This window comes from Saimiri boliviensis, chromosome 17, assembly GCF_048565385.1.
Source record: "Saimiri boliviensis isolate mSaiBol1 chromosome 17, mSaiBol1.pri, whole genome shotgun sequence".
NCBI lineage: Eukaryota > Metazoa > Chordata > Mammalia > Primates > Cebidae > Saimiri > Saimiri boliviensis.
The window spans coordinates 26,201,031-26,765,522 of record NC_133465.1 but is presented as its reverse complement, the minus strand read 5'-3'; the positions used below and the strand labels follow the sequence as shown (position 1 = coordinate 26,765,522).

The window sequence follows — 564,492 nt, the reverse complement described above, 5'->3', positions numbered from 1 at the left end:
GTGAAAGAGGAGAAGATATATACACATTTTGGTGGGGTTAGGTGATGAAAAGAGGGAGTTAGTATCTCTTTCTAAATGGAACAAGTACAAGCAGAACAGGGGCATGGGAGGTTTGAAGATTCCATATGAAGTTGTTTGAGGGAGTGAGAGAGTGAGAGCTGGACACTTATGCGCAGATGGATAACCAGGAACAAGCGCCTGTTTGAGATTTGTGATCATGAATCAAACGCAAAGCCAGCCTTCGGTGACTTTCCCTAACTACATGCTCCAGTGCCAGCATGGAGAACACGGAGTTTGGGTTCTGCCAAGGGAGCTGGGAAGCAGAGAAGAGCAAGAGAGCAACTCTGTGGTGGCCTGTGTGATCCAGGCCAGGCGGTAGGACCAGGGGGTGAGAGGAATGTGAAAGTCATGAAGCTCAAGGGAAGCACAGGAGATACCAGGCCTGTAAACAGAGTCTCCGTGAAGGAATTTTTCTCTCCCCAGCAACCTTCGACATTAGCTCACAGATGAGAGCACTTGCCTAAGAAGCAGTGGTGACACCCAGTGACCACTCTTTGAAGTGCACTTTCTTGGTTTTAGGTTGTCAGCAGATCTGGAAGCGTGTGTTAGGTTCCACTTGGGAGGCACCAGAGCCCTCACCATTCTCTCCATGGTTCTCTCTCACAGGACTCTGTCCTATTGATCCTGGGGATTTCAAGAGGATGGAGAGGCTGCTGCTTAGGGGGGTAACTAGAAGTGGACTGAAGGTAATCTGGGGGCTGTTAGCTGCAGACCCCAGACCTGGGCTTCTCCACTCGGTTCCTGCTGTTCTGAGACAGATCCTGAATCCTGTGATGGCTCTGGGTATTCTAAAGCCCTGCTTGGTTTAGAAAAATGCCAGGTAGTGACATAAGCCTCTCCCATCCCACAGTTGTCCTGGGGAAATGCCATCTCATGGCTGACCCAGAACTGTGTGAGGATTCTCTTCTCAGCACCACCCCTGAAAGTTGACTGTCCCTGGAGTTCTAAGAGGGTCCCACTGTCTCTGGCTCCACTTGACCCAAGCACTGGGATCCAGCTTAGTCTAGAGGGAAATGCAGATTCCTCCCAAAGTCCTTTTTTTATTTTTTTCAACTGCATCTAAAATTTTTGTGAATTTTACTTTAATTCATTTCAGGATAGTTGTAATTTCCAGCGTAATTTAATATTTGATCAGGATTTATTTAAAAGGGTTAATTTCCATGGATTTAAAGCAGGCGTCCCCAAACTAGGGCCCGCGGGCCGCATGCGGCCTCCTGAGGCCATTTATCCGGCCCCCCGCCGCACTTCAGGAAGGGGCACCTCTTTCACTGGTGGTCAGTGAGAGGAGCACAGTATGTGGCGGCCCTCCAACGGTCTGAGGGACAGTGAACTGGCCCCCTGTGTAAAAAGTTTGGGGACGCCTGATTTAAAGGATTCATGGATTTCTTCCCATTACTGATTTCTAACTTAACTCTGCTGCCATTAGAGAATGGGATGTATATTATTTCAATTTTAATATTAATGAGTTTCATCTATGATCTCACATATCTACTCTGGCAAATACTCAGTGTACACTTGAATGTGAGTGTTTAGTTGGGTTAAACTGAATACATAGACATATATGTATATAAAACTTTACTGTATTCAAATAAGTTCTTATTGGAAAATCAACTACTCTGTTGGCTTACATTCAAATTATTATTTAGTTCATAACTTCCGTAACACATAGTGCATTGATCTTGCAGAAAATAGAAAATATTGACAAATGAATCTGAAATTTCAAAATATTTATTGAACAAAAGAATAAACATAAGCCCCAAAGAAAATATGACAAACTTTATACGTAAAATGTAACTTTCCCCTAATTAATATAATTGCTTTCTGTTCGTGGTTTACAAAATGACTGATGTTTCCCTTCTATCCCTTTGTACCTATGTGTATCTAGCAGAAATGTTCTTAGCTTTGGCTACAGGCACACAGAAACTTGCTATCGATGATTATGTTCAAATGTTTATTTGCTTTCCTCAGAATAAACTGGGGGACTGGCACTGTCTGGATTGATCACAGGACAGATACTCAGGAAGCTCTGATCATCTTGAGATTCACGTTTATGAGAAAAAAATGGATGCAGTGGCTTGACAACAGGAATGTCGTTGAATGTGTAGATATGGCACCCAACACTAACGTTATAAAAGGAAATGGACCTCATACCTACATCCAGGTAAATCCTCACTCTGTGCAACTGCGGACTCACCCAGAGAAAAGTCAAAGGCATAGTGCTGGCGGCAAAGATCTGTCCTTTTAGGCCGGGCACGGTGGCTCACGCCTGTAATCCCAGCACTTTGGGAGGCCGAGGCGGGTGGATCACGAGGTCAAGAGATCGAGACCATCCTGGTCAACATGGTGAAACCCCGTCTCTACTAAAAATACTAAAAATTAGCTGGGCATGGTGGCGCGTGCCTGTAATCCCAGCTACTCAGGAGGCTGAGGCAGGAGAATTGCCTGAACCCAGGAGGCGGAGGTTGCGGTGAGCTGAGATTGCGCCATTGCACTCCAGCCTGGGTAACAAGAGCGAAACTCCGTTTCAAAAAAAAAAAAAAAAAAAAAAAAAAAGATCTGTCCTTTTCTGGAACCCACAGTCCAGAAGCCGACTTCTGAAGAAAGTACAACGTCCCCCTGTCGATTTCACAGATTCCTTACAAATGCCCACATTCCATATTTTGCTGGTGCCCACATCCACCTCCCAGTAATGGCGGCCGAAGTGAAGTGAGAGGTCCCCAGAACGCACAGTGTGGAGCTGAACCTTTCAGCCTGCTCTTTCCTGTTCTGTCTGAAATTCCCACATCGGACGCTCCCCAGGTCTTCAGAAATGGTAAGATAGTTGCTGGCTGTGTCCACATCCAAGGTCATATCCACTTGAAACTTCTTCATCCTTGGGTTGATCCTTAGAATAGATTTCAGCTTGGGCTCTAGTTTCTTGATGATGGAAATCAGTGCCCTCAGCTTGTACTTGGGCTTGATGTCATTCTTCTGAGAGGCCACAGTGCATAACGGGCATAGTACACCTTTCCCATGGGGTTTCTTCTGTAGTGAATTGACGAATTGGAGGCAGCAGGCATATCCATATTTCAGTTGCACCAGTTCTTTAAGATCATTTAGAAAGACAGGACATCTAATTACTTGTTTGAAGTGTTCAGCCATGGCAAAGGTCTTTCCTTCCCGAGTTTCCTCCCCCGGCCTCCAGCTGCTTTTGCTGACAGCTCAGATCTCTCTCTCTCTCTCTCTCTCTCTCTCTCAAACTGTTTATACTGGTTTAATCCATGTGAAATGCAGTTTACAAAGGGAAAGGACAAGTACTTTTGTATAGAATATACAGACACAGCATCACACCATAGGGCCCACGGGAGGGTTGGGGAGACACTTTTTTCCCTGGGAAGAGCAGCTCTAATCCCGGGAGTGGTTCTCAGCAGAGGCTGGGTGGCCAGGAGCACTGTCTCCAGCCCCCCATCTCAGCCTCTGCTTCAGCTCGGTTCCCGTTTCCTGCCTCTAACCCCCAACTCCTTATAAAGAGCCCCATGAGCTAAGACTAAGGAGAGGATCACGTCCCTTGGGGCAGGTGCCCCATGTCTGGGAGAAGAAATATACACCACTGAACACCGAGCACATGGGACAGGGGAGGGACACCACAGACGAGGGAGAGGCAGGTATCCCAGAGGTGGATGGGCCGAGCCCCTGACCAACCCTGAAGGAGGCACTGCTTCCAGGGGTTCTTAAAAAAAGAAGGAAATCATACAACCAAGGAGGGAGGGGACAGGTAAGGATGAGGAATTGTCAACATACACGGTCTATATTACATGTGCTTCAGTCTGGTGTCTGCTTGTCTGTCTGTCCGTCTGGGGGCTGGATCTCAGGAGCCATGCCCCACTATTCCCCCCATCCCCACCTCCCTTCCCCACCCTGGGAACAGAGCTGGAACAGGTATGGCCCCCAAACCATAGGTGGGAGCCAGCAGGTAGTGCCTTGGCCACAGCCTCTACTCTGGCTCCAGAGTCCTGCGTGTGTAAATGTGTGTGTACGTGTATGTGAGTATGTGCATGTATGTACATGGGGAACCTGTGCTCAAGTATGTACAAAGGGAGAGGGTCACTGTCACAGAGGCTGGGGGCAGGTGGGGCTGCTGGAGGCAGAGGTACTGGAGTCATCAGAGGTACTGGGCATGACTTCTGGGCCAAGCAGTTGGGTGTCCCTTAGTTCGAGCCTATAGGGAAATACAAAGAGGACCAAGACAGGACAGGACAGTGCCTCTGAGCAACCTAATGCACTTTTGCTGTTCTGATCAATTACCCTGTACCAGGACATGCTGTTTCCCTTCCACTTTAAGAGGCAGGTCTGGGTTCAAACACAAGAGGGTCACTGAGACATGGAACATGGCATGCGGAAGATGAGGGAGGTGGTTTCTAAGGTGGTCAAGAAATGGAGGAAAACAGATTCTGACTCACCTCTATCCCTCTTCCCTGTCTCTTATCTCACACTCCCCAGTTTGAACTTGACTTTGTTCTTAGGGGCAGCCTGCTGTCATGGAAGGATCCCGCGCTGAAGTTATAGTCGGGTCGTCCCTTGGCCACATCTGCTTCCACATCTGTAAAATGGTGATGTAATGCACATGGTTGTGGTGAAAAATTAAACAATGTACATGAAAGTGTTTCTTACACCAACACAATGCTTTGGCTTAAGGCATTATTATTAGATATTTATACTAAGGCAGATTTCACAAACATTAAGAAAAAAGAAAAAAGCTTTATGGCAATGAAATTTCATTAGAAGTGTACCAGGCCCTGGGGGAACCCGTCAGAGGCAAAGTGACAGTTGATGTTCTTTTCAAGACTGAGAGAACACAGAAAGAGGCGGGTAAAGGAGAAGATCCATGCCTGGGGTTGGGCAGACTTAGCTTCTTATCTCATATTTGCCAGTTGCTAGTTGTGGCATCTCAGACAAGTTCCAGCACCTCCCAGATACTCAGTGTACCCCTGTATAAAGTGGACATAATTCTTTCTTCCCTGACTTGTTGAGATAATTAAATGAGGTGTCCCCTGTAAAGCACCTTGAACAGAGTATGCACTCAGTGAATGGTATCATGAAAATGTGTTACTTCAGGTCATCCCAAGCTAAATATTTTGGGCCTATATTATGGGCCAGGCACCAGGCTAGGTGGTGGGTGATGTTGTCTTATAGCACAGCTTTTCAGATAGACAGTTCTAGTTCAAATCCTAGGTTTACCACGTACCAGCTGGAGAAACGTATTTAACTTCTTTGAGCCCTAGTTTCCTCCTATGTAAAGTGAGGGAGAATAATATCTATTTTGAGAGATTATTGTAATAATTATGTAATCTATGTAAAGTACCTAGCACAGTACCTGGCATGAACAAAATCTCAAAAATGGCAGTGGTTATAATTAATATGATCATGCTGAAAGTTAAAAGGAGGAGATGATGACGTATCAGATTTAAAGCCAGACACCCAAATGACTTTATTTATAGCATTAAACTCATCCTTGAGCCTAGCTTCTCTGCATTGACTAAAATATGGGATTTAATTCCTTGTACGCACCTCTACACATCACTCCCAAAATACTTAAAGCAAGAGATTTCTATTGGCTGTAAAGAGGGACATGGTAAAATATGGGAATGGGCAAGACAGGACAGCTTCAGAGCTTTTCAGGGAAGTCTTTTGAAGATTTTAAGTGTTTTTGCCAAGAGTACGTCCTCCCCACCCCCAGCCTCAGTTGTCAGATCCACATGTCCTATGCGCATGCCTTTTCCTCTAGGGAAACCCTGCTCAGGGTTTCAACGTCCCCTGGCCCAGCTGTCTTAACTTAGAGCAAAAGCAGACTTGCCCTGTGTCCCCAGTGGCTCAGACCTGCCCTGCTAGCTCTCTACCCTCCTCCACCCTTTTTCTTTCTCCTTACTTCCTGTCCCCGCCCCCTTGATCCAGCCAGACCCACAGCAGTTCTGAGTGTTTGCTTACTTTCACTCCTCCAAGGAGAACGGGCTTTTGCTATGGTCTCTGTCCACACCCATAGCTCAGAGAAAGCCTGATCAGTGTTTGCACAAATCCTTTCTTGGCTGGTGGCCCTTTCCTTGGAAAGCCATTTACTAGTTCATAAAAGGGCCTGAACACTTAAAACAAACGTGGCCTCAGCCAAACCAGAAATTTTAAATTGCGACACTTTAATTCAGGTCAACCTTCATTCTCTTTCCAGTGCTGGTGCCTTACCCTGTCTGAGTGTTTCCCATGTGCTTAAACCTCCTGCCTTCCAGTAGCTGCCACACCCTGGTGGGCCTCTTGGTGCTAGGTGTGGGTTGAGAGTTCCCATCCCCACTGAAGCATGACAGTGATGATAGCTAAGCTTTATTTTCACTCCATACACGAGTGCTTACTGAGCACTAAGCTCCAGGCACTGATCTAGATATTGGGGGTCAGCAGAGAACAAGACAATAAAATCTCTGCCCTTATGGAGCTTATATTCTGAAAGGGAAGAAGTAATAAATAGATCACGCAGCATCAGGTAGTGATACATGCTGTTCAGAAATCCAAATCAAGCAGGACATGGTGGCTCACATGCTGTTCTAAGCAGGGTTGAAGCTGATTAATGTGTTGCTCTCCTTTGGTGCTGTTTGGTTCCAGTGTTCTTCGGAATCTGGAGAGGTCTGGACTTTAAAAAATCAAACTACCACGAAAACTTCTTTACCCCAAATTTTGGTTCATGGCCTTCATTGGATGACCTATTGGGGCAAACAAAGTAAAACCGGTGAGCTTGTATTGCTCTCTCATGGCTGGGGTTCCAAGGTAAAAACTATGGGATCTTTGTTTCCGTGTGTGTATACATGCCCAGATGTGTTTCTTTGTATGTACGCTTGTTATATATTGTGTCTACCAAATTGGCTTGTAAGTAAAAGAGTGCTCATAAATTAAGTAAATAAGTCTAAGTAGTTTTCAAGTACATGTGACTTGAGTATAAGTTTACTAAACAAGCTACTTTTAAAATTATTGGTAAAATAAAAATAGGCCTTCAGAATTGTCAGCATACATTTTTGTCTGGATTTTATATTTGTCTCTCCTAGATATTTTGAGGTTCAGGGCTTGGCATAGAAGGTTATCAAACTATAAACCCAGCCAAAACAAAATGATCTTGGTTTATGTACCCCCCGTTTTTTTTTTTTTTTTTTTTTTACAAACATGAGTAATTTAATGTTGTCAGCTAAATCTTGTGAGTTATTAGCAAAAATATATACATATTTAACTTTGAGGCTCTTACTTAGGTTTAGGTGAGCACCTAATGTTCACTGGCTATTAAAAATGTGGTTAACAAGGAAATAAGTAACTTTAAATGATAATGTCTGTGAAAGAGTCGGGTACATGTAAATGGGATAGATGTTTTATATAAACTTTTTGTGTAAATAAAATTTTAAAATTATTTTTGATGCTCATTGAATATGTGGGTCGTGTCCAATTAAGAAAAGGTTGTGATATGGGGAAATGGGTTTTTAAAAATTGTGGAATTGTTCTTATCTATAATTGCCCGTATTTGATAGTTCAGGATCTCTTGCTTGTACAGGATATATGGTGATATTGGTGAACTTAAGGATACTGAATTGTGTATCAGGAATAATGTATTCATTATGTGGGTGTTTTGGTGGAGCCCTGGGTAACACTGCTGCCTCCAGCGTATATTGAGTAGGAAAAATTTAGAGTTGGCTTCCTGTTTGTTTTTGCTTCTAATTTTCATTTGTTTGCTGTTTACACTTTTTTGGGTTTTGCTTATGTATGTGTATATATAAAACCATGATTTTTTTTAGTTTCTAGTGAAAGTTTTTTATTTGGTTCCATGAATAGTTATTTTGTTTCCTGTGCATATCTAGCAAGTCATCATTTGTTCCATTTGTCTGGAATTTCTAGGCTCCCTATGTGGGGGGTCACAGGAATTGCTGGAGCACACCAGCTTCTTAACCTTAAACTAACTTTTTGGATGTTAGGCTTCCTGATACTTTAAGTGTATTGAGTATATTTTCAAGTCATATTTTTCTCTCTCTACCTAATTTCTCCAGACTTTGTAAACTATTCATGATTTTTTTTTTTTCTTGAGATGGAGTCTCACTCTGTTACCTAGGCTCGAGTGCAGTGGCGTGATCTTGGCTTGCTGCAACCTCTGCCTCCCGGGTTCCAGCGATTCTCGTGCCTCAGCCTCCCAAGTAGCTGGGATTACAGGTGTCCACCATCATGCCCAGCTAATTTTTGTATTTTTAATTGAGGCAGGGTTTCACCATGATGGCCGGGCTGGTCTCGAACTCCTGACCTCAGGTGATCCACCCGCTTTGGCCTCCCAAAGTGCTGGGATTACAGACGTGAGCCACTGTGCCCAGTCTGTAAATATTCTTAGTTCATGGCAATGTTTGTGTTTGCATATAGTCGAGCCAGGGTCACTAGGACTGCTCAGGAAGAGAACCCGGAAACCTGACACGCTGGCAAAAGGATAAGAATTTTTTACCTGTCGGACCTCTGGCCGCTCTCTCTCTATGCACACCAGTTGAATGAATGGTAAAAGATTATGAGAAGGCATTGGAATATAAATTTTTGTAAACCTTTAACAAAATAGGCTTCCCAAAATTAAATTTCAGCTTACATGTTTAGTTACATGGGAAGCACTGTAAAAATAAAAAAAATGTTTAATTTTCTTCAGGTTATATTTCAATGAATATTAATATATGTTACAAAATTGCGTGGGATTTCTAAAGTTCTAAATATGTCTGAGTATATGCTATCAATCATAATTATGTTTATTATGTTAAGTTACTATAACCACAGAAATAACCAAATTTCCTTGTATAAAAGTGCTAACCCAGTAGAATAAAAATTGCGTACCAAGAAAATACTTTGGCAGATTTGCATGCTAAATCAGCTGATACTAAAATTGTTTAGATACACAATTTGAATGAACTCCATGGTCTAAGTCAAATTACCTATGATAACCCAACAGTTGTCAGTGCTATGCACCTAAATTGGAGAAACAACTGGTTTTCAAGAGGACATAAGTCCAATGGTAAGCATGGACTCATAGAGAACCAGGATGGCAAGCTTGCCCTTCCTGAGTTCTTAAAGCTTTTGTTACTAAAGGTTATGCATTCCGTGACTCATCAGAGACAAGATAAAACGATCCAAATTAAATATATATTGGTGTGTTGACTTATACATCGCTAAAGTAGTTTATAACCAATGTTTTGTTTGTCAAATCCATATTCCTGGGAAGACAATCAAAGCTTCAGGTACATTTGGTTACCTCATGGGCCATTAATCATTTCAATTGTTATTTTCAATGCATGCTTTCTGGTTGTATAAAAGCTTTCCTGTGTAAGAGGGCTGATGTTATAACAGTAGATTACGATACTACAGTGTATTGTTCACCAGGTAAAGAAAGCTTTTTGTGGTTCACTGAGGACAATCAACCCCTTCACAATCTAGAACCCAAAGATTGGATCTTGTGAGAACATCTACTGTAAAATTATAGTTACACAACAGACTTAAAATCCTATTGTGAAAGTTATGATAGAATTGGCTGAACAGAGAAGTATCTGTGCAGCTGCTGGCACTTGTGGCCTATGGAGAAATACATCAAATGAAGATTATAGAGATTTAGTTGTAGGAATTAACAGAGAGATTTCTTAGTTAAGTCAGTATATTCTTTAGCACATTCTTTCATCTAATTAATTTTAGGTAGTTTGGTTTATGGGGACCGTGGGCACAAAGTATGCTCCAAACTCTTGGTATTATGCTCCCAATAGTCATAATAATAATCTCCTTGTTGCGCTATATTCTCTCAAAGGCTTTACATGCTTGGATGCAGCTGTCTCTAAAATGTCAAATGGTCTCTCTTCAACTGGAATGACAAAAGCTGAAAGAAATGTGCGACCATGAGGATACCATAACCGATGAATGACGTGGTGAGACTGGAAACCCAAAATGATGGTAAGTGAGAGTGATGTAGTACTAAGGCCCTAAACGTTGGTCACACTCTCACCCGAGTGAGAACCTGAACAAAAAGGGAGACGTTTTAAAAACAAAATTATGAGAGGCCAGTGTTTTGAACTGAACTCATGTGCTAGGCCCCAACAAACCAAACCAAACCAAAATGTAGTTGCTTATTCTAAGACTTTAAGGAAACACATAGATCCTAAGAGAGACCAGGTTTTGTTTTTCTCCCGCAAACAGGATGTTCCCCACCCACCCCCACACTCAGTCCTTGTTCCTACATTATAAAACCCACTGTTGTTTTACTGTTTCTCAGTGGGTTTCAAGACCAAATAAGTACCTTTACAATGGAGATAGTGACATCAATGACTAAAGTTTTGGTCAATTTCTCAAAAGAGGGAAATTGTTAAAACAAATTAAATATGGCCTGAGAAGGACTCTATACTAGTCTCCACTAGACAGAGTAGGGTGAGAGTTCCATGATCTCGTCCTACTATTGCAGTCCTTGTGGACGAACTATAACCTAACTTGGGAATATGTGCCTGTAAAAATAGCTGCGTCTTGGCCAATCCCAGCAACCCCAAATCGGGCCAGGAGATAAGGTACTTGTTAAAACATGGAAGGAGAGATCACCTGCTCTAGATGATAGTGGCCATTTTTATATTGCCTCCTTCCAAACTTATGGAATCACTTCCTTCGTAGTAATTAAGCACCATCTTTCAATTAATCTCTACAACAAACATTGACAGCATAGGTATCTACCCCCTGAGGTTCCTGTTAAATCTTTTAACCAAATTCATTTCCTCTCACATAGAGACCATCAAGCTTCAGAAGATCATGTGACAAGGTTTCCAGTCAGTTCTAGGTGAAGACACCACCCCTGGCCATCAACACGCCACCCTGTCTACACTAGACAGAGTAGGGTGAGAGTTCCATGATCTCTAATAGGTAGGGACTATGCCCCAAGTTGGCATGAAGCTGTTACAGTTCTTCATGTGTCTTAATGGGGAGATGAGGCAGGAAAATAGGGTCTGGACGCAGGGAACCTAAGGGTTCACCCTGACTTCCTAGAACTAAATCAAAAGGAAAACCCCCAACTTTCCACACCTAAGTAGCAAAAGAACCAGACACTACTCCCTTCGCAACCCCGACTCCCCACTTTCTGCTTGGCAGATGGAAAATTGAAAGTACCTCTGATTGGCTTTCTGCAATCAATCAGACGTTTGTATACTTTGAGTGCAACTTTGCAACTTCACATCAGCCTCTGATTGGCTTTGGAAAGCAACCAGTCAGACTGATTGTGGGGCCAAGTCTTCTTTTGCATAGGAGTGCAATTTTGTAACTTCACTTTAGATTGGTTGTTTTCTGCATAAGAGTGTAACCTTTGTAACTTCACTTCAGCCTCTGATTGGTTGCTTTCCATAACCAATCAGGCGGATTATGGACCACCACTTCATTTACATGGGGTGAACACCAAGTGGCCTATGGGAAACCTCTAGCCGGTATTTGAACCCCAGAAGATTCTGCAACAGGGGCTTTTGAGCCCCTATGCTCAGGCCTGCTCCCATACTGCGGAATGTACTTTCGTTTTCAATAAATGCCTGCTTTTATTGCTTCATTCTTTTCTTATTTTGTTTGTTTTGTCTTTATTTTATTTATTTTTTTGTTCAAAATGACAAGAACCTGGACACTCTCAACGCAAAATAAAATAAGCCAAGATTGTGCCACAGCATTCCATCTAGGCAAGCATGAGACTGTCTCAAATAAAATAAAATAAAACAAAAATATGAACCCCAAAAATCACCTCTGTGGGCTGGATGTGTCCTTGGTGGTACCAGTTTGCAGACCTTGTGTCAAGCGGCCTGGGACCTAATCTGTATCCTTTGGTACCTGTCACCGATACTGACCTTAGACCTGGACCACTGGGACCCTGCCCTGCACTCTATGCTTTAGTTGGCCCACTCCAGCTGGAGCACATGTTCCCTTCTAGATCATGCTCCTGGTACCCTGGACTCTGGAAATCCTTGTGCAAACAGCCCTGAGCCTGCTTCCAAGGTCTGACTTCCATCCACCCAGGGCAGCCTGCACTGCCTGGCCTGAGCATCTTTAGAATGAAGGATGGCAGGGTAAGGGGTGTGTATTTTCCTGAATGCGCCAGAGTCCTCCTTCGGTATGTGTGGGATGGGGTCGTGTGGGAATAAAAGCAGCCAGACTACCAGCAAGGGCCCTGCATTTGTACTCTTTCCCCTGGCTAGGCAGTTGTCAGGGGGGGGCCTGTTTGTCACTGCCCCGTGGATCAGGCTGTAAATAAGAGCGACTCCCAATTCACTCCTTACCCTGGGCCAGGCATGCATCCCAGTCTGATGCATCCCATCGCTTGACCCTACTACTAACTGAGAGCAGCCCCGTGTTACAGACGGAGGCACAGAGGCTGAAATAAGTGGCCCATAGCTAGTGAGTGGCAGGGGCAGGGTTTCAATGGGACCGTCCGTGGCGGGGCAGACTGGCTCCGGGGGCCAACCCCCCTGCGGAACCCGTCGGCGCTCCCCGCCTGGGACGGCCAGCCCGGGGCGGGGCGCAGGCAGGGACCCTCCGCGCCCCCCTCTGCCTGCCGCCCGGGCTGGCCTCCGCGGGGGCGCGAGGAAGGAGTGTCGGGTCGCCGGGACCCGCCTCCCAGCTGCCCCGGCGCCCGCGTCCCGGTCCCGGCCGCCGGGGGGCCTGGCGGTGACGGCGGCGCCTGGCGGCGGGGATTTGGCGCGGGCCGGGGCGCGGGGGCGCGGGGCGCGGGGCGCGGGGCTGCATTCCTCGGGCCGGCGCTTCCCGGCATGCCCCGCTGCAGGCCCGCGCCCGCCCCGGACTTTGCCATCGGCGGGGCCGTCGCGGGAGCGCAGCCGGGCGCGTCCGGGAGTCGCAGAGTGAGGTGGGTGAGCCCCGCCGGGCGGCACGGGGGCTCGGGCGGGCCGCGGCGAGTCGGGGCGGGGGCGCTGGGGGCGCGGGGCCCAGCCGGGCCGCGGTGGCGAGGGGAGGCCGGCGCCGCAGCTTTGTTCCCGCCGCGGGGCCACGCGCCCGAAGTTGGGGAAGAGTCGGGGCCGCGCCCAGGAGCGCTGCGGGCGGGCTGGGGGTCCCTCCCGCCTTCCCGGGGACGGAGTGGGCGTCCTGGGTGGACGGGCACGGGGAAGCGGGCAGGGGCTTGGGTCTGTTCTGTCCTTGTGGTCCAGAGCCAGAGGGGAAGGGGGAAAGTAAGGGGGAGAGAGAGAAAGAGATTGAGAGAAACGGGAAAACTCGCCCTGCAACACGCAGGGAAGAATACAGAGAAAGATAAACACAAAGAAACGCCACACACACACACACACACACACACACACACACACACACACACTGCGGAGAAGGGCTGCGAACGCACGCTCCGAGGAACACTCAGCTCGCACACACGCAGAAACTCACTCAAGAGAAACACTCGGGTCACACACAGAAACGCACTCCGAGAAACACTCAGCTCACACGCACTCAGAAACACACGGAGCTCACACACACAAGCACATGCAGAAAAACACAGCTCACGCTCAGAAACACACTCCGAGAAACAGCTCACGCACACATAGAAACACAGAAAAACACAGCTCATGCACACTCAGAAACAAACATACTCGGAGAAACACACACTCAGAAACATACTCAGCTCACACTTGGCTCACACACACCCAGAGAAACACACTCAGAGAAACACTCAGAACGCACAGGAAAAGAGGGGAAACTGTGTGGTCTTGGAAGCCTGGGACAAGGGGAGGAGGAGAGACACTGAGGAGGAGGAGAAGGAACGAGAGATGAGGAGAGAGAGAAACAGATAAAGGCAGACTAAGAGGAGACAGAAAGCACAAAGGCCTCAACTGAGGTGGATAAAAGGACTGACAGAAACACGTATCTAGAGAAACAGAGGCAGACCCTGATAATTACCCCTCTCCCCCACCCTACACCTCACAAAATCGGAGATACGCACAGATGAAAGAGGCAGATGCCAGGCTTCTCACCCTTGCTGTCAAGTGACCTCGAGGTGGGAGAGCAGCTCTGTGAGACCTTTGAGAAAGGCCTCCTCAGCACTTTAAGCCAGGCACGTCCCAACCTTGTCTACCTGGCAAACTCCTGCTCATCCTTCAAAACCCATCTCAAGCATCACCAGTGCTGTGAAGAAGGCTTTCCCAGAAAGCGTCCTGCACACCCAGTTACTCTCCTTTCTGTGTTCTTCTGCAGGAAGCACAGGAACGTGGAATTGAAGTGATTTGTCACCTGTCTGCCTCTCCCACTAGCTCCTTAAGATCAGGGTCTCTGTCTTATTTATCTCCAGTCTCCAGTGCATGATGCATAATAAGGGATCAGCAAATACTTTGTGAATAGTGACTGAGAGCATTTGGACCCTCAAGACATGGAGGATAGAATTAAGTGCAAATAGAGGAAATGCACCATCCTGGTATTGTGAGGATTCCTAAGTCGGAGTGCCCTTTTTTCATGTAGGGAAATTAAAGCCCAGAGAGGGAAGAATGCTTGCATAGAGGCCAGCAGGAGGCTTGCAATGAAGTAACAGTGACTATGTACTTCTGCGAGATGCCTTTGGGCACCTGGCTTATGAGTTTAAAATAGGTGTGAAAGCACCCTGTTCTCCAGTTCCTCTCTCCAGAGGCAGCTGCTGTTATCAAGTTACATTTTATGTCTGTTTGTGCATATTCATGTGTTTATACCAAAAAAATTTATTCCGTGCATATACTAGGATATACAAATGCACAGATTTCTTTCATTCTTCTTTTGTACACAAATGAAAGAATTCTATGAGGAAAAGAAATAGATGTAAGAGTCTCCTGAGTGAAAACAGGCAAGAGGCAATGGACACTTTAATGCCAGTTCTAAGTTTCCAACACTAAAACTGTCAATTAGAACCCTTTTCAGGACTTTTACAGTCTTCTTTCTTCCTTGGAAAGGAAAAGTGTAGTGAATGTCCATCCCAGTCTAAGTGGATGGCTTTCCACCTCCTGACTGCATATTGGACAAATTCTGTAACCTCCCTGAACCTCAGTTTCCTCAACTATAAAATGGGGTTACTAATGTCCACTTAATAGGATTGTTGGAAGAGTTTACAAAGTACCTGGTGCAGAGTAGATCCTCAGTAAATACAGTTCCATCTTGCCTCCTCTTTAGTGGTATTCTTCTGTGCAGGTTTTCATGGATGTGAAAACAACTGCTAGTTAAAATGTTTCCTTTTGCCTAGGGTCTAAAAAGCTGCCTTAAGGCTGGGCGCGATGGCTCATGCCTGTAATCCCAGCACTTTGGGAAGCCGAGGCAGGTGGATCACTTCAGGTCAGGAGTTTAAGACCAGCCTGGTCAAAATGGTGAAACCTTCTCTCTACTAAAAATACAAAAAATTAGCCAGGTGTGGTGGTGGGCACCTGTAATCCCAGCTACTTGGGAGGCCGAGATGGGAGAATCGCTTAAACCCAGGAGGCAGAGGTTGCAGTGAGCCGAGATCATGCCATTGCAGCCATTGCACTCCAGCCTGGGTGACAGAGCTAGACTCTGTCTCCAAAAAAAAAAAAAAAAAAAAGCCATTCTAGTCCAAATGGGGAGCAAATTCTTCTGATAAAGGATAAGGCAAATAGGGGCATGGCATAAAATGTACCTTGGTTCTCTTCAGGCCCTCAGGTCCCTGCAGGTGTTGTGGAGGAACCTAGCTCCTGCCATTCTCTCCCCCAGTTTGCCACTTCCAGCAGGTAAGACCCACTGGTCCCACTGTTTTTCATGGCATCCTTACCAGATCTGCTGACTTTATGTTCTCTCAAGCTTTAGCTCATGAGGAGGATGTGAGCGGGACTGAGTCAGGAGCCCCCTGAAGCATGGAGACCGTGGTGATTGTTGCCATCGGTGTGCTGGCCACCATCTTTCTGGCTTCATTTGCAGCCTTGGTGCTGGTTTGCAGGCAGCGCTACTGCCGGCCCCGAGACCTGCTGCAGCGCTATGATTCTAAGTGAGTGAGCCCATGAAGGGGATGGAGTAGGGGTGGGCTCTAACAAAACAAAAAGAGAGGAACTCGTAGTTCAGTGTTGGGCAACTCTAACTCAGCTTTTTGGTTCTAAAATGGTGCCTGCAGGTGTCCTTCCCTATAAAGACCTCAGAGTTTGAGAATGTTTTGTAAGTCTCCCAACATCCTGAGTCACCTCCTTCTTTGTTTCCTGAGCCAAGAGGAAAGTCGTGGAACATGTTCACCTAGCATAAAGACTCAGCCATCTGTCCCAAACTGGCTACCTCACTTAGCATTTGGACTAGCCAAATCACTTTCCAACCAGACCCACAGGAACAGCAATCAGATGCCCACACTTTGGCCACACATCTAAGCAACAAACATTTGGTTTTGTGAAATCCCCACTTAGGACTGTCTCTTTCTTTGCACAGCAGATTTTTTTTTTTTTTTTTTTTTTTTTGAGATGAAGTTTCTCTCTTGTTGCCCAGGCTGGAGTGCAACGGTACAATCTTGGCTAACTGCAACCTCTGTCTCCCGGGTTCAGGTGATTCTCCTGTCTCAGCCTCCCACGTAGCTGGGATTACAGGCATGTGCCACCATACCTGGCTAATTTTTGTATTTTTAGTAGAGATGGGGTTTCACCATGTTGGCCAGGGTGGTCTTGAACTCCTGACCTCAAGTGATCCGCCTGCCCCAGCCCCTCAAAGTGCTGGGATTACAACCATGAGCCACCATGTGCAGCCTGCCCAGCAGATTTCTTTGTGATACATTTTATATGAAATATGTTTTGTAAGCAGGATTCTTTTTTCCATTTAGGGATGTTTTAATTGATAGACCCTTCAGGGACTAACCCTTAGTTTCTCTTGTCCTGTCTTAATTCTATCAGCATCTCTGTCAAGTGGTTCATAACTTATAAATGTCCATTTATATGACCCAGGAAAGCTCTGCTGTTGAACAGAGTGCCATGGTATCTTATTTTCTAAAGTACCCTGTTGTAAAGTTGAAGGTGTTTTTACTTCTTTTGCTTTTTCAGTGTAACTAGGAAAAGGCAGGGTTATAGGGATGGGCCAGAGTGGTTCACAGGAGTTACTCTGCAGACCAGGTAGGGTGCCCATGTAGGTTTGGGTAATAGGAACCACTGCCTTTCTATAAAATGCAGGATTAAAGGGAAAATCTGTTGTAGAAGGATATAATTTTGTCCCAAAGGGATATCCCTAATATCTTTGTATTTAGGTAGATACACCCAACTGTTTTTCTTGGTGGCTTATCATACTCCATTTCACTTTTCTTTTGTTTTAGTGCCCCGGCCTGCCTCCCCAGCTCAATGTCTAGCCATGCACCCTGACCTCACCTGCAGCCCCACTACGCTTGGGTTTGGGTCTTGGACAAGTGATATCTGCCCTAACTTATCGACTCCATCCTTATTTTACGGTGTATGTGGGCCTCAGTGAGGAGAGGGTCAGCAGCAGTCACCTATCATGAAACCATTTAACGGCGGCTTTTCTTCCAGGCCCATTGTGGATCTCATCGGTGCCATGGAGACCCAGTCTGAGCCCTCTGAGTTAGAATTGGATGATGTCGTTATCACCAACCCTCACATTGAGGCCATTCTGGAGAATGAAGACTGGATTGAAGATGCCTCGTAAGGCCACGGGGACTATTTGCTTTTCCACAGCACCCCCTACCCCAGGCTTCTGGCAAATGGTGCCCTTTTCTGGCAAAGGATGGAAAGGCACAGGAAAGAGCTGTCACTTGCTTCTCTTTCCTGTGCCTTCAGTGTAATAGATGTGTGGTCAAGGTTGTGTCAACCGTGCTGATGTGCTTGGGTCATCCTTTAGGTGTCCATACATTGGACTCAGGCTCCATACATTGGACTCAGGTGTCCATCTCTGCACTCAGGCTCCAGAGATGCAGCTTTTTTTCTTTCAGATCTTTGGGATCTCTGCCATCCAATAGGAGGCCCTACACTTTGAGAAGTGGCTGCTACTTCACTGCCTTATCCATTTAGCCATCCATTCCCTGGGCACATGTTTATGGGGCATTATGTGCAGGGTACTGGGTCAGGTGCTGTGGATATTGAAATGGTTAGAAAGACAGAGTTAAACTCAGTATCACAGAAACTATAAGAGATCCTTGCACACAGTGCAGTAGGCACATGGCGAAGGCAGTGTCTAGGTTTGCCTGGGCTGGGGAGGTCAAGCTGGATCTCATGGAAGATATCACAGAGGAGGTACCTTTTGACTTGGGTCTTGAAAGATAAGGAGGAGTTCCCCAGGCTGAGCACAGGGGAAGGACACATTGGGTAGGGGGAACAGTCTAACAGAAGCGTAAGAATTATAATAAAGCATGACTCACTAGGTATACAGTAGAGCTTGCTGGAAGAATAGATTGGGTATGGGGACGGGAAGGGAAGGGAGGTGCTCCCTTATTTAACTCATGGGCTGGTTCATTTTGACACTGAGGGATTCCCACTCTCGGTGGTATCTGGCTGTGCCCACTGGTCAGGGCAAGTTGAGGAGCATGGGTGGGAGCTGGAGGGTGGTCAGCCTCTCCAGATGAGCACTGATGACTTCTTCTTGTTTCCCCAGGGGTCTCATGTCCCACTGCATTGCCATCCTGAAGGTAACCCTCTCTCATTTCTCTGTGGGATGAAGGGGAGTTGCAAAGTCCCGCTGTGCTTAGGCAGAGTAGAACGGGACCTTACATAGGGCACTGACCCCTCGCAAGAGGCCTTTCCTTTAACCTGACACTTGGAATTTTTGCAATTTACTTCCCCTCTGGCCTGCACTGGTTGTTTACAGAATCTCAAGGTTATTTCAAAGGCTCTATTTCATCTGGTCTTCTTAATACAATAACCTGGGAAAGACAGCCTAGGTAGATAGCTACCATTTCAGCCACCGTGGAGAAAGCTGTGGATGCCTGAGACCAGGTAGCTGCCAAGAGAAATGGGGTTTTCCTCCTTCCCCCTTCACTCTTTTTTTTCACTAACAGAGTTTAGTCCTGTATGGTGAGTTGCTTTCGGTATTTGGATTTTTGCCGTGGCTAGAGAGTCATCACTAGCCCTCTTTGGCTATGACTGTTGTCAGCCAAATAGGACGATCAGTGTTACAGAACCAAACCAGACATACTTCAATCTGAAGACAGAGGATTTTTTTCTTTGAATGCCTGGAATCTTTGAAAAATTGCATCCAATTTGCATTTTGGATAACTTTATGGTTTTAGCATTTGTTTTCAATTGTTGCCTGATAATATCTTACCTAATAGACTAATAATTATCCTGAAATACTCGGCAGTTGCAACTATCAGGTTTTTTTTTTTTTTTTTACATCAGTAACCTAAGTAATCACACATTTATCTCTTTGATGAATAATTATTCAAGATTTCAAAAGAAATAACTGTCTTTAGTATTATTCAGTAGAAGATATTAATAAAACGTTCTTTACCCCACCTCTTCTTAGGCTGTGCCTCAGGAGATGGATAACTGCCTAGTAGGAGGTTATCATCTCAGATTCCAGGCTTAGTTAATTCCAAGAAGCTCTTTGGATATATGGCTATAGATATGAGTATGGTTATTGGTATAGCTAGGTAGGCATAATGAATAGAGAATGATGCTATACTACATTTCCCTTCTCCCAGCCAAGATGTGTCCTGGGCCTGGGTTTTGTCTCCTGCCTTTGTCTATTAGGAGGATAAATGACACCTGTGGTGTGAGATGAATTAGCTGAAGGGAGTCATACTGTATTGGAATCAGTTTCTACCCGGGAGCCTCAGATCAAAGGAGAAGGCTTCTAAGTCCCCTCTTGGGCTCTTAAGACCCTTTTGCTAGGCGGCCTGCCCTTGAGTCTCTGTGGTAGGAGCAGGGAGAGGGGTCTGGCCTAACGCCTGTGTGGGACTTTGGGCTTCTCTCTACTTTCCAGCTCCAAGTATAGGTCAGGCAGAGGTGCTTCTCTGCCAGGGACAGAGGCACACCAGGTTCGTTGGTTCTAGCATCGGGAGACCTAGAAAGGGGAAGGAAGCTCTGGGGTGGCCAGCTCTGTGGGTGGACAATGAAGAAGGGTGTATGTCAGTCTTGCCTTTTTCCTGCTTCTCCTAAGGTCCTTTCATCATCCGCTTGACAAACAGGCTAATATATTACCTGAGAAAATTGTTGCGCTAAGTGCAGTTACTGGAGCATGTGTGTAAAGGGAACAATTGCCCTTTATCCATCTCCGTTCCTGAGGGCGCCCTGCTGGAGCTATTTATTCTTGTGGGAGACTAAACCATGAGATGAAGGAATAGAAAAAGAAAGTAGGTTTTTCCTCTAAGCGAGAAGGTGAAATTGGAGCACATGATTTTTCTTAGACGGATTATGCAGCTTAGACTTCTCAGAGCCAGCACCCTGCCCTTGATCTGCACCCCCCACCACACTTCCTCTCCCAGCCATGCCCTTGGCGTTTGCCACTTCCCACCCGTTTCCTCTCGTCTCTGTACTTTTCACATCCATTTGGCTGTTACGTTAGGGGACCAGCTGCGATGAGACTCATGGCAGGGCCTGATTTGTCTTCGGGGTGCGGTGGGGTGGGGTGGTGAGGCCCTGAGTGGGGCCTGGTCAGCCCTCATCTCTGTCCTCTCTGCTGCATTAGATCTGTCACACTCTGACAGAGAAGCTTGTTGCCATGACAATGGGCTCTGGGGCCAAGATGAAGACTTCAGCCAGTGTCAGCGACATCATTGTGGTGGCCAAGCGGATCAGCCCCAGGTGAGCGATTGGTGGCCTCGTGGTCCCACACTCCACGAGGGAAGAGAGGGGCTGGAAGCTGGGGTAGCCGCAGAGCCGGGTTCTTCTGCAAAACAGTGCACAGGCAACTTTAGTTATCTGTTTACCACACTTTTACAGAGTGAGCAGGAGGGTTTAGATACCGAGACTTCCCAGCTAAGGTGGGCTCCCAGCATCCCCACCTGCAGCGTGACCCGTCTGAGAGGGCTTTGAGAAAGGTCCAGCAGGTGCCTCCTCCTGACCCTGTCCTAGACTCTGCCCTGCAGAGCCCATGGCAGCTCCTCTTTCCCAGCCGCACACCAGCTCCCCTGGCCACGACTTTTTCCCAGGCCAGCGTTTCCCACAGATGCCCACACCCCTGTCTCTGCCTGAACCTGTGTTGAGTCTAGCGTGGGGGACCTACTCTGGCTGTGCCCACTGCCCCATCCCTGGCCCAGGCCAGTAGCCTCCAGCACTGGGTGGGAGCTGAAGCCATATGGTATTCAACCTCCCAAATTCCAGGCTGCCTGCGAAATCCCATGTGGGAGGCAACCAGCAGGATTGCAGTCAACGGCAGCACCCCCTCATTTGGGCTTGATTCTGTGAAGAAAAATAAAGCCTTTTTCTTAGAGCCAAGGGTTGTGCTAAGTGTATGCTGCCATCTGATGGCTGGTATGCTGATGTGCCTGAGAGGAGGCCGGGGCCAGGATGTTTTCTCTGCCAGCCACCTGGCCCCTCCACCCACCCGGGAGGGCACCTCTGTCTGCTTGGTGAAACAGTGGCACTGCTGTGAGTTCCAGTGGCCCACACGTTTCTTGTTGCCATGGCCCTGGGTAAATCACGAGGAAACAGCCTTTTCTCCGCCTCAAGATTAACCAAATAAAAACGACCAGTTTTTGGGGTTGCCATGTGAGCTCCTCTGAGAGAAGACATGACCTAGGCAGCTTGAGCTCAGTCCAGGGAGTTCAGTGAGTTGAGAGAGTGGGAGGGGATAATCCAGGGAGGGACTCAGCCCAGAACAGTTCCCGGCTTTCTCTGGAGTTGACCCAGTGGGGTGTAGCTACATGATTGGCCCCTGGCCTTATAAGAACTCGCATCTCAGGCTCTGGGTGGACACCAGGCATTCCTTCTCCATTATTTAATTTATTTATTTACTTATGTATTTATTTTTTGAGACAGAGTCTCGCCCTGTCACCCAGGGAGTGCAATGGTGTGATCTTGGCTCACTACAACATCTGCCTTCTGGGTTCAAGTGATTCTCCTGTCTCAGCCCCCTGAGTAGCTGGGATTACAGGCACCGACCACCACACACAGCTAATTTTTAGTAAGCCAACCATGTTGGCCAGGCTGGTCTCAAATTCCTGACCTCAGGTGATCCACCCACCTCGGCCTCCCAAAGTCCTGGGATTACAGGCGCAAGCCACTGTGCCTGGCTAATTATTTTTGAGATAGAGTCTCCCTCTGTCCCCTAGGCTGCAGTGCAGTGGCTCGGTCTCAGCTCACTGCAACCTTCACCTCCTTGGTTCAAGGGATTCTACTGCCTCAGCCCCCCGAGTAGTTGGGATTACAGGCGCCCGCCACCACGCCAGGCTAATATTTGTAATTTTAGTAGAGACAGGGTTTTGCCATTGTTGCCCAGGCTGGTCTCGAACTCCTGACCTCAGATGATCAGCCTGCTTCCACCTCCCAAGTGCTGGGATCACAGGCGTGAGCCACCATGCCAGGCCTCCTTTCTCATTATTTTTAAAGATTCTGCACTGTGGTATCCACTAGACCCTTCATCATCCTCTCTGTACCTTCTAAGAGCCAGCTGGAGGCCAGGCAGATTCCTGTGGTACAGGTTACAGGGCAGCACTTTGAGGAGGCTGAGGTTCCTGTGTGGGCCTGGGTGAGTGGGAGCAGCACTGGTGCTAAGGTGAGGGTGTGGCATTGTCCAGAGAGAGGACCTGCCCTGGTGCTCACGGGCCCTTCCTAAAGAGCACCTCGGACTACTTCTAGAATGCTTCCTGCCATAATTCAGCCAGGGCCCTCCCTTTGTCCTTTTGCCCTCATATTTCTTTCTCCTTCTGGCCATGTTTTGTCCCCATTGTTTTTCCTGCTCCATTTATCCCACACAGTGTGTTGATGGCCTGTTAGTCTCGAGGAAGTGGCTTCAGCTCCAGGGCACTAGAGAAAGGGGCTGACTGAGACAGGCGCCGAGGGTGACTGTGTCTCTGCATGTCCTCACCAGCTCCTCATCCCTGAATACGAGTGTTTGAGGCCATCTTTTTTTCAAGTGCTTTCAGAAATCAAACAATACATCTTTATTTTTTCTTCCTATTGAGTGTTCACGAGCAATGATTTGGAGCAAAACCTTGTACCACACAAATCAGAATGAACTGTAGTTCCTTTCTGAACTTGATTTTAAAAAAGTAACCACGGGTAGAAGAAATCCAGTATAGCAGTTTGAAGCCAGATTAAACTCATGGCTCTCTTTTTCGGTGTCTTATATACCTTTAGCTTTGTATTATTTTTTTCCCCCAAATACAAGAGTAATCAATGTAAAATGTAAAACACTGCAGACATAGATGATCTGGAAAGTCTACCCCCTCCCAGTTGTAGGAAGTAGCCACTATTAAGTGGTGAGTGTTCTCCAGGTCCTTTTCAACCTTACATTTCAGAGCTTTTGTTTATCTATTTTTATGCAAATGACAGATCGAACTTTATATATTATTTGGCAGTTTGCCTTTTTAATATAGTAGTGATCTTGAACATCATTCCATATGTATGACTGTATTTTTAAAAACCACTGGAACTGAAACAAGACTGGAAAACAAAATAGTCTCTGCAAAGAGGTGTTTGTGCCTAAGTGTCTGAGAATGCAGAAGCGATTGGAGAAAGAACCATTAAAGACTGGGTCTGGAATATCAACAGAGGAGAACTGGAATAAAGATAGAAAGTAAGAATGGGGCTGGGTGCAGTGGCTCACACCTGTAATCCCAGCACTGTGGAAGGCTGAGGTGGGTGAGTCAACTGAGATCAGGAGTTCAAGACCAGCCTGGCCAACATCGTGAAACCCTATCTCTTTTAAAAATACAAAAATTAGCTGGGCATGGTGGCACATGCCTGTAATCCCAGCTACTTTGGAGGCTGAGGCAGGAGAATTGCTTGAACCTAGGAGGTGGAGGTTGCAGTGAGCTGAGATCATGCCGCTGCACTCCAGCCAGGGTAATAGTGTGAGACCCTGTCTCAAAATAAAAAAGAAAAAGAAAAAAGGAAGGAAGGAGAAAGGAGATCAGGAAAGTGGAGTACTGAACACCTTTTGCCTCTGGACAGGGTGGATGATGTTGTGAAGTCGATGTACCCTCCATTGGACCCCAAGCTCCTGGACGCACGGTGAGAGTGTGGGCGGGGCGCACATTCCCTTTTTCATGTTGAGGTCCACAACATATTAGATCTGTGAGACTGGCTGACTGGCTTGCGTTTGGAGGGTGGCTTTGCAGCTTCCTGAGACTGCCTTGGGTGCCATTTACTTCAGTGAGTGGCGCCTGACTGGTGATAGAGGCCAGTCCTCTCCCGAAACACAAGAGAAGAAAGAGCCAGTCTTAGATTTTAAATTTTTATGATTAGACATCCGGCCATGTTACATCCTAACTGTGTCTTCCCTTCCACCTTACCCCTTTCCCCCTCTGATTTTTGGACCCCAGAAGCAGACATGCCTTAGCTGTGAGTGGTGCCTAGTGGGTCGATGGGGCAGTGGTTTCCAGAGCAGTGAGAATGGAGGTGACAGGTCAGCCACAGCTATGCTCACCTGCCACCAGACATGCTCGTACACAGAGTGTACTTAGCCCTATGAAATTGTTCCTGTACCAGATGCAACCCATTTAAGAAATATAGATTCTTTCCTGCCTTGGACTTATTTGACTGTTTCATACACATATAACAGTGGCCAGATCAGCAGTGAGTCACAGTGCTTCAGCTTTGGTTTCTCTGCCTCACTACTACTGCTGCCCCAGCTTTGTCCATAGGTTAATAATCTGTGATGCATTCTCAAATGTATCATGGTACTCAGTCTATAAAAGGTATTCTATAGTGAATCTTTCAACACTGAAAAAAAAACTGCTCACTTTGGTTTTCAATTAATTAATTAATTAATTATTTTTGAGTTGGGTAAACCAGCCCTGGACCTTACTGATTTGTAATCAATAAGGAATGTTCAGGTGAGGGTGTGTCTGTCCTACGTTTAAGCGGGCAGCAGTTGGGGATGTGCTCCTCGATTGCCCATATCCAGCTGTTGCACAAGGCGCTCTTTGGGGAGATGTTAATAGGCGTGCTGCAGAAAATGGCTTCCACAGCTTAAGAGAAACAACCTGTTATATTCTCCTCTTGGAGCCTTATCAGGCAAATCTCAGAAGGCTCTGAGACAGGCTTCAGTTAACTTTGTTTAACCCAGTCATATCCAAGTTTATTTGAGCCTGGAACCAACTTTAAATTACATACCTACCAGCATCCTAGGGAAGGGTATGCAGTGCAATTTGGGGAATACTAGTTTAAAAGTCTATCTATTTGGGCTTTTGTGTAAAGTCCCTAATTTCCTAGGAAACCTGATCCTAATTTTGTTTTCTCTAGGACGACTGCCCTGCTCCTGTCTGTCAGTCATCTGGTGCTGGTGACAAGGAATGCCTGCCATCTGACCGGGGGCCTGGACTGGATTGACCAGTCACTCTCGGCTGCTGAGGAGCATTTGGAAGTCCTTCGAGAAGCAGCCCTAGCTTCTGAGCCAGATAGAGGCCTCCCAGGCCCCGAAGGCTTCCTGCAGGAGCAGTCTGCAATTTAGTGCTTACGGGCCAGCAGCTAGCCATGAAGGCCCCTGCTGCCATCCCTGGGTGGCTCAGGGTGGCTCAGCTTAGCCTTCCACTTTTTCCTGTAGAGTTAGTTGTTCTCTACGGCTTAAGAGTTCAGCTGTGTGTGCATAGTAAAGCAGAAGATCCTCGTCAGTTTATGCCTCTGTTGCAATTGCAAACTGTGGCTGGTGAGTGGCAGTCTAATACTACAGTTAGGGGAGATGCCCTTCACTCTCTGCACAGAGGAACGTTTAAAACTGGTGGACTGTCAGCTTTATTTAGCTCACTTAGTATTTTGAGGAAAATTGAGCCACCGTCTGAGAAATCAAGAGGTTTCACATTAAAATTAGAATTTCTGGCCTCTCTCGATCAGTCAGAAAGTGTGGCAATTCCGATCTGCATTTTCAGAAGAGGACAATCAGTTGAAACTAAGTAGGAGTTGCTTATTTTGACAAGGCTTGTACTCTCTCACCTGGCCTGTTTCATTTATATGTATTATCTGCCTGGTCCCGGAGGCATCTGAATCTCTCCTCCCCCTTACAGGTTTGGGTTTGAAGCTAAGTACTACCAAGTTGATTTCTTTTTTTATCATTATGCCTGCAATTTTACCTAGCTACCACTAGGTGGATAGTAAATTTATACTTAACGTTTCCCTCAAGCGTGTGGTTATTGAGTCAAATTCATATGCATGGTGTATGGTGGGACATACTTAGATGGAAAGAGAGAGCCTAAGAATCCTGATGATGATTTCTGTGTATGTCTCAAAATGAGATATTTAGGCTGGGTACAGTGGCTCACACATGTAATCCTCACACCTTGGGAGGCCAAGGTGGGTGGATTGCTTGAGCCCAGGAGTTTGAGACTAGCCTGGGCAACATGGTGAAACTCATCTCTGCAGAAACAACAACAATTAGTCAGGCATGGTGACACATGCCTGCAATCTCAGCATGTGGGATTCAATCTCATACTGAAGCCTGTCTCAGAGCACTTGGGAGGCTGAGGTGAGAGGATCGCTTGAGCCTAGGAGGTGAAGGTTGCAGTGAGCCCTGATTGCAGCACTGCATTCCAGCCTGGGCAACACAGTGAGACTCTGTCTCCAAAATATCTATGTAATATGTTTGAAGACCTCTTGGAGTTGAGGCAGTAGTGAAGATACCATTATGAAGTAGTTTCCACATTAACAATAGCAATGACAGGAAGGATGTGTTCCCCCTTTCTTCTGATATTAATATCTGTTCATTTTGCAAATATTGAAAGACGAGGAGCATTTTTATGACCCAGAATCATTGATTATATAATTTGGATACACACCCAAATGGCATAATTTCTATCATAAGCCTGTAGGAAAGCCTGAAGTTCTTCACTTCTCAGGTTCTCAGAGCCAGCTTGCTCTTGGGAGAGGGGCCTGGTACAGGGGCTGCCTGGGTTCATAGTCTACGCTGCCAGGCATATTTGGAGCTGCTTATCTATTCCCAGGTCATTTTCTCTGTCCTAACTGAAGTGAGAAGATTCCTCAGCTGCATTCTAGGGAACCAGGAACCCATATTCCGAAATCCAAGATTGGGACCTGGTTTGTCTTTCCATTTGGGCACATTTCATTCTCTCCAGGAAAACAGGCCACTCAGAACCTGCACCATGTACACCAAACCCCAGGTGGGGGATGGAGTCAGGAGAGGGAAGCTGGAGCTCAACTCTCGTGGCCTAAGGATGGATTCTGGATGCATTCCACGGGACACCTTATCGGATTGTTGGCTTCCATCAACTCTAAAAACATTAAGTGGTGAACTTTCCTGTCCTGTCAAGCTGTGAATGGGAAATGTATACAAAGCCACTTTGACTTTTCTAGTTTAGGCCTCCACAGTAGACATCCAGAGTCCTCCTATTTTTGTCTTTTTACCTCCCTGTCAAAGCCTGTTTTCATAATTAGACGAAACCAATTCATCCTAAGGTTGCAATGGCTGCCACAGTTGTAAGTGTCCCCTGCATTTTAACCTGTACCAGGGCCCTAAGCCAAACAGAAGCAGTTCTGAATTGGCATCTGAAATACCACCCACCCGGTGTGTGTATGGGGGTGGAGAGCTTTCCCCACACCTCTGAAGCAATGCCCAATGTCGATTACCTTCTCAGAGTCCTGGCAAGTCCTGACACACCGGATGCTGCCCTTTCATTTGTGAGGAAGGTTGATGTTGGAGGTGTCTGCTGGACTGTAGGATTTCTGAACCCTTTGCTGTGTAGTTTTTCTTTCTAGTGCTGGATAAGTAAGAAACCTCTGAATAGGCTGGGCATGATGGTTTATGCCTGTAATCCCAGCACTTTGAGAGGCCGAGGCAGGCAGATTACCTGAGGTCAGGAGTTTGAGACAAGCCTGCCGAACATGGCAGAACCCCATCTCTACTAAAAATACAAAAAATTATCTGGGCATGGTGGCAGGTGCCTATAATCCCAGCTAGTCAGGAGGCCGAGGCAGGATAATCACTTGAACCCAGGAGACGGAGGTTGCAGTGAGCTGAGATCGCAGCACTGTATTCCAGCTTGGGAGACAAGAGAAAAACCCCATCTAAAAAAAAAAAAAAAAATAGAAGCCTCTGGATAAAGAAGTCAGTGTTGGTGGCTGATGGTTGAAGTGGAAGCAGTCTTTGGGGTAGGAGGCAATGCCACTCCTCTAGGCCCTTTGGGAGTTGGTTGAAGTTACTTCCTCCCTTGGAAGGGGCTGGTGGATGAGTGCCAGGGATCTCAGGACTGTCTCTGTGCTAGGCATGGTTTCCCAGGCAACAGATAATTCCTGAGTCCCTAGTTCACTTTCGTCTATGTACCTGGAGGTAGAGCCTTCCTTCCTTTCCCCTGGCCTGGAGTAGGAGCATCAGACTCAAATTCTAATGAAGAAGAAATTACTTGGAGATAGGAATTCAAGTAATTTCTTGTGAAGAGAACAAGATATTTGAAGTTAGAATTAGGTTTAAATTTGGGCTCAGTGACTTACAGTGTGAGCTTAGACAAGTTATTAACATTCTGGCCCTTAGCATTCTCATCTGTATGATCAAGGCTACTGTCATTGGGTTGGTATGTCAATCAAGTGAAAGGGTATGTGTGAGCTGCCCAGCTGTGTGCCTGGTTCTGATCAGCCAATGTTAGCCCCTCTCTCTCCACAGCTTCCCATTCTTTGATGCTGCTGACCCAGATGGCATCACCTCAGTTACCATGGCTTGGTCCAAGCAGCAGCTTCTGTTCAGGAGCTCTGGAACTGACTGGCTAAAAGTCTGGAACCGCTGCAGCAGGGAGAGTAGCCTTGTCTCTGCACCACCACAAGTCTATGCATATGGAGATGTACAAAGCCGTCAGCCTCTTATCAGTGTGCAAAGGGTTGATTGTGCAAGCTCACATTCCTCCAGAGAACCTCCCCCAGCTGGTGAGATCTCTGAGAGGGAACACGTGTTCCTGGCATCTGACTTACACTGGTCCTCACCCTGACCTGCCTCATTCCAGGAGTTCCTTCTTTTCAGGGACCCTGCATGCCCACACGAGCGGACCTTTAGAAAATGACCTGTAGTTCAAAGGCCCTGCCTTGCTTTATGACCTTGGAAATGTGAGGAAAGTGTCAGATGAAGGATTTCTATCCTCCTGATCTCCCCTCTATCTCCCATAAATACATACCAAGAGCTTACTGTGGAGGAGGGGTCGTGCTGGATACTGGAGCTGTGGAACAAAAGGCACAATCACTCCCCTTAAAGAGCAAGAGAGACAAATGAGCAGCTGCTCGAGCCATGAGTGTAACCAGCACTGTGATGGAGGGGACCACAGGACGGGGCCATGGGCACACAGAGCAGGAACAGGGCAGGGGTGGGGTTGAAATAGTCAGGGAAGAGCTGCTGTCTGAATGGAGACTTGACAAGGAGGAAGAGGGAGTCAGGCATCAGAACGGAAAATGGTCCCAGCTACTCAGGAGGCAGAGGTGGGAGGATCACTTGAGTCTGGGAGATGGAGGCTGCAGTGAATCTTGATAGAGCCACTGCACTCTAGCTTGGGTGACACAGTGAGACCCTGTCTCAACACACACACATATATACACGCACAGAAAGTGCCGGGGGAAATAATATGGTTGTGTTGTGTTTGCTTCTGGTGGGTCTCACTCTGTCTCTACCAGAAAGGCTGATGAGCAATTTTGAGAATTTGAGGCAAAACTGGTTTCTCCTGTTTCATTCGATTTGTATGGTTATTATACCCATTTTACAGGTAAGGAGATGGAAGCAGAAAGATCAGTAACTCTCCTGGAGTCTCGAATATGAATCAGAGCAGGATCTTCAACTCCCCAACTTGTGTTTTTAACTGGCACATCTTTCTGCCTGGCTGCAGCAGGTAAGAAATCCATCATGGAAGGGAAGGAACAGACATGAGACTCATTCCATTCTCTTCTAGTTCTAATCTTTTTCATGAAAAAAATGGTGGTCGTGACCCATGAATTAATTTCACAGCCCACTGATTGGTTATAACCCGAAAGATGATAGAACATGAGTACTAAAATGAGGGCTGCGACATGGGCGGGATATTTCCTTTCCTTCTAAAATGACTTAATTTTATCCATTTAGAATAAAATTTGCATTTACCAGAATAGTGGCAAAAATTTATGGTGCAAAATAGAATAATTGATTTATTACATGATTGATTAGTTCAAGAGTCATCTGTTGAGCGTTTGCACTGGATTAGGCCCAGAGATGCAGGAATGAATAAAAAGATAATGCCTGTCTTGAGGCGCATATGATCTAAGGTGGAAAGAAAACCATAAAGAGTCATTTTCAATACAGTGTGGTAAGGGCTAAGGGAGGGGACGCATGTGTGATGACGGCGCAGAGCAGGGCCATCAAATCCAGGTTGTGAGAGTTTCCTAAATATGGTGACATCTCAGAATTGTCTGTTAAGGAGGAATAGGCTTTAGGAGAAGACAGGGTGGGGTTGGGGAAGGTGGAAGTGGAGGACAGAACATCCAGGCAGGGCCATCTGTGCAGACGTGACATTCCATGCCATGGTCAGGACATGTCAGCTGGTTCAGTACTCCAAGTTTCAGGTGGGAGCTGGAACACAGTGGGAGGTAAGACTGGAGAGGAGGGTGAGGATGAGACTCTGGAGAGTCTCATAGGACTTGCTGAGGTTTTTGGACTTTTTCTCTAGGTGGTAGGGCATAATTGAAGTTGAAAAAGTGCTTTCTTATTTTTTTCCTGGGACACTAGCAATTGATCACTGAACCCTCATCAGGATTTAATGTTTTCCTAATTTGATAGGTGAACAATGGCTTAACGTTGTGTGAATTTGCATTTCCCTGACGACTGGTACACTTAAACATTTCTTTTAAGTGTTTTTTAGCTATTTGTGCTTATTCATGCCCTTTGCCCATTTTTTTACTGGGATTTTAGTATTCTTCTTGACTTATCTGAGCTCTTTATATATTAAATATAATAACCCTTTGTCATATTTTTTGTGTGTATTTTCCCCCAGTCTTGTCATTTGCTTTTTAGTTTTGTTTAGAATGGTTTCTGATGTCCAGAAGTTTCAAATTTGGTGTGATCTAACTTACTGATTTTCTTTTGGTTAGTGATTTCTTCCATTGCTTTTATACTTTCTTATCCAGAGATCAAATAATATATAAATGTTTGAAGCAGTGGAGTACCATGGGTGGAAAATTAATAATAATATTCATGTGTTAGGTGTAGTGGCAGAAAAAAAAAAACAGGATAGAAAAAACCTCAAATCTTTCTTTATCCACACCAAACCCAGATCAAGGGTAAAGGTGGGAACAGTCATAGGTCAAAGAAATAGACAAGAATGATGAGGAGAGGAAGGGAACATCTGGAAGGACAAGCAGGAGCTGATTAGGCATACAGGGTGTGTGGGAGTAGCACAGGAAGGGAGCTGCATGTCCTAAGGTAGGAGATGAGGAAGCAAGCACGTCTGAGTGCTGGACACACAGGGCAGAGAAAAGCCACACAATTTCTTCTCTCTTGAGATTGTAGTCTGATGAGGGAAGACAGACATTAAGCAAATGTTGCTTAAATAAATGTAAAATTGAAACTTTTAAACATGTTTTAAGAAAAATAATTTGAGTCTTAAAAGAGATTATAAGGGACATTGATCTATCCAGATGTCAAGAAATGCTTCCATTAAGAGGATCTTTGATCTATTATCTGGAGGATAAGTCAGAGTCATGAGGTGGAGAAGTGGATATACAAGAAGGTGCACGTGCAAAGGCCCTTTGGCAGGAGGACAAGAACTGAGACCAGGCCAGTGGAGGACTGGAGAGTAGACAGGGAAGAAGGTTGGGTGAAAACGGGGGAGGGCCTGAATCTTGCCAGACCTTGCAGGCCGTGTGAAGGACTGTGGTCTTTCTCTGAAGAGTGATGAGAATTCATTAAAATGGTTTATTCAAATCTGGTGGGATTTGATGAGAGGTGGAGACACAGTCAGATTTGTCCTTTTGCTTTCTACGTGGAGAACCAACAGGAAGAGCCTGGAGCAGATAGGAGATGCCTGACACTGCTGCAGCAGTCTAGGTGGGAAATGATGGTAGCTTGGTCTAGGCAGGGAGAGGAAGATGGAAAGTTAGGGGAGTGGATGTGTTCGAGAGATGTTTAGGAAGTAAAATAAATATAACTTGGGTGGATTGGATATGGGACAGTGATGGAAGATAATAGTGTGCCAAGAAAGACTCCTAGGTTTCAGGCACACCTACATGAGGGTAACAGTTTGGGGATAGGGGTCCCTGGTACAGGAAGCACCAGAAGAGGATCAGGTTTGGGGATGAGTTTCAAGTCATCTATTTTGTACTTGAAGAGTTTGAGGTGCATTTGAGATATCTGAGTTGAGTTAGCTGTATAATGGTTGGAGCTCAGAGAAGACCAGGCTGATGGTTTTTCATAAGTTATGAGAGTTTTAGCCATGGGTGCAATCCTAAGGAAAGAGTGTGGAGTGAAACTTGAGAGAGGTGTGAGGAATTCCAACACTGAATATGATATTGGTCCAGTCTAAAGATAAGTACAGTTATGTTGATGGTTAAATGAAATTACATATGCCCAGTTCCTGGCACACAGTAGGCACTCAGTAATGTTAGATATACCTCCTTTCTCTCCTTTGTTTATCTGCTCCCTTCATTCTGTTTCTCTTTTCTGGCTCTATGTATTGCAGCCAGTGACTCAAGCTGACTTCTTCCAACTTCCCCAGGGTACCTAGTGCATGAACCTGGCATGCATTGGTCTCCTCCAAGACCCAGACTGGGAGAGCCTACCTCTTGAGAGTGGTCTCAAGCTGAAGGAAGGGTACTTTGGCCTTTGTTTAATTACCAATGATCAGTGCTCAGAGAGCCAGTTTTTCCTTCCTTCCTTCCTTCCTTCTTTTATTTTTAGATGGGGGTCTCACTCTGTCACCCAGGCTGGAGTGCAGTGGCACAGTCTTTCAATTCACTGCAACCTCCACCTCCTGGGATCAATCGATCCTCCCACCTCAGCCTCCTGTGTAACTAGGACTACAGGTGCATGCCACCACACCCAGCTAATTTTTGTGTATTTTTTCACAGAATGGGTTGTTGCCCAGGCTGGTCTCAAACTCCTGAGCTCAAGCATCTGCCCACCTTGGCCTCCCAAAGTGCTGGGATGACCGGCATAAGCCAATGCAACCCATCAAGAGCTAATTTTCTTAGGACATGCAGAAACTTCTACTGGATGCTCACACCTTAGAATGATAGCTATGCCACCTTGCATTTCCAGAACATTTTGTATTTTTTCAGAGAATTTTCACAGTGATTATCTCAGTTGTTCATCAAAGGATTTTTCATTATGAATTGCATTTGCATATTTTGTTTACCTACAATCCTTTCCCCACTGCTAAAACAATAGCATTGTGAGCAAACACACATATGGATGCGTAACAACTCCACTTTATTCTTCAGATTTATTTTTCTTGTTTTCCCATTTTATTTTTATGTCATGGTTTTTTTCTTCCAGGCCACATTCCTTCACATATTTTGGTTATTCTCAAAATCATGATTCCATTCTTTCTTTTCTGATTTGGCACGTGTCCTCATTTCTTCTCACTGACGACGGTGCTGGCCCCTAACGTCCATTGTTCCAGCACATTCAGAGACTCCCATTTCTGACTCCTCTCTACCTCATTCCTCTCTGAGGAAAGTGCTGTTTATTCTGCACTGAAGCTTCATATTACCTTTAACTAGAGATTTTTTATGCAAGACAACCTCATGATCATGCAACCTCATCCAGATTTTTTCTTTGCCCTGGTATCTTGAAGATTATTTTCTGCTTCTCAAATCACTTCTTTTTCTTCTCCTTCTTCATAACACCTTCCTGATTTCCCTTTCTGTGCTCTTGATCTTTATCTTCTGCTATCTGAATTTATCATCTTGGCAAACATGTGTCAAGCATCTACCATGAACCAGGCTCTGTGCTGGGATCTGGGGATTCAAAGACCCATGACCCGATGTTGACCTTGAAGTAGTCACAGTCTGCAACAGTGGGTCTCAGACCTGGTGGCACATTTGAATCGTCATGTGAAGAACTTTAAAAAACACGAGTTCCAAAGTCCTAGCCCTAGAGATTCTGGTTTAATTGGCATTGAATGAGACTCTGGCATTTTTACTTTTAAACAGAGATTCTAATGTGCACCCAGTGATGAGAACCACTCACTAGTCTAATGGATGAAACAGATGTGGAGACAAATGATTTTAACACAATGTGAAGGCAGGAGTAAGCACAGGGGCCAGGAGGAGAAGAGAAGAGAAGCCGGGCATCCAGCTAGGAAGTGAGAAAGCTGGCAGAGTACCCGGAGTGGATGACTCAGTGCCCTGTCTCATCCCAGAAGAACTTTTTGCAGAGCCCACGCTTCCTATCATTTTCCAATCAAATAGGAGAAATGGAAGTCTCTCTTAGAGTTACCTTCTGTTTTAAGGAATAGAAGAGCGATTATGAGCATGGGCTTGGGATATAAGAAACACATTCAAATCCCAGCTCTGCCACTTACTGTGTGGCCTTACCCAAAAACATTGTGTGTGTGTGAATTGAGGGAGATAATGTATGCAATGTGCCTCACTCACTGCTTTATATTCAGTAGGTGCTAAAGAAAAATTGTAGCTATGGGCTAGGCATGGTGGCCCACACCTGTAATCCTAGCACTTTGGGAGGCTAAGGTGGATGGATTGCTTGTGGCCAGGAGTTTGAGACCAGCATGGCCAACACGGTGAAACCCTGTCTCTACTAAAAATACAAAAACTAGCCGGGTGTGGTGATGTGTGTCTGTAGTCCCAGCTACTTGGGAAGCTGAGGCATGAGAATTGCTTGAACCTGGGAGGTGGAGGTTGCAGTGAGCTGAGATTGCCCCACTGCACTCTAGCCTGGGCCACAGAGCAAGACACCATCTCAAAAAAAAAAAAAAACAAAACTGTAGCTATGTATGGTTCGAAGTACACACACACACACAAACACACACGCTGATGATGCTCAGCATGTCTTCTTCCAGCAGCAAGTACTCAGATGATTTTCTGTGTTTGCCCTGCTGGACCATCCCTGCTTGGGGAAGATTCTTCACTTGGTCTGTCTCCATATGATCTTTGAAGGCAGGTGTCTGAGCCTCAGCCCCCATGTGCCTGCTCCTTTCCAGGCCCTTTTCCTTGTCTTCCCCAGTTGTTTAGCATCTTCTTTACCTTCAGCCTTCCTGCCAACATTGGTCCCTGGCTCATTGTCTGGTCTGAAGCTTATCATGGATCTGAATGTGACGATTCTCCCACGGCTCGCTCAGTCCAGCACTTCCTCTTGTAGTGGTTGAGTGGTCCACTGCCATCCTGCATGGCACCTCCAGCCTCATCTGCTGCTGCCGGTGTTTGTGGTGGGACTTTAGCTGGAGCTGGAGCTGGAGGGCGGCAGCTTGCCATAGTTGCCCACCATCCTTTCTAAATGTATTATGATTGCCTTGGCTAGGCCTCTCCTTTTCCTGGGATAGCAATCTGATGTTTTCTCGGTCTTCAGGCCATATAGAGATCTTGATTGCTAGACCCTGACTCCCTGGAGAGCACTTTCTTGGGTTTATAGCTTGGTCTTTTCTGGAATGATGCTGTTGTCTTCTAAAGCCTGTCTCCCACTTTCTCTGAGCCTTCTCTTGCCCCTGAAACAGAACCATTACACTGCTCTGATGCCCTTACCTTCTTATTTCTCACCCCTCCCTGTGCATTCTTCTCTTTCAACCCCACAGCAGCCCTCTGACCTCCTTGTATTTCCAAGGAAGGTGTAAGCATGCCATTGCTTTCCTGCCTGCTACTCTGTCTGTGTCTCCTAATTACTGGGATTCTGTTTATACAGATGTCTCACTTTGGCTCTTTTTTTTGTTTGTTTGTTTGAGATGAAGTTTCACTCTTGTTGCCCAGGCTGGAGTGCAATGGCGCGATCTTGGCTCACTGCAACCTCTGCTTCCTGGGTTCAAGCAATTCTCCTGCCTCAGCCTCCTGAGTAGCTGGGATTACAGGCATGTGCTGCTAAGCTGGCTAATTTTGTATTTTTAGTAGATATAGGGTTTCTCCATGTTGGTTAGGCTGGTCTCGAACTCTCAACCTCAGGTGATCCACCTGCCTTGGCCTCCCAAAGTGCTGGGATTACATGCATGAGCCACTGCACCCAGCCAGCTCTTTGACTTTTTCTTTTTTTCTTTTTTTTTTTTTTTTTTTGAGACAGAGTTTCACTCTTGTTACCCAGGCTGGAGTGCAATGGCACGATCTCGGCTCACCGCAACCTCCGCCTCCTGGGCTCAGGCAATTCTGCTGCCTCAGCCTCCTGAGAAGCTGGGATTACAGGCACGTGCCACCATGCCCAGCTACTGTTTTGTATTTTTAGTAGAGACGGGGTTTCACCATGTTGACCAGAATGGTCTCGATCTCTTGACCTCGTGATCCGCCCGCCTCGGCCTCCCAAAGTGCTGGGATTACAGGCTTGAGCCACCGCGCCTGGCCCTCTTTGACTTTTTAAAAGTGATTTCTGCTTCAGTCCAGCACTTTACCATTTCTCCTTCTCCTCTTTATTATTTACTTCTGCAAATGGGATTATTAATTTTACTCTTTGTAACTTTTGGCTTTGTTCTCCCCTGATATGGTTTGGCTGTGTCCCCACCCAAATCTTACATTGAATTGTAGCTCCCACAATTCCCACGTGTTGTGGGAGGACCCGGTGAAAGATAATTGAATCGTTATCATTTTGGGCAGTTTCCCCCATACTGTTCTCATGGCAGTGAACAAGTCTCACGAGATCTGATGATTTTATAAAGGGTTTCCCTTTTCACTCGGCTCTCTCATTCTTTCTTGTCTGCTGCCATATAAGATGTCCTTTGCTCTTCCACCATGATTGTGAGGCTTCCCCAGCCATGTGGAATGGAGTCCATTAAACCTCTTTTCTTTATAAATTTCACAGTCTTAGGTATGTCTTTGTTAGCAGTGGGAGAACAGACTAATACATCCCCCATGAGAAGCTTTTCTCTTATTGTCTTTCCAGATGACCCAGCCCCATTTGTCTTATAAAGGATAAATAAAACTTGTTTAATCTTTTTTTAGAAAATTTATTTTTATTGATCCGTATATTAAATATACATACTTCTGGGGATACAGGTGATAATTTGGTACATTCATTTAGTCAAATCAGGGTAATCAGGACATCCATCACCTTTGTTAAAAGAAAAACTTCAGCCAAATTACATTTAAAGGAGTTTAATTGAGCAATGAACAATTCATGAATCAGGCAGACCCCAGAATCACAGCAGATTCAGAGAGACTCGAGGGTTGCCTTGTGGTCAGAACAAATTTATAGACAAAAAAGGAGAGTGATGTACAGAAATCAGAAGTGAGGTACAGAAATAGCTGGATTGGTTTCAGGTTGACATTGGTTTATTTGAACAGTTTGAACACTTAGCAGTCCACGAGTGGTTGAAATATGGCCGCTGGGACTGGCCAAGACTCAGCTATTGTTACAGGTGTACACTCCTAAGTTACGTTTTCATTCTGTCTGCCTATTAAGCTAGGTTACATTTTGTCCACAATGACTCAAGTGTAGAAGTATGGAGTCCTTCTCAGGCCATATTTAATTTGCTTTAACAACTGAAATATTTATCTTCCTCTAAGCGAGGAATATTCGAATTATTATCTTTTAGCTGTTTGGAAACATACAATTGATTAATGTTAACCATAGTCACCCTGCTGATCTATCCAATACGAGGTCTTATTTTTTCCAACTGAGTCTATATTTGTACCCATCAGTCAACTTCTCCTCATGCCCCTCTCCCTGGTACCCTTCCTGGCCTCTGGGATGCCCTTTCTCTTAGTTGGTATTGTTGTTGTACTGATCACTCCCTCCTGACCTGGTAGGACTTTGCACATTCTCCATCTCCTCTCCTCAGGAAAACACATTCCACACTCATCTTGCTGGAGTCTGCGATTCCTTAAAACAGCCTGGGAAATCTGGAGGGGTAGCAACTATTATTCCTGTTTTTAATTAGGAAAATGCGACTTAACAAGGACGGAACTGAGGCCTAGGAAGGGAAATTCACTCTCTAAGCTCATGGAGACAGTAAGGGAAGAACTGGGAAAAGAATGCACGCTGAGGAATTCCCAGCTCACTGCTTGGAGGAGAGGAGGGGAGTGTGCTACTCGGAGTCCCTAACGTGTGTCATTCTGTGAAAGCTGTAATAAAAAGTCATAAATGTATTAAACACTGTGAGAAAGTTCAAAGGTAAACTCGTTAAGTTCAGAAATATAAAATATGCCTAGGGCCAAAAAATAAGAAATAAAGGAAGTCGTCTAATGACTTATGGGATGGACTGGCACAGTGTGGTAGAATGCTAAAATATCTGAGAGGAGCCTGCAGAGACAGGGGCCTTGGGTGACTGGGTCCCTACTGCATGTTGGGAGCTGTGGAAAACACCTTACATGAATTATTTTATTTAATCTTCACAACAGTTGAATGACCTCATGAGGCTGGTATTATTATACCTACTGGATGACCTTATAAGGCTGAGGTTATTACACCTACCGACTCGAGGCTCAGAGAGGTCAAGGCACATGCTGACATCACAGAATGGCTTAGGAGCTGATTTTGGGATGACAGCCCAGGTCTCTCAAGATTCATTTTCATGCTGTTGCCTCCAAGTCATGATTTTCTCAGTTTTATGAATGACAGACCTGCACACAGCCCCTGCAGGAGAGATACACCTCTCTTTGGGAGAGATTGGCAGTGGGGAGGAAAGCCCTGCCCATCAGCCCTCCTCTTGTCTCTAGCGCCCTGGCTGGCTGCACCTGTGGGTGTGACCCTGTGTAGCTGTCCTTTTCTTAAATACACAGAGGAAAAAAACTTTTCCTTCTTGGAGATAAAGTTCAGGGAACAGCCTCACCCAGAAGCTGGGGCTGAGTGCTGCCCAGCTGGCTGGTTGCCTGCTGTGAATAACTAACTAGAACACCTGGAATATGGCACAATATGGGCCAAGACAGAGCAGGGACCTAAGTTCATGTAATTTTCTGTGGGTATGACCTTCCTCACCCTCCTTTTACATGCTCCCAGCGCCATGGAGAGCTGGCAGTTGGGAGTTGAGGGGCTACTCTCCCTTTCCCTCCATGTAGAGGTTGAGATTCATGTCTCATAGTCCTTTATTTTTCGGGGTTTCCTTGAGACTTATTTGAGTCAAATACATGCCTAATGAGGACCTGCCCCATGCGGAGACCCTGCTTCAGTACCAGTGTTGGAGGACACCGACTGCCTCCTGCTTATCCTCCCTCTGCTTGCAGCAGGGGTACCCTCCCTGTTCCTCTGTTCTCCCTCCAGGTACATCTCAAATGTTCCCTGTTGTAAGAATAGCTAATGTTTGTGCACTAACTATGTGCTAGATACATTTATTCATTTATTGAATCTTCTCAACAGCCCTATAGCATAGGTACTATTATTTCCATTTTGCAGATGAGAAAAACAAGGCACAAAAATGTTAAGTAATTTATCCAAGGTGACACTGTTAGTAAATGGGAGACCTGGGATTGTACCCAAGTCTATTTCCAAATATTGAAGTTTGCAGCATGGTGTAGTGAAGGAGCCTGGAATGGGTTCAAATCTTGGTTCCACCACTTAAAGCTGCATAAATGTGGGAGGTGGCTTAGCCATTTTGAACCTCAATTTTCTCATTTCTGAAAGGGAATAATACTTCCAGGTGTGGTGGCTCATGCCTGTAATCCCAGAGCTTTGGGAGGCTGAGACAGGAGGAACTTGAGGCCAGCAGTTACAGAACAGCCTGTGGAACATAGCAAGAACCCGTTTCTTAAAAAAAAAAAAAATTAGCTGGGCGTGGTGGCCTGTGCCTGTAGTACTAGATACTGAAGAGGCTGAGGCAGGGAGGATGGCTTGAAGCTAGAAGTTCTGGGATTCAGTGAGCTCTGATTGCACCAATGAGAACCAACCTGGGTGACAGAGTGAGACTCTGTCTCTAAAACCAGCAACAACAACAAAAATCGAATAATAGATCCAACATCATAAAATTGTTTGGGAGGTTTAAAAAAGATAGGTAAATAATGACAATATTGACATTTGAAAATAAGTAATACATACTAGTTCTCTTCCAACTTTGAATCAATTATATTAAGCATAAAACTTTAGCATAGAATAATATAGCATAGAACGAGATGTCAGATCTGGAAAGGATCTCAGCAATGACCTAATCCAATGCACTGTCTGAAGTGTGAGGAATCACTGACACTTGCTCAAGGCCAGTCACACAGTAGCTCAGTGACTGTGACAAAGATTGTGAGTTGCCTTTTCTAATATCTCCTCTCCCTTCTTCCTTAGCAATTGCATCCCTGGTTTCTAGTAGGGTTCATGGTGTCTTGGAAAAAGATGACATTTCCTAGCTTTCCTTGGAGCTAACTATGGCCATTTGACTATGTCTGGCCAATGAGATGTCAGTGAAAAAGACATGGGATACTTTCCGGAAGCCTCCTTTAGAATGGAGAATGCTGGTTCTTCTCCCTTTCTTCCATCTCTTTGCTTGGAAGTCAGATCTGGTAACTGGAGCTCTAGCTGTAATCTTGAGAGGGACTATGTCACAGCCTAGGAATGACAGCGCCTTCACACTACCAAGAGATATGTACCTCTGGGTTTATTTCACATGAGACAGAAGTAAACTTCTGTCTTGTTTATGCCACTGTGGCTTGGGTTTCCTGTTACTTGGATTCTAACCTAATCCTAACTCACAACATCGGATATGGACTAGAAACAAGGTAAATCAATGTTTACTGAGTTGATGAGGGGTCCCCCAGAGAAGTCTGGCCTGTCTTTTTCCATCTCTGCAGATATTTGGGAAAGAAGCTGGGGTTTTCACAACAAAACATCTTGGAGCCCTAAAATGACTTCTCATGCCTTGTGGGTGTGGGTGGGCTTATCTTTGGAAACCCGTGCTGTGGCTGGAGGAAGGTGCTCAGATATGGGTGGCCTGGCTCTATCAGTCTTCTCTCTCAGCCACAGAGGGACAAACCTGTGGACAGAGCTATCCTTTGGTTCCAAATGTGGATCTCTGCATGTGGTCCGTCCCCTAAGCTTTCAGCTGGTGGGCTGAAGAAGCCCGAGGAAGCCACAAAGGATCTGTGAGATGGCCCGATTACCTCACCTGTTATTCATGCTGTTGCTACCGGCATGTTTTGAAATTGATGGTTTCTTTTCTTTCCTCAAAAAACTTATTCCTCCCTTTGCTTTTTACAAATTAATTTTCCATTATGAAATGTTTCAGTGATAGACAAGAATAGAAAAGAGCATAATGAATACCTATTTACCCACCTTTAGGCTTTATCAAATATTAATATTATGTCATATTTGCATCAGTTCTTATTTAAAGAAATGAAATATTCCTGACATAATTGAAGCTGTCTGCATATTCCACTCCTACCTCTGTTCCTCTCCCTCCTCAGAGGTAACTATTATCATGAATCCAGTGTTTATCATTCCTATGCATGTTTTTATATTTTACTACATATTTATGTATTCATTAATACAATATAGCATTACTCAGTAGGGTTTTAAATTTTATATATAAATTGTAGCAGATTCACTTATCATTGAGTATTCCATTGTATAAATATACCAAATGTTTTTCTCCATTTTCCTGTTGATGAATATTTATGCTGTTTCCTTTTTTTTCTTTTTTATATCCCACACAGTGCTGTGATGAATTCCTCTACTTATCTCCTCCTGGGAACAGTGATTTTGTTTAAGGCAAGTGTTAGCCACCTATAGCTTATAGGTCATACCTGGCCACCACTTGTATTTTTTTTTAAGCTATGAATTAAGAATGGTTTTTACATTTTTTCTTTTTCTGAATTTGAATTTTAACTTTAAAATTTGTGGTAAAATGGGGCTGGGCACGGTGGCTCATGCCTGTAATCCCGGCACTTTGGGAGACCAAGGCAGGCAGATCAGCTGAGGTCAGGAGTTCAAGATCAGCTTGGCTAACATGGCGAAACCCTGTCTCTACTAAAAAAACATAAATTAGCTGGGCATGGTGGTGCACACCTGTAATCCCAGCTACTGGGAAGGCTGAGGTGGGAGAATCACTTGAACCCAGGAGGCAGAGGCTGCAGTGAGATGGTATCTTGCCACTGCACTCCAGCCCGGGCGACAGAGGATGACTTGTCTCAAAAATGAAACAAAATAAAATAAAATATAAAAAATAATGGTAAAATACGCATAATAGAAGATTTACCATTTTCAACATTTTTCAATGTATAGTTCAGTGACATTAAGTACATTCATGTCATTGTGTGACCATCACCACCATTTGCCTCCAGAATGTTTTCATCATCCCAAACTGAAACTCTGTGGTCATCAACTAATAACTCCCCTTCCCACTTCCCCCAACCCTGACAAACACCATTCTATTTTCTTTCTCTGTGTATTTGACTACTCTAGGTACTTCATGTCAGTGGAATCATGCTGTATTTGTCCTTTTGTGATTGGCTTATTTCACTTCGCATAATGCCTCCAGGGTTCCTGCATGCTGAAGCGTGTGTCAGAATTTCCTTACTTCTTAAGGCCGAATGATTTTCCGTTGCATGCGCATATCACATTTTGTATCCATTCATCCATCAGGGGATGGCCTTTACAGTTTTAATGGTTAAGAATAATAAGATGGCTGGGTGAGGTGGCTCATGCCTGTAATCCCAGCACTTTGGGAGGCTGAGGCGGGCAGATCACCTGAGGTCAGGAGTTTGAGACCAGCCTGGCTAACACGGTGAAACCACTTCTCTACTAAAAATACAAGAAGTTAGCTGGGTGTGGCGGCATGCACCTGTAGTCCCAGCTACTAGGGAGGCTGAGGCAGGAGAATCGCTTGAACCTGGGAGGCGAAGATTATGGTGAGCTGAGACTGTGCCACTGCACTCCAGCCTGGGTGACAGAGTGAGACTCCATCTCCAAAAGAAAAAAATAATAAGAAGACTTTTTTACCATGTGAAAGCTAAATAAGATTCAGATTTCAGTGTCCATTAAAAGGTTTGATTGGAACACAGCCACAGGCATTCAGTTAAGTGTTGTCTATGGCTGCTTTCACGCTGAAACAACAGTTAATTAAGACCATATGGATGACAAAGCCTAAAATATTTACTATCTGGCCCTTCATGGAATAAGTTTGGCAACTCCTGCTCTCTGTTATGTAACTACCTAGAGGTGGAATAATTGAATGGTGAGGTATGGGCATCTTCAGCTTTACTAGATGTTGTAAAATTGTCCTCCAAAGCAATAGAACCAAGTACAGTAGTGCTTGAGCTTTTTTTTTTTTTTTTTTTTTTTTATAAACTTCTCTTTCCTTTTTGGATAGATTCTCTAAATAAAGGTGCTGGTAGGAATCTTAGAAGGAATTATGTAGTCAGTTAATGTTGCCAAATTCATTTGAAATTTGAATGGGGGCTGGGCCTTCCTCCCTCCCTCCCTTCCTTCCTTCCTTCCTTCCTTCCTCCCTTTTCTTCTAATATCTTTTATTTTGTGGGATGGGATCTTGCTCTGTTACCCAGGCTGGAGTACAGTGCCTGATCATGGCTCTCTGCAGTCTTGACCTCCCAAGTTCAATTGGTCCTCTCACCTCAGCCTCTCAAGTAGCTGGGATCACAGGTGTGTGCCACCATACCCAGCTTTTTTTTTTTTTTTTTAAGTAGAGACAGGGTTACTATATTGCCCAGGCTGCCTTCAAACTCCTGGGCTCAAGGGCTCTGCCCACCTTGGCCTCCCAAAGAGCTGAGATTACAGGCATGAGCCACTGTGCCTAGCTCTCTCTCTCTTTCTTTCTTGCAGACAGAGTCTCTGTCTGTTGGCCAGGCTGAAGTGTAGTGGTGTGATCATGGCTCACTGTACTCTTGAACTCCAGGGCTCAAGCGATCCTCCTGCCTTAGTGTCCTGATAGCTGAGAGTATAGGTATACACCACCATGTTGGCTAATTTTTTAAAAAAATTAGTAGAGATGGGGGTGGTCTCACTATTTTGCCAGGCTAGTTTGAAACATTTTCTTGAAATGAAACCTTATGTGGAATTTTTATGTATAATCTGGAGAAAAGTGAAGCTGCTCCGACTGTAGTGGGAGTGGGGGGTGGGCAGAATCCCTGCCTGCTCAACCTCACTCTGTTCCCCTGCAGTTCCTCCCGGAACATCTCCACGGAGTCCCCAGGTTCCCAGAATGTCGTTTGATAACCAGTCTCCAATATTATTTCCTCTTCCAGGAGATGTCAGGACACTCTCCGGCTGCAAGATCCAGGGATCTCCAGCAACACAACCAGGAGTAGATCCTCTCTGATGGTTGGATCTCAACATATGGCCCAAAGGGGCACCTCCTAGGAGCCAGGTATAAGGAGGATGCCTGAGGCCACACCTGCATGTAGGCAAAATAGATGATGAGATTACAAACAGACCTGGTTTGCTCTGTGGCTCAGCCCAAACTGGCTGGACTGCTACAACTTCAGCTCCTTGCCTGCCTCTGACTCAGGGAGGGAGATCCTTGTCCTGTGGAACATCTGGCTCTCAGGTCATGAGTCTTCTGTTGGAGGGATGGTGGCTTCTTATCATGATTGACTTTCATCATGGTCTTAGCAGCACCTTTTGGACAGGCAGTCTGGTTGCTGTCTCCAGAATGAAGCCACAGGCCAGCCCCATCCCATGTGGCTTCTCTAATGCTTTCCTCTTCCACAGGCAGTGTGAGAAGCACATCAGCTGGAGTTACAGTGTGTGGGTAATAGATCAGACCACGTCCTATTGCAAGCTTGCAAGGCTGCTCTCACTAGGTGTTAGTTCCCTGTATCTTCGTGGACCAGGAAGCAAGGCACAGCCCCCTCTTCCCCTCTCCATGCCCCAGGAGGCTCCCCTGCCCGCCCACTCCTCTGGCAGCAGCCAGTCTTCCCCTCCCAGGCACTGCTCCTGGAGCTCAATCAGCAACTCCACCTCCAAGCTTTATGCTTCCCATTAGATTTCTCCTAGTTTTCTTGTCCTTTACAACTTGACTTCTGTACTTGTGATCTAATTAAAATTTGTGTACTTCTGTTCTTGTGATCTAATTTAAATCAGTGATTTAATGAGCCTGCCCTGGGAAGGTGCAAGAAAGCCAGTGGTATCTCGCTCACTTGTGATCTAATTAGCATTTTAATGAGCCTGCCCTGGGAAGGCGCAAGAAAGCCAGTGGTATCTCTCTCACTCCTCTAGGGCAGGATGCTGGAGACGGGAAGGTAAGTGGACACTTGGCATCTGTAGGGGCTTTGTCTTGCATTTATTAATTCTACAAATATTTATTAAGCCCCTGTTATATGCCAGCATCCAGGCTAGGCACTGAGAAGATAGTGACAAATGAGACAATAGGGCCAGTTATCTGTTTCTCCCCCTACCCGCTTGCTGGTGAGGTCTTGCCGCACATGGACATGTTTTCTGTAACTGACTTTTATGTGTTTGGCTGCTCAGCTCTGGCTGGCTGCTTAGACATTCTGATGCTGTGCACTCATCCCAGCCAGAGTAGCTTTACAGACATTTACTGCTTTTACCCTTGAGCTTGCTTCACTTTTTGTACTAAGTACCTTGAACCTTCAGGAATGGCTTCTCCAGGGACCCAGCCCTGGAACTAATTTTTTTTTTTTTTTTTGAGATGATCACCCAGGTTGGAGTGCAGTGGCACTATCTTGGCTCATTGCAATCTCCACCTCCCAGGTTCAAGTGATTCTCCTGCCTCAGCCTCCCAAGAAGCTGGGACTACAGGTACCGGCCACCACACCTGGCTAGTTTTTGTATTTTTAGTAGAGATGGGGTTTCACTATGTTGGTCAGGCTGGTCTCAAACTCCTGACCTCAAGTGATCCACCCGCCTCGGCCCCCACATTGCTGAAATTACAGGCATGAGCCTCTGTGTCCGGACTGGAGTTGAATTTTTGCCCCCTACTCAGCTGTACTCTGAGCTCTGACCTGGCTTGTTCTCACCTCCTTGCCTTAGACTCAAGAGAAGTGGGCACTGTTTAAGGCCATCCATTGACTTCTTCTGATAATACAATTAGATAAAGTCTTCTGGACTAACTCCATTGCCTTTGTATACATTAGCTTCCTCTGATAAGAAAACTGGGTAGTAACTAAAGCCACTTTCTCTGGAGAGATGAAGGATTAACCAAGGGAAGAGCAAGCTTCCACTCTTTATTTAGAATGTTTAAGGAACTAGAAGTGGGTAGCTGCTGCTTACTTCTCTTTATCATGTGAGTGCCTCTGTCTCTTTCTGTTTTCTTGTCTGTCTCTGTTTCTTGTCAAGCCTGATTGTCTCAGTACTCCCAGCAACTTTGGAATTCAGGGGTCTGCCTTACATCTGCATGAGCTCTGTTTGTGTTTGCAGGACTCTATTTTAAGCACTATCGGAGTTTGGAGCTCAGTTTCAGCCCTCTGTGTGGGAGTGCCTTAGCGGGATACTGGCAGTCTGGATTTCAGATTCTGTGAAGTGGCTTAGTTCAGATTATTCCCCCAGGGTTGCATCTCCTTGGATTTTGAATGATTGGTTTTAGACTTTTAGCCTCAGGACTTGGCGTTTCAAAATGTTAGGTCTCTGCATAGCTTAACTAATCTACATTCTTGTTGACCTTTAATCAATGAGAGATGGTCTTGGCTTAACCATGGGACAGATTCTGTTTTACAAGATTGCTTTCTTTATAGAGGCTCAGGAGTAGGACAATGCCTTTCCCACTTTAAACAGTCAAAAGCAGTCATTTTAACCTCTTTTGATGGCTTTGTTCTTGGGAGTGCAGTGTGTTCTTGGGATGAAGGAAGGAGGTGCTGGTAAAACACCACTTTAAATCCCCATTTTTGGAGTATAACAGATCCTTATCTAGATCAAATGTCTAATGTCAGCTTTCTTACATGTTAAATGGGATCTCTCTCTCTCTCTCTCTCTCTCTCTCTGTGTGTGTGTGTGTGTGTGTGTGTGTACATATGGAGGGAGGGTAGCAGAGACTACTAAACATGTTTCTCATGGAACCGTACTGGGGTTTGACAGTGTTGTGTGGTTTTCTATGGAAATCTTAAACAAGAATGCAGTTGTGCCTAGGCAGGCAATACACTAATACATTGACTGGGACCCACCTGTAGTTCTTAGGCCACAACAATCGCTAACATTATTAAGCGCTTACTAAATGCTTTATCTCACTTGAAATTCACAGCCTCCTAATGATTTGAATTATTATCATCCCTATTGACAATTAGGTCACCCAATAGAGAACAGCAAAGGAAGGGTTTGAGCTCAGTTCAGACTTGGCATCAAGCCTCTGTAACCTTCCGTTTTGTAGTGACTGGAGCTGTTGAAATTACTCTTCCAATGTAATCTTTTTTTTTTTTTAAAACAGAAATACTTCTATTAAGGATGGGTCAGAGGCCTGAAAGCAGGTCTACGTGTCTCCAGGCCCAAGTTCTGTCCACCTTGCTAGGCTGCTTGCGAAGCCTGAGATCCATCGCTGCTGCTTGGAAAGTTGTGACATCATGTAATTCTCTTGGCTTAAAGGCCCTCTGCTCCTGTCGCTGTTGAATGAGGATGCTTGTCAGTGAATTACAATTTTCTTGAACATTTTTTCCATGCTAAGCCATTATGATGGTTTTTTTTTTTAAAGAAAGTCAAATGTTGATTAAGCGTGTACTATGTGTAAGACAATTTCAAACACACTATTCCCCTTTTCTCCTCATGCCAGTATAGGAATGGTGAGATAGGGATAATTATTCCCATTTTACAGTTGAAGAAATGGAGGTAACAAGACACTCACTTTAGCATATGGAGACTGAAAATACCACAAACGAAATCAACACGTGGGCAAGTAGGGGGCAGAGCTAGGGGATCATGGCATTAGGAGGGGCCACACGAATCATCAGTGTAAGAAAACCTTTTAAATGGTCCATTTTCAAGGCATGATAAATCTAAGTACTGGCAGCTAGCCTGTGAATGTAACAAACCACATGGCTCATGCATCTAAAATGTCACCATAAGTAAACAACGTAGAGGAGGGGTCAGCCCATAAGGGAAGAAAGTTTTGTCATTGGGAAATTGAAACGTAAGCCGGGGAGGGGACCTGGGTATAATGGTATAAGGGGGATAATGAAACTTAGGCGACGTCTGGGAAGATTGTAACCCCATAGTACTCTCCAGCTGGGAGATAAATTACTTGTTGTAACTGTCCTGGGTGTACCTGCCTACCAGACACCTGATCTTGCAAAACTGCCACTGAAAGTCTCACTTCCACTATTCTTTGTGTCTCTGAGTCCATTCTTTGGATTTGGACGGGTGAATGTGTGTTTCTCACAAATGTGGAGGCCCGTCTGGGACCTCTGTGCCTGCGTGGAGTGAGACTCTGGCCGAGAAGGAAGATGCATCCCACTTGATTTAGGTGGCCCATTCTTTATGGGCGTCCTGGCTCTCTGCAGAAGCCGTAGACAAACCCGAGACTGTTATTTAGGAGGCAGCGGAGGTGACACAGGGAGAAAAGCAGGCATTGTGGCAACCAGGCAACCTTGTGCATGAGCCAAGGTAGGAAAATTGGACGGTACATACTGCCTTGGTGGTTGGGCATTTTCGGAGGTTGAGTATGTGACTGAGACGTGTCTTAGGTATGAAGTGAATGTGGAGTACCAATCCGCGGTTCCATTCTCCTGCAAGGGAAATGGCTGGAGATGGATGAAGCGATTTTCGGGGTGTGCAAGAAACCTCCAGTGGGGAGTTTGAGTACACAGGGAAACCCAGACACGGAGACTAACCAAAAATGGGAAACAGAAATTCTAGGCCTGGGGGACAAAGAGGAAAGAGACTCTCTCTGACATTCCCTTGGAGAGCCCTTTTGGGAGAATGCTGCAGGCTTGGAGGGACATTCCTCAAACCAGGGACAAGGAAAAGCAAAAGATGATAAAGTATTGCTGTTTTACCTGGCCCAAGGACCCCATTTGTAAGCCTTTGGTCTTCTAGCCTAAGTTTGGATCAGATGAGGATCGGGTGTGCCAACCTTTAATTCTCTATGTGAATGATAAAACCCCATCCTCTCAAGAAGATATGAGTTATACTCTCTGCTGGACCATGGAATTAACCCCCATGTTCCTCCTCAAAGAAGAAAAAGAGCCCAGTAAAAATCCCTTTCCCAGTGAAAAACCCTAGGACCCCCCCCCATCATGCTTGCCTCCTCCATATGTCTCACAAAATAGGGGACAGGAAGATCAAGGGGCAGCAGGAAGGTTAGGGGAAGAAAGACCTGGAGATCCTGGGGAAGCTGAACCAACCTCTTTTCAAAATCCTTATCCAAATTTAAGAAAAGAATTAGAACCGTGTAAGAGGGATATTGAAAACTCTCCTGTCCCTTCCACACAGCAGGCATCTAGCATCTTTCCTCTTAGGGAAGTTCCCATGGGACAGGGAGAGATTGGCTTTGTAAATGCTCCTCTTAACAAGTACTGAAGTTAGGAATTTCAAGAAGGAAATGAAATCACTCCTAGAAGATCCCCTCAGTTTAGAAGACCAGCTGGACGAATTCCTAGGACCCAGCTTTTATACCTGGGCTAAAATGATGTCTATCATAAATACCCTGCTCACAGAAGAAAGGGGGATGATTAGGAGAGCAGTCATTAGGAGAGCATGACCATTTGGGAGAGGCAACATCCTCCTGGGCAAGGGGTCTTCCCAGCTGAAAAACAAATTTCCAAATGTCAATCCTGAATGGGATAATAATGATCCCAGGGACGGGGCCCAAATGCAGGAATGAATAATCAAAGAGATCAAAGAATTCACTCCTAAGACACCAAATGTCTCAAAGGCATCCGGGATTCAACAATAAAAAGAGGAAACTCCCTCTGCATTCCTGCAGAGGCTCAGAGATCAAATGAGAAAACACTTTGGATTAAACCTGGAGGACCTAGTAGGGCAAGGCCTTACACACACACACACACACACACACACACACACACACGTACGCAAATATATAAATATATATGTATACATATTTTATTGCACTTTAGGTTCTCCCAAAGTGCTGGGATTACAGGCGTGAGCCACCACACCGGCCCGACTATTAATAATAATGTGGATTGGATTAACTACATCTATTATTATAATCAGCAGAGATTTATCAATTATACTTGGGATGCTCTCAAAGGGGTGGCTAGCCAGTTAGATGCCACCAGCCAAATGGTCTGGGAAAACAGGCTTGCATTGGACATGATACGACCAGAAAAAGGGGGCGTATGTGTTATGATGGGTGGGAAATATTGTACTTCGTTCCCAACAATAATGCCCCAGATGGGACCACCATAAAAGCTGTACAAGGACTGACAACTAGCCAATGAACTGGCAGAACATGCTGGAATTGATGACCCACTTATGGGTTGGCTAGAAGTTGGTTTGGAAAATGCAAGGTCATGGTAGTTTCAGTCCTTACATCTCTCACAATTGTGGCGGGAATCTTACCCGTAGTGAGATGTTGTATTAGCCCTTGTGTGAGGGGACTAGCACAGAGATGAACTGAAACAGCTATTAATAAACAAATGCCCATGACTTACCAGGAAAAGAAACTGCTACTATTAGAAACCAAATTAAACTCACTCTTCTATGAGGAAGAAAGTAAACAACTTCTAGAGCAATTTGAAGACCAAAAGGGTTTAAATGAAAATGAGACCTACAGAAGTAAATAGAAAAGAGGAGGGAATTTGGAGTAAACAGAAAAGAGGAGGGACAATCTGAAATGTGAGAAAACATTTTAAATGGTCCGTTTTCAAGGCATGATAAATCTAAGTACTGTCACCCAGCCTGCAAATGTAACAAATTGCATGGCTCATGCACCTAGAAGGTCACAATAAGTAAACAGAATGTAGAGGAGGGGTCAGTCTATAAAAGGGAAGGAACTTTCATTATCGGGAAATCAAAACTTAAGTGGCGAAGGGGACCAGGGTATTGGAAACAGATGCTTGGTGCTGTAAAGAAAAATTAGCACTGAGACAATAGATTTTTAACAAAGCAATTTTTACTTCCTGGACTGCAGGAAGAGCACCCTTGCTAGCCATCTTGCCAGGAGAGAACAATGAACAAAGGAAAAGCAGACATATGTATCCCTTATGCATTTGGGCTTGTCCTTACTGCTGTGTCGGATCTCTGTTGGTTGGAGCCAGACCTCACAATCTAAACTAAAACCTGATTGGTTAATAACTGAAAACTTTTTAAACAGGTAAGGGGCATAGGCTGCAAGCACGTTCAGCACAAATATCTTGGTTCAAGTACAAGGACATAGAATATACTTCGTGCCTGTAAGCATGGTATGTTTAACAGCTACATAGGATAGGGCTTAACCAAAAGTTATTAGAACACTTAAAATTTATTCTTTAACAAGAAAGAAAACCTCAAAGAGGAACTTTTACTTTCCACTAGAGTATAATCTTATAAAGAGGATAACGAAACTTAGGCGATGTCCAGGAAGATCGTAACCCCACAGTCCTTGACCAATGAGGAACTAGGGGAGGGACTTGCATGCTAGGAGATAAATTACCTGTTTTAACTGTCCTGGTTGTGCCTGCCTACTAGACACCTGATCTTGCAAGACTGCTGTTAGGTCTCGCTTCCACTGTTATTCATGTCTCCAAGTCCATTCTTTGAGTTTGGACGGGTGAATGTGTGTTTCTCACAACCAAATCAAATTGTCTTATTATACAGGTTAGGGAACTGACTAAGGCCTAGAGAAATTAGATAGCCCGTCTAACATAGCATAGAAGCTAGGAACAGAGAAGCATCCAGACCTAGACTGCTCCATGCTGTTTATCAGGATGTTTTGTCCTTGCCATGACTGGCATTTGGGCTGAATAATGATTTGTTGGGGGCAGCTGTCCTGTGCTTTGTAGGATGCTGTATCCTTGACTTTTCCTCACCAAATGCCAGTGGCAATCCCCTCACAACTAAGGAGTGGTAATAGCCAAAAATGTCTTCAGGCATTGTCATGCATCCTCTGGAGGACAAAACCATCTCCAGTGGAAAACCATTGCTATATAAGGTACTCCTTTGAGGCTGGACATGGTGGCACATACCTGCAATTCTAGCACTTTGGGAGGCCAAGTCAGGCAGATTGCCTGAGTTCAGGAGTTGGAGACTAACCTGGGCAACATGATGAAACTCCATCTCTACTAAAGTATTAGCTGGGCGTGGTCCTAGCTACTTGAGAGGCGGACATGGGAGGATCGCTGGAACACAGAAGGCAGAGGTTGCAGTGAGCTGAGATCACACCACTGCACCAGCCTGGGCAATAGGGTGAGATTCTAAAAAAAAAAAAAAGAAAAGAAAAGAAAAGAAAAGAAAAAGATACTCCTTTGGTATCTTTTTTTATCGAACAGCATAAAACTGGAGCTCTGCTCTTTCCTGGTAGTTTGGGAGAGAAATTGCTTTTGGGTGCTAAGTGGAGAATGTCTTTCCTCCCCACTCAACCCTCCGGCACTGTGGGAGAGCTCTGCTGGGACCTGGGATTTCAGCCAGGAGAGAGGAGCGCCCAGCGAGGAGTAGGGAATGTGTCAGAGGGAAGACAGCATGAACACCAGACCCTCTGAAAGATGAATATCATTTTCCCCATTTTCCAGAGGAAGGTATAGAAGTTCAGAGGGTTGAACGCACCCATAGAGCTGAGTACAATTTCCCTTCCACATCATAAGAAGCCCCGCAGAATACCCAGGCTCACTGTCTCTCAACTCCAGGCCCATGAGCAATAATGTCAGAGGGTTTCTCTTACGCACTCTCTGTCAATGGCCAGAGTAATGTGAGTACACAGTTATGTTCTGGAAAGGCAGATCTGGTCCCTGCTCTGGCCCTTGCTTCCTGTGAGCCTGGGGAGGTCTTCACTTTCCCCTTGGGGGTCTTCGTCCTCATGTTGGACTACACCAGGGATGAGCATCTTCCTGGTGTTCACTCTACCTTCCGACACCCACAACCTTGAGAACCAAACAGGGCAAATAAAGGTGTTTACAGGGTGCATTTATTTTAATGAAAAATGACAGTTTTATTGAGTCCTATGAAGGACAATGTGTATTCTTAGAATCCAGATTAATCTGTTTAATTCACAGGAAGTTTGTTAATGCAAATGACTTTTTAGCCACTAAAATGTTAATAACTGGATCGTTTGTTTTGTTTTTGAGACAGGGTCTTGACCTGTTGCCCAGACTAGAGTACACTGGTGTGATCATAGTTAACTGCAGCCTCAGACTCCTGGGCTTGAGAAATTCTCCTGCCTCAGCTCCACACAGCTGAGACTCCAGGTATACGTCATCACACCTGGTTAATTAATTTTTTTTTTTTTTTTTTTTTTTTTGTAGAGACAGTGTCTCTCTATGTTGCCCAGATTGGTCTTGAACTTTTGGCCTCAAGAAATCCTTCCACCTTGGCCTCTTAAAGTGCTGGGATTACAGGTATGATCTACTGTGCTTGGCCTTTTCTCATATGTAAGGAAACTGATGGTCAGGCCGAAGGATATACTGTAAGTGGCAAAGTCAGAACGCTAAACATGTGTCTTTGGTTTCCAGTTCTAGCTCTGTCTCTTAGATCACACTGCCTCTCAAGATCCAGCGTCAGCTACTGCAAGAGTGAGAGGCAGTCTGGGTCCAGGTTTGGATGTGTACAGGGCCCTCAGGTTGGACAATCTCTTTGATTGCTAGGAGTCTCTGATAATTAGAGCCCCCAGGTTGCTAGGCAACCCAAGTTGCTAAGAGTTTCAGTTTATTTTAGGTCTTGGGTTGTTAAAATCCCCAGGTTATTTGGATTTTCAATTTATTAAAAGCTTCTCGTTTCTTAGAGGCCACAAGTTATTAGCGACATCAGTTTTTAGGGGCCCTAGGCTCTTATGGATCTAGGCTCTTGACGTTGTTAGGTTGTTAGCCCAATCTGGTTGCTAGGAATTTCAGGGTTTTAGCGGCTCTGGGTTTCTAGAAGCCTCCAGCTTTTGAAAGTGTCAATCTACTCAAAGCCTCACTTTTTAGCACCTGTAGCTTTTCATGGGTTCCGAGTTGCTACAGACACAGACTCAAATTTTTAGGCTCTCCCAGAGTTGTGGGTCAGCCCAGCAGTTTTCTTACACCCATTCAGTCTCTATCTGGTTAGATACTATAGGTGCAGCTGTATGTTTCTCTCAGGTGCTTCATCATTGCTGACCTTGTTCAGCACCCACAGCAGCACTGACCTAATTTATTCTATTCAAGGCCCTAAGCTCTTAGGCACTGGTGGAAAGGCCTTCAGAGCAGAAACTTGTCACAATTCTAAAACAACCGCATTTTTTTTTTCTTTTTAAATACCAACTCAAACCAGATTAAAACAGCCACATGTTGAAGCAAGTTGGGTTATGTTTCTATGTTTCTGTTGTAATCATTCACTTTCTAACAAATTTTAAATAAATTAGACTTTGTGAACTATTCTGAGGTTGACAGCCCCTTCCAATTATTTTGTTAGATTAGTCAGAACAGTAAAACTAGGCTTTGTATGTGTTTTTCCTTTCTAAGAAACTTTTTCTTTTCCTTTTTTTTTTTTTTTTTTAGATGGAGTCTTTCTCTGTCTGTGTCACCCAGGCTGGAGTGCAGTGGCACCATCTTGCCTCACTGCAACCTCTGCCTCTCAGATTCAAGGGATTCTCCTGGCTCAGCTTCCCGAGTAGCTGGGATTACAGGTGTGCACCACCACGCCCGGGTAAGTTTTGTGTTTTTAGTAGAGATGGGGTTTCACCCCTTTGGCCAGGCTGGTCTCAAACTCCTGACCGCAAGTGATCTGCCTGCCTTGGCCTCCCAAAGTGCTGGGATTACACGTGTGAGCCATGGTGCCTGGCCAACTTTTTTATTTCTGGGTAACTATAGATTCACAAGAAGTTGCAACAATAGCACTGGGAGATCCTGCATATCCTTCATCCAATTTCCTTCAGTGGTCACACCTTACCCAGCTAGAGTATAATAGCATTGTCAGGACATTGACATTGCTACAATGTGTATATAGTTTTATGGCATTTTATAACATGTGTAGATTTTTTTTTTTTTTTTTTTTTTTTTGAGACAGAGTCTCACTCAATCACCCATGCTGGAGTGCAGTGGTGATCTCAGCTCACTGCAACTTTTGCCTCCTGGGCTCATGTGATTACTCCCACCTCAGCCTCTGGAGTAGCTGGGACTACAGGTGCACACTACCAGGCATGGCTAATTTTTGTATTTTTAGTAGAGACAGGTTTCACCATGTTGACCAGGCTGGTCTTGAACTCCTGACCTCAAGTGATCAGCCCGCCTCAGCCTCCCAAAGTGCTGGGATGAACAGGTATAAGCCATTCTGCCTGGCCTCATGTGTAGATTTGTATACCCACCACTCCAATCCAGATACAGAACTATGCCATCACCATGAAGCTCTCCCATGTACTGCTCCTTTACAGTTACATTCATCTTCGTCCGTCCCCAACCTGAGCATTTTTAAATGTATTGGCTTAACATCTCTCAGCGTCTTCGGTGTGCCTCACTCATTAATAGGTCGAGGAAATATGAGATAAATATAACGTAATCCTAGCTCTGGAAGGGCTCACAAACAGGGCTATAGTCATATACATCATAAATTATAGTGTAATGTGGTAATTCTATGATAGGAATAAGCAAGGTGCAGCCACAAGCAAATAGGTTCTGGCAGGGGTAGGGGCGGTGTTCAGGAGGCAGAGAGTATTGGATTAGCTCCTTCTGCAAAACTTGTGACACTAGGTTGATTTTAAAGGATGTATCTGGTGCCCAAAGAGGAAGGACTTTTATACAGGTATGTATGGGGAAGAGTTGGTTGTTTGGAACTGCCAGGGCCCAGCGGTTGGGAGGTGAGGCTGAGGGGTGAAGAGGCGGACTGCGGAGGTCCATCTGGGCTTCTGACGGAGTGGGATGACCCAGTTCTGCAAGTGACATAGCCCCGCTGAAAGGTTTAGAAATGGGGAAAGGTGCATTCAGCCCTGTCATTCAGAAAGAGCCCTGTGAGGTAGAGAGGCCAGTTAAGAAATGACCGCAGTTCCAGGTAAGAAGCAAAAAGGGCCTCAACCAGAGTGGTGGGAACAGATGTGGAAGAACCATCTTTGAACCTGGAAGGAGATTGGGATAGGAATGAGGAGTATCAAAGGGATGATACTTTTTGGAAAAGCACTTTTCTCAAGATAGATGTTTTTCCTTTTTTTTCTTTTTAAAGGTGACATCAGTTTCTTTGAGAGAAAATCCCACCCCCATGATTCAATTACCTCCCACGGGGTCCCTCTCACAACAAGTTGGGATTATGGGAGTTAATTCAACCTCCCATAAGGTTTGAAGGTTTGGGTGGGGACATGGCCAAACTGGATCATTCTGTGTATCTATGTGTCTATCATCTATCTATCTGCTTATCAATCTATATATCTTTATAGAGATTTTTAATATTTTTTATTTTTAAAATTTTGTTTTTGAGACAGCATCTTGCTGTGTCACCCAAGCTGGAGTGCAGTGGCACAATCATAGCTCACTGCAGCCTTGAACTCCTAGGCCCAAGGATCCTCCTGCTTCAGCCTCCTGAGTAGCTGGGACTATAGGCACATTCCACCATGTCCAGCTAATTTTTTATTTTTCATTTTTGTAGAGATGGGGGTCTTGCTTTGTTGCCCAGGCTGGTCTCAAACTCCTAGCTTCAAGCAATTCTCCTACCTTGGTCTCCCAGAGTGCTGGGATTACAGGTGGGAGCCACAGCACCTGGCTAGAAGAAATTTATTATAAGGAATTGGTTTATGCAGTTATGGAGGCAAATCCCAAGATCTGCAGAACGAGACGGAAAACTGGAGACTGAGGAGAGCTGATGTTGTAGTTCCAGTCTGAAGGCTGGCAGACTCAAGACTCAGAAAGAGCCAAATGTTCCAGTTTGAGACTGAAGGCAGGAAAAAAAAAATGTGATGTCTTAGTTGGAAGGCAGGCAGGCAGGCAGGAGGAATTCTCTCCTAACTTGGGAAAGGTGAACCTTTTCTTTTATTCAGGACTTCAACAGATTGGATTTGGCCCACCCACATTAGGGAGGGCAATCCACTTTGCTCAGTCTACAATTAAAATGTTAATCTCATCCAAAACACCCAGAATAGAAACACCTAGTAAAATGTTTGACCAAATAACCCATGGGCCAGTCAAGTGAGCACATCAAATTAACCATCACACAGGAGAAGAAAGAATAACAAAGGCGACACAACACTAAAGGAATACAGTGGTGTGAGACTATTTAGTGTAGGGATAAGTGGCTTTACACACCTCAGTCCTCATAACAATGCCACATGACTATGCCCAGGCATTGTGCCCACTGATGGAAAGAGCAGGGAACAGCTCACAGAGAAGAGGCAAATTCTGTTTTTGGTGCACTAAGTTTGGGGTGGGTCAGGTGAGAGTCTTGATTTATGGGCTTTAGGCTCTCTGTGAGACCTATTCTCTCTTTGCCACAGTGATTCTGGCACACTCCCTGTGGCCAGCCTCAGCACTCTCCTAACCAAGTCTTCTGGGCTAAGGTTCTTCTGAATCAACTGACTAGGTGATTTTCATTCATTTCTTCATTTCTTTACTCACCCAGCATCTAAACACCTTTGTTCTTGATGCTGGGAAAATAGAAATTAGAGACACAAAGCAGGCATCTCCTAGTCTGGTGGGAATGATAGAGAAAGAAGAACTGAGAACAGGTGAGAGGTGCTGAGATTATAAGTTAGCACTGGATACTGTCTAAGTCAGCCCAAGGAGTCCAGAGGGAGATGTCCAGCTTCAGCAGTGCTCTCTACTAGAATCTAGATAGAGAGTTGGGTTAGAAAGAGCAATTTTGACATATATGAATATATGAACCCATATAAGACATGGATGCAAAATGTCATACATTTAGGGGAACTATAAGAGTCTGGCTAGGGCCGAGCACAGTGGCTCACACCTGTAATCCCAGCACTTTGGGAGGCCGAAGTGGGTGGATAATGAAGTCAGGAGTTCAAGACCATCCTGGTCAAGATGGTGAAACTCCGTCTCTAGTAAAAAGGATACAAAAAATAATTAGCCAGGTGCGGTGGCAGGTGTCTGTAATTCCACCTACTCAGGAGGCTAAGGCAGGAGAATCACTTGAACCTGGGGTGGGCAGAGGTTGCAATGAGCTGAGATTGTACCACTGCACTTCAGCCTGGGTGACAGAGACTCCGTCTCAAAAAAAAAAAAAAAAAAAAACAAAAGAGTTTGGTTGGAAGTGGTTCTGAGCCCTGGTTGCACTTTGGAATCACTTGGAAACATTACAATAATACTGATGCCTGGGTTCTACCGCCAGAGATTTTGGTGCAGTTGGCCTGGGGTGGGACCCAGGAGTCAGTAGTTTTTCCAGTGTTGCCAGGGCTGAGGACAATGCACATAAGAGAGGCTGATGGAGCATTTAAACTTGGAGAGAGCAGAGGAGTATCTCTTCTGGGATGTGGTCAAGAATCTGAGCTCACTTTGGGGATAGGAAACACTTGTGCAGAGCTCAGCAGGGAAATAAAGACCCTGTTGATCTCCAACTGGGGCCTCATCTGCCCTCATAACTGTTCCTTTTGAGCTGCTGTTTCTTATTCCCCATTTAAAAGTGAAAGTCAACTGGGAAATAACAAAACATACAATAAAATAAAATAAGCTGAAAGATTACTCAATAAAAAGAAGCAATAAAATAGTAAAAGCAGGCAGATGTAGTAAAACCCCCAAAAGTCAACCAGACAGAATCACCACCAAGGGCCAGGCAATAAAAAAAATAGCTAAAATGTACTGATCCAAGTGGTAAGCATCTTCATGCACTGAGACACTTGAGATTCACCACCACCCTAAGAGGAAGGGATGGTTATTATTTCCATCTTACAGTGGAGGAAAACGTGGTTTGAAGAGATGAAGTATGGCGCTCAAGGTTACAGTGGGCAGGGCAGGGTAATGACTCCATTTAAATGATGAGAAATGGAGGCTAACATGCCAAGACTAGTTAGCCAGTTGGGGCAGAGCAAGAAATTGAACTCAGGTTTTCTAATTCAAGTACAAAACTCTCCCCTCCCCCGCCTCCAATAAAGCCTGAAGGCTGGCTGTATTTTGGAATTATCTGGGAAGCTTTAAACATATATTGATGCCAAATAGACATTTTTTAAAAAGAAGACACACAAATAGCCAACCGGTGTTTAAAAAAATGCTCAGCATAGCTAATCACCAGGGAAATGCAAAACTAAACCACAATGAAACATCACCTCATACCTGTCAGGATGGCTATTTAAAAAAAAAAAAAAAAAAAGACAAGTGCCGGTGGTGAAGGTGTGAAGGAATTGGAACCCTTGTGCACTCCGGGTGTGAATACAAAATGGTGCAGCTGTTATGAAAAACAGTATGGAGGTTCCTCAAAAAATTAAAAATGGAATTACCATATGATTCAGCAATCCTATTTTTTGGTATTTATCCAAAATAATTGAAATCATGATCTCCAAAGATATTGGCACTCTCATGTTGATATGGTTTGGCTCTGTGTCCCCACTCAAATCTCATCTAGAATTTTAATCCCCACGTGTTGAGGGAGGGAGGGAAGTGATTGGATCATGGCAGCAGTTTCCTCCATGCTGTTCTCATGATGGTGAGTGAGTTCTCATGAGTTATTTTTTTTGAAACTGAGTCAGGCTGGTGTGCAGTGGTGCAATCTCGGCTCACTGTAACCTCTGCCTCCTAAGTTCAAGTGATTCTCCTGCCTCAGCCTACTGAGTAGCTGGGATTACAGGGGGCATGCCACCATGCCTGGCTAAAGAACCTGGCATCTCCTCCCCTGTCTCTTGCTCCCTCTCCTGCCATGTGATGTGCTTGCTCCCCCTTCACATTCCACCGTGAGTAAAACCTTATGGCCTCCCCAGAAGCCCAGCGGATGCTGGCACCGTATTTCCTGCACAGCCTGCAGAACCGTGAGCCAAATAAACTTCTTTTCTTTATAAATTACCCAGCCTCCGATGTTCTTTTATAGCAATGCAAAATGAACCAACACACAGATTAATAGATAAAGAAAAGGTGTTATAAACACAAAATGGAATACTATTCAGCCTTAAAAAGGAAGAAAATTCTGACATATGCAACGATATGGATGAGCTTTGAGGACAATATGCAAAGTGAAATATGCCAGTTACAGAGAAGGAAATAATTCCACTTGTATCAGGTACCTAGAATAGTCAAATTCATAGAATCAAAGAGAGGAATGGTGGTCACCAGGGTGCCAGGAGGAGGAGAAAACAGAAAGTTACTAATCGGTGAGCATAAAGGTCCAATCAGGTGGCCAAGTGTGGTGGCTCACACCTGTAATCACAGCACTTTGGGAGGCGGAGGTGGTGGATCCCTGAGGTGAGGAGTTTGAGACCAGCCTGGCCAACATGGCAAAACCCTGTCTCTACTAATACAAAAATTAGCTAGGTGTGGTGGTGTGCACCTGTAATCCCAGCTACTCTGGAGGCTGAGGCAGGAGAATCGCTTGAATCCAGGGGGCAGAGGTTGCAGTGAGCCAAGATCACACCACTTCACTCCAGCCTGGGCAAAAGAGCGAAACTCCATAAAAAAAAAAAAAAGAAAAAAAAAAAAGCCCAGCCAGGCAAGACAAATGAGCTTCAGAGATCTGCTGTATGGTAGTGTCCTGTACAGTGAACAATAATGGATTGTACATTAAATATATGTTAAGAGGGCAGGTCTCCTGCTAAGTGTTCTTACCTCAATTAAAAAAGAAAAAAGAAAAAAAAGAGAAATACTGGTGCTGATGCTGAGCCAACCCTCAATTTTAACTTGGTTGTCTTGGGATGGGGCCCAGGCAGATAGGGTGGACATGGTGCAACTAGACACTTAAATGGCTGGGCTCTGCACTTAGTAGTAGTTATTATTTATTGAGCACCTGGGGTACTGAGCACGTTGTTGCTGTTGCATGGAGCCTTCCTAGTACCTTGTGAGGTGGCTATTGTCATCCCTACTTGAGAATCAAGAAAACAGAGAGGTGAGGCCACTTTCTCTAGGTAATCCAACTGGAAGTCACTAGACCATGTGTTCAGCCCTGGTCAGCCTGACCCCAAAGCCTGTGTTCTAGCTGCTGTGCTGCATGGCCTCCAAGCCCGGGCACCTGTGGGGCACAGACATGGGCACCACATGCCCTTTCATTTCACTTCTCTGGCCTTTAAGTTTTAGGGTCAATAGTGTAACCTTTGCCCTGCACCTGTCCACACTAAATGGCCATCATCCAGATGGAGAAGGGGGTGGTTCGTGTCTCAGCATTAAAGAAAATCTTTCTGGCAGCCAAAGGAGCTCCATGGTGAAATAGGCAGCCTGGAAAAGTAGTGGGCGACCACCACCATCCCTAGGCACCCACCATCATTCCTAGGCACCCACCACCATCCCTGCACATCCACCATGATCCTTGGGCACACACCACTATCTCTGGGAAGCTACCACTATCCTTGGGCACTTACAACCATTCCTGCACACTGACCACCATCCCTGCACACTCACCTATGTCTGGGCACCCACCGCCATCCCTGTACATCCACTACTGTTTCTGAACACCCACCACCATACCTGGGCACCCATCACTGTCTCTGAACACCCACCACCATCCCTGGACACCCACCAACATCCCTGGGCACCCATCATTGTCTCTGAACACCTGCCACCATCTCTGGGCACCCATCACCATCCCTGGATACCCACCACCATCCCTGGGCACCCATCACTGTCTCTGAACACCCACCACCATCCCTGGGCACCCACCACCATCCCTGGACATGCAGCACCATCCCTGGGCACCCACCACCATCCTTGGGCACCCACCACCATCTTGTATATCCACTACTGTCTCTGAACACCCACCACCATCCCTGGACACCCATCACCATCCCTGGGCATCCACCACCATCCTTGGGTACCCACCACCATCTTGTACATCCATTACTGTCTCTGAACACCCACCACCATTGCTGGGCACCCATCACTGTCTCTGAACACCCACCACCATCCCTGGGCACCCACTGCCATCCCTGGGCACCCACCACCATCCCTGGGCATCCACCACCATCCCTGGACACCCATCACCATCCCTGGGCATGCACCACCATCCCTGGACATGCAGCACCATCCCTGGGCACCCACCACCATCCTTGGGCACCTACCACCATCTTGTACATCCACTACTGTCTCTGAACACCCACCACCATCCCTGGACACTCATCATCATCCCTGGGCATCCACCACCATCCTTGGGTACCCACCACCATCTTGTACATCCACTACTGTCTCTGAACACTCACCACCATCCCTGGGCACCCATCACTGTCTCTGAACACCCACCACCATCGCTGGGCACTCATCACTGTCTCTGAACACCCACCACCATCCCTGGGCACCCATTGCCATCCCTGGGCACCCACCACCATCCCTGGGCATCCACCACCATCCCTGGACACCCATCACCATCCCTGGGCACCCACCACCATCCCTGGACATGCAGCACCATTCCTGGGCACCCACCACCATCCTTGGGCACCCACCACCATCTTGTACATCCACTACTGTCTCTGAACACCCATGCCATCCCTGGACACCCATCACCATCCCTGGGCATCCACCACCATCCTTGGGCACCCACCACCATCTTGTACATCCACTACTGTCTCTGAACACCCACCACCATCCCTGGGCACCCATCACTGTTTCTGAACAACCACCATCGCTGGGCACCCATCACTGTCTCTGAACACTCACCACCATCCCTGGGCACCCATCTCCATCCCTGGGCACCCACCACCATCCCTGGGCATCCATCACCATCCCTGGACACCCACCACCATCCCTGGACACCCATCATTGTCTCTGAACACTCATCACTATCCCTACAAATCCATCACCATCCCTGCACAGCCATCACCATTCTGGAACATCTGCTACCATCCCTGGGTACCCACTACCACCCCTGCACACACATCACTGTGCCTGGGCACCCACCACCATCCCTGCATATTCCCACTATCTCTGGGCACCCACAACCATGCCTACACATCCATCACTATCCCTGGGTATCCGCCACTGTCCCTGGGTAATCATCTGAAAGATCTGTTGGGGAGAGGAAGTGTTATCCCTCAAAGTAGTGTGTGTGTGTGTGGAGGGGGCGGTGGGTGGGTAGAGGTGTGCAAGGGGGCTGGGATTAGATGCCCCTGCTCTGCTTCTGGACTCTGAGTTGAGGGGCTCAGATGGGCTAATCAAAGCTCAGTGGTGGAGCTGTTTGTCGGAGATGAGCTCACAGAGCTGGAGTTCTAGAAGGCCCTCAGTTGGCCTGGAGCCTGCCTTCCCCATGGTTCTCTTAACATTGGGTGCCTGGGGACCTGGCACGGTTGTGGGGGGCATCCTGAGCTGAAGCAAGGTTTTGGGCAACTGTTGCTGCTGCCATTGTCACCATGGTCTCAGCTCTGTGGGGAGCACCATTGATCAGTGAGCCCCTTTCCCCTTCTTCCTGGAGCTGTTAACAGGGGCCCTGGGTTGGTCTGGCCAGAGAAGGGTGGTGAAAAACAAGACGGTGGTTAGGGTGGGGTGTCCCGGCCTGAGACAGTGACCAGCTGAGAGAGAGGACAGAGAGGGAGAGAGAGAGAGAGAGAGAGAGAGACAGAGAGAGAGAGAGAGAGAGAGAGAAGACGGAGACAGAGAGAGAAACCTCTGGAGCTGCTGTGAAGTGCTCAGGATGGAATTACTTTTTTTTCTGAGACAGAGTCTTGCTCTGTTGCCCAGGCTGGAGTGCAGTGATGCGATCTCGGGTCACTGCAACCTCCGCCTCCTGGGTTCTAGCGATTCTCCTGCCTCAGCCTCCTGAGTAGCTAGGCTAACAGTTGACTACCACCCTGTCTGGCTAATTTTTGTATTTTTAGGAGAGACAGGGTTTCACCATGTTGGTCAGGCTGGTCTTGAGCTCCTGACCTTGTGATCCACCTGACCTGCCTCCCAGAGTGCTGGATTACCGGTGTGAGCCACTGTGCCCAGCCTGGAATTACTTTTAAGTCACTTCTACAAAAAATAAAAATAAAAAAATGAGCCGGGCGCAGTGGCTCAAGCCTGTAATCCCAGCACTTTGGGAGGCTGAGGCGGGTGGATCACAAGGTCGAGAGATCGAGACCATCCTGGTCAACATGGTGAAACCCCGTCTCTGCTAAAAAAAAATACAAAAAAAAACTAGCTGGGCATGGTGGCGCGTGCCTGTAATCCCAGCTACTTAGGAGGCTGAGGCAGGAGAATTGCCTGAGCCCAGGAGGCGGAGGTTGCGGTGAGCCGAGATCGCGCCATTGCACTCCAGCCTGGGTAACAAGAGCGAAACTCGATCCCAAAAAATAAATAAATAAATAAATAAATAAATAAATAAATGAAAAACAGTCCCTGCATAGAAGTCAATTTGGCTTCCTTCTCTACAACTTAGAGATATTAATCCTACCCCTTTCAGTTGTTGAGAGGACTGGATGAGATTAAGTTAGAAAACCTGGCACAGTGCTCAAAGACTTGACAAAGTCCATCGGGTTGGCCGGCTCCTCCGTCTTACCTCCCTCACGTTGATGAGAAGGGCTCACGTTCCTGTGGCCATGCCTTTTGGGGACTTGTGTTTCAGAAGCAGCCACTGAGCAGTTACTCCATGCCAGCAACTCTGCAGATAAATAAGACATGCAGATAAATAAGACTGGCTGCCGTTCCTTGGAAGTTAACTTTGTGGTGGGAAAGACTGACATCTCTTCCAGTCAAGCGTGACAAAAGAGGTGGAAGATCGGGCGTGTGAGAGTGTGGGGGGCGGTGGCCTGCTGAGAGAGTCTCATTGGGGAACCCACCTCTGCTGAGACCCTTCAGGTGTGAGTCAGAGTTAACTGGGTAGAGGAAGGCAGAGGGTGAACGTTCTCGACAGCAAGGTCACTGTGAGAGAACAAGGTGGTACTTCTGGAGCATTGCGCGTGAGTGAGGGAGTGGGCAGCAGGGCTGGGTCGTGGAGGGCCTTGTGGACCTAGAAGGGGCAGTGGTGGTGGGATCCATCCAAGGTGTCACAGGGTTGGGCTTTTCGTTTAACAAATTTGTTCTGATGGGTGTGCATAGAATAGTTTGGAAGAGTGGTCAAGACATGATACAAGAAGACCACACAGGAGGCCATGATGGGGGTACGAACCAGGAAAGGACGGAGCTCTCGGAGGGAAGGGAGAATCCACAGGACATTGGGACTGATTGGTTAGGACTGGGTGAAAGATGTCATGGGGAGGAAAGAGTGAAGAATGACATCTGTATTTCCAGTTTGGATAAATGGGTGCCTCACCATGTTTTAAAGCATGCAAAGGAAGTCACAAGGAAGAAGCAGTGTTTTTTTTTTTTGTTTTTTAGACGAAGTCTCCCTCTGTTGCCCAGGCTGGAGTGCAATGGCATGACCTTGGCTGGCTGCAACCTCTGCCTCCCAGGTTCAAGCGATTCTCCTGTCTCAACCTCCTGAGTAGCTGGGATTACAGGCATGCGCCACCATGCCTGGCTGTTCTTTATATTTTTTAGTAGAGATCGGGTTTCACCATATTGGTCAGGCTGGTCTTGAACTCTTGACCTTGCGATCTGCCTGCCTCAGCCTCCCAAAGTGCTGGGATTACAGGCGTGAGCCACTACACCTGCCAGAAGCAGGTTTTGATGGGAGCATTGGTTCTGTTGAGATGTGCTGAGTTTGAGGTGCCTGCAGGACATTCAAGTGGAATCGTCCAGGTAGTAGTTGCCTCTGAGATCTTAGAAAGGCCCCACAGAGGTTGCCAGACTACAGGTGGTGGCTCACAGCAGGGCTCCCCAGAGGCTTTCCTGAAAGTGGAAGAGAAGAAGGCTCAAGGCAGGGAGGCCTGGACAGCATGACAGGTTTTTGGCCTGGGCAGAAATCGATTCCACAGAGAATAAGGAGGAGAGTCAGTCAGAGAGGAAGGAAACCTAGGAAAGGCGAGCATCGTGGAAACCAGGAGAGGCAAGCCTTTCAAAAGGCGGTGGTCCACAGCATGGGTGGCTGAGAGCTCCCATAAGGCAGAGCCGACAAGGTCTTCCTTGGACCTGCAGAGCAGTTTCAGCACATGGTGGTGGCAGGGAGGCCAGTTCTCCAGGTTGGAAAACAAACGGGAGGGGAGAAAGTGGGAATTTCTCCCAGGAGTTTGGGTGAGAAGAGAGGGAAAGAGACAGGAGAGTACCAGTCAGTATGAGACTCCAGGGAAGGCGTTTAGAAGCTGGAGACTGAGCGTGTCTCCACAAGCGAGAGGAAGGAGGAGCAGGAGGGGAACGGAGTGGCGCCCGGAGAGGAGGGACCACGAATGGAGCAAGGCCTGGAGACCGGAAGGACAAATCTAGAGCTCAGAGGGAAGATGGGCCTCCGTGGGGGTGGAGGCCCTGCACCCGAACAATGACAGGGTGGAGATGAGGCTGAGGAGCCCACTGATGAGTTTGCGAGTGGGTGGGGTGAAGGCAGAAAGAGGAAGACATTCCACAAGTGAGCACGCTGCTCCTCTTACTTTGTGCAGCGGGAGACGAGGTTGTGTTCTGGGAGCCAAGGGGTGGGACAGCGTGACTTGCTCAGGGACAATGCTGAGGGCTTTCAGGTCCTTTGTAGGAAACAGGAGACAGAAAGCTGAACAGAGACAAGCACGGGTATCAGCGCCCATCGTAGTTGATAACAGAAACAAAAACTCACCTATTTTTAGTGCCAGGAGCTAAGTTGTGCCCATGCTTTTTCTCATTTATTCTTCCAACCATCCTATGGGGCAGGTGTTACTCATGTCCTCATTTTATAGAGGAAACGAGGCTCAGGGAGTGCCCACAGTCAGAGGGGGACTTCCACCCCAACCCAAGCCTTGCTGCAAAGCCTCAACCACTCTGTCATCCTTGGTGGCATTCAAGGTCCCGTGGGGGTTGGAGACGAGGGACACTCATTGGCACAAACAGGAGTTTGTACAGCTCTTTCACTTTTTGACTGTGAAGGTGGAGGGTGGATGTGGCGGCTCAGAGGTCCTGAGAGGCTTGGGGAGACTTGTCAGAGCTGATGGGCGGTGGAATCCGGGCTCATAGACGTGGGGAAATGCGGGTGAGGACAAGAAGCCTGGATGACCAGGACAGGGGAGGGAGTGGCTGAGACAGAGCGGAGCCAGAGCCGGAGGGGACTAGATCTGAGGAGAGGAAGGAGCCCTGAGGCTATGACACCCAGGTGCTACTGTCCTCAGTGATTTGGGGGACTGGCCACACACAGCCAATGATGAGAGGGCTTGGAGGTCAGAGGCGGGCAGGCTGGGCTTTCCCGGAGGAGGGCTTTTTGCAAGTTCTAATTTAGAAGGGGTGGCTGGGGTGAAGGGGACTTTTGGGACTGTCTCAGGGCTTTGTGTGTGGAGAAAGAGCAGCTTCCCCTTGAGGGGGCTACAGGGGAAGAGTGTTCTGGGGGAGACCTTGTTTCAGTTAAGATCTGGAGATGGAGGCTCGGTGCCAGAAGGGCGGTCTCCTTGGCAACTGGGCTGAGGGACCCATGAACACGGTGTGACACCGCTCGGCTATCTCCTCCGGGAGCATCTGCTCAGTGGGGCTTCGGATTTCTAGAATTTTGTCTTCATCCAAACTCTGCCCCTTCCTAGTTGTAAAATCATGGGCCTCAGGAATAAATCATGGCTGGCGTGTACTATGGAGGCTGGGGTGGTGTGAAGCCCAATGCGGAAGGAGAGGGGCTGGCCTCAGGGCAGAGCTGATGCCGATTGGGCGTACCAGGGGGCTGATACGCACTGCTGGAGCCTGGCCTTCTGCCCACCTCTTCTCCCCTCTCCCCTTTTCCAGGGGTATGCTCAAGCCCCGTGTCTTCTCCTTCTGTGAGTGGACCACTGAGGCTGGTGAGCCGCCTGTCATCCCAAAGCTCAGCTCTGAGCCAGAGTGGTGGTGGTGCCACCTCTGCAGCCAGCACAGAAGCCAGGAGCAGGGCGCTCAGACGGCGGTGGTGCCCAGCTGGGACCATGTTGTTGGCCCTGGTCTCTCTGCTCAGCTGCCTGCTCCCCTCCAGTGAGGCCAAGGTCTACAGTCGCTGTGAACTGGCCAGAGTGCTACAGGACTTCGGGCTGGACGGATACCGGGGATACAGCCTGGCTGACTGTGAGAACCCCTCTCTCTGGCTGGCCCTGGCTTCCCCACACCTCTCTCCCTCCTTCCCTCCCTTTCTGCTCCTTCACGGGCTGTGGCTCGGGAGCTTTTAGAGCCCTAGCTGTCATCCGTAAACCGAAGACGATTTGAGAGGGCAGGTAGAGAACAGCCGGCATTGAGTTAAACACGCAGTAGGCAGGCGGCAGGCAACCACAGTGGAGTCACGCCTTCATTTTCCCCTGCCGCTAAAGTCGGGGTCGAAGGAAACAGGCAGCTCAGTACCCTAAACTTAACTGTGGTCACAAGGATCAGACATTCCTTCTGGAACTAGAAAAGACAAACTGAAAAGAGCAGTAAGCCCCTGAGCTGTACTGCTCAGGTAGCTGGGCCAAACTTTTCAAGCTGGTGGCAGTTTTCGATGGCCATCCAGGCAGGGCAGTCACACCGGGGCTCATCTTTCCTCCCGTTCCAGCACCCTCTATAGTTTCCACCTGGGTCTCCCTAATCTTGTCTCTAAAGATTTAGCACTTGTAGACCTGGTGTGGTGGCTCATGCCTGTAATCCCAGCACTTTGGGAGGCTGAGGTGGGCAGATCACCTGAGGTCAGGAGTTCGAGACCACCCTGACCTATGTGGAGAAACCCCATCTTACTAAAAATACAAAATAGCCGGGCATGGTAGCAGGTGTCCGTAATCCCAGCTACTTGCGGGGCTGAGACAGAATTGCTTGAACCTGGGAGGTGGAGGTTGCAGTAAGCTGATTCAACAAACTTACTGGGTACTACTCTGTGCTAAACAATGAGCAAGTGGGAAGATTGCTGGCCTGAGTCAGGGGGCCTGAGGCCAGCCCTGACCCCTGCTATTTGGTAGCTGGATGGGACTCTGGGTGAGTCACTGTGCCTCTCTAAGCCTCTACTGATTGATTCAGCTGCAAAGCAGGTGGGAGGGCACCTGCCCCAATCACCTTGATCAGGCAGGCAAGGCTAGGTGGAGCCAGCATGGGACCTGCGCAGTAAGCCCCTGGTCGGAGGTGGCTATAACCGCCTGACCCCCAGGCCTGTGCTCTGCCCTATGCAGGGATCTGCCTTGCTTATTTCGCAAGCGGTTTCAACACAGCTGCTGTGGACCACGAGGCTGATGGAAGCACCAACAATGGCATCTTCCAGATCAGCAGCCGGAGGTGGTGCAGAAACTTCACCCCGAACGTCCCCAACATGTGCCGGCTGTACTGCTCAGGTAGCTGGGCTGGCCCAGGACTGGCAGGGGTCAGGGCCTGCATTAGCTTTCGTTTCCTCCCCAGTTTAGTTGGTACCCCCATCTCTGAGTGAGGGTTCCCCCACATCCAGCTGGGCCCACGGAGGAGAGGAAGATGGGACAAGGGATGAGGGTAGGTCTTCCATCAGTCTGAATTGGGGGTCCCAGATGGGAGACTGGCCTTAGAACTTTAGGAATGAAGGGAGGATTGTTTCTGATGGAGGGGGAGAGGGATAGGGTGGTACCTGTGCTTCCAGAGTGGTTGAGACAGAGTTGGATTTAGGGGAGTGGAGTGTGTGTGTGTGAGGAGAGACAGACAGAGACAGACACACACACACACAAACTCACACACTCACACACACACTCACACACTCACTCTCTGGATGTCCCCTGCTCCCTCGTTATGTTTCTCTGCCCATCACCCCAGATTTGTTGAATCCTAATCTCAAGGATACCGTCATCTGTGCCATGAAGATCACCCAAGAGCCTCAGGGTCTGGGTTACTGGTAAGTGACTTGGGCTAGAGCCCCGCTGCATTGGTACGGTTAGGACTGGTGGGCAGCAGCAGGAAACAAACCCTTTTCCTTCCTCACTTCTGGTTTAGAGCCCACACCCTCCTTCCTGTTCTCCTCTGGGCAGTGACTGGCGACTACCGCTGATAGGATCTCTCCTCTTCCCCGTCTCCATCCTCAGGGAGGCCTGGAGGCATCACTGCCAGGGCAAAGACCTCACGGACTGGGTGGATGGCTGTGACTTCTAGATGAACGAGACCACGCATAGCAGGCTGGGAAATGTGTTTTGGTTCCTGAGCCAGGCTTGGGAAGACAAGCCCACGAATAAAGTGTGGTTGAACGTGAAGGTGGCTCTCAGCTCTCAGTGTGTCTGCAGGTGTCGGGTCAGAGCCAGGGCACCTCCGTGTTACCTCCCCTCACCTGTCTGCCTGGCCGGGCTTCAAGTAGACTCCAGAAATCCCATCACCAGAGGCTTACGTCCATTCCTAGTGGCCTGGGGCAGGTGTTGGGGTGGGGGCATCCGTGCGTTTTTTTGTCCACCACACCTAGTAGAGTTTGGGTCTAGGGTGGCCAGATTTAAGAAAACAAATATATAACAAACAACAAAAACAGGATGCCCCAGTTTAATTTGATATACAACAAATAATTTTAAGTATGTTCAAAATATTGCATGAGAACATATTTACATTAAAATTATTTGATGTTTATCCAAAATTTAAATTTAACTGGATGTCTTATGTTTTACCTGGCCACCCTAGCTGGATCTAGGGCTGTATACCTCTGGTTTGATTGGGAAGGTCCTTGGGACACTTATTTTCTGCAGCTTTGGTTGCAGATGGTGGCCAAAGTGCTTTGGCCCTCTAGCTGTGACTGCTAACACTCACCCCCACCCTGGAGTGCTGCTCGGTACCCGGAGAGGAATGACCACCCGAAGCTTCAGCTCTCACCTTGCTCTCTGGTGCCCTCTCGTGGCAGAAGATTCAAGTGCCGCAGATAGAGACGGTGCAGTCACTCAATTCTTGGGTAAGGAAGTCACCACCCCCTGCCCACCACTGCTAGGAGGCTGGAAGATGGGGTGGGAGTGACCGTGGCTTTCCAGCCGCACAGCCAGTGCAGTCCTCTGCCTTCCTCAGCACACAGGAAGCTCAGAAGAAGGCAGCACGGTCCCTGGCTAATCTGGAACGTCTGCCTCTAAAGGACGAAGGTGGGTGGGGTCTCAGGATCACAGTGGATGTGGTGGCAACAGCAGCAGTTTCAGGGACAGAGCGATGTGTGAGAAGCCTGAGCCCTGAGTTCTGATTGCAGATTCTTCCGAAAAGGCTCCAAAGAAACCTGCAAGGACTGAACTGTTGGTTGAGGCATGGCTGGTGACTTAGAGAGACAATGTTGCCCCCCATCCTCCTCCATCGAACTAATTCAGGCATCCCTGCATGTCACTGGCCAGCAAACACCCGAGGGTGTGGAATGTCCACAGCTGTCGAGGCAGGCCGGTTTCCTTCCCTTGCTGGTTTGGTCAAGGTGATGATGAAACTTGAGAGTGACTCATACAAGGGGACAGAGTAGTGAAGAACCCTGCTGGGAGTGGGGGCGTCGATGACTAATGGAGCTATTCAATCATGAGTAGGGGGAAGCTGCTGTCTTTTTAACATTAAGGCAAACAGTGAGTGCCTACCATGTGCCATGCATGAGCTAATCTAGACCCTAGAACAATAGCTATGATGTAGGTACCATTATGACCACCATTGCATAGACAAGGGGAAACCAAGGCTCAGAGGAGATAAATTTGCACCCAGGTCAGTGTGACTCACTCACTGTACTTTCCTGAGGGGCTGTTCTTATGGTCATCTGGCCAGGGACCCATAACCCATCCATCTTTATTTTTTTAAAATTTATTTTTATTTTTTGTAAGACAAATTAAAAATTTTATTTATTTTTATTTGTACAACTTATGGGTACATGTGTGATTCTGTTACATATATAGATTGCATAGTGGTCAAGTCAGGGCTTTTAGGGTATCCGTCATCTGAATAATGTGCACAGTCCCCATTAAGTAATTTTTCATCGCCCACCACCTCATACCTTCGCATTGTTCTGAATCTCCATTGTCTATTATTCCACTCTTTTTTTTTTTGAGATGGAGTCTCACTCTGTCACCCAAGCTGGAGTGCAATGGTGTGATCTCAGCTCATTGTAACCTCCACCTCCCGGGCTCAAGCAATTCTCATGCTTCAACCTCCTGAGTACAGGTGCCTGCCACGGCGCCTGGCTACTTTTTATATTTTTAGTAGAGAATAGGGTTTCACCATGTTGATCAGGCTGGTCTCAAACTCCTGACCTCATGTTGATCTGCCCACCTTGGCCTTCCAAAGTGCTGGGATTGCAGGCCTGAGCCACTGCACCTGGCCCCTATTATTCCACTCTTTATGTCCATGTGTACACATATTTTCACACCCACTTAGGAGTGAGAACATGTGACATTTGACTTCTGAGCCCAGCATTTTTCACTTAAGAGAATGACCTCCAATTCCAGCCATGTTGCTGCAAAAGACATGATTTCATTCTTTTTAAGGGCGGAATAGTATTCCTTTGTGTATATATACCAAATTCTCTTTTTTCCATTCATCCATTACACTTAGGTTGGTTCCATATCTTTGCTATTGTGAATAGTCCTTTAATAAACATGTAAATGTAGGTGTCTTTTTGACATAATGGTTTCTTTTCCTTTGCATAGATACCCAGTAGGAGGATTGCTAAATTGAATGGTAGTTCTACTTTTAGTTCTTTGAGAAATCACCATACTGTTTTCCATAGAGTTTGTCCTAATTTACACTCCTACTAACAGTGTATAAGAGACTCCCTTTTCTCTGCATCCTCACCAACATTTGTTGTTTATTGCCTTTTTAATAACAGACATTCTGATTGGGCTGAGATGATATTTCATTGTGGTTTTAATTTGCATTTCGCTTTGATCAATGATGTTGAACATTTTTTCATGTAACTGTTGACTATAAGTTTTCTTTAAAAATGTCTATTCATGTCCTTTGCCCACTTTTTTTTGTTTTTTTGAGAAAGGGTCTTACTCTTTTGCCCATGCTGGAGTGCAGTGGCAGCCTTGACTTCCTGGGCTCAAGCAACCCTCCCACCTCAGCCTTCTGAGTAGCTGACACTATGGGCATGCACCACCACACCTGGCTAATTTTTGATTTTTTATACAGACAAGGTCTCGCTGTTTTGCCCAGGCTGGTCTCAAACTCTGGGACTCAAGCAATCCTCCTGCCTTGACCTCTCAAAGTGCTGGGATTTTAGCCATGAGCCACCATGCCTGGCTTGCCAACTTTTTAATAGGATTGTTTCTGTTTTTGTTTTTTGTTTTTGAGTTGTTTGAGTTGTTTGTGTATGCTAGATATTAGTCCTCTGTTGAATGAATAGTTTGTAGATATTTTCTCCCATTCTACAAGATGTTTATTCTGTTGATTATTTCTTTTCCTATGCAGAAGCTTTTTAGTTTAATTAAGTTCCATTTGTCTATTTTTCTTTTTGTTGCTTGTGTTTTTGAGGTCTTAGTCATACATTCTTTACCTAGATCAATGTTCAGGAGAGTTTTCTCTAGGTTTTCTTCTAGTACTTTTATAGTTTTGGATCTTACATTTAAGTCTTTCATCCATCTTGAATTGATTTTTGTATATGATGAGAGACAGGGGTCATTTAATTCTTCTGCATATGGCAACCCAGTTTTCCCAGGACCACTTATTGAAAAAGGTGTCCTTTCCCCAACATATGTTCTTGTCAGCTTTGTCAAAGATCAGTTGGCTGTAAATATGTGGCTTTATTTCTGAGTTCTCCACCCTGTTCTCCTGATCTATGAGTCTATTTTTATACCAGTACCATGCTGTTTCAGTTACTATAGCCTTGTAATAGAATTTGAAGTCAGATAACATGATGCCTCCAGCTTTGTTCTTTTTGCTTAGGATTGCTTTGGCTATTTGGGCTCTTTTTTGGTTTCATATGAATTTTAGGATTTTGTTTTCTAATTCTCTGAAAAATGACATTGGTATTTTGATAGGCATTGCATTGACTCTGTAGATTGCTTTGGGCAGTATGGTTGTTTTAATCATATTAATTCTTCTGATCCATGGTTCGACCCATCCATCTTCGAAGGATTCATGCCTTCTACTTCAACTTCAACTGTTTGCTAAGAGGAAGAAGGAGAAAGAGGAAGATGTGAGAAAGAGAATGAGGAGAAAGGGAATGGTTTGGAGAAAGTAGTAGAGAGTTCTCTGGAAAGTGGGGGAGAATTCAATGAATTTTAGTTGCCCCATTCTTGGATTAGTTTGACTCCTGGAGACAGGTTTAAAATGGGCTTTTCTGTATCTTTTCTAAGGGTGGACTGAATGTTCCTGGGGATGATTGGCTTGCTAAGATGCAGTCCCTTCTCTACCTGTAAGTACAGGTGAGGGCAGCAGATGTCCCTGGCAGCTGAAGAAGGCATTGCTGGGTATTCTTTCTGTGTGGTCCATGCCCTCAGCTTGGAATGGCTGCTTTTCTTCACTCTGAGCACTGGCCTGAAGTTTCTAGGGTAGGGGGACAGGGGAAGGTGGGCCAGTCAAAGGGAGCCCAGAATTTCCTGGACCCCATCATCTCTGTGCCTATGGCAGACATTGCAAACTGAGTATAAGCCTTTATCTTTACTGAGGTGGCATGTGTCCAGGAATCTTTCTTTCTTTTCTTGTCTTTCTTTTTTTTTTTTTTTTTGAGATGGAGTCTCACTCTGTCACCCAGGCTGGAGTGCAATGGCATGATCTCGGCTCACTGCAACCTCTGCCTTCTGGATTCAAGTGATTCTCCCACATCAGCCTCCCAAGTAGCTGGGACAACAGGTGTGCACCAGCATGCCTGGCTAATTTTTGTATTTTTAGTAGAGACAGGGTTTCACCATGTTGGCCAGGCTGGTCTTGGACTCAAGTGATCCATCTACGTTGGCCTCCCAAAGTGCTGGAATTACAGGTGTGAGCCATCTGGCCCAGCCAAGGAATCTTTCGTGACAGTTCAATGGCAGTCACTCTCGATGGAGTTGGCATGTAGGACAGGACCTCTTTATCATCTCTGATCTACCCTATGTTGGTCATCACAGCAGCACAGCATCCAGAGGAGACTGAGACGGTCATCCCCATTTTTAGGAGGAAACTGAGTCTCAGAGAAGTTCTAGAGTTTGCCCAAGGTAGCACAGTTGGTGGAGCTGGGATTTGGATGGCGCTGCCAGATTGCCAAGGCCATGCTTCATCCTCGGCTGCACCAGCTCCCATAGCTGGACTAACACTTGGACTCTCAGCAGGCTGCTCCCTGGGGTGGGAAGGCATAGTTGAGGGGTAGAGGGGGCAGTGGAGAGATACCCCATGTATCCACAGGGATCCATCATTCTCCAGGCCCTCCACTTTCACTTCTACCTCTAAGCCTCTGTCCAGGTATCTGCTCTGCAAATTTGCCTGCCTGGTAACTTCTACCCATCTCTCAAGTCTTCGGCCAAAATCTGCTCCTACTCAGCCAGCCAGACCCAGATGCTTCTGCTGCAGTGAGCACACTGTGCCCTGGGTACCTTTGTAGCTCTTGCTGCTCAGGTGTTTCTGTACACGGCTGTTGCCTGTCTCTGCCCACCTAGACTCTGCGTCTCCTTGATATATGAATTCCTAGTACTTAGCCCAGTGCCTGGCACATAGCACACAGAAAGTGCTCACGGAGTCATGGGCTCAGAGCAGAGACTCCAGCCTGGTGCTGGGAAGTTTTCTTGTGGGAGACTGGTTGAACTGGGTATGGTTGGTGCCCACGAATCACTTTGTATTGGGCCTATTTTAACTCGGATAGAACTCCTTTTGTAAAGAAGCCACAAAAGGCAGAATTACACTAAAGACAAATGGCTTATAATAGTGATAAGTTTGCCACTTCCTTCAGAGGCATGGGGGAGAGAACAGCTTCAAGGAGGCCAGACATCTGAATCCTCCATCCCAAAGCATCACTCACAGTTGTTATCAGGGAGCAGATTTTCTTTTCAACACAAAATAAAACACCATTGTGGCCTTGCTCAGAAACAAATGAGATGTCAGCAGTGGGCATGTTTGGACAGTGGCAGCCAGTGAACATTAGGCATGCATTCCCAATGCAGGGGATGCAGTGGCATCTCTTTAAGAGCCAGGCCATGGGGATGTCTGCAAAGTGGTTGCTACTGCTGCTTTTTATGTACACGGGTCTCTTCCTTCAGCCCTCGAAATCTCCACATGCATGAAACAATTTTATGAAATCACGTTTCCAAGTTTTTCTGTTCATATTCATTTTCTGCTCGTTCATTCATTTCACCATCTGTGAGAATGCACACGCTGCAGCAGGTGCCAAAGGTTTAAAAAAATTACGGGAGAAAACACTTAACATTGATCAAATGCTATCTATCCTTTTATTTTTCCTTCTTCCTGTAAATTGAAAAATGACAGTCATTACGTGATTTTAGGAGAAGAAATATTGGTTGCATTTTGCAGTACTGTGGCGTTCTTTTGGAGGGTTGTTCAGCACTTTCTTGATCAACGTGACTTTGCCTAGCATCAGTGGATCCCTAGAGGGTCACAGATGGGCTCTGGGGGCCCATAGCCCTCCTGAGATTGCATGCAAAAATTTTGTTTTCTTCAGCAGGTAGAACTACAGACATATACCGCCATGCCTGGCTAATCTATTTGTATTTTTCATAGAGATGGAGTTTCGCCATGTTGCCAAGGCTGGTTTCAAACTCCTGAAGTCAAGTGATCCTTCCACTTCAGCTGGGCAAAATTTTATGTATTTCTATGTGACCATGAAGTTTAGTTTCATCTTATTTTTAAGAGAGTCAGTGATCCAAATAAGATTTACAAATCAATGTTCTACAGGAGTAAAAGAGAAAAGAAGAAAAGACAAAATGTGTTTTATACCCTTAAACATATTTAATCCTCGTAATAACCCTGAAAACTAAACATCAGCATTTCTGTTTTATAGATGGAGACATGGGGGCTCTGAGCAGGAAATTAAATATTTGCTTAGATGCCTGACATTCACTTACAGCTTCAACTCATAGACAGAGTCAGGAGGCACCAAAGGGATTATTTGTCCATTTTCATCCCCTCCCCTTGTATAAAGGAGGAAACTGAGGCCCACAGAAGTGAAGAGAACTGGGCCCAAAGTCATGTGGTCAGTTTGCAGCAGAAACAGGTTAGAAACTCAGTCTTCTGATTTGACCAAAGCCTTTGCCAACCCACTGCTTTGTTCTTGAAAAACGAGTACCAGTTTCATCAAATGTGAAATTGAATTATTATTATTATTATTATTATTATTATTATTATTATTTTTGAGACAGAGTGTCGGTCTGTCGCCGGGCACCAGGCTGGAGTACAGTTGTGTGATCTTGGCTCGCTGCAACCTCCGCCTCCTGGGTTCAAGCAATTCCCCTGCCTCAGCCTCCCAGGTAACTGGGACTACAGGCACATGCCACCACGCCCAACTAAATTTTTTTTTCTTTCTATTTTTAGTAGAGGCAGGGTTTCACCCTGTGATTCTCCTTCTTCTACCTGTCCTCAAGTGTGGTTGGGTCCTAAAGTCCTGTTTCATAGTCCCCATGGACCATATGCCCTCTAGAATAACCTGTTAGCCTTAGGAACACATAAATGCATGCACAAAAAGATCCCATGTGCTGAGAGGCTAAGAATCTCCAGTGAGTGGGGAGAAAGATATTAGCTCAGAAATTCCTTGGGTGGGAAAGGTCTTCCTAGCCTCTTGGGGAACAAAGGAAAGAGCTTGAAGGACTTTAGCCATGACACCCCTCTCAGCATGCTGGCTAGGCCCTTCATCCTTCACCACCTGTCTACCTCTCAGCGGTCATTTAGAACATTTGTGCCTTCCTGTCTTTGCTTGGGTTCTCCTGCTGCGTGCAGTCTCATGAACTATGCCTCCTCCAGCCTCCTGGGCTTTGCATATGCTGCTCTCTCACTTCCCTTCAACGGGAAAACCCAGATTCCTCTTTGGCAGTCTTCTGTTTACATGTCAGTATTCCCTGCTCAGATTAGAAATTCCTTGCCTCACTGCAAGTGCCCGGCACGGTAGCAGTCACTCCATAGAGTAGCATGGCGGGGGCTCCTGGGTCTTTCCTGCATTTGCCCCTTCTTCTTTCCCCTGTCCCCTTTCCTGTTATGCCAGAGAGCTTGTTCTGTGCAGCAGAGGTCTGCCCTGGCCGTGTGCGGCTGCATTCTCTCCTCTTGCAGCAGCAATTCCCTGCCCTCTTCAAGCCCCATTTTCTTTGTAACATGGGAGCTCATTCATTGGGATCTCATGGAGACCCTCAGCTCCGTGCAGAGGTTGGTTCTTAAAATTGAAGCAAAATCTCTGAGATTGTGGAGGAAGAGGTTTCCTTTGGGCCTGTGGGCTCAGGTGGGCTGTGCTGAGCTTTACCCGAGGGAACACACTGCCCACCAGGATCACACCTGTGGGCAGGGCCCGCCTCCGACGCCCTCCTTCCCAGTTCACCAAGAGCCATTCTCCAGAGACCCTCTGTTGACTCTGGTCTTCCCTCATCAGTGCTGTGGCTCCGCAAGCTTCTCACTAGGAACGTTCGTGGTTGAAACTCTCACAAAAATAGCTTCAAGCTGGAAAGAGGAAAATAGAATAACTCCGGCCTCTCCCTGCCAAAAACAACAAAGCAACAGTGTGCGAGCAACCAGCCCAGTCCTCTGACGACGGATGCTAACAGCGAGGCTCAATCATTTCACCCTCTTCAGCTGCGGTACATCCCCCCAGAGCCTGTGTCTGGGGTCATGTGCCATTAATTAATTAACTGATTGATTAATTGATTGATCAAATCCTCTGAAGTCACTGAGAATTCAACCTTGTGGTTTGGACTTGGGATTGCTCCACGCTCCTAGTCTTGGTGTCATCTTTTGGGTCGTTTCTGAAAATGGGACAACTCCTTGGGTCTCCCCTGTCCTCCGGACCTCCCCAGGTCCACACTAAGGAAGTGATCACACAAACAGCTACTCATTTAATGGGAGGGTCATAAAAACACCTCCCACTCACTGGAATTTCAACTGTGTCTTTTGTTAACAGGCAATTAATAATAATCAGTAGCTGGCTATCAATTTGCTCTCTTGAATTTTCTATTTTTTTTTCTTTAAACAGGTATAAGGATGTAGACCTGGTTTAAGCGGAACAAAGCCAGAATCCTCAAATCCATACAGGCGCAGACATATGTGAGCCCTGAAGCAATCCAAATGCATCTAAATATTCTTTGCTCTATCACAAATGAATCTAATTTTTTTTTCTGAAATGGAAGCCAGAAATCCAACGAAGCAGTTCAAATTGTAATTTAAGCTATAGATTTTTAAAAAATTTATGAAGCTGCTAAACTGGAACGAGGCAGAAGTATCAGAGAGACTTCCAACTAATTGAACAGTCATTTCATTTGGTTCCTGTACCTGATAGGAGTGTTCTCAGGCCACCCGCTGGATCCCTGTTCTTCTGTATCTGACAGTGTAGATACCAGCAGGACATTTTCCAGCCTAATGTAGTCATGGGTGAGTTTGTCTCAGGAGAGGGACTTTTGTACTCTGGCCAAGTCTGGAAAACTGATCACTTTTAGTCCTTCTTGTTTAAAGTGAGTCACCTTAAACCTTAAAGTGGTGGGTCTGCAGAGGGAACTGTGAGACAGGGAGCTTAGGGGTATAGCTTTGACACTGCCGCTAACTCACCGTGTGACCCTTGGCCAGGCCTTCCTCTCCCCTTGATGTTCTGTTCACTTGGAGAATGAGGGCATTAAGCTACCTGATCCAGCAGGTCTGTGGGCCTGTGCACCTGTGGTAGGCAGAGTAATGGCCCCCAAAGATGTCCCCATCCTAATCACTGGAAGCTGTGAATGTGTGACCTTACATTTGTAAAAGAGGCTTTGAAGAGGTGATTAATAATCTCGAGGTGGGGAGGTTATCCTGGATTATGCAGTAGGCCCAATGTTATCAGAAGGGTTTTTTTAAAAGGCTGGGCAAGGGGCCTCACACCTGTAATCCCAGCACTTTGGGAGGCTGAGGTGCGCAGATCACTTGAGGTCAGGAGTTTGAGACCAGCCTGGTCAACATGGTGAAATCCCATCCGTACTAAAAATAAAAAAGTTAGCTGGGCATGGTGGTGAATGACGGTAATCCCAGCTACTCAGGGGGCTGAGGCAGGAGAATCACTTGAACCTGGGAGGTAGAGATTGCAGTGAGCCAAGATTGTGCCACTGCACTTCAGCTTGGGTGACAGAATGAGACTGTCTCAAAAAAAAAAAAAAAAGTTCTTTAAAAATGGAAGAGGAAGCAAGGAGAGAAGTCACAGTTACAGGGAGATGTGCCTGTAGGAGAAAGTTAGATTTGTGACAGAAGGACTTAACCCGTTATGGCTGCCTTTGAAGATGGAGGAAGGGGCTGCAAGCCAAGGAATGGGGACAGCCTCTGGAAACTGGAAAAGGCAAGAAAAGGAGTCTCCTATAGAACTTCTAGAAAGAAATGCAGCCTTGCTCACTGGATTTTAGCCCAATGAGACTGTGTCAGACTTTTGGCCTATTGAACTGTAAGAGAACACATTTGTGTTCTAAGCCACAAAGGTAATAGTTATTTGCAATGGCAGTGATAGAAAATAATACAAGGGGGCAGCTTTACACTCCTGAAGAACAAAATCTAGCTTTGCTAACAGCTGGCAGCCCCACCTGGGAGAATGCTTGGGGGGAGGCATCACAGGCGCGCTCTGTCCCAGCTGCCTTCTGCAGTCCCCAGAACTGGCAGCTCCTGGCCATGCTTGGATGCGAGCATCCCACTGGGCAGGGGAGGTGGTGCTGTTATGGCACTTTGAGTCTCAGATCAGCTGGTTCTGCATCTTCTCCTCACACAGGTAAGGTATTATCTTCATCCAGAAAATGAGGGAGCTGTGCCCAGAGAGAAGCATGGTCTCACTCACTGTCACACAGCTACTGAGATAAGGTCGTGGGGCTGGGGCTCCTAACTCCTGGTGGGAGACTCTTCAGTTTGTCACATTGGGCAAGTAATTTTCCCTTATGTTAGTGGGTCATGAAGGAGAAACAAACAGACAGATAGGGAGGTCGGATGGCAGAATGGGACCAGAACCCTGAACCTCGGTCTGGACAGTGCTTTCTGAGCATCTGTGGATGAGGGGAAAGGCACAAGCCACATTAGGGCTTTCTTCACTGCTTTAGGAGAGATTCTGAGTTGGGAGTGGTGGGGGCCGGTAGGGGAAAGTAAAAGATTAGGCTGAAGGCATTGTTGCAGTGGAGCCAGCGTGGTGCTGAGGATGAGGGTTCTGCCTGAACAGGAAGCTCTCTCGCACCTGGAGGCTGAAAAGGGCATGCCCTGCACCTATAACACCAAAAGGCACCTCCCAACCTCTCATCCCACCTTGACATCCTCTAAGAAGTCATGGGGAGCAAGGCAGAGTGCCAGTGTAACCTCTGGGGAGACAAGGCAGGTTAGGAAGGCTTGTGTGTGTGCGATGGAGGCCATGCTGGGGCCTGTGTCCAGCCGAAACTCATTGACGGGGTTAGGAGGGGTCAGGATAGCAGACAGGTCACAAACCAGCTTCCTTGGTGGTTTCCATGTCTGGGCAGAATCCTCATGCCACATGCCCACAGTCTGGGGTAGTGTCCTTCAGAATGCAGGCTGTGAACTAGCAGTGGGCCTTGAAGATATTTACAAGGTTGTGAGCAATCATTAAAAAAAAGTTAGAATAAATACATAGAGTAAGCACATTTGGTAAAGGTAAGTGTTGTTGCATAAAACTTTACAGATACACAGTCTGCAGTTTTGACCTGGCAAGCCCCAGAGGAGAGAGACTTGAATGTGGAGAAAAGGCGGAAATAACTCAGCCATTTCCACAAGACCAGCTTTTAATATGACCGTGATTTGAAGCACGAATAAATAAACGCCAAAGAAAATGGAAAAACCAAACCAAACCTCAGAACATTAAAATTTTTAAAAAAAGCATAAAACAAAGCAAAACAAAACAAATCTCCATCAGACAAACATAAAAGCCCCCCGACCCCAAATAAAAAGAATCAGACTGTACAAGTTGTGTCACAGGAAGAGAAGAACGACGTGGGCACCATGGGTGAACAGGGGAGCCCCCTGTCCGCTGGCTGCTGTGCTGCGCCGGGGCGGGAGGGAGGTTGGCCCGGGTCACCTTTGGCACTGAAGCCCCATGGGCCAGGTTGGGGGAAAGGGGTTTGTGGGCAGGTTAAGAACCTTCACAAACGACACAAGAATTGAATGTAGCAGAGTCCCGCGGTTCCCTCTTGATTGTGCAGTTCAGATTCCAGGGTGGCCTCATGATGACTCTGGACCTGGAATCTGGTCCCACCGCACGGGCAGCAGTGTGGACACTGGAAACCGCGTGGAGGAATGTCATGTACAAGACAGACGTGGAGGTGGCGCCGTAAGAAGTCTGAGCATGCAGGTGCTTTATACATCTGGCAGTGAGATGTGATGGCAGGTTTGTTCTTGGACAGTGCCAGAGTGTGACTCATCTCTCCTAAGAGTGACGCACGGCGGGACCCAAGGACGCGTCGTGTTGGACGTGGCCAGAGCGAGGTCTAGGCAGCTAGTCTGCAGTGTGTGCATAGGGACTCTTGCTTTCTTCTGGCGTCAGGGGCCATCCCACCTGAGCTTTCTGTTCCTTGTCCTGGGTCTTGGGCCTCAAGGTCTGTTTGGAGGGGGTGTTGGGTGGCTCGAGGGGTGTCAGCAGGCAATCTCCTCCAAGGTCCCCAGGGCCGTCTGCAGGGGCACGTTCACAGTGTGGCTGATGGTTTCAGAGTGGTTTGGCATTGTGTCACAAGTGCTCTGGAAGGGAATGGTTGGTGCGAGTTGATTATTCGCTCAGCAAAAATACATCGTGATGCCACCAGCGGCCCAGCCTCGGCCCTAGGGAAGGTGCTCCCCACTTCTGGGCTGCTCCTGCTCCAGACATCTGATAGGCTGCTTTGCCATTGTGGGGCATGAGGCTGAATGGAATTCTTACCATTGCATACCCAGGTGCCCCTATGGCAGTGAGAAGGCTCCCTGGTTTGATCAGCAGCTGATTTAATCCCTCCTAGAGGTGCCCCTCATGTAACTGGACCTATCCCTGAGTAGTCTCTAGCTTTGAGGCTGGATGGTCCTGAGTCTGGACCTCTCCCTTGGGGGCCTTCCTTGGGGCTTTGGTGCAGAAACTGCAGTCTGTGGCTAGGCCTGGGGCAGGGAGCACCCCTGGCTGAGGCCAAGCAGGAAGGGTAGAAGGCCTTAGAGCTCAGAACTGGAGCTGGTCAGAGCTGCCCCAAGGACTTTTAGAGTTAAGCTGGACCCAGGGAAACGTAGTTGTGGGTGCCTAAGCAGGGAGGGGCTGAGCTGGCCGCACATGAATCTTCAGCCTGGTTCCCAGGCTGTGGTGGGAGGGAGGCCAGGAGGGATGGGAGCAGGGGACAACTAGCCAGGAGGCTATGCCAGGAATTTGGGGAAGATTTGATGGGGCCACAGCTAGGGGAGGAGGAACAGGATGGAGAAGAGGCTGTGACGCTGAGATCTTCTGAAGCAAGAAGGGCTCTGGGGGGCAAAGGGAACCACTTCCTGAGCACTTATTATAAACTGGGTGCTGTGCTGACTGCTTTGCTGGCAGGATCTCACTTAACTCGGGTGACAGCCTCCTGGGGTCTGATCTGTGAAGATGCTCAGGGAGGTTAAATATATAACTTGTTCCCAGGCACACAGCCAGGAAGCTGGAGCCCTGGGATCCAGCCAGGCCAGTTGAGGCCAGAGCATGGGCACATTCCATGCTGCCCTCCCCCTCAGCTGTCTTTCCTTCCACAGAGGCTGCAGGGGACCGGAGAATCAAAGCAAGATGTATATAGACAGTGTGTGGAATAGAAATGGGAGCCCATATAGGGGGGAAGGGGCTGAGATCCATTTTGGATTTATTGACATTAAGTGGGTGGTGGTCACTCAGTGGGCATGATTTTCCATGGCTGGAGGTGCTGATTTGGGGCCCAAGGCTGGATGGGGAAAGCCAGCAACACCTGCACCCTTCCGCGAAGGCCTGAGCCCAGGAGGAGACTGAGTTTGGGAAGGAGAATGACCAACAGCCATAGAGGGGCTGCCCCTCGGGCTATAGGAAAGAAAGGCAGAGTGGGGCAGTGGTTAGACGCACTTGGAGGGCTGCTCTGACACTCAGCATCTGTGGGACTTTGGTCTCTGGGCCTCAATGGCCTCAGATACAAAGTGCCTGACAGTGCCTGATATGTATCAGGCATACAATAGTCAGTAGCTATAATGGGCACTATTGCTACTACCAACTTCATGGGGCTGCATAGTCTATCCGTTTTGAATGGGATGGAGAGCCACTGGTGCTCTGCTTGTGCTTTGCCACCACTGGGGAATAAGGGAGCAGACATCCAGAACCTCTCCAGTTCTCCCCCTGCTGTGAGATGAGGGGAGCAGCTGACTGCCTGGGAGGAGCTGGAGTGGGCCAGGCAGGTCCTACGCTTGGAAGCACCTCCTGGTGTCTGCTGCATCCATACTGGCTTCTGGGATGAGTCTGAGAGAGAGGCTCGAGGCTCAGCTGGAGTGTCCTCAGCTTTGGGAACTGACAGCATGTCCCAAGCCATGAGAAGGTGTGCAGTGAGTCACATCTTTCCTGCCTGGCCCCAGTATCTGGTTTCATACTGCCAGTACAAGCCAGACCGGCAGAACCACAGTCAATCAGTGAGCTGCTCTTACCGCGTTCTCATCGTGGCAGAACCACAGCCAATCAGTGACCTGCTCTTACCACGTTCTCATCGTGGCAGAACCACAGCCAATCAGTGACCTGCTCTTACCGCGTTCTCATCGTGGCAGAACCACAGCCAATCAGTGAGCTGCTCTTACCGCGTTCTCATCGTGGCAGAACCACAGCCAATCAGTGAGCTGCTCTTACCGCGTTCTCATCGTGGCAGAACCACAGCCAATCAGTGAGCTGCTCTTACCGCGTTCTCATCGTGGCTCCCTTCGTCCTCCTCTTTGCCAAGCAGGTCTAATAGCTTCTCTTTGATCAGCTGCAAGAAAATCAGGAAGGGTTGGTCAGGCCGGGAGGAGGGTGCAGAGGTAGAAGGGACCTCCCTCCACTGGGCCCCGCTGGGGCTGGCAGCTGCCCGAGCTGTGGTTGGACAGAATGTGGCACAAGCCCAGCCTGGCAGCCAGCTCCAGGTGCCTGTCTGTCTCAACCCAGCCTTTTGGCTGAAATGGGATTTTGTTGCAGGAGCCAGAACCTGGAAGAGGTCATGGAGGGCCCTGCATCGCAGCATGGACTGCTGTCTTTGTGCTGGAGAGTGTTAGTAGGTGGCATGCCCTGGTACGGCTGGCTCCCTGTCTGTCCTGAGGAGAAGCCTCCCCTTTCTGTGGCTGGGCCTGGTGGACAAGATTATTATCTGCTGTCTAGGCCTGATACTGCACACAGTTCAGAAGACCAGGGCATGTCTGAGTTCATAACATTTTATTCCTAGCAATAAAGGGTAGTTCTTAAATCTGTTACCTGGTGTGATTCAGTTGCCACAACTGTGTACAGTTTTTCACAAAAATCCATAAACAAAGCAGAACAGAATCTGGCCGTGGGAACTGATGTGGTTCTGGGGTCACTGTTCCCAGAGGAGTGAGATTCTCCAGAGGAGCCTGGTCACTGGGTGACCAGGAGCTAGAACTTGGAAGAGGTAATGAAGGGCCCTGTTTTGCAGTGTGGACTGCTGTCTTTGTGGGCAGTCCCACAAAGCTCCCCACCGTGGTTCCGAGCAGCTTTTGGTCACCGACAGATGCCTCTGAGAGGCAGAACATGGCTCTGCCGGCTCCTGTCTACTGCTCCTGTTTGGGGGACTTCACAGGTTCGGGCGATCTTTGGAAGTTCTGGAGCCATTGCCTTTTTCAGGGGTGCACGTTGGAGGTGAAGTGCACTGCCCATCTCACAGCCAGGGGGATGGAGGCCTCCAAGGCAGCACTGGTCAGGACAGAGCCTGGGATGGTGGCATCCCCGGGCTCGCTCTCAGAGGGAGGTACAGCTGAGAAGGCTGACAACTCTGGGACTCTTGGTGCCAGAGAAGCTTTTAGAGGCCTTGTTCCAGCCACCTCTTGAGGGAGACATCTCCCCAGACTGTCAGCAGCCGGGGCAGCCGGCATGCCCTGCTGTCTTCTCGCTCAGGAATGCTGAGGATTGCTGGGAAGTGCCCCTTCCCTAAGACTGACTGGGCCACAGAAGACATGACTCTGGATGGGCCACCTAGAGGGGAGGTGTGTGTGGGTCGGGGAGCTTGTGTGCAGGTGTGTACCTGCCCATGGATGAAGCCACCACCTCCAGCCCAGCTGCAGGAGGGGCTCGGAGCTGGCCTCTGCACAATCCGTCCCCTTCTTCTGATCCCTGCCCATCCTTCCCTGCCAGCGTAGATGGCCCAGTGCTGTTCCAGCTCCCAGAGGACAGGCCTGTGTTTCTCTTACACCCACCACCCCCCAAAAAAACTCCCATCCCCTTCCCCCACGGTGCCTGGGCTTCAATGATCGACTCTTATCGGTGGACAGGAGGGGAAGCAGGCTCTGCATGGAGAGAGGCACCACCTTCCCTCTGCGGTGGTCCTGGACATGGGGCAGGATCAGGGCACCAGCATGTGGTCATTTCCCTGTGGAGAATCCCAAATCTTACCTCATAAATATAATCAAAGAGCTCTAGTACTGTAAGGATACTAGCACCAATGAACAATCCCATCTGACCACCAATATCACCTGGAGAGAGAGGGAAAAGACCAACGATGTGCTTTTATGCAGCTTCCAGGAAGGGTGAACAGACAGATGGAACCCAGAGCTTCTGAGTGGTACTCCCTCCACAGGGGTCTCGGCCTCGCTGTAGGAGGGCCAGGCCTTTGGCAGCTCCTTCCCTCATTGCACAGCTCTGCGAGCTAGTGTTTTTCAGCATTAAGTGGGGTCGGGGACTAACCTGATGGCTTATTGGAGGGGCTAGGAATAGATCGCATGACCCACAGGGCTAACGGGGTTGTTCAGTTGCACTGAACTACTCTGATTGGGTCCTGCTTTGACTCTGGGCTGGGAACAGCGAGAGCGGAGAGATACAATGTGTATGGACTAGAGGCAGGTGCCCTGGGTGGGAATCTCAGGAGCAGGTACACCCCAACCTGACATAATATGGGCTTCAGGGCCACCTTGAGACACCTCCCACCCTTGGGATAAGGTCACAGGTGTCTCCTATCTTCCCCACACGAAGGTAAATGTGCAATTTGGACACTTTCTAGAGCTGAGGTTCTTACTCTGGGACTTACGGGCCCCCATTGTTTAAAGTTTTTCTGGATTTGTCTTTAGATCCCCCTGCATTTAACTCTCCTGAAAGAATTGTAATCAGTGTTGATGCCTGGACACACCTAGGCCAATAGAATCAGAGCCTCTGGGGTTGGGGTCTGGATGTCAGGATTTTTACGTTCCTGCTGGGGGTGAGGTGCATTCTCAGGCCCACCAGACTTTGAGAACCATTTCCTGGGAGGTCTTCAGGTGGCTGGGAACTCTCCTGAAATTGAATGCAAAATGCGTGTGCTCCTGGAGAGTCCATAGCTATCACGAGTTTTTAACAGGGATTCCGAGTCCCCAAAAACTTAAGCTGCTTTGCTGCAGAGGCAGTGTGGCAGAGCATATGGCTCTGAGGCTCTGAGTCCAGAGAGTGGCCAACAGCTGGTTGTGTGGCTTTTGTAAGTTTTGACCTTCTCAGGAGCTTTGCCTCCAAAGGACAGTTGGTGTTGGTGCAGGATGGAGGGGTTGGGTCAGATGAACTATGGAGTTCTTTCCAGCCCTAATCTCTGACTCTCAGTCTCCAGAAAGAGGGGTGGGAATATGGGGTTGGGGGGCACAGTTGGGGACAGCTGGACAGTTCTCTTGGAGATGCCAGGTTGGCCTCTTGGTCTGAGAACTCTCCGGTGGGCAGATGTGCCCCACTCCTCCTCAGCTTATGGCTGGGTGGGGACCAGCACCCACATGCCCAGGTGAACCACAGAGATGGCTGGGAGAGGGCGCTTCCCAGTGGGGCTTGGTGCTGGGCTCCAAATGGCTCTCCCTCATTCCTTTCCCCGTCCCCCTCTCATGTCTTTAATGGAGGCTTCCTGGGGACTTTGTTCTCATGGGTATGTATGTTGGGTGGGAGGTGTGTGATGCGCATGTGTAGTGTGAGTCTGTAGTGGTATGGTGGGGGGTTTGTGCCAGGGTCCAGGGTGTGTGCATGGATTTGTATGAAAGCAGGCAGGAGGTCTGGCTGTGGATGGCTTTATGTAGGTGACTCTCCCTATCTAGTTTAGGCACCTTGAATGTGTCTAAGTGTGTGAGTGGGGGTCTGTGGAGGTGGGCAGAGCATGTCTGAGTATGTATGGCATGTGTAGTGTGGGTGTGCTTGTGTGTGTATATGGGGGTGTGTGGGGGCTGTGTGCACAGGTGTCTCTCTGTAGCTGTGTGATTTGTACATGGGGCTGTAGAGGTGAGCATTTGCATGTGTGATTCTGGACTACCGTGGGTGCACGAACCTGTAGGTTTGTTGCTTGTGTGTGCAGATTGCGGTGGGGTACCCTGTGGGTAGTGTGAGTGCTGTGTAGCGTGCATGTGCCTGGACACCAGGAGGTGAGAGAGGGCCACGCGGTGCTGGGAGAAGGGCCTGATGGGGCCTGATGGCTGAGGGTTTGCAAGCGGCACACGCTGTCATCATAGGAGGTCCAGATGGCAGCATGAGCTCCTCAGCCGGCTATTCTGGGTGGGAACATGATGCTGGGAACAAGCTAATTCTCATATCTGATGCAGACATGACAGATTCAGAGCTCAGGTCCTTCTTGCTCTCTCTCTCTCTCTCTCTCTCTCTCTCTCTCTCTCTCTCTCTGTGTGTGTGTGTGTGTGAGAGAGAGAGAGAGCAAGAGCGAGAGCGAGAGCGAGAGAGAGAGAGAGAGAGAGAGAGGAGAGAGAGAGAGAGAGGACTGTGAGCCTATGTTGGGGGAGGGCAGGGGGTGGGAAGAGGCCTGTCCCGAGTCCTCTTTATGGAAATAAAAGGCAAGGCCAGCACAGGGGTTAGTGAGGGGGTCTACGTCTCTGGTGGGGACAAGGGCATGAGTCTCTTAGCTCAGTAGCTTTGGTCACAATGACTTCTGAGGCTGAGTGACAGCCGCTTTAACCCAGCTGGGACTGAGTTATGGCTGGGAGTCCCCAGCCTCCTGGAGGAGGTATAGAAATGCTTAGCTAGACCGGGCCCGGTGGCTCACGCCTGTAATCCCAGCACTTTGGGAGGCCGAGGCGGGTGGATCACTAGGTCAAGAGATCGAGACCATCCTGGTCAACATGGTGAAACCCCGTCTCTACTTAAAATACAAAAATTAGCCAGGCATGGTGGCACGTGCCTCTGGTCCCAGCTACTTGGGAGGCTGAGGTGGAAGAATCACTTGAGCCCCGGAGGTGGAGGTTGCAGTGAGCCGAGATTGTGCCACTGCACTCCAGCCTGGTGACAGAGCAAGACTGTCTTAAAAAAAAGAAAAAGAAAAGAAAAGAAAAGAAAAGAAATGCCCAGCCAGCTGAGGTCTGGGTCCCTGGAATAGTGACTGTCCAGGTGCCGAAACTACAATTTATGGACCTTTTCTGGGCAAGGAGCTCATCACATTTAACCATCACAACAAGCTCTTACAGTGGGTTTTATTAAACCCATCTTGCAGATGAGGAACCGGAGGTTCAGCAAGGTAAAGCTACTTGCCCATATTCTCACAGCTGGTGTGAGGAGCCAGATAGGAGGCACCTGCCCCTTCCAAAATGCCAGCATCACCTGGTTCAGCTCAGGGAGGCAACAGCTATTTCTCTTTCTGGGGCACAGGCATCAGATCCTTTTTTGAGAGTGAATGGGAGCCTGGAGAAGGGCTCGCGGGTCAAGTCCTTTAGCTGTCCACTCTCAGGGGTCTTGTGAGTTTGGGGCTGGGTTGGAGCAGGATGGAAATTACCCCCCTGTGTCCATCATGTGCCACTGGGGCCGGGGAGCTCATGTCAACTTGTGTGGAGTGGCAGCGGGTCTGTGGATACCTGGGGGGACTGGCCCTTCATTTGTGATTGACAAATGACTCAGTCCAGGGGGCAACACCTGGTCCTCCTGATGCAGCAGTGTTGCTTTTGGGGTGAAGCTCCATCAGGGTCCTCATTGTGCCCCGCCTGGGGCCACCCACAGTTCAGCCTTCCCACCTTCTCTTCTTCTGATACCTCTTCCCTCCCTCCATGGCCACAGGATCCTGACTGCAACCTGGGGCAGAAGATCATGAACTCCAAGAGTGCAGGGCTGGAAAGGCCCAGAGAGACCTTTAGGCTCACCCTCCTCATTGCATAGGTGGGGAAAATGAAGCCAAGATCAGAGAATGAATTGGGCCTGAAATTCCACCCCACTGGGGTTCTTTCCATTCCGGGAGAGGAGCAGTGCAAGGAAAGAGGGGGTAATCGTTAGTAAATTAAAAGGTTAGACTCCTCCGAGGCTATGTGTCTGTCTGCCTGCCTCCCCATCCACCTGGGCATCCTCCCTCCCTCCCACCCTCTGTGAAATGCGGAAATTTGTGCAACAGACACCGACTTACCAAGTAAGGCAGCAACTTCATACGCCTTCTTCTGTTCAATTGTCTCGTAATTGAGAGCTTCAAAAAATATATCCAGAACAAGGATGTTCTCTCTGCAGACAGAATAGTCAGTACCATACATGGTTAGCGCTATCAGCATTCGCAGGGAGCATCTAATACAGCTTTCCCATGGAAAGATGGAGAAGCAGGCCCAGAAGTGAGGCAACTCGCCCAAAGTTAGTGCTGGTGAGTGGCAGAGCTGCAGCTTTAAACCAAGAGGCCTGATTCCCAGCCCAGGGCTGGAAGCCTAACCAGCTGCCTCCTTGTGCAGCTCATTTCTCTCTTCTCGCTTTCTCTTCGCCCCCTTTGCAGGAGTCCTGCCTGGCTTCCAGTCCTCTGAGCCCCCAAGGGCCTGCCTGGTCCTCAGCATGAAGGTGAGTTTCAGTAATCTCCTGACAAGTCTTGCCTTGGCTGGGGTGCCTGCTTCAGCTGACCTCATGGGCAGCGCCTGCCCACTCCTGAGACCCCTTAAATTCCTACTGGGATTTATAACAAGCTCCTGGTGGGAGGCCCTGCTCTGGCATTGCCGAGTCAACCGCCGAAGTCAGGGAAGGTTTGCAGGGAGCAAGCTTACATCTGGCTGGGGGGTGTTCTGGAAGACGCATGGCGGCTTGCTTTGCTCCTTTCGGCAGGTGTGTGAGTGAGACACATCTTGGCAGTAAAAGTCATCGCTGCCTGCAGACTGTCTGCCAAGCAGCAGGGCCTGGCGTCTCCCACAATTCCCGTCTCCTCCAATGTGCTCTCAATGCCTTCAGTGTTCCTTATTCTCAACTCGCTGAGCAAAAGCTGGCCCAGGATGGGGTCTGGGGACAGTGTTGGCGGGAGGGAGGGGCTGGGGAAGCGAGGAGCAGTTTCTTCTAAGAGCAGGGCTCCCAGGGGAGCGCTTCAAAGTATCGCCCTCTCTTGCCTGGCTTGCAACAGCCACTTCCTAGTGGCTCCCTTCTTCCCATCTGCCTTCCCCTGTCTTCTCTACCGCCGCCCTAAGGATCTTTCTAAAACTGCTAAGTTGATTCAAATGAAATAAAATGACAGCTCTACTCCCCAGTCACACAGGCTGCAATTCAAATACTCATCAGCCACAGGTGGCCAGCAGCTACCCCACTGGGCGTTCCAGATACAGAACATTTCCATCATTGCAGAACATTTGTCCTGCTGGGGAGCAGTGGTCGAAATGCAAACTTGAGTCTGTCACTCACCTCTGAAAGCTCTTCAGTGGCTCCCTATTCTGTTAGAATGAAGCCCACCCCCTGCACCTGCTCGGCTCGGCCAAAAGATTCTCTTGCTCTGACACATCCATCCTCCCCTGTGAAATTCTCTCTTCTGCCCTGTGCTGATGGTCTCTGCTGAGTCTCTGCCAAGGATACTCACTTCCCCCATGCTTTCATTCATTTATTCTGTTAAAACACATTTTTTGAGTACCAACTCTGTGCCATTTGCTCCACAAGTACTTGGCAGACAGAAAGAACAAAAAAGACAGTTTCCTGCCTTCAGGGGGCTTTCAATCTAGTGTGGCAGACAGGTCATAAACAAGGAAACATACATGAATATGTAATTACACACTGTGCTGTTATAAAGGAAAACACCAGAGGACTTGGAGAGAAAAGTAACAGGAGTGCACCTAATCTAGATGCCTGAGATAACTGCAGTTTTGTTTTTATTTTTATTTGTTTCAGAGACAGGATCTAACTATGTTTCCTAGGCTGAGCTTGAACTCCTGGCCTGAAGCAATCCTCCCACCTCGGCCTCCCAAAGAGTTGGCATTACAGGCACGAGCCACCATGTCCAGCTGGAGATGACATTTAAATGGACACCTGCTTAAGGAGGAACCAGTTAGGTGGAGAATGGGAAGAAAAGAATTCTAGGCAGAGGAAATAGTACGTGCAAGGTCTGCCTGGAAAACTATACACCTTTAAAAAAATCTCTGAAGCTTACCCTAATATTACCCCCATGCAAGCTGCAGCTAACCCATCATTCTCTCCTTCCGTATGCATCCCCCTATGATAGCCAAAGTCACCCTATATGGGATTCAGTTGTGGGCTTGTCTCCCGGTAAGACTGCAAGCTTCTTCAGGGCGGGGGCTGAATCTTACTCATCTTTGTCTTTGTGTTCTGAGCATAGAGCACAGAGCTTGACACACAGAAGGTGCTCAATTAACATTTGCTAACTTGAACCAAATATCTTTACTTTCCTCCTTGATTGCCTCCAATTTCCTCCTTACCCATTTCCCCCTTCCCCTGCCGACCATGCCCCCTCAACTTACGAGATGTATTTTTCTGATTTGTTAAATTTCTTCTCAAGGTACTTGGCTGATGTCTTGCTGGGGATCTTCACCATGGAGAGCTCTTTGTTGTAACGGGTCAGGTTGCAGGGTGTCCTGCAGAGACAGTAATTGCTGTCCTTTTCCGCCAGCAGACCTGGAGGGACCAGGGAGGTGGGGCTTAGTCAGGTGTGAGGACTGGGATTTCTAAGGGCCCAGAGTAGCTGGATTCTAGCAGCTGAGAAGTGAGGTGGGAAGGGGTGCCGGTCCAGGGAAAGTGAGGGGCGGGGATTGTGGAGGGTGGGGAGCTGGGCTTTCGCTGTAGGTTGAGCTTGTTTTCCTTCTGCCTCCTTTAACGGTCATGTCACTCTTTAAAAATTGTTGAAATGTTGCCACTTTTGCAGAGGTCTCCAAGAGAATCCTAGTGCCCTCAGCTTCCCATGGCGTCTAGCCTCAGTATTCTCATCCATAGAGTGGGCCACCATCAACGCAAATGTGGGAGACTATTTTACCTGAAACCCAGGGCTCTCTGCCATTCCCACTGGGGCTCCCTTACAGCCAATGCCCACCTCCTCTGGGTTAGGATGTAGGCAAAGATCCTTCAATTCCTTTCCCTGGAGGCCACTCCTTGCATCTGGAACCTTTCTGGCCCTCTCCTCTCTTCTTCCAATTAGACATAAAATTTAAGGCACCATTTCCCTCTGACAAAGACTTTCTCCCTGATCGGACTTAGCCAGGCTCTTCAGCGCCCTGTTCTCAACTAGGCCTTGACCTTGGCCCCCATCCATGCTGGACCTGCCCAGCCCAGTTTTAGCAAGAATCCTGCTTAAGTCAGTTTAGAGAGAACCCCCAACCCTTGATATCTGATCACCTTGGCCTGCCTTCAGCAAGATTTCCCCCTACCATGGATGTTTTCTCTGGGTAATTTTCCATCTACTGACCCCTTGCTCTGCTTGATGGCTGTGAATCTCCAGCTGTCTTGGCTGTATTCTGAGTTGAGCCCCATCCCTTTCCCCTACTGTGATACTCTTGACACCTGTTGCGGTTGCCCTGAATAAAGACTTCCTTACCATTTTAAATAGTGTCAGAATGATTTTTTTCTTTAACACCTCACTTCCCTTTTCCTCTAGCCACTCAGTGTTTCAGGCTACCCCGGGTTTTGCTGAGTCTTTGCACATATCAGAAGTCACTCCCTCTCCTCTCAGCCCGGCCACCCTCTCTAGTCCTCCTGGAGGTATCCGGACCTGAGGCCAGCACTGCCTCACTTGGCTCCGGCAAGTGCAGATGCTGAACAAATTTGAGTGCACATTGTTTAAAAATTCTGCCTGTTTTGATTATAAACCATTTCCTGGGTCCAGAGAGTGGGGAGCATGCAGAGTGTGTCCAGCCCTCCGCCACCTCCCCCAGGCTCAATGGAGCATAAGAAAGATGGGACTTCAGAATCGCCTTGGCCTCCCCATGTAGACACTAGCAGAGTGAGTGTGTGAGGGGAGGTATTGCCAAGCTCCTCTGGTGGCCACCTGGCCGTCCGCTGTCTATCCCCTCTCCTTCTCTGTCCTCTCCCCTGCATTCTTCAGCACCCTCCATTTCCCCTGAAACCTACTCCTCCATCTCCAGCTTCCACACCTCCTTTCTCTCCCTCAGTCCCATTTCCAGCCCCTCATTCTCTTGCGCCATCTCCTTCCCCAACATTCTCTTCTTCCTTTTCTCCATCTGCCTCTCCCATTGCTGCAGTGACTCTACCCTGCCAGCCACTTTCTTCTTATCCTTTCTCCATTCTTTCTTCTGCTTGATCTTTCCCCACACCAAGATGATCTCTATGATCTCAATCTCAGGCCCCCTGCCTCCAGGATTCCATCTGTCCCCTGAGTACTGACCTAGGGCAGGCTCTGCACACTCCTTGTGCTGCTCAGGGGTACAGAAAGGGGCATCCCCTGCAAAGAAGAAACACCAGACAGTTACTCAGGCAGGAACATTCATGTCAGAAACACTTCCTCTGCTTTGGGCTGAGGGAAGGGGTGCCTCCTGGCAGTTGAAGGGGCAGCGGCTGCCAGCGGATAGTTCGAAGGGAGCCTTGGATCACAGTGCACCACTGAGCTGGAAGGCTGGCTTATGATCTGCTAAGTGAGTTTGGGCAGGCTGTTCACCTCCTTGAGCAGGAGATAGTTGGATCTGTATGGCTGACTTCTCCCATGTTGTTCTGTAGGTCCAGCCACCTCCTGTGGGTGACAGGTGAGCTTGCCTTGAGAACAGAGACTGGGGAGGCAGTGACGAGCACCTTGTACGCTGGCTATACATCATCTTCTTTACCCATTCAGGTACCCTTTGAGTCGGAAGCACTGTATCTGTTTTACCCGTGAGAGTTTTGAAGCTTATACATCCTACCTTCCCAGGACACCAAGGCTGGCCGTGATGAAGGCTTTGAACAGAGGTCAGCCTGATCCAGAGCTTAAAGCTCTTCTCAAGACAACCACACTTCTGTATGGGATCAAGGGTTGCACTGTGTTTCTTCATTGCTTTGTTCATAATTCCACGTTAGTAACTGAGATATCAGTATTAGTGCATGGGTGTGATTGACATGTCTATTGCTTGCCTTTGGCTGAGGGTTGGTGGGGAAAACCTCATTGGCTGGTGGCCTAGTCTGAGCCTCAGATGAGTAACATTCCCCACTGTGAGCTCTCCTCACTGGGTTCTCTTTGTAGAAGCCCAGGATCTTTTTATTTTTATTTTTATTTTTATTTTTATTTTTTATTTTTACCAAGTGCTAAATTTCAAGTCCTCCATAATGTTTTTCCTTATCATTTTCCCAAAACCCTTTTTCAGAGCCGAAGAGTCAATATGCTTTCTCCTTTCCAAAAACAACAGGTTGAATGACATGTTTCCCTGTTTGCTCTGTCTTCTAGGAAGCTCACAGACCATTTTATTATTCTTATTTAAAACATACACATTTATTATTATGTTACAGTTTTGTAGGTCAGAAGTTAAATATAGGTTTCATTGGTTCAGAATCAAGGTGTTGGGTGGGAGGCCAATGTTCTTGTTGGAGGCTGTAGGGGAGAATTCATTTCCTCGCCTTTCCCAGCTTCCAGAGGCCACCCCCACATTCCCTGGCCACCCACATGCATCGACTCCCCAGAGTCTTCCATGTTCAGATTGAACAAGTTCGCATCTCTCTGACTCTGCTTTCATAGTCACATTTCCCTCTGACCCTGGCTGGAAAAGGGGAATTGATTTTGAGGACCCTGATCAGATGGGGCCCACCCAGATAACCTCCCCACTTAAAGTTGGTAACCTTAATCATTTTGGCAAAGTCCCTTGTGACAGAGGCAATTTTAAAGATCAGTAATTTAAATCTTAGATTACTAAGGAAATTGCTGATAACGAATGAAATAATTCAGAATGTAGCAGTGAAGATGTTCATTTCAGCATGGGCTATAACAGAAAACAATTGATAATGAGCTGAATGTCCAGTATAAGGATTTAGTTAAATAAAATTGAATGAAGTATGATATAACCATGAAATAGCAGCCACTAAATATAATAGCAACATTCCTGGCATATAGTAGGTCTTCAGTCAACATGACTTTTGGTTTCCTCTTCCAACATGCTAAATAACAATCACTGACTTTCATGGTTTACAAAGCATTTTCATATCCTAGCCTAATTTTCACCTTATAACAACTAATGATTGTGTCTTAAAGATCGTAAAAGTGAGAACAGAGAGGTTTAGTCACCATGTATCACAGTCAATGAGTGGAAGAATCTGAATTAGAAACCCAGGCCCACTCGTGCTTCCTTGCTGCCCCACCACGTTCTTCCTCCCCTGATCAGCTTTCCACTCTGCACTTCAGCCTCTGATGAGCCAACTGCATGAGATGGCCACATGGCATTGTTAGCCTGACATCAGAGGTGTCATTACATGCACATTTATCTGCCGGCTAATAGAACTTTGCCTCATTTGAAGGAGTGCTAGACATTTGGATGCAAACAGGGGAAACATCCGGATGAAAGCAACAAACATCTGGATGCTCAAACACGTACTACACGAGATGCAAGAATTGCAAGCATCCAGTTATCTGGACACTATACTCTCAGAGGTAAGAGCAGCAGACAATTGGCAAACATTGAACACTGGGATGAGCATTCCCCAAACACTAGTTGCTTCTGGACACCAGGATGCTGCTTTGGTTGCTGGACTAGAAGTTTCTACCTGCCCTCTAAATGTTTAGACATCAAATCACAGAGTCTTCCCAGAATATCACCCTTTTGGATGCTAGTGAAGTGGGTGAAGTGTTTCCCATTAGGACAAGAAATGCAAGGCGGGTCTCAGGCAGGTCCCAAGGCCCTGTGGCCGCCCTGCTCTGGCACTGACCTGGCATGTGGACCATGCGGCAGTTGCAGTTTTCCACGATGTAGCGGGTCTCACAGTCAATCCTACAGGCGGTGATACTGTAAACAGGAAAAAAGTCGAGGCCCATCTCTGAGGATCGGCACTCACCCCACGGCGGGGGCAGGTATGTGAGCTGCAAGACAGGAAGGAGGGGGCGGCAGTCAGCCTCCACAGACTCAGTGGCTGGTTCCTTTACTTAATCAATAAACAATTATTGAGCATTTACATACTGTTAACTTTATAGATCTTCAACATCTGGCTCCAATACTAGTTTTCTTACCTTACCTTAATTTTTTTTTTCCCTAGGGGCAAAGTTTCATTATGTTGCCCAGGCTGGCTTCAAACTCCAGGGCTCAAGTGATCCTCCTGTCTCGGCCTCTCTAGTAGCTGGGACTACAGGTGTGCACCATCACATCCAGCCATAATATATCTTTTATAGCCTTCCCACAAATGCAGTTCCCCTCAGAGTCTCTTACCTACTCCCACATTTTGTCATCTCGCATCTCTTGGAAAGACCCAACTAAATTCCACTCTCTTGGTTTGAGACGTTGGAAGCCCAGACCTAAACTTGAAGGACAAAACTCAGAATAACCTAGACCCGGAGGGAGATTCAGAATGAAATCACTCTAGGCACTATCCTTGTTATTTATAGTTCTGGGCCTGGACTAGGGAGACTCTTCCAGGTCATGCTGTAGAGGGCACCTTCTCCCTTTGAAGAAAATTACACTCCTATTCTCAGAGGTTCAGTGATCATAAATGTTCTCCTAGCATCTATGGTACTTGCCTAGTGGGAATGGGAGGGGTGAAGGATGAGGGAACTAATGGTGGTTGAACATTTTCTATGTGTTAAGTCCTTTATATTTATTTTTTTAAGATTAAAGAATAAAAACACAATAAAATGTACAAATAATAAGTACACTGTTAAAATATATTTTAACAAATGTGTATGCCCACGTTACCAGCACACTAACCAAGATAGACCACATTTTAAATCACCCTAGAAAGTTCGTTTCTGTCGCTGTCCAATCAGTCCCCTACCTACCCAGGTAAACACAGTTATGCATTCTCGCACCATAGGTTGCCTTTGTCTGTTCTCAAACTTCATATAAATGAAAGCTTACACTGTGTCTTCTTTTGGTATTAGCTTCTTTCACTCAACATCATGTTTTTGAGGTTCATCTACATGGTCATTTGCAACAGGAGTTTTCTCCTTTTTTTTTTGAGATGGAGTTTCACTCTTGTTACCCAGGCTGGAGTGCAATGGCGCGATCTCGGCTCACCGCAACCTCCGCCTCCTGGGTTCAGGCAATTCTCCTGCCTCAGCCTCCTGAGTAGCTGGGATTACAGGCACGCGCCACCATGCCCAGCTAATTTTTTGTATTTTTAGTAGAGACGGGGTTTCACCATGTTGACCAGGATGGTCTCGATCTCTTGACCTCGTGATCCACCCGCCTCGGCCTCCCAAAGTGCTGGGATTACAGGCTTGAGCCACCGCGCCCGGCGAGTTTTCTCCTTTTTATTGCTGAATAGTTTTCCAGCATTATGTATGGACTACACTACGCTGGGTTTATCCATTCACCTGATGATGGGCATTTGGATTCTTTCCAGTTTTTGATAATCATGAAAAAACTCCTGTGAATATTTATACGTAAGTAATTTTGTGGACATATGTTTTAGTTTTTCTTGAGTAAATGGCTAGCAGTGGAATACCTGGTTCATAAGATAGGTATAGGCACAACTTGATAAGAAACTGCCCAACTGTTATCCAAAGTGGTCTTTCTATTTTACAGTTCCACCAGTAGTGTCTGAGAATTCTCATTACTCCACATCTATGCCAAATCTTGACTTCATCCACCTTTTTGATTTTAGCCATTTTTATAGGTATATAGTTGTGTCTCATTTGTATTTGCAGTTCTCTGATGGATGATTTTGAGCACAATTTTATGTGTTTATTGGCCATTTGTATATTCTTTTGTGAAATGTCTGCTCAAGTTTTTGTCCATTAAAAATTATTTTTTTTTAACTTTTACTTTGGAGTTGTAAGAGTTGTTTGTACGTTGTTGGCTTCAAGTCCTTTGTCAGATACTATATTGTAAGTATTTTGTCTATACTGCCTATAGTCTGTGACTTACCTTTTCATTTTCTTAATGGTATCCATTTAAACAAATCGAAACAGAAGATATAATTGATATACAATAAAATGCATCAATTTTAACGTACAATTTAATAAATTTTCACAAGTGTATAACACCCTTGTAATAATTACCCTAATCAGATACAGAACCTTTTCATGAACCCCCAGAATTTCCTATTTGCAGTCACTCTCTCCTCACCAACCCTCAGGCAACCCCCAATCTGCTTTCTGTTGTTATAAACTAGGTTTGCCTGTGTTAGTTTTGTATAAAAATAGAATCGGACAGTACGCATCTTTTTGTGGCTGGCTTCTTTCTCACAGCACAATGTTTTTGAGACTCATTCATGGTTTTGCATGTATCAGTAGTCCATTCCTTATTATTGCCTTGCTGTATTGGCTAGAAACTCCAGAATCATATTGGAAAAAAACTAGAGACAGAGGATATCTTGAATTGTTCCTGATCTTAGGAAAGAACATTCATTATTTTACCATAATATATTAGACATATATTTTTCTTAGATGTGCTTGTCAGATTGAGGAAATTCTGTCTTATTTTTCATTTGCAGAAAGTTTTTATCGTCAATGGTTACTATATTTTGGCAAATATGTTTTCTACTTCTATTGAGATGCCCACATGATTTTTTTTCTTCATTCTATTAACATAGCGAATGGTATTAATTGATCTGTCCATGTTGAACCCATCTTACATTCCTGGGATAAACTCCCCTTAGTCATAATATATTGTCTTCCTTCTATATTGCTCTATTGAATTTGTGGAGTTTTTTCTGCATCTATGTTTAAGAGGCATATTATATTTAATTTACTTTTCTTATAATCTCCTTGTCAAGTTTTGGTATTGGGAGTACGTTGACCTCACAAAAGGAGTTATGAAGGGTTTTCTCTTTCTCTATTTTCTGAATTTGTATAGACTTGTTACCATTTTAACTTAAATGTTTGATAGAATTTGCCAGTGAAGCCATCTGGACCTGGTGATTATGTGTATGCGTGTGAAGATTTTTAATTATGAATTCAATTCCTTTAATAGATATAGAGACATTCAGATTTTATATTTTTATTCTTGTGCTAGTTTTGGTAAGTTGTGTTTTTTCCCCAAGGAATTTGTTTATTTCATCTAAATTTTTAAATTTGTTGGCAAAAAGTTGTATGTAATATTCTCTTATCATTTTTTAATGTCTGTAGGATCTATAGTTATGTCTTTTCATGCCTGATATTGGTAATTTGTATTCTATTTTTTATTGTTAATAATTTCTAATTTCATTGTGCTTTGGTCAGAAAGATATTCCCCATAGTTTCATTTCTTTAACATTTATTGGGATATTTTTATGATACTGAACCATAAAAATAGACCAATGTTCAATCTTGCTGAATGTTCCATGTGCACTTGAAAACTATATGCATTCTGTAACTGTTGGTATACTGTTTTATAAAAGGCAATTGGGTTTAATTGTTTAATAGTGTTGCTTGGATCTTCTATATCTTTACTAAATTTTGATCTACTTATTCATCAATTTATGAGAGAGGAGTGTCAAAATTTATTAACTATGATTATGGGTTTGTCTGTTTCTCCCTTTAGTTTTCTCAATTTTTGCTTTGTGTGTTTCTGAAATGTATAAGGCATATACATAATTAGGATTGCTACATCTTCCTGATGACTTGATTCTATTATCATTGTGAATAATCATCTCACGCAATGTCTTTGTCTTGAATTTTACTTTTCATGACAACAGACATGGCAGCTTTATTCTCCTATTTATCTTCTGCATCTTTTCTTTTGTTTTCATCCTTTTACTTTTAACTGTCAGAATCTTTATATATTTAAGGTCTATCTCTTTTTGAATGTGTTTTTTAGGGTACGTCTATTTGAGTGTTGTATTTTATCCGGTCTGACAATCTCTGCCTTTTCATTGGAGCGTTTGATCTATTTAGACTTAATGCAATTCTTGATACAGTTGGGTTGAAGTTAGCATGTTGGTCTTTGTTTCCTATTTGTCCCCATTTTTATTTCTTCTTTTGTTATCTCTTTTCTGACTCTTTTTGGGTTAATTGAATATTGTTTTAGTAGTTCATTCTGTTTTCTCCATTGACTTTTGATTTATACCTCTTTGTATTATTACTTTTAGTTGCTCTAGGATTTACAATATTCATCCTTAACATCACAATATACTTTGAATTAATATTATATAAGTCCACATGCAATTCTATTTATATTGTTTCTGTGTCATACATTTTACTCCTACCTCTGTTATAAACACTATCATATACTGTTTTGTGTGTTTTTTTTTTTTTTTTTGAGCTGGAGTGCAGTGGCATGATCTCGGCTCACTGCAATCTCTGTCTCCTGGGTTCAAGCAATTCTCCTGCCTCAGCCTCCTGAATAGCTGGGACTACAGGCAGGCACCACCATGCCTAGTTAACTTTTGTATTTTTAGTAGAGACAGAGTTTCATCATGTTGGTCAGGTTGGTCTGCAAGAAGCATTATGAACAATGAAAATGGTAAGTATGTGGATAAATATAAAATGTTTTCTTTTGTAACTTCTTCAAAAGTCATTTGACATCATTTCCCATCAGGTGGAATAATTTCTTTTAACGTTTTTGTTTCTTTTTCTTTTTTTTAGAATGGGTTGACTTGCAGCAAAATTTCTCAGTTTTCACTGAAATACGTAATATTGGGCTGGGCATGGTGGCTCATGCCTGTAATCCCAACACTTTGGGAGGCAAGGCAGAAGGATTCCTTAAGACAAGGAGTTCAAGACTACCCTATGCAACATAGTGATATTGACGGCAGTGGCTGCTGACATCATACCAACTGCAGCAGGGAAGCACAGCTGGTGCTGCACACTCCCTGGAGCCAGTGGGAGCCCTGCCCCTTCTGAGTTAAGACTAGAGCTCCCCAGGCCACTGCAGCCACCCAAACCACAGCTGCAGACTTAGGCCTCCTGCGCTATGGAGCAAGCAGTCCCCAAACAGCAGCTGTGGATGCCAGACTCCCTGTGCTCTGAGGGGAGCCGGCAACAGGTAGAATCTACCTTCCCAGGTGCAGCTGCAGCTGTGGCACCCATGGCCGCAGACCTGGGCCTCCCACTCCAGCAAACAGTCAGGAGCAGGGGAGAAGCGGGAGCCCTGCCACTTCCAAGTTGGTGGGTGGGAGCTCCCAGGTACAGCTTTGGCTGCCCTACCAGGTGCAGGACCTGGGCATCTCTGCAGCCTGCACCCTCGGTGGCCCCAGAAAGTACCACCCCCAACCCATCCCTGCAGGCTCGTTGGTGTCTGCTCCCACTGCCTGACCTCCTTCTGCTCCTGGAGCCTCTTCTGAACCTGGAGCGAGGTTGAGGGCTGAGCCCCAGGGCTATGAATGCCAGCAGAAGACAGATTGATTCCTGGCCAGAAGGAGTCAGGTCCCCAGTAAGTCCCCACTTTCAGAACAGGGAAGGCCTGAAAGCTGTGGACCAGGCTTCCAGTCCTGCCCACTGGAGTTGGAACTCAAATGCCTCTTCCAGGCCCATGCATGGCTGCCCATGCATGAATCGGCATGCACTCTCTCCCCCCTGAGGTCTACAAAATCCCTGGGCTCAGCCAGAGCAGAACAGAGGATCACTAGAGGACTAAGAGGTGAGAGAGATGAGGGGACAGGACAACCAGCTTCACAGAGGAGTACTCTCTCTGCTGATAGTTGGAGGTGATGGGATGACCAGCTGCAGAGGGGAGTACCTTCTCCACTGAGAGCTGCAGAGATGACCTGCCAGCAGAGAGGAGCTACCCTCCAGGGCCTCCTCTCTGCAGAGAGCTGAACACTCGATGGGTGAGCTGCCGACAGAGGAGCTACCCACCCCTCTGTGCTGTTTTAACACTAAATAAAACTCTTCTTCTTCACCCTTCACTTGTCTGCATCCTTCGTTCTTCCTGGATGCTGGACAAGTACTCAAGCAAAGGTGCCATGGCCATAGAGGTTTCCAGCCAGAAAAATAGACACCCCAGAGATCCCATAACAATACCCTGTTTCTAGCAAGTAAAAAAATAGTCAGGTGTAGTAGTGCACCCCTGTAGTCTCAGCTACTCAGGAGGCTGAGGTGGGAGGATCTCTTGGGCCCAGGAGTTCAAGGCTACAGTTAACTATGATTGTGCCACTGCCTGGGTGTCAGCATGAGACTCCTCTAAAACAAACAAACACACACCAAAATCCAACTAAAAAACCCCACAATGTCTAGGTTTTTTATTTGTTTTTGAAACATTTGGCTGTAGATGGAATTCTACGTTGGTAAGTGTTTTCTTCCAGCGTTTCAAAGGTGTTATTCCTCTGTGTTCTGTCCTCTGTTGTTTCCGATGAGAATCAGTCCTATTCATTTTCTTGCTCCCTGCAAGTATTATGACCGCTTTTCTCCCTCTGGCTGCCTTTGTGATTTTCCCTCCATCTTTGCTTCTCAGGATTTAAACTACATTATGCTTAAGCGTGGTTTTCTTTGTGGTTCTCCTGCTTGGGGATTCTTGAGAATCCTGGACCTGTGAAATGATGCTTTCGAGCAAATTTGAAAAAATATTAGCCAGTATTTCTTCAACTATTTTTCTGCCTCATTCTGTCTCTCCTCTCTGGGATACCATTTATATGCATGTTGGACTACTCGATACTATTTGCAAGTCATTGGGGCTCTATTCCCTTCCATTAGTCTTTCTTCTCGTTATATAATATTTTAATAATTTTTATTAACCTGTGCTCGAGTTTGGCATTCATTTATTGTTCTGTATCCAATCTTTGATTGATTCCACACAACAATTTGTAAATTTTCAGTTCTAGGACTTTCATTTTTTAAAAAAAGTTTCCGTATCTTGACTAAAAGTTTCTCATTGTTTACATCTTTTTCTCCAATTATTTAACATGTTTATCATTGTTATTGTAATGTTACTGTTTTCTAATTCTGACACTGGGATTATATGTAAATCTATTTCTACTGGTGGTTTATTTTTCTTTTCATATTTTTTTCTCTTTCTTTTTGATTGCATACTGGGAGACAGTCATTTTCGTTACATACTGAACATTTAGGATAACTGTTTTTGGTGACTCTGGGTAGATTATCTTTCTCTAAATACTACTGAGTTTTGTTCTAGCAGGTGTTTAAATTAATGGTGAACTACTTTGATTTTGTGGAGACATTGTTTAAGGCTTTATTTAGAGATAGGTATATTTTAGTTTTGTCCTTAGTCCTGGGGTTTAGCTTCTGGCCTTGGGATGTGATCTTAACTCGTAAGGAATAACACTTCTGGGTTTAATGGAAAGCCTGAGTTGTTCATCAGGATTTTCTAATTTGGTGAGACTTATATTGCAGCCCGTCTCCCCATGCAGTGGCAGCAGCTGAAATGACTGCTCAGTTCTTTCAACTGTTGTCATCCCCCTGGGTTTTTTAGACTCTCTCCCTATCCACTTTCAGTTCAAAGTTCAACCTAGAATTTTAGGAGTATTTGTGCAAAAATTTGAGGGCTCCTCCTCCGTGGGTCCCTTCTTTCTAGAATTTTCCCTTCTAATTTTCAGCCTTTCTGGTAACTCTGAATACTGATTTCTGGTTCCTTAACTTAATGCCTGCTGGTTTCTGGTTGAGCTCCATCCCCAGTCTTCCCTTAGAACTTTGAAATGCCCTCGAGGGAGAAGTCAGGTAAATAAACGTGTGCTCTCCAGTTTGAGCCTGCTTTCGGTCTCGCTCCAGTGCTGTCAAAGAGTAGTTTTAAAATATTTTGTCCACAGTTTATGATTGCTGTTTCCAGAAGAGTTAGTCTGCTATTAGCTTCTCCACCATTACTGAAAACCAAAAGGCTTTATACTTACTTACTTTAATATTTGCAGGGCTTTTTTTTTTTTTGAGTTAGATGTTCCTATTATCATGTTACTGATAAGAAAACTGAGTTTCAGAGAGGTTAAGTAGCCTGTGCAATATCACATACCTTGTGAGGGGCAGAGCCAGCAGACTTCTGATCCTAAACTTGTGCTTGCTTGTGACACAGTGTCACAATGCCCCATATGTCAAGAAAATGGATGGGAGGGATGGAGAAATGCTTCAAGGAGGACTTTTCAGACTTTATTTATTTAGTTTTAGAGTCAGAGTCTTGCTCTCTTGCCCAGGCTGGAGTGCAGTGCCATGATCATAGCTCACTGCAGCCTTGAACTCCTGGACTCAAGTGATCTTCCTGCCTCAGCCTACCAAGGAGTTAGGACTACAGGCATGTGCCACTATAGCCAGATAATATTTTGAACTTTTTTTTATTTTTGCAGAGATGGAGTCTTGTTAGGATCTCAATCCTCCTGCCTCTGCCTCCTAAAGCACTGGGATTACAGGTGTGAGCCATCATGCCCAGCCTTTCTTTTGTTTTAATCTAAAAGTCCTGTTCTTCCTTTCCCATGAAAGTTTGCTCTACTTTGTCATATTCCTTCTTCTTTTCAGTTTATGAGCTAAGCAGGCTTTCACAGAGATTTCCTGTATGACTTTGAGTAAGTTACTGCTCCCCTTTGGCCCTTAGTTTCCCATCTGTAAACAGGAAGGAATTGGGGGCAGGCCACTGCCAAGTCCCATTCAAGTGTTGATATTCTCTGGTTTCGAATTGGTTGGATCCCTACATTGCTCAATATTGGATTCATGAACACATAATCTGGATTTTGGAAGGACTAATCATGCCTTTTGGGCAAGGACTGGGGGTCTAAAATGATGTAGATTAACTTTGGGGAGGAAACTCATTTCTTTCTCTTCTACTAAAATATGTTCTTACAATGGTTGGACAAGGAATGGAGCTGGTGAAGCTCTGGAGCCAGGCCAAAGTTTGTTCAGGGTCAGCCACCTCCCCATCTTTTTTTTGCAGAGGTCATAATTCAGATACCTCACCTACCCTGCTGTGGCTGGTTCATCATTTGCTCTATCAGCATCTCAGAAGCCTCATACAACAGCAGCTGGAAAATTACTGTGTGCACAGCACAGCACCAACTCTTGCTTACCAATCAGTGTCTGAAAGTGGGTTGGAGTATTTGTTTATCCTGAGTAAGCGAAGCCTCAGGGGGACCCTGAAACATCATCTCCAAATATCTGAAGGACTGTCTCAGGGAAGAAGAATTAGATTTGTTTTCTGGCATCCCAAGGGAAAGACAGACACAAGAATAGTTGTAATAAGGAACGTGGGATGATGATAATGTTAATTTTTGTTGCAGGCACTGCAACTAAACCTATTTGTGGTAGGCACAAAACCTATTTGTGGTAGGCACAAAACCTATTTGTGGTAGGCACAAAACCTATTTGTGGTAGGCACATTATAAGCATTGGATAAATTCTGGCTCAACATAAGGAAGAACTTTCTAACCCACTGGTATAATTCAATAATAAAATCACTGTCCTGGGAGTGAGTTCGCCATCACTAGCACTGTTCAAGCAGAAGCTATCCAACTACTTGTCTGGGATGGGAAGAGAGACTGATCCAAGCATTGGTGTACAGTTAGATGAGATGACTTCCACGGTCTCTTAAGCCCCTGTGTCTCATCCCAGACCTAAACTCCATTATTCTAATTTGAGAATGAGAGATAGCAGAATGACCCATGTAGAACCTTGAACTCCACTCTTTCATGAGGCAGCTTTGGGTCTCATGACTTTGGGTAAGCTACACAGCCCCATCCCTCAGCCCCAGCTTGTAGTTTCCTTGTCTGATTCACTAAGTTCAGTGCCCAGATGCTAGTAGGTGCTTGCCAAATCTTAGTTCTCATCTCCTTCTCTTAATAAACTCCTTCATGTCTATCTTTTCATTTATTCAACAAATATCCCAACCAGGCTCAGTGGCTCATGCCTGTAATCCTAGTACTTTGGGAGGCTGAGGTGGGAGAATCATGAGGTCAGGAGTTTGAGACCAGCCTGACCAACATGATGAAACCCGATCTCTACTAAAAATATAAAAATTAGCCGGGTGTGGTGGCATACGCCTGTAATCTCAGCTACTCAGGAGGCTGAGGCAGGAGAATCGCTTGAACCCGGGAGACAGAGGTTGCAGTGAGCCAAGATGGCACCATTGCATTCCAGCCTGTGAGACAGCGCAAAACTCCATCTCAAAAACAAAAAGCAAACAAAAAAACAAACAAAAAAATATTCCAGCTCCACCTTTCCACCTTGGCTCTCTTTACAATTTGGCTGAAATTTGTAGAGGCCAGCAAATCTCTGCCCTTTTTGGCTTAAGTTATTTTCAGTTGAGTTTCTTGTGATGAAGCCTCCTGCCCGGTTCAGACATCCGAGTCAAGATGTCACCAGACATGGGTCTATGGGAGTGGAGCTGGGAGAGAGATCTGCACTACAGACTTGAATGTGGGAGCCATTAGTGTGTAATGAAGCTGTGTGGTGGATGAGCTGGCCCAGAGATAGAGGAGAGACACCCAGGATCGGGATGCTCCTGTATGTCCTTGACAACTCATCCTCCCCCACCACTTTCTCCACTGTGCCATGGAACGGGAGGCTTTGATAATTGCTTAAATTTACGAACTGAGCAAGGAAGGCAGAACTTTTGTGAATGAATACCCTGGTGCATGTCTTTCATCACTCCGCTGTCTGAAGCCTCCCTCCACAGCCGCTTTCATTTTCTAGAGAAAAGCTGATGTTTGCCCTTAACCTGCCTGGGGACATTCTTCAATCATTGACTTTTCCAGCCTCTCCCAGACCAAAGATCCCAAGGCACACCAGCAGATGGCGCTGTAGCTAGCACAGTGGCCCAAGGCCCCCTCTGCAGCCCTTGCAGCCGAAAGGGGAGTCCAGCCAATCTCCCATCATTTGCCAAGCTCCCTGGGCCCTTTCCTCCTTTGTGTCTGCAGCTCACACTCTGAGCCCTCGACTGAGATGCTCCTGTGAGTGGATGCTGAGAAGATGATGAAACTGCCTAAGAGTCTGTTATTTCTGCTCCTGGAAAGGGCAGTAAGCATATATGAGGGGAGAGGAAAAAGGAGGGAAGGAGGGAGACAGGGAGAGACACCCCCCTAGCTCACTTGATGCCCACTGGCTCTTCTGTTATGTCAGCCACTAGGCCTCCTGCAGCAGAGATTGGACACGGTGCTCACAGGGCTGTTCCGGACATTTGCTCACATGGACCAAATCCCTTTAGGCTTGAGGGTATCCCTGAGGGTTCCTGCCCAGGGGAAGGTCGGGATCCTCAGCCTTGCCTGACCTGGCCTGGCCTCCTTCCTTCCCTCACAGACCCGTGTGTCTGAGATACTGGCTCGTCTTCTGCTGGAAAGGCCCATTTAAGAGTCTTTGCTCTGTAGTCAAGACTAAGCTGGGTTTGAATCCTGGCCCCGACACCATCTTAGCTGGGGAGCCTTAGACAAATGGCTGAGCCTCTCTGACCTTCCCTCCTGCATGAGAATCAACCCTGAGATGCTGGCTACTTCAGAGGATGCTGTGAGTTTTGAACATGTTAAAGTATGTGCAACCCAGTTATTACCCTTGGCTGACATCTGCTCTCTGTTCTGCATAATACGACCTGACATAAAATGCAGCCTCTTGTTAAGCAGTGCAGAATGCCCACTCGCCCAAGGCATTAGAACATATGGAGCATTAGAACTCAGAAGGGGTTGGAGGAGGGGTCTACCTCAGAGCAAAGCAAACCTTCGACTGTAATAGAGGATTCTACTCCTCCTTCACCCGCCCTAACCAGCTCCCTCTCCATCTTTTTCTTTCTTTCTTCTCCCTCTTCCTTTCTCTCTCACTCATGTGCTCCTACCCTTTTCCAGGAGCAGAATCAACATGTTCCTAAGCAGTTTCATCCTATTTTGAAGTCTTGGCACTGGGCAACATCCACTCCCACAGAGTCTTGCCATATCATAGTATTTTCCCAAGGAAAGGAAGTTCCCTCCCCAAGAGGAATTCCAAGGCTAGATGTTAAGTTATTTTTCTGCCTTGTTGTGTAACAAGTTGGAGCATCTCCAAGAGTGCCTGATGCATAATAGATGCTGAATAAATGGCGGCCATGGTCTCACAGTGAGTCAGTATTGTCCTTCAATCTCCCCAATTAGGGGGTTGACTCAGGGAGTGCAGTGAGCGATGGCTGGAGCCCACCTGGCCATGCCATGGCATCAGTCATGAAGAGACATACTCCAATGACCTGTAGTTCCAATGGAGTCTTCTCTCTGGGATCTCTGTCTGTGTGTTATGGGCTGGAAACCTAGCATTCAATGGTTTTGATCACTTCTTCACAAGGGTGCCAGCAATGCAATGTAGTGGGTAGCGGTGTGAGAAGAGCACTATTGGGTCAGGAATTGTAACATCTCTGAGCCTTACTCATCTGCTGCACCGAATCAGGGGTCTGGACCAGATAGTTGTTAATCTCCAGGGTCTTCAAAGTCTTTGAGTCTATACATCCCACTTACTGCCATCCAGGACAGAGGGTGGTCAGTGAATGGGCTACTCTCAAATGACTAGGGTGGTCTAAATATTTAGCTCAGAACATATTTTCTTCCTTTTCTCTATCCGGAGAAACTGATCGAGATGAGGCCAGCACAACTCTGGCTTAGAGCCAGCAGAAAGCCTTCTCTCTGGGAAAAACCGCCTTGGGAATGGAGGCAAAAAGTCTCTTTTGCAATCTGTTTTTCAGAGAGCATAGTCAAAAGGAGGGTTCAGCTTGCTCAGCAAGGTTCTATCATTGACAAGATAGTGCTCAACCTGATGGACGTGTCCTCTGAGAGTGTGGGAGACAGGAGTGGGAGTACACTCTGGGCTGTTACCTTGTTGGGAGCCTCAGAAATGCTTTTGTCAGCCCAACCAGCCCAGTGGTCCAGCCCAGTTGTATAAAGACTTCATTGGCCAGGCGCAGTGGCTCATGCCTGTAATCCCAGCACTTTGGGAGGCTGAAGCGGGTGGATCACGAGGTCAAGAGATCAAGACCATTCTGGCCAACATGGTGAAATCCTGTCTCTACTAAATATACAAAAATTAGCCAGGCGTGGTGGCATGCACCTGTGGTCCCAGCTACTCAGGAGGCTAAGGCAGAAGAATCGCTTGAACCCAGGAGGCGGAGGTTGCAGTGAGCCGAGATTGCACCACTGCACTCTCCAGCCTGGCAACAGAGCAAGTCTCCATCTCAAAAAAAAAAAAAAAAAAAAAAAAAAAGACTTCATTAATTCCTAGTATGTGTCAGGCACAGGGCCAGACACTGGGGGCATAGAGATGAATAAAACAGGGTACTTGCTCTCAAGGGGCCCCTGTCTGCCGGAGCCCTTCCTGCTACCATCTTGAGGCACATCTCCAGAGCTCTGGAGTCTTTTCTCTCCCTCCTCCTCCTGCCCACACAGCTGAGGGTGGTAGGAAGAACTGATGAGCTGCCTAGTCTTGGTCAAGTTACCTAAATACTCTGGGCCTCAGTTTCCTTACTTATAAAACAGAGATAATCATCCACAACTCCTAGGACTTCCATAGACATGGAAGCACCTTGCACAGTGTTGACATGCATTTGTTGAGTCTGAATCTTTAGGTTAGGGAAGCACGTACGAAAGTCCTTAATTCCAGGTGGCAGTATGGTGGCAGGTTCTGTTTGCCTGTCCTAATTGCCATCCTCCTCTCAGAACATCCCCATGTCTCTTCTTGCTCACTGGATCTCAGGGTTTGACACATAGTGGGTGCTCGATGCTTGTTTGTTGAATGAATGAATGAATGAGCAAATGAATGAATGAATGAATGAGCAAATGAATGAATTTCCCTATCCTGCTTTCTCCCTGCCCCAGACCAGAGGAAAAGTAGGAGACATTGACTCCTCTAAGTCAGAACTCAGGTTCTAACCACTGGAATTGACAATTTCCCTTTGGCTAGGGCTGTCCTAAATGCTCCTTCTGGGGGGTGTCAGCTGAGTTCTGCCCTGTGCTGAACCAGGCTGAAGCTAGGCAGGAGTGGAAGGTCCATGCTGGTCTTCATGGGCTCTGCAATGAGGTAGGCTTAGCACTGAATCACATCTGAGTCCTGGACTAGTCGATAGCTGGTTTTCCAGTGTGACCTTGAGCATGACTCTCAACCTCTCTGGGCCTCTGGGCCTCATCTGTAACAGGCACTGTGCTTCAAGAGGCCCCAGGTTCTAGGATCAGGTGGCCCTGTGAGGTCCCCCTGTTTCTAGCCTTGTGTCTTGTGAGCTCCCCTCTTTTTCCCACCTCCCACTATAAGTGCAAATTTTTGTCTTGCCCACCCAGAAGGGGAGCAAATCAGAGCCTGCTTTTTGAGCCATAATTTCCAGTTTGATGTTTATATTGCATTCTGCTGCATGATTTAAGTGTGTTTGAATATGATTATTATTGTGCTCCTTTTAAACAATTTGAAAATCAAATCAAATACTAAAATCCATCAATCAGCAGGTAGCAGAGGCAGCAGAGGGGTCTCAGGGGAGACATGTCCTTGTAGGCAGCGCAGAAGTGGTGAGACACCCTCCTCCTGCCTCTGCCTGGCTTCAGTAAGGGTTCAACCCAGAAGGTTAAAGCAGAAAGGATGAGATCAAGAATAAGCAAAAGTCACTGTTAAGAGATGGAGCAATAATGCCTGCCAGTTGGTGCCTGTGGATTAAAAGGGATTTAAAAATCTTATCTCTTTTAATCCCCACAATAAACCTGTGAGATTAGGTACTACCTGCCCAAAGGACTGACTGCCAATTAACTGATGGTATAAATATAGCTGATATTTGTTGAATCCATACTGTGTGCCAGGCACTGTTCTAATCATTTTACTAGAACCAACTTATAACAGCGTTATGGGATTGAAACTTTAGTTTTCTCTGTTGTATACCTGGTGAGACTGGAGCCCAGAAAGCTTAAATGATTCTGGTCACATTGGACAGTAGGTGGCCTCGCTGGGACTGGAACCCAGCAGACCATAGTTTTTGCAACCACCTGATACTGCTTTGCCTAAAGAAGGAATATACCACAGCAGGGTGGGGCCCACAGGAAGCAGAGGTAATTATCGGGTGGGTGGATGGAAGCCATTGCAGAGATTTTTGAGACAGGGATATGAGTTCTGTAGACTCCAATTTGGGAAATATTGCATAGACTCATCGAACAGCTTAGTTCTCATAACAAGCTTGCCAATTAAATATTATCCCCACTTTACCGATGAGCAAACATCAGTCACTTGCCACACTGCTAAGAAAGTGGCAGAGGCAGGATTCAAAAGCAAGTTGGTCTGACCACAAGGCTGCTGATGTGGAGTCAGAGGACATCCTAATCTCGGCTCTGCTGTTAACTGGCTGTTGTCTCTAGGAGACTTAGCATTTTTATCTGCAGCGTGTAGGTTCAGAATAGAAAACCTGTTGCATAGTACAGGTGGTGGGTGCCCTATAAGGCAAACCAGGTGACTGCTCCCCACCCCCCAATCCTGAGCATATGGGAGACATCACCAATCAACCACAGACATGATCTTAGAACTTATCTGAACACTGCCATTTGATTGAAATTGGAACTGAGAGGGAATGTTCCATTTTGGGAGGCTTCATATGGAGAAACCATCAAACCACACATTGCTAAATATTCACAGAGAACAGACAAAACTTATTATGTATTATATAAAATACAGAATGTGCTCAGCATGACTTCCCCACAAGAGCAGTAACCACAACCTGTCCGCTTGTGAAGGAATGTCCCTGACTGGTGTTTGGACAATCAGACCATACAGGGAATCATCTGGGGATGCCCTGCTCCTGCCCTGGAACCACACACAGTTGCTGGTTGTGCTGGCTGGAAGTGAAGTTGTAGTAGTAGCTGATATAGCACTTTGATGAGCAACAAAAATCAATTTAAAAAGTGAACTACCCATGGTTTGTGATGGATAAAATAATAAGCTCATATCCATTACAAAAATGTCTGTGAGTGGGAGAGAATGTGATAAGAGCAGAAAATGTGAATTGGTTATGCAAAAAAGCAAGAGGATTTTTTTTTTTTTTGAAAGACTAGAACTTGACTCATTCTAACATGACTTTTGTCTTGGACCGTATTGGCTCTAGATATGCCTCTGGAGCCCAGTGAAAACCCTTTAAGCTTTGCTATCATAAGAGCAGAGACAGCTTCTGCAGCTTTGCTTCCATCCATCCGCCCATCCATCCTTCCACATCCCCCACCTGTCCACCTTCTACATGTCCAGTAATGATTTTTTTGATAGTGAGTCTTCCTCTGTTGCCCAGGCTGGAGTGGCAGTGGCAAGATCTTGGCTCACTGCAACCTCTGCCTCCTGGGTTCAAGTGATTCTCCTGCCTCAGCCTCTCGAGTAGCTAAGATTACAGGCATCTGAAACCATGCTTAGCTAACTTTTGAATTTTAGTAGAGATGAGTTTTCACCATATTGGTCAGGCTAGTCTAGAACTCCTGACCTCAAATGATCCATCTACCTCGGCCCCCCCAAAGGCTGGGATTACAGGAATGAACCACTGTGCCTTGCCCCAATAAACATTTGTTGAGCACCTAATCTGTTCCAGAAACACTGCTAGGAATTGGGGCTATGAAGATGAATAATATATGATTCCTACATCCAATGGGTTTAGTCTAAAAGAACAGACATACAAATAACCAAGCAAGTACTATAGTGGGGCCATAATGTTCAGGCATCGTGGGGGCACTGAGGAGGGCATGGTCTGACTGACTGTGGGTGCCATTCAGAAAAGACTTTATGGAGGAGGTGGTCACCTTTGAGCTGTTTAGAAAGACTGTGTGGTTTATTAGTGGATCAGGAACGGGAAGGGTGTTCTGGGTAGAGAGAACTGCATGGGCAAAGACACAGAGATATAAAGAGGCCCAGCCTGGTGGTGGAGCCTCAGGCAACTCAGCAAGGCTGGCATGTGGGTGAGTGTTGGGCTGGGGTGCAATGCCAGGTGCCTATGGAGCAGCCCCGACGCTGTACCAGCTGAGCGACTGAATGGTTCTCCATAATTGTTATTGTGAATCCTACACAGGCAGCGAATATACTTCACTAGTAGGTATCGCCCCTGTGAAATCCATGCCCTCCCTTCCTCTCCCCAGCATAAGAGCCGCCTTGGCAAGAAGAGCGTTTTCCGTGTGCCTGTGCATGCCGACGCACCATTATAATCACATCTTCATCGGGAAACAATTTCTTGGGCGAATGCTGTCGGTGCCGCAGGAAGCATGTTCCCAGCAAATTGCCTCCGTGTGTGATTTGTTGATTGAAACAGGGAGAGGAGAAGTGTTCCAGGGATGTGGGTGGGGAGGTGGCCTTGCCCACAGGAAGGAGCCTGGGCTTTGGAGTCACCCAGGTCTGGCTTGGCTGATGGGGGGCCGGCCAGGCACTTTGCCTCTCAGAGCTCAGGTTTTCTCCAGCCCCTCCAGCCATGGGCGAGGCTATCAGCTTAAGTATGCCTTCATCTTTTCTGGACCAGGGCCATGGGGAGGTCTACTATCTGACCTGCCAGTGCTGCTGGCGACCTCAAGACATGGTACTGGTGGGGAGAGTCCTAACCCCTCTGTAAGCTGGAAAGAGGCAATTTCCATTCCAGACTACATCTCTGCTCTGCATTTTCTCCCCACACTGCCTCCTCCCCCTCCTCTTCCTCCTTTTCTTTTTCTGGTTGCATTTCCATTTTTCTAAGAAAATTCCTCAGTCCAACTTCCACCCTCAGCTGAAGAATCTGAAAAGGTCAGCAGGAGTGACCTTTCTCTATGTGAATTGGACCGTCTCAGAGCTGCCAGGTACAGCTGTGCAGAGCGTGCACTGTGCAACTGCAAGAGGTTCCTCACATGGACGAAAGTGTGAAAGACGCTTCCAGCGAGTGCACAGGCACAGTCCTGAGCTGTTTGTTTCCCTGTACTGTGGCCCCATCTGGGGCTTGACTGTGCTCCTGGGCTAGTCATCCATCTTCAATTCCCAGCATCCCACCCTTCCCCTTCACATAGATGACACCCATTACATTTACATGGCAATGGAGACATTCCTGGATGAGTGAGCAGGGCAGGGGTTTGGGGTGGGGTCAGGAGTGTGTTTGTGGGGGCATGAATTGGCTTCCGTTCACTATCTCTTTTGGAATAGCATCCTTTTATTTCTTTGCTTTTTTCAGTGGGTATATTTGAAATGGAAGTTGGGTCCAGGTTAGAATATTTGCTGAATGGGTTTTCTTAAAGCAGAGCACACCTCAATGCATTTGCTGCAATTTTGGCTTTTTGCTCTATTCAAAACCCACTTTCACCACACCTGAGTGGGAAATGGAGGAGTGTCTCTTGTCTCAGGGTTGGCTTTTGCCCAGGCTGGGAGTGTGAGTGAGTGGGTGCTGGGTATGTGTGTGTGTGGGGAGCTGAATACAGGGGAAGCCTTCCCAGCCCTGGCCTCTGCAGCCCACCTGGCCTCCCCTCCAGCCATGCTCCCCCTCCACAACCTTAACCCTCCATAGCCTCAGAACAGATTTGGAACTAGGCAGGAATGCTTTCAGCTGACTCAGCACCACATGTCAGGTCTTAGCCCTGAAGAAGAAAGGAAGGGGAGGTCTGTTGAGCCCCTGTGTGGGTGGCAACGTGTCAGGGTCTCTGTGTGTGCAGCTTCAGTTAATATTCACAACAATTCTCCCTTAGCAGCAGCTGCGGCAGATTGACAGTTCCGCGCCCGACACTCCACCAGGGAGGCTGCTGGAGGCCCGGCAGCGGCGTCTGCATAAGCGCCAGCCGCCTTCTTCCTTTGGGCCTCTACTGCAGGGGCAGGAGGCCCACAGGGCAGAAGCAACCCCAGAGCCCAGGCTCAACAGCTGGTTGAGTTTCCTCCCTGAGCGCGTGATTCCACGCGATCAAAGCTCTGCCGCATCCCTCAGAGCCTGAGATGGCCTTGCAGGAAGCTCTGTGCGCACCAAGCAGTTGCCATAAAATTCATCTTTTATTGTCCCCTCCTTGGATCTTTTCAGTGGGGGAATAGTGGATGCATATAGGCATAAAACATGTGTGGCTTTTATGGGATTCTGCCAGGGTGAAATGTGAGATTCAAACTTTATGCTCTTGACCCGCTTCCCTCTCAGAGGTGAGGGTGAATTCCCTGCCCTCATCCCTAGAAATGCTGCAATCCTTGGCATACTGGGGCACATGCCTCATGTGGGTCAGAGCTACTATACAGCTTCCCCAACACCACTTTTTTTTTTTTTTTTTGCAACAGGGTCTCTTTGTCACTCAGGCTAGAGTGCAGCAGCAGCACCATCATAGCTCACCGTACCCTCTATCTCCTGGGCTCAATCAACCCTCCCACCTCAGCCTCTGAAGTAGCTGAAACTACAGGCACATGCCACCCATCCCTGGCTAATTTTGTTATTTTTTTTTTTTATAGAGACAGGGTCATACTATGTTGCTCAGGCTGGTCTTGAACTCCTGGGATCAAGAAATTCTCCCACCTCAGCCTCCCAAAGTGCTGGGATTACAGGCACGAGCCACCACCCCTGGCCTTACTTACAGTCTTAAAAAATACCCCTTCCTTTTCCATTAAATGATTTCAGTTGCATATGGCTGAGCCATTAGTCTGGTGTGGCTGCCGGCATTGGGTTTAAAGTCTCTGGGGTGCATCATGAAAACTCTGAATGGGAATTGGGCAGATGCTGCCCTTCATAGATGTCATCTTGAATGCTTTGACCATTAGGAAGGACAAATACACCACCTGCCTCAGGAGTTTAAAGTCATTTGCACCTGTGATGGACTGAATTGTCCATCTCTCCTCCCCAAAATTTCATGTATCGAAGCCCTAACCTCCAATGTGACAATATTTGGAGACAGATCCATTACAGAAGTAGTTAAGGTTAAACCAGGTGATAAGGTTGGAGTCCCTGATGTCCATTGAAGAGGAAGAGACAGCAGAGCTCTTTCTCTCTCCATGTGAGCACCGAGGAAAGGCCATGTGAGGACACAGCAAGAAGGTGGCTGTTTGCAAGCCCAGGAGAGAGTCCTCACCAGAAACCAACCCTGGCGCCCTGATCTCAGACTTGCAGCCTCCAGAAATAAGAGAAGGTAAGGGTCTGTTGTTTAAGCCACTCAATCTGTGGCATTTTTGCTATGGCACCCTGAGCCGACCAAGACAGAATCTCTCATCTCTCTCATGGACAGGGACACTGCAGTCTGTGAACCAGTAAAGCCCCATGGCTTCTTGATCACTGCTCACTAGGGCCTCTTGTCCCTGAAGATTGTATCTTAGGAACTTGGGGATGCCAGTGAGCTCACACTTGAATGTATCTCTCAGGACTAACCTATGGCCAGGAATAATTTTGATAGTCAAATCCAGGTAAGGGTCTCAATTTCTGGATGGGCCTTGCATGCCCTAATGCATGCGTCCTATCAGTTATGGTTATTACTCTCATTTTCCAGAAGAGGAAATGGAGTCAAGAGAGACCATGTCACCTGCTTCAGGTTACACAGGTGGTGCCGTCTGGTCCTTGAAATCTGCTCCAGGTCTGGAGCCCTTAAAGACCTGCTCCAGGTCTTAAAAACCTGACTAGTTTTCCCAGTGCCCCCTGAATGGGAGTTCTCCCTGGGTCCTGTAGGCCCATCCCAGGGCCTGGAGTTCCAGGTTGGGTTTGGATCTCGGTCCCTGGTACAGGGGTCTGCCTGTCTGCCTGGACTGTGGAGTGTGGCTGCAGAGAGTGCACTCCCTGTCAATTTCACCTGAAAGAGAGGGCCTGGTCCCAGACATTACTTTCTTCCAGGGTTCCCTGCCCTACTGGTTGGGCCCCAAGAAGGACATGCACTCTCACCTTTCTAGCAGGGGCTCAACCAAGTGACATCAGTGTCCTCACAGGATGCCATGTGGGCTTCCAGAAAAGATCATCTGGGGATTACAGAGGCAGGAAGGGGCAGATGGTGCACCTAGTAATGTGAAAAGAGCGTGGGCTTTGGAATTGGGCAGGTCTGTATTCTAATTCTCAGCTGTCCCTTCATTTATAGAAGGTGGACAGCAGTACCGCCCCACAGATTTGCTGTGCAGACTGAATGGAATGGCCCAGGAGAGCGTCAGCACGATGGAACACAGTAGGTTCTTTGTCAGTACTTGGAAGTAGCATGGTATGGTTAAAAGACTGGGCTGTGTGCCTCAGGTAGACACAGGTTTGGGGGTGGGCTGTCTTGCTTATTGTCCCAGTTTCCCTGTTGATAAACAGGGAGTAACAGCACATATATCTCACTGTTTGAGAATTTCTTTTTTTTTTTTTTTTTCTTTGAGGCGGAGTTTCGCTCTTGTTACCCAGGCTGGAGTGCAATGGCGCGATCTCGGCTCACCGCAACCTCCGCCTCCTGGGCTCAGGCAATTCTCCTGCCTCAGCCTCCTGAGTAGCTGGGATTACAGGCACGCGCCACCATGCCCAGCTAATTTTTTGTATTTTTAGTAGAGATGGGGTTACACTATGTTGACCAGGATGGTCTTGATCTCTTGACCTCGTGATCCACCCTCCTTGGCCTCCCAAAGTGCTGGGATTACAGGCGTGAGCCACAGTGCCCGGCTGTTTGAGAATTTCTATGTTTCATCATTTTAAGAGGCATACTTTTCTACATCCTAAGATGTCTATAACCTCTTACCATCAATGGCCTCTAATTGTGTTTAGTTTAACTAGTAATGTGTTTCTTTCCTATTGTCACATGAAATAATATTGACCCTTACAGTTGTTGTGGTTTCCTTAGATTTGATGAGATACAGCAGATGAACTTGTGATTGAGAATGGCCCAGTACAGTGCCTGGAACACAGCCAGTGCTCAGTCCATGGCAGCTGTTGTTATTATTGCCTGTGGACCACGGGTAAGTTTCAAAAATATTGTTGCACCTCAGTTTCCTCATCTGCACAATGGTAATACTTAGCTTTACTTTATAGGGTTACAGAGAGAATTAAATGAGATTAACATAGAATAAGGCATCTACTACAGCATTTGGCATAAAACAGGAGCTCCAAAACGTCCTCTTCTTCCCCAGGATTTCACCAAGGGAAATCCCCCATGCCCCTTACCATTTTGGAATTATAGCAAGGTGGGGTGGGACAGGGAAGGGAGGGAGGGGAATGAGACTCATGCCTGACCTCTTTTGCGCCACGGGGTAATCGCTCTCCTGCTTACTGTTGCCCCCTAGTGGTCTCAAGGATCAGGGCAAGGGTTTCGAACCAGATGGGAATAGGAAGGAAAATGGTGTCAGGTAAGCCTGCTCAGTCTGTGGAAGACCTCAATGGAAGACCTGAAGCCCACCCTCAGGAACTTCAACTGAGACGATGTAACCTGCTGAGCCTTCTGCTGAGGTTTCTTTTATACCTGAACGTGGTTGCTGGGAGAATTTTCAGATCACGAGAGGCCATTCCTCAGCTCCCACCTGCCTCTCAAAACACACCTCTATGCTGGAGACGTCATAAGAGAGGGCGAGCTTGATTGGCAGAATGGATTGGCAACATTCCTTCTCTTGTATGCTCAAGAGACCACTGTCTGGATTCGGATCAACCAGTCCCAGTGTCAAATCCTGGCTCTGGATGACCATGGCCCATGCCGTCCCCTCTACAGGCCTCCATGTCTTTATTGCATGTATAGGGTCTGCCATATGGTCTGTGCTCAAAAATGTTAGATTGCCTGCCCCACTTCCCTCTTCCCTAACTCAGGGGCATTGGAAAAGAGCATTGGAAGAAATCGTAAGCAATATTGACTTTAACTACAAAACGCTGAGATATCTTTCCTGCTGCTCTGATGAAATGGTCTTTGAAGTGAAACATACCCTGAAAGTCTGTAACATCACAGATGAACAGACACAAACTGTTAGACCACGAGGAAGTCCTGGGTGATCACTTTTCAAATAGGAACAAGTAACTCTCATTCGAGCCCGGATCCTTGAAATTGTCCGTGGCCCTTGGCCCTCCTGCTTGGTGGTGGGGAGACTGGCATATGGAAACACCATGAGAGAGTTTGGGAGGATAGGGGTGCAGGAAGGGTTGGACTGATACTCTCTGTTCCTGGTGCTTTGCATAGATTAGTATGAGGTAGGTACTGTTGTTATCCCTACTACACAGATGAAGAAACTTAGATGGAGACATGAAGAAACTTGCCCATGTTCTCACTGTTGGCTAGTAATGGAGTCAGAATTTAGATTTCAACAGTCTCATGTTGAAGCCTTGCACCATTACCTGATAGTCCCCATACCAAGGTAGTCCTCCTTGTCTAATACCAGGTGGTGGCCATTGCCCATGAAGAGACCTGCTTATCAGAAACCAAGAGAGAGATTTCTGAATGTCTCAAGATGCTCTGTTGAGGGTCTCTTTCCCTTTCAATGGAGGACAGGCATATCATCACCATTTTACAGACTGAAGACAGACTCGCAGAGTCAAAGTGATTTTCTGGAGATGATTTAGCAGGTCAGGGGTATGGTTTAAATGAGAATCCAAGTCTTTTGATTCCTGGTCCTACTGTACACTGAACCAGCTATGTCCCTACCCTGTGCCCTGCCCAGCTCTCTTTCTGGGTTACTGTGGGAGGAAGAAGATGATCTCATACACTGAAAGCTAGACCCCTGAATTGACCCTCACACCGTCCACAGCCCTGTGGGTCCAAGTTTTGTCCTTTCCTGGAAGCTTTACAAAATATTAATAAACTGATTTACTTCCTGGTGTCTTCTTGAAACTCCTATAGGCAGGCACCTCATTTGGGAACTGGGTTTAGTTTGGAGTCAGACGTTCTAAGCTTGAAATTCATCCTTGCCACCTACTAGCTTGATGACCTTGGGCAAGTTAGTGAAGCTCTTTGAGTTTCAGTTACCTCTGTGTGAAATAGGAATATTATTATTCATCTTGGAGGGTTTTTATGAGATATAAGAACAGAATCTAGCACACTGCCTATATGACATATAGCAGGTGGTCAGTATAGCAGAGATCCTCATTGGCTAAAGAGGACAGAAAAGTTTTGTCTGCCGTAAGAAAGAAAATCCAGTCTGTTAAATTCACTCAACCTTGGGTCAGGGAAAACATTATTTCAATTATTCAAGGATCCATGCTTTTCACTAAAAGGTTTATCCAGGGCCCTTTAAGTGGCAGCTACATGTGCATGCGGCTACCGCTGTTTACGAATCATTAGCTACTTGACGGTGATGGTAGCGGGAGGAGAAAGGGAGCAGAGCCCACATTATGGAAAGCCAGTGCTAGGAGCCACTGTCTGCTAGAAATCAAATGGGTCTGCAGAAAAATATAGGTCTGAAAAGAGTAACTCAAGGAAAAGATTTCATCTATAAATACCTATCTCACTCTCTTTCTCAGAAATCCATCCTCCAGTCATTCAAAGCAAGATATAAACACACAGAGTCAGGCACCCCCAAATGCTTCCCCCTTAAACTTTAAAAACTCGGTGACAGGTGATTGGAATGAGCCTTCACAATGTAAGATGCCAAGCTTGTAGTTGTTAATTCTCTGGCTGTAATCTATCCTACTATCCCTTTGGATAGCTAAACAGCTTTGATCATGAGTTGCCCAATCGGCTTATAAGTCTTCTTGATGAATCACTCTCATTCTCCCAGTCCTTTCTCTGGGCTGCGGTAATTCTTGACAACTGCCTTAGAGCCTCTGTCTCCTGTGGGATATGAGAGGGAAGAGCCATCTATTAGGAAGAGCATGTGGAGAGCAGAAAGCTCCTGGCATTGAGGAGCCTGGCAGGTGGAGGGCAAAGCTCTCTCTTCAGGATGAATAGGGCAGAGGACAGGATGATGGACACAGCCTCTACCCAGTGACCTCCACGGTATGAGGCTCCCTGCTTGTTTGAGGTCTTTGTATCGGGGTGGCTAGGCAAATCCTGCCCACTGAGCTCTAGTGGGTATCCAGAGCATCTTCATTAAGAAAATGCCTTGTGCTAACTTGTGAGTTCACTGCACAGATAAACTAGGGCAGTACTCCAGAACTGGAGTTCTCACCTTCTTCCTGGGCTGACTGCTTTTCCCAGCTCCCCTGGAATCTAGGAGGGGCACGTGACTAGTTCTCACCATTGAGTTGTGGAATAACAGAAGTGATGTGGGATCCCTTGACTGAGGCAGTTCAATAGATAGCCTCTCTCTTTCCCCAGCTGAAAGCTGAAGAGAGATGAGCCTGAAAACCTTGAGGAGGACAGAGACATCAGCTGAGAGAAGGTTGAGTCCCTGAAAGGTTGCATGGAGAAGAGCCCCAATGCCAATGGCACTGGATTGCCACACAAGTGAGAAGTGCATTCTTACTGCGTCAGATTTAAGGGTTGTTACAACGGCCTCCCCCCTCTAACACAGGCAATAATACTTTATTTAACAGAACTCAAATTATCCAACCCAAGAAAATCCCAGGCAGCAGTCTGTTCTGAGTTAGCAGGATGGCTTCTATTAACTAGATAGCACATTGCAATTCACCTGATATCTGTTGTATGGAAATTTGGCTTATAACTTGAAGAACACTAACTATATGAATTCTTAATTTTCAGACCTGACAAATTATTCCTGTTGGGGGTTGGAGGGAAGAACATAGTCTTTTTACAAAGGACCTTGACCCCTTTTCCTTCTCTCTTAGTCTCCACTGGAGGTGTGAGAAGGACCTACGGAGTCCATCTTTCCAAGTCAGTACAAACGTCCCTTTTCTATAAGTTCAGGTTCATCATGTCTCTCCAGGACTATTGCAAGAGCTTTTTTTTTTTTTTTTTTTTTTTTTTTTTTTTTTTTTTGAGATGGAGTTTCGCTCTTGTTACCCAGGCTGGAGTGCAATGGCGCGATCTCGGCTCACCGCAACCTCTGCCTCCCGGGTTCAGGCAATCCTCCTGCCTCAGCTTCCTGAGTAGCTGGGATTACAGGCACGCGCCACCATGCCCAGCTGATTATTTTTTTTTTAAATTTTTAGTAGAGACGGGGTTTCACCATGTTGACCAGGATGGTCTCGATCTCTTGACCTCGTGATCCACCTGCCTCGGCCTCCCAAAGTGCTGGGATTACAGGCTTGAGCCACCGCGCCCGGCCTGCAAGAGCTTCTTAACTGCCTCTTTCTCCCGTATACCCTCCTCCAATCGGACCCCTTCTTTCTCCCGTATACCCTCCTCCAATCTGACCCCCTCTTTCTCCCGTACACCCTCCTCCAATCTGACCCCCTCTTTCTCCCGTATACCCTCCTCCAATCTGACCCCCACCTGATCTTACTAAATCACAGACTCAACTATGCCATCATCTTCCCTGGTAAAATCCAAAATCCTTTTCTTCTGAAGAACAGAAGACCCTCGCTGATTGGGCTTCCTACTTCTAGTCTCATCTTTCTGCAAACCATTAGGCTCTTGCAGCCTCTCTGCCTTTACTCTTTTTTTTTTTTTTTTTCCTTTATAAGAGGAAACTTTATTGTTAATTATTTACCTTAATAGTTTCAGAAAAAGGGACATATTAATTCAGCTCAACATGATTGGCATTTGGCAAAATCTAGTGAAACAAGCGTTTCTGATTGCTAAGGGTTTAATTTGGATGCTTTTAATACTTAGCCATCTAACTCTTCAAATGTAATCCAGAATAAATACATCATCTCCTTCCCTTTTACCTTAATGCTGCACCTACCTCTGCTCTCCTGCATCCCTGCTGGGGTTGTTCTTTCTGCTTGTCAGCTTGCAGCCATCTACCCAGCTTTCAAGGCTCAGTTTGTGCCCCTCTGCCAAGATGCCTCCCTACCCATTCCCTCTGCTTTCGGATCTTGGTGTCTAGCTTGAGTTTTTTCCCAGGACTTGAAACAACCTCACTGTACTATTTGCCTGACATGCCCACTTCCTGCCAGCCTTTAAGCTTCTTGGGGAAGTAGGTACGTGACTGATTACTGTTCCCTAGGGCTGGCCCAAATCTGGGGCTCAAATAACTCAACTTCTGGACTCTGTGGCTGCCAAGCTAGTTACCAAGGCAACTTTTCCTCCCTGGGCCTCAGTTTCCCCAGAAAAAAATTGGGAGCTTGCTTAGCAAGTGATAGTCCTTGATGGCCTCTAAGGGCTTTTCCAGTTTCAGCATCCCAGGATTCTATGGTTTTACCACTAACATAGTGCAGTCATGTGGGGGAAATCAATACACAGAGTTTTTCCTGTGCGCAAGCCACAATTCTTCAGAAGACTGTCCTTGGGGGTGCATGTGGCTCTCAGCTTTGCCTGACACCAGAGAGAATTTATCATTACAGAAAAGCTTATGGTGCAGGTTTAGCAAATGTGGCGTCTCGGGTGTTCCAGCACTTCATTTATCAAGTAAACACGGCTTCGTTATTTAGACTTCAGTCACTTGGCTCATAAACCATCGCTCAGATATAAAAACTGGGGTAAGATGTCCTCTTTTATTGACCCGGATGAGAAATGGGCATGATCAATTATGCCACGGCATGGGAAGAAAAGCCTTTTGCAGGCTTGCAACTTGTTACACGGTTGCTTTTATTTCAGGGCGTGATGTAGGGCGGGCAGGAGGAATTCTCAACACATCTCACTCCACGCCATTAGTAAGTTCAAGGAGCTCCATCACTACTGGCCACATGGCCTTGGGCAGTTCCCTCCCCTCCAGTCAGCCCATGTCAGCTCCTGGGTCACAGCGCTCCTATATGCATTCCCCAGGGGTGATGTTGGGGTGCTTTACTCCTTTCCCAGAACTCCAGGAACACAATGTGGGAGAGTCTGTTGTATCTAACGGAGTTACATTCACAGGTTTCACAAGCCCAAAACAGTGAGAATTCATGGCTATTAGAACTCGGGCAATCCCTCCTTGCCAAATGCCTGGCCCAGGGTGTGTCTGATTTGGCCCTGATGGCTGCATGGGCAGGCATTCCTTGGGTGTCCCCTACTGGGTGCTGGCCACCCAACTCACCGTGACTCCACCCAGCTCACTCTGACTCCACCCAGCTCTCTCTGACTCCACCCAACTCACCCTGACTCCACCCAGCTCACTCTGACTCCACCTAGCTCATCCTGACTCCACCCAAGTCACCCTGACTCCACCCAGCTCACCCTGACGCCACCCAGCTCACTCTGACTCCCTCCAACTCACCCTGACTCCACCTACCTCACTCTGACTCCACCCAACTCACCCTGACTCCACCCAACTCACCCTGACTCCACCTAGCTCACTCTGACTCCACCCAGCTCACCCTGACTCCACTCAACTCACCCTGACTCCACCCAACTCACCCTGACTCCACCTAGCTCACTCTGACTCCACCCAGCTCACCCTGACTCCACTCAACTCACCCTGACTCCACCCAACTCACCCTGACTCCACCCAGCTCACCCTGACCCCACCCAGCTCACCCTGACCCCAACTCACCTTGACTCCACCCAACTCACCCTGACTCCACCCAGCTCACCCTGACCCCACCCAGCTCACCCTGACTCCACCCAACTCACCCTGACTCCAACTCACCTCTTAGCTCAGTTGCCAGCTTTTCCTTTCCTGCTCCAGGACTCCTCGTTCCTCAACTGTCACTTCTGATTACCAAGGGCCTCTGGGGTCAGCCAGCCTTCCCAGAACTTCCTGCTTCCTCATCTGCTTCACATTCCTAGGTTATGGCTGAGTTTTCTGATGAGCCTCTCACATCCTGCCTCTTCCAGGAAAGTTTCCTGACTTGTCCTTCCACTTGTCCTTCCACCCCCATTCTTAACTCCTGTCACACTTCCCATCTGATTACTGGGTGCTGAGTGGACGCAGTCCTGTGCCACCCTTACCTTTCTACCATTGATATCTTTCTATCTGCCCCAGAGGCCACAGAGTCTTTTGGAACAGGGCCTTCCTGGTGGTTCTTTATGACTCCCCACTTCACCTGCTGCAGGACACCCTGGAGGCTCTCACTAAGTGTTTGTCGCATGACCACATAACAGAAGTTGAGGAGGAAATGATCCCTCAGATTAAAGTTCAAATCCGTAACTTGGCCGGCCGGGCCCTGCTTGATCCAGTCCCACCTGCTTCCCAGCTGCTTCTCTTTCCACTTTCTGATCCAGGCTTTCTGCTCTGCAATAGGAATTGCTCACAGATGGCTCTCGCCTCTGTGCCCCTTTTCTTCTTTTTTATTTCTCTCTGTGCCTTTTCTTGGGCTGTTCATGATGTCTGGAATGTCTTTCCTCTCACTTTTCACCCAGCGAGTGCTTACCAGTCCACGAACAGCAGTTTGGCAGCAACTCCTCCAAGCAACCTTCCCTGACCCACCGGGCGCCCCTCCCCTCCCAGCACTCACCACGAGGCATTATTAAAAGCAGCTTGTGTGTTGGCTGGCCTCCTCCACCAGAGGCCAAGTGTTCTTGTGAGCTCCTGACGGTGGGACCACATGGTAAGCGCCTATGAGTTCTCAGGCTGGGCAGCTGCTTGGTAAGTATTTGTTGAATTATGGAGGGATGCATGCATGGGTTGGGGAATAGATGGTGGGCCCTGGGGAGTCCTGCTGGGGCTGGAAAGAAGACACAGGAAGATGGAAAATGCAGACATAAAGTTAACGTCCAGAGGCAGAGATGAGCAGCCAGGACTAGACTGGGTATCTGGGATCCAGTGAGGTGGTGGGCTTTCCAGATGAGGGTCAAGGAGGACCATGGTTCCAAGGGTGAGGCCCAGGAAGGAGAGGGGCAGAGTGAGGGAGGTGCCATAAGGTCAGTAAGGGGGGTGAAGGTACTGGAGGTGTTTCTCTGGTCCAGTTCCAATTCCGCCCCACCTCTGGCTCTTAAAGGACCCATATGTGCCTATATCCTCACAGTCTTCCTCCACATTTCCGCTCCCAACAAACTGCTCCTCACTATGCATGCAAGCACAAAATGAAACGGAGACCCCACGTGGGTTCTTAGTGATAGTGAATTAGTCTCCCGCTGAGTGTCTTAGCAAACAGGTGTGTGTGTGTGTGTGTGTGTGTGTGCACATGTGTTTGGTGGAGGAGAGTGAACCATTGTTGTACTTCTCAAATATTAATGTGCAGGAGTCATGGCAGGACCCTGTTAAAGTGCAGGTTCTAATTCATGAGGTTTGGGGTGGGGCATGAGACTGCATTTCTGACAAGCTGGTGTTGCTGATGTGCTGATCCACGAATAACACTGAAAACAAATGCCTCTCATTTATAGAATTTGATCAATGGACTCTGAAGATAAAGGCGGTCTGGACTGAAAGCCACAGAGTCATGGGATCATGGAATTCCAGGAATGTTTGAGTTGGAAGGGACCACATTTCATCAAATCTAAGACGCTAATCTTGGTAAGAGGCACCACTATTCTGCATACCACTAAGAAAAAAATACCCTGACAATTAATGGTAAGAGATCATCCATTGTAAGACACATCTCAATTCAGAGATGTTAAAATATGTGACTTAGAATGGATGGAATTTGATGTAATCCCCCACCCCGCACTTCTCCGGGTCTGTTTGGCTGACAAGAGGCTGAATCAGCACTGCCTGCAATTTCATTTCCCGAGAGGCCTGAGAAAGTGCTTGGAGAACATCACCAGGCCGGGGTGAAGGAGGAGGTTTCTCTGTCACCACCAGACTGCTGCACGTTCCCCTAGGTTCCCAGCTCAGTCCTGCACTCCAGGCTGAACCCCGTGGAGAAGATTCCTTTCCGTCCCTTGGAAGCTCTTTTCTTCCTTCTTTTTCTTTTGTGGAGGCAGGGTCTTGCTCTGCCAGTCAGGCTGGAGTGCAGGGGCATGATCATGTCTCACTGTAATCTCAAACTCCTGGGCTTAAGCGATCCTTCCTTTGGCAGTGTATTTCTACTAAGAAACCTCAAGTCCAGGGCTTGGTGTCTGATTTTTATATTCAGGACATCCTTTCTTTTTTATTCAGGAAATTCGTAAGTTAAATTGAATCCCAGATGGCACCGTTTGAGCCTTTCTGCCCTTGGCTTCTCTTCACGGGAATCATAAGAAAAGCAACTACGCCGTGTTTTCTCAGTCTTGTCTCCTCCGTGATAAATGGTGGAATTAATTGAATAGCTGAGCCGGATCGCCCAGGGCGGTGGTTCTCAACTGCACTCTACATGAGAATCACCTGGGAATACTTTTATAAACCACAGATGCCCTGGACTCACCCCTAAGATTAGAATTCAGTTGTTCTGGCATGGGGTCCAAGTATTAGTATTTTTCAAAAACTCCCTAGAGGATTCTCATCCTGGAGTTGAGACCTATTCATCTAGTCCAACCTATTTGACAGGTGGGAAAAATGAGATCCAGAAAGACCAAGTGATTTGCCTCTGGTCACGCAGCTGCCTGCAGAGGTGGGGCTAGGCTCCAGTTCTCTGGGTTATCTGTGGATTCCTCATTTAAAAACCCAACCAGCCCACTCCACTGAGCATTTGCTGCAGCCACAGGTGGACATACCAACACACCCAAAGACACGCAACTGAGTGTGTGTGTATGAGATTCACTCCGTATTGGAAACTCTAGGCAATCAACAGTAGAACTTAGAAGTGGATTGAAGTGAAAGTGTCCAAATTAAAAATGGACATGCTTGAGGCCGTTTGTCCGATCATCATCCCTGACAGTGTGGGGTGGGGGGAAGATAGCCCCTTCCCAGACACCCCCTCCCTGACCCAGTAGGGTTCAGCCTTCTTTAGGGAATGGGCACATGTTGAGTCATGTTGGGTCTCTCTGTGAACCCTCTCCAAGCTCCTCATGCCCTGATGTCAGAGAGCCTGACGAGCCTGCTGTCACGTGCTGAGTGTTCAGGGCCGGTGGACTAAGATGTTCTACAAAGTTTACCGACCAATGAATGAATGGCTCACCAGGAATCGACACAGTTCCCGTCTGGGATTGCTCTTGGGAAGAAATTAATGGGCAGAGTAGGCTATTAAATTATGTAGCAATGTAATACCCCATTAAACTTGTGTCTTTAAGCAGGTGAGCTGCTGTCATCAGAAGGCGCTGAGCACATTTTCAGCTCTTCTCTAGCCACCCAGGGTTTCCTTCTGAAGCCAGAGAGAGCCTCACATATGCTGTTACTTGCTTCAGCTCCCAAAGCTACTGATCATCTGTTGAGAGGCCCAGGCCACTTTGTACTTTGGCCTCTCTAGATTTTGAACTTGCTTATTTATTTAATTCTACAACATGAACAGGCCCAGTGTGAATGGTGTGTGTGTGTGTGTGTGTGTGTGTGTGTGTGTGTGGTATGTGTGTGTGTTTAAGGAGGTGGGAAGGGAGTGGAAGCCATGGCAAAGAGGAGCTAAATTAGGGCCGTCCGCTGTAAAATTAGGGCTCTGGGCACTGAATGCAAGAGGATCTGCATTACAGGGAGGCTTGTTAAAACACAGATTCCTGGGCCTCACCTTGAGAGAGTCCCATGCAGTTGATGTGGGGTAAGGTCCAGGAATGCATTTAACCTGCTTCTCGGCTGCCTCTAACACACACTAGAGTTGGAGTACAACTAGCTTAGGAAAACTTCATTCTACACTTCATATTTCAAATATTAGTGTGGTAAGGGGCAGTGTGAAATAACCCCCTCCGGACCTCCATACCTGAACTATAAATCAAGGGGAAGGACTTGATGATCTTTAGGTCTCTTCCAGCTCTATATGCTTGTCATTTCTCTAACTGTCCAGGGAGGTGGACATGAGCATGATGGCTAGAAGCCAATGAAAGAGTTTTAAGACGCTGGATAACATCTTAGCAGGGCTGGCTTTGTTGTAATGACTGACTGCCAAACTCCAGAGTCTTCCCAGGTTTTTTTGGGCAGAGGAACTGCCCTTTCTGGAACAGCCCTCCAGAGAATGGACGAAAGAGCATTTCCAAGCAGAACCCCAGTGGTTGTTGGTTGAACCGCATGGAATGGTTCTGGTTGTGGCCTTGCCTCCAGGGCTGACCTCCAGGGTAGGGAATTCTGGAGAGGAGGTATGGCCGAGGTCCTCAGTGGTTAAGTCAGCCCAGTCATATAGTTATAGGCCAGCCCAGCTCCAGAGGCCATCAGAGTCAGCACACTCCTACTGGCATTAGAGGTGGGGCATTTGGAAGGACACAGAGGACTGGAGCTGAACCTGCACAGATTCAGAATGAAGTGAGGTATGCCTTACTTTACAAATTCGAGTTTCCCCATAAAAGTTAAGCATACATCTTTTTAATACATTGATGTAAGTCTATTTTCAAGGAACTACATATTAAAAAAAAAAAACACTTAGAAAAGCTATGTATGCCAGATGCCCTCTGTACAGCCATGAAAGTCCTTGTACCATGGAACGGTAATTAACAAGGAAATTAATTTTGACCAGGAGATCATAGAATGACTGAACTTTTACAAAGCATTTTCATATATGCAAGCTTATTTATCCTGATAATAACCCCTGGGAGATAGGTAAGGCAGGCTGGTAAACTGAGGCAGAGCTCTTTGATGACAGACCTGAAGTTGGAACTTGGGCCTCCTTTGTCAGTGCTCAGAGGCGACGCAGACTGGAAAAGGATGGGAGATTTGTTTGGGAAGAGTAAATTTCCATGGATGGTTATTTTTAGCAAGCAAACTCTTAGAGTAATTGAAAACACCTTTACTTCATTAATGTACATGCAATTTTTTACCACTGCTTTTTCTCCCTTCTGAGAAGTGAAAACAAAACAAAACAAAACAAAAACCCGAAAACCAAAAAACAACTATAAACACCAAACCTCTTTTTGCTTCTTATCACTTCCCTTTGACGGAGTTCAGCTCGTAATACAATTCTACTTCTGGCAGGCCCTGGTTTTTCTTGTCTGTGGCTGTCAGTCGTCCAGTAACTATCTATCTTCCTTTCAGCCTCTACTCTCTCTTGCCTTTTTTACATGAAAATCTTTGGGAAAATACATTTGGCACTATTTTTTCTTCAAGAACCTTGCAAATGCTCATTGCCTCTGATGCAGTCATCTCACCCCTCCAGAAACTAGCCTAACGAAAGAATTAAAATTAGCCTAAGAAAATAATCTCAAAGCTCTATGCACAAAGATGTTCAGCAGAATATTATTTATAATAGCAAAAACAGATAAAGTGATTCAAGTGTTCAGCAACAGAGGGATGATAAATAAATTACATGTCTGTTTGATAGAAACATTATGCCATCGTTAAAATGATGGACACAGAGAGTATGTTAGATCAAGGAAATGACACTTTCAACATGATGTTGAGTGGGGATGGGCACCTGCTTATCCTGTATGCTTATGGCTGTAAAAAAACCAAACCCCAAAAACCAAACTCACAAAACTACATGCAGAAAAAGAGAACTGAAAAAACGATTTTGAAGTATTAAACTCAGGATGTCTTTTGGTGGTTCACATTTTATTCTTTCTACTTTTCTGTGTTTTCCAAGTTTACAGTCATGCACATGTGGAGCTTCTGAAATGGAAATAGGATATGTTCTTTGCACAGTACTATGAGAAATGATTAAGAATATGGCGTTAGAGAGAGGCTTGGGTTTGAAGTAGAGCCTGGTCACTTAGAAGGCTTGTGGCTTGGGGCAGGTCATTAAGTCCTATCATTGTCCGTTTCCTCAGCTGGAAAATGGGGATGCATCACACTTAATAGGCAGGTTTTTTTTTTTTTTTTTTTTTTTTCTGAGGGGGTGTTTAATTTACTCAAGTTAATGGCACATAGTAGGGGCTCTGTATTTATCGAAAATGATTGAACATATTTATTTTTTGAGACAGAGTCTTGCTCTGTCACCTAGGCTGGAGTGCAGTGGTGCAGTCATAGCTAACTACAGCCTCGAACTCCTGGGTGCAAGTGATCCTCCCACCTCAGTGTCCTGAGTGGTTGGAACTACAGGTACATGTCACCAACCCCAGCTCTTTTTTTGAGAAATGGGGTCTCACTATGATGTTCAGGCTGTCATCAAACTCCCGAGCTCAAGCAATCCTCCCACCTCAGCCTCTCAAATAGCTGGGACTACAGGCACACACCGCCACATCTGGCTCATTTTTATTTTTTAATTTATTGTAGAGTTGGGGGTCTTGCTATGTCACCAAGGCTGGCCTCGAACTCCTGGCCTCAAGCCATTCTCCTGCCTTGGCCTCCCAAATAATTGAATTCTTATTACTCAAATAATATATGGAGTTAGATAGGGAAGACAACTTTCATTCTCAACTTTCACTCACTCATCCATGTGTATTTATTAAGAAGCAGAGGTAAGGAAATGTATCATTAACATTAGCCTCAAGAGACGTAACAAACTGAGGAGAGAAAATAGGAAATTGAAGAAAAGCCAGGCATATAATTGACACAATAAAAGTGGAGTAAAATGGAAAACGATCTATATGTCCGATTTTTAAAGTTTTTTTTTCCTATTTATCCTTCATAGCAGCCCTTTGAAATTGGAATGATTTCTATTCCACTTTGACGGATGAGGCCTGAAAAGTCAAGGCCCTCGTACGAGATCACGCAGTGATAAAGAAAGGCAGGGCTGGGCTTTTGTCTCAGGCCAGCAGGATGTGAACACCACACATCAAGCTGCCTCCCAGCCTACAACAGAAAGGCTCTCTTTGACCAGGTGCTTCCCACCATGGCAGGACACCTGGGCCACATTACCTATCAGGATTTCCTCTGCGGCAGTGTGGACCCATCTCCTGTGAGTCCTTTCCCTGTGGGAGCAGATGTCTTTTCATTTGGGGGAAGGCAATGGCTTCATTGATCAGGGGCAGTAAAGAACTTCCAGAATTGGGGACTTGGTAGTGAGCCCTGCGGGCTGGAGAGAACAACTTGGAACATGTCTGGGTGAAGACTTTTAAAAACTGTAGTACCTGGGAAAAGAATGGTTGTCTCTGAGTAGCTGGCAGTTGGCGAGGTTCTGGATCCCATGACCCATCTAATACTTATTCAGCAGATGTTTAGTAGGGCTTTGGGGACCACCCAAGTTGGTGCTAGGCTTAGGCTGGAGGGTAAAGGATGGCCTTCTGGACCACTTAAAAAGACAAGACACATACACATTGAAGATTTTTGGCCAAAAACTCAGCATCATGGAACCAGGATCAGGAAAGAGGAAACTTGGCAGGGTCCTCCCTTTCCATCAGATTCGATGCCTTCACTGTACAGATGAACAAATTGAAAATCTGAAGAGGAAAACTGACTTTACCAAGGCCACACAACCATGTTAATCAGCTGTTGGTTCAGATAAAGTAAATCAGGACAGGTTTTTGGAGGTGAGCCACTTGCTACACCTGGAAACCATGGCTTAGAGCTGTGAAGCACAATAATTCATTCAACAAACATTTTCTAGGTGCTTTCTGGGGCCAGGTCCTCTGTTGGACTCTGAGGATATAAAGGTGAGGAAAATGAAAGATGCCCTCAAGGTGCCCCAGTGTGGTCGGGGGGCAGAGATACAAAGAGATGGGTAATTACAGGGCAGTAAGTGCTCTCTTGGCAACAGGCAGGAGCCTGAGGAGTCTGGGAGGTACACCTGGGGTTGTAAAATGATGGATGATTACCAAACAGGCCGGTAGGAAGGGCATTGCTGGCAGTGGGAACATCACAGGCAAAAGACCGAATTCTTGAGGAGCATGGCTCTACGGGTCACTGACAAGTACTTATAATGGCTGAAATAGAGTTCTTGCAGATAAATAATGGGGCCAACTCCTGGAACGGCCAAGCCTAGGCAAGGGCTGGAAGATGGGGATTCTGCTTTCAAGGAAGGATTAGAATCCTGGAGTCAAGAGACATCTGTGGATGAATAACTTGTGTACCGAGGGCCACAGACAAAGTTGATTCAGAGGAAAAGATCTCTGTGAGCCTCTGAGAAGGCTTACTGGAGGGAGTGGCATGGAAGGAAGGGTTGGGTTTATATAGGAGTAGCTAGAGGAGATGGGAACACGGAAGAAAGTGTTGAGTTTGTATATGAGGAGCTAGAGGAGATGGAATTCTGAGAAAGAGAAAAGGACAGGCAAGGTTCAGACAGGAACCTGTGGGGCACACTGAGTAGCTCTATTTGACAGAGCATCACATCAAATATGAAACTGGATCACAGGAGGCCTTGAACTTTGCCTTCAAGAAATCACACTTTATTCTTTACAGTTCAGCCACTTCAGTAGGGAGCCACCAAGGTGTCTAAGTGAGGGTGGAGCGGATTTAGGGATGGATGCCTGTAAAGTCTGAATTTCCAGAATGTCTCAATTGCCTGAAATATACCTGAACGCCCATCAGAGTAGGGAGAAGCAGAAACTTTATAAAGTTAAAAAGGAAGAGAAGTGAATCCTCATGGTTAATGAGAGGATGGGGGTGGGCTGAGATGAAGCTAATTGCTCCTTCAAAGCCAATTTACCCTGGCTGTTGGGAATGACTTCTTTAATGCATCATCAAGCAACCTTTTTTGAGTAGTCCGGAACCCCTGCAGAGCAGCCTGGGCTCAAAGCAAGGGGAGGATTAACTAGGTGTATTTGCTGCATGGGGCCCTGGAGAGAGAGGGCTCCGTGCAAGACCTTGTCTCTGACTGGGGGAGCCAGTACTGAGAGGAGGTAAAACAAAGACCCTTGCCACTCAGACAACCCAGGGAGTGCAAGGGCAGGGGCAAACTGGGTAAGTAAGATCCCTCTGTGGGTTTCTGGGTGACTGAACTTGGGGGGTGGGAGGGTGGAATTATTAGAGGGATGCAGGCCTATGCTGACCAATAATTTCAGTTTTAGAATTGGAAGTCTCACTTCCCCTAAAGACCCTCAGTCATGGTCAAGCCAGGATGGTTGGTCACTATAGAGGCAACACCCAGAGGCAATAGAAAATAGGTGACTGTGAATTTAAGCAGTTGCAAGTCAGCATCCATCCCTAAATTGGTAAATATATTGGCATACAGTTATTTATAATTTTCTTATTTTGCTCTTATATCACATGGAGTCTGTGCTGTGTCGCCTCTCTCACTTTTAATGATAACTTGTGCTTTTTCTTTTTCTGATTGTTCTGGTTAGAGGTTTATCAATTTTATTAATATAAAACAAATCTTTTGGCGTCCTTGTTTTTCTCTCGTTTTTCTATTTCATTGATTTCTGCTGTAATCATCATCATTTCCTTGTGGTGCTTAGTGTTGGTTCAATTTGCTCTTTTTTTTTTTAGTTTTTTTTAACATGGAAGCTGAGGTCATTAAGACTTTTCTTCTTTTCCTAATATAGGTGTTTAATTCTATAAATTTACCTCTTGGCATTGTGCTAGTGGCATCTCATAAAGTTTTATATGATAGGTTTTCATTTAACCATTTCAAAATTCTTTTTAATTTCACTTTTGATTTCTTCTTTCACTCATGGACTATTTAGAAGTGTGTTATTTTGCTTCTGAATATGGGAAGATTTTCCAGCTGTCTTTCTGTTATCGATCTAATTTAATTTTGTTATGATCACAGGACATACTTTCTATTAATCCTTTTAAATGTATTGAGGCTTTATGGCCCAGAATACGGTCTATTTTGGTAAGCGTTCTGTGTGTACTTGTAAAGAATATGTGTTTTGCTACTATTCTATGGAGTGTTGTATAAATGCTCATTGGGTCAACTTGGTTGAGAGTGTTGTTCAAATCTTCTGTATCCTTGCTGGTTTTCTGTCTGCTTGTCCTATCAATTATTGAGAGCGAGGTTTTGAAGTCTCCAACCATAATTGTGGATGTTGATTTTTTTGTTGCAGTTCTATCAGTTTTTGCTTCTGTAGTTTGAAATTCTGCAATTAGGTAGATAAATGTTTAGGTTTGCTATGTCTTCTTGGTGACTTCACCTTTTAATCATTATGAAATGACCTTCTTTATCCCCGGTGATGTTATTTGTTGGGAAGCATACTTTGTCTGATACTAGTATAGCCATTTCAACTTTTTTTGAATCAGTGTAAGTATGGTATATATGTGTCCATCCTTTTAAAAAAATGTTATTTGTATCTTAAATTTAAGATACATTTTTTCTGGGTAACCAGCACATAGTTGGAACTTTGTTTTTTTTATCCAGTTTGGCAATTTCTTAAATTACTGTGCTTAAACCATTTGCATTAAATGTGATTATTGATGTTTTAGATTTAAGCCTATTATATTGTTATATGTATCCTACTAGTCCCACTTGTTCTCTTTCCTCCCTTCCATCATTTTCTGCCTCCTACAGGAGCAAATGAAGACAAAATATTTTTGGATTAAAGTTGGACATTTTTGCGATTTCATGTATACCCTCTGTTGGATTATAAGCCAAAACATTACAGTTGCTCTTATAGTGGTTTTTGTAGTGTTTATAGTATAAATCTTTAACTTACCATAGTCTACCTTCAAATATAGCACTTCATGTGGAATAGAAGAATTTGCCAATGATATTCTTCCATTTTTCCCATCTAGGCCTTTATGCTGTTGCCTTCATTTATTTTACTTATACATATGTTATAAAGTTTATAATATGTTGTTATTATTTAAGCATTCAAACATCTTTTAAGTAAATGTAAGTAACAAGAAAAATATATTTACCATTGTACTTACAGGTTGGTACAAAAGTAACCACAGCTTTTACCATTACTTTTAATGGCAAAAACTACAATTAATACAATTTCTGGTGCTCCTCATTCCTTTTGTGTGAACCCATATTTCCATCCGATGTCATTTTCCTTTTCCTTGAAGAAAGGTATCCTGGAGTAGAGATCTGCTGGTGATGGATATGCTGGATTAAGAATCCACTGGCTCTCCAGCTTCTGTATGTCTGAAAAAGCCTTACTTTGCTTAATTTTTGGAGATGTTTTCACTAGGTATACATTTCTAGATTGACAGCTTTTTTTTTTTCCTTCTTGCAGTAATTGACAGATGTTGCTCCACTGTCTTCTCCTTTCCTTTGTTTCTGGTGAGAAATCTACTGTCATCCTTATCTTTATTCCTCTGTAGGTAATGAGTTAGTTTTCTCTGGCTGCTTTTAACATCTTTTATCACTGGCTTTGAGCCAGTGGTATGGTTTTGCCATAGTTTTCTTCATGCTTTTTTGTGTTCAGAGTTCTTTGAGCTTTTTTTGATATGTGGATTTATAGTTTTCATCAAATTTGGAAAGGATTTGGCCATCCTTTTATAAAATTTTTCTTTCTGCCCTCCCACCAGCCCCACGCTTCTTGAAAGACTCTAAAAACCGATATGTTAGGTCCCTGAAAGTTGTCTCACTGTTACCTGATATTCTTCATTTAAAAAATCTTCTTTTTCTATTTCATTTCTATTTCCTCAAGTTAACTAATCTTTTCCTCTGCAATGTTTAATTTGCTGTTAATCTAATCCAGTGTATTTTTAAAATCAAAGCCATTGTAGTTTTTAATCTCTAGAAGTTCAACTTGGATTTTTATCAAAAGTATTCCATGTCTATCCTTTGAACTTATGGGATTTAGCTATACATGTTTTAACATCCTTGTTGGCAATTTCTAACGTGTGTTAGTTCTGGGTTATTTTAATTGATCACTTTTCTCATCATAGGTCATATTTTCCTGCTTCTTTGCATGCCTGGTAATATTTGATTGGATGCCAGACATTATGAATTCTAACATATTGGGTACTGAATTTTTTATATCCCTGTAAATATTCTTGAGCTTTGTTCTGGAACACATTTAAGTTACTTGGAAATAGTTTGACCCATTTGGGTTTTGCTTGAAGATTTGTTAGGCAAAACAAAGCAGCTTTTAGTTTAGGGCTAATTATTTCCTTTTACTGATGCAAGGCCCTTGCGGATACTTTACCCAGTGTTCCATGACTTATGAGGGTTTGCAGTTTGACTAGTAGGAATAGGCACTATTCCCAGCTCTGTGTGAGTGCTGCTGGGGACTGCTTCCTCTCATCTTCTCAAATCATTCTTTCCCTGGTTTGGGGTTGTTTTCTCACATGACTACAGGAATATGCTGATTTCTCAAGGAGGATTCTTCGGCTCTCTGGAGTCCTGTCTCTGTAAAAGTCCTCTCCTCTCTGTTTCTCTGTCCTGTGAAGTCTAGTTGGCTCAGTCTTTCTGGACTTATAGCTCTGTGTCCTTGATTCAGGGAGTCACTGGGCTCCACCTGGGTCCCCCTCCCTGTGCAGGGCTGGAAAGTTTCTCAAGGGCATAAGCCAGGGCAATCATAGTGCTCATCTTTGCTTGTTTCTCATCTCTCTCAGGTCACCATCCCTTGTTGCCTAATATTCAATGTCTTGAAAATTGTTTTTCATGTATTTTGTTTTTGTTGTTACTGTTGAGGGTAAATCCACAAGCTGAACCTACATCTTGGCTGGAAGCAGAAGTCAGAGTCTCCACTGCCATCACTGGTCCAGGCCATCTCAACAACAGGCTAACTTTAATACTAATAACGATAATACTAAATGCCACTCCCAAGTAAAGAGTAGATCTGTGTCAGGTAGCCCATCTCTATTATGTGTCATTCATTGCCTCTCCATCCAGAAAAGAGTGACGCGGCTACTTCACAATTGAAGTACTTTCATAGCTATTGCCAAATCTGATTCTCTCAATAGCCAGGTGAGGTACGTAGGCAGGCATTAGGCCATCTGACAGGGAAAGAGTTTGTTTTAATGTCCTCCATCTCAATGTGAAATATCAAAGAGTTACAGTGATCTACTCATGGCTACCTAAACAGTGAATGGGAATCAGAACTATGACCAGGGCTTTCTGTTCTCAACTCTAGGGCTGGATTTGCTGCGTCCTTTCTCCTGCAGCAGGCAGGAGCCTTAGCTTTCACTCCTGATCAGTGATGAGACATTCATTTCCCCACCTGGAAGAAGGAGGATGAATAATCCAGTCCCCCTGCTAGAAAACACATGAGGAAGTGATGCAACAATAAATGCCATCCCAGGCGAGCCTCTGTGCTGCCTGGATTCACAGCATGCAGGGCACAATGCTGCGTTTTTCTGGCAGTTGCCATGGCGTGCGGACAAAATGTGAGCGTGTTTCCTCGCAAAACTTCAACAGTGACTCACCCTCGTTTCTACCGGGATCAATTGAAGAAGCTGGGAGTGGGAAGGGAGGGAATAGCCAGGAGCAAAATCAGGACACAGATAACAGCAATGTTTGCTACCTATCAGGAATTGGGTTGCTAACACAAAAAGGTTTCTCAAAAGCTTGGAAAGTAAAACAACAGCCATTACATTAGAAGAGAAGTTAGCATTAGAAAAAGATGGGTAGCTCTGAAATGAATGCCCTTTAATCAAGGGTGTCATTTCTTCTTGGTTACCACATGGAGTGGTCAGAAGGCTCTGGTCCCTTTGTTGGGCTGCAAGCTCAGAAGCAGCACTGGGTATTGGAAAGAACACAGGCTTTGGAAGCGGTAAGGTCTGGATCTGAGTTGTATCTCTCCCTTACCTAGCCTTAGTTTCCTCATCTGTAAGATGGGCACAGGGAAGCCTGTCTTGCGAGGTGGCCATGGTGAGGCAGCCTGGCTAAAGGAGCCGGTGCACAGTGCTCATTCATTGCCACCTCTCTGGGGATCCTGAGAGACTAAGAACGGGGAACAGTGGGGTTGATGATGGTAGCTCCGCTCAGTGGACTGTGACGGAATGCGAAGACTCATTTACAGAGACCTCCACGTGGCAGGAGAAGATGCTTGTGGGGAACAATGTTGAGGAACAAATGGAGAAAAGAATACCAAAGTCCCATGGAAAAACCGGGCTGGACGTGCTTATCGGAAGCTGCCCCACCCAGGACCCTACTGAGAGGGCCCAGCTGCTGTGGGCTGTGGGTAAGGGGAGGTTTGAGGAAGCGGAAACTTGTGTAAGCAGGGTTAGAAGGCCCTGCCAACAGAGGGACAGAGAGGGGAGTGGGGAGAGGGAACAAGGGGGAGGGACTTGCACACAGAGAGTAGGAGAGAGGACGACAGAGAGAACAGCTCCTTGGCTCAGTCTCAGTACCAGCAGGTGTGTGTGTTTGCTTTCCAGTGAGCCCTTCCCAGCCTTCAGGAACCATTGCCCTTGGCTGGCATTAGCCCCCGAGGCTCTCTGCTCCTTGTATCCTCAGGAGCCTTAACTGAGGCAAAAACAGAGTGTACACAGAGAAAATTGCAAGGAAAGATAGGAAAATCATAACCATTACTTTGAATAGATGGAGTGCTATGGGTTATGGTTTTCTATTTTCCTGTTCTCTCCCTGCCATTTAGCCACGTATTAAAATCTTCAAGGGAAAACAAAATGAAAGCATGGCCCACAGTCTCCGGAGCTGCCACTGCCCGCCCTCCCTTCTGTGTGGGCCCCACCCCTTGTCATGCTCTCTCCCTGCGCCTTTTTTGGAGGTGCCCGGTGCCTTTGCTGGTTGCAGGTCTGCGTGGTCCTCCTCCCTTTCCCTAGGCTTGGTAATTTCCACTTCCATTTGCTGACCTGACCTTCCTTCCCCAGCACCTGGGGTTCCTTGAAGCATCTGCCCAGGAGGAGGCCTTTGGGCTCCATGTCAATGTCCCTCTATCTCTGAGTTCTCAGAGCCTGCCTTGTTCTCCTGGGCACAATAAAAGCAGAACACCTGAGGGCAACTGCAGGCAGAATTGCTCAACGGTTAGAGCCCAGGTGTTGGTGTCAAGCCGATTCCAGTTCCAGGCTGCAGCATTTTCTAGTTGTGTGCCCTTGAGCAGGTTTCTTAACCTCTCGGGGCTCCAGTTTTATTTTCTGTAAGACGGTTTCCAGTCATTTCCACCTAATTAGATTTGGGAGGCACACCTGAGAGACTGGGTATGCTGCATTTAGGAAGGTTCTGGACTTTACAGAAAAGAATTTCAGGGAATCATAGCAGTTATGATGGTGAGCATGGTGGCTTCACTCAGTGAACTGTGATGCACTGTGAAGACTGATGTTACAGAGGCTTCCTCATGACAGGTCCGATACCCGTTATGATTCCTTGAAAGTCTTCCACAGAGTGAGGTCACCTCCACTGCCATGGCCCCTCTGAGCCTCTGGGAGGTGATATTACGGTTTGGCTGTGTCCCCACCCAAACTTCATCTTGAATTGTAGCTCCCGTAATTCCCGAGTGATGTGGGAGGGACCCGGTGGGAGGTAATTGAATCATGGGAGTGGTTTCCTCCATACCGTTCTCATGGTAGCGAGTAAGTCTCATGAAATCTGATGGTTTTATAAAGGGTTTTCCTTTCCGCTTGGTTTTCATTCTCTCTTGCCTCTTGCCATGTCAGATGTGCCTTTCGCCTTCCGTCATGATTGTGAGGCCTCCCTGGCCACGTGGAACTGTGAGTCCATCAGACCTCTTTTTCTTTATAAATTACCCAGTATCGGGTATGTCTTTATCAGCAGTGTGAAAACAGACTAATACAGGTGGGAAGTCCTGCTTGTCCTCCTCCTAACTGAGGTTCTGAACATGGCTAAGCGCAGATTCCTCTCCCCACCCTGCTGTCAGTAAGCACCAGAAACGCATTCAGCAAAGGGGTGAGACAGTCTTCATGATCCCCCCTGCAGGTCACAGAAGCAGCTGCCTCAGTGATGAGGCTGTTTTTGTGCTTGACATTAGGGCAGCCCTGGCTGGGCTTCTCCTTCTGCTGGCTCCCATCAGAGATTTTTTTTGGGAGGTTTGGGGGCTCACTTCAATTCCACAAACACCATCTGAGCCCCTACACTGTCTTGAGCACTGGGACTGGTGCTGGGCATGGATGGGAGTAAGTCTCAGTCCCAGAGACAGACACAGAACAAGCAAAGGCGTGGACGTGAAGGACCCATTGTCTTTATAGTGGAGAAGGGAGATGTGAAACTTCCTAAAATCCAGAGCGGGACATCCCAGTGGTGCAGTCCAGAAACTGAAGACATTGAGTAGGGAAGGGGAGAATGTGATTTTACGAGCTAAGGAACAGTTAAAAAACAGCTGTCAATCTAATGCAGCTAATCAATCCAATTCAAATTAATTGAATCTCCTCTAATCCACGGAGCTAATTAAATCCATCCTATGTGGATGGAGGAGTAGCATTGTGACTGGCACTGCTAGAACCTATGCTCTGCCCTCTTCAATGGGGAACTGTGGTCTCTAACCCCAGGTAATTAAAAAAAAATCTAACTTCAAAAACAGAGAAAAATCTTTCAAACTTTGCTTATGGTACAGTTCCTTGAAAGCCTTTTCTATGAAGTCCAGAACCTTTCTAAATGTAGCATATGCAGTATTTCAGGTATGTCTCCCAAATCTAATTAGGTGGAAATGACTGGAAAACATTTTTGGTTGCTTTTCCAAAAAGGGAAGCTTCTGAGCCATCGGCCTCTTGCTATGTCCCTGCAAGTGCTGGGAGCAGAAGTAGGGGCAGGTGGAAGCTATCCATGAAGGAAGGTATTACAGGGGCAGTCCAGGGAGGAGGCTTTCCCTGGCTACATGGAGCAGGCCCAACCCCTCCTCCTTTATGTGAGGCTGTCTTTTAGAAGCTGGGTCCAAATCATAAAACATTGTTGTAAATAACTGCATTATACACATCCTTAAAAATTGCACAATATATGAATACATAAATTCATACTTATACATGTGCCAGGGATCCAGTAAAAGTGAAGTATCTTCCTTCACACTCATGGTGTTCTCTTCCTCTGAGCAGTTCTCAGTATGGTAGGCACCACGCTAGACTTTTTCTGTGTGCTGATATGCACACATGTGCACTTATAAATATGTAATTTAGGGTGTGCATACTTTTCATGCAAACAGAATCATGTTGTATGTATTATTCTGCAACTTGCCTTTTTCACCTAACAATATGTCTTAGAAATTTTCCCCAAGGGATCGCCAAATCTTTCTTACCCCGTTTAATTGTTGCAGGGGGTGGGGGGAATGCACAGGCATTTTTCCTCCTCAATTTAATTATCCTTCTATTGATGAACATTCAAGTTACATCTACACTTCTGCTCATACAAACAGTGCTGCAGGAAAGATCTCTATCTGTGTTGCTTGATGTACACGAATGTGTATTTCTTCAAGGCAGATTCTGAGAAGTAAAACTGCCAGGTTGAAGGGAACGCATGCTTTTTTACTTTATGGATGTGTGCTACATCCTCGCCCATCTCCCCAGCCCAGAGGCTCTACCAGTTTACATTGTCCTCGACAGCTGCCCCAGCTGCCCTCTATAAGAGATGGGTGGCTTCTTTGCTGAGATGCAGCTCCCCTTCTGCTTGTCCCCTCTGTGGTCCCCTTGGCTTTCCTACAGACCTTAGCCCAAGGCCGTCTTCCTGTCCTTTGTCACCCAAACACATCAAAGGCCCCATTTTAAGGACTCTGAGTGCTATCTCAAAACACATAGCGCATAAATCGGGGAGTGATGGACTCTCATTTCAGAGTGATTTCTTCTTCCACAAGAAGATCTGCTTCAGGGTTTGGAGCAATCAATGAACCAATATTGATTATGCCTGCCATTTATTCATTCATTGGTTTACAGTGTTAGGCATGTGTGAGCTGCTGCAGAACACTTGCCTTCAAAGGGCATTCTCTCATTGGGTGGAGCAAGACATATAAATACCTTGTGTTATTAGCTAAATTTATATTAATAGACAGTTGACTGCTATTAAAACATTTTAATTACTCAAGGTGGGGGGGGGGAGAGAGAGAGAGAGAGAGAGAGAGAGAGAGGAGAGAGAGAGAGAAAGATCTCAGCAGGGCAGGTGAGGGACCAGAGGTGTTCCGGGGATGCGGCAGTCTAACAGATAAGCACTATGATTTAACAGATAAGCACTATGATTTAGTAGCCCACAGAGAATGATTACTGGGGCTGTCCAGCCCGTTTGTCGCAACATAAACAAATGCATGGACTTCTCCAGCTGTGAAGGCTGGGCAATAGTTGTTTTCAAGCATGAAGGAGGAGGAGAGAACAGGAAAGAGATGCCTTTTTCAGGCTCCTCCTTCTCTTACCCTTGCCAAGGGAGTGTGGCAGTCAGTAAGACTGTTCATATTCAGTCATTCATTATAGTTGATATTTCTAAAAGACGTGTTGGTGATTCTTTAAACTTCAAAGTTGCCAAGAAAAAAGACACAACAGCTTTTAGCCTATGCATGGAAGTGTCCTCTATAGGCCATTTCCCCCGCTTTAAAGAAAAAGTCAGAAACCAAGACCACACTGTGTGGAGTTCAGGCAGTGAGCTGCCCGTGAGTTGAAAGATAATGTGGCACTGGGCCGCAGGACCCAACCAAGGCATGGTCTGACTTATTAACTTGTCTCCTGAGTAAGATAAAGTAGGTGAGTCAATAGACATTAGAGTTCCTTTCCTCTTCCTGGGTCCAAGGAGGAAATAAGCCACTGAGAGATAAGCAGCCAGCTTCTGATGGCAGATCCAGTGCAGAGCCGGTGCAGGAGCAGCTGATTCTCCCCGGCGATGCTAGTGAGAGTGGGCACCACCAAGGGTCTGCTCCGTGGACCTAGGCTGGGGCTGCCATGCCAGCACCATTTCTAGCTTATCCTTTCTTCCATGAGTCTCAATAAAAAGACTTGTTTTTTAGTTCCTAGTGTTAAAAGAGTATTTAAGTTATACCAAATCTGAAGGGTAAGCAGAACTTAAATGGACTGTAAGCCCTCAGAAATCATTGCACAATATGTCATCCATCCATCCATCCATCTAAGAATTGTAAGACCTAATCTTTTCCCTTAAGAAGTTTACAGTATACTGGGGGCATATTACCAGACAAATAATAGCTCTTTTATTTGATTGATTGATTGTAGAAATGGTGTCTTGCTATGTTGCCCAGGCTGGTCTCCAACTCCTCATCCTCCCTCGTCAGCTTCCCAGAGTGCTGGGATTACAAGCATGAGCCACCATACCCAGCCAGCTATAGCTCTTACTCCATGATTGATTGATTGATTGATTGGCTGCCTCTCCTGCTGGCCTGTAAGCTCTGAGAAGAACCAGGTTAGTCTTGTCCACTGGTAACCTAACACCTAACAGTGCCTGGCACACAGTAGGTGATCAATAAATGTCAATATGAGATGATCAGGGAGTGGGGCAGGAAGGAGGCTCAGGGCCTATGTAGGGCAGTGTGTAGATGAGAGGGGGCTGTGTGCTGGAGGGCAGTGAGACATAACCATTGGGGACGCTGATGGCAGGAACCAGGAGGTAGAATTTGGGCTTTATTCCATGGGTTGGGAAAGACATTAATGGGTCTCAAGCAGGCTGTGACATGATAAAGTCCTCTCTCTCACATTTATTTTTTCATTCATTTCATTCAATACAATTTATTGAACATCATCTATATGTAAGGCACCACGTAAAATGCTGAAACATAAAGAACAGAAGTATGATGGAATCACATCCCCAAAGAGTTCCCAGTCTGGCGGGGGAGACAGATAAGTAAACAGATGGTTCTAATGTGTACATTTTATGCTAGAGATTTCCACGTAATACTCTGGTATGGCCTGCGTTTGCACTGAATCTTGGAGGAAGGACACATACAAGTGAGGTGATGAAAGGGTGGGAAGGGTGTTGCTGGCAGAGGGAGTGAGGAGACAGCATGTGAGCCTGGGAGGAGGGCTCTGTTTAATATCGCCGGGGCGTTGTGTGGGAGGCTAGGGGAGTAGAGTGAAAGGCCACTGCAAAGGGAGGTAGGAGCCAGACTGGGGAGGTCTGAGAAGAGATTCTTGGACTTCATCCTGTGGTTCATGAGGGAGGGAGATGAGCAGGGCTGTAGTTTAGAATGGTCACGTTGATGCAGAGAATGGGTTGGGGAGGGGACAGAGTGAGCACTGTGGAGGCCAGTGGGGCAGCTGTTGTTCTTATCTGGGTAAAAAAAACATAAGGAGCTGAACTAAAGTAGTGTCTGAGGTGGGGGATAGTAGCAGCTAGCATCAGTTGGGCACTCACTGTATGCCAGCGGCTCTATGGGTATTACATGTATGAACGCACTTAGTCATCCGGTCACCCTCTGATGTAGGAACCATCATTATCCCCATTTTGCAGATGAAGAGAATGAGGTACAAGGTTCCACAGCTAGCAAATGGGGATTTGCACTCCAGCCATTTACAGAATTTTGAATCTAGGGGAGCATCAATTATAAGGTGCAGGTGTGGGGACAGGGAGAGGATGAATTGAGTTCTGACCTTTGATTTGGGAGGTCCATGGGACTCCAAGAGAGGAGTTCTGCAGCCCGTGGAATGTTAGGTTTGGAGCTCAAGAAAGAGGTCCGCGGGGCGGTGGCAGTCTGGGAATTATGGGAAAGGATACTGTAGCCTGGAAGACAACAATACAGCCACCTGGAGAGCCACTTGGTAAGGGATGGCAGGGGAGAAATGCTTACTAAGGGGGCCAAGGCACAGTGGGCAGGGAGGCGAGAGGAAGCCTGGCAGGAGTGAAGAGGTGTGTCTCAGGGAGGGCGTGGTCCACAGTCCACATGCTGCTGAGGAGCCAAGTGGGATAAAGACTGAGGCATGTCCCTGTCAACAAAGGCTGGGTTTAGCCAAGCAGACCTCTTGGGCAACTTTGACACAGAACTAAGTTTCAGTGGAGTGCTGGAGGCGGGCTGGCAGGAAAAAGGGGAATGAAGAAGCAGGGATAAGCAAGTACTGCAGGCCCCCCTTATCCATGGGATACGTTCCAAGACCCCAGTGGATGCCTGAAACTGCAGATAGTACCCAACCCTTTATGTATCATTTTTTTTTCCTATACATACATACATACCTCTGATAAAGTTTAATTTATAAATTAGGCACAGTAAGAGATAAACAAAAATAACAACAAAATAGAACAATTATAACAATATGCCCGGCATCATGACCCTTGCTCCTCAGAGCCATGATTAAGTAACATAAGGGTGACTTGAACATAAGCACTGCCATACCTTGATGGTAAATCTGATCACTGAGATGACTTCTAAGTGACCAGCAGGCAGGCAGTGTACGTATGCAGCGTGGATATGCTAGACAAAGGGCTGATTCACGTCCTGGGTGGGATGAAGAGGGATCCTGCGAGATTACATCATACCACTCAGAATGGTGCACAACAGAAAATGTATTATTTCTGGAATTTTCCATGTCATATTTTCAGGCTGCAGTTGACTGTGGGTAGCTGACACTGGGGACTGACTAGATCAGGAGTCCCCAAACTACGGCCCCACGGGCCGCATGCATCCCCCTGAGGCCATTTATCCGGCCCCTGCCGCACTTCAGGAAGGGGCACCTCTTTCACTGGTGGTCAGTGAGAGGAGCACAGTATGTGGCGGCCCTCCAACAGTCTGAGGGACAGTGAACTGGCCCCCTGTGTAAAAAGTCTGGGGACACCTGGACTAGATAGAGTTCTTGGTTACTCTTTGTTAGGAAGGCAAGGAGAGGAAAAGTCTATAAGGTGGTGGGGAGGTAAGATAAAGAATAATTTTATTCCCTCCTAAGACTGGAGTATATTTTTAAGGGATTCAGTTTTGGGTTTCCCAAACAGAGCCAAGCACAATACCTAGCTCATCCTAGCCAATCAGCAATTCTTTTAAGAATCCTTCTCATTCCTCTCCTATCCTCTGCCGTCAACTACAGCTTGAGAAAATCAAGCCCATGTTGTGCAGCAAAAAATGGTGAAAACTTGACTCTTGGCAAAATTGTCTGGGGACCTGAAGATATTTCTATCTTAGAGGCTGAGTGGCAACAAGTGATTAAGTAGCTAAGCTAGTGGATGCTTAATTGATTCTTATTCTTGGGCTATTCGTGGGAAACAGTGTACCCTGTTGATGGCGAAGGCAATGTCTACACAGCGAGCCATCTCACCTCCTGGCACCTCTCCAGTGTTTTGATGGGGTGGAAATGGATGCTTCCATATTTATGTGGCTCCAGCTTTGGCCATTTGGAAGTCACTAAAGGCATGTGTAATAAATTCTCTCTTCTGCCTTGAAAAAAAAAAAAAAAAAAAAAAAAAACCAACTGGGCAAGCTTCCATTTCTAATGGGGCCTGTGAAGCATGGATATTAAGGACCATGGATCTGGCTGTCAGATTGACAAATGAGTCTTCCCTTTTGAAAGGCACTTAGGAAGTTATATTTGGAAGCTTGAGAGGAGTTGTCGAAAGCAGGCAGTGGGCATCCCACCAAGCTGCTGGGCCTTTTTATTTAGGGGTGCGGTGAGGGATACTGTTTCTTCTTGTGAGCCATGGTGGGATTCCCTCCAAGTGGTGGAAATGTGGCCAGCTTACACCAAAGGCAGAGGCTTAGGCTTCTGCAAGAGCCAACTGGTCCTGCCAAAGACGTAACTAGGGCTGGCAAGACCTAAATATTCTTATTTGCCTTTATTATAGTCTAAACAGGCTAGAAAGGCAGCAGTTAGATGCAAGGTGTTGTGTGACGTTAGGTATCTTCAGGGCACTTTAGATACAGCTTAAGTGAGCAAACAATATAAAGTCTAGGTTGTGGAATGAAACCCTTCTTGTTCCTGATGGTTTCCAGCTGGTAGTAAAAGAGGATCTTGGTGAGAGTGGGCTGCCTGTGAGGTGTGATGTCCAACTCTGGCTCCTCAAGGTGTTTCTGAGGCTGTCAAATATAAACCCAGGGCCATGTTTTCCAGGAATTTCCTGAACAATGAGGTTCATGGGCCAACTGATTGCCCAGAATCTCCAGATTCATTCCCAAGACCCCCAGGAAGTACAAGCAAGGTGGCTGGATAAATATTTGATGAAGACATGAATCAACACTTAGAAAACAAGAATCACCACCAGGCTCTTTGAAGAGAGGGTGGGAGATGATCAAAGCCTTCTGATATCAAATCATGACTTGGAAGGCCAGGCATGGTGGCTCACACCTATAATCTCAGCATTTTGGGAGGCAGAGGTGGGTGGATCACTTGAGGCCAGGAGTTCAAGACCAGTCTGGCCAAAGTGGCGAAACCGTGTCTCTACCGAAAATACAAAAATTAGCTGGGTGTGGTGGCACAAGCCTGTAATGCCAGCTACTCCAGAGGCTGAGGCATGAGATTTGCTTGAACTCTTGAGCCAAGATCGCGCCACTGCACTCCAGCCTAGGCAACAGGGCGAGACTGTCTCCAAAAATCTATCAATCATGATTTGGAATCCCACCAGCATTAGCAATCACCTTAGATTAGGAGCAAAGAGTCTGATTGGTGATGTCAACATTGAAGACAGCTTGGTGCTGTCCCCATACTGCATGGATATCCCAGCTTTGCACTTCCACATGTATTTACTCACTCCTTTAATTTTCCCTGAATTCCAGAATTCTGTGCTGACTCTCTCATCTGTTCATCCACGCTTATCTACACAGATGGCTTCCAGATCTATACTCCTAGCCCTGACCCCTTTCATGAGCTTTTGCTTTGATTAGGGTGTCTAAGCCAGAAACGATACAAATATAACATCCATCACAGCCTGGCTTCACAGCCTTAGGGAGGAGAGCCCTCAGCGCAACTCTTTAATGGGACATTTGGCAGAGGTGAGTTGGGGAGGCAGAGGGGAGCATTAGAGTATGACACTGGATTGATCATCCATTTGTTCTTCCAATAACTCGCATTTATGGAGCTTATCTATAAGCCTGGCACTGGGGCCACAGAATCCAAAAGACACAATCCTTCCCCTCAGAGAGCTCCCAGTCTTTAAGAGACAAGGGTTAAGAGAGGTGAAAGAAGGCAGCTCTGGAGAGGTAGGTGTCAGGAGCAGTGATCCACGCGAAGTAAGCCCACACGGGGAATGTTGTCTCCTTAGGAGTGTGATAAAAGTGCTAAATCCCCCACTTCATTCTGTGAGTGCTCCAAGACAGGGACCAGGTCTTGCTTATCTTAATTTTCCCAGCACGTTCGGTGCTCAGGGAATATTTGCTGAGGGAATAAATGAATGTACAAAATGTTGTATGGAGCAGCTAACTATTCCTTCCTTGGAAGGTGGCAGGATAAGGCAGCAAAGGTCTTTTTAAAGGCCATGACTTTTGGATGGTATCTGGAAGTGTGAATAAGCCTTTGCCAGGTAGATGAGGCAAGGAAGGGCAGAGGGAACAGAGGGAACACATTCACAGAGGCAGCCATCAAAGAGCACGGGGTGTTTGGTGGACGTTTCTGCATCATTGGGATGTAGGGTCCATGCTAGTCAACCACAGGCAGATGAGGAGGCTGAAGAGGTGAGCAGGGGCCAGGCTGGGCAGAGACTCCAGAGCCATTCTAAGGGGTTTAGATTTTTGTGAGTTACAGAAAGCCCTGGAATGTAAGTGTGTTAAGCTGGGTAGTGCTGTAACCACTGTGGATGTGGGTTGACGAAGGGGCACTACCAGGTAGGGTGGCCAGAGCCTCTCTTCTAGAGTTTTAGGCTACTCCACCCCAGCTCCCGCTTCTCACTAACAGGAGCCCAGGTTCTGCCTCCCAGAGCGGGGGAGGGCATTTATCTCACATCCTTGTCCTAATTTACCGTATAAGCATCCCATGCCAGCTGGCAGAGCAGGCAGTGGGTGCAGAACTGCTATCAGCCAAACTTTCTAGTGATCCCTGTGTCCTTGAGTGAGCAGGGGCAGGGACTCTCAGGCGGTGAATGCTAGAGGCTATTTGAGGTCATCTCATCAAATCCTCTCATTTTACAGATAAGAAAACTGAGTCCCAGAGAAGGCAGCAATCTATCCAAAGTCTCATGATACAGCAGGACTAGGATCCAGGGCTCTGGGCTCCCAGGCAGATTTGTTCTCCACAGTACCGAGTAGCCTTATTTCTTTGGGCTTATGATAGGAAAAGACCAGCCTGCCAGCCAGTCCCTCCCTGGATTAGCTCCCTGGGTGCTCTCTCTAGAGAGTCTTCCTGACTTACGGCCATGCAGTGTGGCAGAGCAGAAAGAGCATGGGTGTGGGAATCTGGTAGATTTGGGCTTGAAGTCCAACTTTTCTGCTCCCCTAGCTATGCAACCTTGAACAAGTTACTTAACCATGAAGTTTTGTCATCTATAAAGTGGAGATAGCCATACTTCCCTTGCAGGGTTGTTGTGGGAGATATGGGATACTGCACCTCAAGTGTCTCTACGGTATAATGCCTGGCAGGTAGCTTGTGCTTTTTTGGCAGGAACTGTTGTTATTCTTCTACTGCTCCCCGGGTTCTATTTCTGCTTCCAGCATATTATCCTGCTGCCTGTCTCTGGTGGTGGTGGTGGTCCTGGGATTGTGCAGGGGCTTCCACAGCAACTGAGCTAGCCAGGGCACTTCTCAAGGTTGTCTAGGAAGGCAGTCAAGGCATACCTTGGCTTATTTGTGTTTAGGGCAAATGTGGGTTAAGAAAGCAATCTTTGGACTAGGTTGTAGCCCAAGAGTATATTCTTTAGGACAATAAAATAAATTTAAAAAGTTTGGAAAAGTGGTGTGTGTGTGTAATTGTGCACAGGTGGGATAATTTTCACCATGCAAAAAGACTTTCCCATTTATACAAAGATTTAAGGTAGGATTCCTTTAAGTCACTAGTTTCTCTTAGGGCTCTTACTCTGGAGTAAATTTTACTAGCATGATTCACACCAACCTTCCAGGAAAGGGCCTTCTGCTTCCGAATGTCTTATCACCCCTTTTCTTCCTGAAACTTCTCCTTAAACTTTGAGTCAAAGCAGTGGAATCTTGGATTGATAGCAACATAGCTGTCATATTTTATTGATATACCATATACTATAAGATGTGCCATGATTGTATATATCACCAAGAAAGAGAAACAAACACTGCTTACACTGCTTATTGTAATTTTAAGATTCAATTGATTGTAAAACAAATCCTTATTTCAGAAATGTTAAAATGTTAACAAAAACATGACTCTTTTTTTTTTGAGACAGAGTTTCGCTTTTGTTGCCCAGGCTGGAGTGCAATGGCACGATCTTGGCTCACCGCAATGTCCGTCTCCTGGGTTCAAGTGATTCTCCTGCCTCAGCCTCCTGAGTAGCTGGGATGACAGGTATGTGCCACCACAGCCAACTAATTTTATATTTTTAGTAGAGACAGGGTTTCTCCACATTGGTCAGGCTGGTCTCGAACTCCTGATCTCAGGTGATCTGCCTGCCTCAGTCTCCCAAAGTGTTTGGGTTACAGGCGTGAACCACCATGCTTGGCCAAAAATATGCCTCTTAACAACCAATGAAATGAAGTGTTTGACGACCAGGATCAACTGGAGAGGTCTGCATACTCGTGGAATGAATGCATACAGCTGGGACTAAATCCTCCAAATATACTTGCCTTAACATATTCTTTCTTTTGTTAAAGAAACTGCCAATCTACAGGCTCTGTGAGAACAGAGACTAGATCTCTTTTGTTTACCACTGTATCTCCACCACTTCACTCATAGTAGGTATTCAGCAAATATTTGCTGTAAGAATAAATAGAACAAAGCCATAATATGAAAGAGATGGAAAGCCCAGAAAAGAAAATAAATCATTCATAATTCCCCCACTGTGGGTATTTTGGCTGATTTCCTTCAACTCTTATTTCCTATGAATATGCTCTTTTATATACATGTAAATATAATGTATTATTAGATTTAGCTCTGGGATGTGTTTTTGTATTTCTCTACTAATATAAATGCAATGATGAAATGAGATGATGCGGAAATGCTTTGAAGACTGTAAAATGTTTAACAAATATCTTATTAGTTATAATAATCATGAAAATATAGACATGAATGGGGCTGATTTTCTGAGAATACACTTCAAAGCTAACAGCGAATTTGCCCTCAGAAGCTGGGAATATGTTCTGTTTCCTCATCCTGCTCACCATGGGGAGTCCTTCTGTTTCATATTGGGAAGGAAAAGAGAGACTTAAGGCTTCCTAGAAGTCATAGTTCCAACTTCCCATCCAGCTCAGAAATTTCTTCCATCTCACTAACGGAAGATCAGCTAGGGCGGGGGGAGGAAAAAGCACATCTCTCAGGCTGATGGAAAATAGCAGCCTATAGAGAGCTTCCTCCTCTCCACCCTTCACTAGCAGTGGGGAGAATTTCACATTGGGTTTCAAGGAATGCTGTTCACTTATTCTGCATGCTAATAACAATGTAGATAGCAGACAGATGTCAACACAAGTAAGTAATACAGGATATCAAAGGTAGGTACATTCAACAAAACACCAAGTCAGATTTGCCTTGGACAACTAATTAAAAATTTACTTTTAGATAGTCACAGAATTGATATACATATTGATTAGTCTAACCTGTACCTGGTTCTTTGAACCGATGTGGGTTTACTCATACAACAGACGGGAGTGCTGACAGATTTTCTCTCCTTGACCAAACTCTAGCAGGCTCTTCTGAGCCCTCTTCTCTTCTAAGCCTCATCCTTTGTTGGCCTGTGAAGACTTGAACAAATACTGACATAGTTTCTAACAGCTCAAGGCCACATCCCTAGAACTCCTCTATCCACTCTTAAAGTGCCTGTCTGAGAAAACCCAAGGCTGCCAACAGAATTTACTGCTTGCTCCAGCCAACACCTGAAGATGGGGGCCCCTGTATCCTAGTCTCTGTGGGAGGGTAGGAGTCTAACTTCAATAAGCACCAGTTCGCAAACCCAGATGCATTTCACAGGGACCATCCCCCAAGCCCCTTTCTGTTTTTCATTTTTTACTTCTCTGACTCTGCTGTTCAAGCCCTTGCTGTTCCCTCTGCCCATTCCCCCATTTTCCCTTTAAAACACCCAGGCCCTCTCTATGAATTGGAGTTGAGCTCATACTGTACCCTCTTCCCTTTTGCAAAAGGATATCATTGATTAAAATCTGCCCTCACCATCTCAACCCATGTCCAGCTTTGTTTACTTTTGGCAGTTCTCAAGAGCTCACCTAGGCTGCCTGTCTGTCTGCATGCCTCTACTGGGTAATCCTTGTTCTCACTCTTCTTGACTCTCACATCCTTAGCCTTGAACTTTGTCCTGCCATCCTCTTGCCCTCCTTCTTGGTCCTTAAATATATATTTTCCTGACCATTTGGTTTCTGCCTTGCATACCCTTGGATACCCCCTTTTCTTCTTGCACCACCTGTCTCTGTCTCTGGAAGCCCATAGAGGCCAGGCTAAGCTTCTGGCACCTCCTGCCCGTGCATCAAAGCTGCAGTCCCATCCCTATGTGCCACAGTGAAGTTTGACCTTGGCCTTCACTAACTGCACAGGCATCGTGTACAGGACACAGTTTGTGAGGGCTACACCATCAACACTTTCCCAGAGAATGAAAAATAATATGGTTCATGTATAGATTAATTTTTTTGTTTTGAGACAGAGTCTGTCTCTGTCTCCTAGGCTGGAGGGCAGTGGTGCAATCTCAGCCCACTCTAGCCCTCTTTACCTCCCAGGCTCAAGTGATCCTCCCACCCCTACCACCAAAGTAGCTGGGATCAAAGCATGCGCCACCATGCCCAGCTGATTTTTTTTTTTTTTTTGGTAGAAATAAGGTCTCATGATGTTGCCCAGGCTGGTCTTGAACTTCTGGGCTCAAGGAATCCTCCTGCCTTGGCCTATCAAAGTGCTGGGATTAAAGGCATGAACTGCCGTGCCTGGCCCTACAACCAGTTTTTAATGCAGAATATTATTTTATAAAATGGCTAAACAGCTGTGATCGGTACCAGATGAAAGACGATATTTGAGCCAAATTTTAAAAGCAACCTGAGCTCATCAGTTACACACATGCATCTTTCCTTGCTCCTCCATCACGGTTCTCCCTGGGTCTCCCTTTCCCACACCCCAGAGTGGGTGCCTCCGCTACTCACAGACTTAATCTACCTAAGGTCTTCCCCAGAAACTTGTCTTAGATGATCTGGTTTAGGATACCCTCCCAGTCACAGTCTCTCCAGCTTTTATTCTAGGAAAACCAGGCAACAAGTATCCAGGAGATAAGAGAAAGAAACAGTCCGTGTCTCTCCACAGTCCTGCTTTGAGACTGCCTCCCTACTGAGAGTTTGCGAAGGTCTCCCTTTTGAGATGTAAGACTCGCTTCAGATGTGAGGCTGTGCCTGTCCTCCCTCCACCCACAGACAGAATTGATGCAGCAGTCCCAGCTGGGCGGGTGAGGTCCCCTCCCCAGTGCTATATCAAAGAGAGCAGACGGACACACGTAACAAGGGCTCGCTCCACTTAAACCCTGTGATGGAGAGGGATGCCTCCACCCCTTTTCTTCTTTTAGGCTGCTTTGAATTGTATTAACACAGTTATGAAACACATCAAACCCTGTTTAACAGTTTCCCTTAGCATCCTCTGGCCAAAAAATAATTTTTTTTTTTTAAAAATTAACTTGTACAAAAAGTCAGCTATGACAGAATGATTTGGAAAAGAAAAAACCCAACCAGTTTGGTGAAAAGAAAAATGAGCTGGGTTTCCTTCATGCCCAATTTTAGAAACCAACAGGTGGTACAGGAGAACTGGTGAAGAAGGTGAGTGAACAGCTTCCTCTAGTTTCACGGTAAAGCCCTTGGCTGAGTGGAAATTCCATCTCTCTCCCTTGTGCCTCCACAGGGGGTTGGGGGAGGCTGAGGACCATCAATTCTGGGAGCCCAGGGAACTTACCCTCTGCTCCTGTGTGGCCACAAAGGTCTGGAACCCTGGAGCCACCCCAAAGCCCAGCTCTTGGATGAAAGGTGGCTCAGACTGACTGTGGATCTGAACCTTCACTCCCGCTTCAAATGTCGTTTCCTCTGAAAGAACAAAGACGGACAGAGCCACGGGTCAGTAACAACAGATGCTCAGGGAGTCCTGGGATTGAAAAGCTCAAAGGGATGCTGAAAACGTCCTGTGATAAGCAGAATAATGGCCCCCAAAGGTGTGCATGTCCCCACCTCCACGAACTGTGACTAGGTTACCTTACATGGCAAAAGGGACATTGCAGGTGTGATTCAGTTAAAACTCTTGAGATAGAGAGACAATCCTAGATTATACAGGTAGGACCCAATGTAATTGCAGAGATTCCTATGAAAAGGAGGCAGGAGGATCAAGGTCAGAGAGAAAATGGAAAAATGCTATGCTGCTGGCTTTGAACAGAGGAAGGAGCCATGAGCCCGGGGATGCAGGTAGTTTCCAGAAGCAGGAAAAGGCAGGGGAATGATTTTTCCCCTAGAGCCGCCAAGAGGCACACAGCCCTGCCAATAACTTTGATTTTACTGAGCCTAGTGAAATCCAGTTTGGACTCTGGCCTCCACAATTTTAAGATAATGAATCTGTTGTTTTCAGCCACTAAATTTGTGGTAATCTGTTGCAGCAGCAATGGGAAACTAATTCAGGTAACTTTGCCAGGCTAACTCCTTGCCTCAGTTGCCAAATCTGTAGAATGGGATTAGGAGTCAAACTTCGTTATGTTATTGACTAACTTTTCTTCTGGGTCATGAGCTGAAGGCGAGGATATCAGGAGGAGGAAAACATGATGATGCAACAGTGAACATAAAAATGCAGGGCTGGCCGGGCACGGTGGCTCACGCCTGTCATCGCAGCACTTTGGGAGGTCGAGGTGGGTGGCTCACCTGAGGTTAGGAGTTTGCGACCAGCCTGGCCAACATGGTGAAACCCTGTCTCTACTAAAAATACAAAAATTAGCCAGACGTGGTGGCAGGCGCCTGTAATCCCAGCTACTTGGGAGGTTGAGGCAGGAGAATTGCTTGCACCAGGGAGGTGGAGGTTGCAGTGAGCCGAGATTGTGCCATTGCACTCCAGCTTGGGGGAAAAGAGCAAGAGTTCCTCTCAAAAAAAAAAAAAAAAAAAAAAAAGAAAAGAAAAAGCAGGGCTTTCTTGTATGCCAAAGTGTTTGCCCCTGGGGGCTGCAATGGCCAACTAGAAGGGAAGCTTCCCCCCTTTTTGCCTTTGGCAGGAGAAATGGCTGTTGGCAGTGGGAGGTTGGGGGCAGTGCAGAGCCTGGGTGATCCTAAATGTTTAGTGCTCACAACTGGCAGAGAATGAACTTATGGGACTGTGTAAGCCTTTGCCAGATCCCCCTCTCTGTCTTACCTTCTTCAGTCTGCTGAATGAGCTTTCCAAAATGCAAACTGCATAACTCCCTCCCATGTTTCCAAGGACCCCAGGCTCCTTATCCAACTCTTCCCCAGCCTTGTTTGGAGCAGCCTCTGCCTCGTGGCACCATACAGGGCTGCCTGGATTGGGCATCTCCGATTCCCACTCTGCACAAATGCACATGCATCTCCTTTTGCCCAGAATGTCTTTCTATGTTGTTCACCTGACCATCTTCCCACTTGTCAATGAAGATTCAGCTCCCCAACCCCATCCAAAGCAACTCTTTCTCTTGCTCTGTTGTATCTTCCACATCTGTCTACTGCAGCCCCTGCCATAGCATGTGGTGATGAGCCTTTAACTGTTTCTTCCAGGGGGCTGGAGCATCCTGAGGCCAAGTTCTGGGCTGTCTCTCTGGACCTCAAAGGTCCTGCACAGGGCCAGGCATACAGCAGGCACTCAGGGGATGCCTAAAGAATGAGTAAGTGGGAGATTTATGGGTCAAACCTCAATCAGTTATGAATGGGCAAGGCCAACCTGGAGCCCAAATCAAGGAATGTCCTCAAAGAAAAAAATGGGGAGAGAATGGACACATGCAGGAATGAGAGAGAATAACGATAGGGGTTGGGAGTCAGGGATGAAGAGAGGGAGGTCATGTCAGCACTCGGCTGTGGCTTGGGGAGGGTTTGGGGACACACGAAAGCTGGCACAGAATAGAGTGGCTGAGAAGGAAGGGCTGGGGCCAGCCATCAGAAGGGCACAACCCATGGAAAATGTGGGGGCTATTGACTGAGGTAGGCACGGGGGTCTGGAGCAGGGTGAGACTTCCAAGGCCAGGGGCTACATGGAAAGGAAGGCCTAGTAGGCAGACAGGGACCCAGGGAAGGGTAGGCAGGGCTTTCATCATCTAGACAAGGAGTCCAGTGGCTGACATGAGGTTTTAGGAAAAGAGATCCTCAGCCAGGAATCCTTTTGGATAGGTTCACGGAGTGGGAGAGAATCCAGGCAATCCACAAACACATCCCCCTTCCCTCCAGTAGAGTCAATTGTTCTGTGGTTTCTGTACAGCATCACCCCGTCCAGACTCCTAACCATATGCTCCTGGATGCCTGTGATTTTGTGTCCATCTCTCCCACTGATGAATTCCTCAAGAGAGGAGATCATATTTTATTCAGTCCAGGGTCCCATCCCAGCACTTTGGGAGGCCAAGCTGGGTGAATCACCTGAGATCAGGAGTTCGAGACCAGCCTGGCCAATATGGTGAATCCCTGTCTCTACTAAAAATACAAAAATTAGTGAACCGAGATCGCGCCATTGCACTCTGGCCTGGATGACAGAGTGAGACTCTGAAAAAGAAAAAAAAAAAAGAAAGAGAGAAACGATCTCTGAAATATGGGAACATTGTTGTTATTTCTTATTTCCCTAAAGCATTTCCTGAGATGCTGCGTTGGCATTCATAGAAACAGAAAGGAAGAACTGACCCTCTTAAGGACAAGACACAGAGCTGGATGCTTCACAGCAGTCCACATGTGTCCCCTCACTCACTGGACAGTTACGCATCAAAGGTGAGCACATGCCACTGGCCTTGGACGCTTGCCTGGCTGGCTTGGAGTTTTAACTAAATTATGTATATTTTCTGTATCACCCTTGGCATGTGCATGAAGCTCGTCTTCCCAGAATGAAGGAAGTCAGGCTGCTTCTGGCTGCTAAATGGATACCTGCTTCCAAGCGTGTTCCTGATTTATAGCATCATTGCTCCAGAGTCCTCGGACACCTGTGGAGACCCCTATCCAGCACAGTGATGCCAACAGCACAGTGAAACCTCTGTCCTTCTGGAGCTCATGTTCTGGTGGGGGAGGTGAACAACAAATAGGTACACGTGTAATGTCAGGACAGGAAAAGTGCCACAGAAGAGGCACAGGGCAGGTGTGGCTCTCTTGGCTGGGAGTCAGGAAAGGCCTGTTTAAGGTGATGGTGTTTGTGTAGTAACCAGAATGAAGCGAGCAATGAGCCACGGGATGACCCGGGAGAAAGTGTTCCAGGTGGAGGGAAGAGCAGGTGCCAAGGCTGCGAAGTAGGTGTACACTGGGCCCGCTTTGAGAACAGCAAGGAGGCCAGAGTGGCAGGGACATGGTCAGAGGCCAGCTAACCATTTCGTTAACTCCCCACAGTTACCCCTAGAGGCAGGTGCCCCCATTTTACAGACAGGAAAACAGGCTCAGGGAGGTCAGCTGGCTCTAGCCACACAAAGCAGATCCAGAATCCAACCCTTGTCAGCTGGACTCCAAGGCCTGTGCTTTTTGCACCCTGCCACGTGGCCTCGCCCACATATCGTGTGCCTTTCTACCACCACTGACCACATCCTCATTGGTTTGGGTCTTTTGGGACTTTGCAGGCTGGGACGCTGAGCTGCTGAGCTTTGTATCCCCTCTGGGTCATGGCGAATGACAATCTTGGCAGATGTATGGTAAGCTTCAGGGTTTTCAGACTTCATCCTGCTGGCTCCTCCGAGCTGTCCTGAGGCAGGTGTCAATATCTCCATTTCATTACATTCTATTCTACTTTTTTACATCATGCTCATTTTACAGATGAAGAAACCAAAGTTCATAGAAAGTAAAGGACACACACGGTGCCAATAACTCATGGCTGCATAGAATTTTGGAGCTAGGAGACCCCTTGACAATGTAACTAACTTTACCTTTTCAGGTGAGAAGGTAAAAGTTTTCACCTTTCAGGTGAGAAAATGGAAGCTTACAGAGAAGACAGTGGCCAAGGGCCACGTGGCAAGTGGCAGGTGGACAGTGGCTGAGATCCAGGTCCCTAGATTCCTCACCCTCCTCTGCCTTTTGTTAGCGGGCTAGAAGACACGTTGGTCCCAGATGACAAGCTGATGAAGTTCCAAGCTGGACAGGGAAGGATGGGGAGGAAGAAGAGTTTACTTTGCAATGGGCGTAGCAGCCTTATTCTTTCATCTCAGAGTTTAGAAGCTCAGTGAGTGTGGGACAGTGATGGTAACAGGGAAGGACCAGAGTCCCAGACCCAGCCTTGAGAGCCTGGTGGAAAGGGCCAGTTGATGCTGTTTGAAGTCAACCAGTGGTGTCATGTTAGACTCTGCTCCCCTGTGCACACCAGAGAAGTCCAGGGAAGCCCAAGGCCAGGAAAGAGAGGCACAGAAGTGCATCAAGAACAACACGGGCTCGGAAATCACAGAGACCTGGGTTTGACTCTTAGCCCCACCATTTAATTGCCGTGTGACCTCGGACAAGTGATATTGCCTCTCTGAGCTATGGTTTCTTTTTTGTCCAAATGAAGTAGGGGCTGATCTCTCAGGTTACTTTTGGCTCCAAAATTCTATGAGCTGAGGGCTATATGCAAATGTCTTCACCTTACTGCATCTCATTTTAATCTCCTGAAAAATAGATTTTAAAAAAATAGATGGGGGTGTTCAGAGCTCACATCAAGTCAGAAGAGGCTGGTTTTTTCTAAAGACAGCACAAAGAATCCACAAATTGCTGCCTATCTAAAATTGGGCAGTGTGCATCTTGTCCTTCCTCTCCAACCCTTCCCTGACAGATAGGCACAGTAAAGCAGCATCCCTAGTTAAGAAGATCCGAAATCAGCACAAAGATGGGGAAGCTCATGCTTGATTGCTCACAGGTGATATTTTGAAGCTAGGCAAGCTTCTGGAGGAAGAAAAAAAATCAACATTGTGTCCCCACGAGGGATGGGCTGCAATTATGTCTGTTCTGGGTGGCAGTGTGATACAGCAGCATTCTCACTAATGGCTGGTGATCCAGGAGATGTTAGCAAGTGTCCGCAAGAGTTTGGTGAAGGCTGCACACTTCAGCCCCTCCTGTAGAGCATGGAGCATACTAATATGTTAAAGACCCTATGATGTCCTGCAGCAAAAAACATGTTACACTTTGTTGATCAGAGTGTTACCCAAAGCAATCTTTTTCTTTTCTTTTTTTCATTTTTAAGGAACACTAGCTCTGCACGGAAAGAACCGAGAAGGATTAAATCAGATGTGGATTCAAATCCTATTCTAATACTTCTTAGCCATGAGGTTGTGGGAAAGTCACTCAATGTCTCTGCTTACTGCATTATTTTTTTTGAGGTGCAAATCTTGCTCTGTTACTCAGGCTGAAGTGCAATGGCGCGATCTCTACTCACTGCAACCTCCGCCTTGGGTTCAAGTGACTCTACTGCCTCAGCTCCCTGGCGCTTACCACCAAGCCTGGCTAGTTTTTTCTTTTTTTTAATTTTTAGTAGAGAGAGGGTTTCTCCATGTTGGCCAGGCTGGTCTCAAACTCCTGACCTCAGATGATCCACCTGCCTACGGCTCCCAAAGTGTTGGGATTACAGGCGTGAGCCACTGTGCTCAGCCACTCGCTGCATTTTAAAATGAGTTAATTTGTTAAATGACTAGAACTGCCCTGTCTACATCATAGGAGTGTATGAATATCAGAGGACAGAATACACTGTATAAGGAAAATAATGCACTGTATAAGGAAAGCACTTTGTACACTGTGGGGTGATATGGCCATGTCCAGGAAGGAGAGGGTTAATGAGTTAATGTTAGTTCTTGGTTATGCAACTGAGAAATGTGGCTACACTTTCATTTCTGCTAAACAGAGTATTTGCAAAACATGTATTTGTGAAAGCACCGTGCGTGGAGTTGGGGCTAGTCTCATTACCAAAAGATTGATCTTAAGGATTCTTTAAATAATGAGTTTTCCTAGTGCATTCAGGCTCAGAGATTATAAATTACTTGATAAGAAGGCTGAAGATTCTGGGTGGGTGACCGGTGTTCAGGAGTTTATCACCCTTGAAAAGCCATCAGAAAATGTCTCAAATTATAGGGAAAGTTGGTGAGTGATTAAGATTCTACTTGTAAAAATTCTGTTTACACACACTGATGTGGAAGTTAGGTACAACAGATTGCTGAATGGATTATGTATATAGATTGTAATGTGATTACAGAATTCAAAATCATCCTAAGCATTACTGGATTCATGGCAACCTTTTTTTTTTTTTTTTTTTTTTTTTTTTTTTTTTTTTTTTATTGCATTTTAGGTTTTGGGGTACATGTGATGAACATGCAAGATTGTTGCATAGGTACACACATGGCAGTGTGCTTTGCTGCCTTCCGTCCCCTCACCTGTATCTGTCATTTCTCCCCATGCTATCTCTTCCCCCCTCCCCACCCCCCGCCCCTCCCCCATTTCCCCCCAACAGACCCCAGTGTGTAGTGCTCCCCTCCCTGTGTCCATGTGTTCTCATTGTTCAACACCCGCCTATGAGCGAGAATATACGGTGTTTGATTTTCTGCTCTTGTGTCAGTTTGCTGAGAATGATGGTTTCCAGGTTCATCCATGTCCCTATAAAGGACGTGAACTCATCGTTTTTGATGGCTGCATAATATTCCATGGTGTATATGTACCACATTTTCCCTATCCAGTCTATCATCGTTGGGCATTTGGGTTGGTTCCAGGTCTTTGCTATTGTAAACAGTGCTGCAATGAACATTCGTGTGCACGTGTCCTTGTAGTAGAATGATTTATAATCCTTTGGATATATACCCAGTAATGGGATTGCTGGGTCAAATGGGATTTCTATTTTTAGGTCCTTGAGGAATCGCCACACTGTCTTCCACAATGGTTGAATTAATTTACATTCCCACCAACAGTGTAGAAGTGTTCCTATTTCTCCACATCCTCTCCAGCATCTGTTGTTTCCCGATTTTTTAATGATCGCCATTCTAACTGGTGTGAGATGGTATCTCAATGTGGTTTTGATTTGCATTTCTCTGATGACCAGTGATGATGAGCATTTTTTCATATGTTTGTTGGCCTCCCGTATGTCTTCTTTTGTAAAGTATCTGTTCATATCCTTTGCCCATTTTTGAATGGGCTTGTTTGTTTTTTTCTTGTAGATCTGCTTTAGTTCTTTGTAAATTCTGGATATCAGCCCCTTGTCAGATGGGTAGACTGCAAAAATTTTTTCCCATTCTGTTGGTTGCATGGCAACCTTTTGTTATACGATATTCTCTCAATGAAATAAAAAAGCACCAGAGCTTTCATGTGGGGTAATTTCTGAGAAATACTTCGATGTTAAGAAGACATCCTCATTCTTCCAAATGGTGGGAACAGTGGTCTGGATCAGAGCTTCTTATACTTGGATGTGCACACGAATCTCCCTGAGGATCTTGTTGCAACGAAGACTTGGGAGTGGGGGTGGGGGCAGAGACTCTGCGTGTCTAACAAGCTCCCAGGTGATGCTGATCCTGCTGGTTAGGGGATTACGCTTTAACAGGACTCCCATGAGAACATCTACGCTTTTGCAGAACACACAGGCCCCTGGTGATCTGATCTCCACCTATCTCTGCAGCCCCAGGTCTCATCCTTAGATGCACATGCTCTTGCACACTCTAGGCTGTTCTTGGTCTCTGTTCCTCATTCCTCTCCCTCTGCTTGGGACCTCAGCTCTCCAGGTCCTCAAATTTTCCTCTAACTCCCACACACTGCCCAGCAACCTGGCAAACAGGCCTGAGACTAAAACCAAAGGTCAACTTCCCTCTAAAGCCTCCCTTTAGATACTCTTGTCTTCCCTTCTGGAACCGACTATTCCCTCCTAGGTTCTCAATCTATCTTCTCTCTATCATAGCATTTGGTGACAATTGCAGACATGTTCCCCAACCAGACTGCTCCTTAGACACTTCATAGAAAAGCTGTTGGGTGAATGAATTTCCGTCTACCATCTAAGAAGAGCCCTTCAGATATTCCCTAGATTATAAACTCTTCAAAAATCTGGACTGGTCCCTTCATCTGTAGCACTGAGGTGCCTGGCACACAGTAGGTGTGTAGTTGAGATTTACTAAATTGGGGACATGAGGTCTGAGGGTGGGGCTGTCTCATCTGCTTCCTAGCTGTTCTCCTTGGACCCTTGCGCTGGCTGGGAGTTTTAACTAGATCACGTGTATTTTCTGCGTCACACTTAACATGTACACTATGCACATCTTCCCAGAATGAAAACAGGCTGCTTCTGGCTGCCGGATGGATACCTGCCTCCAGTGGTGTTTCTGATGTATGGCATCATTTCTGCAGAGTCCTCGGACACCTGTGGAGACCCTGTATCCAGCACAGGCCCACTCTGAGAGTGAGCCTAGCCTCTCAGCCAGCTGCTGTAGGTCCCTGTGCCCTGGACACTCAGGATTCAGGCCAGAGCCTGCTCCTTTCATTCTGCAGAGGTCCTTAGGACCTGGCACCGTGACAAGAGGTTTTCCTGGGAGCAGAGATGTCGAAGAAACCATAGCAACCATCACCACCCACGTTTGTTCTGCCCCTTTTGTAAAGGGGGATGAGAAACGTGCCACCCATGATAGCTGCTCAGGCCTTCCAGCTATGCTGAAAATTTATGGTTTTAAATTTAATTATTATTTTTATCAAAGCAATATATGTACATAATTTAAAAAGCAAGTGGTATTGTAAGGCTTCTAATGAAAACCAGCAGTTTCCTGCTCCACCCCTTCCTACTCCTGAGTCCTACTTCTCAGAAGCAACAACTCCCAACTGTTTTAGCTGTTTCTTCTGGTGTTTACTTTCATATTTCCATGAATGTCAACTGCTGGAGAGTTACTTCTTGGTTTTAAGAAATTGTAGCTACTGCCTACTGAATTCCTACCACATAGGAATCATCTACAATCATATTATGTTATCTGCCTGACTCCTACCTAATCACAGAAGATGGGAGGATGTAGGTTTCTCAGATGATGTGTTCCATGAGGCTTCCTTTCCTTTCGCCCTCCAAATATAATGATATGATATTTTGGTTAAATTGGTATCCAGCTTTTATACAACCATGACTCTGTAAATATCGTGCACGGCCTAGCCTTGCAGCATATGATGTTATTTTTATCTCTTTCTTGTGAAACGAATATTTTGTTTTGTTTTACCTTGCCTTTTCCCTGTTGGTTTGTTTGGCTTGCTAGTATCCATCACGAGAAACCCCAGACTCTAACGGTAGAATGCCACAGAGTAAAATGCCTCTCAGGACAGCCAGCCAAACCCACGAGGGCCATCTCTTGTGGAGCTAACCTCTTCCTGCTCCAATTCGGATGGGTTGCTCTCTAGGCTTCCCGCTCAACTGTCATCCCGGTTCTTCTCTTCATCCTCATCAGGAAATTCTCTTAGCCCAGGTCTTTGTTTCTGGAATTTTATGCAATCCTTGACTTACTTTCTCATTCCCTAATAACTTCCTAAATTTACTAAACTGGGGACTTGAGGTCTGAGGGTGTTCTCCTGAGACTAAAACCAAAGGTCAACTCTAGCATAGCATTTGGTGACAATTGCAGACACGTTCCCCAACAAGACTGCTCCTGGTGAAAAACTCTACCTGGGAGACACATTTCTTGGAAAACCAAATTCTACCCTCACACTTCATTTGTAGTTTGCTGGGTATAGAAAATTACTTCTGGGTGTTTAGAAAAGAAAGCGTCCCCTCCAGAAATTGGAAAGCATTTTGCCCTTGTCACTTGGCTGTGGTTGCTTCTGTTGAAGCATTCTAGGCCGTTCTCATTTCAGATCCCAGGTATGTGAAATGTTTTCTATCCAGAAACTTTAAAGATTTTTTTTTCTTTATTTCTGTTAGCCTGAATTTCACCAGGATGTGTCTTGGTCTTTTTTGTTTTTGTTTTTGTTTTTTCTTTTTCTGCTATTGCAGACAGGACTCAGTGAACTCTTTCTATCTGGGCAATCACATACTTCAGTTGAGCATTTTTGTTATCTTAGTCCTTTGATAATGTCCTCTTCTCCATTCTCTTGGTTTTATTATTCTAGAATTTCTAGTAACAGGATGTTCTAGATAGCTTCCTGGATGGACCCTCTGATTTTTATATTTTTCTCTCACTTTCTACCTGTTTGTCTTTTTATTTTACCTTTTTGGGAGATGTCCTCAGTTCCAATCCTTCTATGGGTTAAAAAATGTTTGTAATCATATTTTAAATGTAATTTCTTCCTCTATGAATGTTTCTTTTTAATATCATCCTGAGCTTGTGGTTATGGATGCAGGATCATCTCTTATCTCTCTTGAGAATTTTAATTAACATGTTTTGATGTTTTCTCCTGCTTCCTTCATTTATTTTTTATTTATCAAACGCTTCTATAGTGTCTAATATTATCTAGACACTTTTCTAAGCACTTCATAAATATTAATGCACTTCAATCCTCCCAACAACCCTATAAATGTAGATAATATTATTATTTTCATTTTAGAAGTAACACAGGTCACACAGCTGGTAAGTGTCACAGCTGGGATTTGAACCCAGACAGCCAGGCTCTATATCTTGTGCTGTTAGCCGTTGTCTCTATTTCCTCAATGTTTCTTTGTGGTTTGATTTGGGTTCCTTGCCTTCTAGTGGCTTCCCTCAGATGCCTGGCTCTTTGGCAGTTCATTCAGGAGTAAACGGTCCATAAAGGCTGTATTGCCTTTCCTTGTGTTGAGGGGGCACACATCAAGGGACTTCATTCTAGGGTGACCTAACTCAATCTTTTAAGGATTCATCACTGTTGTCTGTGGGCCTTTTCTCTTGAGCTTGTCAGTTTCTCCAGGAAGGGATCCCCTCAAATTTCTGCTCAGGTATGGGTAGGGTAAATTAGTCTGGCTGAAGGTCTCACTACTAAGTAAGGAGAATTTCCCTCACCTCCTTGTTTTTCTGTATAGCACCTCACTCATGCCCTCAGCTGTACCTGATCTCCCCAAGCCCAGAGCCTGTGGCTGCTTCTGGCCATGGGAGGATGTCCGGAGAGCCTAATAGTTCCTTTTACAGACTTTCAGCTCCTCCTCCTCCTAGTTTTACCCCCACCTCTCAAATCTGTCTTCAGCAGTGTCTTATGCATCCAATTCTTGATCCTGTCTAGGGGTTCTCAGACGATGTCTATTGGCTTTTGCTGGCTTCCCCAGTGCAGGCCCTCAGTTCTCAGCCTCATCTAATCTGCCAAGTCAGTTGCCACTCATTCATCTGCTTTACATCTTCCAAAAACCGGCTGGCATTTGCTTACTCTTGTCTTTCCTCCCATCCTCTTTGTCCTATGGGTTTATGCTTACCAATATTTAAAAAAACTTTGATTGCTATTTAGGTGGGGTCTAGGAAGGGGGCCTCATATAAACACGTATGTTCAACCTACCCTGTTTAATCAGAAGTCTAAATGTTGGCTCCCCTGCAGCTCTGGCACACTGCAGAAACGAGCTTCTTTCGCCACCCCAGGAAAAGGGAAAAGGGTGCTTAGAGTTGGTCTCTGGGATGGACACAGCCATGGAACCAACCAGCACTTTTTTTTCCCCAATGACATCTGCCCTCCCATCCAGTGGTTTTCAAAAGGGGCATCCTCAGGGGTGTCTCAGGGTTGATCACGGGGAGCAAAGGAGAAAGCAAACGGGGGTTTCCATCTCCAGTGGGACCAGAGCCAGGCTGCTTTCGTCTGTTTTCTACATGGGACTCTGCTAAAGCTTTCATTCAGTATAATGACTCTGCTCTTGAAGAGAAAAAGAGGAAAAAATCAACAAGGAGGATGGCAGCAGACTATCATTTTATGCCATTCTCTCTCCAGAGATGCTGCCTAAACCTCTTTCCCTGTGCTATCTTCATGGCCGTGCTTTTATGGCCACATTGTGAACACTAAAGGAATTCGGTGGAGGGAGCATCCCTTTTGGGTTTGGACATGGGTTTTAAGCTTGGTTCAACTGCTTAACTAGGTATGTGCCCTTGGGAAGCTTACAACCTGCCGGGGCTCTGTGTTCTCATCCTGCAATGAAGAAGATAATACCTCGTTAGCGGATGATTGGGTGGGTTCATGGCAGAGAGTGGCTACTCACTGATGTGGGTTTCTCCCTCACCCTGGCCCTGACAGTGTACACAATGTCAGCACCGTTTTTTCCTCTCAACAAATAGGGACTGCCCTGATACTTATCTGTGAGCCAGACAGTCCCAAGTTTCTGACTTCTTGGGACTTGTGTTTAGAGGAAGGGGCAGACAGTAAAAAACAAACAAGGAAATGAAGGAGATATGGTTTGGCTTTGTCCCCACCAAATCTTATCTTGAACCGTGGCTCCCATAATCCCCATGTGTCATGGAAGGTAATTGAATCATGGGGGCGGGTTTTCCTGTGCTGTTCTTGTGATAGTGAGTAAGTCTCATGAGATCTGTTGGTTTTGTAAATGGCAGTTTCCCTGCACATACTGTCTTGCCTGCACCATGTAAGATGTGCCTTTGCCTTCTGCCATGATTGCAGATTGTGAGGCCTCCCCAGCCATGTGGAACTGTGAGTCCATTAACCTTCTTTTTCCTTACAAATTACCCAGTCTTGGATATTTCTTCATAGCAGTATGAAAATGGATTAATACAGTAAATCGGTACTGGTAAAGTGGGGTACTGCTAAAAAGGTACTTGAAAATATGGAAGCCACTTTGGAACTGGGTAACAGGCAGAAGTTGGACAAGTTTGGAGGGCTCAGAAGACAGGAAAATGTGGGAAATTTTGGAACTTCCTAGAGACTTGAAGGGCTCAGAAGACAGGAAGTTGTGGGAAAGTTTGGAAATTCCTAGAGACTTGTTGAATGGCTTTGACCAAAATGCTGATAGTGATATGGACAATGAAGTCCAGGCTGAGGTGGTCTCAGAGGCAGATGAGGAACTTGCTGACAGCTGGAGTAAAGGTCACTCTTGCTATGCTTTAGCAAAGAGACCGGAGGCATTTTGTCCCTGCGCTAGAGATCTATGGAACTTCGAACTTGAGAGAGATGGTTTAGGGTATCTGGTGGAAGAGATTTCTAAGCAGCAAAGCTTCCAAGGATGAGGGATGAAGGGTAGGGGTAAAGGTGGCAATTTCGAACAGGGCAATCAAGGGAGACCTCATTGAGAAGGCAACATCTGAGTGAAGAATTGATGCAGGGAGGGAGTGAGGCATGTGGATATGTCAGCAAGGAGAATTCTCATAGAGGTTAATAGCAAATGCAGATGCCCCAAAGTGAGGGTGTTCCTGGAATGTTCAAGAAGCAGCAGAGAAGCCTGTGCAACTAGAGCCAGGTTGACAAGGCGAGGAGAGGGCAGCAGGAGGTGAGGAGGCCGGAGGGATGATGGTGTCCAAATCTTTACCCCAGAACAGCATAGCTTTAAAAAAGGAATACCTTTACTCAAAAGCGTATTTGATGTATTATCATGTTAACACGAATAGACACTAGGATTTGGGGAAATCAAGGCAGATTATATTTGATAAAAAAAGTGTATTTCATTGGAGTGCATGAAGGATAGAGGAGATGAGAAAGGGAGGGTCCTATTTGTGGTCTTACTGACACTGGGAACTACCTTTTTAGAATTTGTTAAAAAACAGGAGGCTGAGGCAGGAGAATTGCCTGAACCCAGGAGGCAGAGGTTGTGGTGAGCCGAGATCGTGCCATTGCACTCCAGCCTGGGTAACAAGAGCAAAACTCCGTCTCAAAAAAAAAAACAAAAAAAAAAAACTCCCTGTACATGGATTCCAGTCTCCTCAGATGTAACCCACTCTCAACTCTCACCCTCACCCCACCTCACTCAGTGTGGCCATCCACAGGGCTGTCTGCCTAGCAGTTCTCTTGGGAGCACCTTCCTCAACCACCATCTGCTCAACTTCCTTAGGTCTATTACAGGGTCCTCAGGTGAACTAATACCCCTGCCTACTGCTGATTGGTCCAGGGGCAGGTAACTGACTGGAGCTGAGTCAATGATTCTCTTCCTGTGTGTGTGTGTGTGTGTGTGTGTGTGTTTTTCGAAACAGGACATCAGTGAGAGTCAAAACAGTCTCTTGCTGGGGGCAGGATCTATAAAATATAAAACTCGGGATCTGTTGGGAGCCATGTGTGAAAAAATATGTGTGTGGGAAAAATAAGTCTGTTTCTAGTGAGAGAATGAAAGGGATTCAGAGAGAGGAGGAGTGAGAGATCTGAGGGTTTAGGAGCCTCGGGTTCCCCTCCTTCCTGATGCTGCACCCCTGGCCCTCCTGCTGGCTGGTTGTTGAAGCTTGCCTTGGATTCTGAGAACAATACAATTTCCTTTATGCCTAAGCTTGTTTGATTCAGGTTTCTCGTGTGCAACCTAGATAACCCACTGCCTATTCCTTTTATCTTTGAAGTTACTTAGAGGTATCTACACAGAATTTCATTTTTAACAACCTCCCCTTCTGCCTTCAATTTAATTTCCGTTAGAAAACCCTGGCCATGAAATCTGCTCTTCTACAGTCTAGGACAGCTTTTTCAAAAGCGTATTTTGTGAGCTCTTCCATGAAGAAGAAGATTTCCATGGTCAAAGGCCTTTGGGAGATAAATGCTGCATGCACTATTCCTATCTTAGAGATTCATGATGTATTATATTAAAGAATTCCTGCAATGGATAAATACGTTTAATGTTTTCAAACCAGAATTCCCTAGAGTCCTTTTGGGCCCCGGGTCCTTTTTATTCATATAACATGTTATATCCCAAACTCTTGATGTTCCATAGTGCTCATTTTGGGACATACTCTCTAGGACCACATGCAACTAACCCCCTTACTTTAAAATGGCATATTACCAGGGTGCTCCCCATGAAGTTGTGTGACCAAGGTGAGCACCCCGTGTGGGGCATTGTCAGCCTCGAGGAAGGGACATTTTTGATAATTTTCATAGAGCCACTGTCTACTCACTAAGCATGAACCCATAGGACTGGATCTACTCAAAGAGGGGTGCCTTTTGTGAACTTACTCCCTGGCGCCCTTTGTGTTGATGGTGGTCAATACCATCACCACCTCCCCAAGAGGTCCTTCCTGTTAGTGAGAATTATCCCCAGAAGAGTGGTTCCCTCACTGCTTCCTGACACTGCTGAGAGGTGAAGCCATCCACAAGGCAAGGCAAAAGTGTTCCAGAGGCTCTTCTTCGAGCAGAATGGGTTCTCCAGATGTTGAGGTGCTGCAAAGCCCTGTCTCAGGTGTGGATATTTGGAATAGCCTCCACTTCTGGAGTTCTTCTTGACTGTCTTCCCACCTGCTGGTGGGCATGATCACCCTCTCATTGCTTACAGTTTGCAGAGAGCTCTCATTTGAGCCCTTCAGCCATCCTGTAAAGCCAATGGGCTTTATTTGTCTCTATTTTACAGATGAGGAAACAAGCTCATTCACTTGGCCTTAGTCACACAGTTAGGAAAGGAAGTGTTGGGCTGTGGTCTTGGGTCTGTGTGACCTTGTCATGCCATCTCTGTCTTCCTACACTGCCTCCATCATCAAAGTGCCTGGGCAAACATCAAACTGCCACAGGCACATTTCAATTCCTTTCCTCTCCATCATCACCCAAATACCTCCTGGACTCCTGGGCCTGGCCTCCTTCCTCTGGGTTTGAGAGGTGGGAATGTTAAGGAAGTGAGATGGCATCTGTGGGGCCACATGGTTTGGCAGGTCAGGAAGGCTGCCTCTTAATGGCTGTGTCCATTATCCTCGGGATCAGTGACCAAGCAGTCACACGTGTCTGCTCACACACGTTCTCCTCAGGTGGCTTCACAGATAAGCATCTCTCACCTACCAGGGCCCACCTCTTATACTTCAACAGATGTCTTGACTTCTCTCCCACCACATGGGACTCACCTCCCACTGGGCCAGGAAATAAGCAGCTTTGAGGTGACCAGCATCTCCAAGAGGTACGAAGAAAGATACAATGGAGGGAGCTCTGATGCATGAATTCAAGGGCCCGCCTAGGGGGTCTGCGAGAAGTGACCAAACCTCAGCCTCCTTTTTTGGAAAATGAGGACAAGGAGTTCTGCCTGACACTCAAGGTCATGGTGAGGGGAAAGCCAGGAATATGGAATATTATGACTCCAAGAATATAGGAGGTGGCTGCAAAAGCCAAAATCCACAAAGTCAACAGTTATCAGAAGCTGTTTTCCAATATACTGACTGCTCTCCAATATGGTGGCCACTAGCCCTCTGTGGCTCTCTAACTTAAAAGAATAAGAATGAAATTATATTAAAAATTCAATTCCTTTGCAAAGGCATAAGAATGATACAATGCACTTTGGGGATGTGGAGAAAAGGGTGGGTGTGGGGTGAGGGAGAAAAGTTGACACATTGGGTACAGTGTACACTGCTCGGGTGAAGGGTGCAACAAAATCTCGGCAATCACCACTAAAGAAGCTGCTCATGTAAGCAAACACCACCTGTTCCTCAAAAACCTATTGAAATAAGAAAATTCAACTCCTCACTCTCCCAGCCACCTTGCAAATATTCAGTTGCCACAAGGGGCTAGTGGCTAATGGATGGGGCAGACAGACATTTTCATTAGCCCAGAAAGGTCTACAAGACGGCACGGATTGGATTTTTCTCTAACCTGTTTCTTCTGCCCCATCCATCACCCTGCTCCTGCTTCAAACCCATTCTTCACACAGCCTGCTTCCCCAGCTTCCCAGACTCAAAGGAAATTGTCTCACGGAGTGTACTGGTCGGTCTCCCAGGGATAACTCAAACTCTCGGCAGGAATGAGAGTGGAGTTCTCTTGCAGAACCTGTGCACACATGTGCCCCCAGTGAGATAATATGATCCTGAAAGGGGGGGGTCTTTGTCTCCTATCTCCTGCACTGCTGATGATGACCTGCACAGTGTTAGCACGTGACAAGTCTTTAATCAAGATTATGAATTTTTTTCCCAAATTGGTGTAGCTCTTCGTCCAGTCAGGTTGACTGGGGGTCCAAAAGCTTGGGTCAGAACAGTTTTGGTTCAGCTATGAACTCACTGCATGACTTCAAAGACATCATTGCTTCAAGCCAGGCCTCAGGGGAAGAGAAGGTTGGCCTGGAATAGATGATCTCAGAGGTTCTTTCCTTCTCACTGTCTGTGGCTTTGGGAGGCAGAATACAGACTTCTTGGGTAGCCTTGTAGCCTGCAGCCCGTGCTCAGACCAAGACCAAATCCCACAGAGAACTGTACTTTGTGAGGATGTCTGTGATGGGGGCCTGGCACCGAAGATGCATGCGTGTGCATGCGTGCCTGTGTGTGTGCATGCGTGCATGTGTGCGTATGCGTGCATGCGTGTGCATGTGCGTGCGTGTGCATGTGCGCATGCGCATGCGTGTGTACATGCTCATGTGCATGTGTGTGTGCATGCATGCGTGTGCGCATGTGCGAGCGTGTGTGTGCGTGCGTGTGTGCATGCATGTGTGTGCATGTATGTGCATGTGTGTGTGTGTGCGCACATGTGCTTTTGCCCCTGAATCAAGATAACAGGCTGAGAAACCTACTATTACCATGAAAGGACATAACTAATTTCTGTTTAGGCTTTGAGTGTGGGGTCTCCATGACTCATTTTATTTCCTTACTTCTCTCTTCTTCCACACATGATTAGATGATTAAATATGTTCTGGTGTTTGCAAGAAGGGCCTCTCTTTGGGGACCAAGACTATGCCCTGGACCCAGGGTTGTCTACAGACCTCCACAGTCTCAGGCCTGGGCTGGCCTCAGGATGCCCTGGAAATGTAGGCCCTGTCCACCAGCCCTCAGAGATGCTAGAAATCAGCAAGGGCACAAACCTTCATCCCTCTTCATCTGAAGGGGCATTGAATACACAGCCTCAACAAAGCATCTCCTCAGCAAGTGGCTGATGGGACTTGGGGTGCCCTGGCACCTGACGTGAGCTGCCAGATGGCACTGGGGCAGTGACATGTCTGTGGCCAGTTTATCTTTCAGTTGGAGGAGCAGAGGACTGGCTGTGATGGGAGTTAGATGGCTACACTCTTCCCTGCATCAGGGTGTTCCTGAGAGAGGGGCAGTGGGAGAGAGCCTGGAGTCTATAGTCAGTCATCCTGGGTTGCAAGCCATCGCTGCCTCAGCAGCCTGATAAGCCTGGGTATGGTGAGTGCCAGACTCTATAGTCCAAAGTCAATGGGCTCAAAGCACAGGGGTCGTAAGAGGTGGGGGCTGGGCTGCTTGGCCTCCACCCCTTCCTCAGCCCCAACCTGAGGTCTCAGGACCTCCGTCCTGCTGGAATTTTCTCTCCTCCTCCTGCTTCCCTTCAAGCTGCTCCTCATGCTCCTCTCTTGAGCCACCTCTGGAATCCTTCCTGTTATGCCCTGAACACAGCATTAATCTTACTTTGGGTCTCCCTTCAAGCCATGGTTCCCATCCTTGGACACCTCTTTACCTTCTCTTCCTGGTGAAATTCTAGAGGCTGCTGACACTCCTTGGCTTGTGGCTGCATCGCTCCAGTCTTTGCCTCTGTCATCACACTGCCTTCTCTTCTGTCTGACCTTCCTGAGCCCCTTTTATAAAGACTTTTGTAATTACATTAGGCCCATCTGGATGACCCAAGACCATCTCAAGACCCTGCTCAAATGCTCTTGGTGCTTTCCCTGACTCTGTCTCCTGTGATTGTGTCTACTCCTCTGGGCTGTGATCAAGGACTTGCTCTTTTTCACCATAATGTCCTTACTTGAGTGCAAAGCCTGAGGTAGCATACATGGTTAAGGAATAGTTTGCTGAAGAAATGAATGCATAAATGAATGCATGAAATAAGCTTTAGAGTCTATATACATGGGTGCCCTAGGGGCTCAGATGGGCACGGTGCCAAGTCCCCGAGCCCATGTCCTTTGGTATTCCAATACTTCCCAGCCCCTCTAGCTTCCCCCAGTGGGCAGCAGGCTGCTTTCCCTTCAGATCTCCTAACTGAGTTGGGATATTCAGCATGACTGAGAGGAAGAGGCTGTTCCATCCTCTCCCCGTCTCCTGAAATCAATCCACTCACCTGCCCAACCACACCTGCTACTTCAAACCTTTCCCCGTGCCTTCCCTCCCACTGCCTACCTTCCCTCTCCAATATTCCCATTGCCTATCCCTCTCCCACAGAGTAAAATGTGAGAAAACCAGAGCATCCCAGCCCAAGCCAGGGACATCATTATGATTTACCAGCATGTCACCAGCCCCTTGCTGGAGAGCAGTCCCTCACTGGCTGGGCCAAGACAGCCCATCAGCCTTTCAGAGTCAGGCCTGCAACCCTCCACCATCACCCAGTGCCCATCCCTGTGCCCAGCTCACCTGTCTCTCCCCAGATGGGCAGGTACTCATCCTGCTGAATGTCCAGCATGATCTCCAGCCCGTTGCCTGTCCCCCCCTTGACTGTGGTGAGCAGAGGTTTGCCATCCTCTCCTGAGTTAAACATGTAACACTTCCCATATTTTGTAAACACCTGAAGGAGAGAAGAGAGAGAGAGAGAGAAGCACATGGGTAACTGCAGATGGGGGTGCAGAGATTGGCGAGACCCCAGAAATCTGACAGCAGGTTAGTCTCCCCACAGTCCATCACCATTACCCCTCTTGGGGACCTTTTTTTTTTTTTTTTTTTTTTTTTTTTTTTTTTTTTTTACCCTGGCCATGCACCTGACTTTTACCAAGTGAAATTCTGGCATCAAAGAGCAAATCTGGACAAACTTTGGGGTTTGTTGCAGTAGGATTTGGTCTCTTCTTCCTCTGAGCACTACCCCTGGGAAGTCCTATTCACTTCGAGGCATTAAATGTCATCTGTAAACTCCTGACCCTTCAATCCACACCTCCAATGCTGAGCTCTCTTCTGGCCTCCAGACACACTGGTCTCACTCATTGTCTTATAAACATACCTTCGAGGTATGCTTCCAGCAAACCCCGGGCACTCAGCTTGTCCAGAGGGAACCGAACTTCTTCCTTAGCTTCCTCATCCCACTGGACAGTTCTCTCGCACTTCTGTCCCCGGGAACAGCCCCGCCATCTGCCAAGGGGCTCAAGCCAGGCACTCAGAGTTTCTGCCCATTCTTCTTATTCCTTACCCTGAGGACCAATCAGCCAGCAGAGCCTATCAATAATCTCTCTATATCTGTCTAGAATTTAGTCTTTTGTCTTCTTTACTGCTGGAATTTAGGACCCAAGCGTTTTTGCCTGAATCACTCTGGTTTCCTGGGTGGACTTCAGGCTTCCAGATGACCTTCTCCAGCCCATCCTCTAAGGTGACTGTGGGTCACTTTCAAATGCAAACCCTATCACATTAATCCTGTGCTGAAAATCCGTCAGGGCCCCCAATGTTCTTTAGGCTAGAATTCAGACCTGCATGCCCCGTCTTCTGCCATGCCCTCCACCTATTCCTCCTCCTTCTACTCTGCTGCTTCCCGCCCGAGTCCAGTAGCATCCACTGGAAGGTAGACTCCAGGGGCTCAGGGACTACTTCTGCTTGCTCATGATGTGTCTGTCCCTAGCAGCTAGCATAGTGCCTGGTACATGGGGTGCTCCAGAAATATAGGTTGAATGAATGACTGAGTAAGTGGGTGAGTGGGTAGAGCCAGACCAAACAACTTGCAACAGCCCCGGGTCATATGCTGCTGTTTGACACCCCTTGTGGCTTTCCACTTGCTGCTTGTGCCATCAGTAAGTCCTCTTACTTCCCTCTCTGCCTGGACAACCTCTAGCTGGACTCTAAGACCAGATCAATGCATTTCCTTCTCCAGTAAGCCTTCCTGAGACCCTGGACCAAGTTGGGTTACTCGCTCCCCTGGCTCCTTCATCACAGCACCCATCTCGTGGCACTCACTGAGTAGTTGGTCTTGCATCTCTCTTGAATTTGACTCTGCCTCTCATTCCTGAATCCAGGCATCTAGTACATTGCTGGCACACAATAGAGGCTCAGTCAACTTCTGCTTGATGAAAGTATGATTACAAAGGGGGCAGTGTGATGGTGTAGAAAAGCCCAGGGAAAGGAATGCAGAGATCTTTGTCCAAGTTTTGACATAGCCACTTCTTAGTAGTGTGACTTTAAGTGAACCAAATAAACCCTCCCAGCCTCAATGTCTCCATCTATAAAATGGGGATTCTAGTCTTTGGCTTTTCTACCTCTCAAGGTTATCGAGAGGATCAAATGAGGTAATGCATGCAAAAGTGCTTCAAAACTGTAAAAGCTTTCTACAAATGCTGTGGGTTATGATGATTATATAACTGCTTTGGAACCTCGAGCTGAAGCCAAATTACATCTGGCAAAATTGGCTGGAAGAGAGCCAGGCTGACTGTATTGGATTCCTGCAGCCATAGAGATTTGGGTCTGGGCCACTTTCCTGAGCACGCTCCACTGCACCGTCCCATCCTACAGCATGGAGGCCACAGGGAGGCTCTTTGGCTTCCCAGCTTTCAGTGCACAGGCAAGAAAATAACAGAGGTGACTGTGGGAGGCTGCCTTTCTTATGTAAATCTTGATGACTAGATAGAAGAAAGGAAGAGAGGTCTCTATCATGTGCCAGGAACTGTGCTAGATGCTTATCTATGTTATCTCATTTAACTCTTACAACTGTGACCATTGGCGATTACTGCTTCACCTATTGTGCGGAGGAGGACACCAAGGCCCAGAGAGGTTAAGTGACTTGCCTAAGGTCACACAGCTAGTAGTAGAAAAACTGAGATTCAAATTTACATCTGTCTGATTCTAACACTTGTGCTCTTTTTGCTGTGCTGTCCTGGGAGGGTTTTTGTCATTGGGACATTTCCTGGCCGCATACTGCTCCTTTCTGCCTTGCTTTTTCCATCAATCTATCAATATTCATATGCATATGCTCCTACTATGTGCAAGAATTATGAGGATTGCAAAAAAGTACAAGCTCTACTGCTTGCCTTCAAGACCTATAGGAAGGGTTAGCGAAACATCAGATTCTATGCTTTTCTCCACTATACAAAACAGCTCTGAGTCCCTGGTCAGCTGCACTATTTCAGGATAGCCAAGCCCTACTCTTTCAGCTTCATGGCAGAGGAGAACAGCTGGAATTAATGCAAAGTCCAAAGAAAACATGAATTTTCAAAGAACCAGGTTTTATTATCACTACTGCATATAACAATTGAGCTTGGCAAATGAACTTATCCCTTGGAGATGTGTTCTTGGGGATCACTGTAATAAACAGATAAGAGCATTTCATAGTTAGCACGTCCATTGTAAGGGGTTGCGCACATCTGGAATGACTTCTGCGGTGCTCAAATAGAGCTTTTCTTTGCAGACACTCTAAATATCCTCTCTGTCTCTTCAAAATTGCATCTAATATTAATTTGCCTATCTGTATGAAGGGATTTGCAAGCAAAAGTAAATTTCAGCTTAGCATCAGATTATTGCAAATTCCAACTCCTTCACCTTTTGGTCCTTGAACTTCAGAATACTGGGCTGGGGTGAGAGAGTGTTGAGGGCTCCTGAAATCAGCTGTAAGCTTGGCCCTGTCCAAGCACGCCCGGTGCCACTGGTGAAGGTGTTGACCCTCCCCAAGCATCTGAAGATGATGACAAAGTGTGAGAACTCAAAAGGGTCTTAGAGATCATCTTCTAATCCACCTTACTTTATATATTGGGAAACAGAGACCCAGGAGAGAAGAAATGATTTGCTAAATGTTATACAGCAAGAAAGTGTCCAAATGGGACTCTTTCCTTCCTTTATACCAGTCTCTCTCTGTTTTTCCACTTACAAAAAGAGATGGAGGGTCTAGGGGGATGCTAAAGTTCCCCCATCTCTGAACTTCAACTGATCATTGACTGAGTGTCTGCTCTGAGCAGATACAGTGGGAACGGAAGCCTCATGAATTGAAGGCTTTCCCTGTAAAAGAGGGAGCAGACAGGTCCTTGCAGTGAGAGTGAGTAGAGACTTGTTCCCCATCTTTGACTGCCTCCTTGCCAGGGCTGGTACCCATCCTAGCCCAGGTAGCAGCTCCTACAGCTGCCCTTGGTGTCAATGTGATTTTTCCTGCTCCTTCTCCTGGGGGCAGTATGCTGGGGCATGTTCACAAATGTGCCAGATGTGAGCTGACATAGGTTAGAGCTTGATCAGGGGTGGCGGTCACCAGAGTAGCAGGGGTGGGGAGCCAGAGGGTGACTGCAGCCAAATCAGAGAGGTGGCCAAGTCATAATCTATGATGGCTAAATTTTTTTATCAAGTCGAGGCCACCAGGAGGAGGCCTAAAATCCTTGTGTGACTTCCTGTTGCATTTAGGATGAAGCCCCCAGTCCCCCCTGGGGCCCTGTATGGTTGAAGCCCTGGCGCAGTCTTTCCCTGCTCTCATGGGCTTGAAACATGCTGGCCTCTTCAGTTCTCAGGAAGTGCAGCAAGCTCTTCCCTGTCAGGCATGTCCACATGCCTAGAGCGTTCTCTGCCTAGAATCTTCTGGCATGCTTTGCCTGGCCGACACCTCCTCCCGATGAGGCCTCAGCTCGAAAGCCACTTTCTCAGAGAGATGCTTGGCTCCCCTAGGCTCCCAGCCTTCATTCAAATTGGGACTTACTGTCTTACAACCTCATACCTCTTACATTTTCCCATTGCAGCGCCTATCAAAGTGTGTGACTGGATGGTTATTTACCTGATTATTTATTGGATGTGTTTCCTACCAGACTGTCAGCTTCGAGAGGGCAGGGACTGTGTCTGTTTGTTGAATGATTGAGTGAATGAATGAATGAATGAATGAGAGTTAAGGTGCTGCTGCCACACATCTCCTTGTGCACCTCTGGGAAGTGCCCTTTCGTGTTGGCTGGCCTCACCTGGTTCTGGCTGGAGCTCAAGCTGACATCTTGCCCAGCTCCCCTTCCCTCCTGTTCTCTAACGGAGCCTTCTCACTTCCCACCTAATTGGACCTAAGCGATTTTGCTTGTGTCTCCATGAAGGCATTAGAGGAAATAATCCTTTTAGGAACTAAGATGACTGGGGACAGTTTACCTTCCTAGGTGCCGGCAGAGAGGCTCAGGGAAAGCAAAGTGTCTGTTCCCTGGCTGCATGCCTTTGCTGGCCTCCCAGCCTGGGCCACTGAGACTGCCGCTCCTGCCTGCCTTTTTTTGAGAGGATTATTTTCCTCTCTGCTTAACATTAAAGGCCAGAGAACTATTTACACACAACACAGTTTCCTACAAACTTGGAACAAGATGCAGCTCTTTCTGCATTTTGGGGCATCATGACGTTTAAGGACACATGCTTCAAATTTATTCCTGATCGTCCCCAGCCAGAAAATATAATTTATTTAAGTCCAGACTGTCAGGTTGAGCTCACTGCTCCTTCAGACCTGCTATTCTGCCAGGCATTTCTCTGCTTTCCCGGTAAGTGCTGACAGGCCCATTGTGGATGGCAGGGCTGGATTTGCCGGGGTGCTGAGAGTCTAAATTGCACTAAGTTGGATTGGTCTGTAAGAATTAATTATGAATTAAGAAAGATGCATGTTTCAAGCCTGGATCTTCAGAAATGGAGTAGGGGCTCCTGAGATAAAAATAAGCCCTACGACTATAATTTTCATTGCTAATGCTTGCATGGTGTGTTATGTTTAGAGACTGAGATTGCATGTACATAGAACTTCAACTTTCTCAATGGCCCTTTGAAGTGAGAGGAAAGGAAACTAACAGTTCCTGAGCTTCTACTTTGTGCTTTTTTTTTTTTAGACAGGGCCTGGCTTTATAACCCAGGCTGGAGTGCAGTGGCATGATCATGGTTTACTTTAATCTCAAACTCCTGGGCTCAAGCAATCCTCCCACCTCAGCCTCTTGAGTAGTTAGGACTACAGGTGCACACCACTGTGCCTGGGGAATTTTTAACATTTTCTTTGTGGAGATGAGAGTTTCACTATGTTGCCCAGGCTGGTCATAACTCCTGGGATCAAGCAATCAGCCCACCTTGGCTTCCTCAAATAGTGGGATTATAGGCATGAGCCACAGTGCCGGCCTCTCATTCTTCTTCTTCTTCTTCTTTTTTTTTTTTTTTGAGACAGAGTCTCACCCTGTCACCCAGGTTGGAGTGCAGTGGCGTGATCTTGGCTCACTGAAACCTCTGCCTCTTGCGGTCAAGCGATTCTCTTGCCTCAGCCTCCTGTGCAGTATTTGGGATTATGGCCATGTGCCATCATGCCCGCCTAATTTTTGTATTTTTATTAGAGAGGGGGTTTTGCCATGTTGGCCTAGCTGGTCTTGAACTCCTGACCTCAGGGATCCATCTACCTCAGCCTCCCAAAGTGCTAGGATTATAGGCATGAACCACTGTTCCCGGCTGCTTCATTCTTGATTATGGTCCCAACCACCCTGATGCAGAGGCATTTTATATTCACATCCACAGTTGGAGAATCTGAGGCTGCTTAAGATCACAAGCCAAGGGGTAGCAGAGCTGAGACTCATGAGTGAGACCTTCCCATCAGAGAAGTTAAAAGGAAGGGGCAGTAGGCTAAAGACAGCTCATGGAGAGCTAGTCAATCTATGGCCATTCTCAATTCCAGCGTTCTCTTTTGCAAATTGGGCAAGAAAATCATGCCATGTGGTGGATTTGTTTGGAAGGTTACATAATAGACATCTTGACTTCCATACCAGAGGAAAGTACTATGTGTCTACTTTTCAGCAGAAGAGAGATGAGTTGTTTATGAAGATGGGGTCAGGGATGAATTGAAGAATGGGGGTTTGGGAGTTCCTGTACTCTCTGCTTATGTCCACATAATACCAAGCTCATTTTAAAGTATTTGGAGGGGAAGAAAACAGCCACATGCCCCTGACTGTCTATTCCCTAATGATGTTAAGCCTGCCGCTGGAAGCCCAGAGCAGCCAAGGAGTTCTGTAGAGAGGGAGATGCTTCCATGCGTACAACCCACTTTGAAAATCTACATATGAGTTCCAGCAACTGAATTGTAACTACTTATTGGTACAGTGACACCACCAATCTGAAGTTGGCACATTCTAAATAAAAGAAATGCAGAGGTGTAGAATAAGGAGAGAGTCTCACTGGTTTTCCAGGAACTCTTAAAGTAGCTCTGAAATCACAGGCTGGCTTTGCTGCCCTCCCTGGAGTGCCTTCAGTGCTAGTCACTTTATATCTGCTGTCATTAATTTTTGCAACAGCCCTGTGAAGGTGATATTATCACCCGCATTTTACAGACAAGGAAACGGAGGCCCAGAGAGGCTAAGCCAGGTCACAGAGCTGGAGAAGCCAGGGTGAAATCACTCTTGGCCTGATTCCAAAGTCTGTCTTCTTTGCTCCCATCCCTCGTAGCCACGGCTCATACCCTTACCCCTCTCCCAGCCTGCTTTGTTCCTGGCAGACTAGGGAGGCTGGTGCTTTGCTGACATTAGGGCTCTCCCACCAGGTAGGGGGAAAGGCACACCTAAGAGTCAGAGGAATCTGAGTAAAGTGCCAGACACTAAGAGTCTTCCCCTCTAAACTTCTCATTTTGCACCTGGGGAGTCTGAGGTTCAGAGAGGTGCAGTGACTTGTCACACAGCTAACCTGGGGGCAGAGTAGAGATCTGACCTGGGTGTCATGTCTTGAACCTCTGCTCTTCCTTGAAGCCTTCTGTATGCACATTCCAGGGCTTGGAGATAATGGCTAGGATCCTTTTCCTGGAGCATTGCATCCAGGCATGAGAGTAAGAGTGGCGGCTGCTGCCGAGCCACGATGCCAGCATCTGGGCTTGGCGTGATCTGTTGGGGCATTCTGCTTTACCGAGATCAGGAAATGCAAAGTGGAGCCCTTGCTGGGAGGGGTTAGGAATAGCTAATACCCGTGAAGACATGGTTTTCTGGTCCAATTAATAGTGCAAACAACATTTCTACACCATGTACCTACTTAAGAAAGTAAATTATGTATAAGTCCCCTTAAGGACTGTCGAAACATGCGCTTACCAGCACACAGCTGGTCCTGCAAGCATCAGACCTTCTAACCTATTCATTAATCCTGACCTCCAGGGCTTCTCCTGGGTGATGGGTTTCTCATCTCTTCTTGCTTATTATATTTGAAGGAAATGAAATTGCACTGCTCCAAAATGCCTCTAAAACTTAGCTTTTTTTCTTTTCCCTGAGTCAATTCCGCTTTTTTCTGAGTTACTGAAATTTCTTATTAGACTGTTTTTGAAAAATGTGCTTGTTAAAGCGAGCCATTTATTTATTTATTGTTTTGTTTTTCTCTTTCAAACTCCTCAAATACATTTCACACAATTGGGAAGTGAGAGAGTCTGTCAAATGGGTTACCCGGCTTCTAGTAAACAAAGTGAACCTGCCTTTTGTTTTCTGAAGTTGCAATTAAGGTGCTTGTCAATTAAATGCAGCCAGAGGGACTTATTAGCAAGGAGCCTGCTGTAGATGGTTAGCTCTTTGAAGGTAAAGACTGGATCTTATTGAAAAATCTCCCTGTTCATTCACATGTTTCTGAAATGGGATTTTTTTTTTGACCACCGATTATGTTCTGGGAAGTGCTGCATGACTGTGCTTTTTCTCACAATGAGTTTAAAAAAGTGATTTCAACAAACACTCATGTGAGCATCTCCATGTGGCAGGTACCGTTCCTGAGAATAAAGGAGATGAGGCAGGTGTGACCACAATGCGGCCCCTCTGCCCTTCTCAATCAGGAGGCCGCCATGTCTTTCAGGACATCTTTAATATCATTCTCCTTAGAGAGCCTACTTTCTCTGGGGAGAAAGAAGGATAAGCAATCATGGAGCATGAGTGGGCACTGTGCTGACTGCTTTGAACACTCTCTGTCAAGGCTCACAAAGCCCTTGGAAGTAGGTGTTATTCTTCCCAGCTTACAGATGTGAAAGCTGAGGCTCTGACAGGCTACATACCTAGTCCAAGTTCCTACAGCTAAAGAGTAGTTTGCCTGTTTTTCCTTTCTTATGTAGGGGTTGCTGGAAAAAGGCTTAGCATTATTTGGATATATGATATGGTAATGTGACTCCCCCTTCTCCACATCCTGGGGCCCATCTGCTGCGATGTGACATTTCCTGTGCTGCTTTCACTAAGAGGCCTTCTTGTCTCCTGCCTCCAAGCCTTAAGCACAGCCGGGGCCTTTTCTGCTGGGCAACTGTCCAGAGAGCTTCAGACCGTGCAGGAAGAGATGTGTGAATGCCATGCAGGAGAAAGAGCATCGAGTGCCTGCAAATCTGCTGTCTGTTGGTTGGGAAAACAACAGGAAGGGGAACGACGGGCAAACCTGAGTGTTCTTCAGTTTTGTGGGCACATGTGTTCTCCTGGCAGATGACTCACAGAGGCAGAGGGGAAGCCTGAAGGTACTCCAGTCGTTCGCCTGGAAAGACATTCAAAACGCTGGGCCTCTGCTGGTGCGTCCCTCCTGACCACTCATCTGAGAATCCCAAATTGGGTCCGACTTGAGACAATGAAGTGGAAAGTGAGGGACCAGAAGCCTTGCGTGTTGGACCGCAGCTTGGCTGGTTGAGGGAAGAAGGTTGACAAGCATTTCTGGGTTTGATGGAAATTTCAAATGGGGCACAATGACAGAGGTTGCTTGCTTTCTCTTCTGAGGTCTCTACTGTCAGCCTCCTGTAGACGGTAGGGGTGGTGGCATTTTCATCTCTGTGTTCCCAGGGCCTGGCCTGGTACCTGGTGTACGGAAGGTACTTAATAGGAGGTTTGCATGAAAGACAACAGCTAATATGGAATTGGGAACTAGGCAGCCCTGGTTTTGAATTCTGGCTCTGCCACTGATTTGGGGAAGTCATTTCATCTTTTTGGATCTGGAATGCGCATCTCAGCAATGCTGGTAAGAACACCTTCCAATGGAGCTATTGTACAAATCAAAAGGGGTATAATGGGGCTTAGAGTTCTCTGTAGAAAAACAAAAAGGCTCAGCCCAGGCAGGAAGTATTCCTGTTTATGGCTTGGATCCTGCATAAGCCCTGCAGGAGCTAGGGAGGAAAAGAGTTGCTATTTGGCTGTGAATGTTGAATTTGAGATGTTGTTACATCCGGGAACATGCCTGTGGCTCTCTCGTTCATTCATTTAGTGACATTTATAGAGCACCTCTTGTATTCTAGGCACCACAATCAGGCCTTGGGGATACAGACATGAGTTTACCTTTTAGGAACCACGCAGTGGGGAGGGTGGCCCTGAAGACAGGTACTGGGTGGTGCCAGGCAGTGTGGGAGTGCACAGAAGGAAGCCGCCTGGTGGGCAGCGATGGCAGGATGGTGGTTGAGGGGGCATGGAGAAATGTTGTGAAATTTTCCCTAGGGACAGCGGTGGTGACAGCAGTGGTATTTAGCAGGTTGAGACAGATCCCCTAGACTGGCTCCTCATCTTTGCAGGGCCATGCTAATGCTTTCAGAAAGGCCATTGGTGCCAGTCCCTGCTCTGGCTGCCTGCTGAGCCCCACCTATCTGCTCCTCATCCCAGCTCTCTTCACACTGGAACCTCACACCTTCAGGTAGAAAACTATGGGCTCTACTAAGAGGCGGGCAGAACTGTGGAAGAACATGCCTCAGATTATCCTGGCTACATACCTACTACCTTCCAGGCACTGTGCACAATGAATAACGGAGCTTATCTTTCTTTCACCGAATGGATAAGTATTAAGACAGAGGCTCAGTGACTGAGAGGAGTTAGCATTTGGTTCTCTCCAAGAGAAGCTGTCAGCTTCAGAGATCTCCCCAAGGCTGGCTCTGTGATCTGCCCACTGCCAGCACGTCACCAGACCACACCTAGGAAACTACAGCCAAGACAAGTAGATTAAATAAGAGAAAGCACATTTGTAGTGAGCCACGGCTGACTGTGACAAGCACCCACTTGGCTGCCTCCATGTGTAGGGAGCAGAACCCAGGAGGAGCTCTCTGCTTTTAGGAGGGCAAGAACCCAGGAAAGAGTGAGGGAGAATGTGTGGCCACAAACCATCCACAGTCTGCTCGCATTCCCATCTCTGCTGTCTCTACTGCCTACTTCCAACCCTACTGACATGCTTCCTGCAGCCCCTGTCTGTTCCAGTTCCCAGGCACAGCAGACTGGAGTCAGGGGTGCTCACAGCACAGCAGCCCAGACACACTGGGATGTGGCCCCAAGGCTGCCCACATTCGGTGAAGCACATCCACCGAATATGTTCTGATTACCCATGACTTGATGGATTCGAAGTGCCCGGCAGAGGGTGCTCACTTAATAAAACTAGCTAATAATATTATCATTAATAGGGATTCTGCACCTGAACTCTGATATCTGAGCTCCTATGGGATGTGATTTCTGGGTTCATAGTTCTTCTTAGAAGTTTCTTTTGAATACTGGATTTTTTTGGTTTTATTTTTTAATTGACACATTTATGAGGTATAAAGTGACATTTTGATACATGTATGCAAATTGTGCCATGATCAAATCAGGCTAATTAACACTTTCATCACCTCACATACTATGTCTTTGTGGTTTAAATATCCTAAATGGAGAACATTTGAAATCCCCTCTTTTGGCAAATTTGAAATATACACTATTATTATTATTATTATTTGAGACGGAGTTTTGCTCTTGTTACCCAGGCTGGAGTGCAATGGCGCGGTCTCGGCTCACCGCAGCCTACACTATTATTAACTATAGTCATGTGCTGTGCAACAGAACACCAGGGCTTGTTCCTCCTGTTTAACTGAACCTCTGCACTCTTGGATCAACGTCTCCCCACCCCCTGTCCATCCCCCTGCTCCGCCTAGCCTCTGGTAACCAACAGATATATAAAACTAAAAGCTGCAAATGAACGCCACAAGGAAAAATCACCTCACACCTGTTACAATGGCCATTACCAAAGAGATGAGAGATAACAAGTATCGATGAGGATGTAGAGGAAAGGGAACACTTGTGCACTGCTGGTGGGCATGTACATTCGTACACCTGTTTCAGAAAACAGTAAAAACTAAAAATAGAATTCCCATATGATCCAGTAATCTCACTTTTGGGTTTATATCTAAAGGAATTAAAATCAATATGTTGAAGAGATGTCTGCACTCCCATGTTCCCTGAAGCACTATGTACAATAGCCAAGGTACAGGAACAACCTGAGTACCCATCAATGGTTACATGATTTTTAACAGGTGGTATAGATACACAATGGAATACTATGCAGCCTTTAAAAAGAAGACAGTTCTGGATTTGCAACAACATAGATAAATCTAGATAAATAAGACATTATGCTATGTGAAATAAGCAAGGTACAGAAAGAGAAATACCACATGATCTCACTTAAATATGTGGAATCTAAAAAAATTGAACTCAGAGAGAGTAGATTGGTGGTTACCATTAAAAGCTTTTTTTTTTTTTTTTTTTTTTTTAAAGAGTTGCTTGCCTAATCTTGTGATTACAACCCTATTCCTGCTTCTAACTGCTGCATGCTGAATGTATGGGAATGCCTGCCTGCTTGGTTTTCCTCTGGCTATGCCCAGATCGTTTCTGGAATGTTTCTTGGGTATTCTTGCAAAAGTCTGAATCACTCTGACTGGCAATTTCTGCTCAGCTGAACTTCGCTTTCGCCCCAACTTCCCAGCAACTATCCGAAGGGCTTGGGTGGCCTATTCCTACCACTGTGAGTGTACTTTATGCCTGGACGACCAACCCTGAGATCAAGGTCAGATACATGTCACTCCTTGCACCTGCCTCATTACACACCTGCTGGGAATATCCCTTCTTTTGTGCAGGTGTGGAATGGGAGAGGGAAGAAGGTATCAGAAGTGTGTTGTGTTGTGTTCCTGGTTAATTTTATGTTATTCTACAGGGCTGCATTGAAAGTGATGCATCAGTGGAAACCAAATGATAGTTTATGATGTTTACAGAAGAAAAGCAGATGTTTCCATTAACGGCAGGGCAGAAAACAATCCCAAGGCAGACTGATTCCAAAAGCTGATCAAAAAAAGGTCAAATAGGTAACTACTCATACGACACGAAAATCCTCATACCACGTTCTTACCAAGTTCACATTTTCTTATTAAGGTCATATTTCAGCTTTTCCAGGGACTGCTCGGAGAATGTCATTGTCTGCTAGTTCTTCCCCACAGCTGGTCTTGGAGATTGAGTAGCATGTAATTTTAGTAGCAAAGCTTACATTATGAATGTTCAAAGCCATCACAGATTCACAAATGAAAAGTTTTCTGTAGTTTAATCAGATTGCTTTCCTGACATGTGAAATGAGGGCCTGGGTGGGAGATATACAGCATGCATGATGCCATTCTCCTTCCCAGATCTATAACAGACATAAATGATTGATCACAATGCTCTTTCCCTCTGGGACTCACAGTTGTTTTCAGGCCAATAATTTTGGCTGCTACTATGGGTCCACTGGAGTTGGCAAGTGAGATAAACCTTATTTGCCATTTTTGCACCAGAAGAATAAAGTAAGTTCTACTGGTGGTGCCAGTGTCTCTGTAGTAAGAAGCAATGCCTGGAAGTGGGGAAAAGTTTGAGCAGGTGCCACAGGGCAATGGTCCCCAACCTTTTCGGGACCAGGGACTGGTTCTCCAATGAGTGACATAAAGCACACTCACAGTGTGAGGAGTAAGTCCACCCAAGACCCTGGGACAGGAGCTGGGAAGGTGGGGGAAAAGTGAAGTTCAACTGAGCAGAAATGGCCAGTCATATTGAGGCAGACTTTTGTAAGAATACCCAAGAAGTGTTCCAGAAGGGATCTGGGCACCGCCACAGGAAAATGAAAACCACGGGAAACCAGGGACTGGTTTCATGGAAGACAATTTTTCCATAGACTGGGAAGGAGGCGGGGGAGGGTGATGGTTTTGGGATGATTCAAGCGCATGACATTTATTATGCACTTTATTTCTATTATTATTACATTTTGATATAAAAAGAAACAATTCTGTAACTCATGATAATGTAGAATCAGTGGGAGCCCTGAGTTTGTTTTCCTGCAACTAGACAGTCCCATCTGGGGGTGACGGGAGACAGTGACAGATCATCAGGTATTAGATTCTCATAAGGAGCATGCAGCCTAGATCCCTCACATGCACAGTTCACAATACGGTTCGCAATCCTGTGAGAATCTAATGCTGCTGCTGATCTAAGAGGAGGCTGTGTCAGGCAGTAATGCAAGCAATGGGGAGTGGCTGTAAATACAGAGGAAGCTTGGCTGGCTTGCCCACAGCTCACCTCCTGCAGTGTGGCCCAGGTCCTAACAGACTGGGCTGGTACTGGTCTGTGGCTTGGGGGTTTGGGACCCCTACCACAGGGCAATATGAGGGTCACAACTTAGGGGCTTGGGTAGAAGAGACTCATGAGTGACAGAGGCAGAGGTAGTACCTTGCATATTTGACAAATATTGCTTAGGCTTGGCCCTTGTATCATAGAAGAGAGAGCATAGGCTTTGGAATCAAAGCATGATTTTGCCACTTACTACCTTTTTAAGTTGGGCTAATATTTATTCAGTATTCTCATGACTTACTGTCTCATCCTGGGGGACTAGAATCCCAGGGGAGTATAGTTTTCATTGTGCCATAGTTCCTTGAATTACGAACTAAATGTCAAAGGACCTAAGATAATTAGAGGCTTTCAGAATGAAAGACAAAACATTTTTAGTTCATTCAACATCTAATGAGCAACTATTACATGTCAAATACCATGCTAGGTCCTGGGAATACAAAGATAAATAAGACATGGACATTGCTCTCAGGTAGTTCATGAGCTGGAAGAAATGAAGATAAAACAGCTTAAGATCATCAGGGAGATAAAGCAGCTGTAATATCATCACGGATTCATGCACATTAACTTACAGAATGCAATCTCCAGCATAATTACATAAAGCAAGGTCCACCTGTTCCAGCCTATTGTTCTTGTTGGGCTGTGGGCCTTTGAGGCAGGGCCTGTTTTCTGCTGCTGCTTTCATATCGGCTCACCTGTTCTCTTCACACCCCTATCTCCCCTCCAGATCTCTGGATCAGGACCAGGACTAGGATGGGGCAAAGGAAGACCGAGGGCATGAACTTTAAGGAAGCCATGTGGATAATAATACTTCTCAGTGTTACATGGAAATGAAGTCCAGGCTCCTCCACTTCTGTCTCTGTGACTCTACTTTGTCCTGTGTCAAATGGTCAGGCCATACCTGCCTCACAGAGCTACCATGGAGACCACAAGTTCTGAGGGCTTGTTTGAAGGTTCAAATGTCAGTTCTGGCCAGGCATGGTGGCTCACGCCCATAATCCCAGAACTTTGGGAGGCTGAGGTGGGCAGATCACTTGAGGTCAGGAGTTCAAGACCAGCCTGGACAAAATGGTGAGACCCCCCCGTCTCCACTAAAAATACAAAAGATTAGCCAGGCATGGTGGTGTGCACCACTAGTCCCAGCTACTTAGGAGGCTGAGGCAGGAAAATCGCTTGAACCCAGGAGGCAGAGGTTGCAGTGAGCCAAGATTGCACCACTGCATTTCCAGCCTGGGTGACAGAGCAAGACTCTGTCTAAAATACTAAACTAAACAACTAAACTAAACTAAATAAATGTGAGTTCCATGCTAAAGTGGTAGCTCCAGCGCTGTTCATTCTGTTCTGGGATGCCAGGGAGGTAAGTTTGCCTAGTGAGTCCTTTTGGAGGTCCTTGGTAACTGCTGCAAATCTTTTCCAGAAAGATAATTGAGACTTATACAACATGTCAGGCGAACCTCTTAGCAACCCTACTATTACTCTTATTGCTAGAGAAGCAGTGGCAGAATCCATGAGAGGCTAAGCAATTCTTCCAACATTGTGCAGCAAGTCAGAAGCAGATGTGGGATCTCAACCCTGGTCTGTCTGATTAAGAAGCCCTGGGAGCTCTGCCTCCCATGATGCAGAATAGCGGACAGCAAGAAAAAATATGCACTAATATTTCTCAGCAATGGAATAGTACCTAAGATCTGCACCTGAGCATGTTCCAGTGTGCCTGAATATATATTAGACTAACTGCAAACCAGCACATGAAACCTCTTGAGTGTCAGTTACGTCCTAGGCATGGCAGAGGGATGCCTTCAGGGTGGTCTGGTGGTGCTTCCGATTAACGATGAGTCTGCTCTATCCTCAAAATTCGTCTGAAGTTTCACAACTCTGTTCCTCAAAGAAAGAACTGAAGGAGACAGGTTTGTGCTTACTGCAGGTTTAAGTCTTGTTGGTTCTGTTTCGAAAATATCACTCTTGTTAGTTTCCGCCTCTCAGTCCTGCCTACCTTCAGCCATGTAACTGGGCGAGCCGCTCATCTCTTGCCTGGTTAACTGTCACAGCCTCCTACAGGGTCTGCCACCCCACTCCCTTCCTCCTCCATTCATCTTCCACATAGCAGTCAGGGAGATGTGTTTCTAAAGCAAACACCCCTGCTTAAACCTTTGCAAGGCTGCAAACTTCTTTTGGCCTGGCACATGAGAATTCTCAAGACCTGGGCCCCACTCAGCTCCTCCTAGCCTCTTCTGTCCTGCACTCCATGAGTCAGCTCTGCCTAGCCCTGCCTTTCTCCGAAGACACCACACTACTTCATGACCGTGCGCTTTCAGATATGCTGACACCTGTGCTCAGAACATGTCCCTGCCTTCACTGAGTTAACTTTTACTCATACTTTATACTCTAGCTAGGGAATACTTCCTCCAGAAAGCCTTCCCTGACTACCTACCCCCTGCTCTGAATGGCTGAGATGTCCTCCTGGGGCTCTGGCGGCACCCCGTGCTCCCCTCCATCCTGTCACACTGGGCAGTCTGCTCGCTCCTACTCAAACTTCAAATCTCAGCTGGCTCTTCCAAACCAGGGTCAAGTCTGACAAAGGGAGGCCTTTTCTTGGTACCGCATACTTTTCCTTCTAGCCCCGACTGCTGTATATTTGTGTGCTCATCTGATTGATACCTGTCTCTCTATACCAGACTGTAAACTCTAGGCCGTCTCGCTCTTGCTCACTTCCTGGGCTCACTGGGAAGCCGACTGGGGATGGACACTTGCATGGAGGTTTCCTGGGCGGTGTCCTTGGGCTCCACACCCGCTGATCACACCCATGCAGGAGGGAAGTTGGCAGGAGAAGTTGAACTTCTATTTAGTTGTAACAGAGACCTCGGCTGACCTATGGGGAGCTCTGGAGTAGGGGTGGCCCTTCAGAGCTGTCCTGAATTGAAGCAAGGTACCAGAATTTATATCCCCATTGGATTTGGGCTACCCCTGGGGAGAGGATGTAACTCTGGGTGGGGTACCTCTCTAACTTAGAGGGCAATTCCCAGATTTAAGTATTTCCAGAGTGAAGCAATGTCAGTTACCAACACTCCCAGTTGGTGAGTGCATGATTGCCTTAGTTTTTCAAAGGTGACCACGGTATTCACCATACTTCCATAATTCTAGTATCTGCCCTAATTCCAGGGACTCAGTGAGTATGCAACAAATGCTGAATGCATGAATACATCCACATATTTTTCTCTCTTTGCTCCATCCCCAAAGGGTGGGACTGTGTCTTGCTTATTTATCCAAGTACTCTAGACACAGCTTAGCTTGGCATAGGTACTCAATAGAAATCTGTTGAATGAATGAATTAAAAAAGAATGCATGAAAGAGATAATGCTGCAATCTGTTTTATAAAGAAAGATAAATCTGCACACAACTCAGCTGTTCAGAGGCTATGTAAAGTGAGCACACCTGTGTGGCCCTGCCCTCTAGATCCAGAGTCCTGCAAAGTAGAAAATTTGGCAGGTGGGCAACACCTCCCACACATAGCAAATGCCTTCCTGTCCTCAGGTCCCAAGTGGGATGTGGCTGGGAAGAGGTTTGGTAAGGAGGAAATCAGACCTCCTTTTATCGATGTTGGCAGTCAATTCTCTGTCTTCTGAAAACAAACAAACAAAAAGAAAATGGCTGGAGGAACTTGGGGTGTTTAGAATAAAAAATAGCCAATTTAGAGAGAATCACAACCGCTATCTGCAAATATTTGAAGGGATCTGGAAAAAAGAATAGACATATTCTTTTTTGTACTGCCATGAAGGATAGTTCTAGGATTTGGGTTGGACATAGAGAAATAACGTAGCAATCAAAGGGTCCAACAAGAACTCTTCTTGGGAGATGCACATATCCTACATCATGATAATGGTATGGTTTACAAAGGTGTATCCATTTGTGTAGGGTAAACATACCTGGGAACAATATCTTAAGCATGTCCTGAGGATGACCCTGTATGGCAGATGCATGTGAATGTGTGTTCTGAGCTAGGGAATTCAGGGATGGCCAACCCGGAGACTCGTTCCTTGTCTATGAGGAACATCTGAGCCCCTGCTGTGTCCTATGGAACAGGGGACTGGGGCCCTGGGTGTTGGGTTAAATGGAGGTTGCTAGGTGGAGGTCTTTAGAGGAAGGTGTTAAGTGAAAATGCTATATAAACTGCATGCTGTTTGCAAATGGTTGTGGTTTTCCTGCCCAGCCCGCTGCCACTGGGCAGTTCATAAGGCAGATATGTTGCTCAGCCTGCTGCCACTGGACCATTGCTGTATGTAAAGCAGTTCTCCTGTACAGCCCATCGCCACTGGACCCTCTGCTGTATGGAAGCCCCTAGTAAAACCCCATGTTTCATTTGTGGGCTCTGTGTGTCTTCTTTGGCCTCTTGAACCTGGTGCCTTCTCTACTGAGGCTAACAGGGGTTCAGCACAAAAATTCGCCAAAACAATACAGATAAGGTTTATGCATGTCAGTATACATGAATTTTTACAACAATAAAAAATTGACATTAAATTCGCCTCTTCTCCTCCTTCTCTTCCTGCTCCCCCTGCTCCCCCTCCTCATCTTCAGGTAAAGGATAGGAGTGGGGAGAGGTACAGAGGAAACAAGAACGGTAAAATGCTAATATTGTAAGACTTGGGTGATAGGTACAAGGGGTTCATTATGCTATTCTGTCCAGCTTGTATATGTTTAAATCTTTTCATAACTAAACAGACACACATTAATTATTAAATGAAGATGAAGCAACCACAAACAATTTTGATTGTTTGTCAATTCAATGGGCTGTATTAGAAGGTAGTGAGCTCCCTGTCGCTAGAAGTATTTATCCAAATGCTATCCGCATGCTCCCCTCTGACTCCCCAAGAGTCTGGAATATTAGAGGATGTTGTCAAGAGCAGGGGACTGAGCAGATAACCTTGGTCTGGACCTCACTCTTTCCTCCTGGATTGGGCACTTGGCTGAGGGTCTGGAAGACAGCTGGATTCTCCAGAGCCATAAACGGGAGCCAGAGCTCCTCATTCCAGACCACGGGAGGTGCTGAAGGTGGAGTCAGGGCAGACACCCAAGGGCTCTAAGCCTGGGTGAGGGGAGTGGAGCGGGGTGGGAATCCAAGTCAGAATGGGGAATCACAGATTTGGAACACAGTCTGAATCAGTGACAGCGTGAAATTTTGGGTTCAGAGCCAAACGCCACTATTTATCAGCTGTGTGTGTGAACCTGAGCAAGGGACTCAAACTCTATGAGCCTCAGTGTTTTCATCTATAAAATGGGAGATAGGATCACCTTGCATGTTGTTAGAGAATTAAATGAATGTGGGCACCTAGCATAGAGCCAGCTGTGCTTATTGTGGTTTTTCTTATTTACAGAGGGGAGATGAGCCCATGCAAAGACAGGATCCAACGGGCAGAAGGGGACAGGACCTGAGGGCCTGCCTCAAACGCCAGCTGCCACTGGAGGCTCATGTTTCTGGGATGGATAAGGGATGGGTGTCTGAATGGCTTAAACAGCAGGAAAAAAATCTACGAAGACCCTTCCATTTATAAAAGCCTAGGTTTCCAGAGGAATCCCAAGTAATTTTTAGGAGTAATTGTTGGGGTTCTCCATGTCTTGGGTCCCGCCCCTCTCTCATAAAAGTACACGACGCTGGTGAGCTGTTTTGTTCGTGCTGCTAAGACAGTCTCCCACAGCCCCTAGCACCACTCAGCTACAGCCATGGAGGCCTTGGCTTGTGACCCTGTCCTAGCCCCTGAGCCAGTCCACACAGTGAATCCCACAAGGACAGGCAAGGCATCTTTTTCATCTCTCTCTCTGCAGCTCCTGGCACACCAAGGGTGTCTAAAATCTGCGTGCAGGGTAAACAGACAGATGCATGAGCTATGTGTGAGGACAGGTGCTTTGCGTTCCTGGGAGTCCTGTGAGGCTGGAAGAGGTCATTCTGTCTGGGGCAGCCTGTCCTCTCCAAGAGGCCCATGGGCAGCCACCATCGGCAGGTGGTGGTCTCTCCATTTCCCTGACCTGCTCAGAGCACCAGTGTGGCTGCCCTGCTGAACATGCCACACATCAGATGCCTAATGGCACATTTTAGAACATAAGAGGTAACCACCAAATGGGACCCGAGAATGGAATTAGAGCCAGATACACAGCAGGGAGGGAGAAAAAATCAAGAGTAGCCTCAGAGGAAATGGGGCCAGATACAATCATCCTGAGACAGGAGAAAACCATTTCCCAAGCATCCAGAGGCCAGGGGAGTTCATTTTATTTAAAATGGGTGCCCTTTATGGAGAGCTGGCCTGGGTGCTGGGTAAAATCAGTGCTGCCTGCACTGGGTGTGTCCAGCCTGGCCTGGGCCACAGCATTCTGAAATACTCTGCAATCTCTTCCAGGCCACCTATTCAGGTTTTCATTCAACAAATTTTTTGGCACACTTACTATGTGGCTCAAGGTTATGTACTGTAGCATTCCAAATTGCCTGCCTTTGAATGCTGGTCCTGCCCCTGAACTGGGTAGTTAGTGAATTTCACTGGCTTCAGTTCTTCCTGGTATTACCCTCCATCTTACAAAGGCTGTCCCAGTTAAGTGTTTAGAATGGCAGTATGTCCCCAAGGGTCCCTGTCCTCCTGGAACACACATTCTAACATTCAAGCAGAGCAAGGGGGCTGTGGGCCAGTTGTTTTCAGATCCCCTGTGTCTTGTTCAAGACACACAGAAGGCATTCAGGGAATTAAAAAAAAATTTTTTTTTTGAGACAGTCTCACTCTGTCACCAGACTCGAGTGCAATAGTGAAATGGTGAGATCCTGGCTCACCGCAACCTCTGCCTCCTGGGTTCAAGCGATTCTCCTGCCTCAGCCTCCTGAGTAGGTGGGACTACAGGCATGTGTCACCACACCCAGCTAATTTTTGTATTTTTAGTAGAGACGAGGTCTCACTATGCTGGCCAGGAGATGGTCTCGATCTCTTGACCTCATGATCTACCTGCCTCAGCTTCCCAGGTGTTGGGATTACAGTCATGAGCCACTGTGCCTGGCTGCATTCAGAGAATTTTATGTGAACAAAGCAAGAGCACACACCCACACACACACCCACACATACATACAGATGCATGTGCACACTTGACACCTAGAGCCTCTGGTAGAGACCGATTTCCTGGGTAGGTGGGTGAAGTCTTTCAGACCATTTTAACGAAAAGGCAGCTATTCCCGGGTCCCGGCTTTTACGCAGGCGCCTTGGTTCCAGGGCGCTCTCATTTCTGGCCCTTGGAGTTTCCCTTTGTGTAGAGCTTGGCTCTGCTTTCAAAATTTTAGAAATTGTTATGCCCTGTATTTCTATGTGCGTGGAGTGGGAGATAACTTTGCGTTGGCTCAGTCCATTCCGGGGATGGAACTAGAAATCATGAGCTGAATTTTAATATGACTTGCTCATCTCCTACCTTCTTTCTCAAAGTTTTTGAGGTCATTTATAATAGAGAGGTGAACAATAAATGGTTCCTACCCTCAAGGATTGTATAGTCTCTTCTGGGGGGAAAATGTGTAAGTAAATAGCTACAATAAACAACAGCAGAAAGAAATACGTGGTAAATGGAGGAATCAGTCGGTTAAACTCAGGGAAAGACAGAGTTGGGCCGAGCGACCAGCTCTCTCTGGACAGATCAGAAAAGCCTCGTGGAGGAGGTGAGATTTTCAGTGAGGTCTGATGAAGAAGGAGCATTTCAGGACAGCAAAAGTAGGGAAGGGCAGAGGTCACAGCACGAGCAGAGGGCATAGTGTTAGCAGAGGCGCAGAGGGCATGAGTGAACGTGAGGGGTGCTCTAGGAGCGGCAAGCATGCTGGCAGAATTGCAGATGAGGCTGTGGAGGAAGGAAGTACTAGGTGGAACAGGAAAGGTGGATTGAGCCAGACTGTGGGGAATTTGAGGCTGGGTTGAGGCCAGATGTTGGGCCAGACAACTTACACAGTTGTACATTTAATCCCTGGAGTGGCCTTACATGCTATTTTGCCTATTTTAGGGATGGGAAACTTAAGACTGAGAAGTGGCAAGACATTCTACCACAAACAAATGATTATCCCAAAGGATTCAATCTTAGATCGATAAGCTCCAAGCTTACGGCACTGCCGCCATGAGGCAGTTCAAGAAATCATGAGGGAGGTTAGGGAATGCAGAGGCAAGGTAGGTATGGGATACTCTCCCCGGCGAGGCATTGGAGTGATGAACACCGTCCTTCTTCCTTTGACCTTGCCCCATCACTACCATCAAAAAGAAAAAGGAAATGACAAGCTGAACGGAGGTTAAAAGTAGAAGGGAAGAAGGGCAGAGAGACATCAATGCAAGGACTTTGAGAAGACTTAGTGGTGGAGGGCACAGGAAAAGGGATCAAATCTTCCACTCACAAAAGACAGTCTGGGAATTATGCCTCAGCTCACTTGATGGAACAGAGCCTGGGGTGCTGAGCAAGGAGCACAACTTCTGCCTCTGTGCTTGATTGACAGAGGGACTCACTCACCCGTGTACTCAACACCCAATCTCCTCCATGCCCAGCACTGAGGATTATGGAGAGGCCGAAGATGGCAGAAGATGAGGGAGAAGATATTGAGCATGTAATATTGCATACGCACGTGCAAGACCTTGTTTATTTCTCCAAATGACTAGTGTGGGAGATGTTACCATCCCCATTTTACACATAAGTAGGCCAAGCTCAGAAAGGTTAAGTCAGTTGTCCAAGGTAGAGCTGGGATTCACTTCCAGGTCAGTGTGCTACCAAAGCCCCCTCCTTTCCGCTAGTGCTCTCTGCTTCCCTGCTTTATTCTCTGCCCTCGAAAAGCTTACAGAACAGAGGGATGAAAACATTTATTGCCCCAAGGGGGACACTTTGAGAGTGAAAACAAGGAGCCTACCCAGTGTTATGCCAGATGGGAAGCGAAACCGGACACTGTCCCGGGCAAACTGGGATGTAGTCCCCTTAAACTAAAAATGAGTTATTTATATTTGTGTGAGGCTTTATAGCTCCTCAGAGCCTGTTCTCACTTTCAGTCATGTCTCATTTACATGGCAAAACAAGAAAGTTTTCCAGCTTGCTGAAGCTCATCCTTTCAAATGCTTCCAGAGTTTGGATCATGCTGGATGGTAAACACTGAAACACAGCACGGGTTGTCCTGCCTGACCTGGGTTGTCCCCAGGCTGGCCTTGCTCTCCCACTTGGCTGGGGAGGGCTCCCATGGCTTGTGAGTGTCAGGAGCAGAGCTCTGAGAAGGGGCACTCCATCGCAGCCCCTGCCTGCATGGAAGGACAGAGACCAAAGTTTGCACTGTAAGACTGGGATTCTCAGACTCCAGTAAGTTCTGTGCTGGGCTTTCTGTGGCCGGCTTTCTTCAGAGAAAGTCAAACCAGCATCCGCTAAGTCAGAGACTGAGGATAGCAGAGAAATATTAACACAAGAAAGATGAGTAGGCCCTGGAGGCGACAGGGGGATCTTTGAGCTCAGTGAGTTCAAATTCTTCACATTATAGACGAAGACACTGGGACTCGGAGGAGAAAGGCGACTTGCCCAGTTGTATGCTAATAAATGGCAAAGTGGGTCTGGAATGTGGGTTTTCTGACTTTCAGGCTCAAGTTCACTCCACTTAGCCCTGCTGCCCTCCTGAACACCCTGCTCATCCTTCCTTCACCCCAGCTGCCCAGGACCTCAGGCAAGTGCCCAGAACATGCCCTGCTCTCTCATCCCTCCATGTCTTTGCCTCTGCTCTTCTGCCTGCTTGGAATACCCTTTCCAGGAATACCCTGCCTAGAAAATGCTTTCCCTTCTTCAAGAGGAAGTGGAGGCATCCCATCTGGGCAGCCTTACTTGGATCACTGTGCCTTACTGTGCCTCTCTGGGCCTTGGTCCCGGGTTAATTTTTGGGAGCTATTATCGGGTGGAATTTAGGTGTCTGTCTCTCCATTTGACTCCAGGCTCCCAGAGGGCAAAGATTTGCTCTTGTTCATCTCTGTATTCCAGTGCCCTGTGAGGGCACACAGTGAGCTCTCAATCAATGTCACTGTATTGAATGGGAATGCCCTTGGCAGGGAAGGGAGGTATGACAAGAGGGGCCGGTTGGGAAGGGGCAAAGATGGGGCCAGGCAGGAAGAGACAGGCTCTGACGCTGACTTCCTCATGTCACCATACGGATGAATGAGGTCCTGTGTAGAGAAGGGGTTTAGAATGGGTCTAAGGAAGCAGGGGCAGAGGCAAGGGGAGCTGGCAACCCTAGAGACTGCTCAACCCTGCCTCTGCCTGTTGGAGTCAGTCTCTGGAAAAGTACCAGTGAATTAAAGCCCAATAAAAAAGTCAATTAAGTCCAAACTCATTTATGCCTTAAGCTCCCCCAAGCCAGTGAGCTGGAATGCAAGCTGGGCCGATATTTCTCCATTTCCCTCTATGTCTACATTGGTCTCTAGTGAGGCAGCTGGGACACATTTTATTTCAACTATAAATGGGGCAGATAGACGGATAGCAAAGTAATGGCTGCTGGGGGCTCTCTGGATCCCATTCAAGAGATTCATGTCAGTGGGTGTAATGTTCGTGTCCTGACCTTGGGCTCTGACAGAGCACGGGGGATCTGTGCGCATGTGCATGTGTTCACGTGTGTTTGCATACATATGCTGGGGGCGTGGATGTGTCTGTGTGTGTGCACTTTTGTTTGCTACATATATAAGGGCAATCTGCACATTTGTGTGTCGATGCATCCATTTATTCTTCACATATTTATTGAGCACCTACTATGTGCCAGACACTGTGCTTGCCTCTGGTGTTCTCAGGTTAGAGAGAGAGTTGCAGCTCATATACTTACGGGTTGTACAGTCCAGAGGTCTAGAAAAAGACACACTATAAAACAAGTAATGACAACAAAGTGTATAGATTGTTCTATGAATGCAGGTATGCACTTGCATGCCTGAACATCTGCTTGCATGCGTCTTGGATATCTATGAATGTAGGCGCACACATCAAGTCTCATCTGTGTGCATGTGTTGTGTATAAGCTCAACCCAGCTGACCCATGTCCTGGAAAACTTCCTCTGGAAGCAACAGCAAACTAGTGATGGCTAAAGTGATGTGATATGTGTGTGTATGAGATGGAAAAAGATGAGAAAAAAGAATTAAAGTTGTCAGTGGTATCTGAATCTTAAGAAGGGGCAAAATACGTAAAGAGTATGCATGACCCACGGCTTCTCTACTTTTCTCCTATTTCCCCTTGAGCTCATATGACCATTGCTCACCCGTGGGAACCCTTAGGAGGCTAGTGCTGACCATCATTGCTGGGATAGATGGAGAAAGTCTGGACTAGGATAACGGCACATGGATTCTATTCCTAGTCCTGCTGCTAAATAGGAAATTCACTGCAAAAAGGGAAGTGGAGTCAGGAGTCCCAGATCTGCCACTTTACCAGCTGTGCAACCTTGGGAAAGTTTCTTAGTGTTCCTGAGTCTCAGTTTCCTCATTTGTAAAGAGTGTAATAATCTTGTCCCTGTCTACCATCACAGGGCTGCTATGATGGTCCTGTTCTAAAGCAACCATACAAAAGTGATTGTAACTAACATTTCTAAGTGATTGTTCCTACACAGGAGAGCTGCCTGCTGCTGGACCTTTCTAAAGGAAGCTTTGATTCCACCCATGTCTGATTCCTTGCATAGCATTTTCCAGAGTATTGTCCCCAAAATACTACTTCTATGAGATGCTTAAGGAAAGAAAACAAGATGCTGTGGTCTAATAGGTTAGAAAACGCTGGGCTAGCTAGAGTTAAACATGTTTATTTCTTGCAGAACTTATCAGAGGCTTTAGCATGCCAACATGCATTGTGAATCTCCAAGAGGGTGGCAGAACATTCACCGTTTCTGTCTGAGACTGGATCCCTCCAGGGGCCAGGATTTAAGGGCAATGGTACATTTGAAAGGTGACTTCAGGAAGATCTAGGAAAGGAGTGCAGAAATAAAGTGAGGAAGGGAAGACAACCAACATAGTGTATATTCTGAGCCAGTTCCTGCTGTGGATGACTGGGGCTTAGCCCTGCATGGGACATGGTGAAAACCACACTGCAGGGTTGGGGAGGAGCTGGGCATTCACCTGCTCATTCCTGTTTATCGTTGGTTGAGAGCTACTCTGGGAATGTTGACATCCCAGGAGTTCTGGGTTTCTCAGTGCTTGCACCCAGAATGTTCCCGTCGCTGGCAGATGTTCTTGGGCAGAAAGTCACTATTCTCAGGAAGTGCCTGACAGCAGGAATAGAGCACATGGAGGTGATATGGACAGAGCACTGAAAGCACCTGCTGCAAGTTCCTCACCTGACTGTTCTCCAAAAGTACAAGATCCTGCCACAGATGAGCCCTAATCTACTTTTCCAGCCGTAATCTTTCCCACTCCCTTTTAGCCTAAAAGGACGTGTGGATTGCAACAGTGGGAGGAGAGTTGAGCTAGGTAAACACAAACTATCTCTCTTCTAACCTGGATTTCCGGGGAACTTTAAAACTTCTGTCACTTGGTGTACCTAATGGAATAGGGTCTGTGATTCACAGCAGTGTGGGGATGGAGGGTCCTGGGAGGTGTTTATCCAAGGGATTTGGCACCAGGAAAGCTAGAATTCTTGCTGGAAAAGCCAAGATTGAGGCTGGTAAGTCAGAGCTAAGCTTTAGATACAAAGTGCCAGCAACAGGCAATGGATGGGCTAAGGCGGAAGAGCCTACGTCAAATGTCCTTTCTGTAAGACACTGCTTCGGGGGCTGCCATGGTGTCTCAAGGGAACCATGCTGGGCTGCACAACGTGAATGTCAGAGCTAGAAGCATGGGAGCCCTGAGGATTATCTCACCGCAAACATTTAAATGCAGGAAAATGGAAGACTGGAGAGGCAAAGGGACTTCCCTAGCAATTGCACTTGGTAATTTAAAAGCAGGGCAGGAATCAGAACACACCTTCCTTGCTCACTAGTGAGACCTTCTTCACTCTGAAGTCCTTGACTAACAGATGTTTCTTGCCAAGAATTTGACCATTGCCCGTGGGTTTTCTGATAAAGAAATAATCCAAGCAACATGCCTTTGCCCCAGTCCCTTCCTGCCCCACCCTCCTGCCTTCAGCCGTAGCACTGAAGCTCTCTCTTCACCTTTCCTCTTACCTCTTCATATTCCTTGGAGGGCTCCCTGCCACCTCAGGTAATAATAACATTTTTGATTTTTAGACATGTCAGCAAGTTTTGCCAGGCAATGTGAAGGAGCACAAAATGCTAATGCCTCCATCTGGGGATTATGTTAATATACTGTCTTGAATTGATATTTTAAAAATTGCGTATTTTAACTGGCTGCCTTCTCTGTCTCCAAGTCCACGATCACATAGTATTTAGTGGGGTGGTAGAGGTGGTTAGAGAAAGGCCCTCAGTTGGGTTAGAAGGAGTGCCAGCTGAGGGGGTCAGAAGCCCTGGAATTCAGTACCCTGGTGTGTGGCCTTGCGTGGGACACTTCTCATGTCTGGGCCTCATTTTCTTCAACTGTAGAGTGGGAGGGCGGGACTCGGCAATCCCTAACGTGCCTTCCAGCTCTAACCCTCCATGGCTTTGGACTGCCAGAGTCTCCCTAAAGCTTTTGCCTTCTTCCATCATCTTTGCCCTGGATTCCAGGGCTGCCAGCAATGTAATCTCTCCCTGACCTTGGGACTGTTTATTTATATGCTGGGGACAGACTCTTTCCTGCCTACCTGTTATCTCCCTTGGACTTATGTCCCTAAACTCTCAACTTCAGGCCAGCCCTCTATCCTGACTGGAGTAAGACATGGTCATGATGGAGCTGTTTCCAGTCCCTTCCCCAGATCTATTATTTCTCTGATGCCCAAAGTAAGTTTTCTTGGAAATATCATTGAATCCATTCTGTGTCCAGAATGTTGCTAAATGTCATCCTCTTTTTGCTTATCCAATAATTGGTGACTATTGTGGGCAACACTGTTTTGGGCACAGCCTCCCTACAACCCTTTCCCTGAGGTCGTCCCCCAGTTCCGTGACTGCCTTGGCCAGGCCCCCAGCATCTCTCATCTGGGCTACTGGGGTCCCCTTGGCTCTCAGCCTTGCTTTCTGCTGGTTTGTTGCTGATGCTGCTAAAGTCCCCTTCATTCCCTGTGGCAACATGTCCCCCCAATGCTGGTCTCTCAGGCTGGGCCCCTGGTTTCAAAGACCCACTCCCAATCACCCCTATCATGGGCCACACCTTGACAAGTACCTGTATACTTCCTCTCCCTTCTTTCCCCAGAGACAAGATCATAAGCTTGGATAAGTGCAGAACTGGGAGGCAGGAAGAAATGAGTGTCAGCCTGGGCTCTGCCATTAGCTATTGTGTTCTGATGCTAGTCCCTTTATGGTACAGAAACCCAGTCTTCCTTAAAATAAGACTAACAGGTGTTGCTCCATCTACCTGCCAGGGTTGCACGTGGATTTGTAAAGGATAATGTGCTACACAGAGGGGATTATTTGGGTGTTTCTTCAAATGTCTTCCAGTGGCCAGCTGCATCAGCACTGCCTGGGGACGGTAAGAAGATGCAGATTCCTGGGCCTGGCTCAGAGCTACTGAACCAGACTCTCTGATAATAAGGCCCAGGAATCTGGGCTTCAAATAAGCTTCTCAGGTGATTCTTATGAGGCCTGAAGTTTAAGGCTCTCTGGCTTATTGTGATGATCGCTGGTACTCCCAGATTGTGCTCCCACCTCTCCCTTTAGCTGCTTGGGCCCACTGAGCATGCTCTGAAGACTTGATCTGTGCCTAGTGTATGGGCAGCTTCCCTTCCACTTCCCAATGCTGGGATATTTTTTGAGTACATCAGAGGAACATCATGGGATAGTGGAAAAAGCAGGAGCTTTGGAATTACACCGGTATTTGAAACCCAGCTCTACTACTGATGATTCATGTGACTGGGTAAATTGCCTGACTCCCTGAGTCTTCATTGTTCTCCTCTCTATGATGGGAATTACAGCAATTATCTCAAGGCTGTGGTTAGGATTGTAGGAAATATATATACATACAGTCGCTGCCACATTTTATAAGCCCATGAAAAGCTATTTCCTCCACCCAAGGGGCCAGAGACCTGCTGTGGTTTTTTTAAGGTGGGTGTCACTTCATATGGTATGTTTGGACTGAAACCCACTGAGGGCCTGATTTGGGAAGCCTGGCAGCAGCTGTAAGTCTTTTGCTGAATTCCCCAGAGCCCAAGCCCTGTCCTGAGAGAGACCCACTGCTCCCTGTGAAGGACTATTAAAGTTTAATTAGCTCCTCTGTGAGACATGCGTTATTAAAAGCATGCTGGACTGGCTGTTAAGATCAGCCAGGGCTGCCCCAGTGAATGAGGCTCCCCTGGGGCACATTCCATCCAGGCCACAAGGCAGAACCAAAAGGCAGAACCACAAGACATGGAGACAGTGTAGGCACAGCCTTTGCCCTGGATGGGGGATGCAAATATTGAGAAAAGCAGCACAGTGGGCTCCTGCAGTGCTCTGGGGGCTCTGAGTTATAGCTTTACATTTGCAAAGAAACAGAGACACTTGCCTCCCCCATTGGACTAGGGGCTTTCCCAGGTCAGAGCTGTGTCTCTCCCATCAGACTGTGATTCCTCTTATGGCATCCATCAGACTAGGTTTCTTGGGCAGGGCCATATCTCCATCATCAGATTGAAGGACTCCTCCCCAAGGGTGAAGGCTGCTTGTAGCGTTTGTCCCAGAAACTGTCTAGAGCATCCCTTTCTCCCAGCCTCTAGGCTCCTGCAGCCCTGAGGGGCTCTGCCCCTTGCTTTGTAAGCAGTAAAAAAACAGAAGGCAACCAGCTTTCTTTTACAGGTTGTTGGGTTTTAAATAAAGATAGTTAAAATAATTTATATCCTGTTCAGGGGGAAAACTGGGGAGAGGAAGGAGGAGTAGGTTTTCCTGGCAAGGAAAAGCAGCATAAAATGTACCACTAAATGATCACTCAGTGACCTCCATTCCTTCAAGCACAGAGCAAACACTTGTGATTTAAGCTAGACCCAGGGACAGGTTAGTACCAGAACTGTGACTGCGGGTTTGACCCAAACACTTTGGTGTTGAAGTCAGGCTTCCCAGAAGGCAAAGGACAGAGAGGGAAGAGTTGATTCCAGGGTGAGAAGAAAGGGTTCCTGGAGGGATGGTGGTAGCTCCCAGCAGATATAATTCCCATTACACGGGTTTCAACTCTTGTTCATTAATTTATATTCTGATCTCTAGGGCAAGAGCTTGAGTGGAAGGCTGACCTGAGTTTCTTCCAGCTCTGCTATTAACTCACCATGTTTCCATGGGTGAATCTCTTACCCTCATGAAACCTCAGTCGTTAGTGATTTGTGCTTTCTTAAAAACACCATCTGTAATTATACAGAGTATCCATGAAGTCCAAAAACTCAGGTGAATACACAAAATATCAATAAGGACATCTGCAATTTGTTAGAAAAAGAAATAGTATCTATGTTTGCAGACCCTACTGGCATATATTCATGTGTGTAAGATTATTTTATGAATACCTGTCTTCTCCATTAGACTATAAACCCAAGAGGAAAGTCCAGGAGTTTGTTCTCTGTTGCCTTTTCAGCATTCTGCCACTGCTTGGCACATCCTGAGAGCTCCATACATATTAATGAAATGAATTAATAAATTAAATGAATGGCAAGGTTTATCTTGGGAATGGGGAAGGTGATGAAATAAAGTGAGGACTCAAAAGTGAGCTTTGAGAGGACACGCTCAGATGTTTGGGACACCCAGCTCATTAACTGGACTCTCTTAACTGGATTTGGTTGTGATAAAAGAGATAGTAGCGAGGTAAGATTCAGCATGAAGAGGCAAATCCACTCTTATCACCCAGATGCTTCTGAACATAGATCCCTTCTCTGTCTTCAAAGGATAGCTGTATTCTTTTATAAAGGATTAGATTCTTGCCCTGAGAATTTGGACTCATGGCAGGTCAGTGCACACCCAGCCAGGGGTCCTCAGCAATGCAGAGCAGTTTCTCTCTGAAGAAGACAGAGAGAAAAAAGAACAAGTGAGGCTGATATGGGGCCCTGGGGCCCTCCTGGAGCCTTTACACATATTCTTCTTTTGGCTGGAATGCCAAGTCCCTCATTAGTCCACTTATCTTTTCAGACTCAGTTCCATGACCACACCCTCTACTAGGGTAGAACAGACTACTTTCTCCTTTGGGCCTTACTGGAAAAATAGATGTTCTTTTATCATGTGTCTGAATGTACTAGCAATAAGCTATTTATTATGTGTTTGTTAGTGTTTCCAGATTCGGTGACCACCCTCTATATGTATCCTGTAGATGGTAAATTTCCTTGAGTGGTTGGTGTGGCCAGATGAAAAGTGTCAGTCTCTGTCCGTGGTCCTGAAGGCTAGGGCTGAATGTCTTCCAGAAAACTGAACCATGGATGTTTCCCTACCCTCTGCCACATATAAACCAAAAAACTCAGTAGGGGCTTAGTGATGAGCTGAGAGAAGAAAGCATGGGGCCCAGGGTAACCTGAAGGAGAGAGTGATTAGTTCTACCTGTTGCATGTGATTCCAAAGCCTGCCAGCACACTATCTGATGCTAGTCAATAATTGAGATAGCAGTAGGTTGCTTAGACCTCTGAGTCTTTCTTAGTTCATGGATCCTAGCTAGTCAGATGAAATGTAGATATCTTGACATGTAGATATCTAAGGTGGACCACACTTAGTGACAACTATAGGTGGGACTTGAGGTGTGCTAAAGTCTTTTGCATTCTAGGAAGCTATGAATTGTTCATTTTCAATAGCATTAATCTCATGATGAAAAGCAATTATTACACTCTTTAAAGCATTTCATATGCAGTTTTAAAAGTGAAATTTATTGAGCACCTACTATGTGCCAGGTACCATGAGAGCTGCTTTTGTTTTTCATGTATTATCCCTAATCCTCCAAATAACCCTGTTAGGAAAGCTATTATTAATCCCATTTTTGGAAGAACAGAGAATTGTCAGAATGGCCAAACAAGCAGCCCAAGGTTACAGAGCAGTTAACAATTGAATTAACTCCAGACTGTTCGTCTCTACAGACAGTCTGTGTCTTTTTACAAGTATATACTATGGAAGCTTTTACCAACTGCCTAGCAACAGAGAAAATAGTTTCCATAGCAACAATAGTAAAATCAGTATTGGCATTTGGATAATCCAGTTTTTCCAAAAAAACAAAACAAAACAAAAAAACCAGTTGCTTAAACCCTAAGCTGGTATTCCACATCTGGGAATATAATCGAAGAAAACAATTTTAGCCATGGAAAAGTTTGTGCATAAAGAAATATACTGAAGCATTATTTACAATTTTGAAAAAGTTGCAACAAGAAACATCCAACAATAGGAGCGTGTGATTAAATTCAGGGTGGAGCCATCATGCAGTGTAGTAAACATGATCTGGTACAATACAGTCCCACTTAATGAGCAACCCATCCATTTCTAGGAACTGTTTCTGTTTTCTGGGAACTGACTCCCCCCTGGGGGATAGTCATATTATGAGACCCTACTTTCTTGGGTCATGTGATTGATCCAGGGTGGACACTTCATCCAAGCTGGGCCAATCAGTTCCTTTCCTGGAATTAAAAACAAACAAACAAACAAACAAACAAAAAAACAGGTTTGGGGACTGCTCAGTTTCTTTTTGTGAACATGGAATGTACCGTAATGTCAGGGATATTGTTGGCTTTGTCCTGTCCCTGTGCAGTGAGGGCAGAAGAGGGGACCCATGGTGAGATAGAGAAAGAACAAGAGTGGGGGAGAAAAAGAGAGTGAGGTGCTGGAGTAGGGAAGGAGAAAAGAAGTGGAGAACAGAGAGGAGTTGGGGGCTTGTGAGCAGTAAAAGCAAAGGTGGAGTCTCTACTGCACTCCATCCTGGTTCCAAGTCTTCCAAGAGCTCAATGGCACTTGAACCCTGTGAGATGCCCTAGCATTCTTCCAATAAACTCCTCCCTTTGCCCAAGGCAGTTAGAATTGGCTTTCTCTTATGTGTAAGCGAGAGTCCTAATTTAAATAGGAAGGTTTTAATATTCTGTGTTCTTAGGAAGAAAATGTAGGGCTGCATAGGGTGAACGATGCATAGTTCCAAGGTGGAAAACCTGTGGACCCTCAAGAAGCAGCCTCGGGGAGGAACTTGACATAACCAGTGAAGAAGATGCGCACTGAGATCAGAGCTCATGAGGGATGGGGAGCTGGGCCACCCACTATGTAGGTATCTATCGTGGCTTTAGGACATATACCTAGACCCCTACCCTTCCAGAAAACTCACCCTCCTGAAGATACTATGGAAATCAGACAAGTAATGGATGAATCTTATCTGAGGCATTGCTCCTGCATTTTTGTTGGCCTGGAAGCTCTATAACAATCAGGGTTGTCTCCTATTCAGCTCTGCATTCCTAGAGCTGGTACAGGGCCTGGCACAGAGCAGGTGCCAAATGAGTGCATATTCACCCCAGGAGGTAGACTGGAGTTACATTTCAGTTCCTTTCTTACTCAATATATGGGGTTGCTATTTATACATAGTCTCTCGGCTTCAAGCCCACCTTTCTATTTTCTTCTCTGATACTGGGGCCAGGACTCCGCAAACTACATTCTCCATATCCTTCTCGCCAGGAGTCTGGCAGACCTGGGTGGACTGGAGAAGGGAGACTCTACTAGCTTCCAGCTCAGTTCTGTACCCCTCTGTCATGAGGGGACATTGATGGCCCTAGACTCCAGTTTCTTTTGGCATTCCTGGCACTACTGCAGAACCAGCATTGCCATGTACTTCATCCTCTGTCCTGCCATCCCTGTCTGTGGTCTGAGCCACTATCAGGCTACTTGATATAATCTTGTTAGCGACTGTCTGGCATCACTTCCTGACTAGATCCTAGTAACACCATTTCTTCCCTTTCCTTGGCCAGCCCTAGAGGCTGGCAATGGTTTCCTGCAGAGATTAATCTCCAGGTTACCTCACTGCTTTCTTTTGGCTTTTTCAGACTTCTAACACACAGATAAGATATTTCCAAGATTAAATAGCCTCTGTTTGAAATTCCTTACCTGTTTCCACATTCCTGACAATACATGATCTATTTTAACTTTTTTCGAATCCCAATTTCTTCATCTATAAAAATGAGGAAATAATCCTTAACTCATGAAGATATTGGGAGAATTCAATGACATGAAAATTAAGTACCTGGAAGAATAGGTACTTATAAATGTGGGTTACTCCCTTCGCCCCATGGCCAAATAGTCAAGCTGTCTATGTAGGGGGCTTTCTTCTCTTGATGACTTGCTGAAAGAATTGGTGGCAAGGGCACAGGGCACAGGAATTGTGCCCTGAGCAGCAAGAAGCCATGCTTAGTGGAGCTCCCTCATCCTCCCACCACAGCCAACCTAGAGGCATGGCCAGTGAAGATCCTTGTCAGGTGGAGGTTCAGAATGAATAGTGTGTTCAAAACCTTTCCTGCTCTTAGCACCCGCTATCTTAGTCACTTGAGCAGATTCTAATTTAGTCTCAGAAATATTCTTCAATGGCCACAGGCAGGTGCTATATTTCATGACAGAGATGAGAACAGGAAGCTCAACTTCCCACCTCCTCAGAGCCAATGACAAATCCTTGGAAGTCAGCAGAGTGAGGAAAGGGGAAAAGCTACCACCCAGAGGGCAGGTGAATGACTGAGTGACTAAATGAACACCACTGGCTACTGGGCTCTAGCTTTGGTGCTTGGAAAGCATAATGTCTCATTCAATCTTCACAACAACTTGCCTGTCCATGTTATGGATGAGGTAATTGACCCTGGAGGGTTTAGGAAGGTGGCCCACATCCCAGAATCAAGGTGGCAGAGTGGGGTTTGAAGCCCACCTGGCTGGCTGCAGACCTATTCTCTAGGTTCTCCCAAGGGTGTCTGGCTTTGACTTAGCTTCCCACTATCAAAAACTGGGAAACCGTGGCTCTGGAATCTGAATAGGTAACATTCAGATCATATTTCTTAGAAACCAAGCTCCTAGTTGGCTCAGAGCCAAACAGCCTGAACTGGGCTAAGATAAGAACATCCTGTGGAGAGTAGGCAGAAAGATCTGTACCCAGCTCATGCCTCTGGAGCTGGGAGAAGACTTCCATGCTAGCAGAAGACAGCATCACACCTGTGTCCTCATCTGCTGGACCTTGGCTTTCAGCTGGCTGGTTTGCAAAGAACAGCCGAGGTCTGGGCCAGAAGGAGAGAAGGAGGAGGATGCATTTGGAAGGACCTAGAAGTTACATGATGAATGCCAGTGGCCTGGGGCTATCTACCTGAGAGCTCTTATTACTTCAGTCATTCTCAGGGGGGAAATCAGCTCATAGCAAACCCAACCTGAGCCACTCTCCTCTGCTAATGTCAATCAAGGGGTCAAATCAAGTAATTCTGTTTTTCACTGCTGCTGTTTCTGCTTTGTTTCTTTATGTCTTCTAAAGCACTATATGCCCCTTTTTGGAAAATATACTTGCTTATTTTTATTCCACATCTGCAGTAAGAATTTAGTAAGTATCAGATCTGGGTAAGGCTGGGTAAACTGTACAATATGACAAGAATGGGGTAGATGGGAGAAGCACTATTATTTTTATCCCTGTAGAAACCTGTGAAAATTTAAATATTTTAGAACATACAAAGTGAATAGTAAAAGCTACAAAAAAGCAGATTTAAAAAGTAAATAGGAGAAGAGATAAAACTAGTTGAAGCAGACATTTGAGATGAGCTAGTAACAGCACATGTGTTATGGATTCAGATTCAAATTTCCTAATATCTGATGTCCAAAAGAGATAAACAATTTTTAACTGTTTGATAAAAGACATCATAAAAGTTCAGCTGGTACCTAAGCCTAGAAAGGCAGGTGGGCTGATGTTGTTTTACTCAATAGAAACAACTGTAACTTTGATAACACTAATATACACCAGTGTTGGGGCCAGAGGAACTGTTGTGCTCTCGAACAAGTTTCAACTCAGTCTCATTTTTTTTTTTTTTTTTTTTTTTTTTTACATTTAATTGGACACAGCAGGATTGTCCTAGAGAGACTGTGGTACAGCAGCACAGAGGAGGCAAAGTAATCTTTCTGGTTTTCTACCATAGGTTTTAATCAAGGGAGGATCTGCTAATGATTTTTCTAATGAGCAAAAATGACCCCACACTACAGTGAAATCGAGGGCCAGTGCCAACTTAGATTCAGCTGGCATGCAGGGGAAGCAAGGAGACTAACGTTTATTGAGCATGGAACATCCATCACTTTTAAATGCTTGCAACGAGCCTGTGGACCCAAATTCAGCTCCTACTCAGGGGCTTCCCTCTCCAAGTTGGAGCTGCGTGCTGTGGGCGCTGGTTTTCATCACAGACTGGAGGGCCGGGATGCATGGCTCTGTATGTGCACTTGGAATCCTGCAGTATCCAAGCAGGGGAACTTGGGAGATAATAAGGACACTTCACACAACTGAACAGATGCGGCAACTGAGGCCTGGAGAGGGGCAAAGATCAGAGTAGAATCAGGCTTTTCATTTGGATGAGAAGGTCAAGCATCCCTAAAGTGTAAAGTAATGATAACAATGCCTTGTCAATGTAGAGCAGAAGCGCAGTTAGCAAGGTGCTTCACACCTGCTGTGCCGTTTCATCTGCCCCACGGGTTGGCAGGGAGGTAAGTAGACCTCATGCTTTCAGCGAACGCCACACTGCACAAAGAAATATTGACACACACCATATGCTCCCCATGTAAGCCAGCAGCGATTATTAAACCCATTCCACAGGTAACCGAATCGGGGTTCAAGAAGGAGAAATGAACCTCCCAAGGTCACACAGGAAGTGGCAAATCTAGGACTCAATCCAGGTCACCCAACTTCACATTTAAGGTTTGTTCAATCTGACCATGCTTCCTTTCACATAAATATTGGGGTGGGTGAGAAGAAGCATATTTGGATATCAACGTGCCATTTCCAAAGTGCATGGTGACTAAGATCCTAGGGCCAGAGGTCAAACTGCCTGGGTTTCAACCCCAGTTCTGCCACTTCCAGGGCTCTGTCATTTACTTAACCTCACTGTATCTCAGTTTTCTTAACTGTAAAATGGAAAGAATAACTTCCCTACTTCTTTGTTGTGAAAATGGGAGAAAGCATTCAGATGTATGTCCTGCTCAGCCCTCAAACAATATTAGCTCACAGTATTTTTTAAATTATAAAAGTCATAATAAAACAGTAGTATCAAAGTAATAAGAAATAAAGGTTTTTATAAGAAATAAAAACTTGAGACCAGGTGCAGTGGCTCATGCCTGTAATCCCAACACTTTGGAAGGCCTAGGAGGGCAGATCACCTGAGGTCAGGAGTTCAAGACCAGCCTTGAACTTTACATTTGTGCATTTATTGCATGAATGTCTTTCACATAGTAATCTCACAAACGTTGTGAAATCCCATTTCTACTAAAAATACGAAATTAGCTGGGTGTAGGTGCAGGCGCCTATAGTCCCAGCTACTCAGGAGGCTGAGGCAGGAGAATTGATTGAACTCAGGAGGCAGAGGTTGCAGTGAGCCGAGATCACGCTACTGCACTCCAGCCTAGGTGACAGAATGAGAATTCATCTCCAAAAAGGAAAAACCAACCAAACAAAATTTGACACACGTATTTTCCGACATTTCAGTTTCAGATTTTTGTTTTCTTTTGTAGAAAAATGGGACATACAGAAACAAAGAAAACAAAAATTACTGTAATTCCAATGCATAGCAATAATCATAATATTTTGATGTTTTTCCAGCTGTCTGTTATTCTAACATATAAACTACATTCTTTGTTTTTATATTGTGTTTTTTATTTGGCATTAAAACATGGGTATTTTCCTATGCCACTGAATAGTTTTTTAAAGTGTAACTTTGAGCCATTATAAAATTATGCTATTCTGTAGATAAACCATAACTTATGTACCCGTTACATGGGAAGTTGACCATTCATTGTTGAGTGAAGAGGCTGTGTCTGATTTGCAGCTGCCTCTCTGACACTAACACAGTGACTTGTATATAGGAGGTGCTTAATAAACACTCAGGTGACTGAAAACTCACCGTTTGATAGGTGCTTCCAGAATGTTCATACCAATTTACATTCCTGCATTTACTGCATGAGTGTCTTTCATGTAGTAATCTCAGCAGCATGTGATTTAAATTTTTTAAAAAAATTTGCCAATTTGTGAAGTAAAATGTGGAACATCACTGTTGTTTTAATTTTTAATTTATTTGATTAATAGTGAGGTTGAAATTTTACTCATATTTGAATTAGCCATCTGTATTGTATTTTTCCCTTTTCCTTTTCTTCCTTTTTTATTTTCCTCTTTCTCACCTTCTTTTGAAAGTACCATTCTTGAAGGAACAGCCACCAGACTGGCAGTCTTGATACATTTCCTTGGATACCATCACATATTCAGATAATCCATGAGGTTCATAACAATGAATCGGGTGCTTGCTAATTATTTTAAGATAATTGCATGAATAAGTTCAGATACTCATTAATTTTGAGAAAGCTGTGACAGCTCTCAGGTATTAATGAATTTCTTGCTCAAGTTTAGGGAGTTGGCAGTTGACACACAGCTTTCCTGACATTTCAGCTTCGGATTGCCATTTTGTTTCCCTGTAATTCCATGCACACCTTATTAAAGTTCAATTATGGCTTGGAGGAACCTTCAGCTAAGGCATTAGCATCCAGTTAATTACTGAGAAGTGATGACAATTGAAGACAAATGGATTTTATTTCCTATCATGACAACAGATTCCCTCCCACCACCTGCCCAGTACAGGTGCACATTTCTTTGTCATGGATGCCCTATTTGCCGTTCAGGGAATCACAGAACATTCTAGAACTACAGGATTCAGAATATTTAACTTTTTACCTCCAAAGGAATGTTCAAATCCTTCTGGAAAGATGTCATCCACTCTCTTTTTGGAATGGCTTTGGAAATCAAAGGCTAGTGTCTACTAATAATCACTTACTTCAAGGTCTAATTATTGATGAGCAATAAATTCTTTTTAAAATCAGAATGAAGTCTTTCTGGCTGGTGCAGTGGCTCATGCCTGTAATCCCAGTGCTTTGGGAGGCCGAAATGGGCAGATCACTTGAGGTCAGGAGTTTGAGACCAGCCTGGCAAACATGGAGAAACCCTGTCTCTACTAAAAATACAAAAATTAGCCGGGTATGGTGTCAGGCACCTGTAATCCCACCTATTCTGGAGGCTGAGGTAGGAGAATCGCTTGAACCCAGGAGGCGGAGGTTGGAGTGAGCTAAGATAGATCCAGCCTGTGTGACAGCTCACACATATAATCCCAGCACTTTGGGAGGCTGACCAGTGGATCACTTGGGGTCAGGAGTTTGAGACCAGCCTGGCCAACATGGTGAAATCTCATCTCTACTAAAACACACACACACACACATGCATGCACGCACACCAAAATTAGCCGGGTGTGGTGGCTCATGCCTCTAGTCTTAGCTACTTGGGAAGCTGAGGCCGGGGTGGAAGAATCCCTTGAACCTGGAAGGTTAAGGTTACAGTGAGCCGAGATCACGGTGCTGTAGTACAGCCTGGGTGACAGAGAGAGAGACTCTGTCTCAAGAAAATAAAAGGGTAAAAAAGAAACAAAGTGAAGTCATTCCTGCTTTAATTTCTGCCACTCACTCCTGTGTGACCTTAGAACATTCTCTTGTTGTGGTTTCTTCGTTTCTAGAATGATGGTCTTTGTGACAGTTTGAATGTGTTACCAGAAGTTCATTCGTTGGAAACTGAATCGCCAGTGCAACAGTGTTGAGAGGTGGGACTTCGAACGGGTGTTTAGGTCACAAGCACTCTGCCCTCATGAATAAATTAATGAAGCTATTGTGGGAGTCGGTCAGTTATCATGGGAGTGAATTCCTGATAAAAGTTCACCCCCTTTCCCTGCTCTCTCTCATGTGTGCTTTCTTGCTCATTCTCCTTCTGCCATGGGATGACGCACCCAGAAAGCCCTTGCCAGATGTAGGCTCCTTGACCTTGGACTTCCCAGCTTCCGGAACTGTAAGAAATAAATCTCCATTCTTTATAAATTACCCAGTCTCAGGTATTCTGTTATAGCAACACAAAATGGGCTAAGACACTCCTGGAGTAATGACCCTGAGTGAAGTCATCATTCTAAAGTCCAAGATGTAAGTCAAGTGCTTCACACATGAGGGTTGGTTCATAAATGTTGTTTCCCCTTTGTGCAATGCCTTTTGTTGCCAAAAGGGAGAGGAGGGAGCTAATGCTGATTAAGGGTCTACGTGTAACGTCATTTCTTCTGGGGATGACATTCCCTCTGCCATCTTAGTACTCACAACAATCCTGTGGAGTAGATAATAATATCTTTATTTTACAGATGAGGGAACCAAAATTCAGAGAGGTTCAAGGTTGTACAGCACCTGCTCTTCCCACTGCCCGGTGGAGCACTACTCAGTCATACTAGACACAAAGGGGCTGGTCTATGGAGGGAGTACCACGAAGCACGAGGAGCCTACACTTCTATGGAGAGTTGAGATACCTTCACAGAGATGCCTTCACAAAAAATGCCTCATGGTGCAAGGTCATGAATGCCAAGTGCTCTAGTGTTTCGGAGGTGGATGAGATCCCTACCAGGAACATCTTCAAGGTGGAGGCAGGTTTGAGTCTGGCCTCAAAGGACGAAATGATTCAGGTAATCAGCAAAATAAAGCAAGAGAAAGGGAGAGATAACAACAAAGGCAGAGAGGTAGGAGTGAGCAAGAAAGACTGAGTGAGCGGTCCCTGGAACAGAAGGCGTGCACAGGGAGGGGAGAGAGAGAGTGCTGGGAAGGGAGGTTGGTACACGGAACATGGAGCGTTTTCAGTGTCATGTTCGGGGCTTTGGGCTTATTCTTGAGACCTGTGTTTCCCAAAGGGAGCTCTCCCCTGGGAAGAGCCTCAGAGGAAAGAATAAAACAGGATTCCCTGTACACCACCCCTTTCCTGGTGAGTTACAATGCACATTAGCTTGTTATGCAGTCTGGACAGTACTACTGAAAAGAGAGGCACACAAGGTATTTATTTTTTAACTTTCCACTGGGAAATTTCCAATTAAATAAGGTTAAAAAAATCGAACCTAACAGAGGAGCAATAGAAGCCCTCCCCCGGCCGGCTAGAAGGCAGTTCGGTCACCCTTGGGGTTTCTTTTCCTGGGAAGAAATCATGTGCCTGAGGCGGAGATGGCTGCAGCTACTTTATCCCAGCAGCTGCTTTATCCCAGCAGCCCCTTCCTGGCTTTCTTTGTCCTCTCAGTTTCCAGAGTTTTGAGGCTTATAAAGCTCTTTATTATATGTAACTCACATGACCCTGAGATGGGGTGGTCATCTCTGTTGTAGAAATGAGGAAACAGAATTGAAGCACCCTCCCAAGATCCCACAGCCAGGTGGGAGCAGAGCCAGCATGGGCACCCAGGGACACCATCTCCCCTTGTGGGGTTCTCCCCCGTGCTCTGCTGGCTGACTCCTCCCCTGTCCTTTCTGGGGTGGCCAGACTTCCACTCCACTTTAAGAAGCAGTGAATATTGATTGGCTTTATTTGTAGGGGTGAGAGTGCACTTGGGAAGGAAGATCTGGTTCCATGACTTGGGGGCAATATGAACACAGGTTAATAACTCAAGAGTTACAGGAGGAAGTGGGGGGAGGTCCAGGGAAGTGATGTTTTTGAGTGCTTGCTATGATCTCACCCTCAGAAACATGTTCCAATCTTTGGGCAGTGGGAGGGAGGCACTGTGTCTGGATTTCTTGGGTGCAGTAATGGTAGATTTTCGTTTACTATTTTGATGATAGTTTTGCAGGGTTTATACTTTCACAATTTAAGTGATATATGTTTCCCAGGTAATGCGGTTAATTTCATGTCTATGGTGGACACTAATGTCTCACCCCATCTCCTTCAAGAAAAGACCGACCCATCGCCCTCTGCCGTCAGCAGAAGTCTCTGACATCAGCTCCTTCAGGGACTGCTTAGGCTAGAGAGAGGAGCTCCGCCTAAGATCTTGTCCCTTCCAGAGGCAGCCCACATCCATTCTTGACTCATGTGAAGTTAGAGAGGCCTGGCCACCTGGTCCCAACTTGGGGTAACTCTGAAGGGCCACTGAGCTCTGAGCTGTGGGTTTGGCAAGGTTTCCTGTTGGGTCTGCCAAATCACAGTGACTTCTCCCCACTCTGTTTGTCCCGTTTCCTTCCCATCTGGTCCCAGGGGTGCTCCTTTGTGAACATGCTGCAGATTGAACTCTATCTCAGGGTCTGCTTCCTGGGAGCTAGGGTAACCAAGCATCCCAGTTTGCCTGAGAAATGGGACCAAGACAGTCCTGGGCAACTAGGATGCTACAGCAAACCCAACCTCAGACAATGTACTTCTGTTTATTATTGTTATATTTTGAGAGACAGGGTCTCACTATGTTGCCCAGGCCTGGATGCAGTGGTTATTCACAGGTGTGATCATAGTTTACTGCAGACTCAAACTCCTGTGCTCAAGAATCCTCCTGCCTCAGCTTGTTAAGTAGCTGGAACTACAGACATGTGCCACCATGCCATGCTGTGTCTATATATTCAAACACTTCAATGCCAAGAAATTATGTTATTCTTTAAAAAATTGGTAGAAGGGCTTTTTATTCTATAAAAAGGTGGTAGAGGGGCATTTGCCATATCCCCCTAATGCTTCCCCAACAATATCATGCAATCTTGGGAAGATGGGTATTATGGCTATTGTTTCCCCAATCTTGGTGAAGCAGGAATTAGCCCTAGGAAATTAGGGCTCAGAGAAGTTAAGAAACTTTCCCCAGGCCACACAGCACCGTAGTCATGCAGGAATGAAACCTAGCCCTACTGAGTCCAAGCCTGTGCTCTATCCACCAGGCCTCTTTGGTTTTAAGACACGCACCTTGGCTGTATGTTCCAAACACAGCTGTAGGTAACTAAGGAGGCAGAGAAGAGCACTTACTGAATCCCAAATATGCTTGGAGTTTTTTCAAAATAAAATCACACTCTATTTACTGCCCACCTTCCCGTGTAGGCCTAGTTTTAAACATCTGAACTTTCTGCTAATTACTGTCACATTAATTAAAAAATAAATCCTTTCTAATTTCATAACAGGTGGTTTGTGAGGCTGGAAGAGGAGTTGAAACTTGCGTGTAATTATTGTGTGTGGCGTATTTGCATTTCTAATTGCGTTGGGGGACACCGAGGGCCAAGCTGTCAGTCTCTGGGCTGTCTTTCACCTGCGCCGCGGTGCTGAGCTGCTGGCGGCGGCGGCAGCGTCTTTTCTCCAAGCAGCACCTGTGAGAGCGGCAGCTCCAGCTGGAGCCCCAAGACTTCCAATCAACACAGAGCCACAGGGCCATTGCTGCGTGGGTTTGCTATGAGGAGCCTGTAACGCATCGAGGAGCCTGTCGCCCGACCCACACCCGGCTTTGGCTGGGTGCTGTATAAATGCTGGCTGACCACGGCTGAATGAATCCTCACCTCGCTTAGCTGACCCAAGCACCGGGCAGGCGCACTGTGGGCTGGCGGCACGGGTTCCTGATGGAAGGACTCTTGGATTTGCTCCACAGGTGTCTGTGCATCCATCTGGAAACTGAGCGTCTGTGCACGGAATCCATTTCGTCTTCTAACGTCTGAATTGCTTTAGATGCTTCTGACTTCTGAACCCCTTTAGATGCATGCTGTCATTTGTCAGGAACATGCTAACATGGATGATGAAGGCTTCTTTGTCCATTTCTGCCTCCACGAGCCTCCTTTCCTTTCCCTTTCCTTTCCCCTTTCCCTTTTCCCTTCTTTCCTTCCCTTTCCCCTTCCCCTTTCCTTTCCCTTCCCTTTCCTTTCCTTCCTTTCCCCTCCCCTCCTCTCCCCTTCCCTTCCCTTCTTCCCTTCCCTTCCCTTCCTTTCCTTTCCTTTCCCTTCCCTTCCCTTTCCTTCTTCCCTCCTTCTCTTCTTCCCTTCTTCCCTTCCCTTCCTTTCCTTCTCTTCCCTTCCCTTTCCTTTTCTTTCCCTTCCTGTCCCTTCTCTCCCTTTCCCTTTCCCTTTTCCCTTTCCTTTCCGTTCCTTTCCTTTCCTTTTTCCTTCCCCTTCTCCTTCCCCTTTCCGTTCCTTTCTTAGAAGATTTCTAGCTCTGTCGCCAAGCTGGAGTGCAGTGGTGTGATCTTGGTACACCGTAAAAAACCTCCACCTCCCAAGTTCAGGTGATTCTCCTGCCTCAGCCTCTTGAGTAGCTGGGATTACAGGACCACGCCACCGCACCCAGCTAATTTTTGTATTTTTAGTAGAGATGGGGTTTCACTGTGTTGGCCAGGCTGGTCTCCAATTTCTGACCTCCAGTGATCCACCCACCTTGGCCTCCCAAAGTGCTGGTTACAGATGTAAGCCACCACGCCTGGTCCTCCACAAACGTTTCTGTAAAGGAGTTAACGAGCCACAAAGTACTACGTGAGTGCATTGTAAGCACTTTTAACTTAAGGCCCCAATTTAATGTGGTGGAAGGATTACAGGCTTTGAGGTCAGACCTACCATGGTTTGAATTCTGGCTCTACCACTTAGCAGCTGAGAGACTAGAGAAGTCACTTAACCTCTCTGGGCTGCACATAGCTTTTTAAATCCATAAAATGGACAAAATTGTAACTTGGTTCTGAGTTTTTCAAACTTCGATTCACATCAGAACTACCTAGGGAGCTTTTAAAAATGATCAGTGCTGGCTGGATGTGGTAGCTCATGTCTGTAATCCCAGCATTTTGGGAGGCTGAGGCAGGCAGATCATGAGGTCAAGAATTTGAGACCAGCCTGGCCAACATGGTGAAATGCCATCTCTACTAAAAATACAAAAATTAGCTGGGTGTGGTGGCTCATGCCTGTAATCCCAGCTTCTCAGGAGGCTGAGGCAGGAGAATTGCTTGAACCCAGGAGGTGGAGGCTGCAGTGAGCCGAGATCACACCATTGCCCTCTAGCACTCTAGCCTGGGCGACAGAGAGAGATTCCATCTCAAAAAAAAAAAAAAAAAAAAAAAAAAAAGTAGTGCTTGGGTTAGGCTGCACCCAGATCTGATTAAATCAGATTGGGGAGACGGGAGGAAGGGAAGATTGAACATCAGATTTTATTATTTTTTATTTTTTTAAGACAGAGTTTCACTCTTGTTGCCCAGGCTGGAGTGCAATGGCACAATCTCAGCTCACTGCAACCTCCACCTCCTGGGTTCAAGTGATTCTCCTGCCTCAGCTTTCCAAGTATCTGGGATTACAGGCATGCGCCACCATGCTCAGATAATTTTGTATTTTTCGTAGAGACAAGGTTTCTCCATGTTGGTCAGGCTAGTCTCAAGCTCCTGACCTCAGGTAATCCACCTGCCTCGGCCTTCCAAAGTGCTGGGATTACAACTGTAAGCCACCATGCCCGGCCTGGACATCATGATTTTAAAAAGCTACTCAGGTGATTCTGTTATGTAGTCAGGGCTGGGAACCACTGCCTGAGCCTCTTGAGATTCTGAGACAATGTTGGGCTCAACCTTTTTCTTCCTTTGCCTTGGGAAATGTAGCCTGACTATGGAGGTTCTGGGAGCAGCTGGAGTCCCAGGCAGGTGATTGAGGCTGAGATCCAAGAGGGGAGGATGGGGACCCAGGAACTGCACCTAGCTCATGAGATGGGGCACGGTCAAGGCCCAACCCCCCCAGCATCCCCTTCCTCAGTTTCCCTCTCCCTGGCCAGTGAAATGAGGGTTCATTACCTTGTTTGACCAACTCTAGACACCCCCAGGGAAATCAGCAAATCAGGGCTTCTGACAAAATGAAGGCCAAGAGTGATGTCATTGAGGAAATGACACCAAGTTTGATTTCAGACCAGCTTTCCATCCCTTATCTTTTTGATCTCGTCACAACCCTGTAGGCTTGGCACCATGATGACCATTTTACAGATAAATACACTGAGGCTCTTTGAGGTTAAGTAACTACATATCCTTTAAGTATGAGAGTCACAAACCAAACCCAGTCTAATTCCAAATCTCTTCATCTGCCTCCTTGTACATGTGGCCTTCCTTATATCAGCAAATAACTTATTATAAGTAAACTACATCCTTACAGTTTCTTAGGTCAGACATCCTGGAGTCACCTTTGACTCCTCTCTTTCCCTTACACCCCACATCTAACCCATTGGGAAATCCCACTGGATCTATCTGTATGACATATCAAGAATGCAAGCAGGTTGCCACCTCCCTGCTCCCACCTTGGTCTGAGCACTCCCATCCCTCACCTGAAATAATGATGGGTCTCACCACCTCTGCACTTAAACATACTGTGTCTTTGCAGCACAGCAGCTGGAGTACTGATAAAATGTTTCCTGACACTGCCCTCCTGTGGCTTCCATCCTACTCTAAGTCAAAGCCACGTTCTCACCATGGCCTGTGCTGCCCTGCACAAAGGAGCCTCTCTGAGCTCATCACTTACCGCTGCTCCCTAGGGGCTCACACTGCTTTCCTGAAAGCTCTCTAAGCACAGGCTTCTGCAAGAGCAGAAGCCTCTTCCTGGAATGTTCCTCCCCCAGCGTTGACCTGGCTTTCTCCTCTCCCATCCTCACAGTTTTCAGGGAGACTCAATGTCACCTGTTTGAAATGGAAATGAAGACACCAGCAAACCCTATCCTCCTCTCCCGTTTTATTATTCTCCATAGTGCTCGTCACCATCTGGTATCCTACCAGTATAACCCCACTGATTTGTTTATTGTCTGTCTTCCATGATTAGATCTTCATCTGTTTGGCTCACTGCTCCATCCCAGGTGCCTTGAACAATGCCTAGTGCATACAAGGTGCTCAGTAACTACTTGAATGAATGAATGAATGAATCCTGCCACCCCCTCGAGGAAAAGGTGAGACGATCTCTAAAGCAGCAACTAGTGAAAACACATGGGAGACAAGGCTGAGGAGAGGCCATCCCAGTGGGCTGCTGCATTTCCCCTACTGATCCAGGGGATGAATGAAGGGATGGCTCAGGAGGCCTCTGGAGTATTAACTGCTGGGCCCTGGTCTGTGGGTCACTGTGAATGTCAAGGATCTCCAGGTGGGCTCTGAACTAATCCAATAATGCAAATCCTCTGTCCTTTTAGGAGAGTGACTGGCACGGCCAAAGAATTTTTACCTGTTACCAAGCCTACTTCTCAGCGACCTGTAAAATGCAGGCTCTGAAGCCAGATTGAGTTCAAGACCCAATTTTACTACTTATCACCCATGTGACTTCGGGCAAGCCACTCAGTCTCTCTGTTCCACGTTTGTAAACTGAAGACAATCCTTATACCTATTTATAGCATCATGAAGATTCCATGAGACAATGCCTACAGAGAGCTTAGTACAGGGACAGGCACGGGTTAGCATTCAATAAAGGTCAGCTCTTGTAATTAAGTGAGGTGTAGAGAGTTACTAAACATCGATACTCACAAATGAAATTTGCGTGCTGCTGTTTACTGAAGGCTTTAATTTGGCATTCTAGCCCAAAAGTCTTCATGCTGAGCAATCCAGGCAGCACTGCCATGCCCCCACTGCACCTGAGCCTAGCTGAGAGTTCGAGTCAGTGACTGGGGACGTGCGTGGTCACCAGTGAGAGCATTGGCAGTGTTGTCTTGAGCTGCTGCTGCTTTCCATCTGCCACCGTTCTTGCTTTTTAATGATAAATTACCATTAGCTTCGTTTCATTGTTACCCATTTAGTTTGTCGTGGGTTGTTTGCTTAACAACAGTAATTTGGGCTTATGAGTTTTCAATGGTTGGGTTTTAAGGCATGTATGCATTAGACTTCAACTGCGCGTCATCTATCTCCCTTCCTAAGGCAAATCCTTCTCTGGTGTTTCCCCGAAATTGTCTGCCTGTAACACTTTTCATGTTATCTCTGAGTTCTTGTTTTGCTTAAAAAGAAAAAAATGGGGACAGATGAGCAGGAGGCTGTGAGTGATTTTACTCTGCTGAAGCGGGCTGCGGTCAAAGTGGATGAGAGACACTGTTCTAGATCAATTTCCCCTCTCCCTTCCATTTTATTGATGGGAAAACTGAGGCTTTGAGAGGTAAAGGATCAGAGTTCATACACAGTCGCTAAAAGCTAGTCCTCCTAGTTGCCTGGCCTGGGCTTTTTCCACTAGCCACATGACCTTTGAAACATGACCTGCTTAGGCCAGTTCCCTTTCTCCATGGAGGACTCTGGGTCCTAATGAAGGTGCCTTGAAATTGCCCACTCTTGGCTTAGGGTCTCCTCCTGGATCTTCCAATCTGGGGCCATTTCGAAGTGGATTTACGTAGTGCAGATGAGTTATGGCTCTAGAGTCAGACTACTTTATTGAACTATGTAATTTGGATGAGTTACTTAATCTCCCTGTGCCTCAATTTCCTCAACTGTAAAATGAGGATAGTGATAGCAACAACCTCCTATATCTGGAAGAACTTGGTAAGAGAGTTCATGTAGCATGCACAATGACTGACACATAGAAAATGCTCAGTGAAAGGCTGGGTACAGCAGCTCACGCTTGCGATCCCAGCATTTTTGGGGGGACTGAGGCAGGAGACTTAGCTCAGAAGTTTGAGACTAGCCTAGGCAACATGGTGAAACCATCTCTACAAAAAATTTAAAAAAAAAAGATGGGCATGGTGGTGCACACCTGTAATCCTAGCCACTTGGGAGGCTGTGGTGGGAGGATTGCTTGAGCCCAAGGGATAGAGGCTGCAGTGAGCCGAGATCACACCACTGCACTCCAGCCTTGCGATAGAGAGAGACCCTGTCTCAAAAGAAGAAAAAAGAAAAACAAAAAAAAAGAAAGAAAAGAAAAAAGAAGAAAAAGAAAATTCCCAGTGAATAATGATTATTGTTAATATTTTTAGGTCCAGAGCTAATGTCCCACTCCCACCTGGAGCTTCTGGGGATTATTATCCCCATTTAATAGATGGGAAAATGGAGTCTCAGAGCTGTAGAGACTCTGAACTCAAGACTTGTGGCTACACAGCCAGAGTCCTTCTATTCCCAACACCAGCTTCAGGGCTAAGCTTGGTGTCTCTGTGCTTAGGTTCTGCCTTGACACTCTTCCTCTTCATTGGTGCTCCACTGTGTAGCCAGGCAGTCCAAAGCAGCTTTCTACACATTTCTAGGCTACTGGAGATCATCCTCTCTTTGTTCTGCGTGGGCAGAGCCTCTCTCTCATTCCATTGCAAGTGGCTTGACAGCAGACTGGCTATTTCTTTAAAACACACCTGAGAGAGGGTGGCACAGAGTGGGAATGCCCCTCTGATGGGTCCTGCCTGCCTGGCTGATGGGAAGATGGCTGGGATGGGGTTTGGGTGGGGAGGCACTGACAGGTTCCAAACAGACTGCAAGCTTCCCTGCTGCCTGTGAGCTCTGAGTGTTGCTCATGCATGGGGAGAAGACCTGGGCGTTTCTGATGTCCCGGTCGTCCACCTCAGCTCTTGCACCTTTGAGTCGTTCCACAGGTGTGCTTCGGGTGGACAACTGGGGCAAAGACAGAAAACACCTCCTTTGAAACAAGCTAGTAAACTCAACACAAAGGAGGTGAGATTAAACCAATTAAGCCATCAGCAGCAGAGATCTGGTCTCAGAAATAGCTTGGAGCTGGGTTGTTACAGCATTGAAGGGGTTTCCTAAATGTCAACACAAGCCTGAAATATAATCACCATTAGAGAATTAGTAGCATCTACTTTTTTTTTTTTTTTTTTTTTGAGAGGCTGGAGCACAGTGATGCAATCTCGGCTCACTGCAACCTCTATCTCCCGAGTTCAAGCAATTCTTCAACCTCAGCCTCCCAAGTAGCTGGAACTACAGGCAGGTGCCAAATGCCAGGCTAATTTTTGTATTTTTAGTAGAGATGGGGTTTCACCATGTTGGCCAGGATGGTCTCGATCTCTTGCGTGATCCACCCACCTCGGCCTCCCAAAGTGCTGGGATTACAGGCGTGAGCCACTGTGCCCGGCATATTTACCGTTATAATAGAAGAAAAAGGCCCACTTCAGGGTGAAGGAATCAGGAGTCGGCTGTCTCCTGTGCTGAGACAGGGTGGGGAAGCTAGCTGACATGCACACTTAGCCTTTCCTGCTGGAGTAAGAAAGATGGCTAAGGTTTATAGAGCACTTACTGTGTGCCAGGCAGTGTGCTAAGGATTTTGTCTTCCTTTATATGCTCCAGCCACACTAACCTTCTTTTCTTCTCAAATCTGACTTGTTCCCACCACAGGGCCTTTGCACGTGCTGCTCCTCCTGTTTCTTCTCCCTGCCCTTTGCATGTATGTCTGCTTAATACCATTCAGGCTTTAGCTCAAAGTTTGTCTTCTCTGAAATGCCTTCTCTAACCGTAGTTAAAGCCATATCTCCACCCTGCCCCACCATCACACTCCTCCACATCACTGTATTTCATCTTCTTTAATGCACTTATCCATACTCAAATATTTTATTTTCTTGCTTATTTTCTGCTTCCCACCACTACAATGTAAACTCTTTGAGGGTTGGAATTCTTTCAACTTTGTTCACAAAAATATACTGAAAGCCTAGAACAGTGCCTGCCACATAGTATATGTTCAACAAATATTTTTTACCATCTGGTGGCTGGGGTCTTTCCCCATGGCATTTTATGCAAACCTCACTAGGATCCCAGGAGGTGGTATAATGATTCCATTCTGCACACAGGATCAGAGAGCATGAGGGACTTTCTCAGTGAATAAGTAAGAGAGCCAGGATTTAACTTAGGATTTTTTTTTAACTTCAAAACTGTATGTTTAAGTACAGCTCCTGATCAGAAGCAAATCCTGTGACCACCCCATGAAGGGTGAGTAAGGCATGCTCAGATGACTCTGGTTTCAGCTCTTCGGGTGGAAAAGCATCACCACACAAATTTCCTTGCACAGAACATCTCTCCCTCCCCAGAAGGGTGGCCCATTTCTTCCAAGTGATATCAGACAAGGCAAAATTCCTAAACAAGCAGCAAATATGGACGTTGTCTGGAAGTCAGCTGTTGTAATGGCTTGCCTGGATTCATGCCCCTCACAGCCCACTCCAGTCTACAACTGAATCCCTGGCTTCACCCACTCCCAGCTGTAGGCTGAGCCCTGGTCCCAGCTCCAGAATGCGTCTTCCCTCCTCCAGCCACTTCTCAGGGCCAGCTCAGACTTGACACTCCAGCTCTAGTTATTGGGTGAACTGTCTCACACCTGGACTTGGCTCACTACTGAATGTCAATTCCAGTGACTGGGAATGATTTTATAAATTAATTCTATTTTTGTTGGTGTCTAAAGATGAGTGGAGTAGGTATGGGGCCCTGGCTCCTGTTTCCCCCATTCCTGGTAGCAGCTCCCTGGAGGGCAGCTTCTGTAGGTGAGTCAGGTTCATCTGGAGACACACCTGAAGCTCACTCTTTCATATTTCCTGGCAATTTTGTAAGCACCCAATTTCCTTTTATGAAGCCCTTTTACACCTAAAGTGACCATGGCTCTTTCTCTTCCCTGCACTGAACTCTGAGAGTCTACTCTGTTTTAGCCTGGTTTTGGGCTAAGCTTTTGGGACAAGAAGCAAGTCAGACACAGTTCTGTCCCCAGGGTGCTCATTCTAGTGGGGTGGGGGCAGGGAGGGGTGTGAGAACTTGAAGGGGAACACTAGATAGACTTGGTGGGGGAAGCCCCAAGTCTGCAGATCATGGAGAGGTTATCTGAGTGTCAGAGAGGGCTCCCCTTGGTTGTCTTCAAGACAAGGAGCAGTTTTCAAGGCAAAGAAATAGCAGCACGACCTTCTAGGTGGAGAGTAATCATATTCAAAGTTCTCTTAGCTCTTAACTTCCTCCACTGACCTAATTCCTCTTGGTGCAAACCTCAGGCAGGAATAGAAGTGGCACTGGAGGGGTAGAGAGCTCACTCACTCTCTGAGCTGCCTCTCTGTGGGCCTAGAGCACCCCACACTAACATCTCAGCATCTGCACCTGCCCCTGCCTGCACCCTTCTCTGCTACCTCTGCTCGTCTCTCGAGGCTGACCCCTTACCTGATGCCGTCCACTCACCGGAGCTGACCTTCGTTAGGCACTCATGTGTGCCAGGCATACGACGCCACGTGATTTCCAGACACACTATCACATTCACTCATCCATTCAACAAGTGTTTATTGTATACATATTAGATCCTGGGTACTATTTTAGCTCTAGGAGATACAGAATTGAACAAAAAAGATGCAAGAATGTGGATCTCACATCCCAGAGAGGTAGACAACCAGCAAGGGAACAAGTCCAATACGACATGTAATACATCCGATAATGTTAAGTGCTGCGGGGAAAAGTGCCAGGATAGGGACAGGGGACCAGAAAATGCCAGGACCTGTTGCAGTGTTAAACAGATGGTTGGGGAGGTGTCCCTGAGAAGGCATTCGAGTAAAGATCTAAAGGGAGTGAAGGAGCATCTGTGCAAACATCTCGGGGAAAAACATGAGGCAAAGGTGGGAGGATCCGTGAGTCTTTACTGCAGGGACAGCTACTGCAGTTGACCTCACTTCACAGGAGGGGCAATGAGAGCTCTGAGAGGCTGAGCATCTTGCTCAATGTCCCACAGCTACCATCCTGAGACACACATGTCCTGCCATAGAGCCTATGCTGACACACCTTGCTGCCTCTTATTCTCTCCGGGTCCTGGGTTCCAAATTCCTGGCAGGCTTTTGTGACCTGGCTGGGGCTGTTCCAGACTTCTCCAAGCCCCATGGGTGTGTCTGGTCAATGGATCCCTTCCCTTCTCTTCCTGGCCTGCCCCATGCTCTGTGCTGACAGCTGATCCAGAGCTCACCTCTCACTTTTGGCAGGATGACAGTTTCTATATTTAGGCAACTCATGAATCTTTCTGGGATTCTGATGAATTGCTGTTTTTCCAGGGCTCTGGCTGGAGTTGCTCTTCCCTGTGATTCAAGCATTAATGCTCCCCAAGGTCTTTCCTGCGGGAGATACTGCTGGGGGGTAATTAGATGTGGCAGAGCTTCCTCCAGCCACTGATCCAATTCCTCTTGGCCCAAACCTCAGGCAGGAATGGAAGTGGCACTGGAGGGGTAGAGAGCTCACCAGACCCTCTGGAAACAGCTGTCCCAAAAGCACATGCATGCACACGTGCGTACACAAACACACACACACACACAAACACACACACACACACACACACACACACACACACGGTTATGTTGACTGTCCTCGTTCCTCTCCTCAAAAAGTAGCTGAGGATGTTAGCAGGGGAACCAAATTAGAAATGTCCTTGTCACTATCTCTGGAACTGGGCTTCTTAAATGGGTGAGAAGGTGCCTGGTCAGAGTGACATAAGGAATCCAGGAACCCAGGAACCCAGAAAGCAAGCCTTTTCTGGCTGATTTGTGGGCAAACTCGACTATTGCAGGGGCTTGCTTAAGCCTTGCTTGCTGGCAGCTATGTCCTGTAATTGAGCCCTTTAGAATAATAACCCACTTGTCAAGAATCCCTTGGAGTCAGGCGCTGTCCTGGAACTGCCCGTGGGTGATCTTCCAAGGCAAAGGACTTCAGCATGCTGCCTGTCTGTCCATGTCTAAATTTCCCTAGTATCCCATCATCATTAAGAGTTGGTCACTTGGCCATACCTTCTCCCTGACACACTCTTAACCTCCAACATGACAATCTGGGCCCCACTCTCTCTTTGGGTGAGCTCTCTCTGCCTTCCTTTTGATTCACATGTTTCCCTTCCTCTCATGCTTAGCATGTACCTCTTAGTTCTTCTTGCTATTTCTATTGTCTTCAATGTATTAAAAGCTGTTTGAGGTGTAAGGACAACAGAGACTAAGAAAATGCCTAGCATAGAACATGAGCCTGGTCCAGGAAACCTCGCATGGCCCTGGGATCCTATTCTGGATCCAGAGTTTCTGGAGGGGCACCCCCTCCAGAAACTCTGTGCCAAAGGTTTGCCTGCCAATCCTGGTCATCTCTGGCCCGAGAGCTGGGCTTTCCCTTGTGGGCTCTGGCATCTAGGGTGGAGCAGGGAGAGGCTAATAGTCGTGCTGTGCCACCCTGAGATTTGCAGAATATCGAACTTTATGTGAGACTCTGACTTGGTCTAGTCCAAGTGTCTCAATTCTTGTAGGAGAAAACTAAGGCCTGAGCTGGAGAGTCACAGGATGGCTCAGTCTTGGGTTGGGTTTTCTAAGCACTGGGCTGTCTTCCAAGAGAGAGAGTGTGTGTGCGTGTGTGTGTGTGCACGCGTGCATGTTCCTGTGTGTGCACATGCATATATATGTGAATATATAGGCTGGAGGTGTTTCAAAGGTTGGCTGAGAGGGGATTTGATAAGGATGGGATATCTGATTATGCTCTAAATGGGTTCAGCCCACAAATTAGCCAAAAAAGGCTTTCCTTTCTTTCTGGGTTCTTGGATTCCTGACATCACTCTGACCAAGCACCTTCTCACCCATTTAAGAAGCCCAGTTCCAGAGACAATGACAAGGATGTTTCTAATTTGGTTTCCTGCCTAACATCCTCAGCTACTTTTTGAGGAGAGGAACAAGGATGGTGAACGGTAATGGAGGATTTGCCTTTTCATGTAAGGACTTATTGAGGCATTCCCTGTAGACTAATTTTAGACTTCGCTTTCACCTATTTATTCATTCATTCAACCAATCATTCACTCAGTAATTATTTACTGGAGACCAATTGACATATTCCAAGCAGTGTGTGGAGGCATAGTAGGGTCAAAGACATAAATTAAAGAATAAAAGACTTAGACCACAATTTGGTGAGCACCTTCTGTAGTGGACACTGTAATACCCAGAGAGATGAGGCATGTATGGACACTGGGCTCATTCCAACCTGGACGGAATTCCAGGCTCTGAGATCTTGGGCAGGTTATTCACTGATAAACATAAGTGCTATTATTTATAGAGTACTTCTGTCAGGCGCTTGTCTAAGTACTTTCTGGAATTTACTCAAGTGCTTTAATCTTTCATTTCTTCATCTTGGAAATGGAGAGGAGAATGTCTTCCTCACTGGTGGTGGTAAGGATTTAACAGATAAATTAACGGTTATAAAGTTATCAGCATATTACTTGACCCATAATGGTGCTTATTAAATGTTACTTCCTTCGCTCTCCTCTCTGCTGTCCAAAAGCTCATAGTCCAGGAGAGAAACAGTCTATGAACAGAGATAATAAGCACAAAGTTGAGAGCCAAGTTCCAAAGGAGAGTTGGGAACCAAGGGCTGGCAGGGAAGGTGTCCAGGGCAGTGAGGCGTTCCCTTTATCTGCGAAAATTAAGAACTGCTTGGTCCCACCTTGTTTCTGGGGTCCCTGAACTCTGCTCCCTCCCTAACTGCAGGTGTTACTGAGGTCCTGGCATGTCTCATACCCTACCCAGGTCCCCTGAGTGAAGGCAAGACTTACTCCTCTAGGGCCTCAAATAAGGCCCTCCCCTCCTGGCCTATCCTTGCAGTGACTGGAAGGAGATGTGCTGCAGGGAAGTACAGTGAGAGTGGAGACCACAGGCTGAGTCCAGAACCTGATCAAACAGAATCCCGCTCCCGCTGCATTGCAGGAATCGAACGGCATTGCATAAAGGCTGGCTTTGCAGAATGCATCTCGACAACTCATCAGAGAACCTCAAATTCAGCTAAAGCTTTAGCAATGACAGTGATTGTTTGTTTCCACTGAAGAGCTCAAAAAAGAGGCAGGATTTTAACTTGTTCCAAAGAAAAGAGCATCATTTGGTAACAGACTGGAATCATAGAATCACAGTATCTTATGACTGAAAGAGTTAGCAATGTCTGTCTCATTGACAGATTGTAGCAATTCAGTGAGTCAGTGAATAAAAAGTGCCTTGTACAGAGCTTGGCACATAGTAGGTACACACAGACTGATCATATGCTCCAAACCCCATGTTTTAAAGATGACGCACCAGACCAACACATGACACTCAATGTGTCCCAAACCACATTGACCCTCTGCACTTCCACCATCACCAGCCCCTGGTCCCAGCAAATAGCACGGCTTCTTCCTACTCGCCATTTCTCTTCATGGCACTGCCCTCCCAAGGAGTGAGCCAGCTATGACCAAAGCCCTTGAGGCAGCTGGGACTCCTCTCTTGACCTCTGTTTGGTCACTTGCTAAGTCACAGAGGTTCTACCCCTACAGTGACTCCCAGTTCTGCTTCTAGCTTCTTAGCACTGCCACCAGCACACTAGTTGAGTTCCTTGTCATTTTTCACCTGGATCATTGTCACAGCCTCTGAATTGTTGCTGCCTCCCCACCCCAATTCCCACCTCCAGTTTTTTTCTCTTCTCTCCAAACAATTTTACCCATGATGCTAAATACGTTTTTCCAAAGGCAGCTCTGCTGCTACCCCTTTATTTAAAAATCTGGAATGGCTCCCCGCTGCCTACTGCATTAAGTACAAACTTCTCACTCTGGTATTCAAGGTCTTAACCCAATAGTGCCGCAAGCTGACTCTAAGAGCCATGCTCAGCAAAGCTAGATGACAGTCCATGATTTCCCAAACATGGACTGTCTACCCCACCTGACAACCCCAAGCCCTCTGCCTGACATGGCTTCCTCAGCCTCTACTTGCTTAAGGCCAACCCACCCTTCAGGGCCTTTCAAACATCATTTCCTATAGAAAATCATCTTTCCCATTTCGAACCAGATGCTATTGTTTGAATACCCACTCCAAACCTCCCGTTGAAATTTAATTGCCATTGGAACAATATTAAGATGAGGAGCATTTAAGAGGTAATTACACTAGGAGGGCTCTGCCCTCATTAAATGCATTAATGCCAATATTGCAGAATTGGGTTAGTTATTGAGGGAGTGGGCTCCTGATAAAAGGATGAAGCTTGTCCTACTTTCTCTCTCTGCCTCATATGCTCACTTTCACCTTCCACCCTTCACCATGAGCATCGACCTTTGCCAGATGCAGGTGCCATGATCTAGGACTTCCCAGCTTCAGAACTGTGAGCCAAATAAACATTGGTTCTTTATAAATTATGCAGCCTGTGGCATTCTATTAAGACAGAAGATTGGTACCCAAGAGTGGCACTGTTGCTATAATAAATACCTGAAAATGTGGAAGTGACCACTTTGGAACTGGATAATGGGTAGAGGCTGAAATAATTTGGAAAAGTGGGCTAGAAAAAGCTTGTGTTGGTATAAATGGAGCAGTAAGGAAGAGTCTGGTGAGGGTCCAGAAGAGGGGAGCTACAGGGAAAGTTGGGAACTCTTGGAAATTACTTAAATGGTCATGATAAGAATACTGGTAGAAATAAGAATGATAAAGGCCATTATGATGAGATCTCAGACAAAAATGAGGAACAAGTTACTGGAAACTAGAGGAAAGACCATCGTTGTTACACAGTTGCAAAGAACTTGGTGGATTGTGTCTTTGTCTTAGGACTTTGTGGAAGGCAGAACTTAAGGGCAATGAATTAGGCTACCTGACAGAAGAAATATCTAAGCAGCAAAGCATTCAGGCTGCTGTGTGGCTACTTTTAACCACATACAGTAAGAAAAAAGAGGAAAGAAATTATTAATACTTAAATACAAAATTTACAAATAAAAGGAAAGCACAGTGAAAAGATTTGAAAAACTCTCAGTCTGGTCATATAAAGAACAAAAAAGCATTTTTAGGAAAGCAAACCAAGGGGGTGGCCAAGCAATTGGTTGCTAAAGAGATTAATACTGCTAGGAGAAAGACAGGTGCTATTCATGAAGACAATGGGAAAAAGACCCCAAAGCATTTCAGAAATCTTCAAGGCTGCCTCTCCTATCACAAGCCCAGAGTTCTAGGAGGACAGAATGGTTTTAGGGCAGAATGTCACCTCCAAAACTTGAAATTGTGTTGTCATTGTAACAGTATTAAGAGGTGGGGCCTTTACGAGGTGATTATGCCACGAGGGACCCACCCTCATGAAAGGATTGGTGAGAGTTGGTTACTGCGGGTTACTGTTACTCCTGGTAAAAGGATGGCCAACTTCCTACCAGTGTGGACCAGGGTAGGTACACACTGGTTGTCCAGAGGTTCACTGCGCAGAACTGCCTTGGGACTCTGCACCCCACATTCTAGCACAGCATTTTTCTGCTGCCGCAGCTGTGGCTTAAGTGGGCCCAGGTGTGGCTTGACCTGATGGACAGTAGAAACAATAAGCCTTGGCAGTGGGCATATGGTGTGAATTCTACAGGAATAAAGAATGCAAGAGCTCTGGAGTCACGGCTTCTTCCACCTATATGTCAAAGGATGCCACAGTATGCCTGAAAGCCCAGGCAGAAACTTGCCACAGGGGCAGAGCCATTGCAGAGAGAGAGTCCCTACTAGGATAATGCCTAATGGAGCTGTAGGAGTGGGGCCACCCTCAAGACGACAGAACAATAAGGCCACCAGGGTGCAAGTGTCCAGCCTGGGAAATTGGCGGCAAGCATGAGGCTTCAACCCAAGAGATTTGAAGTGTGCACTGAGCCCAACAAAGCCCCAGAAGCAGGATTTCTTGAGGCTTTAAGACCCAATCCCTGCTCCAGTGTGTCTAGAAAACAGGATATGGAGATTATTCTCCACCTTTAAGACTTAATCTTGTGTTTGTCTTGTTGGGTTTTGGACTTACTCGGGACCAGTTGCCCCTTTCTTCTTGCCACTGTCTCCCTGTCCTACCATTGTATTTTGGAAATAGATCACCTGTTTTGATTTCATAAGTTTACAATTTGAGAGAATTTGCCTCAGAATGAATAGTGCTTTGAGTCTCACCTATATCTGATTTAGGCTCTTGACTTTGAACTTTTGAGTTGGCAACAAAACAAGTTAAGACTTTGGGGGCTATTGGGATAGAATAAATGCATTTTGCATATGGAAAGGGCTTGAGTTTTGGGTGGCCAGAGGTGAAATGCTGTGGCTTGAATGTCCCCTCCAAAACATACCTTGAAATTGTGTTGTCATTGTAACAGTATTAAGAGGTGGGGCCTTTACGAGGTGATTATGCCACAAGGGACCCACCCTCATGAAAGGATTGGTGAGAGTTGGTTACTGCGGGTTACTGTTACTCCTGGTAAAAGGATGGCCAACTTCCTACCTCTGTCTTGCATGCTTACTTCTGCTTTCCACCCTTCCACCTAGGGTGACCCTAACCAGATGCTGGCTCCATGCTCTTGGACTTTCCAGCCTCTAGAATTGTGAGACAAATAAACTTGGGTTCTTTATAAATTACTCAGTCTGTTATGTTCTGTTATAGCAACAGAAAATGGATGAAAACACCAGATGTTATCACTTCTTTCCCTTTGAGCTCAGAGATGTAATGTCTTAACTCCCTCCCAAGACACTCCTCAGGGCAGACCCAATATTATAAACATTTGTAGATATATCTTATCTCCCATAAAGAGCTTCAGTTGCCTTTGAATGCCCTAGCAGATCTGTGTATACCATAGGCATTAAGCACGTTTCACCTGGTCTGCATCAAGGTATTCCTTCTAATGGCCAGGTCACTTGAGTCTTTTCTCTCCACCCTGGCTTACGCTTGTGCTTCTTGATGTTCAAGCAGAGACTTCTGGAAATCTAGAGGCTCTAGGACTACTATGGGCCCATCAGCCACTGCAGATGGTATAGAATTGTCAAGCCCAGAGAACCCTTAGATATAATCTACTCGAATGCCTTCATTTTTCAGAAGAAGAAACTAGGACTTGGAGAGAAGAAATGACTTGTGCAGGGTCACACATAGGCTGAACTACAACCAGAATCTTACAGACAGGTGAGGTCCTAGACTTTGCTAGCTAAATGAACTGATTTTCTATCTATCTATCCATCTATTTATTAATCATCTGTCTGTCTGTCTGTCTCTCTGTCTGTCTATCATCTATTTGATTTCCTTCATTGATCACCAGAAACATGCCAGGGAATGTAGACGATCCCAAGGATTCATAGATCCCTGTCCTCACATGACTTCAGCTTAGTTGTTCTTGGGTGGAAGGAACAGATATGTCAACAGACAATCCACAAGGAAGGAGGAGGACGAGGGAAGTACTAAGAAGGTAGCTCACCCATCCTTGGCCAAGGGCGAAGATGACATCCTTTATTACTACTGGAGCTGCCCACACCCTAGCTCCTGCCTCACTCAGGGGAGTGGTGCAACCTCTACTCTGTCTCTTCCTTCCAACTGTTCTCCCATTGTCCATGATGCTTAGACAGCATTTGAACGAAACAATAAAATGGGGGAAAGACAGTACCTCACTCAGAGATTCACTGTGAAATTCATTAGGTGAGACTTATAAACCATTCAGCTCAGTGCCTTACAGACAGCAAGCTTTCACTAAAAGTTAGCAATTATGGTTACAAATGAGAAAACAGAATCTCAGAAAGGCTGTACAATGTACCCAAATAAAACAGCAAGTAAACAAAGAAGTTTGGCTTTGAACTCAAGTCTGTTTGCTTTCAAATCTCTCCTTTTCTCAAAATGCCGCCCAGAGGTACATTGAAGATCCCTAGTGTCTCTTGTGGTGTTTGAGCTCATGGAGATGACTCTATGAAGCTCCAGAGTTAATGAAACCCCTGCTGAGTCTCACATCCTTCCTGCCATATGCAGCAGTGGGAGTTTCTGGAGAAGATGTCTATTAAGGTGCCTCTCACCCACCTTCTGGTCTCAGCACATTCCCAGACCTCACTGCTACTTCTGGTAGCTCCAATTCTCCTCCAGATTCCGCCATAATAACACCCTTAGGAATGATATTCTTTGTAGCTTTGGGTGGGCCTCTCGGGTGATGCTCTTTTGTACTTTAAAGTGCTGCAGCCCCCCAGAATGAGTCCATTTACATCAGAGCCAACTGTGTCCTTGCTAGGAGGGCAGCAGAAGAGAGAGAGCTTTCTGGAAGCTAATGATGTGGAACCAACAGTGCTGGAAACACGCAGTCATTATGCGGGAATGTGGGAGCCCTTCCAAGGGAATCAAGTGTAGCCAAGCCATCCTTTCGGTAAATTTTTCTCAAGTTTTCCTCACCTGAAAATTATTTTCGTGGAAATGTCTAGCAGGGCAAGCTAAACATATTGCAGGAAGATTCATGATCTAAGTGGCAGGACCCTGATTCACAAAGACTCAACACTGAGAAGTCAGATATCAGAAAACCATCAGTGATTACTTATATTACAAAAAGATTCAACTCTAAGTTCCCTTCATATAGGAAATGCCTTCCTATTGTCATTTTAAAAACAGAGCATTAACTATTGGACTAGGAGATGGTAGAGTGGAAGTCAAAGATAAAGGCACAAGTAGGAAAACATCTACCCACTGAGGGTCCTTTAGGAGAGCTCTGAAAGGATATCCAGGAGGGGAAGGGACTTCACCCTTATGGCCCAGTGTCTGCAGCATCATCCATCCCCTTCATGCAGGTCACTGAGACATTTGTCCAAATGTTTGTACAGCTCTCTCGTGTATATACCAAGATGCCCTGTGCTTCCCAGACTTCAAATACAAAAGGAAGGGGAGGAAAGGCTAGAAACCCACCAGGACAGAGCATGAGAACTTCTTCACAAGGGCTTCAAAGATCTTACAGGTTATAAAAGACTAAAGATTAGGTTGTCCAAGCCCTCATCATACACGTTTCTACAACATTGTACCATATTCCCATCAAACATCTACTCTACTTTTGTGGGGATCAGGAGTTCTCTACTTCCTATAGCAACATATTTCAGTTTGCAAAGCCCTGATGAATTGGAATTTGTTCTTGCTGAACCCAACATATGACAACCACATTCACTTGACTTAGATCTGCCCTCTTCCCCTCCATAGGACTTCAGATGTGTGATGCTGTGGGCCTCAACCAAGGTAAACTGATGTGAAGGATGGAATTGGCTCCTGACTCCATTGTCTATATGGCTCAAGAAGACATCAAACCCCTCAGTGGACTGGTGATTTGAAGCATCATCTCTGTGAGTCGGAGGGGTAGCAAGATGGTACCAGGAATTAGAAGACCTAAATTCTCAATCTTACTCTGCCACTGGCTTTGTCTAATAGCCAGTACATATTAATATTTCTTCTACCCAGAAAATTTTATCAAAACCATCGGTTTCAGTTGACAAATTCCTGTCTCCAGCCCAAATTACTCAGAATTCTAGACTTGTAAATCCCATTGCTTACTTAATATATTTTAATAGTCTCAGAGGTTCCTCAACTCAACATGTTCACATCTGGTCTTCTTCTGGGGACCAATCCTACAGAATGGAGCCATCATGCATCCAGTTGCACAAGGGTTGCCTTTCAACCTTCTCTGTCAGCAGCCCCCCATCCAACCTATTATCAAGTTCCATTGATTTCACCTCAATATAGCTCAATCTCCACCTGATTTTCTCCATCACCATTGTCATCATGTCTGTTATCCATTACTTGAACTCAGGTACCAGCCTCCTAAAGGGTCTGCTTGCAGCTCCTCTGGCCTACTTCCAACACGTTCTCCAAATCAGAGTGATTCCTGATCAAGTGCTCAAGGGCTTTCCATTGTCCTCAGAATAGAAATATAATCCTTTAACCTGGGGTCATAATCCTGCAACATGGCCTCTGTTTGTTTCTAGTTATCTCCAACCTCATCTCACTCTGGGCTCTATCCCCTTGGGCCCCCTTTCAGTGCCCTGTGCTTGCTCCGCTCCCTTTCACCACCTTGTTCCATCTTTGCAAACTTTGTTCCATTTGCCTGGAAAGCCCTTCTCTGCCCTAGTAGCCCAGTTCAATGATCATCCTTCAAATTTCAGCTTTGTGGCCAATCTCTCTATTCACACACATTCTCATAGCATTGTGGCCCACTCCCTTTTCACACTGGTCAGAGCTGCAATGCTTATTTTCACTCTTGTCTAATTCTTTGACTAATGTTGGTCTCCTCTACTAAGTTTGAAACTGAATTAGAGGAAGAAGCAATGAATCTGCTTTTGCTCACAATTGCATCATGCCTCCTGATACTACAGTACTTACTGCATGAAACTCTCCCAATAAGTAGTAGTGGATGGGATGAGTAATGTAGCCTGTACTCCTAAATGATCATGTCCTAAAGTTCAGCTGAGGAAGCTAAAGCCTGCATTTAAAATTCAGGCTTCTGGGGGCAATGGGTGAGGAGGTGCAATATTTTCCATGTGTGGAGTGGCCTAGGGAGCCATGAAAATCCCAAAGTCCCTGCCCCTGCCACAAGTAGCAGATGGCTATGCTAAAATTAAAGCCCAGATCTGCCCTGGCAGATGGACAACTCAAAAAGCATGGTGGGAAAGGCAGTGGTCTTCACTCTGCAAATATCCTAGGTGTAGGGTGCAGGCCTTAGCCCCACATGCCTGTCCTTACCCCCTGGGAAACACAGTCGCAGCACATGCCCTCTGGACAGCCACCTTGCCACTAGCAGAGATGCTAGTTACCCATCAAGAGGGAACTCTGTGGGAACAATGCTTTCTCCCATGCACAGAACTTCAAAGTTCATGAGCTCTCCTCAGCCCTTGGGGAGCTCACATCCACATCTTAGTGGGGGCACGACGGGCTTGCTAGCCACAGATCTGCACCTCCTCCCAGCAGGATGGCACTGCCCTGCAGTGTGACTTCTAGCCATAGGTAACTTGTTCTGCCCAATGAAAGGAAGAGGCATGTGTCCCTGCAGGGAGGACACTTTCAGAGCCTGTGTCCTGGTGACTGTGGACGCACATATGGAGATGGAGATGGAGCCTGGGTCCCTGAGTGAGCTGCTATTGATCTACATAGGACATGTACCATGAGCAAGAAATAAGCTTGTGTTGTACTAAGCCACTGAGATCTAGCGGTTGTTTCTTCCCACAGCATAACCCAGCCCGTTCTGACTGATCCAGCCACCAGTCACCCTACTGGCCCTGGTGCCTCTGTCCTTATGGATGGACCCTCCTCTCTGCCTGCCCCCCACTCCTGCCAAAAGTGGAGCTTCCTTTATCAAAATTTAAAACCCTGAGCAATTAAGATGCTATAAATTGAAAAGTTCTTGACAACGAATAAAATTGCTCTTATTTCTAATGAATATGAGATGGCTTACATGAAGCTAAGTACTCTGGTGATTATAAAACAGCTGACATAAAATATCAACATTTCTTCTTCCACTGCTAAAGTGGTCTATTAAATTAGGACTGGTTAGGCATTTTTCTCTTGCAAAACTTCTTTCCCCGACATCGATTCTTTGCACAGTTTTCAGCCCCAAGTTTGATCTGGCTTGAGATTTTTTTTTTCCCCTTCTTATCTCTTTAGGGGGCATTCTGGGCACTTCTTCCAAGTAGCTCTTTCCAAAAAGCAATTCCTATGGTAGTTTGTGTCCCCCAGTGTCCAAAGATAGTTCTGAATTTACATCACTTTATTTTTAAAAGCCCTTCATTCGCATTGTTATTTTATTTATTTATTTATTTTTCTGTGTAGGACTACAGAGAAAAAAAGAATTCACAAATAAATTTTTTTTCCCCAACCAGAATGTGTAGTATTGTGGCACTTGTGATAGACTGAAATGACTTAATGTAGTTCCCACATTTACAGCAATGAACTTCTGCCATTAAAGAGGCGACATTTCTCAGTTTGTAAAAGCTTCCCATTCATTCATCAAGTCCAGTGGCTGCTGCCTCCTCTGCGTCTGTGTGATCTGCTCATTCCTCTCCCTCCCTGCTGCTCCCCGCTCCACTCAGACCTTCCCATCTCTTCCCCGGGTAGCTCCACTTGGCTTCTGACCAATCTCCACGCTCTCATCTTGCTTTTCCGATGTATTCTCCACCTTGCGGCCAAGATCAACCTTTCTAAAATATAAATCTGAACTTGCCATGTCTCTGTTCGACATCCCTCCCCACTGTTCTCTGTGAAAAGCCAAATCTGGACATCCCTCTATGACCCAGTGCCTGCTTTTGTCTCTTGTGCTGTATACCCAGCAAGTGATGATCCCCAGAAAGACGCCATATTCTTATCCCCTGGCCTCTCTGCACAGGCTGTTTCCCCTTACTGGAATGTCTTTCATCTCCCCTTCTCTAGTAAACATTTGTTTATCCTTCAGACCCCTGCTTCTCCTTGGAGAATCCCCAGTCTCCAACCCTGCAAGGCCGGGCAGACAGCATCCTGTGGGCTTCCCTGCAGTGCTGTAACAGTGTCCATGCTGCCTTGAAATTGATTGCTTGTCTGTCTCCCCCATTGGTCTGCAAGCTCTTTGAGGGCCGAGAGTATATGTCATTTCCCTTGATACCTCCAGAGCCTGGCACGTAGTAAGGACTTAAATGTTTGTTTGTTTGTTTTTCTTTTTCTTTTTTGGGACAGTGTCTCACTTGCTCTGTTGACCAGGCCGGAGTAGAGTGGGATGATCATGGCTCACTGAAGCCTTGAACTCCTGGGCTCAAGCAATTCTCCCATCTCAGCCTCCTGAGTAGCTGGGATTACAGGCACAGAGCACCATGTCAGCTAAGTTTTAAATTTTGTTTTGTAGAGATGGGGTCTCACCGTGTTGCCCAGGCTAGGGTCTCAAGTTCCTGGGTTCAAGTTATTCTTCCTGCCTTGGTCTCCCAAAGTGCAGGGATTGCAGGCATGAGCCACAATGCCTGGCCTAAGAATTGTTGAATACAAGGGAACAAAACCATTCTTTCATTTGATTTTGATGACAATGCAGAGAAGTATGCATAGGAAGAATTATCCCTAATTTCACAGGTGAGGAAACTGAGGCTCAAGGACACACTGCCCAAACACTATCTTTCGAAGACCTAATGCTGTCCCCAGAACCCTGGGTCTAGATGTCTCATCCCCGAGCACTGTAGAATGGCCAAGGGAAGGGTGAGTATGTGCCTCAGCCAGGCTCTCCCTGAAGGCACAGGGGCAGGGAGAAGAGAAGATAGTAGATGAATTTGCAGCAAGACCTGCACCTGCATATCTGACCTGGTCAATACTGAATCTCGATGGCTTTGTTCCATATCCAAGGATATGGGTGGCTGGGGACAACTTGTGCCCATAAGTGGAATAAGGTTTTCAGTGATAATCACCTTGTTTCCCCCTGCAATTCCTCCAGAGTAATAATGGGGCTAATTCAGGGGCGAGAAGCTCTTCTATGGCTTCCCAAGTCTTGAGGGAAGGGAAGTACCCTATCCTCGCAGAGGGATCCCCTGTGTTCCACTGGCCTCTGACCTGACTAATGCATCCAACTCATTGAAAAGCAAGGAAGACTTTATGTTGCATGTTATAGAGTTGATGGTCCCCCGGGAGCCCAAGACCCACCATTAAGGGCGGGCCATGACCAGGGTTGCCACAGCCAAGTCACTGCTGAAGTTCCCTCCCTCATTGCAGCCCAGAACCCCTTAGAGGGAGAGCCCACATTGGCCAGAATTCCAAGTACATGAGAATCTTTCCCCACATTGGCCAGAATTCCAAGTACATGAGAAATGGAAGCTTACTGGTGGCTTGGATATTAAAAGTTCCCTGGGGCCCAATACAACCAGGTACAGCTTTGGTGCCCTTATGCACAGCCATGAATGGGAAGTGGTGGAGGAGAGCATGCATGCAGCTTCGAACTAGGCTACCTCTTCTTTAGGCTCAAACACTATTTAGCCCACCTGGAAAACTTCACTCCATTTTAATGGAAGGAAATCAACTCCTTTCATCCTTCCAGTTTCTTGGCATACTTAATACCCCCTGTGAGGTTTCTGGCAGATTTGTGGCTGGCAGTTAGAGGACGTTTTGCAACTACTGCAAAATAATCGTTAAATTAAAATAAATAAATAAAAAGAGATCCAGAAAAAGCATGCAGACACGTCTGGCTTTGTAAAATTACCGTCAGTCAGCGGGCATATGGGTTCCTGCAAAGTTGGGCAGAAATCACAATGTTGTCAAAAGAATCCCTGAAACAGATCCCACTCTACCTGGCAGGCTTTTGTTCATCCTCAGAACCTGCTGAAATGTCCCCTGCTTTATATAAAGCCTTTTTGGGACCCTTTCCAAAGGAACAGACTTTTGTTGCATCTCTGCCATGTGCCAGGGACTGGGCTATATCATATATTATCTCAAATCATCTGCCTTACCACACCATAGGTAGGTATTAGCACCATTTTACAGGTGAAGAAACTGAGGTCATGAAGTTAAGAGACTTGTATAAGGTTTTGCAGCTCACAGGTGATGAGGCCAGATGTTGAACGGAGCCCAGGTGCTGTTTCTTACACATGGCTCCCGAGTTAGCTCCTCGGCTCAAACGGCCCTTTCCTTCTGACTTATCACTCTGGGTCACACCAATTTGTAATCTTTTGTTGACAGGTTCTTCCCTTCCATTTGGCGGCCCCTCCTTGATGCAGGGGTGCAGAGATGTTTGTGGAATGAAAGTAGAAATAGGTTACAGATTCCATCAGAGACGTTTCATCTGCAGTTTCACTCTACCTATAATTCCTTCTTCGATTTTTAATTGCCTCGTAGGACTCTCTACATAAACAGCAGAGCCACTCCCTCTTTAAGAAGCCTAACCTCCCCTCAAATCCTCCAAGGACAACAATTGGAAAGGAATGGCCAGGAAACTATTAAAAGATTTATGATAGGATCTTGACCCACACTCTTAACTCAATGGAAAGCAGGACTTGGCCAACAATGTTCTATTTACTTCCACCTTTTAGAAATGTACCTGTTCAAACTAGAAATCTCTGAGCATTCCGGATGCATTCAGCTGAAGGAGGTAATTTGTTAGCTATGTTGTTAGTAACCAGAACTATCCCAGGCCTCACAAAGAGGGGAAGGAGCATGATCTGAATTGGGGTAACCAGACGGTGCCTTTAGGAGGCATCATGGAAGCAGGAGGATCGCCTTGCACTCCTGCTGCTTCTGTCCTCTCCGCTGGGTCCCTCTGTTCCCAGCTTGCTTTGCAGCCAGCCCCGCCTGGAGGGGCATCTTCCGTCCCTTGCTGGTGAGGTGGGCGGAGAGAATAGCTTCATTGAACTCCCTCCTTACTCCGCATTCCACCACCACCATCACCACCTTACCACCATCGTCCACCTGCTGGGAGGCCAGGAATCACTGCCAGGCCTTGGCAGGGATTTGGGGAGCTGATTTACAGAAAAAAGTCCTACTGGGAACCTGCACTATGAGAACGTCATCATTTGGGTACCCTCTGACATCTAGAGATTGTGCTTCCTGAAGCTACTTCCTATTGACCAGACTCCTAACTTCTGATGACGCAAAGGTACATCGCCCATGTCTGGAGCTTCTGTATTTGGAGTTGTGTGGCATGTTCAGCTCAGACCTATGTGTTCACTGGGGAGGTGGTGGCCCTAGCAAGCAAGTCTGGCTGGTTCAATACTCTGCTCTTTCTGTTCTCTGTGGCAAGCAGAAGGGTCATGCGGCTGTGTCTTGCTTCACATTTTGATCATCTCCTTTAGCAATTCAGATAATCTTTGGGAAGTTTTGGTTGGCTCAGGAAAAATAAAAACCTCTTTGTTGAAGAGCACTTGGCTAATTCATAGGACAGTAGGAGCTGGAAGAGACTTGATAACTGAGGGCACCATCAGCCACGGGGTCATCTGTAATCAAAATGCCGGGCAGGCAGGCAGGACCTGGAGCCATAATATCTGAGTACTGACCCCAATCCTCCATTTAGCAGCTGTGAGCTCCTGGAGGAGTCCTTTACCCTCTCAGTACTTTGTTTTATTTTCTGTAAAATAAGGAGGAAACTAATAGCAAACACTTACTGAAAAACACGAAAGTGTTTGTAATAATAAACAATTTTTTTTTTTTTTTTTTGAGACAGAGTCTCGCTCCGTTGCCCAGGCTGGAGTGCAGTAGCACGATCTTGGCTCACTGAAACCTTCACCTATTGGGTTCAGGTGATTCTCCTGCCTCAGCCTCCTGAATAGCTGGGATTACAGGTGCCCACCACCACATCTGGCTGATTTTTGGATTTTTTTTTTTTTTTAAGTAGAGACCAGGTTTTACCGCATTGGCCAGGCTGGTTTTGATCTCTTGACTTTGTGATCTGCCTACCTCAGCCTCCCAAAGTGCTGGATTACAAGCATGAGCCTCTGCACCCAGCCATAAACACTTTTAATAACGCTCTTATTAAACACAATAAAGCTCTTTCTTTATATAGACAAAATAATTAAATCCTTTCAACAACCCTAGTAACAAATTAGGGCAAACATGGTGACTTAAAACAACGGGAGTTTATTCCCTCACAGTTCTTGAGTACAGAAGTCAGAAACTGGGATGTCAGCAGGGCCGCACCCCTTCTGAGGGATCTAGGGAGAGTCCGTCATTACCTCTTCTGACTTCTGGTGGCTCCTGACATTCTTTGGCTTGTGACAGCATGACTCTGATCTCTGCTTTTGTGGCCTTCTGCCCTGCACCTCAATTCTCCCTTTCCTTTCTCTTAGGGACAGGAGTCATTGGACCTGGGCCTCACCCTCAATCCAGGATTATCTCTTGCTGAGATCCTAAACTCAATTCCATCTGCACATTCCATTTGCACCTATTTCCAAATAAAGCCCCATTCACAGGTTCCAGGGAGAAGGACTTGGAGATATCTTTTGGGGGGCACCCAATTTGGCTCCCACACCTATGAAATAGGTACTGCCATTATTCTCATTTTATAGGTGAGGAGACTGATCAAGGTCACAGATAGTAGGTGGCAAATCTGGAAGGGAAACCCAGGTGATCTAGCTCCAGAGTTTATTTTCTAAAATTACTCCTTTAAGCAAATGTTTACTGAGCCCGTATATAGCTAGGGGCACAATAGCGGAAACAAGAAAACAAACAAAGAAACACCACACCCCCAGCCTACTGAGGAAGGGCAAGGAGGTCAGTGTGCTTGAAGCAGAGTAAGGAGCGAGAGTGTGGCAGGAGCTGGAGGCAGAAGGTAATAGTGGCCAGATCCTACAGAACCCTCCAGTGACTTTGATGTTTAACTCAAGGGAGATGGGAAAGGGATATAGGGCTTTGAGTACAGAGTGACAGGATCTGTTTTGTTTTAAAAAGGCTGCAGTGTGACAACTAGGTTGACAATATTGTGGGTTGAAGGCATAAACAGGGAGACAGTTTGAAAGTTATTGCAATGATCTAGGGATGATATGCTGACAGCCTGGAGCAGAGAGGTGGGGGTGGAGGAGAAGTGGTCAGTGAACATTTGGAAGGAACAGCCAATAGGATTTGCTGACAAGTTGGTTGTGGACCTTGTGAAAAAGAAGACTCAGGGACGATGTCAAAATTTTTGACCTGAGCCCCTGGAAAGCTGGGGTTGACACTGACTCTCTTACTTACCTCCTAGGGTTCTTACAAAGAACCAGTTAGATAATAAACGGAAAGCCTGTGTGAACACCAAAGCTCTACCAAATGCTATTTTTTTTGTTATTACTATTATTGTTTTGTGAGCTGAAACTTTCCAGCTCTAGGTGGCCAGAAGGTACCTGACTGGGTTAAACCACCATCAAGAAAATCAGTGTCTCAATTACAGGAGAATATAATTAGCTCATTATAATTTTGATTTGTTCTTTTTTAAGTATCTCGCTCTCTTCCCTGCCCGTGTTGAGTACATATTTGAGATTCAAGAAGCCTCTCTCTCTCATAATGGACAAGACAACATCAATATAGACAGCCACTGAGAAAACAGTGGCAATTTTGAAATTATCTCTTGAGTTCCTTGTCATTGTATTTTTCAGAGCCATTGTGTTTAAGTGGAGGAGTTGCAGGCTCTTCACTCTGCACAGTGTGAGTGAAGCACACAATGGTAGACTGCTGTTCCCAAAGCAGTAAATTCACTCCCGCCCAAAACCCTTATCAATGTGACAGTTGCCTGATGATTTTTCTTCAAGAAGAGTAATGTGCCATATTGGATTCCTGAGTGCACTGGTGAATTTTCATTATTTCTTTGGTTCATTTATTCAAACAATTCACAGCTTTCATTCATAGGAGGTCACTGTTCTCATCTTCCCCATTTTACAGATAAAGAAAAGGAGGTTGGGAGAGGTGAAACTGACATGTTCAAGGCCACACAGCTGTTAAGAGGCTAAGCTAAGATTTGAAGCTCATCTGCCTCACTCCTAGGTGTAATCCCTCATACTCGACAGTACGTCCTCAAAGTATTGGTCTTACAGAAACTAACCTTTATTTTTGCCCAGGTTTTATTAACCTCAGTGAAGAGCTAGAATCATAGAGTGACTTTAATGAAGTATAGTTTTATTACTTTCAAATGTTATATAAATTACCAACTAAGATATAAAAGAGTGCAAATAATGAATATGAGGGGAGTTAATGAAAAAATTACAATTCATAATAAGCCTGCAGAACGCAAGTGCGTATCATAAACATAAAAGACCTTTAACATTACAGTAATTAATTGCTGGACTCAGAAGTTGCTGATGCATGAAAAGAATGCTTAATTTGGGAGTCCTAAATGTTACAAAAAGGATACTGATTTTGAAAGGATTTACCTTACCCACTGAGACTCTCAAAGTTGTCAGTAGCAGAGGTTATTTCAAACTATTTACTCAAAAAACACACAGATACTGTATCTGCTTTTCTATCAAAATCTGGGCGAGTAGAACCCAAATTAAAAAGCATTTATTGTACCTGTGATGTACTTATTGTATCTCTCATCAGCAGTTTTCAACTAAGCAGAAATGGAGCACCATCCACACCCTCTTGGTCTATTTTACTGTGGTTTATATGAGATTTCAAGACTTGCATTCCAACTGTATATGCTTAATCATACTTTGCACCATAAGAATTGGTTAGCGGTAGAAGGCAATCTCTGGTTTTGAGTCAAGACTTGCCACAGAGTCCTGGCTCTGTTACCTCCTAGCTGTGCAAATCTGGCCACATCCCTTAACCTCTCTGGGCTTCAGTTTTCTCTTCAGACATATTAAGATAATAAAAATACTTATATTACAGGACTATTTTGAGGATTTGAGCACTGTATATATGGAATGTCTATTATGGCAACTGGCATATCAAATAGTACTGAGTTAATGAAGTCTATTACTACAATTGAGCTATGCAACTCAACCACTTTACTTTAGAGAGGAGGAACTAATGTTTCAGGAGGTTAAAGTGACTGGCCCAAATCCATTGGGCTATTTAGGGACTCATATGGTATGGTATAAAAGCAGAATGAAGGTGTCCTGCCTGCAAGCTCAAGACCTCATCAACCATTATGTTAACACTGAAGAACATCTCCTCCTACATACCCGCCGTAAAACCTCACCATCTGGAACATATCAGTCAAGAAAGGCACTGCCTGTGAGAGGACGTGCTGAGATAGACAAAATCATGAATGCCCTGAATTTCCTAAAAACGCTGCCACCTGAGACTTAGGGAGGGAAGGACCCAGCCCCTAGCATTATGCATTTAAATTGGAACTTTCTCCATGACATGTGGTCAGCTCCCAAATGTACCAAACTCCAGGTCCTCTGTGTCCTTCACGATAAACTTGGCAAATGTGACTACTGAACCTGCTCGGGATCATCTGGTCAGAGCAGTGCCACGTTGCCTGCTCTGACCTGGTTTCATCTGAAGCTTGAAACTTTTCTAGAGGTCCAGCCCTCCATTCAACTTCCATTCTTTGCTGCCCTTTTTACCCATCTCCCTGCCTCCCACTGGATACCTGCCTCTCAGGGGTAAGCACCTACCAATGCAGTGTAAGTGGCCTGGAAACCTGTGGCCTTGCTGGGTTTGCTCCAATTCAACAGTAAATTTAGGAAAATAAAAGACAGTTCTGTATTACTAAACTTCCAGAACTTATCACCCCAGTAAGTAATATAGATTTATATGGAATTTGGCAACAGCTTAATACAAGCAAATGCATTAAATTCATTAGACATTCATCATCAGATCTAAAACATTCTCTAAATATCTCAGGAGTAATCAACTCCATCACTCCTTTGACAGCATTATTAAAAGAGAGAAATTTGTCTGAAAGATCTACTCAACTCTAGTCCTCTGAAACTTTCTCTGGAATCTCTTATTAAAATGAAACAAAACAACAGTAATAACAGAAACCTCAATGGAACTCAGGCTGACCGTGCATGGTCTGTGATGCTGCCCACTGCCATTCGTAAAAATCACACTCAGCCATTTTAAAATATCTCCCTCTTAGAACAATATGTTGTTTTTCAGTTTTTGGTCGGGCTTAGTTTGTTTGTCCTACTATGTCCTTTATGACATGCTGTTCAGGGTTCAGGAGAATGATATATTCTCAAAACCAGCACTCCATCCTCTTGGGTGACTATTTTTGTTAGGAAGTTTCAGGCTATACATAATGGAAAGAGGTGCACATGGTAAAGAATTCTTGGCCGGGCGCGGTGGCTCAAGCCTGTAATCCCAGCACTTTGGGAGGCCGAGGCGGGTGGATCACGAGGTCGAGAGATCAAGACCATCCTGGTCAACATGGTGAAACCCCGTCTCTACTAAAAATACAAAAAATTAGCTGGGCGTGGTGGCGCGTGCCTATAATCCCAGCTACTCAGGAGGCTGAGGCAGGAGAATTGCCTGAGCCCAGGAGGCGGAGGTTGCGGTGAGCCGAGATCGCGCCATTGCACTCCAGCCTGGGTAACAAGAGCGAAACTCTGTCTCAAAAAAAAAAAAAAAAAAAAAAAAAAGAATTCTTAGCTCACATAAGAAACTTAGCAATTTTCCAGACATGGACAATAGGCAGTATGGTACAATGCTTCCCAAGAGAAGAGAAACAAATCCTAGGTGAGCCCTACAATTGCCCTGCCTTACTGCCAGGAGAATTTCTAGGTTGTGGTGGAGGGAGGGAGAACCCTGGCTAAGTCGGCAATCTTCCCGAGATGAGGTGACAGAGTCAAAAATTCAGGAAGGCCAAAAATCAAGAATTCACAAGGCTGAGTATCCAAGAAGCACCAGAGACCTGCAGAGGGTTTTCTTCAGTCTTCCTGGAGTACTGATCACTGTGTAAGCAAGGAAACTACTAAGGCCAAAGAAAGGGCCACCACAGGCAGAATAATCTCCCCCAGATCCCACAAGGCTTGGAATACCACGTGTTCTATCAGGCAAGTGGACCAGCTTTGTAATAAACATTCCAGACTTAGTAGAGTGTTCAGAAGGGTATTGCTTCAGAAGTGGGGACAAATTCACCATAGAGGAGGACTGTCCTGGCCCCACCTAATAAAGTGTAAAAGCAAGGGTCTGAAGCAGAGGTCAGCAAACATTTTCTGTAAAGGGCCAGATAGTAAATATTTTATTAGGTGAGTGCAAAATAATTGCAGTATTTGCATTGTTGAAATTTGCCATTTGACATTTGGAATACCTTCTTAAATAAATGTGGTTATGTTATACATCTTTTTTTTTTTTTTTTTTTTTTCCAAGACAGAGTCTCACTCTGTTGCCCAGGCTGGAGTGCAATAGCTTGATCACAGCTCACTGCAACTTCCACCTCCAGGGTTCAAGAAATTCTCCTGCCTTAGACTCTTGAGTAGCTGGGGTCACAGGCATGTGCCTCCATGTAGACAGGGTATCAACATGTTGGCCAGGCTGGTCTTGAACTCCTGACCTCAAATGATCTGCCTGCCTCGGCCTCCCAAAGTGCTGGGATTACAGGCGTGAACCATCGCCCCTGGCTTTATGCATAATTTTAATGGGCATTTCTTGCTTTGTTTTTTGACTAATGACTTATTACTTGCTGTTTATTTTATATTTATTTTAGATAAAAGAAATGATGTTGGACAAAAAGCAAATTTCAGTGATTTTTCTTATTCCAGTTCAAAATGGGTTGTAAAGCAACAGAGACAACTCACAACATCAACAACACATTTGGCGCAGGAACTGCTAATGAACGTACAGTACAGTGGTGGTTCAAGAAATTTTGCCCCCCAAAGGAGGCAAGAGCCTTAAAGATGAGGATCATTGTGGCCAGCCATCGGAAGTTGATCATCAAAGCTGATCCTCTCACAACTACACAAGAAGTTGCTAAATAACTCAATGTCTACCATTCTATAGTTGTTTGGCATTTGAAGCAAATTGGAAAGGTGAAAAAGCTTGATAAGTGGGTGCTTCATAAGCTGAGCAAAGATTTTAAAAAAATCATTTTTTTGAAGTGTTGTCTACTGTTTTTCTATGCAACAACAATGAACCATTTCCCGATTGGATTGTGATGTGGGACTAAAAGTAGATTTTATACAACTGGTGATGACCAACTCAGTGGTTGGACTAGAAAGAAGCTCTAAAGCACTTCTCATAGCCAAATTTGCACCAAAGAAGGTCATGGTTGCTGTTTGGTGGTCTGCTGCCGGCCTGATCCACTGCAGCCTTCTGAATCCCGGCGAAACCATTACAGCTGAGAAGTCTGCTCAGCAAGTCTATGAGATGTGGCAAAAACTGCAACACCTGCAGCTGGCATTGGTCAACAGAAAGGGCTCAGTGCTTCTCCACAACCACACCTGATCGCATGTCATACAATCAATGCTTCAAAAGTTGAATGAATTGGATCATGAAGTTTTGCCTCAACCACCATGTTCATCTGACCTCTCACCAACTGACTACCGCTTCTTCAAGCATCTTGACAACTTATTGCAGGAAAAATGCTTCCACAACCAGCAAGATGCAGAAAATGCTTTCCAAGAGTTTGTCAAATCCCAAAGCACAGATTTTCACACTACAGAAACAAACAAGCTTATTTCTCATTGGCAAAAATGTGTTGATTGTAATGGTTCCTATCTTGATTAATAAAGATGTGTTTGAGCCTAGTTATAATGATTTAAAATTAACGACCCAAAACCACAACTACTTTTGCACCTAATAGAATGTATGGGCCACATGGCTTTTGTTTCAACTGTTTAAGTCTTCTGTGGTAATGCACCAGTAGCCACAGACAACATGTAAATGAATAGCTGTAGCTGGTGGCTGTGTTTCATTAAAACTTCATTTACAAAATCAGAAGTAGCCCGGATTTGTCAAGCAGAGTATCGTTTGCTGATCCTTGAGAGCACCCAAATTTTTTCTAAATAATTTAATTGCATTCCAGGACAAGGCCCCCAAACCCTTAAAGGAACTGAAAAAATGATAACATCCAACAACATAACATTCATAATGCCTGATAGCCAATCAAAAATTGTCAGGCATGCAAAAAACCAGAGAGCTATGACCCACAATGGGGGAAAAAAATCAGTCCACAGAAACAGACCTAAAAATAAAACAAATAATCAGATTAGTAGTCAAGAACATTAAAATGGCTGCGATGATCATGTATTATTTGCCCAAGAAGATAGAGGAAAGTGTTTGTGAGCATGCTAAGGAGACAATGGAAGACATTTAAAAAGACTCAAGGCAAAATTTTAGAGATGAAAAATATATCTCAGAGTAAAAGATACACTGGTTGGAATTAACAGCAGATTAGACACTGCAGAAGAAAAGATCGGTGACCTTAAAGACACAGTGACAAAAACTACCCGGAATGATACACAGAGTTAAAAGACAAAATAGAAATAATGGAGTGTCTGTGAGCTTTGGGGCAATATAAAAAGACCTAATATTCATGTGGTTGGATTCCTGGAAAAAGGGAAGGGAGAGAAAAATATTTGAAGAGATAATAGCCATGATTTTTCAAAATTTGATGAAAATGTAAATTCATATAGATACAAAGAAATCAATGAACTTCAAATATAAAAAAACATGGAGAAAACCACATCAAAGCACATCAAAACCAAATTGCTGAAAAGTAGTGATAAAGAGAAAAACTTAAATGAAGCCAGAAACAGACACATTACATGCAGAGGAACAAAGATAAAAATGAAAGTAGACGTCTCAGAAACAATGAAAGCCAGAAAACAGTGGCGTGATATCTTTAAAGTACTGAAAGAAAATAACTGTTAACCTAGAATTATATATCTGGTAAAAATACATTTCAATAACAAAAGTAAAGATTTTTTTTTTCAAATATACAAGTGATGACAGAATTCATCACCAGAAAACAATTACCACATGAAATACTGAAATAAGTCCTTTAAGCAGAAAATAAAATGATACCAGATGGAAGTTTGAATTTACATAAAGAATATGTGAGTAAATATAAAATATTTTTTCTTATTTTTAAAATCTCTTCAAAAGATTATGTCTAAAAAGTAGAAATAACAATGTGTTGTGGGGTTTATAGCATATGTAGAAGGAAAATGTATGACAAAAAAGATGGGGTGTGGGAGATGAAAGTATACTTTTGTAAGTTTCTGATACTATACATACAGCCCTATAACATTTGCTTGAATATAATGTGATAAGTTAAAGATTTATGCTGTAAGCCTTAGAACTGTAGTTCTAGGGGTGCTCCCTGGGGATATTTGTCACAATGTGGGGACAGGTATTACCCACATTTAGTGGGTAGATGCCAAGGATGCTGCTAAACACTCTGCAATGCACAGGACAAATCCTCACCCACCAACAAAGAATTATCTGGCTCAAAATGCCAATAGTGGCAGAGTTGAGAATCCCTGTTCTACAGCAACCACTAAACAGAAAGTGAAGAGACAGCACTAAGAAGTCAACAGGGGATATACAGTGGAGTCATAAAAAATAGTGCATCAATCTGAAAGAAGGCAGGACAAGTTAAATGGAAAAGAGAACAAAGACCAGATGGGGCAAAAGGAAAACAAATGAGCTGTCAGGTTTAAACCCAACAGCATCAATAATCACATTAAATACAATGGTCTGCACATCCCAATTAAGGGCAGAGATTGTTAGATTGTATTAAAAAATGCAAGACCCAACTATAGGCAAGACCTGACTTTAAGTTTAAAGATACAAAGATAAAAGTAAAAGGATGCTAACACTTAAAAAAGAAGCCTGGAGTGACTTTGTTAATATCAGACAAAGTAGATTTCAGAGCAAAGAATATGCATATTATAGGCAGAAAGTGATTCATCTCATAATGATAAAGACGTCAATTCACCAAAAAGATAATAATAATAAACATATATACACTTAACAACAGAGCCTCAAAATACATGAAACAAAAGCTGCTCAACTAAAAGAAAAAACAGACAAATCCACAATTACAGTTGGGGACACCCCTCGCTCAACAATGTATATAACACATAGACAGAAAATTGGTGAGGATATAGAAGACTTGGATAATACTCAGTGGTGAAAGGGTGAATGATTTTCCCCTAAGGTCAAGGACAAAGCAAGGACAAGACAAAGTGTCTGCTCTCACCACATGTGTTCAGCATTGCAGTGAACGTCCTAGCTAGTGCAACAAGACAAGAAAAACAAATAAAAGGTATACAAATTGGAAAGGAGGAAGTAAAACTGACTTTGTTCACAAATAATTGTCTACATAAACAATCTTAAAGAATTTACTGAAGTTAACAAAACTCATGAATTTGTTTAGTAAGGTTGGAGAATACATAATTGAAATATGAAAATCAATTGTGTTTCAAAATACTTAATTCGTTCACTATACAAATGATTGGAAATTAAAATAAAGAATTATTTACCATAGTATTATATTAAAAATAGGAAACAGGGATCTATTTTGATAAACTATATGTAACAGTCATACACTTAAAAACTACAAAATACTGCTGAGATAAATTAAATATTACATATATAAATACAAAGATGATATGCCATATGATTGATAGGAAGATTAAATATTGTTACAACATCAATTCTTACCCGATTGATTTATAGATTACATGAAACCCAGTGAAAATCTCAGCAGGATTTTTAAAAAATAGAAATTGACAAGCTGATATTAAAATTATATGGAAATATGAAGGACCTAGAATAGTCAATTTTGAAAAAGAACAATGTTGAAGGACTTATACTTTTAATAACCTTAGTGTAAACCATAATAATCAAGACTTTGTGGTATCATTATAAATATAGACATATAGATCAATGGAACAGAAAGGCCAGAAATTGATCTACATGAATAACATCAGAAGCCATTAAGGAAATGCAAATTAAAACCACAATGAGATGCCACTACACAAAGCACCCATTATAATGGCTAAAATGATAAAGATTGACCATCCCAAGTGTCAGGTAAGCGTTTAGAACTTCTGCACATGCTGGCAGGGATGTAAAATGGAAGAGTCACTTTGGAAAACAGTTTGGCAATTTCTTTAAAAGATAAGTGCACACCTACCAAAGGACCTACACATTCCACTTGTTAAGTATTTATCCAAGGGAAAGAAAGCATAAATTCATGCGAAGGCTTGTACATGGATGTTTATGACAGCTTTATTTGTAGGAGCCCCAAACTGGAAACAACCCACATTTCCATCAACATCCTAAAAGATGTTTTTAAGTGGTATACCTACACAATAGAAATATGTCTCAGCAACAAAAAGGAATAAACAATTGATACATGCAACAACATAGAGAGGTCTAAAAATTATTATCCTCAGTTAAAGAAGTCAGACAAGAAAGAGGCCACATTGCGTGATTCCATTCGTATACAATTCTAGAAATGGCCAGCTAATCTATACTGACAGAAAACGCTCAGTGGTTTCCTTGGTATGGAGATGGAAGGAAGAATGAATTACAAAGGGACATGGGGAAACTCTGTGGGGTTGGGAGTAATGGAATTTTTTTTTTTTTTTTTGAATTGTGTTGATGGGTTCACAGGTATATGTATTTGTCACAGCTCATTGGATTAAACACTTTAAACATGTGTATATCATTATATGGTGATTATACCTCAGTATGGCCATAAAATGTTAAAAGAAGAAGAAGGGTAGAAGGAGGAGGAGGAGGAGGAGAGGTAGAAGTACGAAGAGAGGAGGAAAAGGAGAGGCAGGAGAAGGAGCAGAAGGAGGAGGAGGAGGAGAACAAGGAGGAGGAGGGGGAGGAGAAGGAGGAGGAGGAGGAGGAGGAGGAGGAGGAGGAGGAGGAGGAGGAGGAGGAGGAGGAGGAGGAGGAGGAGGAGGAGGAGGAGGAGGAGGACGACAGTTTGACATCTCCTGCTGGACAGGCAGGGAGCTGGGAGGTGTGGCTGCTCTCAGATCCCACACCTCCTGACTTCAGCTATTCATCAGTTCAAATCTTGTGGGGAAGCAACGATGGTAGGCAAAAGTTGACTTCTTTATTATATAGGAAACTCATACTCTATCCAGTTTCATGACATGGTCTGTGACTTGATTTCAAGAGGATAAATTGGAAAGCTGCCTCTCTGATGCTATTTCTCATAAGTGCCCAGATGTTAGTTAATATTTTATAGGCTAAAAAGTAGTATCAAATTTTCTAATTAACATTTTCTTAGATAATAGAGCTGATATATTGTTGTAAAAATACATATTTTTTTTCCACCATGAGATTAAATATAGCTATTCTGGAATTGAGTGGAAAAAAATACCTCTGCCCATACATATTTTTACTTTTCCTGAACTGGCCATTGTTCAAGAAGGATTGCTCACCACCTGTGGTCTGGAGGGCAGAAGCTTGCTAAGCAACTGAATTGTTCACCCTGGGTTTCAGGAAAATGTTTAACCTGCTTGATAGAACTAACGGTTTGTAAAGTCCTTTAATGGCATCATTTACATGTTAATGTTCTAATGACAAAGGTGTTTTATCTGTTCATTTGAAGCAGGGAAACACTACTTGACTTGACTTAGAAGCCTTTGTTAACACATGATAAGTGTCAGCAAGTGATACAACTTTCCCCAGGATGAATCGGGAGATTAGGGACTTAGTTTGCCTTAGGTCCCTTTCTGCAAGACCTTCCTACTCTCTCGCAGCTGACTGCCTGAGAGATTAGTGCCCATAGGTCTTGAGCTGAATAATGAAGGTGGAAAGGAGTCTATGCTGCCTTAGGGCTGCCTGGGTGGTCAGAGTCTTTATATAGTGCTCCGCTCACATCCGTCTGGAGGCTTTACGGTTTTCCTGCACGTGGCTCCAGGCCTGGTATTTTTTTTTTTTTAATTTAGTGTGTGTGTGTGTGTGTGTGTGTGTGTGTGTGTGTCTGTGTGTGTGTGTGTAATTTTTTAATTTTTAAAAAATTTATTTATTTTACTTTAGGTGCATACTGTATCTGGCATTTCTCCCCATGTTATCCCTCCCTGCCCTCCCCTCCCTCCCTACCCCTGGCTGTCTCTCTCCTTATACTTAATGGCCAGCTTCTCTGTTGGAGGCCTGTCCTCGGTCTGCTGGAATCATCATCACGCTTCCACCATGATGAAACTCACCATGCAGAGAGCTGAAAGTACCTGAGAATTTACATCCCCCCTGGAGAGCAATCCTTAATCCATGGCTGACACATACAGCATGTGGAAGTACTCCAGCTCTCTGGCCACCTATCTGGGACAACTCTGAGGTCTGATCTAGACCTGGGGATCTTGTTACGATGCAGATTCTAATTCAGAGAGTCCAGGCTGGAGTGGACTGTAATTCTGACAAGCTCCCGCGTGGTCCCTGATGTTACTGGTCTAGGACCACACGTGGAGTCCCACGGGTCTACACTGTGTTGGGAACATCCCTGTGGGAGTATGTAGTTTCTGTGTCAGGGACTTTGCTTGGTTGCCTTCCTCGGATTGGCCATCTTCCAGGTTTCAATTCACTACTGGTCATCTCTGGGAATACTTCCTAGTACATCACTTTCACATGAATCCCTGTCTCAGGGTATTCTTCTGGGGAGCCTGCACTAAGATGCCAGATCGGCAGCACCTTGGCAGGGGGAGGGTGGTACTCAAGACACACTGTAACTGGGCACCAGCCTCCAGGGACCATCCATGCTCATCTGCCACTGCCTTCTCAAACCATCCTAGATGTGAGTCCCACCTGATTATCCATGAACTTTCCAAGCCCCCTGACTTATTGCTCATGCTTTTCCACAAATCTGAAATGACTGCTTTCACTGTTCTGCACACTGAAAAAACCCCCCATTTTTCAAGGCTTGTTTCTAATGCCATTCTGACCGAGAGGCCATTGCTGATCTCCGCATTCAAAAGTAGCTCCTCCTCTCTTGTGTTTTCCCGGCATGTTGCTTATGTCTTGGTTTCCCTGCCCAAATAATGGGTACACCAGTATTTGCCCTCGTTACTCTCAGAGATGTTGCGATGATCGAATGCCAGGTTAGAACTGAAATTGCTCACTAAGCTAGTATGATGATGATGATCATCATCATGTAGGAAAAATACAGCACCTGTGAACTTCCATATGCAGAGTTTTCTAAAATAAGGAATTACTTTTTCTTTTTAAAGATCTATACATGAAATCTTGGATTTGCAGCACTGGAATGTAAGGAACATATTGATTATGTATAACCCTCAGCCATTACATTTCCAGATTGGGAGATCAATCTGTTACTCCTAGATTAGGAATCTCTTGCTGTTGATTTACAATACTGCAGCCCAACTCTATCACACCCTGCAGAACTAAGACCACTGGCAAAGAGGGTCAATGCCATTGTTCTGGGGCTAAGACACATGATGTCACTGTTCTGGCATATCTCAGAGACACCCTCTGGGCCATCAGTTTCCCTCACCAGCACAGTGAGCTGCAAAGCCTATCACAATAAGCGAAGTGGGAAACTTTAGGGAAAGACAACAAGTTTAATGTTTGCTGCTTCTTAGGGAATGGTGACAGCACCCAGGCAGAAATATCTGGAGCTCAGCAGGATGTGTGAAGACTGGACTGAGAGAGGTAGGAGGTAGAAAGACGGGTGTGGGAACAAGCTAAGTCGGGCTCCTGGCTTGACACATTATTATTCAGCTGGCTTGCCTGAATTGTGACATATTATTTATTAAAATGGAAAGAAAATTTAAAAAGTGAGATGTCAGCCCCAACCCCAACCTCCCTGAGCATGGCAGCTGCACAAAGCAGCCTCTGCACAGCCTAAAAACTCAACATGACAGCAGTGTGGGGAAGAGAAAGTCGTCCCACCTATTGAGAATCATACAGACTTAGGGACAAGCACTCTATATCTGCATGACCTTGAACAAGTCCTCTACCCACTCTACACCTCAGGATTCTTACTATAAAACAGGGAAAATCACATATTAGAGGTCATTGTCAGGATTATGCATGGAAAAGCATTTTGACAAAATTCGATTGCGTTCTAACTGTTATTGTGAATGATGATCATGATGGTGACTGGGTTGAAATTGTACAGTTTTTTTTTTGGATCAAGTATAGTAATAATGGTTACTGGCCATCAACTCTTTCCTGTTAAGAAATAAACCCTGTCCTCAGGGAGTTTGCATCTTATTGGAGTACATAAACTTATAATCCATTAATTAAAACATATTATTTTGGGTCAGAGTATACATATGATCATCTTCACGGTACAGACAGGGAAACTGAGGATCAGAAGGTCAAATGGCTTGCCGAAGGTCATGCAGCTGAGAAGCAGGGTCATAGCCCTGACCTGGTTTTCTGACCCTTCACTCTACCTCCAGAATGGCTGCCCCTCCCCTCCTCACCCTCCTGGGTCATGATGTGGGCTGTGGCACTCCTGCTTACCTGTTGGGTGAGTCTGGACAGTCAAGGAATTTCTCTAAGCCTCAGTTTCCTCCTTTTGCCATTAAACCACAATGACTTTTGCACCAACATAACAAAAATGTGACACTTACACACCTCCTGTCTTTTTACACAAATTGCATGCCTACTGTGTGCCAGATATCTTGCCAGTCACCTTACATATATCAATGGTGTTAAGGAAGCAATGCTTACATGTCAGCTACCTGGTACAGAGTGGGTACTCAGCGAAAGGTCTGAGCAGGTTGAGTAGCTGATTTCATCATTCCTACAATTCCTTGTTAGCCTTCTTTTGAAAGCAGAACTTGGAGAGGTTAAACAACTGAATGGAGGTTACATAGCTATTAAAAGTTAGAACTCACATACAAATCCTCATGTGTTAAACTGCACCCTTTCCACCTTTTTAAAGTACATAAGATGATGATGATATGATGATGACCATTACTTATAGAAGAGTATCAAGGTAACGTACAGCAAAAGATGCTCCAGCCTCCTTTGGCCACCAAGAAGGATAAAAGTACATGGGGTTGCCTGTGAGGCGTCCTTGCAGTTATCTGCTGGGAGCCTCCCAAGAGCCCAGGCAGGAAGGTGAAGCCAACTGAAGAGTGTATATAGAATTACAATGACCTCTCCTGGTGGAAGCAACTTGCCATTGTCAGAGGCATGAAGCTCCAAGCGCAGGGCCAAGGACTCTGGGTCACGGCAATGGCACCTCTCACCTACTTATGTCTGATCAGGAAACACTGTTGGTGGTGGCAGTGCCTCATGTCAGGAGCAGCTCAAGTGCTAGGCATTCTCTGGGCTTCAGACAGCGAGGAACTGTGGAAGAGGCTAAAATTCCATTCTAGCAGGTGGGAAGTGGCTGGATATAAATATTTTAAGACAACAAATATGATTCAGAAGGCTAATTGGAACTTGCTGACACCACCAAGGGCTCCTCGCGGCATGACACACAGATGGGAGTAGGAATCTCCGCCTCGGCATTAGAACACATACTGTAAATACCATGGAGGAAGCTGTCTGTCCCCTCCAGGAACACACGTCTAAGTCCTCACTAGAAAGCTGGTGTGCAGGACAGGGAGAGGAAAGGTAGAGGAGAAGATGGACACTGACAGCAGTCTGGCTTTTTGTCTTGGATCTGTCTACCTTCCTGAGAAAGTCGCTTAACCTTTCTGAGCCTCCATTTCCTCATCTATAAAATGGGTAGAGAGTGAAAGTGGTAGTGGGCGGGGGTTAGACTCAGTGATCTTCAAATTGCCTTGCTCTCTCCCTGCTCTGGCATTGTGAGATTCCAGGAATCTCTATCCACCTCTTGGATTTCAGTTTTGGTTGTTGAGCAGCAAGATAGCTTAGGGGGTTTAGTGTCTGAACTCTGGAGCCCAACAACCTGAGTTCAAACATCAGCTCTACCTCTTACTGCATGATACTGGCAGTATTACCCCTATGTAAAGGCAAGAAGGGCCCTGCTCTTGGCCCCACACTTTTGAGGGTGTTTCTCCGATCGTCTTCCATCTGTACCCTTCCCTACAGGGAGCAAGAGGATGTGCCCACCAGGAATTCATATTCTCAAACTAGATCATACTCTAGACCCCTGGAATTCTCTACCTAATGACTCCAAGCTGGCTGCCAGGACCCAGATGGGCCTCACCTTTGGGTCTATCTTCTCTAGGGTGGACCATGGCATTGATGAGAGCACCCTCTCCTCCCTAGGGGTTGCAGTTTGACATGGAGTGTCCAGAGGTTGGGTGTGTGGGCTGAGGTATCCATGTACATATACAAAAAGTTCCTTACAGTTTAAGACACAGCTAAAATAGGACAATGGGGGTGAGCTGTGGGTCAGGGACCCCTCTCCCTGGGCCAGTGGTGCTGGTCTGGGATTTCTAAGAGTTGGAGAATTCTGAATTCTAACGAGGCTTTGCAGTCATTATGAAGGTCTAATTTTCAAGCAGAATGATAGAATGTAATTAATTTAACGAGTTGTTGGCTGGATTCAAAATTTGCAAATATTTAGACATGTGTTACACACACCTCCACTGGTACTTTAGTCCTGGTGCTCACAGTTAGCGGGGAACCTGGCCCCTGGGAATATTATTTAACCTTGTAATACTGGGTTTCCTCCTCTGTAAATCGGAAATAACATTAAAACTAACATCATAGGCTGTGCGTGGTGGTTCATGCCTGTAATCCCAGCACTTTGGGAGGCCAAGGCAGGTGGATCACTTGGCTCAGGAGCTTGAGACCAGCCTGAGCAAAATGGTGAAACCCCATTTCTACAAAAGATAAAAAAAAAAAAAATAGCTGGGTGTGGTGGCACGAATCTGTAGTCCTAGCCACTAGCGGGGCGGGGTGGGAGGATCCCTTGAGCTCAGGAGGTCCAGACTGCAGGGAGCTATGTTTGCACCATTGCACTCCAGACTGGGTAGCAATGTGAGATCCTGTTTCAAAAAAAAAGCAAAAAACAAACCTAACATCATAAAATTGTCGCATGGGTCAATCAGTTGACTCATGGAAACTAGTGCTATGCTCAATTCAGTAGAGCATTAGCTGTTGTTATTTTTCTGTCATTCAGACCTGGGATTATACCCACCAATGCCCTGGACACTTCTTGGTCTCCCACTGTAATGGTTTCAACCTGTCCTGCCACCCAGCACATGGTGACGGATCCAGGTAGCCTGAATACAACACTGCCTGGCATTCTGTTTCCTTTTGAGGTCACCTTCAGCCTGTGGGTAGTGCCCCCAGCCTCTGCCCTCTGCTGGGAGCTCTCCACCCCAGGGAAAAAAGGACTCATTACCTGTGTAGCTAACGCCAGCAAATGAGACATGTGCACCAAGCTGTTTACAGCAAAAGGAAATAGGCAAATAAGGTTTTTTCAAATGTCACTATCCCTGCTAGGGTAAAATGCAGGGAAGCTAAAATACACAATCTTCTTCTCAATAGCCAATAAATAAGTTTGAATTCAGGGATCAGGCCTTGGCCATGCCATTAACTGTCCTGCTTAGAGACCTGGCTCATGATAACAAGCCGGTGGGAAGAATTGCTCTTTCGATTTAACCTTGCTATCATTAAACAGCCTTCTGTAGTTTCTCTGATATGCTTATTTTATTTTTCCGACATCGTGCCAGTTAAAAGTAGGATAAATGATAAGTCTGTTAACGAATACCTCAGTTAATTTTATGGCAGAGATTGCAGAGCAGGGAGCAGGTGGGACAATTCCTGCACTGCAGGCTGATAACCATTTTGGGCATCAAACATTTATTAAGGACCAATAATAAAAGCCCTTGTGATGGTGTAATGGCTCATTCTAAATGTTTCCTGCTATTAAAATGAGCATTGATTTAAAAGACAATATTTGAATTCTATCCACAGCATGTCAAGGAAAGGACAACTGTGTCTGAGGCGTGAGAAGCACTCAGCCAACTTGTTTCATCATCAGATGCTCTGCAAATTGTGTGTGCTCTTGGCAGGTGGGAAAATATTTGCTAGGAAATGCTTCCTTAGGAGAGGTACCCACAGTGCAGGGTTCAAATCCTAGCTCCCCACATTTGGGCTGGGTGTCTTTGGACAGGATATACAAACTCTCTTAGCCTTTACTGGCTTCTGCATAAAATAGAGATATTCACAACTCTCATGCAGTGTGGTTTGGGAGGTTAAAGAAGTGATGTACATAAAATGATACAGCAGCATCAATAAATTTTAAGCTCCCTTCCCCTTTCCCTTAAGCTTGAACATGGCTCTGCTCTGAATAAACACATTTCTAGCTTCAGGAAAATTACTGTGCCATGAACAAAGTAGCAGGCTCAGAAATCGATGGGTTCCTCTCTCTTGTAAAGACTACTTCCTATGTCTACAATGATTGCCGCTCCCAACATGGATACATGTCACATGTCCATGTTAATCTTCTGATGGGTAATAAAGTGAACCCAATCATGACATTCACATGAGGACAGTCCTTCTGTAGCCTTGAGGACAAAGTCCACACAAACCAGCACTGCATCTGAGACATGTCTCCTGACTCCCTGTGCTCCCCATCCCCTGGAGCCTTGCCATGCCCCCTTGCTCTTCCGTGGGCACTTACTGTTCCAGTCCCATGCTCTGTCCCAGCTTCCTGCCTTTGCATACGCTGTTCCCTCTTCCTGGAGTAACTTCCACCACTTCTTCCTCAGCAACTCCTTTTACCCTTAAGGAAAGCTCAGGGATCCTCTCTAGAAGGAATTCAGGGTTAGCTTCCTCTAACTCCTAAGCTTCCCTCCACTAGCAATAACTGCATTGCACTTAAATGGCTTTATCTTCTTTCTTGGACTGAAGGCGAGTCTCTCATCTGTCTGTCAAGCAGCCATTACAGTGCCTGGCATTGAGTCAACATTTTATGAGTTTGTTGACTCAGCTCTCATTCCCTAGGAATGCTCGTCCAGTCTCAGAGATTTAAAAACAGTCTGTATGCTGAGGACTCGTGAATAAATCTGGCTTAGCCCACTCCCTTAACCACTACACACAAACACCCAACTGCCCACTTACAAATCTCACTTGGATGTTCAGGTCTGTCCAAAACTGAGCACCTGATGATCCTTCCCAAACCAGCTTCTCCAGTCCTTCTCTTCTTCACAGATGGAAGCTTCATCTTTCATTGTTCAGGCCAAAAGCTCTGGTGTTGTCCCTGTTACTTCCCTTACATTCTATATCTGGTCTGGCTGTGATTCTTTTGGCTCTAGCCTCAAAACAGATTTAGAATATGGCCCCTTCTCGTCACCCCCATATTCACCTTCATTATTGCAGTAGCTGCATATGGGCGAGCTCCTTGTTTGCTTTCACCCTTACCCCCTGCAGCTTATTCCCGGCACAGCAGTCAGAGTGATCCTGTGAAGTGATGTCACTCCTCTGCTCAGAACCCTCCACTGACTCTCCATCAGCCTCCGAGTGATGCCAGATTCCTGACCACGGTGACAAGGACCTACACCACCTGGCTTCTGCTACCTGCCAGGCTCATCTCCAGTGTTCTTTGGGAACCCCAGGTGAGCCCCAGCGCAGGGCCTTTGCACTGGCTGTTCCCTCTGTCTGGAATGTCCCTTTCCCAGAGCCACGTGTCTAGCTCCCTTCCTCGAGGTCTTTCCCAGATGCCACCTTCTTGGACAGACCTCCTCTGGCCATCTACCTAAAATTTCACCTCTTAACGCATATTCCCTTCTCCTGATTCATTTTTCTTCTTAGCACTTAGCATCATGCTATACGTTTTATTTTTGTATCTTGTTTATTTTCTATCTCCTCCAAGTAGTGAGGACATGGATGTTGGTCTGTGTGTTAAGTTCTGTGTCCTCTGAGCCTACAGCACTGCCCGATCCCAGCAGGTGGTCCATTAAACACTAGTTGGTTGGTTGAATGAATAAATGAATGAATGCCTCAGCAGCCCTCCAGTAGCCTGGAACTGAGGTGGGAGGTGAGACTCGACTCTGGAGGGGGGGGCCTTGTCTCTAGACCAGATTGAAGATTAGCTGAAACAGTGAAGAGGCAAAAGCAACTCTCCATGAGACACGCCCACCAATGCCACGTCAGTTTACCGTTGCCATGGCAATACCCAAAAGTTACCACCCCCTTTCATGGCAATGACCTGAAAGTTACCACCCCTTTTTAAGACATTTCTGAATAACCCACTCCTAAATTTGCATGTAATTAAAATGTGTATACATATGACCGCTGACCTGCCTCTGAGCTGCTACTCTGGGCACACTGCCTGTGGGGTATCCCTGCTTGGCAAGGAGCAGTACCTCTGCTGCTGCTGTCCATGGCCACATCAATAAAAGTTGCTGTCTAGGCTGGGCATGGTGGTTCACACCTGTAATTCCAGCACTTTGGGAAACTGAGGCAGGCAGCTCACTTGAGCCCAGGAGTTCGAGGCCAGCCTGGGCAACACAGTGAAACCCTGTCTCTAAAAAAATATGAAAAAACTTAGCTGGGCATGGTGATGCATACCTCTGGTCCCACTTACTCAGAAGGCTGAGCTGGGAGGATCACTTGGGCTCAGGGGGCGGGGGTTGCAGTGGACCAAGATCATGCCACTGTACTCTAACCTGGGCAACAGAGTGAGACTGTCTTGAAGAAAAAGAAAAAAAGAAAAGAAAAGAAAAGAAAAGAAAAGAAAAGGAAAGGAAAAAAAAGTGTTGTGTCACACTACTGTCTTGCCCTTGATTCCTTGAATTCTTTCCTGGGTAAAGCCAAGAATCCGTCTTGGGATAATCCCCAGTTTTGAGGCTCACCTGTCCTGCATCAGAACCAGCAGGTGGCACAAATGCCAGGAATCCTGATGGGCTCTGCAGTGAGCAGTGAGTAGTCTTTGGTCACATGAGCAATAATGGAGCTAACTCCCCACAGGGACAGCTGTGGGTTCATTGCACGTGGTGAGTCTGGGAGGGAGAAAATGGGCTGTTTGGGGTCACTGGGCTGCTAGAAGAAGGAATGTTTTTCTCTCTAGGGAAGATTTTGAATAGGATTTCAGAGCAGGAAGAAATTAAGTGTGAGATGGGGAGCAGTGTGTGTAGGGCTCAGAGACTTCATCCCCCTAGAGATTCTTTGCTCCATCTGGGTGCACAGTGTGGCCAGCAGGTGAGTGCCCCCTGTGGGAGGTCCATCATGGTGTGCAGCAGGGCTCCTGCTGAGCTTGGACTATGCACAAAATGTAAAGCAAGTGTGCACCCATTCTTCCATTAACTTATATATATATATTTAAGAATTAGGTAAGAGTTGCTATGGAGAGCAAATGTGATTTTAACACACACTTGCAGTTCATGCTATTATTTTCCTAAATAATGCAGGTGTCTACTTGGCTCCTTCCTGCTTTATTTAGCTTAATCCTTTCATCTGGATCTTGCTCCCTAATGGGTAGGGGTGACCTTCATTGGCCTCTCTCTACCCTGGGGGTGGTTCATGTCCTTCAGGGGTGGGTGATGGATAGGTTCTGCCTTTGTTTTTGTCTAGGGACCTACCCTGTTCCATGGACACAGAGGACAGAGCTGGGTACTCACTCCTCTGTGTCCTGCTCACACAGCACTTCAAAAATCAGAGAGAAAAAAAAGCAGCAGGATAGCCCTATGAGTCAGTGAGAAAGGTGGCACGTAGGGTCTACTGCAGTGAGCTTAGAAAATGTGCAGGTGCTAAAGCAGAGACACATTGGCCCCTTTTGGCTAAAGACCTAGGAGCCTACAGCCCCTTCCTTCCTCACCCATAGCTCCACTAATGCCTGTGTTATGCGGTGTTAGAATTCATGTCTGAGAAGCAGCCTGAGGGCAGGGATCACATCCAGTGGATTTTTGTAGCTCCGAAGCTTAGTCCTGCATCTGGTATGTAACAATGCATCTCTGTGTATAAGCATGTGCTTTTTGAAATCTTACGTTGTGAGGCATTCTGGGTAGCAATAGCTCTGATCCAGCCAGTCTCGGGTTCCACCCTGGGTCCAGCTCACAAAGTTGGAGGATTGACTGGAGCCCTCATGAGAAGAAACTGGATCTCTGCAGAATGATGCAAAGAAATGTTTTCCTTCTCTCCCCATGTGCCCATTCTCATTAACAAAGGAGGGAACTTCCTCCAGCACTTCCGCCCTCTTGCAGTGCTGAGGCTGAAGCATCCATTCATTTGCTCCCCTTTTTTCCCACTCAACTGGGGTGAGATGCTAATATGATGGGGGAATGACCATCACTGGCCTCTTTATTCTGGGGGATGGCAATGTCATTAAGGAGTGGGTGATGGACTCTACCTTTATTATTTTTCTGGGATCTGCCCTGTACCTACTACAGGCTCACTCCTCTAGTCCCTGCTCATATACGCTGAGCACGCTGGGGTGGGATCCTGGCTGCAGGTGACTTGTCACTCTCTCTCTCTCTCTCTCTGAGTATGTGGGGCAGGCCAGTGTCTAGCTGAGTAGGGTTTTCACAATGTGACCACCCTGGGCAAGGTCCAAGTTCTAAGTTAGGGGAGAGGGTTATTGGATACCCATTTCAGCCTTAGGTAAGTCATGTTCCCTAATCTGGCTCATGCCAAAGCCCTGCATTTTGGGAGGTATTAAATATATACCTGGCCTGGAATCAAGCTGATATTTGGCTGGCATCTAGCTTGTGATCCTTGTGTCTATTTTCTAATGGTCAGACCTGGTGGAGTGAGGCTCAGGTTCCCTTTCCCTCTGAGAATTGGGCCTTCACAGAGACCTGCACCCATGTTTTCCCTCACCAATGTGGGGTCTATTAATTCTGGTTATTGTCTGGTCTTTTGTCTCATGAATAGCAAAATCCCCTCCAGGCATTCCCCACCTGTCCCTCCCTTGTACAGGTCACTATGTTCTTGTTACCTGCAGGCTCAGCCCATGTCTAGCTGCTAAGTCAGCGAGAGGTCAGCCTGGCAGGGTATGAGGAGCCCTTCATGCCATCTGGGCAGGATGAGAAGACCAGCTGCTGCCACCCCTGAGAGTCAGGCAGGGAGACAGCCTGTTGTGGAATTTGTTGTGTCTACTGCTTGATATCCATTTCACCCTCCTGGTAGCTAGTCCCCAGTTTCCCTCTTGAGGGCTTGCCTGCCCCACCTCTACCCCTCTCATGTGCTGCCCATGAAGCCGATTCTACCCAGACTCCAAAAGTGGTACCCACGAGTAAACCACACTGACCAGTACATTTCATCCTCCAGCCAAGTTGGTGCAGACATGAGCACGTGACCCAAGTTAGGCCAATTACAGCCAATGAAACTCAATTCTAGTAGATGTGTGTACACATGTGTGCATATATGTGTGAAGATGTACATGTCCACTCTTAGAGAAGTGGGCTTTCATTTCCACTAGTTGTGAAGCTGAAAGGATGCATAATTGGTAATTTTTAGCAGCCGTCATGAAGAGACAGAAGGGCCAAGAATGAAGCCAACACTGGGGAAGCAGGGCCAGATGGAGAGAGACAAACCTTATCCAGGTGACAGCCTTTGATCCCTGGGTTGAGCCATGCCTGAAGGCAGAACAGTCCACTAGAATGGACTACTCCATTGCATGACCTGATAAGGTCTCTTGTTTACTTAAGAAAGTTCGACTGGCATTTTCTCACTTGCAACCAAAAGTGTCCTCACCAATAACATTCACTTTTTTCTGGGCCACACAGACTCCCTAATATCTCATTCTGAGACCACAGTTTGGATCTGGCAACCAGAGTGCACATAGTTACACGTAAACAGAGAGCTCAACACTAAATTATGATTGATGTTTCAAATCAAACACTCTCAGGTCAGGATGGGAGACGAGTTTCCAGGAAGCAGGGTCTGTAATGAAACCCACCAGAGTCATAAAAATGCAGGACGGCCACGGGAGGCCGCCTGGAGACTCAAATCTAGACGACAGGAAGAGAGCTAAATTTTAGTACTTCTTTGTTCTCAAAACGGGAGCATCATACTTCCCGCGAAACAGAAATGTTGCCACCTGATCACCATGCAGCAGCCCTTCTACTCTAATTCTTGCTCTGTGGGGTCTGCAGTTTTCTCTCTCTGTCTTTGGTGATCAACTAGAACCCCCACTGGAGAGGGAGCTGGCCCCACAGGCCAGATGCCCGGCTGGGCTCTCTCACCAGTCCTCAAAGCCACCCCTGTGTGTCCCTTGCGTCACCTGATTCTGAGAACAGCACAGACAACAAGCCCCTGCCTTGTGCCCCTTGGAAATGCTGCCAGCCTGGATCAGTAATTCCAAAATATGTTCTGGGGGAACACTGGTCTTTTTGGATGCTCTCTGAGGGGACAAAAAGGTTTTCAGTTTTAGAAATTGATAAAGCCCTGTACATATATATATCCCCTTTGGAGATCCACCTGCAAATTTACTTGTCAAAGGTTCTAATGAGCATTGCCATAAAGGTTCAACATATCATAATTTAGCCTTTTCAGGCAGATTTGACTATGGAACAAACACTTTTTTTGGCCATAGGTATAATACCTATAACAACCTGAACATACTTGGGGAAATGCTTGACTAGAATTTGCAGGCATTCCTTGAAACTGGCAATTTGCATAAACGGCCTTTTGCTGGAGGCAGCCGGCCATTCAGTTCTGGTCGGGTCCTGACACCTCTGTTTTGCCTGGTGATACAACATCATGTCTTCCCTCCAGAGCTCCCGGCATACTGCATACAGTTTCTTGGCATAAGGTTCCCTCGCTGCTGGTGGTGGGAGATAATTAGATTGGGCTGACAACATTCATTCTTCTCTGGGCCACACAGACCCCCTAATACCGCATCCTGAGACCACAGTTTGGATCTGGCAACCACAGTGCACATAGTTACATGTAAACAGAGAGCTCGACACTAAATTATGATTGATGTTTCAAATCAAATGCTCTCAGGGTCAGGATGGGAGATGAGTTTCCAGGAAGCAGGGCCTGTAATGAAACCCACCAGAGTCATAAAAATGCGGGACGGCCACAGGAGGCCGCCTGGAGACTCAAGCCTAGACGACAAGAAGAGAGCTAAATTTTAATATTTTTTTGCTCCCAAAACAGCAGCATTATACTTCCCGTGAAACAGAAATGCTTGCTTGGTATTGCCTGGTAACTCCTTGGGACCCATTTGGTGACAAGGTTGAAGGAGCCAGCTGGCCCAGATGTGATTAGTTCTGGGATTGGAGGGAGGGTGGAGGAGGGAAGGATACCTTCTGTTGGCTGCTCTGCATTCATGATCCTTTTCAATCTTCCTAAAATCCAGTGTGGTAAGCAGTGTCTCTCTTTGGCTGGGGAGGAAACCAAGATCCAGAAGCATGAAGCCTTTGGACTAATGAAGGCATTGGGATTTGAACCAAGGTCAACCCAAGCCAAAAGCCATGCCCAGAAAGGGATGTCTTACTGACGAATTATGAGTATAGACCTCTCAGATGTGGTTGTCCTGAGACTCTCCTTGGATAGGGTTGTCTTCCCCTTTCTATCCCCAGACAAGCATTTGGCTGTGTGTTCAGACTGAGGCAGAGTATCCTTCCATGGCCCTGGTCTCTGATTGAGGAAGGGAGGCTCTGAAGGGATACAAAATAAACTGGATACAGGGTGAAGTTCTAGGGTTATCCAGACATCCACAGACTGGAGAAGCTGTTTATAAACTGATCCTGGAGGAGTTACTGGAGATCAAAATTGTCATAAGATCAGCAGGCTGGTTTGCCCCTAGGAAACATCAACATTTTTATTCGATTTTTTTTTTTCTTTTCTGGAGATGGAGTTTTGCTCTTGTTGCCCAGGCTGGAGTACAATGGCATAGTCTCGGCTTATTGCAACCTCTGCCTCATGGGTTCAAGTGATTTTCCTGCCTCAGCCTCCCCAGTAGCTGGGATTACAGGCACGTACCACCATGCCCAGCTAGTTTTGTATTTTTAGTAAACATAGGGTTTCTCCATGTTGGTCAGGCTAGTCTCGAACTTCTGACCTCAGGTGATCCACCTGCCTCGGCCTCCCAAAGTACTGGGATTACAGGCACAGGCTACCACGCCCAGCTGATTTTTGAGTATCCCCACAATGGTCATTCCAAGGTGGCAGTGGAGAGCTCACAGGATGGCGAGCCATAAGATCCTCCTTCTGGCTCTGTCCCTTCCTAGCAGCATCACTCCCCTACCCTCTCTTTGAGCCTAGGTTTCCTCATCTGTCAATTATATTTAGTAATTCCTGCCCTGCCCATTTTACAATGACAATGGATGTGGCTTTTGATTAAATGCAACCAGGATTTACTGAGCATTAACTATGTGCCAGGCACCCTACTCAGTCTGAGAAGAGGAGCTTATAGAGGAGAATTGCACAATATCCCTGTCCTCAAGAGATTCATTTAGTGCAAAGAGGATGGATGGAAGTGGGGAATGGTGCTTTATATTTCAATAGCATCCTAGCAGTTTCTCATTCTTTGTTTCATTTAAAGCATTGATGGCTGTCTGAAGTAAGCAGAACAAATCTTCTTATTCTCATTTGACAGATAGAAGAAAGTAAGGTTGCGGCAAGTAAAGTCGCTTGCTGAGTGATGATAATAACATCTAAAGTCTATACCCACAATTCATTTGCACAGGGTTTTCATATGTGTCATGTCATCAAATCTTCAAAACATCCCTATGTGGTAGGCCTTATTACTATTAGACCTGTATTGTAGACAAGAAAAGAAACAGGACCAGATTGTCGGTTCCTGGAGAGAAGAAACCAGACCATCTTCATCTATGTATTCTTAGCACCAAGAATGGCATGAAGCAATAAAAGCGGCTTGTAGCAGATGCTTTCAGTGTCCTGCCCAAACTGCCTTGGACTTAACCATTTTAGTGCACACTGGCCGCATTTCCAACCATGGGCACCTGCATTTCTTTATCCAAGGGCTCTCTCTGACAGCCAAGAGCCCTTGTGGGCCTGAAGTATCAAAAAGCAGGTGCTCCTCAGGAGTTGCCCTCCACCAAAGACCCCTTCACCCTTCAGCTGGGAAAACTCCAAGTGCATGCTCTGCCCTGGCTCCTGGAGATCCCAGTGGGATTAAGTCCCCATGGCCCATGGTGCTGACTTGATTAATAATGTATCTGGTTTGGGTTTTCTTACCTGTCTAATTTCCTTGTTTCTCTATCTGTATTTATTGGGATCATCTCCCAAATAAACTACTCGTCCTATTTTCAGGGTCTGCTTCTAGAGGAGCCAGACTAAAATTTTTCTTGGGCAAAAGCATGAATAAATGAATGCATGAACATAGCCAATGTCCTTGGACTGAGTTTCCTGAATCCTTTGACCTCATTGGCTGCTTACTTCCTCTGTTTTCCAACATCACATCATCTGCTGACCTAACTGACCAGTCACAGCCAGTAATGGATTATGGGGTGAGTGGACAAGTGAATGGGTAAGTGAGAGACTGTGTCCTATCCCCTGACCCCCTGACTGGCGAAGGTAGAGGGAAGGGTGTTGGTTATAAGCCTTGATGTGCTTGTTTCATGGGGACTGAAGTGGGATTGGGAAGGTATATCTTACCCACTGGTGTTGGTGTGAAGATGCAGAGGAAACATACTACAAATCTATTATTGAAGGGCTCGCTCAGGATAAAGTCAAGAATGTGATTCTAGGTGAGGTAATCAATCTACGATGCTTAGATCCCCTCCCCTGGCCACCTACTTCTCCTAGAACAGAATCCAAGCTCCTTACTCAGGCCTCGCCACCCTCTCCAGCCCATCCCAGATTCGGTGCCGCAGTCCTAACATCTTCTGCTCCCTGAATACTTGGAGCACATCCCTCCCTTGGGACACCTTCATCTTTGCTGGCACTTTGCCTGGAATGCTCTTTCCCTCAGAGCTTTGCTGGGCTTCCTTTTTCTGTTTCCTTTAGGTTTCAGATTCAAAGTGGCCTCCTTAGAGGTTGGTTTGCTGACCAACAAACTCAGCCACTCCCTATCTCATCACCTTATTCTATTTTTATCATAAAATTTGTATTGGCAGAATATTTGCTCATTATTATTATTATATGTATTACTATTATTAACTTGTTCCCTATCTAAAACGCAGTATCTATGAAAGACATGGTCAGTCTTGTTGATTGATGGAGTCTTAGCACTCAGAACAGGGCCTGGCACATAGCAGATGCTCAATAAATATCTGTTGAATGAAAGAATGAAGGGTAAGTTAAGGAGACGACAGTGATGGGCAGAGGTGTGGAGGCGTTCCAGTTGCCCCTGGTGTTAACTTGATTAATAGTGTACTTGTTTTTGGTTACTTTCCTTCCCTGTCTCATTTCCCGACTTTCTCTATCTGTGTTTCCAGGGCCAGTGCATTTGACTGCCTTTTGGTGCTCTGGTGTGTATTTATTTGGACCAGCTTGCTGTCTTTAAAGGGACTGTATGAGTTGGTGGCAGGTTATGTGAATGATCCAAGATTGATCTTAGAGGGAAGAGAGCCAGAATCCAAACCTCAAAGCCCATGAAGCCCAGGCTCTTAACTGCCATCCTACATGGCATCCGTTAGGGTTTACTTGCTACCCCTGAAAGAAGACTTTCTGACCCTTTCTCCCAGTCTTCTGCCATGTCACAGAGATAGAGGCTATTATTCTTGTTGCTGGGATATTTAAAACTTTATACATTGTTCCAGTTTTGTCTTTTGTCAACTTACGAGCAGGTCTATAGGTCAGCCATACAAATAACTTGCCCTTGTGGGGAAAAAAACCCCATGTTGCTTCAAAAAAAGTCCCACCTTAAAGCCTCTAGACCATGGCTTTTCAGTCTCAGCACTATTGACATTTATAGCCAGATAATTCTTTGTGACGGGGGACTGTCCTGTGCATTTTAGGATATTTAGCAGCATCCCTGACCTCTATCCACCAGATGCCACTAGCTCCCCCAATTTATGACAGACATGTCTCCAGGTACTGCCAATTGTCCCCTGGGGGACAAAACTCCCACCATCTAAGCACCAATGCCTTGAGCTATAGGAGGGCAGGTGCCGTGTTTGTTTTGCTTATGATTGGATCCTTAGTGCCTGGCCCAAGTTAAGTGTCCCATAAATATTTGGGCAAAAGCATGAATAAATGAGTGAATAGTGAATGAATAAATGAATGCATGAATGTAGCCAATGTCCCTGGACTGAGTTTCCTGAATCCCTTGACCTCATTGGCTGCTTACTTCCTCTGTTTTCCAACATCATGTCATCCGCTGACCTAACTGACCCGTCACAGCCAGGCTCTGGTATAATTATTCATCTCGCTTCTCATTAACTATGTCCAAATAGGCAAAGACTCCTGACTTGGTTCATTTTGGCCTTGAGCACATAATCCCGAAACCTCTAACTTTAACCCTGAAGTGGAAGAGGGAAAAGAGGCAGAGTGCAGGCATGTCAGCAGCAAGTTCCCATATCCACTGTGGGTCATTTCCAGACTCTGGGATCCAACCAACGAAGAAAGTTTCTGAGCAGCCACCTTCTCCACATCTCCCACGTTTCCCTACCTCACAGACACCAGCGGAGCCAGTACCCGTCAGGAAACATTACTCTGTATAATGAAGCAACTGTACTCAAATCCCAAAAAAGAAAATGGGAGGCTTCTATGAGACTTTAAGCTGCTCAAGTTCACTCAGCCTCAGCTAATGAAAACATAAGCTGCCTCTGAGCTAAGCCTACTTCCTCACGTGGTCCAGTAAATATCTTAATATCTCCAGATTCCTTCCTGCCTTCTAAATTGTGTGCATCACATCTGACATTTGCGAGTTATCTATGATGTCTGCAAGATTAAGCCACCATGAAAACTCTCCATCTGCACTCTCATCCCCTCCACCCCCCAACCCAGATTGCCAGGCTGAGCTAGAATGCCTGAGACTGTGAAAGCTCAGCCCATATGGGTGAGACTGGAGGCCAGCTGCAGACCTTTCAGGGTGCAATTCACCCCCATTTCTATTTGCATTGCACATGCTGAGGGATTTAATTTCATTTCAAGTCCTGGCTGAGTGAGCACCTTCTACTTAGCAGGGAATGTGGGGGCAGACAAGGAGGAGGGAGGTTTGGCCCTGCCCTCCAAGGGAAGGCCTCACCTTTCATAACAAAGGCCACACCCGTCGTGGGCCAGGCCCTGCCTAGATGCTCCATACATACCTTACCAGGAATTCCTCAAAATGAAACAGGCATGGCCGGGTACCCTTGTTTCCCAATTGAGAGACTAGTGGACATTGAGTCAGTCATAAAGCTACTTAGAAGGATTTAACTCAGGCTAGAGTCTTTCTAGTGCCAGAATGTGGCTTTTCAGACTTTGACCAGGACGACAGACATTTGATGACTTAGCTGTCTGCTACAAGGCAGGATGGAAGAAATGCCAAATAAAGGTATAAGCAATGCCCTGTCAGGTACAGAGAAAGAGGGGATTAATTCGCATGGAGGACTTAATGAGTCCAGGCTAGAGGAACAGAGAGGATTTTCAGCAGTGGAAAATGGGACCATTCCGGGGGTGACGGATAGGGTGTGTGACAGCAAAGAAGTGTGTGGCCCTTCGGCAGACTAAGGGGTTTGTGGAGAGAGTTGTTAGTTGAGGGGTGGGGCTGAAGGTGGTGCAGCTGTGTGCTGGACCCAGCTTGCATAAGCTCAGGAGAGCTGTGCTGCCCTTTCCCAAATTGTTGTTTGGTGACATCATGTCTATGGCTTCAAGTCAGCCATGGAAGGGGCATTTACACCATGGAAATGAGTATTTAGGACTCCTCCCCTCCCTGAAAGCTAGTTGTTAAACATTAACCAGCACATGCTGGGTACTGGGGGACATCATCACCAAGCTGACCCCAGGGATCCGAGTCTCAATCAACAGCAGGTTGATAATGTTACTGATGAAGACAAGGGCTCCAGGAAGTTGAGGCTGGTGGTTAGAAATTCAGATCTGTAGTTTAGAAAACCAGAGATGAGGCTGGGCGTGGTGGCTCATGCCTGTAATCCCAGCACTTTGGGAGGCCAAGGTGGGCAGATCACCTGAGGTCAGGAGTTCGAGACCAGCCTGACCAATATGATGAAACCCCATCTCTACTAAAAATACAAAAATTAGCCGGGCATGGTGGCATGCACTTGTAATCCCAGCTACTTAGGAGGCTGAGACAGGACAATCACTTGAACCCAGGAGGCAGAGGTTGTAGTGAGCTGAGATCATGGCATTGCACTCTATCTACCCTGGGCAATAAGGCAAAACTCCATCTCAAAAAAACAAACAAACAAAAACAAAACCAGAGATGACTGGTTCCCTTCCCTTTACTTTTTATTTCACAAAACTGAAAATGCCCTATCTGAGTAAAGATAGGATAAAGTGAACATCTCTTAAATGAAAAAAAAAAAAAAAAAAAAAAAAAAAAAAAAAAAAATCAAACTGAAGATCTGACCTGCTGGGGATTCTCAGCAGGGAAACAGGCAGAGCCGGCAGCCCGTTCATCTATTCCCAATATTGCATTATCTCAGACTCACTTACTCAGAATTCTCTCACCGCAGATCAGTGCTTTGCCTCCTCCATTACTAGCTAATCCAAATGGACCTGGTGCTAACTTAATTTCCAGGATAATGGAGTCCTGATCTGTTTGCACAATTGGCTCTTGCATGCCGACAGTATTTGCTGAATCCTTAAAATCAGTGAGGCTGCGCCAGACCATCAGATCCTCCTTCCCAGTGAAGACCGGTTCCAGGATCCCCCTAGTGCCTGGCTGCCCGTATTGAACACCCACGGTGCCCCAGCTCCAATGCTGGGTGCGTGGCATGGAACCTACCTGATTCTCACTATGGCCCAGGAAGGGTGACTTCCATTTTAAAGAACAGGAAACAAGAGTCTCGGGAAGGCTGGAACTTTGCCCAAAGTCACACAGCTAGCAAGCACCAGAGCTAGGATTGGAATCCCTCTCTGTATCTAAGGCTCCTACTCTTCGAATTACGCTTTGTTACTATGTGTGGTAGGCTGGATAATTGTCTCCAAAGATATCCACATCCTAATCCCTGGAATCTGTGAATATTACCTTATAAGGCAAAAGAAACCTGGCAAATAATCACATGATTAAGTTAAGCTCCTTGAGATAAAGAGATTATTTTGGATTATCTGGGCGATCCCAACGTAATCCCGAGGGTCCTTGTAAGAGGGAGGCAGAAGGAAATATGACCACAGAAGAGGAGACGGCACCATGATGATGGAAGCACAGACTGGAGTGATGTGGCCACAAACCAAGGAATGTGGCGGCCACCAGAAGCCGGAGGAGGAAGGAATGAATTCTCCCTGGGAGCCTTCGAAAGGGGCCAGCTCTGCTCACCCCTTGATTTTAGCCCTGCAAGACTCATTTCAGACTTCTGGCCTCCAGAACTGTAAGAGAATAAATTTCTCTTGTTTTAAGCCACTAAGCTCATGAGAGCAGCAATAGGAAACTCACACACTTTCCAAGGCAAGAGGAAAAGAAATGAATCAAGACATCAATGTGAGAAAGGAATGGGGTATGAGAAGCATGTGTCAAGGGCAAGAAAGGAATGGGCTGGCCTGCAGGTGTCCTTGGCTCTCTCTAAGCACAAAAGATCTAAGCAGGGGCCTCTGCTCCTTTCCCTTTCCCTTAATCCCACTCATCCTAGCCACACCTACTTCAATTTGAACCAATGCAATCTATAATTAGGACAAACATTCCTTTGCCCCCAGATGGAAGAGAAGGAGGCAGCTGAGTGACAGAGGCCAGCACAGGCTCAGGCACCTGCATTCTGTCTCAGCCCTGCCAGCCACTTGCTCTGTGATCTTGGATAAAACACTTTATTTCTCTGAACTTCTGCAAGAGTCGCGACTTCTCAGATCTCGCCCCCAGATTTTTATATCTGTGTGCTAAGCAAATTAATCGTATAAACACAGTTTGGGTAGAATACTGAGCCCATCAAAAGAGCATCCAAAACACACTCTGTGCAGACTATTTGCATTTAGCTTTTATGCAAGCCGGTCTTGAGGCTTCTTGTGTAGGCCTCTCAAAGCTGAAGGCTGGATAACCATCCCTCAGGCAGAAGCTCCAGTGCACGTTAATTTGGGAAGATTTCTCTGGCTGCCAGGGCACGAGGTGGGCATAGACTGGTCCTAAGAACTGAAGGTGGAAAAACAACAACAACAACAAAAAACAACCTTGCTTGGAAAGACCAGAAACAAATCTTGGAGGTCTGCAAACCTGAAGGCTTTGAAGATAAGCTTGCAGGAACGAGAGGGGATGGCAGTTTCAGGGAAGGGAAGGCAATGATGGTGGGTTCAGCAGTGGGTGTGCTAAGTGGCCAGAACTGTCAGAATTATCATGGGCCTGTTCTTCTAGCCATTGGAGGCTGGGTCTTGCTTGCAGCAGTGATGAGAAAGGCCTGGGAGTGAAGCTTAGTGGTTATAGCATGGCTTAACTGAAAGACCATGACCTAGGTTTCTGATGGCTTAGGCCCTAGTTCAAGTCCCGTTACCATCATCCTGGGGTCTCTAAGTATCATAAATATTTCAACTTTAGCTTTCTGATCTGCCGATGGGTGATAAGAGCTCTGTGGAGCTGGTGAGCTCCCCTTCTATCTCCCTGCCAGGCTGGGTGTCAATCTCACTGATCCTTAGTTTGCATCTCTGGAAAATGGGGTTACTCATCAGAAGGTTGATGGAAGGTTTAATGAGACAGGATATGCAGGTGGTGCAAGCCCTGGAATGCAGATTTTCTTCCTGGCCCCTGTGGGCATTCTCACAATTTGAGAGAGTAACAAGATATGATCAATAACAGAGGTGAGTGTGCTACTGCTATTCTTTCTGAGACGGGCTGAGCCTATGTGGCAGGTGACTCTTGAGGGGATAACATGCATGCCTCCCTGAGCACACCTCGTTGTTGTTCTGCCAAATGCGGGGTCAAGTTCTTGTCCATCTCTCATGCCCGGGGTAAGCATGACATGCACAATGATTGGGACTTAAATGGCAAAAAGCCTGCTATCCAAGCTCAGAAACATCCCAGGCTCCCATCCGAGGCCTCTGCCAGCAGCTCTGGGCACCCAGCAATAAATTAGAGTGTCAGCATGATATGGGGTCAGGTGCTACATCCAGCCAAAACTATGCCCTCTTACTTGCACCCCTGGCTGTCTCCTCCCCAAGACACTACTCTTTTTCAGATACATAATACAAGGTTGGGCTGATGGCCTGAAGGTTGACTTCTCAGTGACTGTGCCCTGCTGGGCCGACTTCTAAGGGGATAGGCGAATCTGCTCATTCTCTCCATCCTCTGAGGCTGGCAGAGCTGTGTATGTGTGGATGGGAGTGGTGCATTAGAGCTCCCTGGCACCAGGCTCTTAAATCTACCCCTTCATCCTTGAGTGGGTGCTGGTTATGGTGCCAGGGAAGCATACCATCACCTTCCACTTCAAAGCCTAAAACAGAGCACTTCAAGCTTTTCTGTACGTATGAGCTACTTGGAGATCTCGTTGAAATGCAGATTCTGATGTGATAGGTCCGAAGTGACCTGAAACTGTGCATTTGTAACAAGTTCCCAGGTGATGCTGAGGCTGTTGATCCCAGAGTCGCGGGGACTTATGGGGGCACCTGGAGGCAATGACAGAAACTGCAAGGCTCAGGAAGGGAACTAAAATTTCATGTCTGCTGCATGCCAGCTGCTGTGCTAGGTGGGTGAACGTAGCTACCTTCTTAATCCTCCCAACAGACTTGCAAAGAAGGGATTAGGATCCTAATTTCACAGATCAGGGAACAGAAGCCCAGGAGCTACAGACATACGCCCAGAGTCACACAGCTGGCAAAAGGAGGCAGGGATTGAGTTCTTGCGTCTGGCTCATGCTCACTTTCTCTGCTAAGAGGCTTCCCTATACATGAAGATGAAGCCCTGTCGCAATTCACAAATGAGGAAATACACTGAGTAAGTAAACATACAGAAGATGCTTGGTCTCACACTCTTCATCCAAAATGAAAAGCAGAAGAGTGTGAAATGATCTCTCACCAGTCAAAATAGAACAGATATTTTTAAAGAATGATTGCATGTGAGGAAAGGTATGGTAAAATGGGGATTCTCATACGATTCTGGGGAGAGGGTAAATTTGGGCAACTGATTGGAAAACAGATGGCACCTATCAAACGCCTTAAAAATGTTCCTGTTCAGTAATTATGCTTTTGGGAAACTATCCTAAAAAGCCTTGAAATTATGTATTCCAGCACTATCCAGGATAAAGAAGTAGTAGAAACAATTTAAATATCTGACAGTAGAAGAATGAGATGTAATTATGAAACATCCACACAATGGAGTTTTATGTAGTCATTGAATTATGTGTATGTAATACCATGAAAATGTTAATGTTATAAAGGAAAAAAGTGGCTTGCAAAATGATACGCAGAGAATAATCTAAAATTGATGTTTAAAAAATCTAAAACATGAAGCCTCGGCAGAGAAAAAGGCCTGAAAGAAATTAAACCAGTATATCAGTGGTTAGGTTTTGTTTCTGGAATTACAAATCATGTTTTAAATATATTTCACCAAATGTTTTAAATATACATGTGACTTTTAAAGTGATTTTTTTTTAAAAAAAGTCCTTTCAAATAAAGTTAGATCTACAGCACTTACCCAAACTGAAAGTCAAATGTACATACACTAAAATTCCATGAACGATTCCTATTTTCTCATTGAATCACATGATAATTTCAGGAGACAAGTGACCTTCACTTCTGATTGACCATTGATTGGCAGCAGTTTCTCTGTCCTCAGCTTCTATGATTATTAGGTTGGTGCATCAACCTAATAAATAAGTCATAATGTCTAAGTGAAAACTCTGATGTCATCGAGGGAGTGATACATTAACGAAACTGTATGAGGGATAATCCATTCATTCAGCTGGCTGTGCCCTATGGAAGCTGAGATGGAAGGCAGTTTGCAAGTGGCTCACAGTCTGGAAGGGGAGAGAAGCCAATCAACTCCTGTATTCTGGAGGGAGCAGGCTTTTGGGGCTGATCAGCACAGAGTGTGCTGAAGGGGACTCAGAAGATAATATGTCCTAAATGACAAGGAGGTGTTAGGTAAGGAAAGGACAGGAAGCTGCTCCAAGCAGTGCTTGCAAAGCCCTGAACGGGAGACATTGAGAACATGCTGGTTTCCAGGAGCCACCCCAAAGTGTGGCCTGGCATAAGGGTGTATGCTTGGGGGAGGGAAGAAATGAGTTGGGAATGGCTGGGATCATCAGGGACTATAGCTGCCATGTGGTGGGGTTTGCATTTTATTTGGAAGGTGATTGGGAGCCCCAAGAGGGTTTTAAAGAGGAGAGGATCATGACAGAATTAGACTTTAAGAAAGATCACTCTGGCAAAAGAGTGGAGGTGAGACGGCAGGTGGTTCAACTGACAGTGTGGGTGGGTGTAGAGAGAACCAGTCAGGGGGCTGTTTCAATAATTGAGATGAGAAACAATGAGGAGGTGGCCATGGGGATAGAGAGGCAGAGGGGAGGGAGTGTTAGTGGTAAATCTGTAGCTACAGGTCTTGAAAATTAATGGGATGTGGAGGGTTAGGGAGAGGGAGGAACTCCCAGTGACCGTCAGAATATTTGTAATTGCTAAGTTATATGTTTTTGCAGGCTCGAATGTTACAGTAAATTAAAGGGTAGTTTGAGTGAACAAAATAAAATTGATACGCAATCTTTCAGGAGACTATATATATTACATTATATACATATATATACAATGTAAGTGCATCCACTGACCAAATGCCCATATCTTAATCCATGAGCACTTGTAAAGATGCAGAGGCCAACTCCTTTCTGGAGCCTCTGGAAGGTTCCCAGCTAGCATTTTGTGCCTTTCCATTGGAGAGTAAAGTCAAGACTTTGGCTTAGTGTGATGAGAGCCCCTACTCCTGGACAGCAAAAGGCACTGCTTTCTAGAGGTATTTGCTTTTGACGGATGGTTACCCCAAATAGATGTGGGATTTGGAGGGTGTCGAGCGAGGGGGCTACCAAAGTACAGTGGTTTCTGGGAAGCTCTCAGGGACGTAAGGCTGAGCTTCTTTCTGCAGGAGACCTTCCCTCAAAAGACAGAAGGGAATCGTGATATTGTGATTTGCTTTTGTATATTTGTGAAATGCACACACACACACACACACCCCCGCACATGCAAACACACACACATGCGCACATGCACACGCACACACACGCACACGCACACACACGCACACACACGCACCCATTTTGCAGATGAGGCGCTGCATGATTGCATAGTCTTTCTCCAATCATGACAAACGTTATGGCTGAGCCAGCCCAGAGCCTGAGTCTTTGGCTCTTGAATACTTGTCCTTTCCCATAGGCTGTGCTGAACACCTTTAAACATTCTGTGTCCACCACTCCCCTGGAGTAGCACCTTGTAAGCCAAAGAAAGGAATTGGCAGCTGGGGTTGTAGGAAGAGCCCAGACTAACCCCAGACAGAGATGAATCCAGGTTCCTTCTCTTCCTGGTGACCTTGGGCTTGTCCTGTTTGAACTTCAGGTTTCTTCTCTACAAATCAGGGATAATAGCATCACCTTGTAAGCCTGTGAGGATTAGATGAGATAATGCAGGTAAAGTGCCCAGTACATGGTAGGTACTCCATGCCTGTTTCTTCTGTTATCTTTCTCTGCAGAGACTTTTAGAGCAGGGAGGCTTTCCGTCTGGTCCATGGGTGTGCTAAGTAGCAGCTCCCCTCTGGCTCTTGAGAAAAGAGACCCAAGAGACAGGTCTAGCTCTGTCTGGCATTCCACACTGTGCACAGAAGCCCTCTTGAGGTAACCCAGCCCTGTGATATTTCTGTATAGTAGTATGGTAATTTCTGCAGCAAAACCTCCCGTAACGGCAAAGACAAAGTCTTCTTTGCTACATAATGTAATTCATGCTTCTAAATGTTTTTATTTAAAATAAATTGGCCGTGCTGTTGACTCTGGCACAGACCGTGGGCTGTGTTCTCAGTCTGCCCCTTTGCAGAGCAACGGCTGCCTCGGAGTGAAGTTCACGTCCCATCCCTGGGAATCTAGGAGACTGGCGGGGGCCGGGCTGGAAGTGGCTTCCTGATGCTGTGGGGCAGGCCCAGGTCTGGGGTGCAGAGAATTGGGCTTGACACGTGCTCCCCACTGCTTTTGGGAAAGTCCTCTGACCGTTCTGCTCAGCTGACAGCCTGTGTTCTATTCCTCTGAGCATTCTCAAGTCAAGCCCAGTGCCAGGCACAGTGGAACTCAAAGTCTGTTGGGTGAATGAGTCTCCACTTCACCTTCCCTAAGAGGTGGGCAGTAACTCCTGCCTTGAAGGACTGTCGTAGAGATGCAGAAGAGAATATGCCAAAGGCTGTGCCTGGTGCAGAGTAGATGCCTATTATGTGGCAGCATCCGTTTTCATTCTTATTATTATAAGTTGAGCACTGCTGGGGTGGGGGTGGGAGCGGGAGCAAAGCTCTATCCTCTGGTTTGTGGCAGCAGCATGCCTCACACACAGTAGGTGTTCAGTCATTGATAGTGGACTGAAACACCCATTTTCCCTTCGGCCTCCAGCAGGGACGTAAATCCCATCAGGTTGTTGCTCAGTGCTTATCAGGTTGTTGCTCAGTGCTTCTCTCCTCCCTCCTCCGCCCCTCTACTCTCCTCTCCTCATCACTTCACCTCTTCAGGGGACACAGTGGTAACCGGGGGCTACTATATTTGATGACTCAGGATCAGCCACGCATGTTTTCCAACCCCACCCGTGGCAGGGAGAGCCAAACTGGGCCGGGCAAATTATTTTTGGTATTTTCTCCAGCTATTCTGATCTCTAACATTTTGCAGTGGGTGGTTAGAGCTGGTGATTTTCCTTTCTTTTGTGCCAACGAGACCAGAATAAACAGCATAGGGTGAGTCACTTCAGATTCTTAGCGCTTCAATTACTTAAAAACTCCAGGGCCTGATGAAGCTTAGAATGTCACCTTCTCCAGAACAGCCACAAGCAGATGGGAAATGTTCCATATTCTAAGTAGTTGATGGCTTCCCGGCACAGGAAATCTGCTACTAGCTAGCTACTAGCAACCAGAGAGAAGAGGCAGAAAGGCAAACTGGTATTCAGAAGGCAGCCCCATCGATGCCAAGCACGTTACACATATTAGTTCATATCTTACTTCATTTAATCTTCACAATGACCTGATGAAGTAATACACTTAATGCCTATGAGGTAATAAATAACAGCCCCCATATATATTTCCTGCCTCCTTGGTAGACATCAGGTCCACTCTCAGCATGTTACATCCATTATCTCCTTGAAGCCTTCCAGCAGTCCAAGCCAGTCATTGCTGTCTCCTCTTCATAGATGAGAACACCAAGCTCGGACCAGCAAATAGGAGAAGCAAAATTGAAACTGAGTCTTTCTGCCTTTAAAGCCCATAGTCTTAAGCCCCTGCATTTCCCAGACTGTGTCCTGAGGGACTCTGGGATCTTCCGAGATGCTCGTGGGTGTAATCAGAGATGGGGGGGGGGGAGGAAGGTTCGGTGGTTCAAATGGCATGGGAATTTTGGCTTGCCTAAAATCCTGCTACCAGAGTGGGCACACAGGTGCCTTCGGAAGGGCTCTGGGTGGTCTCTGTAGAGCCTAGCCATGTCTCTGACTTGCTCGATCATGCAGCCATTTGTTCATTCCCGGGATGCTCATCCCCATCTCAGGGTTGGCTGGGCTGTGGGGAGAAGGGTCATGGACATGCCACACCGTTCCCTGCTTCCCTGCCAGAGGACCCACAGAACAGTGCAGATGTCCCCTGGAGGTTAAGTCTCCAGGGGAAATATTCAATCAAGAAAAGGCAGCATTAAAAAAATTACTGTTATGAAAAAGGAACGTCATTTTCTTGACTACCCCTGCTAACATCTAACAGTCCTGCTAATGTCTCATATGGCACTGTTAGTGGAACAGACACAAAGAGATCCCCTACTTTAACTCTAGAATAGAGACCAGAGCCTTTGCCCCACCCCTGGTTATCTTTCAGCCTCTGTTTACATGCCTCCAGGGACAGGGAGCTGGCTACCTCACAAAGCATCCTGTGCTACCTAGAAAACAGCTGTTGGAAAGGCCCTCCTTCTATTGACATGAAATATGCTTCCAGCAATTCCTGCACAGTGCCTCGTTTTGCCTCTGAGAGCTCTAAAAAAGTGTGAAGGCCACTGTTACTTCCTTCAGAGTCTCCTGTTCTCCTTGCTAAACATCCCCACCCCATCCATGTGGTTTCCAGCCCCCTAGGAGAAGTGAATACACCTGGAAAGGACAGGGGCCTTTCCAGGTGTATTCATTTCTCCCAAGGGGCTGGAAGCTTTGTCTCCAAATCCTGGATCTCCTAACAATTATAGCATCTGAATGACCTTGGGCAATTCATTTTATTTCCCTAAGTTTCAGTGTCTTTATCAACGACACACACACACACACACACACACAAACACACACACACACACACACACACACACACACACATATATATATATATATATATATATATATATATATATGGTAGAATTTTTTGAGGATTAAATAAGATAATGTGTACAAAGCACCCAGCCTAATTCATGGTCAATACATGTTACTGATCTTGCCTCTCCATCTCTCCACTTCCTCTACCTTTCTAGTCCTCTCCACTGTAGAAGCATGTTACTATCCCCTATGAGAGGCTTAAAAAATTACAGATGTAGGGCTGGGGCAGTGGCTCATGTCTACATTCCTAGCACTTTGGGAGGCCAAGGTGGGAAGATTGCTTGATCCCAGGAGTTTGAGACCAGCCTGGGCAAAATGGTGATACCTTGTCTCTGAAAACAAAAAATTCAAAAATTAGTTGGGCATGGTGGTTCATGCCTGTAGTCCCAGCTACTCTGGAGGCTGACTTACACCATTGCACTCCAGCCTGGGCCACAGAATGAGAACTTGTCTAAAAATATAAAAAAAAAAAAAAAAAAAAGAAAAAAAAGAAAAGGATTCCAGGTGTAGGCAGACCCTTGGAGTAGACAGTACCTTCAATTCTGTCATTCGAGAAGCCAGTTCTAGGCCTGGCTCTGCTGTAAATCCAAATGCGATCGGGGCCAAGTCACTTTTGCACTTTGGGTTTCTGCTTCCTACATCTGAAGAACAACTCTACCATTCTGGGGTGTTTGTGGATGTTCAAATACCCTTCCAAATTACAAAAAAATAAAATTATAAAATCCAGCAAATGATCTGACTTTCAGAAACAATGGCATAAAACATTTTTACCCCAAGCAAAAGAGGTGGAATTTTTAAGGACCAGGAACCAGTGTGACTGTTTTTTTTCTTTCCTGACTGACTTAATCATTTGAGTTTTTCTTCAATTGATCTCAGAATAATGAGAAATCTAACAGATGAGAGTTGTTTAAAGATTTCAGGCTTCTAAGTTCCGCTTCTACCTGGCACTGACAAGAAAACTAAAGTTGTTTAAGATGCTTATTTTAAAGAGGACCCAACGAAATGAATTCATTCCTTTTATATTGGACTTTGTAAAAGAGCCATAATGTGTATTATGAAGAATTTACTAATTGGGCTTTTTTTTTAGATCAAAGAGTTTAATTTTTGTTTGAGCTTTAAAATGCATTCATTGTACAGGAAAATCATAAGATATGTCTTTTTCTGAAAGTTCACCTTAAAGATAATTATTTAGAATTCAGATTAATTGGTTCATGAAAACAAAGTTATAAATGGTGGTCAGATTCCCCTGCTAGCCTGATAGATGTTTATTGAAACCATTCATAGCTATTGATCATGTATACTTCCCCTTTGATTGGTTTGCATTTTTTTATGGTCACCGTCCTCTGTGGTCCTCCCATCATGGTTCAGGGCTCCATTTTGAATGGAGTGTGTTTGGGAAGGCTATCCTGGAAACCTAACTATTCCCTAGGATAGGTGGGTTCTCTGTAGTGCCACAAAGAGAGTATGGTGGCCTGATATTTGGGATGCTTTCTGTAGTTAAAAGGGATCATGGTCACTGGGGGAGTTCTTGTGCCCTTAGTCACAACTCATGGCTTTCCATCCACCCCAGCAATAGTTAAGCAACAAAACTGATGAATAGTTAAATACAATGTAATATATTCACACAGTGGAATATTATTTAACAATGAAAAAATGAAGTCCTGATACATGCTACAACATAGAGGAATCTTGAAAACATTATGCTAAGTGAAAGAAGTCAGACACCAAAGGTCACATGTATGATTCTACTTACAGGAAATGTCCGGAAGAGGCCAATCTACAGAGACAGAAAGTAGATTAATGAATACTTAGGGCTGGAGATAATGGGCAGTGACAGTAATGGGTATGGGTTTATTTAGCAGGGGGGTGCTCTAAAATTCTGTTATTGTGATAGATGCAGGTCCTTGTGTATGTTACTAAAAAACATCGAATGGCACACTTTAAATGGGTGAATTGGCAAGCAAATTATCACTCAATAAAGCTGTTTTTTAAAAACAGAATTAACCAAAACAATTAAGAAGATATTTGTCTCTTTGCTTTGCTCCAACAAGAACTTTCTCCACTCCCCTGGCTTAATGCTGACCTGCTGTTCACATAAATAAACAGAAATGTTTGTAGCATGGGGACTTGTAATGTAGTCAAATATTTATACGTTTTTTAAGAGAGAGCATCTTGTGCAAAATATTATCCAATAAAACTACAGTCTAGCAGTACTCAGTCAATCAATCAATCATTCATTCATTCCTGCAGCAAACTTTTCCTGACTACCTAGTCTATACTAGATAGCCAGTTCACATCAGGAATCCAGGTTCACATAAGGGAAAACAATTCTAACCAGGAGCCCAGTTTCTCACCAGGTAGATGTTTTCTCACTAAGGAATCAGGTTCCTATCAGGCAGCCGGGTTCATGCTAGGAAATCAGATTCTCATCAGAGAGCTACGTTCAGAAAAACACTTTGATGTACTAAAAGCCCTAATTAGCCCTATTTTAGATGCCAACCTATTCTCGCAGAACTGAATCAAAACACAATCATCCCCTTCCCCTTTGTGAGTGTGTGTGCGTGTGTCTTTTTGTTGTCGTTGTTGAGATGGAGTTTTGCTCTGTCACCCAGGCTGGAGTGCAGTGGTGTGATCTTGACTCACTGCAACCTCTGCCTCCCAGGTTCAAGTGATTCTCCTGTTTCAGCCTTCCGAGTAGCTGGGATTACAGATGTGTGCAACCACACCCAGCTAATTTTTGTATTTTTAGTAGAGATGGGGTTTCACCTTGTTGGCCAGGCTGGTCTTGAACTCCTGACCTCAAACAATACACCTGCCTCGGCCTCCCAAAGTGCTGGGATTACGGGAGCAAGCCACCACACCTGGCCCCCTCTTTTCTATCGTATGTTCCTTAAGAGTAGATTAGTTTTTTTTTTTTAAAGGAATAGTCAACAAGCATCCAAACATTTGAGGTTATCAACCAAATTAATTAGTGTACTTTGTAAAAAGAGTTCCAGCATGGCTTCAAAAAGGGAATCTGACTGGTGCATTTAAATATTTTCTTATAGAATATTTGGTATTAAACCAAAGGGCTTTGAGACCAAGGAGTCTGAAATAGAAGTGTTAAGGTCACCACCATTAGGGCTCTCTCAGAAATGGGGTGGCAGTATTGCAAGTGAAGTACAGCACCCCAAATCTTACTAGGACCTCCTCTGTGCCAGTTGCTTTGCTAGGACCTAGGTGGGGCTGGGATCATGAATAGTAGAGACTTAGACTCTGTCTTAGAGGGACAGAGTTTGCTGGGAAGAAGATGAGTCAAAGGGCAATGAAGTTCTGGTCACAGACACCAGATCTTTGCGCATGACATTAGAAAGGACAGGGACCTGCAGGCACCTCCATTTGTTTCTTTTCAAGAATTTTACTAACAGACCAGCTTCTGGGAAAGGTCTCCCATTGAGGCTTGGACACGTTGTCTCAATATGGAAAACAACTTCAAATGCAAGCCAAGAACACGGGGTCAGGTGCTGTGCGTGTAAGCCTGGCAAATCCTATCATAAAACCAATGGGGCTGTGTTAGAATTGGTGTTCTCCCTCTGTCTTGTGTTAATTGTTATGCATTTGCTTTCTGGGCTTTGAATTATTCATGAGGCCAGATATAAACTATGATGATTATTGGTAATCTCCAGCTGTGGCACCTGAATGTGCAGAGGTGCCACATCTGTTTCCAAAAATATGGGCTGGGCTAAGGAACTTAGTGGGCTTTGCGGGAGCAGAAGGTGGCAGGGAGGAGTGGGGAGTCGTCAGAGGAGTGAGATCAGGAGGAGAAAGATAAAGAGATGCTGCTCTCAGAGAATGTGGAAGTGTGTCGATAAACAAGTTGGCTGAAATATAGGGAGCAAAAGTATGGACCCAACTAGAAGGAGGAGATGGATAAATATCAAATGGATGAATGAAAGAATGAATGTATACATGCTGAAACGGGGAGGAGGGGAGGAAACTAGCCTTTGTTAAGTGCCTCCTTTGAGTCATTGTATTGAATTCTCACTGCCATTCAAAAAGGCAAGGAGGAAGTGGACACACACCTTGTTTCATTTAATCCTCATGACTTATGATAGGGCATTTGCATCACTGCTTGACAGTGTTGGAAGCTGGGGCTGCAGAAGAGGCTTGCAGTTGATCAGCGATTAGTGGGGACCTCAGATCATGTTGCCCCATGCCCACTGGCCAGACACGATTTTGGGGATAGGTTGGCAAAACTATATGTATCAAGTACTGTTGGCAGGGTAGGAGGAGAGTGATCTAATGCCTTCCCTCCTGGGAGAAGGAGTCACTCTACAGAGAATGCTGCCAGAGTGAGCGCCCAGTCCCTTGGACACAGTGATGGGGAGCTGATAGACGCCACTTGTCTCTCTATCCACCCTCATCTCTGCTGCTCCTTGGGAGACCTGACATAGAAAAGGTACCTCCTGAGTGTGAACAGGTCAGCCTTTTTGGGAGGGCAGCTCAGCATTCTATCAAAATGAAAAACACCTGATGCCTTTGATTCAGCAATCCTGGGAAAGAGTTGCATATGTTGAAAATCAAGGCTGTGCTGTGGCAGTGTTTGTTATAGCAAGGAAAAACAACCCAAGAGTGCATCAACAGGGGATGGTTCAGTACAACGCTCTGTACAGAGAGGCAAGATACTGATCCCAGCTCTGCCATTTTCTATCTGTGTGATTGTAGTAAGTTACTAACATTTCTGAGTCTCAGTTTTCTCATCTATAAAATGGGGATGATAATAGTAACCTCCTCACAGGGTTACTGCAAGGATTAATACATGTAAAGTGCTTAGAACAGTATCTGTCACCTAGTCAGAAGTTAGAAAGTTTGAGTAATTAACAATGCCCCAAAAACATGAAGTCATGAAGAAGACTAAGCCCTCTGAGACCTAGGCTTTGCCCTCTGGCCAGGTGGTTAGCTAGTCATTTCTGCTCCCTAGGGGTCGCTGACCCCATGGAAGTTAAGGGGGCTGGGACTGTGCCCTAATCTTACAGGTCAGAAAGTGAAAAGTATCACCAGTCCAGTACAGCTCTGAGCAACCAGCCAAAGCTAGGGTGGAAGCCAAACTACGCAGGCAGTCTACCCGGCTCCAGGGGCTAAGGCAACACTGGCCACAGCCTTCGGTCTCAGCCAGCAGCAGCCAGGAAAGGTGAGGAGATATTGGAATTTGTGCTCTGGCACCAAAGGGGACCAGGGAAAAGACATTTCCTTAGCTCCGTCACTAGTATGGTCACTCACAACCTTCCTGCCATCATCACATTAGATTTTTTCTTTCCTCTTTCATTCTTTTTCACTTATTTATCAAAAATTGTTAATCTCCTACCATGTGCCAGGCAGTATCATAAAGCTTCTAGGCACTCAGAGACAAAGACTCCTATCTTTTAAGGCACTTGTGGTCTACCAGGAAAGACAGGCAAGTAAACGAATAATTACAGTCCCTGTGGTGTGAACGCCACACAAGAACATCATCTGCTTTGTTTATCATTGGTTTCCAGCCTTAGGAAGTGCCTAGTAAGTAGTAAGCTCATGCTAATATTTCCGGGACAGATACGCACAATAACATAATGTGCATAATGTGTACACAGTACGGAAGTGCTACATGGCAACTCTGTTACGGAGGCAAGAAAGTCTTAGAAAATGAGGTATAAACAGGGTTTTGGAAGATGAATAGGAGTTTGTTAGGTCAACGGTCTGCAGTGTAAGATGCCGATAACATAGCTAAAATTATAATTTTGAGGCCATGGAAAATCACTTTGGTGTTTCTTTTCAAATTAATGAAGGCAAAAGCCAGCAGGGAAAAGATGTGAGTATCTCTCCTCTCCTTGACCCCCACACCACATCCTGTCACTCTGGTCATTTTCTTCATGAACCTTGGTCCAATTATATATAATCCACTCATCTGCTTATGTGTTGTCTGGTTCTCTGTCTCTCCAGCTCTTATAACAGTGTCTGGTTCATAGTTAATATTCAATAAATGCTCGTTGAGTAAATTAATAAATGGGAAAAGGAAGAGAAGGAAGGGTGGGCCCTAAGTATCTACAGTCAGGGGGCTCTTTCCCTGCCTGGGTAGGTCTGGGCAGTGCTGTCTAACAAAAGCCTCATATACAACTTCAAATTTTCTAGTAGTCCTTAAAAAAAGCAAAAAGAAATGATAAAATTAATTAATATTGTATTTTTTTCATGCAACACATCCAAAGTAATGTAACTTCAACATGTAATCAATGTACAAAAATTATTGAGATTTATGTCTCAATAATGTTATTGAAAAAAAGGTCAATAACTTTTCTTCAAGCCTTTGAAATCCAGTGTGTTATTGCATTTAGAGTGCATCTCAGTTAGGATCGACCACAGTTCAAGTATGCAGTAGCCACACGTGGCCAGTGGCTGCCATATTGGCAGTGACGCCCAAGGCCTCCACTGTTGCCCAGCAGGGCAGGCCTGTGCTTGGCAAATAACTTGCCACCCTGGTTGGAGTGGCACTGGAGGATGTGTGATGAAATCGGAATAAACTGTTTTAGAATCGTGTCATTTACCCTTTCGCCCCCTGTCTGTGTGGCCACCCTGGTATGCCACCTCTTCTTGCCCCTGGCATATGGAGACATTCCCAGGCCCCTCCTGCCCACAGCTACAGTACCTGTTTCTCTCTTGTGCTCTCACCTTCAGCTTGGGGAGCATTTAGCATTTCCACAGTGCATTTGCATTGATTGAGTGTGACAGTGAGACCCAGTTCTTTTAGCTGTTTAAAATATTGGGACAAAGGGGAGTGAGGAACTGTGAAGCAGGGACACCTGGATGTTGTTAGACCTCTTCAACTGTCCTTTTCAAAGTGACCCTGACCTCCAGGCCTTGTGGCTAAGGAGCAGGTGGAAAGTACCACAGGCCACAGTACTTAAGCCATTGCAGGCACTGTTCTAAGAGCTCTGCGTTTATATTACCTTGTAGAAGATGTGCCAACGACCCAAACTGATAGGCGTTCTTACTGACCGCATCTAACAGACAAAGAAACTGAAGCACAAAGGTGTTACACAATTTGCTCCAGGATTCACGGCTAATGAGAGGCCAGCCCAGGATTTGAGCTCAGGCTATCTTGCTCCAGAGTCCGTGCCCTTACCTGCTGAGCTACAGGAAAGGTGCCTATGTGACGCCCTGGGAACTAGGAAGAGACAGAGATCACTTCTCGCTGCAGGGGGAGAGATGAGAGAGGCTGGGGTCCAGCAGGTAGGTGGGAACTTTGAACCGGGACTTGGAGGAATCTACAGAAATGACAGGGAGAGTTTACTCCACATGGGGTCTTTGCTTCTCTCCTCTGAGGCACTCTCAGTGTTGTCGGCACTTGGACAGAGCTAGAAAGCCCCCTGTGCTGCCCCATTATTTGAGAATCATTTCAAAACCCAGATAGAATGAGAGCTTAACGGGTATGAAATCTCCTTTCGGGGTGATAAAACGCTCTGCAACTAGACAGTGGTGATGGTTGCAGAACACTGAATGTGTGCTAAGGGCTACTGAATTGAACACTTGAAAAAGGTCAAAACGGTGAATTTTATGCGACGTAAATGTTACCACAATTGATAAAAAAGAAGACGGTAAGAGCAGATGCAACCTTCTCCAGGAAGAAGGAAGAAAGCAAAGCCCATGAGAAGATGAGGTTGCAGGTCCTCCCAAGGAGGCAGGTCTATCTGTGAGACTGTGTGTCACATCCACGTGCGCATGGAACATCCACATGCGCATGGAACATCCACGTGGTATGAGTGCGTGACACCCACGAGACGTGATATAGCCACACGATACATATCTCACTCACTGTCCTAACGAGAAATCAAGTCAGTCTGAAAACCTCTAACATGAGAGAGTGATTGTGTATCACTCGGGAGAGAGCGTGGGTGACAAGTCAGCCAGGCTGCATCAAGTGCGCATGAGCTGGAGTCAAATGTTGACGTCAGCCTCCTGCCAGTTACACTCTACATGTACTTCCACTATCCTTCCCTGCACTGGAGCCAAGGCCTGTTGGATCCAGAAATTCTTTCCATTCCCCCCACCCCACCCCGGCCTCATGCCTCTATCCTTTCAGGAGGAAGCAAGGACACAAAGGTGACACACCTGTATCCCACATTCCTCCCTATCCTCTTGGAGCTGGATCTCAGAGATGCTAAGGCAGAAGCCAAGACACTTGCACGGGGATCCTGAACTGAGGTTAGGGAAGAGAAAGGTACCCAGCTATGCTCAGAAAGTTTCATCCAGAAGATGAGCTGTTTAGGAAGTGGGGCACAACTAGCCTTGACATTTCCCTTGAGACTGGAAATACGGGAACACCAGAGACTGTCAAAAGTGGGTTGGTTTAGACAAATTGCCTAACTTCTCTGAGAATGGAAAGAGGCACACCAAGCAAGAGGAGAGCTGAGATGGGGTAGGGGATAGGAAAAGCAGGAGGAAAATGTAATGAAAATGGAACAGAGCTGATAAGCCCTACGGAAATTACAAATAGCGTTCCCGGCTTATTCAGGGTCCACTGGTTCAATCATTCATTTGTGTGTTTACTTAACAAGCACCACTGCACTGAGAGCTATGGAAGGGTCTGAGGACAGACATGAGGAATGTGGTCTGAGTATGGAGACAGGTAGAATCCAGGGGGACAAGTGTCCTAGCCGATGTCTGCATAGGCTACACGCAGGGCAGGGAGAACGGGAAGTGTTTCCACCTGTGGGAGGATGCTCTCAGGCAAGACTTCATGGAAGAGAAAATGCCTGAGTTGGACCTTGAAAGGCAGGTGTGTTTTTCCATGCAAAAGGGAGAGGGAAGATATAGTGTGAAGAACATTCTGGCAGGGGAACAGGGTGAGTGCACACATGGAGATGTGAAACAGCATAGCTCATTTCGGGAACTGAAATACGGCCGGAGCATGGGACGTGTGGGAGCCAATAAATAGAGGTCTCCTTGTTGCTGGTCTAGCTGGCTGACCTTGGAACAAGCTGCTTTTCCAGTTTTGAGCATGTCTCCATCTGTACAATGAGGGAATCAGATTAGATGTTTCTCAGGGGGTTTTCCAGCCCTGGCTGCTCCTGGAGGTAGTGAGCTCCCCATCAACCAATGTATTCAAGTGGAGAGTAGGCAACCACTGATGGGATGCTGGCCTTTGACAGGCATTTGAACTATATGACCTTGAAGGTCCTTGCCAGCTGTGAGCTACCCTGATTTTGGGATTCTGGGGCCCAGATGGGGCCTGTGGGTTGCGCTAGGACGCCAAGGATGGTTGTACAGGACATCTGTTTCCTCCCCTGTGTCCTAGGCGAGACCCCTGCTGTTTCATGAAAGTCTGATGTACATACATGGGCTGGCCATTGAATGATTCATTTTCTGGGGTGAGGCACAGGACTACCCTCCACTTAGCCTAATAAATGGTTAGAAGCCCCCACGAGGTCAAAAGCTGGCAGCTGGCCACTCTAAAGTGATAGAAGCCAGCTGTGGGCTCTGACCTCTGCTATATTAACTCAATATGTATTGGAACCTTTACTTTGCTGGGCTCAGAAGCTGCTCTGGTGAGACTGTCACTCTTTGGCAGAAGCCGATGCTCAGTGACAGGTAATAAACTACCCAGGAGAAAAGGAAGGTGACATAGCTCCCTGACATGCCCACCAGCCAGAGACTACAACCAAGGGCAACACCTGCCACCCCTTTTGTCTTGGTCACTGCTCGCTCTGGTGGCAGAATCAGAGGTAAGTGGTATGAAGGTACAGAGTAGGGGTGTGGACTTGGGGGGCCAGACTTCCAGCTCAGCTCTGCCACTTCCTCATCTGGGGAAGCTCTGGGTGAAGCCATGTCTTCTCCATAAGGTTCCGTTTTCCTTGCTGTAAAATGGGGATAATCATGACTATGTACGAAATAAAATAATGTACCAAATAAAATAATGGGTTCAGTATTGAGTGAGCTGTCATACAGTGTGGATGCCGGGCTGGGGTTAATGCAGAGGCTCCCACTTCTAGGTGATGTGCAACGAAAATATGTTCTATATGGTTTCAATATATGAGTCTTTAAAAACGTTACTGATCTGTAAATGACTTTGCAGGAATATATCTCTCATCTAAACCACAGAGCCAGGTTTTTGCTAATCTACCCATTTCTTGCATAGCGAAATTGTAGATGGCCATCCTTCCATACTCTGAGGAATTTGCAGAACCAAAGAAACTGACTTTGTGACAGCCAAGCGGGGTCACTCAGGCTACTTCCCTGGAAGGCCAGTAGTGTTCCTTCCACAGCCAGTCAAAGAAGCCATGGGTATGCTGGCAAAGGCTTTGGAGTCAGGCAGGCTTGGGGACTCATTCTAGCTTTGCCACTTACTTGGCTATGTGACTGATGAATTTTATTGTCTAAGACATAACTCCATTATCTGTAAAATGGGAAATGATACTGACAATCTTATAGCATTGTGGGGATTAACAATGATGATATGAAGTATCTAGTATTAATAAAGAGTATGCCACATCCTATTCAGGCTGTGCCCGGGATTTTGCACCATGAGATATTAACAGAGAGCAGCCAAACAGCATCAGCCTGAGTCTGCCATGTGAGCCCAGAGACTCAGTTGGTTCCCATGTGAAAATGCATCTTCCAATCATCAGTACCAATGAAATAGTTATCAAATGCTTGCCACCAGCTCAATGCTGGGTGTCCTGTGCTTGGAGGAGAGAAACAGAGAACCTTTTTCTGTTAAACAGAGGAAGAACTAATGAGCTGCCCAGTTTTGGGAGTCTGAGACAGGGCTCTCTTGTTCTTAGGGAGCTGAGCATCGAGGTGCAAAGAGCTGGGCAAAGGAGTTGTCTCAGGATCAACCTGTGTGCAAACTATGCTGCCCAGCATGAGGGGAGAGGACTGGCACCAGGCACCTTCTTGCTCTCAGGGTCAGGACATGGCATCAGCTAGCTAGCCCTTCAGAGTTAATGTATTCCCATGCCTCGCAGGCCTAGTTCTGCTATCTGTGGGACTTGGCACCCCTTGGGGAGGGAATTCCAGGTTGTGGGTACTTAGAGTCTGGTCTGGGGGAGGTGGAATGCTCATGGGCATGGCTCAAGAACTGCTCACTCTATATAGAGGTGCATGGCTGGATGGGGGCCAGAATGGGGCCCTCTGAAGCATGGGTCTGGGACCTACGGTGTCTGGTTGCCCCCAGCTCATGCCAGCATTCTTTCCTCATGGCTAGACTCTGTTGCCCTGTCCCCAAGGCACTTGCTAAAGTCCCATCCCAGATTTGATGGGCCACCACTGCTGATCCCAACCTCCAAACTGAGCCTGAGATATGGGCTTTGACACCCATCAGATGGAGGCCTGATGGGTCCCCTTAGACACTGTGATCAGGGTCTTGGCACTGCCCTCAGACCCCATTATTTCTCAGGCCTAGAGAAATAGGCCTGGGCAGAGGAGTGGCTTCCCAACCTGCTTCTCTGGTTAGGATAAAATCTTGCTGCAGCATTTTTCAACAATGGAGTCTTGTACTTTGCTGGCATCACTCTGCAAATCCCTAATAAAAATGTTTGCTCAAAATTGAGATGAGCAATGGGGAGGGGGAGAGCAGGGAGCCTGGGGGTAAGAGTCAGGACACCTGGGTGATACCCAACGTTGCCACTAATTTTTTTTTTTTATCATGATTAAACACATCAATTAAAGTGTAACATTTTAACTGTTTTTAAATGTATAATTCAGTGTCACTTTTTAAAAATAAGAAACCCCATTTTGCTCTGTCACCAAGGCTAGAGTGGCACAATCATGGTTCACTGCAGCCTTGAACTCCTGGGCTCAAGTGATCCTCCCACCTCAGTGTCCTGAGGAGCTAGGACTACAGGTGTGCACCACCATGCCTGGCTAACTTACTTATGTAATTTTATTTTTTGTATTTTGTAGAGATGGGAGTCTTGCTATGTTTCCCAGGCTGGTCTAGAACTTGTGGATTCAAGTAATACTCCCGCCTCAGCATCTCAAGTATCTGGGATCATATGGGTGAGCCACTATGCCTAGCTAGTGTCACTTAGCTTTTCTTTTCTTTTTTGACAGTCTTGCTCTGTCACCCAGGCTTGAGTACAATGGTGCCATCTCGGCTCACTGCAACCTCTGCCTCCCAGGTTCAAGCGATTCTCCACCTCAGCCTCCTAAGTAGCTGGCACTACAGGTGTATGCCACCACGCCCAGCTAATTTTTGTATTTTTAGTAGAGACAAGGATTTTCCATATTGGCCAGGCTGGTCTCAAACTCCTGACCTTGTGAGGCCTCGGCCTCCCAAAGTGCTGGGATTACAAGCGTGAGCCACTGTGCCCGGCCGCCACTTGTTTTTTCTAAAAAACCCTCTAGTGTCCTCTCCTCTGTATTCATTCATTAGTTTTCTTTTCATCCAACAAATATTTATTGTCTACGTTATCTCCAGCACCATATTAGATACTTGATCGGTGCTCTGTGCTTCACAGTTCATGCTAACACACTCCTGAAAGGCATTTGGAACACTATTAAGCACCTTGTGATGAACTGAATGTTTGCCTCCTCTCCCTCAAGTCATATGTTGAATCCCTGCCTCCCAAAGTGATGGTATTTGGAGGTGGGGCCCTTGGGGGATAACTAAATTTAGGGTTAGGTCATGAGGGTGGGACTCTCATGATAGGAATAGTTTCTTTATAAGAGGAGGGAGAGGGAGACTCCCTTTACCCCTGCCATGCAAGTTCAGAGTGAGAAGGAGGCCCTTTGCAAGCCAGGAGAAGAGGCCTCACCAGGAACTGAATTGGCCAAAATGGCTCCTTGATCTTGGATTTCCCAATCTCCAGATCTGTGAGAGAATAAATTTCTGTAGGTAAGACATCCAGTCTATGGTAGGGCAGCCCAAGTATGGTATGAAATAGTGTGGTGTGGTGTGATGTGGTGTGCTATGGTATGGTATAGTATGGCAGCCCAAGAAAACTAAGACACGCCTCAAACATTTATAAACAGCATCTAAATATACTTTGTTTTGTATTTATGCTTTAGAAATATTTTCACTAAAACCTCAGGCTACAAATTTCGCTTGTTGAGTTCATGTAAAATGTCCATTCTACAATCCAAACGGCAAAGCCATCCTCATTGTCAGGCCAATCAGCCAGTTTGGACTCTTTTTCAGCCAAAAAGTCTGACTTTTTTTCAATTCACATAAACCATTAATATGCATCTCTGTGGCCACTTCTGAACGCTAAGAGAGGTGAGAGATGGACACAGGTAAGGTAGAGCCCTTGGCACCTGGCTGCCCCTTCAGTGGTGCTTGTATTGTGCTTTGTCCTGGGGATCTTCTTCCTCTGGAGCAATGCATTCTTGTATGTCCCTTTGGGAGAGGCCCACCCCTCAGGGCAATGTCCCCTAGAGGGGCAAGGCCTGCTCTTCACTTGTGAAGGGAAGAGGGCTTTGGAAGGGAGACCTGAGAAGGCCTGTCCTGGCAGACTCCAGCCACGTGTCCTGGAGACCACGTGGAAACTGACAATCTGGGAATGGATGCTTTGACCACTTTCTGTGCCTGTGCACCACTTGGAAAGTCCTCACATACCCTCAGCGGTCTGGGTAGGCTGTCAACTTCATCTGTTGAAGACAGCTACACGAGATGATTCCCAAAGCTCCCTTCTAACATTCTAGGATTTGACATCTTGAGCCAAAGCCTCTGTTGAGGCTCTACCTAAATCCCAAATCCTTCTCTTCCCAACCCCCACCCTACCTGGCTGCTCGACGGTGCCCTCATGCCCTGGGAGGCTTTCCCTCTAGAAATAGAAAACTCGCGCACTACACCGCCGTGTGTGTCACTCTCTCCTGAGTTGAATTCTACTATCTGACCCAATTCACATACACATGAACTCTTTCCAGAATTTAAAGACTGAAATGACACTTGAGGTCATGGAATTGGAGATACACAGACACAGACACACACACACACACACACACACACACACACACACACGGCAGAAGCAGTCATTCAGGCATACTCTCCACTACAAAAGTCTGCACATCTTCCTTTCAACTGGCTTTTTTCTGAACGGTATCAGGCTGGGTGGATGTAGGTCACACATGCTGTGTAGGCCGACACGGCTTTCACAATAACGATGAGAAGGAGGTCTCAAATCCCAATGTCAAATGACTTGAGGAGCTAGCTCTTTAAAAAGAACCCCTCATTCTACAGAAACACATACACAGAGACATATAAACAGACACACACACACACACAGACACACGCCCCATTATTTTATTTGATAAAGCAGAGAGTCAAGAGAAACCCCCGGTGCACACGTTTACCGAGTGCTGCTTCTGTACTCTTGGTTTCCTTTAGGCGGGACAGCCCTGCTGAGCCCTGGATACTGTATTGTAAAAGGAAAAGTAGGTCATGGTCACAGGCTCTCAGTCCTCAGCACAAATCAGTTTCAGGGAGATAAAACCTGTCACCCACAAGGAAGTAGGCACATGGGCGCCCACATGGCCACCCTGCCTTCTTCTCTAAGGTTGAGACAGAGCCCATGTTCCTGGGGAATGCATTTTATTACAACCACCAGAATGCCCGGAGCGATTTTTTTTCTTTGAAGTTAGCAGCTTTTTAAAGGAAGGTGAAGTTCGTAAAAAGCCATGGATGTTATACAACTACACCATCCATCTTTTATGAGGTTCGGGGCAGGCTGAACACCTCCTTGTAATTACTAAAAGTGGGGGCCCCGGAGGCCACCAGCTCCTACTAGGTTTCTCAACTTCTCTGTGCCTTAGGAAAAGCCTTGGCTATGTGGCTCTGGCTGGGCCCCTGCCACATCCGGCTTGGTGGAAGGCTGGCCTGGTGGCTTATGGGTAATGTGTGGAAGTGCAGTGGCAGACCCTGTGGTGGGAGGTGGGTGATTTCAGAGTGGACTTGGTCTCTGCCCACAGACACTCAGCTCCCCTATCTCCAGGGTATGAGGAAGGACCCAGTTTTGGATGCTATTTGTCTTAGTTGGTTCAGGCTGCAATAACAAAAGTACCTTAGCCTGTGTGGCTTAAACAATAAACATTTACTGCCCACAGTTCTGGAGGCTGGGAAGTCCAAGATCAACGCACCAGCAGGTTCCTTGAGGGTCTGCTTCCAGGTTCCTAAATAGCACCTTCTTGCTGTACCCTCACATGGTGTCAATGGGAAAAGGAACTCTCTGAGGTCTCTTTTATAAGGGTAATAATCCTTTTTTTTTTTTTTTTTGAGATAGAATCTTGCCGGGTTGCCCGGGCTGGAGTGCAGTGACATGATCTTGGCTCACTGCAACTTCTGCCTCCCAGGTTCAAACGATTCTCCTGCCTCAGCCTCCTGAGTAGTTGGGATTAGAGGTGCCCAACACCGTGCCCAGCTAACTTTTGTAGTTTTAATAGAGATAGGGTTTCACCATATTGGCCAGGCTGGTCTCGAACTCCTGACTTCATGATCTGCCCGCCTTGGCCTCCCAAAGTGCTGGGATTACAAGTGTGAGCCACCATGTCCAACAAGGGTAATAATCCTAATTGTGATGGCTCCACCCTATAACCTAATCACCTCCCAAAGGCTTTCGTCTCCCAATATCATCACACTGAGGGTTAGGTTTCAACATAGACATTTTGGGGAGGGGGACAACAAACGTTCAGACCATAGCACTATGCATGGCCCTGAGTTCCCCTGTGGGATCAGGCTAAGTCCAGACAGGCAACTGCAGCCGCCTCCTTACTGGTCTTCTCCTGCTTCCTTTGCTCCCTCTCTCCCACAGGCATGTGGCTCTGGTCCCATTTTACTTCTTCACCACTGCACTTTCCTGTAGCCCTCTGTTCTGGAAAACAAGGTTCACTGCTGGACCCTGGGGCATGAGACGTAAGACACACACAGCCAGAGATGTAGGCAGCCACAGTTGCTCACACATCATTCCCAGGAATAACCATACACAAAGGAAAAACCACACTGGGCCTGTGTACCAGCTCCCTCCCGCTTCCCAGGGTCAGGTAGTCCATTTCAACAGGGCAACCCACACAGAGGGCTCCACTTGTGGCCTCCCTGGGGAGCTGATGTGGGAGGGAGCTCTCTGTTGCTGGCAGTGTTCTAGACCAGGCCAGAGCAGAGCTGAGCCAGGATGACTCATGCATGGGCTGGGAATTGGTGCCTTCCAGCTCTGAGAGTTCCTGCTCTAATTCTTCCTCAAATCATTTTTGTAATGAGTCAGGGCATAAGTACAAATTATTTAAACATAAGTGGTTATCGGGGGGGAGTGGTGTGCAAACTAGGAAAGCCCGTGGGTGACCACAGCTCAGCTCCCTCAGGGAACAGATGCCAGCCAGGCTTCTCAGTGAGTGTTCAGAGGAGCCCTCGGTGCTGCCCTGCCTGTGCCTCTCCAAAAGGAACCTGCCCTGGGCAGGCCCAGCCTTGGCCTCCATGTAGGAGGAACTCTTCTTTGGTGCCAGATGGAGATGAATTTTGTCGCAGGATGGATCAGACCCAGAGTCACACCCATAACTCCTTCATTCAGTGATGAGATTTGGGGCTTTTTGAGTTGATGATATTTAGATGAGATTTTAGACTTAGAGGTGACGGGTGCTAGAAGGGGTTAAGACTTCTGGGGATGTTAGTATGAATGTATTTTGCATGTAGGAAGGATTTGAAATTTTGGAAGGCAAAAGGGTGGGCTGTAGTGGGTTCAGTGGTGTCTCTTCAAAATTCATGTCCACCTGGAACCTCGGAATGTGACCCTATTTAAAATTAGGGTCTCTCTTTTTCTTTTTTGAACAGGGTCTTGCTCTTGCTCTGCGTTGCCCAGGCTGGAGTGCAATGGCACAACCACAGCTCACTGCAACCTTGAACTCTTGGGCTCAAGTGATCCACCTGCCTCAGCCTTCTGAGTAGCTGCGATGACAGGTGCATGCTGCCACACCCAGCTAATTTTTGTTTCTATAAACATAGGGTCTTGCTATGTTGCCCTGGTTGATCTTGAACACCTGAACCCGTGATCTGCCTGCCTCAGCCTTCCAAAGTGTAGGGATTACAGATGCATGCTACCATGCCCGGCTGGAAAATAGGGTCTTTAGAGATGTAATTAGTTAAGGATTTTGAGACAAAATGATCCTGGATTTCGAGTGAGCTCTAAATTCAATGACCGGGTATCTTTCTAAGAGAAAACAGAGGAAGATTTGGACACAGAAAGAAATGGGCCATGCGTTGATAGAGGAAGAAATTGCAATTATACCACCTCGTACAACTCAAGGAACTCCTGCAGCTACCAGAAGCTGGAGGAGGCAAGGCAGAAGTCTTCCTTAGAGCCTTCAGAGGAAGCATGAGCCTGCCAACACCTTGATTTTGGACTCCTGGTACCAAAATGTGAGACAATAAATTTCTGATGTTTTAAGCCACAGGTTTTGTGGCAATTTGTTATAGCAGCCCTAAGACAGGGAGGTGATGGGTTCACAGGCATGCCAGGGATACGACGCACAGACACGTGAGTGTGTGGTGGTGTGTACTTGTAGTCCCATTTTGATACAGGGACATGAAGAGTTCACAGGCATGACAAGGACAGTGCTGCTGAGAAGTCCATCATCCAGCCAGGCCACAGAGCACCATCAGAGCCAGAAGAAGCTATTACTTGGTGTCCAAAAAAGTCCCAAGTGGAGGTTAGTGAGGCATAAACTGAGTGCTACCTAGGGCTGGGCCTGAGGTTGCAGAGTGGAGGCCACAGCAGGGTTTGTGGTGGGTATTGTGCTCTCCGCAATTAGGTAGACCAGGCGTCCCCAAACTACGGCCCACGGGCCGCATGAGGCCCCCTGAGGCCATTTATCCGGCCCCCCACCGCACTTCAGGAAGGGGCACCTCTTTCATTGGTGGTCAGTGAGAGGAGCACAGTATGTGGCGGCCCTCCAACGGTCTGAGGGATAGTGAACTGGCCCCCTGTGTAAAAAGTTTGGGGACGCCTGAGGTAGACATTGCCTATTAGTAGATATATTTTGTTTTGTTTTTGAAATGGAGTTTCCCGCTTGTTGCCCAGGCTGGAGTGCAAAGATGTGAGCTTGGCTCACTGTAACCTCCGCCTCCTGGGTTCAGGCGATTCTCCTGCCTTAGCCTTCTGAGTAGCTGGGATTACAGGCATGTGCCACCATGCCCAGTTAATTTTTTATTTTTAGTAGAGATGAGATTTCTCCATGTTGGTCAGGATAGTCTTGAACTCCTGACCTCAGGTGATCCACCCACCTCAGCCTCCCAAAGTGCTGGGATTGCAGGTGTAAGCCACCGCACCCACCCTTAGTAGATGTTTGGCCCTGGGCAAATTCTCAGTTTGCAAATCTGTACAATAAATGCAATGTATCTACCCAGCAGGGTTGAGGCAGGATTAAATAAGGTATGCAATTGACACAGGGTGGGTATTACACTGTTAGCCTCAGCCCATGCTTTCGGCTGGCTAATGCTGATGCTAACGGCCATGGCAGGGGTAAGTCCATGCCTTCTGAGAGTCAGTGTCCTCATGTAGCCATCACTCTTGCTGCATCTCTAATAAGCAGGTCCTGTGCCTTACACTATGGTCAAGGACTTCTCATACAATATCTCACTCAATCCTCCCCATCGAACTGGGAGCTATTGTTATCTCATTTGACAAATGAGGAACCTGGGGCAATGAAAGCTCATGTAATTAGGATTCAAACCCTCCGAAGCCAGAGCCACTCAGCACTGTAATAAAGGTGGCTGTTGTTTTCAAGATCACGGTTTTGTTTTCGTTTTTGTTAAAAGCACCATTCCTCTACCTGATTTCATTACCATTCGGGCCTGAAGTCATGTGGTGGTGAAGGATCCCGCAGGTGAAATCGCAGAGGCTGTGCTGGAGAAACCCTGTGGGAGCTGCACGATGGCACTGCCAGACTTTTGGACTATGAGGCTGCTCCTTGGATTTACTCACCCGGAGAGACGGGGAGGCTCTGGGACGCCAGGGAGGCTGGCAGCGTGGCCCAGGGCAATGCTGAGGCTTTGGCTGCAGCGAGCTGCTTTCTTACTGGCCTCCTTGCATCCTCTGTTGCTGCCCTCTGGGCTATTCCTGACATTAGAGCCAGCAAATGTAACATGCTGCTGCTCTGCTCAAAACTTGCCAGTGTCTCCCGTTTCATGCCTAGTAAAGCTGCATGCCTACGACAGCCTGCCATCTCTATGAGATGTGACCTCACCTCCTTTTCCATCTCCTGCCTGGTCCCCTCTGGCCAGACTCTCTTCCCTGATGTTGCTGAACACACAGGGCCCACTCCTGCCTCAGGGCCTTTGCATTTGCTGTTCTCTCTGCTTGGAATATTTTCCCTAACACCGCTCCCCTAACCAATAGCCACAAGTCTCAAGAGTGCCCTTTATTAGAGTCTTTACTTGGCCGGGAACGGTGGCTCATGCCTATAATCACTTCAGGTCAGGTGTTCGAGACCAGCCTGGCCAACATGGTGAAACCCCATATCCACTGAAAATATAAAAATTACCCAGGCATGGTGGCCTGTGCCTGTAGTCCCAGCTACTCAGGAGGCTGAGGCAGGAAAATCACTTGAACCTGAGAGGTGGAGGTTGTAGTGAGCCAGGATGGCACCACTGCACTTCAGCCTGGGTGACAGAGTGAGACCCTATCTCAAAAAAAAAAAAAAAAAAAGAAAAAAAAAGTTGTTGCTCAAATATGAACCCTTTCCTAAGAGCTCTAATTAAAATTGTAATCCCCCAGCCCCAGAAATCCCTGCTCCCCTTTCCTGCTCTGGTTTTCTACATAACACTGATTCCATCCGATAGTCTGTATGTTTCATTTATGTATTTATTTGCCCCTATGTCCCTTATAGTTTAAGTGAAAACTCTGCAGGACAGAGAATTTGTTTCTTGTCTGTTTTGCTTTCTGCCATACACTCTGATGCCTAGAACACTGGCACACAGTAAGTGTTCAATAACTTTGTCAAATGAATGAATAAATAAATGAGGATTCTTAAGATTGTACAGGGTAATTGGTCTGGGTGCTCAGTCAGTGCTACTAGCCTTCTTACCCTGCCTCCCCATAAAAAAGTGATTATAAATTTAGAAGAAAGTTTGCTGAGATCTGGGTAGAGCCATAGGGACATTTGCAAACCACCCTAAATTCAAATATTGGGTGGTATTCGGTGTCTGTTTACAGTCAGCACTGTGCTTGCTCCCTGCATAAGTTTTCTCCTTTCTAGATTCCAGGCCTTCGCACATGCTGTTCTTAAATGTCCCTTCCTCCAGGAAGCCTACCCTGACTTCCCAAGACTAGGTTAGGCCTCCCTTATCCTTCTTTCCCTCGACCCTGCCCCAGCACAGCATTGTTCTGTATCTGCCAGTTGACTTGCCTGTCTATCCTACTAGACTGTAGGATAAAAGCGAGATTTAGATCTGGCACGTAGTAGGTACACAGTAAAGGGTTGTTGGATGAGTTTGCAACCCAGAAGCCAAAAACCTTCCCAAATGGACACAGCCTAAGATAGTTGATCTGGATGCTTTGGGCTTATGGGTGCTGGTCCCATCCCGGCCCTGACTTGAGTCTACAGAGTGAGGGATGCCCCTAAGTTGTTTTGGTGGGGCACAGATGGCTATCACAAAAACACTGCCTCCCCTACTTCCCTCCCAAGATGGAGGTCCCAGGCCTGAGCAGTTTTGCACGTCAAACCTGCGTTACCTACACACTGTTTTTGGATCCCAGCTCATTCCAGAGGATTTCTTTCAGGCCTGCAATTGCTGGTGCTCCTCCTTCCAGACCCTCCAGCCAAAGGCTGCCTTTTGTCGAGGTTGGATAGAGAAAAGCTTCTCGAAGAAAGCAGCCTGCCAGAGAGATGGGAGATGCTTGGGTGCTAGGCAACTGGTCAGAAAGCAAATATTGGCCTCATCTCGAGGGACCCTCTGCAGCTCAGACCTGGAGTTCTTTGTCTGGATGAGAGTTTGCTATTTAACTAGATTCTCCACCTGATGTCTGTGGGGCCATAACAGGCAATGAGAGGCTGTTAGCATCCCCTAACCCAGGCAGCCAGGAGCGGGAAGGCGCTGTAGCACTGGAGGGTAGGGTGTGTCTCCCATATCCCCCACCTATGGGGTCTTGCCCTGCTAGTTCTTGCTCCACTCCCTCTGGGTGTCTTCCACCGTAAATCAAGATGCTCTTAGGGACATATTCCCTGTCCTCTCCACAGCCCTTCCAAGAAAAAAAAAAAAAAAAAAGAAAAAAACCCAAAACCCTCAAAAGCAGGACTGTGGCAGGCATATCTGGTGTTTTTAGCTCTTCAGATAATTGTACCGTTTCTGGAATGCCTGCTCCATACTACAAATGAGGCACTGGTATGTGCATGATCTCACTTATCACCCAGACCTACCCTGTAACAGATCTCCTTTTACAGATGAGGACACTGAAGCCCAGGCAGCTTAAGGGCAGGGTTCACGGTCACACAGCTAGTCAGGGGCAGAATTGTGTTAAATCCAGGTCTTCTTCATCCCAGTTTCTTCAGAATCAAACCATGCTGTTTTTCTTACATGCCACCCTATCTTACAAACGGGTTAACTGAGTATCGGGTAGTTTATTGAGACTTACAGGATATTGGTTCTTGAGCAGAGGTAGATCCAGGAAAACACAAGCAAATAAATAAGCAACTTGACCCTAGTGAAGGAGACGCCGCCTCTTCCTTTGCTGTTTCACTCACGTGGTGGAATCTCCGTTCATGCAATATTCAGCTTTTCCCCTCAATCCCCTTCCTTCTCTGTTCTCACCACATGGGGAAAGCTGCTCCAGCCCTGTGCTGCCTATGATTGCAGAGGGAGTCCATAGAATTCTAGCATTCAGTATTAGGTTAGGAAGATCATTTCCTCACAGAAATAAGCCATACCTCATAGAGACTTATTCATCGGAAAGATAACATTTTGGCCTGTATCCCATTTTATCTCTTCTTATTTTTCAAATGGTTCCCAACCTGGGCAGGAAAGAGGACTGTATTTTGGGGCATTCTTGAAGATTGCAACAATCCTGTGGCCTAATTCCACTGGATTCTACCCAGGACACATGCTCTAAGAGCCCACCATGCACACAGATTATGCCTCTGCTATTGGAGATATCTAAGGAATGTGTGGTCCCTGTCCTCCTGGGCTTTACAGACAAGCTGGGGACACACAGCCAAGGCAAGCCACAAAATGCATCTGGCAATTCTAAGGCAGTGTGCTGGAACACACTCATGATGCTAGTGGGCAATCGTGGAGTGATCCGCTTAAATCAATATTCCAGTTGAGAGTTGCTATATATAAATGGAAAACCCAATCACAAAATATTGTAGTACAGTAATAAGTATTCTGCACTTTAACTCTGAGTCTATACAAAAGAGGATTTATTCTTTCATCAGTGAATCAGAAAGTCTTCCATGGTCTTTCAGAAATTTAGGAAAATCACAATTGCTTGTGCTTTATAGCCCAGCACTATGCCCAGTTCTTTCCTAGTTAATCTTCAGTGCAACCCTGGACAGATGATATTAGTATCTCCATTTCACAGATAAACAAAACGAGGCTCTGAGGACTTCAATAACTTCTCGAGATGACTTAAATAGGATTTAAACTTAGTCTGTGTGGTTCCACAGCCAAGTCCATCCTAGCACTCCTTGCTGCCTCTCGATAAACATAAGAACCTTAAGCCCTTGACATTCATAAGGGTCATCCTGAGACACGTCTGGGAGTTTCCAATTTACAAATTCCACTTTAGTGTATAATCACCTCCATAAAACACCTATTTTTCTTGCTGAGGCCCATCCCTTCTCAGTCCTCCTTACACTTGACCTACTTTCGTTTCCAGCAATGGTGGTGAAGGTTCTTTCCAGGGAACTCTGCTCACTTTGTGGAGGTTGTTGTGCAGGGAAGGTGGGCAGGGAGTAAGAGGGCTGGAACAAGAGGTGAATGCTGGACTGCCTGCTTGGTTTACCTGCAAGCCACATCCCCACTCCTGTGTACCAGCCCAGCTCGCTGGAGCACATGGCAGAAATCAGAAGCGCATGCCACGTCTGTTGCTGTGGTCTGATGGACATGATCCACTGGTTAAAACACGTGTGTGCACACGCCTTCCATGCTCCCACATCCCTGCATTCGAGGCAGAGATACTACTCCTGGGAAAGGCTCTTCCCAAAAGTCCAGCAGCTGATGGCAGAGCTTCTCAGAGCATGAAGTCGGACATTGATGGACGCAATGTTTTCTTAATAACTATGTATTTTATAACGATTACTAGAATAAGTGTAACTAGCACATCAAACCCTGATTTCACAGATAATATGACTGTTCTTCCATCAATAGCAATGACATGCAGTTTTCTCTGAAAATAGATGGAAGTAAACAAAATGAGTCAGCTCAAAGGAAAATACATAGTCAATAATAGGACTGCAGTAGTTGACAAACCTTGGCAATGGCAAAAACCCTGAGGTGGTCTGTGGGTGATTGAGGTTGGGGGCACCATGGCTGCCGGCGTATGGCATTAGTAGGTGATGGGGAAACATGGGTAGAGAGGAAACCTGAGGCCAGTTCCCAGGGGTACTTGGAGCTTCAAAGAAGGGAAGTCTTTTGTTCTGGCTGGTAGACAGGAGGAAAAAAAAATCCAAGCCTCTTTTGCTATTAGTAATTATGTGTGGAATAGACTGTGTGTGATGTTGAGGGAATTCAACATACAGGAAAGATCCCTTCAGGAAGAATTAAACACATCTTCTTTGAAGACGTGAATATTAAAAACAGGGCCCATTCTTGCTATGATCAAACACACTTCTAGGGCTTTTTCTTCACTTAAAAATACTTCTTAGTATGAAAAATTTCAAACAAGTACAAGTAGAAAGAATAGTATGAAGAATTCCATATACCCATCTCCAGCTTTTCCCTGATCGTTTTTAATCCTCTGAAAGAAGGACCATTTAACTGGGAGCTGGGAAAAGCGAGTGCTAGCTTGGCTCTGCCACAAATTGGCTGTGTGACCTTAAGAAAGTCACTTAACCTCTCTGAGCCTCTGTTTTCCCCTTTGTCCATCCTGGGATGAACTCTATCTCCTAGAAGACCCTTGTCCCCCAGCTCACTTCTATAAGCTCATGAGGTAGCAGTAAGTGCACATTGCTAAGCTAAATGTGGTGCCGAGGGAATTAAACTGGTAAGGTCTGTTCTTTCATTCTTTGAAATGAAAGAATAGAATATTATTTCCTGGGGAGACAGCCTAAGGAAGTGTGGGGACATGCTAAGTGATCCTGTTAGAATAGATGAAGTCAAATACTTTGAGCTATGTCTCCATCTGAAGCAAAAAGTTACGCAGTAATACTGGCTTTACATCGGCAGTATTTGGAGACCACTGTGTATTCACACTGGAAAGGCAGGTTAGGTGAGCATCCACTGACTTGAGAAGACCACATAGGCAATCAGACTGGAAAATGAGGCCCCTAGGAAGTGCATGCAATCCTGCTTTACATCATTTGGTGATCTTTTTGGTTGAATTAATCAGATCACTGTTTACATGAGCCAACACATAAAATGCTTAGCAAAGTGCCTAGAATAATATGTATTAGATATAACTTCTATGATTTCTATTTTCTATGCAGATGTTTGACTAAAGGGTTTATGGAGACACAAAGCTCACACACAATCAGCTTTGGTAACAAAGGGACAAACAAAGGCAAGATAATCTACTTTGCCGCAAGAATCTATGCTCTCAATCAGCACCCACTCAGCAGCTGTCATTCCCTAAGACTGGTTTGTCCTGGCCACTCCTTGCCACCCATGACACCCTTGGCTCTTAGAGGATCCTTGCATATAGGGTATTGTGCTTTCAACACACAGCCTTCATCATTGAGGACAAGGTGTGGTCTGACCACTAACCCTGGCTGCCTTTCTCACTGGTTTAGCACCTCTGCTTGGGAGAATGCAGAGGTACATGCTGGCAGTAAGAAGAACAGGACAGGGAGTGGGTAGCTCTGAGTTCTGCTCTTGGGACTGCCACCGTGTGGTCATGGGCAAGACCCACCTCTCAGCACTCTTGGTCTCATCCACATAACAAAAGCATTAAATTGGGTCATGTGGGGATATTGTTAGCATTAACATAATCTATTTTGTAATAATGATTACATAACGATTATATTAATATAGACCGTAACACCATCACTATAACAATCTACAACAACCATCACATGCATTACAAAGACTCCCCAGTGGCCTTGGCTCCTGGGACAGCTCATCATAGTTCTAGTTACTCCTTAAACACACTTTCACAGGGTTAGATCCTGAGACACAAGGCTGCTGTCTTTGAAAACCTCATAATGGAACGGAAGAGACGAGGAAAAGATCAATTAAAGTGCAGCAGGAGCTATTATGGAAATAGGAACAGGTGCTTGGGGAGTCCAGAGGAGGCTGCTAGGATCCTAAAGGGGCTGGAATTTCAGCTTATCTTTGGGTTAAACATCTGCTCTTCCATCTTGAGTCAATATGGAATTTTCATTCATTCAACAACTGTTGGTTGAGCTCCCATTGAGCCCCGGGCACTGTGCTGGCTGTCTGTGAGAGCTCAGCATACAAAGTCTATGGCCTCTTGGAATTACTATGAAGAGGCAGACAGTACACAAATAAACTAAAATGTGGGTTGCCAATTCTATACAGAGCTATGAAGAAACCTCAGGAAAGACGTTCAGGAATGACGGGGACTGATAGGCCTTAGAGACCTGGGGCTCCTCCTTGAGGTGGTGGCCACTAAGCTGGGATTCTCTATGTGAGGAGTTGGGAGAGCATCAGAGGGTAATGGAAACAAACCTCAAGGAACTGGGACGTCAAGTGTCAAGACCACTGAGAGTGAGAGATGAGGCCAGAGGCGAAGGCGGGTGCCAGAGCGTGCAGGCCTCATAAGGAGTTTGGGAGAAAGCACTAATGGGGGAAGGCAGGGAGCGAACTGATTTACCAATTTTTAAAAGCACTCCAGGCCAGGCACCATGGTTCATGCCTGTAATCCCACAAGACAGGAGGATTGCTTGAGGCCAAGAAAGAGTTCGAGACCAGTCTGGGCAACATAGTGAGACCCTGCCTCTACTCAAAAGGTCACTCTGGATTCCTGGTAGAAGATGAAACACAGGGAACCCTGTGAATTTGGAAATGCCAGTTTGGAGGTATACCCTCCAGGCAGGAAGTCACAGTAGCAGTCAAGATGGAGCTGGGTGGGTGGGCCCAGGATAGGTACTGAAGGTGGGTGGAGTTGGCCTAATTGGCTGGTGGATAAGATGCGGTGGTCGGGAGAAGGGAGAGGGAGAAATAAAGAGTGACTCCCAGGTTCCTGGCTCAAGGTACAGGGCAGATGGAGGTGCTGTTTTCAGAGAGGGCGAAGGCAGGGAGAGAAACAGAACACTTCTGGATCACAGGCTTCCCTGAGGATGAAATGACACGATGTGTAAAGAGCGCCTAGCACACAGTGTGCACTCCATAAACGCCGACTCCTTCATCCCCTTCCTGTGTTTAACACGAACTTCAATGCAGTAGGGCAACTTTAATAAAATGCAGGCAGGCCTGGCAGCCAGACCAGTAGACAGAATGGGGTTGGGGAGCTTCCTGGCAAACCATAGGCACTGTGCCAGAAAGCCTTGCAAGGGCGTGGTGGGGCTCACCCCTGCTCAGCAGGAAATAAGAATTCCTCCTGATCTGGGTGCAAGTGAATTCAGCCAGTAAGGCTGTCAAAAAACAATTGCCTAAATGAGCAAGTGCATTGTGCCTTACTGTTTACAAAACACTTTTGACGTACATATCCCTTTTGACTCCTACAGTCACGTAGAAGCAGAGCCATAATTCCAATTTCAGGGAGAGGGAAGCTCAGGCTTAGAGTGCATTAGGGACTTGCTGAATCTCACACAGTGAGTTGGCGGTTGACCCCAGCCTTTCTAACTCTCACTGAGGGTTCCTCAGCACAGCCAGTTTGTCCATCAGTCACTGACAAAAGCCCTAGGAGGTTTTTAAGAGCCAATAACAAGAAGAAAATTGGATCTGAAAAAGATGTAGTTAGCTCCAGTATACAAAAAGAAAAGGGCAGGAAGGAAATAAATAAATGTTTGTTACATGTTCACCACATGTCAACTTCATGCCATAACAACTTCACTCATTGTTCCACAGAGCATCTAATAATATTTCATTACATTTGAAAATAATGTGTGAGCCACATTCTCCTCACTCTGCAAGAATTCCAGAGTATATGGGATGCGTGTTCCGAAATCATAGCCAGTGGTGAAGTAGTTGGTGAGCCAATTTCCAGTTAAATAACTGCAAAGGCAGAATTTTAAAATCCTCTTAAAGTATTTTATGGCAAAATGTTATATTTTTTTGTGAAATAAGGAGTCCTTTTTATCGTGTTTGATACAAAGTGAGGTGTGGTTTCAAATACATACAAATGTCGAGGGCCTGAGAGATCTTAGGTGTCCAGCTGGCAGCTCTTCAGCTCTCCTTTGGGTCTCTTTTCCAAGTTTATTTGGTTTTCATGAAACTTTGTGAATCCAAAAAAAAAAAGAAAAAAAAAAAAAAAAAGAAAACCACCTAAAATTGTCTCTGGTTTTAACCTACCATCATTTTTGGAGGAAACGTTTCTAGGAGACAGAGACAAGGGACAAAAAGAACACAGTAGCTTCCAGAAAATCAAGGTGGAGAGAGACTGCCCATGTCTACTGTCAGCCAGGAGGCCAGGAGAGAAGTGACCCAGCAGAGGGAGCTTCCTGGAGCAGGAGTGAGTTGGCTAAGCTTCAGTTTTATAGATCATGCATGCACTCATTTTTCTGAGCATCTCCTCTGTGCCAGGTGCTGCTTTAGGTACTTGGAATAAATCAGTGGGCACAGGAGGCAGAGGTCCCTCTGTCTCAGGGAGCTTAGACTCTGAAGAATATGTGTACATGGAGTGGGAGAGACAGGCAGAAAACAATAAACATAATATGTAAGAGAGTGAAACAGCATGTTTGAAGGTGATGGAAGACCATGAGAAAGCAGAGGTGGGTGAGTAGAATGGGGATGCCAGGGGAAGAGGGGTGTGGTTTGCAGCTGAAACTGGGTGGCCATGCTTGGCCTCACTGAGAAGGTGAGATCAGACTTGACTCAACTTTCCAGACTGCAAAGTGGTAAAGAAGAGAACCTTGTGGATATCTTGGGAAAGAGCATTCCAGGCAGAGTGACCAGCCAGTGCAAAGACCCTGAGGTGGCGGTATGCCCAGACCATTCAAGGAATAGTGAGGAGGCCAGTGTGGGTGGAGTGGCTGAGTACGTGATAGTGAAATAGATCAGGTCAGTAATGTGGGCAAGAGCATTTAGCCACTGTGATGCCTGCAGCTTTTCGCTGAATGAGGGAGGGAGCCACTGGGGCTTTTGAACAAATCATTAAAGTGATCTTATGGATGTTTAAAATAACATCATAACGATTGACTGTAGGGGAGCGCATTAGTTTCTTGTGGCTATTACTATAAGCTGGATGGCTCAAAACAACAGGAATTTATTCTCTCAAAGTTCTAGAGGCCACAGATCCAGAATTTGTTTCACTGAGCTGGAACAAATGTGGGTTCAGTGCATCAGGAGGTCCACACTCTCTCTGGAGGCTCCAAAGGAGAATCTGTTCCTTGTTTCTTCCAGCCTCCAGTGGCTCTGGCATTCTTGGCTTGCAGCCACATCACTCTCATCCATCTCCGTCTCTGTGGTCACATCTTCCTCTTCTCTGTACGTGTCAATTCTCCCTCTTCTGCTGCTATGAACAGCTGTGATATTTAGCGCCTACCTGTATAATCTTAGATGGTCTCTCCATCTCAAGTTCCTGACTAAATCACTCCTGCAAAGAGTCTTTTTTCCCAAGTAAGGCAACACTTACATCTTCCTGGAACTGGTACTTGGTATTTTTGGAGGCCATGACCCAGCCTCCTACAGGGGAAAGGGTAGAAGTAGAAAGTCCTGCCAGGAGCCTTCTGGAGTCATCCAGGTAATGCATGGTGATGGTTTAGACGGGATGGGAACAGTGCAGGCTGTGAGACATGGCTGGATTCTCAACATATTTGAAAGGTAAGGCCAACAGGATTTCCTGACAGACAGGAGGTGGGGTGAGAGAGAAAGAGAAGGGTAAAGACTGAACACAAGGTTTTTCACCTGAACGACTGCAAGGATGAAGATGTCCTCACTGAGATACAGAAGACTGTGGGTGGAATAGGTTTCGGGACTAAGAACAAGAGCTCAGTTTTAGATGTGGGGGCGGGGTGAGATGTCTAAACATCCACACAGAGATGTTGAGTAGGTGGCTGGGGAGAAGAGCCCAGGGTTTGGGAGAAAGAGTTAGGCTGGAGATTTTAATAGTGGAGTGTTGGCACCGAGATAGTACTCACAGCCAGGCGACTGGATGAGATGAGCAAGGGAGCAAGTATATAGAGAGAAGGGAATTAAAGACCAAGCCCTGAGGTCCTCCAACACTAGGAGGCTGGGGAGAAGAGGAGTCTCTATGGGAGTCAGCTCTGAGACAGAAGAAGGACAAGGACAGGGCCCTGTCTGGGAATCCAAGTGAATAGCCACGTCAATGACAGGTGGTATAATATGGCCTTCATGGCAAGACTGAAATCTCAGTCAGGGCTGCAGCCCTGCCTTCTAACTGTCCTTCCCTTTGGGCACATCTGGCAGGTGTCTGCTCACTCTGGAGGCCTCTCGCAGCCCCCAGGCCCCAAAGCATAGCTTTATGCAGTGGCTGCATAAACCTTAGTTCCACCAAATGCAGGGTACGTGGTGAAACCATTCACTCTACAGGTCGTGGAAGCTGCCGGCTCTCAGGATTCAGACATCATAGGCTTGGGATTTACTGGCCTGTTAGTTTGTAGCTAGGGAGGTGAGATCATGGCGGGAGGAGAAGATGGTCTCAGAAAAGTGAGTGGGGGCCAATCCAGAAGGTATGGGGGTCTGAGTTCACAGGCTAGGAAGTCAGGAAACAAAGAAGCCACTGGGAATCAGGGATTCCTGGGGCCAGACACTTCTAGGGAGTAATACTATGTCGATCTTAGGCAAACTTATTCTCTCTAAGCCTCAGTTTCCTTATTTGTAAAATGGGTCTATAAATACCTGCTTCTCAGTAAAGTAATATACTGTGTTTAAGCTACCAGGCACACTATAGGTGCTCAAAGAATTTTGGTCATTTTCCTTGTGTTGATTTGAAACTACTTGAATTAGTCCTGACATAATACTCAGCCAAATGGAGATGCCCATTTTTAGAGGAGCTGGGGGTGTGAGTGGCCACAGCCAGGACCCTGTTCCTAGTATGGGGCTATAGCCCAGCCCAGCACTTCGCTACCATCTTGCAAATGTGTGTCCAGCAGGGCCAGGGGAGATCATGCCACTGGCTCCCAGAAAATATTACCTCTGGACTCAAAAAATGTTCTCTGAGTGGAACAAGAAGAAGCCTGGGCTGTGAGTTCTGCCCCCCGTCCTGTCGTGCTTAGCTCATGCACCATGTTCTTGGGCAGATCACTGCGCCCCTGTAAGCTTCGTGAATTCAATTTGTAAGATGAGGGGTTTGAACTACATTGGTCATTTTCATATTTTTGCTTTGTAGGAAAAGGTTCTTAAAGAGAAAAGCCTTGCATAGAACCCTAATGTTTTAAACAAATGAAAGATGCCCTGATTACAGTAGGGAGGGAGTCCTGGGAGTCCTGGGAGTCCTTATCTCCCCCAGGGTGCTCAAGGAGCCTCTATGGAACCCTACAACCCTAAGGAACAGACTTAGAAAAATTCTGACTAAAGGCAAAAATTGTGCCTCTGATTTTAAAGCAATATGTAATCGGTGTTAGATGGATTGGTGCTGATGAATATGTATTTCAAATGGTTATGTGCAAAAACATATTTATATGTATACTTTATTTCCATTTTAAACCTGCAGATAGCAGGCCAAATTCTTTATGTTTTATGCTTACTTGTTACTTTCCTGATGTCAAATTCACTGCACAGTTATATTCAAAGAAGGAATTGACTTAGTATTTGTAGTAAATTAAAACTGCTTTGACTATGAGAGACAGACAGACAGATCCTGGGCTAAATATTTCTAAGTTCTTTCATAGCTCAGAATGTTGTTTTTCAATAGTTAGGGTAGAAAAGAGTTAAAACCAGCTTTAGTTGAACACCTATTATGTACCAGCTACCATCTTTTTTTTTTTTTTTTTTTTTTTTTTTTTTTTTTTTTTTTTTTGACAGGGTCTTACGCTGTTGCTCAGGTTGCAGTGCAGTGACACAATCATAGCTCACTGCAACTTTGAGCTCCTGGCTTAAGAGATCCTCCCACCTCAGCTTCCTAAGTAACTGGGACTACAGGTGTATGCCACCATGCCTGGCTAATGTTTTATTTTTGTGGAAACAAGGTCTTGATATGTTGACCAGGTCTTGAACTCCTGGCCTCAAGTGATCTTCCCACCTTGGCCTCCTAAAGTGCAGGGATTATAAGCATGAGCCACCACACTGACCCCAGGTACCATCTTATATTTTATTTTAGTTCATGTTTTGACCAGTGTCATGAGGGTGCGAGTACCATTTTGCCCACTTTGCTTATGGGGAAACTGAAGCTCAGATAGGTTAAAGTGACTTACTCAATGTCATACAGCTAATAGATGATAGTTTCAGGATTCAAACTCAGATCTGTATGCAAAGACTATGCTCTTCCCACCCACTGTTGTTTCTAAAAGCAAAAAGTCCCTTTGATTTCAGGAGATAGTCATTGAATTGTACTAAGAATGATCCCTTGTATTGATCGGTAAGTTCTTGGTGCAGCTCCAGCTTTCCCATCTACATTACTCATGCTGAACTCCCATAGACCCTGTGAAGTAAGCAGGCCAGGTACTATCAAATCCATTTTTCACATAGGAAAATTGAGGTTTGGAGAGATGGAGTGACTTGCCTAAGGTTGTGCAGAGCATGAAGAACTGGGGCCTGGGTATTCCCTCCTGAACCTTCTCCCAATCAAGAGTGTGGGCCATAAACCATAGGGCTATCTTGTCCAGATAGTTCATGCCTCCCTTCTTTAGGAGAACTCATTTCATTTTCAAACTGCACCCAGTTCTTTCATCGCTGCAGCTTTTTCATTTATTAGGCGTTCAATTTCCCTCACATTCATCATTTATTTGCTCCTGGTTTTCATTTTTTAAGAGGTGAAGGAAATGCAAATTAGCAAATGAATGTCATGTATAATACAGCCGGCCCTGCTACAAACAGCTTTTGTTACAGTCCACTCCGTTCTAGGACAAATTGATCTACAAGTACCCGAAACACCTCTCTGGATGTGTTGACACAGACCCAGCCCAGAGACCAGATTTTCTGCTGATGGCCTGCCAAGGAAAGGACACGGGCAAAAGTGTGCTTTTGTTTGGTCTGCCATTCCCAGGGTCAATATGTTGAGTAACATCTTCAGCATTGTTTTCCTGAGCCGTAGAAAAGTGTGTGCCCAGCCCTGCGATGGGTGCCCAGCCCTGCGATGGGTGCACAGGCTCTCCAGTGCTATTCACATAGTGCAGCTTGGGGCAGCCCCCTTCATTCTTGGCCTTAGTTCTTGAACTACCTGACCTTGTGTGTTCCTTGCACTTGACTGTTTCTTGGCAATTCTAGCTGGAGTTCTGCCCCTCGTCCTTCTATTATGCCTTTGCCCAGCATCTTTGGCTGATTATGTGTTCTCTTCCCCTCATCCAAGACCTTGGCTTTTCACTGGGCTATTGCCACAACTCTCCATTTTAGCAACACACTCACAGACTGCCTTGGCCTCTCAGATTGATGGAGTACTGTCCTATCTTCTATCCCATGCCTCTATCAGGTGTGATTTGTTCTTGTGGGTGAAACCCAGATCCACCTGGATCCCCAGGGGTGAAATGTATGTGAAGCTCCAATAGAAATAACATTTGCCATTCATTGCATGCTGGACACCATGTTAATGCCTTTGTTTGCTAGGTATCATCTCAGTCAGTACTCACACTCCTGTAAGATAGTTATCACAGTAGTCCCACTCTATAGATGAAGAAACAGGGAAGGTGTACACACAGCTCACGGGAGACAGAGCTGGAGTTCAAATGCAGGTCCATGTGTTTTCAGCTGTGTGCAACACTGCCTCCCAGCTAATATGAACAGCTTCAGGAATTCAAGACCAAACATATATTACTGACTGTGGTTTCTAGCTAGATTTTAGTCATGAGTATACACAAACACAATCATGTATGCATGCACATATATGCACATCACCCCTCATTTGTCTCTCTGGGAGTTATAGGAGCTAGAACAGAGCTGAAAATGAAAAATGACCACCAGGTCAGTATTATTAATGCTTTGTGGAAAACATTCCACTTCCAAACAATTAGGTTGATGGATTTTCTTGTATCTCTTTTCTTTTTTCCTACTTATTACTACAGATGTTTATAAGAAGAAACAAAATTTCTGCGTCTGTAGCATTGACTAGCATTTGCTGGCAGATAGGATCCTCTCTGGATGGTCTAGGCAGTCAGAGGCAGAAGGAGGATTTGCAGATATGAGTGACCATCTGACTCCTGAGACTCAAGACTCTGGTTTTCATGAAAAGAAGAGGAAAGTGAGGATCTGATTTTAAAAGGAGGAGTTATAAAATAAAATAAATTAATATCTAGTCTCTTCTTTGAAGAGCCTTGGATTTTCCAAGTGTAAAATGTGGTAGTGGCTTGATCTTGGTGGATGTTCCTGCCCCATAATGCCAAGATCAGACTGCGGATAATTAGGTGAGGAAGCATCCTCCAACTCACCCAGGCTCTGTACAATTAAACCATCTGCTGAGTTCTATAATTCTGTGGGTTTCTAGGATCTTCTTTCCTCTTAATTTTTTTTTCTTTTTTGTGAACTACAGGTCACCAGGGGTAGCTGTAGAAGAGAGGAATCTATTTTGATCCAAGTTTTCTAAAACCATTTCCATCAAACTGCGAGTGGTTTCATTAACAGGCACTCTGGAGCTCGGAGGTGAAGTCCACCAGCTAAGAACATCAGAACTGCCCAGAGGCTCAGGCAACTATTCCAGAGGTGGCCCTGGGCTGCTGAGGAGAGCCAGGTGGATTTTTAGGATGTGAATCTCAAAAGTCAGGGAACACTGTCCAGGAGTTTCTATCAGACCTATAATCCTCTCTCTACCTCCAGTTGTGCCTCCCCTGTCCTTGTCCTCATACTGTCACCAACATGATCATCTTAAAATGCATATCTCAGACATGATCATACCATCTTGTCTCAGATAAAATCCTTCAGTAGGGACAGAAGTGAAGTTCTTTAATCTAGCTGAAGCCTTTCCAAGAACGATCTACCTCTGCTACCCCAAACCCATGTGCCGGCATCATGAAGCCTCATGCAGGCTTTGGATGCACCCAGCTTCCTCTTACACCCAGGTTTCTGCCCATACTATTTCTTATGCCTGGTACACCTATTTCCCTTCTTCTCCATCTGGTTGACTTCTATACATCCTTCAGAGCTTTGCCAAGGTATCAGCTCCTTCATGAAGCCTTCCCTGATTGTCTCTCCCACTTTGTAGGCATGTAAAACCTAACCTAACTTAAAATTTGTTTTAATTACCTCTAAGATTAGTATTTTAAAAAGATATTTGATCCATGGGAATAATGCTCACTTTGTAACAGTAAGTCAAGAGAACAGGATGCAAGAAAACATGCTGAAAGTTCTCATTTTTGTTAACTAATCCTCACACAGACATGTGCGTGGGCACACAGCAAACAGATCCAAAGAACATATATCAGGGTGCTAGCAGTGATTGTCACTGGTTGGGGAGTTACAAGCAATTTTTATTCTCTTCTTTTACATTTACAAATCATCTACATTTTGTCTGATCAGGCAAAATGTTATTTAGAAATAAGTAGTTTTTTTTATTTGTTTGTTGTTTTTTTTTTTTTGAAACAGAGTCTTACTCTGTTGCCCAGGCTGGAGTGCAGTGGCACAATCTTGGCTCACTGCAACCTCCACCTCCTGGGTTCAAGTGTTTCTCCTGTCTCAGCCTCCTGAGTAGCTGGAACTACAGGTGTGCACCACCACACCCAGCTAATTTTTGTAATTTTAGTAGAGGCAGGGTTTCACTATGTTGGCCAGGCTGGTCTCAAACTCCTCACCTCAAATGATCCACTCACCTTGGCCTCCCAAAGTGCTGGTATTGTAGGTATGAGCCGCCATGCTTGGCCGGAAAGAAATAGTTTTGCTGAATATTGTATGTGAATGTAAAGAAATTGGTTAGATCTCTGTCTGCTGACATGTGATAAGGTAAAATGGGTAAGCTTTAGACTAATGTGTATAGTTTCTGATTAAAAACACACAAATAGGTGACTATATGCTTATACATGTGTCAACAAGGAGTATGCGTTGGAAATGCTCACATCAGGCAGGTAACACTGGTTACATCAGGAGGAGGGGGGATTGGAGGAACAGGCGGGGTGGAGGAGTTGGATAATTTACTCTACCTTTATTGATCTTTGCAGTGTTTTATTTCACTTGCCACTGTAAGCATGTGTCACTGTGGTAAATTCTCAAGAATCAAATAGAGAACAAAAGGCTCTAAATAGCAAGGATGAACCCAGGTGTTTCTGATTAGTAATAGAAGATTTCAGGCACATCAGAATGTCATCTCCAAACTTGATTTTCTGGACACTTCACTAGAGTAACTTGTTAACTCTTTTAGTTTGGACATTATCTAAAACTTAGGGAAAAGCTGAAAGAATACTATAAAAAATAGTACAAAGAACACCAATATACTCTCTACCCAAGTTCCCTCTTACTAATATCTCCCTCCACTTGCCTTATTGTCTATTCTTCAGTACAGTAATGTCTAATTCACACTGGGAAAAAACGCATTACAGATTCACACATCACTATTTACGCCAGACTAATTGCCATGGATTTGAGTGGTCACTTTAAAAAATACTATTTCTTAGGCCGGGCGTGGTGGCTCATGCCTGTAATCCCAGCACTTTGGGAGGCCGAGGCGGGTGGATCACGAGGTCAAGAGATAGAGACCATCCTGGTCAACATGGTGAAACTCTGTCTCTACTAAAAATACAAAAATTAGCTGGGCATGGTGGCGTGCACCTGTAGTCCCAGCTACTCAGGAGGCTGAGGCAGGAGAATTGCTTGAATCCAGGAGGCGGAGGTTGTGGTGAGCCGAGATCATGCCATTGCACTCCAGCCTGGGTAACAAGAGCGAAACTCCGTCTCAAAAAAAAAAAAAAAAAAAACAAAAAAAAAAAACCAACCATTTCTTAAGCTACAGATATGCTGCATGTGTACAAAAAAACCATAGAGATAAGATTATTTTTTGAAAACTGAATACCATCCAAGCGTCTGTCCACAGAGATTAGTAAAATACCTGATATTAAGCCTATGTAAGGACTTGTTATAGAGCAATCAAAAAACAATATGAATTTGTGTGAGATGATATCAAATAGGTCTGAGATACATGATGTAAAAAATACAGAACAAAATGTGTAGAATATGAACCTAATGTGCAAAGAAAAAAAGATATATGCTAGAAAGAGACATAAGAAATGGTTGGTTTACTTTTAGAAAGAGTGCTGGGGTCTTTTTATTATACTTTCTATTGCATACTTTTTTTTACACTCTGCATTTTAAAAACCATGTACATGTATGACTTTCCTGATAATAAAGAAATGAATTGGCATAGAAAATTCGGCTGTAAGAGAAAAGCTGTTTACCAGTTCCTTTTGGTTTTGGAATATGGAAGGAGACCATTTCCCCTCCCCAGTGGGTTTGCTGGGAGGTGATGGGCAGACTGAAGTCCCCTGAGGAGTCATCTCCCAAGCAGCAACTCTCCCTACTCCCTAAAGCAGGTGCAGGTGCAGAGATGGTGGGCTGCCAGGCCCCGGGGCGTAATCTAGCCCACAGATGTGCTACCTACCATCCCAGAGTGCTCTGAAATTTGTGTCCGCATTGAAAAACATGGAGTGATTTTACATAATACATTCAGATTCCTGGCCTATCTGCAGAAATCTGGCAGAACCAGGGCTGCATCTGTAAGCACAACTGTGGGCAGCAGCCAGGTAGGTATGAGCTGCCTTTAGCAAGTGAGGACGCCTCACTGACCAGGTGCCCTCCTTTACAAAGCCCACTAGGAACTGACTCCCCTGCTCCGATGTCTCACGGGTGAGGTCCTGCCACCTGATGGAAGGGGGATTTGAGCATCTCTCCACTGCAGTCTCTCAAACAATATTTTCTACTGTAGCCTGTCCAAGCATATCCTAAGAAATTCCACAGTAGGAGGAGGGCTGTTATCTCACATATTTAGTATATAGGTGAAGTGGCGGTGGCTCAGAGAGGTGAGGTAACTTTCTAAGGTCACACGGCAAGTTAGTCTCAGGGGCAGGACAAGAGCCTAGAGTGCCAATTTCCCACCCCAGTGCACGTTCCTCTGTTTTATGTGGCCTCCCACAGACTGGCTCCCAGATTGGATGATGACTGAGAGTTGGGGGCTGGACGTTCCATGCAAACCACCTAGCCCTCCCTCCTCAGGCACCATTTCCTGAGCAAGGCAGGTGTGGTCTAGGTCCTACGCCATCCAGAGAACACAGGTACAACAGCAATGACAACCACTGCTTCCTTCACAGCACACGTGTCCCAAGAGGCAGGATAGGCGAGAGGTGGCTTTAGTACTTCCTAGCTGGGTAACCTTAGGCAAGTTATTTGTCTCTCTGTTCTTATGTTTTCTTGCTTGCTACGTGGAGATTATATTATAATAATACCTTCCACCTCGTAGGATTGTTTTCAGCATTAACTACATTCGTGTGTGCAAAGTGCTTAAACCATTTCTGGCACATCGTAAGTGCTCTATAAACAGAAGTGAATACGACTTTTATATGACAGGAACCATGCTGAGCATTTTGCTTGCTTTATCTTAGCCTTCCCAACTATAGTCAGGTAGGTGTCATTCATGTGCATTCATTAATTTGTGGCATTCACAGCATTCATTAATTCAACAGATCTGTAGGAGTATCTAGTTATGCTGGGCACTGCCCTTGGTGTTGGGGATATGGGGTCAAGAATGCTGAAAGCTTACGTTTCTGCCTTCTTGAAGCTTACATTCTATTGTATTGAGGGCCAGGCGGACACAGAGAGTAATCTATTAGTTAATCAAGAGTCAGGAGTCATCCATGCTGTGGAGTAAAATAACACAGAGTAAAGGACAGAGAAGGAGGATAGGTAGGGAGTTGAGTAATTTTGGGCCATGTAGTAAGGGAAGGCTGCTCCCGTGAAGTGCGTTGAAGCAGAGATCTAAATGACGTGAGGGAGCGAGGAGGCTGATGAACACAGGAGGAATGCTCCTGGAAGAGGGAAGGAAGTGTACAGTGGTCCTGAGGTGTTAGTAAAGGTGGGTTGGTTGTCTAGAATGTTTGTGGAGCCCAGAGGAGGTCTGAGTGGCTGCAACCAGGAGCAAGAGGGAGTAGAGCCCAGACACAGGGCAGAGAGGAAGTCAAAAACTGTCATATACAGTGTTCTCTGATTTGTAGAAGAAACCAAAGCTCAGTGAAGTAAAATAACTTCCCCAGAAGTGACTCAGCTAGTAAGTGGTAGATCAAGGGATTTGAACCCAAGACTTCAAGGCATTTGCTCCTAACCACTAGGATACATCACCTTAACATGCACAGTGGAGGCCTAGACATGCACTCATAGCTGTCCCAGGTGGTCCTGCTCCAAACCATCTGCTGGGAAATTACACACAGAGTAAGGAGTAAGGCATAGTGAGAGAGTGAGGCTGTGTGTGGGGTGAGGAGTGGGGAACAGCAGAAAGGAAGGGGTTCCCTTTCTTCTGGCCTACTCATATTCACCTTAGCAGGTTCATGCAGCCACTCTGGGTAATGGTGAAGGCTCAGGGTTTATATGAAAACTGGCATTTGTCTAAAACTTGTCAGTTCTTGGGGCATCTCAGAACTGACAGTTTTAAAACACCAAAGGCACTTTACAAAAATAAAAATAGCACATTTCTAAATGCAATATCCTCTTTGGTAATGATATATTAGGCCTCCATCGCTGGTGGCATTATCTTGTACAGCGATATATTGCACTGTTACAATTCATGCCATCATTCTGCAAGACCAGGGCCATAAAACCCGGTAATTTATAATAGAATCTTGTAAACCTATGTATTATACATGTGCAGATATCATTGCCTGGCATTCCACATGAAGTAACCACTTGGTTCAGAAGTCAGGGCCAAACGACCTCCCACCACCCATTCCTTAAATATAGGGCTCACCAGACAAGGCGAGGTGTGCATATCATTGCCAGACTCCCCTTTCTGAACAGTAAATTAAGCATCAGGCTGTGTCTTGGTGGTAGAGGAAAATAAAGATACCAAAACAGCAAGATGTGTTGGAAAGAAGAGACAGTGACAGCCTGAAGACTTAATCATTTATTTTATGACGCTCCTTGCCCATATGATCACACAATCCCTAGTAGGTGTCATGCACCCAGCTAGGAATGGAGATGAAAGTAAGATGCATTCCTCCTTCTGGTCTCATGTTTCTCAAGCCTTAATGTGTATTCACATCACCTGGGAATACTGCTGGATTATAGACACTGGGCTCTAACCGCAGAATGCCCTGGTTCATGGGTCTGGAGCCTGAGACTTTGCATGTCTAATGAGTTCCCAGGGGAGGCTGATGCTGCTGGTCCTGCTTTGAGACATTCTGCTCCAGGTGACTTTGGGAGACTATATATGAAAAATGCTGAGGGATGTTAGCCGAGTGCAGTGGCGCATGACCGTAGTCCCAGCTACTCGAGGGGCTGAGGTAGGAGGATCGCTTGAGCCCAGGGAGTTCGAAGCTGCAGTGAGCTATGATCATACTACTGCACTCCAGCTTGGGCAGCAAAGTGAGACCCTGTCTCTAAAAAAGAAAATCGCAGATGGAGAAATGATCCACCCCAGTGAACACAGACAGGGGCAGATCTGTGGATAAAGCCCGGCCTCCTGGCTCTCGAGTTCAGGATTCTTTCAACGGGCCACACTGCCTGTGTCCCGGCTTTGTCTCCAAATGCTCTCCAACCACAAAAGTAGCAACGGAGGTGGGGTGGGGGGGCGGACCACAAGGATGGGAACCAGACGTGTGCAGCTCACAGCAGAACCTGTGGGCACATTAACTCTGCAGGGGCCGTTGGAGTACTCAGCGGAGGCCACTCTGAGCTTCCTAGGGCTCCCCTGAAGGTAGGACAGAATCATCTAATGGCTTCTTGAAGGGAAAATGATGGTCTGATGGTTTTTTTCCTACTGAACCTCATCACCTCCAGCAGCCACAGGACGGATTGCAGCCGCCAGGGGGTTGGGGAATACGAGGGCTTTGCTGTATTGCAAGGCAGAACACTTTTTCTTGAGAGGTCTTAATGACTTACGGGATCAAAGGTAGTAAGCGGGGATGCTATGCCTGGCTGAGCCCTGCAGGCCAGAGATGCTGTGATAGTCACCGCTCTCCAACCCAGTGCTGAATCCCCATGCCTGCTTCCTTGGGACAGCCCTCGTCCCTTCCCAGAAGTGACCTTCTCACCACACCCCTTGCTGACTGGCTCCTCACACAGTGCAGGTCCTGGCCCCAGTGCGTCTGCATGTAAATGAGCTGGAGACGACCAAACGCTGGCCTCCCACTGCCACGTAGCATGATTGCAGACCCTTTATTGCCAGGAGATTGCTCTTTGATAGGAACCACCTCTTCAGAACCCTTTTAAGCCTCTCCGACAAACATTTTGATTTCATTCCTATTGCCCTGACCCAACTGCAAACTCTTGCACTCCTGATTTGACTACAGACTTGGAAATAAATATCCCAGTGTGTCTGCCCTAACCAAAGGACTATTGATACCAAGTAGCAGATCCATTTGTGACCCAAATAGTGTCCTGGTTTGCCATCACTAATTTCAGAAATGTGGTTTCCAGCATTACAACCTCTCCAGACTAGCTTTTTGCCTCTTACTTCCCAGCTTGGTTATCAGAATTTCTACCTCCCCTCTGGAGCAAGATAGGACTCTCACAATGAACACTGTCTCCCATCTTCCCCTCATTACCCACTCACAACATCATTAATTCTAATCCTCCTGTTGTTCATGGATTCAGCAGCTGTTTTCTGAGCTGCTATGTGTTCCTGGTGTTGGGTGCTGCTCCTTGTCCTCATGGAGCTTCCAGGGAGATAGGTGAAACCGCAAGGGAACAGGGAACCATGCTTTGTCATGTGCCCCTGGTGATCTGGAGAAAGTCAGTTAAGTTTTGATGAGTGACATGCTCTGGTTTCTGTCCCCAAGGAGTTCTTATGAGAGGAGGAAACAGCCACACATCCAATTCTTTGCAGTAATCATAACAGCTGAGATGCACACAGCACTGACTGTGTCTAAGGGCTGTATATATGCCAGCTCATTTAGGACCCATAACTGTCCTTGGGGGTTAATGCTATGATTACATGAGCCACACTACAGAGGAGGAAACTGAGGCACAGAGAAGTGACTTGCAAGCAGTGGAGCTGGAATGTGAACTCAGGAAATCTGCTCCAGAGTCTATGCTTTCAACCCTGCAATTCCAGTCACGACGAGGTGAATGTGGGGGTGCTGGCTGCCTTCACTCCAGAAATGTCTCCTATCCCAGAGGAAGCCATCTGGCCTGCCTAGTCCCTCTCGGCCTCTATCTGGGTACTGTGGTCTCTCACTGTCACTGAAATGTGACTACTGGGGCCAGAAGATGCCTCTGTGGGGCTTGGGGCCCGCTCCAGGGCAGTGTCTGGAGATAGGAGTAATGAAGGGTAGCTGGCACATGACTGGGTTGTTAGGCTGGGGACTGAAGGGTGCTTCCTTTGAACAGTTTGTGCTCAGTGCTGGCCATGTGGGCTCTGCTGAGCCATGAAAATGTCTGGTCCTTCCAATGTTGCCTGGATGACCACCTGTCCCTGGAAACAGGTTTACCAAAACTCACCTGCTTGCTGCAAAATTCACTGCCCCTCCACACCCCCAAGGATCTCTTTTCTGTTCTTTCTGTAATCTTCCTATGAATAGGAAGGAGAGAAAATTAAAGAAGGGAATGAGGAGAGGAAGAAAGGGAAGGAGGGGAAGGAAAGGAGGAAGGAAGGAAGGAAGGAGAGAGGGAGAGAAGGAAGAAGAAAGGAAAAAAGGAGGGATTAAGAGAAGGAGGGAAGGAAGGAAGGGAGGTAGAAAGAGAGGGAAGGAGGCAAGGGATGGAAGGGAGGGAAGGAAGAAAGAGAAATATATAGTCTGTAATTGCTCAAATGCCTATAGTATGATTCTCTCAGCCTGTTATTCAAGGCCCACCATATTCTGGGCCCCAACCACTTTCCAGTCCTACCTATCAAAATTTCCCAAAGGGTCATTCACACATAATCCATGTGTCCAATAAGGGACAGATACTCTGCTAGACTGTGGTTAAACTTTGTTGAGTGTGACAGATGGTTCTTATCCTCTTAGGGCTGATCAACATTAAACTAATAAAAACACAAATAAACATGCAATCACACATCGTGCTGAGGGCTAGAATAAAGTACTATGACAGGGAAAAGGAGGGTCAGAATGTGGCGAACATCCCCAAGAAGCAGGTGTAGTGAAAGCCTTACCCATGTGTAGATGAGGGGTGTTGAAATGAGGGTTTAAGGCTGCTGTGGAATGAGGGATAGACATGCCACGTCTCAGCCAGGCAGGTGGTGCCCAGGGCTATTGCAAAAAGACGCAAGAAGACTTGAAAGAAATTCATGGATGTTTGCTCTGTAAATGAGCTCTTTAGAGGAATGTAATGGATGCTGCTTCATTCATTAACTGGACTGTGAGCTCCCTGAGGGAAGGGCAACTGTTTGTTATTCATCTGAGCATTTTCTGGCCCTAGCTAAGAGCTTAGTATTAATTTATTCGTATGTACACAGGCTGGTTGCAAAAAGACAAGCCCTGGACCTCTACAGCAGCAGGTGCTGGGGGAAGTGTGTTTATGCTACACGCTCTGCACGCTCTGCCCGCTGTCCCTCTAGGCTGTGAGGACAATGCATCTTAGAAAGGACCACTATCTGCTTACTCTCACCATGGGCTGTGGGTCCGGGCTGTGAGGCCATGGGCCTATTACAGGCTGCAATGATGTGTTTTTAATGTTTTGATTAGTAAACTAAGCTTTTCTCCCAAGAAAACGTTGGGCATAAATTCTAAATGTGAAATAGACAAAAGCAGAGATGCTGGCTGGTGCTGAGCAGGGGAGGAGGCACTGGAGTCCCATCCATCTATAGCAGCTGCTCCTCCGCTAGGTGCTTCTGACAAATCCTAACTTTGACCTCCTCTGGGGACGGGGCCTCCCCTTTGTGCCCCGATGAAGACCGCTGTGCTTGCTCCTGCCCTGCCTGGGGTCTGGCCTTCAGTGAAGTTCGTTTCAGAATGGAGAGTTGGTGTTCTGCAGCAGGAGCAAGTGTGCCTTCATTACCTGGCCTGGGTGTGTCTGGGCTGCACAGATCTGGGCATTTGAAAGGCAGGCACACCTGCTGCAGAGCTTGGTCTCTCCCCATTCTGCTTACAAGGGGAATTCTTAAAGCATGGAAGCATGGTTCCCGGCTCCTCTCCATGTTCCTCTTCTGCATGGGACGTAGGGTGGAGCCTGGTGAGTCTCACGTGATACTGGCTAAGCATCAATAGGTCCCCAAGTTGCAGGGCAGGGAGCCTGGGAATGGATGGGTGGTGGCAAGTGGAGGGAAGAGAAAGAGTTTTGGGCTGGCATCTCAATCTGCCTCCTGCCAGCTGTGTGACATTGGGCAAGTGACTGAACCAATCTGGGCCTTTCTTTCTGCGTCTATAAAGCCCGCGCCACAAAGTTATTGTGATGGTTGAGTGAGACAGTGTGAGTGCATTTGATCAACAGAGGCACAAGGTGTATGCCAGGCAGCATGACATCCGTCAAACACTTTACAAGGCATGGTGTCACTACCACACACAGATGTGGAAAAGCACCCAGGATGGTGTCTAGCACGCTGTGGGCACTTCCATGGCAGCTCTTATAGGGCCTAGAGATGAATGCCATGGCCCCAGTTAGCACCAGGAATCGAACACTCACTACGTGTATGGCATGATTATAAGTGCTTTCCATGGATTGCCTCAGTGAATCTTCACAATAACCTTGTGGAGCAAGTATGATGATTCCCATCCTACAGTTGAGAAAACCAAGACACGGATAGGTGAAGCAACTTGCCCAGAGTCACACAGCTAGTGAACAGTGGTGGAGGGAATGAGATACAAGCTGCCTGACTCCTTTCCTGTGCTCAAAACCACTGTGTCCTGTACCAGGCCACCTGCATATCTCACAACGTGAAGTAAGGGCAGCTGCTGAACTTCTCCCTCCTGACTCCTGATGGGGAACTGTTTCCCAGAACAATGTCAGATCAAGAGTCAAGCTATCTCCGCTTTGGTCCCCCGTTTCCATCTGAAAGCTCAGTGGCTTGGGCTCACTCACTTCCCTTCTCTGGGCCTGGGTTTCCCCAAACTTAAGACTGCTGGCAGGGGGGAGGGTGCTGATAGCATGAAATCTGGGTCATTCTGGCTTTAGGGTGTGAGTCTTGGGTCCCAACGGTTACTGGGAAGGCCAACAGTTGGGAAAAAGCAGGAACCGAGTCAAAACCACATGTATTAGGGGGAAACAAATATTTCTGGCCCAGCTGGATGTGAACTTTGCCAGGTCCTAGCACCAGCCTAGCTAAGAACAGTTATGGGGCATCACCCCTGACCATGTGACCGTGGCCCCCTTCACTGGAGGAGAATAAAGAAGGAGCTAAAAGTGAAGAACCATACGCTGTGTGGCTTTCACTGAGTTTCTTGGACTCTCTGGGTCACATGACTCCACTTCCAATACACTCCCTGTAATTCCCAGACGGGCCATTTTCTTTCAGGGCTCCTTTGCCTAGGCTGTTTTTTTTTTTTTTCTGCCTGGAATGTTCTCTTCTACATTGCCTTAACTGCCTCAAGATTTACTGTGGGGCAATAGCAAACACATGGAATCAACCCAAATGCCCATCAATGATAGACTGGTTAAAGAAAATGTGATACATATACACCATGGAATACTATGCAGCTATAAAAAGGAATGAGATCACGTCCTCTGCAGGGATATGGATGGAGCTGGAAGTCATTATCCTTAGCATACTAACACAGGAACAGAAAACCAAAGGCCGCATGTTTTCACTTACAAGTGGGAATTGAACAATGAGAACACATGGACACAGGGAGGGGAACAACACAGTGGAGCCTATTGGGGCAGTGAGAGGGAGAGCATCAGGATAAATAGTCTTTGCATATGGGGCTTAATACCTGTCCTAGGTGATGGGTTGATAGGTGCAGCAAACCACGATTGCACATGTTTACCTACGTAACAAATCTGCGCGCCCTGCACATGTATCCCAGAACTTAAAATAAAATAAATAAATAAAAGACTCAGTGTGGGGGCCACCGCTCTAGAAAGCCTTCCTGGATTGGGTGTCTGCCCTCTGGTTCTCCCAGTCCTGGACTTCCTTCTGCCCCAGGGTATTTTTCACTAGATAGCCATGGTCTGTTCATTGTTTTATCTTCCCCATGTGGCAGGGAAGATCTCTATGTTCAAAGTATATTGTCCCTCTGCTCAACCTCATCTTGAGTTTCTCATCACATGGAAACCAAAATCCAAACTCCTGACCCTGGCCTGGTAAGCCCACCTGAGCTGGCCCCACTCCCCTGTTCACCTCTTGTTTGTGGCCATGGTGGTCTTCTTGCTGCTACTTGAACACGTCCAGTTCCTTCCTACCCACAGCCCTTTCACTAACTGTCCTCACTGCCAGAGTCTTCACCCAGGGAACTTGTTCTATTTGACACCTTGCCATTCAGACCTCACAATGCTCTTCTCCAGAGACACCTACCCTGACCGTATAACTTAATACAGTCACTCAACCACCCTTCTGCTATACCCCCCGTTTTCGTCCTGTATATGACACACGTGTGTTTTTACCCTCCTCCCCCTCCAGAACATAAGCCCCAGGGAGCAGCATCTGCTGTGATTATCTTCCTCCCTGCCGTATCCACAGCACCAAGAACGATGCCTGACTCGGAGCAGGCATCCAATAAGTATCTGCCTGATGAAAGAATGAAAACCAAGTTCTCTTCTGGCACAAAGTATTTGTGAAGAATGAACAACAGATTCCCACTTTTTCATTTGGGTCAAAAAGAACGTCTGCCCCTGCATTTGGTTCCAAAAGCAAAAGACAGTAGAAAACCTTTTTTTTCCCCCTTCTTCTTTAGGAGCTTCCTTCCCATCTCCACTGCTTGCCCCCTCACCCAGTTGCAGCACATGTGGCAGACCCTGCTGTCCAGCGGTCTGGGCTGTGACCCAGCTTTGAACTAGTCCCCCATCCGCACAACCTCGGCTGCCCCCTTACACGTGGATCCCCGACGTCTGGAACCAGACACTAAGTGGATGATCGCTATGATTAAGCTGCCTTTTAATTATTCAATGAGATGTCAGTTGTGCATGCCATTGTGACATTATAATGGACTATGACTCCCTCGCAAATGTCAAGAAAGGCAGGGGACCATTACCTTGTCAAAATGTTGGCTCCCTGTGACTTTATTTCCAGTACACTAACTAATTTTTCAAGTAGTGTGGAAGAGCAGAGTGAGGTGGGGTGCTTGACAAGAGAGCCGGCTTGAAGCGATTCTGCTGACACAAGGATTCAGTTGATTCTCTATAGGGCCAACAAATTCTCCACTTTTTGAAATGCACTGACTCTCAAAATTAATGAAATACTGGGGGTAATCAGTTGTCATTTCTTGGTTGTTCACTGGGCAAAGGACTTTAAGATGGGCAGAAGCTTGGCTAAGATGGGGCAGGAGAAAGAAAAAGAACATATTGGTGCCGTCCTGGATCAGACTGATGACTATAATGATTCATGCCACACACTCTTGTAGATCATTAATTGCCTTGCATTCATCAGTATCTGACTCTGAACCCAACACTGCTAGGATAGAAGCTAAGTTTGACAAGGTTTCTGCCTTCAGGAAACTTAGAGCAGAGCCCAAACCCCAAGGGTGAAGCAGCAAACAGGCTGTAGTTAAGGATAATTCTGGCACTGTGCTGATGGCAAGGGCAACTGGAGTTCGGGGAAAGGAGAGATGAGTGTGGGCTTAGGAAGCTGCACAGGCATCTTGCAGGAGGTAGGAAGCGATGGTGCTCCGGGGAGGGACAGGATGCCCAGAAGTGGAGGGGATGGGAGAATGTGGGGTGAGCAGAGCATGAGGGAGGTGGCCAGGGGCAAACGAAGACACAGTCATTGGTGTTGGGGAACTGAAGATTCATCCATTCCCTCTGATGTGGGTGGTGGCTGGGTTCTGAGCACCTATCAGCTATTCTCTCTTCTTTTGGTCACAAGATCTTAATCCCTTTTGGAAAATTATCTGTTCCTTTCCATGCATGCCTAAAGGGCTTATGAATCAAGGGACATGTGACCCAAGATACACTGGCAAAGGACTCTGACTTTTGAATGCAGTTAAGCCTGTGCGTGAGAAATGCCTGGTGTTCATTCATTCCAGGGACACAGCCCTGACCTGACAGAGAAGTGATTATTGCCATTGTGTATTATTTCTTGCTTTTTTTTCAGTCTCATTTTCCAGACTTTTTATTGATTCTGTGAGCAATCTGATATCTTTCCAATATAATCCCTTTTGCTTAATTTAGCCAGGATCACCTTCTATTGTTTACAAACAGCAAACTCTAACTAATATCCACCCATCCATCCACCCATCATTCATCTACCCATCATCCATCCATCTTTCCATCATCCATCCGTCCATCTGTCCATCTATCCATCCATCCATCCATCCATCCATCCATCCACCCATCATCCATTTGCTCACCCATCCATCATCCATCCATCCATCATTCATCCATCTATCCATCTATCCATTCATCTATTCACCCATCCACCCATTCCCCAGTCTACTGGAGTATTGAGGACCAGTAGAAAATAAGTAAGTAAGGACAGTCAAAATACACAAAGTTAAATGGAACTTCAAAAGCCAGGATTTGGAGTTTAAAAATTAACTCTTAACAATAAGAAATTTAGTGCTAGTAACACAACACAGGTGTTCCAGTAGCTAAAGAAGTCATCAAGGTCAACTGGGACTTACTGAGAGGGTGATTTGGAGGGGAATTTCTTAAGAGCCAAGTTTGAAGGACACTGCCACATATAATGCACCTAGCACCATCCCAAGCACTTTTACCAGAGACATCTCCCTTATCTCCCAACCATCCTACAAAGTAGATGTCCACGATTCAATTTTGCAGATGGGGAAATGGAAGCTCAGAAAGTTTATGCAGCTTGACCAAGGTCACATCTACTAAATGACAGGACAGAGATTCAGACTCAGGTCTTAGGACAGAGATTCAGACTCAGGTCTTACCACCCCCAACACTCTTGCTCTTTCCTCTAGCCCACATTTCCTAATACAAACACATTGTGTGACCTTGGGCAAGTCAATGCACCTCCTCGGGACTTCGTTTCCATCTTTACAGAAGGAGGGGGTTGGATGAGACAGGTGCATTCTAGCACTACCTTTAATGAGCATGTGAACAGGTGTGACATTGCTATGCCTTTCTTCTGTGACCGCAGGTAGTGCATTGTGAGGAGTGCCATAAAAAGAACTATTCTGGCTACTTGCTATCCTGGGGTCCCATGTTTCACCAGATTCAGTTTTGTGTTTATTTTCTGACTTGAAATTCTTATGCCACATGGGTGGTATAATAAATTCAGACCCTACACTCACACACGATGCAGGCTTGCAGACTCTAGTTATTGTGAGAGATTTATCTCCCCCACCCTCCACCTAGAACCTCTGGCAGACACCTAGCTTCTTTGGGTTTCTGGATGGAATTTTCTACTCTTAACAGAAATGACGTATCAAGTGTTGTCCCATGGGAGGAAAAACAGAGAACTGACAGCCCTGTCAATAGTCCTTTATGCAAGGATCCTGTCTCGGGGCTTCAGGTGATCACCACCCTCCCCCATCCCCAACACACACCAGCTTCCTGGCCTGGAGCCTAGGACCTGGACCCACAGGCCCCCAGGAAGCCAGATGTGTGTTGAACACCCTGGTTTTTAAGGTCTTTCATTTTCTGGAACCTAAGGCCCCCTCCCTCCCTCCCTCTCTCCCTCCCTCCCTCCCTTCCTTCCTTCCTTCCTTCCTTCCTTCCTTCCTTCCTTCCTTCCCTCCCTCCCTCCCTCCCTCTCTCCTCCCTCCCTCCCTCCTTCCTTCCTTTCTTCCTTCATTCCTTCCTTCCCCCCTTCCTTCTTTCCTTCCTTCCTTGCCCTCTTCCTTCCCTCCTTCCCTCCCTCCCTCCCTCCCTCCCTCCCTCCTTCCTTCCTTCCTTCCTTCCTTCCTTCCCTCCCTTTTTCTAGTTTGTCTGTACATTTAAAAACACTAGGAATGGTAGTAAACCTAGTTTCTGTATTTAGTCAGCTTAGATCACCTCATTGCTTAAAGTTCAACCACTTTTTTAAGGAAGGCAGAGGAGTAGTTTCAGATCTGAGCCCACTCCCTTCAGCCATGCACCTGGTCCCAGCAGGCTCTGTGGGCCAGCCCAGACACCTCTCTGCTGCATTCACGAAAGACTTCTCTCCAGTCTAATGAGGGACGTCTCCTGGGCCCCTTCACTTAGCATTCACTCTAACCAGACACTAATCTCATTTAAAACTTTTACTGCCTACAGTGAGTGACTTTTTTGAATCAATAAACTAATTCATTGCAAAGTCAATTGGTTAAAAAATTAATACCTTACTTTTTCTCCAACCACCCGCCCAGTAAACTCCCAGGTTGGCAAGTTATTTCCATTAAAAGAAAAAAAGCCTTTAATCATATAATCATCTATACATTTTGAAATGAGAAGCCTGCATACTGATTATAGAGCTAATTATGTTATAATCAGCCCATTTCCTCATCCTGGTCCCCTCTCACCTGAGTGCAGTTTCCTGGCTTCTCTCCCTGCCTTGGACTAGACCTGCATCCCCTCCCATTCTTTCCCTGCCTTGCTGCCAGAGCAGTCTTTCTGAAATGCAAATTTGATACTGTCAATCCCATGTACCCTGTTTAAAATTCTTTTCTGGTCTACCATCATCTAAATGGAGCCCCAATCACATGTGAGCTGTTCTGGGCCTGAGAATGGGTTTCATCTAGCCTGTATGGGGCTTTACACATTTTTAAAAATTTTTCCTTTGAGACAGAGTTTTGCTCTTGTTGCCCAGGTTGGAGTGCAGTGGCACGATCTTGGTTCACGGCAACCTCCACCTCCCGGGTTCAAGAGATTCTCCTGCCTCAGCCTTCTGTGTAGCTGGGATTATAGGAGCTCACAATGATGCCCGGCTACTTTTGTATTTTTAGTAGAGACCGGGATTCCTTCATGTTGGTCAGGCTGGTCAGTCTGGTCTCGAACTCCCGACCTCAGGTGATCCGCCCGCCTCAGCCTCCCTAAGTGCTGGGATTACAGGCATGAGCCAACGTGCCTGGCTGCTTTAAACATTTTAACCTAGGATGCCTCTAGGCTGTGTGTGTGTGTGCTCCAGCCAGCCAGTGGTGTTACTGCCCCTTTCCACTTCCACCCGTCTGCTTCTTACATCACCTGTCTGAACCTTAAAGACAACCTTGTTTCCAACCTTGACAAAGGCTTGATTGTCCAAATGAAATCTTCCCTTCCTAACCTGAGCTCTTCTGCAGCCTGTCTCACTGACAATGTCTCTACTCACTTGAACAGTCTTGGGAAGAATACAAATAGCTTCTGTTTACTGAGCACCGACTACACCAGGCTCAGTGCTAAGCACTTCAAAGACAACATCTCAGTTAAACTGCACAATAATGCTATACAGAGGAGGAAGCTAAGGAGCCACGATGTTAGAGCTTGGTCAAAGTCAGAAAGCCAAGAAATGGCACCACTATGACGTAGGTTTAAGTGCATTTGGTTCCAACCTGTACGTTGAACAGCGTCCTGCTTCCAAATGGGGCACAAGCCTGTCCTGTGTTGGCAGCTCGCTGTTACACAGAGCTGACCATGTCGCGTTTGTACCACTCTCCCTTGGGTCAGTGCCCCACTAGGTGTCCCTCCTACCTCCCTGATTGTTCCTCTCACGCTCCTTTGCCTGCTTCTCTACTTTCAGGCCCCTAAATGTTAGGGAATCCAGGGCCCAGTGCTCAGCCTGCTGCTCTTCTCTGTCACTCAACTTACACGATCCCATCCAGTCCCAGTGATTAAATGCCACGATTCCACCATGACTTCCAAATCCCACCCAGTCTCCTGTCCTGACCTCCCCTCGAGCTCCAGGCATATGTGTCTAACTACCTACTGGGATACCCAATAGTTATTTCAACTCAACAAACTCCAAATGTTAAATTCACCTCCCACCTCTCTCAACACCCATATCTAATCTTCCCCAGACTTCCATTCTCAATTTATGTTGCCAGGATCCATCCAGTGGCTCAGGCCCACAACCTGGGAGTTATTCTTGATCCCTGCTTTTATCATCCTCTACTACCAATCCAACATCAAGTCTTACTGGATCCACCTCCAATATATGCCAAATTGGACCATGCTCATCACCTCCACCACCAAAACCCTAGCCCGATCCACCACCATCTCTCATCCCAAGTATTGTGTCTGCTTCCTAACTTGTCATCCAGCCTCCATTCTCACCCATGCTCATCCAGTCTCTGGAACCAGAATGATATTCTTGCAGGGTATATTAACTCATGGCACTCTCATACCTAAGCCCTCCAATGGCTTCTCACTGCCCTGGGAGTAATCTCCAAGTTCAGCCCAGCCTACAAGGCCTGCCATTTGGCCTGCACCTACCTCTCCAACGTTAGCTCATACCACCTTCTCCCTCTTTTACCCTGCTCAAGACACACAGGCCTTCTTTCTATTTTTTGAACAAACCAAATTCATTCTCAGAAACTTGGCACCGTATCTCTTCTGCCAAGGACACCTTGCCTCTAGGTCTTCCCATGGTCGCATCCCCCTGTCATTTTGGTCTTGGCTCAAATGCCACCTCTTCATGCAGGGCTTCCTGACTACATGAGCTAATGAGCTAAAGCATCTGGCCAGCATCCTTTTCCATTTCTCTCTATCCTATTACCCCCTTTTGTTGCCTTCAGAGTGCTCATTATCATCTGAAGTCAGGGCATTTGTTTATATGTTTGTCATCTACCTTTACCATCCCATTCCAACCCACTGTCTTTTAAACTATGAGCCTCATGAAGGCAAGGACTGTGACTGTTGTTTGTGTGCTGTGGTCCAGTGCTAACAGGGGCTGGCACATAGCGGGCACTCAATTAATTCTTGTTGAATGAATGACCTAAATCTCTTTATTTACGTCTTTTTTTTTAGCTTTCTACATAGTGTTATTTATGTGTGCCTCCTGTGAGCAGCATATAGCTGGATTTTCCACCTATCTAGTCTGCTTAATCAATTTACATTATGATGAATGCCAATAACTTATATTTATTTCGATTATTTTGTTCTAAATGCAACTTTTTTTTCCCCTGCTGTCCTCTAGGACTCCTCACTTTGGCTTCACCTTTTTGCCTTCTACTGCACTGGTAAGTTGTCTATATTCTTCTGCTTACCCTTGGCTCCCTTCCTTCTCCTCTCACCTCCACGCACACATGGATTGGGAAGCTGTAGCAGAGATTGCTAGGCTAGTTGCCTACCTTATATACAGCATCTTTTTCTTACTTAATTATAGCTAGTTGAGTGCACAGCTGACCAGAATGAAAATGCCCTTCCCGGCTTCCTTGACAACTCTGTGTAGCAAATGGGATATAGCAAAAGTGTTGTGTCAAACTTCTAGGAGGTCTCTTTAAAAAGGAGGAAGTTCTAGCTGCCATCATGGACCAGGAGGATGGGTGCCAAGCACAAGGATGGTAGAGCAGAAAGACAGAAAGAACTCGGGTCTCTAATAACTTTGAAACTGCTATACCAGTCCTGGGATGCCTTCTTCCATACTTCACTTATAGGAGACAGCAATAAATGTCTGTCTTATTTAAGCCACTAATTCAGGATCTGTTTTACCAGAAGTTGAATGCAATTCCTGATACAGAAATTGTAGAAGGTTCTAGAATTTTTATTTCTTTACAAGGCACATTAACTACCAGGTTTAGAAAACAAAACAATTCCTTTTCTAGTTAATCAAGTAACCGAGTATTTAAAAATATTTCATGAAATTCAGTATTCAACTGTTTCTTGTGTCATGTGCCTTCCTTCCAGGTTCACTTTTCTTCTTGCTGGATGAAGCAGGCTGCAGTTGACATGCAAAGAAAAGCTGAGATACAAGAGTGAAGAGTCCTAATGGCATTCTAGCCTTCAGTGCCAGTGTCCTTACCCCTGCCCTTCTAGAGGTTTGATTATACAAGCCAACAAATCGTGTTTACATGCGGTGAATGACCTAAACCTCTAAGAGGTAAATTGAATTCTGAAATAGATTTTAGGTGAACAATTCTTTACTGAGCACGTATTTTGTGTATATAGAGATATATAAAGCTCTGAGGAAAATCCTCTTCTTATCACATAAACCCATAAGCCCTACCCTGCAAAAGGCTGTACTGCCATCATCGCCATCATCACCATCCCTCCATCATCATAACTGTCAGCTTCGTCACCATCACCAACACTGTCATCACAATCATCATCCACCATCATCATCGCCATCATTGTCAGCATCATCGCTATCACCAACACTGTCATCACAATCATCATCCACCATCATCATCGCCATCATTGTCAGCATCATCGCTATCACCAACACTGTCATCACAATCATCATCCACCATCATCATCGCCATCATTGTCAGCATCATCGCTATCACCGACATTGTCATCACCATCATCATCCACACCATCATCACCATCACCATCATTGTCAGCAACATCACCATCACTAACATCATCATCACCATCGTCATCCACCATTGTCATCCACCACCATCACCAGCACCATCACCATCACGATCATTGTTAGCATCATCACCATCACCAACATCATCATCACCATCATCATCCACCATCATCATAACCGTCACCATCACTGTCAGAATCATCACCATCGCCATCATTGTCATCACCATCGTCATCCACCACCATCATCACCATCACTGTCGGCATCAGCATCATCACCAACATCATCATCACCATCATCCACCATCACATCATCATTGTCAGCAGTAGCAATAACCTCCAATATGCTTATGACGCTTTACATGGAACAAAACAATTTTTTACACATTATCTCTTTGGTTTCTCAGAACATCCCAGTGAGGGAGGTTTGTCACTATTTTTTCATAAACTTTTTAAAAATGAGAAAACTGAGCCCTGGGAGGAAAGACACTTGCCTGAGATCACTCAGCTCCAAGTTGAAAGAGAAGCGGCTCAAACCTAACACTTGCATGGTGTCTTTTCCTTTTGACTTAACTGCCTCCCTCCATGCCAGTCTCCTTGTCCACCTGGACACAGAGCCCAGGACTCATTCCTGTGGCAACAACAGTTAAGAAATTACCCCCGAGTTTGTACATGTTCATTCTGGCAATGTAGGAGAAGAGATAGCTTTTAAATTGTAATCCATGACCACATTTTATGACTGCTAAGGGTGGGGGGGAGGGGAAATAAAAGCTTAAGGTGAGTTTAGGAGGACTTTTTTTTGCTTGGTTAAAGAAAAAAAATTACAAAATTAAAAGAGTAGAAAAAAATAAATTACTAGTGACTGTTTTTACTGCTTGAGCTTACAAGCTGGAGTGGAGAATTAAAAAGTTATATAGCTGGGGTTTCTAACCATGACTTATCACAGATGAATCCTCCATATTTATAGCTTTTTCTGTTTTTTTTCCCATCTCAAGATAGTAAGCAATCCCCTGATATAGGGTTGTTACTCCTGCCCAGGAACCCTGGGGGCCGTGTGTACTCAGCAGAGCTGTCACAGCTGAGAACACAGGAAGGACCTGGAAGGGGGGCTTTTTTATTGTCCCTCTGCCTGGCGGGATCCCTCCCTTGTTCACTCAGCAATCACTGGAGGGGGTGGAGGTGGAGAGTACTCCTTCATGCCAGGACCCAGTGAGGAGAAGGAAGGCCTTAAAGAAACAGAACAGTAACAGCCAAAGCTTTATGCCAGAAGCTGCCATAATTGCAAATGCCCTCACAATTGCAAATGCCACCATTATCCCCACTTTACAGATGGGGAAATTGAGGCACAGAGATATTAAACAACTTGCCCAAGGTCATGCTCAGTGAATTGCCTCTCAAGGTGCCAGTCTTTAAAAATTTAAAGAGTAGCATTGGATGGGGAAGAAAGACTAAAGGGAGAATGGGAGAAATGATGGGGGAAGGGGAGGAAGGAAATATTAATTGAGCATCTGCTTTGTGTCAGGCTTCACAAGAAGTTCTGCCTGGTTATCATTTTTTTTTCCTCACAGTCATTTTGTGGCAAGGCAATGGGTGGTATTTATGTCCATTTTACAGATAAGGAAACTGAGGTGCAGAAACGTTAATGGACTAGTGGAAGTTAGTTTGGAAGTGACATTGATAGGCGTTGAACTGACATCTATTTTCATTTCATACTGGCTGGATGGCCTTGGGCAAGTGATCTGACCACATTGAGCATCTGTTTTCTCATCTGTGAAAATGGAATAGTATTCTCTACTCTCAGGCTCCCCTCAGGCTCTGGGTGGGAAAATGCTTTGTAAACCAGACAGCAGCAAAAAACCAACTCTACTCCAACACCTGCTTGCAGGTAGGTAGGGGCCAGCTGCTTTCTCATTAGCTGGGGATGAGGAAACTGAGGCCCAGGGAGCTGACATTAATTTGCTCATGGTCACAGAGTGAATACAAAAAAGACCAGAAGAGAAGCTTCCTGCCTCCTAGTGTATAGCTCTTGAACATTCACTGATGAGAGGAAACCTAACTGGGGAAAGATAGTACAGATAATCCAGCAGGTACAAATAACTGACAGCAAAAATCTAAACATGGAAGCAAGTGACTCTGGAATTCAAGGTCACTGACTTGTTGCTTTTTTGACAACATAGACTACTAGAATATCCATATGAAGAAAGAGTGCATAGATCGGTGAACTCAACTCCAGCTAAAAGATACCCATGCTTGGTCTTGACCCCAAGCCAGTGAAATCAGAATCTCTAGGGGTTGAGTCTGGGCTTGAGTATTTTTCAAAAACATGTCCCCAGATGATTCGAATGTGCAGCCAGAGTTGAAAAATCCTGACTTATGATCTCCTTTATTTTCCAGATGGGCACCAGAGGTCCAGAGAGGGGAAGCTAAGGATCCAGAGTCGCCCAGCAGTTAGTGGTAGAGAGTGACTCTGGTCTCCTGGTTCCCAGCTTGGGACTCTTCCTCTACTCTCATCACTCTCCACTTGTGGTGAAAGTGACCAGATGATTCTGGTGCCCCCTGGTACCTCGGGATACCTGGTACTTCCTCACTTCTCCCACGCCCCATGCCTCCTCACCAGTACCTCATGCCCCCAGAGAGAGCTCTGGGTTCCTGGGAGGCCTGGGCTGAATCATGTCCTGCAAGTCTGCACCTAGGCTAGTCAACACACTGCAAAATGAAGTGGTGAACTGAGGCAATTATCCAATGTATTAGCAAGCCTGTCCCTGCGGCATTCCTGCGAGCCAAAGTAATAAATACAAAATGGTAATTTCTCTCTGGAAGCCTGACTCTCGCCTCCCACACAATTCCCCTCCCACCCAGAAGTCATATACCACTGCCTGGTTGTCCTCTTCTGGATGGGGTGGCAGTAACTGAGTTATTTAAATATCTCAGGCAAAACTACTTTTTGAAAAGAAGTTTTGAATCATCACACAATAACCTCAGTTCTCCTCTACAGCTTACTTGTCCGGTCAGAGCAGATCCTTCCAGGTTTCAGTGTGAAGTAATAAAAATGCCTACAGATATCAATTAATGACTCCCAGTGGCTAATGTCTTCTTTGTGTGTGTTGTAAACTAGCATCCGCCCTGAGAAGGGAGTGAGAAGAACTAGGTTGTAGCTTAGACCCGGGACTCTTGTTAGCTTTGTGACCTTGAGCAAGTCACTCCACTTGCCTGTGGTTTGCAACTGTTTTGTTACTTTTCCCTAGAGTTGTGCAAATAAAATGGAGAATGGGCGTGAAACTGCTTGCAGGACTTCTGTAAAAATCTGTCTATGGGGAAGTGAAGACTTGAACCCAGGAGTCCTTACTTTTACCCACTCCAGGGTAGTCTCTCTGGGGATCAGTGGCTGTATGCAGCACAGGGTAGACAAGGGGGTTGCAGGACATTCCAGACCAAGGGACCAGCACATGCAAAGGCTGGGAAGAGCATGGTAGATACAGTGAATCCCAGCAGTTCACCATGGCAGAATGCATGTGTTGGGGTGAGAGTCTGGAGATGACTTTGGTGCTTGGCCTTATCTTGCAGGCAACAGGGAACCACATGATAACTTTAAGCAGGGAAGATCTTCAAACAAAAGATAATAAATGGCTGGTCTGGTTTTTCAGCACTAAACGGGAGAGGCCATTGAGGGGTCTAGTTTGTTGGCTGGATATTGGATCCTATGGGGGCAGGGGAGATTGACTTGATGACTTGGAATAGATTTACTTTTGATTCCTTAGAGCCTGGCACAGTGCCTGGTACATATTAGGTACTCAGTAAATGTATACATGAGTAAATGAAGCTGTCAATCAGTGAATGAATGAAAAAGAGTGAGCAAAGGGATGAATGGCTGAAAAAAGAAATGAAGGTATGAATAGATTAACTGAATGAATAAGCTAAGGCATGGTTTGCAAACAGCTTTAGCAATTCTAACTAATGGCCTTGTAGCAACAGAAGTGAAGGCTTCAGCTGCATTACCTAGAAATGCCCTGTTTTTGGCATGGCTCCCTTAATTGAAGATTTTCTCTTTCCTCAGTAGCAACATGCTACTGCTCAAAGACAAAACCGTTCAACATGCTGCTCAAACATAAACACTCATTACTGTGACCAAGCCAGAGGCTCTCCTTGGATTCTCACCTGTCATTGTCACATTTGCTGATATCCACAAAATCAGAAAAGGGAGCAGAAATTCCTAGCAGCTCATCCTTGCAGGAACTAACTCCTTTTGGAGGTATGTGACTCCGTTGCCATTTCTCCATTCACATGGACTCCCTCAACGGCTTTTCATCTCAGTATCATATAAAGACAAAGGAAAGGGTATCCTTAGTAGAAACTTACTAATTGCTGTGCTGTCTGCACATCTGAGCAGCAGCAGCAGCCTGAAGGTCTAGCCTGGGAGAAGCAGCTTTGTGTTCTCAGAGCAGGATTCAGGACAAGGTGGGCCTACTGTGAACTCTGTCCAAAAGGGATGATTTATTGTAATGAAATAAAGTGGCAGGGCTGATATGCACCCAGGTCTGTCTGGGGACAGAGGTCCTTCTTTCTCTCTTATTCCATCCTGCTTTCGCCTCCAGCCTTGTGGGTCCTTGCTACGTAAAATGTGGCCCATGTACTCGTGGTATTGGTGTCACTTACGAGCTTGACAGAAATGCAGAATCTTAGGCTCCAACCACTAAGTCAGAATCTGCATTTTTACAATATTCCTAGGTGATTCTCACGTACATAAAAGTTAATGAAGTTTGAGAAATTCTGTCTATAGATGACCCAGGTAGCACCACGGGTCCTGCTCCCTCAGCCAAAGATTCAAGTCCTTGTGCCCAGGTTCACAGTGCTCTCCACTGGGATCAGGGAAGACTTCCCCTGGGAGGTGACACTGACATTGAGACCTGGAGAAGGACACAGATTTAAACTCCCAGTGGAGATTTACCACCATGAGTCAGGGAAGCTCTGGAACAGGAGTCAGAGCACCCTGGCTTTGGTACACACTGGGTAACCTTGGGCAAGTCAGTTCTCTTCTCTGGGTTGTAGCCACCCCATCTGTAGAACAGAAACAATTGGATTTGCTTTACTATACCACATGGTTATCAGGAAGATGAACAGAAGGGAAAGATTTGCAGGTTCTCTGTGAAACACAATAACAGGGAAAGGGTCTGTTTTTGCTGTGGGCAACCAGCCATCCTGACCTAACCTTTTGGAGGCTGAATGAGGAAACTGTCCGAACATCAAAGGCTTAAGACCTTTGCCCTCATGAAGATTAATCAGCAGAGGAACGTGGTGCTAATTACCCAGAATGGAATACTCCAAAGAAAAGGGCCTAAGTTGGTCTCACCGAGCTGCCCTTAGACAGGGCTCTGTGATTGGATTCTTCCTGTTGCAGTTTTTTTCCATTCACTTGGAGTTACTTTTTTAAAGGAAAATTCGGCCTAAGGACTGAAAGCTATGTTACATTAGCATTCCGGAGGTCAATATTTCCAAAGCTGCTAGAATCATGCTGTTCTCTCACACTGTGTGGGTGAGAGAGGCAGCCACATTTTGGAAGGAGCCAGATGTACCCACAGTACAAAGAACAAGAGATTGAGTGACTGGAATTGAGTTTTCCAGTGTGGGAAGGAAGAAGGCAGATCCTTCCCCAACTTGGAGCCTTTGGTTGGCTGTTTCCCTGTTTGGAATGCTTTTCTGGATCCCTGCATAGCTTCCCCTTCTCATCTTCCTGATCTCAGCGAAGATGTCGCTTCCTCAGAGAATCAATTCTCCCCTGCTACCCAGCTTCAGGCAGCCCCTGCCGTTCCCTATCAGATGCTATCAGATGCCCTTCTTCACTTGTTTTTACTTTTTTGCCTTCACAGCATTTATGAATATTGGAAGCAGTCTTGTTCATTTATCTGTTTACTTATATATTATCTGCTCCTCTAACCCCCAACATACAATGTTTTTCTAAAATCCTTAATCACCTAGGGGTGTCTGTTAAAAATAGACCCATGGAAAATCAGTTAGGTATGGTGGCGTGTGTCTGTAGTCTCAGTTACTTGAGAGGCTGAGGCAAGAGGATTGCCTGAGCTGAGATTGCACGCCTGCACTCCAGCCTGGGCGACAGGGCCAGACATTGCCTCAAAAAAAAAAAAAAAAAAAAAAAAATAAGATTGATGGACTTCTCCCCCATAAATTCTGATTCAATAGTTCTGGTTTGGAGCCAGGGATTTTTAGACCAGCCCTCCCCAAGGTTCTGATCTTCAGGGAGACTTGGAAAGCACAGATCCAGCTGAGGACTCTGTGCGGTGAGGGTCAGCTCCATTTCCCTGTGTATCACATATCCCTTTGCCATAACTCTGTATTGAATGAATTAATAAACTAATCCACATTTTTTTTTTTTTTGGTGGCACTATCCTTTTCGCCTCTTTCCACAATTCAATATTCAGACAGTAAACTTGTCACTTACAAGGCATAATGTTAGGTGCTGGGACAGATACAGGATAAAGCCAGACATGGCCCTTGCCCTCAAGGAGATGACAGCTGAGGAAGGGGAACCTGAGTCAATGCATAGGATCATGATAAAAGACCGAGAAAAGAAAGGGTCATCAGAGGGGCATAAACAAAGTGAATTTAGTGTGGCTGAAAGGCTGGAAAGCACCCCTTTGCCTACAGATGATTTATATGGAAGAGTGGCCCGAGATAACCACGCAAGAGATGAGATTTTTAGAAGCGGCATTTTTCTTTTCTCTTATGTGTTGATTTGTTGCAGTTATACACACACGTGGCTAAAAGTATTCGGGTCATAGATAAGGGTGCAGAGTGAGAAGCAGGGCTCCCTCTCTCCTTCCACACCCCATCCTCTAGGCCCCTCCTCAAAGGCAGCCCGCTATCAGATCTCAGGCATCCTTCCAGGATATTCTGGGCATATCTAAGCACCCAGCCGTCTAGAATAGACAGGGCATCAGAGGCAGAGACAGTGGATCAGGGCACCCAGGGGAAAGGAGGCAAGGACAGGGAAGTTGGAAAATTCCTTGGAATAGAGATAAGCAGCTCATCAATGACTTAGCTTTGTGACTTTGCCCCATGAATTCATAAATCCAGGAGGGTGGGAAGAGGGAGGTTGGTCAAGGTAGTAGGTGCTTTCCTGCCTTGCTGGCTGGTTAGAGTTCTTGGAACATGGAGCAGGAGAGAGGGGCAATGGGAGTGAGGTGGTTTCAGGGGTCAACATAAATTTAAAAATTCTAGTACGGCATGGTGGCTCACACCTGTAATCTGAGCACTTTGGGAGGCTGAGCAGGAGAACTGCTTGAGCCCAGGAGTTCGAGACCTACCTAGGTAACATAGCAAGATCCCAACTCTATAAATTTTTAAAAATTAGCTGTGGTGGTATGTATCAAATATTCCAAATGCTATCTTCTAAGAGTGTGAGGCACAGGTCCTCAACATCACTTTTTCCATTAACCTTCTGAGCTTCAATTTCCTCACTGGTAAAATGGGTATAACCCCAGAGTGTTGTCCTGAGGATTAATGAAGATAACAAGTGGGAGGTACAGAGCCATGTACACAGAAGCCTTCCTTTATCCCTCTCCCGTGTCCCACTTCCCGGTAACTCATTCCACCTAAGTTGCCAGAATTGCCTTTGCAGAGATCTCAGCTACATCATTGGTTAGCAAGGCCACTTTTGGTGAGCTGATCCCTCCTCACTCCTGGCACACAGGGGCTGCCTAAACGTTCCTGCTCCATTTTCATCTTTCCCCAGCATCATAGCCCACCAAAGAGCGTAGGAGACATTGCTCTTGCTGTTCCGAAGACGTGGCAAAAGATGAAAGCCTGAGACACTCATCCCTGGCCGGAATTATGAAAACGAAACTACTTGGATGTGAAAAATGCAGTCATGTTTCCTTGGCTGGTTAAAATATTTGATGCTCATAGAATATTCAACAACAACAAAAAAAGGCTCTCACTCCATGCACCATCAAAAATGTAATGTAATTATAGCGATGTTAAATATCCCCAGCTGTTCTGAGATATTTGAATCTTAAATCAAGACTGCCTGTATACATCCTGCGGTTGCAGCTGGAGATCCACACCGAGTACCATACAAACATAGAGCTGGGAAAGTTCAGGCAAGAACTCTGGGCTAAAGTCTCTACGTCTGTTTGCTAGAGGCTGGGCCTGACCCTCAGTGCTGGTATGAGGATCCCCCAATGTGAGATGCTGGCAGCATCACCAAAGAGAGCCACGCAGTCTGGCAGTTCATAAGCATCTATCCAAATCATCTTTCAAATCCATGTGCAGGAAGCATAAAGAGATAGTGTAAAATAAATGGTAATAAAGTGAATAAACACGCATCTCACTCCAGAGCCTTTGAGGTGCTTCTATAAATCAAATTCTTTCTATAATTTTCTCTGAGACTGTGCTGAGAAGCAGAATCAAACCTCATCTGCTTTCCTGAGCAGTAGGCTTAGATTTATGGATGTGAGTTCACAGTGGATGCCCGTGCCATTTCAAAGTGGGAAAATAATTTTCATTGGGAGGGGTTCCAAGAGAAGATTAAACCCTTCACTTTCAAAGATCAGAGTATCAACAACTTTCAGATCAGATATGCCATCAGAATCAGAAGGGGATGGCCAGAATACATATTTTGGAAGAAGGGAGAGTTTACAGAGGAACAAACTGATACTGCTGAGATACAAAAGTGTTGACTGCAGGCATAAGTATGAATCTCCTTATGGTCTATTTCAAGCTTCCCAGTGACCTGTGGTGTGACCTCAAGCAACTCAATCTCCCTCTCTCATTTTTAATTTTGATCGAGTACTGAATGGGGAAGAAACACATAAAGGCTCTGACCTACCCAGAGAGATGTGATATGAAAACGACATAATGTTTCTTGGCTGAAACTGTAACATTATATAGAAGGCCATTGCATTCTACTCTTCTAGGGCCTTAAAAGTCTTTCATGGAAGAATTGAGGGGAATCTCCTATTTTAATGATGATAAGGATGATGAAGACGATAGTGATAGCTCACATTTATTTAGCACCTATACACCTGTGCTGTACTTTTTATGTACAAGAGAGTAGGAACACTTTCTGTGTTTACACTCAACATTTATCCACAAACACTAGCCTGTGGCTGGCTCTCAGTAATGTTTAAATGGATTAACAGATTATTTTTAAGTTTTGAAACAGCCCTGCATGAAAAGTATGGTCTCTGTTTTGCAAATGAGGAAAAAAAAGCTTATTCTAAAACAAATCTTGGATTTGAACTCAAGTCTTAATGACTGCAAACGTGCATGCTCTTTCTGCAGCTACATGAGGAAGGAACGCATTGATGGGAGGCAGGGTGTGTCTTGGGAAGTCTAGCCCCCCTCCTCTTTGCCTTGAATGACTGGGTGGCCTCAGGATCCTCTTCTGTAATATGACCGCATGAGCCAAATAAGTCTCTGTAAGGGTAAGCAGCTCTCTAAGAGCCACCTAGTCAACACAATACCTGGCAAACCTGGGATTTGAACTTGAGTCTGACTCCTGAGGCAATCTTCTTTCTACTTCCCCTAACCACCTCCTTTCTAAGTTTCTGGAGTCCAAATTCCCAATCTTGCATTATGTAAGCATGGTTAAAATACTCTCAGGCTATTTCTGAAACTAGATGCGGGTTTGTTACAAATTCTTTTATTTTCTTGAGTTTTGGACAGATCCTGCTCCAAAATTACCCAGCCTCATTCATTACATGGATTCAGGTCTATAATAGAAAGTGTTTTATACATCAGAAACAAATGAGGCCTCTATTAATTTCCAATTCTTGCTGTAACAAATTACACAAATCTTACTGGCTTCAAACAACATACATTTATTATCTTGTAGTTCTGGAGGTCAGAAGTCCGAAATGAGTCTTACTGGCTAAAATCGAAGTGCCAACAAGGCTGTGTTCCCTCTAGAGGCCTTAGGGCAGAATGTGTTTCCTTGGCTTTTCCAGCATCTAGAGGCTGCCCATCTTCCCTCACTTGTGGCCCCTCTTCCATTTTCAAAGCCACCGGTGTAACACTTTCAAATCTATTTTTCTCTGACTGTGTGTGTGTGTGTGTGTGTGTGTGTGTGTGTGTGTCAGAGTCCTGCTCTGTTGTCCAGGCTGGAGTGTAGTGGTGTGATCTTGGCTTATTACAACCTCCACCTTCCAGGTTCAGGTGATTCTCCGACCTCAGCCCCCCAAGTAGCTGGGACTACAGGTGCCCGCCATCAGGCCCAGTAATTTTTGTATTTTTAGTAGAGATGGGGTTTCACTATGTTGGTCAGGCTGATCTTGAACTTCTGATCTCAAGTGATCTGCTGCCTCGGCCTCCCAAATTGCTGGGATTATAGGCATGAACCACTGCGCCCGGCCTCTTTCTGACTTTTGCTTCTGTAGTTCGATCCCCTCCCACACTGACTCTCCCACCTCCTTTTGCCACTTTTAAGGACCCATGATTACACTGGGTTCATCCAGATAACCCAGGATATTCACTTTATCTCAAAATCCTTAACTTCAAAATCACATCTACAAAGTCCTTTTGCCACGTAAGGTGATGTATTCACAGATTCTAGGGATGAGGTCATGGGCATCTTTGAGGGGCCATCATTCAGCCTACCACATGGCCTTTGCACTTTGTGTGTGACTGATGCTGCAGCTAGGACCTGGCTTTCTGTTAACCCTGCTCTGGTGTGGCAGAGGGCTGCTCCCAGAGCACTGATCCTTCTGATACTGCACATCCTCCTGGGTTCACTAGGGAGCCCAGCACCTCTCCCCCCAGTCCCACTTATTTGCTTCATTCTAGAATGCTCATCCCACATGGGCTTTTATAGATCCAGTGAATCAGATATGGCTGATCCACAGGGACTCCTCATTATCAGCATTCACAGGGCTTCCAGGAGCCCATAGCCTTGTCTCTCAAAGAGAGTGTGGTTTGTAGACCAGCAGCATCTGTACCACCTGGGAGCTTGTTAGAAATGCAAATCTCAGGCCCTGCCCCAACCTGGGCTCTGTTGAGGGCCTAGTAACCCAGACATGCTGAAGTTTGAAAAGTGTAGCCCCCTGAACGATTCCCCATCCATCCACTGCCAATTGAAGCATTGTGCAACAGTTCAGTACCAGTTCTTTTCTGCAAAGTACTCACAAGCCCATCACTTTTTCCCTAAGAAAGTCTTCCAGGGCAGGTGAAATCTCAAACCCACACTGACCAGCAACAGAGATGCTGGAGGAAGAAAAGGCAAATGGGGCCTTAGGAGACCTTAATTCAAATGTTGGCTCTTGTATCCTTGTGCTGAGTGACCTTGGGCAAGTCACTCCCACCTCTGGAGTTAGGCAGGCAATAGACTGTAATCAGCATCCTCCATTGCTGCAGAGATAGCAATGTACATTATCACATCCTCTCCAGGTATAATAAATTAAGCTTGTGCTGATTACAAATGCAGGTTTGTCTGGCCAAAGCTGCAGTAAGATCTCTTTGTGGGAACAACTGTGCTCTAGTGCACTGACTTTGGAATCCTAAGATCAGGGCTTCTGTGGCCTTGGCCAAGGTACTGAACCACTCTGTGCCTCAGTTTTCTTTTTGGTGTCAGGGACAAAAGAACAGGTTTTTCTCGGCTCTGTTGTCAGCTGAAATAAAATAATGAATGTAAAAGTGTCTAGCAGAAAGAAGGAGCTCAATAAATGTGTGTGGAATCAGAGGAAACAATTTACTAGGCAAATTAATAGTATAAACAATGGTGTCAGGGGAGTTATTTGACATGCTCAGGAGAACAAACTTCCTGAGTACGTTAGCAGCCTCTGTTTGTTTTACCAACAATTCATGTTCCAATTATGAGTGAGTCATCTATTTGTTAGCACAGGCCTGAGCTGGATCTCAATTTGGCACCATTTCCTCATCCAAGACTTCAAGTTACCAGTGTCCTTGAAAGAACGAAAACAGTAATTTAGTTGAGGTGGTGGCACAATTAAAACCTTTCCCAATTCCTGGGCAGGTTCTCCTCCATAGATCTGCATCTCCTTCCCTGTTTGTCTGACGGCAGAGGAAGATGCAAGTTCATTACTGATCTTGTCCTCTTAAGAACTGTCTTTCTTTCTCAGGGTTGTAGGTCTTGGAAGCCAGGATGACTCTCCAAGGCCTACAGAAACTTGCGGTGAAAAAAACCTCAAGGCTTGGAAGACTGTGAATGGTACCCTCTATGAAAGGATTTGTTCTTATCAGCATCTCTGAGTGTCGGCAGAATGGAGCCATGGGAAAGAACACGGACTTTGAAGCTGGACTGATCTTTGGTTGAATCTCGACTCTGCTACTTCCCAGATGGGTGACTTTGTACCTCCCCTGAGCCTCCAACTTTATCATCTGTAAGCAAGGTTCCATGACACTTGTTTATGCTGTTAAAGTTGAATGTGGCCGGGCGCGGTGGCTCAAGCTTGTAATCCCAGCACTTTGGGAGGCCGAGGCGGGTGGATCACAAGGTCGAGAGATCGAGACCATCCTGGTCAACTTGGTGAAACCCCGTCTCTACTAAAAATACAAAAAAAAAATTAGCTGGGCATGGTGGCGTGTGCCTGTAATCCCAGCTACTCAGGAGGCTGAGGCAGGAGAATTGCCTGAACCCAGGAGGCGGAGGTTGCGGTGAGCCGAGATCGCGCCATTGCACTCCAGCCTGGGTAACAAGAGCGAAACTCCGTCTCAAAAAAAAAAAAAAAAAAAAAAAAAGTTGAATGTGACTGTTTACGTACTAGGTACCCAATACAAACCCTAGGCTGTTTCATTCCTGCCCCACTCCCTGTGTAACAGGCAGCTCCTTTTAGACTCGGTCACTCCGATGAGGCACATTGACTGTTGCAAGCCTGTTTACCAGAAACACATCAGACTTACGGTCATCGTGGTGGCTCAGTGCCTGGCACACAGTAGTTGCTTAATGTGCATTGGTTGATTGAATATCTGAGTAGTTCATCTAAGCAAATCACTTAGGGAATGAAGGTGACTGACACACAAAGCAAATGTCCTGGCTATTCCTCCAGCCCTTCTCCACTGGCCAGACATCTGATTGATGCCTTCGTGACTGGCCACAGTGGCCCCAAAATAGCCACTATCAGAATCATCCTGACATTGGTCAATTTGGATATCCGCAGACCTGAACAGAGTTTACATCTGATTCCCTAAACTAATTTCCCTGAAGTCAAATAACTGGTGGAGGTCTTTTCATGTTCCTTGTATAAATGTCTATTTAATCACTGTCCTGTCTCTAGCACTTCAATAACTTGTACATTTCCCCCTTAATTACTGTTTCAGCTCTGCAAAGAAAAGAAATGGTTGGCCGAAAAACTCACGCCATCTGCACTATTTGAGCTCTCTGTTCCCTCGACTGCCCACTTGAATAGAGAACTTTTCAGCTAAATCCCGTTGGTCATTTGGCTCATACCCTCATATTACAGAGGAGGATCCTGAGATCAAAGTCACTCAGATGGCCGAGGAAAAGCTGAGGTTGGGCTGGATTTCCCAGGATACACCCCACCTCCTATTGATGCACTCCTTCCTCACGCAGCTGCAGAATGTGTATGTACCTTTGCAGTCATGAGGAATTGGGTTCAAATCCAAGTTTTGTTACCTGCTGAGCCTGTGACTTTAGGTGAATTACAGATGCTCCCAGCACTGCAGTTCCCTCATTTGTAAAATGTAGATTTTCACACAACCTTCCAGGGTTATTGTAGAGAATTGAGATGACATGAAACATGCCCAGCCAGGGTCTGGCACATCACATCTGCCCAATGCTATTTGCCTTTGTCCTTCACTCAAAATGCCCACTGAAAGTCATAATAAAGGAAATAGCTCACATTTCTTGAGTGCTTACTTAGGGCCAGGAATAGGTCTAGGCACCTCACATGTATTAGCTCATTTATTCCTCTTTCTCTAAAGACCAAAGTATCTTTTTTGATTTCCTAAAGCTATCCATCCTCCTAACTACTGGACTGCCTGGCCTGATGCCATTTCAACAGTTAGCTGATTTTAAACAATATGTTGCTGAAATGATTTCTTGCTTTCTGTCCTGGCAAGTAGCAACCAGCATGTCTGATGTGACAAAATGTGATAAAACTAAATGCTGTTTTCTTGGCTTTTGGTACACATGAGTAGTCCAAAATCTGAACTCCAGGTTAACTCTTGCAAAGGGGGCTGCGCAATAGGGAAGGGTACAGGGAGGAGTGGGCCCTCAAAGAGTTAGGAACAGGGTGGCAGTTGGGGTGGTTGGGACACAGAGAAGGTCTCTCCCCACAGTCTAACAACCAGTAGTGAAATAAGTCAGAGTTTTGCTGCAAAGTCCAAAAACTTCAGTTTGGTCTCCAGGCACCCACTACACCATGGCATCATCACCCCTCAGCCCAGCTCCCATCTCAGCATGTCCAGCCCCTCCCTCCAGCCACCGTGAACTAGGCTTGGGTCCTAGAAGGCATGTGTTCAATCTCATCATCTCTTGTCTCTGTACTCCCGCATTTAGACTCCTGTCCTCTCATCCTGAAGTCCTCGTTCTCTCCTTCTCTACTTTGTAGCTTCTACTTATTCTTCAGGATTCAGCTGAGACACCACCTCCTCCAAGAAACCATCGAAGATCCTCAGTCTGATCCTCGAAGCCCACACAGCACCTCTGTATGCTTGTGGCATCTGTTCACACTTTTCTGTCTTTAACATCATTGAGAGTTTCCGGAGGGCATGTACCAAGCCTTATTTAATTTTATTCCCCCCAGCAGCTGGTACAGAACTTAGTATATAGTTGACCTTCAAGAGACATTGGTTGATTGAATGAATGAACTAGAAAATGAGCATGTATCTCCACTCAGGTAAGTGGTCATAATCAGATATGATAATTATATGAATAGTAATTAGTAACTGCTACCATCAGATGCCAAGACACTGAGTTGAGCACTTTATCCACATTATGACAATGGCTCTTCTCTATCAAGCACCTACTGCTGTCCAGGCATGTGCCGGTTATTGCACATATGTTATCTTCATCCCAGATCTCTGAGGCAGGAATTATTACCAGAGGCTCAGGGAGCAAAGTGTCTGCCCAAGGCATACAGCTAGGAAATGGCAGCACCAAAGCCCCTAGCTGAGGTCTGCCTGGCACTCTCCCCTGAACCATGCCATCTGCCAGAGAGACAGCCACTGCTCCTTGTTCTTGCAGTGGACTTTGGACTGGCCTCTGTTGGTCCCTGTTCCAACCCCCGGTTCTTCTTCCAAAGCCCCAGTACCCAGATAGCTCAGCCACACAGTTTTGCATCCACCCAATTACTGGGAAGGCTCCTTTTTTTTTGGCTCAGGAAACCCCAGAAGGGCCAGAGTGTGCAGAGCTCAAGTCCACAGCTGATGCCAGGGAAACAACACAGGCATTCAGAAGCCAAGCTGCTTTATCTGACTGCTGAGTGAGATTAACTCTTGCACAGCTGCAACAAAGAGAGGAGCTGCAACTAAACATATCCCGAGAGGGCCGAGAGGATAAGACCCAACAGACACCCCCTCCCCCGCCATATTTATTTCCAGACCATGGGACGAACTGGTTGAAATGGAACTTGGGGACAGCTGGCACATCCCCCAAAGGCCTCCTCTAGAACGTCATCCCTCACCTGTTGCTCTAGTCCTCTTAGGATTGGGGAGCACAGGTGTCTGGAAGGTGTTTGGCATCTTGTTTTCTACTTTCCCCTTTCTGTCCCCAAAAGGAATAAATGCCCAGAAGTGGCCTGGTTCTCACTGAAGTGCATTTCACTGGTGTTCTCTAGAGGAATCAAACCAAGGGCCTTATTGCAGGCAACAGAGGACAACAGGGAATGTTGGGGGTATGCATTCCCCAGACCTTTCCTGACACTACATGTCAAGCCATCTGTTGGGTGCAGGAGACGGCAAGTAAATCAGATATGATTCCTACTCTGGTCTGGAGGGGGAGACAGGCACAGTCTAACAGGTGCAATGACATGTGAGGATGGACATCTAAATAGGCTGGAAGAGGGGCCAGAGGGGGAAGGTATCAGTTGTTTGGTGATATGGCATAGGGGTGGGAGGTGGTCAGGAAAGGCTTCAAAGCAGAAGAAACCCCAGAGCTGCCTGTTGAAGGATGAACAGTTGTCCCCCACACCGACAAAGCAGCCTGGAAGGGCACTTACAGCAGCAGCAGAAATAGAACCAAGCAGACGGGCTTGAGGAGCAGGGGTTCAGCTGTTGGGAGCTGTTCTTTAGAGCGTGAGTCTATGGTATGAGGGAGGGCGTGGCAAGAAATAAGGCAGGACCAGGTGGAGGGGCTGAGGAGCTCGGGCCTTAATCTGAGGACAGCTGAACCAGTGAAAGCCTTGAAGACGGGAGATTATATGCTTTGAGCAGTGCTTTAGAAAGACTACTCTGGCTGTAAAGCAGACGATGGGATGCAGAGGGTTGGCTGTGACAGAGCTTGAGGCCAAAAGACCAGTTAGGAGGTTGATATGATTGAAAAGAAGCATTTCTATGGGGGCCCAGCACAGTTTCCAGAGCTCTCCCTGACACACACACACACCCAGTATGGTGCATAGAGTATTCTTATCTCTATTAGATGAATTAGGAAACTCAGGAATAGAGAGATTAAGTCACTTGCCCAAAGGCACATGGTAAGTGGTAGACTCAGGATCTGAGCCTAGTCAGTGCAGCTTGAGAGTGCACATTCTCAGCCACTTAGCTTTGGTGCCACTCCATCAAAGATGACAAAGGCTTGAGACAAGGCAGTGTGGTTAGAGCAAAATATTCCTGATGGGCCTGCTGTATATTTGTGGCTCCCCTGAAATAGCTTCTGGCTTCTACAGATGAAGGGGTGAAGCCTTTAATTCTGAGGTCCTTGGAAAAACCTACAGCATGCAACTTTAAGGGGCCGGAAGCTCCCAGGACTGGGCCATGATAGAAAGCCACTAGGGGTCACTTGAGTCTCCAGGAACTCATACCTTTGGGGAATGGAGGTAATACTTTTGTGTGTGTGTGTGTGTGTGTGTGCGCGTGCGTGCCTGCAAACTCTTCAAACACAGGGACTCAGGGTACAGGGAGGTAAGAGAAGGGTGTGCTCCAATGAGAAGGACCTTACTCTCTTCAACTCCCTAGCAGTTGACCCACACAACTAATGGCCTTGCCTGCCGCAGAGGTTGAAGTTAGGTGGCTCCTGAAGGGACTGTGCCCTCTGCGCACCTCAGTGACATGTTGCCAAGACTCCAACTGGGCCACCTGGGGTGGCTCCATTTTCCACTCTCTCAGCTCCTAGGAGAGACAGGATTCCTAGGAGTAGAGGTAGGGGAGAGGGAAAGAGTTCCATGTAAGAGTCCTCTGAGAGAAGAGAGGCCAAAGGTCTTGCAGTGGACCTCGGATTGGCCTCTGAGGAAGCGTACATGTAGTTTCTGTGTAATGCAATTGGTAGTATGCAAAGTTGGACTTTGAACTTGCTGGCTCTGAGCATTGGACAGTTTTTTAGAGCTTCATTTTTCTTATTTTAAAAATGGGAATAAAACTCATTGTTAACGCAGGGCTGTGGTGAATATCAAAAGTGCATAATGGCTGTTAGAATGCAATTCCACACACTTTGCAAAGCAATAGTCAGATTTTCAGAATTACATTTGATGGGCCCTGCTGTAAAACTTGGAGCTGAAGCAAGGGTCTGCTGCTACTTGGAGGTAACCTTGAACTTTAATCTAACTCTTGAGGCTGCTAATTAGTGATCAGCCAAAAAACAAACAGCAATAGATCACTGCCCTCATTCCTTCATCTTTGTGGAACTTAGAATTGTGCTTGGGTTTCTGAAGAAATCACTTAGAAGAATATGTTAACAGCATCTCCTACTTGCCAAAGCAGAGAGCCACCAGGTAGATATTCTTTAAAGGCCAGCTGAAAAGCCCAGGAAATAAGGAAGGTTTTCCGATTGGATAATTCAGGGCTACTCAACACACAGGCTTAAAGCAAAGCCAGCAGGACAAGATTGAAGCCAGGATTGCTATCCTAGACAAGGAATAACCCAATCAGCCAATGAGAGACCTGGCCTGACCGGCATAGTGCCAACACCTGTTGGAACCGTAGCATCTCTTTACCAACCCAGAAAAAGCTTTGTCAGAACTGAGGCTCTCAGGAGTGATCAATCAGAGCAGGTAAAATCACCATCAGAGCACTACCAATAAACACACACACCAACCTTCCCTGCACTAGTGGAAAAGCCCAAACCCACCTAAGGGACATTTACACATGAGTGGCTGGACAGGCGTGCATCATGCTGGGGCCTGGCACCAGAACTCTTCCAAGGCAGACTGCACCAGGCAGATACCTTCTGTCCAACAGCTGCGTTTTCCAGACCCACAGCGTGGGGGAACCGGTACAGCAAATGGTTTACAAACCCTGAGCACAGCTTCTCCTGGCCTCGGCTGTTTGCATTCACATCCCTGCTACGGCGCTTTCTCAACTCCAGAGCATTCCTCCAGACCAGAAGACTCATACTTACATTTTATGGGGGACAGAGGGCACGTGGAGGGCCCAACCGCGGCCCACGACTGCTCAATTCCCCTGGATGCTCAAGACTCCTGCACTTTGAAAAAGTAGCCAAACCTGCTGCTGCCTCCCCCACCAAACTGTCTACAGCTTCAGTGTTGGTTCATATTCTGAGAGTTTCCTCCCAGGTTCGCCTATTTGCCTAGATTCTGTGTTTCGGAACTTTGAAGACATAAGCTGCTTAAGAGCGTAAGCCTGCCTAGGGACTCTCAGTGATTCCCGGATGGTCCATTTCTGAAGGGCTTCCTATTGTTTCTTTCTTTCTTTTTTTTTTTTAAGAGCATTGGTTTTCCCAAAGACAAGTCCGCACTTAAGAGATCTACACTCCAGACACAGAGCAGTTTCTTGGAGTCTTGTGACTAATATTCACAGATGGGACCATAAGGAGTTGAATGAGGGGTTTGGGGGCTCACACTGGAAGGAGGGGCTGGGACAGGGGAGCTCCGACTGGAGGGAGGCGACTCCTCCTACAGTTAATCCAAGTTCCCACAACCTGGAGAAGACTCAGGGGATCCAAGAGTGGGTTCTGCCTGGGCATCATGGAATGGTAACATGGCAAGAGGCCTGAGGACAGCCCCGAGAGGCAGGAACACCTCAGGCCTCCTGACTCCCGGGGAGGGGGGCGCAGAGGGAGCGGGTTCGCGCGGAGGGCAACTCACGGAGGAGAAGTTGTGCGGGCCGCAGAGCTCGCCGCGGTACTTGCAGGAGAGCAGCATGTCCTCGAGCTGGTGGCCCAGGCGGTCCATGAAGGAGGCGCTGATGCCCTCGAAGTGGCGCGGCGGCAGGAAGAGGCGGAAGTCCGCCAGCTTGCGGAACCACTGGCGGCGCGGCTCGTCGCCCCGCAGCAGCTCGCTGACGAGCGGGCGCGCCGTGCGGTTGGGCAGCAGCAGCCCGAGCCAGTGGCCGGCATAGTAGAGGTCCCCCTTGGAGAGGCGCGGGAAGCGCAGCGGGTTGTTGTTGCACACGGTGACGGCGGGGAAGGGTAGCTGGCGGCTCCACTCGCGGTGCACCCGCGTGTGCGACGGGAAGCTGAGCCAGTAGAGCAGGCGGTTCGAGGACCAGGACAGCAGCAAGCCGAGGGACGTACAGAAGGCCAGCACCCACAGCGCCCGCCGCTGGAAGGAGCCCCCGGCCGCCGTGCGCCCGGCGCACATGTGCCGCAGCCCGTGCAGTTTAGCGCGGCTCAGCGACGGCCGCCCCCTGCGGGCGACCCCCGGCCCCTGCAGCGCCCGCTCGCCGCCTCTGCCGCCCCCGGGCTGCCCGGCCGCCGCCACCGCCGCGGGCGCCGGCTCCTCGCGGGCCATGCGGAAGCGTCCCGGGCCGGTGAGCGCGGCCGCGGGCAGCCGGGCTCCGCCGCTCCGGCTCATTCATTCAGCCCGCGGCTGGCGGCAGCGGCGGCGGCCCCGGCCGGGCGGAGCCGCCATGGGAGTCCGCAGCAGCAGTGGAAGCAGCAGCAGCGGCAGCCGCGCGCAGCCCGCGCCAGGGAAGCGTGCGCCCGAAAGGAGCTCCGGTGGCGCGGCATGCCCGCCCGGCACCGCCGCTGCCGCCTCCGCGGGCGCCCGCCCGGGACTGAGCGCCGCCTCGGCCCGCCGCCCCTGGCAGTAGCCTCTCCCGAGCACCTCCCAGGCTCTCCTGGCCCCTGGTCTTCCTTGAGGATGCCCGGCTCCGGGCACTACTTCTGGAGGGGCCCCGCTGGGAGCCGCCTCCCCAGTCCCTGGGTGCTGCGCCCGCCTCCCCTCGTCCTGGACCTCGGGGGACCCTGAGCCGAGCCCCCCCTGCCCCGCCTAACCCCAGCTTTTACGCTGGTCCTGGGAGAGGGGCCACTCAGCCACCATGCCTGATCTGGACATCCCCAGGGACTCCACCAGCTTGGCCCGTAGCCCAGTGGTGCTGGGACCCAGGAGAGAAGGCGCCAAGGAACGAGCGCCCCCAGAGGCGCACCGCGGCTCCTGGCTGGGCGGGCGGGGTGGGTGTGTTCGGGGGTGAGTGGTCGCCTTGCCGGCTGCCGCCTTCTGTCTCTTCCCCTCCAGGACCCTTCCTTCTCACTGCTCCCCGGGCTGCGCTCGGCAGAGACCCGCTTATGCTTCTCAAGTCCCGCGCCTGAGTCCTGCCAGGCGCCTGCTCTCGCCTGGGGCTGAGAGCTTCTCAGGGCGTCCTGCGGGAGGCTGTTCGCCGCCGGGCCCCTTCAAGGATGCTGGCCACGGGGAAGTGTCGCTTCTCGCCCCGGCTCTCCCAGGTGCCTCGCGTCTTCAGAAAAGCCCGGCCTTGCTGTCCCTCGCCTCTTCTCTCTGCCCCGGCGGCAGGAGCTGGGGACTGCGGAGCCCCGCCAACACCTCCCGGGGGTGACCCGGACTCGCTGCTCCGCTGGCCCTTCTCTGGAGACTCCGAGCTGGCGGTGGCCGTGACGCCGACTGCGCTCCTTCCCCCGTTGCCCGGAAGACCCCTCTTCGGGCCCCAGGCGAACTTGGGCAGCGGCCGCGCGACGCTGGCGCGGCTGGGCTCCGAGCACTGCTCCTCCGCTCGCTGGCCCCGCGGCTCGGGGCGGGCGGGGCGGTGGCGGCCGTGAGCGCCGTGCGCTCCTGGAGACGTGGTGCTGACGCGCCCGGCTCCTCCTCGCTGCATTTTAATTCCTGGCCACTGTGGCCGCTGCACACCGAGCGGGAGCCTCTTGCTGTAGACGGCCGGGCGCAGGGGTGGGTGGGGAGCGGGGTGGGGATGCGCTGCACAGAAGTGCCCCGGAGTACGGGCTTGTGGGAGAGATAAGAAGTAGTAGAACCATTGTGTCGATGTGACCCCAATGTAGACAGGGGTGCGAGGACTCATAAGTGTGTGAGATGGCCTGTAGAGAAAGCGAGTTGCTGTGTAGTGTGGGCATTTGAACACGGTTGCGAGTGTGGTGCCAAGTATTGGGTGTGCGTAGGATGTGCATTGTGTATGTGAGAATGGGCATTTCTGTGAAACTCTTGAATGCGAGTATGTGTGCGGGTGGAGTGCTGTGGCCATTTAGAGTGTGTGGTGTATGCAGGATGTTGTGTCTATGATGACATGTATGTTCCGTGTGTGGATGTGTGCGCTTACTGAGTACTGGGCTTGAAATGGATGTGTTGATGTGTGGATGGATATCAGGGTTTCCAGATGTGGTGTGTGGTTGATTTTGTGCGTGTGTGCGTGTGTGTGTGTGTGCCTGTGTGTGCATGTATGGCAAGTAATGAGTATGTATGTTGAGGCGTTGTGAGCAGGGTAGGCTCAGTGGGACAATTCGTCCCTTCACTTCTTAGGGACATTCCATGTGTGCTCCAGCCCCTTCCCTGGAAGTGCCTACTGCTCAGCCCTGGCCCAGTGTGCCAAGCACAGCTCTCCAGGAGAGTGGGAAGGGGGAGTGGGACTTCCATGGACAAGAGACTCCATCTTTCCCTTTCCCATTGCTGGGATCCGGCAGCCCACTGGTTGTCTGATGTCACCCTTCCTTCCTGGATGGGCCCAGGATCTCCCACTAACCCCTGGGCACTTTTGGACACTTGGATTTAATCTTTTGAATATTTACTATTTTGCCTTTACTTGTTTGGGAGGTTGGATGAGACACACAGTGCACTGCTAGCTCCATTTCATAGGTGAGATTAGGAAGGCCAAGTATTTACCCAAGGTCACACAGCCTGTAAGTGGCAGAGCTGGATTCAGCACCCGCTTTCCCAAAGCTCTAGCACTTTCTACTGCACCACAAGGCCTTAGAGTTTTCATTCTTCCAACCAAGCACCTTGAGGGCAGGGTGAGACTCTTGCTTTTGTGGCTGCCTGGGCATGTAGTGTGCACCTTAGGACTCTACCCATGTTTCCCAAATAGTTGACTCACCGAGGCCTTTATCCCATGGAGTAACGGGGCTCAAAGTAAAGGAACACTCTGAGCCCCGTTACTCCGTGGGATGAAGAGGTTTTCCAGACATTATCCAGAGAGTAGAATTTGGTGGTGGAGGCAGTGTGAAGGGACCCCAAGGGTGGGAGGACACTCCAGTGGAAAAAGGACCAAAGTTTGTATACTTTGAGGAGAGGAGGCTTGGGGAAGCAGAGATTTGGGTGTGGATAGTTTTACCCTCTTTAATGATGAATTAGGGGCAATTTTTTCAGATCTGTTGAATGAGCTGTGGGTTTCCAAGCAGGAGAGAAGCAGTGCTGGGGTGGGCTTTCCCTCCCTACTGACCTGAGGGCATCCCTGCCACATGGTGACCCCTGCATCTGGTCTCTGGAGAGGAGGACCTCTGAGCCCCTCATTTCCCACTAGCCCACATACATACACCCACACAGTCACACATGTACAAGCACACATATACACATACACACACTACACATACACATACAACACATGTACACAAACATACATGTCCACCAACATATACACCAATGCATGCTGTATACATACATAAACACACACATGCACACATACACAAGCATGCATACACACACACACACACACACACCTGGAAGACCTTCTCACTCTCCTGGGGAAAATCCTATCGCAGTTGGATATTGATGACATTCAGTTCGCTTTGGGTTTGGTTGCCTGAAGATGTCTGTTGCTGTCTTTGAGGAGAGGGTTCTGAAGCTGCCTGCTGTACCGGGGCCTCTAACAAAGCCTCATACTCCAGTGCTCCCTGCCTGGTCTCAAGGGTCCTGGGGATGCCACAGTGACCCATGTCTTGCCCAAGGTGGGGTGACCTAGTAACCTCGGTGCAGTTACTGATGAAGCAACCAGGACAACCGTGTGCCATCTTCCAGCATCATAACTCTGGAGTGGGATGAAGCTCTATTTTATAAAAGCCTTTAAAACATTTTAGGTTTCTGATGTGTTCAGCTGTTGTGGGCTTCCTCTTTCCTGGCTATTTCCCTCTTGAAATGTACATGTGCTACTTTTGATTGCCCGAGTGTCTTCTCTGCCATAGGGTTTCCTGTTAATTCTCCAGATGGTAGCTCTTTCAGGGAGAGGAGGGGTATCCTGCTTAGGCCCCAGGGGGCTTTGACACAGAAATCTAGAGAAAGGCACAAAGGCAGCTAGTGACTCCAAGCAATGACTGATGGCTCTCTTTATGGCACATGCATGCAGCACATTCTCTATGCAACTTGAAATATTCCCAACCTCTTCTCTGTCCAGCACTTTACCAGTCCAGTGGTATTCTGTTCTTTCTTCAAATCTCAGCATATGCATTGCCTCCTAGGTAAAGGTTTCCTTGATTCTTCCAGAGAAACTTGGGTCATGCTTTTTCTATGATGGCAACACACCTCGGAAGATTGATGCCTCTATCATAGTCCCTGTCATAGCACGTTGTCATTAGTTGTGTCCAAGCCTTTCTGCTGGACTGTGAGCCCTTTGCAGACAGGGACTACACCTCATTCATATTTGTGTCCCTATCTGTTAGCACAGTGACCTGGTACATTGATGAAACACTATTACAGGGGAAGGAGAAAAATGAACTAGTATTTCTTGAACAACTACTGTATGCCAGGTACAGAACTAGGCACATAAACAAATGTTATTTAATTTCTCACTCCAACTCTGTGGGGGAGAGTTTTTGGCCTTTTTTATATTACTGTTTGCTTTTTAGGGATGAGGGTCTTGTTATGTTGCCCAGGCTGGTCTTGAACTCCTGGGTTCAAGTGATCCTCCTGCCTCAGCCTCCCAAAACGCTGGGATTACAGGAGTGTGATACCATGCCTGGCTATTTTTACCATTGTTGATGCAAAGTCTTGGTGCACAGGATTTGAATCCAACTCTAACTCATTCCAAAGTCCAGGGCTTCCCCTCTCCACCATACTTCCTTTCAAAATTATATTATTATAGTAATAATACAAATGTGGGGCTTCCTAAGTGCTAGGGCCATCTCTAAGTGTTTTACATGAAAAACAAGTATCATAAATGCTCTAAGTGTTTAATCCTCAAAATAACCATAGGAGGCAAATACTATTTTTTTCTCTACTTTAAAGAGGAGGAACACTTAACCACAGAGAGGTTAAGTTACTCATTTTAAGCCATGCAGCTACCAATCAGGAGAGCAGACTTTGCACAGGTAGTCATTCAGTCCCTGTGTTCTCCAGCCCTAGTCCATGCTGCCTCAGTTCTCAGAGGTACTCGGACACAACAGCTCCTGTGGATTAGTGTTACCATCCTGGGAGACTCCCTTGGCCGGAAAAACAAATTCACGAGGCAGTACAGAGGTGACCCACATAACCTCTCCAACAAGAAATTAGCATTTAGCGTTGTGATGTGCCAGTCATAAGCTTTTAAGAAAATTTCCATTGTTTATCTCTGAAACATCTGTTCACCACACGTGGTGTTCTGGCACTCTGTGTGACGTTGTATGCAGTGGCAGGAAGGTCTTCTGGTCAGCCTGACCTCATTCTGGGGTGTAACCACCACCACCACTGATAAGCTGTTTTCTCCCAAAACCCTGTCTCTACAAAATGAATCTGTTGAGAGGGGGAGGTGAATGTAAGTCAACATGGTTTTTCTGGTTTTGTAATACAGTTTTCAGAGCTGACATTTGTGTGTCTTGATCAGGTTTCAATGGAGCCCCTAGTGGTCCTATTTACCCTCAGTCCCTGCTACTCAGAGCCTCGGAATTGGAAAGTATCTGAGATACCACCTAAGCCTCCTTCCTGCCCGCTGTAGGAATCCTTTCAATACATTCCTTCCGTGATGGTGTAATCAATTCTATTCTGGAACATCTTGCTGTGTTTAAATCTTCTTCCTTTCATCAGATTGAAATCTGCCTCTATGTGAATTTCTCCCATTTCTCCTAATTTATCCCTGGGACCCGCACAAATATAACTTTGGTATTTCTTTCACATGGAAACTCTTCAGATTCTTTGTAGAATCAGAGCACTCTGATGCTGAAAGGGGTCTAGCAGTCCACCTGCTAGTGAAGTCCTCAAGACCATCCTTTCTTCTCCAGGCTAAATGTCACTGGTTTCTTCAACTGTTTCTCCTGTAGTTTCTGCTCTTGAGATGGGCTCTTGGTTGTGAATCTCCTTGCAATGTGATCCTCCAGCCCTGTGGAGCATGAGCCTACCAGCCCTTTTACTCTTGATCTGGTACTTCTAGCCCCTGATATTTCTGCTGGTGGTTGGGGGCTCTTGATTGTCCCCTTGCCTCTCGGATTTCATGGAGGTGCAAGAGGTGGAGAGATGGAACATCAATGATGGGTTCTTGGTGTGCTGTTTAGAATGCTGAATGCACTTTCCTTTAGGACTGTTCTGCAAATGGTGATAAGAGCCAATATTACTTTTAATATTAAAATTCATTGGCCAGGTGTGGTGGCTTATGACTGTAATCCAGCACTTTGGGAGGCCAACATGGGCAGATTGCTTGAGGTCAGGAGTTTGAAACCAGCCTGGGCAACGTGGCAAAACCCTGTCTCTACAAAAAATTAGCTGGGCATGGTGGTGCATATCTATAGTCCTAACTACTCAGGAGGCTGAAGTGGGAGGATCACCTGAGCCCGGAATGTTGAGACTGCAGTGAATTGTGATCATGCCACTGCACTGTAACCTTGGGCATCAGAGTGGCCCTGTCTTAAATAAAGTCTATTGATGTTATGAGGCACATGGGCTTTTGTGGGGGTACCTGTGATCCTAAGTCAATCTCTTTTCCCCTCTCTCTCTCCCCCCACCTTTTTTTGGTCTTTATTTCTGTACTGTCCATGGCTCTGTGTCACTCTGCCTCCCTCTCCACTCCTCTCTTTCCCTTCTCTTCTTCCCTTCCCTTTCTCTCTCTCCAACCTCTGCCTGAAGCCTAGGGGTGCTCTCTGATACCTTTTTAGTCCATGCTATTGGTGGCATGGGAGGCCCGAGAGGTGGCCATTGTTACAGCATCTAAGCAAATGTTCAGGAGTCATGATGGGGACTGCTGTATTGTTGGAAAGAGCGAGAAAGAGGACTTCTCCCCTGTGGTTTTATTCATTGCACACAGGTATTCCTACACCCCTCCCTTCCTTCCACCATGGAACTGGCACTGGAGTTGCTGTTCGTTCTTACCTTTCACTGTGCTTCAGCGTCTCCACTGTCTTCCCCCCTCACTCTGTGGGTTCTTCTTTCTTTCTTTCTTTCTTTCTTTCTTTCTTTCTTTCTTTCTTTCTTTCTTTCTTTCTTTCTTTTCTTTCTTTTTCTTTCTTTCCTTCTTTCTTTCTCTCTCTCTCTTTCTTTCTTCTTTCTTTTTTTTTGTACACCCTGGGCCTCTCCTAATTCTCTCTTTTTGGGGGTGTTAGATGCACCAAATAGTTTTTTGCCCTTTCAGTCATTATCATTTTATTTGACTTCAAGCTCTCAGCTACCTTTCTTCTATCACAAGCAATTCCCAGTTGTAAGAGGTCAAAGAAGAGGCCATGACCACCAAAAGAAAGAATGTGGCCTGGAAGGACCAGGTCCAGAGTAAAAGAAGGTGGGAGGCTCACGCTCCACAGGGCTGGAGGAAGCTTGGCTGAAGCATTGTGTTCCCTGCTTAATGGAGAATCCTGTGAAATGAGAGCTAGATATAAAATCTAATTTAACCCTTTCACTCTCAGGGGAGGAAAAAGGTCCACAGTAGGGAGAAACTTGCTATAAATCACACTGGTTGATAGTGATAAAGGCAAAACCAAAATCCAGGTTCCAACTTCAAACTCATTCTCTGCTCACCCTATGAGATGATCTTTAAAAAAAAAAATCCATATTGAAATTGAGAATGTATTCACATGGTTTAAAAACCACAAAAGAGTATCTAGTAAAAACTTTCTCCACCCATCCCAGCCCCCAGAGCCACCCAGTTTTCCTCCTTGGAGGCTACCAAAGTCATCAGTTTCTTGTGTAGTCTTTCAGAGATACTTTATAAATACGCATATGTATACACAGTCTTCATATGCTACCCTTTTTTCCTACACAAATGGTTGCAGTCAGTGAATGTTGTTGACTAAAGTAATTGTATTTTATGTTTTTCACACCTTTTTTTTTTTTCAGTATTTTCAGCTATTTTATGGTGACTTCCTTTGGCACCTCATTTCAACTTCTGTTGTTTTCCTTAACTTCTCATTTCCCATTATCCTGCTTTCCCATCCAAAAAGGACAGCAGGTCCTGTGACAAGGTGGTACACAAGCTTGTCATCCTATGATCAGATTTTCCCTTAACCCTTAGCTAGGTATTCTAATGGGTGAAAGTTCTCATGTGGATAATCTTAAACAGCAGGTTATATAAAGATTTTTCTGTTTGCCTCTGAAGTGCATTATGTTGTGTATTTGTATAAGATTTAATTTTCTTGTCATATTTTTTCTTAGGCTAATTATAACACACACACACACACACACACACACACAGAGTTGAGTGTCCTAAGCACACAGCTCTTCTTCGTCTAGGAAAACGGTCCAAACATGCATTGTTTGGCAGAGAAATCCAGTTTAGGATTCAGAAGTTTCTGTAACTAACATATAGAGTGGATAAAACATAACAAAAAGAGAACCAGAAGGTGTTAGTGCCAATCATCTTAACAAGCATGCAGTTGAACCTAAGAGAGGAAATAGAGTAAGGAGTTTGGTAACTTGTGCCTGGTCACTGAGAAGTTGACATAATGAAGATGGTGATGATGGTGATAATGAAATTTGATAGCTGACATCGATTGAGCACTATCTGTAAGGCACAGTGCTTAATGAACATGACTTAACTCATTCTTTTTTATTTTTACTTTTTGTGAACAAAAATGATGCCTCACTCTGTTGCTCAGGCTGGGGTGCAGTGGGGTGATCTCAATTCACTGCAGCCCCTGCTTCCTTTGCTCAGGTGATCCTCATACCTCAGCTTCCCAAGTAGCTGGGACCACAGGCATCCACCACCATGCCTGGCTAATTTTTTTTTTTTTTTTTGTATTTTTGGTAGATATGGGGTTTCACCATGTCACCGAGGCTGGCCTTGAACTCTTGAGTTCAAGCAATCCACCTGCCTCTATCTTGCAAAGTGCTAGGATTACAGGTGTGAGCCACCATGCCTGGCCAGACTTAACTTGTATCTTCACTTAACTCATACTTCATGTAAAGTATGCCTCACCATTTTAGCTCTTTAACATGAAAGGAAGCTGAGGCAGTGGATAAGTGACTCGTCTAGACTGCAGCTGGGATTCAAACTCAAGTAGTCTAGCTCTAGAGCATGAGACCTTAATTAAGGTGGCTGTAATTAGCTGAAAGTAATGATGTAGCGGATATTTATTAAGCACCTAATGGGTGTTAGGCGCTGTCTTTGATATAGAGAATACAATGTCCATTCAGATGTGACCCTTGCCTTAGCTTTCAGTTTAGTGGGGGACATGGGAAAGAAAATATTAAATATTCATATGAAATGTTAATTATTAAAAGGAAATTTAAATAAATGCTCTATCAGGGATGAGCACAGTATTCCAGGAGGGTCCCGAGGAGAGGTCTTTTTCCCTTGACTGGCCGGAGAGCCATCTCCTTGCACTTTCTCTGTTTTCTCCTGAGTTTCTCCATTCATTCCCATGTTCTCACCTCCACTCACAGAGAATCCTGTTACCTTTGCCCATGGAGTTCACCTGGGAGCCAGGATTTGAGACAGGCAGAGGAGACAGTAGCACACCTTCTCCTTCAGGATGCCCAGATGCTCTTCTTCCCCAATATCCATGTCCTTCTCCTCAGTGGGGTTTGGTGTTCCTGGAGGTGTCTTGCTGACCAGTGGCATCTACTTTCTAAGTTCAGGCCACCTTCAAAATTAATGCCTCCTTCCCTCAGCATCCCTTGCCTATCATTGCTTTAGTCTCAGTTTAGATAACTGAGTCTTGTTTGCAACCTTGGCTGTGGTCATAAAGTTAGCAGAGAAATGGAGTCTTTCTTGCGCACTTTTCTACCCAATTTGCTGTCCCATACACATAACAAAACTCTCGTTAAAACAGTTAAGCATAATAACCTTCTCCAGCAGTAACCATCCACTCATGTGATGAAAAGACAGGCAGTTAAAATAGGATTTAATGAAATATAAAACCCAAGGTAGAATGAGCCATTTTATTCACAATTCCTTTACTGTCCCCTTAACTGTCTTCAGTCATGACTTAATCATGGCTCTCGCCTGGCTCTCACCTCCGCTTCAGGGAGCACTAACTAAGCAGTTCCCAATCTGTCTTGCAGTCAGGCCCTCTGCAGTGGCTTAGAGATTTAAGGCCAGGTTGATGTGTCAACAGCCTCCATTTCTGCCTAGCCACAGCTCTCCTCTGTCTCAGCCACTAACACATTGTTTACTCTCTTTCCCTTATAAAAGACCTGGCCAAACCACTTCCTCTGGTTTCTCTACTCCTAGTTTATCTTCCCTGTCCACCCACAAGAAAAGCGGAAAGGAAGAGAGTTAATATATTCTTCTGCAGTCCTGTGGACCTGTGTGATTATTCAAACAGAAGAAAGGAAGAGAAGGGAAGGGGAAGAGCAGGCAGGGGAGGGAAAGAAGTTAACACAGAGTATCAGCCAGGCATCTACCAGGTACTGTTATGTGCACCGTGGAATGATTTTTCAGGACAACTCTGTCACATGAATAATATCATCCCCATTTTACAGATGAGGACACAGAAGCTTTATCTTTCCAGTTCTATTTTCTCTGATGCTGGTTCAAACACAGATTAAACCGTAATGGCCATAATCCCATACTACAGCCATTCACTAAGGATTTACTAGAATCAGGCACCGAATTAACCCTCATTTTTCAGGTGAAGGAAATGAGTCCCAGAGAGGTAAAGTTACCCGCCTAGAGTCACACAGAATGTGCCACCCAGGTGGCAGAGCCAGGATTTCAACTCAGGTGTGACTCCAACCTATTGGTAATTATTAGAAAAGCAGCAAACCCAGAGTTTAGAAAGAGAAAAGACAAAGTGAGTGGTGGCATAATTCAGAGTTTTGCAAAAACTCTTGCAGGGGATGAAGAAAGCAAAAGCGGAATTAGCTGGGGCCTGAAGTGCGTTCTCAGTGATCTGCTGTAGATCTGGGAGCTGTGTTTTGCCCAGCTTGAGTGTGATGCCACCATCAGAACAGAACTAAAACCATATGAGCCCACTTGTAGGGAAGAGGTTCAGGGAGGTACCCATAGGTTCAAGTGTCAGGCTGGGCTAAGTCAGTTGCAGAAGGCCACACAAAAATATTTCCTCTTTCAACCTCCAAGGGACATTACACACCGTCAGCCACCACATAGCCACGAGGTAGAAACACATCTTTCCAAACCACAGGGTTTTGACCTGCCCCCTTTGCTTCCTTTCCTCCACCCCTCTCTTTTTATTCTCCCTCTTTCTCTTTCCTTCCTTATATCCCTCCCTTTGTGGTCTTCCTTTTTCCTCCTTATTTTCCCATCTCCCCTCCCTCCCTCCCTCCCTGCCTTCCTTCTTTCCTTCTTCTAGACTTCAGCCTTGCTTCCTCCTTTTAAATCAATACTTTCCTTTGCCCAGCAGTGCTTATGTTTACTCATTCAATATTTCTCAACAGCCTCTGGCACTAAGACATAACATTACATTCAAAATGGCTTTCTGAAAATTCTCGGAGTTATAAAGGCAAGTGCTCAAGATTGGTAAGTGCTAGGAGATATAAAACAGTTCATACCCTTTGACCTAGTGATTCTACACCCTAGGGTTCTCGAAGGAAATAACCTTAAAGCAAAGAAAAAGCATGAAAGAATTCACAGTAGAGGTTTTCATAATAGAGGGAAAAAATAACGAATTGAACAGAAAACAGTTCGCAGCTCCAATACTAGAGGAATGGCCAGGCAAATGACAGTGATACCATGACATCCGGAAATTATGACATTTTAAGAAAAGAACCTGACAAGGATGCCAGCGTTTTGCATTAAGTATAAAAAGTACTGAGTAAAAAAGATCTGAGTCCAAAGAGCACATCCACCCTGAACACGACTTCAGAGAAACATTTCTTTGAACATGAACAATGGTCAGAAGAGAATTTAGGCGAGTCAGGGTTTATTCCCAAATAGGTTCTTTGGGTAAAGTTATTAAAATTTCAGGCAAACAAACCAAAATCCAAGCAAGCTTACCAGGACCAAGCTTGGAAAGGTACATTGGAATGAGAAGATTTTTTTCTGTTTCTATAAACGGTCTCACTGTAACAGGGGCCACTGCATCCTCGGACCTTTTCTTTGACCGGTCCGTACTCCCCACCTGGCACTGCCCATCAACCAGTAAACATGAGCCACAGATGCTGCTGCCTGAGGTGGCCTGTGCCCACTCTGGCACGTTTCCTCCTGGCTTTTGACTCCCTGATGGCCCTGCTTTATGAGGCTGCCCTAGGATCTCCACCTTAGCCTCAATCCGTTTTAAACACAAACCCCAGCAATGAATCACATGGCAGATATGTGACCGAAGAGTGACCTGTGATAAAAACCAACTCAGATGTGAAACTGTCCCCAGTAAGGTGGTGTTCTAAGGTGATAGTCCCTTGTGTGCTTTCTGCTGGCGGTGGCTCGGTCCTCTGTTCCTAGTCTCCGCCTGGAGACCTGGTTTGGTGTCCTTGACATTTGGCTGGATCTCCACAGCTTGAAGCGTCCAGGTATTTTCTCCAGTTACAACTATGCTTCTGTCTTTAACTACGGTTCAAATTTTCTTTGGTCATAGCACCCATGATGTGTTTTCTTTTCAGCTGAGAGGCCGTATAAGGAGATAAGGAAAAATATCCTTTGAGGAATCAAAATGCATGTCACAAAATCCATAATGTTAACAGCTTTAATTAATCGAGGCTAGTAATGTGGCAGGCATGGGGCTAGGAACTTTGCATACATTATTTCATTTAACTTCCACAGTTAAATGAAATAAAAAAGTAGACGTTGTTTCTATTTGTACCAGGGAAGAATCAGGCTCAGAGATGTCAAGTGGTTTATTTAAGATGAAACTCAGATTTTGCTGATGTCAAATCCTCTTCCCCTGGGCCCTGGCATTACATGATACAGCCTTCCAGGCACTAGGGGTACCGTAGCATGATTTAAGCACCAGTGAGCCCTTGTCTTTTCATGGAGCCAACTTACTCTTACTTTATGTACAATAATGATAATATGCTTGGTTATTTGTTTTTCATGCTCTCAGAAAAATAGAAAATAAAAAGGCTTAAGACGCAAGAGTACTGGTAGCTAGAAAGTATAGCCAACACCTGACAACAAAGAAGGCAAAACAACTGTCAAGACATTTTTAAAAAGACTTTAAAAATGACGTCATTTAATGTTGGGGCAAACTTCACACATTCCAAATAGTCCTGAATCTTTTAGCCCAAAACAATAGCTGGCGTTCACAACGATGACTGTGGACCATCAAGATTACATTTTTTTTCTGTATAATCCGCATAAGGAGATAGGAAAGAATGGGATCTATTGCAGGAGGAGTTTCAGCCAAATGGTTTTATTTTTAAAAAAAAATTGTGATGCCTAAGGGAATAAATAAATCCTTAACTCTTGGACACATTGGCTATTCAGAAAAATGACACTTCTTTGTAAGAGAGTCTGAACAACGATTTCATTCTCTCATTAACCAATCACCTCAGCCACCACCACAGACAAAAGCTTCCCTATAGCCATTTTTCTGATGACCAGTTATTATTGGATACGTGGTTTAACATTCAGAATTGGTTACATTGCAGCCATTTGGGTTACGTTGTTGGTATTCAGTCATTCTATAAAAGAGAATTTCATGGTATTTAATTGTTCCTCTTTCTTTTCTGTTTGTTAAACTAAAAACAATGACAGACCAATTTTTACCACATTTTTCCCTGAAGGAAGAAACAACAAAGGAGAAGTGGAATTCTATTTGAGAAAACAGTTCTAACACTCATGCCTTCATTAGAAACATTTTAGGGTTTTGTTCCATAGGCCTTGGAAGCCTCATACAGTAAATGACAGCAGCATTCTGACTTATCGAGGGTGTCAGAAGCTAATGCGTCCTGTCTATTAGCTTCCTGAATGCAAACTTCCCTTGGAGTGTTTTTTTTTCTTCTAGTCTGTTTTTCCATTTCACGTACCCACTCACTGATTGATACAGAGAAATGTGAAATGTCTGCCCTGCTTTGTGGAATTATTGACAATATATCCTTTTAAATTTGGAACTGCAGTTTTACCCGTGGGAAGAGGTATTTTGGTCACGAATTCGAAGTCTCTTTTTAATCTAGAAACCTTGGACTTATCCTCAACTAAGCCCTCACTTCTACCACATTCCACTCATCACTAAGGGCTGTCGATGATCCCTCCTAAATCATTCTCAAGTGCCTGGCCTGCGATCCCTTCCCATCTCTACTACTTGCTTCAGCCCTTGTGGTCTGCAGCCCAGAGCTTGCTCTGTTATTATAGCTCTTAACCGGGCTGCTTGCCTTTGATTTCCTTCCTCTCTAATCCATTCCCCACTCTGCCATTTCAATTATACCATTGCTCTGCTTAAAATCCTTCCATGGTCCTTCATTTCTTACTGCACAGATTCATAATCTGTGTGTTGTATCACACAGTAGGTTACAGGAAATGTAAGTATTGAATACTACAGCTTTTGGGGCAACAAGGCAGGCTCGGGGCATCAGGATCCCCAGGGATTGCTCAAGATTGCAGCCCTGTCCTTTCACCCCAGTGTACTGTATATATATTATCTATTTTCTTCTTGAAAAAATTCCAGAAAGTTCTGGGAAAGCCTAGCTTATAAAGCCCTTCTCACCCTGGCCCCATTCCCCTACAAGACTCTCGTGAGACTTCCTACCCCACAAACCCTTTGCCTCAGCTAGTAAAGACTCTTGCTTTCCCAGCTTTAATCCACATCACATTTTTACAACACTATGACTTTGAACTTGAGGTTGGATAGTGTCCTTATTTCTTTACTTGGTGGTTCTACTCATCTTCCTTTTTTATTTTATTTTTTAAAGACAGAATCTCACTCTGTTGCCCAGGCTGGAGTGCAGTGGTGTGACCTCTGCGCATGGGCAACCTCTGACCCTGGGTTGAAGTCATTTTCCTGCCTCAGCCTCCTGAGTAGCTGGGATTGCAGGCACTCGTCGCCACACCTGTCTAATTTTTGTACAGGATTTCACCATGTTGGCCAGACTAGTCTTGAACTCCTCACCTCAGGTGATCCACCCACCTTGGCTTCCCAAATTGCTGGTATTACAGGCGTGAGCCACAGCACCCGGCCTTCTACTTACCTTCTTAGAGCCTGCTCAACATTCTCCCTCTCTAAAACGCTTCCCTGCTTCTGCAAACGGATTAATCACTCCTTCCTCTCTTTTCCATTGCAAGCCGGTGGGGGAGCTTGAGGAAGGTATTGAAACGCTCTGTCTTAATTTTCTTACTTGAAAAATTGAGATAATAATACCTGCCTTGCAGGGTTAGTATAAAGATAAAATGAAATACACATGTAAAGCATAAAGCACAGAGCTTGACATATGGTAAGCATTCAGTAAATATTTGTTGAATAATAAATGATGGTTATTATTCACCACCAAACTCTTGCCAGCACACTTATCTTGAAATTGTGCAATGGTTGTTAGTGCCTCTTCTTAAAAATTATTGTTATACTTGAAGTTCTGGGATACACGTGCAGAACATGCAGGTTTGTTACATAGGAATACACATGGCATGGTGGTTCGCTGCACCCATCAACCATCATCTACATTAGGTATTTCTCCTAATGGTATCCCTCCCCTAACCCCTAAACCCCTGACAGGCCCTGGTGTGTGATGTTCCCCTCCCTGTGTCCATGTGCTCTCATTGTTCAACTCCCACTTATGAGTGAGAACATGTGGTGTTGTTTTTCTGTTCCTGTGTCAGTTTGCTGAGAATGATGTTTTCTGGCTTCACACATGTCCCTTCAAAGGACATGAACTCATCCTTTTTTATGACTGCATAGTATTCCATGGCATGTATGTGCACTCTTTTAAGATTTTCTTATTTATCTCAGTGCCATAGGTTCTGCTCTAGTGGGATATCTTCTCCTTGAAGGAAAGGATCTTGAGTGTGTCCACTGGTAGATTCTAAATACTTCAAACAGTGCCTGGCACATAGTAGCCCTTTTATAAACAAATTTTAATTTTGATAACAGATGCCTGGGATAGACAACTAAGCTAATTAAGGAGATTGATTCAATGGCCTTCAGCTTATTATTTCAGAAATCTCTAAATTTATGTTTTCTTTCACTGATGACAAATCTTAATGACCATGCATGATTCCTTTAAGCTACCACATCTTCCTCCTCCCCTCTTCTCAAGGGGAAGCAGACCCTCCCTGAAGTTCAAGGCATAGGTTCTATACAGTGGACTTGCTTCATCTTGCTTCCAAGACTTCCTGTGTTATGCTCCTTGCTCTTCTACGTCTTCTCTTGCCTTAACCAAATCATTTGAACTTCATGGTGGAATCAATGAATCAATCCCTGCTCTACTATCTTACTTAAACACCTCTCCTCATGTTGCCTATGACCAGCCCAGCCAGAAAACCAATTCTGGTTCTAGAGCCTTGCTCGGTGCCTGTGTCATCATTGAATGAACGAATGAATGAGTGGATGATGAATGAAAAAAGGAAGGGAGGCAGGAGGATAAAAGAAATAGAAAAGAACAACTCTGTTTGATAGATTTAACCTAGATGACACACACGAAAATTGGTTGAGCTGATTTATTTCTGGTAAAAGGCAGTACCGCCTACATACCAACAACATTATGAATCACTTACATAATTAAGGTAAAGAGCCCTTTTTATGAAAAAAAAAAAGATATAATAAATCACTTCACAGAACTTGTCAATCCATTCACTGATAACTATTGATCCCCTTTGTCAGGTAGACAGAGTTTGAACTGGCTGACCATACAGGGGTTTGGCATTGAGGTAGCCATGGTCTATGTGTGTTGAAAGATTTCTCTGATTACAGGCTGATAAATTCTTGCCACATTGCAACTAGGGATAATGAAGTGGCAACGGACCGACTGTGTTTGATTAAAAAGCTTTCTTCCATTCCCAATATTTCCTGATTCTGCTGCTACAACTTGGATCTTTTCTCAGTTCTTTTTTCTGCCACCACCTCCTTTTTTTTTCTTCTTTCTTCTCTTCCTCTTTTTCTTCCTCTTCTTTCTCCTGTGCTCGAAGCTCAGATGTTGACTTTCAAAATTCTTGGTTAGAGGTGGTAGATTGTCTGCAGACACATATCTCTTTTGTCTTCATAAACCCCATTAAGATGATAGCAAAAGAAGAAAAAAGAGGATTCTTTTAAAGACAAAGATGAGACATCAGTAGATTCAATATTTCAATCCATTTTTGAAAAGCAGAACATAAATGGCAGAAGAGAGGAGCTGTGCACTAAAGTGCTGCCCAAGGGAGGCTGCCACAAAAACTGAGCCTGAGCCGGTTCACATAACAGAATCCACATACCTAAGGTGCTTTCTAGGCTGTTGATTTTAGTACATCCTAAACTGAATTCATCGTCTTCCTCCTTATCCTCCTCTACCGTCACCGCCACCTTCACCTTCACGTTCTTCACTGTCCCCTTCCTCCTCTCTTCTCCTAATGTGTCTTCCCCTCTTGAGGCCCTTATCCCAAAGGATGGCAATACTGTCCACAAAGTTGAAGTGCACCCCCCATGTCCATCTCTTAAAGCCCATTGTGTAGACTTTTATAGTGGTACACATCATTTCACAGTGCGAACATGTGCTCCTGTATCTGTGCCTCCAGCAGACAGTGCGATCTTAGGGCGCATTTTATTCTTGACAGTAATCTTAAAGTGGAACACAGTGCTTGGCATGTGGTAGGCATTAATTAAATAAAGATTGGCTGAAGAATCTCCTGTCTCTGGAGGATGTTTTGTACCCAGAATGCCATGACTCTTCCCCTCCACCCCATGGAGTCAAGCAAGATGATACATTTATCAGTCAAAAATGGTTTTAAAGTAGAGCGAGAAAATAATATTTACAACCATAATATCCTATACTATTAGAATATGTTGTATTTCTCTAATATTAATACTCTGTATTATTGTAATACCATCGTTTGATGCTTGTTCATTGAAGCCTGGTTGTTTTGATGTCTCTATACTACCTCTTAATCCCTTCCATATCCATTTGTATGGCCAGTCTTTGGTGATAAGAGATGGCATTTATGTTTGAGGGCAGGGCAAGGTGGTACTTAGAATACGATCTGGCCTGGGTGTCAGGATCTCTAGGGTCATGCCCTAACTCTGCCACTAACTTACTCTGTGACTTTCTTTCTCCAGGAGTATGTCCCTCATCTTTAAGATGACATAATTGGACTACATAACCTCTAGGGTTTGTGTTTCTCTAAGACTTATACACATCTAAGCTGATTATTAACCTCAAACTAGAGCAGCCCCGGCCTCGTCTTCAGAGAGATCTTGAGTGCCAAGATTGCCTCCTTAATTCAGGAGATGAATGTGCATTGACAAGGACAAAGGTTAGGGACCGCGGTGCTGATCTGAGGGAACAGCCTGGACTTTGATCCGTAGGCTCAGAACCAAGTAAAAAATGCCTCTGAAGAAGCTGGACACTGACTGTGCAAGGGTTTGATCCTTACCTTGTATCTTCTGCTGTTCTCTCTTTTAATGTTTTTCTAGAAGGGGAAAATTACTCAAATAGAGTCCAAGACACAGCATCTTCTCTTGGAACACACACCTGCTGATTTCAGTGATGTTTGCAGTACACAAGATTGCTTGGGGGCTGGGAGGAAAACTTTTCTTATCCAAATATAGATACAGACATAGGTATAGAGATAGAGATACATATATGTGTGTGTATATATGTGTGTGTATGTGTGCATATATATATATATATATATATATATGCATCTATATGTCTATATATAGTTGCATTTTTATCTTAGCATAATCCAGTTCAAGGACTTGAGCTTTCTTGGGAATCAGAAAGCCTGATTTTACAGCTCTGGTTAGAGATGCAGACCTAGGTAAACAGACCTGCCAGAGCCCCTCTGGGTTCAGACGCTCTGAGGAGGAATGGTACGAAGCTTAGACTCTCTGCAAGACTCCAGTTCCATCCTAGGCCAGAAAGAGAAAGGGAGAGAGGCACAGACTTGCCAGAGCCCTGCTGGGTTCAGACACCCTGAGGAGGAATGGTACAAAGCTTAGACTCTCTGCAAGACTCCAGTTCCATCCTAGGCCAGAAAGAGAAAGGGAGGGAGGCATCACTTCCTTAGTTGGGTACCTGCTATGTGCAAGGTGCCACCCTGGCTGGTTTGCGTCTCACCTGTTTTTTTTTAACCATGCTTCTAGGTATGACTAGCCCATTTCATAGATGGGGGAAGCGACATTTAGAGAGTTTGAAATAACTTGCTCAAGGTTCCACATTAAACCTAGGATTTGAATGCAGGTCTGTTTGACTCCAAAGACTGTGCTCTTTCTACTAGATGATTACCACCCCATGTAAGTGCTGGTTGTTTCTAGCAATCATTTCTGTCTCTCTCTCTCTCTCTCTCTCTCTCTCTCTCTCTCTCTCTCTCTCTGTGTGTGTGTGTGTGTGTGTGTGTGTGTGTGTGTGTATGTGTAGGTGGTGGAGGAATAATTAGGGTAGGGTAATTCAGGGCAGTCTAGTTTCTTATGAGCATACATTCATCTCATAGGTAGGAAACTGCTGATTCTTCATGTACTTGTTTGCTCTGCTAGGACGTGAGACCCTAGAGAGTTTGGGAGATGGAGAGAGAATTTCTTCTCATCCATGCTTGGGAAGCACAACTCTATTTAGCAGCCTGAGGTGCAGGTGGGAGTGGGGTGGTAGGTATCCCAGAACCCAGAAGAATCTTCATTTGAACACAGAGAGGAGACTCTTCCTTGCCATCAGCTAATCCCTAGTCTTCTTTATTCACCCTGCTTATTTTTATTTTTATTTTTATTTTTATTTTTATTTTTATTTTTATTTTTATTTTGAGATGGAGTTTTGTTCTTGTCACCCAGGCTGGAGTGCAATGATGCGATCTTGGTTTACCACAACTTCTGCCTCCTGGGTTCAAGTGATTCTTCTGCTTTGGCCTCCCGAGTAGCTGGGATTACAGGCATGTGCCACCATGCCCGGCTAATTTTGTATTTTTAGTGGATATGGGGTTTCTCCAAGTTGGTCAGGCTGGTCTCGAACTCCTGACCTCAGGTGATCCATCTGCCTTGGCCTCCCAAAGTGCTGGGATTGATTACAGGCATAAGCCACCATACCCAGCTTACCCTGCTTCTTATTTTATATGCTTTCTTTGGAGAATCATCTATTTCCCTGGTTTCAACTCTCATCTTTTTCTCCCAAACACCTTCCTCTTAAGTTTCTCAGCAAATGGTTCCACCATCTCCCCAGCTGCCCGCATCAGAAAGCCACGTGTTATCCTGAACTTATTGCTTAAGTATTGTCATGCCAAACTTTTAACATCTTTTAAAGGCACCTTCCTTTCTCTCATGTGTCCCCTCACTAATCTCCAGGTGTGAAGATCCCATCACCTGGAATACTGCTAGGGTTGCTAGGGTCTCTACCTCCACCCACTCCCTTCCATTCTTTATGTTGCTGCCAGATTGAAACACTTCAGCAATCTTTTCAAGTTCCCTTTGGCCTCCAGAATGAAGTTCCAGCCCTGCAGTGGTCTCTGGGAGTGCTGTGAAGCACATAAGGACCTAGGTTTGAATATCGACTCTGCAACTTATTACATATCTGACCTTGAGTGAGCCATACAACCTCTCTTACTTTGTCTCCTTATTGTCAATGTGGACTTAATAATACCGATACTATAGATCTCTATAAATAATCAATTAAGTGAGAGCAATATATGTAACCTGTTAAACCGGTGCTTGTGTGTAGTAAACAAGCTTTGAATGGTTGCCATTCTTAAATGGCAACGTTCTAAACTGTAACTGGGACTTTTGGTGGGGTGACATAGGAAGCGTCATGGTGTCCAAGTTTCTATCTAATGAGAGAATTTCATTTCACCATGGATCCAAGTTAGGAAGTGGCCTTTCTGCCAAACGTAGTATGTTGTTCTTCTCTCAATGCACAGTAGAGAAAACATCATGGAACCCACCCCTAGAACCAATATGGCAGACATCAGAGAGGACCCAGGTGCAGATCACGTAGGGTCAGCAAGATCAAGCACAACAGAACTGGTCAGCCATCCTATGAACAAGCAGAGTGGCAAGGGCTGCACATACTTAGCTTTTTGGAGAGAAATAAATAGATCCATAAAGATCACCAAGAAAGAGTCAGTGTGGAGGCAAAAACTCAAGATTTCAACACTGGCGAATAAGAACCTAAAGTGAACAGTTGGCATAGAGCAGCCCTGGGCTGGGAGCAATGACTCACACCTATAAGCCTAGTACTTTGGGAGACCAGGGTGGGAGGATTGCTTGAGCCCAGAAGTTCAAGACCAGCCTGGGCAATATAGTGAGACCCCCATCTTAACAAATTTTTTTTTAAAAAAATTAGCCAGGCGTAGTGGTATGTACCTGCAGTCTCAGCTACTCAGGAAGCTGAGGTGGGCAGGGTTGCTCGAACCCAGGAGTTTGTGGTTTCAATGAGCTATGATTGCCATCACTGCACTCTAGCCTGGGCAACAGAATGAGACCTTGTTTCGAAGAAGAAGAAGAAGAAGGAGGAGGAGAAGAAGAGGAAGAAGAAGGAGAGGAAGAGTAAGAAGAAGAAAGAAGAAGGAGAAGGAGGAGGAGGCAGAGGAGGAGGAGGAGAAGGAGGAGGAGGCAGAGGAGGAGGAGGAGAAGGAGGAGGAGGCAGAGGAGGAGGAGGAGAAGAAGAAGAGAAGAAGGGCAGCTTTGCATACTCTGGGAAGAATCCTGACAGGGCTTAAAAATCTTTTTGTAACCACAGTGTTTAAGAGTTATTTTTTTCTTACTCTTTAGCGTTATTGCTTGTTCCATCATCTGGTATCATCATCCACTGTGTGGTTAACTGTATATAATTAGGCCCAGTACATGTCTGTCTTTTTCATTACAGGAATGTGGACTTTATCATTCTCTACAAATCCCTGTGTTTTCTCCAAAAAGTTCAGAGCTAAAAACTCCTCTGGTTATTATGACATATGGATAACTGAATGACAGGCTCCTGTGTGGCATTTGCTAAAAAATCCCTTCTCTGGAAAGCTGATTGAATCTCTGCTCTCATATTTCATATTTTCTCTCTCATACTTGCCCATTACACATGCCGTTTGAAGTACTCCAATTGTTTCCTGCCAGAATTGAAGTGGAAAGAGACTCTTCCCTATCTGGACTAGAATAGCTAAGTGAGGAAGGGCCATCCTGAGAAGCCACAAGTGATGGTGGCAGAGATTTGGCCTGACAGAGATGGGAAAGTTCAGGCAAGCAGATGGTAGGGACAGATGTCATTGGTGATCCCTTTTTCATGGAGTTCTCTCACAGAGGATGTGTTATTCTTTGTTTGTTCAAGGTTGATTAACCTTGATTATACTTTGATTACTGAAGGTTTTGCTTCCTCTCTGGTTATGTTTGGATGGCACTATCATGGAGAGGAAAAGCAATGGCATCTGGAGCTGGAGACATGGGTCTGCCTTTGTGGCTATACTCTTTGTTATCTGTCAGAACCTTGAGCCAAGCATGGGACCACTCGGACCCTCTGTCTTTTCATTCAAACCTTGCTGAAAGGCTGTAGGGAGGATTAAGGGAAATTCGCTGTACTGTTTTTAACACGATAGGGTTAAAATTTCCTTCTTCCTTCTTTCTCTTTCTTTTCAGACCAGACCATGAGGACGGGACTCCCTAAATGCTATTATCTAAGACTGTTGGGCTTTCTCAGGACACAATTCTTTGTTGGCTGAGCATGTACATTTCCAAGAACTTGGGTATTCCTGAGAGAGGTGGATTCCAGCAGGAGAGCCCATCATTCCATCCCTGGTGGACAGAGAGAAAGTGAGACGTATATCACTATACAGAAGAATTCCTAGTACTTCAGTTCTGAAATGTTCTCACTGAAGTCTGCCCTTCTGGAGAGGGCTGAGAAAGTGGGGGTTTATTATATAACATGGATTTGATGTTAGGATTTGTGCATTGGGTTTTCATTACCAGGCCTCATAAAAATCAGAAGAGCTCAGTGTAAAAGGTTTAAAAAATATATATATATATATATTTTTTTTACAAAGATAGGCAAGTCAGGGGTTCTGACACATTCTTCACTCTGTGGTTCTTAAGAACAAAGACAAATGGAAAAGAACTATTCTATTTTTATGCTTTGAAAGCACTTACTTTAGGTCAGGAAAATAGCCAGTGTGGATGTTTAGTCTTGTCAATACAGCTTGGACCAGACCCTTCTTTTTTTTCTTCTTCTTTTAATTAATTGGGAAGCTGGCAATGTGGGGAGGTAGGGAGGGTGCATGAGACATACAGTCTTGCCTCATTTCAAAGGGATTAAGGAAACTGGACCTCTTGTGACAGAGAAAAAAGTAAATAGGCTTTGGCATCAGAGAAACTTCAATTCAAATTTCATTTCCATTCCTTGTGATCTGCGTGACCCCAGGCAAATCATTTAAAACCCTGAGCTTCAGTCTTCTCATCTGTATAATGGGGGTAACACAAAGTATCTTGCATATTAGAGCAATTAAATAGGATGTGGTATGTCACCACACAGTGTTTGGTACCTAGCAGGTACTGAATACACAGTTAAACACATAGCTAAAGCATGTACCACAAACGTGCAAAAGAAGAACACTGTTGGGAGCACATCTCAAACAGAACCGAGAGAGGGAGGAAGCAGGGATCTGCCCGCTACAGCAATTATTCTGAGATTTGTTCAGAATAAAGACATGAAAGAAGATTCAGGTAAGTAGAAGGCAGAATTTGTATGATTATTCTTATAAATCCTGCATTTGCATTCCAAAAAGCTTGGGATATCTTAAAGTAAAATATACGGATACACTTAAAAAGGAAGCTCAAAGATAGTTGGGAAATCACATATCATGATTGGGCTAACAGAGTTACTGAGTTTGGAGCTTCCTGGTAAACAAGCCAAGAGGAGAAAAGGATGAGTGAAGTGATTCTCATTATCTAAGAAAGCACATGATCCTGCTGTTTAAGGGAGGACAATTTCCAAAGGAATTTATCACAAACTCCTAAGACATTTGTGATGCTTCACCCGATACTTGATGCATATGCAACACAGGGAATGGTGTCTTCCACAATGACCCTCTTGCAAGCGTATTCCATTTGACCTTTGCCATATTGACCCTTGAAGAAAGCCAGTGAGGATCACAAAACATGGTGGAGTTCTGGCTTTGACATCAAATAGACTTGGATTCAAATCCTGGTTCAACCACTTTCTAGTTGCAAGACCTTGTGACTCCATTGATTCTCACTGAGACTTATTTTCCTCCTCTGCATAAATGGAGCTCATAATACTACCCTCACCCATCTGTGGTATTGCTGTGTGCATTGAGTGGGCAGATAGGTGTAAAACACCGAGCTTGGAGCCTGGCACAAAGTAGATGCTTAATAAGTTGGATCAATTTTATTCCCCTTCCTTTTGCTAGAAATGTAACCTCATGTGGGTTTTTCCTGGGAGTGTCTAAACTAATGAGCTAATTTACTTTCAGCCTTACTATGTTTAGTTACATACTCTCTAATCCTCCACTGGCACCAGAGAGATGGTTCTGAAATGCAGACCTGCACATGTCTCTCCTTTGCTGAACACGCTGCAGTGTCTCTCAGTTGTCTACAAAATGAAGGGCAGATTGCTCGGCTGGATGTTCAGATCTCTTCACTCCAACTCTCTCTGCTGTCTACAGCCACTGCTCTCCAACAAGTACTCTGTGTTAGAGGCATTGCAAACTATTGACCTGTCCATGTACATATAATCCCTTTGCACAAGCTTCTTCCTCTTCCTGGACCATTTTTCTCCTCACCCTCCTGGTCAGCTTGGCATACAAACTCATCCATTCTTCAAGATCATTCAGAGTGCCTTTTTTTGTGATGCCATCTCTGGCTGCCCAGAAAGTTAGTGTCTCTCTCCCTGTACCCCTGGTGTCTCTTGCTAGATAATGTTTGTTTGTTTGTTTGTTTGTTTTTCAGTTCAGAGTTGGTGCCTGGTCATGCCAGGCTTTCCTTTAGGCGTAACTTGGTGCTGTTAGCTCCTAGTGCTAGCCAGATCCTCCACTGTACTTTGTACACACTTCTGGCTTAAGCCTCATAACTCTAACCCCTGCATTGGCTCAGGTGCTTGCTACACTTTCCTGTTGCACTTTGGTATCATTGAGAGCTGAACTTTGTCTGTTTCACCTTGGCATCCTCAGTACCTACCCATAGTTGGAAAATAAAAGTGTGTTAAAGAATGAATTAATATGTTATGAGTGATGAATGAAAACCTCTGAACCCAACATCACCTACCTTTCAAATATGGGATGGAGACTGGGATTTCACTTGATGTTTTAACATATTTCTATTACAAGTGAATTTTGTTAAATGAAGCTCTCTGGAACTTCATCTTAGGTGGGGTTAGGTTCTAATATTGGGGAATATGGTGTAGAATAGAAACCATTCTTGAGAGTCTGTCAGGAAGATAACCCACTGGAATTACTATTTCTCAACAAGTCCAACCCACTCAGTTTCTCTTTCATACTGGAAAGGTTGGTGCTTCTTTAGATGGATCCTAGAAATAAGAAATTGGTTTGTGTTTAGGATTAATGTTGAGTCAAAAATATGTACCATTAAATACCAGACTGGGTTGGGAGCCCAGAGGGAGGACCCTTAGGAGGGCAGGTGGTGACGGTATGGCTTGGTGGATGATGAATGGGTGGAGACTGAGTCTTCTGGGCACAGGTGGTTAGAAAAGGCTCAAGCTGGAGGAGTCAAGATCGAGGCCAAGATGGAATTTAAAGATGAGGACAGAAACTGACTGAGGATCAGGGAGCCAATGGAGAGATAGATGGCTCCCAGGAAAAACAGTAGTGAGGCTAAGAAGATAAAGGGGCAACTTCCAAAAGCAGAAGCCAGGGAGGTGGGAAGAGAGGTCCACGTTCCACAAGATGCCTCTAGGGAAACAAAACGCGCTGCTTGGAGGCCATGGGCTTGCACAGCTTCAGCCGCTCTGCATTCGTGGGCTCCCCTTGCAGGGCTCTTTGTGCTGCAATGTCCTTTGCTTATTCAGGAGTGATGGTTTTCACGTTTTAAAAGGTGTTTCAATGGCAAAAGTCACACTTCTGTTATAAAATTCAAACTTTAATATTAAAGTATATAAAATAGAAATGAATAGTCCCACTTCTCTTCGCACTGTCTCCTGTACCAGTCTCCAAAGGTAACTGACCAGTGTTAAGAGTGCAAAATGTATCTACTGGGCGTGGTGGCTCACACCTGTAATCCCAGCACTTTGGGAGGCCAAAGCAGGAGGACTGCTTGAGGCTTGAAGTTCAAGACCAGCCTGGACAACATGGTGACCCATCTCTACAAAACAAAATAATAATACAAAAAATTATCTAGGCATAGTAGCACTTGCCTAGAGTCCCAGCTCCTCTGGAGGCTGAGGCAGGAAGATTGCTTAAGCCTGGGAGGTTGAGGTTGCAGTGAGCTGTGATCATGCCACTGCACTCCAGCCTGGGTGACAGAATGATACTCTGTCTTGAAAACAAAAACAAAAACAAAAACAAAAGCAAAAGCAATAAAAAAAAACTTTTAAAAAGAGTTTAGATATATATCCTTCCGTATGTACTTTCAGCACATACTCACACACTCATCAGTGGCTTTTAAAAATTATTTCAGAAAAAGTTATTGCCATCTACATTCTGTTCTTGCTTCTGGTCTCACTTTTTCTCACTCTGTAATATATCATGGCATTCTTTTCTACCCTTAGCTCTTTCACCTTTGTATTTCTCAAAACAAAGCAGGCCCATCAAAGTATTAGATGATGGGAACTATTTAGACCAAATCTTCTTTTTTTTGAGATGGAGTCTCACTCTGTCACCCAGGCTGGAGTGCAGTGGCACAATCTTGGCTCACTGCAACCTCTGCCTCCAGGATTCAAGTGATTCTCCTGCTTCAGCTTCCTGAGTAGCTGGCATTACAGGCGTATGCCACCATGCCAGGCTAATTTTTGTATTTTTAGTAGAGACAGGATTTCGCCATGTTGGTCAGGCTGGTCTTGAACTTCTGACCTCAAATGATCTGCCTGCCTCAGCCACTGTGCCCAGCCATCTTCATATTTTAAGAAAGCTTTTCTCCTATCCTACTCAGTCTCTTAGCCCCAGTGAACTAGAAATTAAAGATTTATGTTACTAATTATTATTTTTAAATAAAATTTTGAGGGCAAAGCTTTGCTGGAAATATACACAGTAATTGCATTTACTAATCATCACCACTCCCAAACAGCAATTCATGGTATAAAACTCAAGTAATTAGAACAATAAGCCCAGGTTAATTAAAATACTGGGTAACATTTGGGCAAGAATAAAATCCACTTTGGAGATTTTCCAGACACACATTAATTTTGTGAGCACTTAATTCACCCTGGGAGCCGGTGCTGACAAGGTAGACGTTCGGTGCTAATCAGCGCTGGCCTGCCGTTGATCACGCCCTGCACATTTCTCTTTCCCAGCTCCAGGACCAGCTTCAGAGACCTGGGTCTAGTCACCGGGAGAACAGTGCTGCAGTTGCTTAGGCCTAATCTTGGATACCATTCTGTGCTATTACCATCCGTGCCACTTGCCTTAATAGCTACAGGCTGGCTAATTAAAGCAATTAATCAAGCCCCCAAGAAGTCTGCATGCTGTCTGGAGTTTCCTCTGCCTCTGCCCCCCATTTGGTGCTGGAGGCCTGATTCCCTTGGAGCACTGTGGTCCCCATGCTTTGTCAGTACTGGGCCTGCTGTGAGCAGTTCCACCTGCTGCAATCAAGGGTTCATGTGAGCTCCGAGGGTAGACCTTAAAGGGCATGCCTCCAGCATGCTCTCCTGTGCAGCCTCTGCTCCCAGGTTGGGTGAGCAGCTCTTGTGCCATTTTTCATTGCTTATACTTGCATCGTCAACATCCTAATAGATGTTTTTTTTTCTTTGATCTCTGTACGGTCAGAGTTGTGTTTTTTATTTTGTATTTTCAGAGTTCTGTCCAAGACCTCCATCTAAGGGACACCCAGTGAAAATTCTCTCTTCTTACAATTCCTTTCCACCCAAATGACTTTTAGCTTAGCAGAATAATAAAAAGTCAACGGAAGTTTTTGAAGGCCAGGTACTGTGCTGAGCACCAGGAGCAAACAGAAATAAATAAGACCTCACTTTTGTGGACAAGTTTACTATCTAGTGGGGAGATAAAACACATTCACTGATGACAGTAAGACATGAATCCCATAAAGGAAGATCAACCATAGGCTCTCAGAACAAGGGAAAAACACAGCTGACTAGAGAAATCTGAAAGGGCTTCATGGAGGAGGTGGCATTTCAGTTGGGCTTTTGATTTTTGTGAAACGAATTTGGATGTGTGAAGATTTGTGGAGGGGTGTGTGTGTGTGTGTGTGTGTGTGTGTGTGTGTGTGTGTAGGATATGTTTTTATATGAGCTTGTAGGTATTACAAGGAGAAAAGATTGAGAAACTCCCAGGGAACAAAACCTCCAGCATAAGCAAAGGCACTGTCTTTAGGAAATAGCTGACGGTCACATTTCGGTAGGATCTGACATTACAGAGATAAAACATCTTTGAGGCAGCAGCTGGCAGCCTCCAGCGACATTGCGGGGTGGGTGGATTTGGAATGCAGCTTCCCCTTGCTGCGTTCCTCTTTCTCTTCGAGGGGGCTTGCCCTCCTCCCCTTCCTTCCCATTTCTAGACATGCTTTTTGGCTTTCCAGGGCCTTCCTGCTGCCTTCTCTCATCTTTAACAAAGCCTATTCTTGGGAAGAGATATAATCCTCTCCATTTGCATGTGAGTTTGGGTTCCAGGCTGCCTGCCCCCACTGAGCCTGCCTTACCATGGGTCTGATTTCGCCTACTACAGAGCTGTGATGAGGATTTGGTGCCAAAATAAGGTCCTAATCTGCACTCGGCTTTCTTTCGCTCCTAGGAATTGATGACAGTTAGTGGGTTGCCTCCCTGCTGCCCTCCCTCGTCTGGGTGACACATCACAATCGCACAGCCAAGTAGGTGTCCAGGGGAGAAGCTTTCTCAGCTCCTGCCCACTGAGCAACAGGTTGTTTCTCAGGACTTTAGTTCAGGGAGTAAATAAATACAGCAGGTTGCCTTGCTGAAGATCTGACTTGCTTTTATTTTTCTTCTTTGCTCTAGTGAGAGTCCTCATTGTCAGGAAGGTAAATCACCTCTGAGATCCTGGAAGGAGCCCCGTCGGGGGTCATGTGTGAAAGGCACCCTGGGGATAAATGGTAGCTTCCCACCCTCACAAGGGTTGGGGAGAGCTGCACTGAGCAGCAAAAGGGACATAAGAAGGCCCTTTTTGTTTTGAAGTTTGAGTGGGAAGAAGCTGCTCCCTTTCTGGAGAGAGCTGATGATCAGGGAAGGAGAGTGATTCCAGGGTCCTCAAAGAATGGTCACCAGGAGCAAAACTGGGGCAGCCAGAAAGACGGAGAAAGTCTGTGGGAAGGAATAAAATGGCAGGCCATTACAAAGTATGCTTCTGCCAGGTGCAGGGGCTCAGGCCTGTAATCCCAGCACTTTGGGAAGCCAAGGTGAGCAGATCACTTGAGGTCAGGAGTTTGAGACCAGCCTGACTAACATGGCGAAACCCCATCTCCACTAAAAGATCCAAAAATTAGAGGTGTGGTGGCAACTGCCTGTAGTCCAAGCTCCTCAGGAGGCTGAGGCATGAGAATAACTTGAACCTGGGATGTGGAGCTTGTAGTGAGCCACAATCATGCCACTACACTCCAGTCTGGGCTACAGAGATGACTTTGTCTCAACCCCACCCTCCCAAAACTAGACTTCCATGCATCCAGTGGGGGTGATTCTGGACATGCTCGGCACTGAGGGGGTGACTTTTTCTGCTTCAAGGGCCTGTAGTAGCTCACATCAGGATGGAGGCGCAGAGCTGCCCAGGATGATCTATTGGTCTGAGAAGGACCAGCTGGTCACAACCACCCCCGAGGGCAGCCAGGGGTGGGCGGGGAAGAGTTTGTGCTTTCCTTGTGTTAATGTGGGATTCAGACCATCCACCTTTAAAAACATTTTTAATTTTTAATTTTTGTGGGTACCTAGTAGATGCATATATTTATGGGATACATGAGATATTTTGATACAGGCATATAATGTGTAATAATTATATTATCAGGATAAATGAGGTATTCATCACCTCAAGCATTTATTTTTTTTTCTTTGTATTATAAGTAATCCAATTATACTGCTTTCTTTCTTTCTTTCTTTTTTAAGACAGAGTCTCACTCTGTCTCCCAGATTTGAGTGCAGTTGCACGATATCAGCTCACTGCAACCTCTGCCTCCTGGGATCAAGTGATCCTCCCAATTCAACCTCCCAAGTAGCTTGGACTACAGGTGCACACCACCACAGGCAGTTAATTTTTGTACTTTTTTTGTAGAGACAGGGCTTCACCATGTTGCCCAAGTTGATCTTGAACTTCTGGGCTCAAGTAATTTACCTTCCTCAGCCTCCCAAAGTGCTGGGATTAGAGGCATGAGCCACTGCACCTGGTCTCCTTTAATTATTTTTAAATGCATGGTAAATTATTGTTGGCCATAGTCACTCTGTTGTACTATCAAAGACTAGACCTTATTCATCCCCTTCTTAGTCTAGGTTTTGAGGGAAAAATCTTTGGGGAAGGAGCTGAGAACAACCAAACAAACTCAGGGCCTCCAAAGGAAGTAATTTATGTGCAACCTGGGATGAGCCTAATAACACAGCTCATGGAGCAGTAAAAAGCAGGAGTTAATAGAAGCCACACTGGCCTCAGCCGCATCTGACACCCACACCAGCCCCGCGTGTGAGAAAATGTTTGGATAAAATCAGAAATTGAGCAGCTTTCCAAATAGACATTTCCTCCTTTCTAAGAGGGTTCTCTATAAAATTCTCTTGTAAATTTTTTTATTTTAAGGAGGAGCTCTGTTACTGTCTTTTTTATTAATGTTATTTGTTGAGGCATTCTTATTTCAGCTGGTGGGTTTAGCACAGCCTGAGTCTCAAGGTTTAAAGCGTTTCATTTTTATTGCGATAGCTCTTGGTGCCTCACTCTTACAGAAGTAGTTAATGGACTTCCCACACCATCTCAGCTCATCCTCTGGTTTTATAGAGAGCAAAAAGGGAAGGTGATGGGACTGCCTGAAGTCAGGGAGCCAGTTGGTGGCAGAGCTGGTGACAGTGCCAGGTTAGTATGGAGCTGAGGTGGACAGTATCCTGTTTGAGGGTTTTGTCGTTATTGTTGGTTGCAAACACATCATCTCGTTGACTCACTCTGAGTTTAGAGTTGGCTGGATGCCCTAGGTAATTTGCTTTTCTATGTGGAAATCGTAAGCCATGATGTGTCTGTTCTCCGTTGAAGTTACAAACACCCATCTTCTCTCTCCTTGCTTTTCCTGGAAATGCAGCCTTCATGACCACTCAAGCTTCCCTCCCCTGAAAATCCTTTCCTGTCACTCCAGGGAATTCATGGATCTCTCTGCCCAATGTACTCTTGTAAATGATTTTTTTTTTTGTGTGTGTGGGTGTCATATAGTGCCTGCCATCCTTACTCTACCTTGAGCTCCTGTAGGCAGGACCATTCGTTCTCACTGTTGTATAGTACTCTACTGTATGGATACATCACAATTGATTTATTCATTCTGCATGGAGGGTCACCTTGGTAGTTTCCAGTCTGTGGCTATAGGAATAGTGCTGCTGTGAATATCCTTGTACAAGGCTTTTGGTGAAGATATGTATCCACTTCCGTTGAATATACACCTGGGAGCAGAATGGTTAGGTCATAGGGTAGACATATGCTTCGCTTTAGCAGGGTCAGTGCTTGTATGTTTATATCCCAGCACCTGGCACATAGTAGACATAAGGTAACTATTAGTTAAATAAATTCGTGAGCCATTGTTTCATTGGGCCTAGGTGTAATATTTCACATTTAATAGATGCATGATTAGTTTTTGTTACAGAGCTACAAAAACTTTGTCTTGCACATTCTCAGCATATTAGAGATTGAGGGGACAATTTAAGCTCACACATTCGTTTTTACAAATGTGAAACCCGAGGCTCAGAAAGGAAATCAACTTACCCAGGGCTGCACAGCATTTTTGTGTCAGAATTAAAACTGAATCCAAGCCTCTGTAAAATAACAGAGTCCTGCTTATTGCTTTTATGCCATGGTTTAAAGTATTTATCATTTAGTTGCATTAAGTTACATATTCTTATATAATACCTCTGGGCTTATAAAAGATTAAAGATTAGGTTTCTGGCATTTATTATTATTATTATTTTGCTTTTTCCTAGAGGGAACCATTTTGCTTCTTGCTGGAGGTAGGGATTAAAAACAGCCTTTTGGAGTCATCAGAGGAAACGGGTTGTGATTACTCTGTATCAAATTTTTGGTAGAAATGATTCCTTCTTATGTGAATAAAGATACATACCGAACTTTCATTATGCATTTTCTTTTTGCTGAGTTTACAACCCCTTAATGTGAAGCATGCTGCAAGCTTAACTAGAGCATTGAAAATGTGCAGTTCTCCTTCAAGCCATTGGCAGATCACAGGCAGGATGGTTTGGACCAGACATTTCACAGCATTAGAAGTTAAACTGTAGTGGAAACAGGGGTGGCAACATCCGGTCTCAGTCTACCCAAGATGCCAAGGCTTCTCTGTCAGCTGTCTGGATGCTGGGAAGGACCACAATGGATCCGTGGCTCTGTACTCTGCCCCTAGAGAATCACACATAACTGGTGGAACAGTCCAGAATGAGTGAACTCTTGTGCATCTGTTCTTGAGTGCATGGGGGTGGAGAAAGTGGGTTTGTCTTCATTTACATCCCTGCCATCCTAGCTCTTGAACCTTAGATCTTCGGAGATCAGAGACTGAGGGAGGCTGAAAGTGGGGCAAAGTCAGCTCTGTGCGTGGGTGAGGAATGAGTCTGAACCACCCTACTCCGCCTTCCGAGTGACAGTAGCAAAGTCAGTGGGAAGGAATATCCAAATATTGCCAAAATCCAGCCGGATGAGAGCCTTGTTTGCATGGCCCTGTTCTGGTGGTTTGCCAGAAGAGTCTCCCCTTGAGCAACTGGAGGTGGTGGTTTGTAATTTGCATCAGTTCATTGTAGCAAGTCTGTTAAGTGCCTGCTGTGTGCCCAATTAATCCACTGGATTGATACAAAAGAATTAGAATTCTTGACTTCCGCCTTCAATGAACTTAACAACTAGTAGGAAGATTCATTCCTTCCTTCATCCATCCCTTATTTTCTGATAGCCTACCTTGGCTTTATACAGTATTAAGTACTGACAGCACAGATGGTTCAGACACAATATTCTTCCAACAGTGTTACTGTCTGATAGACTGATAGGGGAGATGGGTACTGACACAATGAATGAGAAGGACTGGGAGAGGAGAAAGAGCAGGGTGTGGTGGGAGCAGAAAGAAGGGGTATTTCACCCAGGCTGGGCGCAAGTTAGAGAAGGCTTCTCAGAGGAAGTGGTACTTGAATAGCATCATGAAGGATGAGGAAGAGTTGTGAGGAAATGAGCTGATGTGTGTATGGTGCACTTTTAGGAGTCAGAAGTATCTGAACAATTAGAATTTAGTACATGGTCTGACAATTCAGGAGAACAAGGGTCTTGAGTATTTGAGACCGTGACTATCTCTTATACCCACAAATAACCAGAGAATAATTTAACAAACAAGACATAATTGAACTCTCACATGCTGCTGGTAGGAGTGCAAATTAGTACAACTGTTTTGGAAAACTGGCAGTATTTGCTAAAGTGAAACATATGGCTACCCTATGACATAACCATTCTGCTCCCAGGTATATATTCAACGGAAGTGGATACATATGTTCACCAAAAGCCTGTACAAGGATATTCACAGCAGCACTATTCCTAATAGCCACAGACTGGAAACTGCTGAGGTGACCTTCCATGCAGAAAGAACAAATAAATTGTGGTATATTAATATAGTAGAGTACTATACAACAGTGAGAACGAATGATCCACAACTACAGGCAACAATACGGAAGAGTCTCACAAATCTAAGGTTGAGTGAAAGAAGCCAGACACATGCAGGAATGGTGGTTCATGCCTGTAATCCCAGCATTTTAGGAGGCCGAGGTGGACAGATCATTTGACATTAGGAGTTCAAGACCAGCCTGGACAACATGGTGAAACCCCCATCTCTACTAAAAATACAAAAATTAGCCAGGTGTGGTGGCAGACACCTATAATCTCAGCTACTTGGGAGGCTGAGGCAGGAGAATCACTTGTACCTGGGAGGCAGAGGCTGCAGTGAGCCAAAATTGTGCCACTGTACTCCAGCCTGGGTGACAGAATGACTTCATCTCTCCACCCCCAACCCACAAAATAAAGAAAGAAGCCAGAAACAAAAGTATATGTACTATATGATTCCATCTTTACATAGGTACAAAAACAGGCAAAACTGATCCACGTTATTATAAGTCAGAATAATAATTATAGTTGCAGTTGGCAGTGGGAGTTACTAGAAACGAGCATGGAAGGTGTTTCGTTGATGCTGGTAATGTTCTTGTTATTGCTTTGGGCATCAGCAACATGAAGGTATTCACTTGGTGAGAATTCACTGAGCAGTGTACTGTCATTCATATATATATATATATATATATATATATATATATATATATATAAAGTCAAAAACCTTCTGTAATCTTGGGTGAGACTGGGTCAGAGGCAGATTGTAAGGGCTATAGGAATTTGAATATGTAAAAGGTCTCAATGGTGAACTGGGTCCTCCTGCATGAATCGTCTCTCACAGAGAAAAGTGGGTACTCCTGAGAGGTGTGATGTCCTGTGTCATTAAATCAAGCACTCTAATTTTCCTCAAAGAAGACCTCTTCTCATTCATTTGGCCTTAGCAATGGATGTTGCTATTTCAGAAACAGAACACGGATGTGGACAGAGCAAGGGTTTTTTCACACGGCTAAGTCTCTGTACATTTCCAGTGGGCAGCGTGACTTTCTGCCCCTCAATTTCCACATCAGGTAAATGAGGATAACAATCTGGAGCTGGTGTTCTGACAACTCTCTTCTTATGATTCAGGACTAACCCCATTTGTTGGCTGCCTGCTGGACTCTAGCAGAATACAGAACGTGACAGAACCACGCAAATATGAGGAGGCACTGTATTCTGACCTGGGTCTGGAAGGCAAGGGGTTGCCTAACCTACATAGAGCTGTGTGTACAGAATCAAGACACCGAGCATGGATGCCTGTTGCTTCCCAAGGAAGCCTTCCATTGGGATATCATTGCTCTCATCTCAGCACTTCCTGTCATCCCTGATCCTTGGCCAAGTCACTGAACCCGCCTTTGTGTTTTCTTCTCCCCATTAAGAGAGGAGCCCAGGGATCAGTGGTTCTAACAGCGTCCTTGACAGCACAAAGGCTGTTTCTCTCTGTCTCCCAAAGAAGAAAGCCAGGCGAAAGGAGATGTGAAGACAATGGTAATCATTCCTTCAGATTTCCAGCCTGCCTGCTACCCTTCTCACTCCATTCACCAGGAATATCACAAGAGAACCATCCTAAAAAGAGATGTGTTATAACCTACCATTGTCCCTGACAGCCTGGCATCCATGGCTGGCCCAGAGCCACAACAGAGAGGGAAGAGGAGAGGGAAGAACATGGGTTGAATGCTGACTTCATTCCAGGCTCTGTGCTTGATGTTTTCCACCTGACGTGCTTCCATCATCAGGCAAATTTCTACTGACTACCTATTAGGGTCTGAGCACTGGTGATGTCACAATCAACAAACAAGCAAATTAGCTCTTGGCTCTGTGGAGCTCATAGTCCAGTGAGGAAGGCAGACAATGAGCAGATGTTCACACAAATGACTCAATGTATGAATCGGTGATAACTGATAGGGAGAAGGAGAGGAAGGATGTCTTAGAGCACACAAGCTGAATTAGTTTGGAACAGTCAGGTGACTTAAATTAGTTTGGAATAGTAAGAGAAGGCCCTGCAGAGGAGACAACTTTAAAGGTGGTACCTGCAGGCTGAATAGAAGCTGTTGGATGGAGAATATCGGGAAAACATTCCAGGCAGAGAAAGTGGTGAGTATGGAGATCTTGAGGCAGAAAGGACAATGGTGTTCAGAGGAACTAAAAGAAGGCCAGACTGGCTGAAGGGTGGTGCAAGAGAACGGAGAATGTCCTGAGAGCAAGATGGGAGTGCAGTCACCATCAAGATCACAGAAGGCCTTGGAGGGTGGGAAGATTTAGAAAGTGATTTTAGAAGTGATGGGTGGTGATTTAACTGGGATAATGGTATGCTTATACTTGTGGTTTAAAAAAGGCTACTCTGACTTCTGGATGGAGGACAGAGGGGCCAGCGGATATGAGAAAGATTGGTAGAAGGTCATGACTGTAATCCAAGCAAAGGATATGGTGGATTGGATTGAAGGAGGGGCAGTAGTGATGAGAAATCATGGAGAGATTTGAACTATATTTTGGTGGTAGAATGAATAGGATTTGATGATGGAAGGAATGGATGACCATGACTGCTAGGATTTGGCTGGTGCAGTCAGGGGGCTGGTAACATCATTACTGAGATCATCCATTTCTGAGATGGGGAAAACAAGGAAAAGCTGATAGGTAGAGAATATTATAAATTCTGTTTTTATCCTACTTAATGCCCAAGAGAGCTCTTCCTCTGTAGATAAGGAAATTGAAATCCAGCGAGGTTAAGAAACTTGGTCGAGGTCACAGAGTAAGTCGTCTAAATCCTTGCAGCAAGGCATTTTTTGGTCATTTCAGAGACTGTGTCTGTTGTGCATTCCTGCAGCATGTCACAGTTTACAAAATGATTTCAAATGCCTCATCCCATTTTGATTTTTACCAGTGTAGCCTTAGGAGGGAAACAGAGCAGTTATCATTATACCCATTTTATGAGCAAGGAAATTGAGGTCATTAACTTGACTGGTATCAGAGATCTATAGCTAATGTGAATAGGGCTGGACCCCCAGTTCATACATCTTTCCCAACTATCCCCCCAAAGAAGAAATCCAAGGAAAAGGAGATATGAAGCCAATGCTAATCATTGCTCCAGACTTCAGGCCTGCCTGCTGCCCTACTCACTCCATTCACCAGAAATATCACGAGAACCACTCTGAAAAGAGACGTGTTTGTCAGATAGTGGAGTCAGATAAAATGGTTGACTGGCTAATGACGGGCAATTTATTGAACCTCTCTGAGCCTCAACTTCTTCACCTATAAAATGGAGCAAATAATACCTGCCACCACGGCTTGTCATGAGAATTCAGTGAAGAGCTGGCTGTAAAGCCCTTAGTGCCTGACACAAGCAAGTACTCAGTTCTCTAGCTGGGAAGCCGCTGCTGACTATGCATTTCTCAACCCAAACACGCCTTTTCCCTTGAGGAAAAGCAGCAGCTCCCAGAGCTTGGGAGGGCCTGGAGAATTACTGACCACCTTTCCCCCCAAAGGGCCTCCTATTATCTTCATTTGTGTTCAATTGGGACTTTTAGCACAGTTTTCTCTGTCTCACTGCCTTGTCCTCATTTCCACAGTCAGTCCTTTGCTGACTTTTGACAATCATTCCTTTGTAATCTCTTTTACTTTACTTCCTTCTTCCTCACCCTCAACACTGCTCAGTGCAGGTCCCATTTCCTTCTTCCAGACCCATCACAATACGCTTTAAATGTTTAACATATCTCCCAAATGCTTGCCCAATTCGAGTGTGTACAAATACTTCCCATGTTTTCTTGCCTATACAAGAAAGCCTAGTCCTCTTAGTCAGTGAGCCGGGTATCATCAAAGTCACCTGCCGATTTCTCTCAAACTCACCTCCCGGTGCTACTCAACAGGGAGCCTTCTCTCCAACCAAAAAAGCCAACCTATCATCTTCCTTGCATCACCCTCAATTCCTCTACCACACTTCTGACCATATTGTTCCTCACTCTCAGAATATCTGCCTCTTTCCCTTCCAGTTATCTTCCCATTTTCCCATGGCCCCACTCAAGTCTTGCCTTCTCTTTGAAACCTTCCTTGATTTTCTAGACTTAAAATGTCTTCCTTCACTGATTCTCAAAGTGCTTAGTACATTTTCCAAGGTTTGGAGTTGGGATGGCCTTTTATTCTCTGTTGCAGCCAGAGTGCCCAGTGCAGTATCCTATACATTGGATAGTGATAAATACACAGTGGTTACCCAGTATATGCTTTAAGTCAATGAAAATACAATAAATGCATTTATGTATCATTCATTTGTTTGATTAACCACAACGAAATGGATTCTCCACCTGTTATGTACTCTGCACTATGCTGGGGATATCAGAACGAATGTGACCAATTCCCTACCCTTAAGGAGCTAGTGTGTTAGAAGATATGGTGCATAAATGGACGTCTATCTTTAATGTAATACATGTTGTAGAAGTACAGGATGCTAAAGTCATTCATTAAAACAGACTCCTACTTCAGACTGAGGCAAAGCCAGGGGTTTCATGGGTAGAATTGGGCTCCCTGGAAGGATATGTTGAAGTCCTAACTTCCAGTAGCTGTGAATGTGACCTGATTTGGATATAGGATCTTTGCATATGCTATCAAGTTAATATAAAGTCATACTGGATTAGGGTAGGCCCTAACAGCTGGTATTCTTATAAGTGAAGAGAGGCTTGGAGATACACAGTATGCAGAGAAGAAGGCCATGTGGCAATAGAGGCAGAGATTAAAGGAGTGCAACTCCAAGCCAAAGAAGACTGAGGATGGCCAGCAACCACCAGAAGCAAGGGAAGAAGCAATTCATTCTTTTTTTTCTTAGTGCTTTTAGAGGAAATATAGCCCTGCTAATATTTGATTTTTGATTTCTATCCCCAGAACTGTGGGAAAATACCTTTAAGTCATCAGTTTGCAACACTTTGTTACAGTAGCCCTGCTAGGAAATGAGTGCTGATGGTAACTGAAGAGGAGAACCCTGAGTTGAGGAAGGCCCCTTGAAGTGACATCCATCGTGGTACAAAAAACACCTGCTTGTTCTGGGCACAGTGAGTTAGGAATGTGAGAGGTCTGGGTTCAGCAAGAGGGGAGAAATGGAGGGAGCTGGCCGTGGTGCTGATGGAGCCTTTGCGTTAGCTGGGCAGAGTTGAGAATCATGGGCCGGATCAAAGCTACCCAGAATTCAGAGGGAGTTGGATGATCCTCACACTTCCTCCTTTCCTCTCTAAATTCTCTCTCCTCTATTCTCCTTTTCCTCCTTCTTCTACCAGGATCTTGATGCCCATCCCCTGTCACCTGTAATATAGTTCTGCTTCTGGTGACCACGTTTCTGTGATACAGACACAACCTTGCCAGGGGGCACAAGCAATTACTGTTTTCTCCTTCACCCACCCTTTAAAGAACTTTTAAATTGCCCTCTCTCTGGATTTCCTCTCATCCACTCTCTTTTGCTTCCTGTCTCCCCCTTCTCAAGCTGCAGGAAAAATCAGGCCAAAAAGCTAAAAAATAAAACCCTCATCTCTGTTTTATCTTTTCTTCAGCACAGTTGTTGTTTATGACGTTTTTTAAAATAGAAATTCAGAAAACCCTGTGATACTAACCAGTTACTATATATACATACATATATAAATTAAATTAGTCTCCAGGGGATACCCAACTAAATATAGTGATTATGTGAATCTGAATGTTTTCAAACACCTTTCTCCTCTTGCTATATTTTCCTGTTTCCTGGATCTGGATGTGATTCTGCTGGAAAATCTGGGTGGAACCTTGGCTGACTGGCTAAAAGCGTTTCTTAAGAATACACTTCTATAAGAGGCAGGAAAAGAAGCTCAGAATTCAAGGGGAAATAATGGCAGGGATGGTTAGGTGATGAGGTCAGAGAGAGCATGGAGTAGTTGACAGAGTAGCTGCAGGTTCAAACCCTAGCACCATTACTTATTAATGGTGTAATGGTGGTAAAGTCTTTACTCTCCTACAGTTTCGGCTTTATCATCTGTGAAATGGTGGTATTAGGGTTCACTATGAAGAATATTTTAGCACCAGGGATACACATATGCATAGGAAATAGTAGGTGCTTGTAAATTGGTAGCCAGTAGCATAATTAGACTGTGAATTTCTCCTTGGCTGGGAAGTTCATTACCTGTAATGCTAGGGTTAATGAGGATAGCAGCCTGCAGGGGATACGGAGGCCTGAGCTAATGGGTGGAGGACTGAGACTGTGTTACAGCTGGTCAGACCTCCCTTTTTACAAATGAGAGAATTCATGCCCAAATTTCAGAAGTGTCTCGGCTAAAGTCAAGGTCATCACACAGTTATGATATCCTATTTGCCAGTGCAAGTCCCCATAGGGTTCACCAATTATATCTTAGTTGGCATTGTGTAACCTCTCTCTAAGGAATGTTTACATTTTACATACAAACTTGAAACAAGGTCAGGCCTTGGCTCTGTCCTTGACCTCTGTCCCTTAACCTTAAATCACTTACACTCTTTCACTTGCAGTTTTTTCCCTTTGCCTTCACAAAGGGGATTGTTGTTATAGCCGTGCACATTTGTGAGGATCAGAGACAATAAGTCTGTGAAGCTATCAGGAACTATACTCAGGAAGGTCATTGGATTTTTCCTCTCTTCCCAGAAAGAGAGTGTCTTCAGCAGTGAGGAGGAACATACTTGGGACAAGAGGGGAGGGGCTGTCCTTTCACCCCCGTGGTTCAGACATGAAGGTGGGTTCCTAGATATCCTACCTGTTCCAGTAGGAAAAGGGCTGTGTTCTCATCTTGGCTCTGTACCTGGCTTGCTTTGTGGTCTGAGGTCACTTTCCCTCTCTTGTGTTTGTATGCATTTATTTTTAATATATGAAGGGTAGTGATGATAGGACTAGATGATCTCTAAACTCCCCTGCTGCTGAAGTCAGTGCTGCTCATTCCAAGGGAAGAGCCTTTATCTCCTTGGGATTGAGGCATTTAGGTTTATTCTAGACTCCTCACCCCATTGGCCTGACAAGTCTGCTGGAAGGGGTGTCTGGAACTAGATACCAACTTTCTCCTAAGTTTCCTAACTCACTTTATTTCTCAAGTGGCTGGACCTCTGGCCCCTTGCAGGGCTGCAGGGAGGCTCTTGGGGACCAGCATCCCACAGAGTCAGTGACAAACCAGGATCAGAAGAATAAAGTCTGCATGAATTGAACCAGACTCTGTAAACAGACATTCACTGTAATGAGTCCCCATGACACCTTCGGACTCAATCACATTGACTTCATTTTACAGACAAGGAAACTGGAGCCCATGTATTATTGGACCAGACCACACAGCTCCTAAATAGGAGGCCAAGCCAGCATGCAGACCTGGCTCTACAACTCTTAAGTCCATGCTCTTTCTAATACCCCTACTGCCCATCCTTGCTGCTCGCCTGTCCTGTGTTATGGGCTCTTGGCTGCTCCCAGTCCTCTTTCTCTGCACTGTCAGTTCTTTCTTTCTTGGTGGATGGGTTTATTTTACTTCATAAGGATTGGCTCATAAAAACTGACCTGCAAAGGACCTGTGGGGTCAACGTCTTCATTTTTTCAATGAGGATCCTGAGGCCTAGAGAGAATCCTGACCGGTCCAGGGTTTAAAGGCAGTTCAGAATGGAAACAAGGGAGTAGACGCAACCATTAATTGAGCTCCTGCTAGGTTCCAGTTCCAGGTATTGTGCTCAGTGTGTTTGACGGACTATCTTAGGTAATCCTTTAGACCAGGGGTCCCCAGTCCCTGGGCCATGGCCTGATAACTGTTGTGAACCAGGCTGCACAGGAGGAGGTGAGTGGCAGGCAAGTGAACATCACTGCCTGGACTCTACCTCCTGTCAGATCAGCAGTGGCATTAGATTCTCATAGGAGCATGAACCCTATTGTGAAGTGCGCACTTGAGGGATCTAGGCTGAGCACTCTTTTTGAGAATCTAATGCCTGATGGATGATCTGAGGTGGAACCATTTCATCCCGCAACCACCCACCCTGCCAACTCAGTTCATGGAAAAATTCTCTTCCACGAAACTGGTCCCTGGTGCCAAAATGGTTTCTTTAGACAATACTACTAAAGTAGACACTATTATTAATATTGTCCAGATAAAGAAACTAAGGCTCAAAGATGTTAAGATGTTACATTTAAGGCTGCACAGCCTTAATTCTGCAGTCAGAATTCGTAGTCTGTTTGCTTTTGCTCTTAAAATCACAGCTATTTCATGCTTTTAAAAATCATTGCTAGTTCTTGTTTACTCTGTGGGCTGCTGCCTCAGTTTCTTCTGAATAATTCATTCTGAAACACTAAAAGCATAGAATTGAAAGACACAGATGAAAGCAGGCACGGGTTGTATTTTGTTACACTTTTTGGCCTGCACTTCTGCACAGGTCTGTGTTGACTCATGAGTAAAAGATAACCCTTTGTTATGCCACATAGTAGCAAACCAAATGCATACGTTAAAAAGAGTAGCTAATATTTATTGTGCATTTCTATACACCTGATAGTGTGTTAGGTACTTCTACATGGATAATATCACTTAGTTCTTACATCAACCTCTTGTTATCTCTATGCTACAGATGAGAAAACGGTGGTTCAGAAAGGCTAGGCCAGGCGTCCCCAAACTTTTTACACAGGGGGCCAGTTCACTGTCCCTCAGACCGTTGGAGAGCCGCCACATACTGTGCTCCTCTCACTGACCACCAGTGAAAGAGGTGCCCCTTCCTAAAGTGCGGCAGGGGGCTGGATAAATGGCCTCAGGGGGCCGCATGCGGCCCGCGGGCCGTAGTTTGGGGACGCCTGGGCTAGGCAATTGCCCCTAGTCATTCTGCTAGAAGCAGTAGAGCCAGGGTCCAAACTAGGCAACTGCAATTAGAACAAAACTTTTTTTTTTTTTTTTTTTTTTTTTGAGGTGGAGTTTCGCTCTTGTTACCCAGGCTGGAGTGCAATGGCGCCATCTCGGCTCACCGCAACCTCCGCCTCCTGGGTTCAGGCAATTCTCCTGCCTCAGCCTCCTGAGTAGCTGGGATTATAGGCACGCACCACCATGCCCAGCTAATTTTTTGTATTTTTAGTAGAGATGGGGTTTCACCATGTTGACCAGGTTGGTCTCGATCTCTCGACCTCGTGATCCACCCGCCTCGGCCTCCCAAAGTGCTAGGATTACAGGCTTGAGCCACCGCGCCCGGCTTTCTTAACATTGGCTGCACATGAAGATCACTGATTGAGCCTTTGAAAAACAGGACATCATGCCCCTCCCTGGATCAACTGACTCAGGACCTCTGGGGTACAGAGCATAGAACATTTGTGTTTTTTCAAGCTGATCAATTGGTTCTGATTTTAACAGTGAAGGCTAAAAACTACTGCTTTACTTGCAGAGAATTCTTTACATCTAATTGATGGTGCCTACTTGAGCAAGCAGTGCCTGCATTCCATCAGCCTCTCAGTGTCATAAAGATGACCTTGGCCTCTGACTCCCTTCTTGGTGCCAGGGAGGCTAATACTAGAGCTACTTGCTACCAGCATTGCCTTATACAAATACAATGTGAGAAACACATGCAATTTTATATTTTCTACTAACCCTACTTTTTTAAGTTGAAAGAAACAAAAGAAATTAATTTTTAGAACATATTTTATCTAACCCAATATAGACAAAATAAAATTTCAATGTGTAATAAACATAAAAAGAATCACAAGGACAGTTTACATTTTTATTTTTTGGGATTGAATCTTGGTGATCTGGTGTACACTCACAGCATGTTTTATTTTGGACCAGTCACATTTCCCAGTGCTCATGAGACGTGTGTGCTAGTGGCTATTAGATTGGACAAGGCTGCTTTAGACAATTTTATCAGGCTTTTGTTTCTTCTTCTAAAGTCTCAGATTCACGGCCAGGTGCAGTGGCTCACGCCTGTACTCCCAGCACTTTGGGAGGCCGAGGCAGGTGGATCACCTGAGGTTGGGAGTTTGAGAGAAGCCTGGCCAACATGGTGAAACCCTGTGTCTACTAAAAATACAAAAATTAGCCAGGTGTGGTGGTGCATGCCTGTAGTGCCTCAGATGCTGAGGAGGCTGAGGCAGGAGAATCACTTGAACCTGGGAGGTGGAGGCTGCAGTGAGCGGAGATTGTGCCACTACACTCCATCCTATGTGACAGTGTGAGATTCCATCTTGAAACAAAACAAAACAGAGCCAAAATAAAAAATAAAGTCTCAGATTCATACAAAAATTATAGCTGCATGTTCAGGTGAGGGCTTCTCTCATTGAATTTTTGTGGTCTTCTAGGTACCAATCTATCTTGTAATCTATATGTAGCATGTTCAATCTACAGTAATCAATCTCTGGTCTCCCACATGTCCATTGCCTCCAGAGGAAGTAACTGGCCTTGGGGAACCTCACTTTGTCAGGGTGATTGCAGGTGGGTCATCTTTCTTCATGCTCCTGCCTTCGGTTTTTTGTTTTGTTTTGTTTGAGATGGAGTCTTGTTCTTGTTGCCCAGGTTGGAGTGCAATGGCACAATCTTGGCTCACTGTAACCTCCGCCTCTCAGATTCAAGCAAGTTTCCTGCCTCAGCCTCTTGAGTAGCTGGGATTATAGGCACGTGCTACCATGCCTGGCTAATTTTGTATTTTTATAAGAGACAGGGTTTTGCCATGTTGGTCAGGCTGGTCTCGAACTCCTGACTTCAGGTGATCCACCCACTTCAGCCTCCCAAAGTGCTGGGATTACAGGTATAAGCCACTGAGCCCAGGCTGTTTGTTCATTTTTTAAAAAAGTAAAATGTATTGAAGAAGCAATTTGATGATGTATATCAGGAGATATAAAAAAAAATCCATTCACTTTCACCAAATAATTTTGCAAGGAAGCAATCTGAAATATGGAGGAAGTTTCAGGCATAGAGGTGTTTATCAGGGTTTTATTTATACTATAAAATAATTGGACTCAAACCATATGTCCAGTATTCATGTGATAATTCCAAAGGCTGTGGGAAATCATGCACCCATTCAAAATAACATCAGAGAATTATCATAAAGAGAACTTCTTTTTTCTTTTTTTCCTACTTCTCCAAGATTTCTTTTTTCTCTCTAAACTTTTTATTTTATTTTACTTTGGGTATATACTATATCCAGCATTTCTCCCCATGTTATCCCTCCCCACCGTCCCCACCCCCTGCTGTCCCTCCCCTACCCCCCCCAACTGCCCCCAGTGTGTGATGCTCCTCTCCCTGAGTCCACGTGTTTATGTTAAAATATGTGAAGAAAAGAGCAAGCACCAAATTGTTTATGCAGAATCATAAGTAAGTAAAAATATCTCAACTCAGAATAACAGTGAGAAAATACACCGAGGAGTTTAAAGTAGTTGTCTTTGGTGGTGTGGTGATGAGCAATTTTTTCCTTCTTCTTTTCTACTTCTCAGTGTCTTTTGAAATACAGTGAGTATATATTCCTTTTATAATATAATAAGCTTTATTATAATAAATAAACAATGTTAAGGACAAAATAAAAGCAATTAAGAAGTTTCCACTCTTGCATGTTATTAGAAAATCATTTGCCTATCCCTATAGGCTCCAAGGGGAGGGGGAAGGGGGAAGAGAGTGGGGGATTATGGGTATAGAGGCTCCTGTCCTGCCAGGGGCAGATTTGCATTTTGCACACTGATACATCATTTCTGACAATTTGGAAAGTCTTTTCATAGAGCCCTGGACTGGGGCTGCTCCTTAAACAAAAAGCCAGTTTGTGAAGAAGACGCCTCTTCAGTGGTGTTGGCACAACAAACTCTTTCTTCAACTGGGGGCTGCAAAATGGATGCATTCAGTGCCCTTAGGAAGGGACTGGACAAGGAAGCTGCTCAGTGGCTCTAAGTCTACAATTAAGTGTCCCAGAAGCCCAACTATTTTCTAATCCCTTAAGCAGCAGAATCCTTGTCTCAGGGGACTGAGTTTGAAAACTTCAGGACTTCCAGAGTCTTCATTTTCCAAAAGGGGGCCTCAAATCCTTTTATTTCAAAATAAGGCTGGAAGAAGGAGCTTTCTCTGAGGCACCTTACAAGAGAGGTGCTAATATACCCATTTCATTATGGGTACATTCATAATGAAACTGAGGCTCCTAGAGGTTAAGAATGTCATTAAAGGAGTAAGGGGCATCTGCGGGGTTCAAATTCAGGTCTGCCTGGATCCAGAGCTCATGCATGTCCACTGTGTGACACTGTTTGCCTCTTCTCCTACTTCTCTTGGCAGGGACTACAGATGGGGGAAGAATGTCCTGGAAGATAGAAAACTTGGCTGTTGAACTGGCTTCCAGCTTGGACCAACTGTCCTCCTGTAACCACAGCCATCTAGCCTGTCCCAAATAGACCCTATCAGTAATGTGTCGTCTTCAAGTTGAGAGGAAGTTTAACCAAAGAGGGCATTCTTACAGAAAGGGAGTGTCTTTAGCTTTCACAGAAGAGGGGAAATGGGCAGTGCAATTGGTCGGGGTTATTTAGAATGCAAGCAACTGCTCCTCCTTCCAAGATGAGCAACCTAACCCAAGCCCATATGATGGCTCCTGTGTCATCCTCTCTTGACAAGGACTGACAAAGGATCCTGTGTATTCCACAGGTGATGGGGGTCGTCTTTCTGCAGGCAAGTGCAAGACTAATGATGCTTTCAGTGAAAGATGGAGGAGTAACTCAGGCAAGCCGCAAACATGCAAGCTGTCAGTGTGATTCACGGAGTAATTACAGAATAATACAGTGTAAACTATTAGGAGATAATAACAATAAGTCAGGATTGACTCATCGCTTTGAAAACTTGGGGCTGACGAGCCTGCCAGCTATTTGCTAGTTCTCAAAGTCTGTAAACCAGTGTAATGTGAGCCAATCCTGGCAGCTGGATTCAAAAGAGACAGGTCTATTATCCCTTCTTATGTTAAATTGTGAGAATGCACCAGTGGAAAAACAGAAATGCAAGCAGTTAGGCTAATATCAGTGCTTTCGTCCAGGTAAAATGATAATTGTCAGGCACTGAAAATCCCCATAAATGATATGCACTCAGTCCACTGAAAGCAAAAAACAAACCCAAGGCGTATGGTGGACTTGCCTTGCTCTAACTAAAAGGAAAACAAAAACAATAGTAATAATGATGGCTGGAATTGCTAAAGTGCCTACTATGTGTCAGGTAATTTACATATATTCCATTCCAGCTAATTCTCACAAAATAGTGGGTGGAAAAACTCAGTCTCATTTTGGGTTGAAGAAACGGTGCTTCAGATCATCTAAGCAGCACAGGGAATGTAGCAGAGACTGTAAGTGTGGGAGATGGGTTTCAAACTCAAATACAGTGAGCTTCAAAGTCTAGGCATAGTCTTTCACTCCAGGTCCAATCTTTGGAGGTGGAAGGGTGGGTCAATAAATCCATAAGCCTGGAGGACTTACAGGAGAGCCTATACTTGTGAGGAGGGCCTGCAAAGGGAAGCATTCGCTGTGGCTACCACCAGGGTCACCACATGGATGGCAGAAGCAGGTCCAAGCAAAAGGTGGTAACCACAGCTGAGATGCTGTAGTCACATAGTCAAGAATGTGAGGATGCCCAAGGTCAGAGTCATTGCTCACACGCTTGAAAAACACCTAAACTATGTTAGGACTTGGGGCCATAAGGGTGAATAAGACTCAGTCCCTACACTCCAGGAGCTGGTAATTCAGCTTTCCAGCTCCCATCCCTGACACACAAGTGCTAATAGACTCACAGAAGTGGGAGGGACTAAGCCACAGAGTCTCCTGTGAATAGGGGCGATATTTGAGTGAAGCCTTAAGGGATGATGAAGAATCTACTGAGAAGAGAATAGGAAGAGGGCGGAGGGAGCAGCTTAAGCAAAAGTACTGAGACATGAAAGCGCCCAGGAAGTTCTGGGACTGGCCAGTATGAGTGTGTGGAGGCAGAGCGGAGAGTGCCAGGGTGGAGAGGAACAGGGGTGGGATCGCAGGTTGCAGGCAGACGGATGAGCTGTGCACAGCAGGTATGCAATGCAGACTTGATCTAGTGAGGGTGGAGAGATGGCCAGGGTGGAACTGGCTATGACTGTGGGGAAGAAACACTTAGGACCTGAAACAAGTTAGCAGGCAGGCAGTGGGGTCCAGGGACAGGATCTCGAATCCAGCCAGGTGGGGATTGGGAATTAGGAGGCTGGCACCCACCGGAAGGAGGCGGTGGAAAAAGAGAGGGAGGCTGCCTGGAAAGCCAGAAGCAGAAGTCCTGCACTGAGACCAGCAGTAGGGGAACAGAGGAGCAGGGGTGGTGAGGAAGGACTGGATCAGAGCCATCTGAGCCTGGGATTTCCAGGGGCAGGTGTTGGGGGTGGCAGTTTCTCTCCCAGCAGCTGTCCTGGAGCCCTCCTGGTATTTCACAATGCACCTGAAACCTGGGACCAAGTCTCCATGCTGCGTTCCTCTCACCCTCTCCCTTCTCCCTCTGTCCTTGTGCTCAGCACCCCCAAACCTGTGGAGGGGTGAGAGGCAGGGGCAGAAGTGGTCCCGGAGAATCACGGACCTGGGTCTGCCTCCTGGGTCTGACTCCTAGATCTGCTGCTGGTTCTGCTTGGGACCTTGGATGCTTCCCTCACCCCAGGATCTCTAAATTATTTCAAATTTTTAAAAAGGGAGTTTAGACTAACAGTATCTGTAGGGCAGGCATTTATTCCATAACTCTCTTCAGCTTTCCTTCAGAGAGAAGGGGAGGGGGCAGTGTCAAGCCACACTGGAACCTGAAGCAGAAGGAGAAATCACTCATACTTAACCTGTCTTTATTTACAATTTGGATGCCCATGTTCATCATGAATTTCTTAACAAATTATTTTGATTTTTTAAAAAAGTACTGCACTACAGTGTTATTTATTTTGGTTGCTGAAATTTTTGGCATCCCCGAAATTTGGCCCCTGAGACAGGTGCGTTACATGTCTCACACTTTTTCCAGTACTGGGGAAGGGGACTGAAATAGATGAGCATCTGTTGTATGCAAGGTAATTTTCAGAGATTCCCCAATCCCCTGTTGGTCCTCAGGAGAGTTGTATGGGGAAGGTATCATTACATTCTACAGGTGAAGATCGTGAAGTTTAGAGCGGTTAAGTGAGTTGCTCAAGGCTGCCTGTGTCTGGCAGTGATCAGCATTTTGCAAGGCTCTGTCAGAGAGTTGAACACTTTCTCTCTCTGTTTCTCTCTCTGGTTAGACTCTGACTGGTTCTACAAAGTCCGGCCCACTTTTGATGATGCCTGTTGGAGAGGAGGTGGCAGGGCTTCTGTTACCTGCTACAAAAAGGAGCTTGAGGGTCAGCTTTGTCAATGTGCTCGTGGCACAGAGGACCCAGAAGGCTCTGAATCTACACAAATGACCTCGGTTCTTGAGGCAGAAATATTCCTAGAGCAGAGAAGGGTGATTCATCACGGTGCCTGGGGTGTACAGAAATATCTCTAGAGAATTCCTAGCTCCCTTTATTCTAATTGGGGCTCTCCAGGCACCCTCCAGAGCTGGCTTTGTACTCCTGAGGGGTCCTGTCCCCTCACAGAGGGCCTTGGAGATAAGTGGCCCCAGGGTGTCTGCCTGGCTCTGACTCAGTTTCCACTGTGTGGGAGCGCATTGGCACTTCAGTGAGGCAGCAGTGACAGAACCAAAAAGTGCTTGGACTCTGCATCTATAAGACCTAGATTGAAATCCCAGCTCCACCAATTAATAGATGAATAATGGCTGCTATTCATTGAGTCCTGCCTGGGCCACTTCATATACATCAGCTCATTGATCCTCACCAGGGTCCAGGTTGCGGACTTTAACTTTGCGTGGTCTGAAGCCAAAGCCCTTGCTATGCTTCCTCCAAGCACTGTGACCTGGTGCCATTTCCTTTACTTCTCTGAGCCTCAGTTTGCTCAACTGTTAAAATGGATAGTAATGCTTCCAGCATTCTTGTAAAGATTTAATGAGACAATTCATTTGCCAAATATTCATTAGGTGTTTGCTCTGTTCCTGGCAGTGTGCTAGGCAAAGAGGGTGGAAACATTCTTCTGAGGTGTTCTGTAAGGGTAAACAGGGTGAAAGTGTCCTTCTGAGGTGTTCTGGAAGGGCAAGGAGGATGGAGATATTCCTTTCCATTGGCATCTCATGGAATATTGGGTGAGACAGGGGAGATTGTAGAATTCCGGAATAAGTGTATAGCAGAGGTGAGTGCTGGGTTTGGGGGAGAAAGGGCATATATGGGAGAATCAGGGTTGGCTTCCTGGAGGAGGTGATATCCAGCTTGGTTTCTGAAGAAATGAGGATAAGGTCATTCCAGGCAGACAGAGCAGCATGCAAATCAAAGAGAGAGGAAGGAACAAGATGTATGCATCCAGGAATGGTCAGAGACGGAGTACGGCTACAGCATGCATTCTCAACAGGAGGGAGAAATGTTGCCAGGACAAAAAAAACTGTCTTTGGGGGTGAAGAGGTAAATGATCTTAGACATTCAGTGATATGAGTCTCTAAAGGATTATAGTACACAAATGGATAAGTAGTATATCTATGGCATTAAAACTTTTTGGGTGGATAAGAGGAAAAAACTGTCTACAAAGACTATAATACGGATGACCATTAAGAACACTATGCTAAACGGGAATAAGCCAGTCACAGAAAGAAAAGTACGGTGTGATTCCACTTCTATGTAGCATCTACAGTAGTTAAACTCATAGAAATGGAAATTTGCCAGGGGCTGGGGGCAAGGAGCAATGGGAAGCTATCCTTTAATGGCTACACAGTTTCCAGTTTGGGATGGTGAAAAAGTTCTGGGGATCGATTGTGCAACAATGTGAATATATTTAACACTACTGAACTGTACATTGATAAATGGTCAAGATGGTAAATTTTATGTTTTGTGTTTTTTAACCACGATAAAAAATTTTAAGTTAACAACAACAACAACAAAAAAGGAAAGTGAAAAATAAAGCGTTTGCAGGAGGCAATAATGAAGAAACACTGGGCTGGAACACAGGGTGCTGGAGGAGGTTGGCTTCACCTACAGATAAAGCTGGGAAGGTGAGCGAGGCAAAGTCCTGCAAGATCTTGCTTCTCATGTTCAATAGACCGAAGTTTCAGTTCTACAGGTCTAGGGGGAGTCAACTTTTTATGCAGATATTTTTGGGTTTGTGGTCCCTATGTTCTACTCAGCTCTCCTGTTGTAGAGCAAAAGCAGCTCTTTGTAATATGGCAATGATGGGCAAGGCTGTGTGTGTTCCAATAAAACTTTATTTACAAAGACAGATAAAGCTGCATTTGGCAGCCTGTGGATCATAGGTTGCCAATCCCCACTATTTCCTAGGAAAAGTTCACTCAGGAGACAACAGATGCTGGAGAGGATGTGGAGAAATGGGAACACTTTTACACTGTTGGTGGGAGTGTAAATTAGTTCAAACATTGTGGAAGACAGTGTGGTGATTCCTCAAGGACCTAGAAATAGAAATTCCATTTGATCCAGCAATCCCATTACTGGGTATATATCCAAAGGATTATAAATCGTTCTACTATAAGGACACGTGCACATGAATGTTCATTGCAGCACAGTTTACAATAGCAAAGACCTGGAACCAACACAAATGCCCATCGATGATAGATTGGACAGGGAAAATGTGGTACATATACACCATGGAATATTATGCAGCCATCAAAAACAATGAGTTCGTTTCCTTTGTAGGGACATGGATGAACCTGGAAACCATCATTCTCAGCAAACTGACACAAGAGCAGAAAATCAAACACCACACGTTCTCACTCATAGGCGGGTGTTGAACAATGAGAACACATGGACACATGGAGGGGAGCACTACACACTGGGGTCTGTTGGGGGGAAATGGGGGAGGGACAGCAGGGGGGTGGGGAGCTGGGGAGAGACAGCATGGGGAGAAGTGACAGATATAGATGATGGGGAGGAAGGCAGCAAATCACACTGCCACGTGTGTACCTATGCAACAATCTTGCATGTTCTTCACATGTACCCCAAAATCTAAAATGCAATAAAATAAATTAAAAAAAAAGAAGTCGCTTTGGCAATTTATGCAAACACTAGATTGGAGAAAGGAGTGCACAGAAGGGGCCCAGCACAGTGTCGTGCCCTCAGAAAGGTGGGGTTCCTTTTCTTCCCTCATGCCAGGCAGTGCCTTCTGAGTGGCAGTAGAATAAAGTTGTCTCTCTGAGGCTGCCTCTTCTTTCTGACCTTGTACAAACCAAAGGCTGTGATGACTCCCTAACTCCTGACATCCCAGGAAGGTAGGAGCTGTACCACTTTGACATTGTTTTAGCTGCAGCAAAATGAGATAAAACCAGCTTTGGCAGTGGTGACACTTGGATGGGTATCTGATACTTTGCTGTAGGTAATTTGTTAGCAAAATCCATCACCCCCTAACACTGCTGCCCCAGACCCCAAGTCACCTCCCACACATCCCTGTATTTCATAGCTTTGATTCATTAACTCCATCTGCTGGAATTACAGGTAACACTCAGAGCTGCATTCTAAGCAGGCAAGGATGATGGCTTTAAAAGTGGCCCCTCTAGAAAGGTTAATATTATAAATACATCTTAAATGCCTAATACATAACCAATTGCCACAAATATGGAAATGCCAGCAGTGTTAAAACTCAGAAAGCAAGAAAGAAGCAGGTCACCTTTGCTCTTTGTATATTGTATTTTCAACTGGGCTGGATAAATGCCTTTAGTCTCCGGGGAGCAGTGGACCACCCCTGGAAGCTAGAGTGGGCCAGGAAGGAAAAGACCCCTGTGGGAGACTGGGGGTGGAAGCATTACAAAGGATCAGTCTCTTAAGCTGCCAGAGCGTCAGTTTCCTCAGATGCAAAATAGGGATGATAATTATTCTTGCCCTATTCACCTCACCTAGAAGGTCCAGAAATTTCTTAATTAACTACAAATCTACCATAAATGTTGGATACTGCTCTCTTTCTTTCTAGCAACTAGGCCAGTGCTTGGCACACTGCAAATGCTCAGTAAACACTCTTTCCTTCTTTTGTTTTTCTTCCCATACCTTTGAGGTTGACTAGCATTAATTCAGACAGATATGAAAATATCAGGTATGACCTTCCCCAGGTGTACTTGGGTTTTCTGGGAGATGATGTTAGAGAGCAACTTTTCTGAGATTTGAAGGATAATTTTAAGTGTATCAGTGGTTTAGGAAGGGAGGTGTTTATAATCTCACATTAGACCACAGAAGGGCTCCTGCATCGTCAGATGAGCTCTGTATATGTACGACTCTGTGTGTGTTGGGGCAGTGGGGCGTGTGAGCAAGTACTGTTGTGAATGAATACGTGTAAGTGTATATGCATGGATATGCCAGGGCTACGGTGAGGCCTGCGAGGTGTCCATGGTGCGTCATTTAGGGAGGAACTCACTCTCAGGGATGACCCTGTACTTGCATGAGCCCAAGAGTTAGTGCCTCCTGGAGTATAGTATCTCACACACCTCACCCTAGTCTCAGACTTGGGATAGCCATGTATGGACAGAGAAGGGATATCGTTTAAAATGCCGTTGTCAAGGAAGAGCCAACACCTTTGTCCTAAAGAGCCTTCCAAAGCAAGGATGAATTTCCTTAAGTTTTGGATTTGTGGGGATCTTTAAGGTATTCAATCCAGTGGTAATCAAATGTGACTGTGCATCAGAGTCATGTGAGGAGAGCTTGTGAAACCTTCAAATTCCCAGCCTCCAGCCCCAAGATGTTTCTCTGATTGGTCAAGGCTGTGGGACCTGGAATGTGCATGTTTAACATGCATGCTTTCCCCATCCCAGGTAATTCTGACGTGGGCTGTCCAGGACCAACCATGGAGAAACTCTTAGAATTGGAGTGACCTTATAATTCATCATCCAATCCAAGCCACTTTGGGAGTGAAAGAAATAACGTGTTATAGTTTAAATCAGGAGTTGGCAAACCCATGCCTGTTTCGGTAAATAGCATTTTATTGGAACACAGCCACAATCATTTGTTTAGGCATTGCCTATGGTTGCTTTTAAACTATAATTCCAGAGTTGAGTGGTTGCAACAGAGACCTCATGACTTGCAAAGCATGACATATTTATTATCCAGTCCTTTAACAACAACAGCTGTCAACCTCTGGTTTGGATTATTGTTTAGTAAATGTTTACCCATACCTAGGGAGCTACCCTTAACTATAGTTTAATCTTTCTCCTTTCACTTAGAAGGACGGTGAAGCCCAGAGTGGTTAGAGTTTGAGTAAGCATATTTTGTACAATACTTGGATGTCTCTTTCTAGATTGGGTTGTGGATACACAGTTGAGCAACTGCTAAAAAGAAGCCTAGTGGCTGTTGGGATAAACTGGAGTGGGTTCTGGGGAAGTCCGGGTTAAGTTGAAGGTTTGCCCTGGCTGCTAATGCCATGGTGGCAGTGTGTCATCCTCGTCATACAATGCCTAATCATGCTGCTTCTGTCACCCTCCGCAATTCCACAGACCAGGACATTCCATGTGCCTCATGATGTGCCCACATGGCCCTTTGCCGTATTTTCTGTTCAGATCTTTTTTAAAAAAGTGTTGTAAGTGATTCCTGAGGAAGGCACAGAGTTTATTTGTAAAGTAGCTTTGTGAGAGCTGCTGTACCCTCTGCCCTTGCCTCTTGGGACTGACCAGGAGCTGCTCATGTGCGTAGATGTGGGAACCTCCTCCTCACAGCAGTGTCCCCTGTGCTGGTGCAGTTCCCATCACACAGATGGGAAGAGTGTCTGTGCACTCTAAGCAACTGGAACCTCTGTATCATGGGGCTCAATTCACTTTTCCTTTACTCAATAAAACCAACATCAGACTGGAAACAAACAAACAAACAAACAAAAAAACTCAGACTGACACTGAGACCTACCTCAGACTGACCTCTCTTGAGACACATGCTCCCACCCACTCCTGAACAAATAAATAGCAAGAAAATGCAACTAGAGGGAAGTTGCACTGAGAATAATTACAGAGTAATTAAAGTTAAATTTTGATTTAAACTTGATGTTGCTTCGCAAAAGAAAATGTGCTGTGAATAAACAGAGATCAATTTACACCACTATCAAGTGGCAGGTGATATTAGCAGAAGATGGCCTTAAATCTCTCTGGGAGCCTCAACAATACCACTCGCATGGTGCAGAAGGACAGGATCCCTCCCAGGAGGCTGTTCATAAGGAAGTTAGCAAAGGGGAAGCGGCCACCTGTGAAATTCTTACTCGGTGTTAGGGATTTGAGCTGCAAATTGGCTTTTTGTGGAGAGGTGAGTGCATGTGTGTGTGTACATGTGTGCAGGTTTATGTGTGTGTGTGTTTTGTAAGCATATGGATCTTGTGTGTTTGTAAGTCTGTATGTGTTCACAAGTACATTCATGCATGTGATATGTATTTGATGATGTGCACGTGTGTTTTCTATTACCTGATGTTGCTAGGGCCCCATTCTTGCCTGCTGTGCTCCCAATAGCCTAACCATTCCTAAGGGAATCACATGATGGTCCTACTCTGCATTAAGTAGACTGATTAAGTCCACATTAGGACATGACTGATTATTAACTCTCAATCCAGTCTGCTTAGACCAGGAAAGCCACAAGTTTAGTTTGGGAGCTTGCAAGACATGGAGGTCACCTTCCTTGATGCACACAACCTCATCTGATCACTTTTGCTTATCTGAGGATGGCAGAGTTTCTGGGCAAAGCTCAGATCTTCTCCACGGCTCCCCCTCCACACCTCCTCATTCATTTCAGATTGAACTTGCCGTGGTGGTTAATTCCCATGATGCTGTTCCATCATCCTCTTCAGGAATGGTCAGGATACAGCCAGGTGGACAGGCAGGTGGGCAGGGTAGGGCAGGGCAGGGCAGGGCAGGGCAGGGCTCTAGGGACTAGGATGGATTGGCCTGCCATGCTACTCAAGGAGACTGGAAGCATGCACATCCAAGGGGTATATGTAAATTTTAGCCAAGTAGGTGAGCTGAGGTCAGCATTCAGAAGTAGCTTTAAGCAACAGTTCTGAAGAGTAAGAGGAAGGATGAGTCTGGCCAGGCAACAGGAGCGAGCAATCCTCAATCCAAATTGTGGCAGAAGAGAAGGCAAAGCAGATAAGAAAAACAGCTGTGAGCACCTTGGAGAGGCTGGAGGCTCAGATGGGTCCTGCCCAGGTGATTCAAGGCCAGGACCACCCACTTACATGTTCAGGGCTGGACCAGGTTGACCTAAAAGGCTCTCCTCCAGGAAGCTCTCCCTAACAAATGCCATTATTCTTCTACACTCTGCTCCCTCTCCTAATCCTCTCAGATGCAGTTCTGTGATTCTTAATAGATTCCACTGGCTTCTCCAAGAATTTGCCCAACTTCCTTGGACACTTCCTTTCCTCTGGACATTGGTTGCTTATGGTCTCATCTACTCCCTGATGCCTGTCATTGGCGCCTCACCTCATTTCTGGTTTTTGCATGTGTCCAAATACTAGCTCTCTAGCCAGACTAAAAGCTCCCCTGACATGGGGGGTGTCTACTGCTTCTTGTTTTTTTTCTATGACATTCGCTAGTGTGTACTCAAGCCATCTCTTCTAACTGGTGGGCTGACATGGCTTTGGGTATCATAAAGTCTTTCATACATGAGAGATGTTCAGCCTCAGACTCATTTTTTTCCTCTGCATTTTCCAGTCTTCAAATTCTATGTTCACTTCTACTCTGTGGCCTCTAGGCTCAGCCCTGCCTAATTCTTGAGCCAACTCTGGCTCCTCTCATTATCACCACCAACTCTGCTATCCCACATCTGCTCATCAAAATGAGATCCGATCTCTTCTCTGTGTAAGTTGTGGGAGAATCTCCACAGAGGTCCCTGAAAAGTCACTGTGCCTTTGCCCAGGCTTTGCCCCCTGCACCTGGACCACCCTGTGCCTTTCTGTATCTTGCAAACATTCACCATTTTTCAAGGCTTGAATTCACTACCTCCTCTTTGAAGACTTCCTAGATACCTGCAGGCTGAGTTATGTGTTCCAGCAACTGTCCTGCCCTGGCATAAGGCTCATGCCTCTTGAAATCACTTAGCACACCATGGTGTCAAAATTGGGTTAGATGTCCAACTTCCTCAGCAGATAATTGGTTATTTGAGGGCAGGGATCATGTTTCAATCATTTTTGTAATTCTCTTTCATGCATTCCCCAGTGCCCAATACAGGGTGGATGCTCAGCAAATATTTTGAATGATTCCCTGGACTGGTTGCTAGAGGAGTTCGGCCTTTCTCTGAAGGATGGGGAGTAGGTGCTGGTTGTCAGGTGGGCATTGGCAGGAATGTCCAGATTTGGAAAATGAGGACTCTTCCTGCAGCACCATCCAGGAAGATTCAGACCAGCTGGCTATCACCATTACCTGGGGGGACGGAAGGCACAATGAAGGCCTGGAGCATATAGTAGCTTCCTGGGACATGACAGGTAGAATCAGGTGCTAGTGAAGGCACAACCTGGTCAGAACCACTGAGTTATAATCCTGATCTAGCCACTTACCACTGCATAGCCTCAAGCCAAGAATTTACTCTCCCTGAGCTTCAGTTTCCTTGTCTGTATGTTGAGGCTAAAAAGTCCGTCTTGCGGGGTTGGAATGAAAGTTAAATGAGATAGTGTGTTGAATCAGTGTTCACAGGGCTTCCTTGACTATAGTAGATCTCTCTGGGCTCTCCTCCCATTTAACCTCGCTCACACATTTTTTCAGGTTACTAACCTACTACTTTACGAATGTATGTGTTTATTTGCGACTGCGAGACTGGCCACTCTTTGGGGACACAAGCCATGTCTTAACTCTGCCTTTTTGGTATATGGCACATATAGGGGCCAACATTTACTTTTGAATGAATGACTATAAATGGCTATTTGTGGGGAGTAATGCAACTATATATGTAACAAAACTTTTTTTTTTTTTTTGAGCTGAGGACAGTAGCTTGAATTAACAAACCAACAGAACATTTCTAAAGAAAAACAAAGTTAAAAAGAACTTTATAATTTATAAATCACCACCGGAACTCCTGACTACCAAAGTGTTTCCAGATAGAGGTCTTGCCAAGAAGGCTGTCAGGTGCAGATAAGGCTCATTAGTAATTAGTAAATGTCCATTTGCATTCAAATGCAGTAAGGGGCTGCAGTTCTTAAAAATAATCTGTTCTCCTGAGTAGTCTAAACACGACCCATGCAATGTCAGAGATTAGCAATTTTTCCCTTTAGTAACATTCTTTCATGCATTTCTTCAACAAATATTTATTGAGCTCTTTCTGAATGCCAGGTACGGTTTGAGGCACTGAGAACATACTGATGAGCAAGGCAAGATCCCTGTCCGCACGTATTATGGTCCAGTGACAGGTGAGTAAGAAAAATGTGAATGGAAAATACAGGGGGCCTATGCCTGTTCTTGGAGGCTGGGCTCCTTTAAGAGAGAAAAAAAAGACAACATGGAGCATAGATTTAAAACAGGGTGATGTGCTTGAGTTATTGGGTGGCTGCTTCTGATTGGGTGGTCAGATCAGGAGGAGAGGGAATCCCAAACAGAAAGAGAATCTGGTACAAACGCTGTGAGGTGGAAAGAGGTTGACATATTCCAGTTGTGAACAAGGTAGAAGACAAACACAAATGAAATTGGAAAGGAAAGCAAAGACTCAATCATGCAGGGCATTATAATCCCTGGGGAAGAGATTATGGATATGGTTCCAAGGGCAACAGGTAGGTTTAAATGGGAGTGACATGATCCGACACATCTTTAGAAAGATCTTTCTGGTGCTTGGATGGAGACCAGGAATGAAATGGGACAAAAATGAAAGCCAGAGACCAGTTAGGAGGTCATTCCAGTAGAATGATGAGAAATGATGGGGATTGGAGTAAGGTGTTGACAGCAGAGACAGAAACATGGAGGGCAGGCGCAGTGGCTCAATGCCTGTAATCCCAGCACTGTGTGAGGCCGAGGTGGGTGAATCATTCAAGGTCAAGAGTTTAAGACTAGCCTGGGCAACATGGCGCAACCCCCCATGTCTACTAAAAATACAAAAATTAGCCAGGCATGCTGGTGGGTGTCTGTAATCTCAGCTACTTGAGAGGCTGAAGCAATAGAATGGTTTGAACTTGGGAGGCAGAGGTTGCAGTGAACTGAGATCACGCCTCTTGCACTCCAACCTGGGTGATAGAGTGAGACTCCGTCTCTGAAAGAGAGACAGAGAGAGAGAGAGAGAGAGAGAGAGAGAGAGAGAGAGAGAGAGAGAGAAAGAGATAAAGAGAGAGAGAGAAACGTGAAGACACCTACCTATGTATATTTTCCAATGTTTTTGGAAGCAGAATCAGTAGCCTTTGTTGATTGGCTGGTGGGAGGAGAGAACAGTGAGTCAGAGAGGAGTGAAAGGGAACTCCAAGATATTTAATTTAGATTGTGTCAGCAAAACGGTGGTGGTATTTTCTGAGATGGAAAAGAATCGAAGGATGGTTGATGTTTGAGATTTTCTAAGTGACTGTGAAAATGCATGTGTGTGCGCACACTTGTGCACGTGTGCCTGTGTGGTAGGAACTGGAGTATTCTGAGATCAAGAGTTTTGCTCTGGCCACATCAAGTTTGGGATACCTCTTAGACATCCATGCAAAGATGTCAAGCAGACCCCTGGATATCTGCATCTTGAGCTCCGAGAAGAGATTAAAGCTGGAGATACAGATCTGGGAGTTATTTGCATGTAGATTAATAAGGGAAATGAATATAGATAAGAAAGAGAAAGAGCCTTAGACTGAGCCCTGAGGGGCTTCAATATTTGGAGTTTCAGCAAAGAAGGAAGAACTGACAAAGACGAGCAAGACCGAGGAGCCAGTGAAGTGGGGATGAGACCTGAAAGTCACCAAAGCCAAGAGCAGAAACTGTTACAGGAAAGAGAGACATAAGGGGCAAATGTGGACAGGTATAGATGCCTTTTTGAAAAAGTTTTGCTGTGAAGAGAAATAGACATGGAGCAGCTGCAGAAGAGTTTCATGGGGTGTGTGTGTGCTTCACATAGGAGATTTGGAAAGACTGCTGTACACTGAAGGAAAGCTAGAGGAAGGGAGGAAAGGATGGTGAATGGGAGGTGAAATTACAGAAGCAAGCTCTTGGGAAGGAAAGATGAATGGGAACCAAAGCACAGAAGAGGGGTGGCCTTTGAAGACGTGGGGGCACTTCATCCATAGAGAGACAAGAGGAAAGGCAGAGAAGATGGGTTCTGACGAGCATCTTTTCAGTATGGAAATCTTAGAGAGTGTCTGTCTAATTGCATTCAAGTATATGATAAGGACCGTTGCTGTTGCCTCTGCATATGTGTTTATTTTGGGGGAAAGGGTGTAGGAGTTTTTGAGTAGACTAAAAGGTATGAAACAGTCATTACAACGAACAGGCAAGTGAACCTACTAGGAGAGTGTGTAGGATTGCCAGGCAACACCAAGGGCTGGTTTGAGACTTCTGGTCATGAATTTACAGTTAGTCAAACAAATATGTGTGGCAAAGGAATTCAAAGTGTTTGGTAGAGAGTGATTGTAAGTGCAAAAAAAAAAAAAAAAAAAAAGATTGAACAAAAAGAAAGATTCTAAGAAGGGTCCCCAGGGTGAGATGTGTAGGATCATCAATTTAAAAGCCCTGATGAGGTCTCAGAATTGTTGCAACAGAAGCACTGGAGGAGGGTGGGGGCTGCTAGGATATGAAGTTGTTGTCAGAGCAGATACTTAAGGCCAGATTTTTCAAAGGTGATGCAGGCATTGGCAATGATAAAGTCAAAATTATGACCATGGGTAGCTGAGGCAGGGTGAGTAAAAAAGGATTGTTAAGCTGGGCATGGTGGTGGCTCATGCCTGTAACCTCAGCACTTTGGGATGCTGACGTGGGTGGATCACTTGAAGCCAGGAGTTCAAGACCAGCCTGGCCAACATGGTGAAAACCTGTCTCTACTAAAAATACAAAAGTTAGCCAGGAATTGTGGTGCATACCTGTAGTCCCAGCTACTCGGGAGGCTGAGGTAGGAGAATCACTTGAACCCGGGAAGTGGAGGTTGCAGGGAGCCAAGATGGTGCCTCTCCACTCCAGCTTGCATGACAGTGAGGCTCTGTCACAAACAAAAATGGATTGCTGGAGGAAATAAGGTCAAGAAACTGAGAGACTAAAGCATGGATGGACCTTCTATGTGGATTTAGAAGTCACTGTGAATGATGACGGAAGTGTTAGGACCCAATGAGACTGGTGAAGGGGGTTTGATCCAGGTAGAAGCAACAAGGAGTTCTAGGTGGTGGAAAATGAAGGCTGACGACACTGACTTCCAGAGAACTCTCCGTGTGTGGTGGGGAGAGGTATGGTTAGGAGGCCGCAAATGGGAGCACGAAGCAGAACAGCCACCCCTCGTTAACCCTAAATTATAGGCACACGAGAGAAAAAACAGCTCCATTCATGAGGTGCAGGTGACACTGTGGTCTGGAATGGACTTAGGGCAAGAACATGGAAGGAATATTCAGGGGAGGGTGGTAGTTGGGGTGTGTGCTGCTCATAGAGCATGAGCTTCAGAGGGCACGACTGCAGGGTGAGGGTTAGGAAATCGGGTGAGATTAGGGCAGGCACTGAGCAGTGAGGGGATGAGGCTTTATGATGATGGACCCTGATGGGGCATGGTATGTAGCGGGGACCTCAGCTGAACAGAGGTGGGGCAACTGATAGGATTGGACCTGTGAGCCCCTCGGGAGAAGATGGGTTCAAGCTGGCCTCTTCTCTCCTGAGGTTGCACAGTGGTGGTCAAAGGGGTGGGGTTTAGGTGGCACCTTGTGCAAAAGGTACCACCTAACCTAGCGCAAGGATCTCATGTGTCCCCAGGCCAGACCATGGAGGTCAATAAGCAAAGCAGGCTGGGCCAGGACTGTGAGAAACCTGATCAGTGCTTCTCAATTTCCAACAGGCAAACAAATCCACTAGGGATCCCATTCGAATGCAGACTCTCATTCAGTAGCTCTGGGATTGAGCCTGAGATTCTGTGTTTCTGAAAGTGCCAGGTGACACTCTTGTTATTGGTCCATGGACCACACTTTGAGTAGCAAAGTCTGGAGAGTCTGCAGACTGCTAAAAGGAGCAGCTGCTTCTCACCTGTCCCTGTTGTTCTCATATGAGAGAGAAGGCTCACCATGATCTTCTCTTCTGATTTCTAAAGAGAAGTCAGAACTCTGGATTTTTATGTAAAATCATCCCATTTAAGAATATTGGCAAATAATTAAAAATGCAAAACACTGTGTGGACCAAACAAAACATGTATGAGGGTTGAATTCTGCTTATAACACAACTGTTTGTGATTTCTGATGGAGAGGAATGCAGGAAGAGTGAGGAGCAGGGAGCATTGGACCGGGGTCAGTTATTATGGGTCACAGAGTCAGCATGGCCTTTGGCCCTAGAGGTCACCGTTCCTAAGGCACCTTTACATTTAAAAGCAGTTTCCCAGGCGTCTGGGCTGATGCCCTGCCAGGCTGTCTTCGTTCTCACCGCTCCAAGAATGTTATTCTTCCTGCTCCCCTCATCCCGAATGCCCTCCATCTCCACCCAACCCCGAATCTATCCCACTGACTTTCAAAGTGGTGTAGGTGGAAGAGCGCGCCTGGAAGCTTCAGTTTGCTTTGTGAAACGCCGTGAAATATTGACATATTTAATTCCATCACTCATACCAGAAACGATTTTTCTAGCAGGAAATACAGCTGTATTATATGTACGCAAGTCTCTGCAACTCAAAAAGAAAATAATGACACATAAAATATTTTGAAGAAAACACATTCTTGGTTTCCCATTAGCATTTATTCCCACTTGTTTCATTCTCTGTGTCACTTCCAGCACTGACTGGTAGACAAGTGGTAGCAGGCTCTCAAAGTTAAAGAACAATTTACGAAAGAAAAAAAAAAAAACCCTTAATATAGAGAAAGTATCTATTCATTAAGCTAATGTGTTCTGGGAATTGGAACTTCTTTTATTCTATTTAGTGGTGAAAACTCTCAATCTTCCTTGTGGGATGGTAGTGTTCCAAGAAAGACTGGGCTGACAGTTTGCCCATATCTTATCCCTTCTTCACAGACAGTGGAGACCCACCTTCCCTACTGAGTCTTCTCGAGTTCTACCTGCTCCTTTTTATCATCCATATGATTCAGGGGCTGTGCCCCAAACATATATTAATTTCCTAATTGCATGTCATCTTGGGTCAATGTAGTATGTTTCTATGTCTGGCTGCCCAGACGTAAGCTCATGCAGGCTGGGACTATTTCTTGCCTCTCTGCTGAGCTGGCAAGGGGCAAATAGCAGCCTCGAGGTTAGAACTCTGTGTTTATGATCCTAGGGCATTTTAGAGCTGTTCTGAATCACTTAATTTACTTAACCATGGGGTGGGCATGTTGGCTCACTCCTGTAATCCCAGCACTTCAGGAGGTTGGGGTGGGCAGATCACCTGAGGTCAGGAGTTTGAGACCAGCCTGGCCAACATGACGAAACCCTGTCTCTACTAAAAATACAAAAATTAGCTAGGTGTCATGGTGCGTGCCTGTAGTCCCAGCTACTTGGGAGGCTGAGGTAGGAGAATGGCCTGAACCTGGGAAGCAGAGGTTGCGGTGAGCCAAGATCGCACCACAGCACTCCAGTCTGGGCAACAGAGCGAGACTGTCTCAAAAGAAACAAAGAAAGAAATATTTAATCTCTTAACTTATTTCTGCATCTCAGGACCTCAACAACCCCTAACCTTCTATGAGTCACAGAAAAATTAAGAATCTGATGATCTTATAGCTTCTTGTTGCAAAAAAAAAAAAAAAAGAAACAAAAAAAGAAAAGAAAAGAAAAAAGAAACCCATTCATAGGAGATAGCACCATAATATCCGTTAAAACAACAACAACAACAACAACAACAACAACAACAACAACAACAACAAAACCCAGAATCTCTCTTTCCTTAGAAGGATCTCCAGGAGATATGATCTCTTTCTATTCTAATATTTTGGGACTCCACAGCATTTCCTTGTTTCCTTTTGTGTTCCATCTCTGTCCTGTCTTACCTCTCAGGGCACATCAGCTAATTCTTTTTCTCCTTGATGTTCTTAGTATAAGGACCAAAGCCCTTGAATGGCTTACCAAATAGGTGACTTGACAAGGTACTTGAATTCTTTAAGCCTCAGTATCTAAGACAGGAAAATGAGGATAATACTAAGACCTAAATCACAGGATGAGTCTAAAGGATTCAGTGGTATTTGACCCCCTTCCTCTCCTCCTCCTCTCTGATTGCCTCTCCCCACTTCCAAGAGTCCCCTTTCTGTTTGGAGGCTGACTGGGTGTTGGAAGTTCCAGGTCTAAGCACCATGAGCAGCTCCACTTCGAATGGATGGAAAAGATGTCAGACGTCCATCCTTTCTTATGCCGCCATATTAAGCAATTCAGGAAACATTAGCTCCCAGGTTGAGCTGTTTCCCCACAGGTCTAATGATTTCCCATCTTCTCTCATCAGCTGTGCCCCTATTTACATGCCCCCCAGGTACAGAGCCCACGGTGCACTCTTCTCCATGGGATACTTCCTCAAAGTGAATCCCTGCCTTGCAGCAGCCCTCTCCTCTCACACATACTGTATTTAGGCTTCCTACTTCCCTACCTCCAAGCTGTTCTCGTGATTATGAAATGCTTGATTGTGGTGCCTGTCGAAATGCATTCATAATGCAACCTTATGTCTCCCAGAAAATTTCCAGGGGAAATTAAAGCTGTGGGGAGACTAGCACCCTGTGTTTATGATCCTTGTGCATTTTACAGCTTTCATGAAGGTTTTCTTTATCCTTGCACTCAGAACAGGGAAGGAAGAGAAATGTAGATGTGGCAAGGGGTGCTGGGGGACGATGACGGGGGAGTCGGAACGTCTTGGATCTGGCCCTGCCACCCCCCAGCCACGACTGTATGAGCAGCAGCTATTCTGACAACAGCTCAGATTTTCAGCTGTCTTCTTCCTTCCGCGTGTTCAGGGCTCCCCGTCTATCTGGTGTCTGCTCCTCAGCCTCCTAGAGGGTCTTCCTTTTGAGAGTTTTGTCTTGCGTCTTCATGTCTTCCCTTCTCACTCCCTGGGTTAGCACCTCCACTCCCACAGCTACAAATGCCACCCCTCTGAGGATGGCTCCTCAGTCTCTAGCTGTAGCTAAAATCTCCACCTTCCTCCCTCTGAATCTTGACTTTACCTAGTTATCTTGCAGGGACCTCAAAATCAGCATGCCCAGAACTGAACTCACACTGTTTCCCACTCCTTCTAGGTCACCCATCTTGGTGACTAGCCCCATTCTCTCCTCAGGCACAATAGTCCAGAAATCTCAGATGTGCCCAGTGAGCCCCCTCCATAAGATGTCCTTGCTGCCAGCCCATTACCCCCACAAGGCCACCACTCTCTACATAGGAGGCCCTTCTTACCTCGTGCCTGCACCTCTCACTAATGATGAGGCCTGGGCTGAGTAACATGGCTCTCCCTGCTTCTGTAACATGGGAAGCTTTAGAGAAGATGATCCCAAAAGACCCATCTGATCCTATCTATCTTTATTTCGGTTATCATCCATCAAACTCTATGGCTCAAAACCTTACAATAGAGTCTTGCCCCTGGATTCTCCACACCATCCTCCCAACCATGTCCAGAGGGAACTTTGCAGGACTGGAGGAAACCTGCAATACTCTCCATGCCTGACTCCTGCTGCCTTCCTTGCTGTTCTCCGCACCTCCCTCGTGTTTTCACTGTGCAAGGTGCATGCACCTCAATGCTCGGCAGGTCCTCACGCTCACCTGCTGTCTCTCAGGCTCCATCCTGTGCAGTTTCTCTTCCTGCTGTTAGAATTTCTCTCCCTCTTTCCCTTCCTACCCTTCTCTTCTCCTGCCGCTTATCTTCTCTTTCCCGTGGTCTGTATGGTGAACCCTCCCTCATTCTTCAAGGTTCAGATCAAGCCTCATTCTTCACAATACCCCACCTCAGAGCTAATATCTGTACCCACTGTTTCACTAGAGATGCAGCAATAACATTTACACATCTACCTCTTCACTGGATTCTGAGCTCCTTAAGGGTCCTGACTTTGTGTTCCCAGAGCCCAGTACAATGCTTGTGCGAAATTCAGGTTTCATAATTGTATTGTGACTGAATGGCTCCACAGATCTATAACATTCAACCTCTTTAACTTGGCATTTAAGACTCTTTCCATTCCAGATCCACCAAACCGTTAGCTGTTTCCCTTAAAGTGCTTTTTACTTAAGTCAACTGCCCCATTCACCCTTTCATAATCATGTTCAAGATCAAATGATTCTGAACATGCCCATTGCCATGGTGGGAATTTTGCCCCTTGACCCCTACCCATCTCATGACCATAAGTCTCTATCTATGTTTGTTTTTGAGACAGGGTCTCACTCTGTCACCCAGGCTGGAGTGCAGTGGTGCAATCACTGTTCACTGTGTCCTCGATCTCCTGGATTCAAGCAGTCCTCCCACCTCAGCCTCCCGAATAGCTGAAACTACGGGTATATGCCACTGCACTTGGCTAATAGATATATTTTTAATTTTGTAGAAACAGGGTCTCATTATGTTGCCAGGACTGGTCTCAAACTCCTAAGGTCAAGCGATCCTCCTACCTCAGACTCCCAAAGTTTTGGGATTACAGGTGTGAGCCACCATGCCTAGCTTTATCTTATTTATTGTTTAAGGCCCAGCCAAATGTCACTTTTTCCTCTTCCTATTCTGAATCCAGGAGTAATCTCTTCTTCCTAGTAGTCCCATAGGTCTTTAAACCTCTTTTACCATCTTTCACTCTTTGGGTGTTATAACAGAGTGATTCAGTCAATTAATTGATCTTTAAAAACGTGTTCCTCAGGGCTGCTCTGACCAAGCCCAGGGTCTCCATCGAGGCCATACTTGCCATGTGTATCATAGTGTATTAGCCCATTCTCATGCTGTGAATAAAGACATACCTAAGTCTGAGTAATTTATAAAGGAAATAGGTTTAATGGACTCACAGTTCCACATGGCTGGGGAGGCCTCACATTCATGCTGGAAGGTGAAGGAGGAGCAAAGTCTTGTCTTACATGGCGGCAGGCAAGAGGACATATGCAGGGGAACTGACCTTTACAAAACCACCAGATTTGGTAAGGCTTATTCACTTTCATGAGAGCATGATGGGAAAGACCTGCCCCCATGATTCAGTTACCCTCGACTGGGTCTGTCCCAGAACATGTGGGGACTATCATAATTCAAGGTGACATTTTGGTGGGGACACAAAGGCAAACCATATCACATGGGTCTCCTCAAGATCTCTCCCAGTGCTGGTTCATGATGGTCTTTAAATCCATTCCTCCTCATGCTTGCCATCCCCACTATCAATCCCATGGAGGAAATCCCGCATCTCTCACCTGGACCAGAGCAACAGCTTCCTAACTGGCCTTCTCACCTCCATTGCAGCCACAATGAAATATAACTGTGCAAATGTGACCCAGCTATCCTCCACAAGATCCCTCAGTGACTTCCTACTGCTCTTGGGATAAAGGCCTAAACCCTCAGCTAGGTCTATTCTGCCAGCTTCCCCTCCAGTCCTGCCCCTATGGCCTCCCCCTAGCTCTCTGCTCTTTAGCAGTGTGACCCTTCTAAGTGCTCTGGGTTCCTTCCCACTCCAGCCTGAGCCCAGGCTGTTCCTCTACTGGGAACATTCTTTCTTCAGCTTTCCCAGGGATCTGATAGGTCCCTACTTATCCTTCCAGTCTCAACTCAACATCACTTCTTCTCCCGATTTCCCCTCCTGTGGCAGCTCCCCTGTTTATACAGTCAGCATTTATTCCAATTTGTCAGCCTCCTTTATTTACCATTGCTCTCTTTTCTCTGCCTCTGTCCCTGCACATGTGTACCTATTTCCATGTCCAGCAGAGAGCAGGCACCCAGTACACATCTGCTGAACGGGCGCTGACATTCACGGGCTGCTCTTAACAGACTGGGAGCAGTCTGTGGGCAGGGGCTGCAGCTAGAAACAGAAACTTATGTTTGTGTCCATGTGTGTACGTGTATCTCCAGAGTCCTAATTGGTGCCAGATTTAAAAAAAGCAATGCGGATCACCTGAGGTCAGGAGTCTGAGACTAGCCTGGCCAACATGGTGAAACCCATCTCTACTAAAAATACAAAAATTAGCCGGGGGTGGTGGCACATGCCTGTAGTCCCAGCCACTTGGGAGGGGGAGGCAGGAGAATCACTTGAACCTGGAAGTAGAGGTTTCAGTGAGCCAAGATCGTGCCACTGCACTCCAGCTTGGGTGACAGAAAAAGAAAAAAAAAAAAAAAGCAATGAAGCCCATATACAGGAATGTGAAAAACAGATTCAGAGAAGCAGCTTGAGGGTCAAAGCCCATCTGAGCATCAGACAGTAAAGCAGTGCCTAGGTTTCCATTGCACACTGTCTTCTGGGGCAGGATTTGGTGTGGGGGTATTTAAAGACCCAGGTTTCTTCATCCCTTTTGCATTTTCTAAATGCACAGCTTTTAAGATTGTAAATTACTTGATTGTAAGGCACATATTTTATCTATCTTGGTTTCCTCTGTTCCCATAAGAACCCTTGATAAAGAGTAGAAGTTTCATAAATGTTTGCTGAATTGGATTGACTTTATCCCAATCGTAGCCTGAGCCCTGGCAAGATTCATTTATTCATTCGACATTTCCTGTGCACCTACTATCCATTCTTTCTTTCAACATTTTTTGCATACCTACGAATTACCAGGCAATGGGGCTACAGCTCTGAACAAGGGCAAAGTTTCTTGTTTGCTCAGAGCTTACAGTATAAGGGGAATTGGGACAGTATGAGCAGTACTGAAGTAGGAATGACTGGGGTGAAAGGGGATCCCAGAGAAGGGTAAACTAATCTAGACCTGGGGCTAGGGTTAGTGGTCAGGGAAGGCTTCCTGGAGGAATTGACTTCCAAGATGAGGCCTGAAAAATGTGTAGGAGACAAGTAGGACTAGGGGATAAGCGTGAAGAGTATTTCAGTCAGAGAAGCAGCATGTACAGCGGTCAGAGAATTCCACGTCATCACTGATTCACCATGGCAGGTGTGAAGAGTAGGGGTAGGGTAGGGGTGAGTGATGAGGCTAACCCCTGTGTGACCCCTGGCCTGATTATAGAAAGTGCTGGGCCAGCCGCTTTAATAAATTCTTTTCTATTAAGCCTTCAGGACAGCTCTATAAGGCATGGATCATCCCATTTTTTTCCAGATAGAACTCAAGAAAATTCAGGGTGAAAAGAAGTTCTCCCAGTTGGTTAGCAGAGGGGCCGGGTTTCAGATCTATGTCCCAGGAGTTTCCCACCCCTGAACCACCTCCAGATTCTGATGCTATGTGAGAGAAAAGGCACTCATGCTGGGCTGACAGTGGACCAGAAACACAAGCACACCCCTCCCTGATGATGTGGGTGCAATCTGCATTACTAGGCTCACTGGCTGGTCTCCACCATAATTACCATTCTTACGTGCCACCTGGATGGAGCAGGAAGGGAAACTAGAAAGGCCACCACTACAGACAGCACTTTTAACATGGAGCACGTTAACCTCTTGTCTTGATAGTATTGAAATGAGGCCCCCAACCCAGGGCACTCAGGGCCAACACCTGGCTGCACAATTTGGATGAAATGCCTCAGTCCTGGGGATCATGAAGGCCTCATTATGTAATTAGGTCTTTGGAAAATGAGCTATTATTCTTCAGCACTGCAATCAAGGGTTTGGTGCAGCTCAGGGATCCAAGGGGGATGCTGGGGATGTGTGTCTGTTGCTCATTGCCACTGCTGCATGAAGACTGTCACAGAATGTCCCAGCCTCTGGGACGAGGGAAGCGAGACTTCTTTCCTCATCTTCCAATAGGGAATAGCTTAGGGGTTAGGGACAGTCTAGAACAGAGGTTCTCAAACTTCATCGAGCATCAGAATCCCCTGGAGAAATTGTTAAAACAGAGGTTGTTGGGCTCTACCTCCAGAATTTCAGATTCAGTTGGTCTGGGTTGGGTCCTAAGAGTTTGCTTTTCTAACAGGTTCCCTGGCAGTGCTGATGGGAACGTGTTAGACCCCAGCCTAGACCACCTGAATCTGAAATTCTCTAGGTAGAGCCCATCAACCTCTGCCTTAACAGTTCCTCCAGGGAGCTTACTTCAGAAGATTCTAATTATTGTGGAGACCAGCCAGCGATCTGGGAACTGCACTTTGAGAACCACCCTCTGGAGTAAACTGAGGCACAACTTAATCCCTAGCTTCCTCAGGAAGTCCCTCCCAGACCTCACCATCAGATCTGAATTCCCTATCATTCACATATGCACAGGGGTACAGTTGAGCTTCACAATTTAGTGAGGAAGAGAAGAAGGACAGGCGTTGTTCCTATTTTTCATATCAGGAAGCTGAAGCCCAGGTTCCAATGACTTAGAATTGGTAAGCCTTCTGTTACCCATTGCAACAACTGACCAGACTTAAATTTGCTTCAGTAGACCTTAGGCAGTTAGCCATTTCCTTGAGCTCAGGGCAGTTGGGACCACTAGCTCGGCACCCAAATCTATATGCTTAACTTCTCCCTGGGCACCCAGATAGACCACGTTTCCTGCCCTCTCTAATAGTTGGGTAAGGCCATGTCACCAATCTCTCTCCTTTGGAATAAGTGGGAGCGATGAGTTCTTCTTCCAGGCCTGGTCCATATAAACCTCCCACATGTGCTACTCCTGATGCTTGATGGAATGTCAACTTCCCGGGTGACTGTGGAACTGGTGAGAACCTGGAGCCCTGAGTATGCATGTGGAGAGGAGCCATCTGTGAGTGGAACAACTACCTACAACTTTATATAATAATCTTCCATCGTGTTAAGCCTCCTAAATTCTGGGGTCTATTTGCTATGGTGGCCTAACCTGCTGTACTTAATATGATTAGTTTCTTGAGGTATGATCTCAGGATGACTTGCGTCAGAATCACTTGCTTTCTAAAAATCTAGATGCCCGAGCTTCACCCCATCCCTACTGAAGTGAAATCCTTGGCTCCAGAATCTGGCAAGCTATATTTTAACAAGCATCCCAGGTAGTTGTTCTGTGGACTAAAGTTTGACAATTACATACTCTGGATCTTGGGTTGGCACACTATGGCCTACAGCCAAATGTGGCTCCCCACCTGCTTTTGTGCAGCCTGTGAGCTAAGAATGGGTTTTGGTTAAAAAAAAAAAATCAAAAGGAGAATTGTATTTTCCGACATGTAAAGAGTTTTACTGGACTACAGCCATGTTCATTTGTTTATATACGTTTTGGGCTGCTTTTTCACTCCAATGGCAGAGGAATCATTGAGGCAGAGATGATATGGTCTGTGGGGTCTAAAATATTTACTACCTGCCCCTTTACAGAAAAAGTTTGCTGTCCCATGTTCTAGATCCTAAAATTTTACTTAGTAAAATGTCTCCTGATGCATAGTAATGTGTAGCAATGACATAATGACCTATGGATTTAGAGTCCCTTGTGACATGGACATGAGAGAACAAATGTTACTATTCATTCATTCATTCATGTATTCATTTTTGTGGTGGACATTTATTGGATGCTCTCAAAGTGCTGGGCATTGAGTTGTAAAAGGGAACATGATGAGTGAACGATACATAAGCTTGGCAATTATGCTTTTTCCATTACGATGAAACTCATTATTAAATAAGAGACTAAACAATCACTAATCTCTAATTACTGCATAACAATGTCACATATTAATGCACAGGGACTTTTGTAGAAGGCATTAACAGAAAGGTTCATGCTAGGAGACAACAACCCCTATTGAGAATCCTTCATTTTATAGTAATGGAAAATAGTAAAGGCTGAACTCAAAGCAATTGCAGAGAGATAGAAACCTCTTTGTATTTTCTTTCTGTTAACATACAATGACATGAACCAGTAGAATAGGCAAAAATATCCCATAAGGAAACACCTCCCTTAAAACTAGGTATAGCCAGTCATCTACAAAGTTCTAGACAAAAGAAACAAGAGAAATCATGTGTGGAACTTGTAGAAAAGTTCGTTAAATAGTGCTGATTTAAGAAGGTGGGTGCCTCTTTGCCCTCCCTTTCTCTTCCAGCAACAATGGAAGAGGAGGAATGTTCAGAACTCCCTGAAACTACAGCTGGGAGAGAGATAATCCAGATATATTTGAACATCATGGCCTTGGCCCCCCAGCAAACTATGGGGGGTGGGGGGGTAACAGGTGAGCCAGCCAGAGCAAGTTGAAAAGATGCTAATGGGCAGGCCAAGAGGACATAGCTAACTCCCATATGATCCAAACACAGATTAATCTCTGAGAAGTCAAGCCTAAGGTTGAAATGTAGGTAAATTGGAAGGGGCCTCTAGGTAGCACTGATTCTCAGTATCGGGTAGGGTCTAGATTTTAGGTCAAGGAGGTATATCCAAGTCAATGAAAGGAATTCCTAAAGAAGGATTCCATCTTAGAAGAAAGAGTCAACTGAACATGAAGCCACGGCATGAGGCCACCACCACCTGCTTGGTCTGGGGTTCAGGGCCAAGCTCCAGTTCTGTAGAAGCAGCTAAAAGTCATTAGCAGAACCAGAGCAAAAGATCAGACAAGCAGTGAGGCCAGGTGGGAATGTTCAGGGCTCAAGAGCTCAAGAGGTACCTAGAACTTAACTATCATTTTTGCACCAAAAACTTCTCCCGGAAAGCTAGGTATAGCCAGCCATCTAAAAGCTCTAGCCAAAAGAAGTAAGAAGAATCATTTGGGGAACTTGTAGCAAAGTTCCTTAAAGGGCACTGACTTAAGAAGGTGGGGTTCCTTTGTACCTTCCCTTGCCTTGCTGTTGCCTTCCCAAATACAGCTGTGATGGGTGATGCTCCAGCAGCCATCTTGGGCTTAAGGAGTCTTTGAGAATGGAAGCACATGCTGTAATGGTGGAACTGAATTCCATGGGAGTCAGTGTCTCCGTCAAGCCCGAAGCAGCCATAAAGCAGTCTTTGGTTTGCTTGTCTCCAGACTTCTGTATTCTATAAAAATAATTTTTTCTCTTGTTTAAGCCAGTTATTTGGGGTTTTCTGTTACATAAAGCTGAACTTACTCCTACCCAATACACCCCCCTATCCAGGAGCATTTCCTAGTATGGAGTACATGTGTCACTGATAGTAGACAAGCTGACTTTAGATAGCATTAACTCAGATGAGCATGGATCTATTATTATGTATTTATTTTAATATGTACTAAAGAAAATATAGCTAGCACTTCAAACTTGTGATTTCATGGATAAGGCTCATGCTGGTATTTACATTTAAAAAGAAAGTCAATTTAAAATAAATGGTTGAATAAATAATAGAAAAACCAGCTTGCAAGAACGGCAACCGTAGTGAAGGCAGAATTTGAATGACTGAGTGTTTGCAAGCAGTGCCATAGGGAATGATGGCGAAACTGGACCTGCCTTGTTAGGAGAGCCAGTGCTTACCTCGCCTATAGCAGGAGCTCAGCAATGTCTGTGAAATGAATGCCAACATATACAACTGTCTCCCTGAATGGGCTCCAGCTTCTCCCAGAACACCTTTTGCCTCTGCCTGCAGCCCACCTCCTCCTTGCCTCTGGACGAAAGATCCTAAGCTCTTTCTTTGTATATTTTTCTAATCTTCTAATATGCAATTTCTATTTTCAAAGCACCAGGCAGTTACCTGCTCTTAGGGCTTTTATTTTTCGGGTTTTATTAAATGGAACTCTTAGCCTTGGCCATTTCACAATTCTGCATTGATCTCTTTCTCACACCGGTTCATTGGCTGGACCCCATTTCGTGTGGTAGAAATGAAAACAGAAACTGCCTCCCATATAGATGATCTATGGCTGCTTGTTTCTCTAGAGTAAAAATATATTTTTCGCTTGTGGCCACGTGGAGCCCTAACCAGAACTTGTCTCTTAGGGATGGGAGGAAAGAGGAATTCCCTTGCTTTTAACCCGCTCAGCTGCAGCAGGGACCTCCCACTGCAAAACTTCCCTTAATCTCAGCATTGTTCCCAAACTCATCAAAAGAACAGCGAGCCTGCCCTGGGTTTGCAGACCACTTTACAGAGCTTGGAGTGCTTTCAGATCTCTAATATGAGTTTCTGCCTGTACAAGGAGACCTGGAACCCTTGTTGGTCTTCAGTCTTTTGGGCTCACTCACTGTTGCAAAAATCTAAAAAAGTTTGGAAGGAGCATGTAGAAAGGAGGTCCCAACCTTGAATGGAGGATAAATGAAATGTCTAAGGAGGAATCACAATGTGCTGTTCCCATTAAGATGAACCACGACATTATGAGAACTGGGCTCAGGGAACAAATGGGAAGCCCACATGGGAGTTCATGTGGCATGGTGGAGAGGAAGAGAAATGGCATAAAGGACACCCAAATGTCTTGGAGAGCACTGAAAACCAACTGAGGCAGGGTGAGGAGACAGGGCCTGTGCAAAGTGGTCCTCAGCGTGACAGGTAGAACTTGCAGCAAAGTTCCAGCTCTGTGTTTGGGAGAGTAATAACTGAATAGCTTTATGTGCCTGCAACCTCTGGTTAGCTCCATTGGTACACAGAAGCAGGAAATACTAACAACAACTCACTTCTGGAAGTCTGGTTTTTAAATGTCAGTATGGTCAGTATGACCTGTGTTGGTGGCAACTGCCCTGTGTGTTCTAAGAATACTCAGCATCCTATTGAAGCTTTATGATAACAGCCAAGGAAGTAGGGCCAGGGTGATATCCCCATTTTGTAGTAAAGCCACTGAGGTTTGGAGAGTCTTGCCGAAGGTCATACTGATGATGGGCAGCAGAATTTAGTCTAGATGCCAGGACTCCAGCACCCTTTCCATCACCCCAATGACTCTGCACTTTGTGATTCACAAAGTAAGACATAAGCAACAGTTCCTGCCCTTGCTAACAGAATAATGTCCCTTCCCTTCCAACTTCTGCCACTTCAGCTTTCCTCCGTGTAGCTGGCATCTCCAGTGGGTCTGTATCTACTTGAGTCGTCTCTCCTCCTTGGCCTTTGCTTGGTTTTATGGTCTCTCAAATGACTTTTTTGTCTTTTCCTCTTCCGGACGAATTTCATTAAGAGAAAAATTTAGGGGTTGGCACTCGTTTCTGCTGTGTGTTGTACCTCGGGTAGAAGAGCTAGTTGGGAGTGGCGGACACTCATCTCTTATTCCATCCTTTCCTCCTACATAGATTGGCTGGGTGTCAGGCTCTGCGGGGGATGCGAGAGGAAATAGGAACAACTAGAGGAAACACTGGTAATTCCCAACTTTACATGGGCTCTAGATCTCTTGGAGAAGCCGATGAACCGTGTAGCCTCTCTGCCCTCAAAATGTACTTCTTCCCATTTGACCAAGATTTTGCCTGAAATTATAGGGTTCTCGAACTCCTTGAAGCTTATCTGTAAATGCCAGAGCCCTGTGGTTAAGAAGGGGTGGGGGACAGTGCAGCTCTTGATGGGCAAATATCTGGGAACACTGTAATGCAGTCAGTGCAGAGAGGAAGATAAGTAGAGAGCTGGAGGGGTGCCTGGGTGCTGCCAGTATGAAACCAGGAAGGTCAGGTCTGCAGAGCAAGCTCTAGGTCACGTTGGGGAACATAGCCTGGAGCAGAGGCCAGGAGTTTAAACTGGGTCAAAGCAGAGACCTTGTGGGTAAGAGGGCATTTAACTGGGGAGTGTCGGTGCATCCACTCTGAAATGGTGGTGACATCTTTCTCACAGGGTTCTTGGAACAGTGAAAAGATAAATGATAGGAGAGTCCTTACCCCTGCAGTCTCCACTGACCCTTGTGGCCCTCTAGGGCAGGAACCTTGTTTTTTCATGAAATCCCTAGGATCTAGAACAGTGTCTGACATGAAACAGGCGCTCTTCAAATGTGCTTGTAATACAATCACAAGGGCAGGCATTGGTGTGCATCTACTGAATAAGTAGTGGAAGGGAGGGAGGCAGACATGGAGGAAATGGTTCGATTCTATCCCAAGGGGGTGACATATCAGCTTTGGAATTGTCCGTCTTACACAAATAGATGTCTTCCTAAAATTATATCTGTGTGTAAATTGAAGTCTGATAAGAAAAATCCTCTTAATGACTTTGGTAATAATTTCAGAGAAACTTTGCTTCTGTTTCCTCTTGATTTAAAATCGGCAGTTGCCTAATAGATGGGACCCAACAGCACTTTTTGTTTTCTGTAAAGGAAGAAATGCCCAGAAAATCAGCTCTTAATTGCACCAATAATGAGGCGGTAGAGGAAAAGAGGTCACTAGCAAATTTTTATATTTCAAAAGACTTTGCCATTTTCCAAGCAGAGACTCTTCAAATGTCTCAATGGACTCACCCACAGAGCCTCGGGGCAGGGGAAAGAGCAGGAGAGAGCCCACACCCAGCCTGTCCGAATTAAATTATTAGCTCCATTTTACACTTTAGAAAAGCATGGCTTAGAAAGGTTAAGTGACCTGGCCAAGCTCACACGGCAAGTTCAAGGTGGAGGAAGAGGCAGTGACTTTTCCATTGGTTGCTACAAAGGAATGTTAGAGAAAAACTGAGATTTTATAAAACTGGGGTGACTCAGAATGTAAAAAATCCTCCTCTCTGCTCCCACCTCTTTCCAGGCTTTGTCTGTGAGGCAGTGTTAGCACAGGAAGGACAACAGCTGCTGGACACTCCTGGGTCAGAGTCCTAACCCTGTGTTCCAAGCTATGTGGCCTCTGCCCCTGAACGCCAGTGCGCATGTTCATTTACCACCCACCCTACTCTTTCTGGTACCCATTCATAGGTCAGTTGGGCCCTGCTCTGTGGGCTGAATGTTGGGAAATGAAGAGAATCCAGAGAAAAGTTGCCACGGCAACAGGCAGCAGTGGTGGCTGCTCTCTAAGGTGATCTATGGCTCCACGCACGCACGTCAGAGGGTTTGCTTGTTTGCTTCCCAGCTGGACCCTCCAAGCTTCCGGACACATTGGGGGAATGTTAATGCCACTCCCTCCCTCCTCTCACCCTTTCCTGAAGCGGCCACCTGGGCTTTGAGCACCACCTGCAGCCAGCCTCTGGCGACAGTCTGGAAAGCTGCTTTGACTGCTAGTCTTCTTTCCTCACTGCATAATGGACACCTCATGTTTCAGAGCTGGAAGTGATCACAGAGATCTTTCTGGCCCGATGCTCTTGTTTGATGTGTGGGGAAACTGAGGCTTAGAGAGGCACAATGATGTGTTCAAAGACACCCTGTGAATAAGTTTCAGTCAGAACTGAAACTCAGAGTCCACTGCTCTTTCCGTGGCACCTTCTTGCTTCTCTGGGGCTAGACAGAAAGGCTACTTAGAGGCAGGTCACCAAAACCAAGTGACCTTGGCCAAGGCGCTTGCCTTTTCTGGGCCACAGTTCCTCATTCTGATCAATGAGTACTGGAATTTATGATTGATGATTCTCCACACCATTTACAGAAATGATGCAACCTTTCTGAAGACTCAAAAATGGGTCAAAATGGGATTTACAAACCAATTTCTGATTCCACTAATTTTTCTTGGTATCTGACGTGGTTTAGCTCTGCATCGACATCCAAATCTCATGTTGAATTGCAATCCCTAGTGTTGGGGAAGGGACCTGGTAAGAGGTGACTGGTTCATGGGGGTGGACTCCCCCACTTTGCTCTTCTCGTGATAGCAACTGAGTTCTCACGAGATCTGGTGGTTTAAAAGTATGTAGCACGTCCCCCTTCCCTCTCTCTCCTTCTGGCCATGTGAAGATGTGCTTGCTTCCTCTTTGCCTTCCATCATGATTGTGAGTTTCCTGAGGCCTCCCTAGCCATGCTTCCAGCACAGCCTGTGGAACCATGAGGCAATGAAACCTCTTTTCTTTATAAATTACCCACTCTCAGGTAGTTCTTTATAGCAATGAGAGAATGGACTAATACAGTGACTTTGGAGAAGTCATGGCAGTTTCCAGGAGCTAACCAATAGCTTAGCTATGAAAACCTTTTTGTTACAGTGTCAGAGTACTGCATAGCCCTCCTAATAAGTTTCCCTGCTTCCAGACCAACTCCACAGTCAAGTGTCTAGGTTCAACTTCCTGAAACCCCCATCTGGCCAGGCCATCTTCCTTTTCTTGCTTAAAACCCACCCACGGGTCTTCGGAGTTAGCGTCAAGCTCTTTAGCATGGATATGAGGCCTTTCCTGAACACAGCATTATGCCAGAGTCTTTTATCTTTACTCCTCTGCTTCCATGGAACTGCAATGTTTCCTAAATATGCTTGGATGTCTCCAACTCCATACATACAGAACCTCTGCCTTTGTCCACCTCACCCGCTTTTTGCTCCACTTGTCTTAATTCCCATTTACTCTTCAAGATCCAGCTTCAGTATTTTCCTGACACTCTTAGATCTTCCTCTGTGCTCCCACGGCACCTGGTACTTATCCCTGTTAGAGCTCTCTTCGTGCTACATAAGTATCATATTTGTCATCTGTCTCTTTAATCAGGAGGAAGGTTCCTTGGGTAAGAACTGGGTCTTGTTTTTCTTCGGTTCCCTAGTGTTTCCCATAGAGTTGGACATGTAGGAAGTGCTCAGGTAATGCTTGCTGAATGGCCGGATAAATCTCACTTTAGAAGATTCATTCATTACCAAGTTTTAGGGAGTTGTCTAAAATTAATTCCAAGTTTAAGTCGTAAGTACCTGTTACTCACTGTGTTTGTCAACCTGTCAATTCCTTTTACCAAAAGAGGTGATCCATAAAATGTTCCCTGGCTCGAGTGTCAGAAGACCCTTAAACTAGTCTTTATTCCTGGGGATGTCACTTCTTCTTCCTGGCCATTAGCTATATAACAACAGGCTGATGATTAAAAAAAAAAAACCTTACTTTATCACCTTTTTCTTTCATTTACCATAATTCCCAGATATCCAATCATCAGTCAGCAGATAGCAAGTGTAGTAGCTGAGGTCAGAATGGGAAGAAAACAAAATCTTATTTATTTAAAGTTTAATTATAGCTCAATCTTGGGAACACGGACATTGGCAAAATAGGACTTGCCTGGAGGGGCCCCAAATAACTGTCCAGTTGAGCAGGAAGGAGTTGACAGATACCACAGATCCAGTTCAGATTGGTAAGCTAAGGCAGGTTGGAACAGCCAGATGGTGCCTGGGGTCAGGGCCAGTGACTAGGTTGGCAAGGCTTCTCTAAGAGCAGAGGCTATCTTCTGCTTCTGGCTCACTGACCCTCCCATGACCCTATGAGCGGGTACCAAAGGCCAGCAGTGGAGCCCTGCTCTTGACTGGCACAAGGTCAACTTCATTCTCGTTTATTCTTAGAGATGATCTTAGTAACTGTCTGTTCACTGACTCAAGTTTTAAGGTAGTTTCATGGTGTGTAATTCCGGAGAAACATCAAACTCTTGGGGACAGCACTCAAAGTTCTTCACTCTCTTTCTCTCCAGACTCATCTCCTTCCTCTTATCCTCTCTTCCTCCCACTCTCTCTGGATACTCTCAGCTCCTTGGAGGGACTCTACTTTCCCATGCCTTGGTGGCTGCACATGCACTGCCTTCCTCTTCTCTTCTCATATTCTCCTATTCCTGACTCAAAATTCAGCTCAGATGTCACCTCCTTTCTGGTGACACCTCCTCCCTCAAATCTAGATCAAAGATCCATTCTTATCCTCCCATCACTAGCAGTGTTCTCTCTTATAATCCTCACTAAAATATTTCTTTATTTAATTGCTTTCCCAAAAAGAGCATTTGTTCCTTGAGATGCAGAGAGTCTTATCTCTGCATCTTCAGGGCATAGCACAGTGCAATAGTCAATGGTGGTTTTTTAAACTTTATTTTATTTTTAATTTTTATTTTTTTAGTGAATAACTGTAGTTTTTTTTTAAAAAAGGAAATATAATCATCAAAGTATGATTATAGTATTTCCGTCAGCATTGGACAAAACTGGAATTGGGCTTTAAGTCTTTGAGAACCTTGCACACCCTGTTAATGAATAATAATAATAAATGTCTGCAATGAGCATACACTTTGTTAGGTGGCAAATGGGTTCACTTTCAGTGTTTCATAGACTAAGCATTCCTCTTGCTTATAAAACTTTGCAAAAATTATGCATGGTCTGTGTGCTAGGTGCTGTGGAATAACTAGAATTCAGCCAGACAAAGGGTATGTAGCAGGCCCTGCTGAATTAGCATCTTTGCATGGTAGTGAAGCGTAAAGAGTGAACTTTAGCTGTTTCTTTGTGACTCTGTTCTTCCCTGCTGGTGCTTCCAGTGGCATTTCCTTCAGGGAACTCTATTAGGAAATAGATTCTTCAGGAGGTGGATTTAGCTGGGTGGGAGCTAGAGGCTCAGAGGTGAGTGTATAGGGCAGGCCTAGAAGAGGTACAGAGAGTGAACGTGAGTAACATACAAAGTACTGAACTCCACGAACTCCCTTGAGGAACTCTGGTGTAAGGAAGACAATTGCTCAAGGGCCGGTGGCGCTAAGCCTCTGGCATTTCACCTCTCCCTTGAGGTCCTCCCACTTTGATCTTTCCACTGCTTCTCTCTGTAAAAGAATCTCACTGAAGAAAGATACAAGAGCTCCACAGGTAAGACAAGCTCTCTGGAGAAAGTTGCCAAGGGAGGGAGGGGCAACTGTGTCTTTGCTGCCCAGAGTTGGCCTCCCCATTGGGAGCTTACTCTGATAGCTGCGTCCCTTCATGCCTGTTGTCAGGGGTACCCACTCTTTTTTGTCTCCGATTTTGTTGTGAGCAAAATCAGAGCCTGCCTTTAATTCTTCTCAGCATCACAAACGTAGGCTTGGTTTTTAGAAAGACCTTCAGTAAAAACTCAGGGCAACTGATAAAGATAAGACTGCCACCATTGTTAATAACGACCACAAAACAAAACAAGAACCTAGCTGAGACAGAAGAGTGCAGAGCTCTTGTCCATTATAACGAGGCCCCTGGAACTTGCTTTATTTTTCTCTAAAGGAATATGCCAAGCACCTCCTTTGTCCAAGCTTGAGTATTCTCTTCTGAAGCTTATTTTCTTTGGAGGGGAGGACCAATATTTATGTCTTTATACTTCCAAACTGACCACAGTAGCATGAGACAGTACCATAGAGAGGAGAAGTTGGACAAGACGGTAGGTTGTGTTTTCCAAGATGTACCCATGGATATATATCCCATTCCACATGTTCTTAAAGTGTGGCATGACACTCCTCCATCAAGAAGTTAAACCTATGTTCTCTTTTTCTGAACCCGGCAGACCACTGTACCAGCCTTGATCAGTGGGGCACAGTGGAAGGGCACTGTATGACTTCTGAATCTAGGTCATAAAATGTGAAATGGTCTCCACCTGGTGTCAGCATGCACCTTGGAAGCTGACATATAAGAAGTCCGGCTACCCTAAAGCTGCCACGTTGGAGAGGTGGCATAGAGAGGCCACATGGAGACAGAAAGAGATGCCTTGGAGTTTGTTGCTGGAGTTTTCCCAGCCTTAACCACCAATGGGTAAAACTTCAGATCATTCCAGTCCCAAGCCCTGGAGGTTTCCAGCGGAGGGCCCAGACTTCAAGGATCAAGTAAAAGTCTTTCCTGTGGAGTCCTATTTGAATTCCTGACCCAAATAGTGCATGAGCTTAATAAACGGTTGTCTTAAACTACTAGATTTTGGGGAAATTTCTTATGTAGCATTAGATAATCAGAACAAACAAGGAGAGCATTTTCCCAGCATTGCTACTGAGTTGTGTGATGTAATCTCCACCACTTTCCACTTTCCATGTTACCCTTGACCTCGGCACTTCTCCCCTCTTGATTCCTCCTGCATTTAAGGCTTCATCTTGCCCCTTTATTTGGATGTTGCTTCCTTGGCCACCATCTTTTCTCTTTCCTCCCCAATGATGGAGGTTCTACTGCTTCTGCTGGCTTACTTCCTCTGCCCTCCTTTCACCTATCCCAGCTCAGGACCCTCTGCCATGCCACAAACTTCCCACAGGGAGGCCCTGGAGAGGGACATGGGTAACCGGGTGCTGGATGGCTGGCAAAAGCAATGTCCTTGTGGGGAACCTTGCTTCTCAGGTGGCATTTACTCAGACATAAACCCTCCAGACACAACTCTGCAAACTTCCTATTCTTCAGGATGGAGAAAGCAAGATGGAGGTGAACATGATAAAGGCCCTTTGCTTCCTCGTGAAAATTGTCCTCGGTGGTGAGTAAAACAAGGGGAGCAAATGCAAAAGGATCCCAGAAAACTAAGATATCAAAGGGCAGTGAGTGTTCCAACCAAAGATCTAAAATTGCTGAGAGAATTTGCAGGAGGGTCACCAAGAACCTGCCATAGACGCCGCATCCCCAGGAATAGCAGACTCTGATACATGGAGAGCCAGTAAGAGTTAAAAGCAGAGTATTTTTCTAGCGCCTGAATCCACTTTGAGAATGAGCTGGATGTCTTGAGAAGGCGATTTATGAGCCTGAGTCACCTAATTGGAAAGAGCCCAGAGGTAGCAATTAGACAATGTCAAGTCCTTGCTTTTCCCTTACTTGCTGTGTGACTGCAGACAAGTCACTTTACTTTTTGAGGCTTCCTTTCCCTTTTTGTAAATGGGAATAATTCCAGCCTGCCTTGCCTCTTCCCAGGACTGCTGTGAGGATAACATGGCATGATGCACAGGAAGACACTTCAATTGAAAGCATAGCACCTGCCATGCTGGGTACTGGGCACTATGCTGATGTCATGTTACTTATTCCTTTTAACACTCCTGCAAGGTGGGAATGATTATCCCATGTTACAAAGAAGGAAACAGAGGGGCAGAGAGACTATGTAACTCACCCAAGAGCACATGGCTAGTAAGAGGCAGAGCTGGCATTCCAACTCAGGTTTTTCTGGTGCTGAACCCGATATTCTTTTCATGAAAGCATGATTACTATTGCTGCTGTTGCTGTTATTGAGTTATGCCTCTCCCGTGATCCATCTTGAGAGAATATAAGGAACATGATGAGGTGTTTGGGTACCATGGAAGGATACCTGCTTGTCCCTAAATTCTCTCACTTTTAATCCCATGAGCCATACTCCAACTAAATTAATCAGATTTCTGTAGCACTGTCTCCCAAAGAGGGCTGGATTTCTGAGACTGAGATCCTGGGGGCATGCAGGGCCAGAAAGTACGCCACCAATGATGCTGCTGAGAAAAGGACTATTTCCAGTGCCTGCTGATGGCATAAGGGAGGCCAGGCAGCATCCCCCCCAGGACAGCCACCTTAGGGACAGGCTGATGGGAGGCTCAGTTCCTGCAACTTACAGGGAGCAAAAATCTGAGCCCGCAGTGCAGGCAAGTCTATCCGGAACAAGCTACCTGAATTGGAGTGAGCAGGAGAATTTCAGCATGTTCTCCTCACAATGCTCCATAAATGAGTTTTCTGATCAAAGAACACCACCCCCAACCTTACCCCAACAAATGGGCAACCTCGAAGTACTGGGAATGAGCAGCTGAGCATGCAGGCCATGCTCTGCTTTCTGACAAATTAACCTACAACATGTGGATTCTGACTATGGAGAATCAACATAAGGGGAAATGCAAATGCAAGTGCAAGGCCTTCATTAAGGACAGCTCTCCTGCAAGCAAAGGCTGGAGGGGAAGGGTCTGGTTCTTTAGCAATCAAAACCAAAGAAAGGTATGCTGCTCAAAGATCCTGGCCATCTCTGGAAGCAGTGTGGAGGGAGGGGTGCGAGGAATTCCATGCCTCCCAGCTGGATGAAAGCTCAGACAGTACCATGCAAATTCTTTGATTAGCATTGGAAAATCATCTCCAGAAACTAGTTGATTCCCACTGGGATTTTCTCTAGCACAGCAAGGTACAGTAGAAAAGCAGGACTTGGAAAATACTCTCAGCCCTGCCATTTATGAGCCTGCCACTTGGGCAAGTTCCTGGCTCTGTGCATGCGCAGGTATTACTGGAAAGGGGTCCCCATCCAGACCCCAAGTTCTTGGATCTCTCACAAGAAAGAATTCGGGGCAAGTCTACAGGGCAAAGCGAAACCAAATTTACTAAGAAAATAAAGTGGCAAAAGAATAGTTACTCCATAGACAGCGCAGGGCATTCAAGAACGTCAGAGGAGGAACACTCCCTCTCTAGGTACAATACTTCTTTATATACTGGATAACAAGAAAATCATGGAGAGGTGTGCTCTGCTGCATCACAAGGGTTTGTGATAAAGGATTCGTTTTCTTTATTACTATATTTTGCAAGAACTGATACTGCCTTTAAAGCAAAATTATGAATGCTTCTGTTCTCAAGGTAGTGAGATATCAGGACATTCCTGAGTCTGGGTCTGTTTAGTAAATGTTATCTATCTGTTCCCTTAACCGTAAACATCTAGAGACTAGGAAGAGCTAACCTCCTGGGAATGTAGCCCAGCACGTCCCAGCCTCATTTTTTCTAGCCCTCATTCAAGATGGAGTTGCTCTAGTTCAAATACCTCTGACACACGTGTGTGCTTGCCTGTGCCAGAAGAGAGCATTGCTGAAAGCAAGAGGCTCATAGGGAGAGGTCACACCATACATTATCCAGGAAATCACAGAAAAACTACAACAAAAAATAGTTGAGCTTTTTGGGGCTTGATGGGAATCTTACTAAAACCTTCCTGTCCTCCTTGAGGCTTGATTTTCACATCTTGACTGCCACTTACTCGTCTGCGTGGTGTAGTCTTATTTACTTCCCCTTCACCTGCAGGATGGGCATACTGGTGCTCATCAGGGCCAGTGGAGGAATTCAAGTCATACAAAAAGCATAAAGCATTGGCAAACTATAAATATACTTTAGGATCCTTTTTTTTTTTTTTTTTTTTTTTTTTAACAGGGAGAGGATGAAAACAAATGATAGAGAAAAGCAAATTTTGAAGCAGTGTGTGCTTCCTCTTTGTGGGAGTGAGGTCTATCGGGACTCTAATCCTTAGAGATTGTTCTTTAGGGCTCTAAGAAGATTGGCTCCAGAGCCTCTAAAATGATTTGGAAATTGAAAAGAGAAAGTTAAAGCCACTGTATGTGTTTTTTTGTGTGGGGCATAGGAGTGGACAGTGAAGAGAGGGGTATGTGGAAGAAGACCACCACATCCTTCCAGGTGGAGGTGAGGTTGGGGGGTAGCGAGGGTGGTCACATCACTGAGTGTGAAGGTTCAAGCCCCAGAGAAACCCAGCTAAGAATAATACTCTTAGGAAGAACTCCCCCAGACCCTCTCTGCCTCTCCTGAACCTGGAGATGAAATGGCAGAGGGGCTAAGCCTGCTCAAATACTTCCTGCTGGGAGTATCCATGTTTTTAAGATCTGCAGCAGGGCTGGGCTCTCAGGGGGATCAGGGTGCCTTTATGCAATCAAAAGGCATACAGGTGGTAAGGAGGAGTGATAGGAGCTGGTGTTAGCACAGAAGTACAGCGGGGCTTCTGGCTCTGCTGGCAGCAGAAGTGCAAGATTGGGAGGAGCTGCACTGTCCTTGAGCCACCACCTCTGTGGGTAGCTTGGGTTTCCACAGCTGGGACATAGGATCAAAGCCCTGCCTATCCCCTGGGGCCTAGGGCAATGAGACAAAGCAGGTAAGAAAGGGTTTAGAGGCATGAAGCCAACTTCATGGGTGAGGGGATGGTGGCCACCCTCTGCAGGTGACCTTCCAGGACCACTGCCCTTCCCAGCATCTTCTTCCTACTTTGCTGCCAGGACCTTATTTGGACCTCACCTTGGTCTCCACCTGGGCTCTCTGGGCTCTGTAATGTTACTCTCCCACCTCCCACACCCTGGCTTCTCATGCTTTCTTCCCGAGTCTCCAGCCACAGTCCCACTCCTTTGGAACTGCTGGCCATTGGGATCTGGGCAGCCCACAGCTCCCTGGGAGGTAACAGCTCCTAGTGGTGATACAGCTGTGACGGGGCTTCGAGGCACTGTCTGCACCGCAGGATAGGAGGTCCAACCTGGCTGAGGGTGGATGCCCCTCATAGTGGTTTCAGCAGTGGAAGGACAAGCTTGGCCAGGCCTAGGAGGCAGGAGGGGATCTGTTGCCTGTTGCAGGAGAGTTTTCTTTTCTTTCTCTGTACTTTTCTCTGACCTCACATCTAATTTGGGTTAGGGCCTGGGAGCATCTCCATCAGTGATGCCCCTGGGGTTCTGATGCTTTGGGCAGGGGTAGGGACTTAGGATCAGCAGAAAGGGAATGGCTTTGAAGCTTTTAAGGCAGAGCTTAGGCATACTGTGAGTAAATCTGTTCCATGCCAAGAAGAGAACCCCGGAGAAAGGAGAACATGTCCCTAGATCCTATGGCACTTATTTGAAATGGGTACCATGGGGCATGTAATCGTCCTGGTCAGAAATGCAGAGGAATAATATTTCAGACACTAGGTGGGGACAGGGTGTTCTGAAACCATGTTTGCGAAATTATGAAACTAAGAGAAATCTGACATAGCTGTTTCCATCTTGCTTCTGACCTCCAAGCTGTCCTTGGTCATTCCTGGGCATGGGCCAAGCTAACTTTGGGAGGAATTTAGTTTACAGTTTTACTTTTAAACAATGATGGTAATAGCCTCTTCCTAAAACTGTTCTCCTCCCTGTTCGAGGGCTGAAACTGATTTTGTGAAAACTAACGAGAGACTACAACATTAGGATTGTGAGAGGGACCCAAACTCTGCTAGATGTAGGTGCAGTTTCTATAATCTCTTGCTCAGGAGTCACGTGGCCAGAGGTCACTAGATTTGTGACTTCTCCAATTGCTCCTGTAGAGAACATCACTAATATAAAAGATGTTATCCTGTAGATAACATCACTATTGTGAGAGATGTTATAAGATTGGTCTTTTTTTTCTTTTTTTCAGATAGAGTTTTGCTCTGTCACCCAGGCTGGAGTACAGTGGTGTGATCTTGGCTCACTGCAACCTCCGCTTCTCGGGTTCAAGCAACATTCCCTGCCTCAGCTTCCCAAGTAGCTGGGATTACAGACATCCACCACCATGCCCAGCTAACTTTTGTATTTTTAGTAGACCTGGGGTTTCACCATGTTGGCCAGGCTGGTCTCGAGCTCCTGACCTCAGGTGATCTGCTTACCTCGGCCTCCCAAAGTGCTGGGATTATAGGCGTGAGCCTCCGCTCCCTGCCATTCTTTTTTTTTTTTTTTTTTTTTGAGATGGAGTTTCATTTTTGTTGCCCAGGCTGCAGTGCAGTGGCATGATCTCAGCTCACTGCAACTACTGCCTCCTGGGTTCAAGCAATCCACCTGTCTCAGCTTCCTGAGCAGCTCTGATTACAGGTGCACACTACCGTGCCAGCTAATTTTTGTATTCTTAGTAGAGACAGGGTTTCACCATGTTGGCCAGCCTGGTCTTCAACTCCTGAACTCAGGTGATCCTGCCTGCTTCAGCCTCCCAAAGTGCTGGGATAACAGGTGTGAGCCACCACACCTGACCAGATTGGTTTTTTGAGACTCTTTAGACTTGCATTCTGACAACTGTCTGACTTCATCCAGACCAGAGACTCATGACTCAGCTGGTCCCATGGCACGCCCATGCAGTGGACTCAGTGCACGAGGACTATTTTCTACACCCCTGTGATTTCACCCACAACCAACCAGCAGCACTTATTTCCCAGCCCCTCTACTCACCAAATTGTCCACAAAAACCCTAAGCTCTGAGCTTTTGGGGAAACTAATTTGAGTAATAACTCCCTCTCCTACATGGCCGGCCTTACATCAATTAAACTCTTTCTTTACTGCAATATTGTGGTCTCAGTGAATTGATCTCATCTGTGTAGTGGGCAGGAAGAACCCTAAAGTTCTCTCAGCAGACAGAGAAAGTGTGAGCATGAGGTTATTCAGCCCAGACCAGGAGTCTAGAGAACAGGGTCCTTGTCTCCTTGTTCCCACTCAACACCCACGGGACCCTGAGTCTATCTTTTACTGATGGAGGAGGAGTGTCTGAATGTTTAAGCAACTTCTATTTGCTTGACAAAGCACTAAGCCCTTTATAGAGAGATGATTTTGTTTACTGTGAACCACAGCCATGAGAGTTATGGAGAATAACCTCTATTTTACAGGCAAGGAAACGGAAGCCCAGGAAGGTTGGGACCATCAGAGATTCCGCCTCACTAGGTCTCTACTGAGCCAAGGAATCTGTTTTTTAAAGAAATCTGAGTTTGTAAAATGCTCCTGAGGTAATCCTGAGCCAGAATTATTAATCATTTGTTCATTACATAGTAAATACCTAGTAAGTCAGAGGATGATAAGTGCTACATTGAAAATAAGGCAGGTTAAGGAGGCAGAGAGCACTGTGGTGGGAGTGTTTGCTCTTTTATCAAGGTTGGTCAGGTAAGGCCCCACTGATGAGGTGACATTTGAACAGAGACCTGAAAGAAACAAGGAAGTGAGCCATCGGGCTCTCTGAAGGAAATCTTCCAGCATAGGAAACAGCATGTGATGGGCTCTCAGGTAAGCCGTGCCTAGCATGTTCAAGAATAGAGAGGCAGTGTGGCTGGGGCAGAGAGCGAGAGGGAGAGTGGCCGGAGAAGAGGTCAGGGAGGTGCAAGGACAGGCCATGAAGAGTCTTGCAGGCCTTTGTAAAGACTTTAATTTTCATTATGAAGTTGATGGCAGACCATTAAAAGGCAGTAAGCAGATACATGCCAGGATATGGCTTGTGTTTTAAAAGGATCGTTCTGGCTGCTGTGTTAAGAGTGGACTGACTACAGGGGTTGCAAGGGAAGAAGCAGAGAGACCAGTTAGGAGGCTCCGAAATTGAAGATCACAGTGGCTTGAACCCTGTGGATGCAGTGGAGGTGGGGAGAACTAGTTAAAGTCTGGAAATATTTTTGAGGGTAGAGCTGTTTACTAATGGAGGTAGCAATGCAAGGTATCAAAAAGGACAGGAACCATAGATGAATTCCAAGTTTTGTCCTGAGTAACTGAAAACGCCGAGTAGCCGAAGAAATTAAGGATCAAAGTGGCGAAGTAATTCATTCATTCCCTATAATCTTTAAGAAGGGAAGCTGGGTTTCAAGTTCAGATCTGCTAGGATAGAAAGTTCTTTTTTTTAAGGCAGTGGGGAGAGACAGACGCTCGCTCTGTAACCCAGGCTGGAGTAGTGCAATGGCTCGATCTCGGCTCACTGCAGCCTTTGCCTCCTGGATTCAAGTGATTCTCCTGCCTCAGCCTCCCAAGTAGCTGGAACTACACACGCTTGCCACCATATCCAGGAAATGTTTGTATTTTTAGTAGGGATGGGGTTGCACCATGTTGGCCAGGCTGGTCTTGAACTCCTGGCCTCAAGTGATCCACCTGCCTTGGCCTCCCAAAGTGCTGGGATTACAGGCGTGAGCCACTGTGCCTGGCTAGAAAGTTCTTTATTTAGATAAATACAGCTGGAGAATACTTTTTACAAACTAAAGACTTTTTAAAATGGCTGTAATGGCTCCTTGAGAGTTTCTCTCTTCTAAACCTAGCTCTCACTGTCTTCTCATTGCCAGCCTTTTCTGTACAATTTCACAATGGCTTTGACCCAACTGCATTCACCTTGTACTGTCCCTTCTCTCTGCCTTACCCTCCAGGCAAAGAGGAGTGCCTGTGATTTCCCCAACCGAATTCTCATCTTCTGCAATTGGTCTGTTTTCTTTTCTCCTCCTGGTCTCTTGCCCTTTTCCTTTCATTCTGCAATCGGAATGACATCACACCATTCTTCCAGGCTTAGCTCAAAAAATTCTTTCTCCGTGAAGACTTTTTAAGTCTTCTCCAACCCTGGCTCCTCTGACCTTCATCTCCTATTGCTGACTGTGGACTCAGCCAGTTCGGATGCTATTGCTCTGGTCAAGTCATTGTTCCTCTCTGGGCCTCAATGCAAGAATATGAAAGAATCCAGGGATCACTGCATGTTATTTTCTCAAACTATAAGAACAGGACAGAGTGGGGCTCCATAGGGCCACTGAGCAGTACCAGTTCATCAGCCAAATGGGCTGCCCTGAACCACAGGTCTCCTCTCACCACGACTGCTGAGTAGACGCCCCCTGGTAGGCACAAGGTGGGACTGGATAGCCCTCTTCTGTTCTATGCATGCAATAGTGGCTCTGGAGCCAGGAGATCTGGGACTCAAGTCCATTTACAGCTGCGTGACCTTGAGCGTGTCACTTTTTCCAGTGCCTCAGTTTCCTTCTCTCCTTCTAAATTTTGAACGATAGCTTCATCCGAGATTTTTGTGATCATGTGTATGACACATATAAATGTTCTATAGGTGCTCCTTTACTGCCTTTTCTGCTAGCCAAACATTGTGGCCACCAGCTTTGCTTAAAAGGCAGGGAAGCCCCCTGTCTCTCTGATATTTAGTGAATTCCTAGACAGAGAGCATCTGGACTCTAGATCTCAGAGGCTGCCTCAGCTGGTTCAGAAGGCTGGCAGCTGTAGGCCCTGCCATGAATGGTGGGTTTGTCTGCTGGCCCAGGGAAGTGGGCTGTCCCTGTAGGGCCTCCCCTCTGCCTCACCTGTCCTTTCTGATGACTCCATTCTGGGTGGTTCATGCTTTGGCCCTTGACACTCTCTGATTCCTCAAGCATGTGAGCAGAACTGCCTCAAGAAGCAGGGCGGTCAATCTGACAAAACTTGTAGCAAACTGAGTTATGGAGCAGGCTCTTGATGAGAGGGGATTTTTAAGTTGCCAGTGATTGGAGATGAACTGGCAGGAAGGTAGCAAGCCTCAGAAAAATGTTAGGTGGTGGGGATTCTTCCTATCAGTAGATGTTTATACTTCATTGTGGCTGTGCCACTTCATTCCTTAGGCCTTAATGTTGTCCACCAGAGAAATGGAGCCGACCTTCTTTGGATCTGGACAGGAACGGCAATGAAGGAAGGCAGTTGGAATCTGGCATAGCAGAATGAACTTGGGATTTGGAGGGCAGAAATCCTTGTGAGTGACTTTGGGCAAGTGACCTAACCTGTCTGGGTCTTATTTTCCCAACCACTTTCCAGGGTTAGTATCATGATTAAGTGACAGCCAATATACAGGAAACATACTTTGTAACTAAAAATTGTCCACAGACATTAGCATTTGAGGGTTACTGGAGCATTAAATGGGATAACTTATGTAAAGCATGCAGCTGGTGACTGGAACAGAGAAAAGGACACATAGTTGGTGGTTGTCATGGGTGGTGATGGTTTGAGGAGGTGACATGGGGCAGCCCTGCCTTCAAATGCAAACTCTGTCACTTACTTGCTGCGTCAGAAACTGAACAAGTTATTTACTCTTCCTAAGCCTTGTTTTTCTCATCTGTAAAAGGGGACTGATAATATCTTACACTCTGGTAGTTGTGAAGTTCAGATAAGCTCAGCAAGGAAAGCACTCAACATAATGCCTGGGGCATACTTCATAAGTTATTTCCTCCTTTGTCAGAAATCGGAAAGCTGTTTGGTTCTAAGCACTTTATCCACAACTGGTCTCCTACATATCCAGATTCAGTGGGACTCCTAGTTCCTGGGACCTTTTAAGGGGGTGAGAATTCCTGTGGATGCCCCAGTACCTTTCTGAGGGCTTCTGTTACACACTTCGATGGGTCTTAAAGAGAACAAACCAAGCTCACTCTATTCCACGTACATATCTTGCATTAGCATTTAAACTTGACTTCAGTGTCTGGCACATAGTAGGAATTGAGTGCCTTGCACAGAGTAGGTCCACAGTAGGAATTTGTTAACAATAGCTGGGCACAGTGGCTCATGTCTGTAATCCTAGCACTTTGGGAGGCTGAGGTGGGCAGATCACTTGAAGTCGGGAGTTGGAGACTACCCCGGTCAACATAGTGAAACCTCGTCTCTACTAAAAACATAAAAATTATCCAGGCATGGTAGCATACACCTGTAATCCCAGCTACTTGGGAGGCTGAGGTAAGAGAATCGCTTGAACCAGGAAGGTGAAGGTTGCAGTGAGGTGACATTGCGCCACTGCGCTCCAGCCTGGGTGACAGATAAAAGAAAGACAAGACAAGAAAAAAAATTGGTTACATTTACTCAGCATGTACATGATGATGATAATGATGATGCCTAAACATTGATTAAGTGCCTACTGTATGCTAGGCACTCTACATGTATGCTATTTAAATTCCATCTTTGAGTTATAAAGTGTTATCTTTATCTTATGCAGGAGAAAAAATAACAAGGTCAGGGCGATCAGGGAGTGATGGGCTCCCGTCACACAACTGCCCACGACAGAGAACCATCTGTGTCCTGATGTTTCTCATCCAGAATCTATATTCTTCTCTTCAGGGTCTAGGCCAAGCTGCCACTGGAAAGTGGTCATCAGCTTTTCAGTGGTTGATCCCTTTGCTGCCTTGGACAGCACAGTCATGGGCTGTGAGGCTGCCTCCTTTGTCCCTCATCAAGGATGCAAACATTCCCCAAAGAGCCCTTGAACTGCAGGAGGCCTGAGTATGGGTCTGCATTTTAAAAAGGTGGAGGGTCCTTCTCAAGTGCCTCCTAATTGCTGCTTTTCCGCAGATTGGCAGCCCTGATGTTCCTTTGGCCTCTGAAAGATTCAGACCCTCTGTGTGAATTAATGGAGTGCCACCTGGGTGGCTAACATCCCCCAGACTACACTGCTGACTGTGCACCCTCTGCACACTTGCCCAGAATTTCCCCAGTGAGAAAAAAATGGACCAAAGATAGGCACTTGGAGAGATTTGTATTTTAAAGTAGAGCTGGAATATCTGCTTACACTTCGAGATGGCAAGGTTTCGGCCAGGAGAAGGAGAACTGTGGCTTTTCCCAGTAGGAGCTTGTAACACTTGGAGGGTGGCTGTGCTTGCTTTGTCCATAAAGAACAAAATGAACTCTTATTCCATCTCCAGCAGGCATGAATATTGTCCAGAGAGGATTTATTGGCTCTGAAACCAAAGCTAGTCATGTTATTTACTGGAAATGCCATGGCAGGAACTCTCTCTCTCTCTCTTTTTTTTTAATAAAGCAGAGGAAAACCTGACTTGTTTGGAGAAGGCTGAGTCACACCCATCCTGGGCTGAGACACCAAGAGCATGGGAAGGAGGAACCTTCTTGGGCCAGGTGCTGCTGCCTCTGCCTCTCACAGCTGGAACCAGCTGCTTCCATGCCCAACAGGCCTCCTTCATATGATCTGCTGGACTGGGTTTCCGGCAGCATCTGCCTGTCTGCTCTCATCCAGGAGGATAGGGAAAATGCTAGCCCTGGAATCAGATAGTTCCAACTCAACTCTTCTGCCTCTAGTATGTGTCCCAGAGTGAACACCGAAACTCTTGTTGTGAGGTGTGGCTAGTGATGATAACACCCACTTGGGAAATTCATTTGGAGGAGAAAATGAGAAAAAGTATAGAAAGTACTGCTCATAGCATCTGACACAGGGTAGGTGCTCAAAATATGGCAGCTATTCCTATGATCATAAAGGATATTAAAGCATAGGTCATGGCAAAGTCAGGCCCAGGCTCAAATCCCACGTCTTCCATTACTAGCTGAATGACCTATAGCAAGTTGCATAAAATTCTCTGCATCTTGGATTCTTTTGCAGAAATAGAAACTGTACTCAGTTCCTAGGGTTACTGTAAAGATGAACCATAGTGAGGGATATACACTGGTACTGTTTCTGATGCATAAGAACTCAGAAATGCTTAGTAATACAAATTTAATTGCTACATGGTGGATGCTTAGTGCCCCTCAGTTCTTTGTTGTAGGACCCCATGTTAGTCCCTCGTTGGATCTTCCTGGTGCTGAAGGGTTATATTGTGCGCACATTGTCGTGGGCCACCTGCTCTGCCAGACATTGGGCTCTGTCTCTGCACTTGACTTCCTCCCAGGACTCCAGAGGGGAGAAATAATTCTCAGTGAGTGGGCCTAATTCCTGTTCCAATACCTTTCAGAGTTCGTCTGAACTTAGGGCAGGAATCTGGGCCATGCAGAGCTCAGACCCAAAGCAGGATGCAACTGACACAGATTAAAAATGTGAACCTGCTTTTCAGTTGAAAAGAAGCATCGACGATGCTGAAATTTCAGACCAAATTTGTTCTTTTCCAGAGACACTGCACTATGGCCAGGGTGGGAGGCCTCTCTATGAGAAGGCTGGTGAAACATGTGTCCCCTGACCCCAAAATGGCCTTCTTTACAGCAGGAGGGTGCCCCAAAGCAGGATCTCTGATGCTACAAACACAAGTGATGGATCCATGAAGCTTCGGACCCACGCCATGTGAAGTCACATAAGGAAAATAAGAAGGTGCCTATCTTGGGTTTGCCCTGCAGACCTATTACATGTCAGGCATTGTGCTGCACACTCCACAAACAGCTCATTCAATCCCCTATAACATGAGTTTGACTATCCTTGTTTCATAGAGGAGGTTATTGAGGTTCAGAGAGGGCTAAGGGGCTTGTGCAGATCTCACAAGTAGTAAGTTCTCTGAGGCAGGGACTGTGTCATCTTCATTCATTCATACACCAGTGGTAAACAAAACAGTAAATGTTAGGAGCTGGGTAAGTGTTGAAGCAAATGAGGACAAATGAATTTTCTAGCCTTGTTTTCTACTTACTTACCCCACACTCCCAACTCTCTTACTGTTTCCCAGACTTGCCATGTTTTCAGGTCTGCAGTTCCCTGTGCCTACAAGATCTTTCTCCTTTCTTCACTTAGAAAACTCATTCCCTGCCCACAGAATGAGTTCAGGGAATAGAAAAAACAAATGAACAAACAAGAAACCAAGAAAAAACTAAAAACAAAAAACCACTCATTTCCGCTTAAGACCTACCTCAAATGTCAGCTTTTCTGCGAAAAGTTTTTTAAACCCCTTCAGTAGAGTTAGTATCTCCTATGTTGTGTCCTCTAGCAATTTGGATACCCTTCTCTTAGAGCACTTATTATGTGCATTTCAATATGTAATACTTATACACCCTTTTCTTTCATTAGACCATGAATGGTTTGAGGGTGAGGCCATGTTGGAATGGCCTTTGTGCCTGGGTGCCTATATCTTAGAGGGAAAACCATGTCTTGTCTTCGTAGAAATATCCCTTAAACAGATTGATTTCTTTTTAATTTGAAAACAGCATGTTCAACCCCTACCTCCTGGCAGTGGAAGGTACTTCTCAGGTTGTTGATGACAAGAAATGGATACATAGCAAATTGTCATGATGTGACTGGCAATTGTAGGATTCGTGGCAGAAACTCATCTCAATATCAATAGTAAATTGACCTTTTGACTCATACTTTGCTCTTCTGTGAGTTTGACACAAGTGGATCAATTCCTCCATATCTTACTGTCTAGACATCTAGACACAGAGTCAGGTTAGCCCTCACCAGGGTCCCACCCTAGGCCTCTACTCTGGGCCTGACAAATTCAATGTTTCTGTCAATGACTCAGACAAATACAATGAGCTTTCAGATGACAAGACAGTGGCAGGGATGGTGATTATGTCAGATGACAGATCAGGATCCAAAATGATCACGATAAGCTGGAACAAAGAGTCAACCAATTTAGCAGGGCTTAATATTGGGTCCAGCTACCAACTGCACAGGGAGGGACTGGAAGTGGGTGGTGTGGCTTAGCAGAAGCATCAAAGGCTTGTTTACTCAGGAGTGAGTTAGACACAAGCCAGAGAGTGGTGTGGCTGTTAGGAGTGGAAGCTGAGCATGCATTATTAAAAGTAGAGGTTCTAGAAGGAAGGAGGAGATCGGCTCACTGGAATTGTCTCTGGTCTGTCAGCACTGGAATGGGATACTCACTACCTGTTAAGTAGGGCTTTGTCCCAAAGTGGTTCACGTCTCGAGGAGAGTGACCTGATACTGAGACATCTCAAATCTAAGAAACTTAGGGAATGTTACCCTGTAGAACAGCCACTTAAGAAGGAACATAATAGCCCTTTCCAAATACCCAAGATTAGTCACATTGAAGGGTGATTTTGGAAGGCTAATGGACAGAATTAATTGGTAAAAGTGTCAGCCAGACATATCTCTGTTCAATATAAGACAGAATGTTCTAACAAGTCAGTGCTGTTCACTAGGGTAATGAGCTGCCCTATGATGCTAGGCTCTTTCCTTTATTTAAACTGTTTGTCAGGAGTGTTATGGGAAGGATTCTGATTTTGGAGGGAGATGTCAACTTCCAGGTGCCACCCACACTTGAGAGTCTAAAATTCCAAGTCATATCCATTTACCAGTTACTTTAACACCACGAATTTTTCTAGGCTCCCCCAGTCCAGTGAGGAGGAGAATGGAAAGTGGGCATTACTAGAGATGAACTCCATACAGTATCTGTTCTGCCCAGAAAAGATTATTGACCTTGGAAGAAGGACATGTCCTTCAGCACTCTCTGTTCAGATAGAGTTATTTCTGTAAGGTTTCTTCTTTTCCTGGCCCTCTAGGCCAACCCAAGCCAATCTGAATCCCTAGAACATGAGCCCAAGTCCCCTTCACTGGTACTCACACTCTTTGATAACTATGTTGTTTCCATTTCATATCCATAGGTCTCATATTCCTAAAGCCATCATAAATACCCAGAAAGCAGGACCATCTCTTCTGATGTGAAGCACATCCCCCATAATGCAAGAATTAGGAGTGCATGTTCCAGAGTCAGACAGACAGGGGTCCAAACTCCAAATTCCACTTATCGTCTTTATTAACTGCATGAGCTTGAGCAACACATTAACCTCTCTGGGGCTCCTTGTCTGTAAAATGGGAGTGATAACAATACCTTTCTCATAGGTTGTTGTAAGAATTAAATAAAATATGCAAGTGAAGAACTTAGCTACATGTTTACACAGGTCAAGCGCTCAACATACATTAGCCACTGATACTCTGCTATGGCTGTAAGACTGAGTAGACTATCTTTGGCTGCTGCCCACTCTCCAGCCTGGGCTTTTCCTGGGCCCTGCACTCTGGCCTCCCTCCCCAGTCCCTGAGCCCTTCCTTTTGGGTTTCACCAGAAGCTGTTCTTTTCAGCACCCGGCTTTCTCCTGAGTGAGCCCCACCATTAAAGCTGTGGCCACCAATCCTGTATCCCAGCATCTTCAGGACACCTTACTCTCTCTTTCCTCCCACACAAAACTGTTCCAATTCTAACTTTCAGATTTTTCTTTTTTCGGGGGAAGCTCTTCTCTCATATGCCTTGCATTTTAACAACTTTCATTACTATTGCTCATTTTGATCTGTTTAATAACATGTTTTAAACTAATCCCTTGTAATAAAAGGATTTCATTACTAATGGAGACAGCTTTGTAATGCAGCAAGTTCATTAGTTTTACTTTTCTGATGAGGCCTGCCGGAGTCAAAAGTTCTGCAACTCTGCAGAGTTTTGGCAGGGAGCATTGCCTGGGGAAGATGAGAAGAAAGAAATTTCCAGGACAGGGAGAAATCCACAGGCTGCAGAAAGAAAAGTAGAGTTTGTGTCTGCAAAGACTGGGTGGAATGGGCAGAGGCATCCCTGTCTGGAGGCCAGGTGATCATTGTGAGGAGGAATGGCAAAGCCTTGATGGAGACAATATAATGCACTGTGAGCCAGGGGCTCCTGTGATGGGCCAGGGTTTACCGACTCCACCTGCCTGTCTGCTTCCATGCAGAGATAAAGTCACCTTTCTCTCTACCTTCACAGGTGCCTGTTACTATGCACATCACATGATATTTATTTATCTAACAGATCAAAGGCACTATGTCTTATTCACCTCTGTATTCCTAGTATCTAGCCAGACCTGGCACAAGGAGGTGTTTGCCAAACTGAAACAAATTCTTTCCCCTCTGTATTTTCTCTTGATGTGTTCTCTCCCAAATACATGCAGCTTCAACAGCCAACTCTAGGCTGATTACAGAAACTTCCATCTCCACCCTTGACCTCTAGAGACCCACCTGTATCTCCAAGTGCCCACTTTGCTTCTCCATGTGGCTGTCTGTCTCATATTCACCTCCTAATTCATACATCTAAAGCTGGATTTCTTACCGTCCCCTACGTCCCACCCCTCTTACCACTCCTGAAGCTTTCCTAGTACTCATTCCGGCGAATGGTACCACTGTATACTCAGTTAAAAATCTGGGAGGGATCCTTGCTATCTCTCTCTGCTTCACTGCCGTGATCCAAGTAGCCACTAGGCCATATTGATTTTACCTATTAAATAGAGTGAAATCATCCACTTCGCCCCCCAATGACTCTACCACCACCTCTCTGAGCTGCAGTCATCCCTCACCTGGACTCTAATTTATACCCAATGCCACATCATTCTCCCACAAGGAACAAGAGTGATCTGTGGGGTCACATCACGTCCCTGCTCTATGGCTTTTATCCTACGAGCAATCCCATTAACATTCTTAATGTGGTCCATGGGTCCCCGGAAAGAACAACCCCTTCTGATCTCTTGGCCTCATTTAGCATCATTTACTGCGTGACTCTCAGACTTCCTGGGCGCCTTTTATTTTAGTTCCTCCAGCATATCAAGCTGATTCTTTCAGGGCCTTGGCCTTTGCATTTCCATGAAGACCTCTGAGTGGCTCATGTGTGACCGGCATTATGCTAAGCATTTACATGAATTCTTTTTTTTTTTTTTTTTTTTGAGACAGAGTTTCTTTGGGATTTTAGCTATTTTAGAGTTCAGCTGGGATTACAGGCCCCTGCCACCACACCCAGCTACTTTTTGTATTTTTAGTAGATATGGGGTTTTACCATGTTGGCCAGGCTGTTCTCGAACTCTTGACCTCAAGTGATCCATCCACCTCAGCCTCCCAAAGTGCTGGAATTACAGGCGTGAGCCACTGTACCTGGCCATTTACATGCATTTTTTTCATTTAAAAATCACAGCAAAGCTAGAAAACAAGCACTCTTCTATCCCTGTTTTATAGATGAAGAAACTGAGGCTCAGGAAGATGAAGGCACTCATCAAAGGATTCAGACCAGCTGTGGCCCAGTCCTTGTGGCACAAGCCAAGTGCTAACATGAATGTTTCTCAGCTCCTTTCCCGATCAGATGTCCAAGTCAGCAGAGGGGACTTCCTCCTCAACCAGGGAGTTAGCCCTGGACCAACTGGAAAATGGTTATGGACCTTTATCATTTTTATCTTTCTGCAGCCTCTTCCTCGTTCTTCTGGCAAGAGACAGACCCTCTCCCACCTAGCCAGATGTAGTAGGCTGAGCAATTCCATATGCCCGTGCCACCCCCACTTCCTGCCACTCCTAAAGAAATCATATTATAATCTCTGGAATCTGTAATTGCCACCTAATATGGCAAAGACTGCAGCTGTGATTAACTTAAGGCTCTTGAGATGGGGCCATTATCCTGGCCTGGAAAGCAATCTTATAAAAGGGAGGTATATAGAACAATGTAACTATAGTTAACAATACTTTATTGTATACTTGAAATTTGCTAAGAGGGGAGATGCTAAATTTTTTCACCTAGGAAGAAAAAGGGGAGGCAGAGGGAGGTTTGAGCATAGACAGAAGAAAAGGCAATGTGAGTTTGAGGCCAGCTGGCCAATATGGTAAAACCCTGTCTCTACTAAAAATACACAAATTATCTGAGCGTGGTGTTGAGCACCTGTAGTCCCAGCTACTCAGGAGGCTAAGGCAGGAGAATTGCTTGAACCAGGGAGGTGGAGGTTGCAGTGAGCTGAGATCAAGTTACTGCACTCCAGCTTGGACAACAGAGCAAGAACACATCTCAAACAAACAAACAAACAAACAAAAACAGACATGAAAACAAGGCAATGTGATCACTGAGGCAGATTGAAGTGATGTAGCTGTGGGCCATGAGCCAAGAAATGCCAGTATCCAGCAGAAGCTGAAAGAGGCATGGAATGGATTCTTCCCCAGAGCATCTGGAGGGGGTATGACTCTGCAGATGCCTTGACTTTAGCTTAGTGATACAAATTTTGGACTTTTGGCTTCCAGAACTCTGAGAAATAAATATCTGTTGTTTTAAGCCACTCAGTACATGTGAGAATGGGCCCAGGGCTGCTGGCAACACGGTTTTCAGCTTTGTAGAAAAGATGGTCTGATTGAAGGATACCCATACCAAAGAGAATGAAGGTGGGTGGAGGTTCCAGCCATCCCAGAGGCTGGCTACCCTCTGCCCCGCTCCTCACAGGTGCATATTCATGGATGGTCTTTTCCTCTTTCTTAAGGATACTGACTTTTATCAGCAGTGATCACTCATTCACCAAGATGGCTCTGGCTGCATTTCCAGGAATATTTTGGTCTAGACCTGCCTCCCATGGCAATTGGCTAGTTAACCACATAGCATAGACTGGTGCTGTGAGTCCAGGGGTCTCTTAGTATAACCTAGGCTCTGCTCTGGTAATCATACCTGCCTCATAATTTCAGTGACTTAATACAGCAAATATTCACTTCTCACTTATACAAAGTCCAAGGTAGGGTGCTGCACTCCCTGTGGTAACTCAGCAACCCAGGCTGCTTCCAACTTGCAATACCTCCATCTCAATTCATGGCCTCTGCGGGCACATCAGCACTGCTGAGCTCAGGAGCTCATGAAGAATTTACTCCCACTCTTTGTTTGTTTTTGAGACACAGTCTCACTCTGTTGCCCAGGCTGGAGTGCAGTGGCACAGTCTCGGCCCACTGCAACCTCTGCCTCCCAGGTCCAAGTGCTTCTCATGCTTCGGCTACCTGAATAGCTGGAATTATAGGTACAAGCCACCATGCCTGGCCAATTTTTGTATTTTTGTAGAGACAGGGTCTCACCGTGTGGTCCAGGCTAGTCTCGAACTCCTGAGTTCAAAGCAATCCACCTGACTCAGCTTTCTAAAGTGCTGGGAGTATAGACGTGAACCACTGCGCTCTGCTCACTCCCACTCTTAACTGCACTCAAACAGATGGCACAACGTATCCCTTCTGTTTACAGCTCATTGACTGCAACTAGTCACCTGGGTCTGAATTTAACTGAGCAATCTTGATACGCACTAGAAGAAGAGGAAAATGGATATAGTAAGACTTACAAATCAATACTACAGGGAGGTCACCCCAGTTCTGCTAGTGGATTCTAGGCTCAAAGGGAAATCTCATCATATGTGAAAAATGGCTGGGCAGGGTTTCAGTGACTATGTCAGCAGAGCAAAGACAACATGAAGAAACTATGAAGCTAGCTGTTATACATGAGGCTGGCTAGGAAATTGATGACGACTCACTCAGGACTAAGACACCTAGCCCATTAGTTAAATATGTCTGCAGAGGAAAGATCAAGGAAGAGGTCTGGAAGGCACTTATCACAATAGGCCCTGACAAGAATATTCTTGTCTGTCTTCATGTATGTGAATCTGTAGGCTGGCATACATTCCTGAAAGTTCTGAGATACTTGGGAAACTATTTCTGGACAGGAATCATGATGAGTTTGGGGAAATGAGGCTTGAGCATGAAAAGCATTTTCCTAGGGTTGTGGGACGTGACAGTGATGAGTGAAACACAGTACACTTCAGCAAGCAAGTATGAATGACCATCTCTGTGCTGGGCTTTACCATCTCCCACCTACTGTCTTCCCCTGATCTTACACAACTTGATCAGCATTGGTCATTTTATAGAAATTATTCTCTCGAAGGTCACCTAGAAACTTCTTGGTCAAACCTTCAATCATGACTTACTTCTTGAGTTCTCACTTCTTTTGGCTTCCATGAGACCGCACAGGTCTGGTCCCGGCTTTTCTTAGTCTTCTCCTGTACTAACCAGAAAGTTTTTACAATGTCCCAGAGACTCAGTTCTTTGCCTTTGCCCTTTTCCTGACATCTAAGTCCTTGACGGACTTATGCGGTCTCAGGGCTTTGACGATCACCTCTCTCAAGACCTTGAGTTGTGCTCCAGTCTCCCAATATCTAAGTGCCTGGTGGGTATGTTCACTGATATGTCAATGTTAATTGTATACAAACTCATTCATGATAGTATGAATGCCTCCAACTATTATTTACTAACTCATATATGTGCCAGGTCCTGTGTTAAGTGCTATAATTATATTTTACTTAATCCTCCCAAGAACAATTTACAGTAAATAATAATCACATTTTGTAGATGAGAAAACTAGGCTTAGAGAGGTTAAAGTGACTTATATGATATCCTGTAATATAACCTGCAATTGATCCATGTCCGTTTAATTCCAAAGTTTTTGCTTGTAACCACCGTACTCATGATCTCCCTGAAACTACTCCTGGACTGTCTTATTTCTGTTTCTGTTTTGTCCTTTTCCAATGTCTTCAAAACGCTATCATGTGGAACACCTTTATGTCTTTGTATATATTCTTTCTGCCTGAAAGATCTTTTCTTTTCTTTTTTTTTTTTTTTTCTGGAGACAGAGTCTCGCTCTGTTACACAGGTTGGAGTGTAGTGATGGGATCTCGGCTCACTGCAACCTCCACCACCTCCTGAGTTCAATAGATTCCTATGCCTCAGCTTCCCAGGTAACTGGGACTGCAGGTACCCATGACCACACCCAGATAATTTATTGTATTTTTAGTAGAGATGGGGTTTTGCCATGTTGCCCTGGCTGGTCTTGAACTCCTTAGCTCAGGCAATTCACCAACTTTGGCCTCTCAAAGTGCTAGGATTACAGGCATGAGCCACCGCACCCAGCCCATTTTCCTAATCATCAGTATACATCTCCTCCCCTGACCTTCTCCTCCTCTCTCCTATCACCCTACTGCCAAGATCATCACTTCGTCCATGGTGTCGCATGGCCAAGTCACAGTGAGCTTGAAATTTGCCTCATTGGATAGGTCTTTGCACAGGAACCAAGGCACCCTAATGTTGAAATGGTGTCAGAGAATGCCTCCTTGACAGTAGCTAACCCCTGGGCTATAATGGCTTGGATGTATATGGCACATCTGCATGGCACACTTTATAGAAGAGAAACCATAAATGTTCACCTTTGCAGCTCCTGTCTTGGCAGCAGACGCGCAATGGTAAATGAATCATCTTTGATGCATCTCACTCCTTTAATTCCCACAGCTAATTAGTAGATAAGCCCTGCAGACTGTTCTTTGCTAGATTTTTCATCTCTTTCTCAATTTCAATTTCTCCAGCCCCCATCCCAAGTCTCTGTCTCCTCCCTCTCATGCAGCCCATTGCAACCACTTCCAAACTCGCCTCCTGGCCAGCTCCTTGCCCCCTCATCCAGTTCATTTTGATGATTGATTTCTACTCTATTAACATTTCTTTGTACACATTGCTTTCCTGCTCATGGCTCCTTGATGCCTACATAACAAAGCCCAAGCTCCTGATCTTAGCTTTCAGTAACCCTCCCAAGGCACCTTAATGACTTAACACATTCTCTGGTCTCAGAGTCACTGCGGCACTATATAAATGACCTGTTCTAGCCAAAGTGTGCTATTCACCATGGCTTTAATGCTCCACTGAGTTCCACTTCCATGTCATTGCTCACACTCTTCCTCCTCCCCTCCAAGTATCTGAACTGTACCCTGTCTTCGCATCCCAGCTGGATCCTCATCTCTCCACCAGCCTTCTCTAACAACCTGAGCCATAGCAACTTTTCTCATCCAGTGTAGGAGAAAAAGCTTGAACCATACTATCTGAGAGCTGTGGGTCAACATTTCAACCACTGACTAGTCGTGCTGCCTTGGGAAAGTTATATTACCTCTTAGGCTTAGAAAGATGAGAATAATAAAACTTATCTCATAGGGTTGTGGAGAAGATGAAGTAGGGGAATATATGTGCTAAAAGGGAGTTTTTGTGACCTAAGATATGGCATCCTAAGATTCAGATAGAATAAGTCACACCTAGGGGGTCCATGGATTAGACTCATCATGCCATTCTACACCAAGAGAAATAACTCATCATCTGTGATGTCAAAGAGTCCAAGTCATTGAGCTTGACTAAGACCATACGTTGGTGACAAGGACCAAGCATGGAATGAAGGCTCTGGACCAGGGGACCATGCTTCTAGATTCAAACTCTAATACTTCTACTTATCCATGTAATCTTGGGCAAGATTTATTCACCTCCTTATGTCTCTCTTTCTTCATTTCCAAAGTGGGGATTAAAATATGGAGTATTTTGACAGGATTAATGTGACATTAAGTGAAACATGCATAAAGAGTTTAGCACACGCCTGGCAGACTGTAAGCTTTTAATAAATGCTTACTATTATGTTTTATATTATTCTCCAACCTAGCCTCTATGGACTTGGCTTCATCCCAGGGTGATGGGGCTATAAGTAAAAATGGAAAAAGATGTTTCACTAATCATCCCTGGGAGAGCCCAATGGAAGCAGAGGGAAGCCTGCTTCTAGCAACTGTTACAACGGGTAGCAGAGGTAAGAATGGTGCCACAGACAACAGGCTAGAACTGGGTCATCATCAGAAGGGGTAGAACATCAGCTCTCAGCCCTGGCTGCAAGTTGGAATTGGGTGCTTTCAGCAATTGCTGACACTTGGACCTTACCACCAGAGTTTCAGATTCAAAGTACTAGGCTGGGCTCACATATAGGTAATTTTTGAAAGCCTCTCAGGTGATTCTATTGTGCACCTGAGAGGCTTTCAAAAATTACCTATAGGTAGGTAGGGTTGGAAAACATTGGTTAAGGAGAGAAGTTATTGTGCACCTGAGAGGCTTTCAAAAATTACCTACCTATAGGTAGGGTTGGAAAACACTGGTAAAGGAGAGACAATGGTCAAGGTTAGAATAATGTGTACAAGCGATGAGAGGCAGAGAGAGAAGAGGTTCAGGGACTAGAGCAGAGCTGAAGGGAAATGATCCCAGAGACAGGGCTGGACTAGGGTGAGCCAAGTGAGGAACCTAGGGAAGCAAAATTTGTGGAGAGTGAGTACCTCCTTAAGTTTTGTACCTTAGACTCCTAACTTGCTTCACCTTAGAACAGTCCTGCTTGGAAACATTCCCGGGGGCTTGCAACAGTGTCTTAGATGTTTCCCATGGATGCTGGTGTTGGTTGATCATGTCTTTTTTGAAGCATATACACAAAAAGGAAAAATACTACGTTTCTGCTTTCATTAATCATACATCTATCTACCTACCCATTTGCCTATCCATCTTTCTATCCACCTACCCACCCATTCATCCATTCACCCATCCATCCACCCATCCATCCATCTTTCTATCCACCCATGCATCCACCCATCTATTCTTTCTTTCACCTACCTATCCATCCATCCATCATCCATACACCTATCTATCCATCCTTCCATCCACCTATCCACCTATCCACACATCCATAATCTATTCATTCATCTTTCATCCATTAATCAGCCATTCATCCACTCACTCATCCATTTTCACACCCACCCACTTACCCACCCATTCACACTTCCATCCATCCATCCACCCATCCATCCATCCATCCATCCATCCTTCCATCCATCCATCCATCTTTCCATCTGTATTAGTGTGTTTTCACACTGCTGATAAAGACATACCTGAGATTGGGCAATTTACAAAAGAAAGAGGTTTAATTGGACTTACATTTCCACATGGCTGTGGAGGCCTCACAACCATGGCAGAAGGCAAGGAGGAGCAAGTCACATCTTACATGAATGGCAGCAGGCAGAAAGAGCTTGTGCAGGAAAACTCCCCCTTATAATAATCATCAGATTTCATGAGACTTACCCACTAACATGAGAACAGCATGGGAAAATACATGCCACAGTATTCAGTTACCTCCCACCAGGTCCCACCCATAAAACGTGGGAAGTCAAGATGAGATTTGGGTGGGGACAAGGCCAAACCATGTTACCATCCATCCATTCATCCATCTATTTATCCATCCAGTCACTCCTCATTCACCTATTCAATTATTGAATAAAAATATATTGAGAGCCCATTATACATAGACACTTTTGTGCCTATCTTGGGAATTCTGACTCTGGCCTTAATGATGAGGAAGATCAGAAACTTTGGAGCCAGGGTCTGGGATAGAGGGGCAAGGTAAGTGTGATTTTTCCCATCAGATGCCTGGTAATCTGAAGGAAAGAGCAATGACTTTGGCACTTACCAATTCTGGGATTTTGAGCATACTTTTTAACTTCCCCAGAAAGCACTTTCAAAATTTATGAAATAGGAAGATTGGGTGGCGGGGATGATTAAATAAGCACATAATCATGTAAGACCTGATTCACTGTAGATGTTTATAACAAAGGCCAGAGAAGCCGTAAATGGAATTGGCAGAACCTTTGAATTACCTTCAGGCTCTTGTCTTTCACTTTTTAATCAATTGGAGGAGAACATGAAGTTTTCCCTACCTAAACAGACCTCTTCATAACCAGAGAAATTAAAACTTGAGATTAGACGGAATGGTCATTTAGTCTGATTCCCTCATTTTAAAAATAAAGAAATGACCAGAGAGGGGCAGTGCCTTGGCCAAGGATGCATAGCAAGGGACTGACTCATGGCATTGGAAGAAGCTCAGGATACTTAGTTCAAGCTTTCACTGCAGCATCCAGGAGCAGATGCACCTCTGGCTTCTGCTAAATAGATAATCAACCTTTGTAAGAATTATGGTTCTGAAACTGGAATTGTCACAACAGACACAAGGATCAAAATTTCACATTTCTTGAACATCTAGTATGTACTAGGCATACATACACATGTTATCTCATTCAACCTTTATAAGAACCCATGAAATGAAGTATTACGATTATTTCCTTTATTTTATAGATGTGGGAAACTGAGGCTCAAATAGATTAAGTGATTTTCTCAGGAACTCATTGCTGGGAAGTGGTGATCCTGGGCTAGGACCTAGGCCTTTGTGCCTTCAAAGCTCAGACCTCTGGGCTTCACCTCATTGCCTTACTTATAGAAGTTGCCCCCAAATAATTTATAAACATCTATGTGCCTAGGACTGGCCCTGAGTCACCTATTTGAGGCTAAGATGGAGAATTGATAGCATTTCTCATCATGGGGACATAGATCACCTCTCTAACAGTCTTTCATACAATCCTGAAAAGATATCAGAAGGAACCTCAGTGATGGAGATAGGCATTGGGAGATTTACTTAGCCCACATCTCTGCCTCCTCAAGTACCTGAAATTCTCCCACTAGCAGTTTATTTCATTGGCTGATTTGTGGCTCCCATCCTGAATTGCTAGGAGTAGGGAGGAAGGCACTGTAAGTCATCATAGCTCGGCACGAGTTTATTCTTCCCTCCTCCACCTGTTGAATTCTGACTCATCTTTCAAGGCCCAGCACAAATGTCATCAAACACAAGCACTTACAACATATTCTGAGTCATCCCTCTGTGCTGTGGGGTAGGAACACAAGGACTATTAAGGAAGCACAGGTCCTGCCTAGATTGCTCATTGCCTCGTGGGCAGTGAGAAAATGCCAGCTAAGAAAATGCACAATTCCAATGCAAGGTGGAAAAGACAACAGTGGTGTTCAGAGGGGACTCCCGACCCTAAAGAGCAGGGGGTCAGAGACTATGCCTGTTGCCAAATTCCCCAGAATATAGTTTCTTTAGCTTTAGTGCTCTCCTAGCACTGTGTATGAACCTGTCAAAGCACTTAACCAGGCCGATCATTTGTGAGGGTCCATTTCTTTGTCTGTTTTAGGGTGTGAGCTCCTTTGGTAGAAGCCACTCTGCTCTGTAGTCCCTGTAACTAGCAGGGGACCTTACACGCGTGGGTGCTCAGTAAATGACAATTGAAGAAAATAATTGGTGGAAATGTGGGATCGTCTAAAGATAAGAGATTGGTGGCAGGGTCAGGAAACAGAAGAATGATGTAGACATGTAAGGGGAGAGAAGCTGGTGGGGCAAGTTCTTTTGAAGAACATTGGACCGACTTTTCATTTTGACTAGAAGTCCCTGGGGTTCTGGGACAGGGTAGAGGCCAAAAGATAGCCCTCAGGATCCTAGAGAAAGAGACTCATCAGCCTCCCGTCACCCCATCAGCACAAGATCAGTGCAACAAGAAAGCTCACGGCATGACTCTAGGTCTAGCTGGATGAGCCCCATTAGGCACTTTCCATCTTCCACTTCTACCACTTTGATTTGCTCTTCATGTCGATTGAGATCCCAGTTTTATTGTAAATAATTGGCTGCATCATATTTTTAACTCTTTCTTTAATTGAATCTTATTCTTTTTCAGTCACAGTGATTTGTATTTGTCAAATAATGACCTTGTCAATCAAGACCATAGTGGAAAAAAAATCTTAGAGTGTGAAGTTTCCCATGGTGGTGGGAGCAGTGCAAGGGATGGAGGCACCACAGGGAAGTGTTTCTGTCTATTCTCTTTCCTCGGGATCCCGATCTTAACTGACTCTGCTTTTCTTTTTCCTTGGCTTGACCACCTTCTAACATATCATATAGTTTACTTGTATATCATGTGTGTCTTTATTGTTTATATCCCTCTCCTACATTAGAATGAAACTCCAAGAAGTTAAGAATCTTTGTCTATTTTGTTCACTGATGTATCGCCAGCATTTAGAATGGGGCCTGGAATACAGTAGGTGCACACTAAATACTTGTTGGGTGAATTGATAGATAAAAGAGCATGAGTTAACACAATCTAAGTTTCAGAAGCCACCCTGGATAAAGGGAGGAGATAACTTACAAGGTTTCAGGCCCATGACTTTTGGAAACCCACTGGAACCAAGACAGCATTGAACCTCTTGGTGGTGGTGGTAGCAGTCATTGTGGTTACGATGCTGCTGATAATACTAAGGCTGATTATGTGATGACAGTGGTGATGGTGATGATTATAATAATGATGATAGTAATGATGGTGGTGATGGTGGTGGGGATGATGATGATGGTGATGGTGGTGGTGATGATGATGATGGTGATGATGATGGTGATGGTGGTGGTGGTGATGATGGTGATAATGATGGTGATTATGGTGATGATAATGATGATAGTGATGATGATGGTGTTGGTGAGGATGAAGAGAGAATGAACTTCTTCACACTTGAACCTCAGAGCTTATGGAGTTTCTTCACATCCTTTTCACTTTAGTCTTCACAAAATACTTCAGAGTGAGCAGCAGCCAACACATGATTGCCAGCTTTTTCAGAAACACTAGGATTTAAAGTGATGAAGTGACTTGCCTAAGGCTGCATAGCCATTAAAGACAAAATCAAGATGGCAACTCAAGTCTTATTGCCCAGAGCAAGCTACCATTTACTGATTTCCTCTTGTGTGCCAGACACCCTGTGAAGGCCTTGCATTCCTCTCACCTGGGAATTTGGGAGTCACAGACTGGGCCATATCACCACAGATGCCTCACTTGCAGGTGATTTAGGTTCAGATAGTGATACTGCCATTTCATGGTGACTATTTTCTACTGTGTATCCAGAGAAGCAGAGAAAAGCAGGCTGGAGAGAGAGAGGAGAGTACAACACAGAGATAAGCGAAGATGAAGGATCAGATGGTCCCTGGGAAAGAAATATGGGGTTGGAAGTGCCGTGGTTCCTAATGGTTTCCTGGGTCTTGAGCTCTGTTCTTCATGAGGCCCATCTTTTTCTACTGCCCCTGGGCTCTACTTATAAATCCCACTTTAGCCAAGATGGCATTACAAGAAATATGTTCACTTCAAACAAAGGATCTCTGACAACTTGTTTGCTCAGCACTCAAGAAGTCAACCAGACAAGACTCTTGTACTGGAGGATAGCCAAAGGCACACTGGAGTGGGAGCAGTTAGGAGGATGTCTCACCCTTGCAATCCCTGGTGATTACTTCCCCCTTCCAACTTTGCCTCCTTCTTCTACACTCATTCCTGACCCAGACCAACATGCTCTCCATCCTTGGATGGTGTTAAGAACAAAAAATATCTCCTATCACCATCTAGATCCCAGTATGGCCTGTTCCCCACTGCATGCTGGTGACCATATGCAGGCACAGTGCCCAGCCCTCATCAGTGACTATGAATCAGCTTCTGCTTTCAGTGTGGTCACAGTTTTGTGATACCCCTTCCCCTTAATCTATCATAAGCTTCCTTTCTTAGCCTTCTGGCATTTCTGATGGGAGAGAAAGCCAAAGGCAGAAAGCCTTGCCCAAGAGTTGGCTCTTCTAAAGGGAGAGAGAGAGAGAGAGAGAGAGAGAGAGAGTGTGCGTGTGTGTGTGTGTGTGTGTGTGTGTGTGTGTGTGTGTTTGTGTATGTGTGTGCGTGCATGCACCATGAAAGTGATGGCCAGGACTACACTGTCTCTGGGTTCAGTGTAGCCACCATTCTGTCCTACACAGCACTTAAGAACTCATCTCTTTGGGGAAGAGAAAAGTGAACTCTGCAGACAAGCCTGGGACCCTATCTGCCTCATTAGTTAACTTCCAAGAAATTCTCTGAGAAGGAAACAAAATAAGCAGACCTGGGTTACCATAGAGACCAGTCTGCACAGGTCTGGGCCAGATGTCTGTTCTGGACCATACATTATTAATTTCTTCCTTGTCAGTGAAGAGGCTTGTCTGGGTTAAGACTGCAAACCACCGAATTTGGTTTCCCCACTGATTTCTCTCTTTTCTCCTTAATGCAAAGTCATCTTGAGAGTGGGTTCTTGAGGTAGGATATATGGAAGGGACCTGAGAGATGGGAGCTAACAGATTTGCAGAGATTCTGTGTGTGTGAGGTGCCAGGCTCCTTGCTCCACCAATGCATCCTTGTTGAAGATCTCATTATAAGGAAGCAGCAGTGCTCAGGGATTCTGTCAAGGGCCTAAAATTTCAACAATGTGGACTACCTTCAGACCAGTCTTCTGGTATGGGAAGACCAAGCAAAAAGAAGTGAGCTTAGAGGACAGTAGCAACGGGTTTGAGGGGAAGGATCTAAAGAGAAATCTGGAGGGTGAATGTTGGCTGGAGTATATTCGTGTCATTTGTGAGTGGTGATGACCTCTCTGACTCGACTCCCTTCCTAAAATATACCTGATAATAGGGAGATTTATGAGCCAGAAATGTCTCTTTTGGGAAAAACTGGAGCTTCTATTCTGAGAGCTGAAAAGGATCTAGCATCTCCTTAGAACCATGCAAGCAGCATACAATCAAGACTTAAAAAAAAGAAACCCAATCATTTATTTCCATTTGATTCCATGCTAAGGCCTATTCCATGCAAACCACTGTCCAGGCAGCTGAGAATTCAAGTTGTTCAGATCTCCCCTTTCACCTGCCCTCACTGTTAACTCCTTCTGGTTCCCACCTGCCCCCCGATCCCTGCCACCCCTGCACAACTGTCATCAAACACAAGGCCCTGCTTTCAAACTGCCTGTAGGTTGAGATATGATGGTTTGACAACATGGTTTGGTGACAAACACTTCCAGAATCTCAGTGGATTTTCAGTGGGTTAAAACAAAACAGATTTATTTCTCACACTACATGTCTAAAGCAGGCAACTGGAGGGATGCCACATTGTTGTCACTCAGGGGCCCAGGCTGACAGAGAGTCGGCCATGTGAATGACATTGCCCTCTTACTCTAACAGAGGAGAGCACAAGGGAAATCACATGCCAGCCTTGAAGTGCTCTTATCTGGGATGGAAGTAACACCTGTTATTTCCACTCTTATTTAACTGGCCAAAGGAAGTCACACACCCATGCCTAACTCCATGGGGCTAAAGAAGCATAATCTCTCCTTGTGTTGAAAGAAGAAGAGAAGCAGAACTACTGGTAAGCACTGCTAATGTGTGCTTCACCATCTATAATCTACCTTCCTAATTCTGCTCTCCGCTTCCTCCCTTTCTGATCATCTGTCTGAACTCCATTCCTTGATCTTTTGCCATTCCAGTGTTATCCTCTGTCATTCCTTCCTTTGTCTCCATGCCCTTATCCCTAACTCTGCCACCTGCTGGCGTCCCTCCTGACCTCCTTCCTCTGTTTCCCACACAACCCCTGATGGTCATGCCCCCATCACTTGGCTGCACTGGACAGATGTTATGGAATACCACCTCAGCTCTAACTCTGTAAGTTTCCCTTGCTCCTAATTGAGCTTAATGATTTATATCTTGCAACGGACACAAATGGGCTAGAATTCCTGGATCTCATTAATAATCTTAAGTATGCCAGAAGTAGGACTTTAAATCCTAAGCAAAAATTAAATGACCATAAAATCTTTGCTAACTTCCCAGGAGACAATCCCGTTTCAACTTGACAGCTTAATTAAATGCTGGGTAGATTGGACACAACACTTTTAATAAACAGGACTTGGCAGGCCTGGAAAAGAGACAGAAGAGAGGTGAGGATGGGAGAAAATGAAGTTCACAATGTAACAAAAGGAAATTAAGTTATGAGAGGTCTCTCTCCCATAGTGTGATCTTTCCGGGAGCTTCAGATATCTTTAAATGACACGAATGACCCAGAAGATTGTGAAAGAATTGATTCTCTTCTTTGACTCCAATTCCCTCCAGGGCCATGTTGTTCCACAAGGCAAGAAAGCTGCTGTCCAGAAATGTTCTTGGAGGTCTTTGCAAGATCTCCTTTGAGTCTATGTTTGACTCCTCCTGGACCAAGTTTCTTGCAAGCCTCAAGCCCACTGGGAAAGCTGCTGGTAGTAGGCTGGAGCTGGGGGGTTAGACCTGAGGGGCCACATTGCATGGAGGGCTTCACGCACAGGCTCATCTTTTAGCCTCTGTATTTTCTTCTACTTTATGGTCTTGCCTTACCCTGGATAAGGCTTTTTGATCATGACTTTATTTTTCATTTATTTTTGTTAGGTTTCAGAGTACCTGTGCAGGATGTGAAAGTTTGTTACATAGGTAAACGTGTGCCATGGTGGTTTGCTGCACCTATCAACCCATCACCTAGGTATTAAGCCCAGCATCCAATTAGCTCCCTTCCCTAATGTTCTCCCCACTGCTTTCTGGCAACAGGTCCTAGTATGTGTTGTTCCCCTCCCTGTGTCCATGTGTTTTCATTATTCAGCTCCCACTAATAAGTGAGAACATGTGGTGTTTTGTTTTCTGTTCCTGTGTTAGTTTGCTGAGGATAATGGCTTCCAGCTTCATCATGTCCCTGAAAAGGACATGGTCTTGTTCCTTTTTATGGCTGCATAGTATTCCATGGTGTATATGTACCACATTTTCTTTATCCAGTCTATCATTGATGGGCATTTGGGTTGATTACATGTCTTTGCTATTGTGACTAGTGCTGCAGTGAACATATGTGTGCATGTATCTTTATAATAGAATGATTTATATTCCTTTGGGTATATACTCAGTAATGAGATTGCTGCATCAAACGGTATTTCTGGTTCCAAATCTTTGAGGAATCACCACACTGTTTTCACTGATCATTAGAGAACTACAAATCAAAACCACTATGAGATAACATCTCACACCAGTCAGAATGGTGATTATTAAAAAATCAAGAAACAACAGATGCTTGCAAAGTTGTGGAGAAATAGGAATGTTTTTATATTGTTGGTGGAATTGATCATGACTTTGTATGGTCAAAATATTTCCACCTCTACTAATAGTCAGATTCTTTAGGTTCTGCTGCCTCTACCATGAACATAGCAGGGATCCTGGCTGCACACCTCCATTGCTAGTGATCATGCAGGGCTAACCAAGAGTTCATGAGTACACTCGGGCAGAGCCTGTGAGTGCCTTTGATTACTATTCTCAGCATCTTTAGCAGAATATAGGTGTCTCACCATGTAAATATGTTCACTATACATTAATAGAATATGAAGATTTTGAATAGCAAGGGGGTGGGCACACAGCTTCTTACCTCCACTTTTTATGACTCTTCTCCCCAGTCAGAAAGAGTCACTTTTCCATTTACATTTGGGAAGATCATATCTCTCTTCCATCAGTTGTCTAGTTGGGTTGAGCCTATCTTGCATTTGAAGTAATTTATGTATGGGTAGCTGCCACGTGCTGTTTTAGTTAAATTAAGACAATCTTACTTGTACAGAAAAAATGTTTTAAACAAATAAAGAAAATAAAATGTATTTAAAGGTATTTTATTCTTCACTGAAAAGCCTCATCTGGTGGAATTAGCTACAAGCACCTGAGTAAGTGAAAATGATCACCCTGGCAGGTGTGAGATTTGCTGTACTTTGAACAAGAAACAAACCTTCCTTCGTCATCAGGGAAGAAACCAGCCTTCCTCATCAAGTAACCAACCTCTGTCATCATCTCTCATTACCCTTGTACTTCTATTAAAGAATCTTGTAAACCTAAAGCCAGCAGAAACCTTGGCAATTGTCTAGGTGAACAGTTTACTGGTGAAAAAGCCAAGCCCCAGAGAGAGGAAATGACTTGCCCAAGCCTCTTAGTGAATTGCAGCTGGGGCATCAGAAAGATGATTTCATGAGTCAGTCAATGACAGTAACTTATAGACAGACTCATCGACTTGTTAATAATGGCTACTGGGATTTCTAGCTTAGTGCAATCCTTAAGTTTTGTGAAGTCACCTGCTACAAGAAAACAAATTTCATTTCTTTTGCACTGACTTCCATAAAAAATAGAGAGAGACTTGTGCTTAAAAGACCTCAGCAGATGTGAGTTGCCAAGCTTGGGAAAGGAAAGGTTTAAATAATAGAATAAAAGACTGGGCGTGGTTAGTGGTTGCCTAGAACTGGAGGTGGGGACTAGGAGTGAACTGCAAATTAATGAACATGGGATTTGTTTCTGGGGTGATGGAAATGTTCTAATTGATGATGGTGATGATTCCACAACTCTGTAAGTTTACTAAAAATTGTTGAATTGCACACTTAAAATGAGTTTTGCAGTATGTAAATTGATCTCAATAAAGCTGCCCCCCCCCAAAAAAAAAGACAAAGTAATAAGAAATAGATAAAAGAGTAAGAGTCAGGGCTCAGACAATACTTTCAGTACAAGAGCAGAGGGAGAGGATCAATCCTACACCTCCAGTTCAGTTTGCCTTTAGCCTCTCAAATGCTGTCTACCTCTTGAGAGAGGAGCAACATCTGAAGCAGATGGCTCAACTTCCAATCAGTTGTACTCCAGACCCGTGCCTGAGCTCAGCTTTGACCTGACAGCTCATCAGCTCCTGTGAAATGCCTGTTACGTTGAGTGACATTAAGAGCGACAACATATGCATCCTGTTACCACACTGTGGAAATCTTAGAGAGCAGAATGTTTGCCCTTTCATTAGCCTGGATACCCAAAGAAATGCTTTTAAAGGTGTTGCCATAATATTGTTTCAGTTTTATCCAAGTCCAATGAATGAAATGACCATATAAATATGATATAGGTATTTCTGGATATCATATTAACCATTATATTACTACTTGATGTCTTTTTCCTGTGACCCAATATGGCAAGAACCCTATAGAATTTTGTGCCAAGAAAAAAGTTCCTGTTCTGAAGAACTTGAACAACTTGTTTGATAAGCAGTGGTAGATACTGAACACATGTGGTTTCTTCTTTTCTATTTTTATTTATTTATTGTCTTGAATGCCAAGACACTCTGAGCTAATGCTAGAGTAGAAGGATGAACATGAGCTTGTCTGTGATACAACTGCTTCCCTGCTCAGCTGCATGTCTCTCTCTCACATTCATTCATTTATTCAATCATCACATGTTTCTCAAGGGCATCATATCTCAGGGTTGGAATGACTAGTAAGACCTGGTCTGTGCCCCAGTGGAGGAGGGCAGACAGGGGAATTGCAAATAAAATGGCGTGGTAGGGGGCTGCTCTGGATGCAATGGGATTAGAAAAAGGAGGCGATAGGAGTAGAGAAATGAGGTACCACTTTCCAAAGTAATGTATTAACTATTTTTTCTTACTTTCTATATTATTGATGCTCTGGCATTTGTGACCTCACTAACTGGAGAGAGATCGCCCCTCCCAGGACTATCCAATTCTTAGAGCTAGGACTCCTTTCACATGTAAACTAACCAAGTCAGAGCCCATACCCTGAACCATCTTTTCTTTCTGGCTCTTACACCCTAGGAGATAATATTCCTCTGCTCTAATCACCCAGGGGCCAGGTACCAGACATCTAGAGACCACCTTGCCAGCATAAATTCACACTAGCCAATTGTAAACTTTCTCCTGCCTTGCCTTTCCCATGGAAAATGCAAAACAGGCTCTTTCCATGGGAGAATCTGGGCCAGGCTTTGCCCTGGTTCCTTCTGCCTTCGGACCCAACCTGGTGTTTCCTTCCCACTGTGGCTCTGTGTGGAGTGGTATGTCCCTTCCTCTTGGGAAACGTAAGTAATAAAAATCCTTCAGTGTCATTGGTCTCTCTGTGTCATACTCAGTCACCAGCATACATTAAAATCAGTGAGTATAATTGATAAAGGTAAAGCCTGATGAGCAACTGGGTATTTTTCAGGGGTAAAAATATTCCAGAAGCAGAACTCGCTTGTACATCGGCCCACAGACTTGATATGAGCACATTAAAGTGCTGTGTCTGATGCACACTTTCAGCTCTTTCAAGGCAGCCTGTGAGCATTCCTCTTTCAATGTGGACGGGGTATAAATTATAAAATAATGATGTGTAGGCCAAGTCTTATCTGTACAAGACTGAGTCTTCCTCAAGGTTCTGATTGCTCTTTCTTTTGTTCTGTCAAACACACAATGCAGCCAATGAAGCACCGGGCAGAGTTTGAATCCTGGCTTGCTCTCTTATTAGCTGTGTGTCCCTGCACAAGTTTTTAAGCTTTCTATTTTTCTGTTTTCTTGATTATAAGATGAGAATAACAGCAGCAGCCTCCTCACAGAGCTGCCGTGAAGATTAAATAGGTTGAAATGTGTAAGACATTTAGAATAGTGGCCAGCAGACGGTAAGGGCTATGCAAACATTTGCTAAATTATGTTTGGAATCCTGCAATATAAGGAGTACTTATTAAGACAATGGAATCTATAAAGATGTGGAAGCTATATTCTTACCCCTAAAGAGTTTACAAGTATAATGAGAACCTAGAGAATTCTGGAAAATCAAAGGACTGTTCAGGAAACCACATTTGCAGAAGATGTTGAAAATGATGAAAGTTATAATAGACCAATGTTTCAGCCTTTCTCCACTCTCAAATAGAAAAGGAAGTAGAGAAGGTGAAACATTGTGGAAAGAATGCCAGATTCTGAGTCTGAAAGACTTGAGTTCAAGGTCTAGGAAACCTGGCTTCCAAGATCTACCATTTTCTAGCCATGTAATTCAGTTATTTAATTTCTCTGGGTCTCAATTTTTTTTCACTTGTATAATGTAGATAATATTACCTACTTTAGCAGGTGGGAGCAAAAGAGGTAACGATAGCAATAGCTGACATTTATTGAGCATTCTCTTATGGGTTGGGCATTGAACTAAGAGTCTCATAAGAAAATCAGCTTGGAGAAAAGGCGAATGGCTCAGTGCCCAAGGTCACTCAGTAATAAGTGGCTGATCTGGGATTTGAACTCAGACACTTTGATTTCAGGGTTTGTTCTAATAACTGTTATTTTACACTAAAGCTCTCAGAACTGTACTAGAGCCAGCAGGCAAATATAATGACAACCATTGTTATTAACGGTGTAATATCTTTGATCCATTTGGCTAATAGCTCTCGATCATTTCAAGACTCCCTTCAAGTACTATATTTTCTTCCCATCCCCAGAACCAGCCTCCTGATACTCCCATAATGCATCACTCTGAGAATTTTCTAAAATTCTCAACTTTATATTTTTTTCAAGTGATAGAGAAAAGAGGAAAAGTCCTATAGGATCCCAGGTACATAAATTAAAAATTAGTAAAGTTAGTAATGAAACAGTCTGATTAGAGATACAATTTGAGCTTCAGGCCTTTGCAGATGGGGAAACTTAGATTGGATAAATGATTTATTCTAAATAGAATTTAATGCAAAAACATCAGGACCTGCAAGCCAAGGAAGCCCAAGGAATTCTGGGAGCCAGGTTGGGACTGGCTTGGCTTGGCAGCAACCCTATAGTCTCTAGCCAGGTCAACTTAGGTATTGGATCAAATGCCAGGCCAGGACAAGGAGTGTGTCAGCTGGCAACCCAGCCAAAGAGAAGGTGCTTAATGGCCTCCAAATGTCAGCATGATGATGTCACTTCAAGATCTTTCCTGTTCACAGTGGGAAGGCGTTTGGGGCCACCCAGACCTCACCAGTTCCAAATCTGTGGCTTCCCTACCCTTCAGAAGAAGAGTGCCACATGTATGCGACAGCCTTGTTGCAGAATGACTTCCCATGAGTTTCCTTTCTTGTTCAGATCCTGGGCAGAGTTTAACATGCAGAAGACACCAGTGGGACCTATGCACATAAATCAATGTGAGTGAATTATCTTTGAAAAAAGGAGAAACTAGCTTAATTCAATAATCAACTCTTGTTGCATTTTGTGGCTTTCCTTTTCTGTTCTGACTAATTTTCGTTCCCCAACAAATGTCATGTTCATGTGACACAGTGGTGGGAACACCAGGAACAGGCAGACATGGGTTCCATCTCTTCCATGCTGGGCTATGGTCGTAGGTGAAGGGTAATGGGGAGGACAGGATGCTTCAGTACAATGTAGTGAAAAGAGGTCCAACCTGGGTGTGAATATGTCTGCGAGACTCAGTTTGTGCATCTTTCAAACACAGGATAAACGTTAACTTACAAATACAAGGCATATGTAAAATAATGGTATCATAGGTAACTCAATTTTTAAAAAGCTATTCAGTACTTATTAGATGCTTGACAACACATACACTAACTATCCTCCTTTCTCTCCCCTCTCTCTACTGAGTAATAACACCTTTATCCTCAGTGAAAATTGGTGATAAACAAATGAACAAACAAACAGTCGATTTGAAGAAGAGAACCAGAAATGAGAGAGCACCCAATTGATCTTTGCAAAACAATCAAGAAAACCTTGATGTCCCAGGGGCAAGGCAGTGGAGTGGAAAAGCCACACAAATGGGGAAGGAGGGGAACCACAGAATGAGAGAGGAGAGAGGACAGGGCAAATGCCCAAAGCAATGCTCAGAGAGCCCAGGGAAGAGGGTGTATACAGAATGCTCCAGTCCTGGCTGGGTGTGATGGCTTATGCCTATAATCCTAGCACCTTGGGGGGCTGAGGCAGGTGGATCATTTAAGCTCAGGAGTTCAAGACCAGCCTGGCCAACATGGAGAAACTCTGTTTCTACCAAAATACAAAAAAATCAGGTGGGTGTGGTGGTGCATGCCTGTAGTCCCAGCTACTTAGGAGGCTGAGTTTGGAGCATCACTTGAGCCTGGGAAGTGGTGGTTGCAGTGAGTGGAGATTGTGCCACTGCACTCCAGCTGGGATGACAGAGTGAGACCCTGTCTAAAAAATAAAAATTAAAAGACAGTGTTCCAGTTCTGAATTTCCTCCAGAGGTCATCAACTCCAATATTCCAGGCATGGGCTCCCAAGGCGAGGTGAGAGGCATCTGCAGTGGGGGATCAGCACAGAAACTGGAAGGATCTTCCAACAGCCAGGTGCTCTACGTAGAGCCCTTCCTTCCCACCTTTGGGAGAGGCTAGGGATCAGACTTAACACCTTGTCTGAGAGAAAATTCTAAGGGTAGCCCCACAATAACCTTAACACGAATGTTAGGAGTTTGGCCAGAACTGGAGAGAATGATAGAGGTGCTTGAAGTCGTCATCAGTCTTGTCTCAGCCATGGTCATTGTACTCCTATTCTCTTGTTCTCTCACCCCTCCACCACCAATTAATTCATCCACATCAAGGAGAATTGCTGTTAGGAGAGGAGTGTTCACATTGGGCAGCAGTATCTTCTGAAGCTCTGATAAAGGAGAGTCTTGCAGAGGAGGAGGAGGCCAAGGGAACTGGTTCATTTGTCTTATGCCTTGGGGAGGGGCATGAATAGAGCTGGAATAGAGTCCTGGGGATGAATCTGAGTCTGGCCTTAGGAACAACTGATTTTCCAGGATCCCAGCCCAGTTTGGGCCTCTTGGTCAAGTTTCTTCTATCCTAGCACTGTTCGGCTTGATTCAACCCACCCCCATTTCCACTTCTCCAAATCTACCCAGTTGATCCAGTTCAGACCAGCCTGCAACAGTACAAACCAGATCAGGGCAGTTCACTCTACCAACCCTCAGCAGGACTGTGTCTGTTCCATTTGGTTACAGTGGCTTGGACTTATAGTTTACACCACTGAGGATGGATGGATGACCATTAGGCAGATGGTCAGCCTAGGAATCAGCTTCAAAGATGATGATGTGATACGTTGCAGCCACCTGAGACAGGTAATAATGAGGCTCTAAATGCTGACTCTTCCAAGGCTGGCCACTCTAGGTCTCTTCTTATCAGACACCCTTTGCAGCATCAGTGGGCAACATGATGAGGAGCCACAGCACCTGGAAATCACAGCCCTGGAATGTGCTCCACTAAATAAAAAAATACGTGTTTTGTGCTGAATTGGATACCCTCTCATATTAGATAGACCCTCGTCTTGATGAGTCAGGGGCACTAAGCGTTTAGAAACATGTATGAGAGAAAAGCATATTTATTGCAAGAAGCCTATCCTTTAGCTTATTATTTTTCTCTCTGAATTGGGGAAAAAATAATAGTCCAGCTTAGGTCAGCTATATATCCTTCTACAGATCAGGGCTTGAGAACTACTGCCTCTGGAGGGACTCACGCTCCCCAGGCAAAAGCTGCTCCCAGCTGCATGCCTCTGGCTCATCTCCAGCCTCCCAACCCATCCCATCAGATCAGGCTGTGGTCTCATTGCTGTTCCTTATCATGAGGCTCCTCCCCATCTGCTGCCTCCTTTTTGTCAGACTTGGACCCTCATAGTTGTCAAAGCCCTTCCCTAATTTGGTTGCCCTCAGGTCACTCCTCTCTTGATCCATGCCTGTTGTACTGTCATCTTTGTGGGACAGGTAAGAGTGTTCGGCATAGTACCCTTTCCTCTGCAGCTCCTCATGGGATGAGGATGGTTTTGTAAACTCTGCAAAAGCAGATGTTTGTATCTAGCTGGAGATGTCTAGGATTGAAGCAGATGCCAGTAGACATTTACTGGAACTGTCTGGCACATAGAAGATGATGAATGGGTTATGTGGTGAGTAAATGAAAGAACAGAAGATTGAATAAATGAACGAAGGATAAGCCAATGGACACATAAGAAAATGAAAGCATGTGCCAGGCATGGTGGCTCACGCTTGTAATCCTAGCACTTTGGGAGGCCAAGGAGGGTGGATCATGTGGTGAGGAGTTCAACCTGCCTGGCCAAGATGGCAAAACACTGTCTCTACTAATAATACAAAAAAAAATTAGCCAGGCATGGTGGCAGGCACATGTAATCTCAGCTACTTGGGAGGCTGAGGCAGAGAATGACTTGCGCGCAGGAGGCAGAGGTTGCAGTGAGCCAAGACTATGCCACTGCACTCCAGCCTGGGTGACACAGTGAGATTCCATCTCAAAAAAAAAAAAAAAAAAAAAAGAAAAAGAAAAAAGAAAAGAAAAGAAAAAGAGAAAGAAAGAAAATGAAAGCATGACTAGGAAATGGTGAAATAATATGTGAATTACGAGTGAATGAACAAATGGCCATGATGCATGGATGTCCACAGCCAAGTTGATGCTACAGACCATAATAAACACAGGCTGCTACTCCAGGGCAGCCAACGCCGCCTGGGCCAGTGTGTGTGATCTTCCTCTCAATCCTCCTCAGAATCCTCATTAGAATAGAAATTTTGTACCCTATTGTTTTGAGTTTGGATTATAGGCTTGTTACCATTTGTCCTCCAGTCATTAGAAAAACTTTGAGATGGTAATAAAAAAAAAAAAAGAAAAAAGAAAAAGAGCTTCTCCATTTGTGAGCCCCCAAATGAATATCGTTGCAACTCAGGCCAGATTTCCAGAACTGGACTGTCATTATGTCAATCTGATGTTAATTAAAATGGTAATTGAATGAGAGTTTTCAAACAGCCTCCCTTACTGGGCAAGTGAGCCTTCCTGCTGGGCTGATTTTGGAGGAAGAGAAGCTGGCAGGGAAGGAAAAGGAAGGTATTATGGGTTCTTTTAGGCCTGGAGTGCACCCATTCATCTGTCTGCTCCAGTGGGGTGCAGAGAGCAGTTTGATAATGTAGTTTTATTCTGATTCAGTGGTTTAAGAACCAGGGAGGCAATAGGAAGAAAAAATGAAGAGCCCTAGCATTTTCAGAGCCAGCTTTACCACAGACTCACTGGGCTTAAGAACCAGCTTTACCATAGACTCACTGTATGATTCTGAACAAGTGACGGAGTTAGATATCTTTGGCCAGACCATGATGAGTCTCAGCTTCCTCATCTGTGGAATGGGATAATCACAACCACCTTACATTGCAGCATCACTGTAAGGGTCAAATGAGATAAAAGTGAGATGGCTTCACCAACTCTAGGGTGCTATAAGTAAGAGAGATCGCAGTCTTATGAGTAGCCAGCCAGAAATACTTGGTTAGGGTTTGAGCAAATCTGTGAGTGCTATGGTTTGAGTGAAAGCTCAAGAAAAATGCAAAAACAAACAAACAAACAAACAAACAAAAACAAAACAAACAAAAAAAACAACCCCCAAACCTCAAAGCTGCATCATTTGGGCACTGGCTCCTCCTGCTTATTACTTTCAATTTGTTCAGCGTGACCCTTGCTTGGGCCAGCTTTCATCCTTCCTTGGCCCTACTGCTTTGTCCCAGGCTAAAAAGAAAGGGGTGAAGAGTTTGCTGTGTGACTGCCCAGCACAACTGTCTAGCAGCACATGCCCCATCACCTTTGTACCAACCCACGTGGTTCTCGGAACGATGTCGATCACCAGGTTGTAATGAATTCTGATGGTTCGTTATCTGCCTTCACATGGTTCATGGTAACTGCAGAGGGGTAGGGAGGGTGTGCTGACTTACTGGGAGCCTTCATGGCTGAGGCACTGGGCTAAGCATTTCACACATGTGGCCTCCTGTCCTCTCTATGCAACAGTCTTTGAGGTCCACATTGATCTTCCTTTGCAGAGAGGAAGGCTCAGAGAGGTCATATCATCTGCCCAAGATCAGACAGCGAAGGGGAGGCAGAGTCAGAATTAAAATCCTGGTCTTGGTGAGGCAAAACTATCAAATAGTCACTGATGAGGCAAAGGTTCTCTGCTTTTCCTGTGGTCTTTGGGCTGGATATAGGCCTATCCCTGGGGATGGGTGGATAAGCATGGGCATAGAGGAAGGCTTCCTGGATCGTCTTTCCTGCTTCTGAGAGCGTGAGAGGAGCAGTGAGAAGTGGGAGACATGTTGGTGCCCTATGATAGGGCCAAGGACAGAGAGATGAATGGAATTGTGAATTGGCGTGCAAATAAGGAGCTCTGTGCAACTAGCAGCAGGTCAGAAATGCAGCTGTAAGAGGAGCCAGGGGGCTGAGAGCAGCTACGGGCTAATCCAGATGAGAGGAATGTGCAAAGAACCCCCACCTGCTGCCCGCAGCAAAGCTAAGGTGCTATGAGCAAGCCGCTCTGTGTTCTTACTTGTTCCCGATGAGGGGCTTCTGTCTCTGCACCTTAAAGGCACTTGCTCTCTGAGGACTGAGGCTGATGAGCAGGGTTCTCTAGAGATGGAGACATAGAGGGTGCCATTGGGGAGCATCATGCTTTCCCCTGGATGTGTTTCAAGGTTCTCAGGGTCAAGAAAAGCGTGACACAGCCCCAAATCGGGAGCTCTGACTCAGGGTTAAGGTACTAAGTGTTCTCATCCGAGACTGAAAGCCTCAGCAGGGAATTAGCAAATTCATTCATTAATGGCCCATTGACATTTCCGTTATAAAGACTAATCATTTGTTTCTATTGAGATCTTTTTCCTTGATTAAAGCCATTAGCACCCATGAGTAACCATCGATCAATCAACAAGCTTTCTCAAATGTCCCCACCTTGGTCCTGATTGCAGCCTGAAGACAGTCAATTTTACCTCTTAACTATGTCTCAAAGTTGCCCACTTATCTCCCCATCTCTGTTGCTGCCACTCTGGTCCAAGCCGCACCAAGACTGTACTGATCGCCTCCTGCCCAGCTCTCTTGGCCAGCAAGGCCGGGCCTAGGCCCATTTTTTTTTCTCCCCAGCATCATAGATTTCCACGACCATCCTCCCAGCAGCCTTTTGCGTCTTCATCCTGTCTACTCCTTTCTGCAGATTTTCACCTGCTCAGCCTTGACCCATCCCTTTCCCAGCCTTGGCTTCATTAGATCCCACTCACTCTTTAGCTCTCAGCTCAAATATTCTTTCTCCTCGGAAACTTCTGTAACCCCCGGACTGGATCAGACCCACCTGTGTCTGCTCTCTCCCAGCACCCTGCCCTGCTCCTTCTGGCACTGGCCCAGGTTGTTTTAGGTGTTTATTTGATTCTTAGGTTTCTCCCTGGCATGCAAGCTCTGCAAGGTCAAAGACCACTCTATTTTATCTTATCTTGGTTTTAGGGCCAGAACGAGGGGGAGGCAAGTGAGGTGCCTAGGGAGCATCATTTGAAGAGACCCTCACTCCCAGACACAGGCCCTGAGCTTGCAGGAGCCCGAGAGTAGGACCTCCTTAAGTCTTGTTCCTGCAGCACCCCAGTGGGCTACTCTAGTCCCACCCCTGTGAGGCTCTCCAACCTAAGACCCGAGGCGAGGAAGGTATACTCGACAGGTACTTGTTGAGTGCATAAATCGAAGGCAGGAAGACTAAGAAAAGGAGCTAGTTAGGAGGCTGCACCCGAAGAGGAGGGAAGAGGAGGAGAGGTTAGACCACGCAGGGCGGCAAGGAGGCTGAAGGGAGCAGGGCAGAGAGAATCCAGCAGGTAGAGGAGAGAGGATGGAGTGATGGTCTGGGTGTGGTGGAATGAGGAAGGGGGGATGTTCTAGGTTGGGAGGGTGGCAATGCCCACTGGCCTTGGAGAGAAGAAAGAGGAGGGGAAGAGGACTGGAGCCATGAGGGGATGAAGCGCAGCAGGCTGTCTATTGGCCAGTTGGCTGGGTACTTCTTCCTTGTTCCTACCATGGCAACTGCCAACTGGCTTTACCTGGACCTCTCTGGAGGGGGTCAAGGCTGCCATGGTGGGGCTCTCTTCTTTCTCAGATACCCCTGGACTCATGTGTCCACTGAAGCCATTGTGAATCTGAGGGCAGGTGCTCCAGGAGCTTCCAGGACTCTGGGAGAGGGAGCAACCCCTGGTCCTTAACAAGGTCCATCTGCACTGGGAATGCTGAACACGTTTCATTTCTCTTTAAAATTTTAATTTGGTTCTGCCACTGAAATCACATTAGGCCCCACTCTGCTCTTCAACATGACATCTTTTAATGTTCCCCAGATATGCAGATCAAACACGTTCCAAAAAGCCTCTTCCTCTCCTCTGACCCTTCTTCTCCATGGCTCCTTTTTCTCCCTCTCCTTTCTTCTAATCAGGACATGCAGTTTGGTTTCCCAGCCGGGCTACTGCCAGCTCAGACACCCTCCTCACGTGTTGGTGGGACTGACCGTCCGGCTGGCTTTCAGACATGCAGCCCAGGCGCTGTCCTCGCCCTAGTGGAGGGCGGTCATGCTGCCCTGTGGGGACCTGAACAGAATCTCTGCCTTCCCTTTAGCTGCATGAAGACTTACCCTCTCTGGGCCTTGGTTAAAAGATGGCACACTTGGACTAGAAGCTCTGACAACTTTCCCGTGGAGTCAGCCCTTGGAATCTGCACAGTGCTGGCCCAGGACACCTCCGGAATATCAAGATCTGTCGATGCCCAAATCTGAGATGGAATAATATCATATTTTCATAAAACCTGCCCATATCCTCCCATGTACTCTAAATCATATCTAGATTGCCTATAATAACTAATACAATGGAAGTGCTATGTAAATAGTTGTTATATTTTTTATTTGTATCATTTTTATTGAGTTGCTATTTTTATTATCTTGGAATATTTTCATCTGAGGTTAATTCTGTAGAACCCATAGACACGTAGAGCCAATTGTGTTTTCATTTGTGAGTCCTTGGATTTTTCTGAGAGAGAGAGAGAAAAAGAGAGAGATGTGTAGAGACAGAGATAATTCATTTAGTTCAAGATGGTCCAAATCCCCCTTGCTGCCCACTGACTTCGAGTGTGCAGCAGCCAGTCAGTGTAGTGTGCTGGAAACATCCGGGACCTCATATTACACACTGGAGCTAAACACGAGATGGGGATCAAGAAGGAGAGACAGAGAAAGAGAGATGCGGGGCAGAGGGGGGAGAGACATCAAAGGAATAAGAGAGCAGAGAGAGCAAAGCAGATGAAAGCGAAAGAAGGATTCTGATCATGTTTTGTCCCCGTGATGCTGAGATGCTGAGGTCAGACATCTTGTGGGGAGATTGAAAAACCCAAGATACTTGAGAAGAAGGCTGTGTTCCTCTGTGTTCTGCCTGGAACCTCGTGGGCCTGGCAGGGGCAGTGGTGTTGAGCTGCATTCAATAAAGAAAATTATTTCCATAACGGTGCCAGGCCAACTGCAGCCTATGCTCAGAGCGGGGAGCAGCAGTTTGTGCCATTCTATCAGGAAGCACCTCTGGCCTCAGTGCTCATTTGCTGAAGGGCATTTAGGACAATTCTGCCTTGCGTTTGCTGTTAGCACATGAGAGTTGCCTGAGCCTGGCTCCCTGGTATCACTCACGCACATGTTCTGAGATGTCACTACTCTGGAGGTCACTCACACACCCAACTCACATACCCATTTTATGAGGCCAGAATCAAGGCTGAAGCTAAAACCACATGGATTTGGAAATCTCAACAGAAGCACAAGGCAGTCCTTTTCCCATTGTCTTCCCTCACTGAACGAATTGACCAAGCTTGTACCATTCGTCATGGCAGGTGACATCCGCACTTACTCTTTTTTCCATTTGCACTCCAGGGTCCTTGCCAGTGAATAACTAGCTCTTGGCATCACCAGTCTCCTCTGCCTCCTCCCCCGGGCCTTCATCTTTGCTGTTTGGTTATTGGTTTTAATTTTGAGGGTCTCAGGACTCCTGGAGGGTAGTCCCTGACAGGAGTGGTGGGGGTAGAGAAGTGAGCCCGGGACGAGCTGCTAACTAGGGCAGGTGCCTGTTTGTGCACCCGCCGGGTGCCCACACTGGCAGCTGCAGGAGGATGGGTGATGCAGTTGCAGGGAGATGGCAATGGCTTTTTAATAGCTGCTCCCCGCCATTCATCTGCACATGCTGAGTTTATTTTGCCATTTGTCAAATTCTGACTCTAGGGGACCTAGGTTTGGAGTGGTCTGGGCTTCAAGATTGATGACCCGAATGGGGTGACAAGTCCCCCTTCTCTAAACAGGCGGCACTGCAAATAGGAAGCTCCATAGCCCAATCATCTCTGAAAGGTCCATTTCTCCACCTTTGCTGAGGCTGAAGATAAAATATTTATTTGGGATCTCACCAATATGCCACAGCCTGCCTCCCTGCCCATGCTATACATCAGGCATCCCTAAACTACGGCCCACAGGCTACATGCGGCCCCCTGAGGCCAATTGTCTGGCTCCCCACCGCACTTCAGGAAGGGGCATCTCTTTCATTGGTGGTCAGTGAGAGGAGCACAGTATGTGGCGGCCTTCCAATGGTCTGAGGGACAGTGAACTGGCCCCCTATGTAAAAAGTTTGGGGACACGTGCTACAGATAGTGAGCAAGCTTCTAAATGAGGAGGAGGCTGAATGGCTTAACTCAGGTTCCACTTTGTTAAAGAGAGGAAAGAAAAAAGATTCCAGTCCTCCTCTACTTGGGGAATGGATGTTCCTTGTGTAAAAGCAGCTCTTTGCTGGGGCTCTGTGTTCCTCTTTCTCCTGCAGACAGGCCTCGAACACATGCAGACTCAAGTCGGATGCTGGAGAAGTAAGGAGTTGAATGGAATCAAGCACAATTTTTCTTTGGCAGGAAGGGACATTTCATAGAATCTTTAATTTCCAGGGGTTATAAAACCTTAAAAATCCACCCAGTGGATTTATCCAGCTTAAGCCCCTAATCCCTAAAACCCTGCTAGAACACTTCTGTCTATAATTAAATGCTTCCAGTGATGGCAAAATCATGACTTCCTAAAGCAGATTGTTCCTTATATGGAACAATCTATTGCAAGCATTTCTTAGATTGGATTGACATCTGTCTGTAGCTTCTACCTACCCTGTCAAGACTATCCCTGGAAACACACAGAACACATTTATTGTTCTTCTCCTTAATGCCTCTCAGTAAAAAGGCAGCAATCTTGTCCTCTTTGAGGTTTCTTTCTTCCAAATCAAGTCCTCAGTGGGTTCTTTCATGCTAGGCATTGGGAGTGTGAAAACAACAGTGTCCAGTGAGAGATGGGGTCCATGCCTCAGAAGACACACTTCCTTTGCATGCTGGTTGTTGAGGAGGACATCTGCCCATGCTCCTTCCATTGTTTCTGCCTCTCTGCACATTCCCCTCCCACCTCACCCTCAAGAGGGAATAGTTGCCACTTTAGGATCCAGAACACTCACTGAACCATGTCTTGCTAATGAGGAGGAGGGCCTCTGTGGGTCAAGTGTCCACAACCTCTATGTGATGTCCCCTTTGCCTTCTGGCTGCTGTAAAGTGAGGTGGCCAGGCAGGACTGGAGTCCTCAGGGCAGGCTCAACCAGGCTGTCTCTGTTCTACCCCTTCTGTGCTTGCAGCCTGGTCAGCCCTACTTTGTTGTCCCAGCTATCTTGGAATCAGGAGCAGGAGGCCCCACTCTGGCTGTCAGCATGTGAGTGTGTGTATGTATGTGAGTGTGTGTGTGTGTGTGTGTGTGCAGCCATGCTCCAATGTGACTGTCAAGCACATTAAGAACTCACCCAGCTGTGAAAAGAATATTCTTGTTTATCTTTCCAGTCATTTCTGGGAATAACTTCCTAGTTTGAAACTCCACAGTGCAGAGTAGATATTAGAAGGGTAGGATCCAGGAATTTATGGGTTTTTGACTTAATATCACCTGTGTAGCACCAAACTCCATCCTAATCTTCAGTTTCCCTGTGCCTCTTGAAGTGTGACATGCAGAATTAAATTGAAAATCTACCTTGGAAAATAAAGGTGTGTTCTCTGTTAAATAAAAAACAAAAACAAAACCAAAAATCAGAGACATTGGAGAAAGAGGGAGCCCATGCCTTACCTGCCAGAGACAGGTGGGGAAGTGTTGCTTGCCCCCATTGGTGTCCCTCTTCCTTGCCTGGAGGGAGTGGCTCAGGTGACTCATAAATATGTGCTGGGTCTCCTCTCTATCTTGGCTGTTGATCTATGGGCAATGATGAGAAGCAGCTTAGAGAAACTGAACTGGCTGTGTTTAAAGAAATAATGTCAAGAGGTACGTCTGCTGACACTTATTTGAGGGATGAGGAATTTGACCAACTCCATTCCATGGCAGCACAAAGCTTGTCAGTTCTGTGACTTCCTGGGTGTTTCTGGAACTATTGTTAACCTAATGACAGTGGCTTCTAATGGCAGAAAGGGTGAACGTGAGCAATAGGTAAGGATGAAGAAGCAGATAAAGACTGCTGGATGGATAGCAGCATTTCAGTTCCCCATGTGTTTGGGAGAAAGTACAGCAATAGCTATTGAAATTAAAAACATATTCCTCTTTGATCCAGCAATTCCTTTTTAAAGTATGTTTTTCACAGATGTACATGTGGGCAAAGATGGATGTGAGGGATAGTAATTGTAGCATTTTTGGAAATATCCAAGACAGGAAGCAACTTAAATTCCCATCAGTAGAGGACTGGTCACATAAAATACAATTCATCAAAAAGAAGGACTAACACACAGCCTTGAAAAAGAATGAGGTTCGTCTAGTCATGTTGATGACACTATCTTTGAGATATATTAAGGAAAAAATTTACAGAACAGTTCCATTTGTGCAAATGGTTCCATTTGTGCAAAATAAAACGGTCCATTCACAGATACAGGTGCTTATGTATGTTTAGACTCTTTCTGGAAGGATACACATAAAACTGGTAATACTGTTTATCTTAAGTTGGGAGTGGTGATGAGGGAATAAGGAATGGGAGAGAGGAGACTTTCTTTTCTTCATATGCCATTTTCATTACATAAATGCATTATCATAAGCTGCACTACATTTCCAACAAAAGTAGTTCATAATAAAAAGAAAGCACATGCCTTCTGCACATCTGCTAGCTATGGAGCTTCTCATTGCCCCAGATATTTATTGAACACTCATTGTTTGCAAGATACTCTGTTAGCCCATTTGGGGGAGGAGGTGGGAAAGCTATGGTTCATACTTTCAGGAAACCTTCTGTCCAGATGGAGAAAGAAACGTGTGCCTGCAGTTATTCTACAAGTCCGAGCAGGGAAAATGGAATCTTGATTAGGGAACTGGTGAAGGTTTTGTGAAGCTAGCTTGTAAAATTTTGGTAGTGGAATTTTGAGCCTCAAAAATGGATAAATGGGGCACAGAATTTAAGGTGGAGAAAAAAACATGAACCAAAGATATGGAGTGGTAAATGAAAAGCCATGTGGTGTCACCCTAAAGGAACCTTCTCATCTACTTACGGTACTGCTGTAAATACCACTTTCTTTCGGGTTAAGGCACTGGTTGCTTTCAGAAGCCTTTGTGAGAATGTGGGTATCTGCTTTGGATTGAGATATAAAGAGGGTAGATCCAGTGAGGGTGCTAGTATCCCAGTCCACTCCCTCTAAAATAGTCTGAATTTGTAGCATTTGACTATTTCCAAGGGGTAAATATTGCCCCCAAGGCTGACTTCAAGCCACCAACACAGAATGGGAATTGGGATGAGATGTACATCATGGGTTCCTTTAAGCCCAAAAGAGCTCACTCCAGCCTGCCACACCACAGGATGAATTAGAATCCTAGAGACTCAGAAATAAAAAGGACATTTAAAAGAGTTTAACATGAACCTTAGCTACACATGAGGAAATTAATGTGTTTGCACAATGTCTGAGGAAGTGGTAGAGTTGGAACATTATCTTCTAGTTCTTGATTTAGTGAAGTTTCTCCTTTTCCTTGGAAAGCACTCATGTAGTGAAGGGAATGGAACATGGAGCAGTGTAGTTTTGGCAGTACAAAAAAGGTCATGAGGAGGAGCAGGAGCCTTTCCCTGAGAGAGCAGGGTGGGCTTCTAGGGTAGGTCTTGGACACCAGGAAGGTTCTGTGATCTGGGGAGCTGGGAAGCAAGTGAAAGGACCACAGTGGGGTAAAGGGGGCACAGTCAGGAAAGGCTTCAGGTGAAGGGCTTGGAAGACAAAATTTCCAACTGCACAGTTTTGTTCAGGACTGACGTTTCTCCCCAGAACAGGGATATAATGAGCTGACTTGAAATATAGAAAAGAAAAACTGGGCGAGTCCCATCCATATTCTTGATGATCTGTGTGCACTTGGGGAAGGCGGTTCTCCTCTGTAAGCATCAGAGCTTTCCTCCTTAAAGTGGGCCTCAAGAAAGGGGGCCAGTAGATGACTGCCAAGAACCTTCCAGTGGGACAATCATTGTGACTGTGAATCCGGCTGTTCAGTGAAGAAGGCTCAACAACCATCAAGGTAAGGAGTTGGTGAGAACAGGTGCAGCAAGGTGTATTGACTTTTTTTATTATCCCGGTTGGGGTAGACAAAGAGAAGTTAGCACAGCAGAAGGCAAAAGTGAGGTTTGTTTTTGAGTTTACGGTAGCAGCAGGAAGTAGAAGATGGATCAGGGAAGAATAGGACAGAGAATCCTCTTTGTTATGTCAGGCATTTAAAAAATGTGACAGCTTACGCTGCTCCTCAGTGGAAAGCCTTTGCCTTCAGGGCAGGGTCCAGGTTCCTTTGCAAGCTCATAGAGCTCTCCATTTTCTGCCCTTGCCTACTTTCCAGCCTCCTCTCCGGGGTCCCTGACTCCTACCACCCTGTCACCTAACCAACACTAACCAAGCACACATTGCTTGGTAACAGCCTGAAGGTTTGGAGCCCCCGCCTTCACACAGACCTCTATCCGGAATGCTTTTCCTCACAGCATCTACTGGGCAAACTTCTATTCATTCTTCAAAATCCTGTTCTAGCACTTCAACATATTCCTTAAGCCTTTCTTACATGACAGCCTCTCCCCTGACCTGCCTCCAGATGGAGAAAATCACTTCCTTCCTGAGCAGCTGCTTCTGTAGGCATGCCATTTTAACGACAACACTGCAATTTCATTGCAAGTTCTGTTTTTATCTCCCCCATTTCCCTGTGAACTTCTCAAGGGCAGGAAACTTCTGTCTTGGCTCCTGAGGCTGAAATGAGCTACATGGTGACTGGCTCCCAGACGCTGGTAGAATAAAGGGGAGAAGACTGCTCCTGTAGGCAACCCCCATCCCCACAGCTCCAGCCTGGGCAAGAGCGAGCAGGGCATGTCAGGCCATGCAAAGACTCTTGTAAAGGCTGACTAGGAGCGCTGATCTGCCAAGTCCCTCAAATTGTTTTTAGCTGAGCCCATGAGAGAACTTAAGTGAAGCTCTGGGTGGGCAGCAGGGTTGTAATGCCATCCTAGAGTGAGGTAGTTGACAGTAGTCCTGCCCATGGTGGCTCCATGCTGTGCTCCAGGAGAGTCTCTCCAACTCCCTGGAAATGAGGGGCTTTCCTGGGATCCCACACAACTTCAGCCCTTTGCTAAGGGCTGATGTGGAAACTGTGGTACATCACTCAGATCCCCCTTCACACAGAGAGACTTACTCCTAATGCCTCTTTTTTCCTTTCACAGGTGCTGATCTCCAGACCAGGCTCTAATCAACCTTTTGCATGCTAATCTCCAGCCCAGACTCACCGACAAGGATGTTTGTCTGCTGGTCAGGGCTGCTGAGATTAGTGGACTGGCCAGAGTTGGTATGCCTGGGTCATACTCTCTAGGGACAGTGACAGGAACGGAAACTACAGTCAGGAAGCTGATGTCAGCAGAGCAACCAAGAGAACCACAAGGGGAACTGGGATCAGCAGAGGTCAATAGATGCTGCACAGCCCTGGCCACCAAGCATCAGCCTGCTGTGGTCATCTGAGATGCTTTTAGCTGCAGTGGGGAGGTGGTGGTCGGAGTGTGTCACACTTCAGGTATCCTACTGCTGGGGGTTGTAACCAGCGTGGATGTTGTGATGCACGTTGGCTGGTTCCAGGACCATGCCTTAAGAGATACTGATGTAATTGATCTGTGGTAAGGCCTAGGTCTTGGTATGCTTTAAATGTTCACTGGGGATGCCTAACAGGCAACTAGGATTGAGACCTACTGGTGTGGTGAAAACATGATAAGTGCTGAAATCAGAGTTGGGTTTGAATCGGGTCCTATCAGTGACTGGGAGCTACAGGCTGTGATTAATTATTCGGAGCTTCCATTTCCTCATATGTAAAAATCATGTAAATAAAGTATATTTCATAGAAAGGTCATAGGGTGACCCGCTACTAGTAACAATACTGATGGTGATAACAGCTTTCAGCCCCTGGAGATTTTATGATCAACATTATTACGATTTGTGTTCATACTTTTGTCCTTCCTTCTCCAGGATGTAGCACCCTGTGGTAAACCTGCCTTCCTTAGCCCTTGCTCTACTGTGAGGGAGTCCTCTCTCCTTGTCCTGGTAGTAGCTACTCAGGGTTCAGCAAATTGGCTGCTGCAGCTCAATGGAAAACCAGTGACTCTCCTGGGGTTGACCAGATGACGGAACATTGGCACCCATGATCACACTTTTGTTCATATCCAGAGTAAATCATGCAGCAGTTCAACCCTTCAGGATGACACCGGTCAGTGTCTGACTTCTATGTGGAAAACCAGGCGGGGCTGGTGCTGCTCATTCACAGAGGCAGCAAGAAGGTTCAGGACTTCCTCAGAATTGTACCAGTTACTGTGTAGCTTTGGACAACTTTTTTTTCTCTGTGCCTCAGTTTCTTGCTCTGTAAAACATAGATGGCTGATCTGAACAAACAATTATATTCAGCTTGATGCTGCTGGTTCTGCAACACTACTCCCAACCCCAGGAGATGCCTTGGTGTGGGATGGGTGGCGGCTGGCATCATCTCTGCCTTCTTCCACAGAGACTGCGATGCCATGGGTTGGGGCTCTGAGAAATGCCACTTCAGAGTAGGGGCCTGAGGGTCTGTTCTGGTCACTGCCCACACTGGCTTTCCTCGCTCCTGTCCCCCAAGGGTTATAAGTTTCCCCATTTCTCCTCCTGCCACCTAGAACTTTAAATAGCCTCCAGCGCACTGTGTGGCTGCCAGAAGTTGTAATTAAATAATGTCCAGCTGTCAGAAAAGCTGTTATAAATGGTCCTTTTGTCTGCACCACTGTCTGGGAAACCAGGAAGGAGAGAAACTAGGGGGTTATAAATATGAAGGGCAGAAGTTCAATGGGGAGCAAGGGGGTAGCAGCTTTTAGGGACCCTGAAAACAGTGGAGGAATTAAAAGAAAAAGTGTAATTAGTCTATGGCAGAGGCCGCAGCCCTGGCTCTGTGACTGGATTTGCACATGGATAACCTGAAAATAAGTTGGGAAGCTAATGTCTTTATCTGGAGCTGATTGTCTCAGGCTGCAATTAACATCTCCTTTTAAAATCCAGACAGGAAAGCAAAGAGGGCACCCTGAGTACTGGCAATCCAGAGAAAGTCCTCAGATCAACTTCCATTATTTTTCACCTCCGTTTTCTTCCTTCCTTTAGTCCTTCCTTCCTCTCTTTCAACAAACACACTTGAATCCCTGCCCTTACTAGCCTCGTTAGCTCTAGAGTTCCTATATTTCACTTTCCACCCCCACAGCCACCTCTATTGGTGCCACGCCAACCCTGTCTCCTAGGGGCAGGCCAGGTCTAAGTCATCTCCCCATCAAAATACGCCCACCCTGGGATCCACTTGCACCTTCTTCTGGTACTGCAGAATCTGTTAGTGGATCTCCTAGAATGCCAAGAGATTTTTCTCTACATGAGGAATAGGGAGAGAAAATTTACATTTATCGACCATGGATTAAGTATGAAATAATGTATGCACATCACTCCACTTAATTTTCCCAACAGTCATAGAAGAAAATTATTATAAAGCCCAGTATTGTGAATGAGGAAACCGAGGCTCTTTGAGATGAGACAACTTTTCCAAGTCACACAACCAGTCATTAAAGGACTGGAGATTAGAAAACTCAGCCTGAAAACTCCACGAGGGCAGAGGCTGTCTGTTTGGTGCATTGTCTTGCTAGGGCACTGCATGGTGCCTGGCACATAGAGACCTTGAGAAATATTTACAGGAGGAAGAAAGGAAAGATAAAGGGAAGAAAGGAGAAAAAGGAAAAGTAACTCAGTCCTGTTAGACACCAAAGCCAGTGATGTTTCTGTCATGGCATATCATCTCTGCAGAGCACAGACAGGCAGTTATGAATTAGAGAGACGTAGTAATCGTTGGGGGAAAGGAATTGTTAAAATATGTGCAAAAATAATATGATTAGAAAGCAGGAAATTGGTTTCAAGGATCGTCGGGGAGGTGGAGTGAGAGCGCTGTAGGGGTTCAGAGGATGGAGGGATTGCGTGCAGCTGCAGGAATGAGGGGACTTTATGGGGGAGGCAGAATTTGAGCCTCGAAGGATGAGTAGGATTTGGATATGGAGAGGTGGCCATCAGTGAAGGTTGAGTAGACAGAAGGGATGGGGAGAATCATAAACTACCTGTCAAGAAGGGGATAGACTAGTGGTCAGAGAATTTGAGTCTCCATGGGGTCCTAGCATGGCTATTAGGGAAGAATCTGGCTGTGAAGTCTTCTATCTGGGCCTTCTGAAACATCCATGGACAGATTCTACAGCACAAAAAACATGCAGATGACTCCCAGGATGGGCATATTTTGATGGAGAGAGGACTTAGAACTTGGCCTGCCCCTAAGAGACCGAGTCAGGTGTGACACCAACAAAAATGGCTGTAGAGTGGAAGATGAAGTGCAGGGACTCTGGAGCGAGAGGGGCTAGTAAGGGCGAGGGCTTCAACTTCACTTCTCCTCCTGTGTTTCCCAGAATTCTGCAACCTACCACTCAGCCACCCAGGGCACCTGAGCAGTGCCCAGGGACAGTGAAGACTTGTTGAGGCTGTTGTTGAGCTATATATACATATACACACACATATATATGTATATATATAATTATTATTTTTATTTTTTTATTTTATTTTTATTTATTTATTTTTGCTGTGCTGGACATGCTCTGAGAGCAGCAGGAACACAGATCATGGAAGAAACAGCCCAGTGGTTTTGGGGATTATTAAATAATTATAGCTAGTACACTTCACCTTTATGGACAGGCTGCCTGGCAGCATTCTCAGTGGCCAGATGGGAATGCATAGGACCGTTTTAAGAGACGTGAATGCTCATAATGAGAAGGTCTGTGGTAGAACGATTCAAGGTTACTCGATAAGAGGCTTTTGCACCAAAACACAAGAGCCCAATTATCACTTTCTGGGGCTGAGGCAAACTCTTAACCACCACAAAAATTAGTCTGTTCCATTGGTGGGAAGACCTTGAAGCCAGCTTTAGAGCAGGTATTATAGACATTTCTCCACATGAGGGGATTCCAGGACAGGATGGATACCAGGCGTGAGTGGGGACTCTGAATGTAATAAATCTGCCATCAGAGCCAGGTAGGTGTCCTGCTATCTGGATGGGAAGTCTTGAGCACATCTCTAAATCCTTCTGGGCCCTGGTTTTCAATTCACAAACATTCATTCAAGAAGTACCTTGTGAGCACTTAACGTATGCCAGGTAGGCCCTGGGGGACAGGCAGCAAACAAAAGTCCATGATCCCTGTCCTCATGGAGCTTCTAGTCTAGTGGAAATACACAAGTAATCACACAAATGAGTACATTATTGCAGTTTGCAATAAATGTTATGATGGAAAAGAACAGGGTGCTATGGAAGAAACTTTTAGGCTGGGGAATCAGGGAAGATCTCTTTGAGGAAATGACTTTTAGCTGATACCCAAAGGGTAAGTTATCTGAGTCACACTTGGAGGAATAGCAAAGGCCCTGTGGAGGGGAACAGATTTATACTTTAGGAGCTGCAGTTAAGCCTACATGGTCAGAAGCAGTTATAAAAGTGCAAAATGGAGTGATGTGAGGCTGGGGTAAAGGACAAGGGAAGGGTCAGTGATGCAGCAGCCCAACCACCAGGAGAAGGATTTGGGATTTACCCCTGTGATTGTTGAGAGATTGTTGCTCAATTTTAAACAGGAGTGTAATTGAATTCACAGGCTAAAAATAAAATAAACAATAAGAGATGGAAAAACAACAACCAAACTGCAAAAATACTTCGGCCTCTGTACAGGGGAAAACAAAGATTTGAACAACTATTTTCATGTTGCAGAATCTATCCCATCAGAATAATCGGCTAGCAGAACAAAGAATTATGTATAAAAGTATCCATTATAGTTAAAAAGACCAAAACCATTCTGGCTGCTGTGTGAAGAGAATAAACACTAATAAGTCTTGCCTGCTTCAGAATCGAATCAGAGAAAACTCTAAGAGCGCTTTGTAAGTGGTAATATGGATGTGCTTTTGAGAGGGATCCAGAAGCTCCACATTCTCCCATTCTCCATCCCCCCCACCCAATAAAATGCTGATTAACCAAGAAGCTTAAGGCCTTAAATCTATTAAAGAGGAAATGTCTCAGGGAGGTTCCCTCTTTGAGTTAAGCAAGACAACGGCAGGGCCTCAGCCCCAAAGGAACTAGAAGCAGTGATTCTCAACCCTGGCTGTACATTACAGATACCTAGTATGTAGCTGGCCTTGAAAATGGCCCCTGAAGAAACTTGCTTCCTTGTGTACCAGGCCTTGGGTAGTCCCTCCCATACTGAATATGACTATCCTACGTAACCAAGAGGACATTGTGGAAATGATGGAGTGTGACTTTCAAGGCTGGGTCATTAAACACAATGTGGCTCTGTCTTGCTTTCTCTTTCTTGGATTGTCTGCTGTGGGAAAAGCCAGCAGCCATGTTGTGAGGATGCTCAGTCAACCTTGTGGAGGGGTCCATATGGTAAGTAACGAAGGTCTCCTAACAACAGCCATATAAAAGAACCATGTGGAAAGAGATCCTCCAGCCCCCAGCTGACATCTTACCTGTAACCTCATGGCAGACCCTGAACCTAAACTACCTAGCTACAAAATTCTCTAACTTCTTGATCCACAGAGATGGGGAGACAACACATATTTTTTCTTTTAAGTCATTTCTGGAGTAATTTGCCATATGGTATCAGATAACCAATGCTCCTGGGGATCTTTAAAAATATATCGATGCACAAGTCATATTCCCAGACATTCTGATTCATTTGGTGTGGGGTGAAATCTGGGGATTGGTATGTTTAAAAGCCATCTGAAGACTCTAATGTGCATGCAGGATTGAGAATCAATGGACTAGAGATTCTAATAGGTCAACAAAAGCAGGGATTGGGCGTGGGGTATTGCTTCAATTTCCAGGGCTAAAACTTGGTTTAAGCTGTGGGTTCTACTCTGGGATAAATCTAAAGCCTAGTTTGTGGATCAAAGCCCAGGGTCACAGTGGGCTGATAGTTGTCTTAGCATCCGCACACAGCTTCTGTGGATCCCTAAATTTCCCTTAGGACACAGGGAAGGAAATCAAGTGGCCTCATTTGAGAAAAGAAGAGAGGTCCAGAGCCAGTCACGTAATTCGACTTTCTGCAGTCCATAGCTTTGACCCACGAACCCCCCACCTGCAGTCCTCCACCTCTGGAACGCAGGTGTGCCGGATGCCCACTTCTCCACTGACCAACAGCCCTCCACCCTCCTCCCACCTACCATTGTTTTCTGTCCAGACCATGTTTCTGTCTGTCTCTGAATGTTCTCTTTGTAACTTATGAGCAATGATGACAGCCGATTTCGAAAACCTTTGTCTGTCCTCAAATTTCCATGACTAATGAGACATTGTTCCCATCTCTGCACAATAACTCAGGAGGCTCGGCTGTCTCTTTGTATTCCCTCATGTCGTCATCCTGATGAAACCTCCAATAAAGTAATTAAAGTAATTTTAAAGGGAGTCCTAGCACATGAAGATGCTGAGAAGATGGTCAGATATTGTGAACTCACCCAGGCGATCTCAGCCCTGCATGTCAGGGTAAGGCGTCTGGTCTCCTGGGACACTCCTGTGACTGGGTGCTAGTACCAACTTGCATCTGTGGGGTACCTATGATTTCAGAAGCATTTACAGACATTTTTTTAGCACCCATAACATGGTAGGTGTAGAAGATACAGAATTTAGTAAGACTTTCTTCTTGTTCTCAAGGAGCTTTTAGCTTATTAGAGACAAATAAGAGAACAGATAAGACTGTGATGAATACTCTCCTTAGGGGCTGAGAGAGCACAGAGGAGAGGCATGTCATTCAGCCTAGGCAGTTTCAAACAAAATGAGATCTGAGGCATTTTATTGCCTGAGCAAAGATGCAGGAGGGCATTAGTACAAGAGAAACAGTAGGTACAATGTACAGATATGGGAGCATAGGGTTTTCCTGGGAATTGTAAGCAACTCCTTGTGTGTCTAAATATATTCCTAGAAACAACGGCTTAGAGGGGTGGCCCTATGGTATTTGGTAAAAGTTAAAAAAAATAATGGTTTAGGGAGTCAAAAATCATATGCAGATTTTTGACTGAATGGGGTAGGAGTGGGGCACACTGTTCAAGGGTCAATTGTACAACACATAATACCTCAAGAGAAATAGAAGGTAAAAAGGAGGAAATTTTTAAAACTCAAAAAGAAGTAAGCCTGGTGGGGTGGTAAGCACTACAGTCCCTGAGGCAGAAGGCTTGTTAGTGCCTGAGAGTTCAAGACCAGCCTGGGAAACGTAGTGAGAACGCTTCTCTATATTAATTAATTAATTAATTAATTCAGTAAAAGAGAGACAAATGGTGTTTGAGAGAAAATGAAAATACTTAACAGTTGCATAGACTATTACATACTAGTAGAAATTCCTGAAAAAGAAAACCAAAGTAAGGGAATGGAGTAAATACTAGACGTTGTGATTCAAGGCTTTCCTGAAATAATGATACAGATAATACAACCTAAACCTGCATATAGAAAGAACACAAACACATAGTATACCTGAAAAATTGTGCTTGAGTGATCAACACCAAAATATATTCTGGTAAAATTCTTGCACTTTAAGAAGAAAAAATTATTTAGGCTTCTAGCCAGAAAAACAAATAGCTTATAAAGGAAAGGAAAATTAGACTATTATCAGACTTTTTGACAACTATACTTTATGCTAGCAGGAAACAAAGTAATATTTTTAAGATACTCAAGGAAAGAAAATACAATGCAAGAATATTTTTCCAGAAAAACTGACTTCTATGTATGAAGGACATAGGTAACTCATCGATATAAAAAACTCAAGAAAATGAGCACTTTCTGAGGGATTTACTAGAGAATAAGCTTCAGATAAGCAAAATAACCAAAGAGCCATTGATAATAAGGGTTTGGCAGTAAACATTAAATGCATATCCTTATGAAACTAAGATCAAATGAAGGTTAGAATGGAGAGTAAGGTATGCAATGGTGATCTGATCTGAAAATATAGATATAGCTACAAAAACTCAGAGGACAATGTGGAGAATATATGCAGATTTTTTTCCTAATTGTTTCCAGTAGTCATGTTTGTGATGGTAGTATTTATATTGTCTTTCTGAGACTGTTGAGTAGGTAATGTGAGATAAAACAAAGGATTAATCATAGGATATTCTTTTTTTTAAAAAAAAAAAAACTCAGGGTTTCACCATGTTGGTCAGGCTGGTCTTGAACTCCTGACCTCAGGTGATCCACCCACCTTGGCCTCCAAAGTGCTTGGATTACAGGTGTGAGCCACCACGCCTGGCCCTAATCATAGGATATTCTAATCTTATCTCCTAAGTACTCAGGAAACCAGAACACTCACTTTGGAGGAATGGAGATACATACATACTAGGAAAGAAACTGAGTAAAACTCCGTAGTAGCTCTGTTTACTGAAAAGGCCTAGAAATAATGGCTGAACTAGTATCAGTGAACATCCTTGGTACACAGATGTTGGTACTGAAGTACCATTTCTGATTAGAAGGAATCAGGACTTCTTGTGACATGGCAGATTTCAGGTCTGAGGCCAGAAATGCCCAATAAATCTGGGATATCTTGTCATAGTAAATAGCAAAGAAGTCACCAAAAACCACCATAATCTAAAGGATGCAGGTACCAACTGAAAGACCATCCACTAGCCAAAGATGAATCCATGTAAGTTTCATTGAGAATAATAATTAAAATGAATTAAAACTCATCATGCATATTAATATTTAAATACATGCACTCATAATTACACCCCCGCCCCCCCTCCCCCGCCATACACATATATGTCAGCTTGGGAAACTAGGAAGCCAGTCATTATCTGGAAATCTGGTAAATAAAAGGGATGGATTAAGTATTTGTTCTGCCTTTCCTGTATGAACTATAGGGGAAAAGTCTCTTTATAGAAGCAGTCCTACTAATACATTAAAAAAAAAAAAATAGATTGAATTAGGACCCACCATTTATATCTCCTAACAAATTACTGAATCTAGGCACTGAGCATCTATGGTTGCTAACAGCATGAAAGGAAAATGAGCATTAGTTGCCTTCTGATGTACCACTTGTGGGCTAGCCAAAGTGGTCAAACCTGAGTCTGATCAGACCTCTAGACCCAGCTGCCCATTTTCGGGAAATACAGAGAACAGGGGAATGTGCTGAGCTGCACCACAAGTGAGCAATTAGCAAAACCCATGAGAAATCAGGTCAGATGACTCAGGTTCCTCAACAGATAAATTGTGAAAAATAAAGAGAAAGAAATGATAGTGAGACTGCCTTTGCAAAGATTATGACAGTGAGAAAAATCTAACATGGCTGACTCCATCTTGCTTCTAGCCTCACAGTCTGGCTGTCCTCGCTCATTCCTGGGCATAGGTCAGGCTATTTAGTTTATAGTTTAACCTTGAAGCAAGAATGATAATGGCCCCTCTCTAAAACTCATCCCCTCCCTGACTGGGTGCTGAAACTGCCTTTATAAGACTAATGAAAGGCCACAAGTTTAGGATTCTGAATTAGGGGTGTGAATTCTGCTAAAATATAGGTATAGTTTCTCTAATCTCTTGCTACTCAGGAGTTATATGCCCAGAGGTCACCAGATTTGTGGCTTCCTCAATTGCTTTTATAGATAAGATCACAATTATAGAACTGAATATTGGTCATTTGAGATGTTTTTCAGCCTTTTGCATTCTGGCAACCAAATGACTCCACCCAGACTTGTGACTCACGGCTCAACTGGTCCTGTGGCCTTCACCCAGAGGTGGACTCAGCACATGAGGACCATTTTCCACACCCTGATGATTTCATCCCCAGCTAATCAGTAGCACCCATTTCTTAGCTCTCTGTCCACCAGATTATCCATAAAAATCCAGCCTCTGAATTCTCAGGGAGACTGATTTGAGTGATAATGTCAGTCCTTTCACTCAGCTGCCCTGCATTAATTAAGTCCTTTCTTTACTGCAATACCATGGTCTCAGTAAATTGGTTTTGTCTGTACAGGGGTGTTCAGGGTAGGGAGCAGTAAGAACCTGCTGGGTGATTACAATAGTAACCTGTAAGCAACTTGCAATGGCTTAAAACACATACCAACTTCTTTTGAGACAGGATCTCAGGCTGGAGTGCAGTGGTGAGATCACAGCCCACTGCAACCTTGAACTCCTAGGCTCAAGCAATCCTCCTGCCTCAGCCTCCCGAGGAGCTGGGACCACAACATACCAACATTTTTAAATGGGCAAGACTAAACTGCTGGCTCTCCGTAACTTGAGTGATGAAACTATAAAGAAAAACACAAAGAACTGTTGACATAAACATCATTATATGGTTAATGCTATTTGCTTTATATTAAAATGGAAAGTTTTTTGAAGATATATATCCAGGCTGAATAAAATATATCTGCCAGGCCATCTTGATCATTAAGACCTTCAGGTTTAAGGGCCAGGTGCGGTGGCTCATGACTGTAATCCCAGCACTCTGGGAGGCTGAGGTGGGTGGATCACTTGAGGTCAGGAGTTCAAGACCAGCCTGATAGTGAAACCCTGTCTCTACTAAAACTACAAAAATTAGCTGGGTGTGGTGGCACGTATCTGTAGTCCTAGCTACTTGGGAGGCTGAGGCACAAGAATCGCCTGAACCCAGAATGTGGAGGTTGCAGTGAGCCGAGATCATGCCACTGCACTCCAGCCTGGGTGAAAGAGTGAGACTCCATGTCAAACAAAACAAAACAAAACAAAACAAAACAAAACAAAACAAAACAAAACAAAACAAAACAAAACAAAACAAAACAAAACTGAAAACCTCCAGATTTAAATTCTGCTTGGAAGATTGAGCTTTGGGTATCATATGGACTCCTATCTTCCTATTGCCTCTGGCCTCTAGACATTTGAAGAGATTACCCAGTGAATAGGGAGAGGTCATGAGAGTGAACTACAGGTTTTTATTAGGCATCCAAGGATGAGCTAAGTAATAAAATATAACTTGTCCCTGAGTAGAGGTCTCTTTGTGTTTGACATTTCTATTTTATTTCTAACTGGAAGCCCTCTGGGGTCATACAGAGTCTCAGAAAATGTCATGAGCAATGTATATTTATGATGGTGGCTCCATAGGTTTAGGCAAATTCTACTTTAACAATACCCAATATGCAAAATTTCAAGGTAATTGTGATATTTCCACCACAAAAAGACTCTTCCCTTTAAAGAAGAGTTCAGCTTCAAGCTTCCTTTAAATAGTAGCTTGCAGGGTAAGGTAAGCATTTGTTTACAGAACAGTAATTGCTTCATAGGGTGGAGGGAGGTGTGGGCTGTTTGATGATTGTGCCAGCCCATGGGCAAACAAGGCTTAGTTACACAAAGACAGTCCAAGGTTGGGAGGGCCATGGTGTGCATAATGAAGCAAAGAGTTGGGAACATCAATCACTTCGCACTCTCCAGGCACAATTTGCAAATTTTCTTCTTTATAAGCTGGAATCTTCACCATAGTAAGACAAAGCATGTGCTAAGAAAATCCGTTAAGAATTTCTGAATCATTTTGTTGAACACATTGAGCTACCCATTTGTCTCGATGATTATTCAAATTAGTCATAAAAGCAGTTTTTTATACCTTGGGGTTTCTTAACATCTGAGTTTCCTTCCCATGTTTCCTCTGTGATATGAATTTTTGTGAGAAGAGACTATTTTTCACTATAAAAGCTAAACAGGACAATTATTCATTTTCCCAGGCTCCTTTGTGGTTAGAGAGCAGGCACACGATCTGGCCCAACCAATCAGAAGAACTCACTTCAGCCTCTGGGTGAAAAAATAATGATACAATGATGGCAGGGGAATCCCTCCCACCTTTTTTTTTTTTTTTTTTTTTTTTTGAGACAGGGTCTTGCTCTGTTACCCAGGCCAGTGGCACAACCATGGCTCACTGCAGCCTCAACATTCTGGTGCTCAAAGGATCCTCCCACCTCAGCCTACCAAGTAGCGGGGACTGTAGGCACATGCCACAATGCCCAGCTAATTTTTGTATTTTTAGTAGAGAGGAGGTCTCACTATGTTGCCCAGGCTGGTCTCAAATTCCTGCACTCAGGTGATCTTCCCACCTCGGTTTACCAAAGTGCTGGGATTACAGGCATGAACCACCATATCCAGCCAATGGTGGTTCTTGGTTGTGTTGTGGCAGAGGGCAGCAGCAGCGTTGTGTGTGACTTTCAATTTAGACACCTGGTTGATACTATGATCAAAGTTAAAAAGAAAGTAAGAGAAGTATTTTCATTGTGGACCTGAGGAGGAGTGAAGGCTGGGTAGAAGAAAGAAGAAACGGTATGGAGTAAAACAGTGTCGGGTTAAGGGCCTGTGAGAACTCCCTGCGAGGGCTTAAGAGCATGTTAAGAATAGGGGTATCATAGGGGTTCCACGTAAAGTTGTTTTAAGTGCTGTAGCGCAAATCACCCGCCTCCATTCCCTGCTTCTTCAGCTCCCTAAGATGTCTAAAGTGTACTCCAGATTCATCGGTGCTTTATTTGAGTGGGGTTTGGGGGATGTTGAAACCAAGGAGAGGCTGAGATTCATAAATGGGTCATCTGAAGTCAGACAGAGGAGAGAGAAGAAAAATCAGGAGCCCAGAGCTAGAGGGGAACTGAAGAGTACTGAAGGCCATTGGACATTTGCAAACAACTTTGGGAGGGGATACTACAGAATAATGAATATGATTCGACAGGTTACAAGACCTTGTCTGGCCTCTGCACCCACTCAGGAGCAATGGAGGAAGCATTGGCTCCAGTCGGCGAGGCAAGAACAAGGCAGAGGGTGATGAACTCTGGAGATGGAAGTGTGGATGCAAGTCAAAGGTGACCTGGTAAAGGCAATGTGGCTTTACAGAGCAGGACAACTATGTTCCAGGAGGCTTTATAGTCTTCTTATTTTTAAACGGATATTTTGAGGTATAATTTACATGCCATAAACTTCGCCCCTTGTAAATACACAGTTCAATGGTTTTTGAGTTGTACAATAATCATCATAATCCAGCTTTAGAACATTTCCGTCCCCTCAGAATGCTCTCTTGTGCCCATTTGCAGTCAATCCACATTCCCAGCCCCAGCCTCAGGCAAACACTGACCTGCTAGCTGTCTCTGCAAATTTGCCTTTTCTAGATATGCCATAAAAATGAAAGTGTTTTGGATCTGGCCTCTTTGGCTTAGCCTGATGTTTTGGAGGTTGGATGTAGCAGTGCTTCACTCTTTTTTGTTGTTGGATAGTGTTCCATTACATGTATACACCACGTTTTTTTATTATTATTATTAAACAGCTGACTATTGGATCATTTCTGCATTTTGATTATTATGCATAGCACTGTTATAAACAATGGCAACTGTGTTTAACCTTCCGAGAAAGTGCCAAATTGTTTTCTAAAGTGGCACAGGGTTCCAATTCTTCACATCCTCACCAACACCAAGTATGTTTTTGGTCTTTCTGATTAGAACCATTTTAGTGGATGTGTAGTGATAGCTTACTGTGGTTTCAATCTGCACTTCCCTAATGACTAATGATGTGGAATGTATTTTCATATGCTTATTAACTATTCATGTATTGTCTTGGGTGAAATGTGTACTCAAATCTTTTACTCATTTAAAAAAGTAGATTGTTTTTCTATAATTGAGTTATAAGAGTTCTTTATGTATTCTGAATACAAGTGCTTTAAATTACTTTTAAATGCTTATATTATTTGCAATATTTTTATTATTTGCAAATATTTCTTCCTAGTCTATGGCTTATGTTTTCCTTTCTTTCTTTCTTTCTTTCTTTCTTTCTTTCTTTTTTTTTTTTAAGACAGGGTCTTGCTCTGTCACCCAGACTGGAGGGCAGTGTGTAATCACAGCTCAATGTAGCCTTGACCTCCTGGGCTTGAGTGATCCTCCCACCTCAGCCTCCCAAGTAGCTGGGATTACAACCACATGCTACCATGCCTGGCTTATTTGTTTATTTATTTAGTTAGTTTTTGTAGGGATGGGGTCTTGCTATGTTGCCTAGTTTGGTCTTGAACTCCTGGACTCAAGTGGTCCTCCCACCTTAGCCTCTCCCGGGATTACAGGCATGAGCCACTGCACCTGGCTCATTTTCTTAATGATACCTCTTGAAAACATTTTAAAAACATTTATATGATGTCTAATTTATAAATTTTTTCTTTTATGGACTATCTTTTTGGTGCTGTAGACATATTTGCCTAATACAATGTCAAAAAAGTTTTCTCTCATAAAAATTTTTATAGTTTTAGCTCCTACATTTAGGTCTATGTTTCATTTTGAATTGATTTTTATGTGTGATAAAATGTAAGGGTGTAAGTTTATTGTTTTGTATTGATGGGCTTCAGGACATGCTACCCCAAAATATGACACCTTGAACATTTGAGAAAAAAGCAGAAGGAGAAGTTCATCTCACCTCCTTCCTTCTCTTTCTCCCATGAAGCAGGTCATAAGACCCTCAATTCAGTGGTGCCCTCTCTCTACTTGGAAGAAAGGATGTTTTTTATCTCTGAAGACACAGATAATAAATTTGAATAAATAGACCTTGCAGAGTTCCCCCCCCCAGTTTATTATTAATCATTCGATTATACCCCTTTTGTCCAATCATACTTTTGCACAACTGTCTACTTTTCATCAATCTTAGCATAGAAATTTGGGTCTTCATTTCTGAAGTCTCCTCTGTCACATGAAACTTATGCTAAATAGATTTGTTATGCTTTTCTATTATGAATCTGTCTTTATTTTGGGTGACTCAACCATGAGCCCAGCAATGAGTGAGAAAAGATATTTCTTTTCAACCCCTGCAGTATATTGATATTCAGCAGTCCCAGCATTGCTTGCTGAACAAGCCATACTTCCACTACTAAACTGATTTAGCACAAAGAATATTTGTCAAATATTTATTAACCAAAATGAAAGGATTAATTTTGGGGCTCCTGGTTCTGTTCCATTGATCTATATGTCTATTCTTGTCATTACCATACTTTCTTGATTTCTGTGGATTTATAGTACACTTTAAAATTGCATAGTTTAAGTCTTCCAACTTTGTTCCTCTATTAGAAAATAGTTTTGGCTATTTTATATTCTCTGAATTTCCATATACATTTTACCATCAGCTTGTCAATTTTCTAAAGAAGCCTGATTGGAAATTCTTTGGGATTGAGTTGAATTTATAGATCTATTTGAAGAGAATATTGAGTCCTTTGATGTATGAGCATGAACTGTCTCTTCATTTATTTTGATATTCTTTAATTTATCTTGGCAATGTTTTACAGTTTTTAGTGATAGGCTTTTGCATGCCTTTTGTTAAATTTATTCTTAAGTATTTTACTCTTTTTGATGACATTGTGAATGGAATCATTTTTCTAATTTTATTTTTGAATTATTCATTACTAGCAGAGAGACATACAATTTATTTTGAAAAGACAGTCTTATATCCTGTACCTTTGCTAAATTTCTTCATTAGTTCTAGTAGTTTCTGTTTTTTTTTCTTTCTTTCTTTCTTTCTTTCTTGGTAGATTCCACAGGTTTTTCTAAAGGAACATGTTTTCTGAGAATAAAGATAATTTCTTTCTCTGTGTTTCCTATCTGTGCACTGTTGATTTCTTTTTCTTGCCTTATTGCACTGGTTAGAACCTCCAGTATGATGTTAAGTAGGATTAATGACAGTTGACATTCTTGCATTTTCTCCAGTTGTGGGGGAAACTTTTAGTCTTTCATCATTAATACTATGCAAATGTCAGGGTTTTCATAGATGCCTTTATTCCAACCAAGAAAGTTATCGACTATTCTCAGTTTATTGGAAAAATTTTATCATCAGTGATGTTGGGTTTTATGAAATTTTTTTTCTGCACTTATTGTGATTGTATGGTTTTTGATATGTATTCTGTTAACATGGTGTATTATATGAATTAACCAATCTTGTATTCCTGGAGCAAATGCCACTGGTCATGGTATGTAATCCTTCTTACATGTTGTTGAATTCAGTTTGTTAATATTTAGAAAATTTTGCATCTAAATTTATACAGGATATTGGTCTTCAGGTTTCCTTGTTTGTGATGTCTTTGCCCTTGACAGCAGGGTAATACTGGTCTCATAGCAGAAGTTGAGAAATATCCTCTCCTCCATTTCCAGAGTTTATGTAAAACTGGGTATTTGTTTCTTTTTAGTAAAATTGTCTGGGCCTCAGATTTTTTTTTTTTTTTTTTTAAATGTATGGTAGAGGGTATGATTTTTAACATTAATTCAATTTCTTTACTTGTTAGAGAGAGGCCTATTCAGATTTTCTATTTTTTTTCCTGAGTCAGTTTGGTAATCTGTGTTCATTTGCTTGGACTTAATCTGGAGAACCTTTGACTCTGTGCTGTGTAGCTGCTTATGTCTCTGCTCAGTTTCTTAAAATATTATTTTTATGTTTTAGCCTAGCTTCCTAGGAGCTGCCCCCATTCCTGCTCAGCTCAATGGTCATCCAAGGATTGGGAACACGTGTGCTCAAACACCTCTAGCCAATATGACTTCCATCTGCAGGTAGATGGGGAAATGCATAAGTCCAGGCAGTTTTCAAACCAAACTGCCCTTTCCTTTCACCAAATTCTCTCAATTCTCCCTACACGTTTGACCTCCTGGTCAGGGAGAGATGAGTGGAGAGCTGACCAAGCCCCCTGCAGTCTCTCATTTCTGGGATATTCTTGTTAAATTTCTGGCTAGGCCTCTGTTCTGTGGCTTGCCTTAGCTGGGATCTCATCCTAAGGCTAGGAGAGTTGTGGGCTCCCTGCTCACTGCTGGGCATGGTTTTGCTTTCTGCTCCCAGTCAAGCCAGCCCCTTCTGGCAGTGAAGCCGTTAGTTTTCATGGGTAGCAAAAATGCCCCAGACTCCCTCTGTTCTTACCTGAAATTCAGAAGTTTATCATAAATGTAGTATTCTCAATTTGTTGTTTGCCTCTGGCCAATTTCCAGAGCTCCAAAGTGGTTGTTTTTGACAGTTTTGTCTAGTTTTATAGTTGTTTTTGGAGAAAGGATTTATCAACTTCTTCACTCCTCTACAGCCTAAAGGTCTTTCAGTTCTTTAAAAACGTGGGGTGTGTGACCTGTCAGCTAAGCTTCTCCTTGTTTTCAAGGTGTCATTGTGCATTTTTAATTAAAAACAAACAAACAAACAAACAAACAAACAAACAAACAAAAAAACCCCTAGAATTGGGAGTCAGATTACCATGGAGAAAGAAGGCATTTGTCCTTTCTGACTCTTGCCTCCTATATCTCTTTATGTTTCCTTTGTTTTTAATTTTCACTGCCAAATGCCATGTTTTAGCTAATCAGGCTGTGGCTGGGGTCCATTATATTGAAATTGCTCATCTGGCCACTGTCACCCTCAGTAGAGTGTGAATGCTTGAGGACTGTGTAGTGAGCTGAATGGTGGCCCTGAATATATCAGGTCCTAATCCCTGGAACCTCAAATGTTACCTTATATGGGAAAGATTTCGCAGATATGAGTAAATTAAGAATCTTGAGACAGGGAAATTATTCTGGATTAGCCCTATGCACCTTAGATTCCATCATAAGTGTCCTTATAAAAGAGAGTCAGAGGGAGATTAGACACTCAGATGAGAGGCCAATGTGAGGATGGAGGCAGATATTGAAGTGATGTGGCTATAAGCCAAGGAATGCTGGCAGCTGCCGGAAGTTAAAAAAAGCAAAGTATGTATATTTCCCTATAGCCCCTGGAGGACTGTGGCCTGTGACACCTTGACTTCACCCACTGAAACAGGTGAAACAGGTTTCAGACTTCTGGCCTCCAGAACTGTGAAATAAATTTCTGTTGTTTAGCCATGAAGTTTGTGGTGATTGACCATAAAGGCTATAGGACACTAATAAGGGTAGGGACCATCTCTTTTCATCCTAGCACCTTGCATAGACCCAGAATGGACTAGGGGTACAATAAATTGTTACTGAATGAGTGGGAAATATTTGAACCTAGTCAATAAAACACAGATCAGGAGACTTGCGTCACTTCTTGGCTCTGGCTCTTAGTCATAGCGTGGTCTTGAAGAATTCACTTCACCTCTTAGGACCTCAATTTTCACTACTGTAAAATGAAATAATAATATCTACCCAAGGGTATCATTTGGCAGATTGAATGAGATGATGGATAGGAAAGTGTTTTATAAGCAGAATGTCACTATTTTTCTCCTCCATCCTGCCTGGCCCTTTCTGCTGCAGACCCTTAGAAGCTGAGAACAACAGGGAAACTATCACTGTATCTATGTCTAAGCCATAGTGTAGCAAGATGAGGAAGAGACTGATGGCTTCTGATCTTGGTCTCATCATGATCTCCCCAGAAGCAGATGCTTCCTTCCTCCCCTCTAGCCTTAGAAATTTTGGCTGGTCAGGGGTGAAGACCTACTCTAAGGCAGTCAAGATCTGCGGCCTGGTGAGCTGTAGCTACCTGCTACCTTTCCTGTATTTTTCCATTCTCTCTTCTTTGTAGCTTTTCCACCAAGATATCATTATCACCTGTTTGCTTCTTGTTCTCTGGGTAGCGTACTTTTGGCCCAGGTGCCTCAAAGGACCTCATTCCTGTTCGGCATACCTGTTGCAAATACCTGGAAACAAATGTTCTCAAAGCAACTCCCTGTATCAAATTCCCAGGAAAATGTAGTGTTCTATGATGTTCTAGGTAACTGAAAACCACCCTTTAGTTTATTCTAATAGAAAATTTCCTACATATAAGGCATTATAGACCTCTTATCCTTTGACTTAGGAATTTCGCATCTGGGTTCCAAAGCTACACAAAGAATTCACAAAACAACTTTCTTTCTTTTTTAGAGACAGTCTCGCTTTGTCACCCAGGCTGGAGTGCATTGCCACAATCTTGGCTCACTGTAACCTCTGCGTCCCAGGTTCAAGCGATTTCTCCTGCCAAGTAGATGAGATTACAGGCAAGTGCCACCACACCCAAATAATTTTTGTATTTTTAGTAGAAACAGCATTTCACCATGTTGGCCAGGCTGGTCTCAAGCTCCTCACCTCCAGTGATCCTCCTGCCTCAGCCTCCCAAAGTGCTGGGATTACAGGTGTGAACCACCATGCCCAGCCATCACAAAATAACTTTTATTGCAACATTATATGAATAAGCTCAAACTTTAAAACAATGGAAACATCCAAAACAAGGGGCTAGTTTAATAAACTGTGGCAAGTAACTATGTACCTGTTTTGAAGACACTGGAACTTATGTTTAGGCATGCTCCATATACATGTAGAAAATAAAACTTTAAGTGAGGAACCACTGGTTTAAAATGGTAGTATGCAGAAACTATATTTTTTACCCAGAATGCATTTTCTTCTTTTTTCTGGTAAATGAACCCTGGTTTTATTTAGTATAACCTCCCTCATGAGAGATGACCCTATCCTGAGTAAAGCCTGACTTGCCTGAGCCTGACATGGTTGTTCTGTTTCTACTTTTCACTGATTGGTTTAGGGGTGGTCATGTAATCCAGTGGTGGCCAATGGCTATCTGTGGGGAAGTCTTATTCTGGGGAGTTCTGGGAGAGTTTTCTCTGTCTCTGAAAGAGATGCTCAGAAAGATGAAAAAATTCTGGAGATGGATGGGGGTGATGCTTGCACAACAATACACAATGCGAGTGTACTTAATACTATTGAACTGTAGAGTTAAATTGGTTGACATAGTACATTTTATGTTATGTGTATTTTGTTACAATGAAACATTGGAATCAAGAGCGATGCCCAGAAAGAGACTGGCTTCATGACTTTGTCTTCCTCTTTGTCTTCCTCCGGGGCAGGGGTGGTAAGTAATTGTGTCTAGATGTGGAAATAATTATGTACTGATACCATATACCTGACAGTCATTACTGTCCTTGGGTAAACTCATCAACTTTTGAAGTTTCTGTGCATCTGTATGCAGATGTGTATGTATGCAGGGACTGCCACACAGCCTTCTGGGCAGAGCTCCATATCAACATATCCAACTGCTATCCTGACATGTTCTCTTAGCTGTCTTACCATAGGGATCTCAAAATTAATATGCCTCAAATGTATATTTTTGTATTTTGGAAAATTCAAACTTATAGAACATTTTTCAGAAGCATACAATGAACACTTTTTTTTCTTTTTTTGAGATGGAGTCTCACTCTGTTGCCCAGGCTGGAGTGCAGTGGTACAATCTCAGCTCACTGCAACTTGCACCTCTCAGGTTCGAGTGATTCTCTTGCCTCAGCCTCCTGAGTAGGTGTGTGCCACCACATCTGGCTAATTTTTGTATTTTTAGTAGACATGGGGTTTCACCATGTTGTCCAGGCTGGTCTCAAACTCCTGACCTCAAACGATCTGCCTGTCTTGGCCTCCCAAAGTGCTGGGATTACAGGTGTGTGCTTCTGTGCCCGGCTGTACAACGAACTCTTGAATGCCTTTCTTAAAGACTCACCAATTGTTAACTTTTTGTCTTAATACCGGTTGTTAACTTTTTGTCACACCAAAAGTTTGACCTTCTCTGATCCATTCCTCCCTAAAGTCATCTGTTTTTCAGGTTCCCCTTCTCAGTACTCAGCGCTGTTACAAACCTTGTTGCTTTTGCTGGATAGCTGGGGGTTGTTTCTTAATGTCTCTATCTTCCTCTTCCCATCACACAAAACCAACTATCCAGTCCTGTGAATTCCATTTCTTTTTTCATCTGTTGCAATTCCCTTCTAACTATGTCCCTTGTGCCCTCTCTTTCACCCATTTTTATTTCAAATAGCTAGTTTTAAGTTTGAAACATACTCGATCATATCCGTTTCTTGCTTAACATCCTCAGTGGTGTGTCTTCAATGGCTCATTGGCTTCTGTCCTTAGTCTCTTTCATTAGGACCCGACTGGTCTGTTCTACACCCCATAGCACCCTATGTTTTTCCTTGTTTGAACTTCTCATCATTATTCGTACTTCTCATCATTATTCGTGTGCACATTTGTTGATGACTATTCTCCCTTATACGTCTATGATGGTGGGGACTTCAATGGTATTTTTTCATTGCTATATCCTCAGAACGTTTTCTGGGTTAGTTGCATGATAGGCATTCAGTCTACCTTCATCAAATAAATAAATACACGAATAAATTAATGCATCACCTCCAGTGAGCAGATTTTAATCTGCTGTGAAATGAAAACCTGGAATACTAAGTTAGAGCTGCATTTAAATTAAAAGCATAAAAGCACTGACTGCCAACCTAAGGTGAGTATTTGCCTGTTAGTATTTGGATTGTGTACCTTTTACCTTCTTAGAGGTAGTGAAGGCAAGGAATCTAAACTTGGCTGTCATGCAGATCTGGATGCTGGCTCTGGTCCTGGCCCTGGTGGCTCTTGGCCTCTTTGAACTGGTTTCCAAATCTTCAAGATGAGTATGGTAATATCTATCTCAAAGGGCTGTTGTGAGGCTTAAATCAGATAGCTTGGTTTACTTTTCATCACCTCTTTGCCTGGCAGCATAGTCAGGAGTGCTTGGTCCTCATTCTTCCCCCTTCCCCTAAAATTTGACCTGCTTGAAAGCTGTGGAAAAGAAAAGCTTATTGTCACAGCCTCAGTCTTGCCTTTGAGTAGCAGCCAAGAGGTAGTCATGAGTGGGTAGACACTCCCTGTTTTTCATGTGCTTCCTGGGCCCATGGCATGGTCTGAAGACAGAATGGGAACAAAATGGACTTTCTAGTGCTTTGCATCATGATGCCATGTTGACCTCTATTCTGTGCCAATGATGGTGGAATTAGGATTTAGATGCTACTCTCCCTAAGGATTAATGTTTTCTTTGTTGGGAACAGAGTGATGTGTGTGTGTATGTGTGTGTGTGTGTGTGTGTGTGTGTGTGTGTGTGTGTGTGTCTGCGTGTGTGTGTGTGTGTGTCTTTGTGTGTGTGTGTGTGTGTGTGTGTGTCTGCGTGTGTGTGTGTGTGTGTGTGTCTTTGTGTGTGTGTGTGTGTGTGTGTGTGTGTGTGTGTGTGTGTGTCTGTGTGTGATAGCCTTTAAAAAGCAAGGGAGAACCAGAGATCTATGTGCAGGGTGTATTTGTCAGGGGCTCAGTCTGGAGCCCAACTGAAACTTTTGTCAAAGCCATCTACATGCCAGCATTTAGCACAGGGAAGGTAAAGACCCTGGGTTTATGAGAACAATCATAGGATATGCATAGTTTTAAAAATCAGCTTTATTGAGGAATAATTGTTTTGTAATAAACTGTGTATTTTTAAGGGTACAACTTAAGATATGTGACCTATCTGTATACCTGTGGGAGCAGCACCACAATCAAAATAATATCCATCATCTCCCCAAATTTATCTTGTTTCTTTGCTCCTTTGCAATTCATCTCTCTCCTCATACCATACCCAGACAGACACCGATCTGCTTCCTGTCACTGTGGATTAGTTTGCATTTTCTAGAATTTTATATAAGTGGCATCATATGGCATGTGCCTTTTTTGGTCTGTCTTCTTTCACTCGGGGTAATTATTTTGAAGTTCATTTATATTGCTGCATGAATCAATAGATCATTCCTTTTCTTTTTCCTGCATAGCTGTAACATAGTTTGTTTACTTATTCACTTGTTGATGGACATTTTTGTTATTTATGATTGTTGGCCATTCCAAAGCAATCTGCTATGAGCATTTGCCTACGTAGCAGGCAAATGGTGGTGTTGTGGGAAGTAAAGAGACAGGAAGAGGTAGTGTGGCCTGTCGCATGTTCACAGTCCACTATGCTGGTCTGTGTGGTGACCAGCAGTACAGTGGATGGTGGTTTACATAGCAGAACTAAAAATAGCCCAGAGAAGCAGTTACACCAAGGACTCGACTCAGAAACAGCTGTGAGGCAAAGACCCTTTACTCCCAGACAGACCTGGTGGAGACAGGCTGACATTTGAAATGCATATAAAACATGCCCATCTAAGGCACCCAATACCCCTGAATTCCCTTTCTGCTACATGTACTTTCTTAACTGCTTTGCTTATAAGTTCTAGGTTATTTTCTTAACAATTGTGGTTTCTAAGTAAATAACCTTTGGGTAAGAGAGGCTTTATTCTGTTATTCTTTAAAATCTTAGACAGCACATAAATAGAGCAATTGTCTCAGTCCATTCCTGCTGCTATAACAACGTACCTTAGATTGGATAATTTATACACAAAAGAAATATATTGCCCACAGTTCTGAAGGCTGAGAATTCCAAGATCAAGGCACCAGCAGATCTGGTATCTGGTGAGGGAGCTTAGCTTCCAAGATGGCTCTATGCTGCTCTTTCCTCATATGGTGGAAGGAGAAGAAGAGTAAAAAGGGGGCTCGGCACTCCCTGCAACCTCTTTTCTAAAGGCACTAATCCCATTCATGAAGGTGGAGTGCTCATGAGTTAATCACTTCCATAAAGGCCTCACTTCCTAATACTATCTAATTGGGTATTGATTCCAACATATGAATTTTGGAGGAACACATACATTCAAACAGTAACAGTGATATACACAGATCCTGCCTCTGAGATGTCCCGAGGTATCCCTCTAACTCATAAGCCCTCTTTGGAGAGGAGGCTTTGTTGTATACAGGTATCCTAATATGTCCTACGGGACAAGCACTGTGCCTCCTTTATTTATTTCTTTTTCTTTATCATTGCATTATTTCTTATTAGTTCTTGCAACTTTTATTTTAGATTCAGGGGGAACATTTGCAGGTGTGTTACCTGGCTACATTGCATGATGCTAAAATTTGGGGCGTGAATGATCCCCTCACCAGGTTCTGCATAGTATCCAATAGTTTTTCAACTCTTGTATCCCTCCCTTTCTCTCACTCCAGTAGTCCCCAGTGTCTATTGTTCCAGTCTTTTTTTTTTTTTTGAGATGGAGTCTCGCACTGTCACCCAGGCTGTCGTGCAGTGGCGTGATCTCGGCCCACTGCAATCTCCACCTCCTGGATTCGAGCAATTCTCCTGCCTCAGCCTCCTGAGTAGCTGGGACCACAGGCATGTGCCACCATGCACAACTAATTTTTTTTGTATTTTTAGTAGAGATGAGGTTTCACTATCTTGATCTCCTGACCTTGTGATCTGCCCGCCTCGACCTCTCAAAGTGCTGGGATTACAGGCATGAGCCACTGTGTCCGGCCTATTGTTCCAGTCTTTATGTCCATGAATGCCCAATATTTAGCTCCTACTTATAAGGGAGAATATGCAGTATTTGGTTTTCTGTTTGTTTGTTAATTTACTTGGGATAATAATCTCCAGCTCCACCCATGTTGCTGCAAAGGACATGATTTTGCTATCATTTTATGGCTGCATAATATTCCAGTTGAATATGCACCACATTTTCTTTATCCAGTCCATGGTTGATGGGCGCCTAGTGTGCCTCCTTTTAGCTATGTTATCAGCACCCCTTCCAAATAGCTCCTTTGATGGTTGCTAGCTTATGCCTGTGAGTTTTCTTCATTATCAATTTCAGACCTACCCAAAAGGCTAAAGAACAATGAAACACAAGTGAATGGGGTTTCATTTACATCTCCCAAGCCCCAGATAGTTGAGAATATCTGAAGGACTAACTAGATGATGTCCCTACTTGTATGCACTTGCTTAGGACTATGTGAATCAATGATTTTGCATAGTTCTTTATCACAGACTGACAGAGCAGGAGGGTGCTTTATAGGCCATGTTCTACAATGGCATCTTTTTTTTTTTGAGACAGAGTTCCACTTTTGTTGCCCAGGCTGGAGTGCAATGGCACAATCTCAGCTCACCAACAGTGTCCTTTTTAAGAGGAGGCAGGACATCTCAGAGAAGTGAAATGCCCCATTCAAAGTCACAGAGCTTGTTAGTAGCTAAGCTGCATGAGAAACTCAGCCATCCAGGCACGCAGTCCACGGCTCTCTCCATCCCAACTCCCCCCAACCCCCAGCTCTCATTTACTTTTTCTGCAATTAATATGTTTTCCTTAAATTGATTTTTCTCCTCTGCCTCATCCACTACCTTCAAGGTTATTTTTGGTGCTCTTCTCTGCTTCTTTCATTTTGCAGATTGATTTCCCAGGCTTTGCTGAGTTTGGTGGCACTTGCCACCCCAGGGTCTTCGGTTTCATTATTGTTTTGTTTCCTACCCACTTTATTGTCTTCCTAGGGCTTATGAAACAGACCAACCCCCAATATCCCTTACCCTACCTTCCTCCCTTCCCACTTCCTTCCAAATAGCCCCCAGGATGCTGCTATTTCCCATGATGCACTATCCCCATCCCCCCTTCAGTCTATTCCCAGATTGCAAAATCTGCTCATTATGAGAACCCTTGGAGCTCATCCTTCAGTGATAATTCAAGGCTGCACCAGCTACTGGGTAGTGACTACTGATACATCTTTCTGATGGCATGTCTTTTCTCCACTGGGTTTTCATTGTGTCTATTTGGAATGATTCCTTCTCTTTCAACTATGTGGTGGGTGGGGCATCTGCCAGGAGCTTAGCAGGTGACGGTTGCTAGAGTAAGGAGGGTTTGCTACGTGTGGAGATGAAAAATGCTGAAGTGAGCATCATTTGGGGCACCAGAGTTCTAGTTCCAGGCACTGGAGTATTGTAGAAAAAAGGAGAGGGCTTTAGACAGGGTGAGACAAACCTCCTTTCAAAATTCAGCTTTAGCATTGATTGACTTTGTGATACAAGGAAGCCTGAGTTGCCTCATCTGTAAAATGGGGATAGTACTAGAACTCAACAACTGTCAGATTGAAAGGCAGTCCTAAATATGGCAGAGTGTCTAAATTGCTTAGTTCAGAGCCAGACACTTTCTTCCGGAGTCAGAAGAGAATGAACTTCAATCCTGAGCTCACTGCATAGTAGCTGTAACCATGTACAAGTTAATTAATTTCTTTAAGCTTCAGTTTTCTTAACTGTAATATGAGAAGACTGAATCATATCTAATAAATTAGCTTGATAATTATTACACAGGAGTATATAAAGTACTTAGCATGGTGCCTGGCATGAAGTAAGAACTTAATAAATATTAGCTATTTTTAGATGTTCAATAAATGTTACTTTGTTTTCCTTTGTAAATTTGGCCTTTAAAAAAAAATTTACAAAAGATGATGCAGATCTTGAGCATCCTATAAACTTTGAGAAGTTTGAGAAGTTAAGCATTCATTAGATACTCTTCTAAGTACTGAGTCTATTTACTGAGTATATGATCTGCAGAGAGAAATATCAACTTCCATGGAATTCAAAACCTAATTGGGTGGCAAGCAACTAGGCAAATGGTTTCAAGACAATTTATTATCAGAGCCAAAATAATAAATAGAAAATTGAATAGCTGCTTCAACAATTCCATCCCACAGGCATAAAAATGAACGAGACAAAGTCCCTGCTCTCTAGGAGTTTACAGTCTACAAAGGTAGTAGTATTAGTATATGATGATGATGATGACGGTGGTGGTAGTGTGGATGGTGGTGGTGACAGCAACACCTCAACACTAATAGCTAAGGTGTATAGAGAGCTTACTACAAGACAGATGCTGGCCAAGGGCTTTGCGTTTGTTGTCTTATTTAATTCTTACTGGAGCCCTTTGAGATCAGTAATGTTCTTCTCTTATGAGTGAAGCAAAGGAGGCTCAGAGAGTTAAGCAATCTGCTCAATACCACATAACTCCCAGCAGCAGAGTTAGATCTTAATGTCAGGTCTGATTCTGGTCAAAGACCTTGCACCCAGCTGCTACACTGCACTACCATTCCATTTCCAGTTACAATGGAGAAAATAATCACATAAATGCTGTGACAGAAGAACAAAGTGCTATGAGGAAGGGGAGGGGACATCCTGATTCTGACAGGGGTGACTGCTGATGTCATCATAGCTGAGGCGTCTTTGGGGCTGCGTCTTAAGGATAAGTAGCAGACCAGTGGTAGGTGATGAATGAGAAGGGGCTCCAGACAGAGGAAACAACCTGATAGAAAGAAGTCTCAAATCTCTAGGTGTGGTTGGGGGACAAGAAGCTAAGAGGTATGGTAGGAGGAGAGAATTCTTGCCAAGAGCTTTACAGTCAAGAGAGATCAGAGTAGATTGAGGATCACTGGAGGCTGAACTTGTGAAAGCATCAAAATAGCTAGGGAGCCTCATATTGCCTGTTTGGGTAACTTAAGTAATTTATTCCAGCATCTGTAGGAAAATATTTTAAAATTTTTGATTTTTGGAGTATTTTCACATGTTTGGCTGGGGAACCAGGAGAGCTGTGTTTTATGGAAAGGCCAGAACCATAATGGGCTCTGAAGTTGGACCATTGGGTTTGAATCCCATCTCTATCACTTTCTGGATGTATGACTTTGGGCATGTTAGTTAACACCTCTGTGCCTCAGTTTCCTCCTCTGCACAATGGGTTATTGGGAGCTACAAATACATTAATGTTTATAAAGCAGTTAGAACAGTCCCCCGTACAAAACAAGCACTCATAAAATGATTATTGATCATGGTTCAAGTACTGGTTGGCCATGTGACTTTCTCCATCTGGGCTTCAGATTCCTTGCCTATTAATTAAGAGATTAAATAATAATTTTTATGATCTCTTCCAGTCTAAAATGGTCCAAATGACTCCTTTGGTGATGAAATCTAAGAACATAATATCTTTAATTTTCTTTGCCTTCATTTCTAGTAAAACGAAGAACTAGAGCAGTTCAGGGGTGCCGATCTATGCTGCACAGGATTTCTGTCCAATGGAGCGTTCTTGGAGCTGATAATATTATCAAGACTGATGGCCTCATTACTGGACAGCCTCCACGCTGTCAATGGAGATAGACAACAGGGGTATTCTGGTTGGAATACCAAAACAAATGGTCAGTTCTGGTGACTGCATTACCTTCACTTTTTTATTGGTCTTTTTTTTTTTTTTTATGACCCAGAGGCTCTACCTTACTCAAGTGTTTTGATCGTCATCACATGGTTTTGTCTTTGCTAAGTTTGTGGCCTGCTTGGCTAGCCATGGGGGCAGCAGTGGGTGATTCATCACCTACTACCTGTCAACAACTGGGTCTGTCTGTGCTCTTGCTAAGTATCTGGTGGGCTTGTCAGGCAGGCCGTGTGGTTGCTGAGTGCTGTGTCCAAGGCACATCTTGTCCCTGAGAGGCTGCCTCCCAGGAGATGCGTGCAGGATCAGTGTGTCTAATTCATCCAATGGATATTTAGCTCATTAAGCAGCAATACATTCAAACAGAAAAATGAAACCACACACATCATTAAAGCTGAATATGTTTCCTTTCTTTGTCTTACTTTTATTTTCTGAAGAGAAATGCAAGTAGCTCTGCATAACGAGAAGCTCATTGCTGGAGCAGGGTGAGAAGCTGAAAGCATTGAGGCAAAGAGAGATAAAAGGATATTGGCTCCCAGCAATATCCCTCCTTGCAGGAAGTGAGTGGCGGGGAATCCATATTTCTACATAATAAGCTGTTCTGTGGGGGTGGGAGCACCCACCCCTTCATCAGTGCTGGGGAGAATGTTGGCAGAGCTGGCCTTGCCAGTGGGGACGAGGTATCTGTCCCTGCCAGCCTAGGGGCAGCAGCTGCCGCTCCAGCGTGGTCTCTCTAGGTGGTTTCCCCACATCCTTTCTAAGCTGGGCTCAGATCACAGCGTGGGCCAGTTGCCAAGAAGTGATTGTCTCTAGTGAATGGAGTGCCTCTTCTCTAGAGCATTAAGGATATTAGGTGGCACCAAGTTCATTTAGTCCTTGGTTTGTAGTTAAATCCTTTATGACCCAATAATCTTCTTGGGATTGTGAAATGGTTAAAAAAAGAATCCCAGACTTTTCACTCTCTTCCAGGCATTTACCGGATTTGTGTGTTTGACAGCCCAGCTAGTAGCTTATGAACTATAGCAGACATTCTTGTGTGCCTCCAACACATCTATTTCTTCCTTTATCCTGACCTCGATGTCCAGATTTGCTTTGGGGGAGCCATCTCCCACTAGGATTAGCTTTGGTCTTAATTCTAGGTGTGGGCTTTAATTGGCTTGAGCCAATTAGTACGTCCTGTTTCCAGGCATGTGACATGGTTCGAGCAAATGAGATACAAGGTGCCGAGGAGGGAATGGGGTGGGTGGGCTGCCATTCTCACACATAGGAGCTGGTGGATGGGTGGTGTGCAGTGAGGCTGGGAGGTGGGAATTGATGCAGCCCCTTTTTCTATCCTGAGGATGAGGGACATCCTGAGCATGAGGCTGGCACACTAAGGAGGCCAGAACAGAGAGAACCAGGGCTGGCTCCACCATGACAAAGTGAACTTCTGCATAATGAGAGTGACCCAGACCACCTTTGGATTCTTCAGTTATGTAAGCCAACTAACTTGCTTCACTTTGGGCCAGTTTCTCTCACAGCTGCAAAGGGAAGTTTGCATAATCCTATCCACCAAAGAAATGTGGAAAACTAATAGCCAAACGTACTTTATTTAGTCTCATCAACAAAGAAATGCTTTCTGTTTCAAAATGACAGATCCTGTAGGAGCTAATGTTTATAGAGAACATGTGCCAGGCATGCGGTTATATGTTATGACTTGTTTAAGCCCCTAGATGACCCAGTGAGGTGCATACTGTTGTAATTCTGTTGTACAGGTGAGGAAACACTGAGAGGCACTGAGAGGTTAAGTAATTCTCTAAGTCACAGAATAAGTTAAGTGGCAGAGCCAGGACTCAATCTGACATCAGATTTCTCATCATCTTCTGCAATTGTAGTATTCTACGAGACTCTATGATTTCCAGAAACAGAGCCAATGACTCTTCCCACTGGGAACTATCAACCATCCAGCCAATTTCATTGCCCAGAACTTTTCAGCTTTTCTCAATTACATCTCCTTTGCCCAAATGATAATAGTCTGTTGCATTCTTAAATCATCTGGCCTCCTCCTCCATATCTGATACTCGGTTTCTGTAATGTGCATCTCCCCAGCTCTATCTAAGAAGTGTAACCAACCCACTTCCACCTGCTTCTCATCACCTGCTTTTCTACAATAGTCCCAAATGCAAAGTTCACCCACCCAAGGAAGCACTCAGTGGGATTAGATTTTGAAGGAATGAACACTTAATATTCCTTTAGGTTTAGATAAAAGTTTTGAAAAGTTGTTTAGGCTGTGACATACTGGTCTTGCCCAGGTCCTGGGGGAGAAGGAAGCTGTGAAATATTTTCCCATTGCCCTTCTCTATCCTCTGGTCAATTCTATCTTGCAGGCACATTCTTAGGCATATTCTCCAAATTCTCCACTCAGGGAGCCTCCAGATTTTCACATTCAGTCTCCTCACACTTTGATATTACCCAGGGCCCTGCTTCTTGGTGCTATTCAAGCTCTCCTTGCTGTGTGACACAGTGGGAAGGATTTGAGATGGGAGCTGCCTGGCATGACCAGAAGCACTCAGAGATCAATGAAAAAGGGTGCATAATGACAAGCAGTGGACAAGTCATCACAGCATCAATGCTCTAAGAGGTGACTGATACCTAAGCTTTCCAAATACATCTCTTGTTAAGTACAAGAGTCTAGCATCTCTTGTTAAGTACATGAGAAGGGTATATTTATATATCTATAGGGGTAACACCCACCCCCTCCACAGCCATTCTCTACCCCTTCCCTATCAAGCAGTCTTTGGCTTATCTGCTTGAATAAGCACATACACATGAGTAGACATTAATGGGTAATGTTTACAAATCATATCAGAAAACCTTGAGACTGGACCATATCAGAAAACCTTCAGTATGCCCCAGTTTCATTCACTTTGCAATGGAAGAATCTATTGATCTACCCACCTAGCCATTCATCTCGCAAAACTTTATTGAGTACCTACATGTGCCACTGTGTCAGGCACTGGGGATACAAAGATGAAAAAACACATGCTTTCTGCCCTTAGAGCTCGCACTTTAGTGGAAGAGAGACAGCGTATTTCTGGATATTCAGGTAAGCATTTTGACAGAGTTAATCACAGGGTGTCACAGAAGCGAAGAGAAGGGGCCAGGCTTTGGGAGCCAGAAAAGCCTTCCTAGCAGAGGTGACAGCTGGGATTAACTGCTGTGAATCACTGTGGCAGATACTAATTACTCCCTGATACCTGTCCTCTTTCTTCCTTCTGGTAATAGAACCTATGAGGTTTTAGCTGGGAACAGTGGCCAAAGATCCATTTTCCAGCCTCTGTTACATCTAGATGTAGCCATGATACTAAATTCTAGTCAAAAGAGGATATGAGTGGAAGAGGTGTTCGATTACAACTTTAACAAAGGTATTTTGCTCTCTGCGCCCTTGTTCCTGTGTGGATAAGGTGGAGGTGATCTGACTGCCTATGTGAATAATACCCTAGAGGGTGACAGAGATGTAAGATATAAGGAAACAGGCCCACTGGATGACTGTGTGGAGCAGAGGCACCTACCAGCCCTGAACCTTCCACCCATTTCTCACTGCAGCTGCCATATGTGGGTGCCACTTTGTAACCGCAGCTTAACAATGTACCTTTGCAAAATAGCTGACCCCCTTCAGGCTCATATCTGTGGAGAAACACAACTGGATAAGATATTACAATGTCCTCTCCCCTTTAGTAAGTATGATCTATAAGTAGTTGGTGGTCATCCTACTTTGATATTCAGAAGGATCTGGAGGTAAATGAAGCATTAAATTCTGGTGAGAACTTTGAACGCCAATGAACACCCACATGATATATAGTGAGTGTTTCCCTGCTAGGCCTTCTGTTAGGTCTCTAGGTTGCTGGGTGCTTGGAGACAGTGGTTTATAGTGATGGGAGAGGTGATAAAGACTTGTTCTCAGCCTATGATTTGGGCCACCTGTCTCTCCTGCCTACTTCCTGCCCATCTCTTCCCCTTGGGCTTGCCATTGCCCTTGGTAAAATTACATAGTATCTTCAACTCCTCCAATTCAAAGATGCATTCCTGTTCTTATTTCTGAGATTTTCTAAGACACAGTAGTCTTGAAGTTGTGTCCCACTCAGTTCCCTTGAATTATAATCTCAAATCGTGAATCCTTTCTAATTGCCTCTGCATTTGGTTCATATTTTTAGAACCTGCCATTGGTCTCCGTATTACTCTCAGTCCTCCTGTTCAACTTAAACCAATGGGCTGGGTTAGTTTGGCCCAGTATCTCTTTCTGCCCTGGTTCTCACTCAGTGCTCTGTTGCCATCATCCCCAGAGAGAGTTCCTTGGCATGCTTTATAGTTGGAGCTGTATAACTGTCTTAATCCATCATGATGATTCTCATTCTCCTTCTTTTTTCTCTTTGCCACATGACCAAGACCACATCTAAAAACTACTCTTTGGACGAAATATTAGTGAATGAAGAATGCCAAGGACAAAGAGATACCTTCACTTCCGCTATCTGTCAGTCAGGGAATTAGAAGGCAGTTGGCTCTCTCTCCCCTAGAATATATCTATAGGCAATGGGGCAGGTAAGGAGAGCATCTCCAGGGGATTCCTTACTCCATAAAATCTGCCTATGTGAGCCCCAGCCCTTATGGACCAAAAAGGAAACAACTGTGGGAGTCCTGGGAAATCATCTGTGGAACTAAAGATAGACTCTCAGACTCCCACCATCCTATGATTAGTGTCCCAAAGTCCTGCATGGCCTTAGCCCCCAGCCCAGTCAATCTCTCTCTCTCCCTTGCTCCCCAAGCCATGGTACACACCCCTGTGATACCACTGCTCATACTATACTGTTGTGAGTAGTTGAGAATTGTGTCTCTCTCTCTCCTTCAAAGTGAATTACGTATCTTCATGTCTCCAGAAACCAGTACAGCACCTGGCGCATAGGAAGAGCTCCGGAAGGATTTGTAAGATGAATGAATCCTCAGAAGGTGCAGCTGACTGTGGTTGCATACCCTTATGAGTGGTATCTGAACACCAAATCATAAAACAATCCAGTTTTGAAATTCTGGATGCGTCTGGCATTCCATTATTCATCTTACATGTAACACTGCAGTATGTGTGGTCAACTGCCTGTTACCTGTTGTTGCTCATTTTCCCAGTCCTAAGAGTCTGAGACCTGCCTTTCCTCTTTCTGCCTTTTGTTTGACAACAGGGCTTTAGCTAGCTCTTGACCCTGCCTGCTCAATGGCTTCTGGTTTCTCGGCTGACGTTCTCCCTATTTCTGGCCAGATTCTATGAAGCCTCTCACTAGTCCCTCTCACTGGTCGCAGGGTTTGGATAATATAGTATGTGAACCAAATTGGGAGGCCAGTTGACTGACATTTGAGGAAGATATCAGAATCAGAAATTTCAATTAAAAGACACTCTTCTACATGATCCTACCCATGCCTCATCTTTCTTTTTTCCTTTCTTTTTCTTTCTTTCTATATTTCTTTCTTTTCTTTCTTTTTTCTTTCTTTCTTTTTCTTTCTTTCTCTCTCTCTCTCTCTCTCTCTCTCTCTCTCTCTCTCTCTATATATATATATATATATATATATATATGACATTCTCAAATAAGTGCCTGGAAATTACCCCTACTATTGAGCTCATTACCAGATACTTGGAACTTTATGCTGAATGCTCAGACACCCCTCCTGACCGACCCTGTAAGTATTTGGACAAAACTCACCATGGCATCTCTAGACACTCCCCCCGCCCCCCCCCCCCCCCCCCAATCATCGGATTCCTCGACTTAGGACTTTTCACAGTTTACAAGTACCAACAAGGCACTTTCTTTTCTGCTTTGGAAGAAAGTTTTCCTTTTAAAGGTTTCGTTTGCCTTCAAGCCCATTTGAATACAAAAACACAATGGAATTCCATTAAGATAATGTCTGGGGCATAAGGCACCAGGGTAAAAGACAGGAAATTGCTCTATACTTTATGTGGAGCTCCAGGAGGAGCTGACAGTTCCTGGATAACTTCGGGAAGCAGACTGTTAAGAAAACAAGTGGGCCATATTTCATGCTGGCTTCCAGCTTCCCTTGGCTGTTTTTATTAGGAGCTCAAGGGATTGTTAGAGCAATAATACAGCAGGTAGGTTTCTAATGCTTTCCTCCAAATGCTGAAGTTTCTAATTGTTCAACAGGAAAATTGTTCCTTGGGCTGAAAGTACACATTCTTAAGTCCCTTCAGGTAAGTTAGTGAAACGAGTGGAAGATCTTTGAGTGTGGGCTTTGATGTCAGGTAACTTATCCAAAGCAGGAAAGGTCTGTCCCTTTTCCTTGAAGGATGAATGATTTGGAACCTGGAGAGGGGATGAGATTAATGCCTAGTCACACAGGGAGACTCCAGATTTTTGGTCCTCCAGCTTTCCCCCATCTTTTGTGTCCAACTTATGGGGAGGTATGTAGAAAAGTTCTCTACTAGAGTATTTTTCTTGGTTGCTGTTGGATTTGTTGGATACTTGATAGTGAGTTCCAAATTTCTCTTCAAAGAATCAGTATGCCAGTATGTTCAGTTTCTGTGTTCTTTATTCTCCATTTTAAAGCTTAGCTTCTTCATTCTCTTCGTCTCCTTACCCGTAGTTTCAGTAAACAACTTTCCTGCCAGCCCTAATCAGAAGTTCACATCTGTTCCCCTGGTCACCTGCTCCATCCTGAGTCACCCCTGGTCGCCGGCTCTGACCTGAGTCACCTTTAGTCACCTGTTCTGTAACCATCTTTCCCGCCAAAACTGCTCACCCCACAGTTTAAAATAGCCAGTTGGAACTATCTTACACTGTGCAGTCCAAGCCTAGCTAATAGGGGAATGACACAGCAGTAGGGTCTACCTGCTTCAGGGATAAGAACCTCTTCCTCTCCCTTGTTCAGGTGTGCTCTTTCAGGTGTGTTCTCTGCTCCATCCACAAGATGCACCATTCTATAGAAGTAAAAATTGCCTTGCTGAGAAAATTTGTGTTTGAGTCCTATTTCTTTTGTGGTACTGAAAAATTTGCTTCTAACAGATTCAAGTCTTGAACATCATAAGGACCAGCTTGAGAAAGTTTCCTCAGGATAAAGCCAGAGAGAGTGTAGTTAGACTCAGGAAAGAACTTTTTGATATCAGGGCACTGGGATTCTGGGATGAGACATTTAAGTAGGATATGGATTCTTTGCACTAACTGGATCATATTTTTAAAAGAATGCTTAAATTTTTATTATTAATTAATTATTTTATTTTATTTTTTAGACAGAGTGTTGCTCCCTCATACAGACTGGAGTGCAGTGGTGCAATCTTGGCTCACTGCAACCTTTGCCTTGTGGGTTCAAGCCATTCTCCTGCCTCAGCCTCCCAAGTAGCTGGGACTACAGGTGTGCACCACCACACTCAGTTAATTTTTGTATTTTTAATGGATACAGGGTTTTTCCATGTTGGCTAGGATGGTCCCAAACTCCCGAGCTCAAGTGATCCACTCACATCAGTCTCCCAAAGTGTTGGGATTATAGGCATGAACCACTGTGCCTGGCCTGGAAATATATATATATATATATATATATATATATATATATATATATATATATATAACTTTAAAAATCTGGGTGAATTCAGAGACAATTATCAAAGTAAAGAAATAGGTGGAAAATTGGTAAGATGAAGTTTATTTTCCTGAAGGCTTTTAAAGGTGAGGAAATTATGAGCTGTCTTAGGGTAGGTTATGTAAACCAAAAATAAAATTCTAAGCCCCTTAACCATCTGAATGGATTCCTCCTCTTGGCAAAGGGCATTCTAAAGTCAACCTACAAAACTCATTCAGGCTATAATGGGAAGGAGGGGGTAGAACAGGCCTCATCACATCCTCCTTCCTTTTAGAATTACTGCTAGAACAGACTAAGTCTGATAAGAAACATTTACAATTTATTCTCTCTGAAGCCCCTGCTGCCTGGAGGCTTCACCTGCATAATAAAACCTTGCTCTCCACAACCCCTTAACTTAACCCAGGTATTTCTTTCTATTGGTTCTAAGTCTTTAGATAATTAACTTAATTATCTCAATCAATTGCCAAACAGAAAATCTCTGAATCTACCTATGAGCTGGAAGTAGCTCCCCCGCCTTCCACCTGTCCCACATTTCCGCACAAAACCAGTGCAGATCTTACATGTATTGATTGATGTCTAAAATGTAAAAGACCAACTTGTGGCCTGACTGCCTTGGGCACATGCTCTCAGGGTCTCCTGAGGGCTGTGTTGTGGGCCATGGTCACTCATATTTGGCTCAGAATAAATCTCTTCAAATATTTTACAACATTTGACCCTTTTCATTGACAGTTATATGCCTTCAATGGTGGGGAGACTGGACCAGAGAGCTGGACAGATCTCATCCAGGACTAAGATGCTCAGACCAGCAGGCTTCTAGACATATCAGATGGCTCCTCCTTAGTTCTCAAGAGTGAAGACTCAAAGATAGGAATGACAGAGACACTACTAGAGAGAAGCATAGGAGCTCAAAAATAGCTGTCCCCTGTATGGTACTCCCCAGCGAGGGTGGATTCCAAGTTCCCAGAGAATATTATTGGCCAAATGAGAAAATAAATTAAATCAGGCATCAAAGCACAATGGAAAGGAGAGAGGATGGCAGTGGTTGAGGAGACAAAGGCCACCTCCATGTTCTCTCCTCTGTATTCTAGATGGTAGAAGATAGTAACAAGCAATGTATCCAGGGCTGGAGATTCTGAAATGGATCAATCTTTCAGATTAAACAAAAATTAGCTCCTTTAAGCATGAAAACATTTTGTTTTGGTTCTTTGATCTGAAAACATTTTAACTATATTATATGATTCTAAAACACAATTTAATTAGAGAAAATTTATGTTTCTCGCTGCTTCAGAACAATAAAATATAGTAATTTCATGATACACTTTTCCAGGATGCTTTATAATTATGATGTAACTTTTCATATATTATCTCATTTAATCCTAACCACAACTTTATAAAATAAATTATGTCTATTTGTATATATGTATACACACATGTATACACACACACACACATATACACATACATATACTTCTCAAACAGGTGAAGAAAAGCTGAGGGTTAAAAAAATAAGAAGCAATGTGTTTTAAGTTCTCACAGCTAGTAACAGTCAAAGCCAGGTGTCGAATTGAAGTTTTTTGATTGCAAATTAATTGCTGAGCTTGCAGAATGAAGCTCTCTTGACTTCCTCTCAGGGTAGGGTTAATGGCAGGATCAGGAATCTGCTTGAAACATGAGCACTGTGGACTGGAGAATGGGAAATGCTGGGCATAGGCAACAAGTTAGCAAATAAGGGGAAAAGGTCAGATTAGTTTAGGAAAGGAGACTGGTGGGGGGCCTGGGCCCCAGAGGAGGGATGCCACCAACAGTTGTTCGCAATACCTAAGTGGATATGCAAAGTTGGCAGGATACTTTCTGGCACTGCCAACTCAGGAGGGCCTGAGCAGTGGGTAGGACCTGGCAGAAGGAAGCACTTGGCAAAGACAGGTGCTAGGATAGCCTCAGTGCCTTAGAAAAGGCCATGACTAGAGACAGGACTGCAGTGTAAGGAGCAGGGTCCAGCCCCAAAGAGCACAGACTGGGGTGGACAAAGCCCAGTGTGTGGGCTTAGGCCAGGCAGGCTGTGGTTCAGGGCAGGGAGCCAGGCCAACCCAAGGGCGGAGACCATGGGGAACAGGGCAGTGGGTAGGGGTGCTGACCTGGCCTGTGCAGCTGGGCCTCAGGCCCTGCAGGTTCCACAGCACACAAGTACCAGGACACAGACCATCATGGGATTCTTGTTAAGCGCACCCTCTGAGTTTCCAGTGACCCCTAGAGCTGCAGGAAGAGGAACTTGCAGGTACAGGCAGGAACTCCAGCAGACACTGTGACCATCATGAGTAATCTTTGTATGGACCCTCTGGAGACAGCAGATAATCAAAAGACACAATGAGCACCGTCTGGAGATGGGGTGGCAGAGAGTCTCAGCTGTGGACTCTAGATTCTCACTCATTAGCTGTGTCCCTGAACAGAGGTACATAAGTGGAATGACATTGTCATAGTAATAGCACCCATACTTTCCTTCAGGGTTAATTAAAGGAGCTGATGTAAAACCATATTAAAAAGTATACCAGGAAGCCCATATTTCACTCTCGAAAAGGAAGCATAGTCAGTTCCCTGATATCTACTTAGCCTCGAGGATGGAGAGTGAAGAATTCGGATTTTGCAATAATTTCGATAAAGCAGCTAAGGTATTGTGGACCTGCAAGGTGCCAGGCATTATGGTAAGTGTTACAGGAACACAAGATGAGTAATAGCTTGGGTTTTAGGGGCCAGGGTGGGCAGCTAACATCTAGTTAGGGAGACAAATGCAAAACCAGTAACAATGCAAAATACAAGACAGAATCAAATATGCACTGAAATGGGGTGTGTGCATGGAGCAGCTGCAGGGATTCAGAGCTGAGAATGACTCATGTGGACTAGGGAGGTCGGGAGGGATTCATGGAGCAGCTGGTGTCTGAACTAGGCCATGGAGCAGAGCTATAATTGAGGGTAATAGCAGACTCCAGCCAGGACACCATAAACTGTGGGTATGGGTCTTAAAGCAATGGATAAGGCTCTAAACAAATGCTTTGAAACTTAATCTGTACTTCTAAAGCACCAAGGAAACATTTAATTTGCCTGTGACAGATCCCTTTAGTCCCCTGTTTCAGGAACCCTGAGAATGGGCCTTAGGTGTTTGCATGATGATGAAGCCCTCCAGGTGATTCTGAGTGTTTTTGGTTAAGAGCCAAATATCCTAAACCATTTCCACACTTTAGCAGGCTTAAGAAATCTCCTGGAGATGTTTTGAAAATACAGATTCCTGGGCCTTTCCCCCCAAACATTCTGATTCAGGGGCCTGGACTGAGGCCTGAGATTCTGCGTTTCTAATACATGCTTAAGTGATGCTGATGCTGTGAGTCTGTGGATCACTGTGATCACTAAAGCCATCACCTACTCTTTAGTTCTTCCTGGGATAGTGGGACCCAGAGCTAAGAGGTGTCCTTAATTGGAAATGCTTTTGAAAACAAATGCATGCTTCTCTATCCTGGATCTTTCAGAAATCACACACACCCAGTCACCTTGTAACTACCTGCCCATACAGGTGAAATAAGGACAAGCTGGAGGAGTTGATATCATTCACCTCTGGTCTCTGTACTTGTTTCTACCTGACTCTACTTCCCCTGTGGCCCCTGCTTCTCAGTTATGTTTCTACATCAGATCTATATAATTCTCCTGAATCTTGTATATCATTTACCCTGCCTAGGGATTTTCAGGAATGTATTCTGGATCTTTTTGTCTTCTCCCTCTGAGGCTAACCCCTGGCCAGTCCACCTGTGCTCAGCAAAGATATGGTTTAGTCACACCAGGCCAGGTAGCTCAGGGAACAGTAGAGGTCTCAGCATGTTCTGTGTACTTCTCTCCAATACTCACTCTGGAAGGATTTGGAAAATGTCTTTGACTCACATTTGTCTTCTACATGTTTTTGGTGAGCTTCATTTTTGGAAAAAAAAAAATATTGCTCACTGGACCAATTTGTGTTCCTTAGTGTGAGAGAACTCTTCTAAGACCTTTTTGTGTTAGGAGAAATTACCTAGCTGGATTGTTGAGCTCACTGACCAGCCACGGGACTGGGTCATTTGAATGGGTTAGCTGTTGACAGATGACACCTGCTTTTTAGAAACTCAGCAACAGGAGCCTTGTATTGTGGGTTTTCATTAATTCTTTCTTTTCTTCTTTTTTTAAGTCAAATCATTGCTAGAAATAGAGGTGAGATGCTGGAAATGAGGAGATAAATTGGATTTGATCACCTGTAGTGAAATTGCTCAGAGTGATTGGCAGAGGAGACACACATACTGTAAATAGCTATACTATGTTGTTAGATAGGTACAAAGTACAATGGCAGTGCAGAGAACGAAGTAATCATTTTTGGCTACTGGAAGAAAGGAAGCTTTACGGAAGGAGATAGTGCCTTTTCTCCACAGGAATGGTCAGACTTTGAGAGACTAACAGTATCTAAATATAACACAAGAAATATGTGTTAATTAGGAGGATGCAATTGTGTCACATCTCTTATTTAACCACAATGAAGAATTTGATATATTAATAACATTAACAACAGATAACTATTGAATAGTTTCTGCATGCCAACCACTGTGTTAAATCATGTATATGAATTATCTAATTTAATGAAACGTTCTCAACAAGTGTACAAAGTGATAGTATTTCCCCATTTTACAAATGAGGAAACAGAGGCTTAGAAAGATTAAGCAACTTGCTCAAGATCTTATAGAGCTGGAATTTGAATCCAAGAATTTACACCAGGAACTTTTTTTTTTTTTTTTTTTTTTTTTTTGAGACAGAGTTTCGCTCTTGTTACCCAGGCTGGAGTGCAATGGCGCGCTCTCGGCTCACCGCAACCTCCGCCTCCTGGGTTCAGGCAATTCTCCTGCCTCAGCCTCCTGAGTAGCTGGGATTACAGGCACGCGCCACCATGCCCAGCTAATTTTTTGTATTTTTAGTAGAGACGGGGTTTCACCATGTTGACCAGGATGGTCTCGATCTCTCGACCTCGTGATCCACCCGCCTCGGCCTCCCAAAGTGCTGGGATTACAAGCTTGAGCCACCGCACCCGGCCTTTTTTTTTTTTTTTTTTTTTTTTTTTGAGACGGAGTTTCACTCTTGTCATCCAGACTGGAGTGCAGTGGCATGATCTCAGCTCACTGCAACCTCCACCTCCTGGGTTCAAGTGATTCTCCCACCTCAGCCTCCCAAGTAGCTGGGATTACAAGCACCTACCACCATGTCTGGCTAATTTTTGCATTTTTAGTAGAGATGGGGTTACGTCACGTTGGCCAGACTGGTCTCAAACTCCTGACGTCAGGTGATCCGCCCGCCTGGGCCTCCCAAAGTGCTAGGATTACAGACATGAGCCACCACGCCTGGCCACACCAGGGACTTTTAATGGGGACTGCTTGCTAAACACCCACCATGCACTGGGCACATTGTATAAGTTATCATTTTAATCTTTAAAACAAGTAGGCATTATGGCACCATCTTACAGAGGAGGAGCACATGCTAAGAGGTGAGTTTTGCAATTTTATACAGCCATTAAATGAAAGAGCTAGGAACAGAAACAAGGTCTGTCTGAATGCTAAAACTCATCTTCCTTTGTCCTCACCAGATTCTTGCCTCTTTTTTTTTTTTTTTTTTTAAGATGGAGTCTTGCTCTGTTGCCATGCTGGAATGCAGTGGTGCAATCCTGGCTCACTGCAACCTCCACCTCCCAGGTTCAAGTGAATCTCCCGCTTCAGCCTCCCGAGTAGCTGGGACTACAGGTGTGCGCCACCATGCCCTGGTAATTTTTGAATTTTTAGTGGTAATCTTGGACTGCTTGCTATACTTTTCAAGTACAGCAAATGAGCTCAGTTTTCTCAACTGTAAAATGGAAATACTAATAGCTTCCTGGTAGGGTTGCCATGAGGAATAGATGAGTCATCCTGGAGCAGAGTCTGGCCATGGGCATGCAATAATCAATAAGCACTGTCTTGCTGCCTGTTTACTTTGGCTTCTGCTGACTTTGATCAGGCTGTAAAGAAAAAGAGGCTGATTTATTGAGTAGGAAGGATCTGATTCTAGCCAAGGAGGCCCTGAGGCAGGGACTGGCATGGGGGACTATGGCGTAATATCCATCTGTTTGGTTCCTTCTCCAGGCCAGAATGTTGGTTTCCAGAGCCTTCATCCAGGCACTAAATCCACCTAATTGGTTTGAAAAGCACCGGGTGGATAAACATCCCATCAGCCTACCACTGTAATAATGCCAGTGACATTTATGCTTGAGATGAAGGATGCAGAATGAATGGAGATCAGACTTCAGGTACCCTACTACAAATGACAGCCTAGAAAAGGCACCCCCTGAGCCCAGAAATGCCAGCCTCTGGCAGGTGGGGACTTGGGGATGCACTGGACAGGGATGGGCACCACGCAGGGTTCTGGACACTTAATGAAGAGCTTGCAGGCTGACTTAGGAAGTAGGTCAGATTTGCCCACGACATGGAGAGGTGAAATGAACACGAGAACACTGCTGGGCAAGTTACAGAATCTCTGAAACTCTGGTTCCTGCCTATGAGATGAGCACCTCATGATGTTCTGGACATGAATGGGAGAAATAAATGAGGAACCTAGCCCTGTTCTTCTCTGCCCTTGAGTTGTTCAGAGGTTAATGGTGGATAGGACATTGAGACAACAGAGTCCCAATAAGAAACAGATGGCATCTTGGACATGGTGGCTTATGCCTGTAATCCCAGCACTTTGGGAGGCCAAGGCAGGTGGATCACCTGTTCCTGCCAGGCTCCAGGTGTTCCAGGAATGTGAGGTTGTTTTATCCTTTCATATTTTTTTTCTCCAGATCTTCTTCCTCTTGAAACTTGCTTTTTCTTTGTTCTAAAGACTCTGAGACCTGTCCACAGCCATGAGGGCACCCCCTTATTTATTAATACCATTTTAAAATTTAGTCATCAATTATGTTTTGGTCTGTCTAAATGTGACAGATTGCTAGCCAGATACCCAGTATATAAAGATGAATCAGCCCTCTTCTCTGCCCTTGAGTTGTTCAGAGGTTAATGGTGGACAGGACATTGAGATAACAGAGTACCAATAAGAAACAGATGGCATCCTGGACATGGTGGCTCACGCCTGTAATCCCAGCACTTTGGGAGGCCAAGGCAGGTGGATCACCTGAGGTCAGGAGTTCAAGACTAGCCTAGAAAACATGGTGAAAACTCATCTCTACTAAAAATACAAAAATTAGCTCAGTGTGGTGGTGCACACCTGTAGTCTTGTTACTTGGGAGGCTGAGGCAGGAGAACGGCTAGAACCCGGGAGGTGGAGGTTGCAATGAGCTGAGATTGCACCACTGCACTCCAGCCTGGGTCACAGAGTGAGATTCCGTCCCAAAAAAAGAAAAAAGAAAGATGGCACACTCAGAGTAAGGTAATTTAAGGAGTGCCTCTTTAGAAAAGGTCTAGTAAGAAAGGAATGCATGCAACCAGCAACAGCATAGCTGTCCCCACCTCAAAGGACAAGGGCCCCAAAGGGGAAGGGAAGAGAAATGATCCTGGAACCCAGCAACAGAGGGCTGTGCCCAGGAGAGCACCTTGAGAGAGGCAGGAACACAGCCAGCTCAAGGTAACCTCCCAAGAAGGGAGCCTGACTTTGCCCTTTCTTCCCTCCGACCTTTCAAGTGCTCCCTGTTGTCTGGCTTGACCAGAAGCTCAAGGGCCAGGGAGCCTGTTGATCTAGTCCACAAAGGCCAGCCTCCTAGGGCAGAGGGCAGAGTGACAGAGGGTGGAGGGTGGGTTTGGAGGGACAAATGTAAGGTGTACAGTGTGTGCAGGTATAATTAATTATGATGGTTTGTGACAGAGCTAGGGAGCCCTAGCAGGAAGTGAGTACTTCCACCGTGTTTTTCTATCTCACTTGATTGCATTGCATTCCCAAATTCGAAGGGCTGGAGTTGATCATCCTGCCGTCAGGGCTGTCCACCTCCAGTCCTCTTCAGGATCATTTTTTGTTACTCTCCTCCCTTTGTCTTCTACCTCCACCCATGCTAGGAAGTGCGCATTGTCCTAAATACTCAACACCCTCTTTTTCTGGGCCTTTGAACCTGCTATCTTTCGTCCCCACTCCCTAACCCAGCCTGAGACACTCTTTTCACTCCTCTTTGCCTGGCCAACTCTCTGCTGCCCTTTGAAAAGTCATAACCTACCTAAATGGTCAGAAACTTACAGAGAATAAAAATTAGACATCCACAGCCCTACCACCAGTATTTAACAAATGTTGAAATTTTACCATATTTGTTTCAGGCGTTTTCCTAAAAAAAAGAAAAAAGAAAAAAAAGAAAGAAAGAAAATATTGCAGGTACAATGGAATCATATGTTGTACTTCTGGGTTTTTTTTTTTTTTTTTTTTTTTTTTTTTTTTTTTTTTTTTGAGTCTCACTCTGTCACCAGGCTGGAGGGCAGTGGCACAATCTCGGCTCACTGCAACCTCCACCTCCCGGGTTCAGGTGATTCTCCTGCCTAAGATTCCAGAGTAGCTGGGATTACAGGCATGTGCCACCATGTCCAGCTAATATTTTTGTATTTTTAGTAGAGACAGGGTTTCACCATGCTGGCCATGATGGTCTTGATCTCTTGACCTCATGATCCACCTGCTTTGGCCTCCCAAAGTGCTGGGATTACAGACACGAGCCACTGTACCTGGCCATATGTTGTATTTCTACTCCTCCCTATAACAGTATTTTGAAGTCTCCTATCTGTGTTTTTACACTTTTCCTAGATATCACTGCTTTAAAAATGTTAGAAATAATTACCATTATATTCTAAACATCCTTTTAACAGCTTGCTTCTTGCACTCAACATTATGTGAATGTTTTGTTGTTTTGGGTTTGTTGGTTGGACATAGTCTTAGGATTTTTTATTGACTTCCCTCTAATGATGGGTTAAGTAATGATGTCTGATTCACTCTTGATTTAAGAAGAGTGGCTTTCACTGAAATTTCATAAGCACAAAAAATTACAGTAACTGCCAAGTCTTGTTTCAGCTCCTGCCTTTTTCAGTACAACAGCGTGACTGCTCCATCCCTGTAATCTTGCTGTGAAGGAAAGCAAGCAGTCTTATCAGAAACAGGCAAAGGTGGCTGCTGCTGCAGCCCTCCCCGCTCCCCGGCAGGTCTTCTCCTCCCTTCCCGGGTGAATGCTTGCCATCTGATGATCTCCAGCCTCTGCCCATAAACACTGACAATTCTCTTGCAATTTTGATCCATTCCCCACGTCTAGCATCATTATCATTATCAACATTTCCAGACTTAAACCGACATTGCTTCCCCATGAGAGGAAAAGTGAAAAGGTTATTATTTGGTAGCTCTGTTCACTAAATAAGGAAAAGCATGAAACTGTTACCAAACATCATGAATTCTGGAGCAGCTTTGATTTAGGCTTCATAGCCCACACGTTTAAGTGTGTGACCCAGAACACTCAGCTGCTTCCACAGAAGCCATTCTAACAAGGACCTAACCAGAGGATGTATGATAGATTATGCCAGGAGGGTTTCTCCAATTCTCTGTCCCAGAGACCTTAGGAATACATAACCACCATCACTGCCACCTTCACCACCCCCTCCACCACTCCATTTAGAATTGACATTATGTTTTTGAGCTGCATCTGTGTGACATGTATAGCTCCATTTCATTAATTTTGGTTGCTAAATCTTACTCCATTGTATGACTGTATCACAACTTATTTATCTACTTCCCTATCGATGGACATTTAAACTTTTCAGTCTTTGCTATTATCAGCAATGCTGCAATTTAAAAAAGTTTGAGCTCATATAGAAAACCATATATATATATATGGAGAAAGAGAGAGAGAGAGAGAGAGAGAGAGAGCGAGAGAGCAAGAGAGAGCTGGCCAAATGATGAGAGCTGTTGCTACCCTTAGGGGCAAACTGTTCATGTGTCCCTATGGGGGTCCCAATTGAAAAGAGTTGGCCCTGGGAGACCAGTCTAATTTTCTCCCGAAGGACTGACAGAAACTGTACAAATAAGAGATGTGACCTCTCAGGCTACCCAGAAGCCTTTCTAGTCAGTCTCAGATGGCATGCTCATTCATGAGCAAAGGCAGAAATGGTTTGCATATAGGACTTTCCAGCCTCAGCATTTGGGGAGACCTTTGTGTTATTTTTGGAGACCAAAAACAGTAATCCAAGAACAGGACTATACTATGTAATCTGTGTGTATACTATGCATATATGTGTATACATAGACTATACATCTATACATCTAAATATATACTCAGAATTGCTGGGTCACATGCTATGTGCTGTCTATCTATGTAAAATATCACCAAATTTCTCTCCAAAATTGATTTGTCTATTTACATTCCTGACAGTAACATCTAAGAGTTTCTATTAGAACTTCATTTTTAAAAATTTCTAGACTTCAAATTTCAGGACAGTATAAATATATTGGGAAGCGACATGGTGTGGTAGAAGTAGCCCTGAATCAGTGAGGTGAGATTCTAGCTCTGGCTGTGTCCCTGCCTGGCTGTAGGGCTTGCACAAACATGCCTTCCTCTCCAGGCCTCACTGTCTTCATAGTATAAATAAAGGCATAGGACTAAGATGTCTCCTAAATGTCTTCTTGCCTTCACATTCTGTAGTCTGTGCTTTAAATAGTGGCTAACTTAAGAGGGCAAGGGAGCCTCATTCATTCATGGATGTGCTCCTGCTTTCACTAGGTCCTTACCATGTCCCTACTGCCTCCTAGACACTGGTGTCCACGTGAACATGACCATGTCCCTGCCCTCAAGTCCCTCACTCTTGAATGGAGGAGACAGCCCATCACATGGAGAAGCTCAGGCCCATGGCGTCCCACACTGGGGATGGTCAGGGAGGGCTTCCTGTTGGAAGTTGTGCGTTGTCTTAAGGATGAGTTGTAGTCAGCCAAACAAAGTATAAGGAACACCATTCCAGGCAGAGAAAGGCATAGAGGCTGGAGGCAGCTCAGGGCATTTAGGATGTGCCAAGTAATCCAGATTGATTACTGTACAGGGTGTGGTGGTAAAGGTAGCCTGGGATGAGCAGGAGTAGCTAGTCAGAGGCCAAACTGCAGGTGACTTTGTGATTTAAAAAAGGATCTTGATGTTTTTTTCTGATGCCACTAAGAATCTTTTGCCAAATGTCTACTGATCCAAGGGGAACAAGGTGACTTATTAGGTAGGCGAAAGCTGAGAGTCAGGCATAGCAGCTTGCCCAGCTGGGCAATATCCCAGTGACAGCACCAATGGCGGAGAGCTACCTTCAAGGAAGGTGGATGACAGAGTACCAAGAGGGGGCACAGCTGAGAGCTGGCTAAACTGTGAGAGCTCTTGCTCCGCTTAGGGGCAAACTGTTCATGTGTCCCTGTTGAGGCCCAGGGGCTAGTGGGGCTTAAGAGGCATCTGGGTAATCCATGTTTAATGCGCCTTTATTTTTCACTTCAATGTAGCATCAAACATGAACTACCGTTCTTGATCTCCATAAATAACACAAAGATCTCCCCAGCTGCGGAGGCTGGAAAGTCTTATATGCAAACCATTTCTGCCTTTGCTCATGAATGAGCTTGCCATCTGAGACTGACTGGAAAGCCTTCTGGGTAACCTGAGAGGTTCTGTCTCTTATTTGTACAGTTTCTGTCAGTCCTTTGGGAGAAAATTAGATTGGTCTGCCAGGGCCAGCTGTTTTCAAAGCCAGGCTGGCTCTAGAATGTTTCCATGGGAGCCAATTTACTGGAGACCAGAGTCTCAGCATGTGAGAGCCGGAAGGGTCCTTGGGCGCCTAGTTCTACCATTTTATTTTCTGATGGGGAAACTGAGGCCTAGCTGGAAGACTTGATTTGCCCAAGGTTCTACAATCGATAGGTTGTAGACACGGATCAGGATTAGATTCTTTGTTTTCTACTCTGTGCTCCTAGATGCTTCTGCTAAATAGAATTCTTTTGAAAGCTGTTCTTAAACCACTGATGAAAATGGAATTCATCAGGAGAAAACTTTCATGTTCAGGTTGCATGTCAAGGTAATCCTGTTAGGGAACACATGGATGTGTTGCTGTTTACCATGGCTTCCCAGGAACTTTTAAAACCATATTCTGAGCTGTTTCTAAGTTTTTTTAAGGGAAAGAGAAAATTTTTAAGCACCTACATGATAAGATTTGGTGATGTGTTTGTGAACGCTGTGGGTCTCCTCTGGCCATGTGTAGCCCCAGTCTCTGGAGATGTTTGCCAAACCTGCTTTGGACTCAGAAAGAAATGATTTGTCTTGCACCCAACAGCGTTCACCTAAGTTTCTTTGCTGTGTTTGCAGGAGCTGAAGGAATTGCAGGGAGCAATGGTTGGGGGTGTTTCTCCACCACTGGGCCTTCTGGGGTGCTTCCGAGGGTCCAATACCTTCCACGTTCACATAAGCCGTGCAGTCAAAGCCCTGGTCATAATCCATGCTGGGGCTTGCTTGCCCAGCTGGATGGTATAGGCCTGGCTAGGATTGTGATTGATTAGGCTGTGACCAGGCTTTCCCAAGGGGACAAGGACCCTCTCCTAAGCTTTCTTCTGAGCAGGGCCCTGTGCCCTCACTCCTCCATCCACCGTTTCCCTGTGAGCCTCCTTTCCAATCTTTAAAGCTGTGTGCTCCTGTAACCCTGGTTCGTGGTAAACATCCCTCCATATCCTCAACCTCCTTCTCCCCTTTGCTTCCTTGTGCTAAATAATAGGGATAATCCCCTGAGGCCCCTGCTTCCCGTGGAGAACGCTTTGCCTTCATACCCCAGAAATCTCAGGGTCCTAAAGCATGCTCCATCTGTATCCTCCTCACTCCTGGAGCCATTCCCAGAGCATAAATCCACTCATGCCTAAAACAAATCTCAATGCTTTGAGGCACATAAAGAAACCCTGTCTCTACTAAAAATACAAAATTAGCTGGGCATGGTGGTATATGCCTGTAATCCCAGCTACTCGGGAGGCTGAGGCAGGAGAATCATTTAAACTCGGGAGGTGGAGATTGCGGTGAGCCTCGTGGGGGCAAAAAAGACACTAGATAGTCAAATAAATAAGAGTGAAGAAAAAGAACAGGGTGCTGTGCGCAATAGTAACATAAGGAACAGATTTGGAGGGGTGGGGCTCAGTCTTCTCCAAGGAGGTGACAATTCCAGTTGAGACTTGAAGGACAGGGAGGAGCCACATATGAGAAGAGACTGGGTGGAATCTGCAGGGAAGCAGACTACATGGCGGCCTGAAGGAGAAAGAAGCCTTCATAAATGAGGAAATGGAAAAAGTCCACGAGGTGGTGGAGCAGAGACATAGGGAAGCCAGAAAGCAAGCGATAGACTGGAGAAGGAGGCTGGGCACAGGTCGTATCTCTGAGATCGGGAGAGGAACTGGGCATTTTCTAAGTGCAGGAGGAAGGAGGGACCATGTCCTTGCTTCCTATAAAGACCTGCTCACCAGGTGGTATGGAGAGTTTAGGCATCAGATTCATTCTGCCTCCCCATCCTCACTCCAGCCATCCTCCTGAAGGACTGTAGAAACCCCCTACCCCAAAGACTTCTCCCCACCTCAAAGACTTCCCTCTACTCTGATTCAGCCACCCACTCTCAAGGCCACACCTTGGAGGCTGACCATCACCAAGAGAGGCTCCACCTGCAGCAGCTAACGCCCACGCCTCCTTCTCTTCCACTGCAACCATACTTCCTTTCCCTCCTGGTCCCTCACTTACTTCTCCAAGTTTGCTCTTTGAGGGATGCTCAGTTCTTGACCTCTCAACTGTCTTCTATCACCCAGTTTTTAATTCCTCCCCTCTGTGTTGGACAACATTAGACATGACATCAGCCACCAACCTTTCCTTGTTCTCGCCTTCATCTCTCTTGTGCCTGTCCTGCAAGGTGCCTATCTTGCACAATTCATTGAAAGCCTTTCACCCTTTCTGGTGCCTGCATTGCTGAGGGTAAATGCTGCAGGTGTGTCCCTTTGTGAATTCATAATTTCCAATGCCTCCTAAGCCCGAAAGATTGCCTGTTTGAGGTCGTTCTGGGTGTCTTTTTCTCACGCATGCTTACTCTTCATAGTAGTTCAAATCTTCATAACTCTCCTCTAAACTTCTTCCTTCCTGTCCTCCCACCTGAGTCTCAACAGATGAATAAGCAGACCACCGGACAGAAACTCCCTTAACTGCCTGGCACAACACCTACAAATTAACCTGTATCTGTGCTCTTTTTCACCTTCCTCTTTGTTGACCTGTGCTCTGAATCCCAGTGTTTCCTCCCTCTGTAGGGAGGTCGCTCCATTGATCATCCATTCACAAGAAGATAGAGTCCACAGCCCTTTGTCCTTGCTGTGTCTCCAGGGCCTAAAACAGTACTGAGCACACACAAGGTGCTTGAGAAACATTTGCTGAGTAATTTTTCCCTTCCTTCAACCTCTGCACCTCCATTGATTCACTGCACTTGGGTTTAAACCTGCTTAAGCCTTTTTTTTTTTTTTAACCATTTAAAACAAAAACAAAGCAAAACCACAGTGAAAACCTGTTGACCTGGTGCGCCTTTTCCTTGGGCTAGAGTTCTGTGCCTCCCCCTGTCCCCCCATCCACATGCCCTTGAACGAGCCCCCATTCATGCCTCCATCCCCTGCCACTTAGTTCCCCTTTCCATGGAAATTGTCCTTCCCTTGATAACCCCATTTTTGCCAAGTACAGTGCATACTTTTTATGCCAATAGTGCCCGTCCTCTTGGCAATGACTGACCTGCTGCCCTCTCCTTTCTTTGGAAAACGCTCTTCTCCTGACATCCATGACCACATTCCCTCAATTCTCTGCCGCTCTGGTCTCTCCTCCCAGGTGGTTTCCTCCTCCAGTCCACTCTTTGCTCCAGCCAGCCAGACTGCTCTGATGCAGATTGGATCATATCACCCTCCTTGAACCCTCTGCCATGACCCTCTTATCTATGCATGATGTCCAGATTTTTTCCACGTGGTTGTTGAGTCTCAGCCTGCTGCACTTCTGAAGCCTCCTCTCAGGCATCGTGTGCTCTGGTCTACTACAGGATATGTGGTCACTTGCCACTAGTCAAACATGGGCAAAGACCCGTGCTGTTTCGTCTGTTTATATGACCCTCTGCCACTTTGCCCCTAACAGCTCACTTGATTTCTGCACCACGACCTAACTCAACCCTAAGTGTTTCAGATCTTCTGCTAACCAGGCCTAATCTTAGACTTGGACTGGATTTGCATGCCCAATCGTGTGCCAACTCTCAGTAATATCCCATATTCTTGAGAAGTAGTTTATCGTTTGAAAAAATAGGTTTGCCTTCATTTTCTCCTGTGAGTCTCTCAGCAGCCCGGGAGACGGGGCTTATCTGCTGTTATCTCCACTCCACAGACAAGGAGCCTGGGGGGTCAGGGTTTCAGGGACTTGTCCAAGGTCACACGGTGAATAGACACTGGATCTAGAACTGGAACCCAGGTCCTCTGACTCCTAACCCCAGCCATGTCCTCGTTCTGCACCCTTTCTCCATGCTCCGCCATCACCCTTCCGAGGGAGGCCCTGAGAGGGCCGCTTGCCAGCCTCCTCTCGGACATACCTGCCCAAGACAGGTCTGGCAATGAGACTTGAGAGTGATTGGTGGGAACACACCGCAACAAAATCCCCTTGTTCCCTAAAATGAAGTGTTTTCTTTTCCTTGACTCCATTTCTCCAGTGAATGGTGAATCATCTGCTGATATGACTAAAAATAAGTGACTAGGAAGGACAGAGATGAATGAGGCTGAGAGACTGGGAAGAGATGGCAAAGAGGCAGAAGCGGGAGGGAAGTCTTTAGGCTGAAGAAAGACCTGTCAGAGAAGAGGAACTGCTGCTGGGTGGGTCTCCTGCATCTCCACACTGCACAGATCTGCGTGGCCTCCTGAATCCTCCAGCCCAAGTTACTCCCTTCAGTCCCTGATTAATAAAATCGGCGTCACCGATCCTGGCATGTTGTGAATCGCCGTGTGGACTCCATCAAGCCCAACATCTGCTTTTAATCAGTTTCCCATTGCTCCTTTGATTGTGGTTTTGCCTGAGTCTCATCACAATGGGTCCCCTGATACAGCCACACATCTGGGCTGCTTCCAAAGGAGCTGGAGTGCCATCAACCTGAAGATGGTCTTAGCGAGTGGGCTCTATCCTCGGACAAGGTCATAGAAGATTGCTGTGTTTACAAAGAAGGGAAGGAGGCAGAACTGCCTTGCCTCACCCAGCAGGGCTCTGCACTAGCAGGTGGGGTGAGGTTTCTCCCCATCGTAGGCCTTTCTTAGCTGTGTGAGCTCATACACGTTACTAAACCTCTTTGGGCCTCCATTGCCTCCTCTGCACAAAGAGTGGGATTATAGGACTTTACTGTCCTGAAGTCAGGAGAAAGACTGGATGACTCCTTCACTTTCCTTTCTAGGGCCGTGACTCATCCTGCTGTGGTTTGGTGACTATTCATGCTCTGTCTTATGGCCTTCAAATGGGAAGCTGGGATGAAAAGAGCAAGTGTGGCAGGCTGAATAATAACCCCCAGACTATCCACATCTTAATTCTCAGAACCAGCCAATATTACTTTACACGACAAAAGGGGACTTGCAGATGTCATTACATTAAAGATCTTGCCATGGGGAAATGAGCATTGATTATCCAGCTGGAAACAGTGGTATCACAGGGGTCCTTGGAAGAGGGTGACAGGAGGTCAGAGAGAAGGCAAAGTGGTGACTGTGAGCAGAGATGAGAGACAGGAGTGACGTGGGCCCAAAAGCCAAGGAATGAGAGCAACCAGGAAAAGCTGAAAAAAGCAAGAAACACATTCTTTTCTCAGAACTTTCAGGAAGAAATAGCCCTGCCGATGTCTTAACTTTAGCCCAGTGAATCTGATTTCAGGCTTCTGACTTCCAGAACTACAACAAAATTAGTTCGTGTTGTTTTAAGCATTAAGTTTGTGGTAGTTTGTTACAGCAGCAAAAGGAAACTAATATAGTAGGACGATTTTATTTGTAACTAAAAAGAACAACGTATTATACAGCCCGGTTCAAGGCATATAGGGAAATCCCCGTGTCAAAAGCCACACTCTGGGAGATGCTCGCATTTAAGACATTTCTATGGGCAAGAAGGGTTATATCCCCACTGAAATGCATTCCCCTATAGCAACAGTGGCCAGTAGAAATATGACATGAGGCACAAAGATAATTTTATCTAGTAGCCATGCGAAAAAGACTAAAAACAGATGAAATTAATTTTAACATATTTTCTTCAACCTGCTGTATCCAAAATACTACCATTTCAACCAGTTACCAATAAACAGATTTACTGAGGTATTGTACATTTTTTTGGACCAAGTATTTGAAATTGAGTGTCCATTTTACATTTATAGCACATCTCAGCTCAGACCAACTGAGGTAGGATATGGGACTGGACTCTGGAAGTGGGGCTTGGACACCGGACCAGATTGAGGACTAGCTAAGACAGGGACAGGGTGGAAGCCCCTAGCTTTCCATAAGACATGCCCATGAGTGTGCCATGTCAGTTTACCATTGCCATGGCAACACCCAGGAGTCACTGCCCCTTTCCATGGCAATGATGCAAAAACTATCACCCTTTTCTAGAAATTCTGCATGATATACCCTTACTTGTAATTAAAAGTAGTTATAAATACGATTGCAAAGCTGCCCTGAGCTGCTACTCTCAGCACACTGCCTATGGGGTAGCTCTACTCTGCAGGAGCAATCATGGAGCTCTAACATTGCTGCTTTAAGAAAGTTGTTTTCTTCTACTCTACCACTGGCTTACCCTTGAAGTCTTTCCTGGGTGAAGTCAAGAACCCTCATGGGCCAAGCCCCACTTTGGGGCCCACCTGCCCTGCAACATAGTCACAGGGGCTGTGATTTGATCCTAGGTCCAATCAGCACAGTTCTAAAAGGTTAAGACTGTCAGCTCCTAAGAATTCATCATCAGTTCGTCAGGCTCTAACTGACCTTGAGTGGATAAAGGGCCCAGGGAAAGTAGCGGCTATGGAAGCCCTGCATGAAGTGCAAAGTGGACATGGTTAGGAATGGCTGCCCAGGGTCAAGCCAATAGTGGGTGAGAAGCAGGGCTAGAATCCAAGGGCACGGCTTCCCTGGCCAGGCCAAGAAGGGGAGGGTGAAGCTGAGCAGAGCAGTGAAGCTCCCACTGGATGCACTGTCCTGTAACTTGCTTTTTATCCACTTAGCAATATATACAGTTAGTAGGTTCCATGTGCTTCAACATCTTTCAAGTACTGAAGCTTAAATAACATAAAAGCCACACATTGTGAGATGCTAACACAATCATTTCATTTAGGCCACTCCATCTTCACAGCCAGTGAGACTCCAGGCCCCCTGACATCTCCCCCTAAACTCAGTGAAGTGGGATCCCAGTTGCTGCCTTCTTGGCTGCCTCTCAGAGGTCCTCATCATTTCAAGAAAATTTGCTTCAATCTGGGAGACAGATTGAGTACAACAAAACTCAGGAACTTGGGGCATATTTTGGAGTTTAAATAAAATACTCAGTGTGAAATGTCTGACCCAGAGCTTGGCAAATAGTGGTGTCCCCCAGTCCCGAGAGAACCTGCTAATTCATGGCTGCTAATAAATAGCTGAAGTGACCAGACTCGAGCCTTCCAAGTTCTTGCTCAGAGCCAGCCCTGCTCTGACCAGTCTGCTGTGTCCAGGGGGACATGTCTCTTCCTGCCTCTGCTTTGCTGCCACCCTCTCCCTGGCTCATGGCTGTGCTTATAGCTCACTGCTTCACCTGCCAGCCTAGAGCTCGGCCCCTCTCCCTTCATGATCTGCTGAGGCTCACACTGACTCAGACTGATTACCTGTCCATTGGCCCCTAGAACTTCTCTCATCATCTTTGTCCCACATCCTGACCCAGGAAGCCCCAGACATGATAAAGATGATGGCTGACACCCGACAGGTGCTGACACCTATGGGTAGTGTTTTAATGGCTGGCCTGGATTAGCTTTATGTTGTGAGCATTTGCATGATCCCTATTTTATGCATGGATGCCCCCAAAATTCAAAGATGTTAAGTAACTTCTGCAAGTTCACACAGCTGTTGTGTGAGAGTTGGCTTTTGAACCAAGGTTGTCTGGCGTCAGAGTCTATCAGCTTACTCATCACATCTAACTGCCTCTACTCACAGTATTTCCTGGAGCCCCATACAGCACCTGGCACATGGTTTGAGCTCCACAAAAGCTGGTTGAATGAAAGAATGGACGAGTCACTTTTACGGCCCTGGCTCCAATGGTCAGGAGACTTTATCAGTGCCTGTTGGGAATTACTCTACAGGGACAGGACTGGCAAGTGTACTGCTCCCGGCTCCAAGATGACAGCTTACACCTCATTCGCCTTGTTTCGGAGGAAAGTCCTAATATATCAGAAGGCCTGAGGAGACACAAACTGCCTGAAGGGCTCCCTGGCTGACCTGTGCGCCTTGGACTCTGACTTCTTAGTGCCCTGAGCAGTGACCCAGGATGGGGGGATGGTGCTACGACTGTTCCTCCCTCTTTTCGCTGGCCACTTTCCCCACATTCAGACCTTGGCATGTTGTTCTGAAGACAGGAGGGAGAACCACCAAGTGAGAAGGGTCAGGGCTGTGCTGAGTTCTCTCTCTGAGGGAAGGTGTCAGCGTGGAGATGAGCGGTGCCCAGCCACAGCCCAGTCCTAGGTGGAGGTGAGGCAGTAAAGACATGTGCAGATGCAGAAAGGCTGGCTTTTGAAATCATCCTGCAGTAGTGGAAGGGGTTATTGTTTTAAATTATTCCTATAAGAGTTTTACGAATACCACCTGATATGATTTTGTGAGGCTTTCTTTGAAAGCCACTTCCAGAGAAGCATTCCAGGTGAAGCCGAACTTTTTACCTCGGACCAAGAGAGTTTTTAAAAACGAAGTGCTAGAACCTGCAGTGGTTTCCTTTTGCTGATTAGGTTAAATTCAGAGCCTTCTACTGGGCATCCCGAGCCCTCCAGTTATCACTTCTCCATCATCACCTATTATACCCCAGCAAGGCAACCAGGAAAGCCAGAGCCAGGAGGGACCCCTCATTGATACTGATGAAATCAAGGCTCAGAGAGGTTAAGATCTACTTAAGATCTCACAGTTAAGAGCACTGGCTTTGGAGTCAGAGGAACTGACTTTCAACCCTGGCTCTTCCACCTACGAGCCATGTGATCTAGCGCAAGTGACAACCTCACTAAGCTTTGGCCTTCTCATTAGTAAAATGGTACAATGACAGCAGCTCCTATAGGGTTGTTGTGGTGGCTAATATTGAGTGTCAACTTGATTGGATTGAAGGATGCAAAGTATTATTCCTGGGTGTATCTGTAAGAGTGTTGCCAAAGTTGATTAACATTTGAGTTAATGGGCTGGGAGAGGCAGACCTACCCTTAATCTGGGTCGGCACCATCTAAAAAGCTGCCAGCGTGGCTAGAATAAAGCAGGCAGAAGATGGAAGAGCAGGCTTGCTGAGTCTTCAGCCTTCATCTTTCTCCCATGCTGGATGCTTCCTGCCCTCAAACATCGGACTCCAAGTTCTTCAGCTTTTGGACTCTTGGACTTACACCAGCGGTTTGCCAGGGGGGGGGTCTCAGGCCGTTAGCAAAAGATTGAAGGGTGTACTGTTGGCTTCCCTACTTTCGAGATTTTGGGGACTCAGATTGATCCACCACTGGCTTCCTTGCTCCTCAACTTGCAGATGCCTATCATGGGACTTTACCTTGTGATAGATTCCCTTTCATATATACATAGATCCTATTAGTCTGTCCCTCTAGAGAGCCTTGATTGACACAGTTGGGACAGTGACTCAGAAAATGCATCTATTTTTCTACAGAGCTGAGCTATGAATTAGAAAGTTCAGTATCAATTTACAAAGTGAGAGGCAGAGGCAGTATTAGAAACGTGATCACTCTCCCCCGTGATCACTCTCCCCTATCCTGCTTGCCCCTCTGCCTCCCTGCCATGACTTCATTCCAGAGACTGCTCTTCTAATTAGGGACTTCCTCACCTTCACACCTTTGCACAGGCCGTCTTCCAGTGTTAGGAAACTCATTTCTTCTCTACTGTCCAACCAACATTACGAAAGCATTTTTCAAATCACACTGCATATCCTTTATTATTAGCATTCGAATCAGGGTCACCTCTATCAAATTCTGTGAAAGATTCTTTTTTATTTTTAAGTTCAGAAATGTGTTTATTTTGAATGCTCTTTATTTGCAAGTCCTAAAATGTGTTTATTTTGGTACTTGTGTTCTTTTGCTATGTTTGGTGAATATATAGTTGGAGTTTATTTTTGTTTCTAATCATGGTAAAACACACGTAGCATAAAATATATCATCTTAACCATTTTTAAGTGTCGCAGTAAAAGATTCTCCTGTAAAGAATTCTTTCATGACCCTACCACATCCCTAAAACTCACACCCAACCTCACCCTGATCCTTTAGCTCAGAACCCCACCTATCCAAATTAAGAAGGAGTTTAGGGCATCTCCTACTTCCACAGTGAATTTCCCAGGCCCATCAGCATTGCTCTTTTTTCAATCCCAGTGACAAGCTCTGTCCCTATTGTGGTATGACTTTGACTTAGAGTTGGCCTCTCTGATGGGGTCTTCTTGGATCTGATGCTGAATTCCTCAAGTCTCTTCACTTCTGATTGGTCTGGGTAACTCATGTTCTCATGGTGGTGAATAAGTCTCATGAGATCTGATGGTTTTATAAATGGGAGTTCCCTTGCACAAGCTCTCTCTTGCCTGGCACCATGTAAGATGTGACTTTCTTGTTTGCCTTCCACCATGATTGTGATGCATCCCCAGCCACACGGAACTGTGAGTCAATTAAGCCTCGTTCCTTTATAAATTACCCAGTCTTGGGTATGTCTTTATTAGCAGTGTGAGAACAGACTAATACAAAGATTTTTGGACAGCAGCGGTGGGGAGGGTGGGGAGGAATAACTTGGAGAGAAATACCAGATACAGGTGATGGGGGGGTAGGAAGGCAGCAAACCACCTTGCCATGTATGTACCTATGCAACAATCCTGCATGATCTGCACATGTACCCCAGAACCTAAAGTACAACAAAAACGAAGTGCTGTAACTATAAAATATGCACTGAAAAAAAAAAAGATTTTTGTGTGTTTGTTGAATTATTTCCTTAGGAAGAATTTCCACATGGAGTGTTAGGTCAAATCATCTGGCATTTTTGCCAGGGATGGTCAAATTTCTGTCCCTGTTGTGTTTGTCTTGGTTCTATTTGATGAATTGACCTTCCTGACCCTTGGCCAACTGATACCGCCACCTGAATTCAGAATACCTTTGTTGAATTTCTATTCTAGGGGACCTTTCTGCTCCGTTCACTGAGGTTGCTTTTTCCCACTTGCCTGGACCTGCCCTGCCTCTCCCCGTTCCTCTTCCTCCGCGGCTTGGGTTCGTGCCTGCTTCCATTCCTCCAGTCCTCCTCTGCCAACCCCACTCTACACAATGGTTCTATTTTCTGTCATTTTCCTGCTTATGTCTCATTTGCAATTCCCACACCCACAGGACATCAAGCATCCAGAATAGATCTCTTAGTGTACAACAAAGTGGGGTTCAGGCCAGAACACACACACAGACAATGGGGAAGGGAGGGATCCATCACACGATTCCTCCCCTCAGCTCTAACAAGATGCTGGGCCCTCAGGCCCCAGGGCTACTTGTCAAGACGGTTTATTAATCCCTGCCTTCAACCTCTCTGTTGTCCCTGCCTGCAAGTCATGTCCACATTTCCTACAGTTTCTGGCTCCTCAAAAACTTTCCATATATTGGCTTCTGATGTACTGCATGCATACACTATTTCTATGGGAGAGTGGCTAATAGGAAAAACTCTAAAAAAGGATTTTTGCTGAACACTGCATGCCAGTGAGTTTCTTTAATTGCAGCATTAGGAACATATGCAATTACACCCATTGAGTCGATCTAACATTGTCATTTGGAACCTGGAAGAAGCCTAACCATTCTGGGAGGCCAGGCCCCCGTGGTTGGAAGCTGTTGGCTGAAAGATCTCATCCCTCTTAGTAACTGATGAACAAGATCCCCTCTCAGAAGCCTGGCCTGAAACTGGAGGCTAGAGGGCCTCTGTCTGATGCTTCACTCCCCCGCGAGAATATCTCTGCCATGATCAGCCTGCTCTCACAAAGAGGGAAAGGCAAGAGCGAGCCAATGTTTAGGGAGTTTATTCTTTAGAAATGTCTCCCTCGTGAGTAGCTTAAATCTCATGCCTTATATTTTCTCCCTGTGTCTCTAATTTTGCCTTCCAGGAAAGAGCTGAGTAAGTCTAATCTTTTTTGTAGCGGATTTTTGGACATTTAAGGATTAAGATCCTGTCTCCCCATAATCTTCTCCTGCCAGCCAAAATATCTCCAATTCCTTTAACCACTTTGCGTTTGCCATTACTCCTAGATCTCTTGCCAAAATAGGGCCTTGCTAGAAGTCGAGATACCTGTAATGTAATAAGAACATAGCTAGCATGTATTAAGTGTGTGTGATGCAGCAGGTTCTAAGTGTTTTACATCCAGGAATTCATTTAATCTGCCCAGCAATTCCATGCGGTGAGGGCTATTATCGTTCTCATTTGACAGATGAGGAAACTGAGCACAGGACCTGATTGTTAAACTGTGAATTGAGTCCTGGTGCTGCTACTTATAAATTGTGGTACGTTCATCAAGTTATTTAGCCTCGCTTTCTTCAACCATAAATGGAAATGATGAGTTCTGTATCATGGAGATGTGAGGATTCTAAGAGGAAGTGTGTACAAAGTCAGCCTAGGTTTTCTTCAGTCCTTTCTCGGGGAAGACTGCCCTTCAGTTTGACATTGTCCTTCCCACATAGAAACTCAGCAAATCACACTCTGAATCTTTGTTCTCCTCCCTCTTGCCCAAGATCACACCATCTCATTGACTGAATCTACCTTTCCTCCCTTTGCCCCATTTAAAACAGTTGGCCCTGAGTAACTGAAGTCCTGCACAATCCAGAGTCAGGATTCTGGGGAGAGTGGGCCTAGGATGTGGGCTGGCTTCTAACACTGGCACTGGAGAGCTGGCGGGGGGGTGGGGGTGGGGGTGGGGCGCACATCTCTACCATCTGTGATCTGTGGACACGTGTGACAGGGAACTACTCCCAGTCCCTGTGCCTCAGTTTTCAGCTCTTTCCGGAGAGGAAGAAGGTGAAGGTGGTTGCTTTGTGGAATGGGGGAAGGCTGCCCAGATAGCTACGTCGTGCACTTTCCTCTCCATACATAGCCCCCGTGGATGTGGGCAAGGGCTCCTGTGCAGCCCTTCCCTCTAAGCCACAGAGGTTTCCAGACGCAGGCAGCTGAAATCTCCCCAGAACCTTGGATCTTTTTACGTCAGGGCTATAGTCAATCCGGTTTTCCAAATGAGCAGTTATAGAAATACAAAGCAGGCTGCTAATTGAGTAGCTACAGACTTCTTTAAACAAACACTTGAAGCATCAATACTGATTAGAGGATTCCAGAAACACGTGCAGTCACTGGGCCCAGCAAACAAAGGAGAGTTATGGTTTCTTCAGGCTCCAGGGTGCGTGCTGGGCTCAGCCACCCTGAAGGCTGGGCTTCATCTTTTCCTTTGCTCTGCACTGGGCTGTACATCCTCAGAGAGGGATGTAGCCTCTTTTGAGTTTCCTGTCCTTCTTCCCATGTATCTGCAAATAGGGTCTTCTGATAACCTTCACTTTAAACATTTTGTTTTAAAATGATGCTGTTGTAAGAAATAATATGGAGATATTTGGGATCTGCTTCACCCAATTTCCCCCAAGGGCCTCCCCTATGTTGCATAACTATATATAGTACAGTCTCTCAACCAGGAAACGGACTTGATTGTGGCTACCTTTTGACCCTCTGTAGCTTCCATAGCTTTTCCTTTCTCTTCTGACTTCCCTTCCTTTCTTTCTCTCATTATTTCCTCCCCACTTCAGTCGGTCGAGTTTCTCTCACTAGCTACTTTCCTCTTCCATTTTCTCCTCCTTTTGTACAGTCCTTCCCTCCAGTGTTACTAGGACTAGTGCTCTGTTAAAGCTTCTATTTTAGTTGCGTCCCTGGGTAGAACCCAGAATGGGTCTGCCCTTGCTGGGAACCTGCCATCCTTCCTGCAAGATGGCATTCTTAGTTCCCCTCCCTCCACCCTGTGCTGGGATCTTAGCTGGAGAGACACTTCCAGGCCAGCTGCATTCAAACCCATGAAACTCAAAAAGGACTGGTGGCTCCAGGATTGGGCTTACCCGTCTCTTCAGTAACAACAGTGCTGACCCAAATGTACCCTAGGCAATGCTATTCTGGCTCCCACTAACTACCATCTGTAGAAGTCACTGTGGTCAAGATAATCCTCTCAAAGGTGGGAGACTCTTACAGACAACCTGATTTAATTTTCCCTTGTAGTTTGGGAAACTGAGACTCTGAAGGGAAAGGCTTGTCTAGATCCCATAGCCTGTGGCCAGGAAATGGTAAGCTGTGGCCGGACCTGCCCTTCTGATTTCTCCTCCAATACTCCTCTCACTCATCAGGTACCACTGTCTTTCCCCAGACAGCAAAGGAGAGGGAAGCCCAAACAAACAGCTTCAGAGGCTTTCTGAGTGCCTGCTGTTTGGGGATAAGTAAAAAGGAGGTCTTGGCTTTGTCTTTTCTTGTGCTTAATTTTTCTTTGTTCCCTAGAGAAGCAGTAACTTCCGAGATACGGGCCCGTTAATAGTTGACTCCTCCATCACTTATGGGTCCTTGCCATGGTGATGAAGAGCGCATGTTTGGAGCCAAGACTAATGATTCTAGACTCTTAGAGACTGTGGCCTTGGATAAGTCCCTTTCTCTCCAAGCCACATATTCCTCCTCTTGCAAAAGGAGCATCACAAGACATTCTTCAGACAAGTATTGAGATAGGTCAATGGAATAAGGTGCACTGGGTTTAGCTGAGGGTTGGAGTCCCAAGAAGTGCACACAGAACAGCAATGAAGACCCTTCAGAAAGCCCTCGAGGCCGAGGAGCAGCACACACCACAGCACACGCAGTGAGGTCACACTGAGGGAGGAGCAATGGCGATGGGGCTTCAAGCTGGATTGGTCAGTACTTCCTTGAAAACTTAAGCCTGTGAAAACACCAGGTAGCCCACACTGCCCACTTCGGAACATTCTGAACTTGGCTTTCTTTTGATGAAACTTTTTTTCTCCCTAGCTCATTATTAGCTCACATGAGCTCTGCAGGTTCGCTATGGAGAGAGAAAATGATGATGCCCTGTGTTTAGGGCATCACCCTGCTCACTCACAGGAAACCTTCCTCACTGATCCCGGAGGCCTCTGACCTGCTATGCTCCAGGGTCTCTCTCTACACTCTTTCTCTCTCAGAAGTTCCCTAGCTAAGTGATTCTTAAGCCTGACTGTGCATCAGAACCTCCTGCAAAGAAGTGAATTGAATTACAGGTTTCTGGAGTGAGGTTGTGGTTTCTACATAAAGCTGGAACGAGAGGGAAACAAGTAAGGGGTCCGGGATGCAAAACTGAGGGAGGCATCTGCTACTGGGATTGTCCAAATGCAAGGTCTGCACCTGAGAGTGAGTGCCTCCTTAAATGTTGTGCCCTGGGAGGCTAGCTTGCCTCACCCTGGTTCTGTCCCTGTCTCTAGACTCAAATTTTTAAAATCTTGCCAAGGATTCTGATGGATACCTGGGGGGTGGGGATAACACCAGCTTGCTGCTTTGTTTGACCCCTGATCTGAACAGCTCTGACTGCAGGCAGCATTGGTCCTCGTCCTGGGCAAAGAAGCCACACCCGTGTACCATGGCCAACCCCCATCGTTATTCTCATTTTCTTGGAGAGCAAGAAGGAAATGATCTCAAGTCTCGAATCTCCTCTTTGACTTTTTCTTGGTTGCTAAACCAAATCAACCCACCCTCACCCTAGCTAGAAGTATGGCTCTCTGGGAACTCACATTGATCTTGCATCCCTGTTTCCTATTGAGTTGGGAGACCACAGTGCCTGTCCCCCCTTCAATCCCTTCAGTAAGTAGGAGGGAGTATTTCCTAGGCTGGGCCCTGCGGTCATGGTGACAAAGACCAGGCCCTCAGCCATCTTGAAGCAAACAGGGTAATGAGGGAGATACCACTGAGCACACCATCCATTCCTGTGGACTGTGGGGAGGGCTGCCAGGGAGGAGCGTAGGGAGCCAGGCCAGTGTAGAGCAAGGCACAACGTCCACCAGCCTTAGAGATTCAAGAGCAAAGTCACTCCTGAGAAAGTGACATTGAGCAGAGTTCTCAGGATGGATTTACTTGGCTGGAAGGCAGGCGGGAGCATACCAGGTACAGAGAATACCACAGACGAAGGCCCTAGACAGGTGAAGACATGGAGCAGGGAAGGAGACCATCAGTGAAGCCATAGAAGTAGATGGTGCCCCGGCTGCATGAACACCACGGTCTTCCCTACAGGCACTGGCCAAGTTTTGATGAGTGACTGCACCTGATAGGGTTTACAAGGACATCAGCAGCGCATTGTGGAAATAGATGGAAGGGTGGGAAAGGCAGAAGAACAGAAAGTCATGGACATCATCTAGGAAAGACAGGATGAGGGCTTGGACCAGGCTGTTGGAAATAAACATGAAGAGGAAGGATGACAAAAGTCTGCTCAGAGTCAATTTCTCCAAGCAGTTTTTCCCTCCTCCCCACGAGGCTGGGATGGTGGCCCCTTCTCTTCATCCACAGCACCCTGTGCTTTCCTGGATCAGGGCTGCTTTCCCACTGTAGTCGTCTCCCTCAGGATAAGAACCATGTCTTATTTTTAATTCTCACCACTGGTGCCTGGTGTGTAGCCGTGCTCAGTCCACATCTAATGCTATAAAGTTCAGGGACTTGGTGTGACTGAGGCTTCCCAGCTATCACCTGACAATTCAAATACTCTCCCCTTCTGAATAGCTTCCAGTACATGCTTTGGAATGAGAGACAATTGCAGATAAGAAAATCGTTACTGTAGGCTTCTTCTTTTTTTTTTTTTTTTTTTTTTTTTTTTTTTTTTTTTTTTGAGATGGAGTCTCACTCTGTTGCCCAGACTGGTTGTCCAGTGGTGTGATCTCAGCTCACTGCAACCTCTGCCTACTGGGTTCAAGCAATTCTCATGACTCAGCTCCCTGAGTAGCTGGGATTGTGCACCACCATGCCCAGCTATTTTTTTCTATTTTTAGTAGAGACAGGATTTCACCAGGCTGGCCAGCTGGTCTTGAACTCTTGACCTCATAATCTACACACCTCGGCCTCCCAAAGTGTTGGGATTACAGGTGCGAGCCACTGTGCCTGGGCCATTGTAGGCTTTTTCAGTGTTATTTTTCCTGGTGCTCTGTAAGCCTCCAGAGACTGGGACCATAGCTGTTCATCATGGTACCCTCAGTGCTCAGCATTTTGCTTGGCCCACAGTGGATGTTCAGTGAACACATATTGGATGTGATGGAGAAAAGGCAGGGGTACTGCTTAGGTCATTGTTGGCTCCCAGTGTTAGAAACCCAAGTCAAAATAGGTAGTGGGCATGTGTGGTTTGCCTCCCCAGCTTCCATGTTCCCTTCTTCAATGAATGAATGAATGGACAGCTTCCCTAATATGCTGTCCTGCTCTGGGTCAAACCTTCTGGTTCTAGGTCAGGAATCCAAGAAGGCCCTCACCTCCCTAGGCCCCAGATGGGCATTTGGAGAAAGGACCCATTGGGCTATTTCCAGTCAGTTGCCTCCTTTATCTTGTTTCATGTAGGGTTCACCTTGGGATGTATAAATAGCAGGCAATTTTCTTGATGCAATCCTTTTTATTTTCTTTTTTCTTTTTTTCCCATTTTTATAAGAATAGGTCAGAGGAAGGGCCCTGAGGGGAAGGTTGAAGGAGCTCTAAGGAAAGGGCTGGCAAACAGTCAGCAAAAGCAGACTATCCTGAGATTCATTAGGTCCCCGAAGCAGTGGAAAGAACGAAGAGAAGTCTGGTTCTTTTCTAAAATACTCCCGGGTTCCATTCTCCTGAGGAGCCTGCCCCACCTAGGGCAGGGGCAGTGAAGAGGGGAGGGCAGGAAGGTGCCATTGTGCTGGCCTATAGCCCACTTCACAAACCCATTCTACACACCTCACAATAGCCCTGAGGGAAGGATATTCAACTTTTTTTTTTTTTTTTTTCAGATAAAGAAAAGGAGGCTCAGAGAAGTTAAGTCACTTGCCTAAGGCCACACAGCTAGTCAGAGAAAGTCAGTAGAAGCTCGGATATAAGCACTTAGAGAACATCACTAGAAGGTCAGATATAGGCCCTTCTCTTCCCAAGCTCCAAATGAAAGGAACTTGGCGATCCTACTGGAATAACAATCACAGGGCATGGCTATAGCCAAGGGAAGTTCCTCAGAGGAGGCCAGGCTCAAAGGCAGTTCTCCTGGAGCAAGGAGCACGATGCCGAGGGGGATGAGGAAGGATGTATGCAGTGTCTTTTGTCCACAAAGCACTTCTGGAGACGGATAGACTCGTCCCCATGTTTCGGATTAGGAAATTGGGGCCCAGAGACTTAAGTCACGTGCTCACAGTTGCTTCACTCATGTGTCTGTGTGACCATGTGATCTGGGGTCCGGGCCCTCTGGGCTAGGGACACTCCCACTGGGAACTGTTGAGCAATAATGCAAAGCTGGTTGTGATTCTGAGACAACTCAAGCAGCATGGTGATTTTGTCCCCAAAGAGCTAAATATCGAAACAGTTCAGGACAAGACAGGGATTCAGGCAGCGTGGAGTGTGGCTGCTGTAGGTGGGAGACCAAAGAGTAGGGGAGTTTGGAGGCTCTTGGGTGAGTGATGGTTATGCCCAGAGAGACAGACTTATGACTATTCAGGAGGCAATGAAGCGTGGTTAGGAGCACTGCCCTGGATGAGGGAAGAGCAGGGAAGCCAGGCTGACAAGCACTTCTGAGGAAAGAAGGCAGCCTGTGGGAAAGACTGCAGAGGGCCAGGCTCGTCTGCACAGAGCTGCTCGGGTGAAGATTCAAGCAGCCGTTGCTCTGGTCCAGGCACTGGGCTGGGCTCTGGGATGTGGGAAGCGTAAGGCACAGAGCCTTCCTTAGGGGCTCACAGGCCGTGGAAGTGCAGGATGATATAGTGTGGAAAGCACTCCATGGATGCTCTTCCCAACACTGGAAGCAAAGAGGAATGAGTGTGTGTGCCATGCCTGGGGAGAGGCTTCCAGAGAAGGTGCCTCGGACAGGGACTGAGAGGACGTGCATGGAGTACGTTAGGGAAGCAGGGAACGGATGTTTCCCAAAGAGAAAAGACATCATGACTAAAGCAAGTGCATGTTTTTACTGGGTTCTGGATCATAGAACTGCACACGAGACGAGGAGTCGGGGTGATGGGGGAAAGGCAGGGTACTGCTTGGGCCATTGCTGGCTGCAGGTGTTGGAAATCCAAGTGAAAACAAGGAGCGGGCATGTGTGGTTTGCCTTCCCAGCACCCACGTCCCCTTCTTCCAGCTACAGCCAGTCCCTTTTGTGTGTGTTTGATTGAAGTGGGGGTGTCCACGTCTCCTCTATCCTCGGTCGCTCTGGTCCAGCTGGGACTTTCACAAGTAGCTTCAGGCTGAAGCACGGGATTGATGCCGAAGCCAACTGGCAAAACATGTCCTCTTGTGTTGCGAGTTGAATTATGTCTCCTAAAAATTCATATGTTGACGTGCTAACACCCTGTTCATCAGAATGGGATCTTATTTGGAAATAGGTCTTCGCAGATGTAATTGGGTCAGACTAGAGCAGGACGGGGCCCGGTGAAAGAACACCATGTGAGATACAGACTCACAGACACAGGGAGAAGCGCACGTAAACACGAAGGCAGAGATCGCAGCGATGCATCTATAAAGCCAAGGAGGGAGGCCCGGAAGAGCTTCTTCCTCACGGTCCTCAGAAGGAACAGTCAAAACCTCAATCTTGGACTTTGCCCTCCGGAACTGTAAGGCAACACGTTTCTGTTGTTTAAGCCAACCAGCCTGCGGTACTGCATTATGGCGACCCTGGAGAATGAAAACACCTGATGATACTGACCGGTTCTGTGTGGGGCAGGAGGCCTAGGCTGGTTCAACCGTAGTGACATGTAATAACTCTTTGCAGCTGCCACTTGCCACACCTTTGGCCACTTTCCGTTGGATTGTACCTGAAGTTGGAGCAGCTGCCGCCATTTCCATCACCGTGAGGGCAAGCCTGTCTGAGAATGAAGGCCGCAGAGAGGAAACATTGCTGAGAGACGGGGAGAAGGAACCCAGCTCCTGATGGTGATGCGGCCACACCTGCATCCAGCCATGGCCAGAGCTATCGCTCCTTCTAGACTATGGAGTCACAGGAGCCAACAAGTTAACTTTTTGCATAAACCAGTTTGGATAAGTTTTCTTTAACTTATGACAGTAAGAGTTTTGACTTACATAGTTTAATTTAAAAAAAAAAAAAAAAAGAAAAGGGGAAAAGGATTTCCTAGAAGGAGGCTGACTGCATGCAGAAAAAAAAATAAAAGGAAGGAAGAGCTATAATAATCACAGCAGCTGCAGAAATCTTGGGAACTGAGTAGGAATACACCCGGCTGGCACATTCTCTTTTTTTCTCTCCTCTTTTACTGAAGGGGGTGAGGGGTGGGGGGGTTTCCTCATGTGGCAGCAGCACAGCAGCACAATCATATCTCACCAACTTGATGTGACAGGCCAACGTAGCAACTGCCAGCTCTGGGATCACACCCTGAGAGTCTCAGTCAAGAATCCAGAAACAGTTCAGAAAGTCCCAGGGGAGGGTTTTGATTGGCCACTCCAGATCATCACAATGGCCCACAGAATGACTTCTCCTCATCTGAGGCATGGGACCTGCCTAAAAGCTGTCATATGGTCCATTCCAGGTCTGGCATGTGATTCGCATTGTAGGAAACGATAACTCTATGATCTGTTAGGAGGGGCTCAGAAAGAAGAGCTGCATGGTCAAATAGATGTGCATGACCTTGGATTCACCAGTTACGTAGCTTGACCCCAGGCTTCTCAGAGCCTTTAACATATTGTGTAAGCTGAGAATTTCTGGGGGTAGGGAACATGTGGGCAACATTTCTGAAACTTATCTGATGATAAAACACCTTTATCCCAGAGTCTCTAAAGGATTATACCTCTTAATGGTAAGTTGTGTGCTTTCTCCTCTGTATCAAGACCCATAGATTGCACACAGAAGGCACATCCCAGAAGCCCATCACTAGAAAGGGCCTCACTATTCGGCTGGACTCGTGTTCCTTGCAGTATGTGAATGTGTTTATAGCATCCCCTACAACTCTCTCTGATATTACCATGTCTACCCTAACTTAGTTGTTTTAGCATCAACGTGGTGCCTCCCAGGCAATGTGGTGTCCTGGATGAGAATAAGATCTCTGATTCCTCCGTGTTTCGGAGCACTGCCTGGTCTGCAGGGACCGTGGGTGGCATCTGAATCCCCAGTTAAATCCCCTGAGCCTCACAGTCCCAATGGGCCTTGTCTGAGTTACAAGCCACACTCAATCCCTGGGGATGCTGAGTGCAGTTAATGGACACGTGATGCCCGCTAAATAAAAATGATTTTTCAACCTCCAGAAAGTATCCCAACTACTCACAAAGCCATGTAGTGTGTCTCATTGTATGCAAGTCTTGTTAGCTCCATGCTGTTCTTGATCTATAGCATCTCTGCTACCTGTGCGTCGGGAGGCAGATACATGTCAGAAAACACAGACAGGGGAACTGGAAAATGCCAGTGCAAGGGGGGCTCCAGTGAACATCCCAACCAACCCCTACCTTGTGTTATTTGTTTTTACTCATGTAAAAACTGGCACAGAGAGGCAAAACAATTTGCCTGAAGCCACACGGCAAATTAATGGCAGTGTTGAAACTTGTTAGTGTTAATGTCCAGAAAAGAGTTAAATTAATGTTTCCTAAAATGTATTTCTAGAGAGTACTGCTCTTTCGGTATGGTCGAATCCATGTTGGAAACACTATTTGACACGATTGGCTTGGAGGGGCCACACTGCATTTCAGCATAGTAGAGGCTCTGAGAACCCTGCAGTAGGGGATCTGCTGCATTCTGTCTAACCAGTGTTTTCCAAATTCATTTGACCAGGTAACTTGGCCTTCCTTTTTGTAAAAGGCTGTCCTAAGAATTAGTTCCTCAGTACCTATACTTTAAGTAAGAGCCAGCCTTTGGGTTTGTCTGTATAGTTGTGGCATTGCGGAGGGCTGGTGGGGCAGGCAGGGTAAGAGAGGAGAGCAGAAAGGAGGCTTGGAGGTCTTAGAGGGCCAGTGGCAAGAAAAGGAACATTGGAGAAGACCGGGCCTGAGCGTTTCCTTGATCGATGGCTTTGCCTGTTTGCAGCTAAGAGCACCAGGCCAGAGGAGGTCGCTTCAGGGTGGACACTGACACCTGGAGGTGAAATCCAGTGAGTTCCAGGCTACTGTCAAGAACCAGGGGAAGGGGTGGGGTATCCAAAGGGGATGGGCAAGTTAGGGCTATGACTTCAAGGGGCAGGGAGCTGACATTATATGGACAGCGATTCTCTATAAAAAGGGGATGGCAGAGCATGGAAACAGGACCAAACTCCCTGAAGGTGGCAACAGTGCCTTCTAGAAAAGCAGTGGGGACACTAGGGAGATGTTCCTGCTGTGTCTTAGCACCAGTGCCCCGGGGGACAGAGACATCCCAAGCACTTGGGGTTCTGGACAGATGTGGAGCAATTGGATGGCCAACTTCTCCAGGGTTATACGTCTGGGGTTATGCCTGTGTATGGGGCATAACCCGCAGGTCCAGCAGAGCTGTCTGCTAACTTGGAGCAAAGAGGGCTTCCAAACTCCAGGGAGAGGGCAAGGGCAATTAGCCGGCCCATCTGTGCTTCCAGGAGAATAGCAGATTATAGCTGACAGAGTCCTGAATACTCATTTTCAACGGCTGGAGTGGCCCAGTGTCCAGGCTTACGTCAGGGCAGGAACCCAGAGATCTGGGTTACAATCCCAACCACACCACCAAACGGCTCTACTTTCTCATGCATGAGATCCTCTTTTTCTAGGTCCCAGTGTCCGCATCCTTAAAATGGGGTTGGCCTCAATTATTTCTTGATTTTCTTCACTAACTTTTACATTCTCTGACCATACAAGTCACCCCTCCACTGATATTTTATCTGCTCTGTTACAGGTCCCACACAGCTCTGTTTCTTGGTTTTTGTTGTTGTTGTTGTTGTTTGTTTTTTGTTTTTTGTAGATCTAAAATGAGACTCTCACTCTAGAATTGTAAAAAACAAAAATTTACAGCAAGGTGAGTTTAAGAAATTTTTCGAGGAAGGCACGTTTAAGAAATACAGCTTGCCTGAGGAAGCAAAACTGATAATACTTTATGATTCAGCCACAGTTGGTTTGAGCTCAGCAAGTCATGAAGCCTCCCTGGACATCAGCTTTCCCATGGGCAACCTCACAGAAGACAATGGGTGTGGAAGTGATTTATAAAGTATATTCCCTTTAGTGTGCCATGCACATGGAATGGCATTGGGGATGAGAGAATGATGATGATGATGACGATGATGATAAAATTGCTGGATTTTTGAGGTCAAAAATTGTGATGAACAGACAAGTGGGGTTATCAATGGCAAAATATTACTTTCTCTATTAAATACCTATCCTGGGGCTATTGCTGCTGGAAAGCAAAGCAATACTACTGCCCCACCCCCCTTGCAAGAAGGAATCAAGGAAGGGGTTGAGATTATCCTGATGTCAGGTAAGTCCTGTCTTCTTCTACAGATAGCAGTGAGGGGTGAGTGAATCAAGGATTTTCCTGGGAGTCAGGGTTCCCTAGGAAAATTAACCATGATATTGGCTCACTTCACTCCAGTAACAAAGGCAACCCTGTTAATAAATAAAAGATGGACCCTTGGGGTCTAGTCTCAATCTCATGCACACTGCTGATGGCCCACAGAGGCTGTATATCTTGCCTTTTCCCTCTCCTTCTTCTCCAAATCAAAACCCCTTGGAGCTCAGTGAGTGGCTGGATTAGGAGGAAGGATTAAAAGGCAGTTCAAAAACAGCATTGGACTGGCTGCAGTTCTGATCCTAGCTCTGCCACCAAAGAGCTCCAGGACCTTAAGAAAGCCACAGTCTTTTTTTTTTTTTTTCTGAGGCAGATTCTTGCTCTCTCACCCAGGCTGGAGCATAGTGGCGCAATCTTGGCTCACTGCAACCTCCACCTCCCAGGTTCAAGTGATTCTCCTGCATCAGCCTACCGAATAGCTGGGATTACAGGCATGTGCCACCTCACCTGGCTAATTTTTATATTTTCAGTAGAGACGGGGTTTCACTGTGTTGGGCAGGCTAGTCTCAAACTCCTGACCTCAGGGTGGTCCACCCACCCCGGCCTCCCAAAGTGAGCCACCGCACCTGGCCTCACAGTCTTTTTCCGAATCACTGTTCTTCATCTGTAAAACACAGGATTCAGCCCTAGGAACACTACCAACTTCACATGCCAGGATTAGGATGCGAAATGAGGAGAGGGATCACACCAGACCCATGGTACAGACCTCTGAGTTCAGAGAGCCTGAGCTAGAAGGATCACATTGCAGACACAACAGCAACAGTTCCCATACCCCATCCTCATGAGAATAGTGAAGGGACAGATTAGGAAATGCAGGGCGAGCTGGGGAGGAGATATTTATGTTTTCCAAGAGACAGACTCTCAGCCTCAGGACAATCCCCTAAGAACTGGGCAACCCGGGAAAGGAGAAAATAAAGACAGTAGCTAGCATTAACTGAGCACCAAGTTCTGACATCCATCTTTCCAGTCCCTCTCCCTGTGAGTTTTCAGAATTTGTAGCTAGATATTCATCACCTCTTTCTTCTCTCCTGGGCATACTTCTATGGAAGTACCCATAGTTAAACATTATTTCAGTTGGGGTTTAAACCACCCTGAATGTCAGATTGCTATGTTTCTATACCTGGACACTCTCCTATTGACTTAGCCTCAAATTGTGTTACTATCTTTTGTTGTTGGTGTTGCTGTTGTCGAAATGGAGTCTCACTCTGTTGTCTAGGCTGGAGTGCATGGTGCAATCGTGGCTCACTGCAACCTCTACCTCCCAGGTCCAAGAGATTCTCTTGCCTCAGCCTCCCGAGTAGCTGGGATTATAGGAGTACCACCATCACGCCTGGTTAATTTTGTGTTTTTAGTAGAGGTGGGTTTCACAGTGTTGGTCAGGCTGGTCTCGAAATCCTGACCTGAGGCGGTCAGCCCACCTTAGCCTCCCAAAGTACTGGGATTACAGGCATGAGCCACTGCACCTGGCCTGTGTTAGTATCTCTGTAATGTACTTGCTGCTTCATGCTCTTGGTGACTGCTCAGCTTCTGGGCAGACACTCAGCCACTCCTCCCAGATGTTTCTTTATCATTACTGCAAATCAGCTCTTTCCACACTGTCCCTGTGATTGATTCCTGGGCTCAATATGTAAAACTTGACATTTATCTCTGCTAAATTTCATCCTGTTGGTTCAGGTCCATTGTTCCTAGCTGTCAAGAGAGTTTGAATTGACCATATCAGCCTTCTCTCCCAGCTTGGTGTGGGGGTATAGGGGTGAGGGAGTAGAGCTGGCTGTGGTAGAGCTGAGATGGGTGGCTGCTGCTACAAGACATGGCTCAGTAAAGTGAAGAAAATTGGATGAGGGTGAATGGAGTTTATGGGATGGACCTGGCTCAGAGATGGTACAGAGCAAGGCAAATAGTACAAGAGACAACATTTATTATGGGTTGGGTAAATGTGAGTTTGGTGACAGCATACAAGGCAGTTCAATATGGTGGGCAGGACATGTGAGCAGTAGTCCTAGGCAGGTGTAATACCAGAGGGACACAGCACTGAGATTCCAGAGGGCCAGAGCAACAAGAGTGAGACCCAATCAGTGGCTGGGAGAACAGAGGCAAGAGTCCAGTGCTCTGGAGGAGAGAGAGCATTTTCAAGGACTAGGCAAGGAGTTAACTTAGATTCCTCTCTCTCCTTCACCTCTCACACCCAATAGACCACCAAGACCTGCTGATGCTACTCTCCAACTATCTTGCAGTTAATTTTCTTTCCATGCCTTTGCTTTCTCTCCAGTTAAAACATTATCATTTATTGCCAAATCTATAGATTACTAACTGATCTTGTATTCTCAATTCCTCCCGCTGTATAACGCACAGGAGCTTTCAAATTTTTCTCTGACCTAAACTTTTTTATGGTTCCCCATCACCATTAGCATGAAGTACAGACTGCTCCCCATACTGCAAAGACCCTCTGTGATCTGGCTCCTTCTATATCCTCAGACTCAACGTAAGCTTACTCTATTCCAAATGAGTTGCAGACATCAAATCTTCTAGCTTCCTAGTCTTAGCACATCCTGATTTCTCTGCCTGGATTGCCTACTAGCCCTGCACTTTCTCATCTGTGAATTCTCCCAACACTACTGTCCTAGTCCTGATGTAGCCTCTTAAGGGAAGCCTTTTTAGACCTCAAGGTCCAAAGCCTGGCTACCCCAGCACCAGGGGGAGCAGCTCTCATAACTCATTATCTTGCATTTTATTAGAGTTTGTTTACCTCCCTTACAAGGACTGCAAGCTCCTTGAATAAAGGGATTGCTTCTTAAAAATCTCTGCATATAAGATGTGATCAGCAGGCTTTTGATGAGATGGGACTGAATATCAAGGTTTCCAGCTATGCAGTCTGGGGTTAGGGCAAAGTCTTAGGATACTGGGATATAGGAGTATTAAGACAGAAATGAGGCTGGACGAAGACCTAAGTCATTACAGTGTGTGAGTGTGTGTGTGTGTGACAGAGAGAGAGGGGAGAGAGAGAGAGAGAGAGAGAGAGAGAGAGAGAGAGAGAGAGAGAATATATCTTGTTCTCTAGAACTGCCTTAGACATCAATAAAAAAAAAAAACGAGTTCCCTTAATTCTCACTAATTATGTGTGTGTGTATACTGTGTACATGCACACAATGTATAGTGTAGCATTATGAAAAGAATAGGGTTTTTGAATCAGATTTATTGAAAAGAATCAATAAACTAAGGTATACTGCTTCTGCTACTTTGCAGCCATGTGCCTTTGAATAAGCTCATCAGTCTGTCAGATCCTCAGTTTTCTCATATGTAAAATGGGGATAATTACGTCTTCCAGTGCCTGGCATGCGGCAGATTCTCCATAAACAGCAGGCACTTGGTTGTCGTGGTTGCTACACTGAGAAAATGTCAGCCCAGCACACCAGCTGGACTAAACATGGTCTTTGCTACAGGGAGGCTGAGTGTCATCAAAAGGCTCTTCAGGAAATGGGAGCAAAGGAGGAGGCAGGATGTTCACAGCCTGACCCATTATGAACTCTTCCTGTAGTCCTCACTGGGACAGGGTCAAGGGGCTGGGAACACCTGGACAAGCTGCTCCGCACATCCCCTTCCCCTGCAAGCTGGAGTCTCTCCAATACCTGATGCTCTATTTTCCCCCTCAGGACAATGATTCTATTAGTCCCTATAAATGGCTGTCTTTACAATGTTGCCTCGTGCAGGCAGGAGGGCTTCCAAGATTTCAGTGTATCTTACATTAGCTGCTTTTTAAATTTATGCCTTCCTCCCAGAGAGGGCCCACAGACTGTATGCTGAGATAGAGTGCCAGCCACAGCTTGGCCTTATCGGCAAGCACACTGATAATTCATCGCTCTGGTGGTTTCATCCTGGGGAAGTGACACACCTCACCTCATCGGTTTAAGTTTCCAAGGCTGATATTTTCCGACTTCCTACCTAGACTCTGAGGTTTATTCTGTTGGGAGTTTGCATTCTTTTATGCCAAAGATCAACAAACTTTTTCTGCAAAAGGCCAAATAGTAAATATTTTAGGCTTTGGGACACCTATGGTCTCTGTCATATATACTTTCTTTTCTTTCTTTCTTTTTTTTTTTTTGT

General features: G+C 45.6%; 3 protein-coding genes, 1 long non-coding RNA gene and 1 pseudogene across 7 annotated transcripts; 3 read left to right on the top strand and 2 right to left on the bottom strand.

Moving 5' to 3' along the window:
* Positions 1-1,821: 1,821 nt before the first annotated feature.
* On the bottom strand, positions 1,822-3,201 carry LOC101032864 (ret finger protein-like 4A; annotated as a pseudogene).
* Positions 3,202-12,858: 9,657 nt separating this feature from the next.
* TMEM98 (transmembrane protein 98) lies at positions 12,859-26,237 on the top strand. 2 transcript variants are annotated; one of them, XM_039476598.2, is made up of 8 exons: positions 12,859-12,943; positions 15,704-15,779; positions 15,850-16,033; positions 17,538-17,669; positions 18,616-18,649; positions 20,650-20,765; positions 24,078-24,137; positions 25,371-26,237. In XM_039476598.2, the coding sequence occupies exons 3-8, from the start codon at positions 15,903-15,905 to the stop codon at positions 25,576-25,578; spliced, it is 681 nt and encodes a 226-aa protein (XP_039332532.1). In that variant the 5' UTR covers positions 12,859-12,943; positions 15,704-15,779; positions 15,850-15,902; the 3' UTR covers positions 25,579-26,237. The 2 variants fall into 2 exon arrangements, with proteins under 2 accessions (XP_039332532.1, XP_039332533.1); XM_039476599.2 differs by lacking the exon at positions 15,704-15,779 and having other exon boundaries at positions 12,866-12,943.
* Positions 26,238-63,470: 37,233 nt separating this feature from the next.
* SPACA3 (sperm acrosome associated 3) lies at positions 63,471-70,363 on the top strand. 2 transcript variants are annotated; one of them, XM_003933025.3, is made up of 5 exons: positions 63,471-63,596; positions 67,956-68,264; positions 69,329-69,487; positions 69,933-70,011; positions 70,199-70,363. In XM_003933025.3, exons 1-5 carry the CDS (start codon positions 63,563-63,565, stop codon positions 70,263-70,265), a joined length of 648 nt encoding a protein of 215 aa, XP_003933074.1. In that variant the 5' UTR covers positions 63,471-63,562; the 3' UTR covers positions 70,266-70,363. The 2 variants fall into 2 exon arrangements, with proteins under 2 accessions (XP_003933074.1, XP_039332498.1); XM_039476564.1 differs by lacking the exon at positions 67,956-68,264.
* Positions 70,364-81,928: 11,565 nt separating this feature from the next.
* ASIC2 (acid sensing ion channel subunit 2) lies at positions 81,929-359,301 on the bottom strand. Its single transcript, XM_003933026.4, has 10 exons — positions 357,401-359,301; positions 175,164-175,314; positions 155,663-155,790; positions 97,351-97,501; positions 94,856-94,912; positions 92,982-93,135; positions 90,683-90,774; positions 86,746-86,825; positions 85,049-85,117; positions 81,929-82,895 (listed from the first exon to the last, which is right to left on the bottom strand). The coding sequence occupies exons 1-10, from the start codon at positions 358,106-358,108 to the stop codon at positions 82,794-82,796; spliced, it is 1,692 nt and encodes a 563-aa protein (XP_003933075.3). The 5' UTR covers positions 358,109-359,301; the 3' UTR covers positions 81,929-82,793.
* Positions 125,792-152,924, top strand: LOC141581825 (uncharacterized). Of its 2 annotated transcripts, XR_012514589.1 has the most exons (3): positions 125,792-126,766; positions 127,504-127,633; positions 151,968-152,924. It is a non-coding gene; the product is annotated as an uncharacterized LOC141581825 (long non-coding RNA). The 2 variants fall into 2 exon arrangements; XR_012514588.1 differs by lacking the exon at positions 151,968-152,924 and having other exon boundaries at positions 127,504-133,856.
* Positions 359,302-564,492: the final 205,191 nt, after the last annotated feature.

Excerpts from the sequence above, each read along its gene's own strand:
- ASIC2 (XM_003933026.4), bottom strand. The coding sequence starts at position 358,108 with ATGAGCCGGAGCGGCGGAGCCCGGCTGCCCGCGGCCGCGCTCACCGGC. Across the intron at positions 94,913-97,350 it reads CCGCATGGTCCACATGCCAG|GGGATGCCCCTTTCTGTACC; the intron begins GTCAGTGCCAGA and ends TCTTCTTTGCAG. Across the intron at positions 82,896-85,048 it reads GGAGCCACGATGAGAACGCG|AGCACTTGTGACACAATGCC; the intron begins GTAAGAGCAGCT and ends ATTCCCTTCCAG.
- SPACA3 (XM_003933025.3), top strand. The coding sequence starts at position 63,563 with ATGGTCTCAGCTCTGTGGGGAGCACCATTGATCA. Across the intron at positions 63,597-67,955 it reads GTGGGGAGCACCATTGATCA|GGGTATGCTCAAGCCCCGTG; the intron begins GTGAGCCCCTTT and ends CCCCTTTTCCAG. Across the intron at positions 69,488-69,932 it reads GTGCCGGCTGTACTGCTCAG|ATTTGTTGAATCCTAATCTC; the intron begins GTAGCTGGGCTG and ends CCATCACCCCAG.
- TMEM98 (XM_039476598.2), top strand. The coding sequence starts at position 15,903 with ATGGAGACCGTGGTGATTGTTGCCATCGGTGTGCTGGCCACCATCTTT. Across the intron at positions 16,034-17,537 it reads CTGCAGCGCTATGATTCTAA|GCCCATTGTGGATCTCATCG; the intron begins GTGAGTGAGCCC and ends CTTTTCTTCCAG. Across the intron at positions 24,138-25,370 it reads CCCAAGCTCCTGGACGCACG|GACGACTGCCCTGCTCCTGT; the intron begins GTGAGAGTGTGG and ends TGTTTTCTCTAG.